The sequence below is a fragment of the Hermetia illucens genome, chromosome 1, assembly GCF_905115235.1.
Source record: "Hermetia illucens chromosome 1, iHerIll2.2.curated.20191125, whole genome shotgun sequence".
NCBI lineage: Eukaryota > Metazoa > Arthropoda > Insecta > Diptera > Stratiomyidae > Hermetia > Hermetia illucens.
Window position 1 is genome coordinate 149,624,439 of NC_051849.1, and position 574,445 is coordinate 150,198,883.

The window sequence follows — 574,445 nt, forward strand, 5'->3', positions numbered from 1 at the left end:
CTGAGACTCTTCTACCGATTTTCATAGATACTGGCTTTATTCATAGATAGAGATGTTACCTACAAATCTTAATTCATAACTTTCTTTAGTCATCATAGTTCGAGAGATACAAGATGTTCATTAAATTTCACTACACCTTATACCAGCCCAAGTGACGTCACTAGCAATTTGACGTTTCGTATTGATGTTATTTGGCTAGACTGTGTGCATTGAAAATGCATTCCCATGTAGCCGTATCGTACTCATTTCACACTACACTCACATATGGCATCACGCTTTGGTTTAAATCTTCACTAACTCCACAGCGCCGTCCCATGCGCGCACATACAATTGGAAATTTTCCACCATGAAAATGGGTGGTGGGGTGCTACCACCTCTTTTCGCCGCGTTCGCCGCTTTGGGAAAAGAAATAAAGTGACAAGAAAACGTTCTCAGTAGCGAAGAATACGTTCGTCGTTGTCAGCGGCTTGGTCGGGAGTCTGCGGTTCCTTTTTCGAGATTAACAGGGAACAGAAAGTAATTGGCCAGTGATTTGATCGAGGAGTGAAGAAAAAGGACCTTCTCTCTCGCGGCTCGTCAGAATTTCCGCTTGACCTTCTAATCGGCATTTTGCAAACCACCAAACCTCGGATCGCCCATCACCACAGGCTCGTCGCGAAAATTGTGCAATTCCAATAGGATTCGCGCGACGCAGACGATTCGATTCTTGTTTTGCTTTTGTTTTTCGTTTTCCCCGAGAGTTCGCCTTCTAATTTCGCTTTTCCCGGTGACTTTTCCCTCGTTTTCGTTTGGTTGCTTTTACGTTCTGCAACAGTTGCATCTTTCTCAAGAGCCGTGGCGGTCCAAGTGTTAAAGACATTTCCGCAAACGCCAGAATCGCGACAATAGCTCTGTTCCTCGCACCGAATTTCGCGTGTTTCGCAAGCGAGAATAGTCGCAAGAAGAAGCAAAAATCGTGCACAAGGTTCCGCATTTCGTCACATTGAAAGGCGCCCGCGAGGCATTAGACGTCCAGGCTCGTCGGGGAAATTTCGTGTACGCAGTTTCGGCGATTAAAACAGAAAATTGTTGTCCGTAATTTACTCACCCGCATCACCTGAGTTCAAGGCGGCATGGCGGAGAACGAAAACATAAGTAATTTAAATATAAACAATCCGTTGCATTTTTTCGAGGGTGTGGAGAAATTGTTGGAGATTTGGTTCGCTCCGAGCGAAACGAATAAAAATGCTGATCTACGGAAAATTCCAAGGTGAGTAGTCTAGTTCGTAGGCTGGCAGTGCGGCGCGACTCTCCTGTGGGAAGGCCGCGCCGCGGAAGTGCAGGCAATCGATGCATTGTCAACGGCGTGGAGCGCGGAGCCTCCAGTTTTCCAAGTCAAAGGCAATTGGAGCACGCAGGCCCCTGGGGGGCTAAGTTCATGGATTGCCTGCCCTTCCTGCGCCGAGACTTGGCTCCGTCGTCATTGTGTGCCCTTCGAAGTGTCGGCCGATTGTTTGCAAGCATCCTCTTGGGAGCCGTCCTCCCAGGCCCGCTCCATCAGCTGCGAACCTCCTCCCCCGCGAGTGTGAATTAAGTGTGCCCCTAACCCTCCTCTCGGCCAGTGCATTCGCCTCGCGCTGAGCGAATCGGAAGCACGACTAGGTGCAAGAAAATTTACTCCGATTACGTAAACACCGGCTGTGACGATCCGGTTCTCCAGTCACCTGATTGCCACCAGCGCGGCATAAACCCGCTCCAGAATAATGATATCGCGCCCCTTTCCTAATATGTGAAGTCACTTCTGCACTTGAAATGCACGACCCCCCGCCGTCATCAGAGGCCAAACTCATTTGCAAAATTCCAATGGTTGCGAAAAATCTAGTACGGCTCGGCCGCACCGCCAACACCCGGCCCATACCGCCGCCGCACATATGCTCGTGCCCTGGCCGCGCATATGTACACAAAATAAAAAGTTGTATATAAGTATCAGCTGTCGCGGAGCCGTGACGGTGTTGGTGGAGATTTTCGTTCAAGATGTTGCGGTTAAGACAGGGTTTCGTCACGTGCTGAGAATGAGGAGGGCCCTTGTAGTTTCGGCAGGTTGCGACCTGTTAGCGAATAAGCAGGGACATCTCCAAATGAGTAGCCCAAGTCGTGTCATCAAATAATTATCCTGTTCACGGGAACGCAATCACTGCCGGCGTTTGCGCGTGAAAATCTACGCACACACCGAAAGCCAGTGGCTGCCGGTGCGATGTCGAGTACATGGAAGACGTGCGAGAAAACCGCACGCACAATGAGGTTTCGAGTGAAGTTAACTCTCAACTTTACACTACTCCAAGCACCACGATGTCTCCCCTTGTCGGCCCCAGGCACGCTCCGGCAAGTATGAAATTTCCGGCCGTGGAAAGTTCGAGAAACTACCGAAAGTCACGCTCGCATCTGCTGAGGACGCCCGCAAACACCCAAGTCAGTTGCAAATGATGGTCCCCGAGCCTGGCCCGAATCAATTCCAAATTGATGGGTGGTCAGTTATGGGCCAAGAAAAGCAGATGTGCGCCTGGAAAGAGGTTGAGTGGAAAATTACCACGCAGTGAGCATGTACCTGTTTGGCTTTGACGATGTTCAAGAGCTGAGGGTGCGGACCGGCCTCTATTTCCGTGGATATCTTATCATAAAAACTTCAGAAGATTAATGCCTAATCTCTCGGTAAAGGCAGATTTACATAAAAGTATTTTCTGGTTTATTGCTCGCATCGTCTCTTTTGTTTGGGGTGGACTCATAATTACTGAAGCAAAGGAGGGTGAGAAAATAAGTAAACTGGCGGAAGGAATCAACATTGGATACTTGCACTGTGAGTACTTTTAGAGGAAAATTACTTTCGTTCCTCACGTAGGCACTTCATGGCATGTGGAAGCAATGGAGCCGCGTTGGTCTGAAAAGTATAGTATTTGTTGCATTCCCATGGAATTTATTAAAAATTTACCAATTACCAAAACAAACTTAGGCAAACAAAATGAAGAATTTCAGACTTCTGTAGTTAGAATTTGATGGTTATTTGTTAGCCTGAATTTAAATGTACAAATTGGGAATAGTATTTACTTTTTGAGGTTATCAGAGAGGGGGGAGGTGTCTGATGTGAATACATTGTGTTACAATCAGTATTAGGCAAAATCCTCTAGTCGATTACATAAGTGTACTGTCATTGCAGATAATAAGTTGTTTCCTTTGGCTTTGAGAAGCAGAGAATACTCCACTTGTTTCGTGACATCTGCCCTGGGCGGACGCCCTTCGTGTTTGTATCGACAGTGCTGTTCAGTTTGAAGTTAAATCTTTTTGATCTGTTTCTGCTTAAAAAAAAGATGAGTGCTTAAGTTTTATTTCTGCTCCTACATCCAATCAAACCTTGTAAGTAGAAATCTGTTTCCGTATACTATGGTGTGTGCTTTCCCATGTAAACAGGCATTTCTGCCTCAGTCAAGATAGGCCATGGAGGTTAGGGAATGTGAGCCCCCGGACAAAGGGAAAATAAATTTAGACTGGTCCGCCTCCCAAATGCCAACATTTCCTCAGGCACCTGTATGTAATGTACTCTATGTGGTAAGTTAGACCATGACGCCAGAGACAGAAATTGCACCATCTGGATCGAACATTTGACGATCATCAAGACGACAGCAATAAAAATATCTCCATGAGGGAAGCTACCAAAGAAGTTAGAAATTATTATGACTCACTGGACTGTGACGTTGCCTTCCCTTCGCCGAAGAAAAGAGCAAGTCCGAACAACTGGACGAGGAATCCTCAAGATGAGTTCAACAGAACCATCAGAGGGAGTAAAAAAATCAGTTCTGCTGTCAAATCAAATCCACACCAGAACACCCTATCCCAAAGGCGACTATCAAGAGCCACCTACGCCAAACCATCCTGTTTTCGAACACCCAATCTACACGGTTGTATCGGAGTATCAAAAAGTATTGTCGCAAATTCTTAAACTCATGAACAGCATCTCTTCAGAGATACAAGATCCATCTTTGGCAGAAGACATACAAAAAATCAAAAAACAGACTGACAACCCCAACATCACGAACGACTTAACATTCGTAGAAATTGGAAATGGTCAACATCCTACAATATAATATTCAAAGTCTAGCTAACAATGAATGAAGTGCTCTAACACACTTCAAGGCCCTGATCCAACATGGATTGTTGCGCCAACGATTATTATTATTATTATTAGCTAACAATAAGTCTGAAATAGAATATTTTGCTAATGCTCACGGCTATGACATATTATCCCTGCAGGAAATTTTTACTTTTAACTCGTCCCATCATTCTCGTTATCTAAAAGCTTTCAACCTTATGTACAAATTCAGAGAGGATGGCTATGGTGGAGTTGCCCTTGCGTTTCGAAAAGGCATAGATGCGAGGCCAATAACCTATGATACCGAGATGGACATCATTATCGCTAAGACCCTGAACCTTAATCCAAACATCACCATTGCCTCCATATATATGGCCCCACATACACCCACGACTACTTCAAAGTAGAACTGGACAAACTATTTCAATTTCTTAACAATACCCCAAACACAATAATAACGGACGATCTAAATGCCAGGTCATTTAAACTCGGGGATTCCATAGAGAATAGTAAAGGCATCTCTCAAACGCAATATGCACAATACACTCAACAATGGTTCACTAACCTTTGTGGACCAGGTAACAAATGACAAAACAAGAGCATCTGCCCCAGATGCCACTCTCACTAATTCCTATACTATATCCTGGTCCTGGAACGCACTGGTACAACCGATTTCTAAGAGCAGGCATAAACCAATACCCATCCAAGTAACACCATTGTAATTTAACAAAAATACAAAATAGGCCTGTGCATCTAAAAACTGCCTTGCAGTCCATCACTCCCACGAAGAACTTGAACGGTTTGACATCGGAAATCCAAAGTAAAATTAAAGAGTCGATATTCAAAATCCGCAACGGCTCCTCCCACAAACCATCGTGGAACAGTGATCTGAAAACACTCTTTGTAGAGAAAAGGCAAGCTCTGAGAGCCTACCACATTAATGCCAATCATAGCAACTTCATGTTCTTCTCGGTTGCAAACAATAAATGGTTACAAGCGGTGAAGGCGCCTAAGAAAAAAGCCTGGGACGAGATTTGGGAAGAACTCAGTGTTGAAAAAGACACTAAGGTATTCTGGAAAAGCATAATAAATTTTAAAAATGTTCAAGAGGAAGAAACCAACAACCGGAGTTGGAACTCTGAAAATGACCAGGAATAGCTAGAATTTCTAAGCTCAAGCTACAACAATCCAACTCCAAATTATTTTACATCCCACTTACTGACACCATCGCTGCAACAAAATTGTACTCCTGAGGAATTCGCTCTGGTCCTTAGCAAACGAAATCAATGCCACCATATGCAACTACAAATCCAGAAACTTTGAAATATATGCCACTGATGCCTCTGCCAGAGGAGGCAATCAGCAGAACTCCAAGCGGTTTGGCTTGCGACTAAATATGCGTTGGAAAAAGGTCAGAAGAAAGTGGTCATAATTACGGACTCCTTACACGTGTGCCGGATCCTGTGCAAAGAGTCTATCGCTCACTATATGGTCAATGTAGTGCCCGGCAAGGAGTGGAATCAAATTAAATGAAAGTGCACATCTGGAAGCTATTGAATGCCAGAAAGCGACATAAACCTTCTGATGGCCAACCAAATAGCGGAGGAGTGGGATGAAAGCTATCAAAATGGCATTGGCTCCAAAGGGAAATTCTTTACAAAAATTTTCCCCCATGTAAAATCATAAATAAAGCCTAGGCCTAGACGCCTAGAAGTCCACCTCTTTATAGTTACTAGTCGGATAATATGCAAAATGAATTTTACTTCTTACTACTCAATCACTTTAATATAATGAAAATTTACAAAGCAATATAATGCCCAGTAGTTCCTATTATTCGTAGTCATGCTGGCAACATAGAGAACAGTCTAGCCAACCGTGCCACAAAGTCACCGTAGGTGGTATCTGGTGTCATACATCGTTAGCCTGCCGGGACAATGTGGGACAAATCAAAAACACACGCACAGAGAAGCAAAGAATTAGAGACTACTTGTAGGTTATGTAACTGTGAAAAGGAGACTATCCGGCACATGGAATGCTGAATACTGTTGGTAAATAGGTAGGTAGGTATCAGTGGCCCACGAAGATCATAATTGACATTGTGATGCGCTGTATTGATGCCACAAATTTCTAAGGCCTTAACTGCTGTGGCACGAACAAGAGGAGCAGAATTCAGCTGGCCGAAATTTTCAAAGCCAGTCCATAGCATTCACGAAAGTTAGCAGCACTATCCCCGTGTAACTAGAGGTCTCCTTGAGGTCCTTAAAGAATGGTTTATCTAGTGTTCGTCGCCTGACGCTATCAAGAGCAGGGCAATCACAAGAGAAGTGCCAGGGGATTTCTCCCCCTGCTCTACAGCTTGCGGCAGTATACGAATTGTAGTGTATGCCGAGTTTGGCGGCATGGTCGCGTATGGGCCAGTGCCTCGCACTTTATGTATTTGCTCGCGCCGAGCGATTCTTGATATAGGAGGCAAAATCCTCCTTGACTTAGTGCAGGCGGTGAGACTTCACTATTTGAAGTCAGCTGATGCTAAGTAGTATGAGTATATTATGCTTCTAACAGGGAGGTATATTATGATTCTAACACGGGGCAAAGCAAAATCCCGCCTGGCCAGTCCATCAGCATGGCGTCCAAACGACTTAATGCGTTGCCCCACGAGCCGACACTTAAAAGCTACTTGGCTGTCGGCCAGAATGGCTATGTTATCCTTAGGTTGGGATCATGACGACAGGTTTCGAGTATCGGCAATACCTCCGGGTGGAATACACTGGCGAATCCTGTGAGAACGTATCACCCGGCTAAGCTGTGTGTATTCGAGAAAACTCCCGCACTGACTCCACAGACCATCTTTGAACCGTCGGTGAAAAATACTGTTTCATAACCTTGCAACAGGTCGTCGGTACTCCACTCTGCCCTAGTTGGAAAATATATGGCAAAGTTCGTCGCATGTGGTGTAGTCCGTTGGGAACGCCCAGAATTCCCGAAGTATTTCGTCTAAGATGTTGGCCGAAACGTTTTGCTGTGCGGACTCACGTAGTCTGACATCACTGGAGACGACAATCTATTTAATGTTAAGATCCAAGGGGAGGAGATATACCACGATATTAAGAGCATCTGGGGTATATGCGGCTCATTGAATCCTATTAAGCTTCGTTGTATTGCACTTCTTGCCCAGTGCTTTCTACCATGCAATAGAACCGTTAGAATAGGACGAACCACGACTATGTACGTCAAGGAAACCATCCTCGGTCTAAGACTCCATTTCCTTACAAGGATCCCCCTGAAGGCGTAGAAAGCTATACAGGCCTTCTTAACCCTCAGTTCTATGTTCAGTCTCCAATTTAATTTAGGATCTAGGATCACATCCAGATTACATTGGTGAGAAGAATCATCACTGACACCAATATCACTAAGTCATTGTCATACGCCACCACCTTTACCTCGCCTTGTCCAATATGCGTAGGATTTTATTTTTACCAGCGTCGGTATTTACTTTCAGTATGAAAACCACGTGCGCACGTGTCCAAGAGTGTGCTATGTTTTCGAAAGAAATGCGGTGCCCGTAAATCTCGACAAGCGACGGCCCAACCTTTTCTGTTTCTGTTGCATGACTGGCGTTATGCCATCGGGACCCGGCGATTTATATGCGGAAAATCTATTTATAGCCCAGTAGATTTTATCCTCGATAATTGCCGATTTGATAGTCTCACACGGCTGCGAAGTACATCTGAAGTAGCAGCTCCAGGGTGTCACTAGAAGATTTCATCCAGTATCCTTCTGACTTTTCAAGAAAGTATAGGTTCCTTTGTCCCTTGACTAGAATCTTACAGAATTTCGCAGATTCACAGGTGCTTTCAATGTTCCGACAATGGTCCAACTATACCGCTTTCCGGCAATTTTGGTAGTCGACTTGTATCTCTTCAGTCAGTCTTTGAATGGCTGCCAGTATTTGTGCCTGTAGCAGATGTTAAACACCCCCTGGTCAGTTTCCTGAGGCTGGACAGACCTTCATTCTACCACGGTGGCAATATCTTCTTGCTGTATTTAACAGAGCACGAGATTTTCAAGGCAGTTTCGAATGCCTTTTCCAAAGCCCCGACTTTTGATTCCAACTCATCTGTGTCTCAATATTGCCAATTTCTACACCGGAGAGTGTTTTCTTGATAACTTGACCAAACTTCCTCCAGGAAAGGGTTGGAGATTTCTACAACGAAATTTAGATTGAGAGGTTTCCAACTGTTATCTGAGAAGATCCCCAAATCAGTTCTCCCTGCTAAAAGTTCCATTAAGGATTAGTAGGGTGTTGCCAAAGATCTCCTCCCAACCTTCATTGTTCTCCAAATTGGGCGAAATTGTAGGTTGCTGCACTGCCCCTATTACGTCAATAATAAAATCAAAAAAGCATTTGTCTTGCATTGGCCTCGCAGCCTTACAACATTTTGGCCTTCTCTGCTGCGATTGTGAAAGCATTGAGTACACCAGCCGTCATAAGTACAGCTTAGTATGAAGTATAATATAGTGTCAAACTACTACTAAGCATACTCTTTGGTAAATTTTGAAGAATAATCGGGTCAAATTACTGTGGGATCATACCTTTGTTGCTAACTACAAAGTTCATCACAATAGTGTCGATCTAGTTCTGATCCTCAACGAAGGAGGAGCAATTATGAAAATGGATGTAGTTCTGTCTTTGAATCAGAACACTGTTAAAAAATTGCAAAAAAAAAATGGAGAAATATGGCTCCTTATTGAATGATATAAAGCGAACTATGAAAATTCAAGCACTTTAAGTTGTGTTCTCATTAATGAAACCAGTCCCAACAGGACTATAGGCTGAGATGTAAAAGCCATTCACACATTCTCGAAGAATCCTGTCCAGTGGCAGTCTGACTTAGCGAGCTCTGCCCGACTAACATGTGCTTACATAATTTAAAACGTTTACAAGTCGCCAGCACCTCAGATATATATCAGATTTAATAAAAAGCCTTTGCGTTTTTTCGTTATCATTCTCGTTGTGCTGTTCTACCCGAGAAGCATTTTTAATAGCAAAATTCCCAAAATGAAATTTCTTAAACCAGTTTTGGAATTAATGTTTTTTAGCATTGTCTTTACGGAGAGAAATGGTAAAATACGGCGAAAATGCACAGTTTGGTCTTCCATTGTAAAATTGTTTTTAAATCTCTAAAGCACAACCAAATACCCCACGCTTTTCTAAAAATTAAATTCAAAAGGTCAGCTGTCAAACGACATGCCAAACATATATATGAAGAGCCCCAGTGGACCAAAATTATACCAATATTATTTGCTGCAAAATACCCCAATCACTTTTTACTCAATCCAATAAAATAAGATTTAAATGTCGTCTGTCACTTCATGAAAGGGAAGAAAGATACAAAGATCCTTAAAAAAAACAGTGAGACTTGTTGATTCACCGTCGCAGTAGGGAAATATGAATACGCTTTCAAGATGCAGGGCCTATTAGACAATAGAATAACTTATAAAGGCATTAGGTGGATCAAATTCCAGCAATAATAAACCAAGGGTAGTTCCATAGAACTACTGAATTGAATAAGGGACCTAAAAGAAGACGATAAATAGAGTGAGGCTAACATCTTATACATCCCGTGTACAGGATACGCGGACTGCCAAAAATGTATAAACCTGATGTTTAATAAGGCCAATTGTATTAAACGCGGATAATTCTGTCTATGGAATTTCGAAGTACAGTAAACTAGTCGCAGAAAGCAAATTCAAACATTCGAGGAGAAGATAAAGAATTTGTTGGTTGAGGATCAGACAATTAGGATGCCCTTCGATGTAAAAGACGTAAAATAGTGAGAGAGATACAAGTTGGAATGGATATCTTGCTGTCACAAATGATAGAAAGCAATAAAGCATAAGATTCGCCATAAAGTAGGACGATTGTCTTCAAGATTAAAGGATCCAATGCCTATCCTCAATCAGACTAAGGTGGTCAGAAGATCCCGTTCAAAGAGAAAGCACTGGAACAGTGTGAGGGAATGTGTGTTGCTGGTCATAAGTCCGATTTAAAGAACAACAAGTCAGGGAACCAGAAGCTGAGCGCTTCAAGTGTAACAGGCTTTGTGTATTCCTTTTACAGTAGAATCGCTATGATTTAGATGGTCAATGAGCTGACCATTTGGTACCAAATATCGGGATTAGCGGGGTGCAAAATAAAGAAAATTAACTTTGGGGATCGACAAATTTGTACGAATTATCGGGATTCCACTGTATAAATGTTCGTAATTAGCTCGTAAATTTTGTGCATTTAGTTTGTCAGATTTGGCACTGTCATTCTCTATACTATAGCCTATATTACTGCAACAGTAGACAGTGAACCAATTTTAATAAGGTATTGTTTTACATAAAACCTTCAAAATGAAGACAAGAAAGTGTTAGCGCAGAACTAAACCACACCCACTTTCTCCTTATTCCTTCCCCGCGGAACCGCAATGCACTTCGCGGGGAGGACTACGCTTTGAGCGACCAAACCTTCCGTTCTTCGCGTCCTCCTTGCGCGCTCCGCTTTTCCAGGTTCCACCTGTACATTTACACTTTTAATTGCGGGGTTCAGCGTACACTAGTTTCCCTTCGGCTTCAACATTTGCCTGACAATGTTCTGCGGGCTTATGTTGATTTTCAGAGAGTCTTCCAGGCTCCTCCTTTCTGAATAAAATCGTGGACAGTGGAACATAACATGCTCCGGATCCTCAATTGTGCAACCACATTCAGGACAAAAGGGAAAATCATCCAACCTGAATTGGTGCAAAATACTTCCTGTAATTACCATGTCCTGACAGGAATTGCGTCAGATGGTAGCTAATCTAGCCCTTTACTATTCTGTATTCTCACACAGACAGCGTGCCTCACTTGAAAGAATGTCCATCGGGATCATTCCCGCAATAATGCACGCTGCCCCGCATAATAGCGCCACTAAGCGATTTTCACCCTCTTAAGTAGTAGCCAAAGTTGAATTTTGTATGAATGAACATTTTTCTTCTATTTAAATCTAAAATTAGAAATAACTTTTTCTCAAACAGATTGTTTTCCCATAGGCTCATATACAATGCATGGGTTATTTTGTTGTATTCGAATTTCGTGGAAGAATCCAAAACGGAAAATTTTAAAAGTCGTCTATGTTTATGTAAGAGGATAGGTGTGCTGGCCGAGTTGGAGTAGTTGACGAGAATAATTTCAATTTAGTTACCAGATGATATGAGTTGCTAATCTTACAGAAACCCACTATCCGACTGAGGCAATGACTGAACTTCAGGATGACAATAATAATCCTTTGAAGATTGCTGCCGCTTGAACAAAATGCTAGCAATCTTTTAGAATCTCACAAATATCCAATATCTTTTTTCGGTTTAGTGATCCTCCTCTTTGTGTTCAAGTGGTGACTCAGCTGATAATTACGATAAAATCATGGTGTAAAAATACAATGTGGAAATATATCATATTTGGGGGAAATCCCGCATTCATGGACCTTTCAGAATTGCAAGTTAACTAAGCACTCAACGATGCACTTGTAAACTTAAACTAGAATTAATACGAATGCTTTTAAATCGAAATTGCTCTGGTTCCTCAAGTAGGCACTCCATTGCAAATGGAAGTAATAGTGAGGCGTTGATTGGTTTCTGAAATATTAAAAACGATAGTGTCTTAATTGTTTCTCAGGAATCTAAATTGAGAAAGTAAATTTTCTTCTCAAATACGTACCTGGTACTCACGAGGTCTTCCTGGTGGTCGTTTACATTTGGCCTTGCCTTTGGGTAGGTGCCTCAGAATCCTTCTGAAGTCCACTCAACTCACTATTGTATCTCATTCGTCATCTTTACTGGGCCTAAGATTCTGCTGAAGACTCAACATGTTGAAGCATTGGTTAATCATCCGCGATTCGCCGCCCTAACACGGGACAGGCTGAAAATAAAAAAATTCACCGGATATAGTCGTGTATGGTATCAAATGAAAGGTCTCGATTAGTAGACATTAGTTTTGGCATGAACTGCAAAGTGCACGGTTAAGGAGTCAAAAAGTACGCACTTAAAGTGAAACAGGACTTATTTTCGGAACCGGTCTTATTACTAGGGCCAGATATGTTGATCGCATTGTGACATTGATTTTCAAGTTACTATAGAGATCATTTGTTGATACTTCATCTCCGAGGCATCTGAAAGCTGTTGTTACTGCGACAACCATTTTCTCTTTGTATGTTTATATATATATATATATCGCTTCGGTGTCTACTCTTACTTGATTGTTAGAGATTTTCAGTGGGGTTTTTAGTCTAGCCCGAAGGACCATGCCAACAACAACAAATATCCAAGTCTATATGCTTTGATATTCATCAGGGTGGTGGCGTTCGATTAGCTTGTTTGTTTGTGGATTCTTTTTCGCGCGGTTTCTATTTACTTATTTGCATAACAAAGTGATTAGCCCTATATTTGGTAAATTTTCGCAGGATTGAAGTATATAGTGGTGGGATGGGTTCGATTACATCGGGGCCGTTCCAAATCGGTGTAGATGATTCCGCGTGCATTCCAAAAAACTAGGACGGTAACCTCGCCTGCCGATTTCACTGTCCTTGTCTTCTTGGGAGCCCATTGACTTTTTACAAGTTCACTATGTTCCTTCATTTCTAAAGTAATGAATCGATCCAGAAACTCATCAGAATTGGAAGGAAAAACTATCGAAACAGTCTCAAAGTCGGTCATATGGTTGCGTTTATTTTCTACTAGGAGCAATTACTCTTACACCCAATTTTACGTACAATATCGGAAACACTGTACCATGCGATATTTTCGTGGCAATTGTTTCGTCCACTTTAACTGGTCGATCATCTTAAACCATATTGTCAATCATTTTGGGAGTAGTCACTTCCACTAGTTGTCCCGAACGATATTCATCGTTTGGGAATTTACGACGATATTTACATTTACCTAGTTGTAAACAATTGCAAATACAGCCCCAGGTGTTCCATGAACTTCATCCAACTCGGCGTTGGTATTAATCTCTTTCGGTGTTAAGCCTTAGCTGCTCGAAACTCACTTTTTCATTCATCATCAATTTGTTCCTTCAATTGATAATAACAAGTCGGAACATTGGAAGCTCGCGCTTCGGGTAGAAAGATTTTGTGTTCATTTTATGTAAGAAACTTCAACGTATATTTTTCTATCCGCATATAGCTAGAAATCCAACAAATATGAAGGAATATTTTTCCAAACTACAAGATGTAGATATTTATTACAGTCATAGATATTATGCTGCCTATTTCCGAATACTGTACATATATATGCACGTATATAAATCGATCGTACCCATATTTCCGATTTACTTCGTGCAAAGTTTCACCCCCTATAACTTTGTTAATAATAGTTGAATTTTCTTCAAATTTAACCATTGCGCATTATGTTATCCATTACACCCATGCCAAATTTTGTACGTTTGGGATGGGCATAAGGAGGGTTGCCGAGTATATTTCTAAAATGTGGAAATATACTGTTATTAACTTTATTTGTGCAGATATCGGAACAGGATGTATTTTGGGGACTAGATTTCATAGAGATGCACTACTGTGATTTTTTTCAGATTTTTTGGTTGGATAGGTTCTGAGATCGAGACCTGTTACACTTTTTGTGGGTCATATTTTGAGCCCTCACCCCCCTGTCAAATATGGACCAAGTTTCGAAAAGTATGTAATGAACTTGGAGAAATAGGAAGATCAGACGATCATCCTAAGTGGTCGAGAATGACCTAGCGGGAAGAGCTATTCCGGAAACCTAAAAAGTTGGCGAAATTGACCGTGAAGGTCAGCCCGCAAGCTTCATCAAAGTGCTCGATCGACACGTTCTTGCACGCCTGTGTTAGCCAGGCTCGGGAATGTGGGGGGATGGGGGGTCCTTTGAGCGCTTTGATCACTCACGTATTATTAATACAAAATCAACGTGTCTATACCGATGCGTGGGTCCGCACCAGATTTCAAAATAGACAATAACGAAGGAATTCGCGACGGCCTAACGAAAAAAAAACCAGAACGCCAAAATTGCCGTAAGGCTCTGGACTCGAGTGCCGCGATCGAGAGAGAAGATCCACTACCTACCAACTTGTGTTCAGTTAAGGAATTTTCTAGCCTATTAGCTAACGAACGCACAGTTTTATAGTAACTGTCGAAATCTTCGGATGGACCTTGCATACGGTCTCGCATCAGTTCAAGGATATCCCAGTCATCTAAAGAATCCTTAAACTGCTGGCGAAGAGCCTCACGAAAAGGCGTCCACTCGATTCGTCCGACAAACTGGCGGTAGTCCCAGTACCAATCTGCTGCTCTATCTCTGAATAGGGGTGTTTTGGTCGAGGCCTCCACGCGGAAGAGGAACTGGTTGATGGGCAAAGTTTTTGATGTGCCATCAAAAACCAAGTCCCAGGATATCAAAAATGTGTAAACACGACCCGCCGACATAGTATTAAGCGGTCGTGTCTGGCATCCATAAGGCGAATCGTCATCGTCAGAGTCGTTAAAACTGTACATATAGTCGAGTCCGGAGCCATCATGTCGGTTAAAGTTCTCGGATCCGGACCTGTCGTCAAGTCCATAAAAATCAACGTTACGTCTATGACCGTGCCTGTAAAAATTGTTTCTATTCAGTCCATCCTCACGTCTGTCCGAATGCCATCGTCACGTCTGCAAAAATGTAGTGCACGAGTTGAGGCATGCTGATGTTGAGCTGCCTAATGTATTGAATGCGTGTTCGTGCTTGGAAGGAACCCACAGGTTCTCTCCTCGCAGACTCACGCCACCGTCAGTCGTCAAGCTCAGCAAAGCTGCAATGACCTGAAGGTAGCGTGGAAGGAAGGCGATAAAGTTCGCGAGACTGGTGAACTCTCCGATGAGACAACAACTTTGACGTACAAAATTTGGTGTCAATCGCTATAACCGGCTTCGAGAAAAATGCGTGTGACGGACAGACAGACATATAGTAAACCGATTTTGACAAGGTTTTGTGTTTACAGAATGTATCCTATATAACTGAGATTTTGAAAGCTATCTAGTGTGGTATGATACTTACTAAAAACTCCGTTTCTGATGCCAGGACGGCCATCTCTTGGATTTTATTATCCGGAATGAAAGAACATTGAAAGGAGGAACTAGTAGTAATAAAAGCAAATCGGAAACCAAAGGCTCGCTTAAAATAATTTTTACATGAATTTTTAATTTACACCAGCCTTGCACTGTACACGAGAAGGGAGTAAGCAGCTCTCAAAATAAATATTTTTTTTAAAAGTGGACACTCATTTTGCATGAATGGGTTCCAACATTTTTCTTCTATTTCAATCTAAAATTAGAGATAACTTTTTCTCAGATTGTTTTCCCATCGGCTCATATACAATGCATTCGAATTTCGTGGAAGAATCCGAAACGGAAAATTTTGAAAGTTGTAAGAGGGTAGAGTAGGAGAATAATTTCAATTTAGTTACCAGATGATATGAATTGCTAACCTTACATAAACCCACTATCCGACTGAGGCAATGACTGAACTTTAGGATGACATTAGTAATCCATTGAAGGTTGCTGCCGCTTGAGGAAAGCGATGAAAAAAGCTAGCAATCTTAGAATCTCACAAATATCCAATATCTTTTTTCGGTTTAGTGATATGATTCCTCTTTGTGTTTAACTGGTGACTCAGGTGGTCATTACGATAAAATCAGGGTGTAAAAATACAATGTGGAAATATATTTGGGGGAAATCCCGCATTCATGGACCTTTCAGAATTGCAAGTTAACTAAGCACTCACCGATGCACTTGTATACTTAAACTAGAATTAATGCGAATGCTTTTAAATTGCTGTCGTTCCTCACGTAGGCACTCCATTGCAAATGGAAGTAATAGTGAGGCGTTGGTTGGTTTATGAAACGTTAAAAACGATAGTGTCGCAATTGTTATTCAGAAATCTATTTGAGAAAATAAATTTTCTTCTTAAATACGTACCTGGTACTCACGGGGTCTTCTTGGTGGTCGTTTACCTTTGAACTTGCCTTTGGGTAGGTGCCTTAGAATCCTTGTGAGGTCCATACGCGCTACATGACCTGTCCACTACAGCTTTCGTATTTTGAATTGCGGCTTCTGCATCGTCGTATAATAGGCACAACTCACTATTGTATCTCATTCGCCATCCGTACTGGACCTAAGGCCAACGACGAAAAATATCCAAGTCTATATGCTCTGATATTCATCAAGGTTGAACACAGGTGGCGTTCGATTAGCATGTTTGTTTTTCGCGTGGTTTCGATTTACTTATTTGATCAGCCCTATGTCAGGTAAATCTTCGCAGGATTGAAGAGTATAGTGATGGGTTCGATCACATCAGGGCCGTGAATTATCGTCATGTTAATCTGACCTCAACGATTCAAACGGATATTCAAATAACTATGAATTTACCCACAATATTCCCTGATTTTAGGAACAGCAAAAGGAAATATTAAGTTCGAAATTGGTGCAAACATATTTCCGGGTCGGACATTTTGTTGATCGCTTTGTAAATCAAACTTGGGAAAAGTGGGAAGTTTATAATGTGCCACTGTTTTCTCATGCTGTGGGAGGAGTGAAAAGCTTACAGGTATACTACGGCTTCCGTCAATGTCTCAACGCTTGAAGAGTTGAAGAACGCAATCCGACTTAAAACGTTTGTGTTTCGCCTGACAACGGAATTGCGAACACTATTTCCATGAAAGAAGCCAATAAAAACCGAGCTTCAAAGTCGATAAAGACAAGCTTACTCTTATTTGAAGTGGATATATTGCAGGTGATTTTGAATTGAAGCCTCTACTGGTGTGCCATTCGGAAAATCTAACTTCTTTGAAAAATGTAGGCTGCTAGTTATCTGAAGATACATATTAAACTAGTTGGGAAATCGGAAACTGAATGCTTATAGTAAGAAAGGTTTCGTGTTTCCTTATGTGAGGAACCTTAATTGCATAACAATTCAATTTGTATATAGTTAAAAATTCAATTGTGCATTACTTTTCAAGATAATTGTCAACTTCATATTCTTTGCCCTAGCAATTCAAATCCCACATGGAGCAAAGTGCATATAACAGACGGTAAACCGTTTTTATTAAGGTTTTGTGTAAAACAGAAATTAAAAAAGCTTCAGTGATTTCCACATTTACTCGCTGTTATATTGAATTTTGTGTCAACTATCAAAAGTGATGCTCCAGAAAAATCAACATGTACAACATTTCGTTGATAGTTGTCAATGCTTCTGACTATTCTGCAATTCATGTGCTAAAGTGTAATTAGGTATGTACTTCTAAATATATGAACATCTATCAAGCTTTGACTCAGTGATGTTTGAGTTAAGATGCAATTTCTTTAAATCAAATATCATCCCATTCCTGTAATTTGGGGTTACAGGAATGCTCTCAGTTTTCCCTGCTTGTCGTAAAAGAGATAAAAACAATCTGCAATTTTGAAACTTTATTCCTAACGAAATGTCAACATCGCTTTGGATTGGGACTGACTCACGGCTATGACGTTTGGCCTTCGAAAACGAACTATGATTGTTTTTTGGAGTGTGCGCGCGTTCTACGATAACGATATCGGGGGTCCCCAGAATGCAAGCGAAAATTTCAACGATATTAGCTTCTAAACCTAAGCGAAGTAAATGGTGGGACTCTTGAGAGTACTCCTCTCACTCTTGTGTCAATGTGCCAAGTGGTAGCAGACGCGGATCCGTTGTTCAGTTGTTTTTGACGGCTATCGCAAAGCGTGGTCTCTTGATCCAAGAACGAGTTTCTGCAGGATCCTAACTGTAAGGTTCCGACCCAGATTAAAAAGCATCACAATTGACATTGCTATGCACCAACGGAGATTTCCGATATAGTGAAGAAGGATGCATTCTACACGCATTTAAACACAGTTCAGGAGAGGCTTCCTAAAGGTGACATTACGAACGTGATGGGAGATCTAAATGCCAAGTTGGGGTCTGACAATACGTTATACGAACTTGTGATAGAGAAGCCCGGTATTGGCGGCGGTAACGATAATCGCATCGTCATTGGTGGCATATTGTTCGAGCACAGAATCTGTTATAAACTCTGTTGGGTTTCAACTGACCGACCCCATATGAGCAATGAGGTTCACCACTTTGCGATCAGCAGTGGATTTAGGAGTTGTTTTCTGGATGTGCGTAATAATAGAGGTGCTGATGTCGGCCTCGAAAGGGATCGTTCGCTTATCTTCGAGAGTTTCGTCCGCGACTTCTCGCAGAGTGAGTGGGGTGTGACCTCCTAAGTTCAACATCGACCGCTTGTATGATCCAGCTGTCGCTCAACTGTGGGTGTCATAAAATCTGGTTTACTGGCTTAATCGTTGAAGCGAATCGATGAACGGAAGGGATTAAAAGTTCTATTGATCTTGGAATCTGAAGGCGGGCGTGCCACGCTCGAACTCCGATACCGTGTGAAATCCCGAGAAATTCTACGTAGTGTACGCCGTGACGAAAGGGAGTTCATTATTACGTTAGCCAGGGAAGCGAAAGATGCCGAAAAACAATAATTTCGGAAGTGTATGCCGCATCAGAAAAGTACTTGGATGTGGTTGCAAACCTCTCAATGGTCTTATGAGTAACGTTAATGATTAACTCTTCATGCACGGTGACGAGCAGCTGAAGAAGTGGATGAAACATTTCGAAATTGTGCTTAACCGTATCACATCCTTGGCTATCAATACACCCAAAAAAAATAAAGCCACTGAGCTTGACAGTCTCCCCGCAGAGTTATTCAACACTGCACCTGCAGTTTCTGCAGATCTGCTACTTCCACCCGTACGAAAGTGTTAGGAATCCAAAACCTTTCCCAGAGAGTCGAAGAATGGAATGAACGTTAAGACTTCAAAGAAGGGCAATTGTCTTGATTGTGAAAAATTGGAGGGATATCAGCGTGTTCCCGGCCTTCGCAAAGACAGTGGCTAAAATAATCCAAGAACTCATCAAAGAACATCAGGCTTTCCACCTATGGCGGCTTTCATTCAGCAGTTTACTTTTGCTCTTTGCTGATTCGTGCGAAATCAACTGGGTATCTGCGGCTACCAAACGCTCTCTTACTACGTGTAGCTGGCCTCAAACTTTTAGATAAGGCCCCAGTTCAGATTAATGTGCGTCAAATATCGGACGATCTTCTACAGCAATCGGTACGATGCATAAGGAAAGATGTTGATTAAACTGGAAGAAGTGAGTTGTCAAAAGCATTCCCTCCACTCTTTGCCGATTATAGACTACTCTTGTAGATCAGATGTAAATCGATCCTTCCTATGGGGAATGTTGTTTCAATTTGTACTTATTCCTCCCTCATTACGAAAGCATATGCACGATTTCCGCGCATGCAATTCTTCCAAGAAAACGAGACTAAATGTATACAACATTCGCGAATTTTGTGTATACATCCAAGTCCACTTCACATGCTGGGTAATAAAACCATTATAAACATTGTCAGTTTGGAATTAACACCACTCATACCTCTTATGTAATCCAGAATAATCTAAAAAACATTCGCAGTTGTCGTTTCGCTCGTATATGTGATGAAAACATGAGGAGAAATGATTCTTTACATAAATTCAACATGAAATCTTGAATGCCAAGGTGAAATGTGTGTTCATGCAAATTTAAGAAATCATTACGCAAAACATTTTCCCGTGTGGAAAATCTAAACGAAGAAGCATGTGTGCATGTAAGTTTTGTGTGAGTTTGGAAGTGTACCAAAGATTTGTACGGAAAAAATAAATGTTCTCAATGTTATTCCTACATTTTTGTATAGACAGCGCCAGGGAGCTAGTTATTGATTGTCCGAGCACTTGCTCGGCTATTTTGTAGAGAAAAGTTTGCTTTGTTTCAAATGTTAATGGGAAACAGGACAGTGGATTTTCATTATCTTCATGACGAGTTATTCCTTTCTACAATCTCTAATTTTGCTAATAAATGAATCAATTGTTGAATATCATTACAAAAATAATTATTTTCAATTTTTAGTAATAATACATATAGAAGGATTGTCTAAGCTGTGTTGCTTTCAAAACATTTCCTTTTTCAATCCCACAAATTAGTTTTAAAAAATCTATAGCTCTCAAGATTAATCCCCTCGGTACTTTGTTTTTATCGATTTTCGCAATTAGTGTCAAACTTCAAGATAATTCTTGAATAGATTTTTTCATATTTTCAAGAACATTAGAATGTTAGTAACGACTAGAATCCGGCAATAGCCACAAGGAACAATCCGGAAGTCATCTCTTACTCAAAATACGTAGTTGATTCATTACTAGTTCTAGTGTTTATGCCTTACTTCAGAATCGGTAGTAATTAATAGAATGAAATCAGCCTCCCTTTTAATTTTTTTTACCCTAAAATTTATGTCAATAAAATCAAGCTAATTTCAATTTCCTTTAAGGTAAAACGATCTATTTAATACCTCACGTATCGTGGGTGCGCTGCAACTATTAGGAAATCAATTTAATTTGAATAAAAGTCGATTTCGAGCCACTTCATTCGAATTTCAGAGCTCTTTGCTGAAGTGTTGTTTCCTTTGATACTTTGGAGAAATATTCGTAATTGAGTCAATAATTCAAACGAAAAATTGTTCAATACTCAATGCTGTTGACAAAAACAGGCAAACAAATTGTTCTATAAATGACACCTCAACAGATAATTATTGCTTCATAACATAAATTGCAAAATATGGTATGTTTACACCACTTAAAACACTTATTAACATTCATTGCAAGTGACTGCACCTACCAGAACATGCATTCTGAAATCGTTAAATGTCTTGAGTGTTTTTTACTTACTTTATAACAATTTTATTTTGATGGTCTTGAATGTGTTAAGATTGAAAGAAGGGCTAATAGGGTCCTTTTTCAAACTTTCAAAATGCAATGTGTTGGTTTTATTATAAAAATACTATTCAGAAAAAAATGAGAAATGTTATTGTTCCGGACATGTTTTGAGACACAGAACGCACTCCTAATTGTCGCTAATGTTAATTCTAGGATATTTGCCTTAATTATCGAGAGGATTTTTCGACAAGCCCACCGTTCGCCAAAACTCGCCCTCTGACCTATTTACTAGGGCCAAGCATATTGCCTTAATTTCGTTTATATTACATAACCTATATGTGAGAGGACGTAGGGCTAAGCTGCTAGGATTCCGAACATTCGCTGCATCAGCAATGTACAATTTCATTTGTCTTACTGAAACTTGCCTGAACAATATAATTTTTAATTCAGAGCTTCCCGTTGCTCGTTTCAAGTAACCTTATATGTAGTAGGGGGTGTTCCGATTGCCGTGAAACAGCATATTCCTATTGTCCTTATTATCTTCTTATGCACTTGTCCCTATGAGTCACTCACGGTTATTTGATGTTTGTGACGCTCAGAGTCCTGTGACCAGGAAGTACAGATTAAACCAAAAAAAAATTCCCTTCAAGTTTCATATCTGAATTTCCGGTTCTCTTGAGCAACGAGGACATCCGGCTAGATTGATCCTCCTGGTATCAACATACAATTTGATTGCATTGCATTGCATTTTATACTGTTCTTACCTTCTCTAAAATTATGTCTCTTTTGTTTTTTCATCTACATCGCCTTCCGATCCGCTTTAGCCCTGTTTCTTCCATTTCTGCTCTGATTTTCGCCATTGTCGAATTTCTTATCGGCAGTATTGATATTTCTAATCCTTTTTAAACTAGAATGTAAACAACATATTTTTCTTCTACTTTGGTTAATTTTAAACAAAAGTTTATCTGAAGGTACCCCTTCAGACAAGTTCAAAGAGATATGTATTTTCCCTCTACACAAAAAAAAGGTAATGCTTCATTGACTAAAATCTATTGACCCATACCATTCCTTTGCTGTGTGTCTAAAATTCTGGGCTTTCGTTTTGCTTCGGACATCTCCCTGCGAACGAACACCATGGGCCTCAAAGCAGGCGGTCGCCCTTAACTTATCTAAGTTTACTCACGTTATCGCTAAATCCCAGATTGAAAAGAAACATAATTAACAACTTCATCAGAGGTTTTGATTCTCCTCTTTTTTGAGTCTCTCAGGGTTCAACTTTGGTCTGTTTCTCTTCTCGTTTTTCGTTAATAATTTACACTTCCAAATCGACGTCATTTTTACACAGACGATTTGGAAGTGTTTCCAATTGTAGATTCGTCTACCGAACATAATCACCTGCACGCAGCCATAGACATACTGTATCGATTTGCACATAATTAGTTGGCGCTTAATGTCAGCAAATGTTTTCCATTAGTTTTTTTTTTCTCAAATCCCCTCCCTCACACCCATTTATTACTTGGATGGTCAATCTTTATTAGTTATTTTCTTTTAAAATGACCATCGTATTACGTCTGGCAGTAAATTTCGATTTATTTTCATTATGTCGATATCCTCAACTGAGCTATATGCTGTCCTTACCTTTATTGTATGTCATTAATTGAATCGGTTCAAACGAAGTTTACTCGTTTTTCCTTCATTTTTAAGGTTTTGTGTAAAACACAATTTTTGTCATCCAATATTGTCATGTAGAGTATCAAATGAAAGGTCTTGATTTCGGTATCAAATAAAATGTCTCGATTTCGATATCAAATGAAAAGTCTCGACTTTTCAAAGCTGGCTTCAGTTCTGGTCATTACCCATTCTCCGAAGCCTATCCAACTGAAATATCTGAAAAGAATCACAAAGCTACCACTATACGCTCCGAAATACTCTCCATACTGATATATTTTCAAATAAAGTTAATAATAGTATATCATTATGCATTTCAATAATTGACTGCAAAATCCTTAAGTTCATCCTAGAATCATGACATTTTGCAGCAATGTGAGCTATAATATAAAATCGCGACCCTACCTAGTTTGATGTAAATTCCATTTTTACTAACAAAGCTATAATAGGTCAAAATTGTCGCTTCAGTGCAAATTCTAAGGCTTCGTATGTCATCACGCGAAAGTGAATATTTTGGCATAATACATATATACATTACGTGCAAGAAAAAAAAGAAAAAAAGAAAAAAAGAAAAATTGCCACCCAAATGTTTTTATAAAATAAATATAGTTATTCTTGTTTTTTTTTTTTTTTTTTTTTTTTTTTTTTTTTTTTTTTTGAGATACTGCGAAGCTGAGATGCGTCAGCTGTTCTAGTTTGATTGTAAGTTTGTTTCTCATAGCTTCATCAGTTAGTCTTTCGACATCGATGGTATCTTAAGGTTTGGTGTAATACAAAACCTCATTAAAATCGGTTGACGGTTAAGAAGGTAGAGCGTTAGCCTCTCAATATCATTGCTCTGGGTTCGGATCCCAGTCGTGATGGATGCCTGTGTTTGTCTCGCTGCTGTGAATTTATCACTTACCCGCTAGCTCTCACATCCAATTTCGATTTTTGCTCAAATAATCTAAATATGTTTTTTCGAGGTCTGCAAAGTAGGCCTCCGTGGAGGCGATGACCTCATTCGACTCAAATTTCTGCCCGGCGAGTGATTTTATTTAAATTTTAGCCCAAGAAGGAAATTCGGGGTGAGCAAACGCGGCGCCCATCGCGCTGACAGCTTTCTCATGTTCGAAATTCCATGCAGGATATGACCCACGTGGTCTTTGGAAATGCATAATGTCACAGGTATTTCGCTCTTCTTCATTCGGCGGAATCTCGTTCAACCAATTTTTTTGCGGTCGCCATCGCAGGAGAATAGTCACCGTGTACTGCATCGAAGCGCTCTTTGATTTCGCTGTGCGACTTCCCTCTCAAAACCAAAAATCAAATTACCGACCGATAATTCTCTTCTCCATTTTTCTAAAATCGGCGGACAGTCCCGCTTCCACACGCGGTCAAAATAAAACTACGAGCCCAATTCAGCTGGAATTTTGACAGTAGTCGTCTACGAAAATGCACCACACGTTATCGGGTGGGACTAGGTATCATATTCCTTTATTAAGGGGATCATCCCGTCGGATCCGCGGAATCAAATTTTTTTCTTTTGGCATCAATTATATCTAGATATAGTGTAGAATATATGGGCAAAGTGATTTTTCGGAGTTGTTCGGAAATTATAGTGTTGAACATGTAATAACCCACATGCCAGATTTATGAGGATCGCCGTAAAAAAGCGCGTATATATCGGTCCGAATGACGTCGCTAAAAGGACAAAAATTCAAGTCAAGGTTGTACATGTGTTTTTTTAAGAAACCTAAGGGTTATGAACTAGGTATAGCAGATTAATGATCAGCTAAAATTTTATGCCTAAAAATCACATTCTACCTTTTAAATGCGTTTTTCTCGAAACTGCATATTGAAAATCTGCTGGCACCATAGCCCAAAATCTATCCAACGAAATGCTTTGAAATTTTCGCCACTTATTCGGAATATATTTCTACGGTCCGCAAACTAGGATAATTGTGATTCATTCAGTACTTTTTTTTTTCATTAAAGAAGCCTTAAAAAACACCAAAATTCACAAATAAAAGTTTAACGTGCCACCCAAAATTTAGCTTTTCATATTTTTTAATAATCCTAGTTTGCGGACTGTAGTTAAGTCTGCACATTAAAATACCGTTTACCTTTTTTCTTTAAGATGGCTACAGCGCCCTCTAGCGTGGCAGCAGAAAAACACCTTTTTTTTAGAAATGGGTGTATAAATGTGTGAATAAAAAAATTTACTGAATAAGTCGCAATTATCCTAGTTTGCGGACCGTATAAATATGTTCTGAATAAGTTTCGTTGAATAGATTTTGGGCTATTTTGGCAGCAGATTTTCAATATGCGGTTTCGAGAAAAACGCATTTAAAAAATAGAATGTGATTTTTAACCATAAAATCTTAACTGACCCTTAATCTGCTATCCCTAGTCCACAAAACGTAGGTTTCTTAAACAAAGACATGTAAAGTCTTGGCTTCAATTCTTATGATTTTAGCGAATTCATTGGAATGTCATTTGGACCGATAAATACGCGCTTTATTGCCGCGATCGACATAAACTTGGTATGTGACTGTTTAACACTGTAATTCCCGAACGACTCTGAATATCAAAAAATCACTTTGTCCATATATTCTACACTATATCTAGATACAATTGATGCCAAAAAAATCGATTCCTCCTTCTTGTTTTAAGTCAAATTCCGCAGATTTGCTAAGGAATAATCAAGCATTACTGTGAAATAATAACTAACAAAAGGGCTATAAGAAAATCGCAACGCTGACATAATGGTCAATCATGCTTTACGCTCGACCCCAAATGGAATGTTATGTCGCGCGTGACGATGAGGTCAGATTTCAGGCTATTTCTTGCTAGAAATGAAATGCGGGTTTTTCCTACTCTTAGTGAACAAATAATGTGAAAGGGAGGTATACCTAAATTATGCAATATCTTAGAATTAATTACGAAAAAAGGAAAGTAGAGAGAGATGGCATTCAAAGCAACCTTCAATGAGTTAAGAAATTTTCTAAAAAACACATCAGTGTATTCAAAAAATCATCCATCAGGAGACTCCTTCAAACTCTAACTGCCGCCAAGTCTATTGACTACTCTTTGTGGAATGCTGCCAAATGTCTAAAAAAAATCATGGTTGAATGATCCATCTATAAATTCAAGCGATGGGGATTGGATTGAAAAAAACCTAAAGGTGAAAGGTCTTCGCATAACATCTCGCGAATGTCCTCAAGCCGTTCCCATAAGGCTCATACTTTTGATAAGGCTTGCAAGTTTGAATTCAAACTACACAAAGTTCTTCCGAAGCAATATTATGAAATTCCAAAATCATAGAGTCCTCCTCAAAGTACGGTGTGGACACTGCTTTTCGGACATGAAGAAAATTTCAGCAGATGCTCTTTAAGGTATATGTGATAAATTTTTCATCTTGATATCGTAGCTAGTTTTCGGAATACGTGTCAATTTATGCACCCATCTCCAAAAAAAGCTGTTTTTCTGCTGCCACGCTGGAGGGCGCTGTGTTCATCTAAGGAAAAAAAACTAAACGGCATTTTAATGTGGACAATATTCCACGGTCCGCAAACTAGGATAATTAGAAAATATTAAAAGGTAAATTTTTGGTGGGGTTTTAAACTTAATTTTTTGGATTTTGGTGTTTTTTTACGGCTTTTTTTATGAATAAAAAAAAACGACCCGTCCAATTGCAATTATCCTAGTTTGCGGACCGTAGAAATATGTATTAAAGAAGTCGTGAAAATTTCAAAGAATTTGGTCGGATAGATTTTGAGCTATGGTGGCAGCCGATTTTCAAGATGCAGTTTCGAGAAAAACGCATTTGAAAATTTAAATGTGATTATCAACAGTAAAATTTTAACTCACCATTAATCTGCTATACTTAGTCCATAGAAAGCACCCTCCGTTTCTTCAAAAAGGTCTTGTAAGGCCGATTGTTGCTCTCTGGTTTCAATTCTGGCTCTTTTAGCGAGGTCAGTCGATCGTCGTTCGGAACGCCAAATTCGCGCTTCATCACGTCGGTCGACATAAACCTGACATATGTGGCCAACTTGACATCCCATTGTCACTAGGATTTTGGGAATGCCATTGAATCCTTCATTGAAAATAATTACAGCCAGAAAAGTGGCTATTTATACGACCTTGGCCCCAGAACGAAGGTGCTTAGGTTCGAAAGTCCATTTAACAACTCATTGTTATTCTGGGTCTCTGCTTCTAAACATCTGTTCAAGAGATCATCTCGAGACAAATCTTCGTAGATTGGTTTGATGATGTTTGAACTTCTTCAGTCAAAGGTGCCTTCTCGTGGTGGAAACTATCCAGTTCTCCTTTAGCTTCCGCTTTGCACCATTTGCATCAACTGTCCTCGCCTGCTGGACAATTTTGATGCTGAGGATTTTCATCTTAGAACATTTATGGAAGAAAGTTGCCCAAATTTCTTGCTTCATTCCTTCTATCGAATTTGCGTGTCGGCAAATAGCTAGCCCAAAAAATGTAGTGAGGTCGTTAATAACCTTATCAGTAAGTTTTCCAGCCCCTTTTCCACCAATGCCTTTGTGATTCTTCTTTGCATTTCTAAGCCGCGTTCCCATTCTTTTCTCGACATGTCCTACGCGCTCCTTTTTACTACTACGTATATTTTATTATTTGCAGAAATACCGGAGAAAACTCCAGCCAAATCCAATATACAATATACAAAACTTGTCGCAATTGGAACATCCATGTTCAGGCTTGCTAAAAGTTTCGCTGCTGATGTTGATGCGAAGTCCTTTTTCTTCTCTGATAAGTATCGATTCCCATGAAATATTCGTTTTTTAGTGCGAGCATGACGTTGAACGTTAAAGCGATCTTCCTTCGTACGATCCATTTAAAAAAATCACTGAATACACAAACAGCACAATACTTACAACAAAATATAACTGAGTATGGCTTGAAAGCCTTTCAGTGCTCACTCTAGACTGGATTATCCTTTTTATTCCAAACAGCAGATAAGTTTAGACAATTGATTGGTTTTCCATCTTTTTAGATTTATACCTGTGTTCGAATTTATAAGGCTCAGGTAAAAAACTAACAGGTAAAAAAAGATTCGACGCTCTTTCTCATCGAGTATTCTAGCCGCGGCTGCAAACTCCTTACCTGTTTAACACTGTAATTTCTGAACGACTCGGAATATCGGAAAATCCTCTTGCCCGTATATTCTCGACTATATATAGATACAATTCATGAAGAAAAAAAATAAATCGATTTCTCCAACCCGACACACGGGATGACCCTCTTAAATCATATAATTCCTCGTCGCATAAAACTTCGTAATCATCTTCATCTCACTGATAGCAACACACGCTGCAAAAATACCGCAAAAATGAGTTTCGGTCAAGGTGTTTCATTACTATGGAACGCACATACTCGTATTTCGTTTAACTAGCACCAAATATAGTATAGCATTGTCATTTTTCATCTTATACCAAAAATTAAACAATATACCCAATAAAATACTAGAAGATATCAGAGAATTCATAAGCGCTTTACAGGTATTTTCCAACTTCCATCATTTCCTTTGATAGAATCCTATTAGGAAGAATATAAAGGCGATTCCATGAAAATTACTGTTTAATGTAGAGAGTGGTAGTCATGTGTGAATTTTTCAAATTTTACGCAGTGGTTGCTTTGAAATTTTAAGCTTCCTCGCCAAATTTCAATTTTGAACAAAGATCACAGAAGTTTTCATACCATATCTGATGCCAGAAAAGTCTAAAAATTATTAGATCGTTTTTCAACTCCAGATTCTATAAACTTCCTTGATTTAATCTACCTAACAGTAAGCAGCGTTACCAGTTATAGTAAATTTATCAAATATGGAGCTGTACGAAGAAAGATTACGTTTATCCCCATTCGGATTTGCGCTCGTTTCCCTACAGAGCGAAACAGTATAAAAAGATTTTTATAATATTATTCTCTGTTCTCTTAGACACTTTTCATTGATAAGTGTACATTCACGAGTTCATTGCTATTCCCTCTTATCGCCGAAGCTATAGCTTAGCGCCAATTTAGCATTGAATATCATTTTCTCTTTCAGTTGAATTTCCGTATTCGATAATTTGTTACTATGTATCAATCTATCTATAGCGGCGACCCAGAAATTAAATAGAATATATTCGGTCGTAAATTGGTTCGCAAAATATTTTCGTCAGAAAAAAAATTTAATGCTGGAATTCTGGCTTAGAGACACAACATTTTAAATGTTGTGCTGTGTCAGTCTAGATTTTGACCTTTGGTGAGCTTTTTCCGTGGAAAGTATGAATTACGGCTGAATGGCAGAATTATCAACAATTTTGTTGTCTGGCTTTCTTGAGTCATTAAGCTCTTTGATTATTTCGTATAACACGGGCAGATTATAATGACCTCATTTCAAAACGTATTTTCTGCCTTGAATATCGGCTTAGTGATCCAACATTCCTAAGCTAGAACAAGCGTAAAAAGGAAGTCCCCATAAATCGTAAACAATAACTCGAACTATCGAACCATATGTAATAAATTATTTACATCTTCACTGATGTGAATTCCAACAAATACTAGTTACTAATTGAGGGAAAACTTCATATGAAATTGAAAAAGAATTTTGTGTAAAATTGTGTACGTAATGTTAGATTTTTCAAGTTTATTCAAAAAATGGCAAAAGTTGTACACTTAGATATTCTCGGCCTTTATGCACCTCATCCCCTTTAAATAAAGATTGGATAAGATTTACTCCACAATTTTCGTCATCTATTCCAAGTTGTCGACTTTTTCCATACTTAATCTCCAAAGAGTAAAAACACTCATGGTATCTATATCTCTTAATTACTTGGTAGTATTCTGATTTAGAGATGGAGATAAATAAAGTATAGAAGGAGTAACTGCACTATACTAAATTCCATCCTTTTTGGGGACAGGCTGACCAAGAAAATGCATTTAATGGCGTTCAAAAGATCGTGTTCATGTCGCCGGACGCGCCCTCGTCGTGTCGAGGAATATGCACGCGTTTTTAACTATGGAGGGTGTCATGAGATAGGCAAATTAGTCCGAGCCAAGGAAATTAGTGGCTGCACGCTAAGTAGTGGTACCCTCACTGGAAGTCGGAGATAGTTCCGATCTTCAACAAACTCGGTGGTGCGATGTCAAAAGCTACGACTACAACTTGAACATGGTAAAAATGGCTATAAACTTCTTTATTTTGGTACCCTATACACTATATCTTCATAAAACCTCGGCAAATTATCACCATAACAGACTGCAAAACCGTTCCCTATAAGTCAATCGCACCTCACCTCACCGATCAAAGCACTGATTAAACAACATAAGGAACGCAATGGTTTATCGCGAATTAAATGGTGGCGATTTCACGAGAAAAGGGAAGAAGTGATTTTACACGATTGCCGACCATTACTAAGAATCGTGGGATCTAGCGAAAAACAGAATCCACAACCCCATGCAGCCCTCGCGTTCAGCAAGTTTGGTAAGCGGTTCTTAACCAAAAATATTTGTTTGAAATAACGATATCCAAGTGAAGGCGCGTGAGAAGAAGCGCGTCTATGATAAAAGTTTCGTTCTGGTCAATTTGAGAATTTACAAGAATGAAAACTGGGAAGCAGAGAAAGTGATCACTTGGGTACCAGTGACGGTCCATTGCAAAGATCTTTATGATAAACTGGATAGTCGGGACGGGTGAAAGAGACCGTGTCGACTTGTCAACAGCCGACATCAACGCACACGGATATGAAACACTTCTGTTATGCTAAGGAGGGGAATCACATTAGCAGGCCTATTTTCACATATGTTTTTGGGAAAAATCAAATGGAATTCAATTAAATTTGAACATAATATTAATCGTATTCCGAACAACTTTTGCGATTGTTTTTTAAAAGTTTCAGCCGCTGACGCGTGTAGCGGTTCCAATTTACAACAAATTCAAATGCACTTCTGGACATTGGAGCCTGAGCCTGAATCCGATAATCACTCGGTTCTACCCTAGTAAAATCTACAGAAACATGAATTTCCCTTTGACATTTTCGTATGGAAGGATGCCATTTTTCTGTGGCTGGGAGTGGTTTTAACTTTCCAAAATCGTATATTGTGTATGAGTATGTTTCGTAAAGATGTCATCTTGTTCAGATTTTGAAAAGTAATCATTTTAACCGTAGACGTGATTCAAAAAGTGTGACACTAGGTTCCCTATTGCTACACTGCCTCATATCTGTTATGTTTATTCTGACAAGTTTCATGAGTATACCCGTTTACTCCAAATCCTTTAAAGATGAGGTCCTCTCTGTTCCTGATTGATCTTCCAGAGTCTAATCCACCTAATTCATTGAACCTACCCAGCAGCCACTTGGCAATATTTTGCCTGGGCCACAGACTCGCCCTTGATGGCTTCATCAAGAACTTTAGAATACCGAAACTCAAATTTTGATTCGCTTAAGCGCTAGCGTTATAATTAAATTTAGTATGATTTGTTTAATAATATTAGGGTTCGCATCAAACTTCCCGGGATTGTTTATATTATGACTTTTGTTGCTGGAAATGTTTGTACTTCTAGAATGAATTTAGAAGCTTTTGCAAGTGAATATCCGAGTTGTGGAGAAAAACTGTCATTTCTTTTATTTGAGAATAATTTGATACGCAATCATTATGATTTGGTTCGAATTCTGAGGACAAAGCCTGCCTAATGTTATACCTATACATCTCAAATGATCTCAGTGATACAAATACTTGACATCTTAGTGAATTTTTCCAATCAGCAAAATTGAGTGCCAAAAAAATATTTTGAGATTTATATTAGGGCTCATCCAACGAGTCGATGTTTTTCATAACTGTTCGCACTGAAGTTTTATTTAATCTCTCCTTCAACCACAATTGGTGCAACCTCGGTCAGAAATTTAGATGAAATTTTTTATATGATGACGGTATGCATCTGCTGGAAGTGCTATTATTGCAATTAAAGCCTAAAGCAGAGGGTGACACTATAAATTCCAAATTAAACATTCGAAATCTAGTAAGCCTTGAAATAAAAAATCAGTTTTCGGGGTTGTCAATAACAAAATCAAAGCGGACAATGGACTTTACCCGAATTCAAGATTATGATCCAGGACAAAACTGAAAATTTCTGAAATATTCAAAGATTGCAAGTGTCAAAGTACATCCAATATGTATTTATATGTAAATAATGTTCAAAATTATCAATTTTCAAATTCCACGTTGCCATGCCGAGCATTGATTTTGCTACACAGAGATAGTAACAGCCGACAACACACCGAACACCAAAATAAGGGTCAAGGGATTAGTCGTAACGCGTGTGATATAACTGATTGGAGTCCGAAACAAATGTTTGATCAGATAGGAGCATCCGTCAAATGACGCACGCAGTTCATGTTCATCTATCAATATTTAACTAGTTATGAAAATAGTGACCAACGCCGTCGAATCTTTGTTATCAACAAGATTGAAACATGATGTGTAGGCTTTCCAAATGTTAGCATTCTCATATGGTTCAAGGTCGGACAAAGCGATAAGAATAGAACAGGAGAAATATTTAAGCGATTTTTTGTTGTTAGAATTCTTAATGAATGTTCTTAGAAGAAAAAGATTAGGTTATCATAGGTGGAAGCTTGCATTTGCTCTTTTTGGATTTTTTTGATTCATATATATTGCTGATCTGAGCAAAGGTGTCACAATGGAGGAACAATGGAATGGAACCATACAAAACAGGAATAAAGTCGGCTTCCAAATAAAGTGTTTATAACAGCAATTTGGGCTTCAACACTGAGGGTATTTGAGTCTTGGAATTAAGAAGAAAATTATTCAACAAACCATTAGTTTTTAAAACCAAGTTCATATCATCGATGTGAAAGTTGAATCCCTTCGTTTTATTCCACAAGGTTGGTCATGGAAGTTCGTACTTAGCTTTGTGATTATCCTGCTACTTTAGGCTACCATTTATAGAATTTTACAAAAGTGTGATAAGGAATCTAAAGCACAATATCTTGGAAAAAATATTAATAAGAAAAAACAAGTCGGAAAACAGGATGCATATATTGCCTGCTACTGACATTCATAGTCAGAATTTGCATTAAAGCCACAAATATGACCTATCACAACTTTGTTAGTAATAGTGTGATTTCCACCAAACCATAATATTATAATTATAGGATCAACTTGAAGGGGGTTTTGCAGACAATTAATAAAAATGATAGTTTTATACTATTATAAACTTTATTTGAATTAATATCGATATGGGGGGCTATTTCGGAGCTTAGGCACCGTATAGTGGCGGCTTCGGGATTTTTTTCAGATTTTTCTGTTGGGTAGATTGTGAGAAAGATGTTAAGATCAATTTTGGTCAGGGAGTTACCATCAGCTCGGATATCATGACCATATCATCGAAGGCGCCTATATCGTAATTTTTCAAAAAGGAAAGTGCTATCTTGATGAACATGAACGGATGCACAAAGTATGATCAACAGCCAAGATTCTCGACACAGTTCCAATCGTTATTCAGAAATAAATAAGATAATGCTACTTGATGAATTCAAGCAACAAATGTTCATCGAGACCACGGCTGAAGGTCGTTTTCCATTGCTTCTGACACGAACAGTGTTTAAACCTTGCAAAACTATATCTTGCTACTTGTAAAATTGATAGAGTTGTATCTGATTATTTTAAATATTGTTCTAATTTCTTACAAGGAAACAAAAAAAATACAATTGATAGATTACTTCAAAAGAATTGTATTAGCTAATATTGTTATCTGTTTTATGAACTGTCCAAACAACAAGAATACACCAAAATTTACATCTATTTTATGTTTAGAGTGAGACTTAGAGCTGACATTGATAACAGTAGAAAACGTTTCCCCATTAGATAAGAAGTCGATTTACTACAATAATTGTAACATAAAAGAAGAAAAGCATGAATTAACATGGGGTGATTATCATCTAGAACGATTGCAAAGCCAAATATCACTACTAACAAAGTTCGCTTAAACAGATGAAAAAAATCATATATTACAAGCCACTAAACCATATAAACGATTGTGGTTTAACGCTTCTTTTTCAATAGATTGATAGACTAAATTGATCTTTGGCCTCCCGGATTGAATGCCGTATGTACTCTAGTAATTTGCAACTGGCTCCTACAATCTTCTTCTAGATCCTTTCGTTTCAACTTTATTTTTTAATGAACGGTTGGGAGATCTATATTCGTTAATATTTTGTATCAGTCGAGTCAATTGGGATTTTCAAAGATTCGTGAGAGTCGATGCGTCATCCTGAATTCTCCCTTACTGCTGCAAAAGTTTGCCGTAAAATCCACTGTAAAACGGCCACGAAGATCGTGATTCATCTATTTTTCACCTCCCTATCGAATAATATGCAACTGTTATTAATGGTGAATACCGAAGAGGCTTCAGGAGCAGACAAGCGATAATACATTAAATGTTATCAATAGATCTAAAACAGTGAAACTCCTTTATAATGTATTTAGCAATTCAAAAGGTATTCTATCCATTTCAAATGCTTTATTTGTCTTTAGGTAGCATAGAGTAACTATTGTCGGTGACATGGCGACATCCATTGACTCTAAGATTTCTAACCTGTCGTTTGAGGTTGAGAATGCGGCTGAAATATTTTACCCATTTGGTTTCAATGTCAGTAATTCCAGGAGTTCTCACGACTTATAGCCTGTCAGATTTTAGAATCTTGGGGTTTTTTGACTTGGGCAGATTTTTGTATATGCTAGAGGTGTGCAAAATATCACCTTAGTAGATAATGTGATATCAGATCACTTTTTTTTTTTTTAAAAGTAATATCACAAATATCACCTTTCATTACTCTAACCGCACATAAGATCTTATTTCATCAACATCAAATGTTAATACTCGGCAGCCAATATTACCAAATGTTACTTATTACTAGAGTGTTTCTCCTTACAGTTATTACATTAATGGCGTAAAGTGTACGTCAGCGCCATCAGTGAAGAACTAATGAACCTCTCTAGCAAGAGAAGAAAAAGATTCCGTAAAAAATACTAAATAGTACATACAATATTTTCGCATGCAATGAACCAGGTAATCATGCTTTTTGCGTGAGGGTTACATTACTTCACTTAGAAGTTAACTTTGCTTGGCATAATTAAAAGTCTGTCTATCACGCACAAAATCCAAATCGTCTCTTCATATGAAAGCTAGCTGAAAGGACAGATTCATAATCGATATTCGATATCGGCCCTCCACAGTCGCCTCGATCACTTGTACTATTAAATTTCACTTAGGTCGAGACTATACACAGATCAAGCAGCAGCCGACATTCATCATCAAGCGCTAACATTGCAAATCAATTACTTAAATCGAAAAATCTCCATACCTATATTCACATACACCCCAAATCATTTTCTAGTCAGCCAAAAGAGCAGGTAATTATAATTGGAATAGATTTCCAGGCGATACTCGCCGTCTTCATCGACTCGACAACTGCCGCCGCCACTTGTACTACGAAGGGCCTTGATCTTGAACGATGTTTTGTATTGTGATATTACATTACCTATCATCGAAGTAATATCACCATGACTTTGGTAATGCAGTGATGTTAGGTAATGTTGTAATGTTTAAATCCCGCTCACTGAAGGCAATGTGATATTTCACTTTAAGGTGATATCACTTCTGTGGTATTGCATACAGAGGCATACGAATGTGCACATATTTAGTGGTTTTTCGCTTCTGCGTGTGTTGAATACATACAATTTACTCAAAAGCACAAAATTGGGTATACCCCTTTTCTCTCTGAATATGATCATGTGTGAATTATAACCTTAAAGTGGACAGTTTAACATAATAAAGGTCCATATATTCTTGCTAGTTATAAATTTCAAGGCAACTATTCTAGAACGTCCCTGAAGCAAAGCCTACTACAATTACATACGCACATGATGTAATGTTGCAATAACATAAAATAACATTGCTTTAACAATTACTGGAAAAAAATGATGATTGATCTGCACTGATTTGGTCCTTGTCCTATTGTCGAAGTTAAGCGTTTTTAGGAATAGTTAAAATTTAGATGAGGAACCAAATGGGAACAATTCGGTTATTAGAAGGGAGCGGTACATACTCGTAGTTTGGAATAAGAAAGCAAGTATATTTGAACTCAAGCAATGCTCAACTGCCGCAGTGAAGACACACACTGACGCAAGTATATTACTCCTGATGCAGTAACCTCCAGGAAAAGTTTCAGTTACGCTCAAACGGAACGATCGTCCATTCAAGGATCTTAGGGGAGAACCACGAAAAATAGAAGCTTCCTGTTTCCGACTTTATTCTTTTTCTGGTGGCAGACATAGATATGTTATCATGAATAATTGGGTAAACAATAAAAAAATACGATACAAGTCGACATTGCGGTTCGTTTACACATCTGGATTCCAGTCTAAAATTTGACTTTCTGATTACATAACAAAATTATCATTCCAACCATAATCGAATGAGCTGAATTTCATTTGGTCCTCTAAAAATATCTGATAAAAAAAGAAAACAAACATATTTTAACCGACCTGATGCATGCCAACAAACACATGTTCAAAATGCAAACCAGCACATGGTATTATGCCGGCAAATTCACTAACCTTTATATACGTCTCTTCACACTTCTATATTTACAGTATCTTTTGCAGGCAGTCTGGCAGATCGTCCCCCAACCGAATTCATAGTAGTAGTAAGAAGCTGACTAAGCCCCCCGAACAAGTTATCGCGCCTGACATGTTAGCTTTATACACGTGATCGGCGTTCTAGCATGCACGCATACGATTTTATTATAATCTAAGCTTATACATACAGTTCTACATACGTATCTACATTCAATATGCAGACTCGCATGTTTATTCAACAAGCTGAGATGCCGGCCGGCGTTTTGGAATGTTTTCATGCAAAAAGATTCAGAAAAGTAAAAGCCGACCACCTTTCTTGCAATGGAACCAGTTTCGATTTCATTTGAAATGATTAAAACTTGATTTGATCAATTTTATTACTTTTTTTCTACTCTTTCGGTTTCATTATCAAGAATGGATATTAATCTCTATAAATAAATGAATTGCAATTAATTGCACCAATCATTTGAAACATAATCGGCACATTTTGATGGAAAGAGGAGACAAAGTTTGTTAGTTAGGATTTATTGTGATTTATCTTTAGAAATAATTTTTAACTGGTTTTTTTCTTTGCAGATCAATGTGGGATGCTTTACTTAAATCTGTGCGTTGTGAAATCATCAGCTTTTCGAAAAATGATTACATTGACGCATATGTTCTGAGGTAAGTACTAGTATACTACATTTCTAAATAATTACAACTACACTAAGAAATGTGCACAATTTTTAAAACAAAATCTTATTAAAATCGGTTCAGTGTCTGTCTGTCTGTCACATGCACTTTTCTCAGAAACGGCTATACCGATTGACACGAAATTTGGTGAGAAGGTGGGAACTGTGGAGCCCCAGACATGCAGTGAGTGATATTCTTCTAGGTTGAATTTAGGGGGGGGGGTCCCCATACATGTAAAAGGAGGGTGTAAAATTTTTTTTCACCGAATGTAGTCATGTGGGGTATCAAATGAAAGGTATCGATTAGTAATTTTCGAAGCCGGTCTTAGTTTTGAAATTTGTTAAAAAGGCGGGGAGTGGGAGGGGTGGAAAGTGATGATTTCTTTAACGGATCCATTCTTAGAAACTACCCAACCCTCTATATGGTGCCCAGGCCCCAAAATACTCTCCATGTCGAAATCTGTTTAAATTAAGTTAATAATAGTATATTACAATATTTTTGGGGAAATTGAGTAAAACCCCCCTTAGGTTTATCCCAGAGTTATAGAACTTGGTAGTAGTATAAAATATAATATGAAGCATATTATCCCTATTAAAATCATACTATTAGTAACAAAGTTACAGTAGCTCAAAGTTGTCTTTACCCTGTAAATTTACAACCCGAAGTACTAATTCTGACATGATAAATTAATATACATAACGGCCTACGTACAAATGGAATAGTTCTACACTCAAATATACTTACAGAAGAAGCAAACAAAACCTTTCATACCTAAAGCGGCCAGCTTCCGGTTTCCCGATTTGTTTTTTAATGTAAAGAAGAACATCTTTCTATTTGCTCCTCTCCGGGTAAAATTGCATACATGATTATGCTGACATTTAGATCAAAAGGGGAAATCACCTAACTTAAACCAGTACAGATACTTGCTGAAAGCAACATGTCCTTCAGTAATTCGCGGAATCACTGAATTCAGTCCTCAATACAGGAATTCAGTGTGTATATTTTTCAGATCGACTTGCCCTCTTTTTCTTGTACAGACTACGTGCATCACTTATTATGAGATCCATCAGCCGCTGTAATAACATATATTGCCTCGTCAGAAGTTGCCCTGAAAGGGTTGGTGTTTTCACGGCGCTGATGCACAACAAAATCATCCGGCAGGTTGAGAAAGAGAACCCACAGCACGGAATGCTTTAGGACTTTGGTAATATCTCAATATCGTCGACCGGTTTAGCGAACGAAATTGTCGCTGTAGTATTTTCTCAGCCAGATGAGGCAGCATGATGATAAGATTGTTGAGCGCTTTTGGCCCTCGACAAAAAAATCAAACTCAGCCTTTTCCACTGAGCAGAAAAACTCCGTCTTCCATGCAGTCTCGGGCGCGATGACAAAACAACCAGTCCTGGTCTCTACATCGACTAATGGGCCGTAAAGCTTGCAGTTCTTCTCATCCGAAAAAATTACTGCCTTCCATTCTCCTTCCCATTTCATCCACGATCTAGCAAATTTGAGACGGGCCTTATTATGTGTCAGTGTTAAATAAGGTGCTTTACCAAGCTTTTTATATTTAATGTTGTTATCAGTATGGAAAATCTGTTGCACTCGTCTCTTTTTAATAGGAAGAAGTAATTTCGACATGATCTGGAACGAACCAAAGTTTATTTCTTGTATCTTCCTCCTTAATCAGGGCGATTTCTCTTTTCCCGACTTTTTTATTTTCACACGGATGCTTGTTTGTATCGTATTTTCCCTTTAATCTAAAGAAATTCCGCAAAACTCCGTTGGATCTACCAATTTCCCTCAACATCGCTCTCATTATGCAGCCCGAATCTTCCATTCTGGCAAGTTGGCCTTTTTCTTCTTCGGTTAACACTTTTCCACGAGTCATCGCTATAATCTACGCTAAAAAAACTAAAGTTGAGCACTGTTCTACGTAGGACACTATAAAATTTCACGTCACACCTTTTAATTACGAAAAAACTTTTCAAAAGTAATTTTATAAACGTTTTAGCTACCTGCGTTTATAGAAATTGCGCAATTGCAAATGATTGCTTTCGACCAGAAACAAAATATCATACATTTTCCAGCTGATGTAAATGTCGCTGTCATAACGAATTCTCAAGAAATCAAGGAACTTATATTCCCTTCAATTGTTTCACACAATCTTCGCATTCTGTGCATTTTCTAAGAAGAAAAGAAAAAATGTGACTGGGTATATAGAAATTGCGCTCACTGTATATAAGTCGATAAAAAGATGCGGACAGGCCTATTGTGGTGTTTACCTCGTCAACTTCTTCAATATTCTTCACCGGCCGATCACCCAGTGCTGAGTTGTACGGTCTCCCAGGATTCGCCAGTGTATTGCAAGCGGAAATGATGACAATACTGGAAGCCTGTTGATGATTGAGGCATGGTCCAAGCCCTAACCGCAAGATTGCCATTCTTACCGATAAGGTGGTGGTGCAATGCAGGGATGCGCTGGATAGTCTAGGGGGAACGTTCAAAGTCACTCTGCTCTAAGTTGCCAGTCATAGGAACATAGAGGGGAATGGGCGGGCTGAGTGAATGGAGAGGCAGGGATCTGCTCTTGGCACTATGCTAATTCTTTGGAGATCTCAAAGAGATCAAACTATTTGAAATGTGACGATTTCTTCTGTCAATGGGCGTAAGAAATATTATATTATAATATATTAAAATTTAAAACTTCACATAAACAAAAAAAATGAAAACTTGAGTGTTACTAGCGCCTTCGGGACTATCTTTGCATTCAATTTCGTTAGTTTCAAGTTTTCGTTCTAATAGTTCTTGCTCCAATCATTCTGTATCATGAGGATGTTAATATTCGTATCATGGAATCGTTGATACACCAACTGGACGACTTCATTTACGGGGGAGATGTTAACTTTTCAAGTCACTTGCGGCCAGATATTTCTTTAACATTTATTCATTGAACTAGACTACATTTTCTGCCAAAACACACAGTTTAACTCCGATGAGATTGGATGGATGATCGTGAATGTTATTGATGAGTAGAAAACATGAAAACAAGACTTTTTAAGGCAAGATGCAATGACCCATGCTTTACTATTCGCTCTCTAAATTCGTGGGATCGAATCCTTATTTTTCCTTTCAAAGCTCTAAGATTTTATGACTCTACTGGTCAATATAGACTTTATCTGAAAATCGAATGGAGCTTCTGCAACAACAATAAACAAAACCTTAAAAATACGATTTTTTATGGCTTTGAATGCTGCGCGACTTTCTGCGTCTACAATGCCTTCAAAATAGCTACAAATAATAGGATAGCCCATCCTTCGCCTAATTTGATATAATAAAGGTTAAGTAGCTTTTTCAAATTCTTAAACTTTCTCTTACTCGCTCGAAGCTTAATATCAAAATAAGAATTTTCATCGATTATATATCATATTTTTTTAGCTTTCCCCTAATCAGAGCTAAATTTGAGGGTTCTCTTGCCATGCTTTCCATTCATATATTCTTAAAGTAATTTCGGTCTCCTCAAACATCTTGTTCCGAATTTGTAATTGTTTTTTATGAACCTCTTGCAAATGAGAACCGAGGAAAAGGGATAATGAAAAGCGGTTTGAGAAATATATTAGTTTGGGTTCGTCTTCCTTTTGTTTTTTAAAAAATATTTTCTATACGAAAGTCGCTTGCACAGGTGCTTTTCTTCTCATGCGAATAACGAAGGCTGCGATCCCCCAAATTTTAAAACTCCTCATTCATTTTTTTTTACTCATGAATAATAAGAATCACGAATATTAAAGTATTGCTGTATGGCCTTCCTTTGTGGAGGAAAGTCTCAAGTGGCTGAAGCTCAACCTTTTCGGTGTAAAACAATTTTTTCCCTTAGAATTCTTCAATGATGGCCTTTCTATTTCATCATTCTAAGGAGTTGCAGACGTTTGTTATGCCCGGTCTTGACTTGACTTTTTAAGTTTAATTGGAATAGAAATAACCCGAGATAATGGTTGACATAGGAAACGTTATGATGAAATGTTTCACCTACCCCATTCCCAGTAAACCTTTTTCTTATTCAGTCCACCGCTTTTCCATATGCCCTCAAGACAGTTTTAAAATGCATAAAAACAACGTTTTTTGATGTATAATACTTGAGCTGCGAATTGTAATGTAAATCATTTCGCAATCTATTTTTTCGATATCTTGTTAACACAAGTCCTTAGAAGTAAAGCATCATATTCTTTGTACGAGGGTCAGAAGAGATAATAATGAGCCTTGTATAACATTCATAGGAGAAAATTAGCGTATAATTATTGCGGTACAGACTTGTCAGAAATTCAATAAAAGTTTGAATTTCACAAAAGAGACTAAAAATAAAAAAAGCCAATCCGATATTCTTTGAAATAGTTTTAGTGTTTTGGCGCCTTAATTTTCCATTGTTCGCATTTAAAACTACCATATTTAGTGAATTTTCTCCATATCAAGTTCAGGTTTTCGCGTAATATTCCAAGCTTTTGGACATTATTTGCGAAACACGTTATAACTTTGTAACGGTAAAAGGTAGAGTACCTATTTCCTGGACACAATTTTCATCAAACGTGTGGTATTATCCACTATCATAAACGGGACACCCTGCATATTACTAACCAAGAAAAAATTGTTTGAAACTAAATCAACATAACATAAGAGTACTATGTCAAAATAAACGAAATTATATAGCGGAGAACCCACACTCAAAAATTGTGGCTACAAAGTTACGTAATTCATAAGGTAGTTTGTACTTAATTTTGACACCTCCGATTGTTTTGTTTTCCATTAATAATAAATAAATGTTTGATTTTGGTTTATAAACGGAAAACTCTTAAAAATGCTTTTTTTTTGTTCTTGTTTCATGCATTACTATTTACTGTTCTTATTCAATGTTTCAATTTCAAATCTATAAATTTCCTCGATTTTTGTCGAACTAGATTGTCTTTATACCTTACACTCAGCGTTTCGTTTGACGCTAAAATGTATCCATTGTTATTCAGAAATAGTGGTAATGCCTTCCAAAAAAAGTGAACCTGATTGTTTTTTAAATTCATTTTCTTCAAATCAAGATCAAGATATTTGGTTGAAAAAGCCTTAGTAAGTCCTTTTAGTCATTCAATGCTATCAAACGTGACTGGAACTTGACTGGAATTTTAAATCGAATTTTTATTCATAGCAAACAGGTTGTCTTGATTCATGTTGCATAACATAACATTGCTGAAGGAAATTTCTCTGTAAAAGCTTAGAAATGATATCACTAACCTATACCGCCTATCCCATAAGTTGCTTTCTCCATGCCCATGCGAGACACGGTTCGTTGCTTTTTAGTTTCCAATAATCAATTCAATAATTTGACTAGTTCAAAACTTTCAGTCGCTGTCGTTTGTTATTTAAACGGTGGAATAAGAACATACGTCACAAATTCAAAATATAGCACAGTGTCATTTGCCCTGTTGCCCCATATAGTTCTGAATGTTGGCCGACTATAAAAGACAATAAACGACGCCTCGGAGTAATGCGAGAGAGGCATCTTCGATGGTGTAGTCACAAAAATCGCGCAAACGAGAAATTACTGATCCGAAAATCGAAGTCGATGAAAAAAAACCAAAGGCCGCGAAACTTTCAAATTACCATCCAGCTCCTGATTGGTAAGTTGTTCGTACCTGAAACCAATATTTGTGTATATAAAGCTAGTTGAAACTTGGAACAAGTCAAGCATAGATAATCTAAAATCCAAATGTGACCATTGCTTTTGAAGAAGTTCAAGTTGAAAATATTAAAGAAACAAGATTTGATCTAATCTTAACATCAATCATGTACCTAAAACTTTAACTTTGAGAAGAGTTGTTTGAGGTGATCTTGCGGCCCAAAGAGAATAAAGCAAATTGCTGCAATTGCTAAAACAATATTGGCGGAAATTTTAAGAAAAGTCATATACTCTAAATTTTGAATTTTATCTCAAAAACTAGAAACTAGAAAATTGTGGATCAATCCAATGATTTTGGGAGGGTCATCTTGAGCCAATTTTTGCTGATGATGAACGCATAGTTGAGCATAAATACATAAATGATGCTTACGCTGTTATTTTTGATTATTATGATAGGAAATGAAAGATTTGTGGCTTTCTATTTTATACAAACCAATATTTTTGATTCATTCTTCAGCTGTGGAAGGTAATGAAATTAGACATTGTGGGATAAAAATAAACCTTGCAATCTCAGCAATACTAATTGCGCAACAGTACGGAGAGTCTATTTTGGAAAACTTCTTCCCTATTGGCTCGAAAATATTGGCAAAAACAGTTTTGCGTTTTCAAATTGAAGCCATAAATTAAATATCAATCACATAGAATCAGTTTGTACATTTCTATAAGATTGCTTTCATAAGACATCCTTAGCTAAATCTGAGAGTATAATGGAAAACAGATTGACGTTCTTTCCACAATTTGTATACGCCAGAATGACGTAAAACCTTCGGCTAATAATAAAAAGTGTATTTATTTTGCCCGGAAAGACTAGGTATATGTCATGGTGAACGACAACTAATTAAAATTTGGGAGAAAACATTTAAAGTATTTTGGTATGTTGGATAAACCTCTTTAATTGAAAAATTCGCAGGGTAATAAAGGTTTTTAGATATATAGTATGTATTATAACCATTGAATAATTAACCCGAATTTGTGACGGGCACACTTGTCTGTCTACATTTGCTGTTGCTGCATATAGAAAGATTACTTGGTGTATTATGGAGCTAACTTTCGGGTACAGTAGCCATTAAAATTCTTACCACTTTTAACACGGCCACCAAAGAATTCTAATTTGATTTGCTAACAATTAACTTTATTAACATCGTTCTGCTATATTTGATGGTGAAGCCATTAGATTACAAGATATTCGTTAGCTTACGAGAAGACAATTGATAATTTTGGATCATCAGTTTCAGCCAAACAATCCTCTCCTTTAATAATCTAATTTATAATTAATTTTGAGAATCTATTTTGGTATGTATTTAAGTTTTGTTGTTTTAGTTTCTCCTAGATTCCTTAAGTTGTAATTTATTGGATCACAAACTGAGAGTGTGATCAAAAATTTTCAAAATTAAAAAATTTGGGTGTTTTCAAAATGCAAAAAATTCAGATAGTAACCCTTAACTGAATGGCAGTCAGCAATTTTAAATTCATAGATATTCGAATTATCCTAATAAGGAATACTAATTTGATCAAAAAGCACCTGAAATTTAAGTCTTCTTCAAAGTAATTTCTACTGATTGCAGTGCGAGTATGCCAGCGTTGAACCTAATTCTCGAAACATTTTTTATGGTGAATGCCTGATATGTCTATTAAAGTCATCTTCGACTTTTTGGCAATCACTTCTCGACTGATGAAACATGTTCCCCGTTGTGTTTTTTTTCACCAAACCATCTAAATTCGAATCAACCAACAACATCAAACCGCACTGGTCAAACACGAAGAAGAATAAAGATAGGAGAATACAACTTGGAGACCGTTGACAATTTCTCCTATCTAGAGTGGAAAATCACAACCGATAACAGCTACGAAGATGAAATCCGCGCACTGTTGTTGTCAGCCAACAGAGCCTATTTCCGCTTACAAAGACTGTTCCGCTCGAAACGTCTCACCATAGGGTCAAAGCTCTTACTGTACAAGACTATGATCTTGCCAGTCCTCATGTATTCCTCGGAAACTTGGGTTCTTAGCAAGAAAAATTGCGAACTCTTGGCCGCGTTCGAGAGAAGAATCCTTCGAAGAATTTTTGGCACCCTACATGAGGATGGACGATTCCGTAGCCTACACAATGACGAAATCTATGAGCGATACCATGACCGTCAAGGTGTTACGGTGGGCGGGTCACTTAATCCGTATGGATGAGGATGATCCCACCCGGAAAGGATATCGAATTGGTGGACCTCGGCGCAAAACCGGCATGTCTGGAGTTCCTTATTGAGGCAGGCCTAGACTGGATACCGGTTGTTGCGCCGTTGATGATGATCTAAATTCTGCGGCTAATGGGTGTTTTTTTTTCCCCGGTGAAAATCGTGACCATTGTCTCCTTTCCCGGTTGAAAACTGCGTCAACTTCAGATTATTCATAGTACGCTGTTCACTCACCTGATGACTGCGTTACCTCGGATTGCCTATCGTACTCGTAAACTCACGTTTCACCTTCAGTAATAATGAATCGGATTCAGGAATGGTAGTTATGTCGTATTACAAAATGCAATACAAACTCGTTGTTCCGATTTTAATTCCATTTTTTAAATTTACCAAAATCAAAAACGTCTCCACACGGCCTCATTTCCCAAGCCTTCAACTATGTCGTTGAACTGGGGGAAGAGAGAAATTTCACTACAGATGTGGCAAGCTAACAAAAAACAGGAATTTAATCATAATCATTGCATGGTGAACTTTCCAGGACAACGTAAACTTTCAAGCTATGGTACATGCATCTTTGATTGTGTTTTTTTTTTAGTCCTCCGTTACTAATAAAACAGAGGTAACAAAGGGAGAAAGTAGTTTCCCAGAGCAACTTTATTTATTAATAACCAATATCTTTAAATATGTACTGTTAAAAAAAAATTCCAAAATTTGTAAAAAGAAACACACAGGAATATTTTTACTTTTTATTTTATTACCAACGTTTGATCGAATGACCTATGAACTAATCACAATCCACTACCGAATCGTCTTTAGGATTTTTTGTTTCTTTTGAGTTAATAACAGCCCGAGAAAGCATGTCTTCAATAATTGATTTTCATTGTTATTTTTACATGAGGTATGGAATAAATCTTACTTCTATTTGTTGCATGCTGAGAAAATCAATTACAATCTAATCAAACTGATTTGTGTAAGATATTCAGCCCACAAACTAGCTCTCTCTCAAGCTGAAGTGTTCATTTTTTAGCTTTATCAAGCCTTTTAGTAAGCCTATTGTACTGCATATCAATCTCCTTTAGATAATCGCAAACATCCACGACCATGTCAGAATTCAAACCCGGGGCACGAACTCGAGCTCGCGAGCTAACCCCCATACCATCTCGGCCGTCCCAACATCTTCATTTCCCTTATTTTATCAACATTTTCATCAGTTGACGATATTGCTGGATAAATATAACTGAGAAAACATTAACTGCTTTTGGAGAAAAGAAATTCTGCCTAGCGATATTTTGTCACATAACATAGGCGTTCACGAAAGTTTGAGATGAAGAGCTCAAATATAAAATAAACAAAGCTAACCTCGACTAATTTGCATGGACTGTTATTTTCACACCTTCTGTTCGACAATTCAAGGTCAAGTTCAATCACCCTTTTTGGGACTACTACAGCGCACCGCAGCTGAAACTCGGTTCAAGTTTGTATCTTTACACGTCTAACTTTCATTCCAACAGTTTGCTTATATCAATGCTTACGGATTAGATGGCAATTTTGAGCATCCATATAAATCCCAGAATTGTGTTCCGCGATCTGCAAGAACACCAGGAGCAATTAGAGAGATGATTGTATAAAAGTAAATGAAAATAAAAGCCGTTACGTTTTACGTTAAAACAAGTCGGGAACCCGGACGCTTCCGATATTTCATCTGCAACAACACTAATCACTTGGCCACTTGTTTCCAATCAACGAGCAGACTTCAACGGAAGAATTTGTTCATCGCCCAGCAGCAATTCCACCTGTCAGCGTGGCTGAAGTGGAGGAAGCAATAAAACGATTGAAATCGGGGAATGTAACAGGACCTGACGACATCGCATCTGAGCTCTGAAAACCGAAAAGCTGAGACCCAATACTGTGGCTCAGTGAGTTCTTCAATCGAGTTGTTGAGGAAGATCACCATTTGCTTGGCAAGAAAGCACGGCCATTCCAATATGGGAAAAGAAAGGTAGTCCAGCAAAGTGTTCAAATTACCGTCCGATCCGGTTATCATGCCATGAAGATTTTTGAACGCATTCTTGACATCGTTCCGATTGGTGACTAGCTTAACAGGCCATGATCACGTCCGAAGTGAGGATATTCGAAAGACGTTTTCACGTAATTCGCTCGCGTTAATTAGGTGCCAAGATTGGTCTGAACATCGAAATTGATGGGAAACGATCAAAAGAACGGCCGAAAAACGCTAGTTTGATACGCGGAGTAGTGATCTGAAAGTCTCGCGCCTGCATTCAGACAAAGCAAACAACAACAAAATCTCGCAATTGATCAAGATGCGAGGTCTGCTGTGACACCAGGCTAAAGGACAGACCAGGACAAAGGCTAAAGCAGAAGAAAGATCATTATTTGTTCTGAGTTCCCAAGTGAATACTTTCTGAACATGAATCTGCCGTATTTTTATGTTGTCTGTGTATTTTCCGCCACTCATCAATTTTTTTAGTGCAATCGGCCTTATAACACGCATGAAGCCAGTCTTAAAAATTCTTTACAACGCACGGTGGGAGTTCCCTATCCTTTGCGAACATGTTTGATCCACTCAGTGGCATATTCTATTTCGTTGTTTGGCGAAAAAAAGACAAAAATTACCCCATCATATCGTCCGTTTTATCACATGGATATGGAACGCAGTAATCACTCTATAGAAAACTTCTGAAAGACGAACCAGTTTCCATAAGTTCCTCTCTACATCGGGAGATAACTTTTGCCAGCAAAGTATTCATTTTCGGTTATTACGCTGGAAGTTTTCTTTATAAATCTAGTAGTTGCTGGTTTTGTCTTCTTGCATACTATGCAAATACAAACCAAAGCCAAATGTGTAGACTTACACGAGAACTGGTTCAACTTTAGTTAGACATCGTGACTCACACTTTGAAGTTGGCCCAATCAAAAGCAATAACAAAAATTACTAAATCACAATGTAAATAGTGATTAAAAGGATCTTGAAATTATGCCCATTCAAAATATTCACCACGTGTTAAAAACGGGAAGGAAGATTAACTGCGTGCAAATAATTATTATCCCATTTAGCACAGTCGTCTGAAAATTTGTTTAATTCTTGAGTACCATTATTTTATTGGACAAATCTTCTGAGATTTGCCCATCGTCAGCATTTCACTACAATTCTTATCACAGAAGATTAAGATGTAAATGTCTATGATTCACGAAATTTAGAGAATGGAAATAAACTAACGCTAAGATATAGTCGGGTCGCGCTAATTTTGTCTTTCATGTGTAAACTTATCTATTTTTTCTTAGATTTAAATAACTCGAGAGATGGAGATTTCCAATCTTTTATGCATCTGTTTTCATTAAATCCTAGTGCATGGACGAGGCTTAAACGTCGTCTGACAAACTAAAAGTACCACAGGAGATGGCATAAACCATTATTGATTTTCCAGAAATTCATATCCTCAGTACTCACCACAATGTTCACGCTGACTAGATGGACGCTGATAGCTTTTCTAATTTCAATGGGGGATAGTATCTTCAGCGTTTCACAAAAGAAAATTGATAAAAGCCACGAAAAAACAGCTTTGTCATTCATAATGCGGTTTTCAATCACGCAAATTTACTCTGTTCAAGGTAAAGGAAATTATAAACATTCTATGAAATGCCCTCGCCAGTCACATAAACATCATTTTATTAGTAAATATAAAAATAAATTGTCTGAGATATAAATATAACTAAATGTTATGATGCCCGCAACTAAAAGTGTACATACAATACATACAAATCTTTACATGGTACGACCTAACAAAGGCCAATACACTCACTAACACAAGCTTAGTACCACATATAAATAACTAAATTCGCATAGAATTGTTTTAATTCCTGTATATTTCGGACGTAACAAAAACTAAGCAGCTGATGTGCTGTGAGGTAGCAAAATTTTCCTTGTTTTTTTTTCTTCTTTGAATAGAAGCTGAAAAGTGCCTACAGAAAGCTCGAGTTGGCATAATCTATCTTCTAACACGACAGGTATCTCAAACGGGAAACGTGTTATATCAGTGCCTTTGCTCACGGTATCTTGCCGAAAATAAACCCGAAACGCATACATACAATCAACTAAACGTAGGCCATTGATTGAGTTGAAGATAAATTTTATAGAACGCTGAACCGCTGCATTTCTTGTTCTATTCAAAAATCTTTTGAATGTTTTCAAACCAAATTGACCCAACATCGTTCTTGGCGGTGTTAGAAGAGGCAAAAGTATAAATGATAGGGACTTTCTTTTGTGTATCCCATACAGTTAGAATGAATTCCTTAGATGAAGGCCGACTTCAGATATGAAAACAATCTTGACACTTTCCCAAAGGGTCAAAGCTGAATTGTACAAAATAGTCAATTTTTATGTTTTGTTTAAATTGCATGTAATTTTTGTTACTTTATAATACTATTTAAATGACGGATATTTTTAAAAATTTACCGAACACGTGTCTACACTTCCAAGATGCGGCATTAGTAGACTTCAACAACTGCGCAAAATATGGAAAATTTATTTCTAAGACCACGTTCACATCACTAAAGGATGGTTATCCAGCATCCTTGATGGGAGATCATATCGAAGCGCAAACTATGACTCCGACCACTACATGGTAAAAAGTGCCAAGTGCCGAATTTGAAAGACCTGCGGAAAAAAATCAACTCTCTTCGGAAATTTGAGAAAGAAAATCTAAACCAGTCGGTCAATCGGAAGCTAAACGCTTCAGGTACGAAAAGTTTTGTGTATTTCTTAGTACGTAGCACGTAATATATCCATATATTGAGAGTATCTACTTCCAGTGATATTAACATTCATTGTCTTCAATTTTCAAAGAAGCAAAAACTTTGACGTATTATAACTTTGTTGGTAATAGTCCGATTTCCACCAAACTTGGTAAGATCATGCTCTACATTATAACCTACATCACTGTGCGTGGTGCTAGGATGAACTTGGGGGGAGGTTCCAGAAAATTATAAAACATATAGTAATATACTATTATTAACTTTATTTGAACAGATATCGGTATGGAAGGTAATTTGGAGCCCAAGCACTATATAGTGGCAGCCTCCTGATTTTTTTAAGATTTTTCGGTTAGGTAGTTTTTGAGAATGGCCCCTTAAAGGAATGATCACTTTCAACCCCCCGCACTCCCCACCTTTCCAACCACTGTCAAAACTAAGGCTTCGAAAAGTACTAACCGAGACCTTTAATTTGATAACCCACATGACTATATTTGATGAAAAAAAATTTGCACCCCCCTTTTGCATGTATGGGGACCCCTCCTTAAATTCAATGTAAAAGGATGTAGCTCACTGTATGTGTGTGCGTTCACAGTTCCCGCCTTTCTACCAAATTTAGTGTCAATCGCTATAACCGTCTCCGAGAAAAATGCGTGTGACGGACAGACAGACAACGGGAGAGTACAAAGCAAAACAAGAAGAACGATTAGGGTTTATTCACCAGGATCTCGCGGGGAAGCAAATATATGACACTTGGTATGACTTCAAACGCGCTATTAAAACAACAGCGAAAGAAATGATTGGATATGAACCCCGGCGCTAGGGAAATGATTGGTTTGACGATGAATACCAGGAAGCACTTGGCGAGACGAGTACCTAATTAAATATTAAAGCGAAACACAGTGAAAAACTTGAGGCATAGACGTTAATTGCCCTTTTGTTAAAACAAAGAACTCGTCAACCATTTCCACACAACTCAATCACTAGGACTTACAAGAATTATAGTCGAGCATAATCAAATCAAAAAGCCGGGCATTGATGACATCCTCGCTGAACTAATCAAATATATATTCCATGGACCATAATTTGATTCTCTCCATCTGGAATCACAAACAGATTCAGCGTATGCGGACGATATAAACATCATGTCGCGATCTTTCATATCAACAAAGGAGATTTTTATAAACTTAGAGAAGACAGCGATCATTTCTACATTAAAAGGCAGCCGCATACACAGGAAAGTAAAGCTTCAAATGTACAAAATGGTAAATTTCCGTAAAATCCGGTCAATATTTTCGAGAGAAAAGTCCTGAGGAGAATAATAGGAGCTAACGGGAGAATCACCAAGGACGAATCAGATACAACCATTGGTTGTACCAAATATTTGACGACTTTGAAGTCTCAAAAATTAATCAAATTTGGGAAGTTGCAATGGGCTGGCCACATTCAACGTATGAACGACACTCCTACCTAAAAACGTATTCGAATGGAGATCAGAAGGACGAAGATCGATAGGAAAACATCGCATCACTTCTCGGATTTTGAAATTGGAGGACGCGATTGATGAATGGAGACAATTTGAGGAAGGACAGGAGGCTAAGCCTCGAAATGTACATGGAGTCTTGACGACGACGTCGTCGGAAATTATAAAGCATTCATTGAAATTGGCTAAGCTTTAAATGTATCTTGCCAAAAAATTTAACTGGTATTGTTGATTCCAACCACACTAATTCAATGGTTGAGTTTATGATTGATTTAATTTGGCCTTGTATAATTTCAGAGCCCTTCATATTATCATATTCATACAGTATACATACAGGTTCGCTTGTTTTGAGGGTTTCCATAATGAGTTCGATTCTTTTTGAGGTTTTACGCAAAACAGTCTTATTATCCATAAAATCGATTTTTGCATTTAATTCGGAAGCCAGGGATGTTATATGTGGATTTTAAGGGAAGATCCTCGCATGTGCGAAGTGAACGATACCTTTTTTTTTAAGTGGATTATCAAATGAAGTGAAGCTGAGTGGTTAGAGCACTAGGCTGTCGTACGGAAGGTCACGGTTCAAATCTCACTGGTGGCAGTGGGATTTGTATCGTCGTTGTGACGTCGGATACCAGTTTACTTAGCTGTGAAAGAGTACCTGAGTCAAATCAGGGTAATAATCTCGGCGAGCGCAATGCTGACCACATTGCCTCCTACAGTGTACTGTAGTGTACCGTTACCGTCTTGAATGAAGTGCTCTAACACACTTCAAAGTCCTGATCCAATATGGATTGTTGCACCAACGATTATTGTTATTATATTATTATCAAATGAAATTTAGTATTTTTCAAAGTGAGGCTTAGTTGTAAAGGTAGTGTTGGAGGAAAGGTGATGGAAAAGGTATACTCCAATCAATTTGATGGCGCGATGGTGGTTCGTTAGTCTCTCGATCTCGTAGTTCTGGGTTCGAATCCCTGTCGCTGTTAGTTTCGCTCCTTCGATTTTATCACTTGCACAGCGTTAAATCTGATGATAATGAAACTGATGCACTTTGATTGAAAAGTGGAGAGGAAAAACCGACAGCAATAAAAAGATTGTGGGCGCCCTGTACTCCACCAAAGAGTGAACAGGAATAATAATCAAATGTCGGAAACTACGCAATCTGAAAGAAAACCCATCAGGTTCAAGAAATGTATAGGATTCACAGCTACAAGATTAATATCCCCTTTTGCCTGCCCTCATTTCCACTGAAGCTCTAGTTTAGACCAACACATCTTTTGGGTTTGCCAATATGTTCATAGCGTTTTATGTGAGCAAAAAATAATAGTTTTAACAATAAATGAATTCGCCATTACCATTTATAACGTTCACCAGAAATTATCCGGTCTGGTGTCGAAGGAGCCGTTGAATTAGCTTTTGAAGTGTTTTTCGTTATCAAAAGTAACGCCTCTCATTTGATTAGAAAGGGAGCGGAAAAGGTGGAAATCCGCTGGCGTGAGATCTGGCAGCTGTACTGGATTAAGCATCCAACTAACCATTCGAGTTCTTGAGTGCGCCTTTTGATGACTTGTGCTGCATGGAACCTAGCGTTGTCATATATGATTTGATCTTTCCGATCTGGTCTCTTCAGCTGAATTGTTTCTTTTATGTGTTGCAGCTGGGAAATTTCGAAGTTTTTGTTGTTTGTTTCCAATATCTCCCAATGCGCTATGCCCTTCCACTCTCAGCAAACGCAAATTATAATGTCCTTTGAGTGAAACCTCAAAATCGAAAAACAAGATTTTTTTTAGGTTTCTCCTGGAACCAAATTGCCTTTGCCTCATATTAACGGCGCCACTCCAAATCCTTCGTCCCAATTTGATATAAGAAACGTTGTTTGTGTTTACGTGTCGGCCGGTGACGGGCAAGATGTCCCGATTTTTGGGCAAATCCCATTGAATAAAGATGGTTGAGCACTATTACATGTCCGCAGCTCATTTTCACGACCAATTCACGACTTGCTTGGCGACTGTCCTCTTTCAAAAGTGCTTTGAGACGATTTTCGTCAAATTCTGAAAGTTGTACGGTATGAGGCGTATCGTCGAGGTTGAAATTGCAATTTTTGAATTTTGCGATCTATTTCGGGTGTATTGGCTCGCCTCTGACACAATCTTCATAAACCTTGCAACTATCCCGAAGAGCTGAAACACTTCTGTTGAAAATACTGACTTTGGCCCTCTAGATTCTCTAGGCCAAAAATTATAAAACGAAAACTTGCTAAAAAAAATTAACAATTATTTTTGCCTATTTTCGATCGACCTAATTTTCAACACTTGGTAATCACCATCGCATTTGCCTCACGGTCACTGTTGTCTTCTTCACAATTCCTTCCTCCTAATTTTTCCACAGCCAGTCACATCACATGGATTCCTTTTTATTTCGTAAACGTATTCAATCCCTAGGAGATTGATAAGGATTCTCTCGCATTAGGCAATGCAACGATTGTCAAGGCTATCTACCCTGAATCAAATCCATGGCCCTTCCTCGCGTTGGATGAAGAACGGCGAGTCGAAATTCCCATTGCTACTTTCATGAACCACCAACTTCCTCGGTGAACGAGTGCAATCTATTGTTTAACATCTCCCAACACTTTTCCCGTGGTGTCTCAAAAATAGATAGGGCAATATGCAGAGGGACAAATGGTGTTTTGAGTTTCTGTGGCAAAATCAACTGTGAAAATGTCTTCCACTAAGTATGTCACCCTTGTTGAAAGTTTGTGGCAATTGTTTTAGCCTCATTCCTCCTTGTAGTAGGACAAGATGGTGAGGTCTTCCGTTTATTCGATATAAACGAGATTGGTGGGACGATTTACCCCTGATGCACTGACTTTTTAAGGTTTTGTGTAAAACAAAACCATATTTTTTTACAGAATATGGTCGTGTTGGGTATCGAGGGTCCGATTAGTGTTTTTCGAAACTGACCTTATTTCTAATATTGGGTGAAATATAGGAGAGTGAGGGCTCAAAATGTATGCCCCGAAAAGTGAAATAAGTCTCGTTCTCAGAGCCTATCCAACCAAAAAATATGAGAAAAAACACAATGATGCACCTATGCAAAATCTACGCCTCAAAATACATCCCACTCCGATACCTACTCAAATAAAGTTAATAATAATATATCATATTTTATGAATTTTTCCGAAAACCTCTCTTAAGTCCTTCTTAAAAGCACGAAATTTGGTACCATCATAGGTAATAATATAATATCAAAACTTTGAAAAAAAAATACAACTATTATTAACAAAGTTATAGAACGAATGGGCATTTCGTCTCAACTCTCTAATCTGCGCTTAGAGATGCGAATGTTCCTACTCATCCACTGAGATTACCTTATTTACACCAAGGGACGCATCTGTTGCAACATCTAACAATTCTATGCATACACCAATTGTGATGGTATGGAACCCCTTATAGCCAGGACATAGGTGAATATTGGTTGCATATTCAAAATTCTGCATAAATTTCATTACATATTTTTAAACAGTGACAGTGTGATTACAATTGACAAAAGAAAGGTTGAACCTATTGGAAACATTTGAAATCCTTAATGAGGCGATTTACATACATATCTAGATGATGCATCTATCCTGTTCATGAACTCTTATGTATTCCGCGGACATTTAAGCAAAATTGCGAGCTCTTAGCTTCATTCAGATCCATTCCACAGGATAAAGGATTTCACAGCCATAGCGATATCATGAGCGTTTGGTTCTGGATTAAATACTATGCGTAAGGATAACGATTCGATCGATGTTTTTAGTTTCCTACTAAGACAGGTCCTAGATAAGACACCGGTTGTTACAGCGTTAATGATGAAATAAAGAAATTCGAATGTGCATAGGATAAAATTATCTGTGAAACCTTCAAATTTTTGTCTATTTTTTGTATGCGTTAATTAGCAACTGAAGGACTATCTTCTAAACAAAGGAATTCTTACAATGTATCTTATTGAGTGCTTCCAAATTAGAACAACGATTAGGTGATATAAACCCCTTGTTCCTCTACGATCGATATGAAATTTGCTAGGTATGTAGTGCTCACGGCGTTACTAATAACTGTTGAGTGTCTATTACATAACCTTTTAATGTCCATGTCTCTAACAATGTGCTTTGAATTCGAAACATATTAATAACTGTTAAAATTTATAATAAAAACAACAGACAACAGGAGACGTATATAAAAGTCAATGCAACGGCAGAACCAAGGCAATCTCGATTAGATTTTCGTTACATTCGTTGGCAATGATATCAACTTTATAATATTACAATATTTTATCTAAAAGACGCATTCTTCCTTACAAAATCAGACGAGATATAAAAAACATACAAAACCTTGAAGAGGACGAGGGCTTTAGATTAATATAAGTTTAAACTAAACTCATACTGTTCCTCGCCAAATATCTGAATAGACTAGCAAAGAAGGGTTGAAAACTCTTTACAAATAAGAAAGTCGCAGGTATTACCTCTTAAGGTAATAATTTGTTCTTTTCTAGTGTAGATGTTTCTGCAACGGAGTCGGCCACTATGGTTTTGATATTGGAAAAATATAGTCGTCGGAGTATCGACATCCTAACATATTTGCTACAAAAAAGTCATCCTTTTTTTGGCTGTTATACAACTTTAACCTATATCACCAGAATAGGCATTTAACAAAGTATTCCTCATACAAATAAAGTCAAGATTGGCGACTTAGGGTGACTGGCAATGAATTCAATATTTGGCTACCATAGACAATATCTCCAGATGAACATTGCATTGAACAAAATACATTTGTTTAGATGCACCTACGCTGATAAAACTCACTGCATACACAATCCGAGTGATAGGGGTAATATTACAAGGAATGTTGATATCTTATCGCGCTCCATTTGTTTTTTTTTTTGTATATATTTTCCAAATTTCGTTACCTATCTCAACGATGCCGTTTATATACTTAATGAGTGATATCTAAGAACATTATCATTATATTTTAAACGTCCAAATATTACATAAAGCTAAAGTTATTCTTATCAAAGTAACAATTAATCTTGGTATTTCAAATAATATATAAAATAAGTTTGTTTTTATCTAGAGAGAACCAAACATATTTGCTAGATAAATTTTATAAATAAAACAGACGAAATCTAAATAAAAGTTTAAAATAGCAACGGGTTAGGTTCACTATGACGCCATTATTCCACAGATATTTCCTCAATAATATTATCCAAGGAATTTAATGAAATATTTGATTGTGGTTTCCTAGGAAAAGAGTTGGAACTAGGTTTTTTGATAACGTTAGCAGAATCTGGGCTTATCGAGACAAAATACAATCGATAATTCCAGAATTTTTGTCTGGGGGTGCTGTGTTTTCTTTGAATTATGATTGAAAGATACTCTACTGTCTCTATCAGGTTTCCACAATTAGAATTCTTTCTGTTCCAAGAAGCAGTGTCTAACTCGGAGTTGTCTTGATGGCTATTATTTTTAAAATCATAACACTTCTCCATTTGCTCCAAATTATTCTGAATAGAATTTCTAGTACAAAGGTCTTCTTGAATATCAAGATATTGTTAGGTAGTCCAAAACTTTATCGATCGAGCATTGGTAACAATTACACGTAAGCACCAGTAACTTACATCATAGTCAACCCCAACATAAGAATAGAACAACCTGCGATTCTTCGATAAAATCTCATTCCCATTTCATTGTATTGTAATATGATTAGATGAAAAATATATATAAATATAATCGTCAGTATCATTAATTGCCGACGAATAAGATCAGAATTAGTCGTTTGTTAGGAGAGGAGGAACTGCAAGTGAATAAGTTAGCTCCAATCCCACCAGCGAAAGATCATCACTTTTTTATTCATCAATTGCAACTTTGTCACCAGTTCCGGAACTCAAGACCGGCACTTTCGACGAACTTGTTGAGGAATTCATCCGCAGGCAAAGTATTCAGACAACTTTGTTGTCAGTGTTTGGCTCCTTATCTCTTATTTGAAATAACTATTTCAAATTCTTCTATTTTCTTTTCACTTCTAATATTTACTAACCTTGCAAATATCGATATTTCGAAAACCACTTGTTCCCTTCATCAGAGTCGTCTCGGTTATTTTCATTCAAATTCCAGTGCATGACTGGAAAAAGTCGACTGAAATGTTTTCTTCTGGAAGCAGCAGATCTCTGGACCAGAAAATAAATCCGAATAAACCTATAGACTCGAGAAATGTTGGAAAAATTTCGACATAACAATGAAACAGGGTATTTTGTAAAGTTTATTGTAAAACAAAATCTAGTTAAAATTGGTTCACCGTCAGCCTGTCTCCGTCCTTCGAAGCTGCTTTTGAATGCAACTTATGGTGCGACTAATTGCATTCCACACTTCTTGAGATTCCAGCATTTCCAGAGTGATCGTCTCTACTCGTAAGGCTCTCCTCAAGAATAATCAAGTTATTCCCTTCCGCTAGAACATTTCAAACACGCGAAAAGTAGGTGCTTCTGGTCTTTATATTCAATTAAATATTCAGAACCAAATGGAGAATCGCCATGTACAAAACGATGTAAATAACGACGATACCGATCGTGCTCTATCAGGAACTGCGTCAAGTATAATTGGCATCTCCGTAGCTGTACTTCATTCAAAGCTCCACTTTATAATCATCCCAGCACTTGCACCAAATTCTGTTTGTACGCATTCTCTCTTCACGTCACCACTCCTTGGCATCAGTATCATCCCTACAAACACGAATGCTGCTCTCTGCTGATGTCAAGGAAGGGTGGGAACCTCAGAGGCCGCGCCTCGTACAAGATCTGAGGCGGAAGAGACGGCAATTGAGACGGTGATCCGTCGTGGATTTTCCCCTCCTTGATCGCGGCACTCGGGTCCGGAGACTTACGGCTCCACGCGCGCGGTCGAGCCGGTTTTTTTTTTATTTTCCAATTTAGCTCGCGTTCTGGTTTTCATTCGATAGGCCGTCGCGAAATCCTACTTAGAGTCGAATTTAAAATCCGGTGCGGACCCACGCATCGGAAAAGGCACGTTGTTTTAAGTAATGAAGCGTGAGGGATCAAAGCGCTCAAAGGACCCCCCACATTCCCGAGCCTGGCTAGCACAGAGGCGTGCAAGAACGTGTCGACCGAGCACTTTGATAGAGCTTCAATCTTTGTGGGCAGACCTTCACGGTCAATTTTGCCAATTTGTTTAGATTTTTGGGATAGCTCTGCCCTCTAGGTCGTTATCGGCCACTCAGGATGATCGACTGGATCTCCTATTCCACTCTTATCATTACAAGATCTTTCAGGTGCTCCCTCCGTTACTAAATATTCATCTGGCTCTACGTCAGTGTCAAAGGAGCAATAGTGTGTTTAAAAAGTAAGGTGAATGAGTGAGGCGGGGAGCTGCCTAAATCGAAGGAAGATTGATATCCTTTCTAGGCGGTATCCCGAATTACTGATACCGAGGGACAACATGACAACGAGGTTTCACTTCGATAAGAAGTTTGAAACACGTTGGAGTAACAAGACAAACTGGGAAAGCGTGGCTGCGACATACGGCTTAAACCAGCAACTGATTACTTGGCACACTGACGGATCCCTCACAGCAGAGGGAGCGGGTGCCGGTGTCACTGGTCCAAGGAAAATGTACTTTGAGCCAATGGGCAGGTACACTAGCATATTCCAGGCGGAAATTTACGCCATAGACAAATGTGCCTCCTTTAATCTGCAAAGGAACTACAGGGGACAGAACACAGCTATTCTCACCGATAGCCAAGCAGCGATCAAGGCACTTAGGTCCAACCAGGTGAACTCTAAACTGGTATGGGAATGCCTTGAGAGACTGAATACACTCGGCTCGTCCAACAAGGTCTGGATACTTTGGGTTCCATGCCATGCTGGGCTGGAAGGCAATGAGGCAGCGGATGAACTAGCCAAGAAGGGAGCAGGGATGCCTTTATACGGGCTAGAACCCTTCTGTGGAATCGGAAACGGTTTCATGGCTATGAATCTAAGAAACGAAGAAAAACGGTTGAGGGAACTATATTGGGCGGGCCTACCAGGGATGGAGCAGTCCAGGGTGCTTATTGGGGGATACGAACCCATGCGCACAAAGGATTGCTTAAACCTCACCAAAAAGAACCTCCGAATCATAGTGGGAATTCTCACTGGTCATTGTCGGCTGAACTATCACCTAGGGAAGTTCGGGATATCTACGGACACTGCCTGCAGGTTCTGTGAGGAGGAGGACGAAACCTCTATGCACGTCCTGGGACAGTGTCCAGCACTTGTGCAAAGTAGGTCGATACATCTGGGAGAGCACTTAATACCAGATGCAAAGCTGAAACTTCTGGAAGTGGGGAACCGACTAAAGTTCCTAACGGTTACTGGCCTGCTTGAGATACTATGATCAACAGGTACACTATAACCAGTAAAAGGGGCACAATAGTTCTTCAAGGACGCGGTGCGATTTTCCCTTAACAGAATAATAAGGTGAATTTTAAATTTAAACTTTATTCGGTAACGGATTCAGCTAACCTTTTTAAGGTTTTATGTAAAACAAAACCTTGGTAAAATCGGATATCTGTCTGTCTGTCACATGCATTTTTCTCGGAAACGGTTATAGCGATTGACACCAAATTAGAAAGGGAAGAACTGTAAACACTCACGCATACGGTGAATTATATTATATTATTCTTCGTAGAATTTAAGGGAGTTGGTCGAGTCATATGCAAAGGGGGGGAGCCTATTTTGTTTTTTAACCAAATATAGTCATGTGGGGTATCAAATGAAGGGTATCGGTTAATACTATTCAAGGCCGGTCCTAGTTTTGACATTTGTTGGAAAGGTGGGGAGTGTGTAGGGTCGAGGCTGATCATTTCTTTCACGGATCCACTCTCAGAAACTACCCAACCCAAAAATCTAAAAAAATCAGGAGTCTACCACTATATGATGCCTAGGCTCCGAAATACGTTAATAATGGTATATTCCTAAAATTGCGAAAAATCACGAAATTTTTGCAGCAATATTGGCCATAACACATAACATGATAAAAATAAAACTAGTTTAAAATAAAACTAGCTTTATTTTTATTTAGAAGAACTACTAGCATCGGAACGATAACTACATAACATGTTCCTAGTTTGGTGGAAATTGCACTATTACTCACAAAGTTATTATACGTCAAAGTTCTCGCTTCTGCGCAAAATCAAGACTTTGAAAAGTATCACCCGAAAGTGGTTATTCTCACATAATATATGCATATATTACGTGCTAGGTACTAATGTGACAAATGTCCACTTAAATATTTTTATAAAAGTAACATACAAAACCTTTTTTATACCTGAAGCACCCAGCTTCCGGTTACCCGACTTCTATGTTAGTGCTAGGGTTAGTGACATTGTGTCAAATTCTGCGTCAGTGTAGTTATAGTTAGATAGTTAATAGTTACACTTGTATTTTCTAAACGATTAAAAATGATTTTGGCAATTTTTACAATGTCTGATTATGATGAGCAAAGAATTTCCACTAAAATTTGTTAGGCGAATGAAATTTCGGCTGCGGAAATGTTTCAGAAGACTTTCGGTAAATAGACTGTCGCACAAAAATATTTATCAACGACTTCTCAAAAGCAAAGAACATGTTGATAACTTGTAACGTTACCGATGACCATCAACGTCAATTGGTAAGCAACACGTCAAGAAATTGGTGGTCGGAAATCGTCGATGGACAAGCAAGCAGTTTTGAAGGATCATTTGGGTCTCAGAAGAGTCAAACCTCCTTTGATACCAAAAACACTCAATTTCTTCACACGGCATTGATTATTCGTGAGTTTTTCGTCAAAAGTTCTACTTACATCGTTCTGCGTCTGCCTTATTCACCTGACTTAACTCAGTGTGTCTTCCGGCTATTTCACACACTTTTTGAATATTATTCCGAAAAACGACTGCTGCTATCCTTCGAAATATGGGAAATATGTTGTAATAAGTTACATTGTATTGGAAGGGGATTGCATTTTACAACAAAATTCACTTTTTTGAATACAAAATTATGATGGCATATTCGTGCTATCATTTTCGGTATTGCCCTGCAACTTCATTGCTTCCTCTATAAACTGGCATCTAATGTTGATCAGACAGTACGAAATTTATCACCTACCTAAAGATGGACGATTCTGTAGCCTATATAACGACGAAATTTATGAGCGATACCACGACCGCCTGGTTGTGGATGGAATCCCGCTTAATAGATTGCGGTTAATGGGTCACTTAGTCCATATGTGGAGTGGAGCAATGGCGTAGGCCAAGATGCAATTATTATAATTAGTGGACTTTGACGCAAACCTGGGATGTCTGGAGTTCCTTACTAAGCCAGTCCTAGACTGGATACCGGTTGTTGCGCCGTTGATGATGATGATAGCTAAATGAGACCACTCGGTTAGTATTTTTCCCAAACATCTTAATTTTTAGATTATTTATAAGACGAATGGGAAGGGAGTAAAAATGCACATTTAAATCAAGATCCTTTTCTCAGAAACTGTCCACATCAAAAAATCTAAAAAAACATGGTGATGCTATTATATCACATCTAGGTCACAAAATACCCTCCATTTCGATATCTGCATTTGAAACTTTATAGTTACACAATATACGCTATAATATGAAGAATGGTTTCTTCCGAGTAAATTTACTGGCAATACGATGACCGAGTTTGTTAAGCCTTAGTCTCTCCATCTCATTCCCCGGGGACATGTTCATCTCTGTGGTGTCAGGGTGGTATAAATTTATTACGGCCAAAAACTGTTTGGATGTCCTATACTCCACAAAAGAGTGAATAGAAGGAATAAAAGCCGCTTAGAATTGCAGACCACATGAAAGTAAATAGCCTGATATACTAAACGCATATACACCACTAATATACAAAATCAAACCTCGTGCAATACATGAAATATTCTTACATAAGAAATAAACAAAATCTTTCATACATAAACCTTCTCGTCTCCGACTTGTCTGCAAATCTATTTTTATTTTGACACGTGGTCTCATTGTAAGTATACACTTTTCCCAGCGTTGTAGAGTTATATTTGATAATCTAAATTGTGTTTACTTTTTTTTCCCTCTGGAAGTCGTCTATAACACATTTTCCCAAACTAACCAAAAACGTTTCAGATTCGACCCCATAATTAAATACTTTGCAAGCGAAGGGCAAAAGGTCAGATTTGATATGAGAGCGGTGAACAGTACATATGGCGGAGTTCCATCCAGATTCGCCGTTGCTACTAAGGCATTTCCCATTACGATAAGGAGCTAAAAAGCTAATTTTAGTATTCAATGTTTCGCGCCATTGCCCGTTTTACGAGCCTTTCAATCGTCCATAACCATACTGCCACTTGTGCATAACTGGGTACATAGCAACATCTCTTATATGATCTGTTTTAATTGCACGGTCTCGGGCATTATTCGATGTTAAATCGTTATCAGGTCAAAAATTAAGTTCACCCGATAAGAAAACAAAACTTCTTACGTACTACTGGGCATAGTATGAATGAACAGAACTTTCTAAATCGTGCGAAAATTGAATTTAACGAATATTTTTTTAGCGGTAACATTGATTAAATGGAAATTTGAGAAGCTGAGACTAAATATTTAGAATTAGCTACACTTTTTTTATTGTTTGCTGATGCGGAATTTTAATTGCTCTTTCTAGTGAAGTGAAAGTCCTATTTATTCTATTTCCATTAAGGGTGAAATTGATTTGCCGACTGGAACTAATCGGGAAATTTGAAGGATTAACTTTGGAAATTGAGCATTAAATAGTGCAGTAAAATATGTCGTAGAGGTCGTCAAGAGGAGATCTTTTCACACAGTGACAGCCAAATAAGTATACGAGTACAACAGAAAAACAGGCTATTGCAGGACAGAGTCAACTCTTCATGCCTCATCTCTACCCAGAGTAGCATATCCGCAAGTGGTAGTCAGATGTTAACTGTTTGCCTCCTATTTTGACAGTGTGCTGAACGAGTTGATTGAACATCATCCTCTTGATCTCTTTGCCCCGTGTTCGAAACTCAATTCGTCATTAATGTTTTGGTTTTGTGTCACTCCGCTGCTGTAGGTTTATCACTTGCGAGGCATAAGTGCAATGATAATGAGACTGAAAATTGAAAATAAAATGTCTGGAAATCATCATGGCAAAAACTGTGGTGGGCGACACCTGATCCAATACGAGCTTTTTTCATTATTGTGACTGAGGGATCCCTGACTCCGCATTAACTGTAAAAAAGGCGTTTTTCGCGTTTTTTGGTTCATTGAACCCTTTTCTTCGCCGTCATCATCACAGAACTACCGATTTCATTGTAAAGTGTTGACGTATGAAACTCATGCATGTAGCAAAATTCTTTAGCAACTTTCGAATATATCAGCAGAAATATCCTAGCAAACACCGAAGGTATCACATTCGCACGATTAATTAGGCCCCACCCCGCGGGTTCATATCGAAACACCAAAGGTACCTTATTGACCGAGTTCACTCAAATAGTTGATGAGTCAACGTAATGAAACGGATTCTTGAAATTATAAACAAAAATTCTAACTCAAACCCCAGTCAATAGATAATTCTAGCAAAACTTGACACTGGAAGATGATAATCTAAACAATTTCGGTCACACTATTTATCTAGGGGTAAAGTCTGATCTAAAGATTTTCATTTCCTGCTTCAGCAAAAAGATCCCACTCCTGAAAACCGGCACAGCCGTATTAAAGGGAAAAGTTTTCAACGGTACAGAACTGGATGCATTACTTGATCCTACCAAAAGCTGGAAGAAGCAAAACAAGTCGTTTCAAAATGTCTTTAAGCCATGTGATTGATTCAGAACAGCTAATTAAAAAATGGCGAAGACGGAAGATTTCTATGTTGCATTGCGACTGAACGAACCTGGAAAGTCTTGCTTTATTCTTGTTGGTGCCAGCCTGGCATATCGAGCGCAATTGATATGTTTGAAATGAGCGTTGAAAAGCAAATGAGCCAAATACATAAAGTAAAACGATTTGTTGCAATACATATTGTGAAAGTTATCCAAGCATATTTGGAAACGATACGAGTATAATGGGAAGTTCTTGCCCAAAATGTTATATGTTCTAGCCCCTGTTTCGATCAAGTCTGGCTGACTAGTAATTTTTTAGTTATAAGAAGTAAAAAATTAGATTGATATATGTGTCGAGGTTTTTCGACGCGTAATCCTTACGCTGTCCGAAAAAGAGGAAAAAATTATGGCCAACGATGATACATATTTAAATCATAAATAACCAGTTTTGGACAATTGCGTCCAGAACTTTGGAGGGAAAACGGCGGAAGCAACATTTTTTAGGCACAACGCAAAAGCAAGTTTGCTACAAGTAGTTATATGGTCCAGCCATTAGATTAAATTGAGAGCAAAGCTCTGATATTTCAATTTCATACTGATTGACAGTATCATCTTGGGAAGAGACGGACGTAATGATTGCTAGCAATACTTTGGGAGTGACTGACCTAATGGTTGATAGCGACTTTTTGAGAGCTGTAGATTCTATGTGTCAATGCAAAATTTTATCTCAGCACATGTTACACGTACCGTATTACATATTGCGAAACCCCGGATGGTCCATTTCTGAGTGACTGCAAGAAAGGGTTCCGCAAGGATATCGCCAAGTTCGGTGGTCACTTCACTGCTTTAGTGATTTCGTGTTCTGGTATCCTGGTCTATCCGAATGTCTCTGTATGGAAGGCTAACTTTATTTCTCCTACCAAACAGATTTATGGAGATCCGAGAATCAAAAGGCATAAGAGATGGATTTAGTTCCTATAATATATAAACAATATTTGCAGCTCATCCTATCGACTTTCCCATTGCATTGTTCTGAATAAAAGTTTAAAAACAAAATTATGTATTGGGAGCTATGTTGGATATTGTGCTTATGGCGGCTTACCAATTGTAATTAGTTGAACTAGAAGAAAAAGCCAGTTCGCGCCCTATTACCGAAATGAAAGTGTAAGGATCTGAAAATCAAGTATTAAGCTTAGTTCGCTGCTATAGATAGTGATGATAATGAAATAAGGGGGTGACAAGCGAGAACTATTTATTGAAGAATGTTTGAAGCATGATGTTTTTGTTCTGATGGTCCAATTTTTTAATGTTTTGTGTAAAACAAAACCTTATTAAAATCAGTTTACTGTTACTCTGTCGGTCCGTCTGTCTGCCACACTCATATTTCTTTGGAAAGGATTAAAGCGATTGACACCAAACTTGGGGGAAAAGTAGGAACTGTATACTCACACATATAGTGAGTTACATTATTCTACGTCGAATTTAAGGGGAGTCCCCATACATGCAAAAGGGGGGTGTAAATTTTGTTTTTCATCAAATATAGTCATGTGAGGTGTCATATAAAAGGTCTCGTTTGCTGGAATCGTGGGGAGTGCGGGGGGTCGAAATTGATCATTTCTTTCACGGATCCATTCTACCCAGTCGAGAAATCTGAAAAAAGCAGAAGCTGCCACTGTATGGTACCTGGGCTCCGAAATACCTTCCATACTGATATCCGTTCAAATAGAGCTAATAATAGTATATTACTATAATTTTTAGTAATTGACTGCAAGCCCCCCTTAATTTCATCCTAGAATCATATAATTGCAGTAACATAGGTATTCTAGGTCAAAGTTGTCGCTTCTGTGCAAATTCAAGACTTTCAATATCAGTATCACGCGAAAGTGGATATTCTCACATATATGCATATATTACGTGCTAGGTACTAATGTGACAAATGTCCACTTAAATATTTTTATAAAAGAAATATACAAAACCTTTCACATCTGAAGCACCCAGCTTCCGGTTCCCCGACTTGTTTTATTCATAAGTATTCTTAAAGGTAACATTATCTTTTCATCCTCACAGATAACTAACTTTACCAAGCGTTTCCTTGGAGTAAATTTAGGAAAACTGGCATGAAACTGTTATCAGTTATCAGGCCACTCTGGTCTAATATTGGGTCTGTGTATAAGTTTTTTTCGGTTTACTCAAGTATACACGTTCTCCTTTGTAAAGGTTAAAAGTAAGAAAAACTCAATTTAAAAGAGGCCGCTAAGGTAGGGGCAGTTGATGGAAGTAGATGAAATTCATAAAGTAATCCGACGGATGTTTGATGAAATTGAAAATCTCGAGTGGTTCAACGTACACCACAGAAAAAAAAGAATCGCTATGTTGCGAAATTCGTAATCGTGTTAGATTCAAAGCCTCGGAGAAATGCTAAGCACCTCAATCGACGCGACAGGACGGACACCGATCGTGTAGAGAAATGGCCAAGAGTTCTTGATGCACGGACGGCTTCAACTGTTCAAGATTAGCTGACCCAGATTCTGAACGAGATAAAGGTTGAAAAAAAAACAAAAAATATTTTTCTTTTATTTTTTAAGTCTGATTTTTAAAAACACGCATTTCTGAGAATGCGCGCTATCCACTCCCAGAAAAATCCATAACAAAAAATTATCACAATATTTTCCCAAGGGTATAAGGTTATTTCGGTGCGAAAAAGGTTGCCTGATTTTGTGCAATATCCTGCTAGTAACCATCGACAGATGCTCCTTACAATCCAACTTCCAGTTCATCATTTTGGTAATGATGTGGTAACGCACCAACCAGAATGTTCATGCAGTGCTAAATAAAATCTCCTTCGGCTCTGTCAATGAAATTTATTTCAGTCATTGAGGTATAATTCAATTCCTTCAAGGTGTTCCGCGTAGAACTCTATATCAAGTTATTCTCTTCAGCACGAATTAGATGAACTTATTACCCAAGAGCATTGTTTCAACTACATAACTCGCACAGGAGCAGCATTTGCTCAAGTTCATAACTTACTCATACGAGTCCACCACCATGTTCAAGATGTACATGTACAATTAATTCGGAAAATCTCAAAATTTGCTGTGTTTAACGAAATTGAGCCAATACATTCTGGCTGATTCAACTCGGCACAACTCGTTTCCTCTCATGTATTCAAGATTATAGGGAGGAAAATCGGGCCCAGGGTGAAAATAATACGACGTCATACGAAATTGTCAATTGCTCTAATTTTATTAAAGTTTCTTTGTTTGAGCCCCCAAAAATAGTCCCGGTCCAGGGAAACCCTTTCTCCTGGTCTTTATCTTTCTCTCGACGGACCTGCACGTACCCTCAAAATGCGATATAACGAATAAAGGCCTGGACCAAGTGATGAACGCAAGGATTCTTTTAGGAACCGAAATCTTTATAGCCTGTGCTTCTTTAACAAACTATCATTAGTTTCTTATCCGTGAGACTAGTCATCATTATCGTAGGCCGTAGTTTTAGTTTATTATCGTTGTTTTGATCTTTATTAAAGTAATTTAATTTTCACTATGTGATATATATCGTTAGGGCAAGGAATTTAAAGTGATTCATTCATTGCTTTTATTTCATTTGAGACAGCACATATGGCCCGTGTAATATTGCATAGCTAAAGATCTTTTTTGCTTCTTCTTTGAAATTGAATAAGATATCAAAGTAACCGATGCAAATAACTGCATCTAAAATTACTTTTTCCTTTGTGAATGACTATTTTGCTAATGCAATTTAATCTTCCAAATATGAACCCCAAATGGCTGATTATCTGTTTATGTTTATTATATATGCATATATAGTTATTCTTCATACATACTGGAGAAATTATTGTGAATTTACTGAAATTAAAGACGATTATGAGCAAGAAACATATTTATACTTTCTGTTTAGGAGTGCATATCTGCGCCTACCTTATATTATATCAAACGAGAAACCATAAACATTTACAAATTCAAACTACCAAATGAGATCATTGATCATTTTATTAACGAAAACTATTGTCTTTTTTACAGTGAAAGCAGCATGTTTGTCTCAAAACGTCGTTGGATATTAAAGACATGTGGGACAACAACCCCTCTTCAATGCTTAGAGCCTCTATTGGAGATGGCTGAGCAAATAGGATATACAGACATTGAAGAACTCTTCTATTCTCGGAAGAACTTCAAGCGTCCTGATTTGCAAGTAAGGAATAATTTACTTTTACGATGCGATTAAATTTTTAATTTATTTATAATCGTCTATATGTATAGGTGTCACCCCATCGCGGCTTTGAAGAGGAAGTTGCCTTACTTGATTCGTTCTTCGACGACGGTCGCGCCTATTGTTTAGGTTCAGTAAATCGCGACTGTTGGTATCTATACACGTTAAGCCGCGGGGGAGGAGAGTTACAAAGACGCATCGAAAATATGGAACTTATTGAACCCGATCAAACCATAGAAATTTTAATGACTGAATTGGATCCGACTGTCCTATCAACATTTACCAAAGAGGAATGTTCCAAGGCTGTAGAGGCTACTGAGGTAAGATTTTCGAAATAATATGTTAGATTTTAATGTTAAAACAGCTACTTAATGGTTTCTTGTCTCCCTGAAAGGAGACCCTATTCTATAATAGTTACCTGAACCAGCCGATTCTTAAATTCAAACCTGAAAGTGTACTTTACCTATTGTAGCAAGTAATGTGATATTTCAGTGGCTAGCGTGAGGTTCCGATTAATTCGTCTAACTGAGATTTCAAATATGCTTGAGTTTCATTATCATCACAATTATTGTTACCTTTTTGCTCGGTAATGTTTTCAAATGAGGAGGATGCAAAGACGCACTCTAGCTCACGTTCAAAACAAAATCAAACAGGCCGACTCGTCAACTTTCTCACCTTTTAAAGCACATATATTATTGGCTTTATCGAACACTATTTAGTTCAAAAGAAAAGCAAAATTATCAGCATTTTTGCCTCCATTTGAAGAATCTCTATGAACGCAGTTCTCTTGTTTCAATGTGATCATAGTTCATCCATAGCTGAGCATGTGCCCACTGAACAGACAATTTTAGCAATCAAAAAGTTATAAGGCATCTCGTCATAAACACTGATTCTGCGTCATTTCTCCCTTATGCTTCTAAACTCTAAACAATCAATGAACCGTTATACCATAGAAGCATATTGTGCCTAAAAAGCAGACAACCCAGCTTTCGATTTCGCTATTAATTTTTCCTTAAGCATCCATCAATACTTCGAATATTAGCGAATCCGGTCGTAAGTACGGAAGAAACGCCCGTGTTTTGCCGTTCTCAGTGGATGTTCAAAAACTGTCGTATCGTGTCAATCACAGTAAACTGCGCAACATTTTGTAATTGTCCTTGTTAATGCCATATTTAATGATTTCCTCTGCCGTTTTTCTCTTTTTATTGCCAGTTATACCTGCATTGAGTATTCTTTTACTATAGCAAAAACAAATTGGATTTTGTTGTTGAGATCCACGGCACCAATGGACTGGGCATAACGTAATGTTTATGCTCCTTGGGACTATCATATAGTATTCACTTCTCATCTCCAGTCACGATCGGATGCAAAAACTCGTTTCTTTGTTGCTTTTGCATCCACCTCTCGTGGCTGAAAAATCATCGAATTTTTGTATCACTCCCTGTGGAACGACTGAGTAGTTCCCAATGTTTCCCCAAATTCCTTAACACTTGACTTTTATCTTCTTTGTTTCTAATTCTTTGACTTCGATGTTTGTAGTTTTCCAGAACGAGACTGCAACTTATGAAAGTAGGGTAGTAGTTGGGCCAGTGTCACCACAAACTTCGACAACATTCAATGGACTTCAGCTCCACTTTTCTTTTAATTAGAGAGAGAAAATTAAAAGTCGCTTGGTGACACGAAGAATGACATTTTAAACATGGTAAAAAGGAAGGTTTTTGGTATTGGGTATACAACTTTATTCGCTGTTTTTTTGTTTGAAATTTATATGACGGGTAACATGAATTAATGTATTATTCGAATTATTGTCCGCTGTTAACCTATACTTTCGGACAAATTTATAGATTCCATCGCGAAAGAAGCCTTCATCATTTGAAGCCAAGAATAAATCGAACCAATTTTTGATAATCTGTTCTGGAGTGAATCGTATTTTAGTCCAAGCGTGTTGCATATATCGAAACAAATAGTAGTCGAAAGGGGTGAGGCCTCGGCTATAAGGAAGATGAGCCAGAATATACAATCCTCTATCTTCTGAGCGTTTCTATGATGAATTACTGTCTGGTTGCATATTCTGGACTTTTTCGCGTATAGCTTTCTTTAACACACAAGTTCACAGTAGATCACACCCTGTTGAACCCGACAAATACTGAGCATCACCTTAATGCCATGAATATTCGGCTTCCACGATAATGTTTCCAGTTGGCCGGGCTTTACATACGACCTTTGGCATTTCGGGTTGTCGTCCTGAGTTCATTTTTCTTCTTCGATTATGATTCTGAGTAGAAACAGCTTTTTGTATCGTCCAGGCAACATTTAGAACATGCTAAATCGGCGCTCGATATATCTCTGTTTCAGCAGGCATGTGACCCAATTACCTTGCTTTTGGAGGTATTCCGTGGTTTTGACTCGTTTCGAAAAAGCTTTGTTGGAGGATTTTCACCATTTCCATGAACCCTTTTTGCGTTTTACACGAATCTTAGTCAAGTAATGTTTCTACTTCGTTTTTGATTTTGTTAGATTGACCCGAATCCTTATTGTCAACATTAAAATTACCACTTTTAAATCGTCGACAATACTCCGCAAAATTTATCCGATGTTGCGGGTTAATCATTAATTTCCACTAGAATTCGATGTCCCTCGGCTGCCCTTTTCTTCCAAACAGAAAATCAAAACTTTCCGTAAATGATGTTTATTTAGAATAAGACTCGACATTTTCAACGCAACGCAGGTGTTGACACTGCACAAAATTGATCTATCGCCATCAATTATCTATAGAACCTAGAGGCAACTTTTGAAAATGGACCGAATTAAGTTGTATGCCCAAAAAATAAGAAATATCGCCTATGTTTACCAATCATTCACAATAGTCAAAGCCTTCTTTTAAAAACGAACCGAGCTAATGTATACTCCCAATAGTTTTGTGGATTCCTTTTCTTTATTATTATCATAGACTTCTTATATCGTACCTTTCGTCCATTTTCACCGTTTCATGAAGACTTGACTTTCTAGCAGTGACAGATCTCGTGACTCCTTAATTTCCGTTCATTCGAGTAAATTCGTCCTCATTCCTACATATAAGGAAACCAGCTTCATGTACTTCTGGTGGAAGAGTTTATTAAACCGATGGACTTCTTTCATTTCTTTTCCTAATCTATGAATTGAAATTGAGTACAAAGTCAGAAACATCCTCGGAAGCATTGGATTAACCATTCTCTAATTCTCGTTTCACCAACTTCGGTACTGAAACTTTATGATAATTTTAAGTGTTGATGGTTTATCTGAAAGTGAAATCTTCAACTCTCCAGTCGATGCTGTCTTTTGCAGTTTCAATTTAAAATTGCTTTCCATCACTTCCTTTAAGGGATATTTTGATTTGAGGGTTGCAATGAATGGAAATGTCGAATCAAGAAATGCCATAAAGAAGGAAAGAAAGACAAAATTAAAACTCAAACTAAAATCATAAATAAATCCCAATCTTAGCACAAGTAGTGAATTTGTATGTTATTCGTGCATTACAAATTGTTTACCTGGGAATATGATCGATATCATCTTGCCGGGAACTGGAGGTGGATCTGAAGATGCAAACTTGGGACGATGTTTTAAGGTTTGATACTACATTCAGGGAGGCCATTTGTGGGGATGTTTAGAAGCAATAACCTTTTGAAAAATGTCATTTATTTACAATAGGTTTTGAGCTCCACTCGCAAAAGTCATTGGATTTTCGTGGAGAAACTATGCGAAATTTAATCCAAGGTTATTGTGCTGGAAAGTGAGTTTTTTTTTATCTAGGCCTTGGTCTATTTGGAATCCGGATAAACACAAATAATTAAGTGACGTTCTTCTCGTGCGTATAATTGGAAAATTGGTTACACAGTCAAACGAATTCATTTGAAAATTTCGATAATTCGATTTCGATAGATAACTACTACCTGGGGCGCTTCGATTATCATTATATCATACCTTGAAAGGTATTGTTCCAAACACTTTTGGGGATGGGCCAGATTCAAAAATACAAACCCACTTAACAATAAATGACTTGATTTTGTAAAGAAATGTAACCAAGCACACAGCACAATGCCATAATGAACACAAAGCCAGAAAACAAAACTGTCAAATGAAATAAAACTATTAAAAGGAAAAGTTTCCAGTTTAACTATAGAATTATATTGCTCTCCTCCAGTGCTGGTTTTTTGATTTTAATTAATTTTAAATTAAAAAACCAGCACTGAAGACGCACACATCTTGCGTCCGAAACACGTGTTTGCTACCTTTAAATAAATATAATTCTATAGTTAAACTGGAAACTTTTCCTTTTAATAGTTTTATTTAAAAAAAACTATAGTAAGCAAAGGAACTATTTTTATAAAACCCCCATTGCAGCCATTATGGCTAACAGGTTCTCTAGTAAAATAATAATCGCACAGAAGCTTTGTACTTTGATAGGTTCATATCATTATAAGAGCCTAGTGAATTTTCTAGGATCAGATAAGCCCCTTAAGATTTTTTTGAGCTTACCAAAGAAAAACTTCGTGGTGTCTGAACATTCATCTTTTAATAGTCATTAGATAGATCTCAGTCTATTTTATCATTTGTTGGACACTTCAACGCAACATGCCTGAATGTGAACGTTTCATTTGCTGACGTTTTTCTATTTTGCAGTTTAAAAAAGTACTTTTGAAGAAATTTTACCCCATATCCGTCGCTAATTTTTATTGTGTCTTTGCGGTGTCCGAATATGAACAAACCAGAGTCTTATTGGGGTAAACTAAATTGGTACTGTAGAAACTATGAACATTCGCTCAAAAATGAAGGAATCATTTCAATTCATATAAAATAGCATTAATTGGGGGAAAAAAATGAAACTTCCCCTTCCTTTTTAAAGGAAGTAAATTTTCACGAAGATTAAATGTGAATTTCAAACATTATTTTTAAGTATGTATATCTATAATAATTTCTGACAACTAAATTTTGTTATTCTATTACAGAGAGCTGGAATTCATAAACTAATTCCAGGCATGGTAATTGATGACTATCTATTTGAACCATGCGGTTATTCTATGAATGGCATCGGTAAAAATAATGTAAGTATATGCGAATTTTCAAAATAATCATCGTAATTTCGCATTCTTTTAAACATCAAATTTTATTTCATTGCTTCGTTTTGTAAAGTTTCCGGGGGAATATTCACAAGTAAGTAAACTGTAACGACATTGTTGCTTTAGAGTATGATAAGTATTTTTGCGGAGAACTAAACGGTGATTACTAAAGTGCATAATCTTTAGTATTTCCTGGTTGACTTCATATTTTTATATGCCCATCAAAAAAATTGTAAAAATAAAACATTTTCCTTCTCCTTTTGATGCCTCCAAAAATTCAGACAGATGAGAATGAAGCGCTTAGTATGATAGGTCGGAGATAACTGCATACGATGAGCTATATTGGGGTTTCGTTTCTTTCAGGAAATGAAGAAAAGATAAAAATTGACGCAATTTAATAGCTCAATGTCACTCGATTATATAATAGCAGAGTGTACGTTTGATAATTATATAGTAATATCCACCAATTTATAACGACAAGAGTCTGATTAATATGAAGACAATAAATTACTTTTTGCAAAAAGTAATAAATTATTTGTAATATATAAATCGTTGAAGAGTTGCAATCATTTGGTGCAATCGATTGGCATAAACTTCGTCTCGCTCTAAAGATAAGATTCACTTCTCAAGTCATGGATGCATCCCAAAACGCATTATTGCCTAAAATTATCATTCTTCTTTTTCTTTAGCCTTTGCCCCGTTCACAAGCGGGGTCGACCATTTGGCTCCATCGAATGCCTGATCTGGGTGCAATCTCGGGGCTTTTAAAAGCCCAACCAGCGTATCAAGCCATCGTTGTTTCAGCCTGCCTTTTGGTCGTTTACCATCGACTTTGACTTTCAGGCCAATTTAGAGTGTAATTCAGTGGTTTCGGGTGATGGTTTAGTGTGGTTTTCGAAAATTAAACGCATTTCAATAAATCGGAAAGGAAAATTAAGTGCAGGACAGGCGAGAAATCTAGTTTGCAGAGAGGAATCTTTACCTCTGCAAGAGAGAGCTGGCAAAGTACATACCACTGTGTAATGTTTCCTGCGCAATTTATGAAGATGGAAGCATGAGAAAACCAATTGGAAAATATCACGATTGTAGGGATATTGGTCAGATTAGCCTCCTAAATAAATTTAAACGACTCCAAAAATTAAAAGAGAGCTGGAGAAATTATCGTACTCGAAAGCCTTCCAAAAAGCCTCTTGTGATAAGATAGATTGGCTCGGCGAAACTGAAGCGGAGACGACCGAAAAAGAGTCATTCTTTCGATTCCATTTCGAGTCCAAATTTAATTTGATTAAACCAAATGGTTCAGGAAAAGCAGTTTGTCTCTTATGAAGATTTTTCCCCTGATATGCTAGATGCACCCTATGGATCGCTGTCAGAGTAATTAGAAGCTGTGGTTAAGGCCAAAGGAGGCGAAACTTGATTTTGCTATTCTTATGTTTAATTTGATACATGCAAAATATGCCAAAATTTGTTGAAACTTCCCTAAAATTAAACAGATTTGAAGTAAAGTGTACACATATAAACATATAAGCCGTCCATGGAGTTCTAAGCAAACTTTACTCTGAAAATATTCATACAATTCACATAAAGTTCTTTATTGTCATTTTTTTTCAAATCCAGAGAGAAATTCTTGACAAGTTTTGGTTTTCATTAAATATGTTGAAGAATGTAAAAAAAAAATGCAATATTGTGCGGAAATTTTAATAACTTTATATGGAAGGAGATCCTGAAAGGCTTAGGAATTGATTGTTGTTAATAGGAGAGCTAAGAGCTACTATATATGGCGCCTCATATAATATTATACATTTTTTACTATCCGCAACGAATAATTGGGAATAAATTTATCGCAGGTCTCAAATGAAATGTGAAGAGACATTTAAATGTTAGTAGCGAAAATAAACGATTGTCCAGTTCTGATTGCATTTAAAACAAGTCGAGAAACCGGAAGCTAGGCGCTTCAGGTATGAAAGGTTTTGTTTGCTTTTTCTGTGAGTATATTTGAGTGTAGAACTATCCCATTTGTACGTAGCCCGTTATGTATGTGCTTTAGCATGTCCGACTATGCAATATTAATATATATTTGGGACTATGAGGAGCACGCAAAATGAAATCATGAAAATGCTGTACATTTCTTGGAAACTCCCACAGTCTTCTCTTTTTTTCTATTCTCTAGAAAAAAGTTTATCTTGAAGTGGCAATGATCATCCATATTCTTTCTCTGAATGCCAATTTAGACTACTCAATTTGTACTTTGCTCCTCTCAACCCAATTTTTTGACGGCAAAAATGTGCGAACTGCTGTTTCTCGATGGGTAAATATGCGCTCAACCACTCGAAAGCGTCTTTAATACAACAAAAAATTGTCCAAAATTGCCTGATAGTCTTCAGAATTTTGATAAGCGTAATCGTTGAAGCCACCCAAATCATAATAAATTTCCGCCGAAATTATGCCCCGAAAATAGGGCAATCGTTTTGACAACTTGAAGCCTATCATCCATAAACGCAAAAATAGTCTTCCAAGAATTTCATTCTAACCGACTGACTTTTTCGGTAAAAATTCATCGATTTTTCTAAGGTATTTTCTTATAGAAATCACATGATATCCATCCACGCTATTATGAATTCGAATCGTTCACTTTCTTACGTTTTTAGCAGTTATTCAAACTCCTTCTCATTCTTAAGATCCCATTCTTGGGCCTCTTCTTGCTTCATATTTTCTATTTACGTAGATGACCTTAAATTATTTGTTTCGTAGGCTTAAGCTGTGATCTCATCCGATGCATCTCTGTCATTTTGAGAAGAGATATTAAATCAATAAATTAAGCCTTGACGGTAGTGATATTATTATTCCGTATATTACGTACACTCCCTAGAACTTTAATGAACCCGTTCTGTCTTATTTGAGTTCCTTTCCCAAATTGTACAAAATCTTCCCTTTGCTGCTTTCAAGATATATTTGCCTAGCAATATGGAATTAGCAAGTTTATGTTTTTTAAGAAAGCTATCGTTGCATGTTCCATATTCAGGCCATGCGTGATCTTACTCTGTATGTTGTTTAGAAATGACGCCCAAAATCGTTAATATTGCTTGCCATTCATACTTATATTAAGTAGCACGAAAACTGCAGCCAAAACCGAATAGATTTACTTGTAGTGGTATCTTGGTTCCGAAGACAATTTTTAAGGTCGATGACATAAAATTAGTTCAAATCTTTTCGATTATCACCCTCGAATTACATTTGCCGCATATTCCAACACATTGTACGGCCAATGAACCACTGAAACAATATATATTTTTATTACACTCAAAACGAAAGGGTGATCAATTGAGTCACGTGTATGCGTGTAGCAAAAAATGGGTCTTTGTTTATTCCTATATTTCATGAATCTTATCAAATAGGAGAATGTTAAGTGTACATCACATATGAATCATTTCCCGACACAACTGTCGCAAGGTATCAAGTCTAAAATTGAGGAATAAAGGTTCCAACGCAGAGCGGAAGTCAGTACAATCAGTTCATCAGCAGAGAACGCAATTTTACCATTTTTCATCAAAACCAGAACAAAGCTATTAAATTTCTTTTCCGGAGCAATTTTCGTAGAAATTGTGCCACATCGATTTAGCATAGCCTTATACAAAAATGCCTACATAAATCTATTAGACTCTGAATAAAAGTTTTTAAGATTTAACGTAAAACAAAACCTTATTAAAATCGATTCTCTGTTTGTTTGTCTGTCGTACGGACTTTTTTCCAAAAGAGCTACACCGAATCAAAAGAAATTTGGCGGACATGTGGGAACTATGAAATCCCACGCATACAGTGCATGACATAAATTTACGTGACGTTTAAGGGGGCTCCCCACACCGGCAAAGGGAGAAACAAAAAATTTTTTTCACTGAATATAGTCATGTGAAGTATCAAATGAAAAGTCGATTAATACTTTCCGAAACTGATATTAGTTATGGCGTAAATTAAAAAATGCGCGGAGTAAAAATATGCACAGTTAAAATGGGATTAGGAATTGGTGTGTTCATATCCCTATAGAAGACACCATAAAATGTGAGAAAGGCAGTTTCTATGAAGCATCCCAACGAACCGTCGAAGCATACTTGAAGATTTCAACAGAAAAGAAAAGAGGAAGCGTATATTCAGGCACTACATGGGCCTCCATGTCTTGCATGAGTGTGTCAATGACAAACAACTAGCAATGATGCATGAAATGTTCATTTGAAGTATCTAGTTTGGGCAGAAAGAGATCTACAAACAAACGTGGGTCTTTCCAGACGGAAACACTTTCAACCAAATAGGCCAGGTTACTTCTCGGCTTTGATAAATGTGATAACATTGCGGGAACACTTAGTGCCAGAGGAACTCTGGCTCTGGTTAAATTGCTCTATTGCGGTACGGAAATTAAAATTCGCAGGGTGGCAGGTATATCAAAATCGGTTCGTGACTCAATCCTCTTTGTTTTTGCCATGGACACATATCAACGAATGTCTCAAATCCAAAATCTGTCGAAATATTGACCGCCTTGTCATACTCTGTGGTCCTGTGCGCTGAACGACTGAGGAAGATAAAGACGTTGCTTTGGACCAGCGGCGCAATCTACAATGGTTACATTTAAAATGAGGCGGGATCAATATGAAGTTGTACCCATCGTGGGAAAAATTACGAGAGATTTGTTTTCGATCGTACTGTCATGAGATTCGCGCTAATCAACTCACTGGCCATGATTAACCTGCGGGTGGAAGTTAATGGGAAACTCCCAAAAGGCCGGATCAGGCAATAAAGGTTGGGTACGCTAGATGGTGGTTTAAGGGCCTCTCAACTCCACATGACCAAACCGTTCACGGAGAAAAATGGCGCAGAACAAAGGCTAAAGAAGGGGAAGATACATAGATTCGAATCACTATTTCGTTGGTAAGAAGTTTCACGCTCGAATAACAGCACCATCTCATCCATCTGAAACGATCCAGACCGAAATGCTCCGTCCCTGGCCATATTATTAGACGCAGTGCAGATTCTATGCAAAATCTTTATTATCGGGTATTTTTCAGCTTTAAAATTTATAAATAGACACATGTATGTAATTTGTACGTATACTATACTTAGCCTTACCTAATTGTTAACAAAAATAAAACATCATTCTTTTAGAAAAAATATGTATTTATTAACTGCTAAAGAACTTTGAAATGTACGCCATAAAATATAATATTAATATTTTGTTGAGCCACCTTTTGCCGCTATGATAGCTACAATTTTTCGCGGCATGCTGCCAATGCAAGATTGTACTGTATCCTGCAATTGAGGATGATGGTTCCACATATGGTTTATTTTTTCTAGGAGCTGAGTTTCGGTTATGATCACCTCTTTAGCCACTTCCCTCTTCATCAGCTCCCACACATTTCCATTTGGGTTCATATCGGGGCTATTACCCGGCCAATCCAATCTGCTCTCGCAAATAAGTTTTCACAGATCGCGCCGTGTGACAGGGTGCCCCATCCTGCATGAAAATGAATCGCTCCCCATTCGGAAAACACTCTCTGAGCTGGGGAACCAACCGAATTTGCAAGACTTCTATATACTGCCTTTTACCACGTACAAACGTTCAGTACCTTTGCCGCTAATAACTGACCAGATTATAACCTTTGTAGGGTGCTTTAGGGTGCTTCACAGTTTGAGCAACGCAGTCAGGATTAAATTTTTCTCCAGGACGACGGCGCACAAACTGAGTTCTATTCTGCAAAATTTTAAATGTGCTTTCATCGCTAAAGCAGAGCTACCAAGAATAGAAAAAATAAATGAATATCCTAAGTATCAGTTCATTACTTCATAGTCGGCAGGCCTTTAAGTGTAAATCCTATAATTTTCTACGTACAGTGCGCTCAGACGCAATTACATTAGCATCTTCCAATTGAGATTTTATCTGTCTTGTGGTAGCACATCTGTTTTCTAGGCAAATTTTCCTTAGAAGTAGTAACAAGTCGGGAAACCGGAAGCTGGACGCTTCAGGTACGAAAGGTTTTGTGTATTTCTTAGTACGTAGCACGTAATATATCCATATATTATGTGAGAGTATCCACTTTCTGGTGATATTGACATTCATAGTCTTCAATTTTCAAAGAAGCAACAAATTTGAGGTATTATAACTTTGTTAGTAATAGTGCAATTTCCACCATACTTGGTATATATTATAGCCTATATCACTGCAAAACTTCATGGTACTAGGATGAACTTAAGGGGGATTTCTAACCAATTACAAAAAATTGTAGTAATATACTATTATTAACTTTATTTAAACAGATATCGGCATGGAAGGTATTTCGGAGCCCAGGCACCATATAGTGGCAGCCTCCTGATTTTTTTCAGATTTTTCGGTTTGGTAGTTTCTGAGAATGGCCCCCTTAAAGAAGTGATCACTTTCAACCCTTCGCGCTCCCCACCCTTCCAACGAATGTCAAAACTAAGATCGGCTTTGAAAAGTACTAATTGAGACCTTCAATTTGATACTCCTCATGATGATGAAAAAAAATTTTACACCCCCCTTTTCACTGTATGCGTGAACGTTCACAGTTCCCACCTTTCTACCAAAGTTGGTGTCAATCGCTATAACCGTCTCCGAGAAAAATGCGTGTGACGGACAGACAGACAGACAGTAAACCGATTTTAATAAGGTTTTGTGTTTACACAAAACATTAAAAATGGTTTTCCTAACCCATCTATTCCTTCGTTCCGGGCTTAGTTTATTACCTGACTCCACTTTCTTCTTTATACGTTTACGGTGGCTTCAGACACCTTCAACCTTCGTGATATTTCGCGGTTGGAAGACGTTTTCAGATCAATCAGGGCTTTTACTTCAGCTATTCTAAATGTTCTAAAATTTTCAAATTTTAAATTTTTTGTTACACGCCCTGCACACAAAATAACCCACCTTGAGCAAAATGCGACCGTATTCAGTTTTTTTGAAGCAAACGCGGAGTGGTGCCAAAATGTTGAGTGGCATCACCCGTAAAACCCGCTGCTGTTGGTTTGGGAAATTAACCTTCATGTATGTTTCGATGAATATCAGCGACTGGTCGCAGATCCCAGTGCACACCATCAGAGAAGCTGGAAGATGACTGCGACCGAGGATTTTCACTGTCGTAGTCTTTTGTTGGTCCTCCTTGAGCGATTCGCGGCAATCAAGGCGATTGTTCAGCGGTCAAAATTTTCTTCGTCGTTGAAGAATCTCTCCAACTAGTAAGCACTAGCGACCATTCGGTGAGCTTTCGCGACCGCTTCTGCTTTCATCTTTTCCTTCAGAAAATAAACACGATGTTTTAGACGCTATCTTTCCTGATCCTGAGCTCTTTGTCGTTTAATTCGATAATGGGTTTTCTATATGTTTTCTAGAGTAGTAAAAGCGGTTGAAGAATCACTCTGAGGACGATCCGCAGTCCCTTTAGTAGACCATTGCAGCTTGAAATCAATAGTGCATCGTTCATGCCTTGCGCCACTCGACCGCTATGAGACATTGACAAATCAAACAAGGATTTCAACGAAATCATCGGAATTAACAAAAAAATATGTTAATGCCAAAAAAATATAAAATTATCAGAAACACATCCATGGTTATCCTGCCGGGAAAAGTAAAGAAGTCTTTCCGATCAATGAATATGTTATATTGAAGCATTGGGTTGAGTATTTTGATCAATTGTTCAACAACTAGAGTATCGACGAGTTGGAAGTTACACAAATTGAGGACAAGTGATCGGTTTAGAAACCACAAGTTGGGTGTTGGAGCCGAGTTCCATGCATCCTGAGCATTAATGATCCATATCAATCTTAAAAAGATATTAGATTTTCTTTCTATGGTATTGGATGGAGAAAACTGTTGGATCAGTTGCATCATCTTTTCATGGACTTTAAAGCCGTCTATAGATTAATAGTATAACCAGGGTAAGGGTAAAGCTATACACGCAACAGGAAGGATTGCTCTCAAAACTCTAGTGTTGGCGACTTTGTGGCGTGCACAACATTTCGTTCAAATAATGGGGCTTTGTTGTTGTAATGAGGCCCATTCGAGGTATATCAATTAAGAAAAATTCATTCGAAGCAGTTTTTCCCATTGTCCCAATCAAGGGGGAATTCCAAATTTAAAGTCGGAGTCAACCAAAGCAAAATAAGCGAGACCTTCAGCTGCTGAGGAGGGAGGTGGACCGGTGCTCAGCGTGATTGAGCCGTTTTTAAGGTTTTGTTTGCAAGTAAATATCAATATCACTGAAGTGGGTAGTCAGACATGCAAAATGCATATACATAACGGGCTACGTTCAAATGGGATAGTTCTACACTCAAATATACTCACAGAAGAAACAAACAAAACCTTTCATATCTGAAGCGCTCAGCTTCCGATTTCCCGACTTGTTTTTTTCTTTTCTAAATTTAGAATGGGTGTTATTCTTTGTAAGGTTCGCACGATATCCCCACGTTCTGTACTACGACACGTGAGGGACAATTAATTTTGTTTTTGCTTTCCTTTCCTTATTCCCTTTCCTGCTTTCCTTTCCTTATTCCCTTTATCAGTACAAGTCTCTTGAGTCTCAATTATTTCAAATAATTTAATTGCTGGAAACCCCGCAAGATTACACTTGGACTTCTGTGGAGCTTTAATATTTGCGGGCTTAACATTTGGTCATCTTTGGCTACTCAGAATGGTCTTCTGACCATCGCAAAATTTACATTGGTCATTTCAAATCCTTTCACCATCCTAACGATTTAAGGATGATGAATTTTCTATGATCCATTCTTTGAAATTTGGCCGTTGAAAATATAATCCGCGGCGGCGAGGCTCTTACATTCGCTTAACTGCTTGTCAATGTTGATAATATAGGTATGTCTTATTCGTGCCTCAGATTAGGTACTGCTAATGACAGAGGCAGTTGCTAGTGATAATAAAGCACGCCTAGAGCAAATACATGTTATTGCGCCCTGGATGATGAACTTTTCCTTGATTCAACAAACAACTTGGAGCTGTGCTTCGTCAAGCCCATTCCAATCTGCCAGTTAGGTAAAGAGAGCAACTCGACGCGCAAACGTTTGGTTCCTTCAACTCTTTTTTTTTTCATTTCATATCTCTGTAATTATCTGATTTAAAATATCATATTAATTATATACGCCTAGTGCCTAAGTGCATCGTTGAGTTTATCCTTTATTTTTCCTATTGCAGGGCTGCTATATGACAATTCATGTAACGCCAGAACCGGAATTTTCATACGTTAGCTTTGAGAGCAATGTTTCATCTTCCAATTATTACGAGTTGATCAATCGCGTTATTGATACATTCCAACCAGGAAAATTCATTGTAACCATTTTTGCTAATAAGGTGAGTGATACCGTGACTCTGCAAATGCGCTTTAAGTTTAATTTCAATTTCACAATAATTTTTCAGACATCGCCGGCTCAAACAGCAGCTCGTGAACTCGATCATACTAAAATGATTGGCGAATGGCAACGTCGCGACATCCAATACTGTCGCTTCCAAACTTACGATCTCACATACGCTCACTACAGCAAATTCCCAAGCTGAGGGTTACAGGTTAAACCCTATGCAAGTGACGCTGGGGTCATCAAAAACCAAAACACATCATTCCCACATCCTTACTCCTACAACCCATTCCCATTCCTTCCACTCCCCTCCTATCTATCCACTCAATTCTCTTCCCTCCCGCAGAAACCATCATTCAATTGGAAGCAACTCAACACCATGCTGCGGTTGAATCCTTCATCCAAAACAGTAACATTTTCCCTATCACCATCATCAGCTAAACAAACTTTAATAGATCGCACAAAGCCAACCACTCCAGAAGTGACCATAGCAACTTCTTATTCTACACACAAATCATCAACTATTCATAATCATAATGCCACAAGCAAATTATTTGATTTATCGTTAATTTTCACATTTTTAATGATACAAATAATTTCATGGATATTTTTCGTTGATCTCGATGAATATTCTCCGTTGATCTTATTCTCATGGTGGCGCAATAAAATCTCTTGAAAATGCCCAAACCTGATTTTTCGTTTGATGATCATTTAATAAAAACTTAATTTTGAAATAATTAATTTCATTTAAGCAATGCGACAACAAAACAATGAGAAATCATTGAGAGCAAAATATCTTATTTTTATTAATATCAATCATCGAGACGAGAGTGATTGCAATAAATGAAAAGGAAAGCAATTATTAAGAAAGAATATGCAAGAAGAAGGCAATCAAAGGGTACGCAAAGTAAAAGATGATTTATTTTAAGTTAGTGATGAATTTTATGACTTTGCATGTGCGCAAAGTGCCCACACTGAAAATCAAAATAAAATTTGCCAAAGAAATTGAGAAAACTGTAAGATTTCATTTCCATCGTTTAGGAAAGACTTAGAAAACGTAGTCAATTGATAACTTGAGATACAGAAATGACGGAACTAAGAAGACAATTATCGTATTTGATTGAGTTTAATTTTATTAGATGTTTACAAATCGCGGTTGGCGTTGCCGAAATGATTTCTTATTCTAATAATTTTGAAAGATAACCAAACTATGTACAATCAGGTGAATTCTCTCATTGAAACAAAATATAATTAGGAATGTAAGAATTTATCTAAAAACTATTTGATATTGTTGAGTTGTCAGCCGTTGAAGCATTGATTCGAATATGCCCATTTCGAAACTGGAAACGTCTCCAGAACCGAACTCATCTAAGAAAGTTCAATTTATACATTGTATCTATTGCTACGACCGTCATGTCATATACATATGGGTTTATTATTAGATATATTTTTGGGGGAAAACTAGACTTAGGTTATTATCGCTTCTCTATTATGAACAAAGAACACTTTACATGTTATCGTTGAACCAACTTGAATATTTGTATTATAAAGTGGAAATCAGAAAGATTTGTACAGAATGAATTCATGTTTGATTGGATTTGCTTAAATGATTGACCCTTGGTGAATTGAATTTGCAAAAAGGGGATTTAAATTTTATGGCTTTATAATTACACTATTATCCATTTATATGACATTTATGCTCTACAATAAATATATACTTTCACTGTTTAATATATTTTTCTATTTTGTTTAATTCAACAATATTTTTGGTTTAATTTCCTTTATTATCTTCTTGTAATTACTTTCTTTTTCACAGCATTGTAATCCGCTTAGAGTTCTTGTTTTCAGAATACAAGGACTGGATCCAGCACTCTCTTACCCAAAATATAATGTTGCCTTCTTTTAAATTAACCACAAAGATTTTTCTTAATAAGTTTAAAGCCATGAAATTCCCTCTTCAATAATTTTTTATTATTAAAAAATTTAATTGTTCATCACTTGTACGGGGGTTATTAAAAGTTACAAGATCTTAACACGCTGGCCGTACGTATTATACTATGCTCAAAGGTGCCTGATTTTTAATGAAAAAAGAAAAATTTTATTTTGTAATGCCGAATAGTGAGTTTTTTATTCCTCATATAGCGGTATTTCGAGGACCAGTTGTCCTCTTCCTCAGTGAGTTTTTGTCTGAACTGCCTCTGGTCCAGACCTTAATTGCTATTTAATTTTATTATCTAATTAATTCAAAAAGCCAACTGTAGACGCTTCCTAAACCACTGTTAATTCTTTTTTGCTTCGTATCTTATGGATGATGAAACTCTCTAATGCGTCCAATTTGCAGAAGTTATGAACCTTCTTAATTACACTTAGGTTATACTCCGTTATTGTACGTTTCTCCTCGATGATGTGTCTGGCTACCAATGATTTGAGGGGATGTGTTGGTCTGCTTTTTTGCTTTCGTCAGATTTGCTTCTCTTATATGTTTGTTGAATCTCGTTATTAATCTTCTAATTTGCCCTATATATGATTTTTCACAATCGGAGGAATAAAAACTCACTATTCGGTTTGGAAACGCCCGTACTATCACTTGGATTGATAGTTGTTGTGGATCGTTCCCGCACAGTAACAAACAGTCTTACTATAATTGCTTTCAAATAAAATACACGAAGCGCGCAAAAAACACTCCCAATTTTCAGGCCGTAGTTACTTCACGTGAGTCGCACTGTACTCTTATTTTGTAGCTATCATTTTTGCAGGACCTTATTGATTAAGTCCATAATATCTTTAATGCACGGCAACTCTAGTTCGGGTTCCCCATGGAATTCTGGATCTATGGAAAACTATCCTCCCCTATTTCTCTTTCTCTTCATGTCTAAGTAACGTCATCCTCTTGCGATGGATTTCAAACAACCGCCCTCCATTGTTAAATTAATTTGTACAATTTCTAATGAACTCGCTAATGTGGGTCATATATGTCGAGATCAATAATAGATTCATTTCATTCAATTATACATCTCTGACTCTCCAAGGTTCGACATCATCATCCCCTAAACCATAATATCACTGGCTATTTTGCAGCGAACATAGTGTAGGAGCCAATAACTTTTAAATTAGTACTTATCATTACCCCCACACATCGAGCACTTCAGAAATGACGATGTGATTCCTAACATAATGTTACGGAATCAGTCGTATTTGCTAAATTTGATTCATTTCTCACATCGCCAAGTTTCCAGCGAAGCCAGTAACCAACCGATGGTTTCAATAGTCAGATCAGTTTACGGAAATCAGAGTGCCAATCTGAAAAGCTTTCAGGCCATCAACTATCAAGAGCATTCATATCCGCTTAAGCAATTTCCTCATATTACTTAAGAGATATGTAATATAACAGTCAGAGGATAGGTCGTCTGCCAGCTTTAGGTACCAACACTAGCTTCTGCCACTTTCATAATCTGGGAAGATCTCTACAAAGCGTGCTCTTTGTACAAATTGGTGAATGTGTCTGGCCTTGTCTTTTACCGCGAACTTGAAGGCCTCATTAGGTTTACCCTACAGGCCCGAAACTTGGTTTATCGCCTTTCTTTGATTACAGTGATCTTTCCCTTCCTGAGACGATCACAATGCTTTAGAGACGCATCACGAACTGAGACCTGTAAAATCTCTGGACAGCGCTATCAAATGTTAGTTCTACAGAAGAGTTGAGTAAAATCGGATAATTAACCTTTTAACTAAAAACAAATTGGAAAATTTTGGTTTAGTTTTTAGTTAAAATAGTGTTTTCGTACAAATTTAAGATATAACTGCTATTAAAATTGTGTACTGGCTGAGCACGAAAACGCGTGCCCGATTGATATTCGCGACGCCTCCACCAAGGTCCCAATCCAAATTCGAAAATTGTGCGTGCATTAAGTGCTCTGCTAAATTTGCAACGTAAAGTGGCCGATTATTTTTTTTTTTTTTGAAAAGTTAGGCGATGCGGTTGTGCACGCCGTCGGCCTACCAACTAAACACTTCCCCGTCGTCAGAGAACTAGGCTGGAACCGCTTGTCATATTATATGGAGCTTTAAAGGCGTGAGTTGAAAGGAGGAAGGAATTGTTAATTCAAAAGACCCCCTCTACCGGACGAACTGTATTTTCTTCGCAACTGAACGTAATGCAGAAAACGCCTCCATTTGTCAGTGCTCATCAGCATCTTTCTGGCAATGTTGTCTGGAAGGAGCTTTCCTGTGTCTGCGTTAAGTTGTTGACGAATCCCATCCCACCTTCCACGAGCAAAAAAAGGTACGACCGGCGTCGTTCAAAACCCCATTGCCTAGGGGATTGTGCCTTCGCAATTTTGTGGAGCAAAACTGAACACTCCTTAGAAGAAGGGTAAGGAAATAATCTCACAATGCTTGCTATTCAGCTACGCACCTAAGTTGCCAATGAGCCGCGGAGTCCATTTGCCTCTTGTCTCGTTTTTCCAAGAGAGTTACCATTCATATAATGTACGTTGCCGTTCGAGCAACCACCTCCCTTAAGCCTTCTACCTTACTCTTGTTTAGTCGACTCTGAGACACTGCGATAAACGGAGGCCACAAGGAACGCTCTACGTCTTGCGTAAGTACTCTTACAACATACCTCGTTGCCCAAAACATTAGTATAGCAGAACAGACTCCAAATGTTTCCCATTAGCTGAAACTTCAGCTGCAACCTTGTCCGCTGCTGCTTTGATTTATTTGAAAAATCTCAACGTTGAATCTAGCGTCAATCCAAGGTAGTTGATTTTGACTCGATTACCAGGTTGCCGTTCGATATGGGACACAGGGTCAGTCAGGGTTTTATTTAGGATGACTACTTCTTTTTTTTTCAACACAAGGCTGAAACCATGAGCAGTCCTCCATCAGCTTATCTATCGCATCAATATGCTAAGTCTGCTTTGCACCTGTTCAACAATCAACCAAGCGCGATTCTTCTGGCATGTCGAGTCTTAGCAAATTATCGTAAGAAGCGTGCTATCCCTGATGCGATCTTCATCCTCCTTTGATCCTCTAGCGTCTCTCTATCTTGTGGAATGCATGGCAGCATCTACCCCTTGCTCTAAAGCCGATCTGACTCCGGCAGCATGTAACGTTTCAGCTAGTCTATATAACAGCTCAGGGTTTCATTTCCATTTGCTGTGTTCCAGCAGGAAGGAAAAATGCCCACTTCTAAGCGAGTATCGAATGGGCGGAGCAGTAGTTCTGGCCGACGGTGGAACATCAGTTTGTATAATCGAGTCCCCACGGATCCCCATTCACCTCGTCGATTAGGTCCTAGGTAGCAGCAAGCTTTGCTTCTGTTTATTGTGCTGTGGAGCCTCCTTTTAGCTGATATTTTCTCTGACATTGTGCTACATACGTCCTCCTAATCGTTTAAGCTTTATATCAAACGGCTTATGACACTCCTTCCGGAGGTTAGTAACATCCGCATCCACTAATACATAGAAGATTTGAAGTCCCTCAGGTTATCGCTATTAGACACATAACTAAATTTATGACGGTATCAGCTCCAGCGAAAGGTAACTCTAACCACTTCGAACGCAATGTATTAGTGGTTGCTTGCCGAGAAATCTTCCAGAACCCGCCATCCGTTCATCAGTGATTCTGATGCGAAGGTCGGGAATGTTTCCTTCGCAACCTGGGCGCCAAAATTTTAGTGTGAAACCAGTGCTTAAAACTGAGAATCACCGCAAAGGTATTGTCTTCCATGGGTTTAATAAGAAGAGCTGGCGGTCTAATCGTCCTTTGCCTCCCTACCTTTCCTTTTGATGCTCCATCGTTTGTGCCTGCTTTGATTTGAGGCAGGCGATTTTATAACGGCATGGCTCTTGTCCCTCGAGGACACCACTCTCCATATCGTAAGCAGGTCGTTAACGATCGCTGACGATGGGTTCTACTTTGTTAGTCGTCAGCAATTTGTTCTCACTGATTCTTGCTATTCGAAAACATTGGAGGGAGTAGGCCCTTGCTTCATTGCTTAAGTCCCGATACTGTGGTACAGGATTCGCCGAATCATAGCCTTGGAATTTGTTAAATCATTCTATTGTATACATATTGAAATATTAGCAACATGAGGTAGTACATTTTGTTAGCAGACATGGTCCATCTCTTGGTTTCATCTGTTTCATTAGTCGTTCAATGTGAAATTTTGCCAATTGATATCTTTTTTGATTTGTGTTTCAGTTGAAGTCTTAGATAATAGATATTTACGGGACTTTACATATTGTTTCAATTGAACAATTTTGAATTGACTGATCCCCCGATTTATTTCATCTTTCGCACTACCTTTTGGAAAGACAATTACTCTCCTCAGGAGCTTCTGCTCTTCCTCTATAGCTTTTTGCAACTCTAATTTGAATGTCGAAATTCGCAAGTGATATTCCGTTTTTAGAGATACTCCATTCTATCGGCTGATACAATTCGAAATCATCAAATTAATAAAAGTAAACAAGTGTTAATAGTGCATGATTTGACGTTGCGATGGCCGAGTTGGTTAAGTGTCAGTCTGTCGATCTCGTTGGCCAGCGCTCAGATCTCATCACAATTCGTAATAAATAATTGTGATTGCCTCGTATTGACTCAACTCTAGTTTTTGAAAGTACGATTTTTAAAGAGAGTCTAATTTTATCGACTCATCCTTTTTAACGCGATTTAGAGTTTTCAAGTAGGACTTTCATCACCAAAGGTGTCCGTAGTCACCTAGGAAGCTATACTTTATTGCCAAGAACTTTGCCCAATTTGTTCTTCTAGGATTCCGCCTCTGCATCACAGTATGTTCCTTGCGATAGTCAATAGATGAAGTAATGAGATTTCTTCCAACTCTCGCCGGTCTCTAATCAACTCTTAACACTTTTGAAGTGTAGATAGCTCTACTACTAGCTTTTCTAGGTCCGACGAAGGTAGGGCACAATCCATATTCTCAGTAAGGTTAGCTGAAATAATGAAATCAAATAGCTTCTATTCTCTAGGGTGAGTGTTTGCATCAAAACCTACTAGGGTTCAAGACCACTTGATTCGACATACGCTACCAAAACCCCTTAGTTCTCCCGTCGGTGGAGTACACAAAAAATGACAGAGTAAGCACACAGGCACGTTTCTTTTAACATTACCGCAGATTAGACTGAACCCATAACTCTTATACCACAAAGATATAGAGGCAATCCTACAACTTTGTCAGTCTTACTGCCAGCAGGAACAAAGCGACTTTGGTATGCTGCAGGTTGTTTTGACCAACCTTTATGTTGACATAATCGTAGTCGTAGATGTAATAAAAAATATGTTGAAGCGTATGCCACGATCTGTCTGTTACCAAGATTTCCTCATACACTAGCGTCTAAGACTCGGCCCTTTGCGATCAATTTCTCTGAAAATTGCCATATTTGATGACGCAGTAGTGCCCATATCTTCATCCATAAAGGGTCTCGTCTTTTCACGAAAAGTGTCCAATCAGAACAGGTCTGATTCCACGAATTGCTTTCGGACCAGTTCCGTTCATGTCATAATCTTCACTTTCTTCTGCTCGCTCCGTTAAAGGCTTATTCTACGGCTCTCTCAGGTCTAACATTTAGGATTTAATAATTTGTAATCGTGTTAGTATCTCTATGGGATTGACCACGCTGAAATGGACACCACTCAACACACGGGTCCTGGTCTCCGCGAAAAATGGGGAAGATGTATTAGTTTTACACTTCTTGCGCGCATAAATGATAAATAGTCTGTTGCGTCTAATATAGATCTCACTCTCAAAATCTCCCGTCGAAGGTTCCGTTTCGTTGCGTGTGTCCTCATTTCCGAGGAGCTTCGCCTTCTGGCATATCGTTATTAGAGTAGTTGCGTCTCCACATCACTAGTTTCCCTTTCATCCGCTTTTCCTGGCACGTGCGGAGAAGACCGTTTTGACAGGGTGGATTTAGCTTGTAATCCCTAATCCCTAGTGACTGAAGTTTCCTTCTGTCAAGCATCTCTCTTCCGTTTTCTGGTCGATTTAGGCAGCAATGCCACGGAATGACCGGGTTCACCTAGAATTCATATTCGTGCTTTCCCACTACTATAGGCTTATCACTTGGAAAGCATTAGGGGAGGGGAGGACAACACAGGGTACATAACGTTTAAAGGGCAACAAAACTAAAACCATTGTACTTATATAGTTTCTTTTATTTTTAGTTAGATTGGAGGGGTACTACATTTTGCACTAGCATAAAGGACAATATCTCACATATGCACGCCAAGTTTGATGCAAATCCGGCCATTAACCCCAAAGTTATAACAGCTCAAACTTATCAATTTCGCGCGAATTTACTGCATCTGAAGCCATGCAAATCAGATGCTGACGTCATAATTAACGAGAATCACTGATATTCGAGTGAAATACTACTACGGAAATCGGTATTTTAGGTGTCCCCTGAATAGCGCTTGCTAGGGAAACATTCAGAATATGTGCATAAATCGACTTTGTTTCATCCTCGAGAGATGGTAACAGTTTTGTCGGTGCGGCACGAGGTTTAGTTGAGTTGCTAGCAGCCTCAGTGTACAGCCAGTGCAGGTAATTCGATAACGGGCTGTGTTTTTAGCTTGGTAGATAATAAGATTGACATAGGTGTCATAATAGCGACATTACTGATAACTGATATCACCGACGCAGATTCGCTGATTGGGTCTGTTTGTGACGACATGGTAAAATCATATCACGCTGTAATAGTGGCAGGTGGTTGTTTACTGTTCCAGTTGCTGTGGTTAGTACTTTGGTACTAGGAATATTGGTCACAAAGGAAGGAGTAAAGTCGTTTTACGAGGTAACCATTCGATTATAATGTCAAATTCCGCATTGTCTGAAGTCATTCATTGCTGTAGCCCTGGTACATGTACGAAGGCTTTTGTAACAACATGCCTAAATTACTACCAAGCCATAATAATAACAACTCAAGCCTCATAAAAACAACATTAGCGACCTGAAGACGGTTAGACAGGGGGGAAACATATTATTATAACCACGTGGGACCGAACTTCATTTATTAGATCAATGTTCAGATCGATCTATTGTATCTCTACCAAATTTCACAAATTGTTTAAACCACTGGAAAAACGATTCTGCAATTATTCAGCAGAAGTTCTCTCGCGTTTTCTTATTGACAACTCAGGGTGTCATTTCAAGAACCATTAAACCCAATCCTTGCCGGCTTCTTGCTTTTATGAACGGATGGGGTTTACAATTTCGATCTACTAAATTATAAGCTAAGGCCTTTAGCTCATTAATTGTTAATCCGTAAAGTCCATATCTAAAAAATAGCCACACAGTTCCTTTTCTTCCTCTTCCCTAAAAACAGATCGCTTTGGGCTTAGGGAAACTTTTATACACATAGATGAAGAAGCAGCCAAGTTCTGGCGAGCTGTCTTCGCTTTCCTTTCTAGAGTAGTCTGATTTAACTGCTAACATATACCCCATTTTCCCTTCTAGAACAGTACCTACAGCTCTGCCCATATTCGCATAGTCGAAACGCAGCGGAGTAGCAAAATAAGAAGCAAACTGCCCCTCAGAGTCAGAGGAGATTCTATGATTATTAAAATCTCCAAGTATTATTTTAACATCATACTGGGGCAGGCTCCGAGGGTTTGTTGCAATGGCTCCTTTTTTGATGTTCCAAAATTTGTCGTGCATAGCCGTTCGTCTACGATTTCAAAGCCGATAGAAGTAGATTTTATCTCCGGGCTGACAGATTGTTAGTTTAATATGTTATCTCTAATTCGATTTATTAATAAATTGGTCAGCGATCTATCTAACGATGGCAAAATGAAAAGAGTTACTCCAATGTTTGTTATTTACTTACCACTTCCTTTCTTTTACATCGCTTACGTTTGATGCTTTTTTATGAAACTTGGGTCACAGTTCATTTCATGTCTACTTTTTGCCCATGAGTATATGACTCTGACGAAACAGAGTTGACTTCCAGTGTACATACAAATTATTGTTATCCATTTCTACATGATCACCTTTTTTAATTCGAATTGGATTCGTCGCAACGCTAAAACATTAACGTCATTTCTCAGAAATCTGCTTTGACTATGAGAAGCATGAATAGAAATAAACTTAACAAAGCGAGTAACATATATATGTACCTTGATACTTGGATAAGTATGAAAATATCTCTTTAACAATCTAAATAATGTTCGTTACAGTTTATATTCATTCTAAGTTGTAAGTTGTAAAAATATAAATACAAAGTGTAGCGAGAACATCACTTTATTCACCGAGTCTTCCCTACAAATTCGGAAAGGCTCAAAAATTCAGATAGCACAGATATTCTTGCAAGTAAGTTAACGACCGATAACTATTGCTAATTCCCTTCAAGTGTATAAAGAATGTAAGCAACAAGACAAGGTGACAAATTTGAACAAGTCGAAAAACAAATAAAAGTGACTGGAATTACTGCAATCAACGCCCAGTAGCCAACGTTCAAAGTAAAATATTTCACTCAAAAATCAGGACTAACCTCAACAAACACGATTTTTGAATATTAACGCAGATTTTAACAACATTTTAACGATTACGATCTTTGAGAAACTTTTGCTGTTATTGAACTTTTTAAATTTGACTTTTTTTCTAAAACGGGATCAGAAAGTATGAGGCGCGTTTCTTCTCGTGTTAAACAATGACTCTTTCGATAGGACGTTTCTCTTTTGAGAGCTGTACATTTTATTTAAAAGGAAAATAAAACAAAATGCAGTCACGAGGAAGCAAATGCTCAAAACAACCACAAACGGATAACGACGCACAGTCGCTACCCAATCTCGTTACAATCTTCGCTACATCTGTCGTCCATTTATAATGAAATCCACTAGAACAACATTTTAACGAAATTATTGAATGATCAAGTGTAAAGGATGAAGCAAGTATTTACATAAATATCTTACCATGTAGTGATAGCAGTGACTTTCATTCTCAAATGGTAGAATAGTGATATATTATTGACATAATGTAAAGATAACCAAAGAAATGCGCAAGCAGAAATAAAATGACACAAAAAATCTAAAAATATAACATAATGTTAAAACTGAAAATTGTTAACTTGATTTTTTAGTTTATATTCGATTCGGAATTTATGGAGATGAAACTATTGAAAATTATAAATATGAACATTAATTTAAGCGACGAAAAATTAAACAAAAACCCAATGAAAGGAATATGTCAGATAAAAGTGATTTGAAATGAAAAGGACGAGTTTAATAGACGTATTAACAATTGTATATTCATGTTTTATTCTAATAAAAGGAAATTGGAATAATACAGAGATTGTTTCATTCACACCAAAAACAACTTGGTCAATCCATACATGAGTTTTATGAAAACTAATTCATTTTACTAGTTTTACTTATTCTATCAAGATTACACAGTAATCATAATTAGGAGTCTGGATGGAAATTTAGATGGAGTTCCAAGACTGATTTATAGAAATCATTATTAGGTCTAAGTTGTATGAGTGGTTTGTCTTCCAAAGGTATCACATGTTCCAGTGGCGGAATGGGCGTTAGAAAATCGGACAATTCTGGCACAGGATCTTTATTCGTCTTTGCAACATATTTTTTCCTGAATGGTTTCGGTTCTTCTGATGATATTAAAAGCGAATCATTGACGTTGATCGGTATGAGGTTTTTGAAGATTGGTTGATCCGGCGGGAAATTTAATTTTTTTGTTATCTGAAAAACAAAAGAATTGACAAATTCAGTTAGAAGAAATTCAGTGGAAAATCTTGAAAACGTAATTTCTAGATTAAAATAATTATTCAAGCACCAATGAATGGATAGGAGTTCTTTGTGTAGGACTGGGTTATATTGCCCCATACTGCCACCTGTTGACTTATTGGATGTCCTACCAGAGTTAATTTCCAATCCCGTCCTAGTCCACAGGCTAAGGAGATAATCCACTAGATGCACCTGATCACGCTCTTCTCGAGGGTATGTCACAAAGGACGGGGCAACCCAGTAAGATTTGGGATGCTTTCCGACCTCTTCATTGCAAACTCTGCACATTAGATATTCATTATAAATACTGTAAAATTTACCCACATTATCATTGCTTACTACGTACTTATTGTCATTTCCAATTGCATAATATTTTCTCCCATACACTGTACATTCATATATGCCTAAAAGTACAGGCCTACTAAGCATATGTAAATTTTGTATAAATTAGGAAACATGAATTTAGAAATATATAGTTCGTCAGAATTATTAAAGCTGAACAGGACGTGTTTAAATCTTGTGGAGTTTAGGCAATTGCTGCTCCCAAAATTGTTTGGCCTGGAGTTCGACACTTTAGCTGCTCCGACTTTCCATAAAATCGTATAGAGAGAAGGCAAGATAAAGAGGCTAGGATCGGAGGGGGCACAAATACGACTCTTGGGAACTATCATTGGACTGGTAACATCACAATATGCTCCCACAGGAGACAATGACCGGCCATTAGAATTATCAGCGTTCTCATTTTAACTTTGTTTGATTCCGGAAAATTTCAGATGGTTAGTCAGTCGTCCATGGGAACCCTTGCTTATAAGTTCATTCGCTCTCTAATTACCATCAATAGCTTTTTGCCCTGTTATCCATTTCAAAGTTATCTCGTTTCAGATCGCGAGGTAGTTGAGGCTTTGCTAGCACGATTCAAGGATGTGTGGTGGTACTATCCTCTCACAGCGATTAATTAAGGTTCGAAAATATATCCTGTTTTGACAATCCCAGCATGTTGCCAATCTTCAGATATTCTTACGTAAATGGGACGTACTGTCTCCTCAAGCCTTCATCGCTGGTCAAATGCTTATCGGAAATCGGACAATATACATCCCAACATTGTCTGGCCTGGTAGTTTGTTGACACGCTTTATCGTCGGCCTATAGGTTGAAGCTTAAGAACATACTCAAAGTCTTACCTACTCGTCATAAAAGATGATTAAAAGGGATAAAAATGAAAATTTCGAAACTTTACTGCTACCGAAATGTCAAAAGCACTTCAGATATTGACTAACCCAACGGCTTCGACTTTTGGCTGTCGAAAACGGACTACAATTGATTTCTAGAATGTGTGCATGCTTGCCGGCAACGATATCGAGAATCCCCAGAATGCTCGTTTTCTCCCGCTCAAGCGAGAATTCCAACGATACAAGCTGGACATTCTGGGCCTAAGCTAAGTAAGATGGTGGGACGACTGGAGAGTACTGCTCTCCCTCTTGCGGCAGTGTGCTTTTGTGGCATGGAAAGCCAAGTGGTAGCAGCCGAAATCCGATGTCGGGTTATTTCTGACGGTTACTGCAAGGCGCGCTCTCTTGACCTGGGAGGTGGTTTCTGGCAGGAGTCTGACTGCAAGATCCCGGTCCAGGCTAAGAAGTATCATAATGGTACAGTGTTATGTACCAACGGAGATTTCCGATATGTGTAGAAGGATGCTTTCTGAAGCACTTACAGGCAATATGGGTGATCTGAATGCTAAGGTGAACACTGACAACAACCTGAATTGCTGCAGCTCGTCTCGTCATTGGTAGCACTTTGGTCGAGCACAGATCTTGCCATTAGATCAGTTGGGGCAATCTAATTGACAATTTTACAATCAGCAGTAGGTTTAAGAGTTGTCTTCTAGATGTGCGTAACAAGAGAGGCACTGACATCAGCTTCGAAAAGTATCACCATTTGATGGTCGCTTACCTTCGCTTGCGTGTTGCGTTCACGATTCCTCGCAGGATTGGAGAGCTGCTAACCTGACTGAAAATATCGATGGACATTGAGCTGTCACAATAGTGCTCTTCTCTCGGGTACTGCACCCCAAAAGGGCGCCACGCGATCTGGCTGACTGCGGAATCATGGAAGCAGATTGATGGACGTAAGGGATTGAGGGCTCTATTGATTATTTGGAGTGGTGGTGAGCGTAACCCGTTGGGCTCTGATACCGTGAGAAATCTCCGGAAGTTCAGCGTAGTGTCTGCCGTTTCAAAGACAATAGCTGAAGCAGTCCTGGAACGCTTCAAGGGAAATCTCGCAGGCTGCATCGATACATAGCATGTTAAGTTTCGGTGTGGATCCTTCTGAATTGACCACATTCACATCCTGCGAAGGATTTTGGAACAGTGTGCAGAGTTCACATCACTGCTTCACTTGCTCTTCATCGATTTCGAGGCTTTCGACATCGTCAACAGCGAATGTATCTGGTGTGTTTTACGAAGGAAAGCCTAGGTACAAACTCATAATTATTATTAGAGTACATACGATGCTGCAAAACGATACGTAGAATGAAAAAAAAGACAAATTTTATTTTTAAATGCCGAATAGTGAGTTTTTTTCCTCATATACTGGTATTTCGAGGACCAGTTGTCGTCTTCCTCGGTGATTTTTTTCGTTACGTAGAGCATCGAGGTAAAATCTCAGAGGAATTTGAGGTCCGAAGCAGAGTTTGCCAGCGTTGAATCTTATCATCGATTGCTTCATGTTATTAGTGACGTCCACGATAAAAATGAAGATAAACACAAACAAAACGAAAGATATCAGTCTGAGACCCCTATCTGCATTAATGAGTAGAGCATTGAAGGCGTTGAACAATTTGTACATCTAGAAAGCGTTGCTTCTGCCGAAGGGGGAGCATTAACAGTACTAGAACCGTGTTCGCTGCTTTGTCCAAAATCTAGAAATGTAGTTATTTTGACACCAAGATTAAGGAGACAGTCTTGTGCTAATGTTTTCCCTATGTTGCTATATGAAAGTAGCGCATGGAAAATGACCACTCCTGCTCCAAGCGTTCGTCAACACTTGTCTGCGAAGTGTCATCGAGGTGCGCTGGCCTGATACAATTTCGAAAAAAGAACTTCATCCCCTAGAAAGTTACTGGATTCCCAGGATTTTGAATAAGCGGAGTTTTCAGGTCAAGCTAAGTTGCAGGGGCTGCCGAGCACAGTTCCGGGGGAAGATGGTCCAGGTCAGCGGTTCTCCTCCACTTAAACACTCACCACATTGACGGCTAAGACGATTCTGCTTCTACATTCAACAGCACTCCGAGTGCCAAAACAATTTGCATTTGCGGCAGCTTCTATTATTTACTATCGTAATAATATTTTGCTAAAACGTACGCTATGCTCTACTTGTTGGGCTTTATCGTGGTATCAGAGGCTTAGTGCCTTCAATCGCAGCAAACATTTAAGTTCTTAGCACCCCACGTTCATTTATTTACTTCTTTGTTTTCACAAGTATTATTGCGTCCTTTTGGGACGACGTATCCAATTCGATTTGCATCAAAGATAAAAGCGCTTTTGATACGGAAGCGATTAGTTTTGAATTTTGGATGCCGAAATTTTCTGCCTCTGCGAGTAGTCGCGGTTGCGATGTGCGAAAATCAAATGATGTCCCCCTTTCGAAGTCAATGCTAACAGCCCTTCTGTTGCTCACATCTAGAAGACAAGACAATGCAATGTGGTCTTATCAGAATAAATGTTTGTTGTCGAAACCCAACTAGGCTTATCTGATATTATGAAACCTCTCGTATGCGGCCAAGAGATCACAACTCTCCGAGGAATACACGGAAATTGGCCTTTTACAGTAGGAGTCTTGCTATGATGTGACGTTTCGAAAGAATCAGTTTTGGTAAGCCGAAATATGCACTGTTGGCTACCAACAACTGTACATAAGTTTGGTTGTCTTCTTTAGGGTGCGGTTTGAGGTCTTACATCGTCTACTGAATCTTGATGAAGGCGGTTTCTACATCTTATTTAGAATGATATTCTTCCCATTAGTCAATATCATGAGCATAGACCATCAGTTGGTTGAATTCATTCATTTTTTCCAAGGGCGGGTTACAAGCGGTGCATGATAGGGCATCCCTTCCTTTGTGGAGTTGACAAATCTCCCATCGTGTTATGAGCATGCATATGCATGCATCCAGAGATGTGCGTATATGGGCTGCTTATACGCAAGCCGGGTAGGTGAGAGTGAAACGCAAACCCGTGTATGAAAATTTACTATGGGAAGAATATCCTAAAAAAAAAACGAGAGGCGCAGAGAAGGGAGTGAACAAGCAATCAACGACAGCAGTGCCTTAGTAGTGGGAATTTGGGCAACTGTGGGATCTAATGTTACAACCGCACGGGAGGGACTAGATCTGGTTCTATCGACGAACCCGTCCAGAAGAAGCTCGATTATTCGCAAACCCGGTCCATATGGGTAAAAACCCTCGCGATGGAAACCGCTACTCCAGTGAGGAGTGTGTAGCGGCAGGATACGAAATGGTCGAAGGAAAGCAGGAGATGCGGAGCTGAAGGCCATACCAGCAAGGACCGTGGAACTAAACCATTTGTTTGTGCAAAGGGAAGGAGGGTGTGGACCATCGGCACACTGCAGCCAGCAGCAGGTGTTCGGAATAGAGGAGAACACCCCAATGCAAAGTTCAGATGATATATGAGACCATTTACTCCTTGGTTGGGTATAGCACGTACATATACAAACTGATCGACGCCTTCGATGTTCTGCCCATTAATGCGTCAGACGGAGAACCTTGGTTTTCGTGATTTTTACCTTCCGCTCAATTGTACTTTCCTCTCTTTCTAAATCCAGAGCCAAGATTTCTATACCGGTAGAAGCAGCAGATCCGCAATTACTGCAGGCGCAGTGGTACATAACTCTGCAAGGAGGCCGTCAAGCCCAGGGCTTTACTCTGTTTGGGTACATTGATAGCCGAAATGAGTTATTAATCATTTCATCCACAAGAGGAAGAAACTCATCGGGTGTGATAAACTTAAGAATCGTGGTGAAGTGTTCTTTCCACCTCTGCAGTTGCTCGTCATCGTGAATGAAAAGTCAACCGTTGAAGTCCTTCAGAGGACCATCAAAAGATTTGCGTACACAAGTAAGCTTTTTCATGATGAGATATACACTTCCGCTTCCCTGATCAGCGTGATAGCAAATTTTCTCTTGTCATGGCGAACATTACATTGAACCTTTCGGGATTTCGTTCGGTATTGCAGTTCCAGCACATCACACCCGCCATCGGTTGCAGCGGTCAATAAAGCGTTCATCCCTCTTCCTTTTAGTCGCCTCTTACGACAGGCTAGAAGGACTTTGAGTATATTCAGCATAATCATCATCATCAACGGCGCAACAACCGGTATCCGGTCTAGGCCTGCCTTAATAAGGAACTCCAGACATCCCGGTTTTGCGCCGAGGTCCACCAATTCGATATCCCTAAAAGTTGTCTGGCATCCTGACCTACGCCATCGCTCCATCTTAGGCAGGGTCTGCCTCGTCTTCTTTTTCTGCCATAGATATTGCCCTTATAGACTTTCCGGGTGGGATCATCCTCATCCATACGGATTAAGTGACCCGCCCACCGTAACCTATTGAGCCGGATTTTATCCACAACCGGATGGTCATAGTATCGCTCATAGATTTATGAGTATATTCATAAGCCACAACTCACAGGATTGTGCACGAAGTTGCGAATTTGGTTAATAAAAATCAACCTTAACCAATGTCCGGCGGCACAGGATCTACTCTCGCAAACAATTGGCCAGGAAAACCTTGATATGGCTACAATTAGCGAACTTGATGGCATTTTGGCCAAAGACCAAACGGGCCAAGTAGCGTTCTGGCCTTGCAGAAAACTAGCCTTCCAGGAAATAATGCTGCACCCGAACATCGCAGTGGGGGGTTTTAACACCTGGGTCCTTGAAAGGGGCAGCCGAATAATAAATGTGAAAGGACCTGTGGTACTCGCGAATGTCGGGACCTCCTACACTTTCCGAAAAAATTGACTTGAGGCCTATAGCCAACCTGACACCTGACCTTTTTAGGATTATGCCGACAATGACCACGTGCAACCTGCATGGAAATCAACGACGAATTGAGAGAAGAAAGTGGACGGCGAAAGATTTGGTTGGGGCACGTTTTCCCGCAGCATTCAAGCACAAGATATCCCTGGATGATACGGCCAGAGAACACAGTTCATCCGATGGGTGACGGAAGCATGCGATGCTATTATGTTCAGAAGACAACTGCTCCCCAAAAAACACCCCAACTGCTGGTGGAAGAATGTAATCGCAAGATTAGTAATCGCTTTTTTCCAGGCAAAGAAGTTTTATCAGAGAACTAGGGAAAAACTCGGTAGTGACGATTGAGGGTAGACGAGCAAAAGTTTGCGTGACCGCGCCCACTCTACGGTGGATGCAATAAGCAGTGTAAATCTAGCAAAAGGCGCAGTGATTTCTAGCGAATGCTGTGCTGTGGATACAAAAAGTGCATTCTACTCCGCCAAGTGGAACCGAATTAAAGATGCGTTCGCTGGCATAGATGCTAGCAAATATTTAGTATGTCTGGTTGAAAATCAAATCTCAGAGAGGACTCTCTGGTACGGGGGATGACGGCCTCAAAATGTATATTGTCACAACGGGGGTGCCACAGGGCTCGACACTGGTTCCCCTGCTGCGGAATGACATGTATAATGGGATGCTTGCTCTTTCCATCCCAGAAGAGACTACGATTGTCAACTTTGCGGATGATTTGGCTGTATTGTTGCAGCGGAGCACTCAGAAGATGTGGTGGTTTGTGCGACGGAAAGATTAAGATCGGTAAAGTCCTGGCTAGAAAGAGCCAGGCTGACCTTGGCGTATGAGGAAACGGAAGCTGTTTTAATAACAAGCCGCAGAAAGAAGAACACTGGTAAGGTGAAATTCTGCAGACACAGGATCGATTCAAAGCCAACGATGGGGGTGTTGATTGACACCAAATTGATCTCGTATAGAGGGACAGACAGAACGCAAGAATGTGATAAGCTCGGAGTCGAATGATCTCTGGCAACGCAGATGGAACGAATCTACGGTCACTAGACGCACAGGCCCATTCTGAGCATTAGGGTTTGGCTTGTGCGAAATACGAAGAAACTAACTCCCACTTTACCCAGTTCCTCACCAGACATGATGCAGATAGTCTCTGCATCGGGTTGGGGTGGATAATTCGGAAATTATCCGGGATGCGGTGGCATATCGAACGATCTAGACCGTGTGATGTTTCACTGCCCAAGTGTTGCAATAGAGAGGAAGAATCTGAACCAAGCGCTGGACAGGAGCGTGACCCAGAAGAATATAATGACGGAGAGAGTTAAGTCTTGCCTCGGTCCTGCAGCAGTCTCGAGCCTGATCCTACAGATTTTACCTGGCCTTGAATAATTAATATTATTACTTTTGTCGGAATAGCGAATTCTCTCATGTCCGTATAGTTTCACCCTGGTGTTGTCATCGTAGCCGGCCTGGAATTCAATGAAAAGATGGTGGTACTGATGGTCATATTTCGGCTATTAATTCACTGTCCCATACTTTATCTTAAGTTCAAACCATCAAGTAATAACCAATGCGTGTGCGCGGTATTTCTAGCAAAACGTTTCTAGGAATTAAAACTCAACACCACCTCCGTTGCTAGTAGTAATTTAGTAAGTTAAGTTGTCCCCGAAATTTCGACTTATGTCGAATAATACTACTAACACCGAACACGGTGTTGAGTTTTTATTCCCATAAAGTAATACTTAAATAGTTTTCGGGTAAAGGCAAAGCCGGAGAGACGATTTTTAGCCTGGTCGGAAACGGACCAACCTTTCTAACTTTTCTCCTACCCACACTGGTCACCGTTCTCACTTCACTTATTGCCCAATTGCAGAGGGACTGACTATATCCCAATTTTCTCGATTCGTGTTTGTAAGGACAGCGCATTCCAAATCAGAAGTTAGACGAAAATAATTTAATCATTTTACTCCGAGGTCTTGGTCTTCGCTTGAAAAACTTACTAACAAGATATTACAAACCTCGTCCTTTTTCTTACTTTACAATGAAAGGTAACGAATTTAGAAATACTTTTCAAGATAATAATACATAAAGAAGTAGCAAATAAATTATGTACGGCCAAAGTCCCACCTCTTGACTAACGACCGCCTTGCTCCTTGGTGTCAGTTTATCCAGCCTGACTTCCTTCTTCGTATTCATAGTTTGAATTCTCTCAATTCTGTCGATTAATTTTTCACTTGTGTTTACTTGTGGCACTTTGTACTTAACACTTTGCTCAAATAGATTCTCCTTGGCTAGTCTAGATGTGGTCGAGGAACGTTGGTCGTGACCCGACAATTTCGCGCTACTAGACGCCCCTGACAATGCACTGAAGTTCTGAACAACACTCCTTCTATTCTCTGACAGTCTAGGGGGAACTTCAACATTTCGAACAATTGTTTTCTTTATAGCTCCTGTTTTACGATCCATATCTGAACCCAAATTAAAATCCAGCACAGTTGGCAAGGCAATCAAACCATAACAAAATAACCGTCGACCGCGAGTTGACAGTCTCACTATCGGTTGATTACCCAAAGTGTAATTGGAAAACAGTTTTAATAAAACAAACGGAGCCATTGAACGAAGTTGGCCTTTATTTCAAATGAGAACGGTCAATTCTCATCTAACTGAAATTAAAATCATCAAATATGATTTAAACCGTTATGGACATACTATCTTTGAGTAACATTAGGTAAATGCAACATTGTCAAGAGTTTTAAGATCCACCTGGTACTGTCTATGCCTATATATATAAAATATTGTCGCAAGTGGGATGTAACTTTGTAGCTCAAGAACGAGCAAACCGATTGTCACCAATTTAAGAGCACAGTTATATAGTTTGAGAGATGGTTCATGTGAAATTTGCACGAAATCGGTCCACACGTTCGTGAGTTATGATTTTTTATGACGACATCGGAGTTCTCCATATAAAATGGATATGGAAAGCAAAAACAACAACAAATACGTAGGCGCGTATGAACGTCTGCTGCAGATGTATTATGTGCGGATGTCATGCACACGGCAGATACACGAGATTTGTCTGATGCAGAAAAAAGATTTTCTCTGAAATAGACATTTGTCTGACGCAATAATTTGTCTGTCGTCTGGAACGTCGGCGGGACTCACTAAGGCAGGGCATTGCTAGACTGATTCAAATCAGCACTGGCAATACCAGCAGACGGGTGAGAAATAAAGTGCAGAGGATTTACAGAAACTATGCAAAATACGCGAGAAACCAGCAGCGCTTTTTCAGATCTCTCAACGAATCCCAACAGAGCGCCCAGTGCCACAGCTTTCGGTAACGGAAACAAAAGAGTACTGGGGTGGACTTTGGGGGCTGCTTGCCCAGCATGCTGCGTGGATCACCGCCGAAGGCACCCGCTATGTCAAAACGCCGGGCATGAATTTTGCGTATGTTACCGAAGAGGAAGTTCGACGAGCCATAGACAGCTCGAAGAACTGGAGGGGCCTAGGTCTGGATCGGGTGCAGAACTTCTAGCACAAAAAATTCACCAGTATACATGGTCGGTTGGCACAAAGCATAAATCAGGGCATTAGTCGGCCGGAAGAATTTTCACCCTTCCATCACACTGCGGGGATTACCTACCTTGGAGCCCATCCATATACGGAGGGGCATCTTCCAGGGGGATTTGTTGAGTCCCCTTTGGCTTTGCATGACACTGAACCCTCTTTCATGGCTACTGAATGAAGCTAGCGGGCATGGTTTTTCAATAAAGTATGGCCTACATGCTAAGTGCGAACTGACACACTTGATGTACTTAGATGACATCAAATTGTATGCTGGTACTGACAACCACCTTAGAAGTCGGTTGCGAATAGTAGGTATGTATAGCCGTGATGCTCGAATGGAGTTTGGATGACAAAAGTGTGGAATCCAAGCCATCCGCTGAGGTCATTACGAGCCCCATGCCGAACATAGCATTGGTAACCTCCACATGGAAGCTATGACTGAGATAGATTTCGACAAGTACCTAGGAATTCTGCAAAGAACCCATGCTCGAGTTGGTGATCTGTGGGATGCTCTGCTGTCCGAATTTCTGCGACGTGTAAAGCTGGTACTGAAATGGCATCTCTCGGAGAAGAATAGAATAAGCGCATTGAATATATTCGCTATCCCGTCACTGGCTTATGCACTCGAAATATTGCCGTGGACGCAGACCGATCTGGAAAATGTCGAGCGGCGGATGCCCAAATTCCGAATGCACCATCCAAAATCTGCCGTGGAACGAATGAACTTGCCTCGTGACATCGGAGTTAGGGGCGTGGTTGACATAGCGGCACAACATCATCGCCAAGTCGATTGGTTGTGCCCTTATTTTTACAGCAAACACCAGTTCCTTGCATGCGGCTGTCGGTGAGGCAGACTATGGGCTGATTCCACCTAAGGTGAGTGGGGTGAAGTCGGACCAAGAGCGGATCGATGAATGCAAATCGAACGCAATGCACGGCAAACACGTGAATTATCTTTGGCAATCATTTGTCGATTTGCATTTGTTGGACAGATGGCTATGTGCTGGGGAGCTCTTTGCTGAGAGGGAGGGATTCATGTGTGCCATTCAGGATGGCGTGGTCGCCACCCGAACTTATAGAAAGCTCATTATGAAAGAACCGGTGGAGAATGACCAGTGCAGAATGTGTGGTTCGGCGTTAGAGATGTTGGACCATCTCATTTCTGGCTGCACTATTATGGCACCGGTTGAATACATTACCAGGCATAATGCTGTATGTAAGATGATCCATCAAAACCATGTATACAAGCATGGGCTGATCATGGGAACATGTCCGGTTTACTGATATGAGCCGCAAGCAATACTTGATCATTTACAGCATGCATTGCGACGGGCAAGTTCTGATTGATCGCCATATTCCACACAACAAGCCTGACGTTCTGTTAATTGATAAGACGGGTCGCTTTGTGTATATTATTGATGTTACTATTGTTCATAACAGCAATATCGACGGGAAATACGTGAAGAAGAAGGTAAACTTTGAGCTACTGGCTCGGGAAATCAAAGAAATTTGGCATCTCGAGCGGATGGTTGTAGTTCCCATAATATTGTAAGTTACATGTATTGAACCTAGATCCCTCATGGCTTTCTTTGATGTCCTGGGACTCTCACACAGTCTGGTTCAAACCGTGCAGAAATATACCATTCTGCATACGTGCTCGATGTTGCAGGGAGTTCTCGACGGATGCTCCCATTGATCTACCACAGGCAACTACCACCAGCGCCCCTTTATAATTTAAGTAGATAGGATCGTCCGAGCCTAAATGCTTGGCACATAGTGATAGTATTAGGTAAAATCCGGCATCTGCCGAAATTGTCACAACTCGGAAAGAAATAATAATATAAAAAATATTTGCATGCTGTGTTTCTGGATCGTTGTTTTGAAAGAGAAAGCTTTGCAAGTGACGATTTAAAAATACACGCAATTTAATTTCATGCTGATCTGAATATTAAACATTCTACCATAGGTAAATACGCCTATTGGCTTAATTTGATGTGCAATTGGAGAGCGTAAAGTCTCAAGACTTGTCTCAGAAATCATTGAAACGGATAAATTTCTACCTGAAATATACCTGAATAGAACAGCCAATCCGTTCGCTTAGCGGAAGGACAAACAAGTAATGCTTCCATGCCTTTTTGAAATAATCAAAAGACGGTTGGATATTGTGGTTACGTCGGTTTCACGTGAGCGAATTATCTCAAAAGAAGAAAACATACTTAATGAAAAGGGATCTCGGCTATCACCTCCAATGGTGTCTACAATTTTGTTCCTTCATTGTAATTTGTAATTTACATTTGAACATAAATAAATAATAAATAATTTCCATTATTTTTTTTTCTATTTGATATTTGAATTATTCTGTTTTTCATATGAATAAATAACAAAGGAGATCTTTTTAATTTTGGGACATTTTTTATGTTTGTTTTTTGTTTTAATTAGTCAATAATAAACCAAGTTTATCTTCCTAACAATATAAACCCAGCATGGTTATACTCATTTGCTCGGTAATACGGCCCTGATTATATTTTCCTTTAGTGAGAAAAGTGTCATCAATCTGGACCATTTTACTTTCGCTACCTAGTACTACGGTACTGTGCGAAGCGATCATTTCAGCTATTTCTCGACAAATGTCCGGATAGTCGAGTGGTTAGAGCACAAGGCTGTCGTACAGAAGGTCGCAGTTCAAATCGCACTGCTGACAGTGGAATTTGTATCGTGATTTGACGTCGGATACCAGTCGACTCAGGTGTGAATGATTACCTGAGTCAAATCAGGGTAATAATCTGGGGCGAGCGCAATGCTGACCACATTGCCTCGTATACGGTAATGTAATCCTGTAGTGTACCGTTACGGTCTTGAATGAAGTGCTCTAACATACTTCAAGGCCATGATCCAATTGGATTGTTGCGCCAACGATTATTATTATTATTATTTCTCGACAAAAGCTTTAGTAATCAACTACTGTATTTTAGCTAAGCTCGGAGTCACCCTGATGATGATAGCAGATGCCTATAGGCATCAGTAACCTGCATCTTGGTGTCGAAACAAATAATTATTGCAACCAAGTCACGTACTTCAATGCGGCAAGAAGTGCCTTCGAACAACGTGCCGATGGCTGGGTTTAGTATCTTGCGGCAGCAAACAGAACCCTTTTTCTTCAATCCTTTTGATGAGCATCTCGGAACCCGTTTAAATTTAGTTTGAGGGAAATTTTCCTCGAGCATTAGAAGACCGCAACACATAGACGCCCCAATACATAGTTGGTGCTCGTGACGGGATCAAACCGATTTCTTCGAGAAAAGAAGTGACTACTTCCTCACTTGCGACCAAAAGAATTGAAGAACGGGAAGTTCTTCAATTTAGGATGAATTGCTGGATGCGTACTCGCCATTCCGATGAATTATCCAAATCTCCATGAATGTGCTAATGACGCAGAAGATGACATTGACAAGGCAATTGCTGAAGATATGTACTTCCGAGTGCGATTTTACCGGCGATGTATTTGAAGACTCTTCCGAGTCACTACACATCAAGAGGGGTTTGGAGTCATTAGATACTTCGGAAGTGACGAACCGAGGGGTTTCCTGTTCTTATTTTAGTTCAATTTTGGGCAATTGCACCAGAATCCGCCATCAAATCGCGGGGCAACCGTAACCGTAATCGTATCCAACAAGGCATGTAAATATCTCAGAGAAAATTGGGGAAAAGAAATTTCATATTGCTGGCACTGAACTGTGTTTCAGATGAGGTCCTCAAAACTTATGTTTCCACATTTTGTTCAGGACTACTCTGTATAAGTAAAATGTCGTTCGGAGAGCAAACCCTTTCATAAATTTATTTCAGTTAATCCTTATTATCGCCTGCTAATTAAATTAATAAACTGATAACGGGATTAATGTCAATGTCATTGTGTTTAACATCATCTTGCCCTCAAAAATCAAAATCAAACGAGCGAAGAACAACGAATTAAAATTCGGTTTAAATATTGAGATTTATAGACAAATTTTGATTCTTTGGTGAAACTAACGAGATCATAAATTGGAATCTGGCAACACTTTCGACTTGTTCAACTTAACAGAACCTGCCAGTATCAGCTGTCCGCCTCTGATAACGGCTTTCAAATGGTTCTGATAAGCGCACTGATTCGCGGGTAGACCGACTCGTGTGCATCCGTCGATGTCCGTCGAATAACTGCGCCGCTTCAATGTGTACGAACAGGACGGCAACATCAGTTTTGTCTGCAATGTTTTCGTCGCGTCCCTTTTGTACTACTGTACGCTGGCTACCCCGACGGTTGCCATGGGGGCTTGGCGGCTGCGAAGACGTCGACCCAGTGCACAGTCGTTTGCAGATTTTGTCGCGATTCGGCGGTGTTCAGACTTGGCTTCATTCTCGTGAGTGTGGGAACTCCTCATCCTGAAAAAATTTCTGTGCGCGCTCAAAGTCCGCGAAAACGTAAAGGAAGTTGTCTCGAGGTGTTTACGTCCAGGATTTACGTAAGTTCCGCAGTGACTCGAGTCTGCTTTCGTGCGAATTTCGCGCGGTGATCCATTTGACAAGTGGAGCGGAGAAGAACGCGTGGTGGCGGTGCTCGGCTCGAAGGCTTGGGGCTCCATTTTGTGTGGTTTCGGTTCCGCTGATTTTTCCAGGGCAAGCTCTGCCTCCATTGAAAGTCGCGCCAATTAAACTGGCTGTTAAAAGCGAATCCAGACAGAATAGCTTCACGAGAAGTTACAAAAATAGGTCGAAGACGGTGTCGTTGGACGGTGATGGGGTTAGTCGCAAGCGAACCCAAGGAACTCGACCGAATGGTGGCCTTTGGCGGGATCTAGTGCGAAGTGCAATCAAGCAAACCTCGTCCGACCATTTCTCCGAAGAGCGGTTCGAATAGCTGGCCTGGAGGATTGTGAGATTTGTGTAGTCATTGTGCCAAAAGTGCGTGCCCGTTGGATTTTTCGTTGTTCCTGGTGATTTCAGAATTTTGTGTCAATTACCCATTGCCAGTTGCCTTTGCTACTTTCCGGACGCTCCTTGAACGACCCTCGACCGCTTGAGATTGGCAACCAACTGAGACTGCACCTCGTCCCCGGATAAATTTAACTGCAAAGAGTGCGCGACCGAAACGAGACGCTCCTCGCAACATTTCTGTCTAAAAATAGTGCATATCGTCTGTCTTTATTTTGATCCCCCCGCACCGAGCCCCCGCTCAAATCTGCAATAAAACTCGTTCTGCCCCAAGAGGAAGGTTGAAACGTGCAACCCAAACAAAACAGCTCGAAAGTAAACACACGAGCTCCGAAGAGTTATCCGAAGTCATTGCCTCAGTGCCAGTTACTGTGGGGCGTGCTTGTCTCCTCGCTTTGTTTTGGTAAACAGGAATGGCACCAATTTCAGTGTTCGACAAAACCTCGGCTGACGCTTCGAATTCCTCCTCTACAGCTTCTTCCCCGAACAACATGCCCAAGGAGGACTCCAAGGAGATGAACGGCTCAGCATCCATGGAGCAGGGCACCTCGAACTCCGGTAAGTACCAATGCGGGTGTGATGCTCGCCCGAGCCCCGGCCGAATGGCGGGTAGAATGGCTGAGCACTCGAACTGCCATTCCGCTGGCAGCTTCCGAGATACGTTGGGGTAGGTCATTTCAAGGGCTAGCGGTCGATACTCGGTCCCGCGATGCGGAACCAGGAAGACATTCTCGTTTGGTTCATTATAAAACACGTCGGACCTTGCACCGGAAGCAAGAGCAGTCACAAAATGAAAAGCAGTTTGGCAACCAAAGCTCTACGAGGTACACACATGAACTGTTTGTTGTTATTTTGGTTGGAACCCAGAAGAATTTATTCGGTATCAGAAGGTTTTAATGGTTTTAATTAGAAAGAAAACGTGAGTGCAATAAGCATCGGATGTTGGTAGGGCGGTGGATGTGTGGGTGCACGCAGGTCACATTTCAAAATTGAATTCTTTCCTTGCTCCTGGCCCTGAACCTGTACAGTAACAACAACAAACTCAAAAAGAAAACAAAATGAATTTTTCGACGCACTGGAAGACAGAGGGGGGGGGGGCGATATACATACGTTATCTACAATCAGGGGGAAGAAGATAAATTCCGTAAATATAAATAGGTTATTCCCTTGATCTTGGAAGCACTACTCGGACTGGTGCAGAGCTTTTTAAATGCCGTTGGGCCGAAAGAACAGAATATCAGGCGGAATTTAATACACTTCCGGGAATAATGTTTTATGAATGCCAAGGCTTTTGCCCGCGAAATTTTTATTGTTACGTAAATCATTGAGACTTTCTAAAGTATTTGATACCTTAAATTTTGCCCTCGTCTCTTCTGCTTCTCTGCTCTTCGCCTTCCCTCTTCTCTTAGCCTCCTCCTTTTTACTCTCCTTGTTTGTCTCCTCTTCTGCTTCCGCTTCTCTTCCGCTTTTCTCTTCTCCTTTTTTCTCCCTCTGCAACACACTGGTTTTAATAGATCCACGGTACTCCATATCTCTTCCCTTGACAATTGCGATCATCCATGATCGTGGCCGGGAATCGAACCTGGGTCACAAGATTGAAGCTGCCTCTTATTCACGAAAAAATTACGTTTATCTGCCATTCGTACTTATGACTGTAATTATTTCCTACCGCTTGTTTGACTATATTGCCTCTGAGAGCGGCCAACTTTTACATCCAGCTGATAGTCCCTGAAAAGAGCGAGATATTTACCAGAAATTACGCTAATTTCGGATTTCCTTGTAGTGTTCTGTCTATAGGTTTGGCTTGTCGAAAAGTGCGACTAAATATGATAGATATTCGTGGGCTAGCAATTTTCGAACCTTATTATTACCGAAACGTTAACAATGGCCCGGATAGGGGCTAACCTTACTCTACGACCTTTGGCAACCGGAGAACTGACTATGTTTCTGGAATATGCGCTCTTCGACTACGATATTGAGGGTTCCCAGAATGCTCGTTTTCTTCAAGTTGTACATTCTTGATCTAAGCGAAGTAAGATTCTTTTATGGCGATGTTCTTTTGTACTCTGGAAACTCAAGCGGAAGCAGAAACGAATCCGGAGTCGGGTTGTTCCTGATGGCTACCGCAAGGCGACTCTCTTGAACTGGAAGCCGTTTTCTGCCAGGATTCTGACCGCCATATTCTAGGAGCATCACAATTGTACAGTGCTATGTACCAACGGAGACTTCTGATATGGTGGAGAAGGATGCAATTACACGTATTTCAGGAGAGGCTTTCGAAAATTGAATTGTGTTCGTGATAGTTGATCTGAATGCCAAGGTGGTCTCGAACACAACACCTTGCTCGGATATTTAATGAGGAAGCACGATCTTGTCAATCGTAACAATAATGGTGGAACGTTTGTGGATTTCTGTAGCTTCCATCGCCTCGAAATTGGTGACACATTGTTCAAGCATAGAGCTTCCCGTAAAATCACCTATCAATTGACCACTTTGTAATCAGCGGATTTAAGATTTGTCTTCTAAATGTTTGTAACAAGAAGTGCGTTGACATCGAACTCGAAAGGGATCACCATGTGATGGTCACTTACCATCGCTTGCGTGTTGCATCCGCAGGGTTAGAGAGCTTCGATCTCCCAAGTTCAATATCGACAGCTCGTAAGCAGGTACACTGAGTAACTTGCATGAGAATATCGTTGAGCAGTCGCGATCGCGTCATTGAGCACGTCCAAAAGGGACGTCATAACATCTGACTGACTGCGGAATCGTGGAAGTGGATCGATGAACGAATGGGTTTGAAGGTTCTATTGATCGCTGAGAGTGATCGCATGCAAGACGCTTTCGAGCTCCGTTACTCTGTGAAATTCCGGGAAGTTTAACGTAGTGGATGACAAAACAGAATATGCTATTGCGCTGATCAGGGAAGCGGAAAATGTCGCTGAACGCAATGATTTCAGAAGTGTATACCGCATTACGAAAGAAATTGCATATGGTCGAAAACCTTTCGATTGCCCTTTGAAGGACATAAACGGTCGACCTCTGACCCATGATCACGAGCAGCTGAAAAGGTGGAGAGTCATTGTGGTATTTATCGTTGCACATGTAGTTTCTGCAGATCTGCTACTTCCATTCGTACGGAAATCCTAGGAGTCCGAGCATTTTCCCAGAAAGTGGAAGAAGGGGAGGATCGTTAAGATACCAAAGATGGGCACCCATTATGAGTGACAATTGGAGGGCTATCTGCGTGCTCCCTGCCGTCGGAAAGATAATGGCTAAAATAATCCTAGAACGCGTTAAAGAACATCGAAAGCTTGTTAAAAAGAGATCAGTCTGGTTTCAGCTTGGAATCTCCCTTCATTGATCCCATCAACACTCTATGGATCATTTTGGAACAGTACGCGGAACTTAGATCTTCGCTTCACTTGCTCTTCATCGATTTCGAAAAAGCTTTTGATAGCGTGAACAAGGAGTGTATCTGTTCTGCTCTATACAATAGCTATTATGAGAGCGAAATATGATGGCGCAAAATGTCACGTGCTGCATAGACTTAAATTTTCAAAGGAATTTGAGATTCAAAGTGGTGTCCCCCACGGTTGCATCTTGTCACCGATATTATTTTTTCTTTTTATCTTTATGCTGCTTTTTGTCCAGGGGACGTGGGGAAGTTCAATGGACTATGAAATACCTCGACTATACTGATGGTCATGGACCTTGGCTCTTGATTTGGAAAGAGATGCAAATTGAGTTGCATTGAAGATAAACCACATCAACAAATCGAAAGATTCCAGTCTGATGTGTCATTGCATTAATGGACAGACTATTGTATATCTACTTTCTGCCGGCGGTGGCACTGAACTGGATGTTGCTCCAAACATTAACAGCGCTGTCAGTCTGAAATTTGGAAATGCAGTTATCTCAACATTAATATCAAGTTGAGACTGTTCTAGTGTTCTTTCTGCGCTCTATATGAAAGTAGAACATGAAAAGTGATCCCACTGTCACTCAATAGCTCCAAGCGGCCTACTATTACTTTAAACGAATTTGATCGGCGCACAGGCTTGTGACCCGTGGGCGATGTGATCCGAAGACGGAAGTGACATTGCTGGCTACGCCAAGCAGTAAAAAGCGGGCAACAACGGGCGGGTCGCCCGAAGAATACTTGGCGCAGAACAATGGGGAAGGATTGTGGACGTCTCAGGAAATCCTGGAGGGAGTTAAAGCGTATTTCAGCGAACCGCGAACGATGGTGCATATGTTGGCGCGCTATACCCTACAAGGGATGAACCGCAACTATACATATTGTTGTTTTGCGGATGTGGATTCCGCTAGTTAATACATTCCTAAAAAATACTAACACAATAACACAAAACGTCCTGTTGTTGCGAAGATCCTGCTGCGGGTGCCAAGAGCGCCAAAGTAGAGTAGAGTAGAGAGTGCTGTGAAATGTTTTTTTATGTGTTTAGTGAGAGTCTCTAGAGCTGGTCCAAGGTTTCGCGACGGAAAAAATGTACTGCCTGGTTATTTCAGCTTCGATGTCGCAATAAAATATTTTATTCTCGCTTATGTTTATTGGGCGTAATCGAAGGGAAGTTTCCAGCTGCAGGCTATGCTGTCATTACGGGTCAGTACGCTATATAATGGCATTGATGTCGCCCGGTCCTGATAATGCGCCTAGTATGATGTTTCGTGTGTTCTCGGCATGAGAATATTTGTATAAAATCGCACAATAACCCAACTGCCTTGCATACTTGGGGGTCGCTTTACCTTTCCGTTATAATAATCGACAGCCTTGTGCAACCTTCCCGTCGATTGAGCCATTTATGGTCTATTCAGATCGTAAAACTCCTACCCTTCGCATATAGCGAAAATATTTGATTTCCTTGTAAATTGCGAGGAGTTCTCTGCCATAAGTGTTATGTTATTGATGCGCTGCGCTCTAAAAGTAAAAACCTAGTGGCTTGCTATTTCCGTATTGGAGTTGCTCCAGCAATACACCAATGGCTGCGTTTGCTGTGTGGAATAGCAAAGTTAACGACGTCCCAGACATTAGATGCGTTGCTTCAGCGATTAAATTTTTGCTCAATTCCGTTCATTCTATGCATCTCCTATCGTGTTTTCGGTAGCCTTTCGTGAGTACATTCGCTAGTACCGCGGCGGCATTTGGTAGAAATTTCCAATAAAAATAGATTATCCTCAAGTATCTGTGCAGTTCGGACGTTTAAATCTTATGATGGCTTTCACTCGCGTTGGAGTAAGTCTGGTTCTATTTTGGTCGATTAAGCATTTCGCAATTTGCTGGCAGTATGCATTTCGGCGAGTTTACTTTGAACGCTAAAAGTCGCTCAAAAATTTGCTGTAAATGTTCAAGGTTTTCCGTCTTGCTTGTGGATGAAACTAGAACATTGGCCAGGTAAACATAGCAGAAAGGTAGGCCGTAGAGAACCGTATCCAGAAAACGATGAAAGGTTTGTTCTTCGTTGCGGATTCGGGTGGACTCGGAGGAACCGAATGTTGTACAAATGAACGTTTTTGGGTATATTGTCCGGGTAAATTAGCACCTGATAATAAGCGTACGCCAGATCTCTTTTGCTAAAATAGATTTTCCATTTAAAACGTGCGTACAATCCTCCATTTTCCGACTTGTCTAGGACCTAAGGGAAGTTGGCTCGACCATCGCTTAGCGTATTAACTGCGTTAACGTCCTAAGTGTTCTGCCCAAAATCTGGAAATGCAACTATCTCAGCACCAATATCAATTAGAGGTTGTTTCGCGCCAATATTAAATTTATGCTGCCGTACGAGAGTAGCTCTCTTTCCTGGTATTTCTAAGCTCTCATCAACTCAGGGACTTATGACAACCATATATTTTGCTTTGATTATCAACCCGTTGGAGGAAACCCTTTTATCATACCGAACGCTACGCTGCACTTCTTGCACTTTACTTCGGTGACGGAATTCTAGTATGTCGTGCTCGCTCCCATTCGTTGAGCCAAGATAATCAATTTCGTGCCTACCAAAAACGCACTTCCATATATTGACGACTACGTCTAACTTTTCAAGTCGTTCGAACAGCAATTGAACATGTAGCATATGCTGTTCAGTGTTTTTCGATGCTAATAAAAATGTTTTCAATAATGCAAATATGAAAGCTTAGCCTCCGGATCATATCGTTCATAAAACGCTAGAACGACTTCCTGACAATCGAGAGATTGAATGTCATCATAGTAAATTTAGAAAGATTGAACGGCGTGTGGAATGTCTGATTCGTCAATTTAAATTTGATGATACGCGCTCAACAGATTGACTTCGGGAAACATCGTCTTCTCAATCAATCCGGTGGTAATCTCTTGATGGTGTAATATCGGGTGCCGGCAGGCAGGGAAGGTTCCAGGTTCCTTCTAGATGCAGACGGATCGGGCATTGACACTTTGAGGAGTGGAGTTTTAATTAGAATGGTCGGATTCAAAACGTTTGGAAATTGTAAAAGGTTGTGGCAACAGGGAACGCCTTTGATTGATAATATTTCAAAATGTTTGAAATCCTTTTGAAATGCTTTTGGCCTCGGAATCTAGTATCCAACGATTTCTGGTACCTACTATGAACCATAGTGCTTCAGTAAATAAATCAGCTCCAAAGATTGAGTGAGAGACGCGGCGACACAGAAGAGTCAAGTGAATGACGAAGACCTAAATTTTGTGTTAGAGTTTTCTAGCTGCATGTGTTAATGATGGTACCCTTAGCGGCATACGGGTGAAATGGTGTTCGCTGTTTCGACCGGAGTTTCATTCGTTTCTCATCGACTTCGATGTATAGACTAATCTTGGCAAGTGAGTTCTCGCTGGCCTGAATTACGAGAGCACACCATCGAAGACGCCTCTCTCGCAATTTTTTTCACGATTGGTGCAACCCACGTCGTCATGCCATTACTCTAACGCAACATCTTTGTCTCCATTATCGTCAGGCGCCGTTCATTGTCTTTTATAGTCACCCTGTCGCCCTCTATAGTTCTGAGCATTGGGCGACTATAAAAGACAATGAATAACACTACGGAAAATTTTGGATTAAAGACATTGCGTATCATATCACAAAGAACATAAGTTGTGGAACGCCACTTCATCTAGGTTGCGCTAATGCGTGAAGCAATGTCATAAGGAATTTCAGTTGGCTAATAACATTGATCTGAGATATTTAAATCGTTCAGTTCTGGGCGGGTCACTGCCACTGACTGATGGTGCCGGTTTCATTGCGATCGGTCTTTAAAATTTCTGTTTTATTCGGTTTTATTTGAACAAGTTGCGCTAGATTAGCTATGCTATGAGACACTAGGAAACATAATCTGCATTAAAGCAATGTATAGAGGGCTGCACCCAGGATGTCCGATGGACTTTTAATTATATTCAAAATTAGGCCCTGGTCGGGGGTGAATAATAATGCCGATCTGCTTCTCCAAAACGCCGGTATTTTGACTGACACAATTGAGCTTACTTGTGCTGAGTCATCCGTCTCGAATTTATGGACCTCCGGCATGATAATCTGTCAAAACGAGAATCACTCCTAAATTGATCGGGATCACGTGGAAGTCACCAATTTGTAAGGAAAACTACCGCAACAATTCGTTCAACAAAAGCAACAATTTATTTAAGTAGCACAATGAGTCCAATCAACCATCTGCAAATCACGCGCTCTGTTACGTTGATTGACAGGAGTGATCAAACCTCGATGATCGTGCCAATCGGCGTCATGCAGGCACCTTTGGGTTGCAGTTAATTAGGGGAGCACCAACAGGTTCCATAGTGGTAAGTTACGTAAATTTTTCTGCATCTTCGATTTGTGCATCCTATTCAAAGGCTTGTCGATGAGGGTATGTAAATATACAAAGCCATAGGATAAGATTGAAAATGTGATTCAAGTTCAAGAAAAGAAAAGTAGTAAATGGAAAAAGAGAAATTACTAGAAACGAATGGAAACCCGAGATGGTATGTTGACCTTCTATTGGAGTGGAAAATTTCTATTTTTCTGGTGGCTGGACTTCGTATGTAGCGATATTAGTTTTTTTTTTGCTCTTTAACCTAAAACAAAATTAATTTTTTTAAACTCTTCAGTCTCTCGGGTGGCACCCTATATCGCAAAAATGTAAATGGGCGCAAGAAGTGATGAAGATTTATTGCTAACACTGCACACGCCGTCAGCTCTGCGAATATAATTTTATTGTAAGTTGTAGTTTTTTGCTAAGTTAATCTACACATGCGGATTGTACGGTATCCGTAATGTGCACACGAACCAAGGCCTTTTAACTGGCGAGTTCTGTGCCCTTGAATTGTACTGGGGAAAGTCAAAACCAGTACAAGGCTTAGGTTCATTTCAAACCCACACAGTTCATTTCTCTTTCTACACTTGCTCCTTTGTATTGCGTTTCCTCCACGCTGCGTACTAAAATTCAAGACATGTTGCTTCCGTTTCCGTATTGAAACTCAGAATGTAGACTCGACACCCAATCAGGTTGTATCCCGGTCAAATGAATTTATAAATAATTGAAGTGAATAAAAGCGGTTATTGGAGAAGTCAATTGCCTCGGCAACAACATTACACAGCGATTTGCGATTCTCTGTGTATTGTGGACGACCAGAGCCAGGCGTCGATATGAATTGCGGACTTTGTCCAACTAGTCTCACTTATTGCCGTGAAATATGATTAACCGCTTCAAGGAATCTGTAATTTATTGGTTATACTGCGAACAGAATCAAACTACTTCATAAATGTCTGTGACCAAGATGCCGATGGAAGCCTTCATGTGGGTGTTACATAACAGGCTTTAACGAGTGGAGTTTGTGCACACATTCCATTGTTCATGTTCTTGGATCACGTGAAAAAAGGCGACATATATCATTGGGGACTGCACGAGAAATTTCGCTCCACGTGAGGAATTCAACAAATTTTGGCCTTGCAGAAAATCAGATTGGACTGAATTAAGTCAATCAAAAAGCATTCTTTTATCGTTTTAAAATGTGTCAGCTACGCAGTGCCGAGACAGAAACTACACAAGTTAACGATAACGAACTCCGCAATGTCTCATTTAAAATATTCAGAGAAATGAAGTTCAAAATTCGCCGCAGACCAAATAGATTAGAGAATTATTGAGATAATAGTCATATTCTGTTGACATGCAAAAACTTGGATTTCCATTACATAAACGGCTGACGACATAAATGAAACTATCTCATCATTTAGGTGGCTTGGAAAATCTTGGACTCATACATAATCAAGGTCATCAATCATCAGATGCCAACTCTAGTCATCAGATCGGTCTGGATTGGCAATTCGCCTACACCTAGATACAAGATTATGAAAAATATCAATGAAGTGTCCGCAAGAATCTGCCTTTTCTTATCACAAACTAATGACATTGGTAGTTAGCGTAACGTAAACGAAGAATGCATAAGAAATCTTTGGGGTTTGGGTTGATAAGAAATATGGTCATACATATATGGTGAAAAAATTAGAATGGGATTTTTTAGTTTTTTACACATTAAGGAGATAGCGTGCTAAGCTCGTAGACGGCACCTGATGAGACGCCAGTGTTGCTGCGCGAAATCACTAGCCATTATAAATCTAAATAAAGTTGAAGGAAAGATTGTAATTTCAGGACCAAAATAGCCCTTAGCTTCCTAAATATGAATATATGTAGAATAAAAAATAATTGCCTGTCTTTACTTAAAAAAAAAACATTTTTTTCTTTTTGAAAAACAAGAAACCTAGAAAACTACGTGCCAGCCATTGTAAATTTCTTTAAGCTTGAATGTCGTCACGTTACCAAGCAGGTTCTTGAAACATCCAACCTTAAATCAGGGTCTTGTGTGAAAAAGGGAGCACCTCACCTATTGAACCGGATTTTATCCACAACTTGACGGTCATGGTATCGCTCATAGATTTCGTCGTTATGTAGGCTACGGAATCGTCCATCCTCATGTAGGGAGCCAAACATTTCCTTGCTAAGAATCCAAGTCTCCGAAAGATAAAGTCATTCAGGTGCCAAAGTGTGTGGAATTAACAAAAATAAAGAATTCAAAAAACCATTGTCGTTTTCGCTTTCCTAATTAAGGTTTTGTGTGAAACAAAACCTTATTAGAATCGAGACGGTGTCTGTCTGTCCGTCTGTCTGTCTGTCTGTCACACCCGATTTATTCGGAAACGGTTAAACCGATTGTCACGAAAATTGGTGAGTGTATGTAATCTGGTGTTCCCTTTACATGCAGTAAGTGGCGCCATCTTGTGTGAAGTTTAAGGGGGGGCTCCCCATACATGTACTTTTCGAAACTTGTTCAATTTTTGATATTGGGTGAAACATAGGGGAGTGAGGGTTCAAAATATGACCCCCAAAAAGTGTAACAGGTCTCGTTCTCAGAACCTGTCCAACCGAAAAATCTAAAAAAAATCACAGTGGTGCACCTCTACGAAATCTAGGCCTCAAAATATATCCGGTTCCGATATCTGCACAAATAAAGTTAATAATAGTATATTTCCACATTTTAGAAATTTACCCGGCACCCCCCTTATGTTCATCACAGAAGTACAAAATTTGGCATGCGTATAAAAAAGAACCTAATGCATAAGTTGGTCAAGTTTGAAAAAAATCCATCTATTATTAACAGAGTTATAAGGGGTGAAACTTTACAATTTTTTGTGAATTTCGTGCACTCTACAGCCTGCATGACGTCATCATCACATATCAATTCGCCAATACCACAACGAAATGAGCTCTTATGAATTGGGTCGCAGGGAATTATTTTGTTTTAGTTTTTTAGTTATTTGTCAGCCAGACATGTGTGTATGTAGGTATATAATATATGCGTGCTAATGAACTTTGCGGGTAGTGCCTAATTCAAATAGATATAAAAAGTAAATCGGAGGTATGGGTACGATCAATTTATATACGTGCTTACATATATGTGTACAGCATTCGGAAATAGGCAGTTTGTTTGTTTAGGGTGAACGCAATATCTATGGTTGTAATATGTACGTATGTCTCGTAGTTTGGAAAAATATGAAGGATTATGTTGGAATTGTAGTTATATACGGATAGAAAAATGTGCGTTGAAATTTATTACGTAAGATGAACACAAAACCTTTATACCCGAAGCGCGAGCTTCCGGTATTCCGACTTGTTTTTATTTACCGCAGATATACATATTTCGGTGGCTACTTATTATCTTCTTCAGTGCTTGGTTTCGAATACAACAGTTGTATTTTGTTTAAGGATTGAGGGAGCCTTGAGGCCGGTATCAACTTGATGATGGGCTAGATCAATAGGGGAGAAACTTTCTCTAATTTTTTTGGTCAACGGACCCTCCTTTGCAAATTTCGGTTACATTGTTCGAGTTAGCGTCTGTTGAGTTGCCAGTTCTTCTTTTGTGTAAAACAAAACCTTATGACGAATTTCTTGTCTGTCACACATACTTTTCTTAGTGGTCGGTGGGTCAGTGGGAGATTAGAATTATTAGCCCCCCAGGCAACCAATGGGCAGCATCATTCTACGTTGAGTTGAGGGGATTCCCGTCCATAGAATCGGAGGTGTAACATTTTTTTTCAGCGAACGGTGAACACTACAGATATATTCTTACTAACTTTTTCGCACCCCAACTAAAAGGAATTAATGTCACTGCCATATTACCTCTTTCTTCACACACTGTTCCGAGATCTCAAGCAATAGCTACCACAGTCATGTCATCTGCATAAGTTTGGGCATGTATTGAGAGATTTTGCAGTTTATATAGTAGTGAATTGCTCAAAATATTCGGCAGAAGTGGTGATAGCACACTTTGTTGGCAGTCTTTCGTTGCTTCTGTTGTCAGGTACGATGAACGCCCACTTCTGAACACCGCTTTCTCTGCGTTAGTATAACACGGAATCATTTACTCGCCTTTCAGAGTTGCGTCCTCATCTTTGAAACCAAAGAGGAACAGACTCATAGTTCCCTCCAGATATTTCAGCGGAAATGAAGTTAAATTGATCTGCCTGAAGTTCTTTCGATTTGAGTAGTCATCTTTCCTAGGCTTAGATATACAGACTACCTTAAACTTCTGGCAAGAGGTAGACAAGTGATCCAGAACAAGACATTTCTTATAAGTCGCCATAGGTGCTCTATACCCTTCTTTGGCATGGCTGTATAGATGTGAATAGATTGAAACATTCTAATATACCCACATTATCATTGTTTACTACGTAATATTTTCTCCCATATACTGAACATTCATATGTACCTAAAAGTACAGGCCTACTAAGCATGGGTAAATTTTGTATAAATTAGGAAACATAAATATAGAAATATAAAGCTCGTCAGAATTATCAAAGCTGAACAGGACGTGTTTAAATCTTGTGGAGCTTAAGCAATTGCTGCTCCCAAAATTGGTTGGCCTGGAGTTTGGCACTTTAGCTGCTCCGACTTTCCATAAACTCGTATAGAGAGAAGGCAAGATAAAGAGGCTAGGATCGGAGGGGGCATAAATACGACCATTAGGAACTATCATTGGACTGGTCACATCACACTTCCTCCTATTTCAATCACCTGTTCTCTCACTTGGTGTACTTCCAAGAGATCCCATACAGACTCAATTTTCGACTTCTTGAAAGTTTCATCCGGTTTTCCAAGAGAGTCCAATTTGGCTGAAATGTGTCTTTTGTCTTTCAGTTCCTCACAATATGCTCTAAAGGAGTCTTGCTTTGAACATTTTACAAGCCCCTTTTATTCGTGCTGTCAATCCCGAAAGTTTAAACAGTCTTCATTCTTATTGCTTTTCCCAACACCATTAAAAAATCTACTAATTTCCTAAGTTTTTGTAGTTCTCGGCTCCACCAGGTAACCGTGTGCGATTCAATTGATCTCTATTGCCAGTGATGTCTTTGGCTGCCTAGGGGCTTGCATTTTGCTGCTATTCCATTTACATTCCAGTCTGTTCGCCTGCAATAGTCAAATTCTAAGTAACGGTGTGGATTGTAGTTTCTTATCGATTGCCTGCCCAATCCTTTTTTTTGTGCCGAGATTCGTGTTCGATGGTTTTCTCTTCAGCCGTCTTGATTGCGTCTTTCAGCAGACTTCAATCATAGTTGTTGGTGTCGGTTTATCGTCTGTAGGATTTGTTCATCTAGTCAGGGTTGATTGATTTAGATCATGATGATGATCAAATGATTTAAATCATGACTGCACCCTAAAGCTCCACAATTCGGTACAACAAATATTGTTTTTACCCACGTAAGCTCGGTAGAGGGCAAAATGTTGAGAGTTAATTTGAAAATGTTGTTCTTTGTTTTCTTCGCCGAGCTGATATGTCATCCGTATTAACAATTTTTCTGCAAATCTCATGGGATGAAAGTGGTTGAGCATTGCTCTATGATCGCAACTCATTTTTTCGTCAATTAATCAGGTTTGGCCCTGATCCAATATGGATTGTTGTGCCAACGATTATTATTATATAGTCAGGTTTGATGACCGTTAACCTTCAAAGGTGCTTTGAGACGATCTTTGTCGAATTCTACTGTCGATGTCAAAGTTGCCATTTTTTAATTTTGTGAACCGTTCCCGTGTTGTTGACGCGCCCATGAAGCCATCTTCGCAAACGCTGAAAAACAGCTGCATCAGTTTTGTCGTCACAATGAAAGGCGAAAAACAGGAAATGTCAGAATTACAGAAATACAACTGTTTTTTTTAGAGATTTTTCAGGGAATTCGTGTCTTTTTGCTCGGTGAGGCCGATGTTCCATGTAACGATTTCGGGACGGAACAGAAAAGTTCTTGAATTTTGAACAAAGCCAGACTCTTATTGCTAGTCCTTATTGATGATTTTATCCATTATTCCACACGACAACTTTCTCACTTCGCTGCGAATGCTTTGCATATAATGTCGACTTGGGTGTTATTATTAGAAACAGTATTTTTTTAAGGGTTGGCAGTTAAGAAAATTGAAATCTACCATTTATCTCTTAATTAAAATAAATTTGTTATAAATGTAAATAAATGATAAAAACATTTATTTGATTTTTAAAAAACAAATAAAAAAATCTGTAAAAACCAAAAAAAAAATCATGATTTCTATCAACCCTGATTCTAACGCTCGGACATGTTGCAATTTACAGCGCGGTATGAACGTACATCAAGGATGCTAAATGCAACTCGTTTCACAATAAGGACGTGATTAATCTGGTTAAATATTGTCCAATATGATGAAGCCCATGTTATCTTGCGGATTCTGCGGTAAGAGGAACAAGTCGATACAATTGAATTTCATGCTTTCGGATTTTGTTAGAGAGTAAAGGCCACGATGAACGAACTCTTTTTTGACACTTGCTTTGAAGTCACCGATTACTATTTTCACGTCGTTCGAGGGTATTGATTCAAATATTGCCTTAAGGTGACTATAAACTTTTATTGAGTCGTCCTTCGTTGGTTAGCCAAACGATAAAAAAATTAGTCTCCGCTCGAAGTGCACCAATTTTTCCGTTGGTTGGTCTCATGGCCAAGTTCCCTGGACCGTGAACAAATCTTATTTATACTTTTGGACTTGAACACCAAAGTAGCGAAATTCACCGCGACTCGAAACTCACTCGCCTGAGTAACTCGCCAACCTGTTGGTAGCAGGTTGGCTGCCATGGGGCCGGCGTAGGGACCGGGCAGTTTAGTCTGTCGTCAATCATGGAAAAAATAAGAACGATAATAAGATTAATAGTTCGAAATCTTTGTGAAAAAACAATCAGAAATGGGTGGCATGATCACGTTATTGTTCTAAGAGTTCAGTGCACATAGCGAGAGGGAGGCAGAAAAAAGTGAGAAACAGGTACACTTCGAAGAAGTTCCCGGAACTCCAGCAACAATCTACACTTTTGTGAATATATAGATTATATATTATTATCTTTTGTGAAAATTAAAAAACGGCTGCAGGATTCGGGGCAAAGTTTTTTGAAAGAAAAAAAAAAGACAAAGTTGGGCAGACTGTAGTATCTGGCGCTCCGTTGGTTTTCCTGGTTCTTCATCCTGGTATTGACATTGGGGCTCGAGTGCTTCCGCTTCGGTCGAGGTGTTGTTAATTCTTTTGCCCTGGTCACGCTTTCTGCTCATTGTAGGGCAGAGTAATTATTAAATCACAATATATTTTATTCTTTGATTAAAATATTTTCAATTTTTAATGGAGAATTATCAGAGAGGAGTGCCACTCTCTTATTGCTCGGTTCTGTACTCTATTCCCTGCTGATACTGAAAAACAATTTTCGCTGTCAAAACTTGTTTTTCGATGTCACGGTCATCAAGATTCATACTTGCGTGCGTCCGACACGTGAAACAACCAGTTCCACATCAAAGTAGCGCTAATCACTTTGACTCGCACCTCACCCGCCTGAGTAGCTCGCCTACCTGTTGGTAGCAGGTTGACAACCATGGGGCCGGCATAGGAGCCGGGTAGTTCAGTCTGCCGTCAGTCGTGGAAAAAATTAGAACGATTATAAGATTAAGATAAATAATAGACCTTCAGTAAAAAGTAAATGTATAAATAAATAAATTTCAATTTAAGTCTTATATATCATAGAATGAAAGCTGTGATTTTCGTGCAACAGAATTTAATTTTAGTTACGTAAAAATTGGATTCTGTCAAACTGACAAACGGCAAAAACAAAGTGACAGCTGCTTTTAAAGTAACTTATCCACACGAATGTGACTCAATTGGCAATTATTCTTTCTGGCCTGAAGATGTCTTCATAAAACATCAGAACAGCCCGCCTGGCTCGCCGATAAACGCAACAGCCTCTGTTCACTGTCCGCCGTTTAATGTTAGAGGTTTAAGAAGTATCCTCCAATTTATCCGTGCTGGCTCAGCAACATGATGTAGTCTGTAAGTTTGAAATCCGGCTTGACGGTAATATATTAAACTCGAGACTCCCCGAGGGGTATTCCCTTTTGCGCTGCGACAGGGACCGGGCTGCATAATGTAAGTTCACTGGTGGTGGGGCCTTGATTGCAATGCAATAAAATATCCGCAGATCCACTCCGTGCCGAACCCGTCTTCTCCTTCTCTTGTTCTCCTTGTGATTGTGTTGTTTTACTTGCCTCCCTGTATATACACGTATATGCAGCCCATGTGCTTGCCCCTCTCACCTGTATGAAGAATTGTTTGACAGTTTTTCGGAGCTCCTTATTATAAGGTTTCCTTCTTTCTTCCCCTTCGGGGATTTGCACCTCCCCATGCTCAACTGGTCTGCTTTGAATCTCCCGCCGTTCATCTTCTTACTTTTTTGTTAGTTCAGTTCCTCATTGGTAATCTTGACGCCAATGTCGGATCTGGCCCCGATGAGCTTCCTAATTTCTTCCTTTTTAACTGTAAACAATACTCCTCCCTTTGTGTATAATCTTCAACCGAAGGCTCGAAGAATGTTATTTTCCTCATCTTTGGAAAAAGGATCTTATTATCGCTATCCTTAAAGGCGAAGACCTTATTCTAGCAGTGAATTCATCTCCCACCTCTCCTCTTGCTCCAAAATCCTCGATATACGTCAACGACTGACTGACCCTGTACTTCGGCTAATCGTATGCGTATGGTACGAATCAGCAGCATGGCATACCTCCTGTAGAGTTTCTTTTCCTGGTTATTCATCTCGTCCCTCCTCTCCTTCTTCTGGTGCTCCTCAGGGCTATATTCTTGGCTTCCTACTATTCCTATTTTTTTATTAATGACCTCCCCTCCATCTTTACCTGCCCGTAGTTGTTTTCCATAGACTACCTTAAATTGTCTCTATTTTGGCTCCGCTGGATTGTGCTCTTTTGCAGTTCAACATAGATACTATAGTCCGTTGGCGCTCGGTTAACAAGCTGACACTAAATGTCAGGAAATGACACTAAATGTGCTATTCGCGTAAACTCATTCTTTTCCTACTTCCTTGGTGGACAACCCCTACAACTGCTCCTTTCAAGACCTAGGTTTAATTTTCGATAACAAACTTCGTTTCAATTCCCACTTCGTTGACATCATCAACCGTGCTTCTCATATGTCTGGTTTTATCTTACGTTTCTTCTCCGACTTTACGTTAATCCAATCCAACATTTGCAACTCGCTCGTTAAAAGCATCCTTGAATATTGCTGTATAGTCTGGCCTCCCTTCCGTAATTGTGGCTGGCGCGCTCGTGAATCTTTACAACGCAAATTCACTCGGAGCTCCTTCTTCAATAAAAATCTTGCCCGTGTGGACGGTCTCCAATCTCTCCTCCCTGTAACAACACCGTAACTTCCTTAATGTGTGTACTTTTTCAAACTCTGTTATTGCCTGATGGATTGCTGAGCCATATTGGAACGTTTGGTGGAAATCATAATATTATTAACGGTTCTATAGTAAGTCAAAGTTCTGCTTTCTGCATGAATTATTGTAACAAATTTCGAATGTCTTATAGGACATTTGTTATTTCAGCATAGTTGCGACGTGATGTAATGTAGAATACCGGATACAGTAGTATTTTTCAGATTGAGCTTCTGTTTAAATGGGTCCTTAAAAGGGTTCTTCTGTGGGATTTTCAATTTGAACCGGATGAATAACCATTCAGAATTCCCATATGTGATTTGAATGCATCGGTTCATTACTACCACGTATTACTTTTTGCAGGAGACAATTGTGCTTAATTTTGCTTACTCAGACGAGAGAGATTTGATGTTTGGAAATTTCTCATTCAAGGCAACATATTTGCCTTGCATGATCATTGCTTTGTTTATTATTTCCACTTTAACTGTTGAATATTAATTTGTATGCTTTTCTTCAATAAGATCGGTTAGCCTCTGAGGAATAAGAAGAAAGGGAATCAAATTGCACGCTTGCTTTGAAATCAACCAAAGCAACTAACAAGTTCGAAGAAAAGTCAACTGTATTGCAACATTACTGTGAATGTGGACTTTTGTAACCCTCTCTTGAGTGTCAAGTAACGCCTGGCGTTACTGGATAAATGCCTGCTATGGAAATTTACCCGATAAGTGGTGAAATAAACGGTATTCCAGAAAAATCGATGATGTTATACCTACAGTACAAAGTAACTGGGTAGAACTGTCACAAAATTTCAAGTGTCTGGGAAAAGTAAATTCCATTCCATTGTTCTATTTAAGTAACATTTCACTGTTGTAATGAGAGATAATCACTGGAATTTATAATCAAGTTGACTTTGAAAATAAGGTCCAAAGAACTGTGTTATTCAATACGAAAGTTACGAAACTTTGTGTGCATGCATTTGCTGACTCCGATACGGCACGAATGATTTACTTAAAAGTATACACACAAGCTTTGTTGGTCAACCACTTAAACAAGTTGGACATGCAGGAAAGACATTCCATGTCAATAGCAAAGTAATTAAAATATTTGCGATTTGTCGTTACATTAGTATTTACAACGGGAAAACTGCAAATCACCAGCTAAGCTAATGCGATCAGATGTTGAATTTCAGGGAAAACTAGGAAAATTATGGATTAGTTGGAATTACTTAGAATCTGATGAGAATCAAATTTATTTCACCACATATGTTTGCCAGGAATTCGCGTTTGCTAGGAGTGCAAAAATAAAGCAAACATAGAAAAAAAAGTGAATACTCTCATCGCCCAACACACGCCGGCAACTTGGCAACATTTCAAGAGGGTATAGTCCACTGTTTATTGAGTTATATACGTGGATCACATGGTTCATGTCCTTTATTTTTCCGTAAATTTCACATAATAAAATTAGAATGAATACACTTCTTTTCGAGAAATTGTGTTGAGATGAACTCACATGATTTTTCCGGGAATATTTACGGGATTTACTTTTCTGTCATGCGTTTGGAAAATCTCTGTATTTCCCATATTTTATTTTTCGCTGAATTTGTGTTTGGTTATGCATGGTATGTTGAAATAAATTCTGCAGTGACGACATAAATGGGATCATGGCTTACATTACTTTTCTGAAAAGTCCTCTTAAATTTTGAAAGCGACATTTTCAGTTGAATGCTATTGTGGTCATAATACAAGACGTACACTAGTACGTAATGTGATATTAGATCACTTTTGGAGAAAAGTGATAGAATAAAGTGAAATCGCGATCACCAGCTTTCCTTACTCTTTCCGTTGATGTATCGATATTACCGAATATTACTTATTACTCACCATAGCTAAAAGTGTAAGGGAGCACCCAGTAGATATAAATGAGAAAGAAAAATTCCAAGCAAAAGGAAGATCTTATTATAGTTAGATATATTCACATGCTAAAAACAGGGAATCATGATTCTTGCAAACGAACAGCACTTAGAAGTGTACGCATCATAGCATCATAACACTATAAGATTCACAAGCAATACCCGGCATCGACTCGGCACTCGACTGCCATCGCCTTCAGTTCTTTATTTTTCTTCAGCCTTTGTCCCGTCACAAGCGGGGTTGGCTCGTCGTGATCGGTTGGGCCATTTGGCTCTATCGAATGCCTGCCATCGTATCAAGTCACCGTTATTTCGGCCTGCCTTTTGGTCGTTTACCATCGACTTCGATGTTCAGACCAAACTTGGCAAGTGAATTATCGTTAGCACGAATTGCGTGACCATTCCATCGAAGACGCTTCTCTCGTAATTTTTCTACGATCGGTGCAACCCCATAACGATCCCGGATATCCTCATTTCGGATGTGATCAAAACGTGTCACGCCACTAGTCCAACGCAACATCTTGGTCCCCATTACCGCAAGAAACCGTTCATTGTCTTTTATAGTTGGCCAACACTCAGAACCATAGAGGGCAACAGGACGGATGACTTGCGGTAAATTTTAGATTTGAGACGTTCGTTGATACGTCGATCACAAAGAACACCAGTTGTGGAACGCCACTTCATCCAGGTTGCGTTAATGCGTGAAGCAATTTCATAAAGCAGTTCTCCGTTGGCTGATAGCGTTGATCCGAGGTATTTAAATCGCTCAGTTTTGGGCAGATCACTATCGCTGACAGTGGGGATCGGACGTCAAAAATTCAGTTTTGTTTAGATTCAATCTGAGACCGTATTGCCTGAGGCGATCATTCCATTTTTGGACAAGTTGCTCGAGATCATTTTTGTTATCAGATGCTAGGAAAACATCATCTGCATAAAGCAGTGTGTGGGGCGCTGGGCGTTGGATATCCTGTGTAACGGTGTCCATAACAAGAACAAAGATGAGTAGTGAGAAGGCACTTCCTTGATGAACACCAACAAAGACCCGAAGCGGTTTTGATACACCCGCCATACTTCGAATTTTAATTTTCGGATCGTGGTAGAGCAATTGAACCCAGCCAGATGAGTTCGTGTGGCACACGGTCAAACACTTTCTCTAGACCCAGAAATTCAATGTAAAGGGGGCGATGCTTCTCACGGTGTTTCTCCATGAGTAACCGTGCAGAGTGTATTGCGTCAGTAGTTTCGCAGTTTTTGACAATTCACGGCTATTTCAACGATTTCGCGAATACGGTTGTCAAGGTATGGAAAGTAACCGGATCGGACGGTAATTTGAACATTCTGCTGGACTACCTTTCTTTTTCCATACTGAAACAGTGGTACTTTCTTGCCAGTCAGATGGTGTTCTTCCTTTCTGAATAACCCGATTAAAGAATTCACTGGGTCACAGTGTTGGGTCCCACTCTTCGCTTTCCAGAGCTCAGATACGATGTCGTCAGGTCCTGTGGCTTTCCCCGATTTTGTAATGATAAGGGTGGAGATAGGAGATCAGGTCGATCATCCTTCGTGGCCGATTACGACCTAGAGGGCAGAGCTATCCCAAAAATCTAAACAATTTGGCTAAATTGACCGTGAAGGTCCGCCCACAAAGATTGAAGCTCCATCAAAGTGCTCGGTCGACACGTTCTTGCACGCCTCTGTGCTAGCCAGGCTCGGGAATGTGGGGGGGTCCTTTGAGCGCTTTGATCCCTCACGCTTCATTACTAAAAACTAACGTGTCTTTTCCGATGCGTGGGTCCGCACCGGATTTTAAATTCGAGTTGACAACGAATTTCGCGACGGCCTATCGATGGACAGTGAAGCCCATAGTGTTTTACGTAGGCACCTGTCGTGAGACTTAATCCTACGGTCCTCTTCAGACACGGATTGATTTTGTGACCACAATCAGAGCCCTGCTGAGACAAGTCACAACGGTACCAGTCTATACCAAGTGCATGGCTTAGCATTCATACTGGTGGATGCAAGAATTACCTAAATCTCTACCGAACTATGGAGTACGGCACCCGTGTTGATACGCAACACCACGTCGAGGTCCGAAGGTCTCTTCTCGCTTGAGCACAACCACAACCACCATGAAACTCCCACTAGGGGGCCAACCGCAAATAACCGAGCTGTCCTCACATACAACAGGAGTTCACCCGAAGTATGTGAGTCCAGGGGTTTTCCCGGTTCCCATGGTACCAGTATACCCCTGGTAAGGTTTCGTGACCAATTTGCCACTTCAGATGAGTCCCCGTGCAGACTCGGGTCTGATCGCCCTAATTAGGTCTTTGGAGCATTCGCCTACTGAATCACGGCCGGCAAACCAAAGTAATTACAGTGTCTCCCGGTGCCACCACTATGGAGGTTCTCCTCGACCACTTGGTTTTGGTTTGGCCGATAGGGTTGCCGCCCCATCTTCCTCACCGCCACCTCTGAGCACCAACCTATCGATGGACAAACAGAACGCGAGCTAAATTGGAAAATAAAAAAAAAAAAAAACCGGCTCGACCGCGCGCGTGGAGCCTCAGATCTTGCATGAGGCGCGGCCTCTGAGGTTCCCACCCTTCCTCGACATCCTCCGGCCAGTTATTAACTTTGAGGATGTCCCTTTAATAGCAATTCTGCGGGTCCGGAGACTTACGGCTCCACGCGCGCGGTCGAGCCGGTTTTTTTTTTATTTTCCAATTTAGCTCGCGTTCTGTTTGTCCATCGATAGGCCGTCGCGAAATTCGTTGTCAACTCGAATTTAAAATCCGGTGCGGACCCACGCATCGGAAAAGACACGTTGGTTTTTAGTAATGAAGCGTGAGGGATCAAAGCGCTCAAAGGACCCCCCCACATTCCCGAGCCTGGCTAGCACAGAGGCGTGCAAGAACGTGTCGACCGAGCACTTTGATGGAGCTTCAACCTTTGTGGGCGGACCTTCACGGTCAATTTAGCCAAATTGTTTAGATTTTTGGGATAGCTCTGCCCTCTAGGTCGTAATCGGCCACGAAGGATGATCGACCTGATCTCCTATCTCCACCCTTATCATTACAATTTCATTCGTGTTATTGCCTCCTCGACTTCAGTTGTGTTGACAGGTGGAACTGGTCCAAATGTCGGGAACGATTGTGGAAGTGGAGGATGAGCATATGGCCCCTATCAAAATACTACAGCTCGCAAAAAGCGGTTAAGCCGTTTGCGCGTCTTACACACCAAGGCAACTCGCACATAGCAAATTCTTCTCAGCAGTTGGTTATGTAATAGAATGATTTGCGGTGAAAGGTTCTAGTATGTGTGTCTCCAACTGATAATGAGTGCATGGTAATTCTCTCATGAGATGTACTATAACTTTGTTGATTTCAATAAGATTATCGTGACACCTGCTAGTATCATGGGATATAATCAGCTATGTTGCTGCAAAATTGTGTGTAACTACAATAAACAGTGATGAGTTTTCAAGTAAATTTCTAAAATAAAGTAAAATGTTTCGATTAACTTTATTTGACCAGATATCGGAATGGGATATATTTTGAGGCCTAGATTTTGTATAGGTGCATCAATGTGTTTGTTGTTTAGAATCGGTAATATTTGGTGGAGTTTTGTAATTGATATTACATTACTTATCACAACCGTGACATCATCATCACTTTGGCAATGCGGTCATGTTTGGACCCCGCCCGAAGATGGTATTGTGGTATTACACATTATGCGATATTACATGCATCACCTATCCGTCTTTATTAGAGACCTGTTTTGGGGCATATATTTGCTTTAATACACACGACTCTATAACTGGCAATCTATGATGCCGCAAAAGTTGGTGGAGGAGCAAGATGTAATCTCCTCTCTTAGATAATTATGGAACCTTAAAGTGTTCTTTTTTATATCACCATTTATAATGAGTCAGTGATTTAGGCTAGGGCCCAATCATATTTTTACCTGGCTGGAATGGGCAGCGAGATTGAGAGACTCACACCCAGAGAACCATCGAAATTAATAACATCGCTTTGTTGAATTTTCTATCTTACATAGGTCTCATCTAGATAATTTTTCTATCTAAGCAATCCACATATGAAACAACTGCAAAGATTTAAACGACCGCACGTGTTCTCTCTGTGCAAATTAAATAATTCTTCAGTGAATTTAAATCTAAAGGACAAGGGGAGTGTATGTGACAAATAGTAGGGTGTAATTCATTACAGATTGCAAGCAAACTGCTTTTTAATAACAATACGTCGTTCCAATTTACTTTGTCTCTTTTTTTCTTGAATCGGACATTCAATCTGCTCTTCATGGTCTCATTTCTCTGAATACAGTCTGGAAAGAACGTCTTCTACGGCTCCCTGTAGCTAACTGGTTGCGCGTGTAAATCGCTAAATCTCAAATTCGATCCTTGGCCAATGCAAGCCTTTCCTCTTAAAAAAATTACCAAGTCCCTTGTGTAGTTTTATACGTTAGGTGTACACAGCGCTCTTTCCTACTGGTATGACACTCCAAGGAATCGATTCGGAGCTTCATCTGACTTGAAAAATATTTAAACAGTGTTCTTAGGTTTGGCGAGCCGAAATAAGCCGACTTCCATCTCCAATCTATTTACCCGAGCATAACTACACATCGATCGTGAATATTCTTGTTTCAGACGTGACCACGGCATGTTACCATTGCTTCAACGTAACATCTTCGTCTCCAATACCGCGAGACGCCGTTCATTGCCTTTATAGGCGGCAAACAGAACTATAGAGGGCGACTGGGTGGGTATCATTGCGGTAAATTTTAGATTTGAGACGTTCGTTGATACGATGATCACTTCATTCAGGTTGCGCTAATGCTTGTAGCTGGTAGCATTGATCTGCGATATTTAAATCGTGCAGTTCTGGGTACGTCACTTCCACTGGCACTGATCGACAAAAACTCTGTTTTATTCAGATTCAATCTGAGACCGTGTTGCATGAAGCGATCATTCCATTTCCGAACAAGTAGCTCGAGATTGGCTTTGCTATGAGACGCAAGGAAAACATTATCTGCATAAAGCAGGTATATAGCGCTGAAAGTTGGATGTGTAATTTAAATCAGCTGACATGAGCTCGTGTGGCACATGGCCAAACACCTTTTGTAGATCGCGTAAATGAAGAGGGCGATGCTTCTCACGGTGTGTCTCTATAAGTAATCGCTCGGAGTGTGATACGTCAGTAGTTTCGCAGTTCTCTATAAACTTGGTTTGATTCGCGGTTATTTGAACGATGTCCCGGATACGTTTGTCAAAAATGCGTTCAAAAATGGTATGTGACAGCAATCGGAATGGACTGTAATTTGAACACTCTGCTGGGCTACCTTTCGTTTTCCATATTGGAACGGTGATGTTTTCTTGTAAGTCAGATGATTTTCTACCTTCCGCAATAACCCAATTTGAGAACTCACTGAGCCTATTGCAGCGTTAGGTTCGGGTTCTTCGCTTCCCAGAGCTCAAATGTGACATGGTCAGGTCATGTTGCTTTTCCAGATTTCATTCGTTTTATTACTTTCTCAAATTGCATGGAATTGCTCCAAATGTCGACAGTGCTTGTGAAAGTGGAGATGAATAAATTCTTCTGTTGAAATCTGCTGGAACACACAACCCCGCTTTGATTTAAGCTCGGATTATTCTTTGCTAACATTTTCCAATGTTCAACCAATCCCTATTGAGTCTACCAGCAAGGTCGACTGATTGTCTTATCTATCGGAAGTACATCTCTTCGCTCTTGAAAAGAAATGTCTCCCTGACGTCGTCTCGAATTGGATCAGGCTGCAAATATTTGTGAACAGTAGCTGGCTTGCATTCCACACCACACTCTCGATTTCGAATCTCGGCTTCAAAGAGTTCAAAAATAATCGGTATCGGTAAGAAAACAAGTCGGGAAACCTAAAAGACTAAAACAGATATAATAATGGGATGTATTTTGAGGCCTAGATTTCGTTTAGATACATCACTCTGATTTTTTTCAGTATTATCGGTTGGATAGGTTCTGAGAATGAGACCTGTTACCCTTTTTGAGGTCATATTTTGAGCCCTCACCTTCCAACGATTCACCTGATATCAAAAATTCGAAAAACAAAAATTGAGCCCTTTCATTTGATATCCCACATGACCATATTCTGTGAAAAAAAATGTTACATCTCCCTTTCACATGTATGGGGAGCCTCCTCCCATATTATGTTAGCGCCGTGCTCTAAAGGTCAAAATAAGCAATGCACCAAATAATCTTCAATTATTCACAAATAAAATATTTTTGCGTTATTTAGCCAAACGTGATTAATTTTCTCTCAAAATATACAAGGAACAATAAGATTCGTTACTAAACACAAGCAATAAAAGCATCGCGTAATATTTTATTCACCAGATGATCTTTTTATTTTACATTCCATAATTAATACAAAGCGCTTGCGACTATAAAACTTTGTTATGGGATGTGTTCCAAGAATAATAATTGCTTTTTTAAATACTTTTGTTTAAAATGTTGCCCTTGAGACAACTAGTACTTGTGATAATGAGGGCACCCTATCTCAGTGCTTGTTTTGCTCTAGTTTTCGGTTGCAATGTGCTGTTCTGTATTCTGCGGGGGCTGTATGAGAAAGTATATAATGTATCTGTTAGATAACCCTTCAAGCCCCTCAACAAGAAACGATGTCGGGCTGATAAGTTGAAAAAGTTCGTTTCAACATAGAAAATCTCAATCAATTTGAATAAAACCATTACTTCGGTTTCTCGCGATAAGACAATATATGGTATACGTATGTAATTAATATTTCGAATGCATGGGCATGCATGATTTCTTCATTTCTTTTTGGTAAAATTTCACCATTGCTATCCTGAAATCTTTGTTTGGTATAAATGCTAGATCTCCATTTCCCTTATAAAGAAAATGCAGATTTCGTAACTAGCCATTGAAAATGATCGTTGTGAGCACGGTTTTCCAACATCTTTATGATTCCTTGTATTCTAAGGAAGTTTATCTCAGCATAAAGATATCGTATATAGTCATCTCTTCTCAGCTGCCTTAACAATACTCATTCAGCGGTTTTGTGTTTGGCGAAATTGTTCTTTGTGTATGTATTGTTAATTGAGGTTATTTTATGAAGTTCTTGCACCACTAAAATGTACTTTCAGAGTGAAATGTTAATTGACCTCGGAGTTTTTCATATTGTTAGCCCAACCTTTATTATTTAGGAAGGGTTAATGAGCACTTATTATTAGAGGAAGGGTTAATGAGCACTTCAAGACTGGGGACATTCTGCCAAAGGAGAAGAGTAGCTGGCGATTTTTATCAAAAGGTTGCAAAGAGCAACTAATTATCGACTCGGTAGTTGTTGGCCACACAATTAGAGACCAAAGAAATCTTGGGCTAATCGATATAGCAACTATGCTATATCGATTAGCCTAACGCTTTTGACAGCGTCCCGCACACCTGGCTAATCGATGTCCTACGTTTGCATCGCATTAGTCCCAAACTAATAAAGTTTTTGGCGACACTCATGGAAGTTCATCAGAGGGTACTAACAACTCAAAGTCCTCTTTGGTTCCCCCCCAGGGGGGATGTATTGAGTCCTCTTTGGTTTAATATGGCTGCTGAACGATGCTAGACGGCATGGCTTTGCAATATAATATGACCTACGTGCTAAGTGCGTGCTGACACACTTGATGCATTTAGATGATATCAAATTGCATGCTGATACTGATAATCACCTTAGGAATTTTTATTATTGTTCTGTTAACCCGCAGTTGCACTACGTCCTTAAAGAACTATTGTGCCCATTTTACTGTTTATAGTGTACCTATATATACCTATAGTATCTCAAGCAAGCCTGTAACTGTCGGGAATTTTAATATATTTCTTACTTCCAAATCTTTCAACTTTGCGTCTAGTATTAAGTGTTCTCCCAGGTGCCTTGATATACTTTGCACAGGTGCCGGAGACTGTCCCAGAACGTGTGTAGAGGTTTCAACACACTCCGATCAGAACCTGCAGGGAGTGTCCGTAGATATCCTTAGCTTCCCTAGGTGATAGTTTAGTCGGCAGTGACTAGTAAGAATCCCCACTATGATTCGGAGGTTCTTCTTGGTGAGGTTTAAACAGTCCTTTATCAGCTTGGGTTTGTATCTACCAATAAGCATCCTGCTCCATTCGTGATAGACCCGCCCAGTATAGTTATCTCAGTCGTTCCACTTCATTTTTTAATATCATAGCCATGAACCCGTTTTTAATTTCACAGAAGGGCTCTGGGCCGTGTAAAGGTGTCCCTGCTCTCTTCTTGACTAGTTCGTCCGCTGCCTCGTTGCCTTCCAACCCAACATACCCTGGAACCTTATTGAGCAACCCGAGTATCCAAACCTGGTTGAGCATTCCTCATTCCGAGCGTATTTACTCGATATCAATTTAGAGTTCACCTGGTGGGACCCAAGTGCCTTGATCGTCGCTTTCCTGTCCGTCAGAATAGTAATGTTCTGCTCCCTATAGTTCCTTTGGAGATTAAAGGAGGCACATTTGTATATTACGTATATTTCCACCTGGAATATGCTAGTATGCTTATCCATTGGCTTCATTTTCCTTGGACGAATGACCCCGGCACCCGCTCCCTCTGCTGTGAGGGATCAGTCAGCTAGTTTAAGCTGTATTTAAAATTTCTTATCGAAGTGAAACCTGGTTGTCATGGTATCTCTTCGTATCAATATTTCGGGGTACTGCCCGAAGAATATCAATCTTTCTTCGATTTAAGCAGCTCCCCGCCTCACTGGTTAATCTCAGGAGGACCTCCAGGGATGCCGTTGGGCATGTCCTCATTGCCCCACTAATGCACACGTAAGCCAGTCTTTGGAGTATGTGTATCTTCTTGGCATGGGTGCTGAGTTCAGTTCTTTCTGCTCAGATTACCGCCACATAGGTAATCATTGGCCTTACTATTGCAGAGTATATCCAAAGTGGTGGGGTGCAACCCATTTTTGTGTTTTGTGTAAACACAAAACCTTATTAAAATCAGTTCAATGTCTGTCTGTTTGTCAAACCTGACTTACTCAGAAACAATTGAACCGATTGTTATGAAATTTGGTAAGAACATGTGGTCTGTGTGCGGAGTCCTGGACCTGTATTCCAGCATTTGTTAGCTCCTCCAGGAGTTCTTCCACTACCATACTCCTCATAAGCGGTCGTAGTACCTCGCCCTGTGGACAACCTTGAGTTCCAACCAAATTCTCAGCCTGAGCTATTCTGCTCGGGGCTGCAATTAGTGAAGGGGATGTTATCCTATCTGATTGGTCCGACAGACTATCCTGAGTTGACTTTTATAACCACGAGATTAGAGGCACACTTCACTGTAGAAATTGATAAATAGTGATGGTGCAGCAGTAGAAAGAACAATTTACAGGTGCTTAGGTACTACCCTATGCTAGCTAATTGGGGAGTTAATTTACACAAAAAAAAACGATTTTACTCGCCCTCTATTTTAGCGGGGCGAAACGACTCAGTGAACAAGTCTACTTCAGGGTTACTTTAGAATACATGACGGTAATTTATCGTTACTTCACAATTTATGCTATAGCTAAAATTCTTAATATTGTTCACAGATTATACCGGTAATGCATACCGCATTTGAATAAGTTTCTGTTCGATCATCTTGCGCCAAGCATTCAGACTGCCTGCTTCTCACTTTAGAGTTATGGTCTGTCGTTTCTAGTATCAAACTAGGAATTTCGTATTGACCATTCTTCATTCGTTCTTCAGAATCAATTTTTTTAAATATAGGCATCGTCTTTCTGACATAATAAACCTGGGCTTGGTTTTGGAGAGGAAAATTTGCCAAATGTGATTGTCCGATGTCCCCAACCCTGAGAAGATCATCTCGATCCGCTGGGTACTCCCTCAGAATCTCTTTTCACTGATAATTAGAGGTATTCATTACGTAATCTTGTCCAGTATCTATTATCGCACAGTATGTAGTTAGGGGAAGAGTTGCGTGAATTGTAAGAATAATATCCATTTTGGAACCTTTTTTTTTCTCTAAAGATCGAAAGCAAAAACAAAACTAAAAATTAAAGACATCAAACAAAAAAACCAGATGAAACAAAAATTAGATAAACGCGGAACTGAAAAATAGGTAGAAATACATAAATTTGTAAAACACAAAATGCATAAAAAGATGCTGGAAAGTCAAAACTCTACTCGAATCTATCTAGTACACGGTACCACTACAAATGGTAACTATATGCCATGTGATCATTCAAGCCAATGTGATACTATTAATGCGGTGGTGTGGGGTGTTCCAGAACAGTTTTTGTTTGGAAAAAATGTCCACGGTTGTATCATCTTTTTGACAACCAAACATTCTTTTTGAAACCCTAACTCTTCCTGCGCACGCCAGAAACCAGACGTAAATCAGAAGCTCGGCGATTCAGGTATGGCAAGTTTTGTGGACTTCTCATGTAAGAAAATGTCAGTGAATATTCATTAATTATGTCAAACTATTCACTTTAATGTGATACATTCTGCATGCAATGACTTAGGGTTCGATAAATTTAAGGTAAAGACGCAATTTTGGTCTACTATTACTCCCTTAGTAATAGTATTTTCCAGTATCGTACTTCATACTATATAATATGATATATGATGCCTATATTACTGCATTTTGGGTAAACTTAAAAGGGGTGTAGTGATATCTGTTATTAACGTTTTTTGAGCCGATATCGGAATGGAGAGTATTTTAAGGGCTAGGTATTATATGGGAAAAGCACTCTATTTTTTGCGACTTTTCAGTTTGGTAGTTTCTGAGGATAGAACGTATTTATGCCATGCCATGGCATCAATCAATTTATAGAAAATTCTGGGAATCCGAGACCTTTCTCAGAGAGTGAGTGAGTGAAAGAAGGTGATGATCGTTACGATTCTGAAAAACGGCACTCGTCTTGAATACTACAATTGGATGGCTGTTTGAGTGCTCCCTGCCGTTGCAAACGTAATCTCTAAAATAACCCTGGAACGCATGAAAGAACATTTCGAAGTTTTCATTGATAGAGAGCAAACTGGTTTCTGCCCTGGATCCTCCCGCCTTGACCATATTAACATCCTGCGGCAAATTTACTTTTGCATATATTTTGAGAAGGTTATCAACACCTGTGAGCAGAAGTGTGCTTTACGCAGGACGGGCCTTCTGGAAAATGAGGTCTAAAGCGGAGTCCGCCAGGGTTGCATTTTGTCATCGATATAATTTTTTCTTGCTATCTTTCTTCATGTTGCCTTATCCAGACGGCGTGAGGGACTTCAAAAAAGACGTCAAACATCTTGGCTACGCTGATGACATCTGTTTGTTCTTTCACCGAATCATAGACTTTGGCCAAACGGTTTTGATTTGGAAAGGGAGACAAGTAGAGTTAGACGGAACACAAACCCCAAGCAAACTAAAGCTCCCAAACTGATGTGTCATCTAACTCTTAATGTGCAATTTTTCCTTCTCGAAATTCGATGCATCCCAAGTTTTGAACTATTTCAGATTCAAAAACTTTTGAAGGTTTTGTATAAAACAACAGGTCCTTATATAACACATAGAAAAGTGGAATGCAACCTTTCATTTCCTGAATTTAGACATGTGGAGTATCAAATGAAAGATCTCAATTAATACTTTTCGAAGTAGTTTTGACATTAGTTGTAAGGGGGAGATTGCGGCTGTGGTTGTTTCAAGTTGTATTAGGTCAAAGTTATCCCTTTCGCGACAAGTTACTGCTCGATAAGGGGTAAAGTGTAAATATCTCAACAAATTGAATATCGAGCATATTCAACGCATATACCTACACTACGAGCTACATAAAAAGAAGAACCATCGTGTATCTAATTATTACATACATCCACAAAACCTTTCATACCTGAAGCGCTGATCTTCCTGTTTCCAATTTGTTTGCCCTTAAGGGGGTCATCCCGCGTGTCGGATCCGCGGAATTGAATTTTTTTTTTGGTATCAATTGCAGCTATATATAGTGTAAAATATATGGGCAAAGTGATTTTTTGATATTCGGAGTTGTTCGAAAATTACAGTGTTAAACACGTGATAAGTCACATGCCAGATTTATGTCAATCGCTGCAATAAAGCTCGTATTTGTCGGTTCGAATGATGTTGGAATGAGTTCGCTAAAAGGACAAGAATTGAAGCCAAGGCTGTATATGTGTTTCTTGAAGAAACCTAAGGTTTATGGATTAGATATAGCATAGGCCATTAATCGCCAGTTAAGATTTTATGGCTAAAAATGGCATTCTACTTTTTAAATGCGTTTTACTCGAAACTGCATGTTGAAAATCGGCTGCCAGCATGGCCCAAAATCTATCTAACGAAATTCTTTAAAATTTTCATGACCTATTCAGAACATTTTCTACGGTCCGCAAACTAGGATAATTGCGATTCATCCAGTAAACCGCCAAAATCTATAAAAAAAGTTTAACAAGGCACCAAAAATTTAGCTTTTAATATTTTTTAATAATCCTAGTTTGCGGACTGTAGTTAAGTCTGTACGTTAAAATGCCGTTTACTTTTTTCCTTTAAGATGATGGCAGCGCCCTCTAGCGTGGCAGCAGAGAAACACCTTTTTTGGGAAATGGGTGTATAAATTGCTCTGTATTCCGTAATGAACTATGCGATCGGACTGAAAAAAATACTATGCACGCTCAAGATATTAATAAATCTATGGTGTATTTGTATTTTTATCCAGTTCTTCACAACAAATTTCTAAAAAAAAGCCGAAAAAGCGGCCTTCACACGGGATGACCCCCTTAAACTGTTAACTGATTACCGTCGTCTGAATACACCGGACTCGTTGGCAGTCGACGGGTAGATATTATCTACCATATTCTCCGTTACGCTAATAGGATAACTGCTGGTCAGGTTAAACTGGGTGATTTGATATATTCAAACTGGCTCTACATAAAATTGTTAAGACTTTGGTGTAAAACTTTCCAACCATTAATCCGAAATAGAGGGAAATTGAGTTCGTTATTTGAAACAAACAGGAATTCAACTGTGTTAAGACATCGTACTAAGTCTAAGCAACTTGAAGCTACTAATATTGTAAATGGAAATGTTTTGAACAAGAAGCAATAACACTCAAAGCAGTGGACACAATATGCCTTAAGTGCTATGAATTACTATTTAAGTTTATTAGCGACAACGAAAACAAAGCAAACGAAACGACAGCAATAATAATTATGGGAAAGGCAAATAAATAGAGTTATTACATAAATTATTCTATTTGTTAACAAACAATTCATAAACTTTGAAGATCGCATAATCACGTTTTATAATGTTGATAAGATTATCACGCATGGTTCACAAAATACGGCTCCGTTCGTCTATTATTCTCGAATCCAATGTCTAGAAATATTTTGCTAATATTTTGTCGTTATTGCAAAATTATTGTATTATTACGAAGTGATTTATAAATGTCAGTAAATATCTCATTTGCGGTTAGCGATTTAGTGATATCGATCGTTCGCTTTTCGGGTAGTTCTCTGATGTGTATTTACTTTGCATTGATAGTAGGAAGAGATTACTGAACTTTATATATCACTGATATGTATATTTTCTCTTATCTTCTGATTGTAGCATGATAGCAGTTATGAATGGAACGTTATTAAAACGATATCTTTATATATTTGAATTGTATAACCTTCAACTTTCTTAATAATGATAAATTCATAGTAAATGACTGAAAAAACTTGGGTCGAAGGTCGTTTTCCATTACTGCCGCCTCGGCATTGCAACTTTTCTGTATTTAAATCACGGACACGACTCGACATAACACAAACTAATTGACAAAGATACATGCATATGGCTATGTTCATTTCAATGGATTCAAGGATGTTCAATATTGGTTTCTCAATGAAATTCAGAATTTCCGAAACTATTTTCAGAATCCGACGAAAGATATTCTAGATGTTTCTAGAGTTAATGCAAAATGAAACAATAAGACATATTTGCGATTCCTTGGGGTTTTTATTTAGGTTTCCATATAACGACGCATAGCATCGAAAAAGAGAATAAGGTTTTCCTGAAATATCCTGGGCAAACCTAAATAAACACGGACGAATAGCAAATAAGGCTCTACTGTTTCGTTTTAATTTCAGAATTTGAAGATTTTCCAAACCAATCTTAGAATTTCTTTCAAATATTGCGTTATGAATTGACCTAGGATTGTTTTCAAAACTCGAAGCAGTTCATTGATTTTGCTTCATTATTTATAATGATATGCCAATATCCTCTAAATGGGGTATAGCGCGTCAATGCCGGTTTGCCGAAAGGTACTTCTGGTCTTCCTGGAAAGCCTACATTCCTTCTCTGTTCTTCGCCATGTGTTTATGAAGCGACCGACTGATTAGTGGATTCCATTGCATGGTATAGCCAGCAGCAGCTTGACACAGGAGTTTATGTAGATCCTTATCATTATCCAATATCACTGAGCCCTTTTCTTGTTTTGAGAATTAATGAAGATAAGTAGGGGCATTGAAAATTCAATGTAATAGGAAGGCTTCAGTAAAGGAAGGAAAATCTAAAGCTATTAAACAAATTAGTAATAAAGTGTCCGGGTGGCTCAAGTGGTTAGAGCGCTCAGCTGTCGTAGAGGGATGTCGCATTTGTTATCGTAACTGGATGTCGGGTACCAGTGTGAATGAGCATCTGAGTAAATTCAGGGTAATAATCTCGGACGAGCGCAATGCTGACCACATTGCCTACTACAGGCTATCCTAATAAAGCGAAAATATTTCAGAAAGAGGAAGACTAGGAATTTCAAAGAAAGCAGCTTACATGACAACTTAGCCCCCAAATTAAACAACTTTAGCAGAAAAAATGAGATTCTCAAGAGAATATCACAGTCTAGGTCACTCCCAACGAAGCACGGCAGCTTCAGTGTAAATGAGCCAAAAGGACACTACACCGGTGAAGAAGTGGATATAGGAACTGATTGGATCTTGCATGCAAGAAGAGCATCTAAAAAGAGAAAGGCAAAGTCATGTGAAAATCGATAAAGTAAAAAGGGCAACGGAATTGAAAGTGAAATTGTCTCCGTCGATTACAAGGTTATAGCACAAACATCACCTTCCATTACCCTAACCGTACATATGATTATCATATCATCAACCTCAAATATTAATACTCGGCCGCCGTTCTTCAATCGCATATACAAAAAAATTATCGACACATTGACATTTCAGTACATCAAAGTCAAGTGCAGAACCTACTCTACATGGTATTTTTGACCACGTGCAGCCAGGCAGACGGTTAGCTACTTTCTGCTTAACCCACACATACATGATCACATTTCGTGTCGCCTAGAAACCCGGTTTGCTCCTCCTTTATGTACTCTTCTTGATGTAAACCAATGTTATATACACATCAATCAGAGGTCGTCACTCATTACAAGCGATAACAAATCAACGGAACAAAGCCAACACAAACACAGCACAAGCCAGCCAAACCAATAGGTAGTCATAATAACAATAGATTCACATGCAGTGGTGTTGACACCGGCTCGGCACCCGACAGCTGCCGTAGCCACTTGTATTACGAAGAGTGGTGATGATTGGCGATGTTCAGTAATGTCATATCACATCTATCATAGAAGCCATCGCTTTGGTAATGCGGCGATGTTAGGTGATGTTGTAATATTTACATGACATGTTTCCGAGAAAAATGTGTGTGACAGGCAGATAGACAGTGAACCGATTTTGATAAGTTTTTGTTTTACACAAAACCTTACAAATGACCCAAGTAACACAGTTTATCAACTCAAGGAAGAAATCGATCTGCTAACAATGTGGCAGTTTGGAAAAGCACTCTTTCTTATGACGGACTAAATAACAAATATACTGACTGTCCTGCAGGGGACAATGAATTAATTGCAGAGAAACGTAGAGTACGCAAATTAATGGGGAAGATATCGGACAACTGAAAGGAGGATGGTATGAAAGGCTTTGTGGATCTCTAATGTAAGAATGTTTTAATGAACGACATAGCTCGTAATATAGAGTAGGTCAGACAATTTTATTTCTTTATTTTCGTTTTATTATTATTTTCGACACGTATCTTCCGATACGTCAAATACAACTGGCGAGCGGACCATCTTACATCACATTTTATAGAAGGTCAGGCTCGTACTTTGATCCTTACATTTACATCTCGAACTTATCACTACTTACATACACATGACTCATGAGTGGTAGGAGTCGATACTTCTTATCACTATGCATTTCTTATCCTATTTTATGACAAACAGATGTGAAACTTCTTATCACTATGCATTCTTATCACTATGCATTTCTTATCCTATTTTATGACAAACAGATGTGAATGTTCATTTGTTTGTCTTACAGTTATGCATTTCTTATCCTATTTTTATGACAAACAGATGTGAATGTTCATTTGTTTGTCTTACAGTTATGCATTTGTAACTCCCCCCTCCTTAAGTTTTTTCGTCCCCGAAAAATTTAGAAAGTCGAATTTTTAATAGGATTATCCATAGGTGGAAAAACAACTCGTTTAAATGAATCTGGGGTAGGAGTTCTTTTAAAAGCTGTGGGCTGATATTCAACGCTAGGCCCGGTCTTAACTATAATTTTCGTTTTATTCTTTTGACATTTTACATACATGTAGCAGAAGGTTATTATGCATATTGTAATTATAATCGTAATTGTGGAAAAATTGAGTCGGGAGTTAATTTGGTTTTGTAACTTAATTTCCTTAATTTCATTAATATGTTCGACTATTTGTTTTTTCGAATCTATCTCTACAAATTGGATTTCAGTCGTCATATTATTATTTTGAATGTGAATCATGAAATTTTTATAATGAGGAATTCCTTCAAACTTAAAATCACTAATCTCTACAGTACAATTAAAAAATTTGATTACTTTACTTCCTAAAATGTTTTCTTTGTATCTATTGTTACAGTTATGATAAATTTTCGTAGCTTGTAAATTTTGGGTTATTATCATGTTTTCATTAATTGATTCTATAAGTCTGTTAGAGCTTTTTACGAAACTGCACGTTCCATTCACATTTTTCAATATACTTAAAATACAGTCATCTTTGACATCTACTTGGTTTAATAAGGCAATTATTATGAATAGTGAAATATTTATACTTTAGTCTTTTTCCTAAATTTTCCTGTTTGAGTGCTTCAACAACTTCATCGATATTCTCTTTGTCTTCTTTTATTCTCAAAATTCGAATATGTTCGTTCACTGTCCCATGAAATCGTTCTATGTCTGCTAAACCTGTCTTTGAACTAACGATATGCACTTTTACTTTTTCTTTAGTTAAAAAATTCTTAAAGCATTCGGCTGTAAGACATGCGTCTTGGTCAACAATGAGCTTTTTTGGTTTCCCCATTATATTTATTACTTGGAACATCGCTTCCTTCGCTGATAACCATGATCTGTCTTTAATTTTAATAAGAGTAGCGTATTTGCTGAATCTGTCAATACATGATACATAGTTAACACCCGTAGTAGGCATCCAAATGTCCATACTAAAAATTTCTCTCGGTCTATTACATGTTTCTGTTTCTTTAAATGGCAGTTTAACTGGATTTCGTTCATACTTAGCCAGTTTACAAGTTTCGCATTGGTTTATAGTTTCAGTGATCAGATGTTCTAAATTCGGTATGTAAAACTTTCTTTTCATCGTTTGGTAAACACAACTGATTCCGCGGTGATTATTCTTCAAGTGCTCTTTTAAAATTTTTTCCTGCATCTCGGCTCTTGATCTTACATCTTCTAATAAAGTATTGCATTTTAATAATTTTACTTTCAAATCTTGATTAATAAATGTTAAATACGTATTCTGAAACATGTTCCAGTCGTCTATATTATCAATTTTCACTCCTATGATACTTTCACTATGAATATTCTTGAGTATCTCTTTACTTTTTTCTTCAGTTAATTTATCTTTCACTACCCACGTATGTCGTTTTTTGGTATTAAATAGTTTTTCAAATATGTGAGTTCCTATTCTTCCCCTTTTTATAATCCATTGTGTCCCATATATATTAATAGGTTTTTCTGAGATTTCTATGTAGTTTCTATTGTCTTCCTCGGCACTATGTTGAGTGGCTAAACTTTCATTTTCATCTTGTTGTTCCTGTTGTTCTACATGCATATTAGTTTCTTTAATTCTAGATAAAGCATCTGCGACATGATTTTCCTTCCCTTCAAGATATTCTACTTTATAGTCAAATTCGGATAGTTTAACTTTCCATCGGACAAATTTACTATTTGATTCGTCTAGACTATTGATCCATTGAAGCGGACGATGATCACTTTTTATTGTGAATCTTCTTCCGTATAAATATGGCCGGAAATATTTTGTTGCCCATACAATCGCCAAGAATTCTTTCTCAATTACACTATAGTTGGTTTCATGCTGATTTAGAGTTCGGCTGGCAAAGCAAATTGGATGACCTTGTTGAGCTAAAACTGCTCCTATGGCGTAATTACTAGCATCAGTAGTTAATGTGAATTCTTTTGAAAAGTCTGGATATTTTAGAATCGGATCATTTACCAATAAAGTTTTAAATTTGTTATATGCACTGATAAACTCGATATCTGTAATATTTATTTTATTTCCCTTTTTCAAGTATTTGGTCATTGGTTTTGCGATTTTTGCAAAATCCTGGATGAACTTCCTATAATAGCCTACTAAGCCTAAAAACGATTTTATTTCCCTTTCAGTTTTTGGTAGAGGGTACTTTTGAATTGCTTCAATCTTTTTCGGATTTGGTTTAATGCCGTCTGTTGTAATAATATGCCCTAGGTACTCCGTTTCTCTCTTCATAAATTCACATTTGTCAAGTGATAATTTCAAATTGGCTTTTCTCAGAGTTTCGAATATTTTGTTAAGTGCAACTAAGTGTTCTTCCAATGATGTGCTGAATATAATTATATCGTCGAGATAAACGAAACATAATTTACCTATATATTCTTTTAATACGTTATTCATTAATCGTTGAAAAGTTGCAGGTGCATTTTTCAACCCAAATGGCATCCTTAAGAATTCATAGTGACCGCTAGAAGTAGAGAAAGCAGTTTTCTCTATATCCTTTTCTTCTATTTCGATTCGGTGAAACCCTTTCGCCAAATCCAATGTCGTGAAATATTGACATCTTCCCAATTTATCCAATATATCCTCGATATTAGGTATAGGATATTTATCCTCTATTGTTTCATTATTAATCTTGCGGTAGTCTATTACTACTCGCCATTTTTCCTTACCACTTGCATCCATTTTCTTGGGTACAGCCCAAACTGGTGCATTGTATGGTGATTCGGAATGCCTAATTATGCCTGATTCTAGATATTCTTCAATTGTCTTGTCTATTACTTCTTTATGTTTTCCTGTAGTGCGATATACCCGTGTATATATTGGTTCATTTGTTTTAGTACGAATATGGTGTTTAATATGATGAGTGAAGCTCAAATTGTCAGTTTCCTCATTAAACATTAGGTCGTTATATTTACCTAATATTTTCCCTAAGCTGTCTTTTTCTTCCCTATTCAAGTGGTCTAATCTAAATCTGTCAACTTTTTCCTCAACTAAATTACATATTTCCTCTATTTCTAATTGTGACGGTTCGGATAATTCCCTACCAGGTATTATTAATTTATGGAGTCTACCATTGAAGGTGATTTCTTGTGTTTCATAATTAATATTTGTTTTAAGTTTCTCTAATATGTCTGAACCCAATAATATATCAAATGTATCCGAAAAATTATGTACGAAAAATGAAAATTTTTCCTTTGAATTGAATTCTTCGAATGCATCCCTAGTTATAATTGTGTCTAAAACGGTCCCACCGTTCATTGTATTAATTATCCTTTTGTCAACTTTAATGTATCCTCTTGGGTCTGTTATTTTAGTATTAGTGAATGATATTGTAGAACCTGTGTCTATCATGGCTTTTATGTTCCTCAATGGGTGATACAGCTCTATGTAAGGTAATCTAATCTTGAGGCTGTTAGCCGAAAATTTTGCTCACTGATCATGTTAGTATCCATGGGAGTGTGTTCCCTTCTGGTTTGAACGCTATTATTGCTCTGATTGTAAGGGTTTTGAAATGTATTATGATTTCCCCAATTTCTATTTTGCCCCGATTTTTGTACAGTTGGTGCAGAGTTTTGTCTGTTTTGTCCCCAATTCTGTCTGGTTTGTGTAGAATTTTGCCTGTTCTGTCTTGAATTTTGTCCCCAAATCCGATTTTGTTGTGAAAAATTTTGTCTAGATATTCCTGAATTATTACCCCAGTTATGGTTTTGTTGTGTATGATTTAGTCTATTTTCATGATTCTGGTGTTGTTGAGTATAATTTGAACTTCGGTATTGATTCCTAAAATTGTTTTGCCTAAAATTTTCATTCTTGTGCCTATTATAAAAATTATTTCTACGTTCAGCGGTATAGTTCTGTCTCGTGTCTTCATCATTATCCCAATAATTCTCTTCTTTCATTTCATGTATCAAATCCTCTAAAGTTTCAGGTTTGATTGATTTTAATACTCCAATGATACTGCTATCCTGTTTTTGGATTGCTATTTTAATTACTTTCGCTTCATAGTGTTTTTTTGTTTCGTCTTGCCTAGTTGTTTCTCTGATGTCTATCATAAGTTTGATTTCATTTAATTTATCTCTAAGGATATCGAAGTATTCAGATGTCTTTCTAACATTTATTAATTTAATATCATCTAACATGGTATCATACGATTTGCCATTGTCTAGTTCTTTTTCCGCTTTTTGTTTAATTACGTCCCATCTTAACGATGAATCGTAGCGAATTCGCAAAATATTAATTTTATGTAACATTGTTATTAAAACTGGAGCTTGTTCCACAGTTGGAAGAAATTGTGCCAAATAGCTTATTTGATCGCCCTTGTCTCTAAACTCATAATATTCCTTACTTGTAGTGACCGTCGGGAGTTGGTCAATTAATCCTCGAATTGCTGATCTTATTGATGATAGATCCACGGTGGTGTTTGAATTTGTAGCCATTTCGTTTCTGTGTTCGCTTTCTTCGTTTGATTCCTGCTTTTTTGTGCTGTTGGTGTATTCCTCTGCGTTGAAATTTAATCTGCTCCTCTGGATGATCTCAGATGTCCACATTTATTTCCTGTTTTTCACTATAACCATTTAATAAACAGTGGTTTACTGTTTCGAATTTCTACTTCAAGTAGAACGCGGTGACTATTTGACAAACAGTAGTCTACTGTTTCACAAAATTTTCAAGTTTCACGAAATAACTTTAAGGAAAATCTGTGTCCTGAGTATGTATTTGTGTCGAATTTTAATATAACTTTAAAATGTCCACTTATTACGTATAAGCTACTGAGTTGCAGTTAAAGTGATATACGTTCACTTTACTCAGTCATTTAAGGACGAACCACTGCCCTTTTATTTAATAAAAAGTTTTTTTTTTTTTGATGTACACTCACTTTATTAAAACTTTGTTATTAAAACTTGTGAAAATTATTTTAACAAATTCACTTTTGGGTAGCAATCCTACCGACTGCGCCAATTTTATTTCTTTATTTTCGTTTTATTATTATTTTCGACACGTATCTTCCGATACGTCAAATACAACTGGCGAGCGGACCATCTTACATCACATTTTATAGAAGGTCAGGCTCGTACTTTGATCCTTACATTTACATCTCGAACTTATCACTACTTACACATGACTCATGAGTGGTAGGAGTCGATACTTCTTATCACTATGCATTTCTTATCCTATTTTATGACAAACAGATGTGAAACTTCTTATCACTATGCATTCTTATCACTATGCATTTCTTATCCTATTTTATGACAAACAGATGTGAATGTTCATTTGTTTGTCTTACAGTTATGCATTTCTTATCCTATTTTTATGACAAACAGATGTGAATGTTCATTTGTTTGTCTTACAGTTATGCATTTGTAACTCAGACTACTATGATACTGACATATGACTTCTGATATCCTAGGATGCTCTAAATTAACGCGAAAGCGACAATTGACTTTCTATGATTTTGTTAATAATATTGGAATTTCCACCAAATTTTCCCTATTACGGTCTATGTTATAGCAAAATTTTATAATTCTAGGCTCCACTTAAGTGGAATTTGTAGTAATTTCCTAAATATATTAATATACTGTTTCCAACGATGTTTGAGCAGATATCGGAATGGAGAGCGTGCGTTGCGAACTAGAAACTATGTTGGGGCATCATCAATATTTTTTTCAAATTTTTCGGTTGGATAGTTTCTGAGAATGGACTCAACTGATAATAATAATAATGATAATCGTTGGCGCAACAATCCATATTGGATCAGGGCCTTGAAGTGTGTTAGAGCACTTCATTCAAGACCGAAACGGTACACTATAGTATACTGTAGGAGGCAATGTGGTCAGCATTGCGCTCGCCCGAGATTATTACCCTGATTTTGACTCAGGAACTCATTCACAGCTGAGTCGACTGGTATCCGCGTCAAATCACGATAGAAATTCCACTGCCACCGGTGAGATTTGAACCGCGACCTAACGTATGTACTCTTGTGCCTTGTGCTCTAACCAATCAGCTATCCGGACACAACTATAATAGTTCTTTTTTCAACTTAAAAAAAAAGTGATTTTGAAATGGCAAATTCCGAATTTGAAATATAAAATTCTAAAATTTGTTTGAAAGTTGTGATGGTTTGGCAATTTCTGATATTAGATTGTAAAATCCTAAATTTGATTTGGAAAATTTTGAATTTTACTTGTATAACTTGAACATGTATATTCAGCCAATGGGATAGAAAACCTTGCATTCAGTTATCATTCACGAACTTCGCAATATAATTTATCTTGAAGATTATATTTTGATACTACCAATGACTAGTAAACCCGTTCTTGTCTTTTCAATTTATTAGTTAGCTTTTCGTCTGTTATTTGTATTTAACATATCCAGTTCATTAGGAAGAAATTCAAGGAGCATCAAAATTTCAAGATGCCCAACTCTCATGAAAATGTTGTGCTCTAAATTTCTGTTGTGCGCTAAATTTCTTAGGAAATCGTACCGCTCTTGGTTGTTGTACAATACCAGGTATCAGAAGTGGCAAATAATTGTCTTTTTGCGTTGAATGGCTGTTGACTTTCATGTCTCTTTTTGCGGTTTGAAGTAGTCCATTATTCAGGGAGTGAGTTGAACTACCTGATATAAATACAAAGCCAAAATAATCTTAAATTTGCTTATTCATTCAAAAAATATATTAAGAAACATAGTTCGTGGTTGATTAAAAAACACATTTATTTTAATAAGAAACTATCCAAATAAAACAATCAATTTTCCAAGAAGTACTGAGATTCAGTTCTCAGTACTTCTACAATACCTTCATCTTAAGTGCGAGGGGTTCTCGAAATATTAAATGTGATTTAATAACGTTGAAAAAATGTAGAATTTTTAAGAGGTTCACTACTGTAAAATGAGAAGAAAAAATTGCTTTTCTTCAAATTATTTTTGTGACAATGTAACTAATTATGAACTTATTGGAATTGCCTTCTATTTTGATAGACTTTTAAGAATATAACTCGTGTATTCTCTGGACAAAGTAGGTTCAAACGAACGAAAAAGTTCCGTAAATAGAATGTAGAGTAGTATTTATCACCAAAAAGAAAATTTAGGTAGATGATAACTTTAACCAAAGATAATATTTTTCATCAGTTGAAGCATTGATACATTGATCGATTTTTTTGAATGGGATTAGTTGTGGTTATTGGGGAAGGGATGAATTCTTCGTAAGGGTCTAAATGATACCGTATACATCTGAAGGTATAAACCGATGTTTCCTTTCCCGCGGCTCTTTTTCCAGTGACTATGAGTTTCACCTTGACTACGAACATCCCCGATATATACGCTCGCGCCTTGATGTCCTTATTCTTCTCATTTTCATTATCATTAGTTAACTGATGGTTTCCGTTTTAGAAGAAGTCACAGAAAAAATTATCTGGTCGTATCTGCACGCAGAATCGGCTGCGACGTGAAATGAGGGAATGATGACCAGTGAACATCTGCTATTGATTTGTAAAAGAAAGCCAAAAAAGTGAAGCGGGCAGAAAGGATCGGGGATGACCAAAAATTGAGAAAGCAGGAGAACAAAGAAACGGGATAGGAAGGAAAGTAACGTTATATTTTTTATTTATCAAGAAGTATAATTATTGCGACTGAGACTTCCTTATGTTCCGATTCCGTAATAAAATAAATCCAAAACTATGAATAAAGATCGTCATCATCATCAACGGCGCAACAACCGGAATCCGGTCTGGCCTGCCTTAATAAGGAACTCCAGATTCGATATCCCTAAAAGCTATCTGGCGTCCTGACCTACGCCATCGCTCCATCTTAGGCAGGATCTGCCTCGTCTTCTTTTTCTACCATAGATATTGCCCTTATAGACTTTCCGGGTGGGATCATCCTCATCCATACGGATTAAGTGACCCGCCCACCGTGAGCTATTGAGCCGGATTTTATCCACAACCGGACGGCCATGGTATCGCTCATAGATTTCGTCGTTATGTAGGCTACGGAGTCGTCCATCCTCATGTAGGGGGCCAAAAATCCTTCGGAGGATTCTTCCCTCGAACGCGGCCAAGAGTTCGCAATTCTTCTTGCTAAGAACTCAATTCTCAGTTCTCTACATGAGGACTGGCAAGATCATTGTCTTGTACAGAAAGAGATTTGACCCTATGGTGAGACGTTTCGAGCGGAACAGTTTTTGTAAACTGGAATAGGCTCTGTTGAGTACAGACAACCGTGCGCGGATTTCATCATCGTAGCTGTTATCGGTTGTGATTTTCGACAATAGATAGCAGAAATTTTCAACGATATCAAAGTTGTATTCTTCTATCTTTATTCTTCCCGTTTGACCAGTGCAGTTTGATGTTGTCGGTTGGTTGGTTTTCGGTGCTGACGTTGCCACCATATACTTTGTCTTACCTTCATTGATGTGCAGCCCAAGATGTATTCCTCGGAGACTTGGGTTCTTAGTAAAAAAAATTGCGAACTCTTGGCCGCGTTCGAGAGAAGAATCCTCCATAGCCTACATAACGACGAAATCTAGAAGCGATACCACGATCGTCAATTTATTTTGGGGTATGGTACGGTAGCCATTCTACTATTTTACTTGTATGTGTGGGAACATTAACCTACTGGAAGGTTCAGCGGTGACATAATTCCAATTTCTCTACACTACGGCGTAAATTTAAAATATTGGTTCTTTTGTTCGTTGTGCTTTTAATAAACACCAATTTGCCGGCTCCACTGGCCGCCATGCACCCCCACACCATGATTGAACCCCCACCGTGTTTCATTGTAGACGCTATGTTTACATCGCGCTACTCTTGATTTTTTCCGGAGTTTTATTGCAAAGCACTTGGAATGTACTCTCATCACTAATCACCACATTTTTTCAGAACGAAAAATTGATTTTTATATTTTTTCGCCAAGTTAGTCTGATTTAGATTAGTTAGATTGATTTTCAAAACGAATGGCTTCTTCCTCCCATTATTATATAACGTCCGTCTGATTGTACTGGAGTTAACTTCTACTCCCGTGCTTCTATGATATTTTCACCGCATTGGTAGCTGGGTCTAGTCTAACGGTTCTTACCACGGAGCACCTTTGCGAGTCGCTTCGGCCTGCCAGGACCGTGTTGATTTTCCTGTTCGCTCGAACTTATCTATAATTTTTTTAACTGCATTATGGCTTCGAACAATGACAGAAGCAATTTCATGCTGCGATTTTCCTCCTTGTGAAATTTTATGATAAGTTCTCGTGTTTCAAGAGAAGTTTGCTTACGCATTTTTTTAAAATTTAGTTTACAACTTTTTTACCAAATTTTGACCAATTGAAATGAAGTACGTGGAATGACTATTTTAAAACTTATCGCTGCCATTCTCAGATTGAATCTAAACAAAACTGAATTTTTAACGACCGATCCCCATGAAGCAGGCACAATCACTGTCAGCAGCAGTGATCTGCCCAGAACTAAACGATTTAAATACCTCGGATAAACGCTATCAGCCAATGGAGAACTGCGTTATCAAATTGCTTCACGTATTAACGCAACCTGGATGAAATGGGGATCCACAACTGGTATTCTTTGTGATCGACGTATCAACGAACGTCTCAAATCTAAAATTTACCGCAATGTCCAACTATAAAAGACAATGAACGGTGTCTTGCGGTAATGGAGACGAAGATATTGCGTTGGACTAGTGGCGTGACACGTTTTGATCACATCCGAAATGAGGGTATCCGCGATCGTTATAGGGTTGCACCGATTGTAGAAAAATTGCGAGAGAAGCGTCTTCGATGGTATGGTCACGCAATTCATGCTAACGAGAATTCACTTGCCAAGATTGGTCTGAACATCGAAGTCGATGATAAACGATCAAAAGGCAAGCCGAAACAACGGTGGCTTGATAAAGCCTTGAGATTGCACCCAGATGAGGCATTCGATAGAGCCAAATGGCGAAATCGATCACGACGAGCCGACTCCGCTTGTAAACGGGACAAAAGCTGAAGAAAAAGAAGAAGAATATTGTTTTACAAAAATCTTAAATATTTCTTGAAATCCGTTTGTAAAGTACTGAAATGAAGCGCACACACTTTATTTTGGCGCTCACTGCATATGGCTGCCATTTACCACTTGTTAGAGTATATCGCGTCAACCATATCTGGACGCCATCGTTCGCGGTTCGCTTCCGCTCCCCCAAGGATTCCCAAGATACCTGCACTCCTTTATTGTTCCGTGTCAAGTGCTCTTGGAGTAACTCACTCGGCTCACTTCCCATGTGCTACTTCCATATAGCAACACAGAAAAAACACGGGCACGCTAGTCTCAAGTTGATCTTGGTGTTGAAATAATTGCATTTCCAGATTTGAGACAGGCCAGCGAAGGCGGATCTAGCGCTGTTAATGTCCATATGCATTTAGCATCCAATTTCGCAAAAAGCAGCAGATATCGGTATGGAGAGTATTTTGAAGTCTGGACACCAAATAGGAGCAGCTTGATGACTTTTTTTCAGACTTTTTGCTTTGGTAGTTTCTGAGAATGGGTCCATGAAAGAAATGATCACTTTCGAAGCCCCCCGCACTCCCCTCCCAACCCCTTCACTCCCCTCCCAACCCTTTCACAACTTATGTCAAAACCTCGGAAAGTAGTAATCCAGACCTTTAATTTGATATCCCACACGATCATATTTGGTGAAAAAGGGTTTACACCCTCCTTTTGCATTTATGGGTAAACTCAACATAGAACGATGTTATTAACTGTATGCGTATAGATAGATGGGCGAAGAAATAGACAGACAATGAACCGATTTTAATAAGGTTTTGTGTAAAGCAAACGGTGTCGGACAAGAGTTTCTCTTTTTAATTATAAAGCAACATCCCCACGATTGGACTTGCAACATTTATAGATTGTGTCCATATTTAGAAATAGAAACTCTAGAAATATGAAATTGAGAATCTTTAACTTCATTTGTATCTAAAGGATTTTATGATTACGAATGCATGATTGATGACTTGCAATTTCAATCTTTTTTGTGCTTCAACGATAATAACCTTCTGGATACTAAAGGCTAGAGTGTTATTGAAAGATAGTACAGCACCTACCAGCTAAGCTAAACGATATATGTGGATTTGTATAAACACTTCTTCGTTGACGAACAAGAAGCAAATTGACTTGTTGATATTCAGCTCAAACACAAATGATTGACGTGGTTATATTTCAAACATCTGAGCTAGCAACGAAACCTATTGTCTCCAATATACTTGAACGTTTTTTATTTACCCTTGTGACGAACCTGTTGCCTGATTTTTTGGGGGGTGTGTGCTATCACGAAAACGTGCCTCTTAGTGCGTGCTAGCGCTGTTTTTCGCATTTATGCGGATAGAAAATATCATATTTGCACAGCTAAAATAATACTTGTAAATATTTTGTATATTTTTGTTGCAGATGATGTTATTTATTACTTGAAAGATTTTTATAGATGCAAGCGCTTATGGCGGTGCTACACACCGCGCGACAATACTATAACCTATGAGATACAAAAAAGTCAATAATAAATTATTTTGTTTGTGCCAAATATAATGGCAATTAGCATGAAAATATATGACTAAGTTAATATATAACGCTAACCTTAACACTATCAACATCAGAAATAAAAATCCTCCCTAATATGTGAGCTATCATTTGCCATCTCTGCCTTTTCATTAACTCGTCCACGGGTAACTGGTCTGTGCGACAGATAAGTTCTTTGTTGCTGGAAATAGTATCAGGCCAGGGTACCCCGCTGATTTCTTTGTAGCCAAATGCAGTTTTTTCCATCCGCTAATGACCGAAATCCAGTTCGGTGAAATCGTCGACAGAAACGACATTTCCTAGATATATAAATTGATCCACACCTTCAATGCTCTGTCTATTAATGCAGATAGGGAGAGAGCGATGACCCGCCAGAGTGAGATCATAGACTTTATTGGTGTTTATCTTCAGTTCCACTCTCTCAATTCAGAGTCATTGTTCGAAACAGATGTCCATTATCGTAGTTGAAGTATTTTAGGGAAGATGTTATGGTCCATAAAAGTCTTCCGGATAAGGCCGCACAAAGTATGTCGCGGATAATAGGAGTAAATAAGATAAGTGACAAGATGCAATCCTGGAAATGGGCGTATCATGGATTTTAAGGGAGGGGATGCCCTATCATGCGTCCTCTTTAACCTGGCCCTCGAGAAAGTGATCCGTGATGCTGAGGTAAATGCAAGAGGTACGATCCTCTTCAAGTCCACCCAACTACTGGCCTATGATGACGATATCGACATCATGGGAAGAACCACCTGAGACGTACAGACTGCCTTCATCCAGATCGAGCAGGCGGCATTTAAGGCGAGATCTTGGGCTGCACATCAATCAAGGCAAGACAAAGTTTATGGTGGCAACGTCAGCATCGAAAACCAACCAACCAACAACATCAAATTGCACTGGTCAAACAGGAAGGATAAAGATAGGAGAATACAACTTTGAGACCGTTGATAATTTCTGCTATCTATTGTCGAAAATCACAACCGATAACAGCTACGATGATGAAATCCGCGCACGGTTGTTAGCAGCCAACAGAGCCTATTTCAGCTTACAAAGACTGTTCCGCTCGAAACGTCTCACCATAGGGTCAAAGCTCTTACTGTACAAGACTATGATCTTGCCAGTCCTCATGTATTCCTCGGAAACTTGGGTTCTTAGCAAGAAAAATTGCGAACTCTTGGCCGCGTTCGAGAGAAGAATCCTCCGAAGAATTTTTGGCCCCCTACATGAGGATGGACGATTCCATAGCCTACACAATGACGAAATCTATGAGCGATACCATGACCGTCTGGTTGTGGATAAAACCCGGCTCAACAGGTTACGGTGGGCGGGTCATTTAATCCGTATGGATGAGGATGATCTATAAGGGCAATATCTATGGTAGAAAAAGAAGACGAGGCAGACCCTGCCTAAGATGGAGTGATGGCGTAGGTCAGGACGCCAGACAGCTTTTAGGGATATCGAATTGGTGGACCTCGGTGCAAAACCGGGATGTCTGGAGTTCCTTATTAAGGCAGGCCTAGACCGGATATCGGTTGTTGCGTCGTTGATGATGATGACGAATGAATGATTTTCAACAGGTAAAGTACCGATAAAGCTCGTCCAAATAGGAACCCAGACGCGCTTCGCCGAAGGAAACGTCTTTGGTAGAAATCTAAAGGTCATCCTCCCTATTGTCGAATTTCAATAGAATTAGAGTTGAGACTTGGTTTAGATGCCTATTGGGGAATATCTGTGGGAAAGGATGTTGCTGTTAGGTGTTAACTTGGAAATCCCGTTCAACTAGAAAGCTAATGGTTGGTTTGTAGAAGTGCGGATGGAAATTGAAGATTTGAGAAAGCTTATAGTCGAGTCCGTTTTGCCATACGGAATTGACTAGGAGACAGGCTATGGTTGGAGCTTTTCTGTTGATACCAAGAAAGAAGTCCGTCATAAGAGCAAGGAGTGTGTGTTTGACGAGTATTTAAGTCAATTAGCGAACTGTAAGGCAGGAATTGTACAAGTCAACATAATAGACTTAATTGACCGCCCGAATAGCCTGGCGGAGGATAGTGAAAATACGCCGGTAGCTATCAGGTTTAAGGGGGTTTGCGTTTTTTAGAGATAAAAGTTATACAAACACTCTCCCAATAAGTGACGAAATCGACAATGAGGAGGCAGTGTTAGATAATTGAGTAAAGGAACGTGTGGTAGTTGAGGCACTTTTTTAGGACTATGGATGGGATTTTGTCAGGGCCTAACGATTTTTTATTTTGGTGTGATAAAGTGGATGGTGTTCTTCCAGTGATCCGAGGGAGAGGGTGGGTAAAGAGGTTTTTTGTGTGGTTTGGGTGCGGTTGCTGATCTTTGGTTATGAATTTGCAGGGTGCTGTGGTGGACCTGGAGGAAGTGGTTTGCTGAAGAGTTTTGCGCATACCAATAAACGTGTCAAGGCTTAGCTCGATGCCTTTGTTTGCCTTTGTTGAGGTACTCGGTATACGGTATTGAACAATCTAGTTTTTCGTTAATTTGCCCACAATCAGGTTTATTTTTTGTTCTTTCATGACGTCTTTTATAATGCAGTGAAAGTTTAGTTTTGCCCTTATTTATAATGTATTTATCGCTTTTTTGCATATATTGTAGTTCCTTATAAGTTTTTTATGGGGGTGAACTCGCGTTTTAAGGCTCCTGGTTGATGGCCAGATTGACAGGAGCAAGCTGGCACATTTGATGCGCTTAGATGACACCGAGCAGTATGCTGGTTGCGGTTTGTTGCGCCTTGTTGATATATTGAGCCGTGATATTCGGATCAAATTTGTTTTAAAGAAGTGCATAATCCATCCCCAAGGGTCATCAGAAACCTCATGCCGGATATAGTATTGGTGACCTCGACATCCAAGGTATTCTGTAAGGAACCAACGCTTGACTCTGCTGTCGGAATTCCTGCGACATCTGAAGCTCGCACCTCTCGGGGAAACACAAAAATTCAATGCGTTCGCTATCCTTACATTGGTTTATCTGGAATATAACCGTGGACGAAGACCACCAATTTGGAAAACGTCCACTGGTGGATACAGACTACTATGCCTAAATTCCGAATGCATCATCCAAATTCTATCGTGGAGCGGATGACCTCGCGTCATGTCTTCGTGCCTACTGTTTCTTCTTCTATCCGATCTTGCTTTAATTCAGATGCTGTGGGTTATAGTATTTTCGCAAAGTATATTCTAATCTCGAACTACGTAACTTCGCATTGACGAATAATGCGTATAACACAAATAAATAGATTTTATTATACTTGCCGGTCTATGTTGCATCGAAGTCCACGGTTATAGAGATATAATAACATGACTATCAAGAAATTCTGATGATGACCTTTTCTGAGTTGCGTTTTTCAATATTTCTTATCAATTGCTGCTTTGAAATTTCATTAAAGAATTGACTGACATTTTGTGGGGGTGTGTGTACCGAAAAACAGTCTGACGTTATCTGCATCCGTGGAGTGAGCACAGCAAATATTCTGAGTTTCTAGAATGTGGCCTGAAAATAACTCTGTTATCTACTCATTTGGAAACTCTTCTGTGCACATAGCTATTAGCATTATCAGTAAAATTAACAGCGATAGAGTCTGTTATCTTTTGGCCAATAAACAAGTTGCACATAGAAAGCACCAAGATAAAGTCAAGACCAAACTAATATTGAATTCGATTCGCGCGGTTCGTCGGATTTTTTTTTTTCACTATTACATTGAGTACGTTTTGAACTTGGTATATGGACAAGGTCATATGAAATATTGATGGAACTGTGTTGGGTTTCTCATTTCTTCCTTTTTTATTTATTTTTGCACTGAATCTAGTCTTTATGATTAGAGGCGAAAATCAACCAATCAACTAAGTATTCATTTAAGAATAGCTCCACGCGTGCTACATAAAAATGTTTATTTGTGATTTCTGATCTGCGTGTGGGGTACACATACATATATGTCGATATTTTTAAGCTCGCGTACTTATTTTGGCACATTGTTCACGCAAAAAGATAAAAAGCAGTTTTTTAATTGATCTGAACCGACAAAAAGTAAACATGGGCAAATAAATAGTTATGAGTAAGAGGTTTGATCACAAAAAACTTGAACTATTTTCAGTGGGGATATTCAAGTGCGGTTGTTACAAAAATTAAATGCAAAATTAATGACAGCGTTAGTTTATGTAAGATGCTTCTTTTTTAGGAAATACGAATACGCAGTAGACGAAAGCCAATAAGTTAATGTTTACTCCGTTCACTGATGAAGGTCCCATTTTCTCTTTTTTTGGAAGCATAGTAATTAGACTGTATTATGCCCATGAACACACGTACTAAGGGACAAATACGTTCACTCAGGCCGTTTCCTGCCTGCGCTGATTTTTGTTCATCTAAGGACTTCTCTTAATGTAAAAGATGGGCAGATTGATTGTTGAAAAAGGCTCTACCAAGTTATTTCCGTCTTAATCCTAAGGAAACTGGATAGCTGCATACGAAGCGCAGTGTCATTTCGTCGGGTTCGTATTGACTACAGACAGTCGAGTCCCCCATTTCGTTTCTCTCCAGGTGATAACAGTGCACCATTTTCATTCATTCAATCGATCGAGTTTAAGTAGTATCTGGTGATAATTCCATACTGACAGCCTTGATATGGGATATCAGTTTGGTGCTGTATAATGACCCTAGGGGCCGGGTAATGATCAAACGATCCACGATCATCAACTTTATTTCAGAAAATTGAGGAATTTTGACGGCTACACTCATTAACACGCATTTGCACGCATTTTTACTAACCTAGGGGACGTAAGGGACGTCTAACCCAATAATAACCGATATCGCGTCGAGTTCCTAGAACAGTTCAAAGGCCGAGTATACTCTCATGTCTTCTTCTACATGTTGTAGCGGGTAGCAATTACTTTTTTCTGTGCAAATTTAGGTGTTAATGTAGCACTTTTTTATTTAGGAAATTCACTGGTAGTTTTGGGTTCTGATCACCCGAAAGGGAGGGAGAAATTCTCAAACTTTCATTCTTTCGACATGGTTGAACTTGAGGTTCTTACGCGATTTTATTTTAAATTGTTTTAATTCAGGATAAAAAAGCACAATTTTCTGGCTTTTTTGACGACACAGGTCAAATCTATCTTGAATCTAAGTTATGACATTCGAAGAATATTGCATTAAATTCTCATGAAGAAATATTAAAAAATAGCGTTTTTAAAAAAAGTAGAATTGCGGTGCGAATCATAACTGGATGCTGGATCATCTCAAATCAAAAAATCAAAGTTCTTTCATTATATGATCGCTTTCCCCAGGTAACGCTGGGAGGGTTTTCGAAATTACATTTCTTCATTTTGTGGAGTACTCTGAAGTGAAAAACCTATTTTTTGCAGAAGAAAATCGGCTAATTATTATTGCCAAAGAAAAACAAAATAAAAAAACAAACAATAAAAAACAAATTTAAAAAAACTCTCCAGCATTACCTCGTAAATTATGTACAAAAATAGTGTTCAAAATTTCCAAAAAGATGGGTGCCATAAATTTGAAGTTATGAGAGGCATCGACTTTGAAAAAGTGTGTTGTGGGAGAAAAAATTTGGAGAACGTTCATAAGCGAGCTTTATCGTCTTAGCTCAGACTGATGTAAAGGATGTTTCTATCATCCATGATGTTTAAAGCGCTTTTTTGCTCCTGTCTACGATGAATCCTGCCTTCTTTAGTTTCTTTTCTAATTCCCAGGTCCGCTCGGATTATTGTGCCAATCGTGGGCATTGGTCGCTACTAATCCTCATGCCTTGCATAAAGGTTAGTAAAGCAAAGAACCTTCATTAAAGATACAGGCTGCCACATGAGTTGCAATCTCAACGATAACAGAAGTTCTACTCCAGTGCTTTGATGAGATTTTCCACAGAAGTTGATTAGAACTTTCATTGTTGTTCTGCATAAAACTTCCAACACATCGCTACGGGAGGGCATCTTTGCGCGGATCTTCATAGATAGGCTTGATGGCATCCAAAACATTCTTGCAAAGAGCACTATACGTGTGTTTGAACAAATCCAATGCATTAGCAACTGCACCTTTTTGCCATTCGAACCACAAATCCGTGCTGAGTCATGTGAGACGTAGTTGCTTAAACCGCTGTATCTTTCTTAGTTTTGCTTCGATTCATCTCACAATATTCTTGAAAGGTTCTCCATTCAGAAAATCAAATAAAAAAATGCAAAATAAAAGTTTAAAAACGTTTGGTTTATATGTTTGCGAGTTTTTTCTTGAATAAAACAAAACCTTATTAAAATCGGTTTCTGTCTGTCTGTCCATCACACGCATTTTTCGCGGAGACGGTTATAGCGATTGACACCAAATTTGGTGAAAAGGTGGGAACTGCGAACTCTCGTGCATACAGTGAGTTATATCCTGTTACTTTGAATCTTGGGGGGGGGGGGGGTAATAAATAAATGTTCTGGAGTTTACATATATAATAGCTAAACTCAATGTGACTCCAATACGACCTACGCTGATGACTATGGTATTGATATACGAAAACATTCTATCATCTTCAAATTACTTATATGACAAAGGGGAACGTGAATTAGGCAAACAGTATGATAGATATTAGGATGAAATGAGGAAGAAATTGGGAGCAATGCCAAATACATAATATACGAGTATAAGATGGAGTGACGATTCTGTGGATGGAGTGAAGATATTTTGATTTATCCTGGAGATGTAAACATATACGATATCCCCCATAGTATTCAATTGTAGTGACTGTAATTTGCCTTGGATATATAAATTTCTGGATGGCTTTGTCTGATCCAACTTATATGAGAATGAAATGGATTATCCCAGCAAAAATGAATGAGAATATTTCGGGATATAAAGCCGTAAATATCGTCTATCCTGTGAGCCAAAGCATTTACGAAACTCGATATTAGTATGCACTTAGAACTGTAGCTAATAAGATGTAATCTTCAGTTGCGCTGTGTTGGGTGCGAGTTTACTGTTGACTTTCCTTGCAATGGTTTCTTCCAACTTTTTGTTTATGCTATCAACATTAAAGAAAAGATCAACAATAATTCGGAGAGCATTTAAGCAGTTTAGTAGAAATCTATTTGCAGGAATGTCGGGGATTCACAGCTTCACCGAACACCTTGAGTGGGCTTGATCGCTACCCATGGTGGTGTGCCTCTCCAAACCACGTTTCGCTACTAGAAAATCGACCTTTGCCTGAAACAATCGTGAACAATATATACAATGACGTGTGAGGCAACGCCGAACTGGCGAGGAGGTATAGGGGAGTCAATCGAAGGCCCTAAAGGGTGGTTTTTTTTGCACGAGTAGTATTTCATCAGATTCGTTATTGTTTGTTACGAAAGCAGAACCATACGCACATTCAGACCGTGGTCATGCAAATGGTTGCAACACTTACCATTGGTCAGTTGTGATGAGACGCTTGCGTCGAGGAAGTTTGATGGCTCAGAATCCTTCGTCGTCCATTTGTCCGGAAGATCTATGATAAGACACACAGGCTTATGACTTGCTCGTATTGTGGCAACACGATATTCGCAGCGAAACTACGGTATTCACAATATAAATCACCGAAATGTTCTGAGTTGGTAACCGGACCAGGGAAATTCAACCGGACAGCATTTTTAATATTACTTATTTTTTAAGAGCAATGCGCCTGCTTGAATTAAGGATTATTTGCTCGTTGTATACGATAATTCTGCAGCATCTGCTTACACGGTGAAATTATGGGCAGCTAAATTCCGCCATGGCTATATCAGATTGCGGTGCGATGAACGTGAACGTGAACGTGTCCAGCAGAGAACATGTTAGAGACAAAAGAATTCTTCTATACATTTACCATAAGATAATTCATGCTTATCAGCAGCAGGCATTCCGTATCTAGCACGGAGCGTGTCAGACACAGCATCGATAGAAGACAAGAAGAAAAATGAATGCATTGATAATTAGTATGGTTTTTATCGGCAAATGCAACTACTGCTCTTTCTGGATGACATTGTAATCATTTGTTCATTTATCGTTGATGATAAATTCAAAACAAAAATTAAATAAAGTTCGCATTGCACTCTACATATGGAACCACTTTATATTTGTAAAAAGTATGCTTGAATTCTTGACAGGTATATTTTGATATAGATTGACCTCCAGCGTTAGGAGCTGGGCACTCTACCTGTTAGATCGTGTGAATAGAGCTTTAGGCAGCTAGTTTTTGTCACGTTTGGATGGTTGATTCACTCATTTAGTAACTGATAACAATGAGTTGATCCATCGTCCAATTTCATAGAGTAGGAAACATTGTTCAGCTTCTAGGTAATCCATCTAGGCTGCCATTGCTAAACCTCACGGTATCTAGCGTAAACGAAGCCGTCCTAATTCAAATCTGTATTGTTGGAATGTTTTCCATGTCGTCTTCTCTTTGGGAAGGTTTTATTGTGGGGTTAAGAGATCCAACGTCGTCCCAACTTTCCGATTAAAGTAAACTGACTTGAAATTTGTGTTGTGGTAGTCGTGCTGTTCGGAAGGCACCAAAGAAGACTTGCAAATCACGTTCTATGCTTTCCTCTCCTATTTTGAGGAGACCTTGTTTAGGTGTGTTTATAAAATGTTCCGCTTGTTTAATTGAGGATTGTATGACGCGCTCTACCCCCTGATGTTGGCAGAACATTTTGAAGTCATAAGAGTGGAGCCAAGTTTTGTACACCCTGACGAGAATTTCCTGTATTATGTAGCGTGAGAAACAGAGCATAGAACTTCAATAGACATACTGTACATGCAGATCTCCGGAAATTTGGAGTAGGCACATTTTAATGTATTTGCCTTGATACGATGCATAGTGAATATGAATTCGCTCCCATGGCTGAGTGGCTTCCTACCAGTAATTTGACCGACTGTTTAGCAGTAACAGTTTCAGCGTGGACATCGCCGAACAATACTCTGAATATTGTTACCACAGACTTCATATATGGCATGCCACGTTGCCAATGGTGGAAAAATTTTAGACTAAACGGTTGCGGCTATGATGACACGCTTATCGTAGAGGAGCCACCACACCGAGTGCGGCCTGTTCACGATGATAAGGTTGAATCTCTGTCTGTCTCTTACTTATTATTGATAATAGTAATACCTTTATTGCCGTGCTCGTATGTTGAACATGTTGCCTGGAAATTTAGCCGAGAATAACACGGAATTGAGTCTGGTTACTCAACGCGCTTTTTTGTTTCCGCAAACTTCTATTAGTGTTCGATGATCTGTCAAGAGTGTGAAATGAGGAATGATTGTAGAATCGTTAAATTTTCCGGTATATGTTAATAATACAAGGCTATTTTTATTTTTTCGAGTCTATTTTGTTAGACTTGTTTATGCCGATGGTAGCACTGAAATTGATGCCACTCGCGCATTACCAGCGTGAAATCTATCTTCATTGTTTGTTTTAAATATTGAAAAACAGATACTTCGACATCAACATCAAATTGAAGTTGTTTCGCGTTAGCGTTTCCTCTGTGCCACTAAGTATATAGTGACAGCACATTAGACATGACCACCACTGCTACCCGAAATCTCCTAGCTTTCGTTAATACCTGCCTCCATCAAGCCTTTGTATTATGGCCCAACACAATCTCGAACGAAGAACTGCATCGGAATTCGAGCTGGTATTAGGAGACGTGTTCATTAGAAAGGGTGATCACTTCATTGGTGATTATGCCATTCATAGGACCGACAGACATAGGGTGACCGATGAGTGGATCGTTCTAGAAAAACGTGGTGCAGGACATTAGGGGAGACATATAGACTTCTTGGGAGGACAGTTCATCTAGCTCAATTTGTAGGTATGCATTGTTATACTTTGCATTGTGTTTCATAGTGGCCGCTCCGAGCCTTTTGCTTAATCAGCATAGCTGTTGGCTTTCAATTCAGTGGCGCTTTGGTTGGTGTCCACATTCATAAGCTCAGTGAAAAAGCATTTGTTAATTACTATTAAAACAGCCTGGTTGTCAATTCTTTCAGTTTTGATCTTTCACAAACGTTGACTGGTAGGCTCTTTCTCTGGACGTTATGGGCACGGTATTGTGATTTTCAGAAAGTTGGTCTTCTTAGGATCGAAATTCGCTGGGAGACCTTTACACGACAGTTTTTTAAGGTTTTTAGGTGAAATTTCACCTTGTTTTCGTCAGTGAGACGCGACTCAGTGCAATCCATTGGGATTTCATAACGTCGTACCCAGAACATGAATTTTGTGTCGCCTTTCGCGATTGGTTGACGTTCAACGATGATCTTGGGATGATACAATTTTAGACACCTGGGGATCATGAGTTTTTCAAAGCTCTTGAATCGTCTGAGGAAAATCTTTGCTTGCTCCTTCACCATTTGTCAGTAAGTTTAATCATTTTTTCAGCATTTATTGTCAAATTGATACCTTATCCCGTCTTCGCCGCCGATTTTGGGTTTATTGGATACATACTTGTAACGTCAGTATTAAGTCAACAAAACTGAATTTTTGACGACCGATCCCCATGAAACAGGCACAATCACTGTCAGCGGCAGTGATCTGCCCAGAACTGAGCGATTTAAATAACTCGGGTCAACGCTATCAGCCAATGGAGAGCTGCGTTATGAAATTGCTTCACGCATTAACGCAACCTGGATGAAGTGGCGTTCCACAACTGGTGTCCTTTGTGATCAACGTATCAACGAACGTCTCAAATCTAAAATTTAGCGCAATGTCGTCCGTCCAGTCGCTCTCTATGGTTCTGAGTGTTGGCCGACCATAAAAGACAATGAACGGCGTCTTGCGGTAATGGAGACGAAGATGCTACGTTGGACTAGTGGCGTCACACGTTTAGATCACATCCGAAATGAGGATATCCGCGATCGTTATGGGGTTGCACCGATCGTGGAAAAGTTGCGAGAGAGCCGTCTTCGATGGTATGGTCACGCAATTCGTGCAAACGAGAATTCACTTGCAAATATTGGTCTGAACATCGAAGTCGATGGTAAACGGCCAAAAGGCCGACCTAAGCAACGGTGACTTGATACGCTGGATGGGGATTTGAAAGCCTCGAGATTGCACCCAGATCAGGCATTCGATAGAGCCAAATGGCGAAGCCGATCACGACGAGCCGACCCCGCTTGTGAACGGGACAAAGGCTGAAGAAAGAGAAGAAGAACGTCAGTATTAAGTCAAACTATGAATACTTTATAGACAGTTGCCAAGAAATACATTTCTACAACTTAACGTGAAGAAAGTTTGATCGACCAGCTCTTATACTAATTTTGTATAGGACTCCCATCGTCTGCAACTTGAAGAGTTTCTTTTGGACAGGATTTTTAAAATCGAAAATATTTGGCATTCTGGAACTGTTTTGAATTAAGATGTTTTGGAAGCTTTCTAGAATACTTTCCCTACAACATAGTTTGCGTTGTTAAATTTTCGCATTATCGATTCAATGCATGATATCCCAACCTACGAATAAGGGCGATATTCGAGGTCAGAAAAGCTCCGGAAAAAAAATCTTCGCTCGTCACGTTGCAATACAGAAACGGCGACATCCAGTCTGCCACCTTTCGATAAATGTAAATGTTAAATGTTGTTTGTTTCGATATTGTTTACGCTTGTGAATAGGAACTGAACTTTAGTCTCGTGACAATTTTTGTGGAAATAGAGGCTGCCATAAAAACTGAACAACGCGTTTTGATTAATTTTTTTATGAAACTCTGAGGCGGTGCATGGTGATGAAAGAAGTGGACCATCGAAAACAGCTCACTCGATAATATTTGTGGCGAAAACTGAAATTGAAATTGACAAAAGTGCCTGTCGAACATTGATTGATGGCACTAATGTTCCGAGCGCCAACAAAGTGTTCGCATTATGTTGAGGCGAAACTTCAACGTGCCGAAGGTATCATAAATGGCCCCACGAGTATTGGCAGTGGATTGGTGAAAATCTTTTTTTTTTTTGATATGTAAGACTAATTAGTATTACGCAGGTAGGCTGTAAAAATTACGAGAACAATTTCGTAAGAGATGCCAGATTTATGGGGTGACAATATCATAATAGTGCTAGTTGAGGTTTCATTTTGAAGCATTTTTTGGTGAAAAATGGCATTAGTATAAGGCAAACTACCTACCTTTCAGATGTTTCTCGTTGCCTAAACATGAGTGCTAAATCCAAGGAAACCGATGAGTATGAAAGAAACCTAAACGTCGACAGGAACCTGCTGACTGTGGTGTCAGTGGAAAGCTGGTGAGTATTTTCCGCTAGAGGATGCGATACGATATTTGGTGTGCCTGGAGAAAGGGATCTGGGAGACTCAAACACAAATTGGATTGGCACTGAATCCTTCCGAAAACTTTGAGTCCCTAAATCAGCCTAAGAAAAGTACTACTTAGTTAATGAGTAAAAAGCTGCAATCGCTAGATACTGGGGTTGAATTTCTGAAAAATATCTCATATTGCCTATTGGGGATAGGTTAGGCCGTTTCTAAAGCGGGAAGCAAAGACATTTTCGCAATGTGAAAGTTCTTGCTATCGGACGAGCTTTTTTCAATACAGAGGGGATTCTGTGGTGTGATTTATGATGTACGTTGATTCATTGTAATTCTCTGCATCCCTACGAGAAGTGCTAGGTGCGGATTGCAGACTTGACACCTAGGGAGGGAAAGATCATTCATTAGATTAGGTTTTTACCCCTATTTTAAAAGCTTATTAAATTACTTTGTGCGCAATTTTATTCGACTTTCATATTTGATCTATCAACCAAGTCCTTAATCTATTTATTCATGGAGGTGTTCTATATAAAGCCAGATACAAGATAAATCAGGCTCGCTTGTAATCTGGGATAATGTTTTACATTCACCCCAAGATATTCGCAAAGAGGCGGTGTCATTATTCTGAATATATATTCGGACTTATGAGTAAACGTTGACCCAAAAATGTGCACTTATTTGGTTGGGGCACAATGCCAGCTACAATAAAAATAAATTAATGAATTTTGCAACACTTCCACAAATATTACAAACAGCGGGTGGTCCGTAACAGACAAATTGTCTTAATTTGTTAGTGATGTTTCCAAGAATAGATATGGTAGAAGGAATAAATACATGTTTACATTAATTGAGTCAGTTGCAATCAAACTAGCTCCAGCAAGGCACATTACTTATTAAGAAAAGTTTTCTCAAGTCAATGAACTTTCAATGCATGAATTAGTAATTGACATCTTCTTTTGAAAGAGTGCAGTAAATCAATTACTCCCCAGCAAGTTCGAACTTAGAAATCTAATATTAAAATCTTTTCATGTTATATTATCTGTGTCTTTAGAAGTTGAGATCGAAAAAACAAGTTGCTTTGCTACTATGAGATCTAGACGAGATTTTCTTGAAGAGGTCCGCATCCATTTCTCACAAAAGAACGTTTCACCACCAATTTTGACTGCTAATGCAGATAGAATTTCAAGGTTATTTCTACAAATGCTTAAATTAGACCAGCTTACATTCTAATTCATCATGCAGTAGTTACATGCAATATATGATACGTGTATTGAATATCGGATCCATTTTTGACTGCTTAGATCTGCATTATTATTCAGAATTTCATTTATATTCTATTTACGTTTTTCAATTTGACGCTTTAGATGACGTACGTGTTTTATTTTTAAGAGCAATTTTGGCAACATCAGGTGATTTGTATTTGTTGATTCGTTTGTTCTATTGAATAACGCAATATCGTTTGAAAATTTTGGGAAAAAGGTTCATTGCTTTTGCATTAAAATGTTATTTTTTTATCAATGTCGCATGGTTGAAATATACTTTTTGAAAATATATTTTAGATGGAATTATAGTGAAAGGAAGAAGAAAATATATAACCATGAAAAAGATTTATGGATAAAATATAAATAAAATCCGTTGGTGAAAATATATTTTTGTTTATCTAATTCTTCCGCTGAAAGGTCATTACGGGGATTTGGAAATTGTATGACCCAAGAATTTCTCTTTTATTTGATAGAGAAAATATGAAAATAAACAATTTCTAATTTCGTGTTCGTCTTTTTCTGTGAAAACGCTAATTTAATTTTTCCTAATTTTATTCTTTTTGGCACTAGGAAGGTAACGTAAATCTCAATTAATGTTATAATCATAAACAAGAGTTTATTTAGGGTTTAGACATTTTATGTGTATACTCACAGTGACCCCCAGGCAACCTGCATGAAATTCAAGGGCGAATGGGTTTCCAAAAAAGCTCACGCAGAATGCCTGGTGTACGGGGAAAGTTTGTGATGGTGATGCGTTTTCCGGGGGACTCAACCCCGATATATCCTTGGTTGGTACGGCCAGAAGAAAACTTGCCCGAATTACCTTATTGGTGACGCAACCATACGATGCTACTATGCTCAGAATGCTCAAAAGGCGGCTGACTGGTGGAGCAACGAAATCACAACTTTGCAAGCCCCATATTTCCGAAGGAAGATACTTTACTAGGGAAGGTTCGGTAGCGATGATCAAAAGGAAATACGTAGGAACCTACAGGGCCGCTTAAAAGAGGCTATTTGGAGGAGCAAAGTGAACTGCTTCAAATAGTTGTACGACCATGCCGATATAAAGCCTTCAAGATGGTAACGAAAAGGATGTGAAGATCACCTCAGGCTACCTGCCCGCGCCTTCTGAAAAATATTGTTGCTATTCTGTTTCCTCACTATCAAGGCGGCATAAGACAAACCGTGGTTTAACACAATAAGTGCGTGATAAATCCAGTAGAGGAGGAGGAGCTGTGCGAAATACTTATGTGGTAGGATCTGCGACAATAAGGCTCCAGGTTTAGATGGCATCTAACATATTCGAGGCGTGCCTAATAAAAGGAATATTTTCTCTTCAGAGGAGAAAGCAAAAGTTGGTTTTGCTTTCCAAATCCAATAAGCCATGTGAAAATACAGCGTCATGCCGCCTCATCTGGATATAATGGGGAAGATGATGAAGAGAGTCATCTACAAAAAACTCTGCTACCCATTGTCGAAACCAGCAATGGGTTTCGGCGCGGTGATTGCCACAACCATGGCGGTGAGCCTGGCAAAAGACGCACTAATTTCTAGCAACTGCTGTGTCAAATTGGCGTTAGATGTTAAAAATGCATTTAACTCCGCCAATTGGAACCGAACTAAAGGTTGACATAGGTGTTTTTGATGACTCGGTTGTAGTTGTTACCGCAGAACACCCAGAAGTTGCGGAGGTCTACGCGACGGTGACAGTAAGAGCGGTAAAGTCCTGGTTAGAAATAGCCGAGCTGATCTTGGCGGATGGGAAAACAGAAGCGGTCTTAATAAAGAACCGTAGAAATAAAAACATGTCGGAAGGCCGAAACACCGTCGGAGACTGTTTCTATTCGGAATGGTGTGATTTATTCTACTTTATGCTTTACCTGTACTGACGGAGTTGCTTGGACAGTCTTAGAAAACGAAGCAGGTGAATTCGGTCCACCAGCTGATAGTTTAGAGAGTTTGCCGTGCTTTTAGAATCATATCAGCTGAGGCAGTATTACTAGTGGCGGAAAAGATTCCAGTTGACATTTCAAGAAAAGAAATCAGTTTGCTGCATCATGCAAGATGTATGCCACACAGACCGCGGGGATGCAGCAAGGTTAGATTCGTATGAACTCTGGCAGATTGGACGAGTTTACGAAGGGTCACTGGACGCATGCGCTCATTCCCAACATTATACCAACTACCACATTACCCAGTTCCTCATCAGACCCAGTGGTTGCTACAGGCAGTATCTGCATCGCTTTAGGTTGGATGATTCGCCTAATTACCCTGGATGCAGTAGCGGATAAGCCAGAGCAAGTTCAATGTTCGCAGTAAATAAAATCTGAATCTTATGTTAGGAAGGAGAAAATGTAGTTGCTTTTTCCCTATTTGTAAAAATACAGAATGAACCGCTGAAGGAATAAAGTAGAACAGACCAGAAGCACAAATGTTTAAAGGCAAACCCACTTTGCGAAGTAATACCTAACTGAAGCTGAGCCTAGGGAAATCGGGGGTGGCTTTAGTCGTGCAAATCCCACACGACCGAGCTAAATGGCTTAGATCAATGGAAAATTTTCCGAAAAGTTCATGCGCGAAAACAGAAACAAAATAACAACAAAGTATATGCGTGTGAACTTCTACCAAGTCTCTTATAGAGGAGTTTTGCAGCATCATTCACTCATAGATTCCATTAGGATCATTTGCCATTAATCCTAAATGAACCTTTAGGCTCTGCTTTTGGCCCCCGCTGAGTTGCGGCAAGCCAGTTTAATGCTAGCCACATACGTGCAAGCAATTTGTCAAGTAAGTTGCTGACTGCAAGGAGTTTGCACGTTTGTTAGCAAGTTGCGGTTGCAGCGAGATTGAATGTTTGTGGGCAAATTGCGGTTGGCCGATCAGGTAGCGCCAATCGCAACTTGCCCACAAACATGCAATCTCGTGCCAACCAACAACTTGGTTTACAACCCCGTTGCACGTCTGTGGCTAGTGGTACGCCCTTCTACACAACGACTATGTTGATACGTAAAATCAGAGTAAATATTTGTTGAAGTTTTGGAAGTTGCGGCAAGTGGCAAGCGTGGCGTACGAACAAAAGAAACTTTAATTTTGGTTGAAATCAATTTATGCAGTTAGCGTGTGAATATTAAGCCCACAAGGCATCAAATTGTAGCAGAATTCTTACCAAAGTACAAGGGAACAGTCTTCTTCTTCTTCTTCCTAGATTAACATTTCTCTGTTGTAATCTGATAGAACTTTCGGGAGTAACAGTTCTGCATGAAACTTTGCATTAAATGTCAGACCAGTTTAGAAAAGTACGAAGCGAATCCCGAAAAAAATTGCACCCTTCTTTCGCACGTATGGAGACCAACGTAGAACAATATTACTGTATGCGTAGAGGTTCACAGTTCCCACCTAACTTCGTATTAATAGGTATAACCGTTTCTGAGAAAGTGGGTGTGGCAGACAGACGGACAGTAAACTGATTTTAATAAGGTTTTGTTTTACACAAAGTCCTTAAAAACTTGCAGTGGGGTGATGCCCACTTGATATATAAAGAGCGATTACATCTCTTCTTTCTTTGATCGCGTGTACCGAAGACTTTACGATGAGGACAGCCGCAATGGCGTCATCAGACACGTTACAAGTCCTTATGTTGAGTTGCTACCAGGAGGCATTTTTTTCGCGTAGGAGAAACGTCTTTTATCTTGGGTTGGGATAGCATGGGTGATACTTGGATCTGTAAAGGACCAAATCTCAACGATTCTGGAAAGGAAGGATCTACAAACTGCCGAAAAAAATTCGTACAGAAACAAATATTAGCATTCCATTCATATTTCAAAAGGCGTCGAACCTATGTAGAAAAACCCGCGTGAGAGCTTTTGTGTCAATCACAAATGTGTACTGGATTAGGGCGGTATGTACGGGGCACTGGCCTGTAAGTGATGATGCGACCAGACTTTGCATACCTTGCAATTCCCATTGTCAAAGCTGCGGAGAGGGAGAAGAAACCCTCCGACATTTTCTTTGCCAAATGCTTGCCCAAATACTACGGCCTGGCTCTAAGAATTTGAGTTGGCTGGATTCTGTTTCCCTTGCTCTCTACCACCGGCGGCCATGGTCCAAGGAGTTTGTGGTATCAAAACAGCCCTTACTGGGCCCCTCGGCCATTGATGCCATGGTTCAATTTGAACCGAGCTAACCGGAGCTTTGGTCATTTTAAATTTTCATTTCAAATTTGTAAGTTATGTAATTATCAACGACTAATGAAACAGCTATTAGTTTTTGGGGATCTATAGTGTAAAAGGTGTGACTTCAATGTGAAGCATGTACAGTATTTCTAGAAAAAGAGTTCATGATTATCAAAACCAGACGTACGCTTATGATTATGTATTAATATGTAAGCAGAGAAAATTTATATCAGCATCGCGCATTTGATATCCATGGGATATTCAGATACAGTCGTTTCTAAATTTACTTTCATCGAACCGTTCGTCAACCCAGTGTTTCTATACCACTTCGCTAAGCAGTTCGGGAATGTGGGCAGGGTCCTTGGCACTTTGCATTAAAACCGAAATTATTACCAAAATAAATGAGAACGCTAACGACCAGATCAAACTGGTCGGAAACCGGAAAGTCGATGCTGGAGGTATGAGAAGTTTTGTGGATTTCTTGTGTAAGAATATTTGCAGGCACGATGGTTTAATTTCTGATTATTGAGTTCAATATGATACTGAAATTTTATCTCTTTGAGCGCTGTAATTTTATGCCTAACATGCAAACTTAACATATCGTAATTTTGTTAATAATAATAACATCCAGTATGTTAAAAGTAGGAAAAAAAATGACTAACGGTTTTGTCCAGGGCAGAGACAACTAACACGCATCCTTGTCGTCTTTGCGATTATATAAAAAGAAACAATTTCCATCTGTTGCCACTTTCAGTTATGCTACTCCCAGGGCAGTGGTGAGCCAGTGTTTGATGAGTTGCCTCTGCTCTGGACGAAACCGTTAGTCATTTTTCTTCCTATTTTTTGAATACTTAGGTGCTATGCCCAAAACGAGGGGTTGTAGACAAAAAAGTGAGAGTAAGTTGTTCTCCATCTGGTCCTCCCTCATATCCCAAACAAAACATTCAGTATGATGTTCCATATCATGGCTTATACTATAAAATTTTGTAATTCTAGGATAAAACTTAATTTTAGCTGTAAATTTACAACATATGGTACTATATTATTATGAACTTTGTGAAGATATCTAAATGAGAATTAGATATCGTATAGAGACATCACAATCAGATGTTTTGCTTATTTAGTTTGTGCGAATGGCTCCTTAAAATAAGTGATAATTTTCCAACCCCCTTTATAACTGGTGTCAAAACGGACACCTCCTTCCGAAAATATTAATTTAGACCTTCGATTTGATATCCCACATGGCTATATTTGATCAATTGGTGAAAAAAGTGTGCGCCCCTGTTTTCCATCGAGGGAGACGCCCCCTTTTAATTTAACTTAATTTTACAACCAAATTCCGTATCACTAGCTGCAACCGCTTCTGAGAAAAGTGCGTATGACAGATAGAAAATAAACCGATAGAGTGTTTTGCCACAAAACCATAAAAGGGGGAAATAACCGGGTTAATTTGAATGATCAGTAGTCCTCAAGTTTTCAACAGCGGAGTTTAGCTCGGCTCTCTTGGTTGATAAGAGCCAACTCGAGTTGATTATCTGATAATTCTCCAACTTTATGCTCATTTTGAGACCCCGGTGTCAATTTGGGTTTGACAATGTTATTATGCTAAGCGACCAAAATAACGGTGGCTTATTACGTTGTGTGGTGATTTGAAAGCCTCGCGATTGCACCCAGATCTGGCTTTTGATAAAACAAAATGGCGAGCGGGACAAAGGTTGAAGAAAAAGAAGTATGTTATTAGGTTTGGTTCACTTTTAGACGACGATGAGCATGGCTTTTAAAGTTGTCTATAGACTTCTCTCTCTCTCTCAGTGAGAAACTGTTTGATCTATCCATGTATCGAGAAATTGTAAAACCTCCTTGGTCATGAGATTCGGTTTAAAATGAGCTGTTTACTCATTTTAAATCGTATTTTTTTGGTTAAGATTTCTAAACTGGAATATCTTGGTCATGCTTAGCCAGATGTATCGCCCAATATAGTTAATAATCGTAGGGATGATGGAAGAGAACTTTCTACAAACATAAAACTCATGTCTTGACTTAAAAATTGGAGAGAACGGATCGCCTGTTGATCTGTTCAGTTATGTTCAGCAGTTCCATCGAAAATGATTTTCGCTTTGATATCGTTCGAACTCCAACGAGTCATGGGACAAGAAGAATATTTCCGTATTTTCACAATTCATCTTAATTATGAGAGGTCCAGGTGTTGTTAGCGTGAATATCGCATTCATATTTATTTGCTAAAAGCTTGCATAGTGCCAGGAAAATGCGTCCTCCTAAAACTAAAAATCATTTTATTTCACTTATACCCATTTTGTACGTTTTTTAATTGTAATTGCAAACTTTACGGCATTCGGTTTTCTACTGAATTTCCTGATACCCTAAAAGCCTTTCGCCCGTTTGTATTATTATAATAGTAACTGTTCCTTCATAGGCTGGGCATTCTAGAGGCATTAAGTTATACTCCAGAACTAGGGAAGTGATTTACCGGCTCTGGCTCCTAGAAATCGCGATGTTGATGAATTGGCATAGGGGGTAGAAGTGGCTAACGATCCCTGAAAGTTTTGTGAATCAATAAGCTAAGTGGTATACAAGCAAAGATAGACGATGATTTATCCCCTCTTGTGAGCAAATGTATCCAGCCATTTGTAGTTATTTGATATAGTCCACTTCAAGAGGCATTTACCCGAATCCTGATGCTCTCAGTTGACGATAAATATTCTGAATACTTTTGGATTAAGAAGCAAATCATTTATCTGAAGTATGATCTGCCTTCTTACTGCGAACTGGAGCATATACTGGTCGGGGGCACTGTAAACACTAATAGTGTCGTGAAAAAAATGACTGCAGCCCGGAGATACTACTTTGGGTATATACTGCAATACACCTAAAGTAGTAGATTACCTATGGAGCGGTAATCTGGGCAGAAAGAACCGAACTGCATCAGTGGGGCAATGAGGACATGCCCGACGGCATCCCTGGAGGTCCTTCTGGGATTAACCCCTCTCTATCTGTACATGCAGATGCAGGATATTCAGGATGGGCAGTAGTATCAGTGAGGCGGGGAGCTGCCTAAATCGAAAAAGATTGATATCCTTTCTAGGCGGTATCCTGAATTACTGATACCAAGGGATAACATGACAACGAGGTTTCACTTCGATAAGAAGTTTGAAACACGTTGGAGTAACAAGGCAAACTGGGAGAGCGTGGTGCGATATACGGCTTAAACCAGCAACTGATTACTTAGTACACTGGTGGATCCCTCACTGCAGAGGTAGCGGATGCCGGTGTTATTGGTCCAAGGAAAATGTACTTTGAGCCAATGGGTAGGTACACCAGCATATTGCAGGCGGAAATATACGCCATAGACAAATATGCCTCCTTTAATCTGCAAAGGAACTACAGGGGGCAGAACATAGCTATTCTCACCGATAGCCAAGCAGCGATCAAGGCGGTTAGGTCCAACCAGGTGAACTCTAAACGTGTGGGAATGCCTTGAGAGACTGAATACACTCGGTTCGTCCAACAAGGTCTGGGTACTTTGGGTTCCAGGCCATGCTGGGTTGGAAGGCAACGAGGCAGCTGACGAACTAGCCTAGAAGGGAGCAGGGACGCCTTTACACGGACCAGAACACTTCTGTGGAATCGGAAATGGTTTCATGGCTATGACTCTAAGAAATTAAGAGGAACGGCTAAGGGAACTATACTTGGGCGGGCTTACCAAGGCTGGAGTATTCCAGCTGAAAGATCTGGAAGTAGGCAACATACTAAAGTTTCTGACGGTTGTAGGCCTGCTTGAGATACTATGATCAATAGGTGCACTATAACCAGTAAAAGGGACGCAATAGTTCTTTAAAGACGCGGTGTGACTTTCCCTTAACAGTATCTGTCCATTGAATTGTGCATGATAAGAACAAAACATAACTTAATTATTTGAGTGATATATGTGTCCAATAGTGTTCAAGCCCAAAATCCCTTGCATTTAATACTTTGTAACCCCGCCCCCATTTCTAATTGCATCTCTCATGCGATCAGGTGCACTGCGAATAGAATTTCTAATCATTGGCTCTAAATCAATGGCGTTGTACCTTATATCTCTAATGCGTACTGTTCGATGCGATATCTCAACGCCAGCTTCCATCACCACATCGAAAATACTATGGGAGGTTGCAGTTCAAGCCTTTTGAGGCTTTCGCAAAATTAGCCTTCTGCTTTCCCTTGAAGTTTTTTCGGCTACTCGAAAAAATCTCTGGCTTATCATGAACAATGCTGAATTTTCTTGCTATTTCAGTTCCTAATGATTTACAAACACCGATATTTAAGGCAATGGCTACACAGCTTTTCCTTTCCTCTTTCAAAATGAAAAAAATTTGCATCTTCTACTTTACTTTAATATCTCTTTTTTTTTACTCACTTCCAGTTAATTTACCGTTATTAAAAAAAAAACGATGTTTTTAGTCACATGTACCGTCAAAAATTATTACAAACCTCGCAAAGAACTATCGATGTTCGCAAAAAAAACCTTGAAAAGCACAACATTATTGAAAAATTGACCAATTTAAAATACGACCTTGGACAAAATGAACCAATTGGGGGAAAATAACGGTTCTAATTTTATTCTAATGCCCTGCCCTAGGTAGTACTGACAACATATTTTGATTTTTCTTCACGATCAAACACTCAATGATATAGTAAATTTTCTTAAAAATGTTCTTCGTTTGTAATTTGAGGGACAGTATGCCCGGCAGACAGTATATGCCAGGCCCTTTCCCTACGTTTCTGTGGTACATTTATCTGCTGTTTTATATTCCTCTATTTTCCAACAGAAGTCGAGTTGGCTTGAAAAGGGAGAACAATTTTTATTAGACCACGTTTGGGGCGAATTATTCGTTGACTCCGTTAGTAAACACGCTTGTGTTGTATAGAGTGGAAATAACTCAAAGCGCAATATTTTTTATTTTATTTTTTTTTATATTTTTTTGGCACTTTTATCTTTATAGTTTCTTAATTATTTAAAAAAAGCACATTTTCAAGTTTTCTGTAATATTCTTTCTTGTTCTCTGATGAAATCACACATCTTGTACTCAGACAGCTGGCACAACAATAATTTTTTTCATATCGATCAATTACAATTACTTTTAATATTATTTAAATATACTTTAAAATAAGAAATATTTATTTTATAGAGTCATCAATTTCACTAAATAAAATGCTTACTTATACTTTAAGGTTTGTCTTGCTATTATTTTCCCGTACTTTTCGCTCTTTTTGTTCCTCTCTAATACTCTATCATTTTATTTAAAACTCCGGATGGCAGTAGAGAGCTTTGCTATTTGGAATACTTCAAATTGAATTCAGCTTCATTAGCCAATAAATATTTCGTGATTAAGAATTAACAATGCACTCTTCATGGAAGCGAAATTTCTCATATGAATCAAAATTTTGAATGAATGGAGTTGATAAATTGATATTACTGACAACAGTCTTGATTCAATGGTGATTGATATGTGTCACGAAAAGTGTTCAAAATGAAGTGGGTTCTTCTTTGGGGAATGTGCATTTGAATGACAACGCTTAGAGTGAATATCCTTTCGAAACCAACTTACAAAATATAATTCAGATTCAATTTAGGATTGGTTTATTCTTCATATTTTAGGAAAATGAATTGAATTGAATTTAGTAGTCGAAATAAAATTGCTCAAAATTCATGCATATCCAAATAAATGAGCTTCTACCATATTTACAGGCAAGAAAGTGTTGTTTTTTTCATAATATAAAAATCTATAGGAAACTACTACAATATTATAAACATTACACTTCGTTCGAATCCCTTACAAGATTTCAAGAATGTTCTCTCCTTTTATTACTTAACGCTAGTACGGAATGCTAAGAAAACAGGAAATTCGGAAAATACAACGAAAAATGATACAATCTGAAGGAAAGAAGGCTAAAATAAAGTATAGTTAAAATACATTTAAAGCTACATGTAGATAAAATCAATTGAAATCAGATCAGAAACTCTGATCTGGCCTAGGTATCCTTTCTATTTTTTCGTGCGGAAATACGTCAATGGATTGAATGGCGCTCTTGAAAATCTTTCAGGTTGAACATCAGCACGGAGTATCACTACACCGGATGGGTTAACCTTAACCTTGATTTTGGTTTGTGGGCTAAGCACGCCATAGTCTACATCTTCATAAAGATCCTGAAATAGAAAACAACCAACTTTTGTAATTTCTGATTATGATTATGAATTCAAAGTTACTTACCTCAACCCTGTATCCAGTTGGAGAGGTAAGACCTAGCTCCCTTAAGGTAACAGCAACATCTGATGGGGTACCATCGCTTCGTCGGTTGACAAATGCTACAGCGTATGAATAGTAAGTTTGGTAGATTGGTGCAATTGGTCTTGACCAAATTTCAATGCCCTTATGCTTGTAGATGCGACGTCCTTGAATTCCCAAGGGATCTTGATCAACAGCGATAATTTTGCGGTTTTGTAAGATAGCTTTGTATTCTGGACGGATGGTTCTCAAATCGACAGACATAAGAAGAGGAGCCGCAAGGATAGCCCACAATGCGAATTGAGTTTTTGATTGTTCATAACTGAGACCGTAGTTACCGATGATTAACTAAAAATATTATTTAGAAAATTAGGACTTACTATAATTTATTCTCCTGAATTGAATACTTACCATATCAGGATCATTCCAATGTCCAGGTCCAGCGTTAGGAGCAATAGCATCCTGGTTATTTCCATAGTAATCAATAATACTTTCAACAGAGGCCCATGAGTCTTGAATGTCGTCAAAGTTTCTCCACAAATTGCAATGTTGGATAATTGATGCATAGTTTGGAGTTATTCCCGCATAAATTTGATATACTGGCCAACTGCATGAGTAAACCATTGGGCGGCCGGTACTGTTCAATAAACGTCCGAATTCAGGGTAACCAATATCCATATCAATAGGAAGTGAATAGCATCCATCAAGTTTTACGTAGTCAACATTCCAGTCAGCGAACAATCTGGCATCCAAATGAGAATATCCAATAATGCCTGGATATCCAGCGCAGGTGTAGTTTCCGAAATCTTGATAGATACCGAATTTCAAGCCACGAGCATGGACCTAGAGGGATGTCAAAGCATTCCAATCAGAGTTTATATTCAAAAAAAATAATCTGAAGATTTAAGTAGGTTCTACCCTGTTCAATAATGTGATAAGGGAAACTACAAGCATTTACTCACGTAATCTGAAAGTGCTTTCATTCCACTTGGGAAACGTTTCCGATCAGCCACTAGTTGTCCTTGTGGACCACGTGATTTTTCCAGCCAGCAATCATCGACATTGATGTATGAATATCCGGCTTGAGCATATCCTTCAGATACAACTAAATCAGTCATTGTACGGAAAAGCCGTTCACTGCAAAAGACGAGAAATGTTTCATGAGAGGTTGATTAACTTGTAATGCTGGTAACGTTGATTTTGACTCCCGAAGGTATGCAACATAAATCATGTTGGTTAAGTTATCATGCTATGGCGTGTTTTTAGGTGTCTGAAGCTATTAAGGGTGATTACACATCTAGCAAATGAGTGAGTATTTTTATAATTTGCTGGGGAATGTATTTGTAATATTTGTTTATGACTAAAGAAAAACGAATCTTCGATGTAAGTCGAATGTATTTTTTATTTTGTAAATGCGATAGTTCAGGAACCGGATTTAAATGACAAAGTTCAAAACGAGAGACGAGAAATAGTTTCCGAAACACAGTTTTTGCCTAGTGAAACAATTCCTTAAATTAAAAGGAAACTGTTACTTCTCCTTCAGTAGCACGTATTGTTTCCTTTTTCCGGAAATTGAGAACTAGCTAACAAGCAACCTTCAAGTTCCGATAATAAATCGAAACACATTATCGTGACAAAAAGCGACTAATTTCGGAAAACATTGGCATTTAAATACAGATATAGTGGGAAAGGTACAAGTATTATCGTAAGAACTGGTGGGTTAAAGAGAAATATAGAATAAGTGAAATTTTCATGGAAACAATGAATAATGAGGCTCCGTTTTGAGTTCCTAATTTAGTTGGTAAAATAGGAATAATTGGTTGGCATAATGATCTAACCAAATTCAAGTAATGCGAATTTCAGAACAGAGACAGACAATCACATTCATCATTCCTGGGTCAGCTATGAATTTTTTAAATTAATCACTATTGAGTGCATATAAACCACTTTAGAAAATATAACTGACCAATGAATTGTGATAAACCACTTCAGTATGCTAGGAACCAATTTTATATTCGTAATTATTATCCTGATGAATGAAGGGTGAACAACACACACTCAACATTTGGTTAGCATCCGCTATTATGCTTGCCAAATCATTTTTTGCGATCCCACGTGCTACACGTTTTACCAGATACTGCGAAACTTACCAAAGGGCCAAGAATGGACCAGCCCCTTGTACCTTTTTCCAAATGAGAACTGAATTTAATGTCAGGAAAATTAGATAATTCACTATTCTTCCTATATACTGCGGTTCTTCCTATTGTTACTGGAAACCATCGGTCGATTTTAAGATGATGTAAATTCGTTATCTAAGTTATCTGTTGTATTCAGAAAAATAGCTTGAGGCAGACTCATTCAATCTCACACGTAACGAGACAATATTATATTATTATATGACTTTTCATGAAGCCAGGCAGCTAATATTGTTCGATGTTCGAGAATCAGTTTCAATATATTCATCATCATCATCAACGACCTAACAACCGATATCAGGTCAAGGTCTGACTTAGTAAGGAACTTTGAACATCCCGGTTTTGTGCGGAGTTTGACCAATTTGATATCTCTAAAAGCTGTCTGGCGTCTTGGTGTACATCATCGTCGCAAGGTCTGGCACGTCTTTTTTTTCTACCATAGATATTACAGAATATATTCAATAACGGCCAAGTCCATGGATTCCATCGAAATTTGTGCACTCAATGTATTGTCTGTGGACTAAGACCACCAGTTTGTATACGGCCTAAAAAACCAATGAAGTAGTTGAACGAAAAATCGTCTTATAACGCTGAGCTTTCTTTTGATAATTTTGGTAAACACATAACATATGACTCAGCAATAAATCTAATCAGGCGGTGTTCAGCGTTTATGAATATGAAATGGAGGCATTGTTGAAAGAAGACTTGGAAGGTTACTTCATGTTGACCAAACAAGATTCGGGGTATTCTAAACAACTAGGGTGAAAGGGTCCATTGGGGACCATATTTTACGATTAAAGGCGAAAAGCAACAGAGGTACATTCTATGAAATCATTGCTGTTGATGCGAAGAAGGAGTATCCGTCGCTGCGAACAGCATGTAGTCCGGAGTGCATCACAAGCTGCTTAAAAAAAAATCATCACAATGTTATCTGAATTTACCGTAAGTCGTGTATGATTTAGTAACAAAGTGGCAAGAAACATTTCTTTCAGTTGCCACGAAGCACGGAGCAATTTTGGCTTGTATGGACTAAAACACTGATTTTTCGTGTTAAGTAACGAAGGGAATGATAATGTTAATCGGCCTAGAGTCGGTCGGCCGCGGTCTGCTCGTACGGAAAAAGTGGTTAAAGCAATGCGGTCGAGAATTAATCAGAACCCTTGCCGTAAGCAGAAAATCATATCGACTGACATGAAAATTGCACCACGAACCGCTTCACGCATTCTGAGCGAAGACCTGAGATTAAAAGCTTACAAACGATATACTGGGCACCTCCTTACTTCTTGATTGAAGTATCTCAGAGTCGAAAGATCGAAAAAACTACTGACAACGTGCGACGGTTCTCAAAAAAAGTATGTTTTCAAACAACATAGAAAATAAGGAGTGGATAAAAATACAACTAGCAGAATGATCACATGACGACATACTACTTCCATGATGGTTTGTTGGGGAGTCTTCTGGAAAGGTCTCACTCCTATTCATTTCTGCAGTCCTCGAGTCAGAACCACGGATAAAATTTACGAAGAAACCGTTCTCAAATCTGTAGTCAAGCCACTCAATGATACTCTTGGATCTTCCAACAAGATTCTGCACCGGCGCATAAGTCGAAATGTTGTCAACAATGGCTCACGGACTGTGTTCCAGCATTTGGTGAATACTAGACAGCAAGAAGCTCCGATCGGAATTATGGATTGCGGGGAATTTTGGAGCGAAATGCAAGCTCAATACAACAAGTCGTAAAAATGCCATTAGAAACCGTGTGTACGTATATCCCAAAATGGTCCCAGCGTTTACGGCTCTGTATCACTAGTTGTAGAACGCGGTCACTCTGCCGAAAAGAGCGGAGGTAACAACTTCGGGAGGCCAGGGAGAGTTAGGACTATAGTCCTATAGAAAAAGTTCTTTAATAGTATTGACGATTGGTTTCGTCTAGCTACGCTCCTATTTCTGCCCTGCATTTTCTCTCTTCCTTCGTAAACAAAACTTGGCTTTGTATTATATTGAACAAAGCCGCTCTGTTTTGGCTCCTAAATCACTATCCAATTAATCATGAATTGGATCAATTGGGGCGGTCCGTTATCAATTGTATGTGGGTTTAATGCACCCTAAATGAACGAAAAAGGTAGATAAGACTCCTTCGTTTTCGATTATTTTTTTGCTACCAATAGAATAAAATAAACTCTAGGATACCGTGTGCTGGCAGATAGGAACAGCAAATCTTTGTAAATTCGCTTTTATAGTTTCGAGGTTTTATCATTTTATTGAAGGTAATATAGTTTTCGGATATTTTTTAGAAACAGTATTTCACAAACATGAAGTCCCCAAGGTCAGACAGTGATGACAGAGTACTGTAAATCTGGTTTGACCAGTATGTTCACTCATTTGAAGAAGAAACTGCCGTAAAGGAACACCAAGGGGGTGGTAAAGGTTATGGAAACGCAACGTAAAGGGTTTGCAGAAGGCGGACTAAAGTGTATAGTAACTGAGAGGGTTACTTTAAAGTAGGATTTATTGATTTAGAAAATTAAATAAATATTTTTGCTTTGCACCGCGCTTTTATCATTACTTTTTAAACAGCTCTCGTAAAATGATTTTCAAAACTTTCCTTTTCAAATGTTTACTGTTGTTAAATTCTAGATTTTTGGTAGCATCACTACAACTACTTATTATACTATTAAATAAGTTAATGCACAGAAGATTGACTGTTGAAGGGCTGGTTTGGTTTGTTGTTCTAGCTTACTGAAGCCAAGCCATCCCTCATACCAAAACATGGGATGTGTTCGCTTCTTTACGATCATCTACTTCTGACAACGTAACCATAACTACTATCGACTGTCCTAAGATAAATCATTTCCTAGATATTTTAAAATTTTTCGTCAATATTTTGGAAAACAGATTCCTTGTTGCTGGAAATTTTAATGCCAAGTACGCGTATTGGGAATCCAGCTTGATTATTCCCAAAGGAAGACAATTATGGCACGAGGCATTCGGGTGAATGGTCTTTTTAGTGACCAGTCGAATGGCGAAAAATTTGTATAGTTCAAAAAAAGTCAATGGTTCATTAAGCTATTGTTACTATGAAGCTTGACACAAAAGGCATTTCCCGACTGTTTTCTGTGGAAATCCACCTGAAAGATAAGGGGCTAGGGACCCCATCAAGAATATAAGATGAAACTAGTTGCGAATTCTTTAAAAAAACTTATTCAAGACCTCCTAACCGGTGCGGAGATAAGACGCTTTTCATCAAAAGTCAATTTATCAATCAAAAAGCAGGTTAGTTGCAAAAATCACTATCTCATGCCAGGTAAAATGCTCAAGGGATATCCATATTCAACGTATCTCTTCAATTGGTCACTTTCCCAAGGTGTAGAAGTTTTCAGAAATCGCTAGAATCGTCAAAAGCCGGGAAGACCATTCAAAATTTGCATCTTATGGGTTTATAAATCTGCTCTCTATCCTCTCGAATGTTTAAGCACCAATTCCACTTTTAAAAGATTCACAGAATCGTCTTTGAGATAGGAAACACACTGGAGACTAGAAATTGTTACTCAGCGACCTTTTTTGGTATAGCGTAAGGTATGGCGCAAGGTGTGAGAAATTAATCTCCAAAATACAAAAGAATTATTTCCAGTAGAGACGCGACCGATATTTTGCAATGATTTGACTTGTTACTCCAATCCAATCTTTTGGCTTCCTGCAGTAGGATGGGCGATTCCGTAGCCTCTATAACGACGATATTTATGAGCTACACCACGACTGTCTGGTTGTGTATCAAATATAATTCGGCTCAATAGGTTGCGGTGGGCGGATCACTCAATCCGTATATGTGAGGATGATCCAGCTCGGAAAGTCACTAAGGTCAATACCTATGGAACAAAAGAAAACCTGGCAAAGCCTCAGATGGAGCGATGGAATAAGCCAAAGCGCCAGACGATTTTTGGGGATATCAAATTGATGGAACTCAGCGCAAAAGCGGGATATCTGGAGTTCCATTCTAAGATAGGCCTAGACCGGATACTGGCTGTTGCACCGTTGACGATGACTATTAACATCTAGGATCGACTTTCTACAGTTTGGGTCTACCTAAACTTGATATCCTCAACGTTTGTAGATGCCAGTGTCATTGTAAGGATATACTCCATTAGAAATTAGATTATGTAAAAAAAATATCTGCGAACCCATCTAGGAAAATTTGAAATTGGAGAATTCAGGTAGACGAAATTAAATGTTGTAATATCATCTATGGGGGGTTAAATTTTTCATAAATTATTATGCAGTCGATAAAGTTTACGAATTTTTTTGATGGAAAAATTTATTTAGAATCCGAATTATTGCAGTAATAGAATACTCAGTTTAGATGTTTTCCGATGTTTTAAGAAAGCAGTTGACTCCGTTTGTACTGCGGAGGTTGGTATTGTGTTTCCACTATTTTGAGAACGAAAGGCATGTTAATATCTAATCTACATAAAAATATTAAAAAAGAAACTAACAGATAATCTACATTCTACATAAATACTTGAGATATTATACTGGTTGCTTAACAAGTTATTTCGAAAAAAATGGAGTTCACTCAAAATAAATCTTTACGAAAAAAAAGATAATTTAAAATCTTGAATAACTTGCTTTCTTTCGCTCGAGACTACCAAATCGACCTTCTATATTTCTATAAAGCACAAATTGTAAAAATTCATAGATAAAGAACAATAAACCTTGTATCGAATACGAAACAGTATATAAATTTGCAATATATTCGACCCGCATGGGTGAAACATCTATCATTCCCACTTACACTTTCGGTCGGCGACAGCCTAAGGTTGTACAATAAGATTAATTATCAGCAACTCATAAACAGCACCGATGCCGATATATGATGTTATATATGGAGTAACATATGCCCTTTATCTACGAAACTACGCTAGGCAAGAGTCAATGAGAATATTGGGGCTGCAAGTCTTAAGATATTACAGTTTGAACCAAGCAATAGTGTGACTCAGCAACATTCAAACCGTTCGAATAAACTTCCAACTGCTTTTAAGTTTCCAGAAAGCATTAATCTAACAAAAAGATCGTTCGAAAAGGCGTGATGTAAAACAGCAAAAAGGTAGGAGAAGGGAAACGGTCGCACAAGAGACCTCTCGAACGCCCATGGCACGAAGCGACCTTTTCTTCTCAGATGCATAGCTAATCGATTTAAAGCAATAGAAGCACTTCTAAAAGCCTCACTTTTTCCTTGTGTCTTCAGTCGTGAATATTTTCGGTCAGGCAACAATGGAAAATATCTTGCATCTACGTACCTCGGAAGCCATTCTACATTACTTCTAGGTGCAAATTAATACAAAGACTAATGAACGCTGGCAAGCTTATTATAATCAGGAAGAGTGAAATTGAAATAAACGTGCGAAACTCACAGGCAGAGAATAACCTTCATTTCGGCATGTTTTCAATAAATCTTCCAATTTAACGCTCATTTCCTATTTTATAAAAAAAACTATTAAAAACGATCGCTTCGCACCAAATCTTAAAGTAGCACCCGTAAGAGTACGTCGAAATAATGACGGGCCTTGCAATGATTTTCGACGATCAAGGCTAAGGCAGAACCATCTCCGGTCACGCTCACTTCCATTTCAATTGGAAACTGACCTCAGATAATGAAAGAAGTGAAAAAACTCGACAAGACGATCATCCTCCCGCACAGCACGAACACCTTTCTTGGAGCCTAACGTGAATAGTTTCCCTTTCAAAAACCAAGTCCGTTTGACCCGCATTTTCGCTCTAAGAGTTGACTTGTGCTTCTCATTTTCTGAAGGCTGAGTCCCACATTTGTGATCATTTTCATCAAAAGATCATTTAGAATTTGTCGATGCTGGAACTGTGGTTACTTTTTCTTCAGGTATTTTCCTATTTCATGCTTGATATATTAAGTTTAATGGTAGCTGATTCGGGTTTATTAGGCAAATGCGCTCAAAGGCTTTTGAAAGTTTTATATAAATTCTAAGCTTGACTAAATTAATCAGACAAGGCCATAGAAAACTCGAAGTGGTTTTCAATTGGCAATTGGTCTAGCAGAAATCTGCAAGAAGGTGAAGCGTTGCACCAAGTGTGAAGGGAAAAATCGGATGTAGTGTAAGCTGTGTTGGAGTCCGTCAAATTATAATAGTCATATCATGGAGAGTTCATTTGATCCTATGTAGGTTAACCTGTCGTGACTAGGATCATTATAATTGCATTTGGAGTAATCGCCAGCAGCTTGGGAAAAGGTACCTAACTCGGTTTGAAGTTAACGAGTGAACAAAATGTGGCGTCTTACAAGGTATTATTTGAGGTTCAACACTCTTCAAGCGCTTTTTAATTAGACCGTTATCAGTGAATCGCGGTTAAATTACCATAAGTGCATGTTCACCTGGTGGAGTTACCACACCTGCTTTCGATCTCACATTGAGTAATAGATTTTGATACTCTAGACACATGCAAACCAACCCATATCTGAACGTACATCCGATTTTCTTTTCATTTCTTTTGATGCAATACTACCGATTGCGGTGGCCACAGGCACGAACAAATAAAAACAAAAATAAAAACAAGTTCGAACCATATATGTATGAGCCCATGTGCTTTACGCAGAAAAGTTAAATAATATCATGTCCCCGTCATTCATATTGTCACATAATAGGAGGTAGTGGAGAACCTCAACAACTTAATGCAAACCGAATCGTGAATAATGAAATATAATGTATGTCGGTATAATGAGCACCGATCGACTGACTCCGGCTCAGGTGCAGAAAGAAAATAGTGAAAGACACTATGACATAATACCACTCAGCTATTAGCGGAATCAAGTTTCGTGGCAGGCCAGGAGGGCTCAATGAATTGGCTGTTTCTTCAAGTAAACCACAATCGTACACGCTTGAATGCATGCGTAAATAAAAGAAATTACTACAATATTATATTATTATTCATGAAAAAGAGTTTCTTCTCGGTCTACAGGTCAGTGGAGGAATGGTCAAGTGCTCTTGAGAGCTCTTCACCGTTTTGTATTTATCTTATCCAAAAATTCACATCTGGCGGATGACAGTGTAAAATGAAGAAGTGCAAGAGGTCCCTGTTTTCATGTGATGACCTTAACATGATTTATTAGTAGCGGTACTGCTTTTTTCATGAGTTCATTTTACATGTAAATATTTCATGAAATTTATGTGCGTTGAGTATTAAAACTGTTACAGTACGAAGACCGTTGAGATTGATTTATACGACGGAGATAGTTTATGTTTAGCTTTTTGACGGCCAAATAGTTGAGGTGATTTACTGTGGCGAAAATTGTACATGAACCTTAGTTATTTTAATTAAATTTATTACAGGTTCATATTCTATTCAATAGTAATTGCCAACAAGCAATTTTTCTTCCATTCCGTATATGTTATTTTAAGAATAACTACTGAAGCAGTTATATAACCTAAGAGGAGCAGAGGGACTAATTCGCAAAGGTTGTTGACATGTTTTCCTCCTTCGCTACGCTCAAACGAATGTAGGTGCACAAAATGGCTTTTCATCAAAATTAAATTGGAAGAACATGAACTCTTATGTCAAAGGTATGTCTCTTGATTATGAAGATACACCAAAGGAAAAATTCAACGCGTAGCTGACATATTATGTCCTGGAAGGATTGTGCTGAGGTCTCCTAGTCTTGATCTCCGCATCCCTACTTAATTAAGTAATAAGACTGGGAAGATAGCGTTCAATTAGACAACATAATCATTTTGAACGCAGAGTTTGGATGATCGCCAAACAATAGGTGATATACGTTCGGTACTCACTAGTCATTCAACTGTCCATAGCAACTTTCGTGAAACCATCTTTTCTACGGTATTCCAAAAATTTAGTGACATTAATTTCGAATGACAACGTACTATCAGGTTCTGCTTCAGATTTGGTCACAGTTCGATAGAAACTTTTGGAAAACTTCATCACCGCCTATGGAAGCAACACCTCGTAAAATCCATAGGTTTCTCTGTGGTTTGAAGCATTTTTAAGAGAAAAAGCAAAGATTGAAGAGAAACTGCAAAGCAGAAGGCGTGTACAAAATATTGCTTTCGTTGTACAACAATGGTTGCAAAAATTTTTCGCAGGACTCAAAGAACCATCACTTTTTAGAATCGATTGAAAATGATGATTATTTTTTAGAACTTATCATTATTAGTGATAATTGTCGAATCTTTGAATAACCAAGTTTCAGGGCAGCCCTACAAAAGTTAAAAAGTCGGAAATCAAATTTCCTTTATTTTGCTTTTTCTATAGTCTCGGAAAAGGTGTAATACTTTCTAACGATAGGTTCTTGAAAAATTCCGAATAGGATCACACATGTAAGACTAAACATACATGTCGATCATTGTGCCACCCAGAATCTTCTGCTACTTTAAATTTTTTTACGTTCGTTAGCTCCACTTTGTCACTTCTCTTTGTGGCAAACCAGGTGCGTGAAAGGTCTAATAGATGACTTTTTGCCATAACTGCTCATAACTGCTTTGCCGAAGTTATGGAGACTATCTTGAATATGCAGGTCTTTAGATATGAAAAAAATGCTTGAAGTCATTTTCCAAAATCAATAACAAAAGGAAATCTAACACTTTTTGTAAACTTTAACGTCTACGGCATTTTGAAAACTCGTCAAAAGAAAATATTGATGAGGACAAAATCGACACCCATGACAGTCGTCTGAAAATCAATGCAATTTTTATACCCTCCAATGACTGAATCTCAAAGTATTAACGGCGCCTTCAAATCCTAGCATCCCATTTTGGGAAACAGCAAGTCCGCCTACAGAGACAAAAAGACAAAATCTTTCCACCAACGTATCGTCTTATTCAAAAGTGATGATGGTACGAAATGAATAAATACGTAATTCAGTTAACTCTTAAATGAAAACTTGCGAACTAGAGGGGATTCTCAGAAAGGTGGCACTTTTCTCTCTTATTAGCGAAGAGAATCTTTTGAACCTAAACTATTACGTTTTTCTTTATCCTATCCAATGATAACCAGTGAATGAATTGTGGAGGAATCCATTCTATCGGTCGGCGATTTACTCTCCTTTTTGAACTCCCCCCAAAGGGCCTTACAGGAAAAAACGAAAACCATGTGACTAATGTCGCTATATATAACCATAGTTTGAACAACAAACCCAATGCTCGCTAAATAAAATTAATTTTCGCCTTTAAATGCAATAAAACGGGAATAAATAAAAAATAAATTTCAGCTAGAGTAGTTTGACAGAAATTTTGATGGGGTTGTAGGTTGTAACTTTAAAGCGATTGAAATCATTGACTGGATTGAACCCGAAGCCAGTGAACTAGACTATAATGCTAGTGTAAAACCGCGGCGATTTGTATTTTTGAATGCCTCCTTAGTTGAGAATGGTGATTGATTATTGTGCAGGTATTAAGCTCACTGCAGCAAGACAAGCACGAAGACGAACACAAGCATCCATGACGACTGGAATTCGAACACAAGGCAATGAAATTAAAAGCCCGGCACTGTACCCAATTAACAATCGCGCTATGAATTCGTGTGCTTAGTGTAGCAGATTCTTTTTTAAGGTTTTGTTTGGCTGTACCGATTGGCACGGCAAATTTGGTAGGAAGGTGGGAATTGTGAACACTGATTTTAAAGAGGGCGGGGGTCCTCATACATGCAAAAAGCTCAAATATATCTACATAAGAAACAAACCAAACCTTCAATACCTGAAGCGTCTAGCTTCCGGTTTCCTGACTTGTTTTGCCCTGCAGATTATGAAATTTCAAATTTGCAAAGTCTAAATTAATGATATCTCAAGGAAACGAACTGTCAATTAAACTATTGCGAGCACAACAAAGCCTGTCTGTTTTGGCTCATTCGCGGAAACATTTACTTTTTTCTTCCAACTTAAAAAAGTCTGAGGATGGAATGCTTGAAAACTCAAGAGCATGGAAGTTCTTCTCCAGTTCTTATAAGTTAAAACCGAAGTAATTGAAGAGCGGTTTTTCACTTATCAACGTATTGTGACTGGCGATGAAAAATGGACGCAGTACAATAACTTCAATCGTAGAAAGTTCACGCATTTAGGTTTATGCGCTGTTTTTTGTGGGATTGGCGAGGTAGTAGCACAGTCGTGTAGGCCTCCGATCTAACACCAATCAATGCATACAGGAAAACCCCGATGTGGAAAGGATACCAACTTGACAGAATCTGTTTTGGGCTTTCGCATTTTATCGCAACGTAAGTTCCAATCAATTTAGATAAACTCTTAATTGATGGATGTAAAGCGGTCTTTTTGAAATCGAGGATGATGAAACGTAAGAAAATGAAACTTAATTTAGAATAAAGTTTCCTTCAATCCCCATGTCAAAGGTAGGTGGTTACTTCTCATTCCAAAAAATTGAAGAGAATAAGCAACCTTCTACCCTAAAATTTGAAAGGGCAAGGATCCTCTCTTCCAAAAATTGAAACTAGGAACAACTTGCAGTTACTTCCAATCACTTTCGCATTACAATGTCTGTTATCAAAGTGTGGCATCTATCATTCCCTTAGCAACAATTACGAAGGAATCGTTTTCTGTGATTGAGGATGGTAACTCACAGAATGGGATTACGTAGACTACTTAGTGAAAGTAGACGGTTACCAATTTTATTTTAACTAAATGCGAAGCGTGCTTCTTTAGGAAAAAGGCTACTGTTGAACAAAGATATGCACCAGCCTTCTGCTCCTCAATTTAAAATCATCTTCGCGATGAAGCATGTCTTGTTCATATCTATCATATAAGCCAGTAAAACCAAATTCCACTTGTACTTTAGATATAGTGAAAGCATCAACAACAACAAGAGGGATTAATGAAGAACGTTTATCTTTTGCTATTTTGACCAAAAGGAAGTGGGAAATTGCACAGATTAGAATTTACAGGATAGACCCATGTTACAGGAAGTCATTAGAAAACTGCAGAAGTGTATGGAACATCATCAATAATCTGGGAAAGAGCACAAAACTCAGTATCATTGCTAAAAACTTTTATATTATATAAAGTACTGTGGGGAATGCAAAAGGTTTTAGTTTATATGTAAGATCCCGTAAGGTTGGGGTTATCAAGATATTGAGAGAAACAAATGAAAATAATAAAAAAAATTATAAAATCCTAACAACATGATTTTATTTAATATTCAGTGTCTTACTATCTACCAATTGGATATCTTTTGACTTTCTCTCAGCCTTGAGTTTGTAATAAGTCTAGACTTGGCTTGTTCGATCAATCAAATGACTGGAATTTAGATTTACCAATGAACCTATTGGCTTTCCAAGCAGTGGTGTGAATACTGGTATAAAAAGATTTCTTGTCCTTTCCTTTTCAAAATCTTTCTCTTGAATTTATCTCAGAGTAAATCGAAATACGACTAACAAAGCCAACATGAAAACAAAAGGGTTTGGATTGGATTATTAGCAAATTTCATTATGTTGCGACACAACTGGTGATGAAAAAATAATTTCTTTATGAAAAAGAGATTACTTTGCTAAAACAACACTCCATACTCTAGATAATTGTAACCTTCATGTAGTCAGTCCATTGAAAGATAATAGAATAGTGAATAAATTAGCGGATGCCAAGAATTGTTCATTTCTTTGTCTATTTATTCCTTGGATTTTTTCAGTGGAGATCATCTCGTTAAGTTCATATGGAATGATTTAATCCAAACTACAGTCGTTATGAATTATGTAACATTTGTTTAAAAAATGGAAAATTACGTCCATTTTTTCATGTCTGGTGCTAAGGGACAATAGCAGTTGGAATGTGCTTGCAAAAAAATAATAAATTTGTTTCCAATTTAGCAGTGAATAAAAAGGGCATAATGACTATGTTTAATAAACAACATGAATGAAATAATTGCTTCATGTTTGAATAAAAATTCATGGATATGTACGTATTATATGAACATAAAGCGAAGAAGCTGGCATTTTGTTTTGAACAAAATTTGTAAACCAACTGTCGCTACTGAAGAACAACAATTGGTTAAGTAAACATAATCATGCCACAATTGATGGGTGACCAAGAGCTGCATTCCCCGGGAATAAAAGCATTCAAGACATATCTCGTATCTAAAGGGAAACTTGTACTGCTTTCATGATTCCTTTTCACCTATCAATTTATTTAGGGATATCTATCATGGCTATTCAAACAATAATTGAGAATCATTCAGTGGTTAGCTCATTTGGCGATGATTTCATAATTAAAATTTTAGAAAGAACCAAGATCTTCACAGTGTGTCCAGTGATAAAGGGGTTTTGAAAATGTGAGGCCTTGAGCTATACTAAACAGCAACAGTTACTGTTATTGTTACTCTCAGAATGTTAAGTCAGTCGTTGCCCTCGCCTTTGGAACGATAGCGAGAAGTATTAGGTGAATGCATTAGTGAATTCTTACGGTCCAAACCCTAAATTAGAGGTAAGTATGCTAAAAATTCAGCCACTTTCCTATCCGACGTCTCGGCTCGGAAAAAAATCATAACTGTGTGAACGCCATATTTATTGCAACGAAAATTACCATCTTCTACTCCTCCGAATGCAAATATATAAAACGAAGAAAGGATTTTAGAAAGATGTTTTATAATATTGCATAGTGTCTAGATGCCAATCAATGGCAGATTGAGATTCGATAATTAATCACAGATTGGTAAGAAACCCATCCTTTAATTTTCTTTTGTAACCCACAGGAAAAGGGAACAAGTTGGGCTTGCTTTCGGATGCAGTACCAGGTTAAACTGCATGTGGCTTTTCCGGCATTCCGTTCTTCTGAAATTACTAGAACGCTCTATTGTGTATAGGAAGTGGTCCTTTTAAATTGATGGTCTAATCCTCACCTATTTTATACGTTTGCAGGGCCCGTTTAAAATTTGTACAGTTTCGTCACGATTTCAGTTGTATTTGGATTTTGGGACCCGTTGCATCGAAGTTGATGCAAGCGAATTTAGTACAATGACGTGTGTGGGAACCAAGCCCCAAAGACCCTACCTAACTTTCCAAATTAATGAGCGGGTGTACATTTCGATGGATCTTAGGTTGGAATGCAAATGACAGAATAATAGTCAATCTTCCACTTGTGATGTATAGCTCTACCCTTGTGACTTACAACAACTCGAGTTAATTATGTTATCTTCCTCCGCTTTTCGGTTCATTAAAAAAATTTCTTCTCATGTTCGCCGCCATTTTCTCTGCAATTAATTTTGTTGGCGTATGCATAATCTTCAGGACATATTCCGAGAAGTAAAAGATTGGATTGGATAAAAATTTGGAAAAGGGCTGGCTTCACAACTTTGTATAACTATAGAGGGTCCAAAGGAGACATCATAGATTTTCTCACTTCTAAGGTCTTTGCAACTTTTTGGTAGAATTAATTACTGAAAAGTTGAGTCAACTTTTCAGTCGATTAAGCTTTTTTTGTGTTAAAGATGATGTGATCTCATCATCCACAGAATCCTATGCACCAACACCTGATAAATTGCCACTTTACAAAACTGCAAATCTGTAAAAAAAAGTAACGTTTTCCAGCTTTTTAATCTATTTTGTGCCATAGGGGGGCATAGCATATCAACCATATCTAGTCGTTATTTCTATCGGTTCCTGGCAGCCTACGCTTCAGCCTCCCTTTTTTCCGATAAGTTTCTACTTTTCCCCTACTGTTCTGTATCTAGCTCTAGGGAATCGCCCTAGTCCTAGAATAGTCGGTTCCTCTTTATGGCATAATACTCAATGAAGTTGTCGCCCTTTCTCAATGTTTATCTATCCACTGCCATTTCCACTTTTTGAACGACACGTCCACGGGTATGTGGGAATACAAATGCGAATTTCTTCATTTATTAGTGCCTTAGGCCAGAATGCCCCGTCGATGCGGTTCGGATATCAGTTGCTTTCACATAATAGTGGAGTCCATTTAGCGTCACAAAGACAATATTGACGGGGAATAGCCTGAACTTGACGTTGGTGTTTTCATCCTGGGAGAAAGAGAGAAGTTAAGAACCGAGTTCATGACTTTGCTTGAATTGACACTTTTGTATCAGTGAACTAATAGCAGTTCCATTCATATGATGATTAACTGAATCTTTACAAGCGGTCTCAAGCTTTTGAGGGTCTAATAAACGATTTTATCACCATTTTGTTCATTTTCGTTGGTGAACGATTTGAAATACAAAAAGCATTCGTGGACATCACTGCAAGATGAAACCATCAGTCATAGTATGGAGCGCAATGTACTAAAGATTGGTCGAAAAAACTTATCCTCCAGACATGCCTAGAAATAGGAACTCTTTGGTTCATTATTGCTCAAGAAATTTGTGACGGTTGCCGATATTGCATTGGCAGAGCTTAGGGAGTCATTGTACAAAATTGGCATGGAATTCAAAATTATTGGCTTTTGTACACTCCTTTCCAGAATTACCAATATTTTCGCATTTCGGGGCATGCTTTTATTATATTTTGCTTATTTCAAAGAATAAGAAAACTTGTTTTGAATCAAATCTCGAGGACAGTATTTATCTAGCAAAAAAGACAAAATTTTAGCCTAACTGAAAAAAAAAGTTACAAATGAGTAGCAAATTTGTTGGAAAATTTTGGAAGGCATTGATATTATGAGTTTGATGCTCACAGTTGAAACGAGGCAAACAATTCAAAGAAAACCTTGTGTGAAATTAAGACTGAATTGCAGTTAAATGAGTGCATTTCCAATGTCTATTATATGGCCAAGTGTTATCTACGAATTCAGAGACAGCATTTTATTAGTGCGCTTTGATATTTATAGTGACGTAAAAATGGGGGGATTGAAAACACTTTTTTTTAAATTAAACTTCGCATAAATTTGCGGATAACGAGTATTTTAATGTACGTGAATAAAAGAAGGAAATAACTACTGAAGCAGAGAGCAACTACTTGAAATACTGGCTACCAAATCTCTATAAAAATGGGTCTTTTCACCAAATACTATATATCTGTGGATAAATACTATTGAAAGGGGTCGGTTAGAATTTTCTCAAGCGAATCTTAGTTTCCTAGGAGTGGGAGAAATAGAAAAGCGTCGCTTAAATAAAACCACTCAGTTGAAAAATTTGAAAATATGTGATGATGCGCCTATATGATATCTAGTCCTCAAAATACAACTCATGCCAATATTTGCTCAAATAAAATTAATGTTGCAATTGTACATTATTATATTTTGGAAATTTTCTGGAAATCCCTTAAATTCATCTTATAAATATTGCTCTATATGGTGGTGCATATTGGATAAGCTTCATACTAGATGGAAATCCTGTTAATATTAACGAAATTATATTACGTCAAAGTTTTCGCGGAAATCTACTATTGAGACATATGCACATACAAGTGCTAAGGTTCTGACTTACTAATAATGTATGCATTCATGGAGTACCCAAATAATCTTACATACAAAATGCATGAAATTTTTCATTCCCACAGCTCTGAGTTTCCGATTTACAATTTTTCAAAAAGTGGAACTCAAACTCATTAAATATTCAGCAGAGTTTGAAATTTTCTAAATTTTTATTAATTTATGTTGACTAAATATAAACTATTAAAACGCAAAAAGTAAGAAAAATTAACATTTTATACAATAATTTAAGACAATGTATATCAAATTATATAAAATATACGTTCTAAATATAATAATTTGCCACATAATTTGCTCATTAAATTTGTTTTTAATTTAATTTAGAAATATATACCAGGACCAAACCCCAAAATATTTAGTGGGCTATATTTACGAAAAGCTATGTACTCCAATACGATGTAGCTATCTTATCAAAATCGGTGCAAAAGCAATTGAACATTAAAGTCATTATCTGTCGCGGTTTTCCTTGTTTAGAGTTGGGGAAGTCAAGTGGATCTATCAATTACTGCGAATGTATAGCCTATATGTCAATAAAAATTGACATGCTCATTCGCAGCAGAGTATGTGAGTCACTCCAAAATACATAACAGAAGTGTATTTAAAAGAGGTGTACATTTCTAAGAAAGATACCGGAGACCGGTACCAGCGGCTCGTAGACATATAAAATGCATGTGTGTCACATTGTATTGTATGTTCCAAATACGAATACAATTGAAGAAATTAAAGTAGTCGAGGGATATCAATAAATTAGTTTTATTTAAAAAAATATCTTTCAATGTGGGATGTATCTAAATTTAACTAACCGCAACAGCCTTTACAAGATCAATTTATTTTTTTAGTTTACCAAAACTGATGAAAACTCGCCACTTTTGAGTAAATTGTTAGCCGCGAAATATGCTTTGCAGGTTTATTAAAAAAAGCCATTGGAGGTCAGTTGATGTTGTGAAATAATTTGGGATTTCCAAAATGACGGATTCAAATAAGAGGGAGTTTTAATTGAAATTATAAAGCTAAATTAGATAAAAAATTCCTGAAGGTCATTGCTTTTGTTGATGTAAATTTCATTAAACTTGAACAGATAATTAGACCATATTGATTAGTTTTCACTAATTTTTGTGATAATTGAATAGTCTGCCTCTGTGGTACCATATTCACATTTTACTAACTAGCTACCTTTTTGAAAGAATTGGCTTTGGTTTCTAATGAAGTGAATTTTAATTAAATAGCATTGGGATATTCGATTTAATAGGCTTTTGTTTATATTTGATAGTTATGATTAATATGCATTTATGAATATCATCAAACTTAGAGGTCTGAGAAACGACTTTTGTTAGTTTATATAACTCGGCTTTCATTACAAATTTCCCCTAGTAGGTCAAATATTTTTGATTTTCGTTGCAGTTTCTTCTAGAGAAGGAATTCTTTTGAAGTTCGAGCCAGTTTTGGTGTCAATATAGGTATATCAACTGCAACGATAATTTTACCCTACAATTTAAATGAAAATTCCAATCTTCGAATATAACGCCTGAGATTATTCTCCTGGTTGATAATTCCCATCAAATTTTTCATTAAGATACCGAAAAAAGCGAAAGGGAAGAATATAACGTTGATTAAGGACTACAGGCTGAAATAACTTTTACAAAGCAATGAATTGCAAACCGAACTAGCAACATTTATGAAGTAAATAATTTCTTTCCTAGTTTCCAGTAAAGTTAATTTCTTTACAATGACATACACCTTATAGAAAAACCATAGTCTGTTTTTCTATATTAAAGCTTGCATAAATATCAAGACCCCATTTTCCCTCCCTCGGTATCTAAACTTAATTGCATCTATCTATTAGATATTAACGATAAACTACCAATTAATCATTTTTAAGCCTCCAGCGATTGTTCATATCCGCTTATATGGTACTCGTATATTTCACAGAATCGCAGAAAAAAATTTCTCTAAAGCGCTAACTTTTCAATAAAAAAAATAGCAACGAAACTGCCATTGATACTAGTTGCTGCAAGCAATGATAGAAGTACAATATATAATAGAAACCGTACGCAAACATTCCAGCATTCCGCTTGATCTGCATTGATTATATGCGCTTACGATGAAGTCAAAAGTATCTGGTCTTAATCAGCCGCTCCATTGAAAAGATATTCTCACAAATATCACTTTGGATTTTTGCCTGCAGATGCAACACGAAAGGCACACTGACAACATATCTTTGATATGGATATAGGTTTTTATCTAAGATCTTCCAAAAGTTGGCGAAAAAAATACACATCTGTATAAAATGCAGAAAATATGAGCCGATTGTTCTCTACATCTGTTACTTTCGGATAATACTATTTAGTGTCTACGTAGTCACTTTCACTGGTTTTCTGAATTCCATTTATTTATATTTATTTTTGTGGTTATTGTTCGGTTGACCATTGTGGTCACAAGGCCCAATTCTGCATCACATATATAAAAGAAAATGCAAAATATTTTCACATATGAAAATGAATATTTGCATTTTTATTATGAACTTTTTGTCCATTTGAATTTTTAACTTCCGCCTGTTGGGAGCGGCCGAATAAGTATCATGAGAAAGAGTCAAACAATATGTATAGTTTCTCAAAATTTCAAACAGAAAAATTTTAAGTGGTAAATGCTCAGATTTAGAAATATGTGAGAAATATGAATGGAAGTTGTTATTATATTACTAGGAAAATCCAGAATTAAAAATATATTTTTCCAGATTAAAGGTTCATAAATATATAGTTTTTCCTTGAAACATATTATTGCCAATTAGTCATATTTAACAAGTTCTCAATTCTTTGTTTCAGGTCATAAACCATATAATGGTAAGTTGCTGAGAATAAATATTTTATAGAACTAATGTAAGTACCGCTGGAACTGACCATCTCGCGGTCAAACCAACCAAAAAATAATTGAATAAATGATATTGAAACTGCAAAGCCTACCTTAATTTTTAATATGGCTTGTAAATAAAACCAAGATATGGACCTCTATTTCCTAGAAACCCAAGGAAGTAGAACATGGCAATAGATTTTGGTATATCGCAGCCAAAATTTATGACTTACTCGGAAGGTAAACTGGAGTATAATTAGGTGGTTTTTGGTTCAGAATGTCAGAAAATATGAGGTCATGCTTTTCAACGGGCCGTGGATTCATATACGTGGACATTGATTGCTGAGATTTATTTTGCTAATATTAAGGAATATTATGCAAAATTTTTCAATATTTTGGTGTGTGAACTGCCTACATATCTAAATCGAGAATAAGGTAATTTAAGAAGTATGATTACCCGGTGTCTTTGGGAAATGACTTCGGTAGAGTGGGCAAGGGTCACATATTTTTTGGAGCTCATACCACAAGCCCTGCGGCTTTTCTGGAAAATATTAGGAGCAAAGGTAGAGTTAATAATGTATAAGAATTAATTTAATGGACAGACACAGAAGACTTAGAAACATAAAATATGCATAAAATACATACAAAAGAGAATAAAAGTCCGCTAAAGGAAAGGAAACGAAATTGAACAAATCAAAGATAAACATATGATTTGGGATAACGGTTTTATCTTTTAGGATATTTGGCAGTTGACTACCGCGGCTTTTTAGTGGGGATATTTTATATTTCCAGACAGTAAGATGTTAGATTTGGCAGAGTGCCTATGGCCTCGTCATCATCGGGTTTAAAATCTACATCGTTTGAAGCGAATCCCCCCCTACTACTACCAATCGCGGGGCAACATAATTACTATCAAATTTTCAGTAGAACAATGCGTAGCATCACAACCACAGAAAATTAATAAATATTTTATATTTTTAATTATAGCTGCCTGAAAATTGATGAGTTTAGGGCAGTGATAATCGGGGAGAAACTTTTTTGGAATGAACATTGGAAAAAGTAACGTTTCTTGAAATTAATTCTAAAATAAGGCGTTACAAAAAATTAATTTTTTTAGTAATGGATTAAGGGGGTGGTAGGGGAACTAGCAATTTTTGACAAAGATGTGTCAATCATAAAAATGCGATCTTGTGCCAAAAGACAATTAAATGAAATTTTCAGGCGACTCTGGAGCAAGTCAGTGGAAATTCGGGGTTTTTTGTAAACCATGAGATCAGCAGATGCTAAAACTTTTGACAACGCTCTTTATGCTCGATCCAGTCCTTTTGTGGATATAATCTTAACGAAGTTTTCAATAACTATCATCATTTGTAACGCTTTCAGTACATCTATTCGAGTGTTATATCATTTCAGCGCTCCCCAAGGGGAAATATTGTACTAATTACTCTTTGATTTGAAATGGCAGGTAAACCGTTTTCATTTGTCATAATGAAGGATAACATGGAATATTTATAATTAAAATACTAGGCCGTGATAATTTAATGAAATTCAGTTTAAAAACATCCTTTTGGCTATTCTCATTAGCATCTATCGAAGAATTCGAAATATTAGTAAAATTTTGGCTATACCTAAATTTGTCTTTATCATGACTTGATTTGGATTTTGTTTGGCTTTTCCTAAAAAGGATTAATTAAGCTCGCCGCACTTTGGACCTTCCATATGAGAGGCTTATTACATTATAATTGAGATTGTCATATTTCGGCAAGCCTTATTAGGCCCACATTCTTTTTTTGCCATGCTTAATTGAGATATTTAAGCGGATGATCTTTGGCATAAATTTCCTGAATGCTAGAAATGACCACTGGATAGGGTTAACTCCACTTGTAGCGCATTAAATACGACATTTTGATGAATGTTTCTTCAGAAAAGTAGAAAGTTTTTTGACTGATCACTTTCAGCGAATTTTCTTATTGAAAAATATTACACAGCTATGCTGCAAATGGTCTCAAAAAAAAATGATTTTTTTTGTTTTGCAATGACCAAAATGATTTTGAACTGAATTATCTGAACCAAAAGATGTCGATGGATTCAATTATGTAACAGAAAATGATGGAAGGATTTAAAAGATACGATTTTTTTACTTGTCAAATTAAAATGGTGGAAAATACAAAGTTCTCAACCGACATGAAGCAAACAGTTGGCATTTTTGAGAATATACTTTGAACTAAGTTAAACAATAAACATCTTTTTTCTAAAAGAGTGTTGAAGATATAACATTCCGAAAAAAAAATTGAGTTGACTAATTGAAGAAATCTAAGAACGTAAGAAGCTTACGGGTTTTAAAGGAAATTTATTGAAACACTGTTCGGGGGAGAAGTCTGTTGGGGAGTAGAGTCAGAGAGTTCCTTGTTGTTCATTTATCTGCGTGCGTCTACAAATACTCGTATGTCGACGGTCTCTTAAATTTTCCTCTGCAGGACTAAGCGTTCACAGGTAGCAAGCTAAATGTGAAACTATAAAGAGAATCTAAAACGTCTGTAACTTAACATACTAATTAAACGGGAAGACTCACTCTCCTCCACCTGCATAATCACCGCTCCTTCAACATATCTTTCGCGGTTCAAAATATTCCCCACGTCTATGTACACATTTTTCCTAGCGTTGTTTCTTATCCCTTTCTTCGAAACGGCTTGTTAGATTTATAACGAACCAACGGTCTGAAAAGGGCATTCTAGTCGCACTGATTTCAACTTTGAAAACAATAAAAAATCAGAAGGAACCAGCTCTGGTGAGTAAGATGGGTAGGGAAAGAGTTTCTTCTGATTTCTGATGCAAAACTGAAAAACCGATAAAACTGAGTGAAGTTTTGTCTCGGGACAAATTAGATCCCTGATACAACATCCGCTCCGGTATTCACCACATCAACACCCTACGGATCATTTTGGAACAGTGCATCGGCTCTTCATCGATTTCGAGAAAGGTTTTAATAGTGTGAACCGGGAGTGCGGTGCTCTACGCAGGAAGGGCATTCTGGAAAAGCTAATAGCTATTATCAGAGCGACATATGATAGCGCAGAATGTCAGATGATGCACTGAGGTAAAATCTCAGGATTTTGAGGTCCAAAGCGGAGTCCGCCAGGGCTGCATCTTGTCACCGATATTATCTCTTCTTGTTATCGGTGATGTTCTTCATGCTGCCTTGCCCGGAGAACGTGGAAGAGTTCAATGGACTATAATATCTTTCCTGAAACACCTCGACTACGCTGATGACATCAGTTTGCTCTTTTACCGGGCCATGAACAATGGCCGAATGCCAAGAAGCAGGTGTAGTTGGACTGCGGATAAACACCAACAGAACCAATGTTCTCAGTCTAACAGATCGTTGCATCCTCTCTATCTGAATTAATGGCATCGAAGGTGGAATGCAGTTATCTCAACACCAATATCTAGTTGAGACTGTTCTGTCTTAGTGTTGGTATATGGGAGTAGCACATGGCAAGTGATTCCACTGACATCTAAAAATTCCAAACCTTCGTGAACACCTGTCTGCGACCTATTATCGGAATACGCTGGCCTAGCACAATTACAAACGAAGAACTTGGCTGGCGCACAGGGCCTGGCACTCGTAGGCGGAGGTGGCAGTGGATAGATTACACATTAAGGAGGGATAAGGGGCAATGCCACAGGAAGTTACACCGTATCTATGGTGAGGTAATTGTGGAAGATTATGAAGGAAATACTCATTAAACCAGCTAAAGAAATCGTGATGGGGGGGAGGGGGTCTGACATGACCTGTTTATGAAATGTTTGGCAACTTGAGATTCTCTTAAAAATGGTTTGTTTTGTATGTGGGGGGACAAGAAATACTATTGACATTCCGTCGATAAAAGCACTAAGTGTAAATTTTTCAAAATTTCACACTCAACTTCATAGGAAATTAGCATTCTCTCCGGGAAGACTCTTCACTCTCTCTTTGCTTGAACGTCCAATACAAAATTCCATTCAAGCCAGTATTGCTGCAATCATCATATTAAGAAAACTAATAACGGCCGATTGCTTCAAATTAATGAAGATAATCAACCTGTATATAGTAAGATTAAAGTATAGAACACAAGGAATGCCTTCGCTGTTAAGTTCCGAAATTGGTGAGAAGACGACGTTAGTAAAAGGGCTGGCCTTGGTGATCTAGATCGCTGAATGGTTTTGATTGGAAACCAGGGTTCTATATAGGTCGCTTTGTTTTCGTGAATGATGTCAAAGCAGATCAACTAAAAATTACTTCTTTCACATTTTTATATCTTCATTCACGACATCAGTTGATGACATTGAATTAATTTTGCTCAAATGCCGTCGATAATTAAACCAATTTAAGATTGTCTCAACTTGTTGGGCGCATGTCTCTTAAACAAAGCTTTCTATTGAAGCCTCAAGATTTCTACGTCCTTGGTAAATTATTACTGTTTCAACTAATCAACAAAAACAGCTAAAACCAGATCAGTCCAATAACGGATTCTACATTCTTTTTCAACCTTGATAGCTTTTTCAAACAATTCAAAAGAATAATTACCAACTTCTGATAAAGTCGTAGATCTCTATTTCGCACATCCTTGCCCATAGCTATCATTTGCTGATTATGTTTAATTAAACGAAATTTATTTTTTGCGAAAAAAATGGTTGCCAAAAACATTTATGTTGTTTCGAGGCACTAAAACATCAGACAAATTAGGAATAGAACGAAAGAAGATCCGGGTTGTCAAACTGGTTTCCATAAATCTAGATCATCCAGTTTCTTTTATGGGAAATTCATATAAATTATTCGGTCTGTAGGAAAATGTCGAGAACGGTTTTTGAACCGTAAAATATATGGTTCTGAGAGGATTGATTCGTTAAACGAGTTCTCAAAAAAGGGGAAAGTGTATGACGAATGCAGTGATCGTGTGTTGTTAGTTTTGCTGGTGCTTAAAATTGGATTAAAAGTTGAAACAGGAATGATTGGCCTTGAGTGTAAATCATGCTTTCATTTATTCGGTGAGTTCCTTTATCTTATCTATTTTTATAGATAACCAATTTGGATCAATTAAATGCTATTAATCAGTGTGAGAGTTGAATTTGCATAACGGATTCGATTTTCAAGGATTAAAATCGGCTGAGGCTGACAGCTTACGTCAGCTGGCATCATCATATCCAAAAGCGGATAGTTTCAAATATAATGCAAATTTGAAATGTAGTTTTGTTGCTCGACCGGCTATCCTTGATGATATTGTTCAATTTATATAGTTCGGCCTAGACAGCAACATCACCGAATGGTCGATACTGTTCTTGATGATGATTCACTTTTAAATTGAAACGACCAAAATAAATTTATATTGATTACTGATCAAGTTGGGTAGAATTTGGTTAAATTCGGAATAGTCGTTCTTGGTTCAGTTTTTTTGAGCAGTGATGCACTCACATTTTCAATATGAAAATCATTTGAGCAACGAAATTATTTTTTTGTTGTTTGGTAGTGATGGTGAAACGACTAAACGAAATTAACTAAACTACGGCACGCTTGTGAAAAGATATCACAATAATGTCAACGAACTTGACCGGATCCACAAGTTTCCTTTTCGTCTAATTGACACCCGAAAATAGAAATATTCATATTGTTATGCCCATCATGAAAGCAAGTAATACTCGATTAATCGGCGATAAAATCCCATAAAATGTAAATTCTATCGTCAAATATGTAAATTAAATAATTCAATTCTTTGTATTATATGCAAAATATAGCAAGTTTGCCACGATTAATGTCTTCAAGTCAGTTTGGTAGGCAACGCAAGTTCTATGCAATGTAGCCACGGACGCATGAATACATACATCGATGTTCATATGTTTTCTTAAACTGGATCCTCCTCCTTCTCCAGTTCAAGGTCTTAAGTGCTATCACCTCAACAGTATTGTCCATGTTAATCACCCGCGATCATGGGAATTTCTCGATTGTGGCCACTTGTATCCGGGAATCACATTTTTATTACCGGAATCTGAGTTGGCGGATTGGAAACTCGACTGAAATGTAACCACGTCGTCTGTATGGATAATTAAGGTCCATTGTTTCATCAGTCTTTCATAGTTAAGTTTCTTGAGGGCGTGTCACTGTGCTGGTTCCAAAATCGTTTAGGTATCGAAAACTAGCTTCTGTTGCTCAAGTTGACCTCAAAACATGAGATACAACAAAATATTCTAATCGCAGCTCAAGGACCTTGAAAGCAAAAGTGACTTCCACAAAAAACGTCTCATCTCGTTTCATCAATGTCGTCACTCGTGATCAATATCACTCGAGATCCACCAGATCTATGTAGGAGATTCACATTTTTTGCAACCTGCTGGTGTTAGAAAGGTGTGTAATCCATGAGCATATACCAATATGCAGAAGAATAAGTCGTCCGTCACTTCCGATCCGGTTGACTATACACCTATATATCAAAATCCATTTTTTTTCTCCACCATCCGCTGCTTTGGATTTCTAAATAAGTCAATTAAAAACTGGTTGCCATTTCCATATCGAGTCCGCATATATTTCGTGTGCTTGGTGTTGGTATCGCGGGGGATCTAGGTAGGTTTCGCCAGTTATTTTTTTATATTTCACTTTTAAATTTATGCATACTATGTGATAATGTAAAAGGTCATCCGCTAGTGAAGCTGATGATTACAGTCGATACAGATTTTATTATGTAGATTTTTCTTATTTTGAAATCTGAAAAAAGTTGACTCGTATAACTGTTATCAGTGGATTATGATGTGGCCTGAGTTTAGAAATGGGAATGCACAAGGTGACAAATGCAAAGTAGACCTCTAACGCAATTTTTTTAAGCTGTCCCGATTTTTTTCTAAACTTTATTCAGGTCACTTTTGTTTTTATTTTATGCATAAGGGGCTTTTAAAGTTTTTTCTACACTTTTTATAATTAGTTTGGTTATCAACATACTTTTATTGAATAATTAACACATTTGCACTTGTTTCGATACACTCACTGTGCGGACATTTTTATTGGTGTGTCCGGTTTAGGGATTATTGCTAATTACAGGTCATGCGTTTGTTGATTGAGTATCAATTGATCGCATATCGATTGATCGCGTCAGTTCACTAGATTGGACGCACGTATAATTGGTCGCGCACATTGCATGTAAATTCACTTATTAAAAACTGCACATGCAAAAACATAAATTGATTATGAATGCAACGAGGAACGTGCCTTTCTCCATCAAAATTCCATCGCCGTGCATTATTTTCGATCAATGATCGATGCAATATGGGCGTTTGTAATCAAATTCCCAGAAGACGTAATGGCCCATTAAGTTATTATCCAACTAGCCACTAGTAACACTTGCAAAACACCTTCAGCATGATCACCGAACCATCCGATTATCCATCAAGATCACTCACCACAAGAAAATGGGTGATGGTTGGTACAATTTGCTTAGAAAAAAAAAATTTTTGTTTTCACTTACCTAATACAATTTTCTGGATCTCCATCGCAATCCGTGTTACAACGGAACCGTTCCCACGATAGCCACCCCATAGGTGGTGTACGGGCCAGTCCATTGTCAAGGGCACTTATTTGATTGACTAAACTAAATAATCCAATTAGTGCTACAAGTATTCCTACTAATATCACAGAAAACTTCGGTGGTCCACTGTTGTGAAACATTGTTATACCAAATTTCTAACAATTTTTTCAATAAAAAGTATCTAAAATCTGTTTTTTGGCGTTTGGTCCGAAAAAATCCTGATTTCGATCTCAGTTCCACCTGTAATGAAAAAAGATTGAAAGAAAACCGTTAATAAGGCCATTCAAGCACTAAAATAGATATTGAAAACGCATCTTTTCAATTTTTTCCAAGAAAAAATTTAAACGGACACTTTTAAAATATCTTTTTCTAAGCCACTATCAAAATTTTAAGAAAAAGTACATTCACACTAAACTAGGGAAAAATTGAACTTTACTTCTTAACAGTTTGCGGGTTGTCTGAGATCTGTTAAGACAAACTATATTGTGATGATCAAGAGGACAATCTCTAAGCGCAGATAGCTAACTAACAACCGACCGACGTCCAAATCATTGGACCACACCGTACCGCACTGGCTTCCAGCTCGTAATCTTGAACAGTATCTGAGCCAAGATATGGTGAACGAGATATCTCATGGACGCGTTGCTGCACCAAACAATCTACCACTCGGATTTCAAGAGCTGTAGGTTATTTGAAAAGATCACATCCATGTATCTGTTGTTTCTGCTGGTAGTCGCGCGGCAGTTGATCACTTTCCTCTCACCAAGTTACTCTTTCATCTTCACTAATGGAACGGTATTTCGCCAGCTTTTCGGCCGTTCCTTCTATATTTGTTTTGTCACCAAAGTGTAAGAGGGCGGGAGATTCACGGTGCGTAGCTAATCGTATCAATCAAATAATTGAATAATAAACACAATAAAATAATCGGGCGACCCACTTGACAAACTCCTCTTGCCTAGGAGAGTGCGAGCCGAATGCATTCGAAGCAGTTACTCATATCAGCACTCTTTGTTTTGGAATTATCAGCAATTGCTGTTTTGTTACTGATAAGAATTCTGATAAGGCGCTTTTTGTTGTTAATAGATGGTACCGCATATTTTCGATTTATGTTTGAAATTCCCCTCATTTGAGATCACGGAAACTGCGCATTATTCACGAGCAGGCCAGTGTATGGGCAACATGACCACTTCAAAACCCATCCGTCTGTACTTATGCAAGATAAAGATATACGAGCGTCATAAATACGACACTTTTTTATGAAGACCATCATTTGTCCACACATAACACATTTAATCTTAATATAATTTCAAATCAAAGATACGCCGGCCACTGAATGAGATCCCGTGGAAGCAATCGGTCCTGGAAAGTAGCTTTTTGAATGCATTCTCAATTAGTTATAAAAATATCAAAATTGAATAAATTATATCTAATGGTGCTTCCAGCATGAATAGCAAATTATGGTGGTTTTTGATTTTTTGCTTTTAGATATTTTCTGCTGTAGCGGAAAAAGAATGTCGAGTGGATAAAGAGGACTTTATTTGAAAGGGAAATTCAAACTTGTTTACGTAGAAAAGATATCATGCATCAATGAATCTTTGACGGAGTTTTGAATACGAGAATAAACAAGTAATTTATCGGTCTTTCATAAAGCAATTAATTTTTGTGGAGTTCATGATTGGTTTTATTTTTCATCGATTTGTTGTGCAAAGAGGAAATTGAAATAATATCTGAAACTGCTTCAGATAAGCTACAGATGCTTAATATGTGAGATAAAAAATAAGTGTTAATGAACAAAATCCAGATAAACATAATAAATGTTCTACTCCCCTACAATGTACTTGCCTCTCCCTTCGCCACACGGCGTTTCATTCGGTTTTTCCATTAGTCAAAACAATGTTGGAAGGGGATTTAGGAACTCTGCTGATTTTCGACTCGAACCAGGTTCCTTTTAAATCAGACTTGATCTTCGGAATCAGGAAAAAGTTATGGATGCAAATCGATGACTTGTGCTGCCACAACTCTGGGTGCTTTTCATGAATTCGCTCTCGTGGTGTTGCCAAAACTTGCAAATAGTTTGGTTTGCAGTTTGACGGTGCCGTTGATGTCGAAAAAATTATTAGCGAGGCTTTAAATTTTGATTGATGCTTTTTAAGGTTTCGTGAAAAACCTTATTTCAAGGACCCATTCGCAGAAAGTACTCAATCGGACGTGCGTTTGGATGATTGAGGATGCTATTTGGTAACAGTGCAGAGGGTGAATCCATGGGAACGCTTTAGAGGCAACACGAGCGCAATTAATGAGTTTACTAAACTAGTAGAAAACGTAAACAACATTATAGAAGCCACTGAAACCTCTGTCAGATTTAATGTTAATTCAAATCCGACGCCTCCCACACAGACTGATTCAAGATCCAACTATAATAGTCATCAACGGAAACCACGATAATCGAGTCTCCAAATACCACATTAACTCCAGCAATCAGTAGAAGGAGAAATCTTTTGTTATTATCACACAAAGTTTGCTTGAAAAGTATGGCAATGTGAAGCTCCGTGCAAGCATTTTCCTCATCATTCGAGAAAGGAACTACCTCTTTATTGGATCAGATGGCCAGGTTAGACCAACCATCTGACTTTAAACTCTACGCTACAAATGGGTCCCTTATATGGACATACGATGATGAATTGTTTTGCCTCAGTCGATTATTTAGAGGATAATTTCAGGTCGCAGGCCAGAAAGTGCGCCATCATATTGTCAAGAGAGGACCGTCTGTTGCCAAGCGTGCACGCAGAATACTGTTAAAAGAACATTCGATCGGAAGTCGGACATATGGCCAAGCAAAGGTCTTACCGTCTTACCATCTGGCAATCCTTAGGCAAGTCCACTCCACCTCACGCCCAAGGATCTTGTGGTGATTGCTACAGGTAAAATGGCCAACCCGATAAAAACTCAATGAGACCCTTTCCCGATTTCCTGCCGGTTCTAGAAACGGAGAATATAGTTTCAAAAATAATACAATTCGATTTATTCGAATTTCTGATATTGATATTCGATATGGAAAGTGCTTCCCAGACTTTCAAACGCTATATAGACCAATTACTAACTGGTCATGTTACATCAACGTCACGTTTCTGGAATCGATCGCTTAGAAACAGGGTTTGATCGTAAACATGGCTGTCGGCGTTAAAGAAATCGAATATTTAGGCTACTGGGTTGACAAAAATATCATTAGACCATTAGACAAAGTACAATAACATCGATTTCTCGGTACGTTGAACTTCTATCGTCGATTCCTTCGAGAAATAGTGTGGTGGATCAAAAGACAAGAAAAACATCCAATGAATGACTAAAAGTAGCGATTTGTTCGAAATGTGTAAAAACCAACTTGCACTAGCAGCAGCGACCTTTGGTATCTCTAAAGGTGTAACAACCGACAACCGACGAATTCACCTTTTGTAACAAATTGCCACAACTCGAACCGCAGCTTGCTATCATACAGAAAGTAATCTCGTTGTCATCAAGTAGCATGTGATTTTACCAGCCTGCTCCTTGTCGAATAAGCTTTCCAGGGGCTCTTTGATGCATGAAGTGCCAACTCCAAGAAACTCTAAAGAGTATTAGAAAGATTCGTGATTATCGTGGATGAGAAATCTATCGTTAACGTCCCTCAAATGACAGTCGAAAGGCTTACGGACACTTGCAAGTGCTTTCATGATGCGGTAAATCGTTTAAGTTGCGTTTATGACGACACATGCTAAGCTTGCACTTCCCACATTTTTCCACGGTGACACATCGCGTTCGTAGCGATCAACAGACATTTCTGCTCCTCGATTGCGTTCATCGATTCGCCTCCACTTCTACCTGATCAGTTTTCAGCAGATCAAGGATCACACGATAAAGAAGCGATTTTTCGCGATCGACAACAAATGGCCAGGAATGGGGAAGTCATCGAGGAGCTCCTTACAAAAAGTGAAGGTTCACCTGGGAGGAGATGTGTGCAATATTGATTGGCTCTTTTCTGGCAAATAGAAAATTTGAAAGAGAAGTGGATATACGCGAGTGAAGAACTTTCTGAAAATTAGATATTGAATTCAATTGCCAATTTTACAAAAGAAAACAACGAAATCCTAAAATTCCTAACTACAAATTGGTAAAGCAAAGGCGGGAAATCCCCAGGCAAGCAAATTGCTTATGTTACAACAGGTAGATGCTTGTTAGGCAGATATTTCATTTATGTTTATACCCTCTTCCTCTCTCTCTCTCTCTCTTCCTTGGAGCACTCTAAGGGTGGGTGTAAATACTGATGTGAAAAAAATTAAGTGACCTAACTCGCGCTTGCTTTTACATTTTGCTCGCCTACTTGTTGATCCTCTACCAAGCAAGAAGGGAAGGGAGATGGGGTAATGAGAAATGATGTCGTGAATCTTCCTGCAGTTTCGTGGCATTCAACTCGTCGAGTTGTCGTTTCACACCAGGTCGCCCCTTTTTTGCATTCCCATATTAACTTCATGTTCATAGCATACGTTTTCAAAGTTTCCCCTATTTATGGGGATATTAGATTCATCTTGATGCGAGCCTTAAATTCATTATCATCATCATTTAAGGATTCCAGAAGTTCGTCCGAAAATCCCAATAGAGTTGCATATAATATCACAAGCCTTAAAATGCAATATCACACTACCATCACGAAGTGGGATCCAAACACATCATTACATCATCACAAAATAGAGAGGTGATGATCACATTACTCTTCGAATCAATAATATTTTGTCCCGGCTGATGTGACATCACATTGCAGAATATCGCTTCTCCTCTAGCATTAGTGGCGGTGGAGGTGGTTGAGTGCCGACTATCGCTTGCAAATCTGCTAGTGTTATAATTCCCTGTTTTGTTTACTATGTTTACCGTCCAAAAATGATTTAGGCTTCGTGTGGAATTCTATGCAATGCTGAGCAAAGAAAATAATTCCCCGGTTCAATCTTCATTCATACCTACTTGGCGCTGCCGTACATTCTACGCTATGAATGTGACAAATGCAGGAAAAATATCACTCTAATCATAAGTAATGTCGGCTGGCGAGTGTAACATATGATCTTGGTGATGTATCATCACACATATGGTTAAGGCAATGAAAGGTGATGTTTGTGGTATAACTTTGCAATATTACTTTTCTCAAAAGTGATGTGATATTATACTACTATCAAGCTGGTACTCGTCGCATTTCTAATTTCCTGGTTAGCACATGAACACAGCCTATAACTACTTCCTCTATTGGCCAAGTTACCGAGGGTCCGGTATTTACATATGCCGACTAAATTTTCTCTTCCCGCCTGCATTCATTGGACATCAATTTCGTCGATTTTATCCATGCTTTGCATTAAAATAAAAATAATTAATTTGTTCTTAAAACAGTGTATATTATTTTATTGGTATATACGCGTTTCGGGTACCAGTTTTGCCCTTCCTCAGCATATAATCAACTAAATTCTTTTGGTCTATTTCGTTCTTTAAATATTAAATTTTACATAGGGAGCTTTTAATTGATATTCTCTAATTCAATTAGACATCGGGGTTTGGGTGACAATAATACAGCCCAGTGTTTCACTTGTCACCTCTCTGTTGGCTCGTGGTTCCATTTGTTCCCTTTTGGTTTGGAGGCCCTGATTCCAATCATCCCGGTAAGGGAGGCGCTTCTTTATCTGGAAAAGTGACTACTAAGAAAAAATCCTACATCTTTGACGTGGAAACGAGAAACCGGGATTCTCATGAAACTTGCGGAGATATGCATGACAGAGAGCTACCTGGTTTTAGAGGGAACCAGAGAAGTGGCAATGGGAAACCTCCTGCCTCCCTGTTTGTCATGGACAAGATTGAGAATCACATACATTTGAGAGATCTGCCCCCAAAATCTGGACAAGGTATGTAGATGAGATTTTCACCATTGCCCATAAGGGCACAGTAGAGGAGATATTAGAGGTCCTGAATAAGTTACATTGGTAGTTAAGGTTTACAATGAAGATAGAAGACGATGGAGAATTCCCATTTCTAGAGTTAGAGGAGACCTATTTTAACATTTATAGAAAGCCTATACACAGCGAACGATTCGAAATTACTATCGTTCACATAAAATGGTCCCTTTCCATGCAGTGATCTACAGATTGTTCACCGTGGTCCCCAATGTGCTGAAAGATTTACGAAAGAAAAAGAGTATATTATCGAGACCGGAGCGAAGAACGGCTTCTAACCATCGATTATCGATGATGATCTCATGAGAAAAAAGGCGAAACTCGAAGAAATACGGGCACTGACATCCCTCGTCAATATCTTGGAAAGGAAAAGAAGAATAGGGATCATACACTCTGTGGCTTCGACGAAACTTAAAAAACGAAGAAACCCTTGAATATTGACGTGGTGCCATCAAGGGTGCATCAATTCAAAAGCAAGCTCGGATCCCCCAAGGATCGCAAACCGAAGCACGAATCCAGCCGAATATAGAAATTAACGTGTCAAGATGGCGAGAAGAGCTATGTATGACAAACGAAAAGATTGGTTACGGTAGACGGGGGAGAGCACAAGAGAGAAGCGGAAATGGCCAGGAAGAAGGAAAGGAAAAGCGCAAAGCTGAACTCAATGATTGTATGGCACTTCTTAGAGGGAGAAAATAGCATCACACCGGACACCGTATGTCATTAAGGAATGCTGGAAGAGAGCTCGGTGATCTTGGGACGAGAACAGATTGAATCACGACAAGGGAAACTCTTTTTATTATTTATTTTGGTTCATTCATCAGATAAATGTCTCCACTTTCGACTTTTGCTAATAGAGAAAATATTTATTATACCGATTTTGCAGAAAAAAAACGACGGTATAAGAGGAAATAGGAAAGTGTAAAGTCAGTAGAATATGTTTGACACAGAATAATTTTCCATTCAAACTCGTTAAAGTATTATGTACATTTTATGGTGAGAGTCAGCTGCGATCCTTCCTGTAAATGTAAGACGACCAGTATTGGTTCTCTTCTTTTTCAAAGCAATCAGTTAAGTATTGCCCGCTTAGTTGGTGGTTTTCTTTCGATAGCGACTCCATAACTCACAATTATCCTAGTTTTGGAACCATAGAAATGTATTCTAAATAAGTTTCGAAGATATTTGAAGAGTTGAAAGGTTGTATTGTGTTCAAGAATGATTTTAGAATGTGGAAGTAAGAAGGGATCATCAACAAGCAAACGGGGTACCTCTTATGATGATAAAAATGTTTAACAGTGATGCGTCTTTTAAAGTTGGACAAATGATAATGTCTTGATCAATTGAATTTCGCAACCTATAAATCGTGAGAAATGTAAATCTTAATTGCTTCTAGCGCCTGTCGTATGTAATAGGCATTATATGCCTCTAGCTAGCGTCCTAGACTTGATTTCATTTGTTCAATAATTTATGTAAATTTAATCAAATCATTTTCAACACGCGCTACAAGAACTACCGTTTTTCAAGTTAGTAATACAAAGAAATTGTACCAAGGATACTGATGATCATTTTCGAATTTCTGAGTGAAATATATATATCCAATTAAACCTAATCTGGATATGATGTGGATATATTCGTAGGTTTTATCTTCTCTTTGCCATGGAGGATATACACAACGGTTCTATAAATGTTGAAAATTTGACTAACTTCAAGAGAATTAAATAAACATTTACTTTTCGCGTTTGTGTAGAATTTCAAATGCCTCATATTTCAGCTGTAACCTGTTACAATACGCGAATTTTCACGTATAATATTTTAAATTGTTATTGGAAAATGCATATATTTTCATAAATGTTGAAAATGATCAAACATACCAAGAACTTCCCAGAATAGTAGAAGTTCTCTTGGAGCTAGTCAAATTTTAATAGCTATTATTTGCCTAATTTACCTTCCGACGGTTTTATATACCCATCCTGAATACAATGGAAAATCTCGCTTGGTGTCTAGTTTATGGAATAAGCTTCTTGAAATTTCGCGTGAAGCAAATTATTTTATTTGACCACTATCAATAGCATAGATCCTGTTCTACAAAATCGTCTTCAGTATTACATAAAAACCGGTACTAAGCCCCTTTGAGCGCTTAAAAATACATTTTCAAATAAAGGCCACACTAAATTATTCAAAATTGAAGAAGTTTGCTGGGATGAATTCCGTGAAACACAAATCATCTAACCGATCTCTTACGTACTTCCCAAAAAAATTTTTGGAAAATATCTCACAACCTAATAATAATTCTTTCCATTATTATCAACATAATACGCCCAAATTAAGCGCTGTGATGTGATCATGTACCCACATAAAATTAAAATATTATATAATCAAACTAAATCATGCTTTTCGTCCATGTGGAGGTTTTGTTTTAATCACTTTGAAAACATTAGACCTAAATTGGTAGCATAAGATTTTAATCAGTTGGCACTTTCACTCAAAAAGGTCGAGTGAAGAAAAAACGGAAAACTATGCAGCGCTTCCAAGACAATGAGAAAATATGAAAAGATTTTTGGGTCCCAAAAAAGTAAGATGGAAAATCTATGATAGGTTATTATTTCACAAGTTTTGACTAGTTACAACCATTGTTGTACATCATTTGTTACCTCTGCTTCCTTATTTCAATTGCAAAAGGGAAGGTGCTCGAGTTGTGCAAGAGTTGGCTGATTTTCCGCTCGAACTCTTCATATGATTTTCATTTGAATTCTGTGGGCGTTTTTTTGTTTTGATGAATAATTAGGTTTCAATATGGATTTAATTCCACAAAAAAGAGAGGTTATACTCAATAGACAGGAAAATCACATCTTTTATTATTGTTTATTCAGCCATCCCAGTGTACACATGCACTTCTTACTGCTTTGTACTTTCATGAACATTGCATAATATTTTTCTTTGGAGAATTGCGAAGCATTACTGGCAATCGATTCGATACTCCGATAAAAACGCATGTCAATAAAAGAGAATATAATATCAACATTATACGCTACTTAGTGGCGTTTATTATTTCTCTGATCGACGCAAACCTAACAGTTCCCTGCTAAGAAAAATATTTAATAGAGGTCAATAATGTTGGCTTACCTGTTGTGTGAAGGTTAATGTCTTTCTTTTTTTCAAGTAGAGTAATCGTGATTTTAAATTTTTTAACTTTACAACACAAATATCAAATTGCATTTTTCTTTCACAAAACTTTTTTTTGAGATTCAGCCAAAATATATCTTGGCAGTTTTAAGAAAAATATGACTGCAGGGAAGTGGTTTTATTGAGTTTTTTTGAGTGGACTCAAATTGAATATGCACTTAATATGATTTTATATGGTTTGATGGTACAAGATGTTTACGCTTATTCATTATTAATCGCTTGGGTCGAAAATTATTTTCCAATCAGGCAGTAATTGGAATTTTATTTAGCATATTTTTTTCGGCTTATAGCCCCCATCGATTCAATCATATGCTGGAAAAATATCATATGGTTCCACTGTCGGCAAGAATTAATGGCCAGATTAAATAAATAATGGCGCTATAGGCGTTTATTTTGATATCCTCACATCTTTTATCATACTGATACGGAACTTCGTCACTGTACCATCGGTCAAGCTTCCCTTCTGGTCCTGGTCAGGTTATTTTGAAGGTTATGCATTCAATGGATCTTTCCTTTTCTCCGGTAACATTAAGAATCTGAAAAGTTTAAAGACTTCAGGTCTTTACATAGTATATTTTCCATTCTAATCTTTGGAGAAGAAGAATGCATAATAGCATCGGAATAGTAAGTTAGTAAGAGGCATTCTCGAAAGAAAGTTGTGAGCTTTGATGTTGGACCACAAAAAAAATCATGAACATGATGACAGGAACTATTTGAAAAAATTTTGCGATCGATTTATGTTACTGCGTAACTGACTCAGAATGAAACCATCGGTTATGAGAACTCGTTTTGTTCTTAATCGGTGCGCAGCGTCGAAACTCATATTTAGAACATACAGTTCAAACTATCATTTATTCTTGAGTAGCATATGACGGAACGTAACGAATGAGATTTAACTCTGGCTTCGACTGGATATTTTAAAGTGAAGTTTCTCCAATGTATATGCATTAGTATAATTAAAATTAGATGCGCCTCAATTGCAGGAACTTCGTCACATTAAGCCCGCCATCCACGTCCAGTTCGGCCTGTCGGTTACGCCTGAAGACTCCGTAGTTAACCAGCAGCCGTAGATGGGGTGCAATTGGTCTGTTAGTTTTGTTTAGGTAGCCTGTGATAAGGTAATCAGCCAACCCTGTTTGCTTAGGCTGTGAGCGAGAATTTTATGGGCATCTTGATTGCGAACTCGTGGCCGCGTTCGACAGAAGAATCTTCCGTAGAATACATGAAGATGGATGATTCCGTAGCCTACACAATGACGAAATCTATAAGCGATACCATGACCGTCCGGTTGTGGATAAAATCCGGCTCAATAGGTTACGGGTCACTTAATCCGTATGGATGAGGATGATCCCACCCGGAAAGTCTATAAGGGCAATATCTATGGTAGAAAAAGAAGACGAGGCAGACCCTGCCTAAGATGGAGCGATGGCGTAGGCCAGGACGCCAGACAGCTTTCAGGGATATCGAATTAGTGGACCTCGGCGCAAAACCGGGATGTCTGGAGTTCCTTATTAAGGCAGGCTTATACCGGATACCGGTTGTTGCGCCGTTGATGGTGATAATCTTGATCGCTGATAAACACTTTTTATAAATGCTCACGCATAAAAATATCTCAAATTTGCACCTCAACGCCTTCCACATCCAGGGTTAAACTAATGATGCCGCTTGGCTTGCCGGTACGTGGATGGTGCTTTCAGTTCAACTGGCGGCCTGGTGCACAGCGAGCTCATGTTCCATTACAACCATTGCATTATTTACCTTAATCTGTTGGTGGTAAAGAATCCATAAAGAACTAATCTCGGAACAGTGGAGTACAGAGGTGTTATCATAACGAGAGAGCGGATGAACTTGCAAGAAAAGAACTCAAAACTCTGCTACATATCACTGCATATGTAGCAATTAGCCCGTCAATGTCCGATGAACGGCGGGTTAGAACACTCGAAACCAAACCAATCAAAATTCCATTCAAACTAAAAAGATAATCTATTAACTACATTTGATCGAACTTTCCTTCAGGGTTCACCTGAGGAATAATACCAACAAAATGTGTGAGGGTGTTTCGTGCTCTTCATTGCATACTTTCCATAATGGGTCACCATTATATTAACTAAACTTAAAATGAGGGAGCTGAAATGAATGTGGGGAAACTATATTAGAAGGCTTGCCTGTCAGTTACGTCTGAAGAGTCTGCATTTGACTGGCGACCTTAACGTGGATGGGATGCAATCGACTGTTCTGGCGGCCGTTAATCGAATGAAAAATGATTCGGCTAACCGGCCAGATATGTTTGTTTAGGTGGTGAGCGAGAATTTCATGTTTATTCAGGTTGTGAACGAGAATTTTATGGGCATCTTTATCGCTAATGAACATTTTTGATGACTGCTCAAAAATTTCTCAAATTATTCTCTCAAGTCCTTCCACGTCCAAAGTTGAACTACTGATGTTGCGGCTTGTGAATACATAGATGGTGCATTCAGTTCAACTGATGGGCGGGTGCATTGCGGGCTCTCTCGGCAGAACGGACAGGCCGAACTGTATGTTGATGGCGAGCTTTAGTTTCATGTACTTTTTTGAGATTTTTCTTTTATTTAGAAGAAATAATTGGAATTCAATCAAATTTGGACTCATATTTCGAACAAAGTTACGCGGCGTTAGTCCCGCGAAGGTCGCAACTGGAGTTCTCCAATTGCGAGACGTATAGCGGCCCAAATTTTTATCTGAAACCAAAATAGTTTCAATTTCACATTACTAACTTTTTTACTAAGAATATCCTCAAAGCAGGAGGAAATGGGTAAAATTAAAAGTGAAGAAGAAAGAAGAAGTGTTAAAGGAACATATTTTAATTTTCACAATTTTTTCATCAATTTCATATTCTTCATAATTTTATCAGAAATCATTTCCAAATTTCGTAATAATCGGTTGATTAGTTTTTGAGCTAGAGTTTCCAAAAATTTGGAAAAAGTCATTTTGAGCAAAAATTGTTTGAACAGTCCCCTTTCGGATAGGAAGCAATTTTTCACTCTTACGCTCCCCATCCACGTGCAGTTCGGCCTGTCGGTTACGCCAGAAAAACCTGCAATACACTTGCCCACCAGTTAAACTGAATGCACCATCAACGTACTTGCAAGCTGCAACATCATTAGTTCAAATTTTGACGTGAAAAGGATTGAGATGCAAATTTGAGATAAAATTCTCGCTTACAGCCTAAAATAACATATCTAGCCGGTTGGCCGAATCATTTTTCATTCGACCATCGACCGCCCGGACAGTCAAAACAGATAGACCAACTGCATCCCATCCATGCCAGTTAAATGCGGATTATTCAGGCATAATTGACAGGCTGAACTGTACGTGGATGGCGGGTTTTGATTACAAATAAAATAGCGTTACAATAAATACAACTGCACTTGTACAAGGGACTAACGCCAAATATTTATAAATACGCTATTTACATAGCGCTACAAGTTTACATAAGGGGATAGCGTCCACTTCTTGGGCTTTCGCTCCTGAACCTTTACCCGATAATTGCTTCGTTCTACGCCCATAAAATCTAAAGAAACGAGAATTTCGCTTTGAAATTTCTGCTGCATCTTCTGGGATAGTTAAGCTTACGATTTGACCAATAAAAAAATCGATTCTGAAAATCTTCTAATTTGGTTTCCCCCTTAAGCAGTTCACTATCTTTTATGGAAACATCTGCACACGATGGAATACAGATAGAGGATATGAAGAAGAAATTCTGGGTGATTATTAGGGTAACTGTATTTTTTTTTTTTTTTTGTTGAACGGGAAATATCCCCATGTCGTTCTAGCACTTCGGCTTTTGTTCCGTTCAAAGGCCTGATTTAGTTCGAGTTCCGAGGCTCTCAAACCACCATCCAGCGTATCAAATCATCGCTGATTCCACCGGCCGTTTGGTCGTTTCCTATCGACTTCGATGTTCAGACCACTCTTGGCAACTTCTTGTCAACGCGAATGTACCATCGAAGAGACATCTTTCGGAATTTTTCGCCGATCGGTGAAATTCCTTACTGTTTGCGGGTATCCTCATTTCACGTGTTATTATGGCATGTTACGCCATTGGTCTAACGCAACATCTCCACCTCCATTATCGCAAGGCGCCGTTTATTGTCTATTATAGTTGGCCAAATTTGGATTTGAGGCGTTTGTCAAAGTTGTTATGTTGTGGAACCACACTTCATCCAGGCTGGGCCTGGTCGTTGGCTGATAGCATACATCCGAGATATTGAATTGACTTAGTTCTGGTCCACACTGGCAGTGGTAGTCCCTATTTCATTGGGATCGGTTGTCAAAAACTCAGTCTGAGACCGTGTTGCGTGAGACGATCATTCCATTTTTGACCAAGTTGAGTTCGAGATCAGGTTTGCAGCAAACTTTACCTTTTGGGTTTAACCCAGCATTCCAGTTCTTTTCGCATTTGGTTTGGTTGCCGAAGAGCATGCCAAACGAGTTTGTGTGTCACACGGTCAGATACCTTCTCGAGATCCAGAAATGCAATGTAGCGACGGCCATGCTTCTTATGGTGTTTCTGCATAAGTAACCCCGCGTTCAAAAATTTTTATGGTATGGGACAGCAACCCAATCGGACGATAATTTGAAGATTCTTCTGGGTTACCTATCTTATTCCATATTAGAACGGTGGTGCTTTCTTGTCAGTCAGATGTGAGTTCTACCCTCCCCAACAACCCGATGGAAGAACTCACTGAGTCATAGTGTTGGGTTATAAAGCCGTTCACTTTGCAGCGTTCAGATGCGATGTCGTCAGGTTCTCTTGTATTCCCGGATTTCACTCGTTTTGTTTCTTTTTCGACTTGAATAGAGCTGACAGTTGGAATTGTTACAAATGTCAGCAGTGTTTGTAGATGGGGAAGATGAACAAATTCTTCCGCTGAAATCTCCTCGAACTATTCCCACCATTTATACATCGCTACTCATCTGACTGGTAAGCAAAGTACCGTTCTCGTTATTAACGCACCAAAAGCGTACGATATCTTGTGTGTTCATGTCGGCTTTTGGCAAGTCGATACATATACATATCTCGAGTGTCCCAATTCATTGTAAAAATCTTTGTAATGGACTATTTGGGTAAAAGCGATAGCTTGGGTTGCATAGGCCGTTTTATAGATCGTGTCTTACTTGGTTCCACGATGCTTCCATATTCGTAATGGTTGGTAATCGCATTTTTTCTGTTTTCTCACGAAATCGCCACAATTTAATTCGCGGCGAGTCAGTGCATTCTACATGCTATTTTATCGGTAGTTTGATTTGCAAGACAGCAATCAACACCTGATGTTGAGGTGCAATGGTTCCGTAGGGAACGACTTTGCCGTCAGTGACAGTGATAAAATGTCGGTGTCTTATGAAGGTATGTATTGTCGATTTGATAAAGCATCATTTGCAAGTACATACAAGGTGATGACTGTCTGCAAAATCGGCTATATGCTCGCTATTCTCATTGCCTGGTCCAATCTCTTTTCACCCATACAGTCTTTTGCCATCTGCCTAATCACCCACATGACCATTAAAATCGCCCGCAAAGATGATATGGTTATCAGGCGGTGGCACGTTGGAGAGTTTTGTATTGAGAAGTTGCCAGAGGGATTTTTGTCCGCATCGCTCGACTTCTTTAATGGCATCCTGGAAACCTTCAGAGATGACAATGTCAATATCATATTGCATGTGGGCTATTAAAATAAAGGAGTTTATAGCCATTTCTACCGCGTCATCGAGCGTTTTGTAGAACGCAAATATCAATGCCCTTTTTCTGAATGGCTCTTGCCAGTAACGGTGCCAATATTTAGAATGCAGACACGTATTTGTTTTGATCATTTCTCGATAGGATCGGGCCCTTCTTATCACGTCGACTGTGGTGAACGCGCTGGCATTTCTCCGAGACTTTGAATATTTCAACACGGTCATTTTTGTCTTTAAGGGCCTTGCATGGATTTATTGGTGGGCCTGTTGCGGGACCTGTCACCAAGAGAAATCAGGTAGGATTTACAATAGTGGAGTAACTCCAACTATGCTTTATTCACCTCTTTCCCTGATCTCAACAGTTTATTTTTACTTTACTAAGGATAGTACAAAGTACGTTGCCTTAAACCCTCCTTCAAGAAAAGTAATGGAAAATGTTTCATCAAGTTTCAATTGTCGCTGCGACATGTAAAAACTGGGAGGTATGTAGTAGCGAAAGTTTCCACAAAAATGACGAAAATATCACGAAAGGGATTTGTATTGTTCTTAGTCAATATTAAATGGTTTGTCGTACAGCAGTTGTAAGCTTGATAAACTCAATCGTTCCAGACAAATTAATGCATTTCGTGCTCGTTTAGCCAAATCAGTTGAAGAAGTCATCGACGGTTATCAATGTCCAATGTTCTTCAAAGTTAACTATAAAGGGGAGGAATGATTTCGAAGTCAAGCCTGGAAACTTAGATTAGTGACGGTGAAATCGCTAGTTAGCGGTAGTTATAGATTGGATGAAGACGGGGCTTGACGTGAAAAGCTCCCTAGTTTCTTTGGGAATCGGCTGGCCAATTTTTTTGGATTTCCGCAACAAATGGACTATAGTTTGGAACAGAAGGCACATATTTTTGGACCACTACTTTCATTATGATGTCCTTTTCACTACATGTTTAATGGTCTTAATCTGCGAAAGCGTCTAGAATTGCAATTGTAAAACGTCCTCCGTCGCTTCTGCAGTGATAAGATCAAATTTGTTGAATTTTTTGGCGCCGTACTAAATGACGAAGATCGAAAGGCGTAAAAAATAGTTGATCTTGAAAAAAATTTCAACCGGGGTGGAATCTGGTTGTCCAGTGAATCTAATCCACTGAGAATTCACAAGGTGGATGACTCAATTTGCACGTAATCGTGGAGGCGCCAACATCAAAACCCTTTCTCCCATTTAATGCATAATATTTCTAAATTTCCTGTAGTTAAGCCCATCATTTTTACATGTCATTTGGAAGCTAACATAACGAGGCAGCTTTCATCAACTTTGTAGGTTTGTAAGTTTAAAGTACCGTTACAATATTGCATATATCTTCGACCTTTGCAATTGAAAAAATTGGTAATAAATTGAGGATTAAACGATTGAGGGAGTGAGGAATTGTGATTTTGTAGGGAAGGTCAAGCTTTTTGACAGTATTCACGAAAAACGCTACAACTCAGTAACGGTAACAGACAGACATCCAAATAGTGTTATCCACCATTAAAGTTTGTACCATCATAAACGGGACGCCCTGAATATAGTTTAACTTACAGTCGCTTTTATCCTAACAGTGGGTGGAATGTTTCCTAATATTACACTATATGGCGTTCGGGCCACTTTTTAAGGAAATGAATTATTATACAATCCACCATTGGTGAGAAAAGTATGCCTCCCCCTTGATTCTGGACCTTGGATGTATCATTGATCGAATTTTATGGGAATTCTCCAGATGAATTCTTCCACATCTTCAAAGTTGCACGGCGTTCGGCATCTTGTTGGATTTCCTTTTGAAGAGAAAGAGACTATGTATTGTCTAAAAAATTTGAGGTTTCTAATACGTGCGAGAGAAACAAAACAAAAATACCAAGGACACAATAAGTTATGATAGTGAAGGATGAAATGAAAGCAATTTAATTTCTATGGAAACATCAGTGATAGATTAACGATAACTTTCTGTAGTCTCAGCTGATTTCCCATCAAATTTGATACTGTTGAAATTAAGCTCTTGTTATTTGAAAATCTGATAAAGATGGACTTTAACACGGGCCGCAACATTTGGCAGATATTGCGTTCCTTTAATACATAAGTTCGAGATTTTGTGCTTCGGATTAGCACCAGATTTTCGAATATTACGCTTTATGTGGATTTAAAATATACATTCTTGTTGAAAGACCCCGTATTCCTTGAAGAAAAATCATGAAGATCTATACTGAGAGTGTGTCAGTTTTAGAGGGACCCTCAATATACTCGGTTTTCACTAAATAATTCCAAAGAACTTTGTTCGCACTAGGATATTTGAAATTAGTTTCCTAGAAATCGGATTTCAACAAAGTTAGGAATAGGAACTTAACAATTTATTAGCATTCCATACGAATTCGCTGAAGTGAAATAATCATTTTTGTGAACTATCACAAAATGGAGATGTGAAAAAAATGGCAAGAATAAAAGCACGAATAAACAATGTGCATGTGGAGCTCGAGTTTCTCCTGTTTGTTTTTAAGGAGAGAAAACGATTTTTGTCTTATCCGCTTCAAGCGGTGACGGAACTGGAACTTCCCGTTTAACAACACTCGAATTAATCGCATTCGATTTTAGCTAATTATCAGTGTTATTTGTATTCAAATGATTTGCTGTTAGCCTTCATCGCCAGCGGGACGCCCCAATTAAGAAGAGTATTTCCCATACTTGGATGACACCTACCGAAAATGTCTTCAGAATGATTCCAACGACCCCAACAGTTTTATATCATTTTCAAATTACCTCCACCGGTTAGCATCCTAAACAAAATGATGTAACCTCACTATGATTCCTTTATGAAGAAGATTGAAAAGACCCAATCTGTGAGGCAAATTGTATCTTTCTTTGATTAAGGGCCCGATATTTGTTATGAATGGTGGTAACCTATTGTGCCTCTCCAGTTGCTGCTGCTGTCACATTTGTGAGTTATGTTTGAGCAAATGTGAAAGTTGTGTATTGCACGCATCTCCCCATTGTGACTATGAGGCATTTATTTATCTCCCTAGACGCCGCATTATTATATGGTGTATTGTATTCTTCAGTAACAATTTTACGAAAATTTTATTCATGCAATTTGCCAGAAACATCATTTATTCAGTGACAAATTTTCAGACAAAAGAAACATTCATCACTTGCCGGTTGTTTATTCAGTTGATGGATTAAGGGGACTACAAACGGAATTCGGAAACCAATTTTTGTTATTTTATTGAACAGAAGGCGGAAAGTTTTGAAAGTATATTCTAAAACACAAAAAAAGGATCATGTTTTGAGAGTTTACCTTTGTAGGCTAATCAACTTAGTCCATTGACTTCTCATTCGTTATTGTTTAACTTATTATGACAAAGCAAAATATGATAGATTTGAAGATCCCATGAGTCTGCCAGCTCATGTGTAGAAGTAATGAGACCTCCTTAAATTGTCTGTCACCCAATCTTGCACCTGAACAGTGTGAACTTTGCTAAAGTCCGGTGCTAATTGAAACACAAAACGATACAAACATAAAACGTTTTTTCTCGGTCACTTGTTCAATTTCTACTTTACTAGATTTCTTGGTATTTTCCGTAGTTTCTCGGTGAAAAAGTACATAAATGTCTTGACATAACACTCTGTGATCTGCAAGTTGTTGATCTTTTGTTCTTGGGGGCAATGTACAAATTGTCATTGTTTTGTCGGCAATTTGCAATAAGAGAATTTGTGGGCTTTTTATTGTTTTGTTTAGTCAGAAGGTATTTGAAAGAAATACGATAGACGAAGTTCCCAATGAATTAGCCAATCTATTTTTAGTGCACTTACCTTTGGTATGCAAATTCAGTAACGTGAATTTTTCTTTAAATTCCATCACAAAACCTTCTTGTACTAGGCCCCCTTCTCCGCATCCCATATGTACATAGGTTTTAGCTGCTTCATTGTTGATAGTGAATTGAATTTGTCTCACACGTTTATTGCTTTGGGTATAATATATCGCGTTTGCAATTTATATAAAACTTTATATTAATTGAATACTTTCGACTCCAATATGTCTTTTTATGAGAAGTATTTTCTATAGGAATGATCATTTACATTCCAATCTGTTATAAATTTGGAAAGGTGTCAATAAACTACGGGGCGAATCGGGATATTTGAGACTAGTACTTATTTATACCTTCCTAGCTACATGATTTGAATAGCATTATATATAGAGACTTTACAATGTTCGAAACTCTTGAATTTTTGATTAGTTTCAGAGGCCCTCTTCAGTAATTTCAGTCTAATAATTGTATATATACATATATCATTAACACTTAAATCCAGTATTTTCTCTGAAAATGAAACCTCAATCGGAGCTCCTTGATGTGGTAGAGCATTATCGAGGTATTTCGATTTAAGACTTCATGCTCGTAACTGTTGATGCACCTTTAGTGTAATTAAGGGACACAACCGGTAGTAATTAATATCAAGGTTGAAAGGAAATCTGTCAAAGATACCCAAAAAAAGGATCACAAGGTGCTAGAAAACCTTCGGTTGGTTTCCGTGACCACATGCTGTATCACAACGTCCCGTTACAGATTCGGGACTGCGCATTGTCTTCGGGTATATGATTATGTCTTTCCCGAAAGCAATCTGAGACGGGATCACTCAGCCAAGGAATCGGAACAAAACTGCTAGCTAGAATTCTATCGGTGTGTGTATACAAATACGTTACGTTATACATACACAATCATCCAGTTAGTTTGGGTGAATGCGTACCACCAGTTTACATAACATTCAATGCTTACCATAAATCGCTATCAATGCGTCAGCCCCTCAATTCCATTGGCCCTGCCAAAATATATCCTTATGACTAAAAACAAGTCTTTACATTTACATTCGCAATGACAATCCCGCCATGTAAGTATATTATTGCCTCAATTACTTATAATAGCATTTTTGGCAAAGGTTTCTGTATTGACATTGTGTTTACCGGTATGACATGTCACCTCAGCATCAACAATATAGACAGCTTGTCAAATAAATGAAAAATGTGAAACAGAACGATTAACTAAAGCCTTTAACCCTCCCTCCCTTTCTAATTACAAAACCTCGCACTCAACACATAAAATACCTAATTTTGGATACTTCTTCTCCAATCAAAAGGTCCAGAATAACGTCCATCAGTTTTAAACGCTTATCTATGCCGGCCATTTTGCTTCCAATAGCATCTTTCTTTGAAAATATCCTGCAAAAATTGACTCCTTACTCAAAAGAAAGGTCAACAGAATAAGTAACGGGATTAAGACGAAGATTGTAAGAACTGTCCGCTCGCTTCCTAGAATTTACAACGTCAAATGAGACGAATCGCTTTACGCTGTGAAGTAAAGTTTCATGCTTTTTTCTTGATAGACTACCATAACAGGTCGTCTTACGGCTTCTGCGAGTTTTTCAGTCTCCCGTTTCGTGCCAGCGCGTTTCATCGGGAAGCGCGCATCTTACAAAATAGTATGTGATCCCTTAATAAGGTGTACTACAGAAAAGTGGCATAGCTGAAAATGAGCGGCAAGCTTGCCAAAAAGGTTTCAGCGATCATACCTGAATCTGCACGGGGACATCATCTGAAGTAGTTTCGGCCATAAAGAGATTTTCTGGTATCATGGGAACGGGAATAGCCCTCCCACCCGATTTACTCAGAAACGGCTGAACCGATTGTTATGACATTTGGTCTGTGTATCCCTTTACATGTAACGGGTGGCGCCGTTTTGTGTTGAATTTTAAGGGGGGCTCCCCATAAATTCGAAAGGAGGGCGTACATTTTTTGCACAGAACATGGTCATGTGCGGTATCAAAAGAAAGGGCCTAATTAGTACTTTGAAACTGATCTTTTTCCTGATATTGGGGAGATAGAAAAATCTGAAAAAAATCAGTGGTGTATCTAAACGAAATCTAGGCTTCAAAATACATCACATTCCGATATTTGCACAAATAAAGGTTATAACATAGACGATAATATAGGACATAATCCTGAAAAGTTTGAAGACAATCCGACTATTATTAATAAATCTATAGAAGATCAAAGCTTCGCATTTCGGGTAAATTTATGGCACCCAAGACATGTATGAAGTCATTATCATCTAAAGTGAACTTATATGAACGGCGGGGTCGATGGGAACGTTTTTTCGTACAATTCTTTGATTCATGATATTCTCAGATACGGTTGAAAAGGCATTTGACATATACTAATAACTATTCAGCAATATATTGCACCTTTTCAACAACAGATGATGCAGATGGTATCTCCTCTTCTGCTTTTCTGATAAGCTTCACAGAAGTTACCAACAACTGATTTAACATATCCTTAGAAATGGATAGAAAACGTGCGTAAAATCACAAAAGGGATATCCCCTTAAAAGGATGATAAGTAATGTTTTGTGATGTCAGTACCTATGTGGTATCATATCACAAAATATCATCCAGGAATATAATGTATTGTTCAATACATTACATGGTGCTATCTATATATCTTCTCGGCTTTTATTCTGGAAAAGTGATTTCGGATTTGTGTGTAACAACTTTTAATTATGGGGATATTCCAAGTATCCTTTCCAAAGTAGTAATTTTTTTCTTTTTCTATACCCCTTGTCCCGTTCACAAGCGGGGTCGGCTCGTTGTGATTGGTTTCGCCATTTGATTCTATCAGATGTCTGATCTGATTTCGTAGTATCGGCTGTCGAGTGTAATATTTGACGTTAATGATGTGCAGTCGGGGTAATGAAAGGTGATGTTCCTGACATTACTTTCTGATATCATCTTTTTTAAAAAGTGGCGTGATATCACCACATTTTCTAAGGTAATGCTCCACACACTACAAACTACTATAACAGTTCGAAAAATGTAGTTGGTTCCATCAAGCTGCACTTAGTTGTTGGCAAACCAGCATAGCTATTTTTCACCTGTTCACTGTTGACTATTATTAAACAAAGGAGGTTTTATAATCCCTTTGTGACTTAGGTGCAACGCATTGTATTCCCGAAAACCCCAAATGACATCTTACTTTTGAAACTGCTCTCACATAATGTGGATAATAACATAGTCCCTGACTCTATGAGGCATTTTATCCTGGACGAATACCTGTTGGCCATCCTTTTCAAACGAACATATGCTTGAGAAATTGGGACGACATTCGACTCTGTTAGCAGTACTTCTTCAAAGATTTTTTCCTTTTTGTTGCCCGTTATTCCGCAAGGATGTTACCGAAGCATGATTACTGTTATTTATTATACCTTCTCTTAGAAATTCAAACTTATTGAATGGTTCGTCCACATTCAGTACACAATTGCTAATTTTCATACCCAACTACAGAAACTTGATAGTGTTGTATTGTGGAATCTTATCTCCGCTTCAATAGGGTTCTTCTTTGTCTTCTATTTTAAGTGATTCGAGATTAGATTGCAAACAATTACGGGAAAGAAGTAAATTTAACAGATTGTTTAAGGGTGTGGGGATATAGCTCAGTGGTAGAGCATTCGACTGCAGATCGAGAGGTCCCCGGTTCAAACCCGGGTGTCCCCTGAGCAACTGGATCCTTTTTGGACGTGCGATGGTCGAGTTAATTAAACGTTAGCCTCACATTAATAATCTCTGACTTCAAATTGTTTGATTCAATTCGATGACTGTATTTGTCTATTTGCTGGAGGCTCATCATTTGCTGATGCATTACAATGATAATGAAAAAATAAAATTTCCAATCTATAATAAAATAAAAATAGCATAAGGGAAATAAAAGATTGTGGATGCGCCTCATATTGTCCGCAAATGACTGAAAAGTTCAAAAGAAACTGATAGTGTGATAGCGCCGTACATCAATTATTTATAGCCTAATAGGTATGTATGGGGCTTAAGAAACACAATAAGTTGAATGTATGCTCTTATTATGTTTTTATTGTGTCTCTACAATAATTATACTGTCTAATGAAGGACTTAGCCACCATCAAAAACGGGAATTCCGGAGAAGCTTGCACTTCCCTTCAATTGTCTTCCTCAGTGTATTTCTGCAGCACCCATTCGTCGCAATTTTTTCTTTCTAATGTATCAGGTCGGAGCACCCCGATGACACGACGCACACGAGTATAGCCGAAATATTGCAACTATCGAGTAACAGTGGTGGTCACTTTCCATGCGCCGCTCTCAGTTTTTCTTCCATGCCGAGGGAAACATTCCAAACACAGTCCCTATTAACGCTGTCGAAAGCGTTTTCAAAATCAGCAAAGTCAGCTGCAACGGAGATCTAAATTCTACACACTGTTCCACAATGGTTAGGAGGGTGTAAACATGATGGATGCCGTAAGATCTCATCCTATCCCTACCGAGACCAAGAAGGAATGACCGACGTATAAATGCGGCGGTGACCAACTGACCAAACGATTCATTAATTTATTTTCAAGGTTTGGGACACCGAATCAATACCTGATAACTGGAAACGAGGCATTATCTGTGTCCTACATAAAAAGGGGAATATCACGTACCATCGGTAAAATATTCTTCGCCACACCAGCTAACTCCATACTTAAGCTTCCCTCCGAGTAAATCAGCACCAGATAAAAACGCCAGGATCGCTCTCGAGACCTTTCACTATCAACAACGGTCAGGACAACTATCATACATTCCTTTTAACCGGTCATGTACCAACTGACCCGGGATACAGGCCGTTTTGATGAAATTCGATACAGTAGACGGTGAGCGGGTTAACTAATACGTATGGGTGAGGATGATCCGGGCTAGGAGGTGTGTAAGGACAATCTCTATGGTAGAAAAAGAAGATGTGGCAAATTGGGCCTGAGATGGAGCGATGGTGGAAGGCAGGAAGTCAAACAGTTTCTAGGGATATGAAATTGGTGGAACTCGGCGCAAAATTGGAATGTTTCCAGTTCCTTGTTAACACAGGCCTCGACTGGATCCCGGTTATTATTGTGCCGTTGATGATAAATTTGAGAGTAAGCTCTGTTAAGTTCTTTCCCACCCTAGATAGAAGTATCCTATATATTAAGAGCAATAGCTTCAACAGCCTGAAATGTGTCTTGACATTATTTTTTTTAATAAAGTCTCGCTTGGCAGTCCGGCGAATACAATCGGTGTTCCGCTGGCGGCTGTTCGATTGACCTAGCAGCCGCGGGCCTGAGATGGCGAAGGCTTACAAGCTGTGCGAAGTCAAGGAGAATTTGGCCCGCTTATAACATAGCCCGATCACGAGAGCTCCTGTGTCAGACGCGTGGAAATGCATTCAAGATTACTACGGTCTGCACGGGGCATTGGCCCATTGTGGACCATGCCGCTAGGCTCAGCATACCCTAAAACTCGCATTGCCGAAGCTGCGGAGAAGAAAGGGAAACCCTCATGCACTTTCTCAGCGATGGTTCAGCTCTGGCTAGAGTCAGGCTGCGGACACTGGGTAAATCATTCTTTGGGGACTTCAGAGAGGTTTCTAGCTACAGGGTGGGAGATCGTGGGGAATCGTACCATTTACATTTAGTACACAATTAGTAACTTCCATATCCAACTACATAAACTTCTAGTGGTGTTGTGTGGAACCTTATCTTCATTTCATTGTGGTTCTTGTCTTTTATTTTAAGTGGTTGGAGATTAGATTCGCGAGCAATCATGTGAAAGAAGTAAATTTAACAATTAATCTCAGGGTGTGGGGATATAGCTTAGTGGTAGAGCATTCGACTGCAGATCGAGAGGTCCCCGGTTCAAACCCGGTGTCCCCTGAGCAACTAGACTCTTTTTGAACGTGCGATGGTTGAATTAACTATTATTAAGCTCCGCGTTCAAATTGTCCGATTCGGCTCAGTGATGGGTGTTAATTGTCTTTGCCTAATTGCTGGGAGCTTATCATTTACATAGTGCCAATTATATAATTAAACAAGCCAATTTCTTAGCAGTAATGAATTAATAAGTCGGGAAACCGGAAGCTGGACCCTTCAGGTACGAAAGGTTTTATGTATTTCTTAGTACGTAGCACGTTAATTCGGGCGATATGATATGATAAGACTCTGAAGTCTTGAATTTTCAAAGAAGCAACAACTTTGACGTATTATAACTTTGTTAGTAATAGTGCGATTTCCACCAAACTTGGTAAAATCATGCTCTATATTATAGCCTACATCACTGCACGTATTGCTAGGGGGGTTTTGCAGCCAATCACTAAAAATTATACTAATATACTATTATCAACTTTATTTGAACAGATATCGGTATGGAAGGTATTTCGGAACCCAGGCACCATATAGTGGCAGCCTCCTGATTTTTTCAGATTTTTCTGTTGGGTAGTTTCTGAGAATGACCCCCTTAAAGAAATGCCCATTTTCAACCCCCCGCACTCTCCACCTTTCTAACAGATGTCAAAACTAAGGTCGATTTCGAAAAGTACTAACCGATACCTTTAATTATTTACTTTGAGGCTTTGCATTCGCTACTCTTGTAGGCTAAAATCAAATAAAATTAGTACAATAGTAATCATTGACTTTTTAGTGGTTCTTCAATTATTAATACCTAGATCAATAATAATACTGAATAATAAACTTTATGGTTTTTACCGTGTAGATTCAAACTGATATAAATCTAAAAGACAGTCCCGTCTTCTCCAATGGCCTTACTTTGTTTACTTTTATTTGATTCTTGTTTTCCTTCACGTCTTCATGGGTTCTCCCAACTTCACAAGTCAAGATGTTCGATTTCAATTTGCAGTTTTAATAACTTTAATATTGTCTTTTCTAAGCTTGTTTTCGGATAAATTAATAAATTGAACCTATTTTTACCTTCAAGGAAAGCTTGAATCAGTGGTTCTATTTTACAACATTTTCTGCTCATACAGCCTCAGAACGAAACATACAAACATTACTGTTAATGTTGTTTTAGTAACTTTGTTACTAATAGTATGATTTTGATGATACTTGGGGATAATATGCTTCATATTAAATTTGGTCCTACTACCAACTTGTATAACTCTGGGATAAACTTAAGGGGGTTTTACTCAATTCCCCCCAAAAATATGGTAATATACTATTATTAACTTGCTTTGAACGGATATCGATATGTAGAGTATTTTGAAGCCTGGGCACCATATAGAGGCAGCTTCATGATTTTTTCAGATTTTGCGGTTGAGTAGTTTCTGAGAATGGGTCCGTTAAAGAAATCATCACTTTCCACCTCTCCCACTCTCCATCATTGTAACAAATCCCAAAACTAATACCGTCTTCGAACGGTACTAATAGATACCTTTCATTTGATATCCCATATGACTATATTCGGTGAAAAAAATTTTAACACTCCCCTTTTACATGTATAGGGACCCCCTAAATCTCAATGTAGAAGGATATCCCTCAATGCATGTCTGGGCGTCCACAGTTCACACCTTCTCATTAAATTTCGTATAAATCGGTATGACCGTTTCTGAGAAAAGTGCGTGTGACAGACAGACATTGAACCGATTTTAATAAAAAAACCGACCCGAAGAAAGTATGAAAATGCTAAAACAAGTGCTACACTGGGAAGGTAAACTTCAGTCGCTATAAATGTTCTCACGTTAGCTGCAACTACAAGCTTACTATCCTTGAAAAGTAACGAAAAATGCATGGCAATTGGCTTCACCAGCGAAAACGCCTTTGCTACTACTTTGAATATCGGTTCTATAGACCCCTTTCCCAGTACTTCGACGGAATAGTCCCTACGCCTGTTGCAGCTGAGTGTGCTCTGTCAATTCCGGATGACAAGCAGTAGTCTCCTTAAAAGAATCGATCCTTACCCGTACCAGACCGAATAGTGCACATTTGACACGCGTGGTTGACCATTTATTGCCCATAAGTCGCCAGAGAGATTGATTAGAAGCTGCATAAGGAAATTTCCTTCTCTTCGGTGAACATGTACATCCATATGTTATTTGATGGAGATATTGGAAACTAGAACCGTTGTTATCGTTCCTGATGCTTTTAGTTTTCTCCAGTAATAAAAACAAGTAGCTCTCTACATGGAATAAATTAATTTTGTAGGAGGAAAACTACGTGTTTTTGTTATTGATACTGGGATCATCAACCGTTTGTAGAGAAGTGTTATTGGGTGAAACTGATGAAAGATCTCTAAAACCAAAATTATCCATGATTAAGGAGAACTAGAATAATTCGGAGACCACTGTCGGGATGCCCGATGCTGACATAAACATCAACCACGGTTAACTAGGAGTTAAGACCCAAGGATTTCTAGGCTCTGTCAACCACATACAATTTGACTGTTCGAAATCTACAAAGTTGATCGATTAATTGTGCGTTGATTTCCAACTATTTATACCTCGCTACGTTGCAAAATATGATAAGCCGTTCTTCTTAGGTGTGAACCTACATACCTGGACCATGGAACTAGTATTGTAATTATATATTACTTTTTTAATGTTGCATGCCATATGTTATTCAATATATTTTAATTTATCACTGAACAAATTCTCAAAAACATGTGTGGTCTGGGAAGAAAGGCTTTAGCAGGGCCTGGGAGATCCCTTTAAGCATACCTCCGACGTCAAAGCTGAAATGGTGTAGCCTTCGCTCAAGCACCTCGTATGAGCTCTCATAAGCTGGCTGCAGCGGCCTTCAGGAAGCCTCCGTCCTAAGACGAGTATGTAGCAGTCAAGATCTCTGGCCGCCGTCGTTTTTCGCGTGGTTGGCGAATGTTGACTTCTTCAGCTTCCGTACTGCGTACTGCGGCAACCCAGAGGTGCTTGGCCTTATAGCAAGTACAGGGTCGCTGGGAAGTCCATGTTCTCCAGGTCTGCGAGATTTACAGGAATTGATTGCGTGATTGTCGCGCCCGGAGGCCACGTAGGACGGGTGCCAGAACTAGCGACCAAGAAGGCGCGCCTTGGACTCTTATAAGTAACTTCTGTGTCATCTTTCGAGCATCCCATTGGATTGCGGGTAGTACGCGGTTTTCTGGTGACGTCTGAAGCTGAGGAGTTTACCTAATTCTGACAAAAGGAAAGAGTCAAACTGCATGCACTGGTTAGTGATTATGATTGCCGAGACACCGAAGCATGGCATCTTCTCTCGACAGAAGATTGTATAGTGATGTCTCTCAGGGGTATCGCCTCAGGCGAAATTGTGTGAATCTCGAGATGGATTATGTGAATGAATTCTCTTGGTGTAAAAAACATTCGAAGTGTTTGGACCAAAAACTAACTTCCTTGTTTATAAACGGCCTAAAATACTTTGCGATGACTAACCGATTCGTTGTCCGGATACCTGGGTGCAGAAGATTGTGAAATCGGCCAGAATATATGATACTGGTCCCTTTTCTATGGTCTCGAAGTATATACTAGACATTAAGTCGAAAATAGGAAATTCCCTAAATGAGTATTTGGCGTTGGCCCTGATGCTCCGAAGAACTGCGTCGCCCTTCTGCGCCTCCGCGAAGGCCAAAAGATCGACGAAGGGGTGGGGAGATAGTCTTGACCTCTGCAATATGTAGCAAAGTATCGGAAAATACTTTATCTTTTCCAGACACGTGTTGAATGAAGGCAGGGTACTGGCAGTGTCCGGATAGCTGAGTGGTTAGAGCAATAGGCTGTCGTACAGTGTACTGTAGTGTACCGTTACAGTCTTGAATGAAGTGCTCTAACACACTTCAAGGCCCTGATCCAATTGGATTGTTGCGCCAATTATTATTTCTAGTTGCCACAATCTCGACAGATGCCGAATTTTACCCAATAATAGCAATAAGTGACAAGAATTTAAACTCGGCCGGTGGTAGGTCAATGGGAGAATCCGCCGAGAACTCCACGCAACATCGAGCACGTATGCTGAATGACATATTTCGAACTAGGCTGTGTGAGAGTTCCAGGACATCAAGGGACGCCGTGGATTACTTATGATGCGTCAACACTGTGAACGGCCTTTATTGCGAGATGCGGGTCTAATAACTCACGATCGTAGGTGCTGTAGTTCCATGGAAAAGGAGCTCAATGACTGCTACAATTGGTTCACCGTTTGGTAAAGGACAGCACCTACGGTGATGTATGAAGCATCGACGAAAACGGCTAGGGGTGCATATTACTGTGGGAATGTAAGAAGCCTAGCTTTTGTCAGTTATTGCTTGGTGGTCGCAAATGCTTGGACATCCTTTGGGGACTACGCAATCAAGTGGAAATGTTGGTCCTAGACAAAATAGGCGTTAAGGAATGATCGATGGTTGGTGGTTTTGTGCAAGAAATGTCGGTATAAGTTGAACATGCTCAAGAATCTGCTCAGATCCTTAACGGCTTTCGGAAACGGGAAGCTGGAAATCGTTTGCTCTTTGGCTGATCCGGTTAGATGCTTTCAGGTGACCGAGGAATTTCACTTGTGATTTTAAGAATTTGCATTTATCAGCCGGCCTCAAAGAGACGAAGTGCTCTGAATATTCAGACTCAGAGGAGGACGCGACTAGAACATTATCAAAATATGTGAAACAAAGGAGGTGTAGTATCTTCGTTGCTTAGAGTGGATGAATCTCTGAAATCTTCGCACTGCATTGCACAGTTCAAAAGTCATCCTAGTAAACTCGAAGAGTCTAAAAAGTGTTTATAATGCCGTTTTCGGAATATCTTCGAGAGTTACAAGCATCTGATGGTATGCCTTGATTAAATCCAAGGCGGAGAAAATACGGCATTCGGTGATAGAGTGCGCAAAACATTGGATGAGTAGAATGGGGTGTCGGCCTGGAATCATCTGGGCAGTTAGACGTCTGTAATCGCCACAAGGTCTCCATTCGTCATTAGGTTTAGGAACCTACCTGAAGGTCTAGAAATACCCTGCTTAAAATGTTCTCCGCGCAACGGCCAATATCTGCGTTGATGTTGTGGTATTTTTAAAGAAGTACGCGAACACGTGGGTTGTATTCGCGATGGAAAAACAAAGAAGAGAAAGAGTATTGGATGTTCACGTTAAGATTCTTCCTTTAAAGGTTGTTACTATGTTAGTCGATTCCAAGATGCGTTGATAACCGAGACGCTTATTTTTGCAAATTACTTTTGTGCTTGCATTTTCGCTACTCCCCTTCTTTTTCTTGCAATATTCTATCCGTGTTGATTATAACACCATTACTTGCATTGTGCTCAAATCTGTTTCTGTGAGTTGTTTGATCTGTTCTTTATAGTCCTCAACTTCGTCATTATTACAATTAAGATAAATCTTTACCCCATTCTCAATTTCTTGCAAAATACTAGTTTGAAGGCGTTGAATTTCTTTTCTTGTCTGGGAATCCGCTTTAGAAATAACAAGTACCACATTCATTGTTCCTGAAAACATCAAATGACATTTTCCTTTTGCCATTGTTCTTACATGGTGTATGTTATAGTAGACGTCTCGAGAAGCAATTTTATTCTTGATTCTCGCTAGACTAACAACTGTATCTAGATACAGTTTGAAACCTTCTTCTATACGTTCCTTCGATAGCCTGATAGGTGACAATTGATTGATATTATCGTTGCAAATTTCACGTGCTGTTTGCAATGGCAACTGTATCCTTTTTATAATACTTTTCCTCCATCCTCCTTTCCTTAGAAATTCGAACTTCCCGAATTGTTCACACACTTTCAGCAGACATTTACTAACTTTCATGTCCCACTAGAAAAACAATGCTGCAATATAGAATTCTATCTCCGTCTCATTGCGAATCTTCTTTGTCTTCGATTTCAAATAGTTCGAGATTAGATTGCAAGCAACTGTGTGAAAGAAATAAATTGAACAGTTAGTCTGGGGTATGGGGATATAGCTCAGTGGTAGAGCATTCGACTGCAGATCGAGAGGTCCCCGGTTCAAACCCGGGTGTCCCCTGAGCGACAGGTTCCTTTTTGGACGTGCGATGGTCGAGTTCATTAAACGTTAGCCGTGCGATGGTTGAATTCACTATTATTAAGCTCCGAATTCAAGTTCAGTGATAGGTAATTATCTTTCTCTACTTGCTGGAAGCTTATCATTTGCATAGCATCAGTTGTGATAATGAAAGAAAAAAAAACAATTTCTAATCAATCAATAATAGACAATGGCGTCAGGAAAATAAAAATTGTGAAAGCGTCTCATATTCTCTGGAAATGAGAGAGAAGAGAGCAAACAGGACGGTATAGCATTTCACAATCCATCAATTTAAGCAACTCAATAAGTTGTAATTCTTATTCACCTACATTTTTGTAGTATCTTTACAATACAATCTCTAATGGAATATTTAGTCAATATCATAAACATATATGAAACCCTTTCTTCAATCAGTGCTTTGATGCTTTCCATTCGCTACTTTTGTAAGCTAAGTACGTGAAGGAAAGTTATACAGTAATACAATAAGAACCATCGACTTTTTTTAAAGGTTCTCCAATTATTATTATTCAACGGAATAATGAATTTTCTAGTGTTGACTGTGTAGATTCTAACAGATATCCTGGGGGATTTAAAAGGCAGTGCCGTTTAGCGTCGAGAATGTCATCAATCTTTTCACTTTAAACCATTTTCTGCTTAGATATTCGGAACAGATATTTGCGGTTCTTGTTGCCTTTACGTTGATAACGTGGTCGATTTTACCGCACTATGTTCTTTCTAGGTAGTTTCCGAGGCTAATTTAAAAAGTTCACATAAAACGGTTAGTTCATCTCTTCGAGTTTTAGCTAATTGAAAAGTATCTATTATCCTATAAAGTCACTAAATAAGTTTGAATTATGGCGCTCTATTCTCTCTTAGAATGTAGTAGCAAAAATATGTCAGGAAATAAACTTTTAATATTTATTGCGCCGCTAAATGTTTCTTATATCTGCAAGACAAAAAACAAAAAAAGATATAAGCACGCTAGCTAAAAACGCGATCAGTCTTACCTCAAAATCAGCAGGCAACATGAATAGGCCACAATGCACCATTCTTCGGGTACGCGTACCCAGTTACCACAATATTTTGCAACAATTTGGGTTCTGAATTGTTCAGTACCTAAGTACTGGTTGCATTTACCAACGAGCTGAATGACGAGCTAACTGTTTTCTTACTCATTTCTTGATTTATTCTTTGCTTTGTTTGAAAATAGTTTCTGGTGCTTAACAGCTTAACAGCCGATATGAAAGTGTAGGTATCCATCCATCTGAAGAAAATAGCGAGGACAAATGCTGGAGATTATCGCAGCAACAATTCATTCGGTCCATAGGAATCGTTGGAAAAGTTTAAAACAATGCTGGGAATATTCCAATGATGAGGACGAATCATTATGGGATAATGCGTCTTGTTGCATTATCTGTTGCGATGGATTATATTAGAATTGATACTCTATTGATGTAAATTATGCAAGAGGTGGCAAATGTATCTTTAATTCGTTGATATGCCGTCACGTACATTAATATTTTCTGCTTGCTTCGTATAAGAAAGCCTAGACATCGAGCAGAAAGTGGAATCTACAAATGATGTATGGAGTATTAAGAAACGAACCATGCATTCATTTCCATTATGATTATCAAATGCACATCGTCGTCATATTGCTCGTACAGTTTACATTTCAAACATTGCACTTTTGAATTGAATGCCTCATACATAATTACTGAAAGTTATGGAAACTAATTATTAAAACTTGCTATCCATTTTCGCAATATTATTTTTATTAATTTTAAATCTTTATTTATTGTGCCCATACCAAACGAACAGCAAATCGCATTTGAAATTCTGATGAGAAAAGGTGTGAGAAGAGTTACTATAACCTGATGGCCGAAATATACACTCAACCAATTAAAAAGTTGAACAATTACTTCAATATACTTTAACGTCAAATATCTCAAGTCAGCTTATATTTTCAGATAACCTATTGGAGAAAAAAACAATACATTTGTATGTGAATTTTTTAGCGTTATTATTATTTGATTAGTTTTATTTTAAGCAGAAAAATAGCGATAAAATTAAACAAGTCAGGAAACCGGAAGCTGGACGCTTCAGGTATGAAAGGTTTTGTGTATTTCTTTTATAAAGACATTTGAGTGTGAATGTGTCCCACTAGTTCGTAACACATAATATACGAATATATGCGTGAGTTCTAACCGAGCCCTTTCATTTGATACCCCACATGACTATATTTGGTAATAAAAAAAGTTTACACTCCCCTTTTGCATGTATGGGGACCTCCCCTTAAATTCGACCTAAAAGGATGTAACTCACTGTATGCGTGAGCGTTCACGATTCCCATCTTTCCACCAAATTTGGTGTCAATCGCTACTACAGTCTCCGAGAAAAATACGTTTGACGGACAGACAGTTAAGTTCTTGAGGGTTTAACGTGAGCACCTGTCCGGACGACTTAATCCTACGGTCTTCTTAAGACACGGATTGATTTTGTGACCACAATCAGAGCACGCTAAAACAAGCAACAAAGGTACCAGTCTATACCAAGCGCATGGCTTAGAATTCATACTGGGGGATGCAAGACCTACTTAAATCTCTATCGAACTAAGGAGAACGGCACCCGTGTTGAAACGCAACACCACGCTGAGGCCCGAAGGTCTCTTCTCGCTTGAGCATAACCAACAACCCCTATGAAACTGCCACTAGGGCGCCAACTGCAAATAACCGAGCTGTACTCACATACAACGGGAGTTCGACCGAAGTATGAGAGTCCAGGGGCTATCTCGGTTTCCATGGTACCAGAATACCCCTGGTAAGGTTTCGTGACCATTCGCCTACTGCATCACGGCCGGCAAAGCAAAGTGAGTACAGCCTCTACAATGTGATTCTTCAAGTCCTTTCCGCATTTTATCTCTCTTTTGCGTGGCCCATTTTCGACCTGTGACCACAAGTTTTCTATCAGATGTAAATTCGGACTCCGAGGTGGCTGGGCAATACTCTCTTTGACATTAGACAGGACCCATTCCCTAACGACGCTGGTTGTGTGTTTTGGATCATTGTAATGATCTAACATTATATCGGATGACAAGCCATTGGGCTCGTCTTCGTGCTTTAGATGCCAAAGCACCCCTAACGATGATGCTGCCATCCCCATGCTTAACTGTTGTCTTCGAGTTGTTTCTTATGTTTTGCAAAATCTATCGTTTGGTTTGCTCCAACTAGATTTTCACAGTTCCACCAGCACTTGTTTTGCGAGAAACGGAGCCACTTTCTTTAAAGTTTTTTATTGCGTGATGAACAGTAAACGTTGGCTTTCTTGTATTTGAACTATTTTCTTAATGCTTTCATAATATTTAATGATTAGCTCATTGGAGTCGCAGGACATCTGCTCATTGCTATTTTCAGCCCTTTAATATAGGATAATTACACGAATCAATCGTTGTCGTATACGTCAAGGAATCCAAAAGTTCTAAATAGAAAAAGAAACATAACGTTGCCTCCTTTTGAAGAGCAATCACATTGCGTGTTGCGATATAAAATTATAACTTCAAGTGTTTTTTTTTGCTGCAATAAATGATCACTTTTTTGTTTTTCTGTAATATAGAATTAATAAAAAATAACGGTAGAAAACAACCATTAAGGGTTTTTTTTCTTTAATCTTTTCGTTCATTTATTTGAAAATATCATACGGTTTTTGAGATATTTGACTTCAAAATGTACCGCAGTAACTGTCCAACTTTTTAATTGGTTCACTGTATCTGGACGTAGCTAAAGGATTCGACGCCCGAGTTGTACAGCGCAACTCCACACTTGAGCCCACAAGGAGCTGAAACTCCCTAATCGGATATAACTGGCCCGAGAGCAATTCTCCTTGAACATATCCTCTCAGGGGGCCATCCCGGTTCCATTTGGTACGAGATATGTAAATCGTTCAGTTCTGGGTAGTTCACTGCCATTGACAGTGATTGTGCCCGTTTTGATGGGGATCGGTCGTCAAAAATTCAACTTCAGCCTGAGATCGTGTTGCATGAGGCGATCATTCAACTGTGATCTTACCCAGTTTCTCACGGGGTGTGGACGATATCTCCAGTACCTATACGGGTTTAAACTGCACACCTCACCCGATTGTCCAAACTGCAATGGAGTCCCAGAGGGCCCAGAGCACGTATTCCTCCATTGTCTACGATTTGTGGGAGAAAGGAGGAAGCTAGAGGAGGCTCTAAGAGAGGTGCTAGTATCAGAAAATGTGGTGCAGATAATGGAAGCACGTCAGGAGGATTAGGATGCGATCAACTCCATAATCGCATCCATTCAGAACAAACTGGAGAGGTCAGGAAAGCGCAGTTGGTTAATTTATTCAATAGTTTCGTGCTTCACTTTCATCAGGATTTGATGAAATGATGCAACTTTCGACTCCTCTAACTTAATAGACACCAGGGCGCATAGTAAAGGTCAACTTGCTCCTCCTTCCCTTTGAAGCAAAGAATGCAGTCGAGGATGGGCAAAACCTTTAGATATCATCGACTGATAACTAATATGTGTTTCCATAAAATTCGCTTTTCATCTTACCAATGGCGTCCTATCGTCCTACCTTACCTCAATGACCTGAGCAAATTATAGTCGGCCTACAATTTGGGAAGAGTTGAGTTAAAACAATAGTCGAATTTTTCTTTACAGCAGATCGCTATCACTGATAGCGATTTTATTATTACTATTTTATTGGGACCGGCCGTCAAAAACTCTGTTTTAGTCAGATTAAATTACAAACTGAGCTGTTTAAGGTGATCATTCTACTTTTCAACAATTAACTCGAGATCAGTTTCGCTATAAGACCCTAATATAGCATCATCAACATAGAGCAGGGTGTAAGCTCTGGACTTTGGGTATCCCGTGTGCTAGTGGAAAGAACAAAGAGGAGTGGAAGGAGGACACTTTCTTGATGAACACTGACAGAGGTACAAAGTTTTGAGATATCTGCCACACTTTGCATTTTACTCTTCGGACCGCGGTAGAGAAATTTGAACCAGCCCACGAGTTTCTCTAGCACTAGGTGCTTTCGCAAATGAGTTTGTGAGGCACACCGTCAAAGGGAGAGAGGGTGATGATTCTCGGCATGTTTGTGCAAGAGTAAACGCATAACATGTCAGTAGTCCTTCAGTTTCTGACAAACCCGACTTGATTCAGGGCCAACTGATGTCGCGGGTACGGCTGCCGAGATTGCGTTCTAAAATATCCATTATATAGAATAAGAAGTATTCTCGCGTTCTCCCATTCTGAGAATTTATGAACATTCTGGACTTGAATCCGGTGAGAATTCATCATCCTTCTTCGGTACTGTGTTTGTTGTATTCAGACACACCCAGCGATAGTTGACATTGCCGGCTTTATGGTGAGAGCTACGGTAAAATGCATTCTTGTGAGTCAGTTTTGGAGAGGATTTTGTCTGCGAGATTCCAGTCAAAATTAAGGGAAGTGTCCTATCGTCTAACAAATGCTTCTTTGCTAATTTTTGTTTCGTTTGCATTCAGTCTCATTGACTAAATATCTCTGGATATGGAGAAAGCGATAAATAGAGCCGGACTGAAAATAGCTATCAATAATACCAAGGTTTTCTATCTGACTTGTGAACGAATTCTTTGTATCTTCGTTAATAGGAAATATGGTATATCTTGGGAATCGAATTATTTGAACATCTGGATACATTTTCTGACGATTTGATGTCGCTTCACGCATTAGATTTGCCTTCGCTGTTCTGTCTAAAATCTGGAAATGCAGACACCTGAACAGCCACATAAAGTTGAACTTCTTTTCGCGCCAGTATGCCCTCTTGAACGAGATCACTAGCGCTCGGCTATGACATCAACTAACTGAGTGGCCCGCATTTTAAAAAAGGAAGTTAGGTTGCACCCTGTATATTGAAAAATTGAAGCACCTTCCACTGTGACACTGTCATTTATATACGTATAGGATAAAGAACCGAAGTCGCAGTCCAATTTCCATTGCTTGCTGTATGTATTCCCTGTATGATTTAAGTGAGTGAAACTTAAATCTTCAAAAACAGGATCTGATCTAGAGAAAACTTTGACAACATGAAGGTCTTTCTGAGAAGCTCATAACTGCTATTAAGGATGGAAACCACACTAAAGAACCTTTTTCAGGTACTTTTTGAGATTTTTTAGTGGGAAGAGTTATTCGAAATTCAATCGAATTTGGACATTATATTACCCATATTTTCAACCACTTTTGCGATCTTTTTGAAAAGTTTAAGCCAAAAATAAACGAGTTACACGATAAGCTTTTAATTTTAAATTACTAACTTATTTTCTTAGAATGTGGCGCGGCAGGATTTGCAGCATTCGAAATTTATTTCGAATGTTCCGAATGCGGACAAATAGATGGCGCGGAACTCGCCAAGGGACTGGAGGATTAGCGGCGAGAAAGTGCCGTTCGTTGGGACAGAAAAGACCGCATGGAAATAAGCCGGTCTCTTCTGTCTTCAACCGAGGCTGCGGACAGTCGCGTTCTAAAAAAATAAACATACAACTTGAATAAACCAAAGATCCGAATCTCTCATTCCCGTCATTTCGATCTGTGCAGTTTAGGTGACGCCGCGGATTAAATTAAAAGCGTCTGGTAAAAGTTCTCTCCTAAAAAATTATTCTGTGCATGAAAATTGTTCTGCTTCAAGTTTCATTATTCGCTTTCTGCAAAGTCTTTTTTTTTTCAAGTTAGAGCAAAGGAAGTTAAGTGTTTTCAAAAAGAATATGAACCTCAATGGAATCAAAATCAAAGATTTTGCAAGGGTTCAAAAAATATTTCGATTTTCATCATTTTTTTCACAAATTACGAAAAAAAAGCACGCTTAAAAATACAATTTCATCCCAAATGTTGGTCCATATTCTTAGTAATTTTGTAAATAATCATACCACCAAATTTCATCATGATCGATCGATTTATTATTTTTTGAGTTCGAATTCCCGCAAATGTGGAAAACGTCGTTTTGAGAAAAGCGCGTTTGAAAAAAAATTGTTTGAAAAATCACCTTTCGGATATGTGGATATTTATCACTCTTAATTAAGAACAAAATACAGTTACACCAAATACAAATACCCTCGGACAAGGGATTGACGCCAAGTATTTATAAATATACTATTTATATAAAGCGACTACCTCCCGGAAGGAGAACGCTGCGCCTGTACCTGATAATCGCTCACATCTACCCCCTATTCTGGGATAGCTAAGCTAAAGATTTATGCAAAAAAGTCGACTCTGAAAACCTTCTAATATGGTTTCCCCCCTTAATATGATATTTGCGCCACGATATAGCATGTTATATACTATGATCATTAGTGTCTTTTGTCATTATCGGCCTTGCATTCCACTCCATCACTTTTTTCTTTCGATATACTTATTGCCGTGGTCAAATGTCTTTCGATTTGGTAAAACCTAAATATGAGGATCAAATAGATCAGCGTAGTGGTACCGATAGCGTCAATAAAATTATAATATAATGTGAAAAACATTCATTTAAACCTCGTATGATGACGTATAAATTGTTGACGTTAATATAAATTTCTAAATTGCGAAATAAATCTGAAAAGTGATAATTACAACGCACATCGATCAATGGAAAGAACTCGTAAACTCGTTCTCCAAGAATATTGAAAGTTCTAGTTTATTAGATATCTTCTGCGATCGAATTTGCTAATTTGAAAAGCATACAGCTATCTCGATGTTCGTACCGATTCGATAGTAGTTCTTCCTTCATACACGGGATCCTCCCGTAGATATAGTATTTCGCAGATGCGCAGTTTATTGTTTCTGTAGGACTGCATAGAAGACTTTGTTCCCTACCATGATTCGCCGCTGTATCTCATTGCCATCTCCATTGTTATAAACTGTCAAGGACACTCCTTCATATTTGGATTGAACATCTTTCGGCACATTAATATCTCGCCCGACTTGCTCACCAGCTCAGCTATTTATTAGAACACTTCTTACAGAAAAAGTAGTAGCGAACTCTGGCAATGCTGTCCTTATTGTTAGGCCCACAATGTCAACATCATCAGCGTATACTACTTGCAGTGCAGATAGTGTTACCAATGAGCTCCTTCCATCAGCTGGGGTCGCCTTTCTGATGACAGATCTTAGTGGTAAAATAAAAAGGGCAAAGGGGGCGGCCCCTATTTTAGTTCTGTAAGCCAGCCATGACTCTTATCAGTTGAATCAGCTTCGGCTACCATAATAAAACCTGATTTAAAAAATATGAAAACCGTTTGTCCACGATGTCCAAATAATACATATCAACTCCAAAATTACAGAAAAAAATTTGTTGAAAAGTGCCTCAAAAGCTTTTAAACATATCTGAGACCTTGGGGAAATTAATTTTCCTCAATATCTTAATAAACTTTTTTTGTTTCAGTAATATTGGTATCAATTTTTTGCTCGAAAATTTATAACAAGCTATTGTCCAACTTTACATAATATTATGTAAACGGCTTTTGATCAGCATAACATCCGTCCCAACATTTATGGTTTGGTGCTTCCATGGGAGGGAAGACGATAAGTGCTTGATACCTACAGAAATTGATGTCAGCTCTTGCACAGAGCAAAAAATTGAGAATATATTAGAGTCGTGCGGTTTTGATTACCTAAAACCAACTAATTGTGACATAAGATGATCTGGATTAAATCCTCTGCATTTGTAACTAAATGCGAGCATCTCAGATAGACGCTGCTTGTGATATGGTCACAGCATAGATATTTGACGAGGTAAATGTTTTGCGATTTCGAAATCTGCATTCAACGAATACCGCGCATGGTTCCGATTTTAAAGGAGTCGAGGTTTTCTTGCATTTTAGTGGATACCGATCTGGGGTATAATGATTGAGATTGGAATGAGTTGCCAGTTAAAATATGTATGTCCCCGAGATGAGGACGTGGTAGACAACCTCATCTGAAATTTGTGTTTTTAGTTGAATTTGAAAACCTCAAGCAAATGATTATTAAGGAGCAGATTGGGGATAACCAGAGCCTACCATGAACTATCACGCTATTTACTGTACATGTATAAAGATAGGAATATTTTGGTCATCGTAATTAATCAATCAATTGTTCTCCTGTGATGAACTGATCTAATTAGTTCATTTAATCCATGTGGCCACACAGCTCTCAGAAAGAGAGGCTCGACAACACTATTCCTACATGTTCTTCTGTGAACGAAAATGGAAAACCTGCTGCGATCTCATGAAAGTGATCTTGTTAGAAAAAGAAAATAATGCGCGGTAGTGCTCTTGACTTAAATATCATCCATGAAAACGAGTCTATATGTAAATAACTGTATCAGCGGTTAGTACGTGGGGGAGAGCTGCACCCGGCCACCAGCAGCTAGTTAGGAGCTAAATGGTGGAATGTACACATATCCAACTGATCCACATCCATTGCACTTTATATAACACGAAAGGTCAGCAGTGACAGAAACGTGCATTAAAGTTTCATGCTGCGCGCATTTAAGTGAATAGAGTCGCGTTTCTAAGACGTTTATTAATTGCAAAAGTTGCACAAAGTCATTGGATGCTGCTGGTGATCGCATCGCCCGCTTGTAAGATACACTCCGAACAGCGTCCTCGCAATAATTGCTTTTGAAAACTAATTTTCTAAGCAATTTCGTACTGGTATTAGCAAAATAGGGTAATTTTGGCAATTTGTTCGTTACATGATGGCACCGAGAGGGAACTTAAGTAGATATTTCGGCGGCTTGACATTTGCGATGCGACTGGTTTCCTATGTATTATGCAAGATTGGCTGTAGCAACAAGCGATCTTTCTTGTTATTAGCACCGAACTTTCTTATTTAGCAGGTATTGTGCCAACTGTATAAACATGAGAAGTTTTATGGGAGGCTATCAGAGCTGGTTTTAATTCAACGCATTATGTCATACACGTAATGGAATTGGATTAATTATGAAGTTTAATTGACTATAAAAACCAAGTTGAGGTGAACTGGAGAAGACTGTGGTAAACCACGCATGACCGGTAGCTCAATTCTTGGTGGCATTTTTTTGATTTGACTTCGGATAATTTGATGATACTACGTAGAGATGATAAGATAATAGTTAATAAAAAAAAGTATCCTAATTCGCCAGCATGGAATCATGAGTATCTCCAGGCATTCACTGAGAGTTTCTTCAAGATAGACAATCCTCAAACTGAGTGATGAGAAGCTAAAAGGTTAACGGATGGTTGACTATGTAGATCACATCAGACACATCGATTTGCGCTATGTACCAACGGAGATTTCCGATATAGTGGAGAAGCAAGCTTTCTATCAAGGTGGGATTTTACAAAACCTTGCTAGGAAATGTGATGAGGAAACATGGCCTTGGCAACGGTAAAGATAATGGTGGGAGGTTTGTGGATTTATGCAACTTCAACCGCCTTGTCATTGGTGGCACATTGTTCGAACACCGAGCTTGCCATAAGCTCAGTTGGGTTTCAACTGACCGATATCACATGAACAATCAGGTCAGCCACTTTTCAAAAAATTTGAAAATTTTAGCGTAATGTATGCCGTGACAAAAGGTTAGAGTCAGGGAAGCAAAGGTGTATATCGCATCATAAAAAAACTTAGATGGTCCCAAATCATCCTTTGTCCTATCAGGGACATTAATGGTTGGCTCCTCTTCCACGATAACGAGCAGCCGAAGAGGTGGAAGAAACACTTCACCACAGTTCCTAGCCATATCACATCTGATGAAGTTCCGCCTCTTGTGGATTGAAAGGCTTGCCACCGTAACATGCGAATACGAACTGCTCCCCCGTATAGAAGAAAAATCATCTCGGCCATCAATGCCCCCAGACGGAACAAATTCTACAGAGTTACTCATCGAGGCTGCTGGAGTTTCTGCAGGTTTACTACTTTCACTCGTATATGAATAATGGGAATCTGATACCTTTCCCAGAGAGTGGAAGAAGAGGATGATCGTTCAGATTTCACCCGTTTTCAGCTTGATCGTAACAATTAGAGGTTATCTGCGTGCATCCTACTGTCACTAATATAATAGATGAAATTAGCCTGGAACAACTCATCAACAAAAATCTCGAATTCTTGGTCGACAGGGAGCAGCAGGGATTCTCCTGCATTGATGAGTTCTTCAACAATATCGAGAAAGCATACGATCAACAGTCATCACTAAATACGTAACTGTTTGCAATAGCTCAATAAAGAGGGTTGCATATGTCCCTGGTAGGCATGCGTAACCAGTCCATTCTTCCTAGCGTTTACCGTAAATCCGTTACGTAGGCACTATCTGTAGATTATCAAACCTGAAAAGTTAGGCTAAGGCGGTCGCAGACATCCTGTTTCCGCAAACTTACCGATAACTATTACGGCTAGATCTGTCGCAAATATCGTTCAAATGAGTATTTGGGAACAAATTCCACCTTTACGTTGCGTCGTGTCACGTAATTAAAATATAATCCTGTACCAAACATGCACGGTATACATTTCGAATGTATCGACCAAGTCGTCGATTGTGTCTACTGTAAAGTAGCACAAAACCGTCTCATTTTCCTGTTATGTTAATTTTATATAGTACACTTGACCGTTACGGTGTCACCATCATATAGGTCATAAACGATGCTATCTTGTTGGCTTTTGAGACCACCATACAGGAATGAGGTTTAGCGCTTTCCTTGGAAAATAAGCATTTCGGAAGTTTCAGCTTCTAATTTCAACACCAAAAGCTCATATTTCTTGGATAAGGTGTAAACATGTCTTGCAGCAATGGAGCCGATGGCTAATAAATGCGATCTCTTCAGGTGAACATGCAGTCTTTTGTTGATATCCTTCATTGACCTTGAAATACGAAACTTGTAACATGATGGTTCCAAGTCGATGGAAAAACTTTATTCGCTTTGGGAACGCCGATAGTCAGAAATATTCCTTGGCTATTAGCTCTTTCTTTTAGTCTGTTGCCTAGCAATATCTAGGTGATGCCCTAAACGATCCTTTCTCCTCAGCCTTTGAATAATCTGAGGATTGTGGCTTACTCGGAAGCGATTTACACAAAGACATTGCTTTGGCTGGAGATATCAGTAAGTTTGTCAGGGGTAATGATAGAAGGGGTGTCCTCCGGCGATCGGTTAAGGACTGCGTTGCAATTGTTTTAGTTCCCAATTGAATTAACTCGCTGGGGAGTGTCGTCCCCACGTACTCGAGGAGGGCGATCATACCCGAGTCTGCAAGGGACTCATCTGAAGTGGCTCTTGCTGCGAAGCCTCACCGGAGGTTATCTGGTACCAAGGGAGCCGGGATGGCCCTCTGAGAGCATATGCTCCAGGAGAATTCCTGGGGGATGTGTTCTCGGCCTGGTTATTTGCGGTTGACCCCCTAGTGGGAGTTTCATGGTGGTTGTGGTTATGCCTACATCGCGTGCAAAGCTCCTCGGAACTCAAGCCGGCAGCGCGGTGCGGGTGCCGTACCCCTTAGTTGCGGCAGAGGTGTTAGATAGGATATGAATGCTGAGCCTGCACTCAGTATAAACCAGAACCACTGTGCCAGTCATGGCGGGGCTCTGATTGCGGTCCCAAAATCAACCCGTGTCCGAAGAGAACCGTGGGATTATGCCTACACGGCAGGTACTTACGTTAAACCCCCAAGACTTTCATGTTCCCAATTGAATATGTAAAGAATCTGATTTATGATTTTCAGATTCTCCATTGATGAGCTCAGAGTTGCCCCTCACTCAGAGTTGAATAGTCACGATATATGTGTATATTGTTTTGGTTTGAGTTAAAGGTTAGGTTGATTGGTTGTTTTTACGGGGTAATCACCAGGTGTCCAGGGTTCGTTTTTCGCCACTTGGTAGTCATATCTCGACTTTCGGGTCAATTACCTTTAAGTTTCAGGCATTTCCCTTAGGTCCCCCGATGATCCCTCTTCCTATATCCCCTCACAGCAGCAATTAGGTACTGACTAAATAATATGACGATCCTATTCAATAATTTTGGTAGAAATTTAGGCCTATCACTGAACGCACCTACTATAACTGACATATCTTATTCAATGCTGAATTAACTTCTTGTATAGAAGTAGAATAGAACAGAGTAGATTTCGTTCTACGCTATAAAAAAGCGAAAATAGTTTGTTGAAAACCTAATTATAAATCATGGTTTAAAGTTCAAGATACTTGAGAATGTTATTTGGCATGCTATCCAATATCCGCGATTAATTAAAGGTGAAATTTCATCGGAAGTATGCCAAAATTCAACAATTAAAGTGTCACGTCGCATTTAAGTCGTTTCGATGGCATGATTGGCTTAAAACACGAAATCGTCAATATTATCAAGCGGACAAATTGAATATTGTCATCTAACATTCTTTATTTTCTAAAATTTGAGGTGTATATGTACGTATATATATGCACAGATTGCTTTCTTCACCAATTCTTTTTATGGGTCCCGTGAATCATACCCAATTCTCCTATGTTTACATGGAAATGTTTACTCAGATTGATTTCTAAAAATGTCCAAAAGTTTATTTGTGAAACAATAAATAACATTCATTAAATAACAACTTACTTTTCAGATAGCGCCAGGTCGATCTTTTTGAAATGGTTCCAAATTAGTTCTGCAAAGAGAATTAAATTGATTAATTATATTGTGACTATAATTAATTTTGTTTACTTGAAGCTTAGAAAGTTATAATACATGAAAAACAAATGAAAAGGATTTTTGATCAATGTGTACCTGTGACGAAAGGAATTCATTTAGATATTCTCAATTTTAAGATAACAAAACTTTATTGAAATCCATATTTCTTTGTTATCAAAATTCATATATATGGATGATGGAATAGAGGCTACTAAACAGTTTAAGAGGGTCATCCCGTGTGTCGGATCCCAGGAATCGATTTTTTTGGCCATCAATTGTATCTGGATATAGTGCAGTATATTTGGGCAAAGTGATTTTTCGATATTCGAAGATGTTCGGAAACTACAGTATTAAACAGGTAAAATGTCACATGCCAAGTTTATGTCGATCGCCATAATTAAGAGTGAATTTACCGGTCCCAACAGCGTTCGAATGACTTCCCTAAAAGAGCAAAAATTGTAGCCAAGGCTTTACATGTGTTCTTTTAAGAAACCGAAGGTTTATTCACTTGGTATAGCAGATTAATGGTCAGTTAAAACTCTATCGTTAATAATCACATACTAATTTTTAAATGCGTTTTTCTCGAAACTTCATATTGAAAATCTGTAGCCACCATTGCCCAAAGTCTATCCAACGATAGAATATAGAAAACGAAACGACTTATTCAGAAAATATTTCTACGGTTCGCCAACTAGAATAATTGTGATTCATTGGGCCGTTTTTCTGTGCATTAAAGAAGCCTTGAAAAAACACCAAAATTCACAAAAAAAAAGTTTAACAGGGCACCAAAAATTAAGCTTCCAATATTTTTTAATAGTCCCAGTTTGCGGACTGTGATTAAGTCCGCACGTTAAAATGCCGTTTATTTTTTTCTTTAAGATAATCGCAGCGCTCTCTAGCGTGGCAGCGGAGAAACACCTTTTTTGGAAATGGGTGAACTTCAATAACGAATTATGATATCCGGCTGAAAAAATTATTACGCATGCTCAAGATATTAATAAATATATGGTGAGCAATTCGTATTTGTATCTTTATCCAGTTCTTCACAAAAAAATTCCAAAAGAAGCGAATAAAAGGCCTTCACACGGAATGGCTCCCTTAAACAATTTCATAATTTGTTTTATTCAAATTAAGAACTACCTCCTGCTATACTGACGACCTGTCCGAATGACTCAAGTGATTAGAACACTGGGCTGTCGTAGTGGAAAGTTGTGGTTCGAATCTGGCACCAGTGAGGCAGAAGGATTTGTTATAGTGACTGGACGTCGGATACCAGTCGACTCAGCTGTGAATGAGTACCTGAGTCACATCAGAGTAATAATATCGGGCGACCACATTGTCTTCAACAGGGTACTGTAATCTTGTAGTGTACCACTCCGGTCTTGAATGAAGTGCTCTAACACATTTCAAAGCCCTGATCCAATTGGATTGTTGCTAAAAATCTAAACGAGGGACTTTATGTTCTTTCTGTCAATTGTACACCTCCTGGGAAAAATTTTAAAACAGTTCCCATTTTTCAATTTTTCTTTATCGATGATCCCCTGACTTCGGATGATTTTCTATTGTAGCAAATAGATTTTGCCCTGATTTCCCAAAATTTTGATTTTGTTGCACATGCATTATTTTGAATAAATATCGACTCTCACTGAAGACGAATTACTTAAGTTAGCTCTGATAACTAAATACCATGAAGCAGGCAACCAAAGCAGTAACATCGGATGGTAGAAGCAAACGAAACTCCTGGATTTAAAAAAGATAAGTGAATATGTTCTTAATAAGATATTGAATCAAAAAAGAACCTGTAAATTAAGTCATATAAATAAACAATTTTACCAGTCTCTATACCAACTACACCACATGATTCCACTCGAATTGATACTTAATAGCGCGTGAATAGGATAAGCATTTCTTAAATGTGCAATCTACATTTAAGCGCTTTATCATCTTCACACTTTGGGTATGAATTCTGTAGGAGAATAATACTTTTGACATTGATGGAGATTTATGGTGTAAAATAAAGTGGGGTTTGAAAACTTTCAGACTTTACCAGAGGAAAATAAGTCAGAAAATGGAAGTTCGGTGCTTCAGATTTGAAAGGTTTTGTTTGTTTCTTATGCAAGTGTATATATTTGAGTGCAGAACTATCCCACTTATACGTAGCCTGTAATATATATGTATATTTACCAAATTATTCACTTTAGTGTGATATTGATGTTAAGCACTTTGGGTTGCAGTAAATTTACACGGAAAAGACAACTTTGAGCTGGTCACTAATAGTACGCTTTTGATCAAACTTGGGGATATAATGCTTCGTAGTCTACATTACTGAAAATTTTTATAACTCTAGAATGAACTTAATGGGGGCCTCCAGTCAATTTCCCAGAAATATAGCAATGGACTATTATTATCTTAATTTGAGTAGTTATCGATATGGAGAGAGAAAACCGAGTTGAATAAGGTTTTTTTTTACAAATAAAACCTTAAAAAGCTTTAGTACCTCTCGGATTCTTTCGGTATCGATTTTATGAATATCTCAAACATCATTATTTGCATTGTTAACAAGTTTGTCAGAATTCGGAATTTTCCCAGAATAAAGGTTAATAAGTTGAAAACCGAAAGCCCGACGCTTAAGGTACGAAAGGTTTAGTGTAGTTCTTGTGTACCTATGATATATTTGAATGCGGAACTATTCCACTTGTATGTAGCCACTAGCGCATATTCATTTAGCATGTCAGACTACTCACTTTAGTGTGATATCGATATTTTGTGTTTTGTATTGCAGTTAATTTACACGAAAGAGACAACTCTGAGCTGCTGTACGTATGTCAGTAATAGTGCTTCTCAATTTTTTCAGATTTTTGGGTTGGGTAGTTTCTGAGGTTCTGGGTTCGCCAAAGAAATGATCAGTTTCCTCCTTTTGCATGTATGGGTGTTCGCAGTTCACATCTCCTCACCAAATTTAGTGTCAATCGGTAGAACAGTTTCTGAGAAAAGTGTGTGTGACAGACAGACAGACCGATTTTAATAATAATTTCTATTGATAAAATTAGGATCAATATTGTGGTTCCCCAATTTTCTCTCTACGATCGTAATTATCAGCCCAATATTAGTTGTCAATATCAAAACGCGTATCCACAGTGTCTATGCTAACTATCAATTTAATAATCAATACGTGTTCGCGGTATTTATAGCAAATAATTCTTAGGAATTAAAATTCAACATCCTCTCCGGTGCTAGTAAAAATTTTTTATTTAGCAAATATCGATATTTCGAGAACAATTTGTTCCCTCCTTCAGTGCCGGGTGTATAACAATTCAAGTTGACACACAAAGAATTCATTCTTAAACGGAATTACTTTATTAGAAATGAGCCAAATTTTGTTTCATCTGAAAAACATTTTTTCTTAGATATCAACAAAAAAGCGAAGATTTTTTATTTCCATTTCAAAAGTGGGAGGCAAGATCTAGTTTCGCCCTCAGCATTTATCCAACCTAAAAAGAAGAAATATATACCCGTCTGGTAGAGTGGTATGTCAATAAATTAACATTATGGCTCCTAACCAGGAGGTATTCTAAGATCACTAGGGTACATGATTTTAATTCGGTTGACTGCCAAAAATTGGCCAGGAGCAGATCCTATACTTTTAGTTGTTTTTTTTAATTCAGTTCTCTGTATTAAGTTTCATAGGTTGTTTCAGTAACCAACTCATTTTGTGCTATTTGCTAATTAATGCTTTTCTTCGAATTTTATTTAACCATTTTTGTTAAGGTTTTGTTTTACGCAGAATCGATTCAATGTCTGCCCGTCTGTCACAAGCGATTTATTTGAAAATGGCGGAGGCTATTGTCATGAAATTTGGTGCGAGCATGTTGTCAATGAATCCCTTTACAGTTTAAGGGGTGCTCCCAATGCATGTGAATTTTTTTTTCACAGCATGGTCATGTGGGGTGTCAAATGGGCTGGATCAATACTTTTGGACACTAATCTTATTTCTGATATCGGTTGAAAGACAGGGCAATGAGGGCTCAAAATGTATGCTCCGAAAAGTGTAACAGGTCTCGTTATCAAAACCTATCCAACCGAAAAATCTGAAAAAATCACCATGCTACCTCTATAAAAAATATGGTAATTCGAATTTCCGTTTAATTCGTACCAATTTCCCGGTTTCCGGAGTTTATTTTCTTTACTTTGAACTGCCGATATTTCGTACCAATCAGTCCCCTGATCATGCGAATAATCGAGAATCTACTGTATTTATATTTTCTTTCAACCAAGAGACCGAACACCAGCTATCAGCATCTACTACGATAAGCTGATAAGTGATACCCTTACATTAGCAATGTAAGCAAAAATACGATCCCAAATATCCATGAGGCAATTGGGATTCCAATCTGCGGCTAGAAGCCGGGGACCTCTCTTTATTTTAGGTTATGCAATCCAAACCTTGAAGTAAGGAGAGGCGTGATTCAAGCGTATAGTTGAATGACAGTGAAAGCAATGGTCACAAATTGCAATCAATTAGCACTAACCGATTAGGCGACCTTTTAGTCGCTTATCGTCGACTTCGATATTCGGGCGAATCTTGGCAAGTGAATTCTCTCTAGCACAAATTACGTGACCATACCATCGCAAAAGCCTCTCTCACAATTTTTCTTTCTTTCATCTCTATCGCGGATATTACATGAGACGCCGCTTGTTGCCTTTTATATTCTGTAAATTTTACATTGAGACGTTCGTTGATACATCAACCACAAAGAACACCAGCTGTGGCACGCCACTTCATACAGGTTCCGCTTATGCGTGAAGCAGTTTCAAAACGCAGCGAAATTCCTCCAAATGTCGGCAGTGCTTTTGGAAGTGAAGATGAACAAGTTGCACCGTTGAAATCTGCTCGAAATATTCTCACCATCTATCCGTCGCGGCTCGTCGTTCGGCAAAAAAGTACCGTTCTTGTCATTAACACAACAGAAGTGTTCGATATCCTGTGTGCATTGGTGTCGGCTTTTGACAAGTCGGTATCTCTCTTGCTATCCCGAGTCTAGTTTATCATAAAGATTTTTGTAATGGACCGCTCGAGTAACGGCGATCGTTTATTTTGCTTCTCGGGTGGCATTCTTGTAAATTTGCCAATTGGTCAGCATTTGATCGTCGAGAAACTTGTGGTAGAGGCTTTTCTTTTCAGGGACCTCCATTTGAATCTTGTCATTCCAAAGCCAAATATCTCGGTTAATGAATCGCTTACCTGACATAGTGACCCCGAGGGTTGCATAGGTCGCTTTGGGAATTGTGTTTTTAACTTGATTCTACGATCCTTTTACATTTGTAATTGTTGTTAATCGCGTGAATGATATTATTTACCTTTTTTTGTCACGAAATCATTACCATTTATTATGCGGGAGAAAATGCGTTCACCTCGCTGTTTTATCGATGGCTTGATCGATAATCAACGGCCGATGTTGAGTTACGATTGTCTTATAGGGAACGGCTTTGCAATCAGTGACGGTGGTAAGATGTCGGCGCCTTATGAGAATATAGTTGATTTGTGTTTTACTGTTCCCACTATAAAATATAGGAAGATTAGGCAATCGTTTGATGAACTATGTATTAACAAGTACAAGGTCATGTGTGTCCTTCACTGTGCGCTCCAAACCGTTTTTTCCTATAGCACCTGTCGCCGTCTACCTTTTCACCCACAGGACCATTAAGGTCTTCCGCAATGACGATATAGTCAATGACAGGTACGTTACAAGTCTTTTTATCGAGAAGTTTCCAGAAGGCATCTTTCTCGGCATCAGGTCGATCTGTCTATGATGCGTATGCGATAAAGAAGTGAAACATGCCCATTTCTCGACAGGATCGGTCGGTCACGTTGACTGACTTGAGCACCGTAGCAGTTCTCCGAGGCTTAGTATCTCTCAACACGATCATTTTGTTTGTAAAACATTGGACGTATTTTCTTGGTCGGCCTGTCGCGAAACCTGTCACCAAGAGAGGTCAGGTACAATTTAACATAATGGAAGAACTCCAACTATATTTAATTTATCTCTTTCCCTGATCTTGGCATTTTATTTTTGTTTTACTAGCAAAAGCACCAGTACAAACTAGCGAAATATGCACATGGTGCAGGACGCTAGAGGAGGCCAGAAATTCTTTGTAAGTTAAATCCAAACATAGAGTCAAAATCCAGCACGTACTCTTTTTAGAAGTTTTCAGAAACCACATAAACACTTTTGGTTGGCTTACAATTTTTTACGATTTACTATTTTATAAATATCTGTATGACACTTCGAAAAAAATTTTTACTCACGGTAAAAAATATTGCTGTCTAAGCTCAGCTCTCCCAAGATTTTAAAACGACGGTTTCATATGACCCTCATGTCGGGTTTTTGCATTTTTATATTCCGAGCCAACAACACCTGTAGCCGTTTTCAGTCACGCTGCTCAGAGCAGAGGTAAGGTAGCGTCAGAGGAGTTTGTCTTTGCCTTGTTGAACGAAAGCCTCCAAAAATTTTTGAAGTGGAAGTATACTGGGTGAAGCAACACATCCCATCTAAGTTCTACTAATTTTTAACAGTTATTATAGATGTGTATGACCTTGCATTGTCAAGATGGAAGACAACTTCTTTCGAGGTCAGGATATTTCAAGATGAGAGATGCGTTTATACTATCCAATTGCTGATAATACTCTTTCGAATTGGTCGTTCGGTTCGTTAATAGGAGCTTAAAAATATCACACCCTTTCAATCCCATCACCCTGAGACCATAACTTTCCTTTGGTAAAATTCTATTTTTGAAATGGTTTGAGGCCAACCTTCAGGTCGGGACCAAGACTGTTTGCATTGCACATTCTTGTAAACGATCCACTTCTTCTCATCAATTAGTATCATTTTCAAAAAAGACTCGTTTTCCTGGACATATATCTAGAAACCTGAAATCGTCATGCCTTGAAGGAAAGGCCGATATTGTAAAGAAAAGAAGGCATGAATGTAAAATTTCCAGGATTTAAATGATTGGATAAATATTTATGAAACTACTGAATTGAAATACTACTACTATTTCGGTAAAAATTTGGGCAAACTTCGCGCCAATCTTAGCTTAGAGTGTAGAATTAATTACCAACAAAATAACATAACCTATTGCATAAAGCCTTGTATTACATTTAGTATGATTGTATTTTTGAATTTATTTTTACATTTCCTTAGTTTACTTTAATTTTAGATGACCCATTTGTTGCCCAATGCTTTCAATTCACCAATTATCCAATTAAACTATTAACTATAAACGAAAACATATGGACGTTACCTTGGGTATATATTTTATTTGCTTAAAAAATTGCTCATTCACTCATAAATTATGTCTTCTAAAAATATAAATACTATTTTTCAAATCACAACTTCCTAGATAGTAATTAAACGTATTTTGGCAAGGCAACCGTTTGGATTTTTCCTCGTCACTTTTGGCAGCCTTTCAAATCTATAATTGTCGGGCAGTAGAACGACCAGACGCAGACACAAGAATTTATTTATGCTAAAAACCAGTTTATGAAGTTGAACTACATGACCAACTGACAATTCAATTAATTGAAAAGTTTCCCTTTCTATTGCGGTTATTATTATATTTAAATGATCGTGGGAAAAAGGCAGAGTAAATTTTACAACTGAAACAGATTAAACGCTTTTATGGATTAAAGATATTCGGAGCAAGGTCGCCCTAATGTGTTTCTAATTCTCCCAAAACGATTTGTAAACAATTTTGATGAAACAGAGGAAACCATTAATAAAAGTGCGCAACAACTGAAGGCAGGTTCATTCACATTGTTGTCTGTTACCTTTGAAACTCCCCCGCGACTTTTAACCTATTAGGAAAAATCTAAACTTTGAGGTAAATTTATTCCACAGACGATTGCTGGCATTTTTCTGAAAACAGCATGCAATTTCTATTCTTGGGAAAATGTCTCGTAGGAGCTATTGTTACATCTGGGAGACAATCAGAAAGGCATATTTGGCTCAACATTCGCTGTCGCTAAAGATAATCTATTGTTTGACCAATTTGATTCAAAAACTTGATTGTAAGCGCATATCCATTCAGGTGGAGTCTATCTATATTTGTAAGTCAAGATCACAGTTGATGACTCGCAGTGCTGCTCTCAGCACGCTACGCCTGCATAATAGAAGTCAAAGTATGTAGGCATGAAGCAGGTGCGAATATCTGTACACTTACAATTCACGATCTTAGCTAAAGCAAGCTGGCAGAAACCAGAATAACAAGTGTAAGCCTTTGCTTATAGAGATGTATACATAGATATGTGGGTTTGCACATATAGTATGTTTATAGTGAGAAACTAAACTCACTTTCTAAAGCTGAAAAGAAATTTGCAAGGAAATCAAATAAATCTGATGGAAAGAATAAAGGTAGGCAAACTGCAGGGGATCGTGATGCTCGGGCCCCAATTATCAGCATGATCATTGCTATTGGTGGTCACACGTGTATACTTTTAATTTTATGAAAAGTTTAATTGGGCATCTACCTCTCTAGAAAATGGGCAATCTTTTGGAAGTTTTCAAAAGTTGTTCAGTAATATTTGTGACTAGAAACTTACATACTCTTATTCTTTTTATTTTATTTTTCTATAATCAATTACTATTGTTATAAGTTTATGTCTATATAGATAAAACTCCTTTATCTTATGAATCTTGTTCAAGTTTAGAAAAGCTTTAGATACTCAAATAAACAAGAACAGTTCATTATAAAATTGTGCTGTTATAAAATCTTAACTAACGTCAAAGTATGGATGCCAAAAACGCTTTGAAAATGATTTGTCTATAAAGTTTTTCATTATGCCTGCACGGCATTGAGTGTGATGATACTGAAATTGAAACAGTAGCGTAACTGCTTCGAAATACTACACGTAAACTTCATCTCAAAGGGATAGGGAAGGTATCAGTGGCTGCCCCGAGGAGCCCAATTAGCGCTTTGGTGCGCCGTTTTGATGCCACAAACTCCTAAGACTGTGGCTGTTGTTATGTCTCCCACCCTGCAGCTAGAACTCTCTCTGAGGTCCCCAAAGAATGGTTTACCCAGTGTCCGCAGCCTGACTCTAGCTAGAGCTGGGCACTCGCAAAGAAAGTGCATGAGGGTTTCCCTTCCTTCTCCGCAGCTTCGGCAATACGAATTACAGGGTATGCCGAGCCTAGCGGCCAGTGCCCCGTGCAGACCGCCATAATGTTGAATGCATTTGCACGCGTCTGGCACAGGAGCTCTCGTTATCGGACTATGTTATAAGTGGGCCAATCACAAAGAGAAAATTATTGTGTTTACTTAGGAATTAAAAAGGACATTTCATGGATTTTACTGAAGTTGTAATCAATCTGCACGATTGCATAGCAATTACACCTATACATAAGCAAATTAAGATGGTCAGGCACTCCTTTATGCGGAATTGCAATCTGGGCTTTGAAAAACCTCCCATCGGAAGCAAGCAATAGTCTAGTCCCGCTTTCTTTTTAATGGGAAATCCATAGTTCCAGCATTCAGGCCTATATTAAGCCTATTGTATTATAAATGTATCTAAACATCTATGACGTTCCCGCTATTCGAACACGGAATGCGAGGTGAAGATCGTGAAAATGACGCACCAACCATCTCGGCCATCGTGTCGCCGCAATGATCCATTAATGCGAAGTTCGGCTTTCGCAAGACACGCTCTTATTAGGCCCCAGTAAAATATCGACCAAGAATGCCTAATATGTCAGTAGTACAATGACACCCATCGACTGAGTAAACGAGAAAGAGGCTCTCTTTCTAGGAAAGGCTGCCTTAATATGATATCGTGATCATGAATGTAGATTTGAATGTCAGGGTGGGCCCTGATACTACTTTGCTCGAGCCAATAGGAACCACAACGTCAACATTGAAAAGTCTGTGGCAGATTGCTTGAAGACTGAACCTGCTATAAAGTCACGTGATAAAAGCTAAAGGTGGTAAAAACAAAAAAGAGTTCGGTACTATATAACGCATCACCAAAAAGCTTCCAAATAAAGCAGTAACAAGCTCGATATCACTTGACGCTTTAATAGCGCTAAATCTGCTGGTAACGACACATTGAAAACCACCAAGAACTGATTATTCGCAAACTTTCATCACCACTTGTTTACTGTATGTTATTTGGCTATTCCGCCGTGACTAAATTTCAAACGAGTAGTTACGTTGATGCCATTTATACAATATTGTGGAATTATTTATTTCAAATGAAAAGTGTGTGTAGTACTCAAACAGAAACAATCCCAAACACAAAAACTACTAAACTACGCTAAAGTAATTAGTTTGCAAAAGATTTAAATATTGCCTTATAGCTTATGACATCGCATTGCTGAAACAATTATCACTGCCTGTCATTATCCTTCGACATCAACTTTGGTGTCAAGAATCTTAGAAGAAGTTTCACAGCTTGACCTCGCACATAAAGTTTCGGAAATATTATGCTGCATCAATCAATCTTGCGATAGTTTTTCTTCACTATATCTTCCATGTCGATCGATGAAGGGAATTGGTCGATAGTGATCCACCCTTTCTTATCAACAGAGAAGCCATCAATTCTGAGGACTTCATTTGATTTTTATTGGTGGCGACTGTCTACACCTTTTAGGAAGTTGCCACCATTGAGAATGTCTATCCTTCATTTGAAGTTCATGGAAGTGTTCGCTCCACCTAAATTGAATGTCCCGTGGATCACTGACAATTTTCACTTTTTCTTTACGTGACAATTTCGCGACTTATAGCATTGTCTAAGTTGTTCGATCGGTGCACAAGCTTCAAGTCTTCATCAATTTTTCCGATAAATTTCTTTCTGAGTTGTCACAATCTGTCAACACTAATACCAGCAGTAAGTACCAACCAGCTAGGCTCAGACGATCTTACCTACTCAAAGAAGAAAAGGGAAGCACCGTACTATCGAGCACATTTGCAGAATAATATACTTTTGCGTGGTTTAAACAAGCTGAGTCCCAGAAAATCTGGAGAAGACGAACTTTCCGGTCACAAATCATGCCGTAAGCAGAACCATCGAGTGCTGTCATGGATTTATATCGATAAAGCAGGCGTGTTTCCGGGATCAACCCATTATTGTATGCAACCTTGTGAGGCAGCAAACGTTCCACATTGTGACTGTTCTGTTATACCGGTCGCATTACATGGCTGCCAGAAATTAGATTTATACATCCATCTTCGGCAAACGAAGGCTGCTAGAGGCAATTCACGTGTTTACTGGGCATTACCTTCGACTTCAATTTGCTGTTCCACTCCTAGTCTGATTTACCCCTCTCAGAGAATCGAAAGATCAATTATTCAAATTAAGTGAAGTCAGCCTGCATTTAGCCTTATAAATAATATAAGGGATTCACTTGCTCTTGCTGTAAAAACAAGCGGGTCGACTTGGCCCGCATCCTTCATTGAACGCGCCAGCATCGACAATTACCTTAAGTGAAACATGCCTACTGCAGGAAACATGCTCGTTGTTGTGATTTCGAAGTAGGAATGGATGATGAAGAAGTTCATTTCCTCAGTCCATTTCATCAACTGCCTGCGCAAGCATATTTCAGTTGTCGCAGCAGAGGAGCAATGTTCCTAGTCATCGTGGCACTAAGATATCGAAGCGCTCCACGATTGGTGGTATCGACCATCTAACTCAACAATCGGGCTTTAAATTTCTCCTTTTACTGATTAGTGGGTGGTGCGAGTGATCTGCAAAAATTCATGCAATGAGATCCTGCGGAGCCCTTTAATATATTTCGCGTTTCGGCACCTTTTGCAAATCAGACATTTCTGCTCATCTTTTTCCTTTTTTGTTCGTATTACTCGTCCGATATATTAATTGCAGTCACAGTCTTTCTTCTTGATTGCATCACTCCATTCGTCATCATACCAATCGTTTCATCGTTGTCCTGTTTGACGTGCTACTTCGTATACCGCAGTCACTGGTCCGTTTTGCAAGTGGTCTACATGTGGTACTTGGTCGTGCATGTTCTACTTTGTATTATGCGTCATCCATACTAGGCCCTAACGAGATAAGTCTGGACTCCGGGTGGTACATCGTTACATATTCATATCAAGGATGCTGTCAGGTGACGCTCCGGAAGATTTATGAATGTCGCGTTGTGGGAAGTGTATAGAAATTATAACCATATTCTTGCTGGATGTAAAGTCAAGACACTGCTGGCGGTTTTTGTTAGTTGTAGGAAGAAAAGTGTTCTTTGCTAGCTTCTCTATGAGTCTTCCCCTTTTTCTATAACTTTTGCATGGAAAAGAGTCATAGATACTTTAGAGAGTGCTACTCGTATAGAACTCGCCTTTGACAACATCATCCTTTTCTACGGTTGGAACGGAGGAATTTAGCCAACTTTATATCAAAAAAGTCCTCAAGAATGAAAGGTTTTATTTGTTTCTCAAGTAAGGATATTTGAATGCAGAACTATTCTATTTGTATGTAGCCTGTATTTGTGTTTTTGGGATGTCAAACTACTCACTTTAGTGTGATATTGATATTTAGTATTTTGCGTTTCAGTAAATTTCGACGGAGAAGACTGAACTACTGTAACTTTATTAGTAATAGTACAATTTGGATTAGTAATAGTACAATTTTGAATATATTGTTCCAACCATTCATCTTCATACTATAGTCTATATTACTACATTTTTATAATACCGTATAGAGGCAGCTTTATGATTCTTTTCAAATTTTTCGCTTGGGTAGTTTTTGCGAATGGGTCCGGTAAGGGAATAATCACTTTTTCCCTGCTTTCTCAACAAATATCAAAACTTTGGAAAAAGACCTTTAATTTGATACCCAACATGACTATATTCGGTGAAAAAAATTACACCCCCCTTTTACATGTGGACTCCCCCTTAAACTCATCGTAGAAAGATATAACTTACTGTATGTGTGGGCGTTCAAAGTTCCTACCGTCTCACCAAATTTCATGTCTGTCTATCGGTATAGCCGTTTCGGAAAAAAGTGCGTGTGACAGATAAACATGGAGGCGATTTCAATGAGGTTTTGTTTTACAAAGCAGATAACAATGAACACATTTCATTAACTGATTTGATGTCGGTGATAAGATGATTGAATGCATTCCGCATTATAAAGACAAATCTAAACTTTTTTTGCCTTTTACTTTTTTCTCTAGCGAGAGTGAGTCATTGATCTCGCGCTAGGGCTTTTTCTTTCTTGGATACGCAAAATGTCGATATTATATTCCGCAATTTCTTAAGAAAGTCCTGACAATAATCCCGCAAGGAAGTATTTCAATTTTCGTCGCCGAAGTCGTTGCAATTTTGTTGACCTCTTTATCCGTAGGTTATAGTCTGGCTTTAAAACACTACGATGGTGAGTTGTTGTCACATCGCTTCATTTTTTTGGATTGGATGAGATTTTAAGTTCTACAATGATGGATGTGGCCCTAAAACAAAACACTGTTCATGAGAGAATCAGATTCAAATTTTGCGTATAGACATGCTGACTGTTTAGATTGTCCAACAAGAATAGTGTGAATTGGGATAATTCTCGGTAGCGTGTCTAATATTTGCCTTCCTTTGATTTAATCAGTCTCGATAGCCAAAACTTAACAGTCCCCAGTGACAAGAGATTTTTTACCAAAGTGCTGAAAAATCTCTCGCGCAGCTGGCAAAAAATCTTAGACTTTGAGGAACATCAGATGATTATTGTTTAGATTTGGAACCCTCATGCCAAATCTCATTAATATTCTAGTGACATAATGGGCCTTCTCCATCCGATGTTTAATATCATAGAAGGTATAAACATCAATTTTGTCGAGTTTCGTATTTCAGGTTTTCATTGAATGATTTCATTTTAATTCCAAATTTTAAGCTGGGTTATTTGCTTTTGTTACAGACCTGTAAAGTCTAGGTACAGGTCCAAGTCCTGTTGATGTTACAGGGATGGATCTCCACCCTCAGTTGACTGAGCTATGAATGAGTACATGAGTCAAATCAGGATGCTAATCCTGAACGAGCAGAATGCTGATTATATTGCCTTCTAAAAATGAGTTGCTCCAAGTCGCTTTACCGCATGGGTTTAAAGTGCACTGTTACTATTATTTTTACGCAATAAAAACACAAACCAAAGTTATACTTCTATTTTCGGAATTAATAAATAGAGAGGCAAGGTAGTATTCTCGTTTCGAATATTCGAGCCTACTTAGTTTGATGCCATAGAGTATATTAATTTATTATTTGGGAATGGCGAGTGAACAGTGTTTAGCTGAAGAAGTGAAGAATCACGTAGTATTCAATATGCACGAACATTTACAAAATCATTCCATATTTATATAAGAGTGTCCAATATCAGGTCTTCTGATATTTCTTCATGTGGTTAACGGATACTGGAGCACCAGAGTACGGAGTTCCTCACACCAGGCATTTTGAAAACGAGTTTCGCAATGGGACGTGATCTAAAAAATGTATAATCAGAACACGATTACCACCCATTTCCGTGATTGCCATTCGAAATCTAAAGCTCAATTCGTGCTGCTATTTTATGTAATTATTCTTGCTACCACGAATAGTATACAATGCGTATAGTAGTGAAAGAATTTCGGAACATAAATTGTACATCAGCAAGCTGGAAAGACATATTTCTTGCATCACAAAGAATGTGAATGATCGACAATCAAACCAATTCTATTTTAGGAAATTCAAAAAACAATACATATTTGGAATCTTAGATTGGTTTCTCCGCCTGAAACTGGTTCCCTTCACATGTCATGGACGCTAGAAGCTCCTCGGTGGGTATGCTTCACACGGAGCGTCATAAAAATTAGAATTTGAAAGCATCAGCGCGAAATTTGAAATAATGATCAAGTATCTTTTTAAGTCGACATTTCTGAATTTTTAATCCAATCAACTCGTAAGCTATCATTTGAAGCCAGTTTTATGAGTGTTTAATGGCCATATAAGGAAGATGAAAGGTAGACCAACGGTTGCAATAAATCATTGAAAATTGCCAGTAATTTATGTAATTCTGGACTCAAGAAAAAGACCGTCAAACAGGAAACCGAAGAAGGCTTAGAAGACGACAGCAAATATAAAGAAACCATCATTTATTTGCATGATTATCAATTTTCCTTCATGTTATGCGTATGAATATATAAGATCGCAAACCATTACTCACTACCAACATCGCCAGTCAGATAATCTTACGTAGCCTCTTTTTATACCACAGAAAGATGGAATCAATTTTTTTTATATGAAATGGGTCAATGGATGGATTACGTAACAGCATCAGCGATCAATAGCTATATTCGATCATTGGCAGATGAAATCGAAAGCGTGACCTCGATCTTCGATCATGGGACAGAGTTTTCCTCAATATGTCTGTTCGCTAAAATGCCCTTCTAATTCCGACAGAAGATAAAACCAGCCCAAAATATTTACAAGGAAGGAAGGAGGTTGGAGCCAAAAATAGATGGCAGGAACGGAAAACAAACACTTTGAAGTTTAATGAAAAACGATCGTGATCTTAAAAATTTCAAAATTATAATCTTTGACAAACCATTTTTGAATTAATTTTTGATATTGGAATACACCAAGCATGGATGAATCATAATCGTGTAAAACTGGCTTCGGCACGACTGTTCATGATGTAGCGGTCGAAGTGGTATCCCGCAAAGCGACACCATGAAAACGATTCAATTTCAAAACTTGTTGGAATAGTAGAAGGTAAAATGGGAGAGCAAAAAACGTCACATACGATTAGATATCCGTAAACGTTCACAGATATCTGTACGGGTATGCATTATTGATGCACATTAACAAAAATGGCATTGGATTCTGCTATCAGTTAAGAGTTAATCGTTTTCCACTTCCTTTTCCTCAAAGGCCTTCACAGCATCACCGGTCTTTGAAAGTGCGAATATTTTTGCTTTTATCCGAGGCTTTGTAACATGTGTACAAGTAAATCTGTTTTTACATGATGCAGAAATGCATGCTGATGTTGGAAAGTAATATGTCAGCATGTGTGATTTCGAACGTCCATCAAACCATCGTTGAAGAAATGAATTCAATATTTGCAACTCATCTGAAATGTGACATATTATGCAATTAGCAATTTGAAGTATCTAAAGATCTTACCAGTAGATGAAGGCTCTCTCCATCGATTGATTTAAAGTGCTACATACCATTCCCTGCCCAAAAGAGCCCTTGTATCTTCAGCACGACTTCTTGTTCATAAAAATCTTGTACAATTCATTGTTGCTGTTTCGAACCTGACATTCACCTCTGATTCCTCTCACACCAATAAATCTTTTTTAGATGACTGAGCAATTTCAGACCGTTTCGACGTTATTAACACATACTTTATTATTACCAAATATATTCGCAGAGTAATACAAATGATTTGGTTGTAAAGCGTCCCAGTTCGTTTGAATCGTTTTAGCTACATAGAAGGGAGGGCGACCCTTGCCTTCCTAACGCACGCAAAGTCAGTTTATTCTAGTAAATGCGTTAGTATCGTGGATTTTCTGAAATTCTTTCTAAACATCGTGCTACTATGAGCGACGATGCGGAACTGTACGCAGTTAAGTTCTAGGCTAACGATTATACCGATGTCAATCAATTAGTTCAAGTATTACTCGAAGACGAAGTGCCAGACTGATGAATGTCTCATTCCGGCGCCCCCAAATAAAAGAAAACAGAAATAAAATAATCAGAAGTGAAAATAATGCCTTTTCTGACGTTAAGAGTGTCAACACCGTCTACATTGTCGGAAAGGATTGCAAAAAGGTCTCCCACGTGGCAATAGAGGACAACAGTATCTGTGTGCTCCACCATGACAATTATCTTGCAGTCTCTTTCCTAGCGAAGTGCAACTAGGCAGCTTCTAGCTCCCTTACAGTCCCCACTTTTCTCCGAAAATGGAGATTGCCTCCCCCCGTACCGTTTTGAGGTTTTTAATGGGGTTTTCCAGAAAGTTTTTTCAGAATTTCCTTTCTTTCACTCCCAGATCAGTAATCAGTAAGTGGTTTCGTCAATAACTTAACTGCAGTCTTCCCGAAGTGAAAAATTCAATTCTCCCGGTCAAGTTGTCGCATGATCGACCGAAAATAAAGCAGCCCAACGCCAACGAAACCTACCCACATAGAAGGTTCTCCTTTGCCTCCATTAATCCGTTAGGTAAAATGCATGCATGCATCCATTTTCGCGCGGCCATAGGCAAATAAATAGCGTTGTGATACTAAATCTATGAAAAAAGGGTCGTTGATCATTTCAATTTTCAAAAGTAGGCAATTATGTAATTATTAAACAGGACTTAAGCTTGCGAGAATCATTAAGGTTGGTGGGTTTTTGGGCACTTTTAAACAAAGTTAAAATTTACGCCCAAAATGTGTATTTAAAAGAGATCCAGTTCAATAGCAGTCAATTCTCCAAGCCACAAAATTTTTTCTTATTTCCCATTTCTATCTCAACATTGTATGTACCTCTAAAGTAGCGTTTTATAAGGATATATAAGGGTTGCATTGACTTTGACCTATTGTAACTCTGGTAGTAATAGTGTGATTTACATCAGACTTAGTAGAGGGGGGGGGGGGGGGGGGGGAGAGTTTACAGTCAATTACTAAAAATGTTCGTAATATACTATTATTAACTTTATTTGACTAGATGTCGGTATGGAGGGTATTTCGGAGCCTAGGCATCGTATAGTTGCAGCTTTGTGATTTTTTTCAGATTTTTCGGTTGGGAATGTTCTGATAATGCGTCCGTGAAAGGAATGACCATTACATGATACCGCCCTTTTGCCCTTTAAGTTCGAAATAGAACAATGTTACTCACAACAACCATGGGCATTCATAGTTCCCGCCTTCCTACTAAATTTGGTATCAGTCGGTATAATCGTTTCTATGAAAAGACAAGACAAACGGACAGAGAGGCAGTAAACCGATTTAAAGAAGGTTTTGTTTGACACAAAACTTTAAAAATGAGTTCTACACTGATCGCCCACTAAGAGCTTCTTTGAAGCAAACTTTCCACCCAACTTTAGGTGATTGTTCTAAGAGATATTGACTTTCTTCATCAATAAACTTTAAACGCCTCCACTTTGTTAATAAAAGTTTACAACTTTTCTCGTAAAACACGTTAATCAAACTAACAATGCTCTTAAGGAACCTCCCAGCTCAACATAAATATTTATGAGAAACAAGAAAATTAAATTAGCTCTTTCAAGGTTAGCTATATTTATCTTTCTATTCTAGTATTTAGAGGATTTCCACGAAACGTTCCTCAAGTTATGTGAATAAATTTCAATTTTTCCTGCCGTTATTTTCCTTCTGGCTATTTAAATATCTATAACCAAAATCTCGACGTAATTTACCGATTTAGTCGTGAAATCTCAACATTTTTGAAATGGTATCACCTAAAGTCTCCATGGAATTTCACACATTAATGTTTGGTTGCTAATGAATGATTTTACATCGTTTTAATTTAGGCGGATTCGTTATATAAAACGTTTTTGTTTTTCTGCTATAGTTTAACCTTTATAGTCTGCTATGACAAAATAATGCAAATTGCTTGTCTGACCTTTGTGGTAATTTTATAACTTAAATAATATCATATCACTTTTTTAATTCAACAATATAAATAAATAGGAAATGGAATTGAATGATTGGTGTGCGAAAATGTTTTTGTTTCTTCCGCATAAAATTTATTCATCTCAGTAAAATAACTTGTATGATGCATTCACACATTTTTTTTTATGTTTTTTTTTTTGTCATATTGTAGACAAGAGTTTCTTTATAAAATAATAAATAAATTTAAACAAAATTCACATGTTATCAATACAAATTTCGAATTTGATAGCTACCCTAGATTAGGAGAGTTAAGTTGTTTTGCTATGTAACGCTTGATATTTCAACCTTTTTTAGAATGTTTTTTTTTTTTGGTAATAAAAAAAAAATGTTATCTTTTCAATCTTTTATCTGTTAGGATCTTGAGTTGTTATACAAAATTTTAATTAACGAATTTGACATTCGTGTCTATTTGTTTTATTCGGTCAAATTGGGCTCTTCAGAGAAAAGGTGGGTAGCTGATGGGACGCACATCTTCATTCGCAGTAATCCCGAACCAAAAATGCAAACGTTTTCTTATTCTTTATACTTTTCTCTATCGTTCGAACCACGGTTATAATTTTAACTTAACAAACTTTAAAATGGTTGAGTTGTGAAGAAAAAGCTTCAAAAATCGTAGACATTTTTCATTGAAAATCCAGAATAAAAAGTAGGAAATTATTACTACATAATTGTGTTTCGGACCAAAATAAAAGAAAAGAGTGGTCGATAAACGGCCACAAGTATTTTGGGATTTTAGACTTAATAACCAATCAAGAAAGATGGTTCGGATCCATAGATGTTCTCGAAAACCCCGCTTATGGAACTTTCACGAATCTCATAAAAAGGCCGACAATTTCGAGCCGGAAGTTTATTGGCAGTAGAAAAATGTTTGCAACAAAAATGGCCGGGTTAGAACCACTCGGTTCTGTTCCGACTGTCGGATAATCTTCTCAGCACTAAATAGGAACAGCATATCAAAATAGTTGGTGCTAAGTTGTCTTCAATTGCTGCCGAAACTTTTCCGATTGAATATAACATTCCTGATACCCTTAAACATTGCTGGTAATGAGGGCCAAGGATCTGTCTCCAAAATAATGGGCTGAAAGCCAGCATTTGGCACCCACTGACAAGTTTACTATGAAGGGTTAAATTGGGAGGATTCACACAACCGAATGGAGAAATCTGAATTCCGGTCGGCAGGCGAAAAGTTTTGTGATAGAACCGTTGGCCTCTAGAGGGTCACTTTTATTGCTCCTTAAAATCTCAGACGGGAATATCCTGATTGGGACAATGCTTTTGAGGGCCAATAAAAAAATGGGGTGGTGGTGTCAATTATAACGTATGTAGTCAATGTGAAGAAGAGGTCGAGACGGCCCTGCATATGCAGCCGCTTGGGCTTCTAAGACCTCAAATGAAAATACCTCGGTAAGCCTGTGGGACACATTTTCAGATTCCCAAAAGCCTGCGAGCGCGGTCGGCAAGTAGCAATTGGATAGGTGGTTGTAAGGGATAGTATAGTACACCCTAAATAAAACTGAATTTTTGACGACCGATCCCCATGAAACAGGCACAATCACTGTCAGCAGCAGTGATCTGCCCAGAACTGAGCGATTTAAATACAACGCTATCTGCCATTGGAGAGCTGCGTTATGAAATTGCTTCACGCATTAACGCGACCTGGATCAAGTGGCGTTCCACAACTATAATAGTATTCTTTCTAATCGACGTATCAACGAACATCTTAAATCTAAAATTTACCGCAATGTCGTTCGTCCTACCGCTCTCTATGGTTCTGAGTGTTAACCAACTATAAAAGACAATGAACGGCATCTTGCGGTAATGGGGACGAAGATATTACGTTGGACTTGTGACGTAACACGTTTTGATCACAACCAAAATGAGGATATCCGCGATCGTTATGGGATCGCACCGATCGTGGAAAAGTTGCGAGAGAGGCGTCTTCGATGGTATGGTCATGTAATTCATTCTAACGAGAATTCACTTGCCAAGATTGCACCGCAGTCGTTGGTAAACGACCAAAAAGCAGGCCAAAACAGAGGTGGCTTGATACGCTGAATGAGGATTTAAAAGCCTCAAGATTGCACCCTGATCAGGCATTCAAGCCAAATGGCGAAACCGATCACGACGAGCCGGCCCCGCTCGTGAACGGGAAAAAGACTGAAGAAAAAGAAGAAGAAGGGATAGTATAACGGACCTATCGAAAGGCCTGAGAAACTGATCTAATATACTATTTACATTGCTGCTGGCCAGTCTGTGGTACTTTTTATTGGTATGATAAATAATGCTTTCTACCACAAAAATCAACACAAGCTGAAAGTTTTCGTTATTATTATTCCAATTGTTGAAACATCAAGGGAACACTAGTCGTACTGATTTTTTTTTAGAAATTCCCATCCATCGAATTATTTCTTACAGAATCTTTGTTTGAGTGAAGCAGCCTTTTCAAGCAAAAAAATCTAGTTGAAAGTTTTTCATCTCCACTTTTAAATTATATCTTTTTCTGTCCACCATGTTACGTGTTTCTGCAACTTACAGCGCTCTTCCTCCTTCAGACCTTTTCAATTTTTCTACTATTTAACAAAAACATGCCTTCTGTTCACCCTTTGGTGGAAAATAGAGCAACCATACACTTTCTTTTCTCCTATTATGTGGTTGTCATACATATATAGGGCATAGTGGGTCAACCACACCTACTATCGTTATCTGTTTCTGGTAACTTACCTTAGCTACTCTCATAACTCTTCCACTGTTCTGCGCCGCTTGGCTCTAAGGTCACCTATTCATCGGTATCGTGGGATAGTTACGCCATTACATGACTTATCCAACAACGAGGTCTTCGTCTTTTCTCATTGTATGACTTATCTCCTATCACTTCACTTTTGAGATACCCATCCACAAGTTTGTGATCCGTACGTCGAGGAAGTTCTTTATTCCTTCTAGTTTCAGCCCTCATAGCTCTCAATTTCCGGCACTTCAATTTTTAGCATCTCAATATCTTCGTTAAAGGGAATATTATTCAATGATGTTAAATAATCTGTGGTATAACGACTTAAACAACAACAAATAGTTGGTGGAGATTATGTCGGTAAATAGAAAAAGATTCGTTTTGTAAAAATTATGTGGTTTGAAAGCAATGCTGGAAAGGTTTTGCAACTACTTCTTTTCTATGTTTGGATTTAGATAGTACACAAAATGTTTTATCATGGAATATGATAATTTTGGGTTGGATACAAAAAATTACACGTTTTCTTATTCAGGTGTACCTGTATCGTTCGAACCACAGATAATTTTACTTACTAAACATGAAAATGCCGGAGTTGTAAAATAAAATCTTCAAAAATCGGGTTACTTTTAATTGGAAATCCGGAATAAAAATAAAAAATTGTTAACCAAAATAAATAATCGTGGTTCGGATCAGAGCTACTGATGTGTGGAATAATGTGTAAAAATTTCAGCCCGATCGGTTCAACAGAATTTTAGTTGTGCTTCCAGCTAAAAATGTAGTTTCAACAAAAATGCGTTTAAAGTTTTCGTTTAGAAAGCACGTCAACGTCAACGTCTGAAACCCCCAACGCCTCAATGTTGATTGCACCTTTTTTGAATACGAAGATAATTGTAAGGTTAGTTCAAGTTCGAAACAGTTCACTCAAATGTATGAACGTTATTGAACGATAAGAAAACGTATCAAAATCTTGGTTTACTTGTCAAACTCAATGTATTATGTTGCCATTCACCGCATGCGTGCGTTCATAGTGCACAAGGTTTGCAGCTCTAACATTCCCCTAACATCCCCAACAAATTCTGTTTCAATTTATATTATATAACCGCTTCCATATGGTAGTCAGGGAACAGATTTTAATAATAATGAGGATTACAATCAGAGTCTCGTCGTAATTAGTAGGTAGAGTAGTGAAAGTTTATGGTATACTGAGTGCAGGCTTAGCATTCATGCTTTCGAGACGAGGGATACAACCGCCGATTTGCAATGTGCAAGTCTGCACGTGATATGAGCATAATCACAACCATAATCACAAATCCTCCAAGGGAAACGCAAGTACTCTGATCGAGAGCTTAACCTCTAGGAATTCTCCTGAAACATATGCTCTCAGAAGGATATCCTGCTTTCCATGATACCCCGTAGCCTGCGGTGAAATTGCTTGGCTATAGCTTAATCTGGATCAGTGGGGAGAACCGGAGCAAGACCCTTTTAACCAGCAGGGAATCCGAAAGATGTACCACACTATAATTCTAACTTATTATATTAAGGACGTGGATCGAATCATGCAATATGCAGTCACGAACGAATTTCTTTCTCCCGTTTCTCTGATCTTCAAAACTGCAAACCCACTCAAGAAATGCAAGAATGCCTACGATTGTCAAGATCCAATGAAGTGAAATTATTTTGAAGGTAACACTCGGAGTATCTTTCTTAATCATCTCAAAATCTATAGTTGATGACTTTTCAGTGATGAAAAAGTGTACAATATCGGTTGATCGGCAAAGACCAGGTCGTCTTCCTTTCCGGATTTTTCTGCACAGCCGAAAATTTAGATAGATGCTGGGTTCGTCTATTTCTTCTTTTTTTTGAAAGGTTTTCGATTGTGCAAATAAAAAACGCTTAGACAGGAGTCGCAAAAAGTTTTAACTGTTCTTCTGCTTCTAAAAAGTTTGAAGTCAAAACAGTGTACATTTAATTCTTGAATTTCTTTACAGAATAGTTAATAATGTGTATCTTTTCTTTCTGTTTCAGGTAAGCAAACGAAATGATATCTTCATTTAATGTACAAGGTTACAAGGTACATTGTCACCCTTCTCTAAATTTTCATTATTTACGCACCGTCCTAAAGCTTGAAACAGTCTCATTTTTACAGCGTGCATGTGAACATGAATCTTCATTTGAGATTTGTGAAGTATCAGGTTATTCTATTGCATCTGCGGCTGCTATTAGTCTAATTACTGATCTGACTGGGAACAGATACTGAACACACATCAACCTGTCAAATCCACACGTTGCACCCTTTATGGTGGTGCAATCGCCTGCACTTGCAGTTATTCTGAATGGGATTCGACCCTCTCGTAAGTTTAATCCGATCAAGGGCATGTGTCTCATTCGTAACATGCTGATCTGATTACATGAAAATAATCACAGAATTTATTACAAATTTTACAAAACACAATGTAACATTAGAACAACGTTCGCTATGGTGGTTCACCGAGGTATACCACATCTCAGCATCCGTAGTTAATTATGTTGATCGTGTGTCGAATCAAGGAAAATAGGAAAAGTACACGTTGGAGGCCCGCACTTGATGAATATCGCATGAAAACCAGTTTTTCCATTTGATATTTTCTTCCCAGTTTCTGTACTTGTTACATTCAACGTACGGAGTATCTGCAATTGAACGAAATAATGAAGTCTATATTTAGGTTTTTTAACTGTGAAGCACGTATTAAATGTCTTCTTCTGTAACGTTGAACAGCAAAAGGTAAATTGCAGAACGATGTTATAAATTTTATCATATTTTTTTTGTGTTGTCGTCAGACTCGTGTGCGTGCTGAGACTGGTATTTATGTTAATGCAAGAAACTTACTATCGCACCATTGCGTAACATGATTTTATCGGCATCTTCTGCTTTGAGCTTATCCGAAATTCTTCCAATCAGTTACAGCGAATTTGTTCGGAATTGAACGAAAAGCGAAAGTATGGAGATAACAAGGAAATAATAGCCGCCTAATGTGCTTTGTCTTACCAGAATAGTAACAAATTGTAATGCTAATTAAAGTATTAAAATTTCTATAATTTTCTAAGAAGAAAATTGAATTAAAGTGTATTGAAAAAATTTCGAACTTTAAAATAGTTTTTAAATACGTTCTTCATGGCCAAACAACTGGTGCCTAATTGCGCAACTTTCACTTCGACTTAAATGTAGCAAAAAAGCGGACGTCGATAAATAGATCATTTAGTTTTCGAAACCACATGGAACTGTGTACAAGACGATGCCGCCGAATGTTCCATTGTTTTTTAATAGAGACCGTGTTGTACCATAGAAACACGAGATCGAAGAATAGTTTACAATTTTTTCGGTGAAATAAGGATTTGCTCATCTTTCCAGTTAGGCTATAGTATATATGCTTATATAATCCTCGATGAAATTATAAATTTAAATTTGCTTAATAGCTTTACGGGAAACTGAAAGACTCCGGTCAATTCTTTCTGGAAAATTTAAAGGATGTACTTCAGGAAGGAGATGCTTTTCCCAAGAGTATGAGCATTTGCATGGGATGGGACTGGAAGAAATAAAAATAAACTTCCAGAAAAATTAAGCCGGAAGCTGATAGCTTTAGATATAAGTGATTTTGTGGCTTTTTTATGTAAGAAATTGTAGACGCACAAATGGCTGCGCCTTCCGTATTTGTTGGCATATGGTCACTAGCTAAGATTAGCCGCAGCATCTGATACTCTACATGATCATATTTTGAGAGACCAAAAGTACACCTCTTTTTTCGTATGCCCAAGGAATAAGAGTGTCCAGATAGCTGGTGGCAGTAGGATTTGTATCGTGATTGGACATCGGATACCAGTCGACTCAGTTGTGAATGAGTACCTGAGCCAAATAAGGGTAATAATCTGGTACTGTAATCCCGTAGTGTAACATTACGGTCTTGAATGAAGTGCTCTAACACACTTCAACGCTCTGATCCAATTGGGTTGTTGTGCCAACGATTATAATTAAGAAACAAGATATCAAACCCTTCTATTGCGTTAATGACAAAGACATGTTGCTTATCGATTGACGAGCTGCGACGGACAGATGGCAGAAATATCGCGAGCAGATTTCAACAGAATAATTTGCTTATCTTCCACTTCCAAAAGTATTGTCGGCATTTGGGACAATTCAACTTGTCAACACCACTAAAATCAGGGAAACAATTAAACGAAGGAAATCGGCAAAGCAAGAAGACCTGACCTGAGCTATGCTCCGGGAAGCGAAAAACTAAGGCTCAACACTACGGCTCAGTTGGTGAGGGTAGAATACCATGTGACTTGCAAGAAAGCACCACCGTTCCAATCTGGAAACAGAAAGACACTCCAAATTACCATCCAACGATTGTTGCCCCATATCATGAAGACTTTTGAATACATTCTTGCCAAACGCATTCGGGACATCGTTGAAGCAACAGCGAACCAAACCGGCTTTGTCAAGAATTGCGGAACTACTGACGCACGCACGCCGTACGGTTACTTTTCAGAGAAAGGCCGTGAGCATCTACTTCTCTATATTTCAATTCTCAATCTAGAGATGGCATTTGACGTGTGCCACATAATCTCTTCTATTTTGCGACAACACCTAGTGTCAGAAAATTTCTTGCGCTAGGTTAAATGAAATGATAGCCTCATGCAACACAGTCTCAGCCTGAATCTAAATAAAACAGATTTATTAACGACCGATCACAATAGAACAGTCACTTCCACTGTCAGTGACCGGCTCAGAACTGAGCGATTTAAGGGGTTAACACCACTTCCAACTTTGAAAAAAATAGATTTTTTTAGGAAAATATGCCCTTAAAATATCAAGTCGGTCCGAATAAAATTGACTGAGATATGATCATTGGAAGAAAAGAACCTGTTCTGTAAACGACTTGAAGTTGACACTTTAAATGCGTTTTTCTAAAAATGACATGTTTGAAGTCGGTGACCAAAATTACCAGAAAACTTGATCATTTTTGGATGAAGTCGCTTTCCACAACTAGTGTTCTTTGTGAACGACGTGTCAACAAATTCACATTCAATTTTTTTTTATGTACCATCATTAGTCCGTGGGGTATTCATCGTATCTAATGAAATAACCTGCAGCTTACACCTATGGCACCATATTAAGTATTGTCAGATCTCTAAAAAATGGACACATCAATGTATTCTACAATGTGACTTTTACTTTTTAGGGTCCTAGTGAATTTTACCTAACGTGGCATTTATCAATGATGTCAATAACGGGTGAATGCAATTTCGCTGCTCTGGGCTCAAATCCCAGTCGTCATAGGTGTCTGTGTTTGTCTCGTTGCTGTGAGCTTTTCATTTGCACAGCGGTACGTGTGATGATAGTGAAACTGAAGTACAATCTGACTGTGCGAATGCTCTGTACTTCACCAAGGAGTGAACAGGAAGCACTATAAAAGAAAAATCCACTATCAACTTCTAAAGCCTGGTCAAACCATCACGGGAGACTTCTACCAGCAACAATTGATGCAATTAAAGAAAGCTATAGCCGAAAAATATCCAGAATATATGACAGCGCTCGGCCTCGGGATGCTGTTTGGGCTAAAAACTGTTTTGAAAATATCGGAAGAAGAGTTCTGGTTCACTAGATTTATAGCCGCCCAGAACTCGCCCCTTCCCACTATCATTTGTTTTGATCTGTGCAAAACGCTTTGATTGGAGGACGCTTCACTATAGAACATTGTGTGAAAGTAGTGGATAACGATGGACAATACTTCGGACAATATATTATTTCATGTTATCTTTGAAATAAATGCGGTTTTCAAGCAAAAAACGGACAAAATTAAGTTGTTCAATTAATCCAATTTTTAATATTTAGTGTTCATCATCTTTGGTAGCCGGTCAGTTATATAACACATCAGACCCAGTTGTGGAGCACCACTTTATCTGGGCTGCTCTGAAGTAATTTCATGGCGCTGTTCTCCGTTGACCAAAGGCACGAATTCAAGGTATCTCAAACGTTTAACTGACTATGTCGACTTTATTGGTGTCAATTGCTAAAAAATCTATTTTTTTGAGATTTGGTCGCAAATTGTGCTGCATGAAATGGTCATTCCACTTTTGAACGAATTGCGCTAAATCAGCTTTGCTATGGGATGTTAAGACATCATTTACCTCAAGCATTGTTTAAAGTTTGATGCGCCTACCACACTGATGGTCAACACTTCGATTTTCGATTTTTGGACAGCGGTAGAGTAGCTTTGACGCACCATTTCCTTTGATACTAGATTTTGCACAGCACATTCATCTGGTATGAATTTGGTTCGATTAAGAAACTCACTCAGGATTCGGTCCCAGCTCTTCCCTTTCCAGAGTTCAGCTGCAATATCGACAAGTTCTGTCGCTTTCCCCGATTTCATTCGTTTCATTGCCTTTTCAACTTCTGTGGTATTGCTGCCAAAGCCAATTGCTTCGTCGATATTTACTCAAAGTACTCCTTTCATCTCTCCGACGTGGTACGTCTGTCACTAAGCAATGTAGCGTTGTTATAATTAAGGCAACAGAACTGATCAACATTCTGTGAACATCAGCCGCTGTTTGATGAGTTGCCTCTACCCTGGACGAAACTGTAAGTCATACATTACAAATATTGGGCACTAGCCCAAAACAGGGGATCCATGTACAACAAACCATGGGAGAAGTTTTCTTCCGAAGTGTCATCATCAAGTGGATGGCGGACTCAGTACTCCCACAATTCCAAATGAAAACTCACTAGAAGTCTTTTGCAACATTTTCAATGTATCAGCATAGGAAAATCAGTTTAGAACCTGGACGTAGTGTTTATTATATAACAGACAAAACCGAATCGTATTCAGAACCAGCAAAAAACATCAGGTAAGATTGGACACTGCAACCAACTTTATATAAAGACAAAAAAGAAAATAAGAAAAATTTATAAAAGAAAAAACACACGCTGTGTTCAAAACTCAACAATGCTGATGTTGATGTTTCCATCCCTTCATATTTTAAGTGGTCCTTTTGCTCATTTCTGTTCACTTCACGTCATAAACAAAATCTAACGTGTCTTTATTCATGGTGTTTTCTCTCCCCCTCCTGGTCCTGGTTCCACATCCTTTTTCCTACTACTTTGTACGATTCTTATCCTCCGATCTCCACGTATTATGAACTAGACAGAGTTTTGTATATGACGTGAGGAGGACTGAAATATCTAAGACCCCACTTTCAGATTCTCGAGCTACCTAAGAGTTGGCCGATCTGCCCGGTCAACTTTCGTCACTTTTCTCGTTTCTGGGATAACTCTCCCTTCGTGATTGACTATATGAGGGGTCAATTCGGCTATCCACAACATCCATGATTCCTGATCAAATAGTTATCCGTCCAAAATTCTATACCAATTATTTTACAGTGTGCCCCATTTTCAAATGCTAGTTGCGTTAGTAAGTCATGAATGCTTGTATTTTGCTTTGTGCTTTTTGAATAAAAAATAGTAGGAAATAAGAGATTGTATGGATGACCTATACTTCACAAAGAAATGAACGGGGGGACGTAAAACTATCTGTAGACTTTCTTTAAAATTACAATCTCCTACTTGAAGCCGAAAACCGATTGATGCTACTCAGGTTGTGTAAACCTGCATCAAAAAGCACTGCACGTCAAATCAAGGAGGAAGTTGTTCCCACCGTGAATAATTCATCTTCACGTCGTTAGAGAAACCAAGTCTAATGAAGAAGACGGATTGCCTGACAAGACATGGAATTTGCGATTATATAATTTTAGGTTGTTTCATATGAAATGACCGTTTTGGCAATCACGTGAAGTTAGTTGCGATTTTGGTGTATCAAGCCACCACTAGTTGGCGCTGTTGGTGTTGAATATTGAAGTATAAATACTCCTCTATTTAATCAAGAAGTCATTTCAGTTTTGACCATCGGGAATCGAGAAGAAACAAGTCGGAATACCGGAAGCTCGCGCTTCGGGTATAAAGGTTTTGTGTTCATCTTATGTAAGAGACGCACATGTCTCTGTCCGTATATAGCTACAAATCCAACATAATCCATCATATTTTTCCAAACTACGAGACATACGTACATATTAGAGCCATAGATATCACGCTCACCCTAAATAAACAAACTGCCTATTACCTGCTGTACACATATATGCACGTATCTAAGTTTATCGTACCCATATTTCCGATTTACGTCTTATATCTATCTGAATTAGGCACTAGCCGCAAAGTTCATTAGCACGCATATATTATATACCTACATATACACATGTCTGGTTGACAAATAACTAAAAAACTAAAACAAAATAATTGTCTGCAACCCAATTCGTAACAACTCATTTCGTTGTGGTATTGACGAATTGATATGTGATGATGACGTCATGCGGGTTGTAGAGTGCACGAAATTCACAAAAAATTGTAAAGTTTCACCCCCAATAACTTTGTTAATAATAGTTGGATTTTCTTCAAACTTGACCAAACTGTGCATTATATTCTTCATTACACTCATGCCAAATTTTGTATTTCTGGGATGAACATAAGGGGGGGTGCCGGGTAAATTTCTAAAATGTGGAAATATACTATTATTAACTTTATTTGTACAGATATCGGAACCGGATATATTTTGAGGCCTAGATTTCGTAGAGATGCACCACTGTGATTTTTTCCAGATTTTTCGGTTGGATAGGTTCTGAGAACGAGACCTGTTACACTTTTTGGGGGTCATATTTTCAACCCTTACTCCCCTATGTTTCATCTAATATCAAATATTGAACCAGATTCGAAAAGTACTAATTGAGACCTTTCATTTGATACCCTACTTGGCTATATTCTGTGAAAAAAAAATTTGCACCCTCCATTCACATGTACGGAGAGCCCCCCCTTAATCTTAACGCAAGATGGCGCCACTTACTGCATGTAAAGGGATCACCAGATTACATACTCTCACCAATTTTCGTGACAATCGGTCTAGCCGTTTCCGAATAAATCGGGTGTGACAGACAGACAGACAGACAGACAGACAGACAGACAGACAGACGGACAGACGGACAGACAGACACCGTCACCATTCTAATAAGGTTTTGTTTCACACAAAACCTTAAAAAAGGATGGAAAAGAGCCAAGAACGTATATTTTTTCTGTATGAGTTCAAACTTGGTCATAAAGCGGCGGAGGCGACCAAGAACACTAACAGCGCATTTGAAGCTGATACGGTAACCGAACGAACCACACGGCGGTGGTTCGAAAAATTCCGGTCAGGCGACGTAAACCTTCAAAGTGAGCCACGTGGACATTCAGCACCATCGATTGACAACCACAAGCTACGTTTGCTAGTCGAATCGACACACGTCAGTCTGTGGGGGACATTGCAGAGAAACTGGGCGTACACTACGCGACAGTTTCCCGGCACTTGCAACAATTTGGAAAAGTGAAAAAGGTCGACAAATGGGTTCCGCATGCCCTTACGGAGCAAAACATGGCGCTTCGAATGGAAATTTGCAGTTCTCTACTCACCCGCAACAGAACCGATCCCTTTTTGCACAGAATAGTGACATGTGATAAAAGGTGGATATTATACGACAACCGTCGCTAATCAGCACAATGACTAGATGCTGATGAGCCACCGAAGCATATGCCGAAACCGACCCTCCATCCAAAAAAGGTATTGGTGACTGTTTGGTGGTCTACAGCTGGAGTTATCTGGAGTTATGCACCAAAAATTGAGTATTCAACGGCCGAGATTGGTCAACAGAGATGATGTGATACTCCTTCACGACAATGCACAACCTCATGTTTCCAGAACAACGGTTCAAAAGTTGAACGAATTGCAGTATGAGACTCTACCTCATCCACCATATTCACCGGACCTTTCGCCAACCGACTACCACTTTTTTAAGCATTTGGATCATTTTTTGGCGAAAAGACAATTTAGGAACGAAGAGGCTGTCAAAATTGCCTTCGACGAATTTATCAACACCCGACAGTTGGAATTCTACGAAACTGGCATAAATGCTCTTGAATCTCGCTGAGAGAAGTGTTTTGAATCGACTGGCACCTATTTTGATTAAATAAATAAATTTTGGTAAGCTTTACAATCGTTTCAAATTTTAATACAAAAACGGTCATCTCATTTGCAACAACCTAATAAAATCAAAATCAGATCTAGGTTAATATGAGAAATACATCAGTAAGGGGTCCTAAAAAAATCCACCTCAGTTGTCTTTACACCCTCCACTCAGCAGTACTGGCCATTTTCATGCTAAGGCAAATTGTTGGAAACTACTTAACCCCCTGCATAGATAAGTCTTCTTCAGCAAACCACCGTAACTAGAATTTGATCGGTACTGATAGCGATCACCAAGAACAGCATGAAATTAATGCATCGAGAAAATTGGAGCAATGCCTCCTCAGGCACCACGCTCGTTTCAAGCTGACGCCCGTTGATGCTGATGATGATCTCAACTAATTTTAAAAACTTTGTAACCAGGACCGCAGTAGTAACTGGTAATAAATCAATTTCTTCAATAGCATGCTATACATCAACAACGCCTTGTTTATTTTAATCTTCAATGTTTCACAATGTTTGCTTGCTATAGGGCCATAAACAATATGCCTCATACAATTCCTTTACATTTTAATCGTGCACATGTCTTCTTGCTCAAGGTAAATGAATGTAATCTGAATAGTCTATGTCACTATTAATTTCAATAATCTTTAGTAATATCGATTGACGATTGGGGAAAAAACTATGAAGATCCGTTACCTCTTGACATTATACTTTTCAAGAAAATAGTTTAGTGAACACATATGGATAGATTGGCTACTACTGGTTTTCTAAATTACGTCAAAAAGAAAACGAGTTTAAAGATAAAATGGACATTTTCCGGCAGATAAAAATGTACCTTTGTGTCAAGTTTATTATATTAGAGAATAGAATGGTTAATTTTTATTAGTGTCATTTAATTTGCCTAACATTGATTTGGCAAGATCCATTAAATCGATTATATCATCGGCAAAACAGATACAGTTCGGAGCCTTGAGATTCATCTCTTATTTGTTTTCGTAGGATATTTGGCACCAAAGAAAACTTTCAAAATAAAAACACCAGAATGAACTTCTGCTAAATATGTGTAATTGTAACAAAAGTCTAATTTGGTCTGTTATTTATTTCCTGAATTTATATTAAGAAATGAAAAACAACATTCGCCTTCCCCTTTGTTCATTAGTCTTGAGGCACTTGTATCCATTATCTAACGTCGTTAGTTTCAAGATTCATAGGTTAGAAGAGGCGTACCCCAAGGTCTGTACAAATGACGATAATCACCGTGATCTTCAGTCTCAATTTGGTTAATTTTATGGCCACCGTTGTATTCTGCTCATAAACCATACAATATGGCACCAATCGACTTAAATAGCCTAAATCCAGAGAAAATAACGTACAAAAAGTGCACATTTCCACCTACCAATTTGCACGATCTCACCTCCAACTTGGTGTCCTTGTCTCATCAGTCGGTCCCCCATTGCTTCGAAAATTCACACGCTCACTATTAAATAACTCCGCCATCTACGATTAGACGAACAGAACCGCAAAAATTGAAAAGCTTAATGGATGGGGGGCAAAAGTGAATTATACACCTGGAATTAATCACGACGTGCATTTAACACAGAAATGATTATGGCTTTTTTTCCCAGGCAATTGGTTTAGTTGTTTGATTGAGATGATTTATTTTGGAGCAGATATCAAGGTCTTAAGCGGCGAACCATTATGGGTTTGTACTCGTGTTTGGCAATGGGTTGTCTTGAAGACAATGTACCACCGTTAACAGAATATTAACATGAGAAATTAGACAATAGATCAATTTTGGAAGGGAAAATCCATGCCTAATGTTGTCGTTGTCTGAAGAATGAGAGATGGTTACTTCCGCCTTAATGTGGACTCCATTAGAAGTGAATCACTTCGCGGTTTACATTACTACGCTCCGTAGAAAATGATTTATGCATACTCCAACTATTATGAGAGTGACATAATCCCAATTATTCCGCACTTTCTTCCTTAATCGTTTTCATGGTGGTGCTATCTTAATGTTTTGATCTTAACCCGAATCAATTTTGCACTAGTTACTCGTAGTTGGTTGGAATTTGGTACTAGCAATTGAAGAGAAATGGGCTTTGTGTTATGACTGGGCATTACCCGTAAATTAATAAAGCTTCCATATGGCTAGAAGGAAACTCGGAATGGAGGCAATGTGTAAAAGCTTTGAATTTCTTGGATAACATCTAATTGTTTTCTTACGTTTTATGAGTTCGTTGTCCCGGAGCGAATTTACCCAGCCTTTTGTGGCAATGTTTTTTTTAAGTAAAAGTTCATTGGCTATGCACTTACCAGGTAATGGATTCGTTTGTCTTTCTGAAAAGATAAAAGATAAATTTATTTTCAATTAAGAAACTGTTTGTTAAAAACTTTAGTTGGGAAGATGACAATCTAGGGTTATCTGGATCAAAAATATTGCATAACTTTTCCAAATCTCATTCATCATTCCGTAAAAAATTTAAAGATAACTCATTTCTATACCTTCCAGTAAACCCACTGAGGTAATCGTTGAGAAAAACTTAATTATACCGATAATATATTTCTGGATTGCAAAAATGCATGCAATTGGATAATATGTCCCCTACAAAGAATAATTAACTTCCCTTACAGCTTCTACCGAATCTTCTGACATTTCAAAAACTATTCTTGCTTAGACCTTTTTTTGCCAATTTGTGGAATTTGAACGCACAAGTCGAAACTACCTAAGGTGAATGATAGAATACCGTCCGGACGAAACTCTGGATTACGCTATTCTCTTTTTGAAAACGCAACCTTTTATTTTATGAAATGCGATTGTGACTGGTCAAAGGGTAGTATAGGTCCCAGGGCGAAACTTGCATTGGTACCCACGATGGAGCATGAAACCTGGAAAACGCCTACAAAGCCAACACCAACAGCTCTACTACCAAACCCTATCTCCACCTCCAGCTGATGACCGCTGGGAGCACTTTCTTAACGAAAAGGTGCAGATAGAGAAGGATGAAGGCGAGACTCTCGCACCTAAAAACGAGACAAATTGTACCAACTGTACCACAAAAGGAGCTTCGGACTGGACTGAACACAACGACATATCCGGCAACGAAAATGAACTAACTATTTTCACATTTTCTCATGGAACGTGCGCTCCCTGTATAGAGAAGGAGCTGCCAAGCAGCTAGCCGATACCCTGTCTCAATATAGGCCCGAGGTAACAGCGTTGCGGAGATGCGATGGATGCTGAGGTAAATGGAAGGGGTATGATTCTCTTTAAGTCTACCCAACTACTGGCCTATTCTGACGATATCGACATCATGGGAAGAACGAGCCGAGACGTACAGATAAGCGCCTTCATCCAGATCCGCCAGGCGGCGCGGGATCTTGGGCTGCACATCAATGAAGGCAAGACAAAATATATGGTGGCAACGTCAGCACCAAAAACCAACCAACAACATCAAACCGCACTGGTCAAACGGGAAGAATAAAGATAGGAGAATACAACTCTGAGATCGTTAATAATTTCTCCTATCTAAGGTCGAAAATCACAACCGATAACAACTACGACGAAATCCGCACGCGGTTGTTGGCAGTCAACAGAGCCTATTTCAGCTTACAAAAACTGTTCCGCTCAAAACGTCTCAACATCGGATCAAAGCTCTTACTGTACAAGACAATGATCTTGCCAGTCCTCATGTATTCCTCGGAAACTTGAATTCTTAACAGGAAAAATTGCGAATTCTTGGCCGCGTTCGAGAGAAGAATCCTCCGAACAATTTTGGCCCCTACATAAGGACGGACGATTCCGTGGCCTACAAAACGACGAAATATATGAGCGATACCAAGACTGTTAGATTATGGATAAAATCCGGCTCAATAGGTTGCGGTAGGCGGGTCACTTAATCCGTATGGATGAGGATGTTCCAACCCGAAAAATCTATAAGTGCAATATCTATGGTAGAAAAATAAAATGAGCTAGACCCTGCCTGAGATGGAGCGACGGCGTAGGTCAGGACGCAGCTTTTAGAAATAACGAATTGGTGGTCCTCGGCGCAAAACCGGGATATCTGGAGTTCCTTATTAAGGCAGGCCAAGGCCGGATACCGGTTGTTGCGCCATTGATGATGATGATAATAATGACTTATGATAACTTTGTTAATCGTAGTACGATTTGTGCTATACTCTTCAGCATTATTTCATATATTTCATTCATTTTTATGGTGAGATTTTACGGTTTCGTCTAAAGAGGAGCAATTCGTGTGAAGTAAATACATCTTTGCTTTAGGAGCACTATGGCCACAAATGTCAGTCAAGTGTTGGTTACTTCCTTTTTACCAATTCGTAAATGTAGCATGGTTAGGGTTTACAATGAAGAAAACTGCTCAGATTGTGCCTAAGTTGATCCAATCAATGTCTTTTCTTTCTAATGATAAAGGAATTGATTGATAATCCACATCAATTGGGGAAAATATTTCCGCATCCAGACACAGACTGCTTATTTTGGACAAAATATTCCCTTGTATGTCGTCATCGGCCATGGTGTGTTTGCGAATTGGTTGGATAACCGCGGCCACATTGCTTGTAGAGTAGAAGTGAAAAAACAACTGATGAACCTCTGCCTTAAGGGGTTATTTATGGCTTGGAAGGGCAATTGTATGTTGCTGGTAAAGCAGGGTCAAACTAAAAAACTTTTATGAACCATATTATTATCAATTATCATGTTCAAACGCATTTTTTTCAAAACCATGTTTTCAAAATCGCCAGCAGTAGTACTCGAACAGTTTTCGTCTGATCGACATGAAAATGTAACTGTATTTTTATCATTTAATTATCTAGTGAAGTACACACAGTAACCTTCACCGTTCTGCACAAAATATTCTAAAATTATAGTCATATATACTTTACTAGCACCAGTGTCCAGATGGCTCAAGTGGTTAGAGCACTGGGCTGTCGTAGATAGATTGTTACGCCAATGATTATTATTACACTACACTAGCTAAATTTGAATAGTTTACGAGAAAAAAAAATGTGTTTGCAGAGGATGATCCAAGGTAGTCCCTCTTTTTTGGCCTCCAAACCGATATAACCTCTTGAATAAAATTGCAAGTAGTTTTTCAACTCCTCCATCTTAAACCAACAGTCGAATATGCACACTAGAAAACAAGTCGGGAAACCATAAGTTGGACGCTTCAAATATGAAAGGTTTTGTGTATTTCTTATATATGAGTAGACATTTGTCCCATTTGTACTCTGCTCAGGTATTTAGTATATCAGACTATTCACATCAGTGTAATCCTAGCTACGAAGTCTTGGATTACAGTGTCATGTTTTATATCACAGTATATATGTAGTACTTGACTTCTAGGATAAACTTAAGGAGGACTTCCACAATATTTTCAAAAGAAAATATAGTAATATACTATTATGAACTTTATTTGCTTAGTTATTTTCTGGGAATGGCTTCGTCGAAAAAGTTCCACTTTCTAATCCCCGCACTCCACTCACTAGCCTTCATCCTATTCCGATGTCTATAGGATATGTTCTGAAAGCTAGGTTTCACATAAGCGGCTCATCCTGCTTTTTTCAAATGTTTGGGTTGGTAGTTTCCGAATATGAATTCTGTCTCACTTTAAGTTCGCACACTTTGACCCCTTACTTGTCCATTTTGCAATTTACGTCGAAACTAAAATCCCCCCTTTGCATGTGGGGGATGGAAGCCTTCCTTTAAACTTCACATAAATTTATGTCACGCCCGGTATACGTGGGATTTCATAGTTCCAATATGTCCTCCAAATTTCGATTGAATCAATATAGCCATATAAAGGAATCATATATTCTTACAATTGGTACACTTACTTGATAATCGCGACCTGCCATAACATCAAGATCAATAGCAAAAATTGGTACCTTTGAAAAATTTTGATATGATATTTTGCTAATATTATGCTCCTAGTTTGGATCAGAATATCGCAGCAGATACCAGAATGTAATGACTCGATAGGTTCGATTCTGTCCGGTGTTGAGCGGAATTGCGGTTGGCGAATATTGCGGATATTCCAATTAAACTATCACAAATTCCACTTAACATTCGCAGATATTCCAAACAAAATATATTGTAGAGGCCTGCCTGTCAGAGCAGCCAGTATCAATAACGATCTTCGAAAATTGATTTTCCCTAGTTAAACGAAAATCGTGATAATGAACCAAAACAGTTTTCCTATAAGAACTGGGATCAGGGAAGTAAGTAGTTTTGATGATGCAAATTGGTTGAGCGATTTTGATTTCGTTTCCCTGGTTCGGAGAAACCCGATAAGAGGAAACTTCTGTTGATAGAGTCATGGACCAAACCGATTCGATGGCAGCTCCTAATTGAAACATAGGGAAAGGTAAGGATTTTTGTCACTCATTTTTAACTCTTCAACATCGTTCTGCGCGTTGTAGTGCTCGGCCTACTCACTTTTGTCTTACCCATCGATTTAAACCCTATAACGCCATTTGCGTTTTCCAATTTGAATTGCTAATGGTTCTTCTTTTGAGTCTTCCCATAACGCCTGAATTATTATTTGCTTCAACCAGAATATCCACCTATAATATTTAGTTAGGGATTTGTTAGCGAATACTTGTATGGTGGTTGAACAATAGAATTTTCGTGCTTCCGATACTTTTTAGTAGGCCACATACGATCCTAGCTATTAGCTTTGCCTTCGCTGTTTTCCAATAAATACCTTCCTCGGTAAATGGTATTCGAAAAAATGGATGTACAATACAATAAGCTTAGGAATATGTGAACATAAAAGAAGACGAGGTAGACCCTGCCTGAGATGGAGCAATGGGGTAGGTGAGGACGCCAAACAGCTTTTAGAGATATCGAATTGAATTGGTGGACCTCGGCGCAAAACCGGGGTGTCTGGAGTTCCTTACTAACGCAGGCCTAGACCGGTTATTCGTTGTTGCGCTGTTGACGATGATGCGGATCTGTCAACATAATCCCATAGAAATATTAGTGAATTTGTGTCTGCATCACAAAGTTGTTCTCAATTAAATACGTCAGTTCTTCATTCAGTTAGTTGAAACATTATACATATACCTTCCAGCCCTTGATCTATCTATTCTTTCTCCTTTTCAGTCGGGCCAGTGTTTCTCAAGTTTTGCAAAAAACTAAACTTTATAATGATCAATCCACTGTCTACCACAAAAAAATTATTTAAAAACGTTTGAGACTATTTTCAGGAAATATGATAAAAGTATAGGGTCCATGCAACCCTATGTGAATAGCAAAAATATTGTAACATTACTTTGCTTTGAATTACGAAGAGTTTAACTAACATTTTTTAGAATCATGCACGTAAAAGTTCGCAACTATTAAATTTTAAATTCTATTTGGCCCAAAAGCTCTTCTCTAAATTGAGCTTTGTCTTAGGAGAGCCAAACCTTTCTTGATTTGCCACTGGTGGTGAACCTTCGCCATCTAGAATCAGCAGCTATCAAGTGGCTTTCCCGCCGAGTGACTGTCAAGAGCATCGCGATGTCTGGCCAATCCGTCAGTCTGTTTCGGAAACCTTGAAGATGCTGATTTTGAGAGTGTCACCCAGGCAACGGGTCCCTACACTGCCCTATCTGCCTAGAGGATGTCACCCCTGTATACAAGGCCTTAATGCCTATCGGCTACGTGCCTACCGGTTAGTGGTCAGATCACACCCCAGACATCAACCGGCCTCCAATATCGTCAGTGCCTCTGCTTAGAATATGCTGGCATATCCTGACCCTTTCAACACGGGTACACTGTGCATATCCGAGAGTACTCTCACTTCCACTCCACAGACCGTCTTTAATTCATGGATAAAAAATACCGAGTCGTAACCCTGCAGCACATCGCCGTTCTTCTATGTTCTGGACGACATTTAGTCCGTCTGCCACCACAATCTGCCGTTGCTAATGGTTCCCGCTGTACTACCTAAGTCGCCTACTAGCTATTGGCTGCATGCCAGCAGCTCGTCTTCCGATGATGCACTTGGCATCAGCACCTCTCCTTCTATCATCGTCCGATCTTTAAAATGGGAGTCTATGTCTTGGTTCCACAAGTAATCCGAAAAAAATGACGACCTTATATATCTTGCCCACAAGATAATTGAAACCGAAGGTGCGCTAGAAGTTCCGAGTCCTCCTTGACTAGTGGTCCCTATGTGAATATTTTACTGGAGTGAGGGTGTTGCTTCGATTTATCCCCAACCCTATATGAAATTTAGATTTTTAAATGCAAAGCACAGAATGGTAATATTTGGCGACTTATCTCGCTGTACATTTCGTGGTTAGCAATAATAATCACTTTCTTTGTCTGAAAAATAGAAGCAACGAATCTGTGGACACTTTTTGATTGATGCAACTGAATCATTGCGCAAATCAATACATTATATCTTATTTACGGAGTAATTATATTACTCGAAAATTCACCTCAATCTAAAGTGAAAATAAATGTTCCTTCCGTTTACAGTAACTTATCTTACAGAAATTAGAAAAAGTGCGTGCGTTACAAATCACTTGCATAAACAAACGAAACCCATAACTAGTACATAAGAAGAAAGCAAATATAGAAATCAAAACAGAGAAAGTAATCTATCTGACTTGGACTGAGTAGAAATACTATATATAAATACTAGAAGTTGAGGTGGTCGTAGTAGAAATAATCTGGAAACTCATAACAAATTTAAGATTTTCTCATTTCGAATTGGTATTATCTGTCTGGTGCTTGACCTAAAAGCAAGAAGAATTCATTCATTTCTCTAAAATCGAATTTCAAATCCGATTTATATTATTCCAATTACTCGAACATACTGTATATAACGTTTTCACTACTTCCTTACGTGAATCTGAAAGTAAAATGAACATCTTTCGTTGATGATGCTGGTTGCTGAGAATACACAAGTGTACATGAATTAATGTTAATTGCGGTTGCACATTAACAATTGTTTTCTGATTCGATTGGACAATATTTCCTGTAATTATAGGTTAAGTAATGTTTACACCGAAACATGATTTTTTCTTGTAGTTTAAATTATTAAGATAATATATAGGAACCTGTGATCATGAGTTAGTTATTAATGAAATTAAATTGATAAATTTAATGATATCCTTCGTGATACAGATTTGAAAAGGAATATGTATATATAGGGCATTTCAATCGTTATTTTCTCCGCTTTTGTAAAATAATCACTCTCGTCTGAAAAACAATACCCTTGGAAAAGAGATTTCTTTCAAATCTTTTCTATATATAATACATCAAATAAGCTTAAGAAGAACTAGGAAGTGTTCCCAAAGAAGCTTTTCACTCATTTTTTTGTGGAAAATAATCAATAGAAAAGCTACAAGTAGCCTAATAATCTGATTAATACTACTTAAACAGTTTGTTAACGATTTGCTGGTCATAATTCCAACTTATTTCCGTTTATTTTATTTTTATTTTTTTATTAAAAAGACTAAAAGGTTGCAACGATTCTTGCCAAGCGCCCAAGTAATGAATCATGGTTGCTTATCCAATCCTCGTTGGAATTTCTTAATTTACGCAACCCATATATTTCAGAATACATCTCATATTACAATGTAAACTCCCAAGATTCAAAACATCGTAAATTATCGAACATTGCTGATATAAATTACTTACTAAACCTTATACCAAAGCACACTTCATCATACAAGTAAATATGTCGTTCAGATATGTCAAATCATTCAAATTAAATCCAATTCTATTCTGATGAAAACTGCTATCTTTAATTCATTGTTCACACATAACAATTAGAAGCTTCTCTTGTGAAATTGGCATTCGATTATAATGGCCCAAAAAACCTGATCAAGAAACGAACGAAATCAATCTGCAAATTATTATTTCTACGGAAAGTTTCACTGAAAACCTCAATTACGAGTTCCATACCATTGTTAGTACCTCAATTCGATCTGCATTTTATTTGTGGTTAATCAGACAAAGGTCTAGATTCAAGCTGTTCTTTTGATGTATTCCCTATTTAAATTCTTTCGTGATCAATGCGCTCTAGTTTCTTCCATTAGATTTCGAGGGTCCGTCATTAACAAATTAACTACAAATCCAGTTTGATCATTATCCCCTCCTTGAAGAGTGATACAAAAACATCAGACAGTGAACACTGCATTAGAAACTATTGTAATTTCAAGTAACTACCTTGAATCAGATGTGTAATCTAAACTTTTAAGAAGAGTCTGCGGCTGCAATTATCGAGGGCAAGTTAGTTGAAACTATGAATGGATACTCTATTTACTCCTATTTCCACGAAAACGAGAATGACTTGTAAATAAGAAAGTGCCTCGAAATCTTTGGAAAATGTTGGAGGTTAATCCAAAATTTATCCATTATTCAGAACAGACGGTTTTTCCTGCCGTTATATCCGTTCTACGTCAATTTATTAACAAACTTTACCAATAAGGTATCAGGGTCGTAGAGCAAAAAAATCGGGCCTGACGTAAGAATGGACAAATGCGAATAGACCCGCAATCGTGACGAGGAAGGGAAGCACAAGCGAGCGTATCTTAGTAGAATAGTGAAGAGAAAATCTTTCATTCCTGGGATTAATTAAACCAAACGATTAGAATTCGCCCGCCGATACGCTAAGAAGAGAATGAGCTTTGAAAACAAATGTTATTTAATGATGAAAGCAAATATAATGATGACCGTGGATCTGTTTAGCAATAACCAAGCTCTCCCATGCAGAAAGAACTTACGACCAACTGTCGACGACTGGTATTAGTAACTTATTCATAGACAATAACATGATTCGTGATGTGTATTAGAACATAATGAAAAATATTTGCCCGCCATTGTGCAGAATTAGACTTTAGGCCGATGTTGATATTTCAAGAAGAAAAGGAAAACTTGGCTACTCTGTTAGGTCTCGAAACAACTTCAATCCCTGCCGTGATCACCAAATCTAAACCCAAATGAACAGATTTGGAAAGAACTGATCCGCAGGATCAAAGTGGTTTCGACCCGAACGTTTTGACACCGTACGTTTAGACGTGAACGTTTATTTGTCATCAGTTTCTAGAAAAGAGATTTCTCATAGAATTCTTTGAAAAAAATTTGGAGATTTCCTTAGGTTGAAGTTATAATGGTTTACCTCGTTACCTGAGACAGTTATAATATTAATTCCTTGTTTGGTGGATCATGATTTTTTTTATTATATCTTATCTTTATATACCATGCCCATGAAGAAAAATCCGTATACGATTACAAACAAAGACTCATCGACTGTTGGAAGGAAGGAAGTTGGAATTTGCCTATTTTTAGAGTATTTTTTTCGGCTCATTACCTTGAATTACTTCCCCTTTCCGTACCCATATACTTATAAAAGCGATCCTTATATGACTTTTTTTTATTATTATTCATTATGTTCAAATAGAGCGGCCAATATTGGGCAACTGAAAAAATGGCAGAATAATTGACAATGCGAACAACGATGTTCTTGGTTGAAATGTGAGTGGTAATGGTGAACTTAGATAACAGATACAATTTGAACAAAAAGTGACTAAATAACCATTACCCGTCGTCAAAAAGTACCGCGTCAAAACGAAGTAGATCCGCTCGAGATCCGTATACCATGCGTACACGAGAAATTCTGTCTCTGCAACAAACCTGGAATGAAATCCCCTCTGTGCAGCAAGCCTGGAGTAAAATCTCACCCAAAGTTACCCAAAACCTTAGTTCTTCCATGGTCTAGTCACAGTGATACAGGTTAGAAGAGACCCAACGAAGTACTGACTTTCGCTTTCCACTTCTTTTTCGTAGAATTGTTATTGCTTCAGTCAATGAAACCTGAATTGTCCATACTATCCATTATTTGCTGGCACACTTCTAAATAGGAAGCATCATTTCGAAAAACTGCTGGGATATTTTGTTGCAATTGATCCTAAAAGGTGGGTTTGATGTATTGACTTAAAGTAACTCCACAAGAAAAAAATTATTGGTATCAAAACAGGGCTACGTGGAAGGCCATTTTCCAGGAAGGAAGTCACGAGCAACCGATATGGACACGTTCTATTCGTATGATCCAGCAGCTAGCGTGTCAGTCACAAAATAATAATTCCACATATTTACTATGGGAGTATTCGTTCGATCCAGCACCAGGAGTTCCGGAATCTAGTACGGAGCGCCTCAGACAAGGCATTGCAGAAGCTAACAACACTTCTTTCCCGTCTTCCATTGGGACTTTGTGCAATTATTTCGTTCTTGTATCAACAACAACAACCAACAAACACTAATGACTAATCTATGCTGATGATAAATTCGCAGCTAAAAAAGGAACAAATTTGGCCAACGCTACTATCTTCCCGAAATTACAGATTAAAAAGAAGTTCTCCTCGCACTCTACACTCTACTCTTCTTTACTTCCAATGGAATAGCTTTTCAATTTCTCTACTGGGACACCTTCCAACACGGGAGAAGTATTCTTTGCAAGAATTCTGACCTGCATCTGTGTCGGTGCGGATCCGGAACGCCTGCTGCTGGATCGTATGAATTCTTTCATAGTGAATATATGGAAAAATCCTTTTGTAGCTGTACTGTACAGTGCTGAGCAGGCTAGCTGCTGGATCGAATGAATCGAGCTTTAGACGTTGAGATGTTGCCTTGTTGCCTCATCCTGTTGGGACCACGTGCTTTTATTATACCAACAAAATCTTATAAAGCTGCAGAGGAAAAGTTGTCAATTATCTACACATAAATCAACACTAAATATACGTTCAGTTTGATTAGCGAAAAGTATCCATTGTTCGATATGGGTTTCGTTACGGAGGATACCCGCACGATCTGTGGGCCACCTGGAGTGGAAACGCAAGTCCACATTACATATTATGCGATCTAGGGAACTTTTAGGAACATTCAAGGCGCGAAACAAAAAGAGTGGGATTCGGTCTCACCAACTGATGTACGCTTCTCGCTGACTTTTGACGCCCCATTGTCAGAGGTCTGTTCACCGTCCATCCAATTTCTTAAAATTTTTGTATCTGTGTTTTAATGGGCCGGCAGAGTTATTATTTTTTATCAAATTCAATAAATGTATGGCGCTTCATGATTCCAGCACTCCCACCAAATTTGAGTCTAACAGTTTAAACCGTTTCGATCAAATTATATGTGTGTAGAAGAGACGTGTTTCGCGTCTTTAAATGACCAACATCCGGCACGAATATTACTGACACAGACCAAAGAATACAACCAACGGACATCTTGTTCTCATAATAATAATTGCATACTTCCAACAGCAAGACTTCCAAATTGTCCTTTTGGGCATGGTAACCTGGTCGTTAGCTGACTGACGTTTTCGACATATCACCACTAATATTTCGATTCGGTTTGAGGTTTTTTTATTTATTGACTCATTAAAGATACTGTAACTCGTTCCGCTTTGTAAAATCCACTAAAAGATCAAAACTTCCAATGTTTTTCGATATATATCGCCATTTGAATCATCTGTTGCTCCAGGCAACGCAGCTGAGCTGTGGCAAAGTGATAAAAGGAGCACCATGACAACTTTTCAAATTCAACTGGGGATGAACACAGTGATGCAGGCTATATATCGTGGTCCCGGGATATTCAATCATTCTGTTTGTCTTTATGTTTTCGCACTTCTGGGGGCTTATCATTTGCATAGCATTAAGTTTGATGATAATGAACTTGAGGCACAGTCTCAATAATAAAATTGAAGCGTAGATCAGAAAAAAAAAATTAGAAAGTAGATACTCTATCAATGCTTTCTAAAAGAGGTGAAGAGCAGAAATAAAAATATTTTTGGGAAAATCTATGAACATGGTAGTCAAAATTTCAGCGTCCTTTATCCTCGTCCAGAAAACGATCATTTAGAGAACTCATAAATGGAGAAACTATAATCAATCCTGCCACTGACTCCTCTATATGCTAACATATTATCCAAAAGTTTTTTGAAAGATATCCGTAAGAAAATTACGGGCTTCAGCGCTATTATTGTAATAACATGAAAAACATCGAAACGCCATTAAGTTGGGTTTCAAAGTAGATTGAGAGAAAATCACTCCCCAGAGATCTCCGTGTTGTTTCCATTTCTATCAAATCGAATTAAATGAATTGGAGTTGCTACCAGCATTAAATAAAAGGTCTTGATGAGTACCGAATCAAGTTTAGTTTTGACATTAATTGTAAAAGGATGAAGTGAGTTGAAAGATGCACACTTAAATCTTAGAATCTACCCAATCGAAAAATTTGGAAGGAGATCAGCCCTGCACCTCACTCTGAGAAGAATCGCCCTCTTTACATTGCATTACTGGATCTAGAGAAGGCGTTTGACCGTGTGCGACACGAACTCATCTGGTATGCTCTACAACAACACGTAGTGCCGGAAGAACTCTTGCGCTGGATCCAACTGCTCTACCACGATCCATAAAGTTCACGATCCACTGCTCTACCACGATCCGGGAGTATCAAAACCACTTCGTATCTCTATTGGCGTTCATCAGGGAAGCGCCCTCTCACCACTCCTCTTTGTTCTTCTTCTGAACATTGTCATACGGGACATCAAAGTGGTAAGTGACTAAAAGGCCGGCCGAAAAAATGGTAACTTGTTACGCTAGATGGGGATTTAAAAACCTCACCATTGCATCCAGATCAGGCTTTTGATAAAAAAAAATGGCGAAATCGATCACGATGAGCGCTCTCCGCTTGTGAACGAGAAGAGAGGCTGGGGAAAAAGAAGAAAAATAATAAAAAAAATTAAAGTATAATATTGGGAAGTTTGGCGGAAATCGTGCTATTATGCATTAATAAAGTAGATCCAGCGTCCTGATAGCTCAGGCTGTCGTATAGAAAGCCGCTTTACAAATCTCACTGGTGGCAGTAGAATTCATATCGTGACTGGAAGACGGATATCAGCCAACTTAGGTGTGAGTATGTAAGTCCCTGAATGAAGTCAAGGTAATAATCACGGGTGAGCACAATACTGACCACATTGCCTCCTATAATATATTGTAGTATGGCGTTACGGTCTTAAATGAAGTGCCTTTACACATTTCGAAGCCCAGATCCAATTGGAGTGTCACGCAAGCGATTATTATAGGTCCAAGTTGTCTCTTTCTCACAAATTTACTACAACTTCAGACATCCTACATATAACATCAGTATCACATTAGATTAAATAGTCTGCCATATTCAATGTATGTACACTATCAATTACGTACAAACAGAACTCTCGGGCGCCCGAATATTTGTAATGGGTGTAGGTGTTAAGAGCATCATAACCGTAATAAAAGATGCTACTTTTCTTCAAACATTTCTGATAGCCATGTCTAACGTAACGACGATCCCAGTTGTCCATTTATGTTAGGGTGCTATCCGAAGTTGAGAAAATGAAGTCAAGCGCACCTGGAGTCTAGCTAGAAACAGAGTTGAAAAACTGATATATGTCTATCCAACTGATTGTCTATGGTCAACCACCGTGCAGGTATGGAGGCGCCTAAAAGGAGCTTCACCAAAAGGACTCCCCTACATTCCTTAGCCTTCACACTTCAGTAGAGCTGCACTTATATGTTGACGGGCCTGCATGGTCAACTTTTGCCACTCTTTATTTGGCATAGCTTAACTCCGTGATTGACCATAATCGGTAAGGATAGTCCTTCTGACCATCTCCTACACTTACCCTCATTACATATCCTTACACAAATTCATAAAGCCTCACACAACATTTTCGCCTTTTCTGGAACTCCACCTTTATTTACATCAAATAATTTTTTTTCGTTCCAGTTTCTCTCTTTTTTTTTTTAAAAAAAAAAGTAAGAAATAATTATTAATAAAGTACGCCCAGGGCAGTGTATTATGATGTATAAATATCAATCAATCATTCAATCTATTATTAATGATTTGTTGTTTTTCTTTATATTTATATAATTTTTGAACATTCGCTAATGTTTAATTTCTTCTTTTTTTAGGTAAGTCGATATTTAATTATGCTCTTGAGTCCGATGTAATTGTAAGTAAGTAGAATTGCTGTTGTTATTGTAACTAATTGAAATTAATCTCCAATCGAACTAGCAGTCAGATTGTCTGTATGTATGTATATACACTAAAGTAGCGAAGTGTGTTTTTATCTTCATTAAAAACCGTTTAATATAGGGGTACATCACTTCTTTTTCTAAATTGAATGGGGTTTGTTACATGATTTTTGGAGCAAAATTAAAAGGTTTTAGCTAGGTCGACGATCAATTATGACTAAGAAACTTCACTATTTTTTGAGAGGGAACCAACAAATATAATCTTCTATGTATTCGCTTCCTAATAATTTCTTTGTACATTAAGATTGTTCTTTAAGTTATTATCCTTATTTTATTGCCAATGAAACTATACTTCCGTTCCATCGTCATAATCAATACTGCAACATTAGTCATAAAAATTGCTACGAGATTTACGTATTATTTCAATTGAAATGAGGCTAATATTATCACTATTTTGGTTGTTGATGCCAGATGCTGCATTTGCAACTATAGAATGTACCAAAAAAGTTTCAATTGACGGTATAGGTCAATCAAGACCAGCTATAAAACCCATGTATAACACCTAGAAAAGGTGAGTCATACTTTCCGTGTTATTTATCACCTAAAAGTATTAATGAGTATTTTTATCATATCTCTGCATACTGACGCAACATCATCGCAATATACCAAAAAATTGTATGAGCCGAATATCCAAAAAGGGTGTCTTTTATTTCGGAGAAGAAGGAAAATGGTTTAACTCTCAAATCTCAAAAAAATCCTAGCTTTGCATTTTGAATTTTGGTTAGTTACTCAACTCCATCGAAATCCACCACTCAAAATCTTGTGTCAAGTAACAAAGCCCCATATATGCAGAAGGGGGTGCAATTTTTTTTTTCAACAAATATAGTCATGTGGGGTATCAAATGAAAGATCTCGGTTAGTACTTTCCGAAGCCGACAGTTTCAACATTTCTTGGATAGGTGGGGAGTGCGTAGGGTCGAAAGTGATCATTTTTTCGCGGCCCCATTCTCAGAAACTCAGAAACAGAAAATCTGAAAAAATCATGGCTGCAGTATTTTCCAGTGGATTTGATACAGCTATGTGTAGCCGAGCGTTGCCATGGAGCAGCGACTGACTTCGAGTAGGAATATCTCTCCTTTTTCGCCAGTATCACTTCATCAATGTCCGGATAGCTCAGTGGTTAGAGCACTAGGCTGTCATACGGAAGGTCGCGGTTCAAATCTCACTGGTGGCAGTGGAATTTGCATCGTGATTTGACGTCGGATACCAGTCGACTCAGCTGTGAATGAGTACCTGAGTCAAATCAGGGTAATAATCTCGGGCGAGCGCAATGCTGACCACTTTGCCTCCTAGTGTACCGTTACGGTCTTGAATGAAGTGCTCTAACACACTTCAAGGCCCTGATCCAATATGGATTGTTGCGCCAACGATTATTATTATTATTATCACTTCATCAAGCAGTTGGTAGTAATACGTAACGTTAATTTGATGCCATTCATCAAGAAACTCAAAAGATAGTATGCGTCTGCAATTTCAAAAAACCGTTGCAGTAACTTTTCAAAGAGAAAGACGGGTCTTAGCTTACTACAACACTTTTTCTATAGATGCTCGCCACACCATGTTTTTCTGTTTAGACTCCGAGATATAGCGTTGCACCCACATCTTATCAAAGATGACGATGTGCTGCAAAAAACAAGCACCTCTTTAAAAAAGAAGGCTGGCGGTTTAGTCCAGAGCAGAAGTAAATCTTCAGACGCTGCCTCACCTTTGCCCTGAGAGCAGCATGACCGAAAGTGACGATAAGTGGTAATCGCTCCATTTATATCTAATCGCAAACACGTCATCAGTACGAATTATATTGAAGTGAAATCCGTCGTAAGTTCAGACCTAAATCAAGCCGAAGTGAATTTTTTGTTGAGGATGCTGGAAGTCCTGAGTTATCCGCGGTAAGACGGTCTGCTTTCAGATCTTTCTTCAACAGGCGAGCCGACATTTTTGAGTAACTTATCTCAAATGATTGATCGGGCATTCCCGTACTATATTTTAACTTACAATTCCCCATATTGTAAGACGGCAGTTTCCCATATTGTAAGACGGCAGTTTCCTTCAATCATTTCACGGATCGCAAAAATATTCATCTCACTGGTGCTTATTCGGGGTCGGCGTTGATGGGTCTCATTTTGCACTGACTCTAGGCCATCAGAAAACTGTTTTTGCCAGACATACATTCTGTCAAAAAAGTACCCAAAATTTATAAATCAAACACAAACCAGTAAATTATTATTAAAGCAGATTCCTTCTGATGCAACATAGATGCGCTTATGTCGTTTCCATCCTTCGAAAAATTTTGCATAGGCGATTTTCGGTATAGCTTTCAGTTCCTTCAACGAATTTTGTTTTTTCCGCCTGGTCTTTTGTCTGTCATATTCATCACTGGTGATTTGTTTCCATGCCAAATTTATAGATCGATGTCTCATCACCAGTTAACTTACTTTCCACGAATGTAGGATACGAATTGATCTATTGGAACAAGTCTACCGGCGACACGGCCATGCCAAAATGGTCAACCAAAATCCAACGAAATGACTCGTGAGAGATATTGAGGTGTCGTTTTGCCTCCCTTAAGAAGAATGTCGATTTTCAAGCGTAGTTTTCTTGACAGAAGCTGATGGTCGTCCAAAGCAAAGCAAATCTTCAACCACTTCACGGCATCTTTGAATGCATTACATCAGTCGTAGGTTTATACTTTTTATAAAACTAAATCGCCATAAGCTTTTTCTAGCATTTTTAGTGATTCCAATCCTAATATTCATTATAAAGATGATGACGCACTATCGATATGTACTGATTCAATCAACTGCTGTTAGCAAACTGATTAACAGACTGTTTTCATATGGTTCACGATAATTAAGTAGTGTCGTCCTCTTGTAACAACCAAATAATTAATTAGTTGGCCGAAGAATCTATATTGGGTTAGGGCCTTGAATTGTGTTAGAGCACTTCATCCAACACCGTAATGGTACACTACAGGATTAGAGTACCCCAAAGGAGGCAATATGGTTAGCATTGTGTTCGCCTGAGATTATTGCCCTGATTTAACTCAGGAACTCATTCACAGCTGAGTCTACTGGTATTCGACATTCAGTCACGATAACAAATCCCTCTGTCAGCAATGAGATTTGAACCGCGACCTTCCGCTACGACAGCCCAGCGTTTTAACCACTTGATCCATCCGGACACTGAAAAATCATTGCCGCGATCTATTTAAATTCCAAATTCCGGGTACTTTTTTGTCAGAATGTAGACCTGGATCTTTAAAAGCAGTTTTTCAATGAACGGCGGGTTTTAAACTCCCGACAAAAATCTTATAAAAATGCGCTACTTAATCGACGTTTACACATTTGCCTCAGACAGGATGTTACTAACAGTCTAGCAATCTGCTTCGCTTTATGACCCAACCCATTCAGAGTAGCTCCTATTCGGTCGAATATCATGTTGCTATCAATGTTTCGCTACGCTGGTGCAATTTCCACAGTCAATTTTGAAATTACCTTAAGTGCACTTCCCGGACTTAAGGTAATAAAACTGTCTACATATGGTCGAATTCGCTGAGGCCACATTTATATTCAAAATATAAAAAAATAAATAATCTTCCCCAAAAGTCTACACTCCTCTACCATTCTGCGTCATGTGCTTTATAATAATCCACTCATTGGCCAATTTGGGGATAGTGTGTATCATAGCCAGCAATGCAGTTGGCACCCTTTTTAAGGTTTTGTGTGAAATGCATTAAAATCGATTCAATTGTCGTCTGTGTGTGTGTCTATCACATCCGAGTTACTCGGAAACGGCTGCAAGTATTGCCACGTCATTTGGTGAGAATACGTGATCCGTGAATCTCTTTTATGTTGAGTTTCCATAAATGTGAAAGGTGGATGCAAATGTCAGATTATAGCCGCAAAAACTAAAACAGATCTCCTTCTCCGAGCTCATCCAACCGAAAAAATTTGAAAAAAAAAAACAATTCGAATCCAGGCAAAATACATCCCATTGCGATACCTGCCCAAATGAAGTTAATAGCCGTAGTTTAGAAATTTACGCGAAAACCCCCGTTAAGTTCCTCTTGGAAGTACAAAATCTGGCATCAGAATAAGAGGTAATATCTGGCATAAATCTGGGAAATTGGAAGGAAATGCTATTGAACTATTATTAACAAAGTTATATATATAGTTCCAGTTTATGTGAATTTATTGCACTCTAAGTCGTGAATGGCGTCATCATGCATACTAAAATAAAGTGAGCTCATATGAATGGACGATAAAACGCCTGCTAATTGGCAAATTTGTAAGAATGCCAACCAGGAAACAAAGAAAACGGTCGCTATCACCCGAGCGAACCATTACAAAAATCTTTACGATAAACTGGACACTCGGGATTGCGAGGGAGATCTGTATCGACTTGCTAAAAGCTGTAATCAACGCACACATGATATCGAACACTTCTGTTGCGTTAATGACAAGAACGGTACTTTGCTTACCAACCGTCGAGCCGCAACGGATAGATGGCGAGAATACTTCGAGCAGTTTTCAACTGAAGAATTTGCTCATCCTCCACTTCCACAATCATTGCCGAGAGTTGGACCAGTTCCACCCCTCAGCGCAACTCCCACGTACTCGAGGAGGGTGATCAGACCCGAGTCTGCAAGGGACTCATCTGAAGTGGCTTCGGCCACGAAGTCTCACCAGAGGTTATCTGGTACCATAAGAACCGGGACGGCCCTCTGAGAGCATATACTGCAATAAAACGAATGAAATCGGGGAAAGAAGAACCTGACGACATCGCATCTGAACTCTGAAAAGCGAAAAGCTGGGATCCAACACTGTGGCTCACTGAATTCTTTAATCGGGTTTTTCAGGAAGGAAGAACACCATCTGACTGGCAAGAAAGTACCACTGTTCCAGTATGAAAAAAGAAAGGTAGTCCAGCGGAATATTCACATTACCGTCCGATCCGGTTACTTTCCCATATCGTGAAGATTTTTGAACGCATTCTTGACAATCGTATTCGCGAAATCGTTGAAATAATCGTGAATCAAGCCGGATTTGTCAAAAACTGCGGAACTACTGACGCAATACACGCTGCGCGATTACTCATGGAGAAACACCGTGAGAAGCATCGCCCTCTTTACATTGAATTTCTGGAGCTAGAGAAAGTGTTTGACCGTGTGCCACACGAAATCATCTGGTCTGCTTTACGACAACACTTAGTGCCAGAAGAACTCGTGCACTGGGTTGAATTGCTCTACCACGATCCGGAAAGTAAAGTTCGAAGTGTGTCTCTGTTGGTGTTCATGAAGGAAGCGCCCTCTCGCCACTCCTCTTTGTTCTTGTTATGGACACCGTCACACAGGATATCCAGATGCAGATGATGTTTTCCTAGCATCTGATAACAAAAATGATCTCAATCAACTTGTCCAAAAATGGAATGATCGCCCCATGCAACACGGTCTCAGATTGAATTTAAGCAAAACTGAATTTTTGACGACCGATCCCCATGAAACAGGCACAATGACTGAGAGCGACAGTGATCTGCCTAGAACTGAGCGATTTAAATACCTCGGGTCAACGCTATCAGCCAATGGAGAACTACGTTATGAAATTGCTTCACGCATTAACGCAACCTGGATGAAGTGGCGTTCCACAACAGGTGTTCTTTGTGATCGACGTATTAACGAACGTCTCAAATCTAAGATTTACCGGAATGTCGTCCGTCCTGTCGCTGTCTATGATCCTGAGTGAGTATAAAAGACAATGAACGGCATCTTGCGGTAATGCAGATGAAAATGTTACGTTGGACTAGTGGCGTCACACGTTTAGATCACATCCGAAATGAGAATATCCGCGATCGTTATGGGGCTACAACGATCGTGAAAAATTTGCGAGAGAGGCGTCTTCGATGGTATGGTCACGCAATTCGGGCTAACGAGAATTCACTTGCCAAGATTGGTCTGAACATCGAAGTCGATGGTAAACGACCAAAAGGCAGACCTAAACAACGGTGGTTTGATACGCTGGATGGGGATTTGAAAGCCTCGAGATTGCACCCAGATCAGGCATTCGATAGAGCCAAATGGCGAAACCGATCACGACGAGCGGACTCCGCTTATGAACTGGTCAAAGGCTGAAGAAAAAGAAGAAGAGAAGATATAAATGTATCATGAGAATGGGATCAGCATAATAATTATGTCTTTAAGATGCACATATGTCTCGGAGTTTTGAAATATACAAAGAAGTATTTTGAATTGTTTCCTTACATAACAAACACACAAAGGCTTTCATTTCTGGCAAACATAATCTAATCAAATCAAATCACCCTTATCCATCCATCTATCCATGTGTCACTGGACTTGATATTGAACAGTTTTTTTAAACATTCGCTGCAGTGATTCGATTGCTCTTGGTTCTACTCCGCTTTTCAACTAAACGACACTTCCATTACTACTACGATAAGTTCCCTACAGCAGCGTAGGGCTAATTTATTTGCCGAATACGCTACAAAGATACTGGCCAGTAAACACGTAAATTGAGTTATTTTTTGATACACTTTCTCAAGGAAAGACTGTATCTTTTATGGGCGCATTCATCATTTCTGCGGTAGTTTCAGAGAATTATACTCCAAATGAAATTACTATCATTCCTCCATAGCTTCCCTTCGAATACATCTCGAAATCGTTCGATGGAATGGGTCTCCAGAGCCGGCATCAGATCAGAACACCGCAAAATGGTGGAAGTTCTTGAAAATAGTGATAGTAAATGTTTGCTTTAGGTCACAAATGGGAATAAAGTTTGACTGAAAAAAGGCCCAAAGTTATTTCTTAAACAAAAGTAAGTTTCTAGACTCCACTTCAATTCATAATAAATTTACTATTTTATTCTCAATTTTTAATTTTCAATGAAGGTATTAATCGCCTGTAGCCCATTACAATCTCTCTGATTGACTTCTAGTCTTCATTATTGAATTCTGATCACGTACCATAACCTAAATGAGTAATATTGAATCACATCTGCCATATCAATAACTTAATACTTTCAAATATGATATTTTCTCCTTTTTTGGGACGGAAGTCCGACGCTAATCAAGCTGATTCAGCAAACAGAAACTACACAGGGTACGAGCGTGTACTTATATGAACACGTAGACGTGCTAATTACTGTATCCAACAATTATTATTGACCAAGAGTCCATGTCCAAACTACACAAACATCGCGTACCCATAAATTCACTGGCCATACGGTTGCACATAACAATTATCAGCCAGGCCACTATATATCTGCATATTTTCCGCTAAAAGCAGTTTTCACTTTCAATTTCATTAACCTTTTTTTCGCACGAGTTCACGAGTGATTGAATAAAATAATAAAAATTGAATTCTTAATTAGTTTTGCGTCACTCGAGGGAATTACAATCATAATTCAGATGTTGCTCGCTGGAGTAAAACGGAAGGAATGTACTCGTATTTGTTGAGCTTTGCATCTAGAGTTGCAATTAAAAATCTTTAGAATGTAGGGCGAATAGTTGCAATATTTTCACTTAGATTAAAAGCTTTTATGGCTGCGACATTTAGGACAAACTGTAGACAATTTTTTTCTCAGACATTAAAAATTTGTCAAGTTTGCAGTTCAATACTTTCAGCCTTGAAATTAAGGTAAAAGACATGATAAAGACTTCAAAGAGACTCGTATTGCGTCATCGCTACTTATATGATCTTTTAATAATATTACCTAGTTTTTTTTATTCACTGAATTCTGTCTTTTACATCCATCATTTCGGAACATTTTATTGAGTTTCGCTTTGGCAATCCGTTTTTTGGGAAATGAGCGAAATATTCAGTTCACTGGAAACCTGTTCCCAACAGATCCGCCACAAAAAATATCAATTTGTAGTGGGTTTTAGATTGCAAAATGCGGTATCAACATTACATATTTCTACAAAAAAGTTAAGATTTTGAATTAACGAACAACAAAGTTACTTTTATGATAAATTGAATAAGATGTCGTAAACTAAACAATGCAAAAGTTAATAGGTAATTATTATCCCTATTATTTGGCTTAGCTTTTATCTTATTGAATAAGATGGTGTTGTTTTCGCTTACCACCATGTAATGTTATAATATTTGTATTTATTTCACAGAATAGCAAAATCAATACTTGGACAATAGTTTAACAATTTCGATTATAATATCCGACGAAACAATTATTGCATTATATGTAGCAGAATAGCGCAATATTGTATTTGTTGCAAAAACTTCTCAGAACAGTTAATAAGCCAGACGAGAGTGCATTAACACTAAAGGTTATCTTAAAGACTTGGATTTTTATGATCGGAATTCATTGGTCCCCTAATAACAGACACAGGTCTGTTACTAACTCAGGTCCATCCTAAACTGTCAGCAGCCTCAAGGTTTTGAATAAGAGAAGTTTCAAATGAGGGAACCATTGACATTGTATTAATTGATTTTTGATTACAACGCAAAGAGAATATTACTTCCACACGTCTTAGACTGCACGCTTATATTGATCCTGGAAATAGAATTTACCCTTCCATTTGCTCACATCTGATCCCAAGGAAGTTAGTCGAATGTCTGAACTTGTGAAACCCTTACTTGCTATGAAGAATTGAATAGTAACTAGAAAATAGAAACCTCGAACTAAAATTTCGCATTCTTTTTCGTAGAAACCGCTACTGTCTAATGACCTCTTCCTCCAGTTTAAAGACTTTAAAAATGATTTGCGATTTGCGTCAGTTGAGCCTTATCGAAAAGAGCTAACTTATGCCAGGAGTGAAAATTATCCGTGTCCACCTTTAGTTGTAGCTATTTTTTCGTGTGCTTGTATTATAGCTGCTCGAGGAAATTCTGGGACTAAGGAGTGTCATCCCTTCTCCTTTCCCCTCCTCACGCCTGGGTATCCTAAAAGTGTACCATTACTCTTCACAATATCCTCGTCTCTACTCCCACCCTCAGGATCACCCCCTATCTGACTATCGACGATGTGACTCTCAATATTAATGAAAATTTCATTCTTACAGTGCTGTATGGTGAATGTTATTTTCGTTTTCTATTCCGCGACTTTGTCTTCGCATGAATACAATCACTTCAACCAATCTTTGATGTAATATTCCACAATAGTAGGTGTTAGTTGTCTGTGGTGTTCCACAATAACGTCGACAAAAGCAAACAAGTCGGGAAACCGGAAGCTGGACGCTTCAGGTACGAAAGGTTTTGTGTATTTCTTAGTACGTAGCACGTAATATATCCATATATTATGTGAGAGTATCCACTTTCGGGTGATATTGACATTCATAGTCTTCAATTTTCAAAGAAGCAACAAATTCGAGGTATTGTAACTTTGTAAGTAATAGGGCGATTTCCACCAAGCTTGGTAAGATCATGCTCTATATTATAGCCTATATCACTGCAAAATATCATGGTACTAGGATGAACTTAAGGGGGGTTTCTAGCCAATTACAAAAAATTGTAGTAATATACTATTATTAAGTTTATTGAAACAGATATCGGCATGGAAGGTATTTCGGAGCTCAGGCACTATATAGTGGCAGCAGATTTTTCGGTTTGGTAGTTTCTGAGAATGGCCCCCTTAAAGAAGTGATCACTTCCAACTCCCCGCACTCCCCACCCTTCCAATGAATGTCAAAACTAAGATCGGCTTTCAAAAGTACTAATCGAGACCTTTAATTTGATACCCCACATGACTATATTTGATGAAAAAAAATTGTACACCCCCCTTTTGCATGTATGGGCCCCCCCCTTAAATTCGACGTAAAAGGATGTAATTCACTGTATGCGTGAGCGTTCACAGTTCCCACCTTTCTACCGAATTTGGTGTCAATCACTATAATCGTCTCCGAGAAAAATGCGTGTGACGGACAGACAGACAGTAAACTGATTTTAATAAGGTTTTGTGTTTACACAAAACCTTACAAAATAGCTAGGAATATCAGTCATCGCTGAAAACCATCCAACTTCATTGGCTTCTTTCTTTCTTTCCTCATATAAGTTTATGATTTCAGTACCAAGATGAATTTACGGAAATCTAACTACCAATTTGCTATGCATTATCCAGAGCAGTCATTGCTTGATTCTGCGCTTTTCCTCCGTGCTTAAAAGATATATAGAACTATAAGAGGATGGCTCGTCTGAAGTTTTACCAGGTTTAAGTAGCAAAACCAGCTTCAATTGTTCCCATAATGCTGTGAAAATCTCCATTGCAATGCATGTCCCACACAGCGACCTTGTCTTTACTGCGAGAGTAGACGCCTTATTAAACTTTATTTTCGGGTCCGAAGCTTTACTTCCCCATTTTCAACTGTACATTTCCAATGATTGCTTTCTAATTACTGAGGGTGTTACTATTATTTCTCTCATCTCTTATAGCTATCACGATCCTTCCCTTACTAAAGCAATAACGTCTAAAACAATGATGAAATCGATGTCGGGTGGTCCCTCATATAGCTTTTGAATGATTTTATCGCAATCGTCCAGAGATCTACGATAGACTTATATTCGTCTCCGATTAAACTCCTCGTTATCTGAAAGTTAACTTGAGGTCTCCTTAGATTTTTTGTAGGCTAATTCTTTCTTTCTTAATAATATTAATAATATTCTTAAGTGGATATTATTATGGGCCAGCTCGGTATCAACAAATGGCAATTCCACAACTCATCCAAAATCTTAAAAGCTGCTTGCTGGACTGGAAGTTGGCAGTGAAATAAAGGGAATTCATCTCAAATGAATACGATATTTTCTCTGAAATACCTCAAGGAAATGCCTCTGTTGTAATTCCCTACCTTATATACAAAGTTACTACACCAACTAGCGATGATTTATCAAGTTAACTTTATCAATTAATTTAAACCGACTTGGTTTATACATAACCCATTTAATTCAAAACAAGCGGGATACCGGAAACTCGGTGCTTCAAGTATGGAAGGCTTTGTTTGTTTCTTATGTAAATATATTTAAGTGCAGACCTATCGCATTAGGTATGTAGCCCGTAGTGATCAAAGTTGGGGATATCATGCTTCATACTATAGTATATATTATTGCACTTACAACTCCAGGATGTACTTAACTCAATTTCTCAAAAACATAGTAATATTAACTTAATTTGAGTAAATATCGATGTGGAGAGCATTTTTAGGCCGGGGCACCGTATAGAGGCAGCTTCATTATTTTTTCCGATCCCCCGTACTCCGGCCTTTCGAACAAATGTCAAAACTAAGGCTGGCTTCGAAAAGTACTGATCGCGACCTTTCGTTTTATATCCAACATCATCAATCAAACAAAATGTGTACCCTCCGTTTGCATGTAAGAGGACTCCCCTTAAATTCATCATAGCAAGATATAACTTACTGCATATGTGGGCGTTCACAGTTCCCATCTTCTCACTTATTTCATGTCAATCAGTTTAACCGTTTCTGGGAAAAGTGCGTGTAACAGACAGACAGACCGACAGATTTTAAACCAATTTTAATAAGGTTTTGTTTGTAAAAACGGTTAACAAATATTTTATTTATTAAAATAAAGCAATTAGATGCTTAATGTATTCAATGTAAAATTGGATTTCCACGCAACTCCGGAACAAGTTACTGAAAAAGGCGTAGGCTAAGTGAATACTACAAGGCAATTAGTGCGGTCTGACATCAAATGAATGCAGAGTCAGGTCTCGCTCAATTCCAACAAAAAAACAAAAATCTTCCTTAACAGTAGTTTTGCGTTGGAGAATATTCCAGGTGTTCTCAGTTTTCAGCACAATAACTGAACTAAGGGGAAATAAGATCATATCATCAGCAATTGTCACTCTCCTTAAGGTCACACTGTATTACCTACTTACTCTTTCCCCAAAAGTCATCATGGCTTCTGGAATGTGAAGGCCAGGTGAGGGCGATCAAGCGCTTTAGATGAAGTCGCGACATTTTTTGGGATTGAAACCCCTTCATCATAGCGCAATGTCCGTTGTAAAGACAAAGCAAAACATACAACGTACCGAAACTTCAGAGAGATGCCACGAAATCTCAACTTATTTACCTGTACGCAAACAAACAGCATAGTGTAGAAAAGTGAGGAAAACCACGAGCCAACGAGGTAGCACGATTGGAAAATTTCGTACTGACATCGGTAATCCTAAAAAGTTCTTGTGAATCTTGGAGCAACTTTCGCAAGACTCCGGAGGATAGTTCGGTCAGCACAAAATATGTAAAACGGACAACGAAAACTACCCTACACTAATCAAATGACAGTACAATAGTCTGGAATATATCAATGCTTTAGATACCTCTACCACGATTTTTTGTTTAATTTGTACTCTGTGCAAATCTTTCCGTTCTGTGTCTTCACAATGTCACACATCACACATTCGCTATCTCAAACCTCAAATCATGAATGGCAGGATCAAAGCAAGACTGACAGTAATTGTTTTGAAGATTTCTTAGGCGAGTTCTTTAAACAATCAGTGAAGTGCTCCTCAATGGCATTGCAATAAAGAATAGTCAAGAAGGACGTCTTACAACTGTTAAAAAAGTGCCAATGAAACGGTTGATCTGATTCTTATGAAAAAGTAATAGTTTTGTGTTTTTTTCAATAAAAGGGAGACTTTTTCCCACTGACATCCTATCAACCCAAGTATCCACTTGGGGGATTTGACAAAGATCATTTTTACCTAAGATGGCACTCATGTAGTGTAATTATATTAGAATGAAAGCGCAATGTTTCCCGATATCAATGTACGCTCCGATATCATTTCATCACACAGAAATTGTTGGCTACTGAACAATTTTTTTAGATAACATGAAGTCAGTGTTTTCTACATGGATGTTGATTTTCTCACCAGATTTTGCTGTACGAGACTCAGAATCAGTTGTAACTCCAAATTTAATCAGGACTTCCTGAGTGATGTCTCCAACTGTTCCAAGGAATCATAATTAGATCGGTTGTGGTGGTTTACGAAAACAATTTCGTTTACAATATTGAAATGGTACATCCACCGCCTCAAAAGTTGTACTTTACGTGATTATTCAGGTGCTGCAAATAAAGTTTATAAACCAAAGATACTGCTGAAGTTCATCATTAAATTCTTCTGAGGGACTCAAACTGGTAGGCGCCATTTCATGGAAATATCGGCGGGAATGGGACAACAGAGGGACGAATAACTAAAGAATAACTAAATATTTCTTCTCAGAAAATGTGAAGCAGGAAATAGAAAACAAGGAACTGCGCTGTACATGCTACATGAATGTCCCATTTAGGAGCATGAGCGGCAAGTAAAAAATGTAGGTGGTAAAATACTAGCTACATTTTTTTCAAAAATGAATGATACAATGTTGAATTTTATCGTGGATTCAATCAGGAAGTGGAGAAACTTGAAACTTGCTGTGATAAAGTAAATACCTCACGTACGAAAGGTTTTGTGTAGTTCTTTTATAAAAACATTTGAGTGGACATTTGTCCCCTTAGTACCTAGCACCTAATATATATGCTTGTATTATGTCAGAATATACACTTTCGAATGCAGCTGGCATTCAAAGTTTTAAAAATTGCACTGAAGGGACAACTTCATTTCATGATTTTACAAAAAACCTTGAAAATGCTCCTCTGTATAAAGAAAATAGAAATGGCAACGCGATGTTCACATTAGGCAATACCGAAACTGGTGGAAGGGAAGATTAGGAACCAAAGTTGGCAGGCACACTCCATACTTTTTTGCAGATTTGAATTTTGCGGACTGTTCACCTTTCTTTCGCTGAAAACTTGCGGGGGGGGGGGGGGCAACTGCTTATGATTCCCTCCAGCACATCTGAGTATGAGATGTTTGATGGTGGTTTGTGGTGATGTTTGTATGGTACATGGATTGTGAAGCTATTCTGTGTCAATTACAGAGGAAGTGAAAAGAAAAAGCTGAAACCATCCCTTCCCCTCCATTAAGAACCCAAATGTGGCACTTATTTAGATAGTGGGCAGCTTTTTTCTACCAGTAAACCTAGCGAAGAATAAGAATAGGAGAATACAACTTTGAGACCGTTGACAATTTCTCCTATCTAGGGTCAAAAATCACAACCGATAACAACTACGATGATGAAATCCGCGCACGGTTGTTGTCAGCCACAGAGCTTATTTCAGCTTACAAAGACTGTTCCGCTCGAAACGTCTCACCATAGGGTCAAAGCTCTTACTGTACAAGACTATGATCTTGCCAGTCCTCATGTATTCCTCGGAAACTTGGGTTCTTAGCACGAAAAATTGCGAACTCTTGGCCGCGTTCGAGAGAAGAACCTTCGAAGAATTTTTGGCACCCTACATGAGGATGGACGATTCCATAGCCTACACAATGACGAAATCTATGAGCGATACCATGACCGTCCGGTTGTGGATAAAATCCGGCTCAATAGGTTACGGTGGGCGGGTCACTAAATCCATATGGATGAGGATGATCCCACCCGGAAAGTCTATAAGGGCAATATCTATGGTAGAAAAAGAAGACGAGGCAGACCCTGCCTAAGATGGAGCGATGGCGTGGGTCAGGACGCCAGACAGCTTTTAGGGATATCGAATTGGTGGACCTCGATGCAAAACCGGGATGTCTGGAGTTCCTTATTAAGGCAGGCCTAGACCGGATACCGGTTGTTGCGCCGTTGATGATGATGAAACCTAGCGAAGTCTTCCATCATTATTTTGGACCAACAATAGAAAATATCTTCAAACTTTGCACCAAGGACCATTATCACCTTAAATAATTCTTGCAAATTTTAGTAACAACCATGGTTGAGAATTCCGCACTCAAGTACTACAAAAGTAAGGTACACTCTTTCATTGCGGCTCAACTCAAAAGATGGAATAAAGTATTAATATCTACTCCTGCTCTTATAATACTTACTCTGGCCAGTGAACTCCATACAGCCTGGAAGGCATTGGTAGCTGCTAGCAGCACACTGGCCTAAATTAAATTCGACATCAACACTTCCAAAAGAGTGCAAGCGAATGACAGTAACTGTACTTTACAAAGCAGATCCCAATTGATCGTCATCTACAAAAGCGAGAAGCAATTTTAAGAGAAACGAAATATTGTATTTTCAGATAGAGTTTCGAAAATAGTAATTAACCATAGCTTCGTAATCATGTTCCACTAGCAGCCATACTATCGTCCTCGATTATGTCCACGAGGTTTTTCAAAATCTCCTCCCAGAGTGTACATCATTATCAAAATTAAAATTCGTTAATATGTCCCACTTATTTAATGCAATTCCAATTTGGGTTCGACTTTCTATGCAATCCTTTGATTTCTATAATGTTCGCCAATTTACCCAAAAACCTTTCAGTCGAAAAGGTCAAGCGGTTGTGTTACAGAATTAGTTTTCTGATTCAATTCTCATTACAACAATGAATACCAAAAGATGGACATGTACTACACACCCATCGCCATACAAAACACGGCTGCATCATGCACGAAATATGATCATCACTTTCATTCTAATCACGAGACCCAGTTTCTAATCATTTGGTGTTGGTATCGAGTGAACCACAAAATTACAAAAATGAAAGTCCCAAAAATCTCAAACTCAATGTTATTCATCTCCAAAGAAACCCTTGCTTGACCTCGAATGTTCTTCCAATAATTTCCGCCCACAAAAGCACTAATGATGACCCTCTCGAAGACCTGTCCACTGTGAAGAAGAAAGCGGAAATAGCACCGCAGCTACCGCAACATTTTACATGGCCATATGTGTCCGAAGTGCAGCAACCAATTAGTCACTATGCAGGTAAAAATTACAAACATAATGGATGCATTTAATCATGAAAATCACATCTTCGATAGACACTCATTTTCCGGAAAATTTCTAAACCATTCATAACATGAAACGTAGTTGAACAGTGAGTACCATGCGTAGACCGGGAGCTGGAAATTGCTGAAACAGGTAACAGCCGCATGTAAGCAGCGAACGGTTTGTACAAGTGGCTTTTTAATAAAACATTCAAAAGTGGCTTACCATTTGCCTAACAATAATAAATTGTTGAAAGGGCAGCTGGAATGGCTCCGCAGCAAATCAATTGAAAACGGTATTAGAAATGAAATTAATTGAACTTGATGCGATGATAGCAGTGAAGATTGAGGTCAAATCGAATCTGTACTTTTCGATAGGATGCACTTCAACTCACTTTGTTTCTAGGTCATTTGAAAATGAAAATAGAGGCACCAGTGAAGTATGATAGTTATGCAGTTCATTCTTGCTATGTTACACGTTTTCCATATATTTAGTGCCAAGCGCTCGGAAAATTTGAATTACTTCCATAAACAATGAATCCATTCCAAACTAGATACTTCCCTGTAGTGATACTGTAAATATTTTAAAAATGCAGTTACATTTTCAAATATGCATTAAGGCAAGTAGTAATAATGTAGACTGAACATGCACGACACTTTTCGGTTCAACTTTTCCGGGAGGGGCAAGACGAATAGCAAGGCTTAAATTAACCTCGACTCTTGTATAGCTCGCGTTGAAAACATGTAACTCAATAACTCATAAAACAATCATGATGAATTATTATGAGATGAAATGTGAAATGTATCGGAACAAAACCAAATTGAACTTCTAAAGTTCCTAGAAGATTACAAAACTTTTTCGGGGTTTGCCCATCTAAATCTCTGCCACTTTTCTCGATAATAGGCCTGATCCGGGTCGAGTCGATAGGTTTTTGAATCACCATCTATGATGTTTTTATGGATAACATAACCATACCATCTCTCTCGTAATTTCATCGTCGATGTCCTCACTTCGAAATTACCTATAGATTCTTATGCGACTGATCCAACACATTTTCGTCCCCTACACCGCGAGGCGGCGTTAATTTATTTCGATAGCCGGCCATCGCTCATAACCATAGAGGACGAATTTGAAACTATATTGATGCATTGATCGCAAAGGACGCCCGTTGTGGAAAGCCGTTTCATGCAGATTGTGCCAATACACATTTTTAAACAAATTGCTTGAGATCGGAAAACCCTCATCTGTAGGGTGGTGAATGTTGAGTGCTTCGCGTGAGAGTGTCTATGGGAAGAATGAAAAGGAATGGCGAGAGGTGTTTTCTTTCACCTGTTACACTTTGAAATTGACTCGCCAGATCGCGATATAGCCCCGAGACGAGTTTTTCAAGCACTAGGAGCTGTCACAAGCCATACCGAATAAGTTTGTATGGCACACGGTCAAACGTCTTTTTTAGATCCAGAAATTTGATCCAAATTGAATAGAGATCGATAGGGAATAAGGTAATTTCATTGGAATTTTTTGGCAGCTCTTTTTTCTTGCGTGACTGACGTTATTTTCAAGGTATTCTGCAGAATGTGGATTATAGAGCACGTCATCAGTCAGTACGAACCACATCAACGTAGATAATGCTCTTCACTTAGGATAATTCTTTAGCATTTTGTCGCTAAAATTTTTTCCCCTAAAAAGACAGTGATTGTTCTTTATTACTTAGCATATTGGCTAATCTAGATTCGCTTTTCTGTGTGCTGAAGTGGTAAGCGCAACATCCGGCACAGCTCTAAATGCGTTACTCAATTTACAACACTTGAATTTATCGATTCAGAGCAACGCAGTGAGAGTAGCTCATAGACTAATTCGACTAGATTTCTGGAAAAACAATGGATGTGATGTGATGTGATTCCAGTTTTCGCAACGTTTTCTAATGCTCGGATCCTCATTTATCTGATTCGAAAACAAAAGGTAGGAGTCTACCTTACAAATAAAAACCCTTGAGACAATATACAACGGTCTTTCACGCTGCAGTGTATGCGATCCTAACGGCATCATCCAGGGTGATTGACGAGTGGTTAAATGGCAGGCGCATCGCAACTGTGCCTTAGCAAAACAGGATTGAATTTCTCCCATGCCGGGACCGGAACCAGCAATTGGAGTTACAGTAGCATTGACTGATGTTGTTATTAAAAACTGGGAACAATCTTACCATAACGATAGTTTGCAGTGCCTTAATGCTACTCGACAAAAAACTTTTCCTGTCAGAACCAAACCCTGCCAAAAAGCAAGAAGACTTTCGAAAGTAATGTTGGCATTCTGACTTGCCATAAATCACTAGCTGGACATATGTTCACAATCAGGATTCTCCAAGTTGATCATGTAATAAGGCAGCGGGCTCCACGGAACATTTTCTATGTGAAAGCCCTGGACGCATCAAGCATCACATTTCTGGTACTGATGTGCTGCAGTTGCAGCAGGTAGCATCAAATACACTGATAGCAATCCTGCCATACATAAACAAACCAGCAGATATTCTTTTAGACAGGAGAATCGAGTACGGTTCATCGGACTTTTTATCTATTAATCTTGTTTAATTCTCTTCTTATCCCTTCGAATGGGGGAATGGTGTTTAGAAAATAATTTTTTAATACTAAATAACCAAAGCTAAATCCAACTCATCTGCCATCTCAGTATTAAACACTAAAAACAACGCTTAAATTTGATAAATGGACGAAAGTTGTGGTTCATTCTTCACACACCTGACTTAGTTCGCCGAATGGCCATTTACTGGCCTTCACTTAGTCAGATTGTTTACTTCTATATGATATTGGCGTTCTTTGATAAGACAGAGGACAGTAAATTGACAAGGAAAGCATGACTTTTACGTACTATAATTTTGTTAAGAACAGTATGGTCGGCACCAACTTTTCTCAGTAGTGTTGTATATTATGACCTACATTACATGATATGATAATATGATAAATTCTGTGTAAAAAAAATACGAGTACTGGGATGGCATGTGGTTTGAAGATTCCATTCCATTTTAAATTTGCACTTTTGAATTGTTCACTCTTCCCTTTTGTGTTCAACGTAAAGATTTTTAAAAAAGGCAGATGTACCACAAGGGAGGGTGTTAAGATTGCTCTTTTCCTTATTTACACAGCCAGCATTCCTTAATTTGACCTCCTTTTGACATCCACTTTTCCAAATCGCACGCATGTCAACCACCGAACCGCGAAAATATCAAATAACAAGTCGGGAAACGGGAAGCTAGACGCTCCAGGTATGAAAGGTTTTGTGTATTTTTTATAAAGAAATTTGGGTGTGCATTTGTCCCATTAGCATGTAGCACGTAAAATATGCATATATTATGTGAAAATATCCACTTTCAAGTGATATTGACATTCATAGTCTTAAATTTGCAGAGGAGCGACAGCTTTGACGTAGTATAACTTTGTTAGTAATAGTGCGATTTTCACCAAATTTGGCAGGATAATGCTGCAGTCTATAGTACTGCAAAATTTTGTGATTCTAGGGTGAACTTAAGGGGGGTTTCCTGCCAATTACTAAAAATTATAGTAATGTACTATTATTAACTTTATTTGAACAGGTATCGGTATATAGGGTATTTCGGAGCCTAGGCACCATATAATGGCAGCCCCCTGATTTTTTCCAGATTTTTCGGTTGAGTAGTTTCTGAAAGTGGGTTCGTTAAAAAAATGGTCACTTTCAACCCCCCGCACTCCCCACCTTTTCAACAAATGTCAAAACTAAGAAGGCTTCGAAAAGTACTAACCGAGACCTTTAATTTGATATCCCATATGACTATATTTGATGAAAAAGAAAATTACACCACCCTTTTGCTTGTATGGAGACCCCTCCTTAAATCCCACGTAAAAGGATGTAACTCACTATATGAGAGAGCGTTCACAGTTCCCACGTTTCTACCAAATTTGGTTCTGATCGCTACAACCGTCTCCGAGAAAAATGCGTGTGACGGACAGACAGACAAACAGACAGTAAACCGATTTTAATAAGGTGTTGTGTTTACACAAAATCTTAAAAAGGGAATACCCTATCATGCGTCTTTTTTAACCTGGCCCTGGAGAAAGTGATTGGCGATGCCGATGTAAATGCGAGAGGCACCATCCTCTTCAAGTCCACCCAACTACTGGGCTACTCTGACGATATTGACATCATGGGAAGAACAACAGTCTACCTTCATCCAGATCGAGCAGGCGGCGCGAGATCTTGGGCTGCACATTAATGGAGCCTAGACGAAGTATATGATGGCAACGTCAGCGCCATCTCGTTAATTATGGCGTCAGCATCTTATTTGTATGGCTTAGGATGCTGTTAATTCGCACGAAATTGATAAGTTTGAACTGCTATAACTTTGACACTAATAATTGAATTTGCATGAAACTTGGTATCTGTATGTACGAGGCTGCCCTCTATGTCGTTGCAATTTAGTATAATAATAATAATAATAATCGTTGGCGCAACAATCCATGTTGGATCAGGGCCTTGAAGTGTGTTAGAGCACTTCATTCAAGACCGTAACGGTACACTAGGAGGCAATGTGGTCAGCATTGCGCTCGCCCGAGATTATTACCCTGATTTGACTCAGGTACTCATTCACAGCTGAGTCGACTGGTATCCGACGTCAAATCACGATACAAATCCCACTGCCACCAGTGAGACTTGAACCGCGACCCTCCGTACGACAGCCTTGCGCTCTAACCACTCAGCTATCCGGACACACGGATAAACTTAAGGGGAGTTTTTCAGTCAATTTCCAAACGTTGGTAATATTAATAAATTTATTTGAGCAGATACCGGAATGGGACATCCCTCAAGGATTAGATTTCACATAAGTGTTTTACACAAAACCTTAAAACGGGCTGCAGAGAAGTAGATTCTTGATAAATGCGACTTTAATATTTCACGCAAATGTCAATTATTCCCGCTAATTATGACGTCAACATTTTATTTGCATGGCTTTAGAAGCAGTTAATGGCCAGATTTCCATGAAGTTCAGCACGTGTATACGAAATATTGCCTTCTATGCTCATACTAAATTCAGAAGTCCTGAGATGATCTAAGGGGGGTTTTTCAGTAAATTTCTAAAAGTTAGTAATATAAGTTCATTTAAGCAGATATCGAAATGGGACATATTTTGAAGCGCACCACCCTGATTTTTTTCGGATTTTAGGTTGGGTAGTTTCCGAAAATGAGTCTTGTCTCACTTTAATTGCGTACGGTTTGATTCCTTACTCCCGCACTTTACAATTCACGACTAAACTAATATCAGTTGCGGAAAGTACTAATCGAGATTTTTCATTTGATAACCTGCACAACTATATCCGGCGGAGAAATTTTTTGAATCTCCCCTTTGCATGTATGGGGAGGCTCCCTTTAAACTAAATTTACATCACTCGCTGTGTGTGTGGGATTTAATAGTTCCCATCTGTCTACCAAATTTCGTTCGGATCGGTTTAGTCGTTTTGGAGAAAAGTGCGTGTGACAGACAGACAGACAGACAGTGAATCGATTTAATTAAGGTTTTATTTTACACAAAACCTTAAAAATGGCAAAATTTTTGCGGTACACTACGAAGAAAAAAGCAGCAAACTCTACTGGAACTGGAAATATGAAAAAAAGCTCCGGTTTCTTTGGGTAAAATATGGTCATAAGGTGAGGGGATGAGACAAGTGCACGAAGAGTCTATGAATGAATTTGAGCCACTGACACATTCATCAAACTGGAGATTAGGCAATAACCAACACGGAATGTCTATTGTCAACCACGCAGGTGGGTCAGGAAGGCAATAACCCCGGCCCTGCCAGTCGTAATTGACATATTGCCCGCGTGGCTGACAATAGCCCACTCGTATTGATCATCATTCCAAATGATGGGTCCGTTACAACCCCTTACCTTCGCATGCATAGGGAGAACCTCTTTAAACTCAATTCAAAAGCGTCCCATTTACTTTTTTTTCTAGGATTAGATAGAACATTGAGTAAGCCCATGTTAATAAAGATTTATTTACCACAAAACTTAGAAGAAATCAATGTTTTACTTTCCAACTAAAAAAATCTTCAGAAAAAAAGTAGCTTGGGTTACACATTCAGTGATTTTTTCCTTGCATTTATACCCAAACGCGAGATTATGTTCACGACTATTTTTTCAAGATGTTCGCAGAAAGGTTTCTGAATGTGAGAATCCACCCTCAGTAACATACTAGGTGGGTATTTACGAGAAAATATATTGATCCGATATTCCTCAAATATTGGCAGAACTTTCGTTTCATTATCCCAACATCAAGGATGCCACCTCCTAATGTCCGGCTCATTAAATCATTGCTCATCCCTGGGTGAAACGCTATTTCCTAATGATATTCTCGTTTATTTATTGCTTTCAAATAAGAGGAACCAATTGTTGAATCGCTTCCATTGAAAGGATAAATATTTGGGCAATTTGATGTCAATAGCATCGTCTTTGCTTGAGCATTTTGATTTCATAACAGCTTAATAGTTTGTTTTTATAAGAGTTAGAAATACATACACACATATGTATAAATCTTAACGAACGTGGGAACATGAATCGACAGTTTATGTCCACCCAAAATGTGTCCATTATCTTTGTTGAAAGAATTATTATTTAAGAAATATTTTGATTTATTGATTGATGTTGGAAAGTGAACCCAACTTGAGTCGAAAGAGCTATTCTATCTGCAAATGATGAGGGATGGTCGTTTGTGTACCTAATTGTTATTAGAAAATAGGCAAAAAATTGTTACTTTATCAAACAATTAAGCAACTACATATCGAGTAGGTATGGGTCATAAGTGCTCGTACCAGCTGTTGGACCTTTAATGCGAAAGTTAGAGAAAACATAAAAAGATTGATTCTGTTAGATTTTCTCATCTTATCTGATTGAAAATGCATTTCATTTAGATATCATGTAATCATTTGTAGTTACAAAATTTTCAGATATGTGTAGTTTCTACTTTATCTTGTGGTTAATTGGCTACATATGTCGCTTCCCAACCACTTTTATCTGAAAGAAAACCAAATAACTAAACTGCATGCACTCTTTGAATTAGTAATAAATCGATTTGAAGCATTTTATTGATTGGGAATATGCAATTCTACTAATGAGTAGTGGAATTTTGATTACAAAGCAATCTATAAAAGAAATACCGTACTTCGGGAATCAGTCGTTCGTTTGTTCAGTGCAGGAGGTACTGAGGGAGAGAGCAATTGATTCCCGAAGTACACAAGCGCTCTGTAGTGTCGAGAGTGCTCGCTACAACAAACGGTTAATTCAACTAAAAAAAATATCGATTACGTAGACCAAAGAGAAAATATGTGGAATGCAAGAGGGGTCAACAGAACTACTACAGGAGAAGAATCAGTTATTGATCATGGATTGGCAGTCGCTAAGGCGTTGCAGACTGAGTTCCAGAGAGTAGAGATTGAGAAAATATAAAATCTACTCCAATTATAAAGGATGCAAAAAATTCCCACCATCAAGATTAGGGAAAACCGTTGGTCAAGAGAAAGTATGGTAATCTAAAACACCTACCAAATTTGTTGTAACAAGAAGATTATTATAAAGCGATAATCGGAGAAAATTTCGGTATCAAAAATTAATCTGCACATTGAAAAAGTTTATTTTGTTTGCCCTTATTTTGGGGCATTCTGTCAAGATCCGCCATAAAATCGCGATCACACGGAATCCGCCATCGTGCCTCTTTCTCCTATAGAGAACATGAACATAGTTATTTTCTCCTTGTTTGATTATATTTGTGGAAATTTCAGTGAATTCAATTTAGGTTAACTGGATTGTAGGCATTATAAGAACGCCAACGACCCCAACCACTTTAGTCCTTCTGAGTACTTCGTCATCAGGTCACCGACTCCTATCAAATTTCTCCTCAACCACACAATCGAGTTCCTTATTGAAGAAGTGTCCAAACGTCCATCGATCAATAAACGCCTCCGAACTCAATATCTATCACCTGCAGAATTCCACTCCAAATATACGCCAATGCCAATAATCCGTCAAAACTGCACAACATCTAAAAGACAAGGAGTATCGCTTTTTTCACTCTAAATTACGGTTTAGGTAGAAAAATAGAGAATGGGGGAAATTCGGAAGACTGACACGTAAGCAAACATATTATTTACCAGAGTTCCTAATATTCATGGCGCACATTTACATTAAAACTTTAAATATCATCAACTCTCCTTAAGTGAACTAGAATACTCTGTACGAAAGGAAGCTAACAATATGAAGCAGCAGCAGTATTCCGAATTTATTGAGTAAAGAACGTAAATATTAAATGTGTAATATATACAGTGTAGTATGCAATGCACAAAGATTGTAAATGGGTAGTATAACTTCCAACAATTCGAAACTGATTTTTTCCCTGACTCGTCAGTAATTATCCCATCTAATTTGCAAGGATTATGCACACTATTTATCACAAGCAACTACAAGAGAGATTCTTTATGAAATTTTGAAAAAATGACCCAGAAAAATTAAAGCTTGTAAAACTCATGAGAACTTCGATTCGTTCTGAAGGAAAAGAAGTATTTTCGAAATTGTTTAAAGAATCTGTTTTGTTGTTGAACGGGTTAACAATGGGGAACGAATTCTTGTTCAAAACCGAAAAAATTGCATCGCGAAATTGAAGTAGTTCTGAGGGATGTAACCAAAGGAAACTATATAGACGCAGGTGTTCCACAAGGCGGGACCGCTTCTGTATCTTCTGGCGCAGCGATTGACAGTTGCCACCACCGATGTTCTCCGTGGCGGAGTATCGTCAAAGTGGCACTGAATGATTAAGTAACTTAATAGCGTTGTGCTCCACTCGATTCTTCGTCTGAGTCCTCCGCAATTTGAGAAAGCACAATTTTTTCCTCGTGTCGGCCGAGACTAGTTTTCTCGCATCGATACTAGCAAGAACACAACCTGAAGTCAATCTTAAAAAACTTTATTTTGATTTCATAATTCAAATAAATTTATTAACTTAAAGTTAACGAAAAACTGCACAACTTATTGTCAATCATGTATAATGATATTCTTAATCTTCCGGTTCCGGAAGAGACCACGTTTGTAGGCTACACCAACGACATTGCACTGATTTTGGTTGCAAAATATCTCAAAGATGCTGAGTTGTATTCTTGCGAAGTAATCAGTGCTATTAAGGCTTGCACTGCACTCGCGAATGAAAAGACGAAAGCGGTTCTCATCACAAAGCGCCGGAAGAGAAATTTCGTCACTTTCAAATTAACCATCAAATGCTTGAGAGTGATGGTAGATGTATAACTCAGTTTTAAGCAACAAGCGGAATACGAAAAAGCATCCAACGCTAGTATGGTTATGGCAAGAATGTAGATGGTGAGTTCATGTTGCTGTATGCAATCCCAGTTTGGGGATCAGCTCTACATGCCTTATCTAGCGCAAATAAACTGAGTGCGGTCTACAGGACAGCCCTAAAGGGTATGTTCTATCTTCCGGACCATCTCAGATGGTGTGGCATTCGTTATCTTGCGAGTGGTGTCGGTCATGGAGGACACCGTCAATAGATGTTTAGGTTTAAATTGGACAGATCACCTAATTGTCCAAACTGTGAAGGGGTTCCGGAGAACTCAGCGCACGTATTCTTCTAATACCCGTGGAAGAAAGAAGGGACTTGAGGAAAATTTAGGTAGAATGCTATCATCGGAAAATTTTGTCCGGAGAATGGTAACTTGCCAGAAGGCTTGGATTGCGATCAATTCCATGATCGCAACGTTCCAAAGTAAACTACGAAAAGCGGAATAAATGAGGAAGGCTCGGTTATTCAAAGTAATCTAACTCCACCCCGTGATGTAATATCTAAAGGTGGTGGTAGAGATAAGTCGGGGGTGCTTTTAGTGGCTAAAAATCCCACAAACTAGCGTGTCCAGGCCAGTTTCTTCAAGATTTCCACCTACTTTAAATAAAGCAAACAGCGAGTCAAAGCTCTCTGTTCTGTTCGCATCATCAGGGCCAAACTCGAGCCTCATTTAAGATATTTCACTGCAATGGCTGCAAAAGTCCATTGGCAGTGTATGTCTAACCACTTAATAACAATTATTCTCTTGATGTTCAGGAAGCGATCATTAGCACTAGCCAGCGAATATTACTCAACAAAGTTTTAATTTTCTTTGCCCTTGTTATCCTTGGAGACTTTTATGACTGGGAGTGCATAGTTAACGAATCAGATTTTTATCGGCATATTTTATAGATTATCTGGAAGTGTAACTAATACATATTAAAAATCTTGACTTAACCCGCTAATTGAACCACCAGCAGTACATTTACTAATATTTTAGTGCAGGGAGGTGGCAGGATAATTCAAGTAAAATGGGATGGGGATCAATAACAAACTATATATTACACAACATTTACTCTAGGACCATTAAAATGCGAAATATTCACTGGGCTAACAACATGCAATGTATGTACTATACTCGGATGTCAAAAATGCTATTCGAAAGAAGAGCGGATGAACGAATACAGATCAGAAGACTCAAATAGGAATATTTTCGTCGAAGAAAATAGTGCACTATTGCTCGACTTTAAGAACTGGTGGTCTTGATCGTAGAATCGAAACGGGTGGATGGGTGGCATCCAAGGCCAAAAAAGCTTCGACGATAAGAACTGAACGGAACATTTAGAACAAACCAAAGTAGCTTTTACAATATTTTCGCCTTCGTCATGGCTCTTCAAACCATTTTGGGCCTTGATAATCCGGATGTGATTCAGCGATGCGTTGTCTCCGCCAATAGAATCTATCAAGCGCTTTCTAGATTTTCCTACCCCTCTTCGTCTTTCTGCTCTCCCTTAGAATATATTTTAGGTAGGTAGGTAGCCCATTGCAACTTCCGAAGTTTGATTAATTTGGAGATTTCAGGGCCATCAAATATTTGGTACAACTAATGGTTATATCTGATTCGCTGTTGGCCATCCTCCCGTCTAGTTCCTATATTTTTTCTCAGGGCCCTCTCGAAGGAATTGACCATCTTTTCAGAAGTTTATGTTATGGTTCATGTTTCACATCCGCAGCATAATACAGGTCTTATTATCGTTTTGTATACTAGAAGATTTGCTTTCCTATGAATTTTTGTTTTGTCACTCATTTCCATCCTTGGTGAGTTGTATATAAAGTTGTCTACACTTTCTAAGTTGTACTTTTCAATCATTATATTTTGTATGGTAGTCGTCATTTTTCTCGTTTGCTTGATAATTTTCGTATTCTTTTCTCTAACTCGTAGACCAACTTCGTTTGCTGTTTTGTCGTGCTTTATGAAAATCTTCTTTGCTGATGTGAAAGATCGCGCCATGATGTTTATATCGCCCGCATATGCGACGATTTCGGAGCCTTTACAGAGCAGAGTGCGTTTTGTGTCCATCTGTAACCTACTTCAGTGTCACATTGAACAGTAGAAGTGCCAGCCCCTTTGCTTTAATCAGAGGTTTATCTCAAACACATCTGTCAGGCTATTATTGACCTGAGCTGGTGTATGGGACATTGTCATTCTGGCAAGGCTTATCAGTTCAGCTGGAATTTCAAAGTCAAGAATTACTATGTACAGAACATTTTGGTCAATACTGTCATATCCCTGCTTACATTCAAGGAATACGTGACAGACGTCGATGTTGAATCTCCAACATTTTTCACCTGTTTGACCGTAAATAATTGGTCAATTGTCGACCTTCCAATCCGAAAATTTCCTTGGTATTCTCCAATCGTCTTATGGGTGTACAACCTAATTTTTCTTTATAGTATCTGAGTATTTATAGTATTTGAAGATTTTAAAGGCGCACAAAGTAGTGAGATGCCTCTGTAATTGTCGCATGTCAACTTGTCACCTTTCTTGTGGATAGGGCATATCATTCTTATTGACCGATCTTGCGGGATCTATTCGTGGTTCCAGATGGAGAACATCAAACTATGGATAGCTGTCATAGTCCATGGACTGCCTGATTTGATGAATTCGGCGGGGATGTCATCTATGCACGACGGTTTGTCCATTTTTTGACATCTGATTGCTAACTCTATTTCTTCCAATTTTTAGGGTTCAATATTCCATGATGCCTGTAAGTTCTGGTGACTGAGGGGTTCAGAAATTTGACACCCTTCTGTCACGTGTTTAGCTTTCATCCCAATGATTGCGCCATTTTTATTTTATAAAATATTTATATATTTTATATTATAAGGAGTGGTTTTGGATTGACGTCCACACCCCAAGCTCTTACACTACTTTTTAACCTTGTCTTGTGTTGTTGCTCCGCAATGTTGTCGACAATTTTCTTCTACTAATATTTTAGTAACGCTAAAATACTTTACATTGACCGATTATCACAAATCTACTTCTATTTTACCATATAATGGAAATCTATAAACGTCCATTCGAATTGTCCATTCAATCAAACGCAAAAAAGAATATGAAAACTTAATGTTAGTTCTATGAAAAAAATTATTTGCTACGATAATCTGTGATCGGTAGGCGCTGATCTAAAAATTCTTAACTTATTTCGTCGGGAAATGAAAACACCTTTCTTTGAAATAATCGAGCAGAGCGGAATTCTTGGAACCACAAAGAGTACCCTTGAGAGGGGAATAAATCGTGGGGACAGCTAATTTGAGAACTGTCAACCTCAAATACGAAGATTGACGAAAAATGCAGATCAGGGTCAGTGAATAAAGCACCAAATTATAGAGAAATTTTATAAAAAAAGATATTAGACAGCTTAAGGAGTTAGAAGCAAATATGAGCATAAAACTGTTTGTTCTTTGAGTCATCTGCATACAGCAAACAATAGGGAACCCGCTTCTACTAAGATATAAAAACGGAGAAAATGTGTCAGATTCGATAAAATCAACATATAATGACCAGCTAGTACTAGACTCTACAAAAATTACTTCCAAAGACCCCACAGAAGAAAATACTTTTTTTAATACGTTTTTCTGAAGTGCAATATATTCTTCAATGACCTTCGCTTTGATTTCATCGAACCAATTAATTAAATTTTGAAAATGACAGTGGTTTTCAATTATTTTATCCTACCGAAGGAAAACGTAGTAATTGAAATATGCATTGGTGCAATTAAAAGATGCGTTCATGTAAAGAACCGGGGCCAATCTTGTAAAATCATTTAGAGTTTCCTAATTACAAGCACAAAATCATTCTAAAACCACTTTCATATCAATGGCAACAAAGTCATTGCTGACAAGTGGTCTTTTGGTTGATAGACAATTAAATATCTTACGAGCAATTAACTGAAGAACTGTAAAATGAAGGATGCAATTCATTTATTTAAAAAAAATCGCACTCTTTATTTTAAAAACATTAATTATGGAAAAATTTGCGAAACCTTGAAAATAATTGCTAATGTGTTTCCAATTTTTAAAATATTTGTTAATGAATTTCTTTGCGGAAACGACATTGCTCTGAAGGCGACTTTTGGAAAAAGTAGTTTAAAGTAACGTCTCCGGCATACTGAACACATCTCCGTATAAATCGTAACTTGCAAACTGCACTAACCTTCATACAATTCAAATTAAATTCGAAGCCTCGGTAGTGAATCTTCCACAAATTGCCCACACATAAAACACATGTACTCGAATAGTAACAATCCAATTAAACATTGACTACACAAATTGCATAAAGTTTACGGAAAAATGCAAAGATTGAATTGAATTGCAGTAACCAATGAAAAATGAAATTACAACAAGATCCGAACTACCCACACTGTCTGCTAGTCTTTTGCAACAATAATGGCAAAAAGCGTTGTACCTATTCCATCTTGCCAACTCCTTCTTTTTCTCCTGAAAGTTACACATTTCGAACATGCATAGTTAGATACAAAGTGCATTTAAGAGCCACGCTTGTATTGAGTTGCCGGCCGAGACCTAGCTTCACTATCTACAGATAGTAAGTAGGTGCTCGCAATGAATAACTAACATCGTAGTAGCATTGATTTAGCCAATTAAAGAATTGCTTGAGTAACTGCTAAGCAATATAATTTATATGACGGTGATCATGATATTCATGGCAGTGTCAACGAACTAAATTCGTATCTGAATCTGTTTTCCTCCTCAAGTGATGAACTGTCTTGGTTTTGAGTGGCATGGTGTGACTTCTTTTAAACAGATTATACCATTTAACGACCCTTGACTTTATCAACGCAGTCGTAAGCATACAACCAACGGACGGAAGGAAATATCTCTTTTAAGACCCTATAAGAAAGAAGACGGTAATGGCTCGACTATAAGTGGTAGAATATCATTTGAAAACAAAGTCAATAAACTCATGCGCAAATTTCATAGTTATATTTACTAGGAAAAGTGATAAAGCATTATTTTCGCCACTGACCATAAATTATCAAGGCCTAGCAATTGGCTACATATCAACACGAAGAAATTATGGGCGTTTGATGTTGATAACACTTCATTCATAATAAAGCAACTAATTTGGGAGGTTTTTCAGACACAAAATGGAAAACTTATCATTACAGTTTCTTTATAAAACTATCTTATAGTGGCAAATCGATAATGTTTTTACGTGGAAGAAGTTAACAGTTAAGAAAAAAGTTTATGGCTAGAGTTCTACGGTAAAACCGTTCAAATCACCTTAAATGATCTTGAAATTTCCTGGAAAATATTTACAACCTACATACCTGATGGTGAAGTGAAAAACAGAAACAGGGCTATTGCCATATAATTTTTAATTATTACCTTTTCGCTAATTAACTTGCACTATGCATGCAAGACTCCGTTGACTAATTGTACATTTTTTTCTCACTTCTAGACAAAGAACTTGTTCCACTGGATCAATTCTACTGATCTCCTGAGCTCTGCGCTTAACGATCACTTCAGATTCAAATTACTATTGCAAGTCTTTCGTAAACTGATCACTTTGCTCGTTTGCCTGAATGATTAGTTAGTTTTATATTTACGGGAAACAATGCACTGGAGTAAAGATCACTTGCTCACAAGTTAGCTAAAATTTTAAGATATCTCAGCAGAATGGATATGAACAACCTAACACTGTCCAATTAATGATAGAAATTTTCGCGATATTCGATCTTCCCCGCGATTATGAGCTACCATAAATCGAGATCTATAGAAAGGATTATCTCGATCGGTGCTGGTTTCCGTATTTTAGTTCTTCGTACTTCCTTCACTGTTTGCTCTATAATTATCGAACTGACTTTTCTAAAACCTTTTCACCAGTGGATACTACTTGAAGTTGCCGCGGAAAGCCAACAGACCAACTAGTGTAACTCGCGATCGCGTCTTGAGTTTGCAATCAAAGACTCTGTACAGAGTGTTCACTTATTCTACCGATTGGAAATGGAGGGACGCTTTCTGGGGAGTACAGTACAACTGTGCAAGTAATAAAATTGTTGCTTTTGTTGTTGTATTTATTGTGGCTTTACGCCGTTTAATGAGCTACAAGCCCAGGAACAACAATATGTTCAGTGCCTGTGCTTAACCATAGAAATAAGAGAGGTCTCGAAAATCGTATCTTGATTGCGTAAAGCAGTGAATAGGAATGAATATTGTATGTGAACTATCGATCGATGCTATCACTATATCGATTCCAGAAAATAATTTTGCCGAAAAGACATCGAAATTTAATTTCCAGGTAGTGTTGAATCGACAAAATGTTCACATTATCAAATATTATACTTCATTCAACGTCTGACGGGATACTGTACAATGTTGGGGTTTTATAATACATATATATTATGTATTCCAGATTGGAGACTCTGAAGTTGTCGCCACTTTGGCCATACTGATTTAGTTGCAGTACCCGGACGTACAATGAGTAAGTAGAGAATAGTAGAATCCAAAATGTCGACAAATATACTAATATTGACATTTCGGATTGCACTGTATTAAGGGTTGTTTCTACCATTAGCTAGACGCCCGCTGAAATATATTTGTATGGTCGTCGTTATTCACTAGATGGTGCCTACCAGAATTGCCGACTATTGTATGCCGCCTAGTTTTAAGGTGACCCTTTTATTAGGCATTCTGGGCTAGTTCACTGCATAGCATAGCCACCAATAAAGTTGTCGGCGTTTCTTAAAACGTAACCTCCCACTCAGCACTTCTAGCGATACCTGGTCCCTAAACCGGAACAGTTTTTTATTCGAGATTGTTTCGGTTTAGCGGATTTCGGGGGCAAGAATGAGAAAGTTGTTAACGAAGGCTTGATGTTTTCGGTAAAACTAGTCATAGCTTCCTATTGGCGCAACTTGAGGCATATGCATTTCCAGACTTCCAGTCATAATTTCCTAGTGACGCCACTTCAGGTTGATGTTGAGGCATATGCATTTCCAGACTTTAGACAAAGTATCGAAGACGCTACTAATGTGTCGAATAACATCGAGTTTTTTATCATCGTCGGAAGAAAGAGCACTACCAAAATAAACAAAAATAATTGAGCCAATCAATCCTCTGAAAATGAATGTAAGTAAGAAGATTTCGAAGACCGGCCAGACTAAGAACCATCTTTTTATTTTTATTTAGCTTCAGTCCCTCTTCCGCGAACGTCTCAAAACCAAAATTTACTTTCATAACCGAAATGTTTGAGGAAAGATATCATGGTCCACCTACTTCGGACCAAGCAGCCTGAAGAAACTCACTGGTGATAAGAAGGAATAAACTGCGCTTTGGACTTCTGCGAAATTTTACCTCGATACAACCCACAACATTTTGCGCCATCATATGTCACTCTAATAACAACCATTAATTTCTCTGGAATTTCTCCTCCGCAGACCATTTTATTGACTCCTATCAGAACTCTTTGAAATCGACGAAGAGCAGGTGGAGCAGTGATCTAGACTACACATATTGTTCCAAAATGATCCACACACTCATTATGAACTGTGATCTCGCAGTCAATATTCTGTCGCGCATGACGGCGCTCCTTGCGGACAGTTACTATTAATTCGACATCCCTTTTCTTTCCGGCAATATTTCGGAGTACAATAGCACAAGTGGAGCAAAGAACTCTCTAGAGTCCCATCACCTTACTTCGCTTAACCCCAGTATATCCAATCTGTTCCGCTGAAGTCAAAGCAAACGAACATTTTGGTGAGCCTCGACATGGTCGTTGAGGAGCTATATACTTTCCACCTACTTCACCTACTCCCTGAGAAGTTGAAGTATAACACGACTATTCAGTGTTGTATGGAAATGCGGACTACACATTTAAATATTTATTGATCAATGCTAGCTTCTATTCTATCCTGCTTTTGTGGGAATAGTGTTACTTTTCGTTGAACCTCCAGAAACCTTTGTTGTTATCGTCTTATTTTTTCTTTTTTTTTTTCCTCGAAGATAATAAATTGATGTATTATAGTGAATACGAAGGAAGGTCGATAGGCCAGAATTACATACTGTGAAGACTTTCGAGGTTCCCAACATTACTTGGCGTGATATACCCTGTAATATTTATATAACTGATGAGTTACATATGCCTTCCTATCGAGACCTTTGAGGTTCCTACTAGCATTAGACATATCATGGTCTGCAATTTTCCACTTAGCATCTGTACAAAGTTGTCCTACATGCAATTTCTCGCACCCTGCTTAGTTCCATCGCTCTGTGACATTCACAACATGATTCCACTGTCCGTCTAGTTTTCCATAGTCGCAGCAATAGCAAATTAAATTATTGAATATTGACATTTCTAGAATTAATTTTTAAATAATGAATGTTACAAACGCTAATATTAATAAATTATACTTCAGATATGGAGCACATGAGCTCGTAATTGAAAGTAAAAGGAATTAGTAAAATACGTCTACGTGTGAATGAGTATCTGAATTGAATTAGGGTAAAACTCACAGCAAGGCCCAGATCCAATTAAATTGTCACACCAACGATTATTATTAATCAATAAAGTGCTATGATCTAGGAAAGGACAACGAGATACATTTTCCACACGACAACAAAATAGGTCGAAAAAAACAATTTTATCCTCTGAAGGCAAAGACACCCGTTGGAGGTAAGAATTGCGGCTAAGTGCCTTGTGAGATAGGGTTTGAGAATACAAAAGTACTCTCTGCTTGTCGTAAAAGACGACTAAAAGAGATAGAAATTCGTGGACTGGCAACCATCCTGCAAATAAAAGAGCTGCCTTGTTACCCAAATGTTAACCTGGGGCTGTCGAAAACGCGCAAGTTCCTCGACAAAGGTGTCGAGGGCGTCCAGAATGCTTGCTTTCTCCAATTTGAGCGAGAATTCAAAAGGAATCGTCATTTCGCGCAAACGCCCGAGAATATCAATGACCAAGAATGCATTTATTTCTAGTTAAGCAAATAACAAAGATTTCAGCAACATATACCGCATTACGGAAGAGCTTGGAGATGTGATAAGGCTCTTGATGGTTCTGTGAGGAAAGTTAACGATGGATTTCTCATCCGACATTGAAGAACAGTTGAAGAAGGGGAAAGAGCACTTCATCACGATCCTGTTTCATATAACGTATAATCACTACAACCCTGAATGGTATGACATCGCTTTGTGAATGATATGCTATCCCATCGTAATATACGGACTGTTCCTGCAAGCAAAGGGACATTATCTTTATCATCAACGTGCTCAAGCGAAATAAAGCCACCGGCCTTGGAAGTCTGCCTGCGGAACTTTTTCGGGCATTCATTCGCAACCTCAGATCTTTCCCAAAGAGTGCAAGGAGATGATCGTTAAGATTCAGGAGGAGGATATCCATGTGTGCGACCACTGGAGAGATACTTGCTTTCTTCCAGAAAATTTAACTAAAATCAACCTGGAATGCATCACGGAATAGCTGGTTTTCCCAATAGATCCTCCATGACGTTCAGATAATTATGGAGCTTAGATCAGTACCCCACTTTCATTTCATTTCTAATATTCTTGGATCCTACCTTAATTCATACCTAACTTAATGAACGTATCAACGCCGTTGATACTTCGATACTTCCAGTACACAACCCTTACAAAAAGTGAGTCTTTTCTTATTATTCCAGTAATAATACTCAACGCAAAGTGGGGAGTCTAAGCAAGACTCATTGCAATTTGCCTGATTGGGTTTTCAGCATGAAGCGCATGCATAATACAAGAGCTTTTTTAGCAGCATATTCGTCCGCTACCAGGAAAGACTTGAACGGTTTGTAGTGCAGTTCGCCCACTATTTGCAAGTGTGCATGACCACTTACTCGTTCAATTGTTACTCACCAATCCAACAAAAAGATCAATTGATCTCCAATTTAGTTATCCTCCAACAGGTTTAATTCGATTGCACTCACTTGGCGGTAGCTTAGGGGTCCAACAAGGCGCATAGTTAGACTTGTCAATTATTCTTGAGAGCTTTTATGTACCATCTCAAATGATTCTTCAATTATATCAATAAATGCAACACTTAGAGTTGGAATTACGATTCGTCACGTTGTTTGATATTTTTGGCAGAAACATACTCATTGTAATTGATTCGTAAGTGGATGCTCTCGCAGACGGGTTTTACTACTATGGTTGAATGGTTCCGAATTGAGACATCAAATGTGAATTGCGGATAATAGGAACAGGTAGTAAAATGTGAAGGGTTCAATATTGCCAATCAATATTGTTGATATATGGATTTGAGATAAGAGAGAGAATGCGCACTCAATTACACCATACGAATTATAATGGAAGGAAATGCAGGAAATACTTGCTACCTAGCCGCTATCAGAAGGAATTTCACAAAACCTTTGGCAACAATCTTCTACCTCCATTTGTCGAACCCAACATCTTCCCACAACTCCAGGCTCGAAAGTTTATTATCACTTTTCGTACAAGTGGTAAACAAAAAAATATTCCGGGACAATAAATTTACCTAATTGTGTTTACACACAAACTTGATTGCACATTAACTTAAAGAGAGGCAAAGGACCCCCGATTCTCCAAATATTTTGCGCTTCCCCTTTCCAACGGTTTACAGTACAGATCAATCAACAAAATGAAATATTTGAAATTACAAGGATAACAATTTCTATTGTATCTATTTGCTATGGTCCAGTAACACAATACCCATACACCGTCATCTTATTCCATTTGGAGACATTGAGGAGAGAAAATCACAATGAAAAAGCACATTAGCCAGAAATTTTGATTTATAAATCCCATTTGCACTTACCAAATTACGTTGCAGACGAACATAGCCGCGGCTCATGTAAACAAAGTCACGTTGGATCGTTTTGAATCCACTTTCACTTTCATTTTGGCGAGGCGAATAGCAACAATACCAATAGAACTTCGTGCCTGGAGCTTGTGATTCCAAAGACGACCTTCACTTCTACGATTACGTCATGAGTCACACCAGACCAATTCTTAATCGCCACCCACTTCTGCGTCTATGCTATGCACATAAATAAGGTTTTCGATAGGAGTATGTAAAACAAAATCCAAATCCCTGAACCTTCCACAAGCTTAGTGTCGGTAGGATACTATGCTGAATGCCCCAGAGTAACAGTCTCACACAAAATGAGAGTCGTGATGATTTGGAGTTTCAAAAAGTAAACTGTTTAGTTGAAGCGAAAACGCACATTGAAAATGATGGAAAAAAGAAAGAAATTGGCCTTTTGAAATTAATATTCCTATCTAAGTTCTGAAGTTGTTGTTGTTTTATTATGTCCGGCAACAACACCCAAGAGCTTTTTAGATTTTAGGCTGTGTTTTACGATACTATTTTATACACTAGTTTGTGTCTGGATCTAAATCGTTGTTTAAGGTCTGAATCGGACAGTTACATATAAAGTACAGGACCATCTTCTCCTCTTTCTCATATCGGTTGCAGATAATCGAGCTCAACACTTTGGTTTTCTCCAGGCGATAGATTCAGGAATATTTTCTAGGGTTTCTATATACAATTTCTTGAAGTAAACTAACAATATTGCTCATGTAGCATCAGGGTCACAAAGAGTTCAGCCACGCGAGAAATAGCCTTGTCAGTGGCCTGAACAGGAATGGCATGACGACCAAAGCCTTTTCCAACCACTATGGAGCCAAGCCCTTATATAGTTAATCTACAACCTTTTCATTAAATGTCATGTTCGAATGCCCTGGCATCTACTTCAATAAATTTCATTCCGTCGATCAAAGTTGAATTATTTATTATAGTTTATAGTGGTAGTACTATAAACTTAATAATTTTATGTTATTACCCCTGGTTGGCAGCCACTTTTGGAACAGTCCTCATCAGTCTCACCACACCTATTGCCAATAAAACGCCAAATTGTATGTCCGCCTGGAATATTATTATCATTTTTCCGAAGAGTCGAACTAAATCCATCCTCCAAAAATGTCCCTACATCCGATACCCTATACAAGATTATTTTGTTTATAATCGCAATCGCAATCATTTTGTTCAAATCGGTTCAATGTCTGTCTGTCACACGCACTTTTCTCAGAAACGGCTATACCGATTGGCGCGAAACTTCGTGGGAAGGTGGGAACTGTAAACGCCCAGACATCCAGTGAGTGATATCCTTCTACGTTGAGATTTAGTAGGGGGTAGTTTCAATACATGTAAAACAAAATTTCACCGAATATAGTCTCATGTGGGGTATCAAATGAAAGGTTTCGATTAGTACTTTTCGAAGTCGATCTTAGTTTCCATATTTGTTAGAAAGGCGGGGAGGATTTCTTTAACGGACCCATTCTCAGAAACTACCCAACCGAAAAATCTGAAGAAAATCATGAAGGTGCTTCTATATGGATCCCAGGCCTCTAAATACTCTCCATATCGATATCTGTTCAAATTAAGTTAATAAGAATATATTACCATATTTTTGGGGAAATTAAGTAAACCCCCCCTTAAGTTTATCCCAGAGTTATAAGTAGTAGTATAGTATAGTATATATATTATAGGTAGTAGTATAAAATATAACATGAAGCATATTATCTCCAAGTTTGATCAAAATCATACTATTAGTAACAAAGTTACAGTAGTTTAAAGTTGTCTTTACCGGGTAAATTTATAACCCGAAGTATTAAATCTGATATGCTAAATGCATATTCTTAACGGGCTACATACAAATGGGGTAGTTCTACACTCAAATATACTCACACGAGAAGCAAACAAAACCTTTCATACCTGAAGCGCCCAATTTCCGGTTTCCCGACTTGTTTCTTTTTGATTACTACATCATCAACGGCGCAACAACCGGTATTCGGTCTAGGCCTGCCTTAATAAGGAACTCCAGACATCCCGGTTTTGCGCCGAGGTCCACCAATTCGATATCCCTAAAATCTGTCTGGCGTCCTGGCCTACGCCATCGTTCCATCTTAGGCAGGGTCTGCCTCGTCTTCCTTTTCTACCATAGATATTGACCTTATAGACTTTCTGGGTGGGATCATCCTCATCCATACGGATTAAGTGACCCACCCACCGTAACCTATTGAGCCGGATTTTATCCACAACTGGACGGTCATGGTATCGCTCATAGATTTCGTCGTTATGTAGACCACGGAATCGTCCATCTTCATGTATAGAGCCACCAATTCTTCCGACGATTCTCCTCTCGAACGCGGCCAAGAGTTCGCAATTCTTCTTGCTAACAACCCAAGTCTCCGAGGAATACATGAGGACCGACAAAATCATTGTATTGTACAGTAAGAGCTTTGGTGAGACGTTTCGAGCGGAACAGTTTTTGTAAGCTGAAATAGGCTCTGTTGGCTGACAACCGTGCGCGGATTTCATCATCGTAGCTGTTGTCGGTTGTGATTTTCGACCCTATACAGGAGAATTGTATTCTCCTATTCTTATTCTTCCTGTTTGACCAGTGCGGTTTGATATTATTGGTTGGCTGGTTTTCGGTGCTGACGTTGCCACCATATACTTTGTCTTGCCTTCATTGATGTGCAGCCCAAGATCTCGCGCTAATCGCCGCCTGCTCGATCTGGATGGAGGCAATTTGTACGTCTCGGGTTGTTCTTCTCATGATGTTGATATTGTCAGCATAGGCCAGTAGTTGGGTGGACTTAAAGAGGATCGTACCTCTTGCATTTACCTCAGCATCATGGATCACTTTATCCAGGGCTATGTTAAAGAGGACGCATGATAGAGCATCAATCTGCACACCCAACGCTCACGTATTCGTGCACTTCTTCGAAAATACCGCGACATCATTACTGAGCGTAATCTCACTGAGCCCGTTAATCACCACCACAACTATGATTCCTCCCCCTGAAGGGATCCAACCGTACCCAGTCAAAATGCAAGTGATTTCAAGCTTCCAGCACCCGAAAACAGCTAAGAATCGGAGAAGATCCTTGGTCATGTTAAACTTCTACCATCGTTTCTTGTCCAAGGCGATCCTTAACGCTTACTTGGCTGAAGAGCAAATACTCCTGCCTGATTGGGTGATGTCCAGAGGCTGTCCATGCGATTGAACATTTGAACAAAGCAGCCTAGGTAGATTTAGTGCTGCTAATGCACCGGACTACGTCAACAATGATGCCCTCGCCAGAAACATTTCCGAGATATGCAAACTGTCCGACGCCTTCGATATTCTACCTATTAATGCAATTAGGACATGTGCGATAATTTGTTAGTGTTTATCTTCAGTCGGACTCTGCTTGCCTTTAGTCACGATGTATACTACAATGCACTTCCCGAGATTTTCTAGGACTCGAAGCTTAAGTTCGTCATGTTCGCCATCATTCGCAACTGGATCAGTTGAACCTTCAGCTCCCTGTATTCATCGATCCGCTTCCACATCCTGAGTAGGGACAGAGAAAAGAATACTGCCGTCGGATCGGTAAGACAATTCTTCGCTTGGCGAATCCGAGTTGCATCAGCTAAACGGTCGGTGTTAAACTTTATGGGTCGAACCACTTTACAACCCCACGAAGAGCATCATCATAAGGTGACCCCTTTCGAAACCCGACTCGGAACTTATCTCAGAAGAGGACAAGATACTTTGAGTTAATAATAGATACTATTTGATACATGTAATTTCCCCAACTATTCCCTGAATGTTACACTACCATTCAGACTATATCGACTCATACTTCCTTCTTTCTCGAAAGATTTGGGACCATCTTTGGCGAAGTAACGAAATGAAGAGATTATGTCGAAGTTAATTTCTTGCCGCATGTTATCTACTTGTTGCTCTCTTGGAAGCCCATTGTGGTAGTTACTGTTGCTTTCTATTTAGACTGCGAATGACTGTGCGTCTAGTGCCTGTCTAGAAGTTCGGATAGTTACGTTCGAAATATGTCTAGACTCGACTTTTAAACTCCTTCATAATTGGTTTTCGTACAACCAGATTAGTTTCAAGGTTGATTTGTGAAGCAGTATTTCGGTATTGAGGCAAATTTTGAAATTTCAAGCATTTTTATTTAAAAAAAAAAGTTGAAAGTTTGAGATACGGGTTCCCCATTCTAGGCGCGATTTTGATTAATAACATTTGGGCCACGATTGCCATTATATTTATCTAGCAGCATTCTTTCACTTCATCCATATATGTCTCCTGTATACCGTTTTTGGCGTATAAGGCATTCACATAGTCTCTTCTCACTTATTTTATTTTCTCCCGTTTCTTTCTCAATAAGATTTTGCCCAGTTCAGAATCATCACACTGAATGCTGTGTAAGGGATGAGCTAACAACAGTGCATAACAGCATGAAATCCAAGTGGAAAAGGGGACTTCAATAAGAATACTTAGTACCAACAAATATTTCGTAAGTTTGTCCTTCACGAAATAAAAACCGCTTGCTTTTAAAAGAAGCAGAAAAACCGGAAGCTGGACGATTCAGATATGAAAAGTTTTGGGCATTGCTTATGTGAGGAACTTTGTTTACGACAGTTCTAGTTGTATATACTAAGCAGCCGGATGATTAACTAAAAAAGAAAACTGACAATGAGGACTTTAACCCGGTCCCCATCTATGTACTAATCATATCCAACAGCACTTAGCCTTAGTGACCGAACGACAACCGAATTGTTTCAGCAATTGGTAATATATTATAAAATTGTGCAGTATAATGTTACATACCATGACCTCATGTGTGTTTGTAATTGGCGAAGTGGTACTTGAACAGGATTCTACAAAGATTGTCCGATAATTCACATCTAGTAATAAACCTCTCGTGATATAATATCGTATAAGCCTTTGATATGTCTAACTATTAATTCTAATATGATCTTGTTTTCTATTATGCCTTGGGGTGCAGTATGTTCTTATGAACAAGCAACTTTGGCTTACTATAACTTTGTTAATAATAGTAGGACTCCCACAGAACTTTGTAGTAGTTGTGAATATATTTTATAATTGAATGAAATAGCACGAAAAATCAGTGTATATAGTTGATGGCTTTGAAGAGTGGAGCTTTAGGGTGATCATGCAATAATTTAAGGCTAGCCAGAGTAAATTAGTCATATATTTATATTTGAGCTTTTAATGTTTTGCTCGGAACTTTTCAAATATCTTCATAACTAGGGTATTCTTTTTCTTAGTGGTAGCAATCATCAACCTTTCGCAGCTTTTTTTATACATTATAAAGTATTTAAGAGCTTTACTACTCTACCATGTTGACACTGCATGAGACAGAAATGACAAGGATCTTGATTTCTACCACTTCATTCTTGCTAAATGTAATTTCAAAACATGATTGTCATATCCCAGCAATAGTTACTCGCGTGTATGCAGAAGAATAAGAATAAAATAAACTAGAATAAAGTTGAATATAAGGAAGAAATTTTGTATATCCTGTATGGACCTCTATTCGAGGAAGATGGAAGCTAAGTGCTTCTTTTTATCATCAAGAACATTACGTCAAGTCAAAGGTCATTCTAAACTCTTTAAAGGAGGTTAATATATGAAAGCTAGATGGAAAGTTTTGAACCTAACAGAAAATCAAGTTTTTTTTTCAACTTATGGTAGTCTTCCTTTATGCCCATACGATTCCAGCGATGCTCTAATCTCTTTAATCCTTTCAAATAATAGTTAACATCTCTCTCTCTGATATAGGTGTTTCTGAGTGTAACGATCTGCTTCTCGATTAAAGCCTCTATCAGTCAAACAAAGCCGATGCCAGCAAGCCAAAAGCATTGACATGAAGTGGAGTTAGCTGAAAGATGTAATCAGGGGAGTTACAGAAAAAACCATCTAATACGCACCTTCGGCCAAGGGGAAAGATTTGATGAAGAGTACGAGCAGCCCATCGATAAGAAAAACGTTATTTAGAAACAATATCAAAAGCGATCCACAAGAGCCAAACGAGAAAAATACATAAAATTAATAATTGGGTATTCCTGACAAGATTTGTAGGGAAGAAACGCAACCATAAAAATGACGAAATCTGCAGATTGAACGATAACTTTAAGAGATGTTACTAATCGAAAGGAATATCAGCACTATTCCAGCTCGGAACTATATTTTCCAGGGGCATAGTTTGAAATGTTATTGAAAAATTGAGCCGATTAAAAATCTATGGGTCCAATATTTTAAGGATTTTTTCAATGGAACATCGCGGCACCTGTCCAACTACCTACACTCGAAAAAGTGTCTGCGAAACAACAAAACGCCGGATGTGGATGAAATACCTAAAAAGCTATTAATAGCAAGGAGTATGGGGATGGCGACTAAACTTCATGAGCTCCTGAAACTCTAACTATGACGAAACTATGCCAGAAAATTAACGCAAAACTGACATTACCTCTATTCATAAGAAAGGTGACAAACTTTGCTCCAAGACCTCTAGACGAGGAATTCGGCCCTTTCCACCTCTTTCCTCTCGTCAGGTCTGTGGGTTAAAAATTCTCAGTGGAACAGATACTAGAAAGATATTGGGGATATAACGTTGAGCTCGATTAAATTTTCGTTGAATTCAATCAGTCAAGATCGTTACTGTAGAAAATAATGTTCAAATTTGAAGTTCAAATGAAACTATTTCGGCTGAACAGAATGACTGTGATTCAATCTAGTGGTTAACTGAAGCTGTAAGACCAGCTAACAAGAAGTTTCGGAACAAAATCCGGATTAGAACAATGCGATCGTTTGGTCTCAAAATTATTTATATAATCCAAAAAATGCCAACGGAACTCAATGCAACGTGAAGGGAGTTGCCTAAAAGTAAAGGAAGAAAAAATCAAAGTCATGACACAAATCAGAAAAAAGCGCCAATCCGACAAAATGCGACACTAAACGATCACAACTTCGAACAAATCAATTGTTTTGATCTAAGGCGTAACCTTCACAAAGGACGAAAGGCGAATCGTGCTTGCCAACAAAATATTTTATCTCGTACTGCCAATTCTATAAAGTGTAACCAGGGAAACAATATATAAAACTTTCATTTGGCTGGTCCTTTGTTACGGCAGTGAGACGTGGTCGATGCCACAACTTTCGACCGTCAGTAGGCAAGCCAGATGAAGGATATGGACAACATGAAACTGAAACTGAAGAACATGGTCGCTGGACCGAGGAGAGTGGAAACGAAAACTACGGACAGCCAAAAATCGACATCAGACTGTAGCGTCATAAAGAAACAAATGCTTCGTAGCTAACATCCCGTTGGTGTTCCAGGATTTTGTGAACAAATGATATATTTTTTTTAAATCAAAAGTAAATCGAATTAAACTAGAAGAAATTTGACACATCCTGATGTAAAATGCATTGTGTAAAGTATTATATTTTATCATCTTAGTAGATTTCATCAAGGGTAGCTTCCTCCAAACTACAATTTTTAAGGTTTTGTTTGCAATACAAAACCTTATTAAAATCGGTTCAATGTCTGTCTGTCTATCTGTCCGTCCGTCTGTCTGTCTGTTTGTCTGTCACACGCACATTCCTCAGAAACGGCTATACCGATTGGCACGAAATTTGGTAAGAAGGTGGAAACTGTGAACGCCCAGACATGCAGTGACTGATATCGTTCTACGTTGAGATTTAGGGGGGTCCCCATACATGTAAAAGGGAGGTGTAAAAATTTGTTTCACCGAATCTAGTCAGTACCAAATGAAAGGTGCCGATTAGTACTTTTCGAAGCGGGTATTAGTTTTGAGATTTGCTAGAATGGCGGGGAGTAGGTGGGGTGGAAAGTGATGATCTCTTTAACGGACCCATTCTCAGAAATTACCCAACCGAAAAATCTGAAAAAATCATGAAGCTGCTTCTATATGGTACCCAGGCCTCAAAATACTCTCCATATCGATATCTGTTCAAATTAAGTTAATAATAGTATTAGGCCTACAAATAAGTTCTGTCGGTTTTCACAATAGATGGCGTAGCTTGTTTTTTATTCCATTGATCCACATTTCCAAACATTCATCGGAAAGCTACTGTCAATAGGCACAAACGTCAGTATAAATTATTTAATTGAAGTGTAAACAACAATACTTTTTTCATCAACGAAAATGGCCAATTTTGTACCAAATAATGTGTTTTTGCGGGAAGTTCTACTTCATTATTTCAATATGAAGAAAAAAGCAACCGAAAGTCATCGCATTTTGGTGGAAGTTTATGGTGACCATGCTCTATCTGAACGAACGTGTCAGAGGTGGTTTGGACGGTTTAAAAGTGGCAATTTTGACTTGGAAGACGAAGAGCGCGTCGGACGGCCAATAATTTTTGAAGATGAAGAATTAGAGACATTGCTCGACCAAGATCCATAGCAAATGGAAGAAGAACTTGGAAAAACACTTGGAGTCACTCAGCAAGCCATTTCCAACCGTTTAAAAGCAACGGGAATGATCCGAAAGGTTGGAAGTTGGATTCCGTATGAACTGAAGCCAAGAGACGTCGAACGCCGTTTTTTCACGTGCGAACATCTGCTCCAACAGCAAGAAAGGAAGGGTTTTCTGCATCGAATAGTTACTGGCGATGAAAAGTGGATCCATTACGATAATTCCAAGCGTCGGGCAACGTGGGGATACCCCAGCCATGCCTCATCATCGACGGCCAAAGCGAATATTCATGGTGAGAAGATCATGCCGTGTATATGGTGGGACCAGCTGGGTGTGGTATACTATGAGCTGCTAAAACCGAACGAAACGGTCACGGGCAAACTCTACCGACGTCCAATGATGCGTTTGAGCCGCGAACTCAAGAAAAAACGGCCGCAATACCAGCAAAGGCATCATAAAGTAATTTTGCAACATGACAATGCTCGTCCACATATTGCACAGCCCGTTAAAACATATCTAGAAACGTTGAAATGGGAAGTCCTACCCCACCCGCTGTACTCTCCAGACATTGCTCCTTCTGATTACCATTTGTTCCGGTCGATGCAGCATAGCTTGGCTGACCAGCACTTCTCCAATTACGACGAACTCAAAAAATGGCTCGATGAGTGGATAGCGGCCAAGCAGGCCAATTTTTGGCGCGATGGTATCTATGAATTGTCTGAAAGATGGAAGAAAGTTGTGGCTAGCGATGGGCAATACTTTGAACAATGAATGTATAACCAATTTTTCACAATAAAGCTTCAAATTTAAAGAAAAAACCGACAGAACTTATTTGTAGGCCCTATATATTACCATATTTTTGGGGAAATTGAGTAAAAAAAGTTTATTCCAGAGTTATAAAAGTTGGTAGTAGTATAAAATATAATATGAAGCATATTATTTCCAATTTTGATCAAAATCATACCATTAGTAACAAAGTTATAGTTCGTTGTTACTTTACCGTGTAAATTTACTGCAACTAAATGTCAATATCACACTAAAGTGGGTAGTCAAACATACTAAATGTATATGCATAAGAGGTACGCACAAATCTCATAGTTCTACAATATATTCACAGAAGAAGGAACCAAAAACTTTCATACCTGAAGCATCTAGCTTCCGATTTCCCGACTAGTTAGTTTTAAATGTGAATATATATTTCGGGAGCGACTTATCCCTACTTAGCTAGCTTTGTACTGATGAAGGGGTTAAGCCGCTCCCGAAATTTACATTTAAAACTAAAAATTGTAGTTTGGAGGAAGCTACCCCTGGTCTATCAAATTAAGGCTAGACTACAAGGAGCAGACAAAAACCTAATTTCTTAGATTTCATTAATCAAATTTTCTGGCGATGTATTTGATATATTCGGCGTGACTCTTTTCTCCACTTTTCCCATGGGCAAATTGCATATTAACCTCTTATTGATTGCCACCGTCAAATTATTTTCTGGCACTTTTATGACTAGTATTTGAAAAAAAATAGTGCTCAAGCTACTTTTTTGCATAAGTGCTCAAACTGAAATTCCAAACGTTTAATTTCAGATTGAATCATCAATCACGTAAAAGTTACACGTGTTCTAGACGCCAAGGCACTATCTCTAGGAATGAAACCCGATATTGGAAACCTACAAACTAGATGCTTCGTTTTCTGCAAATAAAGTGTACTACATACATGGCGATAGCATTGAAGAAATAGCAACAAATACAATTAGAAATTGAGATTCGCCCGTATAGGGTATAGGGCAACATTTTTTGATTCTAGTCCTTTCTCAAAAATAAAACGTGCTCTTCGTATCTTCTAACCACAAGATAGTATTATATTTTTTCTCCATATTTCCAATCTGAACCCTATAAGCCATCATTTCAAGCCATACTGTATTGGCCTGAAGAGTTCACGTCTACGTGAAAAGCATGAAAATTGTCCAAATACACGAAATGCGCAAGACAGAAAATTTAACGAGAGTTGGGAAAAGTTGTGTTTATTTTTTTCGGTGCCGCTGAAGCATAATGTCGTAAGTTTGTGACAGCGGCAACAATTCCACTAGTTTGGCCCCAGCTTTCCCCGCAGACAAAGCGGAGTTTTTTTCGCTAATCGCCAAGGAAACTTGTTAAGCGCCTACTATGAACTATGATCCGTAAATAGTGGCTAAATCGAGGCACGCCGATAAGGCACCATCTATATTATTTAGTTCGAGTTTAGTGACTCTAGTGCCATAGATACTGGCGCTGGCTCCCACAAGTCCGAGAGTGTATGTAGTTTATGTGTGTTATTACCACCGTGTGCTGTTACTAATGTGCTGCAAGTACTGTAAACATTGAGTTTGTTTAAATAAACTTTTGTTTTGCTTGGTATTCTTCGACACAACACACTGAATAAGTAATGAGATACTTTGTTCGATACAAAAATGTTCTTTCGCGGTATGCTGCGCTCCATCAAGGACTGCACTCGGAAAAAATGGGGTAATTTGATTGTTTATAATTTGCCAATTGATTGAATCTATGGTGAACATGGAAACGCGAAACCAACATGAACTTGACCATTTCGACCTCTCCTGTCTTCTTTGCCATTTCCATGCCAATTCAAACATATCACTGACTCGCGAATATTAGCGGCGTACATGCTGAGGCAATGAAATGTTCAGAATCTCCTGCACAAACCAGATAGACGTTTGCAATATTCATATCAAATAGCAACAATTTCGCCAGCTTTGTTCACATTTTTGCAGGTAATATCGATGATTGTGTGTTTTTGCGACCGGATAATGTTGCTAAATAAATCAATGGTAACAAAAACCCGACATATGATACAAGAACATGCACACGAGATACATATTTTATTCAATTAAGCGTTGTCGGAAAAAGTATGATCTTTCGTTATTTTTTGTTATTTGCTTTTGTTATGAGTTGTATGGTCGTTCATAAAAAAGTTGCTCGATGCAAGTTCATAGAAATATATAAGCGAACAATTTTTCAAATTTAATTGATCTAAAAGATTCAGTGAAATGGAAGTTCCGGAAAAGAAAGTTAAATTATCTCCCACTGAAGGTAATCCTCTCAAAAATGCATTTCATTGTTTAGAACGCTGGAATTATTTGCAACTTTTCGCAGCGATATGAGACCCAGTCAAGTACCTGGATCTTGAAATTCATGGCATGAAAGGTACTGTAGAAAATGGCAGCTCTTATACTTATGTACATATTATTTTATGATGTAGACAGTAGGGCTTTCATATTCTGAATGCAGTTAAATGAAATTTGGCACAGGCGGTAATTACGGGGATGAGATGATTTATAATTGCAGCTAGACTAGTTGATATTTCCGTCCTCTTCCTAACTCAGTTAACATAGGTTGAGCTGACTGGTAAGAGCCTTTGCGCTTGCTTTCATTTTGTTTCATCTATTCAACAAAGTGGCTCCCTCAAATTAAACCTAGTCTTATTGTACCTTATTTGACTTACGCTAAGCTACTTAACTAGTATTATTTTAAATCGCGTGGCTACTTTTTTCGATGTCTCCCGAATCAGATTTGTGATGGATAATTTTTTATTGTAATTTTATCAATCAATCAACGATCTAAAATTTATCCTTAAATTACTTTTTTATTTGTTCTTTTTACTAAGTTGAGATAATACTTTCAAAGTGGTTTATTTTCCGCCTTCAGATGGTGGCCTGCAGTTCTTGATGGAGGCCACCTTCCCCAGGTTCACTGCTATGAAACCTAATGAATGAATGGTGCCCAATATTGAACCAAACATAATGTGTTCTTAGTCCACGGATATAACGACGCATTCGGGAAAGTCGAGAGTCTCATCCAATTCGAAACCATGCAAATACTTCCTAAAAACATCATGTCCTTCATGGAATGGTCCGTCCATCCATCCGTCCGATGGTAATTCACTTCAGTCACTTCATTTCTGAATACATGGGATTTTTCTCCTTATCGCGTTTCCGAAGTCATAGTTGCCTCGAAAGAATTCATTCTTCTCTGGTAAAGATGATGCAATTGATTCGCCACATTGCCCCATTTAATGCTATCTTATGTCGGTTGCACATCCTCAACACAATTAGCCGATATGTGGAAGCCACCCTCCTTTGGTTCACAGCATTGTCGAATACTCCTGCTCAAATATAAACAAATACCCTTTGCTACCGTAGTGCTAATGTCCCTTTAAGGTCAACTTATCATGAGTGATTAGCCTCTGGTTTTCAGTGATTTATTTTAAGACGACCTTGTAGTCATCAAACCGGATGTTGACAGTATTGTATTTCTTTCGATTGGTGATGGGGACCACCTCTGGAAAAGGTAGGTAAGAAGACTGGATTTGGCTCTTGGTGTCTGTCAATCGATTTCCCCGCTCCAAAGCCTAGGCGTAGCAGCCAACACCAAATTGTTTAACATATTAATCTACAGATTGTTGCAAGAAGAAGCATACCATCTGTAGATATCGGATTATTATTTCCGGGCGGATCTTCCTCTCACCCATTTTCCTCTCCTTGCTGTTCACTCTTGTACCAAGCATTGGGCTCAGCTACTACTGCAGATGTTGAGACTTGGCAGCTCACTGGGATTCAAGGGGCTCCCTGGTGTCGTTCCTATCTGAAAAACATTTGAAAATAACTGAAGAAGCAGCCAAGTAGTCCGCTAAACACTGTAAATATTTTAATAAATTTAAAATTTACGTGAACATTTCATTTGCTCGCTTTTCTCGCCTACTTTGTCATAAGAAGGTATGACGATCATTTCATGCGTGAGTTTGTCACTTGCTTGGACATTTTTCTCCTCCAGTGCCTTAATATTAACTATATTGCCCCTTATCCAAGCCTCACTGTTCAATTTAAAAAAAAAAACTATTTTTGCTGACGGCAGCTTCTCAAAATTAGTGCGGTCCGCCATCTACTATGGTTTCAAGTTTCCTGCAATGTCCGAAAATAATTTTTCGGGAAGATCTTTGATTATGAACCTAGAGTTCCAGCAATTGCTACAAATGTTCAACCAGATTACGGTTTACCAATGAGGGAAGCATATAGAGCCGATATCCGACATTATGCAATAACCATTCTCGTGCCTAAGAAGAAATGCACTTGGGGTCGTTGTTCTGATGGAAAAGACATGTGGCGTTTTGTAACAAATTATGGCACAACACATTAAAATGTGCCTGTGCTTTTCATGTTCTAGTCAAAAAATTCCAATCTACTCACTCGCTTGACGCTACACAATCATGCTTGACAGTGGCACTTTTGAATGGACTTTTCTGTGAATTGCGAATAAAGCCGTCCTGGTTTCGAACTCAACTTCTGCCGTGAGTTGTTCCACTTTATGTCCAATTTAGTGGATTATTTTATATCTTTTATGATGTGGTGGAATGAATTCACCGATACCGCTACTTTGTTTTTGCGATTTTACGGAAATTTTGAGCTACTTCACAATATTGTCGAATATTAACTTTGTTTGGTTCATGTTGAAAAGTACCTATTTAACTAAAAAAAAAATAAAAAATAAAAAAATAATAAACAAGTCGGGAAACCGGAAGCTAAACGCTTCAGGTATGATTCATAGCCTTGAATTTGCAGAGAAGCGACAGTTTTGACCTAGCATAACTTTGTTAGTAATAGTGCGTTTTTCACCAAATTTGGCAGGATCATGCTCTACATCGCTGCAAAATTTTGTGATTCTAGGGTGAACTTAAGGTGGGCTTTCCTGTCAATTACTAAAAATTATAGTAATGTACTATCATTAACTTTATTTGAACAGGTATCGGTATGAAGGGTATTTCGGAGCCTAGGTACCATATAGTGGCAGCCTCCTGATTTTTTTTCAGATTTTTCGGTTGAGTAGTTTCTGAGAATGGGTTCGTTGAAAAAATGATCACTTTCAACCCCCCGCACTCCCCACCTTTTCAACAAATGTCAAAACTTCGAAAAGTACTAACCGAGACCTTTAATTTGATATCCCATATGACTATATTTGATGAAAAAAAAATATACACCCCCCTTTTGCATGTATGGGGACCCCCCCTTAAATTCAACGTAAAAGGATGTAACTCACTATATGCGTGAGCGTTCACAGTTTACATCTTTCTACCAAATTTGGCGTCAATTGCTACAACCGTCTCCGAGAAAAATGCGTGTGACGGACAGACAGACAGACAGTAAATCGATTTTAATAAGGTTCTGTGTTTACACAAAACCTTAAAAAAGTGTGAAAAAGTAGGGAGGTACTAATGAACTTTAAAAGATATTAATTTTGTGTCAAAAGGACGACACTGGCGAAACTCATCGACTTTAATCAATTTCGTGTTTCTCCATATAGCAGTATTTGTAACCTCAGTCGCCAAATTGATTGCCTCATTGCTTAGATGTTAAAGAAGATTGTGCACCCTTCGTAGTTGCGAGCTCCTTCTCAAAACAGTTGATTTGGTTTTCAAGTTATTTTATGAGCTTGCATTGCGCTACCAAGTGTTCCATCGCTGCAGCATTCGTTATCATTAGCTCTTCATAACTGAGCCCGAATCGATAATAATAAAATCATAAGAAATAATTTAAAAGAAAAATTACTTGTTCTAGTGATCCAGACAGAATTTTTTATTTTTCTATCCGGCGGAATTCTTTTCTTAGTCTTTAACCGGTTTTCTCAGGTCGACAGCTCAGAGTAGCTTCGTAGTTACACTCCATTTGAATGATATTTATGTAGGTAAAACAGTAATTTTTAAGAAAGTTTGAAAACGAATCTTTTTTATTTTTTTTTTTTGTTGCATCGATTAACTCATATATAAACTATCACATCCTAGACATAGGGTCAATGTTTTTCTGTTAAGTTCAAGAAAACGCCCCCCTTACATGCAAGAAAGCGAGCAATCTGTTCTTCGAATATAGCCATGTGAGCAAATTCTTGGGCGAAAATCGCCACATTAACGTAGTATCCAAACTAAATTATGTGTACTAGTACTGATAAAGTTGGAAAATTCAACTGAAAGAAAATTATTTATGCGCGTTTCTCTATACTTGTCGCCCAAGAACGCCCTTAAGTTTGTTATGTGTGTTAATATCTCTTTTTATGATGATAATGGAACGACCATAAACGTCAATGACGAGGGTTTGAGGCATGATAACGGGTTCCATGACGTCCATTCCTTGTGAAAATGATATGAGCGACTATTCGGCTTCTCCCTGTGCACATGCACAGGTATGTTGCCAAATCTATCTCGTCACTGAGGCGACCAGGTGTCAGTGAGGCCTCGTCAAAATACTGTCACTTACACTCGACTGCAAACTATCCAATAGGTACGATTCGCATGACACCCAGCATTGGGGGAGGTGTTTTTGGACTCCTGAGTCTAGATCCCTTGCGCTTTGGTAATTGTACAGTAATTTCGTACGGGATGTGGCTATCACCATCCATTAACGGTTTTGGTAGACAAAAGAGGTTTGGCTTGTGGAGAGCCACATATAATCCTCAAAAGGCATATTTCTTCCACAAAGAGACACAGATTGGCTCTTAGGGAGCTACATTCCGCGTCAGTCTATCCTACAGTCCAGTATGGGGGTCAGCCCCTCTCTATTGATTGCGCCACTTCTCCCGGTCATATACGTGATCTGTGTTCTAATAGGTGAGCGGTTAGAGCACAAGGAAGGTTGTGGTTTAAATCGCGCTGCTGGCAGTGGAATTTGTATGATGATTTGACATCGGATTCAAGTCGCCTCAGCTGTGAATGAGTGCCTGAGTCAAATCAGAGTAGTAATCTCGGGCGAGCGCAATGCTGACCACATTGCGTCCTATGAAGTGCTCTAACACACTTCAAGGTCCTGATCCAATTGGATTGTCGCGCCAACGATTATTATTATTAGTATAAACCTGATCTGGGTGGGGTCGAGAAAATGTTAAATCGCATCTAGCGTATCAAGCCACCGTTGTTCCTACTGGCTTTTTATTCGTTTCTCATCGATTTATCTTCATTTCCGATATGATCATAGAATGCTTCGCCGCAACACCTTCACTTCCATTGCCGCGAAGCGTTGTTCATTGTCTTTGATAACCGGCCAACACTCAACAATAAAGGACGGCAGGGCGAGCAAGACTGAGGTAAATTTCTGATTTCGGATGTTCGGTGATGCACTGATCACTAAGAACGCCAGTTGTAATAATGCCTGTTTCATTCGGTCGTCAAAAATTTTGTGTTGTTTAGATTTGTTTAGACATACTGCTGCATAAGGCGATCATTCCAATTGTTGCTCGAGATCAGTTTTGTTGTGAGATGCTTTGAAAAACATTATCTGTATAGAGCAGTGTGCGACGCTGAACGTTGAAGGTTCCGTGTGACAGTGTCCACGACAAGTACAAAGAGGAGTGGAGATCGGACACTTGCTTGATGAATATAAACAGCGATATACAGAGATTTTCATATACCTGCCACACTTCGAGCTTTACTTTTATCATCGCGTAAGAGTAATTTAACCTAGCGCAGATGAATTTGTGTTGCACACGGTCAAACGCCTTCTATAGATCCTGAAATACAATGTATAGAAAGCAAGGTTTCTCACGGTATTTTTCCATGAACAACGATTCCGCGAGTGCTGTTGTCAAGAATGTGTTCTGTGTGGGATAACAACCGAATCAGAATTTAATTTGAATATTCTGCTGGATAGCCTTTCTTTTTCCATATTGAAAAATCGTGCTTTCTTGCGAGTCAAATGATGTTCTATCCTCCTCAATAAGCCGATTGTGGAACCCAGTGAATCAGAGTGTTGGAGATCTGTAATTTTAAGAACTGCACTGTCGACAGGTCTTGTTCCTTTACCCGATTTCAGAAACAATAAACAAAACACCCATCAAAGCTCGGTTGAAATCAACTTCTCTTCACCCCCCGCAGTTATACTGGATCGTTACTGCCAGTGGCTCTCTCTAAAATATTTTTTTACAAATCGAACTAGCCAATCATTCTGAAAGTGATATAAAATTATCTTAAAAATAGTACAACGTATACTTTATTGAAAAATGAAATGTATGTACGTAACCTTGGAAAAATGCCATTTTCATATTAAAAATTCCAGCGTTCCTCGAATTTATACAGGTTTTACGCTTACGCTTTAATTTCCAGTTTTAAAATTTGAAAAATATTGCCTTTCTCCAAAGTCAATTTTTAAGGCTTTGTGTAAAACACAATTCACTGTCTGTCTGCTTGTCTGTCTGTCACACGCATTTTGCTCCAAAACGGCTAAACCGATCCGAACGAAATTTGATGGACAGATGGGAACTATGAAATCCCACGCATACAGCGAATAGCATAAATTTAGTTTAGAGGACAATATTTCGTATATACGTTCTGAATTTCATGAAAATCTGGCCATTAACGCCAAAGTTATAGCAGTTCAAACTTAGCAATTTCGCGCGAATTAACTGCTTCCAAAGCCATACAAATAAGATGCTAACATCATAATTAGGGGGAATAATTGACATTCGTATGAAATATTAAAATCGCATTTATGAAGGATCTACTTCTCTGCAGCCCTTTTTAAGATTTTGTGTAAATAGACCTTCCCCTTAAATTCATCCTAGGTGTACTAAATAATTGACATTCGAGTGAAATATTAAATTTCCATTCGAGAAGAATTTAATTCTCCCCAGCCCTTTTTAAGGTTTTGTGTGAAACAAATGTGAATGGAGGTATGGAAATTTTTTTTTCACAGAATGTAGCCATGTAGGGTATCAAATGAAAGGTCTCAATTAGTACTTTTCGAATCTGGTTCAATATTTGATATTAGATGAAACATAGGGGAGTGACGGTCCAAAATATGGCCCACAAAAAGTGTAGCAGGTCTCATTCTCAGAACCTATCCAACGGAAAAATCTGAAAAAAATCACAGTGGTGCATCTCTACGAAATCTAGGCCTCAAAATATATCCGGTTCCGATATCTGCACAAATAAAGTTAATAATAGTATATTTCCACATTTTAAAAATTTACCCGGCACCCCCTCATTATGTTCATCCCAGAAGTACATGGCATGCGTGTAATGAAGAACATAATGCACAGTTTGGTCAAGTTTGAAGAAAATCCAACAATTATTAACAAAGTTATAGGGGGTGAAACTTTACAATTTTTTGTGAATTTCGTGCACTCTACAACCTGCTTGACGTCATCATCACATATCAATTCGTCAATACCACAACAAAATGAGTTCTTATGAATTGGGTCGCAGAGAATTATTTTGTTTTAGTTTTTTAGTTATTTGTCAGCCAGACATGTGTATGTAGATATATAATATATGCGTGCTAATCAACTTTGCGGGTAGTGCCTAATTCAAATAGATATAAGAAGTAAATCGGAAATAAGGGTACGATCAATTTATATACGTGCATATATGTGTACAGTATTCGGTAATAGGCAGTTTGTTTGTTTAGGGTGAGCGTGATATCTACGGCTGTATGTACGTACGTCTCGTAGTTTGGAAAAATATGAAGGATTATGTTGGATTTGTAGCTAAGTATATACGGATAGAAAAATATGCGTTGAAGTTTCTTACATAAGATGAACACAAAACCTTTATACCCGAAGCGCGAGCTTCCGGTATTCCGACTTGTTTATATCTGATGGAGGTTAAATTGTTGGCATTTGCTAATAATATTAAACTCAGAGTGTGAAGCGTATGAGGTTGACTATTATCAATACAGGGCTTCCCATCAAATAATTTATTTAAATCGCTTTCTAAACAATAGAGGGCAATGGAATTTTTAGTTATGTGACACGGAGCTGTCGTGCACTCGTCACTCCTCGCATCGTCTTTTTCTTCAGCGTTTGTCACGGTCACAACCGAGGTCGACTTGTCGTGATCGGTTTCGCCATTTTATTTTATCAAATGCCTAATCAGGATATAATCGCGAGGTCTTTAAATCCCCATCCAGCGTATCAAGCCACCGTTGGTAAGTCAATTCTCCACGATCGATGCAATCCCATATCGATCGCAGATATCCTCATTTCGGATACGACCAAAACGTGTCACGCCACCAGTGCAATGCAACATCTTCGTCTCCATTACCGCAAGAAGCCGTTCATTGCCTTTTATAGTCGACTAACACTCAGAACTATACAGAGCGGCAGATGAACGACATTGCAGTAAATTTTAGATTTGAGGCGTGCGCTGATACGTCAATCACAGATTCTCCATTGGCTGATAGCATTGACCCGAGATATTTAATTCGCTCAGTTCTGGACAGGTTATTGCTATTGCCAGAACTGAGCGATTTAAATATCTCGGGCCAATGCTATCAGCCAATGGAGAACTGCGTTATGCTCCTCACATAGGGAAACACAAAACCTTTTATACCTGAAGCGTTAAGCTTCCGGTTTCCCGGCTTGTTTAAGAAAATTTCCAAAGATCATTCTTCACGTGTTTGTTTTTTCTTATATAATGATATTATTTAAAGAAGGTCTTCATACTAAGACAGAGACTTCAAAGCACTTTCAAAACTCGAGGCATGGGTGAGCCACCGTTATATAATGTTAATTTGTGAAACCCTTATCAGAAAGAGAAATCCAATTCAAAAAGCCAACATTTTTCATTACTGTCCTCATTCTATCATTCATCATCGGTAATATAAGGTGGCGCTGCTAAAAACTCCAATTTTAAATGATGTCTCCTACCAGCAAAATGTCCGGCTCCTTTTCACATCAGGAACCTTAGAACCTCCTTAGCCCCGTGCTCACATTATCTATATCTAGATAGATAGATAGAAATAAGAATAAGATAAAAATTCTATCCATCCGATATACGTATTATTACTTCAAGTTCCAAGTGAATGATCCAATTCTGAAAGTAACGCGAATGAAATCATAATCATTTCCACAACACCACATGCTGGTTCAAGCTTTCACATATACTTATGTATATTCTTATATATTTTACTATAGTATCTTACTTAGCATAGATGAAGCACACTCAAAATAAATACTTTCATTCTTTCAGATATTGGCTCATCTAGCCTCTCGGCCGCAGAGACGCCATGTCCACTACGGGCTCCACTGATAGTCACAATTGTGGGCTTGCCATGCCGTGGAAAATCGTTGGCTGCCCACAAAATCGCCCGTCATTTGAACTGGAAGGGAGAAATGGCCAAGGGTAAGTACTGCACACTAAAAGCAACAAAAAGAAAGTGAGCGCACTTCAAATATTTGCTTAAGAAAAAAGTAAAAGGAACGGAACCGTTCAGGGGACACCCGGGTTTGAACCGGGGACCTCTCGATCTGCAGTCGAATGCTCTACCACTGAGCTATATCCCCGTGTGGTTCTCCATTTGTCGGCGATTGTTCTGAATGTGGCACTATCTAGCTTTAGCAAAAAAGATAAAGTCTCTATTGTGATATTGGAAGTTTAGTATTATATCGAACCTAAGTAGACTCATGTTCTCCCATTTCATTCATTTCCCATGTTTTAAAAGCAATTTCAATAACTTCTTGGCAATTTCAGTATTTCGCGTGGATGTCGATGCAACCCCAGAGACGTTATCCGAAGTCCAGGATTGGTTCAATCTGGAGAATAATGTTGCCGTAAGTACACAGATAAATCCTCCTTCATATCTTCTGGAAACAACTTATTAATCTGTTTTTCTCTGCCAACATTTTCAGATAATTGATGGCATGCATTTGTCTCGACAATCGCGCCAACTTGTTGCTACGTTCTGTCGGGAACATGTTTATCATCATTTAATTGTTGAATTTGACTGTGATGAAAAAACTCTTGAAGCTAATCTGGAGGAAATGATACGTTTTTATCAGAAAACAGATAAAAATACCGACTGGGGACATGTATTTTCGGAGAAGGTAAATATATGCACAGAATAATGAGGCTTTGTTTTGCGATATTGAACATTTCCCACCAAATCGATGACTTGACTTGCGTTGATAATGTCTGAATTCATTAATGAAGCCAGCATTGTTTGGGTTATACAGCAGCGAACAACAATAGCTTGTAGTTCATTGTACGCTCGTGGAGTACTTTTAGGACACCCGTATTTTTTTTGGCGATTTATGGATTCAATTTATACGAACACGTAGAAAATATTGTGTCACACAACTGAACGCAGAAAAAGCATTAGAATAACTTAAAAATTTGAAAAAAAAACCACCGCTTGGGAAGTTAAAATATTTATTTAAGGTTTTACTCAACTCTTTATCGCAAACATTTTTTAAGATTTACTATCACAGTATAAAGGCCATCTGCAAAGTTAAGAGGGTCATCCCGTGTATCGGATCCGCGGAATGCAATTTTTTTTTGCATCAATTGTATCTAGATGTAGTGTAGAATATATGAGCAAAGGGATTTTTTGATATTCGGAGTGGTTCGGAAATTATAGCCCAAAATCTATCAAACGAAATTCTTTGAAATTTTCACGACCCATTCAGAACATGTTTCTACGGTTCGCAGACTAAGATAATTGCGATCGATTCAGTAGTTTTTTTTTATTCATTAAAGAAGCCTTGAGAGGAGACCAAAATTCACAGAAAAAAGTTTAACAAGGCATCAAAAATTTATCTTTCAATATTTTTGAATAATCCTAGTTTGTGCAAGATTTCAGCATAAAAGTATAAAAAAATCATTGCATAGCACTGTAAAGATAATTAGTATTTTTCTGGGTTCAGGAAGGGTAGGTTAACTTCTCCTAAACATGCACTATTGTATGCAATGATGTTATTCGCTGGGGTTTCACCTTTAATCCCTTGATCCCTTCACCTCTTGATAAAAGAGAGTTCCACCACCCTTCCTGAAGCAATAATGATGTTTCTATAAGGAATCAGATCTTCACAGGCCTGAGATATAGTGAGGAAAGCAGTGAGTCGTTCCCGAAATACATGCATATCTGCATTAAAAAAGTAATGGCAGTAGCAGGGCTACTGGTATTTTTTAACGGACTACAGCAAATCATAAAAACAAATTGACATTTTGAATTTTTTACTGTTTCTTCCGAATTTGTATTTTATACTCCAGCAAATGCTTGCATAGCTTGAAGCACGTTCATTGTTGGTTGATAGGCCTCAATGTCTGTAATAACTATATTGAGAAGACGTTTCCTGTATTCTTCTTTTAATAATAATCGTTGGCGCAACAATCCATTTGGATCAGGGCCTTGAAGTTCGTTAGAGCACTTCATTCAAGACCGTAACGGTACACTACAGTACACTGCAGGAGGCAATGTGGTCAGCATTGCGTTCGCCCGAGATTATTACCGTGATTTGACTCAGGTACTCATTCACAACTGAATTGACTGCGGGTGGTCAAAGGGTAGTATAGGCCCCAGGACTAAACATGGATTGGTACCCACGATGGAACATAAAACCTGGGAAACGCCTGCAGAACTAACACCAACAGCTACCTCCACCTCCATGTGGTGACCGCTGGGAGTTCTTTCTTAACAAAAAACTGCAGACGAAGAAGGATGAAGGCGAGTCTCTCGCGTCTAAAAGCAGGACAAATCGTACCAACTGGTCCTCCGGGTTGGGGGTTGGGTAGGGCTGACAACCCTTCGCGGAAAACAACTTGTTACGAAGCCACAACAGGAGCCTTGGACTGGACGGATAATACAACGACGAATAACGATTTGCGCATTTTCTCATGGAACGTGCGCTCCCTGTACGGAGATAAAGCTGCCAAGGAGCTAGGCGATACCCTGTTCCTATATAGGGCGAATGTAACTGCGTTACAGGAGATGCGTTGGACAGGGACTGGTTTCTTGGAGAAGAGTCACTACACCATATATTATAGCGGCTATCCAGTAAACCATGTGCTCGGAGTAGATTTCTTAATCAGTCAAAAAATTAAACTTGCTGTTATCGGCTTTGAAAACATAAGCGAACGGCTATGCACTCTGCACTTGCGAGGCAAATTTAGAAATATAAGCCTCATTAACGTTCACGCCCCTACAGAGAAGACTGTCGGGTCGGAAAAAGATATCTTCTACGAGACAGTAGAACGAACCCTCGAAGCCTGCCCCAGATATGGTATCAAAATCATACTTAGGTCAAGTAGGGACGGAGCCCGTATTCAGGCGATACGTCGGCTCCCATAGCTTACATCAAAATACAAATGATAACAGACTGCGGATTATTCAATTAGCAGTGTCACACGAAATGGTTGTTGGAAGTACCTGGTTTGCGCGGAAAGCGGTCCACAAACATACATGCCTCTCCAGACGGGATTACTTTCAACCAAATTGACCACGTGTTGATCGAACGCCGCCACCTCTCAGCCTTGATAAATGTCAGAACATATGGGGGGGCCAATATAGACTCGGATCACTATCTCGTTGGCATGGTGCTCCGAGCTCGAATAACAACATCACCCAGAATCCCCTCTAACAATCAGGTGAGAGTTAACACTGAAGCCATCCACAATACAGCCCACCGCAATACCTATAAGAGGAAAATGGATGCCGCAATAACCGCAGTCAACAGAGATCCTGGAGTTGAAGCATCAACAAATGATCTTCACAATCACCTGAAGAACGTTATCATAAATACGGCCACAAAAATACTTGGCCCCAGCCGTAAATGGGCACACAGGAGCGATAGGTTGAGTACTTTGATGAACTACTGAACAAATCATAACTCGTTAGGAGCCGATGGAATTACAACCGAATTAGTTAAATATGGAGGCGACCAATTACACCAAGTGGTTCATCAACTTGTGCTCAAGGCGTGGGACAGCGAATCAATGCCTGTCGATTGGCAAGGTGGCATTATCTCTCTCATACATAAAAAGGGAGATATGACACAGTGCAGCAATTATAGAGGTATCACATTGCTGAGTACCATCTATAAGATATTCTCCACTATCTTGCTAGGCGGGATAGCCCCATACGCCCAGAACATTACTGGCCCATACCAAAGAGGCTTCACTCCAGGCAAATCAGCAACAGATCAGATTTTTTCTGTGCGGCAAGCGATGGAAAAACTATTGGACTATGGACATCAGTTGTACCATCTATTCATCGACTTTAAAGCCGCCTATGATAGCATAGCCAGGGTGAAACTGTACACTGTACTGTACTATATCCCGACCAAATTAATAGGACTATCTAGGCTGACACTGACCAATGTGCGAGGCTATATAAAAGCAGCAAGATCACTCTCAAGACTATTCGACATCAACAACTGTCTACAACAAGGGGATGCCCTATCATGCGTCCTCTTTAACCTGGCCCTCGAGAAAGTGATCCACGATGCTGAGGTAAATGAAAAGAGGTACGATGCTCTTTAAGTCCACCCAACTACTGGCCTATGCTGACGATATCGACATCATGGGAACAACGACCCGAGACGTACCGTGAGATCTTGGGCTGCACATCAATGAAGGCAAGACAAAATATATGGTGCCAACGTCAGCACCAAAAACCAACCAACCAACAACATCAAACCGCACTGGTCAAACGGGAAGAATAAAAATTGGAAACTACAACTTTGAGACTGTTGATAATTTCTCATATCTAGAGTGGAAAATCACAACCGCGCACGGTTGTTGTCAACCAACAGAGCCTATTTCAGCTTACAAAAACTATTCCGCTCGAAACGTCTCACCATAGGGTCAAGGGTCTTACTGTACAAGACAATGATCTTGCCAGTCCTCATGTATTCCTCGGAAACTTGGATTCTTAGCAGGAAAAATTGCGAACTCTTGGCCGCGTTTGAGAGAAAAATCCTCCGAAGTATTTTTGGCCCCTACATGATTATGGACGATTACGTAGCCTACATAACGACAAAATCTATGAGCAATAGCACGACCGTCAGGCCATGGATAAAATCCGGCTCAATAGGTTACGGCGGGTCACTTAATCCGTATGGAATGGCAATATCTATGGTAGAAAAAGAAGACGAGACAGACCAGACAGCTTTTAGGGATATTGAATTGGTGGAAGTCGGCGCAAAACCGAGATGTCTGGAGTTCCTTATTGAGGCAGGCCTAGATCGGATACCGGTTGTTTCGCCGTTGATGATGATGAGGTTATTACCCTGATTTGACTCAGGTACTCATTCACAACTGAGTCGACTGTACGACAGCATTGTACTCTCATTACTCAGCTAACCGGACACTCCTTTTAACACACTAAATTATGTCTTGGCCCCATGGCTCAAATTTTTTAGTTTTTTAAGGTTTTCTGTAAAAGAAAAATAGCTACATGGTCTGTATATCTTCTGTCTATCTATTTCTCTGTCTGTCAGTTTATCTATGCGCCTGTCTATTTGTCTGTCTATCGGTCTACCACATGCACACTACTTACTGACCATTTTGAAGCCAAATTACTTATTTAAATCTACGTACATATTAACTTGTTGGTAAATGATCGCATCCTTGTGATTAACGTTGGTGGTTTCGGGGCCATTTGTGGGTGACTTCATGGATGGAAAATTCGTCGGAATGTTTCTTTTCATAAAACGGGCAGTGAGATGGCTACAGTATGTCCGTCAAGCTGGTAATAATTGATTGGTAAATGTTTCCCCTTGCGCTGAGAATACGAAAGTGCTTGCACCTACAACACGGATGAATCAGTCCTATCATATAAACAACTATCGGAACGACAATGTCCCTAAGATAAAAATTTGTGTGCAGAGACTACCGGTGTTTTTTTTTGCCTCCAAATACGACCAGCTTGATTCAGCTACTCAATCAAGCAATAATAAAGTGTTTCAAAACATAGTACTGTAAATCTTGTTTGAAAACAGCTTTTCGCGTGGAAAAGCGAAAGCAAAAACAACTTTCATCCTAAAAGCTGGAAAACTTTCTAAAAGATTTTGGTGGTTAGTTGTTCCCACCACAATTCAAAACTGTTTCAAAAAAGCAGGGTTCATCAATCTAAATAATAGAAGCCTTCCAGCCTTCTGTGCGATACAAATGTATGCTATGAAAAGATTACACATGAGGAAATTGTAACAAAAGTGATGGAAATGCGACACCGAAATAACTAAAGGGGACAACCAAGACGAAAAATTTACAGAAATTGAATGTATAAAACTAACTTTTGCATATAGTGAAGCATTATCTGCAGTTTCTGAATTGCGGAAGTATTTTTTTATTTATTAGTAATGAAAATGTTCATCTTGAATTGATTGACGAAGTCATTTTAAGAGGGCGTGTCGGGTTCCAATTTTGATTTTTTTACTTTTTTTTAAACGGTTTATGTTTTGAGTAAAAAAGGCAGATATTTGGATGAAATTTTGCACATATATTATCATCATCATCAACGGCGCAACAACCGGTATCCGGTCTAGGCCTGCCAATTCGATATCCCTAAAAGCTGTCTGGCATCCTGACCTACGCCATCGCTCCATCTCAGGTACATAATATACATATATTATCATGATGTTTAAGTTTTAAAAAAGAAAAATTTATGAAAGATGCTTTTTGTTTGGTACTGATTTTTTAATAAAAAGTCAAAAAGTGACGGCGTGGGCAATTTTGGGTCAATGAAACGTCTGGGGTTTTAATCAGCATGAAATTCTCTATAGAATGAACCACTAAACAAAAAAATTCGCCAAAAAGTAACAGAATGGTGGTTAAAAATTTATTATAGTATTAACAGTAATGATTTTTTAGTACAAAAGTTGAATCATAACCTACAAAAACAGTTTCTAAAGTGTTCACTTCTGTTTATACAACATGCTAACAAAATGAGAATGTGCAACATATACATATAATGCAGAAGTTTTGAGAGAAATGCTCGTTAACAGAAGTAAGAGGCTCAAAATGTGGCATTTCCCGACTTTCATATTCTTACTGTATATTATATTTTCCGATGTACATTCAACCAAAATCAAACATAAAAAAAAATAAAAATTTATCGAAATTCAACATTTTAGACAACTAAAGATCACCAAATTTCTAATGAACGAAAATTTAATTTTCGTATTAGGTCGTGTTATTACGATAATTCAAGAGCCTCTCGAGTCCACCCCAGACCAGACTTATGATCGAAAGTGACGAACTCGATCTGGACCGCCGCTCGCCAATGGGACCAAGGCTAAAGAGAAAGATTGAATAAAAATGTTAACGCCCAAAAAATGTCTCCCAAAAAACATTTAAAAAAATGTGGGTTAAATAGCAGGATTTGTATCCTGGCCGGACGTCGAATACGAGTCGACACGCTGTAATAGTCGCGGGCGAACGTAATCCTGACCACATTGACTCCTAAGTGTACTGTTTTGGTCTCGAATGAAGTAATCTAACGCGCTCCAAGGCCCAGATCCATTTGAATTCACACGCCAACCGCTTTTATTAACGCACGCAAAGAGCTGTGCCAGCTAATATTTTCTAATAATAACGGTAGTGTATTCGCCTCTTTTAAATGAAATATTCTGTCTTGCATTCCGCAGTTGAAACTCCCATTAGCACGTACAGCGCGTATATATCAATCTGATACAAATTGAGTTTACATGTTGAGGCCGCATGTATAGATTTGATACATTACATGGGAGGCCACATACTCATTCAACATCATCTGTAAACTCCTCAACAGTATAGAGGAATAAAACAAGTCGGGAAACCGGAAGCTGGACGCTTCAGGTACGAAAGGTTTTGTGTATTTCTTAGTACGTAGCACGTAATATATGCATATATTATGTGAGAATATCCACTTTTGGATGATATTGACATTCATAGTCTTGAATTTGCGAAGAAGAGGCCCCTTTGACGTTGTTAGTAATAGTGCGATTTCCACCAAACTTTGTGAGATCGTGCTCTATGTTATACCCTATATTGTTCATCGTGCTAGCATGAACTTAAGGGGGCTTCTGTAGTCAATTACTAAAAATTATAGTAATATACTATTATTAATTTTATTTGAACAGATATCAGTATGGAAGGTATTTCAGAGCCCCGGGCTCCATATAATGGCAGGTGTTAAATTTTGAATTTTTTAAAATGATTTATTTTAAGGCCAGTGACTCCGCTGGCTGAAAAACTCTGACTTCATTATTCACCACTATTCAGAAAATAATAATTACTTTCACGGTCAAAATTTTGTATTTCACGTGAATTTATTGCACTCACTCTCAAGGAATATTTAAAATTTTTAGCTGCGTGCGCATGGAAAAACATGCATAGAAAATTTCTCATACAAGATGAATACAAAACCAATACCTGAAAGGTCCAGCTTTCGGCATTCTGACTTGCTTTTATCGTGACCAAAATATTTCCATTATCGCAGAAACGTCGATGTTCCTTCAATTCGAAATAATAAAGCCATAATTTAGCAAGTTTGAGAATAATTAAAAATAATTTGACGCTGCTACTCTATGTGTTATTGTTGACATTTTGTTCTTTGTTCCAATTGTTTCCAATAGCCTGACGAATATACTAGATACCTTCAGCCGAAAATAAGTTATTTATTTTAATCAAACAACCTCACCCCTAGCAAGGCCTTTTGGCTTCGAGCCCTTTGCATTGCTTCCATTTTATATGACGTTTTGCAAATTCAATGAAATGTTCGTAGATTAGTTTTCAATTCAATAAAAAGTCGAAATTTTCCGCTTAGCAATAATATTCCACTTTCATCATCATCTTCAAAGGCACAACAACAGGTTCCGATCTAGCGCTGAATCATCAAGGTGGCTACAAGCTCGCATTTTTTCTTGATAAGAGTCCAAGTCTCTAAGGAATACATGAGGATCGACTGGATTATTGTTGTGTAGAGTAAGCGCTCTGGCACGTTTCCAACGAAACAGCTTTTTCAGTTAAAATATCTGCGATCATAGCTGTTATCGGTTGTGATTTTCGAGCCTCGATAGGAGAATGGTTTTAAAGCTGGGATTGCCCATCTTTATTGTTTTTTATTTCGTCTTGTCTCCATTAATATGTAGTAGTAGCAGTTGCACGGACTTAAAGGTGGCACCTCCGTTAGCATCGCGAATCACTTTTTATAAGACCAGGTTATCTTTTACAGTATAGTAGAATAAATAGATAAATAGATAGATAATAGATAGTAAAATATCTCGAAAATGATTCTGCTGCTTTTGTCTGGCCTCGCGCATAATTAGTCAGTCTTACTAATTTTGACGGGACACTGAATTCTATCAAGACGATGTACAATTTTCCTACGAGCATACTATCGGAGCAGCCTTAGAGCTGGTAAATAAATGGTGCAACTGATGGTTGCATTCTAAAAGTTTTGCCTTTTTGGTATGGATTAATTATGTTGTAGATGTATGGGTCTATCCGACATAGCAAGATAGTGAAGATCGTCATATAGATGGTACTCAGAAACGTAATATTTTTCGGTGATACTTAGTGTAGGACGCTTTCATCCGTCGTATTCAGCTGATAGGGCACCTACCTGCATACCTGAAATATCTCGCAATTCCCACATGGTTTCAAAAGCGAAATTATTCGTCAGTTTCGTTAATTAACTCGAATGAGACTTCTAGTTTAGTCTGAATATATTGAAACCCATGAACTCTACGAACCTATTTAATTGCGACCAACTGCATCCTCCTTACCTCCATTTACTTTTCCCCCGACTGTCATAAAATGACCATCAATAGTATACTGCATTGTCAGTTTATATTCCTTGCAAAGTGCTTTGTTTGTGTTTGGAATATAAAGTAGAATATACTGACGTGCAAAGTGTTCCTGCTTGGAAGTGAACCATCGATAAAACATATTTTACCGACAGTTTACCCTTAATAAATAGATTATATCGTCCTTGATCTAATTTCTATCTAATAGGCGGCGAAGTGACCTTTAGTTAGTTTGCGTTTCTTAGCATATTTCAAATCTGATTCGCTTTAACAAAAGGGGTTTTAGTCTTGAAAATATAAACATTTATTTTTATTGGCGAAAAAAAATTATTTACATCTTCTAGTTACATTGAGCGCATTTTGCCTCTATCACTTACGCTAGTACAGTTAAGGGATGGATTTGTCTCTGTATTCTCTTGATGACTTTACTTCGATTCTCAGCAGATCAACAGCGGAAATTATGTTTATTAAAAAACCTGAGGAACAAAAATATGCTTCATCAGGCTTGACGTAAAGATGTAACGTTTTCCTTCGTTAAACAATTCACGATCCTTCTTTTCACCAAAATAACGGGAATTATGGCGGCATCACACCAGGAAAACGTAGATATTAAACCTGGAAAAAATGAGAGAAAAATTATTTGGCACCAGTGCAGCCAATGCCTGAGGTGCTCTTTTTACAAGTTAGTTTTGGAGAAATGAGAAGCTGTTCACATTTCCAGTGTATGTTCCGGAGTTCATTGCAAAGGATAAAAGCTACAACCAAAGCTCGCCAAATAAGGCTATTAACAAGGAAATCGTAAAAAGTGTACTCGTAATTAAGCCTACTACTAACGGCAGCAAGGTCAACCGGCACAGCAATTGCTTGACTTGCTAAACAACAACCTTAAAATGACTCGACTTAACCTGGATTTACTCAAAGCAACCTTACGAGCAAGAAAATGGGTGAAATGGACTCAAAAAAGCCAACTTCGCTACCAATGAGACAAAGGCTGATGAAAAATAATGATTAATCTAATCGTTGTAGCGTTGAAACTTCTGACGGGAAGGGTATGAATCCGGTTGGAATCAATATCTCATCTTCGAATTTATCGCGGTCAGTTCTAGAAACATTCGATTCTACTAGATCCTAAAAAAATACGGGGAAAGATTCAATGAATCTTCTCATGCACTATTATTTTTTATCATTCCATACTGGCTTAATTTACTCTCAGACGTGCAGTAATGTATCAATTTGTGATCGCAGATCCGCCTGACAGAAACTTTTAAATAACCAAATTCGATAGTAATGATTTTTGCAGAAGTCCCATATCTGATCTTAGCCCGGGGAAATCAAACGATAGCTTAATTTCGACAGCCGCATTTTTCCCTAGACAGCGTCTGTATTTCTCATTTTCTAACGCTCCCCGTGCTTTCACAAATTCGTTATATCGTGCATAATATTACTCTCTACGAACAGCTTCAGAAACCTCCTTGAGACGAAAAGAAAAAAGTATATTTGCTCTCTTTGGCGTACTTTCTGTTAAGACCAGGACTTTGTTGTTTTCTTCCTCTAGCAGCTCTAGATATCCCTTGTACACATCTTTAAAGAACAAAGCGCATTCACACATTTCGTTTTGTTAATTTCTTTAGCATTTCATTTCCAATCAGAATGCGTTTCATTTTGGTTATAATCACACTTGATACTGGGCAAGTAAGGATCCTAAAGCAGCAGAACAAGTTCAAAAATGAACACAAACCTCCATGACCAAACGGGATTCGGCCACGAAATTGAAAAGCTGGCGCTGGATCGTCGCCCGTTACACCAAGTGAATCGAACTTTATATTATATATGGATTGAATTACGCATATTTCTATATATATTTCTCTTTTTCACTATTCCGTCCGCTCAGAACTTTGGTTTACTTGGGCATATACCTGTATTTGTAGCGGTTCAGTGACCACGACCTCTTGTTTGTAATCCGAATGTTATTGCTGTTATTGCTGACATCGTCTATGACTTCCCACATTTCGCCTGGCCTGTCGACTTTCGACAGTTCCATTTACCTCCTAAATGAATAAAAATTTCAACTTTTCCCAAACTGTATTCACTAATGATAACATTCTGTTTAATAGGAACCATTCCTTTATTTTCGATTATTTTTGTCTTATTTTTATTAATTCTGACATAACTTGCACCTGAAAACCCGTATTATGGAAAACAGCAACTACTCTTTGTTCTCTGCTGTTATTATCTAGGAATGCTAATGCACTTCAACTCATTAAAAGAAGATGTACTATATTTCCAAAATCATTTTACATCAGTTTATAATTCAGCCGTTTACTATCCTTGAGATGTGAACTGTATAAATGCAAAAGTCAAATTACTACTTTTATCGATCCCTTCTTACTGACCTACGGAGCCGGTTTCAATTGACTTAGCTATTAGATGTAGATTTGTCATTGAATATTACAAGAACTAATCATATTTCCATCCTAAATCAGAAGTTTGATCAATTATTTGAATTAAGAAGGATGCAAAAAAAAAGTACGTTCTAGCAAACAATTTCTAGATTTCAACTTATCTTGAATGGCTTGGACTCTGCTAAATCGGCATTCTACCTGGGTTTTGAACCATCTGTACAAAGCAAAGGAATCATGGGCTTAAATGGACAAATTAACCAATAGTGAAACATATGGGATGCTTTAGAATCCTTCCACATTTTAGAGACACAATGCTACCACTATCTTCATGTTGAAATTCTCCCAATTCTACTTTCTCTGTAGCAAACCTTATTACATGTCTACATTGAAAGCTTGTTACATACAACTGAGTGTCCTTACTTCATCTGGTCGTGTCGTGAATTCTAACTAACCAACTCTTTATTAATAAGAAATTGGAAGGAATCATCTCGAAAGACCATTTGGGCCGAACCAATGTAATATTTCGCTAACACGTTGTCATGAAAAGTTGACACTTTATTTTTTACTATGATTTCATGACCGAACTGAAGTTTTCAACCTCATTTAATCCGATATTAGTTCTCATAAAGCTGGTAATTAAGCGTGTATATATGTAGCAGCAGAGCTATGTTATTTAGGTTTACGTATTTACAACTCTACTCCATTTATAAACCATTGATGAAAGCCAGTCATCAAAAATTGCGTGCTCAGAAAGATCGATTCTATTGTGCGTGATATCTTTAGGGTATTTTTAGTTATTTCCACTTGATTCGGAAGTAAGCGAACTTATTCGGTATTATTCTATTCGAAGTATCTGAAATATAATGTGAGACGCAACAGCGTGGGACAAAAATAGGGTAATTTCGCGGAGGCAAAAGAAAAATCGCACATGGAATAGTTGGCTAACATAAATATGTATATTAAGACGGAATTTCTTCTGCACCATATATGTATCTTGATTCGATTTATATGAAATTCCGATGTCAAGTAGTTCGAAAGCTAAAAATTATATATGAAGTAACGGTGAATTTTCGAGGGTATAATGCAAAATTTCTATCCATCCTAGTTCTTTCTTTGCTTCACAGGGAAGAACTTAATATTAATTTAATATTTTAACTTTCTATTTTATGCATTGAAAAGCAAACAAATGTATTAGGTCTATCATTCTATCCGTTTTCATAGTGAAACAATTTTTTTATGTGCATAGAATAGGCTTTATTAAATAATATAATTTCCATCGTATTTATGACTTCTTGCCAGCGTAATGCAAAATTTTTTATCACATTTTTAAAAAGCGTCTTATCCCTGGACTCCCCTCTCTTTTTGGAGCGTACTACGTCGGAGAGAATGGTGGTTGCGGCAGAATTTCCCCACCGCCCCCGCCCTTCTACCAGTTTTTGACGAGTCCCTAAAGTAGCCTCTGGCCTGGCATTATCATGAAGCAATATGATGTCCTTCTTATTTATCATGGCCGGCCACTTTTGTTGGAGTGCTATGTTTAAATTATTCAACTTCTGGCAATATATCTCCGAATTTCCGTTTTCGTAATATCCTGGAATGTCTCACCATACAGACAATAGTGTGTTACTCGTTCGATGTAGGGATGAAGGGGCAGGTGGTCCTAAATGATTTGCTGAATTAAATTGAGCTTTTTCGCTATCTCCGATATTGGCAGATGGTCTTCAAAATATCGTCATCAATCAAAGGCGGTCGCCCAAAACGTGGATTATCTAAAAGGTCAAAATCTCCTATTTCAAAGCTTTCGAACTATTTTTTGCCTGCTCAACTTTACCTTCGCTATACATTATCAACAAATGTCTACACCCTTCTTATGAATAGATGACCATGCTACAGAATAGCCGTTCTGGAATTAAATGAAGCACATGGCACGGCTCTCACTCCTGCAGCACTTTGCTATTATATTTTGGAAAGCTAACGCCATTGATAAGACGTGTGTTCATGACGTAGTAAACATTTCATACAAGATAGCAACTAAGACATTCCGGCCAAAAAAAGCTTCTATATTCTATTCTATACCTCATAATGCAAAAGAAAAGAAATATTTCTATGAGAAACTGAGTGCAGTCCAGAAGAGACTTCTTTTTTCTTTTTCTTCTTTAGCCTTTGGTTCCTTCAGCAGGTGGTCGAACCATTTCGACCGATTTATCAATTTTGCATGTCCATAGTCGAGAGGCTTTCAAATCACCATCCTTCGTTGTTTCAGTCGGCCTCCATATCGACCGTGGATGTTCTCATTTCAGTTGTGATGCTGGCGTCTTATACCACTGGTCCAACGCAACACCTTCCCCTCCATTACCACGAGGTGCCATTCATTGTTTTTCATAGTCGGCCAGCACCCAGAATCTTAGAGGACAAGATGGTTGACGACACTGCAAATCACCAGTAACGGATATTATTGACCTGGTTCTGTTTTGCTCACATTCAATCCCAAACCTTGCTCCATGAGGCTATCACTCTTCTTTGGCACTTTGGCTTGAGATGAGCTTTGTTATGAGATGCTAGGAAAATATCATCTTTTTTCCTTTCCTGTGTGGCAATGTCCATGACAGGAACAATAAGAAGTGGTCAGAGGGCGCCCCCTCTATGAACATCAACACAGACAGACGGGTTTGATATATCTGCTAGACTTACAGGGCACTAGTTCCTCTGGTACTAGGTGTTACCTCCTCTAGATCTACGAAACGATGGAGAATGGACAATCCTTCTCACAGCGTTTCTCCATTAGTAACCGCGCCGAATATTCGTTTGAATTGAAACTGGCGTCGACTTCGAAAAAGGTCATCACGGAATAGTTGCTTTACTTGACTTCCTATTTCGTAATTCTTTCTCAAATTTGTTAACCCACTTTACATTGAATCTTATAATAGAACAAATAACCCAATGTAATCGGCTTTAATTTTTGTATTTTTAGCTTCAACAGTACACGCCAAAATATGAAAAGTGCACACCAGTAGAAAGTCCTCAAATAACAGTTACTAATTCAGAAGATCTTTGCATTCATTCGGTTACTGCACGCGGTGTCCAAGGTGCCTTGCAAACATCAATTCTTGGTGTACTATCGCATCCTGTGATTAAAGAGCAAATATTTTATATAACACGAGTGAGTATTCTAAATATCATTTATCAAATACAATAGAACGATGTTATCCATAAATATACCTAACAATTTAAAATACTATATTTAAAGCAAGTGACTAACTTCTATGTTCATTTTCAGCATGGTGAATCTGATTTTAATGTTATCGGCCGCATCGGAGGAGATGCAGACCTATCGCCCCGTGGAAGGAAATACGCGGAACGGCTTACGCGTCTGTTTCGGGAGAACCCGCAAACGTTACCCGGCCCTCAATTAGTAAGAAACTATTAAGCAATAATCGTAAATCTGATTTATTTTCTTTTGACCTGTAGATTTGGACTTCCGAACTTCAACGAACTATTCATACAGCAGAGGGTATACCCGGGCCACGGGCTGCAGTTAATGATTTGAATGAGATCGATGCTGTAATTTATTTCATGTGTTTTTGGAACAATATATTCTGACTACTCTGTATTGCAGGGCATTTGTGAAGGACTAACATATGAAGAAATTCAAGAGCGCTTCCCACAAGAGTTCGCCTGGCGTGACCAGGATAAGTTCAAATATCGTTATCCACACGGTGAATCCTACCTAGATCTGTTGCAACGTGTCGATAGCGTCGTTCAAGCAATACTCACAAAGACTCAAGTTCTAGTTGTTTCACACCAAGCTGTGCTTAGATGCATAATGGCCTATTTCATGGGGACGAGACCTGGTAAGTTAGAATACGAGATAACTTAATCTTGTCACAATACTTACCTCCAACGTCTTGTGGATCAATTTCAGAACAAGTGCCATACATAAACGTCCCGCTCCATACACTGCTAGTAGTTCGTACAAACGGTTACATGTTCGAAGTTGAGCAAATTCCTCTAAAAGTGGAATGTGTAGATACGTATCGAGTGAAGCCGAAGGTATTTAAAATTCAATGATTCACAGCTACCATGATGGAAATTTGATTAGCACATTTCAATTTTTCGAGAAAAGAGACCATACTTCAAGGAAGTAATCTTACCGACTCGATTATCCTATAATCTCATGCTGCCAGTAATTTGCAAATCAACGGCATATGTCATTTATGCTATGTGTACATAATCAATCCCCTTGAATAAAAAATCAAATCCCTTGAAATAAAATTACCTACTCAAAACAGATATTTGATTGGAATTAGGAAATATTGTAGGGTTAACAGTTTCAGAACTGGACGGCGAAGAAAGTGTACTTCTCTCCCATAAAACATGACCACGAGATATGCTACAATCGAGTTTGTTCAAATATTATTGGACTTATTAATCGGTACATCTGCACACCGCTTTACTTTAACATTGTCTCGAAACAAGTTTGTTTCATAAAAGCCACTCTGACACATCTAAATCATTAAAATCACAAATTCACACTCATTACAATATGAACACATATTTCCAACCACCTCCGGTTTAAAACAAGGAGACAGATGGACTCTTCGATCTTAAACTTATCCTCTAACACAATTTCAAGGAAACTTCTACTAATACCAAGGATATGCTACTCTTAAAACCAACAGATCTGATAAGGAGTACGTAATAATATCAACATCTTGCCTTAAATCGAGATAAAAGAAAAAATAAAAAAGCGAAAATAGTCTAGGTAAAGCTGGATTTTACTTGGCAGAACTTTTCATTGCGGGACAAATAACCGCAGACTCAGTGTGGACGTGCACAGCCCGGAAAAGTCCATCATAATATCTAATAAATATGTCTCCGGTTCACTCCTTCGTGGAGCATAGGGCTTCCACACAGTACTTTATTTATTATTCTTATTTTCCCCCATTACATTTTAAATATGTAAGGAGCATAGCAAGCACAAAAAGGAACATAAACCGTCATGACGCAGCCAGAGTTCGAAACAGGGGCACGCTAATCGAGAAGCTGACATTAAACCATATTTCCCTTGAAATGTTATCTTGAGAAAGTTGGTCACATGGAAACAATGATCGAGAATATCTAAGAAAGTAATCAGAGAAAACATTGCTCACACATGTGATATTTGAAACGAACTCGATCGAATTTTAATCCTCTTCATCCGATCAATGATGCAGATTTAGACACCAAGTTAGATACAGAAACTAGAAAGATTTAAATTTAAAAAAAATACCAAAGGAGACTAGTAGGAAATCTAATATTCAGCAGGACCAAAATCAAATGTAGCCGAGTGGATTTGAATATTAGCAAAGCGATTCGGGTGGGAAATCGGCTATATATGAACAGTGATAGAGTTAATTTTATTTCAGTCGTACTCACGGAGTTAACTCAGGATCAACCAAAAATTAACAAGAACAATTTCAATCAGCTTGTGTGTAAGGATGAATAGGGAGATTTTAATTGGGGTTTATTTTATTTGAATAAGGTCAAAAAGGTAGTAAGTATCTCAGTTTAGGTTATATGCTAGATACATACGCCACAAAACATATCACTTCTATGTGAACACCGCTGGATATAGTCTGAAAAAAGGATAATACTGGATGTTTTGTAATTTGTCCAAAAATGGAATGATCGCCTCATGCAACACGATCTCAGATTGAATCCAAACAAAACTGAATTTTTAACGACCGATCCACATGAAACAGGCACAATCACTGTCAGCGGCAGTGATCTGCCCAGTACTGAGCGATTTAAATACCTAAATGGAGAATGGATGGGGATTTAAAAGCCTCGAGATTGCACCCAGATCAGGCATTCGATAGAGCCAAATGGCGAAACCGATCACGACGAGCCGACCCTGCTTGTGAACGGGGCAAATGCTGAAGAAGAAAAAGAAGAAGAAGTTTTGTAATTCATATCTTGATGATGGGTTAACAATTCGTCCCTGTTAAATAAATATGAAAGCGGAGTCTGGAAAAGAGCTTTAGATTAGACTGATTCAAAGGCAGTAAATTCAGAAGCGAAATGCTCTTCATCATTCATTTCATTCATTTTGATTGTTGGATAATCGAAACTCGGTAACATAATTTACATGAAATCTCAAGATAGGTCATCAATATTCTCACGATCCGAAATCATCCAAGAATAAGGCGGTCAACACATCACTCATCACACATCATTCATGGCAAGATAAGGGCATCCAACCAAAAAAGGACTTTCTAAATTAATATTTCATACAATTTTTGTTTTCTCAAGGAACTTGGGATCATCCTAGAGCGTTTTTCAAAAGAGATTAACCCAGAAAAAAAGAACAGTTTTATCTGTGCTTATTCTAATTACCCAATAATATGCTGATTTTTTATTGTTTACCATGCAATAATTTTCCTTCCTTGTTATAAATATTTAACCTATTACCATAAGTTATAATGGCATTCTTACTCCGAGTGCCGTCAACCATATAAAGTTGATTATAAAACCGTTTTAATGAAATCGGTCATGTTTGCATTGATAAACAACAGATTCCAAAAGTCCACCGTGACGAAACCAACAGAAAGGCAAGTTGTACTATATGTGCATATGGGTTCGGGGAGAGTTCAGTATGAAAGACCGTTCTCATTTTTACCTGAACAGGTAGACGCTGACGGTACGGACCAAACTGACCAATTACTTTAATTGTACATCAAATACGTTTTAAAAAAACTCGATCAACCTGGAATAACAACTCCTGCGGGGAAGATGTTTTGTCTTTAAACTAAACTCATTTGAATTGATGAAGTTACTCACTAGAAAAAAACCAGAATCTACGACATCAGCTTATATGCGTGAAAAAAAACAACAGAAGCATTATAAACATCGACCGTGACGATACAGCCTGAAGACGGTTCTTCGCTTCCCCCAACTCTATTCTTCTTTGACAAACGACCGCATCCTTCAATTGGTTTTTCTGGTAATGGTTTACCCTACACCTTGTCTGGAAATGGGTATTTTTTCTGTCATTAGTCCGACCTGTGTGACTTCTACTTTCGAATCTTCATCTTCTGGTTTCTCATATAATATAAAAAATTTAAAGAACCATATGCCGTCTCCCTTACTGAGTCTAAGCTTTTCATGAAGAAGTGAATTTCGAAAGCGTTAAAGGCCCGCTCTCCGGTCTGATTCAATCCTTAAAAATGTGAGGGAGAAAATTAAGTTAACAATGCATAGAAATCTGGTTCAGCCTATCCTTTGCTACGGTAGCAAGACGTAGATAATGAATTTATCTATGTCTCGCTACCGTAACAAAAGATAGGGACGAGGGATGCCAACGCCCATATTTGTTGAAGATTCGCTTTTTTTCACATGAGATTAAAAGCCTCGGTGTAACTCGGTGTCGATAATATAGACCTTTTCTATCATAAATTTTATACCACCTAGGGGTAGGTGAACAATCTGTGCATCATTGCATGGAATGGGGTCATTTTATGTGAACGGGTGTGGTTCGAATTTTCCGGAATTGTTCGCTGTGAGTGTTTAGGCTATCTATAAATATCATCTTCCCTATCATAACCTAGAAATGAAAGTTCTCCATTGTCTTCTATCTCCACTATGAATATTAAGTTCTGATGTGCCTTATTCAGGTCCTTCAGCATCTTCTTCGCTTTGTCTTTATGTATATTGGTGAAAACGTCATCTACTTACCTTGTCCAGATTGTTGGGAGCAGGCAGGGGGTTCCCCATTGCCTCCTCTCTTCCCTCTTTCCCTCTTTGGCATCCATATCCCCGTAAGTTGCATGAGTATTCCTGTTTCTCTTTTCCAATCCAAATATGTTGGATTTTTCTTAAGTAGTCACTCCTCCAGATGAAGAAACGCCTTATTCATCGGGCTGCTTTGAAACAAGGCCTCCATGTCGATTGACATTAGTCGTTCATCCGGTGTCGTGAATTTGTAAGGTTTTGTGTGAAACAAAACCTTATTAAAATCAGTTCAACGTCTGTCTGTGCGGCTGTCACATCCTTTAGTTTCTTGATGAGGTCCTTTCTATTCCTCATGATTTTTCAGCAAGTTAGTTCTTGAAACCTTGAAATTTTGTCTGGACGAATTTGTGGCTATTATAATTTCCCGAAATTCGTTGCCAGGTTTGTGGATCTTAGGTAGACACTTGTTCTTGGCAGTACGAGGTCAGACATCCTAAGTTTGATCAGCAAACGAAAAGCAGTCTTTGGCAATGTGAGCCTCTTCTTCACATCTTCGGGACAACCTTAACCTACTTATATAGCTTCAACACCTCTTTAGTGATATCTGTTCTCGCAGTCGACAGCTAACTCAACTGGTGCACATTTTGCCTGACTGGCTTTTTATTTCCAGTTTATGTCATAACTTTCCTTTTATTTTCACCTTGTCACTCATTTTTCACCGTGTAAGTTTATGGTAATACGTCAAAAGTGTCGAAGAAAAGGCAGCAATCGATCTGTAAGTATGCCTTGGCATTGAACAGAGTCCAGACTAAGGGAACGCCAACTCCATCTTGTCTAACCGTCCGTCACCGTTACCGAACCACCTCCGATGCGATTGCGGTGTGAGAAGACTGGGGATCCTTTCTCAAATCCCGCCAGCAATGACTGAAGCTATCTGGGTCGTCTAGTGAAAGGTTCTTTTCATCACTGAATAGTAGTAGTATTTCAAGGTGATCCACATAGCTTTTTTAGGGAGTGCCTTTATGCACGATATGGCTTTCAGTTTCGCGAAACAAAAAGTGACTAACCAGAAATTATTTGACGGACACGACTTCGGTCCACTGGAAGGTTTATCTGTTGCACGATGGAGCAACTTCTACACAACGAATTGGAAGCCAAACGACAGATTTGACATATAGCATTCTTCGCTCTGTTACATTAACAAACACTCGTGCTTAATGCACGCAACGCAAAAGTATCTCAACAAAAAACACGTTAAGTCGTAAATGAAACTAAAAGCACTAATATCCTTAAAATGAAAATTTGGGCAAAAAGCTCGGCATACATAAAGCAATAATTTTTTTTAGAAATGCTTCTCATTTGATGTTCTGATGGGCTTCAAAATTCCAATGAATTTGTTCCATTGGTTAAACACATGGGAAGAAGAAGGCTTAATTTTGCAGGGTGTAGGTTCAGATTTTTCTATGGTATCACTTGTTTCTTTTACGCGGATTTCTCTTGTCAAAGAGCTCCAGAATAGCTGTAGTAGACACGCTGCTCCCATTGTTTGCTATCATCAATATCTTGCGATATACGAGCACACGTCAACAACTCTGATATCCCTCACTTTTTCACGATATCTTGGCCTATTTGTTTGAGCGTCCTCCCATCTATCATGACTCTGGTTCTCGTTTGAAATTCTCGATGAGAAAATTTCAAGTAAATACTGCCGTTACTTTTAGATTGATCAAGATAAATGGCCCCCGTAGTTCCACGGTGAACTTACTCTTGTTAGATCTTAGTGTTGTAGTCGTCGAGTATACTCATCATGTCGTTCAAAGCAGGACCTCGAGTACTTTCTCAAAGTCCCTATAAAATTCGCCTCTCAGTGTGTCGTTTTGTTCTTCTCTGAGCATATATGTTTAGCAATCAAACGTTGCAATATTTTGGTTTTCCGACATTTGCGCACATTCTTTAGTTGATTAGTCTAAAAATTGTGCTATTGTGGGCGCAACTCCTGTGAATCACGTAAGTGGCCTCACATTCTCATATTCCAGTTTTTTCTGACTTTAAAAACACAAACAAGCGTCAATATTGTATTTTTCAACGTACTAGATGAGAACTCGTATTATCATCATCAACGGCGCAACAACCGGTATCCGGTCTAGGCCTGCCTTAATAAGGAACTCCAGACATCCCGGTTTTGCACCGAGGTCCACCAATTCGATATCCCTAAAAGCTGTCTGGCGTCCTGACCTACCCTATCGCTCCATCTTAGGCAGGGTCTGCCTCATCTTCTTTTTCTACCATAGACTTTCCGGGTGGGATCATCCTCATCCATACGGATTAAGTGACCCGCCCACGCCCCCTGTTGAGCCGGATTTTATCCACAACCTGACGGTCATGGTATCGCTCATAGATTTCGTCATTGTGTAGGCTACGGAATCGTCCATCTTCATGTAGGGGGCCAAAAATTCTTCTCTCTGACTAACTAAGTTTTAAACAGGGATCGCACCTTGCAGGTCCGAAATTCATAATGGTTTTTCGATAGGCGTACTTATTGTGTTTCCAATCTGATCCAAGGCTCAATCTCGGGACCCACAATAATATTTTTTTTTTAAATGGTCGCTAGCCCATTGCGTAGCTTCCAACGACAACAGTCGGGGGTTTTCCTGTTTTACGTCGTTTTCGCCTTTCCTGCTTGACATCGTTTCAATTTCGCATGCTGCGCATTGCTCCTTTAACTTTAAATTTTGGAAATTGATGATTATATTAAAAATACAAACTTATGACCCGCGAACCCTATTCCTACATAAGAACGAACAAAGCAATCTTCTAATGATTCTCAGCAATGACATGGTCCCTACTGGATAATATATTTCCTTGGAACTAAATGATGCAGTACAAGATGCCACCTTGAAAATGAATGGGAAAAAAACTGAATAGATCTCACAAAGGAGACGATTAGCGTGTATATGACAAAATTTAATAACTGACTTTTTCAAAATATAAAACTCGTACAATTGCTATTTTTCTTTCAAAAAAAAAGCTGACAAGAAGAATGAGCCTCAGATTTACCTAACAATTCTAAGACTTACCCTACTTTGTAACTATACATCGTGGAACTTGGGCATCAGCATATTCGATCGTAACCACATAAGATAACTCCTGAAATAAAAAAGAATGGAACCAAAATAGATATAATTCGAGGCAAGGAAGGGCAACGTGTATATACGATTCAATAAGATCAGTAACTGACAAACTCGTTCTCAAAAAGTGTTCAATCAATTTCTTGGAATTTTTCAGATTTTTTTGTTTCTTAGAAAGCTAATAACCTTCTGAAGTTAATATTTTTCCATAAATACTTTTTATATCTAATATTGAAAAATATAATGTGGTTCCAAAACATACTACACACAGTATAAATAAATAACCTAGAAAATAAAAGTTACATTTTCTAAAATATTATTCCAGGTAGATATAATACATAGTATCTTTGAAAACAAACTTCTCAATTCTCTCATTTGATACCAGTAGAATTTAGGACACTGCTGAATATTTTAATTAGAGGATCGTCGGAAAATCGAGTTGCCTGGACGAATTGTATTCAGGATATCAAAGCTTGAATAGAACTATCGCACCATTAAAAAAAGAGAAATATATAAAGCATGCAATAAAAGGGGTTAAGAATCTGAAAGCAGAGATCTCAAAGCGTGCTAGGTTAAGCGCATAAAAACTATCCAAACAAAATATAGGAAAATAAAGTCATGGAAATGATTTTACACGAAACCTAAGTCTGGATTGAACTAGGCGGTTTTTGTGCTGAATATGGTTCACATATATGTTGTAGCTAAATACGTATTCGCTATGAGACTGACACTGAAGAAGGGAACAAGTTGTTTCTGAAATATTGGTAAATGCAAACTTAAATAAAAACACAAGCCAAAAGTAAATTCCATCTTTCCATTTCACCCATGTCATGTTTGTAAATACATATAATGGAGCAAACAGAACCTAGGAACCACTTTCGGTCAGGCCGGCTAATTCTCATAAATCTGGATTGCCTGGGAGAACCTCATTTTGTTTAAATTCACAGAATATGTGTAGTTGCACTAATAATCAAATTTCCACTCTAAAAAATTAATATTTATTTTTTTTTGTAAGTAAATATTATATAAAAAATAGTTATCCTTCCGATGCTTGCAGTTCTTCTAAATAAAAATAAAATTATGTAGCTTCTCCCACTACAATATATTTTTATAATTAGTAAATACGTATTTCGAGAGCTCTGAAGCTACTACTAGCTTAAGTACTGAGGAAGAGAGTAAGTAGCTCTCGAAATACGTATTTACAAATTATAAAAATACATTGTAGTAGGAGAAGCTACATAGTTTTATTTTTTAAATATTATATAATTTTGATATTTTCTGTGCAATTTTATATAAACATTGTTAAATTATTGTTTTGAGTAAATCACATTGCAATTCTTATTTGTTGCTAAAAAGTTGGTGTACACACTAATCCAACTTCTATTTCGCATAATTCTTCGTATTTTCCAGAATTGCACTACGGAAAGGACTAGTGCTGACGCTCTAGGAACAGTTCCTGCACATTTTGATGCTCCGTTGCAGCATCCATTGCCACAAGCGATATAGCTATTGCTGTAGACCACACGCTGAAAAGATCTTTGTGCCGTATCTTTTTTTGAAACTCAATATTATTTATCTGCACTTCATAGGTTGCTGCTAACAACGACTTTTTTCTAATCTACCTGTTTTTATACTAAATATGTATTACTTGCCGGAGTTGTGTTTCTACAAGATATGTTTACGTGCTATTATCTTTTATTCTGTGAATCGAATAACACTTTACTACTAACAGGCATATTGATGAACCTCTGTAGGGATAGGGTTTTCTTTCTAGTAACTACAAACGTGAAAAGTTCTGTGACAAGTAAATACGCATTTGTACACTTTTAAAAAACACTTTTTATATAGATTATAATATAAATGACTTTGTTTTTATACGATGATAAAACAATGCAAATCTCACAAAAGCTAATGCGAAAAATATGGAAGCTGAATACGTTGTTAAAGGAAAAGTATCTATTAAGATGTTAAGTCGCCATAAGTCTAATATTAAGAAATTAAAACGTTTCGTAATTTTGATATTTTTCATTTTCAAAAATAGTTTTGTGTGTTGCGGTTTTTTGCGCGATTTAGATTATCGTTTTTTTCTGTTATTTGAAGTATCATTTGTAAACGCAAATTTAAATGTTAATTCAAACACTTACTGATATGTCATTATAGATTGATACTTAAAAGCATTAATAAATATCTGATTTTCTATTGTTAAATCTTTGAGTTATATTGAATTTTTCTATTTCACTTAGCTTCATAATCGACGGTTTACAATAACTTCTCGTAGGATAGGCTTCCATGTAATTGTAATTTGCGCCAGCATTGAACATCTTGGCTGTTATGCGAAAAGCTTTTATCCCTTTTTCCCAGGATGCTACAAACTTATTTCCTATTAACGCTGTTGAACCAAATGAATGATACCTCGGGAGTGAGTCTGTCAACCGAGTCATTGAGGCGGATAGAATACCATCTGATGATCTGTTATGAAGGGAACCCAACCACTCGAATATATAGAAAGAAAGGCGGTCCGGTGGAATGTTCAAATTACTGCTCAATTCGGTTTCCATCAGATATCATGAAAATTGTTAAGTGCTTGACAATCGCATCCATGACAACAATAAAATTGCCTACTCATGAAGAAACATCGTGAAAAGCGTGGTATTGTCTTCCTAGATCTAAAGAACCATACAAAAGCCAAACAAATTATTTGCTATACATTGCCACAGCACCTGGTACTGAAGCGAATGATCGCTTCATGCAACATGGTCTACGACTAAATCTGAATAAACCAGAATTTTAAATGAAGCAGTCATTATCACTGTGAGTTAGAGCGACCTAGCAGCGATTTAACTATCTCAGATCAATGCTCTCAACCAATGATGAACTGTGTCATAAATTTGTTCCACACATTAACACAACTGGAGGTTGCACCCACAAGTGGCGTCTTCTGTGATGAACACAGTTTCATATCTAAAAGTAGCTGCTGTGTAGTTAACCTTGTGGCCATCTATGGTCCCGATTGCAGGGATGAAGAAATATATTGAACCCTACCTCGCGGTAATGGGAACGAATATATTAACCTGATTGAGTGACTTAGCACGCTATGCTCACGCCCGAAATTAGAATATCTGCAATCGATATAGAATTGTATTCATCGTGGAAAAATTGCAAAAGAGGATCTACAATGTTAGATAACTCAAATTGTCCTGGATATTCAAGTTGATGGGAAATGAAAGGCCAGCCGAAATATTTAAGAGAACTCTCAACTCCACCCGGACCAGGCCTATGATCAGAGAAAGGGACGATCCGACCCTACTACCGAACGGGATAGAGGAAAAAAGTAAGGCCGCCAAAAAAAGCGGTTTTATTATGCTACCAATATAAATTGGCAAAGGTTTAGTCAATGGCGAAGTGAAGCAAAGTTGAGTGTATTCTCTGCGCCACGACACTTGCTCGAAACATTTTCTTTGAAAATGGAATCAAGTAAGTAAATCCATATTGCCCTAACGCCAATTTGTAGAGAAAGAATGAAGTTTCAGAAAATTATTTAAACATATTTAGAACTTCTGTTATTGAAACCTACCTTCAACTTATGAAAAGTACTCAGACCCAACAGATCGTGGTTACCAAGTTTACGAGCAGAAGAAGTAGTAAACGCGCAGTGGTATAGAAATTTTATTAGAGTTTGAAAGGTATTTGTTTTTAGATGAATAATAATACTTATGAGACAATCAAGGCTGAAGCTGTGAGTTTATTCTCCAGTTATGGATGAAAAGCATTAAATTCCACAGAGCACCTTCATCGAGTCCTACTTTACATTATTGCGGTGATGGAAGAAGATCTTACACGGAAGAAGAGATCAAATCGTTCCTGAAATACACTATCCTATAATAAGAGCGCAAAAATTTAATTTAATTTAGGCCTTCAAACGTGTTAAAGCACTTCATTTCAAGACCGTAAAATGTTACAATGGAAAATCTGCTAATTGCTCCAATTGAACGCGGTTTCTGCTCAATTTTTCCAACCCCAATATTTGCCATGAGGTTTGCGGCCTACACGCAATTTCTCCTACCCTCTAGATGCCTAGTTTAGGGTCTACCTTCTTGCTGCCCTGTACAGAGTGTGTCTTCTAATTTAAACTACTATTGGCTCTCCTATTCCATTATTTTAACCTACAAATTGTAAAATAAGTTAACGAGGAACATAGAAAAATGTGCCACCAAATATGGTGCACTCTCTACAAGACACTGTTATAGTCACGCTGCTCCCAGGGCAGAGGTGAGGCAGCGTCTGACGATTTGCCTCTGCCCTGGTAAGAAACCGTAAAGCCGTCGTCGCTTGACTTTTCTTTTAACTGTTATAGTTAATCTTTGGATTGGATGTGTTTCCCACCTGTTGGAAATGGAGGAACCAAAAGAACATAATGTTCCATTATCCGAGGCTCGTTGAGAGACGTCATGAGTGTAGACATACAACCTCCTATTTAAATGAAAAGGTGTGATTTTCACAAGGGAAGTGGATCGCAGTAGAAATTTGAAGAAGTAGTTCGCATTCTCCACGCGAAGTAAATGTTCACGTTGGCCCAGTCGGAATAAAAGCAGAAGGGAGTAGCGTTGGTTATCTTTCGAGTAAATCACATTCACTGCTACAACCTAGAACAACAACGGAATTCGTATGCTTCTCACAAAATTGAAGAGAATAATGACCGGCGACGGACAACAGATTCAATCATAACTATATAACCAGTTCTTGCAATAAAGCCACGAATGTCAGGAAAAAACGAAGGAAGTAAAAGTGTACCTTTAATCCTGTTGTTGACTTTGATGGAGTGAGTATTAAAATAGGAGGCCTAGATTTCATAAAGCCACCACCGTTTTTTTTTTCAGAGTTTTCCGTTTATGAGAATGAGTCGGGCGTCCTTTCAGGTTTGTATACTTCGTTCCCTCACCGCCTTACTTCACAACTGATACCAAGTAAGACTTATTTCCAAGAAGTGGAAAAAGGAAGACCTGCTCCATTAAGGGAGCAATATTATCAACCACCAATTACAACAAAAGTACGGCGTAGGACCAGCGTTATTTCAGTTGCGGTATTACCAAACTGATTACAGTATCATCAGTAAAATGTTTGCAGGAAAAATCGAGCGTAAGTTAAGCGTAAGTAGTCGAGAAACCGAAATTAGGTAAGTGCAATCGATTTTCCCTTTCAATACCCTTTCGTGTATTCTCAAGTTTTTATATATACGATATAGCTTCCTGTTATACCCGATTCGCCATCCGCAATCCTCTTGAATAGTCGTTTAGTCGTTTAGTCTGATAATTGTTTTATAGACGCTAAGCTTCGTCCGGGTGATAGCTAAGTGGTTAGAGCGCTAGGTTGTGGTAGCGGAAGGTCGCGATGCAAATCTCACTAGTGTCGGAAGGATTTGTATCATGACTGGTTGTCGGATACCAGTCGACTCAAGTGTGAATGAGTACCTGAGTCAAACCGGGGAAATAATCACGGACGAGCCCAAAGCACACCACATTGCCTCCTGCAGTGTCCCTCTTGTAGTGCACCGTTACTGTCTTGAATAGAGTGCTCTAACTTAGTTCAAGGCTCAGATGCATTTGGATTGTTGCGCCAAAGATTATTATTATTAGTACTATTAAGCTCCGTCTTCGTGTGTTTTTTTGAATATATGATAGGAAGGAGCGGTTAATATCATTTATTTAAAGCTGTATTTTCTTTTTTTATTTCATCTGCTTCGCATGCATCCTTCGATAACTTAATCCCCAAATATGTATAGTTATTAACATTCTCTAGATTGTATGTAATATTTTGCCTAGATTGTATCTGTTTTCCAGTTTGAACCATGATTTTGATGTTTTGTTCGTTGACCACCTACCTCCTTCGCTGTATCATTGAGCTCTACGTAGGTTTCTTTGGCACCGAGAAGGGAACGCGAAAAGATGTTGATGTCATCGGTGTATGCTACAAATTGCATTAATTTAAAGAGCAGCGTACCTTTGGTATCAGCAGAAAATTTTCTAAACACGTGCTCAAAAGCCAAATTGAAGATTGCTGGGACCAGTCCATCACTCTGCTTGAAACCATTCCATGTTAAAAATTGATTGGTAAGACTGTCTTGAATTCATACCTGCAAGTTGAACAGTTGGTTTCTTTTGTGAGAAGAATTAGGTACCAAGTGGAGATAATTTCGTACGATAAGTTGCGATCGGTACTGCTACCGTTATCAAGGAATGTACTCTGGGGGGAAAGGAATCTAATCTAACCACAATGAGAACGAAGGTCCGAAAACTCCTCCACGGGGCAAAATAAACCGGGTACTAATAGAAGTGCAAAAGTGCACTAACGATGTATAGCAACAAAACAGCTTCGTGGAATTCTGTGAAAAGATAGAAATCTGCAACCCCTTGGAATCACCCGGAGTAGATAGCATTTTCCCAGCACTTCTCCAGCGAGTAATAGGAATCATCTAAGGATGTCTCCTAAAGATGTTAAGGGAACAAGGATCCCTTTCGCACTAAATTTGCCTGATATCGTTTGTACTCAAAACGGATCAGAAAATTATAGGCAACTATGATACATTAGAACTACGGTCTAATTCACAATGCCATAGATACAGAAGTAGTTCGTTCATCGCACATCTTTCTTTTTTGAGTCTTAGTATATCGTGTAAAAAAAAGAGAAACATTTCTAACAAAAATTTGACAAAGAATCAAACAGCCAGCAAACACAACGAACCTCTATCTTACTGCTAATATCTGAACGCCTGTCTTCGCATCTTTTCGCCGGCCAGAAGTTTGGGAAGTTCTGTTCCAAGCGAGACGACGTCAGCAGGAGGGAAAGAAGGAGCGCATCAAGGGGTTATGCCCGAGGAGTGGTGCAATGATGTGTGGCGCGGCAGGATCTGCAGCATTCGAAATTTATTTCGAATGTTGCGGATGCGGACGGGTAGATGGCGCGGAACTCTCCACTCACTCATTTTCTGAACGCACCGGGGGAGTGGAGAATTAGCGGTGGAAAAATGCCGTTGGTTGGACAGTAAGGACCGCATGGAAATAAGTCGGTCTCTTCTTCTTTCTTCTTCTTCTTTCACCGCGTTTCGTTTTAAATTCACCGCGTCTGCATTACAACTCGTACTTTTCGTGAAACAAGATGTCGTTTGATGGCAAAGACGCGGCAGGCCCATCGGACCCGCAAGTGACCGCCCTCGCCGTACGCGTTCCTCCGTTTTGGCGGCGGAACCCCGAGCTGTGGTTCGTGCATTTGGAAGCGCAGTTCCAAATGTCCGGCATCACATCGGACGCGACCCGCTTCAACTACGCGGTGGTCGGCCTGGACGAGGAGTCCATACTTCTGGTGTCCGACGTAGTGAAGTCGGCATCGTACTCGCAGCTCAAGAGCGAGTTGATCAGGCGCCTGTCGGCAAGCGAGTCGGCAAAATTAGACCACTTGCTGGCGGGTTTAACGTTGGGTGATCGAACTCCCAGCCAATTGCTTCGTGAAATGAGGCAATTGGGTGGGAGCAAGATCGGCGACGATCTGATCAAGTCGCTCTGGCTGCGTCGGCTCCCGGAGGGCACCCAGGCGATCCTAGCCTGCGTCTCCGGTTCCTTGGAGGAACTAGCAGCGACGGCCGACCAGGTACAGGAGGTGTACGTTCGCCCAACCATAGCGGCCGTTCAACCACAGTCGGATGAGGTGAGCGACTTACGGCGCGAGATAGCGGCTTTAACGGCCAGCGTGACCGAGATGCGGGCGACGTTGGACGCTCAGCGTTCGAGTGCCAGGTCGCGAGCTCGCTCACGGTCTGCCACACGAGAAGGGCGTTCGGGTAGCAGGTCGTCAAGACAGCCTGCGGACACAGGTATTTGCTGGTACCATCGTAACTTCGGAGATAAAGCGACAAGATGTACGCTACCTTGTAAATTCGCGCCTACCACAAAAAACTAGGTCCGCGGGGGGTCTTGGCGACGGCCACCCAGAGCGCAGCGCCACGTCGCCTAACTATTTTCGACCCCCTCAGCAGGCGCAACTACCTCGTCGACACGGGTGCGGAGGTTTCGGTTCTTCCCGTACCCCGGCATCATCGACTATATCCACAACCCCTCAAACTGGCGGCAGCAAATTCCTCCCGCATCAATACATACGGGTACAGGCAAGTGGACGTGAGTCTTGGCTTGCGTAGGACGTTTCCGTGGCGTTTCATCTTGGCGGATGTCAGCTTCCCCATATTAGGCACAGACTTCTTGTGTCACTATGGGTTGCTGGTGGACTTGCAAAATAAGTCCCTTATAGACCCCACAACCAACCTAAATTCGTCGGGCCAAATGGTATCTCACGCTGACAATAACCTTTCCGTTCTTTTGGAAGACATCACCGACTCTCGTGTTCGGACACTCCTCCAAAAGTTCAGCCAGATTACTACCGAGTGTAGTCTCTCGAAACCAGTGAAGCACAATGTGCAGCACCACATAAATACTACTGGTTCCCCGATTTTCTCGAAGGTGCGTCCTCTACCACCCCAGAAACTGGCTATCGCGCGGAAAGAATTTGAACAACTTGTTCAACAGGGTATCTGCAGGCCCTCAAACAGCTGCTGGTCTTCCCCTTTACATATGGTCCCTAAGCCAAATGGCGAATGGCGTCCCTTTGGGGATTACAGAAGGCTAAACGCACAGACTGTTCCTGACCGATATCCGATTCCACTCATCCACGACTTTGCACATCACCTCGCGAATTGCCGCATCTTTTCGACCTTGGACTTAGCCAAGGCATACCACCAAATCCCAGTAGCTCCTGAAGACATTCCAAAGACGGCAATATACACACCCTTTGGACTCTTCGAGTTCACCCGAATGACTTTCGGATTGTGCAATGCGGCGCAAACCTTTCAAAGGTTCATCCACTCAGTCCTGCGAAACCTTGATTTCTGTTTCGTCTATTTGGATGATGTTTTGGTCGCTTCTTCCACTGAGTCTGAGCACTTAGCCCATCTCGAGTGCATTTTTCAACGTCTCCTTGAGGCCGGTTTAGTCCTAAACGTTGAGAAATGCAAATTCCTTCAACAACAGGTGAGATTCCTCGGCCACTCCATTTCCTCTGAAGGAATACAGCCCGACCCAGACAAGGGCAATCACAAGCTTCCCGCGTCCAAAAACAGTGAGGGAGTTGAGGAGGTTCTTGGGCATGCTAAACTTTTACCGTCGTTTCCTGCCCAATGCCGCCCATCACCAGTCCGTTTTGAACGCGTACTTGTCTGGCCCCAAAACAAAAGACACACGAGAGATTGTGTGGTCTGAAGAGGCTGTCCGCGCGTTCAACAAATCCCGACAGCAACTGGCCGATGCTACACTTTTGGAATTTCCTCAGCAAGATGCACCCCTAGTCGTTTTTGTTGATGCCTCTGGCATCGCAGTAGGTGCTGCCCTTCACCAAAAGGTGGATCAAGTTTGGCAGCCGTTGAGCTTCTTCTCGAAACAGTTGAATCCCGCTCAACGGAACTACAGTACCTACGATCGCGAACTGCTCGCCGCGTACTTGTCCATCAAATACTTCCGTTTCTCCCTAGAAGGCAGGCCGTTCACAGTGTTGAAACAAAAGCCCGACAAAGCGTCCCCTCGTCAGCTTCGACACCTGAGCTTCATAAGCCAGTTCACGTCAGACATCCAGCACGTGTCCGGCAAGGACAACATAGTTGCTGACGCTTTGTCTCGTGTCTCCGAAGTTAACATCCCCGCCTCACTCGATTTCTCGGCTATTGCCAAGGCGCAGGTGGATGACGCAGCACTTCAGAGCCTCAAGTCCAACCCCAAATACAAATTTCGGGAGTTGCCCATCTTCGGCTCAAACCTCTCGCTCTGCTGCGAAGACTCGGAAAAGGGACCTCGGCCATACATTCCGGCCACATTTCGCAAGGAAGTGTTCCACGCAGTTCACGACTTGGCGCACCCCGGCATCAGGACAACAAACCGGTTAGTCACCGGAAAATACTTCTGGCCCTCCATGAACAAGGATATCAATTCCTGGGCCAGAGAGTGCATCGCATGCCAGAAGTGTAAAGTCTCCAGGCATGTAAGGAAAGAAGTGGGCTCATTCCCCCGCACTACCAAGCGTTTCCACACCATACACCTCGACATAATAGGGCCTTTGCGAGACTCGCACGGTTACAAGTATTGCCTCACAATCATCGACAGGTTCACGCGGTGGCCTGAGGCAATACCTCTGAAAGACATTACGGCGCAATCTTGTGCCGAAGCCCTCTGCCGAGAGTGGATACCTCGCTTTGGCGTCCCTGCAGTGGTCATCACTGACCAGGGAATGCAATTTGAGTCCACTCTTTTCTCGGAGTTAGGCAAACTCCTGGGTTTTAAACGCCAGCGGACTACGGCATACCACCCGCAATCCAATGGGATGCTGGAACGTTGGCACCGGACGCTGAAAGCCGCCATTATGGCACGCGACGACCCGTCCTGGACTCAAGTCTTGCCTCTCGTCCTACTCGGCCTTCGTACAACCCGCCGAGAGGAATTTGCTGCCAGCCCCGCGGAGCTGGTATACGGGGGGAACCCAAGACTCCCAAGCGATCCGGTCTTCGACAAGAGATCGGGTCTTACGGAGTCGGGGTTGGTGCGTCTGCTGAGGGACAATCTCCGATGCATCAAAGCGCCACCACCCACTCGACACTCGTCCATACCAGCTTGTTCGCCCAAGGAACTGGACACATGCACGCACGTGCTGATCAGGACGGATGCCGTCCGGAAGCCGCTGCAGCCTCCATATGAGGGCCCGTACCGCGTTCTCGAGAGGGGAGAACATTTCTTCCAGCTCGAGATCGGTGGTCACAAAAAGGCGGTCTCTTTGTCCAGGCTGAAACCCGTGTGCGCCCCGAAGCAGCGTCGTGTCCGCTTTGTGGATTAACGGCGAACGAAGTTCGGGGATCCGTCGCCGAAACCCCCTAGGTTTCGTCTGGGGGCGGAGTGATGTGGCGCGGCAGGATCTGCAGCATTCGAAATTTATTTCGAATGTTGCGGATGCGGACGGGTAGATGGCGCGGAACTCTCCACTCACTCATTTTCTGAACGCACCGGGGGAGTGGAGAATTAGCGGTGGAAAAATGCCGTTGGTTGGGACAGTAAGGACCGCATGGAAATAAGTCGGTCTCTTCTGTTCCAAACCGCGGCGGCATACACACGTAACCACCTAAAAAAAAAAGTGATTTTTGCGATTGTTCATAATACTTTGCCTACTTAGTGATAGATTTAATCAATCATTTTAGCTGATATAGTGTTACTATCAATTCGATTATAACAATTAACTTTTGTGACATTTGAACTGCCCAGCAACATTTAAATTATTAAACGAACTTGCTCAATAAATTCAAACCTACCATTTATAGGAAATTTTACAAATATTATGAGAACATAGTTTAACTCCAATTACACTTTGAATTACTTGTGTGTTACCAATTACTATAGAACAGATGTATAGAATGTGAACACTAACACACTTTTTCTTTAATTTTTAATTGGAATTCCTAACAAAAGAAGTAGCAAATTAGTGTTTATTTAGAATCGAACTTATCGAAAATGTGATCAAACAGTGCTTTGGGTGAGGTATTTTGATTGATTATTGATGATCGTATCTTTCATTATTTTTAAGGTTTTGGGTAAAACAAAAACCTCGGGGTCGAAAGTGATCATTTATTTAACGGGCCCATTCTCAGAAACCAGCCAACCGAAAAATCTGAAAAAAATCAGGAAGCTTCCACTATATGGCGCCTTTAATACCGATATCCCTTCAAATAAAGTTAATAATAGTATATTATTGTAATTTTTAGTAATTCGCTGCAAACCCCCCTTAAGTTCATCCTAGCACGACGAAATTTTGCAGTAATGTAGGCTATAACATAGAGCACGATCCTACCCCTAATTTTGGTGGAAATTGCACTATTACTAACAAAGTTGTAATAGGTCAAAGTTATCCTTTCTTTACAAATTCAAGACTATGAATGTCAATATCACCCGAAAGTGGATACTCTCACATAATATATGCATATATTACGTGCTACGTACTAATGGGGCAAATTCACTCAAATGTCTATATAAGAAATACATAAAATTGTTCCGATTCCGTAGCCTACATAACGACGAAATCTATGAGCGATACCATGACCGTCCGGTTGTGGACAAAATCCGGCTCAATAGGTAACGGTAGGCGGGTCACTTAATCCGTATGGATGAGGATGATCCCACCCGGAAAGTCTATAAGGGCAATATCTATGGTAGAAAAAGAAGACGAGGCAGACCCTGCCTAAGATGGAACGCCACACAGCTTTTAGTGATATCGAATTGGTGGACCTCGGCGCAAAAACGGGATGTCTGCAGTTCCTTATTAAGGCAGGCCTAGACCGGATACCGGTTGTTGCGACATTGATGATGATGATGATGATGATGAAACCATTAATACCTGAAGCATCCCGCTTCCGGTTTCCCGACTTGTTTATGTTTATGAGTGAGAATATCTTTTGAAATGAATTCCAGCTAATTTCTTTGAGTTGAGGGCTCCCGTTGTCCCTGCTTTATACACAAATTTCGTACACTATTTACCAAAATACGGTTTCGGGGTAAAAATCATGTACAGAAACTGAAAATTGTTCGGACCCGGAGTTGGTGAATATACATCTACATATATAAATATAAATATATTATTAATTTGCACCGTGGAATCGATCCTACGATTTTGGGCCTTGGCTTCAATTCTTTTCAATGATTTTAGCGAAGTCATTCGAACGTCATTCGGTCGATAAATATGCGCTTTTATTACGGCGGTCGATGTAAACCTAGTATGTGACATTTTATCTGTTTAACACTGTAATTTCTGAACGACTCCGAATATCAAAAAATCACTTTGCCCATATATTCTATACTATATTTAGATACAATTGATGCCAGAAAAAAAATCGATTCCTCGGATCCGACACACGGGATGACCCCGTTAAAGACGTTTCAACTTAGAGAGTATAATTAACAAGCATTAAATAACATGCTGATCTTTCCTTTTTAACATCTTTCATTTCAGAGACGTTGTACTTGCCACAAGTAGTTGTATAGCTCGTGGTCATTACTGCCGAAACGTAAAGTAAATTGTCGGATGCTTTCACGTAAGATCTTCACTCTTTTCTATTAAAAACTGATTGATGACTTACAAAGTTGGAAGTCACATGAAGTGCCAGCCAATCACAGCATTTTCTTTCTCGTCTTGCGAGAATTCGATTTTTAAACCATTATAATTAATAAATGAGCGTTTCGAACTGTTTTTTTTTGAACGGATATGTTAGTTGTACAGGTGAAGCTATTATTTCGGTGGTCAAAGGGTAGTATAGGTCCCAGGACGAATCGTGGATTGGTACCCACGATGGAGCATAAAACCTGGGAAACGCCTGCTGAATCAACACCAGCAGCTCTACTACCAAACCCTATCTCCACCTCCACGTGGTGATCGCTGGGGGTTCTTTCTTTATGAAAAACTACAGACGGAGAAGGTTGAAGGCGAGTCTCCCGCGCCTAAAAACGGGACAAAATGTACGAACTGGTCCTCCAGGTTGGGGGTTGGGTAGGGCCGATGTTACGAAGCCACGAAAGGAGCCTCGAACAGGATGGATCTTACAACAACGAATCCGGCAACGACAACGGATTAACGATTTGCGCATTTTCTCATGGAACATGCGCTCCCTGTACAGACCGAATGCTGCTGAGTAGCTACCCAATACCCTGACCCAATATAGGGCTGATGTAACAGCGTTGCAAGAAATACGATGGACAGGGACCGGTTTCCTGGAGAAGAGCCGCTACACCATATATTATAGTGGCCATCTAGAAAACCATGTGCTCGGAGTAGGTTTCTTAGTCAGCCAAAAAATGAAACCTGCTGTTATCGGCTTTGAAAATATAAGCGAAAGGCTATGCACTCTGCGTTTGCGAGGCAAGTTTAGAAATATAAGCCCCATAAACGTTCACGCCCCTACAGAGGAAATTGCAGAGTCGGAGAAGGATATCTTCTACGAGGCAGTTGAGCGGACCCTCGAAGCCTGTCCCAAGTGTGATATCAAAATCATATTTGGAGATTTCAACAGTCAAGTAGGGACGAGGCAGTATTCAGGCGATACGTCGGCTCCCATAGCTTACATAGGGATACCAATGATAACGGATTGCGCATTATCCAGTTAGCAGTATTGCACGAAATGGTTGTTGGACGTACTTGGTTTGCGCGGAAAGCGGTTCACAAACATACGCGGGCCTCTCCAGACGGGACCACTTTCAACCAAATTGACCACGTGCTGATTGAACACCGCCACCTCTCAGCCTTGATGAATGTCAGAACATATAGGGGGGCAATATAGACCCGGACCATTATCTCGTTGGCATAGTGTTCCGAGCTCGAATTACGACACCACCTACAATCCCCTCTGACAATCAGGTGAGAGTGAATACTGAAGTCATCCACAACACAGCCCTCCGCGACACCTATAAGAGAGAATTGGATGCCGCAATCACGGCAGTCAACAGAGGACCTGGAGATGAAGCATCAACAAATGATCTTCACAATCACCTGAAGAACGTTATCATGGATAAACATACTTGGCCCCAGCCGCAAAAGGAGTCGGAACGGCTGGTTTGACGATGAATCTAAGCTAGCAACCGAACGGAAGAATGCTGCATACCGAGTACACAGAAAAAGGAAGCCTGAGAGAACCAACAAGTCTGTGAACTGGAAAAATACAGGGAGCAACCGCACCAGGCGCGGAAATTTTATCAACCATTCAGCAGGATGAAGCCTTATACACCTCGATGCTCATCCTGCCGACACAAAGAGGGAAATCTTATTTCCGATAGAATGGGTATATTGCAGCGATGGGTTGAGTACTTTGATGAGCTACTGAACAACCAAAACATCGCCGAGTTCAAAGTCCTGTCAACTGAAGACGACGGACAAATACTGCCACCACCAAACAAGAAGAAACAGTCCATGCAATTCATCGGCTTAAAAATCATAAGTCGCCAGGAGCCGATGGAATTATAGCCGAATTAGTTAAATAAGGAGGCGACCAGTTACACAAAGTGGTTCATCAACTTGAGCACAAGTTGTGCGACAGAACATCATTGACTCATACCAAAGAGGCTTCACTCGAAGCAAATCAGCAACAGATCAGATTTTCTCTCTACGGCAAGCGATGGAAAAACTGTTGGAATATGGACAACAGTTGCGCCATCTATTCATCGACTTTAAAGCCGCGTATGATAGCATAGCCAGGGTAAAACTGAAATTGATAAGACTGACTAGGCTGACCCTGACCAATGTGCGAGGCCAGATAAAAGCAGCAGGATCACTCTCAAGACCATTCGACATCAACAACGGTCTTCGACAAGGGGATGCCCTATCCTGGGTCCTCTTTAACCTGGCCCTCGTAAAAGTGATCCGTGATGCTGAGGTAAATGCAAGAGGTACGATCCTCTTTAAATCCACCCAACTACTGGCCTATGCTGACGATATCGACATCATGGGTAGAACGACTCGAGACGTACAAATTGCCTTCATTCAGATCGAGCAGGCGGCGCTAAATCTTCGGCTGCAGATCAATGAAGGCAAGACAAAATGTATGGTGGCAACGTCCGCACCGAAGACGAACCAACCAACAACATCAAACCGCACTGGTCAAACAGGAAGAATAAAGATAAGAGAATACAACTTTGAGACCGATAACCGCTAGGATGATGAAATCCGCGCACGGTTGTTGTCAGCCAACAGAGCCTATTTCAGCTCACAAAAACTGTTCCGCTCGAAACGTCTCACCATAGGGTCAAAGCTCTTATTGTACAAGACAATGATCTTGCCAGTCCTCATGTATTCCTCGGAAACTTGGATTCTTAGCAAGAAAAATTGCGAACTCTTGGCCGCGTTCGAGAGAAGAATCCTACGAAGAATTTTCAGTCCCCTACATGAGGATGGACGATTCCGTAGCCTACACAATGACGAAATCTATGAGCGATATTATGACCGTCCGGTTGTGGATAAAATCCGGCTCAATAAGTAACGGTGGGCGGGTCACTTAATCCGTATGGATGAGGATGATCCCACCCGGAAAGTCTATAAGGGCAATATCTATGGTAGAAAAAGAAGACGAAGCAGACTCTGCCTAAGATGGAACGCCACACAACTTTTAGTGATATCGAATTGGTGGACCTCGGCGCAAAACCGGGATGTCTGGAATTCTTTATTAAGACAGGCCTAGACCGGATACCGGTTGTTGTGCCGTTGATTATGATGAAAAAACATGTAGTTATTTCTTAATGCGTTTTAATATAAATAATTAAATGATATAATTTGAATATTGTGGAGTCGGGAAGGGGTTCTGTTGGCAAGAGGAGAAAATGCTGGAAACAATTAAATGAATTTTACCGCATTCGCATGCCGTCAAACCAAAGGGCACCACAGAAATTGGTGAATGTCGTGTCATCGTATCTGCTTTCCCCTTTCCGTAATTTCTTCATTTCTATGAACTAAATAAATCCAAGGTGGTACGACTTTCAACATTTGCCTAGTGAAAACCCCAAACGTTCTCTTACTGTTTCATTGAAAATATTGCAATTGAATGGAGTTCTTATACAAAAAATTTTCCTTTACACTCCGGGCTAGTTATACATATGGGTGCATACAGGAAAATTCCTCTACGTGCATTCATGAACGTTTTGATGAATCATAGAGACGAAAATACGTCATCAACACTGATGTGTAACCGTTACCCGCGTCCGGGTCAACATTACCAGAAATCGCTCAACTAATCAATAAGTTGTGCAATACTTGAATAGAAACAATGACGTAACAGCTGAAATCCACCCCAGAAGAGAGTGAGCCACTTTGACCTCTATTGTCCTTTAATCCACCACACCCCCTAAATAGATGACATGAACAAGTGAAAGTCATTTCTATTTCCCATAATCTTCCAACACGTACGCTTTCCAATGGAACACTTTGTGTTCCCCAATACTTACAGTGGAACAGAGGGAGAAAGAAATAGTTTCAAAAGAAAGTTTTCGCTTCTACACGTGCGCAGGAGCCAAAAGGAATCTAATCAGAGCCATCCTGCTTCCAATTGGTAAACAGCTGATCACGTGACGCAAAGCATTCCGGCGCGTGTGATCCCCATTTGTTTCGTGTAGTTCACGTACCGGCCCCGCTTCGAAAGCTGCGAAAGCTTTATAAACGAGAGAAACAGTTCGATTTCAATCATTCCGTGCGTGATTCGCGAAGCGGGACGGTTTCTGGGAAATTGGAACTGTGAAACGATTTGCCCTTGATTTGACACTCGCCTTGTACAAGCCGAAGTGAACAGTTGTGTTCTAGTTTCCTTGGACAGATCTATTAAGTGAGTACAAAGATTGTTGCAAAATGGTGTTAAGCCAGAAATATATTTGAATCTTTTAGTTGAAACCGTTAAAAGTTACTGTTCTTGTGATCAAAAGTGATAAAACTTTATCTTGGTAAATTTTTTCGCGCATGGAGTAAAATGGTGATCCTTGTGGGAGGTTTCCTACTCAAGTGAAAAAGTGTCCTAAGTCTGCAAAAAGTAGTATCTAATTTAGGAAATGGGCGAAAACAAAGTAATTAAAGTTTTGGCAATGAGTTTGTGTACGGGGTGGCGCGATAACGTTTGCCCGGAAGATTTGACCTCTTTGACCTTGTCCGCCCGTGTACAGCAAAGACATGCCCACATTGGGCAGGAGCGCCGATAAGAACTCCTCTTTATTGCCAACTATCTAAATAAACTTTATTCCCTGCTTTATCAATTAGAACTTTGTAATTTCTGATTATTTTGTCACCAGTTTAGCATCGGCGGTGACAAACAAGTACGTCACCAACCTCCATTCAACCTGGCTTATATCGTATGATAGCTTACCGTTTCTAACGGGTCATTTGGAAGAGATGGGATCCATTAAAAATAGCGCATTTAATGCAAATGACCTTTTTCGATACTTTGCAAGCAGAAAAGATAGATGCCGGCTGCTGTGAGACGGTGTAGTAAGGCCGGGACGCGCCATGTTCGCAATCTAATTGGGGAAATGTTAAGAATGCTTTCCAATCGTCTGTCGTCCATTCACTTCGCGGTTGTCTTTTTCCTAAAGAAAAATTTGAAGAAGTTCTATCTTTGGATAGAGAAATTCTCGAACAATAGAGGTTGTATGAAGGTCGGGTGAATTTGGGAAATGCATGGGCTTTTCATGTTTCTTATGGGAGAAAGAGGAGGCAGCCTTCCACCGGGCAAAGAAAGGCATTTGAAGTTGTGAGAGGACCAAGTCTGATTCTATTTTGGAATAGCATTTGTGTTCTTGGTATTCAACTTTTTCCAGTTAATCTGATTTCGTTCCCGATTCCATTGAATGTCTTTGCTTCTATGTCCTGCCTTGGAGAATTCAGAAAACCCTTGTAGTTTGCTTAACACTTGTTAGCCAATGAAGGGATAATAAGCTAAATTCACTTAGTACTGAGTACTTTGAAAATACATATAGGGTGGAAGTCATCTGTTTTCCCAACATTCAAATATGTCTCGATAAGGGCCGCGAAAATCTATTGACTGTAGTCTATTTGATGTTTTTATATCATTTTGTTTTAAGACTTACTCCTCAATAAGTTGCGGAGAACGGAACGCTGCTATATTGCATAACGCCCCCCAAACAAAAATGTTTAAATTAACAGATTTGTTTAGGGATATAGATAGATAGTTCTAAGTCCGCCATCCACCTGATGGCAGACCGGACCAATTGGAAAGAAACACTCTTTCTCAGCTTCTAGTCCATGGACCCCCGTAATGGACTAGAAATCAAATTCAAAAAGTATAAACGGCTTACAGTTTCGAATTGAATGAATTTGGGTTCTAGCCCATAAGTGGTTTAGATCAGTCTCGGCCGTCTTAGGCCTGAAGTTACTAGGCGATTTCCAACTTTACGTTATGAATTATATATAGGAGGGCAAATAATGTCCAGTAATCACTTGAATACGGTGCTTCCAGGGCAGAGGCAGCGTCTGATGAGTTGCCTCTGCCCTGCACGAAACGGCAAGTCTATACTAATTAATAGTTTAAAAATTCAGATCTATTTATACGGCTTAATGTCAATTCAAAAACCGACTGGAAATTTTGGACGTTATTTTTATATTTCGGGTTAAAGTCTCATTAATTCGTTGAATCGAATTAAGATTCGAGTTTTTCCTTTTTGATTTTGCTGGATTTATTTTTTCCGCAAATATGCACATTCCACCGACGTATTTGTCGTGTATCTCAGATGCAAATGCCCGTAACTATAGGAGTCGGGTTGTGGGCGGGTCACTTAATCCGTAAGGCCGAGAAGTTATCTAGGGGCAATATCTATGGTAGAAAATGAAGACGTGGCAGACCCTACTTCAAATGGGAGGCTCTCCGGAAGGACATCGAATTGATGGACCTCGGAGATCGGATACAGGTTGTTGCACCGTTGATGATGATGATAAATAAGGAATTACCAAGCAGTGTGTTATTCTCTGAACTTTCGGCAGATGTTTCAGATCCCCTGTCAAAATTTCATCCCGTTCATCCTGTTTTTGTTCAATCAACTGCTGTCTACTTTTGGGTCTGGGCTCCATTAGCGGACTTTCTTTCAACCTGGAGCACACACTTTCTTTTGGATTCGAATCGGTAGAGTTGCCAGGCCAATCTGTCCGAACATCTGCGTAGTGCTTATAATTCGCTTCATTAGTTGTATGCGATCAGATTCCCTCCCCTTGGTCCGTAAATTGATGGGACAATATTAAGGCATTGTGCAGACATTGGGAGATATTATCTCTATAATATTCTCCATTAATCGATTTTCTTTCCTTAACAAAGTGTAATCGGCTTTTTTCGGGGGCTGTTTACTCCACTAACTAACATGACTTAGGCATCGTGAGAAGTTCTTTTGCATGCAGTTATTATCAACAATTATACATAGACGACCGAACATTTTATTATCTGCTAAACGAAAGTTTTGGAGTTTCTCTCAAAACTTCAGGCTATAGCGGATGCTCTTTGCGAAAAATAGATGTTTCATATGGCTGTCTCCGTTTGGTTAATCAATATACGGTTGGCTTCGATATTTATTTACTGAGTCGCGAGGATGCGTTCAGCGTTTTCCCGTGCCTGTTCCAAACTCATTTTCTTTTCGCTTTTGTGGAAAGTGCCGGCGGTCGACCGCTTCTATAATCCTCCGCAGTAATTCCTTGTGGGAAATTCATTTTTTCACAGCGTTCTTGGTGCATCCAAACCGAATTTGAATTCTCTATTCGACGATTCACCATTGCTGTCGTCCAGGAATTGCATTTCAGTACCTTCCAGATTTATATACTATTTGAGAAGTTGCTTTCCTAAACGTACGATGTTGATTTCAACTGTCGATATCTTGTTGAATGGTTGTTCTTTTTGAGTTTTCATATTTTTCCCTGAAGACAGCACCTGAGGCTTATAAAAAAGTACCCAAGAAACCGCACTTCTCTATATTTTTTTAGAGATTACATACTCATACAAACCGTCTTTAGACTGCCCCAACTGCTCTTGAGGATTCTTATGTAATGCTATTCTTTGGGGCATTGCCATTGAAAATTTGATTACCTTTCCGTTAATTACGTAGAGGTTAACAAGGGGTGTTCGTCGACATTGAAGGGGTTTTTGATTGTGCGCCTTTTCAAAAACTTGGTGATGTCGCCAGAGAGCATGGTGTTGATGATGCTTTAATTAAATGGATCCATGCTATGCTAACGCAGAGATTGCTGTGCGCTGAGGTGGGTGTCGAACGCTATCTGACTGCAGAAGCAACGAAGGGCTGCCCCCAAGGAGGTGTGCTTTTGCCACTTCTGTACGTACTGCAAAATTTGCCAATACACGCTCAAGCTTATGCTGATGACGTGGATGTGGTTGCTGTTGATCGGGATCTTGGAACAGTGTGTAGCAATATACAACGTGCCGTTGATTTGATAGACAGGTGGTGCCTCAGATATGGTCTTTCAGTTAATCCAAATAAAACCACAATGGTATTATTCCCAAAAAGGAGAAAACTGAATGGACTTTGCCTACCCTTCTACTCTGCGAAGAAGTGAAATATCTGGGAGTCACTCTAGAGTTTGGAGCAAACATGTAGAGGTAAAGATGAATCGAGCTCTCACAGCTTATGGGTTGTGCGGACGGACCTTTGCCTCGACATGGGGACTCAGGCCTCATGTGGTAATGTGGATATACGTTGCCATCATTAGGTCGATGTTCGTATATGCATGCGTAGTGTGGTGGGTTAAGGTGAGACAAAAAGGTTTTCACCGTAAACTAGCCGCACTGCAAAGATCTTTATCTGGGTATCACTGGTGCCATGAGCACGATATCCGGCGCAGCTCTGAATGCACTACTCAATTTACAACGCCTGGATATATTTATTCGAAGCACAGTAATGAGAGCAGCTCATACACTAATTCGATTAGATCTATGGGGAAACGACGGATGTGGGGGGCACAGAGCATTGGAAGAGTTAATGGGAGGACTGAATCCAGTTCTTACAATGCCTTCCGATTCTCCTGTCCCCATACATATGTTTGGTAGAAGATATGAAATTACCCTCAAGCGTAGAGAGAACTGGGAAGTCTCCGAGGAATGCGTGGCGGGATATACGGAAGTCTTCTACATCGATGACTCAAAAATAGAAGAGGGTTCTGAAGCCGGGGTCTACCTCTCGAATAAAAACGCGAAGTGGGCTTTTCCTTTGGGACAATATGCAACGGCTTTTCAAGCCGAAGTTTATGCGATCCTAAGGGCGGCAAACTGGGTGATTGACGAACGGTTGAAGGGTAGACGCATCACAATCTGCAGTGATAGCCAAGCTGCATTGAGGGCGTTAAGTAGTCGTTTGAACTCTATTTCTAGATTAAATACGGGGGAACTACTCTGGGTACCTTTTCACTGTAGCATAGAGGGAAATGAAATCTCGGATGCTTTAGCGAAAGAGGGATCAATCTCCCCTATATCAAGACCGGAACTAGCAATTGGAGTATCAGTAGCATTGGCTAAGTCTGTTTTCAAAAACTGGGAACAAACTTCCCATAGTGACAGGTGGCAGAGCCTATATGCTGCTCGACACACCAAACTTTTCCTGCCAGAACCGAATATGCGTACCGCAAAATTTATCCTGTCGAAAAACAGGAGGACTTGCATGTGTATTGTGGGGATTCTGACACTAGCTGGGCATATGTTCAGAATAGGAATTACTCAAGATGAAACGTGTCCCTCCTGTAATGAGGTAGCGGAATCCACGGAGCATATCCTACGTGAATGCCTCGCCTATGGACGCATCAGGCATCAGATCTTTGGTGTCGATGTTCTCCAGTTGCGACGGGTAGCATCATATTAACTAACGTAGCTGTAGCTTCTTGTAGCTTCTCTCCCCCCCGCCACACACACACACAACAGGTATAAGAAGAATTGTATGTATGAATGAATGGTGCTTATTTTAGTAGTTTCGAAGTCTATTTTTAGTCCTATTTTCTTAGGCTAGGATAGTAGACCGAATTTTAACAAAGAGTGAAAAAGTCTCTTACGGTGCAATGAGCATCATTGCCCCCATCCCAAGATATTACTAATTGGTTAGTATTCACCCCAAGGCATATAAGATGGGCCCCTCTGCTCTCTCACGCCATATTTCCTCAATCTCAAGCATCCCAATGGAATTATTCTTTAGCTTTTAATATATGTAGTACTGTCAGTCATTTTAGCTGATTCGTTTTGTTTTGTTTCAAACTAAAGTTTTTATCGGAGAAGATAAGAATAATCTTACTTATAGAAAATTGAGATAGCTTATCGCCAAGATACTCGTATCTCACACATGAATTAAAACTTGGTTTCGTTAATACGCATTTTTCGAAGAGCATTTTCCAGCACATACTAGATCGTTCTGTGCATTTCGCGACGCAGCCACAGGTCGCGTGCGTTCATAAAATGGTCAATAATTCTTTAACATTAATAATGATAATTGACCACACAGTAGTCCAATTTGAATCTATACCTTGAAGTATGCTCTGGCGCTTTATTTCGAGGTCACAAAGGGTAGTCTAGGAGGCAATTTAGTTTACACTTGCCTGTAAATGTTGCCCTCGTATGACTCAGGTGTTCATTTACAGTTGAACCAACTGCTATCTGACTGCAATACAAATAAACGAGTGAGATTTAAATAGCAATCTTTTGAATTGAGTATATGATGGCTGAGTTGGCTGAGCGTCAGCGTCTTGACCTCGTGTCCATGTTGCGTCATGGATGCTTGTGGTTGTTTCGTTTCTATGAGGTTATCTCTTGTACAGCATTAACTGTGATGATAATTGATCTCATTTATAATGAAGCAGGAAAAAACAATAAGAAAGAGACTACTTATGTTCTATACTTCGCAAAGGAATGAATCAAATAATCAAATGCTTCTTGGAGAGTTTTGTTGGCGGGTAGGCGCGGTGCTATATCTCGCATATCTGCGAATGAATTATAGGGATTTTACTGTATTAATATTTATTCATTGTTGCCTCCATTTCTTCTGTATCCACTCTTTGAATACACCATTTTCGTATATCTTGCCTTATGTGTGAATGTGCAACACAGAAACCACTAAACCTTGCCTAGTCATTTTCTCCTTCTTCGAATACCGTTGAAAAAATTAAGTTCGTCCAACTCAGCCTGGACCGTCCCCTAAAGTTCATAAGGCGAACTAATTTCCGTTGGCCCATCAGAGCAGGCAGATCGTCACGAATATAAATTGCCTGCACAGAAGGGCTTTTGCTCTTATCCGTTTAATGTGAATTGTTATGGTTGAAAAGATGTATGGAGAGCCTGCTGGAAGTAAAAGACTGCGACAGCCGGCACAAACTACTTATCGGTCATTCAACATTCCCCAGGAGTAAACTCAAGAAGTCTGTGCGAAATTAAAGTAGGAAATAATGTTTATATTTAGACTATTGTAAGGTTGCATAAACACCACTTTACATTTGCAAGACCATGCGCGAAAAAAGTTACTTAACACAAAGATTGAATGTAGCATTAATGAAACCTTTGATTATAGAATCATTAAATTTATTTCTTCCTTTTTTTTTCAGATAAAAACTAATCAACATGTCGAAAATCGGAATTAACGGATTCGGCCGTATTGGTCGCTTGGTATTGCGTGCTGCTGTCGAAAAGGGATGCCAAGTTGTCGCCGTTAACGATCCCTTCATTGGTGTTGATTACATGGTCTACTTGTTCAAATACGATTCCACCCACGGTCGCTTCAAAGGTACCGTCTCATCTGAGGGTGGTTTCCTCATTGTCAACGGTCAAAAGATCACCGTTTTCTCAGAACGTGACCCCAAGGATATTAAATGGGCAAGCGCTGGTGCTGAATACGTCGTAGAATCAACTGGTGTCTTCACTACCACCGAAAAGGCTTCAGCTCACTTGAATGGTGGCGCCAAAAAGGTCGTCATCTCCGCCCCATCAGCTGATGCACCAATGTTTGTCTGCGGTGTCAATTTGGATGCCTACGATCCAAGCATGAAGGTCGTATCGAACGCCAGCTGCACCACCAACTGCTTGGCTCCATTGGCTAAAGTTGTCAATGATAACTTCAAAATTGTTGAAGGTTTGATGACCACTGTTCACGCAACAACTGCCACACAAAAGACCGTTGACGGTCCATCTGGAAAATTGTGGCGTGATGGCCGTGGTGCTGGACAAAACATCATCCCAGCCTCAACTGGTGCCGCTAAGGCTGTAGGCAAGGTTATCCCAGACTTGAATGGAAAATTGACTGGTATGGCATTCCGTGTCCCAGTGCCCAACGTATCTGTCGTTGACTTGACCGCTCGTCTTGGCAAGGCAGCCACCTATGACGAAATCAAGCAGAAGATCAAGGAAGCTGCTGAAGGACCACTCAAGGGAATTTTAGCATACACTGAAGACGAAGTTGTATCATCTGACTTCATTAGCGATCCTCATTCATCAATCTTTGATGCCAAGGCTGGAATCCAATTGTCCGATACATTCGTGAAACTCATCTCCTGGTACGATAACGAATTCGGTTACTCCAACCGTGTTGTCGATCTCATCAAGTACATGCAATCCAAGGATTAAATTCTCTGCGATTGAAGCAACATGTTTTCATCTGACGCTGCGGCGTGAAATTAAAAGGAGAAGAACGCTATGCTGTCCCCACGGACATTGAACATAAACATAAACTACAAAACATTAAATTTAAAAGATTTGAGAAAATACATAGCTTATAAGAGATTTAGTTCTTTTGTTTCGTTTTGTTACCCCTTGTTTTTGAAATGAATGGTACCTACATTTTTCGTTTAGGAATTTTAGAACGATGCGAAATTGGCACGTCAGTCAGTCAAGAGTTTCATAAAAAGTTAGAAAGTGAATGGAAAGTGGAACATTTGGGATTATGAAAAGAAAACGAAAAAAAAATTCATTGATAGTAACCGAACAATAATCGCGCTAAGTAAAAAAACTCATAATCGAAAAGTCTCAGGTCCGCTTTTCATTCCGCACAAATATCTATCAGCTAAGCTAATTTTCCCTTTTTTGAAACAGGCTTTTGAAATTTCTTAGCGGAAAGTATGTGTTTGTTCATTATTTATCGCTAATGATGAGATATAGTTGAACATTAAATGTTTACCAAAAATATTTGGACGTTTTCATTCATGGAGCAATTCCATGTAGTTTGCATGGAGTGCAGTATATTTGATTTTTCTGGGCGTCTCGAATCTACAGAACAATTAAGATTTAGAAACATGCTGACCTATCGTTCGCGTTTTCTAATCCACCCGCTTGAACATAGTATGCAACGGATACTGGTCGTCGGAATGAAATGGCATTCCCTTTGTACAAACTAATTCCGAATTTCCCTATTCCGCTTCGCTAACGTGGACCTGCCTTCATTTCTGAAATTTTGAACAGTTAGTATTCGTCCACTTGCCCCAGATTCTTGTAAATGGAAACTCAAGTTCGCAGCTGCAGTAATGATTTTCAGTTACATCAACAAACTGTACTAGAAAAAAATCAATGATGCCACCATCAAAAGTAGAACAGGAATACAGCGTCTCGAAACATTCCATAGAAACGCGTCGTACGTTTAATAACTCGCTTCGTGTCCTCGGGCAATCTGTAGCGATACAAGTACATACTTGCTTCATAAGGAACTGTGTTAGATGGTAATTCAATTCTCCGTGTATTTTTGAATCCCATCGTCATAAAATTTCTTTGATCGTTCTTGAAAACATTGGTGCACGAACGCCTCCACTGCTGCGTCGTAATCAAATCGTTTCACTCCAAACGCTTCATTTAGTAGCCCAAAAAAATGGAAATCGCTAGGAGACGAGTCCAGACTGTAGAGAGGATGTCTTGATGCTTCCCAGCCAAAAAAGTGCAGTTTTTGTTTCGTTGCGGTGCTACATGGAGTTTTGGGTTTTAATGAAGAAGAATCACGCTTCGACGGATTTTGCTTTGCCTTTATGCCGAATTGCCAATTGCGCGCCATCCAGTATTTCGCAGTAATACCGTGCATTAATAATGCATCGATCATGAAGTAAATCGAGATGAATATCACCTTTCCTATCAAAAAAAATAGTTGTCATTACCTTATCGGTTGACAATCGCGGGTTAGGCTTCACTGGCACCCTCGCCGCCTTCTTCCACTCCATACTGGCCTGTTCCGACCCGGATGTGCAATGGTACACCCAACTTTCGCCACAGACGATTCTATCAAAATTGCGTCTCCCTTTTATTGGAATTGTCCGAACAATCGCTGAGAAACTTCCAATCGATACTGCAAACACTCGGGGTCTCTTTTAAAGAGTATTTTCTCCGAACTGTGCGCGCAATCGCTCCAAAATTTCGGGCGGATTCACTCTCTCCCTGCACATTAATCCTTTCCAGATATCAGACCCCTTCGGAATCTTAAACAAGTCGGGAAACCGGAAGCTCAGCGCTTCAGGTATGAAAGGTTTTGTTTGCTTCTTCTGTGAGTATATTTGAGCGCAGAACTATCCCATTTGGATGTAGTCCGTTATATATATGCATTTAGCATGTCAGACTACTTACTTTAGTGTGACGTTGATAGTTGCAGTGAATTTACACCGTAAAGTCAATTTTGAGCTGCTCTAACTTTATTATTTATAGTATGACTTTGACGGAAATTGGGGATAACATGCTTCATATTATATTCTATACTACTACAAACGTTTCTAGGATAAATTTAAGGGGGATTTATGTAATATACTATTATTAACTTAATTTGAGCGGATATCGATATGGAGAGTATTTTGAGGCCTGGACACCATATAGAGGCAGCTTCACTTTTTTTTTCAGTTGTTTTGGTTGGCTAGTTTCTGAGAATGGGTTCGTGAAAGAAATCATCACTCTCCACCCTTCCCACTCCCCGCCTTACTAACAAATTGTCAAAACTAAGATCGGCATCGAAAAGTACTAATCGAGACCTTTCATTTGATCAACATGACTATATTCAGTGAACAAAAATTGTACACCCCCTTTTGCATGTATGGCAACCCCCGCTTAATCTCAACGTAGAAGGATATCACTCACTGCGTGTCTGGGCGTTCACAGTTCCCACCTTCTCACCAAATTTCGTGTCAATCGGTAATCAATCAATCCCGTTTATATTTTATGCCCCTGTTGGCAGAAAAAATACTTCCTAGATATACAAACGTTGGGTCCACGTCATTTCGACGGCGGATAAGAACTTTTCGGTCCGTATTTTCTCAAATTGTTTTATTGTGTTGTCTAGGGTCCTGTCGTTTTGAGGACTCACATTTCAACCAAAGAGCGATGTTAAGTGCACTTTTACAAACACGTGTGTTTCAATGATTGTGCCCATTTTCCAACATAATGTTGGTCGCTTTATTTGTAAGGAATTATAAACATTGATAATATAAGCATTTATGAGTTATATATGAATGCGCTGAAGCGTCGAGATGTGTCGAAACAATATGCTTCGACAAGCGTCGCCCTCGATGTTCCGCCCATTAATCCAAATAGGAGAAGTGTCACCCCTAGGGTGGACATACTACCCAGACTACTTTTGGGATCAAGACATGGACTCAATTAATAAAAACAAAAAACCAACGATAGAATAAGAGGATGTCAAGTGCAACATCGGAAGTCGATTTGCTTCGGAAGCCTCCTCAAAAATAAGGGCTAACAAGAATGTCGGTCACCAGGAACCAGCTAATAACCGAAGGTCTACTGGAGTTCTACTCAAGAGTCAGCACCAAAAGGCCGTCAACTTCGGAGGCCTCCTCCAAAGCAAACACCAACAAGAATGTCGGTCAAAAGAAACCAGCTTAAAACCGAAGGTCTACTGGAATCATGCTCAAGAGCCAGTACCAGAAGACCACGCATATTTCCAGTAAGATTGCGGAGAATAAGGAATCCGGTACTGTCGAAGAGTAGGATGAAAAGGGCTTCGTTAAATACTAGACGATAGTCGAGGGATATAACAGCAAACGCTTGGCAGGCGAGAAGAAGGTGAAGCCCACCGCTCTTAAACGCAATCGATCGAATAAAAACTTAAGCGGAGTAGAGTGTGCAAGAGCTCGGACGCTAAGCAACCTCTTCCTCTTTCTCTTGTTCTTCAGCCTTTGTACCGTTCACGAGCAGGGTCGGCTGGTCGTGATCGGTTTCCCCAAAAGCCTGATCTGGACGCAATCGCGAGGCTTTCAATTCCCCATCCAGCGTATCAAGCCACCGTTGTTTCGGTCGGCCTTTTGGTCGCTTACCATCGACTTCGATGTTCAGAACAATCTTGAGAAGTGAATTTTCGTTAGTGCCAATTACATGACCATCGATGATGCCTCCCTCGTAATTTTTCCACGATCGGTGCAACCCCATACGGTTCACGGATATCCTCATTTCGGATGTAATCAAAATGTGTCACGCCACTAACCCAACGCTATTGCGTTTGCTGCGCTTCGTCTCCTTTACTGCAAGACGGCGTTCATTGCCTTTTATAGTCGGCAACACTCAGAACTGTAGAGAGCGACAGGACGGACGACATTGCGGTAAATTTTAGATTTGAGACGTTCTTTGACACGTCGATCACAAAGAACACCAGTTGTGAAACGCCATTTCATCAAGATTGCGCTAATGCGTGAAGCAATCTCATAACGCTGTGTTCCATTGGCTGATAGCACTAACCCGATATATTTAGATCGCTCAGTTCTGTGCAGGTTACTGCCGCTGACAGTCACTGTGCCTGTTTCATGCGAACCGGTCGCCAAAAATTCAGTTTTATTAAGATTCAATCTGAGACCTGGATGCTGGATGTCCCGTGTGACAGTCTCCATAACAAAAGCAAAAGGAAGTGGTGAGATGGCGCTTCCTTGATGAACAACAACAGAGACACGAAGTGTTTTTGATACACCCCCACACTTCAAACTTTGCTTTTCGGATCATGGTAGAGCATACCAGATGAGTTCGTGTGACACACTGCAAAACCCTTCAGCGACGTGGCCATTGGCCACTTACGTGTGGCGCTGACGGATGGCAATTCCGCTAACGGCAAACTAGCGCTGAAGGTGTGGACCAGTTTTGAGACCAGGCTGTCGGAGATGGTCATCGAGCAACCCCAAAAGCGGACACGCGGGATCCATCCCTTGGTTTGATTCCTCTCAAGTGGTCCGTCGATTCTACTTTATTACTTGCATGCATTCTACTTTATTATTTGCATGCATGGAGATTCCAGTAACTTTCTCGGTTCGTGCGTCGTTAAGATCGGCGGGAGGAGGGCGTAAAGCTCAAAGTCACCCCATATGACGAGATTCCCAGGAGACCGGTCGCTCGCATCTGGTTGCCGAGTATCCGCACGGATAAGGACAAGCTCGTCCAACTCCTGTGCTTTCAAAACGCGTTGAACAGTCTGGGTGGCACGCTCAAGGTCACCCTCCCCTGGGGTCCCGATCATAGGAACATAGAGGGAAATGAGCAGGCTGACTGCCAAGCGGGGCTCTGCTCTTGGCAGTCCTTCAACGGGAACAGTGTGTGCCCCACTGGCGACTGTCAAGGGCGGAATCTACTCTCACTACTAAGCAGCCGTGGATCTCAGATGGTGGGGGCCCACCACCAGAGGGGGAACCCTCAGGCACTTCCTTTGCGATTGACCAGCTCTAGCTAGAATCAGGGCTGATGACACTAGGTAAACCATTTTTTGAGGAGCTCAGAGAAATTTCTAGCTGCAGAGTGGGGTGCTGCCGGCTAGATTTTGCCTCCTTACTCCCATAACAGGAGGTGCGTAGAAGTTTGCGACATCAAAATGGCGCACCACAGCGCTAATTGGGCTTCCCAGAGCAGCCACTGGTACCTACCTGCCTGCCCAACACATGACATATTATTGCTATCGCTCCTAGAGTATATCGGCGAGAGCCATCAGAAATTCCAAGCAAGCAATTAACATGTGAATTTGTCTCTTTGACAACCTATTCTTTTAAGAAGGCCTTGAGTGCTTGGAGCTGCGGCTCCCCCACTAAATTAAACTAACAAAATAGAGGTTAGAAAGAAGTTCGGTGAACATGGCTAGGGACAGGTGAATTGCAAGATGATTTAGAAGGTTTGGTTATAGCATCGTAATGCGTTAATAATCACTGTTTTCTTAACAACGATTTCTTTTTCCTTGACAACTAGAATATTAATTTCGTTTCATAGAAACTTAGTACTTTTTGTGGATGCAATTCATGCATGGTTACGACAATATTAATTTCTATGAGTTTTTTTTGGGATTTATCAAGAGGGTAGTCTTTTCGTTGCAATTTCCTTTTCATATTGAGGTTGAGAGTGTATCTTCCTTATAAAGAAATCAACAGAATATTAATCAAATTGCAAAGTTTGTTTTAATCTTCCTTCTGCAAGCCAGGCTCTAATTGAACGTGAAAGTAACGTGGATTGATCTCACCTCGTTGACATTTATTTTCCATCATGCCAGCCATCGCTCAATACTGATGTGCATTAGGTAGGCGGGAGCAGGTTTAGGGAAATTTTTGATAGTTTTCCTGTAATCAGATCGATATATTATATACTATACATCCATATGCCTGCATTACGAAAATTGGTGAGGGGACCGTTACAAGAATATAATTACCAAATGGCTTAAAATCTTCTAAAATATATATCAGGGCGATGACCAACAACATATACAAATGAAAATCATTAATTTCCGAGGGTACAATACTAATTCCTCTAAATGATTCCCAGAACATAATCCCTAGCAGTTTGCAGGTAAAATTCCAACAACGAGCAGGCATACGCGGTGCCTTTATAAACCACATCCATGGATCGCCCCTGTGTTTTCAGGTGAATTTCCAGGTTTCCGGTAGCAATGGGCGGGCAGCCTAATATCCGAATTAAAAGCCGAATTTTCAGGAAAACCGAATTATTTTCAGGTATAAACGGCTCTTTACTCTACCTGCACTAATAATAGAAACTCTTACTAGTTTGTATACAGTCATTCCTAATTGATCTGTTAATAATGCAAAACTGAGTCAGTGGATAGAATTTCTCATTTTTATTACCTTTGAAATTCAGTTAAGATATTAACATAATTCATATATTTCAGCTAAATTAGAATTTAGCGACAAAAATTTGTACAAATTAATACATAAAAACTAGCACTAGTATACTTTTTATAAGTTGTTTTGATTGGTTTGGTTTTGCTTCACTTAAAAAACCTCTTTAGATTCTTTTAATGACATCTCTCTCATCATCTCACCTTAGAACCCTTTCTGATAATCTTCTCAGACCTTTCATTGGGCACATATAACGAAAACCGCGGTGAACTAAACTTTTTCACAAAATTATACGGCCACCCTATTTTTTGAAAATTGTTATACTAATTTCTTTTATTTACGAGATTTGCTTAAGAAAATATTTAATTGAAGTACTTGGACAAATTTTGCACATGTTAAGCACATTATAACAATATTATTTTTAGGAGAAAATGCATTTTTTGTAAAATGTTGTCCCCAAAAAATTATACGTCCACTTTGCAAAACAATTATTTATTTTTATAGTATCAAGAAATGAATAGTCGAAGACAAATTTAATAATATGTAATATCTACTTCTGGCTAATTATCTCAAATAGGCGGTTATCCATTGAACGGACAACATTTTGGAATATTGTCTAATGCACCCCAACTAAACAAAATATTTTTGATTCCTTTCGCATCTCACGGCAACAATTTTTAAATCTCACTGTCCCATCCAGAATCTGTTTGTTATCACTTGACTAAATGATCTAAACTATAAAAACTAGAAGTAACCCTAGTAATCCGCAAGATTGAAATTAATTACATTAAGAAAATTTGTAATGTTATATTCTAGTCTGCACGCTTTGTTTTCATTAGTTAACGCAGGTGCTTTCAATATTTTATATCTTTTAATAATCTTGCTTTAGCAATTCGTTTGTCACAGCTCAGACAAGATGAAAGGATATTTTTCCTATAGATGATACCCACACAACGATAACCATAACAGAAAGTTTAAGGCAACCCAACCCGATAATCATCATCAACGGCGCAACAACCGGTATCAGGTCTAGGCCTGCCTTAATAAGGAACTCCAGACATTCCGGTTTTGCGCCAAGGTCCACCAATTCGATATCCCTAAAAGCTGTCTGGCGTCCTGAGTTATGCCATCGCTCCACCTCAGGCAGAGTCTGCCCCGTCTTATTTTTCTACTATAGATATTACCCTTATAGACTTTCCGGGTGGGATCATCCTCATCCATACGGATTAAGTGACCCGCCCACCGTAACCTATTGAGCCGGATTTTATCCATAACCTGACGGGCATGGTATCGCTCATAGATTTCGTCGTTATGTAGGCTACGGAATCGTCCATCCTCATGTAGGGGGCCAAACATTCTAATTGCTGCACTGCGTGATATCCCCCTTTTTATGCATGGAACAGATAATGCCTCTTTGCCAGTAGTCAGGGATTGATTCGCTGTCCCTTACTTTGAGCATCAGTTGATGAACCACTTGGTGTAATTGGTCGCGTCCATATTTAACCAATTCGGCTGTAATTCCATCGGTTCCTGGCGATTTATGGTTTTTAAGCCCATGAATTGCACGGAATGTTTCTTCTATGCTTGGTGGTGGCAGCATTTATTAGTCGTCTTCAGTTGGCGGGACCTCCAACTCGCCGATATTTTAGTTCTTGAGAAGTTCATCAAAATACTCAACCCATCGCTCCAATATGTCCATTCTGTCGGAAATCAGATTTCCCTCTTTGTCTCGGCATGATACCCATTGAAGTTTATAAGGCTTAATCCTTCTGACTTGTTGGTTAAACTTGTAATTCGAGTTCGGAGCACTATGCCAACGAGACAGTGATCCGAGTCTATATTGGCCTCCCTATGTATTCTGACATTTATCAAGGCTGAGAGGTACCGGCGTTCAATCAGCACGTAGTCAATTTAGTTGAAGGTGCTCCAGAGGGGATCTGGAGAGGCCCAAGTATGTTTGTGGACCGCTTTCCGCGCAAACTAGGTACTTCTAACAACCATTTCGTGCGATACTTCTAACTGAATAAACCGCAGTCCGTTAAAGTTAGTATCATTGTGTCAGCTGTGGGAGACGACGTATCGCCTGAATATGGGTTCCGTCCCTACTTGACTGTTGAAATCTCCAAGTATGATTTTGATATCATACTTGGGACAGGCTTCGAGGGTCCGCTCAACTGCCTCTTAAAAGATATCCTTCTCCGACTCTGCAGTCTGCTCTGTAGGGGCGTGAACGTTTATAAGGCTTATATTTCTAAACTTGCCTCGCAAACGCAGAGTGCATAGCCTTTCGCTTATATTTCCAAAGCCGATAACAGCAGGTTTCATTTTTTGGCTTACTAAGAAACCTACTCCGAGGACATGGTTTACTGAATGACCGCTATAATATATGGTGTAGTGGCTCTTCTACAGGAAACCGGTCCTTGTCCAGAGCATCTCTTGCAACGCTGTTAGATGAGCCTTATATTGGGACAGGGTATCGGCTAGCTGCTAAGCAGCATTCGGTCTATACAGGAAGCGCACGTTCTATGAGAAAATGCGTAAATCGTTAATCCGTTGTTGTTCGCGGGTTCATCGTTGTAAAATCCATCCTGCAACGAACCTGCAGGACCGGTTGGTACATGTTGTCCCGTTTTTAGGCGCTTGAGACTTGCCTTCATCCTTCTCCGTCTGCAGTTTTTCATGAAAAAGAACTCCCAGCGATCACCATGTAGAGGTGGAGATAGGGTTTGGTAGTAGAGCTGTTGGCGTTGGTTCAGCAGGCGTTTTCCAGGTTTTATGCTCCATCGTGGGCACCAATACACGTTTCGCCCTGGGACTTATACTACCCTTTGACCGCCAACACAATATGGTATACCTTAAACACAAAAAATAATATAATTGTGTCATTTTACAACAAATCCCTTATCTCTGCAAATTAATATCCAGTGTTTCCTATAATAATAAAATAATCTTGCCTTACCCACTAGTAAAGTAAAGTAGTAAAGTATCTTCAAAAAGACGGGTATTAATTACAAAAACAAAGACGAAGAATAGGATGAATGATCTCTGTAAAGGGTTTCTGAGGGGTAGATGGTTTTCGATAGATTTTACATAGCTGAGCTTCGAGTGGACCATTCTCAGTCCGGAAAAGGTTATAACAGAAATTATTTTTGGCCATGTACTCTGGATCTCTATAGATATAAGTAGAGAACATATGTATACTTATAAGAATATTAATTTATTCTACTTTCTATCAACCGTAATTCTCTTCTTTTGTGGTATGATCGAACCACTACTGGCCTAAACAATTTGTTTAATATGGCTTGCACCTAAACATTCACATTTCCCTTTTATGTTTTTAGTAGCTTCGATGCCTACATATTCCAAAATTACTTAGTTTTGCCCATATCTTTGCCAAACTTCTGAACCTGTTGATATGTTACCAGACAAATAATATCTATCCAAACCTCGCTCGTTTCTCGTAGTTGAAAAGTTTCTTAGCTGAACACCTGATTGCCACGGACTTTTTACTCCTCTCATCTACATCGAGGGGTTGGATTTACCGTTTTCTACCAAATCAATTCTTCACTGTGTAACTGTAAATATGTATGTATATTTACATATGGATATGTTCTATCTCAAATTAAGACCCTTCTCAATTTCTTTCAAGAACCTGTTTTATTAGCCCTAGGCCCGCAGCGTTCAACTAGGCTTCTTTACAATTCGTATTCGTACAATTCAGTTATTCTGCTGCAGTCAGTTCCTGAGGTTAGATCGTCTGACACAAAACTCGAGTTACCGGACTGCACCAGCATCTAATTGCATAAGCAGACGCGTTATTCAATTGAATATATATTCCGGGTATTCCCCTAAGACGTCAATATCGAGTGTAGAGCATAGTCCAGAATCGAACTGTTATATAACTTTGTGAACAGCTTTTAGTGTTATACCTCATTGTGATAAGGTTCTATACATTTATCTTCTATGCGTTTTTTTTCGATCAACAATACGAAAATTTAATTCTATTTCATAGCTTTGAAATCAAACGTAAAAATCCAAGCGCTGTTTCAACGCGTTATTTCTAATAATTGAAATAGATTGACATTTTCTAATCCTATACTCCAACCCCATCCGCACGCGTCGCTTAATTGTGAACACGAAATGTCACTTTGATAGTTACCCAATAATTTCATCCTATAATTCTCGCTTTCGTTATCGGTTTGTACATTTCGAAGGAGATCGACGAACGTGATTTATTTGAACAAATGTGCATTTAATCCACTCGAATTAACAAGTAGAATTTCATAAATTCACTAAAGATATAATCTCGAAGGATACGCATATAATCTCGTGAAATTTTCGTTATGAACAATTTTGGTATCGGAGGCTCTCAAGTGAGTCGCAACGAAATCATTCAGTTGTTACTCCGTGTGTCGATAGCATCAGTCGTCACTTATTATTCAGTGAAATGGATGTTAACTCACTTAGACCCGACAAACAAAAATAAGAAGAAAGCACGCACAAAGGCCGAGGAACAGTTGAAAAGGTGAGTGAACGACGAACATGATTGGCATAACCTCGAATTTTGGACTCTTGACAAAACGATTGTCAAATTAATCATAAATCAGGTGTTTGGTCCTAGTAAAGAATTTCGTTTGCAGGTTGAAGGAGGGAAACGGCTTCCAGGTTCAAATAAACACACTGACCGACTATGAGTTGATGATTGCCTCGCACCTGGTAGTTCCGGAGGATATTACAGTGAGTTGGGAGGACATAGCTGGGCTGGACTCAGTTATCCAGGAACTGAGGGAATCCGTTGTCTTGCCAGTACGACACCGGGATTTGTTCAACCAATCGAAGTTGTGGCAGGCACCGAAAGGAGTGCTCTTACATGGCCCACCTGGTTGTGGAAAAACACTCATTGCCAAGGCAACCGCTAAGGAGGCAGGCATGCGATTTATCAATTTGGATGTTGCCATGCTTACAGATAAATGGTAAGATTTTATGCCCTAAATATTTTATTGTTAACATGTTCTTAGGGATAGCTGGGATTTCAAGGGCCCTTTGTTAATGGTTTTCCCCCATTTCTCCATTTAGAATAAAGCTTCTGTGCAGACTGGAGCACTTACATTTGGTAATTCATTTCCGGAACGACGAACTGCATAGTATTTCCTCCCTGCTCTCCTATTTTTGCTTCGCAAAGGTTTTGGTGGCTCGAATCTTTAATTTTTCCATTGTTGTTCTCGATCACGTAGAAGGGACTCGCAAGGCCGGATGGCAGCCTGTGCCTATAATGTCAGCGATGTCGATTAGTTTAATTTTGGGTGATGTGACTGCTCCTAGATTATGAGTGCGTATCCGTTGTGAGCATGCGTTTACATTTCAGCCTGGTGTGATATGACATCGATTTAGTAGCTGATGGTCCGTGGTTGAGGCACCTGTCCCGGCTAGGAACACCGTGACAAAGCAGCTAATTAATTTGGTGGTTTCAGATTTAAGGGGGTCATCCCGTGTGAAAGCCGTTTTTTTTGGCTTTTTTAGAAATTTTTTGTGAAGAACTGGAGAAAGATACAAACACGAATTTTTCACCATAGATTTATTAATATCATGAGCGTACACAGTAATTTTACCGGCCCAATCACATAGTTCGTTATTGAAACACAGGGCAATTTATACGCCCATCTCCAAAAATATGTGTTTTTCTACTGCCACGCTAGAGGGCGCTGTGATTATCTTAGAGAAAAAAGTAAACGGCATTTTAACGTACACACTTAACTACAGTCCGCAAACTAGGATTATTAAAAACTAAATTTTTGGTGCCTTGTTAAACTTTTTTTTGTGAATTTTGACGTTTTTTTACGGCTTCTTCAATCAATAGAAAAAACTACTGAATGAATCGCAATTATCCTAGTTTGCGGACCGTAGAAATATGTTCTGAATAAATTGTGAAAATTTCAAAGAATTTGGTTGGATAGATTTTGTGGTATAGTGGCAGCCGATTTTCAACATGCGGTTTCGAGAAAAACGCATTTAAAAAGTAGAATGTGATTTTTAGCCATAAAATCTTAACTGACCATTAATCTGCTATACCTAGTCCATAAACCTTAGGTTTCTTGAAGAAACACATGTACGGCCCTGACTTTAATTCTTGTCCTTGTCATTCGGACCGATAAATATAAGCTTTATTACGGCGATCGACATAAATCTGCCATGTGACTTATCACGTCTTTAACACTATAATTTCCGATCGACCCCGAATATCAAAAAATCACTTTGTCCATATATTCTACACTATCTAGATACAATTGATGCCAAAAAAAAAATTCGATTCCCCTGATCCGACACACGGGATGACCCCTTAAGTTATAGCGTGGGAAACCTAAGGCTTGGTTGCAGTTCGTTTCTTTTCTATCGATGTTATCTTGCGTAATACATTTACGTCTCTAATGGCAACTCCTTCCAATAGTTGCTTGCTTGCAACCTCAAATTCTAAAGAGAAAATTACACTACGATCATATGGTATCCACTTATAGAACCTCGTGATGAATGCAGGTATGTAACCGGAAGCAAAGGGTTCAAAACAACAATCTTTTCCAAAATTTGGTCGGAGTTTCGGCCTCTTTTACATCGAAATTTTCTGAACGAAAGAGGAGGAACTATTATTATTCGTATTATTCGAACTTGCAAGGCATTTTCTCCGTAAACCTGATATTTTTTTTCGCTAAGAACCCAGGTTTCCGAGGAATACATAAGGACTGGCAAGATCACAGTCTTGTACAGTAAGAGCTTTGATCCTATGGTCAGACGTTTCGAGCGAAACAGTTTTTGTAAGCTGAAATAGGCTCTGTTGGTTGCCAACAACCGTGCTGTTATCGGTGGTGATTTTCGACCCTAGGAGAAATTTTCAACGGTCTCAAAGTTTTAGCTTCCTATCTTTATTGTTTTCGTTTGTCCAGTGCGATTCGATATTCTTCGTTCTTTGGTTTTTGGCGCTGAAGTTGCCCCCATGTACCTGGTCTTTCCTTCATTAATGTGCAGCCTGAGATCTTTCGCCGCCTGCTCGATTTAGATGAAAGTAGGCTGTTCATCTCGGGTTGTTCTTCCCATAATGTCAATATCGTCAGCGTAGGCCTCTTCAAGCCTACCCGAATAGGATGGTGCCTCCCGCATTTACGTCTGCATCGCGAATCACTTTCTCCAGGGCCAGTTTGCAGAGGACGCTTGATAGGGCATCCCCTTGTCTGAGACCGTTGGTGATGTTGAATGGTCTTAAGAGTGATCCTGCTGCTTTTATCTGGCCTCGTACATTGGTCAGGGTCAGCTTAGTCAGTCTTAGTAATTTCGTCGGGATCCCGAATTCTCTCATGGTTATATACAGTTTTACGTTTGGCTACGTTGGCTATGCTATCATAGGCGGCCTTAAAGTCGATGAAAAAATGGTGCAACGGATGAGCCGGATTTTATCCACAACCTAACGGTCATGGTATCGCTCATAGATTTCGTCGTTATGTAGGCTACGGAATCGTCCATCCTCATGTAGGGGGCCAAACATTCTAATTGCTGTGCTGTGTGATATCTCCCTTTTTTATGTATGAGACAGATAATGACTCTTTACCAGTCGTCAGGCATTGATTCGCTGTTCCACACCTTGAGCATCAGGTGATGAATCACTTGGTGTATTTGGTCGCCTCCATATTTAACCAATTCGGCTGTAATTCCATGGGCTTCCGACGACTTATGGTTTTTAAGCCGGTGGATTGCACGTACTGTTTCTTCTATGCTTGGTGGTGGCAGCATTTGTCCGTTGTCTTCAGTTGGCGGGACCTCGAACTCGCCGATATTTTGGTTGTTGAGCAGTTGATCAAAATACTCAACCCATCGCTCCAATATGCTCATTCTGTCGGAAATCAGATTTTCCTCTTTGCCTCGGCAAGATGAGCATCGAGGTGTATAAGGCTTCATCCTGCAGACTTGTTGGTAAAACTTCCGCGCCTGGTGCGGTTGCTCTCTGTACTTTTCGATTTCACAGACTTGCTGATTCTCTTAGGCTTCCTTTTTCCGTCTATGAAGTCGCTTCTCATTTCGACGAAGTTCGTGTCGTCTCTGGGCGTGCCCGCGTTCTTTGAGAATGCAAGATTATTCGGTATGCAACATCCTTCCGTTCCGTTGTTAGTTTCTATTCATCGTCAAATCAGCCGTTCTGACTTTTCTTGCGGCTGAGGCCGTATCAATGATAACGTTCTTCAGGTGGTTGTGAAGATCATTTGTTGATGCTTCATCTCCAGGACATCTGTTAGCTAGATAGTGATCCGAGTCTATAGACATTTATCAAGGCTGAGAGGTGGCGGTGTTCAATCAACATGTGGCCAATTTGGTCTCTGGAGAGGCCCACGTACGTTTGTGGACCGCTTTCCGCGCAAACTAGGTATTTCCAGCAACCATTTCGTGCGATCTTGTTAACTGAATAATCCACAGTCCGCCTGAATATGGGCTCCGTTCCTACTTGACTGTTGAAATCTCCAAGTATGATTTTGATATCACACTTGGGACAGGCTTCGAGGGTCCGTTCAACTGCCTCATAGAAGGTAACCTTCTCCGACTCTGCAGTCTCTTCTGTAGGGGCGTGAACGTTTATAAAACTCATATTTCTAAATTTGCATAGTAAGCGCAGAGTGCATAGCCGTTCGCTTATATCTTCAAAACCGATAACAGCAGGTTTCATTTTTTGGCTGACCAAGAAACCTACTCCGTGCATATGGTTTACTGGATGGCCGCTATAATATATGGTGTAGTGGCTCTTCTCCAGGAAACCCTGGCCAGCGCATCTTTTCCAGCGCTGTTACATCAGCCCTATATTGGGACAGGGTATCGGCTAGCTCCTTGGCAGTTCCATCTCTGTACAAGGAGCGCACGTTCCATGAGAAAATGCGCAAATCGTTATTCCGTTGTCGTTGCCGGGTTCGTCCTTGTAAAGTTCATCCTGTCCGAGGCTCCTTCTGTGGCTTCGTTGTTTTCCGTGTAGGGTTGTCAGCCCTATCCAATCTGGAGGATCAGTTGGCACAATTTGTCTTGTTTTTAGGCGCGGTAAACTCGCCTTCATACTTTTCCGTCTGCAGCTTTTCGTTAAGAAAGAGCTCCTAGCGGTCACTACGTGGACATGGAGATAAGGGTTGGTAGTAGAGCTGTTGGTGTTGGTTCAGCAGGTGCTTCCCAAGTTTTAGCTCCAACGTGGATAATAATCCACGTTCCGCCCTAGGACCTATACTACCCTTTGACCACCACCCAAGCATACAAAAAGAAAAAAGATTAAAGCTGGAGATAAAACTAAGATGCGTGCGTAGTGCGCACGAAACAAGCTTCGATCCGCACGCCGTTTCAATGTGCAATGAAGATTTCAGGTTGGCAAGGTTCGTTTTGATGACATTTGCAATTTGGTGGCGCTTTTCGTTTTCGGTTGTTATTTTTGAATGTAATTAATTTGAATGAATTCGTTTTGAGCACTGCAGACGGCACTATTTACGTTACAAGTGCTAATTATTAATGTCACTTGCATTAGTCCTGTCGCTTCTATTCATAAAAATCTAATTTAAAACGGAGGTAGGTGCACTCTTAATGACATCTAATTGTATGAATTTCATAACATAAAATATAGGGAGATGTATACACTAAGTGCGTAAACTTGAAGATTATGTGCAATTCTGTAATTTTGTGAGCGGACGATCGACCTGTTTGCATATTTTATGATATGGGAAATCATAGAATTAAATGCCACTAAGAATGCACATTCTTCCGGCTTAAGTTCAATTTTTATGAATGGAAGCGACGAGACTAATGCAAACAATAATTAGTGCTTACCACGGGAAATAGTGCTCTCCGTAGTTCCCAAAACGAATGCATTCAAATTAATTACATTCAAAAATAACACGAAAACGAAAAGCGCCGGTTTCAAATGACGTGAAGTGTCAGCAAACTATCATCCGTCACGCACCGCAAAAGTTTAATTTTCCTCAACTTTTCTGCGTTCCGCATATTGCTTTATACAAGTCCTTGTAATAAACTTCGTTTGACAGCTCTCAGTGCGCATGCACGCATTCATTCCTACGTTGTGCTTCAGGCTTAACGGTTTCGTCCAGGGCAGAGGCAACTCACTAGATGCTGCCTCACCTCTGCCCTGGGAGCAGCGTGACCGAAAGTGGGAACAGGTAGAAAACGCTCCTAAGTCCACATCCACTTGATATTGGACCGGACCAAATAGAGAGCAACTTACTCTCAGGTTTTCTTTGGTTCTCGGGTCCCTCGTTTGGGGCATAGCACCGAAGCATACAAAAAGAAAAAAGACTAACAGTTTCGTTCCTGGATAATATTCGCACCCTTGTCCTGTTTTTGCGATTATATAAACGAGCGTTTTTAACTTGTTGGCATTTTCAGTTATGCTGCTCTCACGGCAAAGGAGAGGCAGCGTCTGAGTTGCCTTTGCTCTGGACGAAACCGTTAGTCTTTTTAAGATTTCGTGTGGAACAAAACTTTATTAGAATCGAGTCGATATCTGTCTATCCGTTTATCTGTCTGTCTGTTTTCAAAACTGGTCGTGTATTTAGTCACCAGATGTAAATTTGTTTAGTGTTAGTGTTTGAATTTCGTATTTGGTAAATATGTTTCTCCTGGGCTTGCCAGAGAACATGCACATTATCCACTTATTTGCTGCTTCCCCGGGTCCGGTTATCTTCCCATTCACTAGCCAAGTTTCTAGAATTAGTACTTTGTCCAGAATCTTACCTTTAAATAATTAGGCTACTATAGAAATTTCAGAATATCCCTCTTCTGTTTTTTTTTTGCTCAAAAAATGCCCTAATATAGACATAGTTGTCCAAATCCGCCGTTGTACGTTTTTAAGATTGGTCTTCGCCCACGGCAATACTGCGAATGCATAAGCTAGTGAAGGGGTAGTGAGGGATATTCTTCGCCAAGATGCGATTTCAGCACCAGCTTCGCACGTCGCAGGAATTCGGACAGCAAAGCATCCTTCAGATCTCTAACTCGAGCATGGGTTCCTTGCAGTCTGTCTCGTTCATAACTTGGATGTGGATGTTATTAGTCTCGAGGTGCGCATTCACCCTTTCACTAATACTGGAAGTTGAGAAATTCTAGAGGGTTAGTAAGCAAGTAATCGGTCTTATGTTCACAGCGTTCTGAACCGTGTCCATTTTAGGGGTAAAGTAGGTAATTCCCGCAGTGAGGAAAGGTGGAAATTACTCAGGCCGACTAATGATCTGGTTTGTACTGTGAGCCAACCGACCATGTATACTGGTAAACTTTTTGTAGCAGAAATTCTGCACCCAATCGAGACCAGGTCGCCACTAGTTCTTTGCCACAAAATTCCGCCTCAAAACTCTTTTTCTCCCGTTGCCGAAAACTGAACTGTCTGGACACACTCTTGGGACTCGTTGAGGGATCCGTGTATTGTATTCTGAACATGTTTGGAGTGACTTTAGCCATACCGCAACAACCGACTGTATACACCAGAAACTTTCTGCTTTAGTGTGTTCAGAATTTCAACTACGGCTGTCTCACTGGGGATGATATAGTTCCAGTAAATCCTCTGCACTTTGTTTTTCATCTGTCTGCTGGCATTGCCAGTGCTGGTTTGAATTAGCCTAGTAATACCCCGCCTTTTCAGTCGCGGCAATGTTCCTGTCGAATATTCGATCATTGATTTGAAATATAATTTCTGGTCTGTGCAACATTTCCGTAAATTCTATAGACGCTCTTTGGAATTCATCCCTATCCTCAACGGAGATTTCAGCCGGACGATGAAGAAGGGTGCATCGGCGAGTACTGAAACTGTTACCTGCAGCGCGTCGTTGTTGTTGCCGCCGCCTCTGACCCCATCGACTATTGGTAAACAGTTTCCGCGATAACCTTTAAATCGAACACCTTCCCTGATGGCGCTCTTGATTGTGTCACTGCGAGTAATAAAGTGATAAACTAGTGTGTGTAGTCCGGGACATGTTCGACGAATCTCCGGTGCAACAAGGAGTGGTAAGATATGTTTTTACTACCAGAGATACTTTCCCGACTTGTTTTATCTAAAATTCGCGTCGAATTATCTTGATTGACCCTTGCCATTTTTATATGTCTGATCAATTTTGTTGAGATTACTTTATAACATTCGATTTAGGCCTGTCTTAGTAACGAACTTCAAACATTCCAGTTTTGCGGTGAAGTCCATCAATTCGATATCCCCAGCAGTTGTTTATCGTATTGACCTACGACGTCGTTCCATTTAAGGCAGGATCCGCCATGTTTTTTCTACTATAAAAATTGCCCCTGGAGACTGTTCAGATTGGATTATCTTTTCCCATTCATATTAAATGACTCGCCCATCGCAGCTTATTGAGCCATATTTTATACATAACCAAAAATTTGCAGTGTTTTCGATGGAATTCTTCGAAATCGTTCAATCTGCTGAAGAGGATCAAAAATCCTTTGGAGAATTTTCTTCTCGAACGGTATTTTTATATAGTACTGATCGATTTATTCGGTCGTATATCGGGCAACTCACCTCTTCCACTCATCTTGTCAGGCCTGACTATTGCTTGAGCTAAAATTATAAAGAATATTTATGTCAAATTGTTTTTTTTTTGCCCGAGTTATTGCAAAGAAAGATATGCGATTTTGGGTACTTTTACAAGGGCGATACTAAGAATCTTTTTGAATTTTTCATTTGGTATCAAATTGTTAACGCCAGCAACATGTCTTTTTAAGCCTTTAAGCTTTCAACTAAAAATTCCTAAAAAATATACATTTATAAGGCTTTTATAAACAAAAAAAGTCTATTCTCTAAGAGGGTTTCTTTAAGCGAAAAACATGCAGCTTATTTTTCAAACCACCACTAGGAAAGTCCCTTAAATGTGTTGAATAATCCACTAATTTCATAACCGTTTGCGAGAAATTCAAATTAGATTTATTTCTTTATGACTCATTACAATATATTTCGATACTTGTGGAAATGGAATTCCTAAGATAATTTCTGAAATGATGCAATGGTAAATGTTGTCATTTGAATGTATTCGGTCAAAATATGCTTCGCATCCAATGTCTACAATATATACAATCTGAGCATAAAGTATTAGTTGATCAATAATTATGTAATGCCATTGATATTTTTCTTGTAGGTATGGCGAATCACAGAAACTCGCTTCAGCCGTATTCTCTCTCGCAATGAAGATTCAGCCGTGCATTATCTTCATCGATGAAATCGACTCATTCCTACGTTCACGTAATACGCATGATCATGAGGTAACGGCGATGATGAAAACCCAATTCATGATGCTCTGGGACGGATTGAGCACTGAAACAGGATCAACGGTCATTGTTATGGGAGCGACGAACAGACCACAGGATCTTGACAAAGCCATCCTGCGCCGTATGCCAGCACAATTCCATGTCGGATTGCCCAGTGATGAGCAACGTGTAAAAATTCTGAAATTAATTTTAGAAACTGAAACAATAGCGCCTAATGTAGACCTAAATCGCTTGGCTAAGCTGACCAATGGATTTTCCGGATCAGATCTTCGGGAGCTTTGCCGTAATGCATCCGTGCACCGAATGCGTAGTTTTATGCGAACTAATCAAGAAAGTATCTCAAAAATTGACGCAAACAGTTCCACATCGCTCAAAGACAACGATTTGCTTGCTATCAACATGGAGGACTTGTTGAACTCATTTGGTAAAATGCGCGAGTCGAAAATGCACACAGGAACTCTAGTGCATGACACGAGAATCGATCTCGACTAAAATAACATAAAAACGGGAAATAACTAGTGGTTGCTGTATGGCTGACGTAATATTATATATTTTATTGTGTAGTTGCATTGTTATCACTGTCATGACTCCCACGGATATTGAAAGTAGTTTGAGAGTGAAATTGTTACATTGTGAAATTCCGATTTGGACCGGAGACTGATAACTATTGTATTTTCGAAATTCTTACTTGAAAGTCAGAACGGCAAACATTATTAGGATTAGTTTTTTTTGTAGATAAAATGTATATTCAGCTTGAATTAGAGGATGCCGCAAGAGGACAATTTATTGAAAAGAAAAAGGTTTTGACATATTTATGATTGAATAAAATTGGAAGTCAACGTGAAGATCAATTGTGCTTTATACAAGAGTTTCTATATGGTGACGCTGGGATTATTCAACAAATTGTTGTTCATCTTACTGGCTTCGCTATGAAAGGGAGATACAATAGAAGTAGAGGTGTCATATAGGACGGGGTCCTACTTCAAGTAAGTGCTAGCCATAAAAATCTAAAAGCGAGAAACTTAAAAAAGAAAAATAAACGAATATGTAGTAAGTGATGAAACATTTATTTAGTTATTTGTTAATATTACTACATGGGTTGTGAAGCACTTTTTGAAACGTTCCTCCTATGTTTCTACAACTTTCTCAACTTCTTTATTGCAGAAAAATATGCTTTGTAGCTACTTCTTCAAATTCGGGAACAAAAAGTAATCGCTCGATGCCATGCAGGAATATAGTGGTTGGGGAAGATTTCCGTTCGGTTCGTGGTCGTTCATTTTTACCATTGCCTTTCAGATGTGTGACTTGGAGTTTTATCGTGGTCGTAAAACATTTTCCTTAATTTGCTGTCGTTTTAACCTTATATGCGCTCCAGTAATGTAATATTGCCCTGCAACCGATTTACATTGTTTAAGATCATCATCATTAACGACACAACAACCGGTATCCGGTCTAGGCCTGCCTTAATAAGGAACTTCAGACATCCCGGTTTCGCGGCGAGGTCCACCAATTCGATGTCCCTAAAAGCTGTCTGGCGTCCTGACCTACGCCATCGCTTCATCTCAGGCAGGGTTTGTCTCGTCTTCTTTTTCTACCATAAATATTGTCCTTATAGACTTTTCTGGCTGGATCATTCTCATCCATACGGATTAAGTGACCCGCCCACCGTAACCTATTAAGCCGGATTTTATCCACAACTTGACGGTCATGGTATCGCTTATAGATTTCGTCGTTATGTAGGCTACGGAATCGTCCATCCTCATGTAGGGGGCCAAAAATTCTTCGAAGGGTTCTTCTCTCGAACCCAAGTCTCGGAGGAATATATGAGGACTCATTGTCTTGTACAGATAGAGCTTTGACCCTATGGTGAGACGTTTCGAGCGGAACAGTTTTTGTGAGCTGAAATTGTCTCTGTTGGCTGCCAACAACCGTGCGCGGATTTCACTATCGTAGCAGTTATCGGTTGTGACCATAGATAGGAGAAATTATCAACGGTCTCAAAGTTGCAGTCGCCTATTTTTTTCTTCCCGTTTGACCAGTGCGGTTTGATGTTGGTTGGTTTTTGGTGCTGACGTTGCCACCATACACTTTGTCTTGCCTTCATTGATGTGCAACCCAAGATCTCGCGCCAATCGCCGCCTGCTCGATCTGGATGAAGGCAGTTTGTACGTCTCGGGTCGTTCTTCCCATGATGTCGGTATCGTCAGCATAGACCAGTAGTTGGGTGGCCTTAAAGAGGGTCGTACCTCTTGCATTTACTTCAGCATCACGGATCACTTCTTCGAGGACCAGGTTAAAGAGGACGCATGATAGAGCATCCCCTTGTCGTAGACCGTTGTTGATGTCGAATGGTCTTGAGAGTGATCCTGCTGCTTTTATCTGGCCTCGGATACCGAATTCTCGATGATTCGATGATTTGCCTGGATTGAAGCCTGTTTGGTATGAGCCAATGATGTTCTGGGCGTATGAGGCTATCCGCTCTAGCAAGATAGCGGAGAATATCTTATAGATGGTACTCGGCAACGTGATACCTCTATAATTGCTACACTGTGTGATATCTCCCTTTCTTATGTATGAGACAAATAATGCCTCTTTGCCAGTCGTCAGGCATTGATTCGCTGTCCCACACCTTGAGCACAAGTTGATGAACCACTTGGTGTAATTGGTCGCGCCCATATTTAACCATTTCGGCTGTAATTCCATGGGCTCCTGGCGACTTATGATTTTTAAGCCGATAAATTGCACGGACTATTTGATCTATACTTGGTGGTGGCAGTATTAGTCCGTCATCTTCAGTTAGCGGGACCTCCAACTCGCCAATTTCTGGTTGTTCAGTAGTTCATCAAAATACTCAACCCATCGCTCCAATATGCCCATTCTATCGGAAATCAGAATTCCTTTTTTGTCTCGGCAGGATGAACATCGAGGTGTGTGTGTTGGTAAAACTTCCGTATTTATGATAACGTTCTTCAGGTGATTGTGAAGATCATTTGTTAATACTTCATCTCCAGGGTCTCTGTTGACCGCGGTTATTGCGGCATCCATTTCCCTCTTATTGGTGTTGTGGATGGCTTCAGTGTTAACTCTCGCCTGATGGTCAGAGGGGACTTTGGGTGGTGTTGCTATTCGAGCTTGGAACACCATGCCAACGAGATAGTAAACCGAGTCTATATTGGCCCCCCTATATATTCTGACATTCATCAAGGCGATCGATCAACACGTGGTCAATTTGGTTGAAATTTGTCCCGTCTAGAGAGGCCCACGTATGTTTGTTTACCGCTTTCAGCGCAAACCAGGTACTCCCAACAGCCATTTCCGCAGTCCGTTATCATTTGTATTTTGGTGTAAGCTATGGGACCCAACGTATCGCCTGAACAGGGGCTCCCTCCCTATTTGGCTGTTAAAATCCCCAAGTATGATTTTGATATCATATCTGGGACAGACTTTGAGGGCTCGTTCTACTGCCTCGTAGAGGGTATCCTTCTCCGACTCTGCAGCAGATTTCATTTTTTGGCTGACTAAAAACCTTCGAGCACATGGTTTACCGGATGGCCACTATACTATATGGTGTGGCGACTCTTCTCCAGGAAACCGGTCCCTGTCCAACGCATCTCCTGTAACGCTGTTACATCAGCCCTATATTGGGACAGGGTATCTTCATCTCTGCACAGGGAGCGCACGTTCCATGAGAAAATGCGCAAATCGTTATTCCTTTGCCGTTGCCGGGTTCGTCGTTGTGCTATCCGTCCAGTCCGAAGCTCCTGTTATGGTTTCGTAACAAGTTGTTTTCTGTGTAGGGTTGTCAGCCCTACCGTTTTTAGGCACGGGAGACTCGCCATCATCTTTCTCCGTCTGTAGCTTTTATAATAGTTAAGAAAGCGCCCCCATCAGTCACCACGTGGAGGTGGAGATAGGGTTTGGTAGTAGAGCTGTTGGTGTTGGTTCATCAGGCGTTTCCCAGGTTTTATGCTCCATCGTGGGTACCAATTCACGTTTCGCCCTGCGACCTATACTACCCTTAAACCCTGTTTAAGATAATTTATAAAAATATAAAAAAAATACTGCCCTTCGATCGCTTTGAGCTGCTTCCCTTGAATCTAATGACTGGTCAGATTGTTTACTAGATTCTGATACGTAGCAATGTATCGTCCCGTTCATTGTTACATACCTGTTACCTGATACAAAGCTCCGGACGAGCTCGGATTGGTACTTGGGTCAAGGTTTGTTCTGCATTCGGCGATAAGCTGCTTCAACTTATCGCAGATTCCGCCGGTAGGCTTAAAAATTTGTTGTGTGATGTGGGTAGGGCTGATAACTGTACACGGAAAACCAAAGTTACGGAGCCATGAAAGGAGCCTCGGACTGGATTGACAACAAAACCACGAACCCGGCAACGAAAACGGCCTAACGAATTGTGCATTTCCTCATGCTCCCTGTACAAAGGGGAGCTGCCAAGCAGCTAGTCGATATCCTGTTCCAATATAGGGTATTTAACAGCGTTGCAAGAGATACTCTGGACAGGAACCGGTTTCTTGGAGAAGAGCCACTACACCATATGTTATAGTTGCCATCCGGTAAACCAAGTGCTCGGAGTAGATTTATGTTTGCTGGAATTGCAGTTAAATAGTGCACATATTCGTTTAGGCGGAGTAAAGTGCAGCGTATTTGAATTCTTGATGAAAAGTTTACTTTTTCATTTGTATTTGACGGTTTGAAAGTTTTCAAGAAATACTATTTACGAAATTAGTATTTTGTAAAAATAATAACTTTTGTGTTGATCAGTTTTGAAATAATGTCCTATATTTTGATTATATCTAAGGAAAAGCACTTTACAAATACAGAAAAAAAACTAAGTTAATTTTTTTCATGACGAAGGATACTTCAATAGAGAAACAGGACGTCAAACAGGATGTTCTGAAATTGCGGTGCAAAATTATTTGAAAAAAGGAGTTCATATTGAAAATTCCAAACAAAGAAGCCAAAAATTGTCAAATGAGCAAATGAATTCTACTAGCCATGAGGCGAAGAATCATAATTTGAATGCAACTCCAATGCAGCAAAATTTCCCAAGAGGCAGCCCGTATAAAGGCGAACGTTGTCTCCCATAGCTTTCACAAAACTAGCTCCAATAACGGACTGCGGACTATTCAACTTGCAGTGCCGCACGAAATGGTTGTTGGAAGTACCTGTTATGCGCGGAGAGCCGCCTACGAACATACGTGGGCCTCTCCAAACGAGACCACTTTCAACCAAATTCTCGGACTATTATTTCGTTGGCATGGTGCTCCGAGCTCGAATAACAATACCACCTCGAATCCCCTCTGACAATCAGGTGAGAGTGAACACTGAAGCCATCCAAAACAAAGTCCTCTGTAACACTTATAAGGGGGAAATGGATGCCCAATAACCGCAGCTAACAAATATCCTGGAGATGAAGCATCAACAACTGAAGAAGTCCGTGCAATCCATTGACTTAAAAATCATAAGTTGCCAGGAGCTGATGAAATTATAGCGATCTGGTTAAATATGGAGGCGCCCAACTACCCTAAACGGTTTATCAACGTATACTAAAGGTGTGGGACAGCGAATCAATGCCAATTGGCAACGGGGCATTATATATCCCATACATAGAAGATATTCTCCGCTATCTTATCAGGCCCGATAGCCCCATACGGCCAGAACATCATTAGCCCATACCAAAGACACTTCATTCCAGGCAGCTCGTAAACTTGAATAATGAACAAACGTGGGCGGCAGAAGGAGAAAAAGAAAATTCTTCCGGCAATGATCATTATTAGAAATAAAGGGTCCTTCGGAAAATCAAAGCCGATTCAGAATTGACAGGCGGTACTGTGAGTTGTATTAGGCGTACGTAGAAAAGGGAATGGATGCTGGAGCTAAACAAAGACGAATGGTTTCCGCGGCCAGGTGGAGAAGGTGCTCCGTGAGCAAGCTGAAGCAACAAATAGTAATCGAGTGCAAAGACCTAGATGCGGTCAAAGAAGAAACCGCGATAAAGAGAATGGAGGTACACAGACCGCTATTATTAGCTTGCTGTTTGAATCAGGGATTAAGCTGGTTACTAGGTTACTCCTAGTGTAACATTGGCACAATATAGGAAGATGCTAAACGGTTTGGTATTAGATGCTAAAGACCACAGCCGCAAAACCATTGCCGACGATTTTAATCCATGGACCTTAGACTGAGGAAGTCGAGTGTTGGAACACCACGGACCAAATCCTGCTTGAAACCTTCGCGGAGCTGGACATCGTACTAACCAACGCTGGATGCGTGCCTTCCGAGATAGAGGACCAGGCTCAATCGTCGATCTGCTTACCTCAGTGAGTAAACACCACACCCACAGTGACCACCAGGCCATCTTTCTCGACATCAGGGGTGATCCACTGGAGCTTTTCAGGAAGAGACTTTCCTGGCGGCTTTAGAAGGAAGTAATCGCCCGAAGGGAACGGCGTTGGAAAAAGTGAGCCAGCTATGTCAGCGGGTAACTGAGTCATGCGACTCTACAATGCCGTGACGGAAGTTCCACCACAGTTGGAAACCAAATTACTACTACGAGACACCGCGCTGTTGAGAGCATCGTGTCTGCGAGCGAGAAGGCTTTGCCAAAGGGCAAGGGGAAGCCAGAACATCGGCAGCCGGAGAAAGCATACCGTGATCTTCGAAGTAGCCTTAAGAAGGATATACGAACCCATGGGGCGCTTCGTACAAGGTTGTAATGAACAAGATTTATAGGCAAAAATCACTCCAAGGGACGTGCCCGCGACTCTTGTTCAAAATAATCGCAATCCTCCTCCCGCAACAGAAAGAAAGTGGAGTTCAGCCAATGGTTCAACAGGACGTCCTTACAATCCCCGGGGTGACAGGGGAGGAACTACGAGAAATTTGTGGACGAATTGGGGATAATAACGCTCCGGGATTGGACGGGGTCCCGAACAATGCCCTGAAATTGGCTGCTAAAATCAGGCCCGCATAGTTCATAAGCACATTTGAATCGTGCATGGTTCTGCTACCGAAGTCCCAAAAAACACTCGGTACACCCTCTTCATATCGCCCTATCTGTCTTTTAGACACTGTGGGGAAAATGTAGGAGAGGGTGATATACAACAACTATCAGAGCATGCCTAATATTGGAGGGGACTGAGATAGAGACTGAGCACCTGAGTTTTGTTGGTGTTTATTTTCAGTCAAACTCTACTTGACTTTCTTTCCAAATGCAGCGCCATTTGGTCTAGGTACATGACCCGGCGAGAGAGCAAGCAGATGTCATCAGGGCAGTCGAGGTGTTTGAGGAAAAATATCATTGTCCATTGAACTCCTCCACGTCCAAGATTTGGCCTCGATGCAACACCTGACATTTTGCGCCATTATATGTCATCATCACATGATGTACAAACTGCCTTGATCCAGATCGAACAGCGGACACGAGATTTCGGGCTGTACGTTAATGAAGCGACAATATTAAAACGCACTGGTCAAATAAGAACAATAAAGATAGGAGATTACAACTTTGATACCGTTGATAATTTTTCCTATCTAGGGTCGAAAATCACAACCAATAACAGCTACGACGATGAAATCCGTGAACGATTGTTAGCTGCCAACAGAGCTTATTTCAATTTTTTTGGGTGAAATTCACCCAGTGTGACTAAATAAGGTTAAAGCAGCTTTTGCGCTGTGAGCTAGTACACTCAACGTCAACACAAGGGGAATTTTTTTATTTTAGACGAAATGTTCGTTTAAAATGAAATCAAGCAATCAAATTCCAATCTTGAAAGAGTTAATTAGATTGATTTATATAAATGATATTTTCAACTAATAATTTGCATAAATACAACTGCAAGTTAAGTATACCGTTAAAAATGTCAACCTACAAGAAGTTAGATGGAGCCAGACAAAAGAAGTCATCGTCTTAAACAGGATACAGGTGAAAAATTATGGCATTCAAAACGTGTGAAAGCCCATTCTTGAGCAGTGGGAGAATGACTGAGAGAATATAACTAAACTGGACGAAAATATCCTGGACTAACTTGAGTGTTAAATTCCAAGGATGAGACTCATTTAAAACATTTATGTTTAGCGAATCAAAGTTAAGAGATCAACACGTCTAATCAGCCATACGGTCTCAGGACCATTTAAAGAAGACTAAATTATATGTTTTTTAAATCTGTCCAGATATGTTGTCTCAAAACGAATTAGCCCTTTGTCGCCAAACAGAATGTGAAAGTTACCCTTGATGGTAAAGCAACAAACATAACTGGAATGAGAGGCACCGTACAAATTAAAAAGTCGAAAGTTTAGTTCTTAATAATGTTGGAAGAAAAGGTAAATAGTTTGCACTTTCTTTTTTCTGAAAAATTTGATAAAGATCTCTTTAAACCCCATGAAAATGTAGGCGGGCCAACCCCCATAAAAAGTTGTGGTGTCCCAGAGTGGAGTTATTTTTATGTCAAACGGTAGAGTTCATTCGTTCGTTTCGTTCGATTAACCCCCTCCCCCTAAAAAGTTATTGCGCTTCAAATGAAGAGGGTATTTTGATATCATCATGGTGAAGTCTGATTTACCAGCCTCGCCTCTGCAATGGAGGGGTGTAAGTGGAAAGCAAATGTCCCATCTTTCTACCCGCCCAAAAAAAACCATAATCCCAAAAGGGCGATAACCTTTCAACAGGGGATGGCCGCACACTTCTTCAACGGAGGGATCTCCTTCCTCCTGCATACCTTCTTTATCCTCTTCCTGCCTGAGGGTGGCGTTGAACAATCAAACGCAACAATCAATATCAAAATACCCCACATTCGAAGCGCCATGTCTTTTTAAGGGGGATTGATCGCCGCGATTTTCCAACGGGATTTAAGAGAGAAGATCTCCCCTTCTCGCTCCATACCCTCCGTTCTGCCTGCGGGATGGGATTCGATGTCATACTCTACCGTTTTGGCATGAAAACAGCCCCACTTTGGGGTGCCATAAATTTTTAACCCAATTTAAGGAACCACAACTTTTTAAGGGGGAAAACCCCGGAAGTTTAAGGAGGGACATCTACCTCCATAGATACCTCACCCTCTCTGGGGATAGGTTTCAACCTTTACCGCATTTTTTATCAAATTGGTAAAAAGACAATAACTTGGTTAGGCCCGGCGAACTTTGCAAAAAAGATTAAATTGTAGCCAATGAGCTATCTATGATTGCGAACAAAAGTGAACATACATTGGTAAGCAATTTATATTTTATTGCAGTAAAAAGTAAACCCAAGTCCAAACTTTTCATTTTGATAGTTCAAAATAAAAATATTTACAACAATCAGCAAAATTGATATCCGGACACCGTCGTACGAAATACATAAGCGTTCAGAAATGAGGTAAAAAGAGTTGTATTGTTAAGTGTAATTATGCGGTGTTTCCAACAATTAATTATCTGGACAAGTCGTTGTTAGCACTAATGAAGGGAACAAGTGGTTCCCGAAATATCGGTATTTACAAGAATAAATATCTATACCAACGAAAAAGAAACAACAAGTTTTTTTTTATTATTATTATTTCAGAGTTGTATGTGTTTTTTTGTATAGGAACATAGGGTACAGTCGATACAGTAAAAGAAAATTAACGAAAGCGGATAAAATAAAACCCTTGCTGAGGGCCAATAACAAAATAAAATCTATTTTCGTAAAAAATTGAAATCTGGACAGTGTTAAAAAATCGTGATAATGACATTAAAAATTGGAGAAAAAACACCTTTCAATTTTCTGTATGGAAACCAAATCCTCGACATATTCGGTTAGAATTTTTCTCCATTATTTGAGAAAACGTATTTTTTGCTCGACATGGGACCTTCGCGAAGTCTGTCATCGACATAATCCCATAGGTCCTCTCTTATTAACATAATATTGCAGTCTGAGGATTGTGGAGAGGTTTTGAGTAGATTCGGACAATTGAACACTACTGCATGCGTGTTTTTCACGCTTTACATTTCGGGTCGTTGTTTCGGCATATCTTGAATGCTCGACAATTGAATTTAATCCACAAAATCTGCGCAAACGTATACATACAGTTTTGGAAAAATACTATTTATATTAAATAAAGGGACATTAATATGAAGTGTTGCCTTTGCCTTTGTAGTCAACGGTGCATACTCATATTCTTGTAATTTCCAGTGTTATATTTAACCATTTTTCTATCAATCATTTTTTTCAGGGCTTCTTTGCTCTTTATGTACCTTTTCCAAATTGTCCTGTCTAGTTTGCCCCAGAAATGCTCGATAGGTTTTAAATCTTGTGACTAGGAAGAACTATGCAATTGAGTTTGCACATCACGGACAATAAGAGAAGTGTTTTGCGAATCATTGTCCTGTTGGAAAATGAATTTAGATCCCGTTTCCAATTTAGCGGCACTTTTCCATGAGCATCATCATCAACGGCGCAACAACCGGTATCCACCAATGATATATCCCTAAAAGGTGTCTGGCGTCCTGACCTAAGCGATCGTTCCATCAATTATTTCCCCTTCACCTGACATACAGCTTCGGACCATAACATCTCCTCCACTATGTCTAACTGATGAAATCAAATTCTTTGGGCTTGTTCTATATTGAGTTTTCTTCTAATCCTAACCCTGCCATCGTAATCGAAGATGTTGAATTTGCTGCAATTTCTTAGGCGGTATTCGGATTTTATTAGAACTCGGCCAACAGTCGTGCGATGGCAAATTTGTTCGCTGGTTTCTTTCATCTTTTCTTCTATCACTTGTGTAGAAATTTTCGGGTCTTCCTGCATCTTTTTGATTGTTTGACGTCCTTCTCGCTGCGTGAAAACTTTCAGACGACCAATACGATGTGAAGAATTCTTTCGCTTTTTTTTAGAAATTTTTTGTGAAGAACTGGATAAAGGTACAAATGCGAATTTTTCACCATGGATTTATTAATGTTTCGAGCATGCGTAGTAATTTTTTCAGCATAATAACATCGTTCGTTATTAAAATACAGAGCAATTTATAAACCCATTTCCAAAACAGTGTTTTTCTGCTGCCACGTTAGAGGGCGCTGTGATCATCTTAAAGAAAAAAATGTAAACGACATTTTAACGTGCAGACTTAACCACTGTCCAGGCTTCTTTAATGAATAAAAAAAAACTACTGAATGAATTGCAATTATCCAAGTTTGCGGACTGTAGAAATATGTTCTGAATAAGTCGTGAAAATTTCAAAGAATTTCCTTGGATAGATTTTGGGCTACGGTGGCAGCCAATTTTCAACATGCAGTTTCGAGAAAAACGCATTTAAAAAGTAGAAAGCGATTTTCAATCATAAAATCTTAACTGACCATTAATCTGCTATACCTAGTCCATAGACCTTAGCTTTCTTGAAGAAACACATGTAAGGCCTAGGGGTCAATTCTTATGATTTTAGCGAATTCATTCGAAAGTCATTTGGAGCGATAAATACGCGCTTTATTACGGCGATGGACATAAACCTGGAATGTGACATTTTACCTGTTTAACATTATAATTTTCGAATGACTTCAAATATCAAAAAACCACTTTGCTCATAAATTCTACACTATATCTAGACACAATTGATGCAAAGAAAAAAAAATCTATTCCTCAGATCCGACACACGAGATGACTCCTTTAAACATTAACAGAAAATCTACGACTTGTTTTAATTAATTGAAAATAATTTTACAACATAATTTTGGTTGTATTTAGACTTTTGCTCACAAGTAATTTTGCTGAAGCGTCTGCATGTAGAAAGTACGGATCAGAAATTTGTTAAGTGTTTCAATTGCATTTTATATATTTTGCGGGGGAAATGGTAGCACCGATTGCTGGCAATGCTTGTACTCGATGGTGCGTGCGCGTGGTGGTTCAGGTGCTTGCTTTGCCAGGATCTGCTATAAGATGGTGCTGGTAAGGATTCTAATTTTGTATTTTCCTGAAATTTCATTTGCGGATGCCCGCAAAGGAGACGCAGGACAGCCGTGTAGCGGCAGCGACTGCAAAGATAATGTCGCTAACATGAGGATTCAAATCCACCGATTGCCGGTCTAAGTCGCCGAGTTCTCTCAGTTTGAAATTCTAAAGTTAGCCGAGACGCAAACGTTCCCCTTCTGGTAACAGCACACCAACACATGGACGCGTCTTCTTTACTCTTGGCGTTTCTTTTCTTGCATTTTCTTATATCCACACAGCATTCGTCGCTTCGGGTATCGGTTCGCTCTTGGAGTAAGTCGAGTTCGGGCAATATGATGGACGCCATTCGTATCTGAGTTCCCATCGCGATTTTGTGCAAAAACCGAGCTGCCGCAGAATATTCGTGAGCATTCCGCCTGGTCTGGGAAAGCAGCCGCGACGGCACGCGGAATCCGTGACATTTGACCGAGCAAGCGCCCGGGCAGGACGCAAGGTTTTGCGATCGCGTGAAAATTCGCAAGGAGGAAAACTAGGCTCCCAAAAAACAGTGTAGTGCGAGCGGTGCGGTAGCGAGCAGAAGTTCTAAAGTAGTGTTTATGCGGAACGTGTGGGAAAGAGAATCGGGAAGGGAAAAAGATGTCGCCGCCATGGAAATGCCGTCTTGTCGCCAGCCGTGGTGGTCGGGCCGCGTAGAGTAAAGTGAAGCAAAGCAGAAGTGGAAGCAGAGCAGAGCAGAGGCAGAGGTAGAGGCGAGAAGAAAGATAGTTGGAGTGTGTTGATTATAGGGTGGGAGCGGGCGCGGGTGCGAGCTGGAGATGCCGGAGTGATGTAAGTGAAGCACGGAACGGCCGAAGTGGCAGAAGCGGAATCGAGTGTGGAAGTGAGTGAGTTTGGAAGAGCGGAGTGCGGGGCGCGGCGCGCGTGAGAGTTCCTCGCGAAGAACGCAATGTAAAGACGACGGCGGCGAGAGCAGGGCCTGAAGAACAAAAAGAATAGGGAAGGGGAGTGCGAAGGCAGGCGCGGCGGAGGCGAGTAGAAGTGATAGGTCGAGGGGGTCGCAGCAGGCGCGGAGAGAACACGGTCAGCGCCAGAAGCAGAAGCGGCCGCACGTCGGGAAAATTGGCGAGTCGCGAGTATTCCGTCGAGAATCGAAGTCTCGCGCCGGCATCGCGGGTCCCTGCTCGCGAAGTGTCCTCGGAGTGCGCCTTGAGTCGCGTAATTGTGCGAGGAACCCGTCGGAGGTGGAGTGTAAGGAAGCAGCCGCGGCGACCGCGAGAGCCAGCGAAAGGAAGGGGAAGCGGGGCGCGAGGACTAGGCCCAGCTACAGTCAAAAACGGCTGATCGCGTTGTGGCCGAACAGTGGACGGACAACCTTTGGACATTATCCCTTCGCGTGGTGCGTGAGGGCTCGAGCGGGTAGCTGAGAACCGGGGCTGCTGGGAAACCGAGAAAAGCTGCAGGAAAATTGGAAGTTGTCGGTGGCGAGCTGGTTTTTTCAGAGTGACATTTCGCGTGAGGTGCGTGCGGGTGTGTGAGTGCGCGGCAGTGACAACCTATATGTGTGAAGCACATGCGAGCGCATAGGTGTGTCGGTGTTGGTGAGTCGTGAAGTGGGCGAGAGAGTGACTATCCGTGCAGTTGCGTGCGAGCTGTCCACTCGAGCGGCAGCGGCGCGAACGAGACAGACACTGGCAAGTGGAGGATGCGGTGGTGTTGGTAGGTGCCGTCGATTGTGCAACGACTCTCTGTCCGTCACTCCACCCGCGTCTTTTTTCTTTGTTTTATGCTCCTTTTCCCATCGTTCGTTTTGGTGTTCTCAGTGGAAGTAAAGCAACAAAAAACCTGAAGTGTGCGTTTTGTCTCGTTTCGTTCGGTCCGGTTGTGTGTGCATCAACTTTTGTCCCACAGTGTGTCCATTTTCGCCAGTGCGTCGTGCGTGCAGTGATCTAGCGGAGTGGGATCCTGGCAAATTCACTTGGCCGCCAGAAACGAGTCGAAGAGATGGTAATTTGTGCCCTGTTCCTTAAGAAATGTGCCTTTTTGCCTAGTCGCATTTTCAATTCAAACGTTAATTTGATGCGTACACACACATGTGAGTGCAAGGGAGAGGGAGAGAGTGGCGAGAACGAGGTTGACTCTCCTTCAAATTTATGTTCTTGCATTGGATTTTTTGTGGGTGCTTCTGAGTTACGTGAGGGTTGCCGATAGTTCCGGTTGGTTAGCTACAAATCCTGGCGAGAATTTTCATTCCGCGCCGCTGTAAATTTTGTGAAACTGATCCTTTAGCCTTTTGTCGAATTAAATAATTAAATGCCCATCTCTGTTCTTGCGATAACATTCAGACAATAGATCTTTTCCTAATAGTTGAGACCATGTAACGGTTTCCATACATTAAAGGACCTCATGAACTTCTCAGTCCGCTTTTACTTTCTTTTGCTTTAAAAGAGCAATTAGAATCAAAGCAGGTGCAAATAGTATCAACAGTTGATTTCTCCTTATGGTAAAATCTAATGATTTTGTTGTCTTACTAGAGTTATGCCATTGTTCAACTGGACTTGTGCCCTTGACACCTTATTGTTTTGGCAGATGAAAATTTCCTTTTCCCTTGTTTCCTCAAGGAATTTCATAAAATCTTTCATCATAGGGGTTTACTTACTATAAAGTCTTTTCAATATCGTTTTTGCTTTTTATTTTGTCCTATTCTTTTTTCTTCTCTGCTTTGGAATTTGTTTCCAACTAAATAACGGATGCAATTGCCCGCATAAAGCCATTACACAAACCATTTTGTTGTTCTTATGCAGCCTTGTTTCAGTCGAATTCATGTGTTTTTCAAGCAATTTCATAAGTTTATTCAATATGGGATGGCATAATTAGACGTTCTTGGAATGCAAAGGTCTGTTGCCAGATAATTTTACCGTTTGTTATGTCGTACCGGAAACTAATTTGCATTTCAGGAAAAATTATAGAAAAAGTTGACTTTTCGAGGGGTGCAAACTTATTGCGGTTGCGCTTCCTTAAAAAGTGATAGTTTTTTTCATATCATCCTTGTGAATTTGGAAATTTCAACCTTAAGCCCAGTGGAAGGGAAAGGTTCCTCTTCCGTAACCCCTTTGAAATAACGATAGTGAATATTTTGATTCATTGCCGAAGGAAGTCAAGAAGCATGGAAGAAAAACGGGACGCCCCCTCTCTCCAATTCCATTAAAGTGACGGCAATTACCCTTAAAAAGTTATGGCGCTTGAAATTATTATGGTAAAGTTTAATTAGTCAACTCTATCCCTAATGGGAGAAGAGGTATGCAAAAGGCAAGTATTCCTTCTCTAATTCAATTTGAATTGCGGCGCACCAAGACTGAATAAAGTCGTCGTTATGTCTGAATATCATCGATAAAAATTTTTCTGCATATCCTCTATAAAACTTCATAATAATTTAACTTATAAGTTTAAAACGATAAAATTCTGTCGGAACATGGCAAACTGATCAATAAAAGCAAAATTGATGGTGAATTGATTATTTTGATTAGTTCTAAATTGCAATTTCATAAACTCTGTCATACTCTTTTATTAATTCGTTTTGGTTCAGTTATTTATCCGTAGCTTTCCTTTGTCTTTCCTTCCAGTGAAATAGCAAAAAGGTTCAGGTTAGGAAGCTCAATATTGCTCTCACATTGGGTAACATGTAATCTTTAAATCAGCAGGGAGTGAGTGGCGGAAAAGAAGGGTTAATGCTTTGTAAATCATCAATGGGAAGTTGAGCCAATTCAATTAAAATAAACTACTCTCCCTTTTTACTAACTCTACTTCCCATTCACGCAATATTTTCTTAAATGATGCACAGGATATCCAAGCTTTACATTGGCTTCATAAATGACATAAGGTTTTTTAATATTTTTAAAACATGGGTAATTAACAATTTGTTTTTCATACTTACATCCATATTTGTTACAAGTATAATAATTTGCTCCTTTGGCAACTTGCCACGCAGTTTGCTCCTTTGAATGTATGTACCCTTTTCCATTTAAGTTTGTGAAGTAGAATTGTTTCGTCAGCATCGAAACTTTTTGGGCTCCAAAGCCTTAGCTTATCAAAACTTTTTTATGCAATTGATGCCATTTTGTTGTTAAAAAGGAAAATTTAACTATCTGAGCATCCAAAATCTCTGGAATAAGCAGTAGGCAATTCGTAGTAGTCGTCTACGCTCATTTACTTTTTTCTTTAAAATACCGCTGTTAATGCTCATTGTTAGCAAATCAATGAGGATGAGGAGGAGGAGGTTCGAGATATTTTTCACTTGTAAAAAATTAGATTCAATTATTTCTCGGTTCTTCCAAATTGTTGGTATGGTAGAATGTGACACTTTAAGCGCTGATGCGCGGACCAGAATTAGATTCCCTACATTGTGTGAAACAAAACCTTATTAAAATCGATTCAGTGTCTGTTTGTCCGTCTGTCTGTTACACCCGATTTACTCCAAAACGGTTAAACCGACTGGCTTTGACTTTGGTGAGAATATGTGGGCGGTGTGTCCTTTTACATACATGGCGCCATTTTGTGTTGAAGGGGGCCTCCCCCCACATGCGAAAGGGGGGGGGGGATATTATTTTTTTTTCCACAGAATATGGTGATGTGTATCAAATGAAAGAGTCCGATGATCTTATTTCTGATATTAAGGGAAACATAGGCGAGTGAAGGCTCAAAATGTGTGCTCCAAAAAGAGAAACAGGTCTCGTTTTCAGACCCTATCTAACCGAAAATGTGAAGAAAAAAACATCACGGTGATGCATCTATATAAAATCTAGGCTTCAAAATACACCCTGTTCCAACGTCTGCACAAATAAAAATAATAATAGTATATTACCATATTTTGAAAATTGACCCAAAAACCATCTTTAAGTTCACGCTAGAAGTACAAAGTTTGGCAACAGTTTAGGCGATAATATAGAACATAATTCTGGAAAGTTTGAACGCAATCCAAATAACAAAGTTATTGAAAGTCAAATTGTTGCATTTCGCGTAAATTTATTCCACTCTAGTACGTGTATGATGTCATTATGATATGTATAATGTACTTATATGAAAGCAGGGGTTTATGGGGACCCTTTGACTTCCCTTTATCAGTTTTGACTATCAATATCAATTACTGGAGACAGGCATGTATGTGGATGATAATGAAATTTGCGGGTAGTGTTCAAAAAGATGGAGGTTTATGTAGGATGTTTGCTTTCATGAACAGGATTTCCTACAAGGATATTTCTAGATCTTGAATACTTTTTTCCAAAATGGTGGTTTCGTGAAAATTAGTTATAAAATTTGTTTTATACGTTGACCTTTATCACAAACAATGTTTGGATCTTTTAAATTTAACTTTGAAAAACTCAGAAATTTTTCAACAGAGCATTCCGGCTTGAATGTTTTACATATGACCAAATTCCTAACCCTTTTAAAATAAACTATTTTCATTGACTTCAATACTCATTTATTCTTTCACTTAACTTCAACCTACCTCCGCGTTTCGTTATCTAAACCTGGAGCGATTTGGTAAAGATACACGACTCGGCGAAGCCATTACTTCTTTTTCTTCAGCCTTGGCCCGTTCAAAAGCGAGGTCGGCTTGTCGTGATCGGTTTCGTCATTTGGCTCTATCGAATGCCTGATCTGGGTGTAATCTCGAGGCTTTTAAATCCCCATCAAGCCACCGTTGTTTAGGTCTGCCTTTTGGTCATTTACCAGCGACTTGCCGTTAGCACGAATTGCGTGACCATACCAACGAAGACGCGTCTCTCGCAACTTTTTCACGATCGGTGCAATCCCATAACATTTGTGGATATCCTCATTTCGGATGTGATCGTTGTAATAGTTGTCGTGTGAAGTAGTGCCTTGCCAACTGATTTGACATTTTAAAAAATTATATAAATAATTGAATAGAGTTAGTTGCCATTCATCGCCGCGAGCGGAGCATCACATCTGTGTACAATTTAATCAATGCTCAAGTTAACTTATAATAATAAAAAAATCCAAACAAATTGGGAGGAATAATACAATAATGAACGAAATTATTATAAAAAAAAGTATGGAAGATGCCTACCTTCCATAATTGAATTGTTTTGTCTAGTTGGCGGTATTAGCTGTATTCTTGTTTCTATTTAGTCCGAGGTTTTCCGCTGTTCTGCTAGTGTTTGTATGTGGATTTGATTCTAGCCAGGATAATATATCATTCATATGATAACTGATATGATTTGTGATTCAGAGGGATTTTAAATAATGTCGAGGTGGATTCATGATTAGTTTTCGTTTTTTTTTTCGAAAAATTTTGTCAGATGATTTTTTAGCTCTGCGTGAGTAATCGATCAGCTTATTAGTCGAACGTCAATTGGTTTGATCGGAATCCGAAATAGTATTTTATATAGTGCATATAAAATAGTAATATAGTAATCCGGATAGCTGAGTTGTTAGATCGCAAGGCTGTCGTACGGAATGCCGCGGTTCAAATCTCACTGGTGGCAGTGGAATTTGTATCGTGATTTGACGTCGGATACCAGTCGACTCAGCTGTGAATGAGTACCTGGGTGCTGACCACATTGCCTCCTACAGTGTACTGTAGTGTACCGTTACGGTCTTGAATGAAGTGCTCTAACACACTTCAAGGCCCTGATCCAACATGGATTGTTGCGCCAACGATTATTATTATTATTATTATATACATACATATGTATCTTGGAGTATTCTTTGGGAAGCCCGTGCCATATTAATATACATTGAATCATTACGGAAGAGTGCGCCGGTATCCTCGACTCTATTTGTTCTTCGTTGATGTCGAAAAGGTTTTCTATAGCGGACACATGTAATGGAATAACCAGTAGTGAAAACATGTTGACTAGAAAACGGAACTGGAAGGGCGTAGCTTAAAGAGGAGTGATAAATTTATGGGGTTACAGGTTATACTATGCAGTGGGTTCATTATTGCAGGATGGCCGACCAGTGGGCGGCTCTAGGGGTTCAGGGTGGAAACTAGCGGAAGAAGAGTGCCAAAACGGTAGAAAATCTGGTGGGGGGGTGTCTGCCTATTGTAAAAAAAGGCCTTAAAATGAGCTTGGATCGGGTATTTATAGCATCTATATGTTTTCAAAATCATATGAACGTCGAAGATCAACCTGGCAAGGCGATAAATCGAAGAATTACTAAACAGGGGATAGCGTCAGCATCGCTTTATTCATGAAATTTCAAACAATATCTTTGAGAGAAACAAAAGATAATACAAAAAAAATATTAAGATGTTGTTAAACACAAAAACTTTGCGAATCCACTGTTTTTAGTGTCTAAGGTGGGCCAATCAAGATTGAACCCAATAATTTGTATTTTCGGCTAATTCATACAAATCCACCGGTCCCTAGAGTTAATTTTCTTTATTTTGCCGTCCCGATAATTTGTAATCGCCAGTCTCTTGACGATACGAATTATCGGGATTCTACTGTATTAACTAAGGAATATAATTTTGCTGTTAATAGTTGCTGAAAGCGAGTTTGGTCAAAAGAGGAGAAACGATTTTGCAACGGGCATTTGAATATCCAGCAAATGTCCATTTTTACGGATAGTTATTTCATAATTTCAGTTTATGGTGGAATTACACCAAAAAGTATTGTTCAAGTCTGCCAAATCGTTGTATGGAAATGATTCTATCGAATTCTACAAGAGGATGACAATGCAAACATTCCAGTCGGCTGTGTACTCCTTGGAAAGAGAAAAATAGCATCTTCACATTAATTGAAATTAATAAGAAATCCAGGCGCCAACCTGAGAAAAAATGTTTAATGCGTTGATTAAATAAAGTTTAAAAGGGCAAATGATGATCTTTCAAACAATTTGTTGATCCCATTCCTCCAAAAATTGTCTGGTCTTGCGTCGAAGAAGTTGTTGAGCCAGTTTTTTGTTCGACAGGGAGCTGAAATCCGTTGGGGCTAGATCTGAAAAATATGGTGAATGGTGAAAAACCTTCCATTCGAGCTTTTGGAGTGCGCCGTTGATCACTTGTGCAACATAAGATTGTCGTGAAACAGTATGTTGTTTCGAATGACGGTAGACATTTGCTTAAGAGAACATCATCAACGGCGCAACAACCGGTATTCGGCCTAAGTCTGCCTTAATAAGGAACTCCAGACGCCCCGGGTTTCCGTCGAGGTCCACCAATTCGATATTACTAAAATCTGCCTCATCTTCTTTTTCTACTCCTCTCTCGCAAATGCATAATCTTATTATCATTATCCTGCGCGACTACTTTTCCTCTCCGTTGAGAACGCATTGCATACAACTTCAGCTTAAGTGTCATTAATGTAAAAAGCAGCAGATTTCTCACAGAGTTAGAAGTTAGTTAAATTTACAATAAATAAAAGTCATTATTCCTTTTTTAACTTAATTTTTTCGTACACGTTCCAATCGAGCACATTGTTATTACTTAGTACAAATAGACTATGTTGTCGTACGTCTCTTTGAAGTCCACGAATATTTCAAGTATTTGTTTCAACGAGAAAACGAAATTTTAAGAATTACTCTACTATCCAACTGTCAAATTTTTCTCGTTGAGGTCCTCTCTGGTATTTGTGGATTATAGCCTCATAGTTTGTATTATCAACTTTTAATCCGTCCATGTCAACAATAACCCTCTTTTTCACAATTGAGTGGACTATCCCTTTTTTTATAAACAGGGCATATCAGATTTTTGCGCCAATCTTTCAGCATAGATGTGTAAAGCTTCAACGCCACCGTTGTATTGCTGGTTCTTGTGGGTCGTTCTGGGCACCGTTTGTTTGCAGCATTTTTCTTTTCAACGGTCATTGGCACCCGTCATCAAACCATTCATTTCTTCTATTCCGAGTTTCCTACCTAATAACTTCCTTCTCAGTGCTTTTAATTGCGAAGTTTGGAGAATTCAACTTTGTCGTTTTCCTGATATTGTTCTGATTAGGGGTTTGCAGAATATGGGGTTGTAATATATCAGCAGCTGATTGAATATAAATTGGTGGTTATGGGTACAAACGATTTCGTATCGTCAAAGATATAGCGGTCAGGTTTCTTCAAGTTTGTAAATATCTATATGATTGTTGTAGAGATCTTTATCGTGTGTTCCCTTATCGCAAGTCTGAAAAAGATGTTTTCTGAATCCACACATTCTATTAGTCATCTATTATTATCGTAATTTTCACAATAGCTATCCTTGTGAAACGCTTTGTGGATTTTCATTAACTTCAGTGGACTTCGAAATAAGAGTAATCCTGGTGGATTACATAGTTGCGAAAGAAATCAATTATGCGGATCGTTCGAATGTGCTATACAATTATCTTTTTCAATTAGACACAATAATAAATTCCTTCCCCTTTTTGTAATCGAAGTTGGGATTTGCAATGGAAAACTCATCGTTAAACAAGATTTCGGAGATGAGCTGTACATTAAATGCGATTATCGGGTTGTTGGCGAACATGGAAGTACACCGAATGAATCATAGAATTAGATGTTTCCACCAATTATCCATAAGTGGCTGAAATGTCTGTTCCTGTTTCTATTAGGATTCGTTTTAATTAGAAGCAAACGGAGGTGGAAATACAGCAATTGGAACCTCATCTCATCCAAATGAGATGAGCTTGTTAAGGTTAATAATTTACATTTCTTGTGAATATATAAAATATATTGATTATTTATAATTACTGGAAGGGTGCGGCAACACTGGTTATTTTTTTGTTGCGCGCAAGTCTACAGAAAATTTTCTCTAGGTCGCCGCAGTCGCATTCCCATATTAGTGCACATGCTATCTTGCTCGCACTTACTTTGAATACCGAGGAAAACCTTCAACTTTGAATTCAATTTAAATCCATTAATTTTGTTTAAATTGCGTCAAATTGCATTACGCGGAATGCAACGGTCAGGAATTCTCTTTCGCCTGACGAAAACTCGGGGAAATATGTCCGGAAAATAGAAAACACCAAATAAATTTCCTTGTTTCCAAGTAGAAATTGTTGTTGCTGCTATGGAGGAGCGATAGAGATGAGGAGAAATGTGCAGGACAACTGCCGCTGACCGACTTGATCAGAGAGTGAAGAGAAGCAGAAGCAAGTGTGAAAGAAAACGAAAAAGAAGGGAGCGGGTGGCCGGGGTGCTGGAACATGTGTGTTTGATGTGGGGTTGCAGGTGTGTGTGTGAGCGCGCGATGCGTATTGTTTATGTAGGGGATAGTAGTAACATGTGCGCCGGGATTGTGTACTGGAAAACCTCGACCAAAGTTGTCAAATTTCGATATGTTGGTTGCAAAGAGAAGGAAAGGAACCCTGTGAGTTGTCACGGCCAATTATGCGAATTTCCCCAAACAAAATTTCTCTGACGGAAGTGTTGATTTTCTTTATTCCTGCGAAGAAGGCCCATCTCGGCTTTCCATTGTCGGAAGATCCTGTTTTTCACAACTTTCGCCATCAAGTATTTCCGTTTCTTCATAGGCTTAGTTGCTCAAAGGTACACCTCCGAAGTACAATTCTTAGAATTTTGTAGCTGGAAAGTGGAAAAAGTTTCTGATCTTTTAAACAACATTTCGGAGGTGAACTGTACATTAAATGCGATGCTCAGTTTCAGATATTTATAATTAACGCCATCTTCTAAAAACGACGATCGTGTAATCGTCTGAATAAATGTGCATTTCCTGAGATTCTAACTAGATTCATAGCATAAACTCAAAACGGAAGTTCTCTCGGCTAAACATAATCAGGGAGCCTGGTTGTTGCCACTTTAATGGAAGCAAACATAATCACAAGAAACTTAAAAAACTGACAAATATTGATTGCGGTCGGAGTTCGAATCTCGATTTGGCTTTGTGGTTGTCCCGCAGTTGTAGGTCAATCACTTGCACGGCGTTTTGCGTGATATCGAAAGCTGAGCATGGTTTCACTGTATTTCACTGTATTGTTCTAAGCTAGGAAGTTTCAGGGCGATCCGTTGGTCCGCTTTGTTGAGAAAATAGGTTTTCTTGAGAGGTGTAGCTGCAAGTGAGTGTGTTGGCCTTTCTTATTGTGTGACCGATCTATTTGCCGATCCTAATCAATGGCCATATGAACTGCTGCTGGACTACATTTGAGATTATTTTATGTCGCAAGCAAGAAGTGTAGATGAAAGATTGGATATTTAGACTGTCATTCGCACTAACCCACACAGCGAAATTTGGATTTGATATTTTAGAATTTCTTTGTTGCGCTGTATCGTTTGTTTTCCATGAATTCGAAAATTCGATATTTAATTGAGTTGATAAGTTTCCCTGCCTATAGTTGGCAACAACATTCGGGCGAACACAAGAGCCATTATGTTGATCTAATGTTTTTTTTCCTGAAAAAACAGTATCGCTTTGTTTCAGTATTGTGAACTAGAAAAGAAAATTTATTTTTCAAACATCGATATATTGAGGACCATTTGTTTCCTTTACCAGTGAATCTCAGCCTTTTTCTAACTATAGACAACAACAGTAGAATAGAATATTGTCTTGGTGGGATGATTTGCTTTAAAAAGTCGATGAGTATTTCTGAAGCATTGCAATACATTGATTTCAGTTTTCCACGATTCATTGCAACAGCCTTGTCTCCGCATAAATCATGGCGATAAATCAAATCCATATGAATGAGGATGATCCAGTCCGGAAAGTCTATAAGGGCAATATTTATGGTAGAAAAAGAAGACGAGGCAGATCCTGCCTAAGATGGAGCGGTGGTGTAGGTCCGGACGCCAGACAACTTTAGGGATGTCGAATTGGTGGACCTCGGCGCTAAACCGGGATGTGTGGAGTTCCTTATTAAGGCAGGGCTAGACCGGATATCGGTTGTTGCGCCGTTGATTATGATAAATCTGGTTCGTCCAAATTTAACTTTTTAGTGTTTTATGAAAAACAGAATCTTCTCAAAGTCGGTTATTGACTCTCTGCCTGTTGCATGCACTTTGCTCGGGAACTTTTTGGAATGGGTTAAAAACTGCGCACTTAAATCAATGCCCATTCTCGGCAATTACCCATATAATATATATTAGCTGCCCCCGTTAAAATTTTAATATTTCAGTATATAGAAAGTTACTAATATTAACAAAGTTTTAATAGACGAAAGATATTCTTTTTTATTCTGGTATGTGGTCAATGCAGGAGGATCTAGCGTATTCCTAGCCGATCAAGTTTTCGAGATGTTCTTTGATGTGTCCCAGGATTATTTTAGTTATCATCTTTTCGCAGTAGATACCCCTTCAATTGTCATATTCAAAACAGGTACCTTTTTTTAAGGTTTTGTGTAAACACAAAACCTTATTAAAATCGGTTTACTGTCTGTCTGTCCGTCACACGCATTTTTCTCGGAGACGGTTGTAGTGATTCGTACCAAATTTGGTAAACAGGTGGGAACTGTGAACGCTCACTCATATAGTGTGTTACATCCTTTTACGTCGAATTTAAGGGGGGGTCCCCATATATGTAAAATTGGAGTGGAATTTTTTTTTTTTCATCAAATATAGTCATGTGGGGTATCAAATTAAAGGTCTCGATTAGTACTTTTTGAAGCCGGTCTTAATTTTGACATTTGTTGAAAAGGGGCGGAGTGCGGGGGGGTTGAAAGTGATCATTTTTTTAACGAACCCATTCTCAGAAACTATCCAACTGAAAAATCTGAAAAAAATCAGGGGGCTGCCACTATATGGTGCCTAGGCTCCGAAATACTCTACATACCGGTACCTGTTCAAATAATGTTAATAATGGTACATTATTATAATTTTTAGTAATTGAAAGGAAAAGAATCACAACATTTCGCAACAATGTAGGCTACAGCATAGAGCATGATCCTGCCAAATTTGGTGAAAATCGCACCATTACTAACAAAGTTATAATAGGTCAAAACTGTCGCTCCTCCGCAAATTCAAGACTATGAACTTGAAAGTGGATATTTTCACATAATATATGCATATGTTACGTGCTACATCCTAATCGGACAAATGCAAACTCAAATCTCTTTATAAAAGAAATACACAAAACCTTTCGTACCTGAAGCGTCTAGCTTCCGGTTTCCCGACTTGTTTGGAATTGTGACGATTATCTCCTTTTTCCACCCTCTGGGAAAAGTCTTGGATTATCACGATATCCTTCTTGAGGAGCGTGCGCGCATTTCAGAAACCAATCTTAGTCCGCTTTTGATAGCCAACGACTGCAGCCGTGTAGTCAGTTTCTATCGAGGCATTTTCCGTAGTAGTAAAGTTTCGAGATTTGCAGGTTGCTTGCCCACAAATTCCTTTTTAGTTGCCTTTTACTACAAAAAGGCATATTCGGCGTGTATTCTTAAGTTTCCAACTCACAGGATACTACACCGTAAGGTGTCAAATATAAATTATTATACTACTTGTTCAAAAAGCAAAGATCTTGAATAAAGCATGCGCTCTCTTGTTCTTCAAACTTTATTTCATTTCTTTCAAGGTTTCACCAAAATGCTACTTATGTCAAAAGATTATAAAAATCTTTGAAATAATTTGCAATCGTCGATTTTCGGAAGACCTCGAGTATCTTGTTTGATACCAATTTTATTTCCTTAATGGAGTCAAATCAATGATAACAAAGTGGTTTTTTGAGTTTCGGGAGCTGCCAGAAGGGGTTGTGGAACGATATGAATCGAATGTTTGATGTAAAAGTAGTTAACAACCAAAGAAATGTGATATGACGCATTATCGTTATAAAAAGCAAGAGTTGTTTAACCTTCAATTTGAAACATATTGCTTCTTGCAGAAAGCCGATGCTGCATAACCGTTTAATAATCTTTTTTATTGACAATTTGACTAGAACAAGACCGCGATAGTCGAAGAAAACTGTCAGCATTACTCGGATTTTAGACTTGGTTTGACATGCTTTTTAAGATTTTGTGTAAACACAAAACCTCGGTTTACTGTCTTTCTCGGAGACGATTATAGCGATTGGCAACAAATTTGGTAGAAAGGTGGGAACTGTGAACGCTCCCGCATACAGTGAATTACATCCTTTTACGTCGAATTTAAGGGGGGGTCTCCATACATGCAAAAGGGGGGTGTAAAATTTGTTTTCATCAAATGTAGTCATGTGGGGTATCAAATTAAAGGTCTTGATTAGTACTTTTCAAAGCCGATCTGATCGTTGGAAGGGTGGGGAGCGCGGCGGGTTGAAATTGGTCACTTCTTTAAGCGGCCATTCTCAGAAACTACCAAACCGAAAAATCTGAAAAAATCAGGAGGCTGCCAGTATATGGTGCCTGGGCTCCGAAATACCTTCCATGCCGATATCTGCTTAAATAAAGTTAATAATAGTATATTACTGCAATTTTTTGTAATTGGTTAGAAACCCCCTTTAAGTTCATCTTAGTACTATAAAATTTTGCAGTGATATAGGCTATAATATAGAGGATGATCTTACCAGGTTTGGTGGAAATTGCACTATTACTAACAAAGTTATAATACCTCAAATTTGTTGCTTCTTTAAAAATTGAAGACTATGAATGACAATATCACCCGAAAGTGGATACTCTCCCATAATATATGGATATATTACATGCTACGTACTAAGAAATACACAAAAACTTTCGTACCTAAAGCGTCCAGCTTCCGATTTCCCGACTTGTTTTACCTCTGCCCACCTTTTGAACAAATGGAATAGTGTTGACAACAAATGTGATCGAAATCGACTTTCAAAATCGATTGAATTGATCCAAATCAAATGTTGGTGATGTCTGCAAGGTCTCGAATTTCCAATAGAGTCATGAAATTTGGCACATACTATATGTCAGTTACGGTTTTGCCAATTAAACATTAAAGTGCATAGTTTGACATATATACATATATACTACAAACGTACAAATGAAACTGTGTTGCACCGAAATATTTTTACATAAGAAATATCTGTATAAAGCGTTTCGTACTTAAAGCAAGGAGCTTCCAGTTTTCAACTTATTTTCATGCAGGGATGATGGAGCCAAGTTTGCGTCTTTTATTGTTCAAAGCAGACTTATTAGATATTTTCTGAAATGGATGAAATTATATGCATGCATTTAGTTTTGGTGACAACGAAAGTTCTCTTTGGATTTAACCGGCGTTGCCTCTTTTTTCAGATACAATGAGTTTCACTTATTCACTTTCTTTGGTTGGAGGCATGTATCGGGAATGGAAATAGCGAGCTTTGGAGAGCTCTGCTTTACTTTACTCTCGGCATGCTGCAAAATTTTGATGGGATTGGGTCCTCGGGTAGGTTTAGGAATACGAAACCTTGCGCGATCCCAGCTGGGTTAGTATATGAAGAGGACACCTGTTACTAAACTATCTTTTGTGATTACCGCCTATTTGGTAAGCTAAGGGTTAGTTTGTAAAGGTCCTGTTGAAAGGTGATGTAAAATAAAGTCGGTAGCGTAGGCATCTTGCGCTAGATTCGGAACAGGACATGCTCATAATAATTGACTGCTTTAAAATTTGTAGGTTGAGTTGTTGAAGATAGGAGAAGTTTTTAGGAGGATCAAAAAGTATCGGGAATTTTTAATTTAAAAGAACCGCGTGTGACAGAACCGGATATTTTCGGTTCTTTTGAGTCGTTACAACCTTATCTGACATGTCAATATTTGGCGAAAATGTATGCATACGCCTGGCGTTTGTTTACACCGTCAACGTCTTTTCTTTTGTCGTATGGCTAGTATTGTTGAGCAAAGGATTTTTTTTTGAAAGTTTTGTTAATCTTATAAAAAGAAAATTAATTAAAACAGTTTTAGTTTAGAGTAGGAATGACATTATCATCTGACTTTATGTAAAACAACAAGGGCGAATTTATAGTTTACATGTCGCGTTTCGTCCAAGGTTAGTAGGAATAATTCTCCCTAAATAAAATTTTTTTTAACATGAAAGTTTGATAGCCCTGAAAATATTAGTTTTTTCCTCCGGTGGCTTTCATAATTGCTGAATATGGCATTTCAACTTGATATTCCTAATACATAATTTGTTATCATATGAAGGCAGAAACTCGACGTAAAATGAAAAGGGGAATAATAATCCTAGTTGATGCGGAATGTTATACGGAACACAAAAAATAACATATATCCTACAACAGAATTTCTTCTCACCATGTATACAAAAATATAAGTTAACATAAAGATAAACGGAAACCTATATGTTATAAAGAACGAATAGATTCGTAAATTGGTCAGTACAAAATTTTGGACACTTTTTGGGATGAGTATCGCATCGGTAAGGGTGCAAGGATACTAGAAAGGAATGTCTATATCATGTTTTTCGAAATGTTTATTACGTGCTGCCTCTGATGCTTCTTCAGAGAATGGTCTTATATCTTTGATTGCCGATTTTGGTTTGGTTTACGTCTCTCCATTTAAGGCAGGGTCTGCCACGTCTTATTTTTCTAACATATATTGCTTTTATAGGTTTTCCGGGCTAAATCATCTTCGCCTATGCGGATTCCCAGTTGGGTGGACTTCACATCAACATCGCCGATTATTTTTTCCCGGGCCAAGTTAAAAAGGATTCACGTCAGGGCTTCCCCTTGGCTTAGGCGGGTGATGACGATGAATGATCTCGAGAGTGATCCTGCTGCTTTTATTTGGCCTCGTACATTGACCAGGATCAGCCTAGTCAGTCTTAACAATTTGATCGGGATATCGTATTCTCCCATGGCTGTGCACAGTTTTACTCTGGCTATGCTATCATAGGCAGCCTTGAAGTCGATTAAAAGAAGTTGATATCGACGCTTTTTAAACTGTGCAAGCTTGGAACACAATTACTATACTTTCATTGCTATAATAAAAACATGTAGATAGTAGTCGATCAAACCAATTAATGTACCGCCAATGGTCACGTGGTGAAAGTTACAGGAAGCCAGAAACCTTTCATTGCTATTTTTATTGCAATAAAGATAATGCAAAATATCGTTATAAACAATTTATTCAGGAGATTTCTTGTACATTTGCCTTTAGTCCAATCAATAAAACTGAGAATCGGTTGCGACCTCTGAATTCTTTCAGTCGAGAACATGACATGAAATGAAATCGAAAATCGTCAATTCTAAGCAAGAAATGTTTAATAATAATAACAATCGTTGGCGCGGCAATCCAATTGGAAGTGCTGTTAGAGCATTTCATTCAAGATCGTAAAGGTACATTATAGGATTGTAGTACCCTGCAGGAGGCAAAGTGCTCAGATACATAATTTACAGCTAATGCGACTGATATCCGACATCCAGTCACGATAAGCAACATCATAGCTCCGTTATTATTTATCCCACTGATTTATATCATACCTCTTTGAAGGAGCTTTAGATAATTTCACCAGGAGTTGCTGGTTTTGTGTTATTTGACCTTTAGAGTTTTTTATTTTTTTGTAGACATAACGAATTTACGTTTAACGAGCCATATAACTCAGCACATATTGCACCTACTACAAAATAAAAAAATCATTTAATATTATATGCTTTGTTTCTGCTTAATATCATTTCTACATAAAAAGCAGGATTTTCGAGTTATTTGCGAAAAACCATTGAAAAACATGCATTTTTTCGATGAAAAAACAACATATTTGAACATGAATAACTCGAAAGTTACTACTTGTACGAATAATTTTCACTAAACCTTTTCTTTGCGTGGAATTGGCCATTTAATCGTTTTCTGGGGTTATTTCGAAAAAAAATTTCACCTCGAAGGGAGGTTGCTACCCCCCTCAGGCGCGCATAGACACTATAAAACGTTTGTTTCCTATGCCACCTTCTACCCCTACCCCAAATTTCATGTCAATCGATCTTGATTGAAAGAATTCGGAGGTTGAAAGCTTTAATGATTGGACTACCTTTAGCGATCTGTATTATCCCTATACCTGGGTACCTACACTCATAACAGCAATCCTCATTTTGATTGAAATCAGCACATAATATTCTTTTTGTGAGTACAAAAATTTATTAATCCATTCTAAATGAATTTATACTTTGAAATCATCGACCCGTTTGGATCGAATTATTTTCATGCATAGAAGCAAACTGAAAAGAAAAACATTTCAGACGAAACCTTCTCTGTTTCTCTATTGTGTTTTACTGGAAACTATGTCCTTCGAATCACAAGAGATGTTTGATTTCATATATAAGATGGCATTACTCTTTTGATGGAGCAGTTTTAAAAAAACTGGTCCAGTATTCTTTTATCGAGAGGGCATTATTAAAAAGCCGACGAGTGGGTTGTCTTAGCAACATGTGATGCAGAACAGTAGAAAATGAGTGCAGGGTTTTCGGGAAGTACTAGAGGAAATGGAAACACGCTGCAACGGTTTCATGGGAGCTTGGTTGATGTACTATATTTCATATAGGGGTCATTGGTAACTATTTCCACAACTGAGTGCGGTTGTCACATTGTTTGTCAGCCTCTCGACCTCGCTGCCTCGGATTTGAATTTCATGTTAAAATGTTCCAAAAATATACATATATAGAATTTCCAACTTTATTTAAATCGGCAAACTTTCCGCTTGCCTTTCCGTTCCTTTGTCTGATTTTCGGAATTCATTTTTTTTTATTTAGCACTAGTCAAAATTGGAAGAGAAAGTAAGCAGCGTCAAAGGTCAAAAATCCCCCGGTCCCAAATCACCGCAAAATCGATCAATAAAACTGTAGACCCTAATTTAATTTTCTATATAAATCTACGTATAATGGGAGAACATTTCAAAAACCTACTGTCCTTAAACTTACTACGCAAAGATTAACGGGTTTAAACAATGAACTTTCAATGAAGGCCTTGAAGTGCGTTAGAACACATCATTTTAAGGCCGTAGCATTACATTCGAAGGCAATGTTATCAGCATTGCACTTATATTAAATAAAGCAGTAGAAAATATTGAAGCGAGCGTATAGCTGGCTTCTTTAATTCGTCAGTTTTTGGTTATATCCCAAAAATATGTGGCTATCTTAGTAATTTTAGAGAAGTGGAAACATCGCCGTTGTATTAGGTTGTTGCAAATGAAATGTCGGATATTTGAGTAAAATTTCAAAAAACTATAACATTTATGAAAATTAATTTTATTAGTCAAAATAAGAACCAGCAGCTTCAATGCACTTCTCCCAACGATATACAAGGGCATTTATTCCAGTTTCGTAAAAGTCTGGGTTTCTAGAGCTAAGAAATTCTTCAAAGGCACTTTTGACAGCTACTTCATTGCTGAATTGTTTCCCCGCCAAAAAGTGATCCAAATGCTTAAAAAAGTGGTAGTCGGTTCGCGACAGGTCCGGTGAATATGGTCGATGAGGAAGAGTCTCATATCGTAATTCATTTAATTTTTGGACCGTCATTCTGGAAACATGAGGTCGGGCGTTATCATGGAGCAGTATCACTCCATCTCTGTTGACCAATCTAGGCCGCTGAACACGTAATTTCTCGTGCATTTCATCAAGTTGGGCACAATATTTCTCTGCATTAATTGTTTCACCACGCTCCAAAAACGAATAATGAATAATTCCAGATGCAGACCACCAAACAGTTACCATTACCTTCTTCGGGTGAAGGCTCGGTTTTGGCATGTGTTGTGGAGGCTGATCGGCATCTAACCATTGCGCTGATCTGCGACGGTTGTCGTACAATATCCACTTTTCATCGCATGTCACTATTCTGCGCAAAAAGGGATTGTTCCTGTTGCGGTTGAGTAGAGAACTGGATATTTCCATTCGCAGCGCCATGTTTTGCTCGTTGAGTTCATGCGGAACCCACTTATCAAGCTTCTTCACCTTTCCAAGCTGTTGTAAGTGCCGAGATACTGTCGAATAGTGTACGCCTACTTTGTCTGCAATGTCACGAATCGATGATCGGGGATCAGATTCCACTATCAAACGCAACTCGTCGTTGTCGATCGATGGTCCTGGGTGTCCACGAGGTTCACTTTGGAGGGTCATGTCGCCTGATCGGAATTTTTCGAACCACCGCTGTGTCGTTCGTTCCTTTGCTGCGTCAGCTCCAAATGCTCTGCAAATGTTTCTGGTTGCCTCCGCTGCGTTGTGACCAAGTTTAAATTCATATAGAAAAAGTAGACGTTTTTGACTCCCTTCCATGCTTTTTTCTTTGAGTTTTACTTGGAACTTCAATGACGATTGAAACTGAAATGACTCCTTGATCGAACGAATGACTATTTATACTCAATTATCCCATACCACCAGAGTCACCTTGTGGCAGTTTTAAACATTAAAATCATAACTAACTTCACTTCATTGAAAAATCCGACATTTCATTTGCAACAACCTAATAATTATTTCCGGGCGGGTACGACGTGAAAGTTGTGCAATTAATATAATTTTGGTAGTTGAAATGATTAGATGTTTTTTACTTTTTGATAGTATCGTTTATTTTAATACGTATATACCGATATTTCGGGAACCACTAGTTGCTTTCTTCAGTGTCGATGGAAGTTTGGACATGAGTTGATGAAAGCTTGAAACTTCTAATCAATAATGGCAATCACTTTCCATTTATTATTCTCCAATAATAGCAGACAGCAGTGCCGCGGGGTAACCTCAACTAGATCTTGATGTTTAGATAACATTATTTTAAAATTTAATATCTGTTGATACCAGCGACATCAAGTGCAGTTCCGATGCCTTCAATACTCTGCCTACTAATGCCGATAGGATGACTGTAATGAGAGCCTGGTTTTGTTGGTTTTTATCTTCAGTCCGATTCTGCCCATAAGTAGGCAAGAGAGCAAGCAAGTTCATCAACAGCGTAATCGAAGTATTTGAGAAAAGATGACATTATTCATTGAAATCCTCTATGTTCTGCAACCAAGATAGCATGAAGAACGTTATTGGTAATGGGAAGAAAAACTATCGGTGTCATAACACAACCCTAGCGGACTCTGCTCAGAACTTCAATTCGTTCTAAGATTTTACCTCGATGCAGCTTTTTGTCTAGAATGTATATACTCTTTATTGATGCTGTTGAAGCCTTCTCGAAATCGATGAAAAGCACTCTAAGCGGGTATCTATACTCCGCATATTGCTCCACAGATAACCGAAGGTTGTTAATATGGCCGTCACAATAGGATTTAGAGAGGAAACCAGCCTGTTCTCTATCTATCAAGCTTTCGAGATGAATATGCATAAATGTAAAGACGTATATCGTTGTTAAAAATGATAGGATTTCCGCAAAATTTTCTAGTTTCGAGTTTCATATCATATTTTGTATAATCCTAACTTAAGGGGGTTTCCTGTAAAGTTGCGAAATATTGTAATGTAATATTATTAACTTTATTTCTTGCGGATTGTCCGTATTGCCTAGTTCTGTTCATCGATCATGTATATTGAAACTATTCTTTGAATCAATCCGATTTTTTATGCAGAATGATAGGATTATTGACGACACATTTTTCTCGTGTGAATTTTCAGGAAGAGAATTCAATTTGCTTGACATTTCTTCTTCGCGTCGTTGGGGCCCATTCCTATTTCGGACCTGCTACTAAAAATTTGGCCAGTTCTCAAAGATCGGGAGATAAGCTTACTCACGTGATTTAGATGTGAACTTGCAGATTCTATTTGTTTTGAATAATTTGGCCGTTTTCTTTCATCTTTTTCATAGCATATTCCACTCAGAATTATTTTTACTAGTGTAGTTAGGTCATTAACATTGCTTTCATATAATATAAATTCTATGCGCTTTTCTATTTTCTATCTGTGTTACATGATTTCCATCCCGATAGTTCAAGCCCTCTAATGTTCATTTATTGATGACAGGAGTCGATGTCTGTTTATTCAAGGTATGATTTTTAGCGTAAATTATAATTTATCGTGTTTCCCGTGCTTATATATATCGACGCAGTGAATTAGTTTCGATTCATCAGGGTTTACATTGTGAAACGAAATATAAACCAAGTCATTGCAAATTTCCGGTGTATGTATTTGGATTTTACCAAGTTTCTGTTGACTGTTACACACGATTTTTGTAGGTTATTATTCACATATGTTACACGCTCAGGTAGTTGGTATCTCTTCATAGTATCTTCATAATCTATGTGTCCTTCCAACAAAAAACACGCCTAAATAGTAGCTAGTGTGCTTCTCAGCATCATAGAAATAATTTCTTAAAGACGCTCCTCACTGACTGGATTGAAGCTACTATTTATACCCCATTCCACAAGTTCCAGAACATTGTTCAATAGCATCTGAATTCTTATAGAGAAGAAATCCATAATATCAAAACGATTCTGTTGCTGTGCTCGTTTTCGGCTCCCAGCTGGGAGCTCGTCTACACAGCGCCCTACACGTGTTTTAATCATGCTCTGGCAATAGGGAAATTCACTTTCAAATAGATTTTCAATAAAAAGAAAACGAGGAAAGGAGTTGGTAAAGGAGAAAGAACGGCTAACTTTCTTACGCCAACATGGAAGTGATCAAGAGCAAGACGTAGAGTCAAATGGCATGGTTGGCTCCATCGGCAAGCCAGCGTAAAGCTCAAGAAATAGTACATGATTATGAGCGGATCCGGTCTTGTTCTTGGCTATTGGGGCCCATTCGGTTTTTATCGCCACGAATCATTCTGTTCTGAGTGTCGTATCTCACTATGTAGTTGGCTTTAAGTTTTCATGTAAGTTTATCATTCATAAAGCAGAGGCAATGAACATTTTCGGAGCACGAATTGAAATTGAAATATGTTGCGAATGTATTTTTTTGAGACGAGGTATAGCTTATTGTTTGAGTATTCTCGATATTGAACAAAAGTCTGATTGCTTATTGAAAAAAATCAATCAATAGTTGAAGAGAACCTTATGTCTATTCTTTAACCTATTCCTGAATTTGAGATTCCTAAATTGCCAGGAAATGAGCTTAATGTGGCAGCAAAAAACCAAGCATGGATAATATTAAATTTGTAATTCCCGACTTTCTGTTTATTTTATTGAAAAAAAAAAAGAATTTTTTTAAGAAAATTGTGGAAGGTTGGTTTTCTAACCGATATCAATTTCTACTGCATTTGAATATTTCTTTCTAATAGCTATTATTGATTGGAATTAGTGGGAGGTGGTACAGGAAAAGGCACGTGGGTGAACCCGTATTCCACAGAAAAACCTGTGAAATAAGCTAGGACAATGTCCGGAAAACTCCTTTTCTCTCCTCTTTCTCCTCAAGTCCGATTTTTCAACTTTTGATTTTATTCTCGTGCGTGACTATATGGTGCTGCTTGAAGATAATCCATTGAAATTACCCCAAAACTTTAAGACTGTCTTATTATGAAGATTGGCGTTTCAATGAATAGGAATTATTCTAGAAACCAGGATGCCTTCCTTTGTTTTAAATGAATTTTCACAAATGTTGTAAAGTTCCACAACAAGCAGCTACATTAATTATCTTCAGTGCCAGTGGTAATTTCACGTTGATTGAAATAGCTTAAAGAGGGCCACTAAACTTTCTGGTATTTTAGATTTTTTCGCTTTTAGACGCGACATTTCACTTTAGGGTGCGTTGAACAGTTTTGTGATGCTCGTATGTTGCAAACTTATGGGGAACAGTTTAACATACGATTTCAGGAATACTGCTCATACCCTTTTGGATCAGCTTTGAGATGATATTGTTATTCTATGGAGTTTTAGGTGAAAGGGGAAAGGGGTGCTGAAGGAACCCGGTAGGGGCGAGGGAAGAAAAAATTGTGGGACCTCAGACATAATATATTATTAGGGCCCTTATACTGTTCCCTACAACGTCTATCAGATGGTCCTTGTCTTATCGACATCAGCTGAGGTTCGACAGATCATATCCTCTTCCTCACAATGGTTACAGATAATCAAACCTACTAGGCTGCTTTTCTCCAGCTTTAGAGAGTTAGATTTCCATCCTAAGGGACAATTAAAATGTGGCTCTACCTGCCTCATAACGTTTCCGTTTATCGAGCACTTCAAAGATAGTTGGGATTTCATTTCTATCTCTCATAGAAATTTCTTTTGAACTACGCATACATAATTTCTACTTTCATTTCAATTGGAATCAGAGCTCATTAAGTTTCTTGGTCATAATTGTAAGCGGCACTGTTTATTGCGGAGTTATTATTGTCACACACAGCTTCTAACATTTTGGTTGAAAAATTATTAGAAGTTAAACTTAGCTAGTTAAGCACTGAAGAAGGAAATAAGTAGCTCCCGAAATAAGTACTTATTTGCGAAAATAAAAATTTACTTGTAAAGGAAAAGCTATGTACTTGGGAACGATAACTAATTATATTGTTGAGGATGCTTATCATAATGTATGCTTTGCTGCAATTATATTGATTATGTACACCCTAACCTCGGAGTGTAAGCAGAAATATGATTTAAGAGTCTCCTTGCTGGAGGTTAGTTGATAATTTGAATTATTTAATATAGTTATTTCCTGACGTAGAAAATTATACTTTGTATTATTCTCACAGTTTTTATAGGTTATCCCTATTCAGGCATATCTGCAGACTTTAACATACATAGTAGTTGGTGTAGAGTTGTTTCGTTTCAAAATATTTACTTTAATAGTTGACTCAAAGACAAATCTGTCGCTTGGCAATCCTATGTAGTCTAGACCTAAGTTTCGCTCAATTACTAGTGGAGCAAGTTTTTGCTGTCCGACGAATTCGTCTACTGGTATCTTCTCGGCAATATTTACCTAGCTAAAAGATATTCTTAAAATGATTTCATAACACGAGCATGGTAAAAGGAATACAAAAACTAGCGGACATATTTGCTTTTTTATTAAGAAATTGCGAACTAATAGACAGTCGCGTCGGGGACGAAGAATTTTGTTTGAAAGTTTTTGCTTGCAAATGGCATACGGATCAAAATTTACGGGAAAGTTTTACGTATGCAAGCGACGTTGCGATATCGCTCTGCAATATTTTTGGTATGCCATCGTATCAATTTCAACGTGATGCAAAACCATAAGAACTATGAAATATAAATACATGACATTTGTAGTTTTTTCAACAGATTCCTATTCAAAAATCGATTGGGGAAAACTTTGCTATATGCTTTCTATTTTTTTTTAATATGTACGGGAGAATGTGAATTTAAGAAACCTTTTGTTTCTGTTTTTTCTTTTTTTTTTTATAAACGTCTTACGAATAGGGTGACGTAAAAGAGAATTTTCCTTTAATTATTTGGAGCATTGTTATATTTTTTCACAATGAAGTATTAGTGTTCTTTTTGTCCTGACTAAAGTTTAAAATAACATACATAGCGAATTCTAGCGCCTTTGTCAAAAGGCAACAGAAGCCTTCACATCCGTCATGTTTAAAACTAGGCGCAGGGATTTATGATTTAGTTCTCTGACGTACGTGCGGTTAACCGCCGCGGCGAACCGCTAGATGTGGTTGGGTGCCGTGACTAGCGGTGAGACGCAGTTGAAATGACCGGCGGTAGTCCAACCACGTATATAGGACGTGTATATTGTCGAACAATGCACATTCGATTCACAAATGAAATGGACGTCATCATCATATATTATCGTAATATCAAAAACAGGTTCTTTCACTAGTATCATAATAATACACACACCACTTGAACCGCTATGTCTGACGCGAAGTATGAAGTCAAATGAAATCAATTGGAGTTTTGGCGACTGAATAATTCCTTAAATACCATTTTTTTGTTAGGGATATGAGGGATCCTAAGTCTGCGTCTACTTGATGTTAGGCTGGGTTATTTGGTTGCTATGCCCAAAACGTGCGGTCCGTGGACGAAAAAAAGTAAGTTGCTGTCCATCTGGTCTGGTCCAACATCAAGTAGATGTGGACTAAAGATCCCTAACACAAAAGTTAGTTTTAGTTTGGCTTAGTTGTAGTTGGATATAATTCGCACCCTTAGCGTGTTTGCGATTATATAAAAAGGAGCGATTTACATCTGGGCAGAGATCTGATGAGTTGCCACTGGACAAAATCGTTGGTCATTCTTTCTATTCTTACATATTAATTAACAAATGTAGATTTACAATTATTGTATATTTCCAATTGGCTTCCCACGAGATTTCTTTACTCTACAGGGACTCAGTATGTAATAAAGCTAGTTCAAGCCTCACACAATTCAAGTTGAGTGAATTAAATATCATGAAAAGTACAGCACACGAAATTTAGATAACATTGAATAAATGTGCACTTGCAAGATTCAAATATCGTGGGAATAAATTTTATAATTGAAATTCTATTATATAATAGCAGTTAAATTACAATTTTAAATTGTATTGCATTTTATATCAGAAATGTTTACCACCTTTCGTCTCCAAATATATGAACTATTCCTATATTCGAATTCTTCCTATTTCTACTGTTTCATACCCCTGTCTTTACAGCCTGTCGCTGTGCAATTCCAAATTGCAATCCACTGTTGATCATCAACTGCTGTCCTAACGTCGAGGTCAAGGGGAGTGGAGGGTTGGAAAGTGGTCACCTATTTCACGAACTCATTCTCAGAATTTGCCAAATCGAAAAATCTAAAAAAATCACGATGGTGTCTGTATACGATATCGAAGCCTCCAAATACTCTCCACCCTGATATCCCCCAAATAAAGTTAATAATATTATTTTGTAAAATTACTGCATACATTGACGATATTTTACCGACAGTTCTGACAAAAAAATAAGAAATCCGAAATTTATACGAGAAATGGCAGCAAATGGCTTTTCTGAATTTTTACCATCAACACTTTGTGTAATGCTCCTTAATGTTTCGCTACATTTAGCTATTTCCACATATTTCTATGAGATACGTTCATTTGAATATTAGTAGCTGAAGAAGTAACATGAAAATTTAGAAAAGTGAAATGAAATCTGCCATTAAGTACTTCTGCTCGAAAAATATTGTATATCCACTTTATTCTCCAAGAACTTCTATTTCTCTGCTCCTCTTACTTCCATTCTTAAATGTAAATGCCGTAATTTTACCTTTGTCAGCAGAAATCCGGTGTAGACTAAAGTGGCTACCTTATACTTAAATTTCTGTTCCAACTTTTTTCGTGGTTGTTCCCAGAGTCGTGAAATTGTGTCAATCAGTTAAAAAGTAATTTCTTAGAAGAATAGGAAAGAATAAGAATAAGAAATATTGGAGCCAGAAAGTACAAATTTATTTTGTATAATAAAATATTTGTGTTTTTTTGTGGAGAGTATGTAAGGTATAAATTTTTCCACGAAAAAAAAAATGGAAAAAAAATTGTTAAAAAATACTAGACAGTCACCTTAAAAGCTTCCAAAACATCTCCAGGAAGAGAATTTAACGTCTTAGTCTTTTTTTGCGGTTTATGGTTTTGTCTAAAACAAAACCTTATTTAGAACCGGTTTACAGATCGTCGTATTTTTTGTGTTTAATATTTAAATTGAAGTGTAGCAAATTTAACGTTAGTTCTACTTGTTTTCTTAAGGGAGTTTCCATATGTGACGGTTTTCAGAAAGCTCATTTTGGTTTTATATATATTTTGATAGCCGAATATGCTGGGAGTATTCTGAAGAAATTTTTTGACCGTTACAGCAAATAGAATAGAACGCGGCATGTTGACGTGCATACAAAACGAAAATTTTAAACGGGTTTTCCTCGAAACTATTTGTTTCGGCTGGTTAGAAGTACAGCTATATTTTTATTGAACCGATCGGGTTGAAATTTTGACATATTATTCTACATATCAGTAGTTTTGGTCTGAATTGCGATTAAGCATTTTCGTTATTAATTTCTTATTTTTACTCTGTATTTTCAATGAAAAATAGACACAATTTTTGAAAAACTATTTTCACAACTTCGAAATTTTATTGTTTACTAAATGAGAGCATGTTTGAATTTTTAGTTCCAGATTACTATAAATGGAGATGTTTTCCCAATATCTATCCATCTTTTTTTAGAGGAGTCCACTTTTACCGCAGAAAACAAATACAAACAGTTACTAAATTCATTAACAATTTTGTGTCATATAGTATTTGAAGATGCCAATAATAATATATAAAAGTATTGAAAAGGTTACATTTCATTTTATTATAAAAAACAAAAATATCGGGCGTCACATAGGAAAACTTCCATGGCCATGCTGTGATATAAGGGTGTCGAACTTTTTGTTGCAACTGCTTCTGCTACACGCCCTGTATTATAACTTGTAAGTCCCATACATTCCTTTTCTCTTTTTCCTATATTTTTGACCCCCTAACTGACATGGGTCTTCGCTTGCATGCAGATCGGGATTGGTTCAAGGTGTTGGGCGGGGTAACGATTCGAGCTGGTCCTTTAATTGTGTAACTTGTGAAAGAAAAAAAAGGGTAGCGTTGAAGAAACTCGAGCTTGCATAAGCAAAGTCATCTCGCCACTTTCGGTTAAACCCTAATTGTTGGAACATTCGCGATATTTAATAGTTCCTTGATACCCACCGGAATCCGTCCTTCTAGAGGGCCCGTTCTGTAAGGAGAATTTTGCACAGCGGATTCTCAGTTTTCCGTTGGATCTAACCAAATTAAATTTGAACTCATTCTGTCTACTTTGTGTGCTGCATGAACACACGAACGGTGAAAAAATTAACCTAACGTTCTTATTTTTCTGTCATAACTGTGTATGAATATATGGTTAACATCGAAATTTCATCACTTATGTGGAACTACTTTGCCAACCCATGTTCAATGACTAATTTTTGCGAAATTAAATCTATATATTCAAAGGACTGTGACAACTGAGAATATAAAGAAATAAAAAACTCGCTCAACTCATGAAATGCATATCAACTGGCAACTAGGGTGCTTTTATTTCTTTATAAGTTCACTCGTGGAAAAACGGCGAAATTTAAAGTGATGTCAAGCAAAAGGATTTTTATGGTGCGATACTTGTCTAAACCAAATTTCATGTTAATTTTATGATTGCAAAAGAAATGTCCAGATAGCTGAGAGTCAAATCAGGGTAATAATCTCGAGCGAGGGCAATGCTGACCATATTGCCTCTTACAGTGTACTGTTACGGTCTTGAATGAAGTGCTCTAACACACTTCAAGGCCCTGATCCAATATCGATTGTTGCGCCAACGATTATTATTAGAAGAAATTTAGGTTAGGAGAGATCATGCTTGTAATACGTTTGAAAGTGTGTGAGCAAAATTTTCAAAAATGGGAAGCAGATTTGGTACGTAACGCCGCTCGGTTAATATGAAAGCGGTTTCAATACCATTCAGAGGTGGCTTAGTAAATTGAGTAGATTTGAAAGATTCGCTACCTCTTCTTTAATTCCTCTGTTCGTAGAGAGTAAGATAGTAAAGGGTTTCTCGGCCATTAGTATGAGGAACTTGCTGGTGGAACATTTCGCATAGTCCAACCTAATATTATTTTGTTGTTGGATTTATAGCCTAAATTACAACAAGTTTTTTTTGGGGCTGACGCTCACAGCATTGAGTAATCACAAGTCGAATTTCAGATGGAAAAAATCATCTCCTGAGTGAATTCCGTCGATTTTTATGCTGGCTAAGTGATTGTCAAAGTTTCTGTCGGAACTGCCTTAATCAGCAGGGCTGCTAAATTTCCAGTCATGATGATATCCAACCGAAAAGTTGACTGATAGTGAGTCTTTTTGATGCAGTGTTTTCCATTAAGAGAAATCGAATCAGTCGATAAAATCAACTAGTCAATACGGCCGTCTAAGAGAGTGGTGGCGAGAGGTGTATTTTATATTTAGCTACAAAGAAACCTAATAGTCTTTACAATGAATACTGGCTGAGACACCAGCATTTCTTTCGTCGGGTGCTGCATTGCTCTTCAAAACTAAGTTGGGCTGAAATTGCGTGGGCTAACATAGAAATAAGATCTGGAGGATACGGGGGATGCGAAAGCAATTTAAAGCCAAATTCATGCCCTTTGTTTTTCTTCAAATGGGGCCGTTTTTCTGCGATTTCATCCTTCAAAGGCTACAATAACGTTATGTAATAGTCGCTGTTGATAGGTTTCCCTTCTCAAGACAGTTGATGAATATTATACCATACGCATCCCAAAATACTGATGGTATATCCTTGCTAGCCGACTGTTGTGTCTTTGTACGCTTTGGAGTAGGTTGACTACGTTCAGTTCACTCAGATGACGATCATTTTGATTCTGGTATGAAATAATGGAGCCATATTTGATCCACTGTCACATATCGACGCATAAATTTGGGTTTTTTTTATGGAGGCTTCAACTTCAAATACTGCTCAGAATCGTCAACTCGCTGCTCGTGCAGTACACACTTAGAGCTGTCGCATACCCAAACATTCATGCACGATATGTCCAGCGTATTCCTCAGCTATCTCAATCAACTCCAATTTGAGGTCATCCAAAATTGTTTTGTGGACTTTTTTATGTTTTCGTGGGTAACAGCCTCTTTGGGTGTCCACTGCGTGCATCGTCTTTGACGCTCATTCCTCCCCGTTTAAATTTAGCAAACAACTTTTCAACGGTTGATTTTCCTGGTGCAAAGTCAGAATAATGTTTATCAAGCAAAAAAAAGCAATGCTTTATTAACACACGAAATTCCTTTTTATCCATTTTTTAAGGTTTTGTGTAAAACAAAACCATACCTGAAGCCTTCAGCTTCCAGTTTTCCGGCTTCAAATTAACAAAAGTTGCTTCAGTCAAAATACTCTACTCCATAAACTAATAGTCGGACAGCTGTCAAATTTGTACAAGTGTCCTTCCAAGGTTCGAGTTAACTAAAAATCATATGGACTTAATACTAGTAGTGTCATCTGTGTGTGAGCCTACGAACTTTTCAGCCCAACCGTTATTATTATTTTTAGATATCTTCCGGAGGCTAGAAAAACTAATTCACCCAGATTTCGTCGAAAAAGAAATAAATACAAAAATAAAGAGTTTGAAATCTTTTCTACTCCTCGTTGCGTTTGGACTGGATTTTATTTTATTTTGTAGATAAATTGAAATGTAACTCTAATTGAACAGTTACTGAGAGAAAGAATTCGCATCCAACACAAGTTTGCGGAGCTCTGCGTTGGGGATACGAGTGGAATAGCGGAGATGTTTCGATCATGCGCTTTAGATACTGCTCTGGCCGTTCTGGCACCCGTTTGAGATTCTTGTTAGAGGTTATAGTTCCCTTGCGCTTGATGTCCCGCCCCCGCTTGCAATCGCATTGATGCCGGCACTGGTGCGCACAATCAACTCCTAGCATTTCACTAATTAACCTGTCAATTGTCTGCTCTTTGTGCAGTTCCGAAAAATGTTCTCGGTTGTCATTACCCTAAGATCCTAATGTAAATTTATCTAAAATTATTCAGATTTTAAGATGTATCTTGAAGTTTTTGAACGTTTCCGAGGTTTGTGTCTTTTCAATATAGGTGAGTGTCTGTTCAGTGGGTTTTGATGTTCTTTGTTCTGGCAACCAATGATTTTCCTCATCACCTGTTCGAGTTTTTTCCTGGTGTCGTTTTCACCCCATCCCCCTAAAGGGAGGCCGAAATGGCATTGATTTTGTCTGTACACCTTTCGTGCAAAGTTCTCAAGTTCGTGGTTGTTCGTCGACTTTTCCGAGTGGTTTCGAATGAAAGTGAATTACCGGCTGTTGGTGATGTTTGTGGTAGTGCTTTCTTTGTGTTTGCTGTAAGCAGCATGCAGCTGGATTTTGATAATGCAGTTCGGGTTCTAGGCTCGTGTTCTGTGCGAATATTTGCCATCCTTTCACTAGTGCCATGGTTAGGTATTCTAGGAAGTCTCGTTGAAATTGGCATTTGCTCGGAATCGATAGGAAAGCAGCTGCAACCGTTTCAATTTGCCGACAGTCCTCCACCGACATCCCCCATGCCTAAGAGACCATCACATTCTCGACTCAGTCGGGCCTGAATGTGTGTCGTTTGCATACAGCTCTTGAATGCATTCTACATGCTCGCACATCAGCTGGAAATGCCGGCAGATTTTACATACCTGCGTGATGTAACTACAGCAGAAGCTCACGTTTATTTTTGAATTGCCCATGGAGATTGCATTTAGTTTTAGAGTTGGTGTGGTTGAAAGAAGAAAGCGGTGATTCCGCACTCATCTTGTTGCCGAGGATTCTATTCAGTGTTCAAGGTAGAAAAATTATTGTAGCTACGAAGCGAAAGATATCACCTTCCTCGGCTGCCTCACTTATACAGGTGCGTATGATGAAAGTGATGGAGAACATTGCATTTCTCGGGAGTTACATGATACATTCTGAATCGAACGCGGTGCACTGCATCTGTATTGTTCTTTGTATCGAAAAAGATAAAATGTTGGTTTATCTGCTATCTTATGTGCTTCTGAAGCCACTAAAGTTCTGGCGTATTGTGAGTCTTTGCGCTCAGCGCACGCTTCAATGCTGATTCTGTAGACAATTATCCATAAATCTGGTTTTACAAAGTAATTGCATTGTTGCTAAGTGTTACTGGCTCACGTCTGCCCAAAAATAATTGTAATTGCGTTGAATGTGGAGAGACGCCTGGCCCAAACTCCATTCAGAGCCTTGTGATGGATTTGTGTGCAGATATTTGAACGTTGTGGGGTGAAATGAAAATTCACAAAGCTAAGTTTAGGCATTTTCTTATTTTCTTGCATAATCATGTTCTGTACTGTTTTCAACAGTTTTATAGAAGATTCAAGCTTTCGGAAAAAGCATTTAACTTTGTCGCTAGTAGATTGTAGACATATATGGGTTCAAGGTCACCCATGTGAGCAATCTAGAGTGTATTGAGAAAATAGATTATTTACACCTTTTATTGTCCGTCCCAATGCTTTTGACTGTAAATAGTGCATCAGATAATGTATTTTATTTCTGCTTCATTTTCCCTGGGAGCTAGCAATTAGTTGACTTTACCAGATACTTTGCGAGAAGCCACCTTGACTCTGGAATGTTAAATACTATGTGCACATATTAGCAGAAATGTACTTACATAAATATATGGTTGAATTTGTTAATGGAACTCAATCACAGTAAAAATAAAAAAAGTGTCAGTGAGGGTGACCATATTGATTGATTCTGAAAGTGTGCGAAACCAATGAGACCTGTCTCGCAAAGATTTTTTTATCGATATGTGGTTTCCTAGAAAGTATGGCGCTTCTAAAATATGATGTTGTTTATTTTATGTTTCTTACGTTGAGAGAAGTATGTGCTTCCTATTGAGAACAGGAATATGTTTCGTATGTAACAAGCATTAGAAAATGTCGCATGTTCTTTTTTTGTGATTTTTGTAAATTAATTTTGATATCAGCCTAGTTGTAGGGGTTTGCGAAAAAGAAAGCAGAGATGAAAGGTGGTGCACTAGCCGTCTTCTTTCCAATGAACGGAAATGTTAACTAAGTCGTGAAGTCGTTCTTCCTATTTTTCTACTCTACTACCATTTTTTTCTTCTCTCTTCTCCCATAACAAAAATCCCATAATTCCTCTTCATACTCAATTGGAAATAAGGGAGATCAATCAAAGGATAGGTGGACGGCTGATATCTGATCGTATCATAGAAAATATGCATTGCAAATTGCGTGAAAATGCGAAAATATATTGGTAAAGCTCCGATTGTCGCCAGTATTTTAGGCGGCGAAGCGATGATTTAGCCATACAGTGACTAAACGCTACATGAATTCATTGCAAATTGAACATAGAGTTCACTAGACCCGGCTGGGACTTCCGGGCTCTTCCTTACTACGACTGGATTACTTTTTTAAGGTTTTGTGTGAAACAAAACCTTATCAGAATCGATTCGATGTCTGTTTGTCCGTCTGTCTGTCTGTCTGTTTGTCACAGCCGATTTATTCGGAAACGGCTGGACCGATCGTGACGAAAATTGGTAGGAGTATGTGATCTGCCGTTCCCTTTACATGCAGCATTTTGTGTTAAGTTTAAGGGGGGCTCCCCATACATGTGAAAGGAGCGTGCAAAATTTTTTTTAACAGAATGTAGCCATGTGGGATATCAAATGAAAGGTACTTTTCGAAACTGGTCCAATATTTGATATTGGGTGAAACATCGGGGAGTGAGGGCTCAAAATATGACCATCAAAAAGTGTAACAGGTCTCGTTCTCAGAACCTATCCAACCGAAAAATCTGAAAAAAATCGCAGTAGTGCATCTCTATGAAATCTAGGCCTCAAAATATATTCGGTTCCGATATCTGCACAAATAAAGTTAATAATAGTATATTTCCACATTTTGGAAATTTACCCGGCACCCCCCTTATGTTCATCTCAGAAGTACAAAATTTGGCACGCGTATAGAACATAGTGCACAATTTGGTAAAGTTTGAAGAAAATCAAACTATTATTGACAAAGTTTGTTGAATTTCGTGCACTCTACAACCTGCATGACGTCATCATCACATATCAATTCGTCAATACCACAACGAAGTAAGTTCGTATGAATTGGGTGGAAAGGAATTATTTTGTTTTAGTTTTTAATCATTTGAATATGAATATCAATTATTCCAACGGGACATGTGTGTATGTAGGTATATAGTATATGCGTGCTAATGGACTTTGCGGGTAGTGCCTAATTCAGATAGATATAAGAAGTAAACCGGAAATATGGGTACGATCAATCTATATACGTGCCTATATGTGTACAGTATTCGAAAATAGGCAGTTCGTTTGTTTAGGGTGAACGTAACATCTACAGCTGTAATATATACGTATGTCTCGTAGTTTTGTAGCTGTATACGGGTAGAAAAATGTTAGTCGAAATTTCTTAGATAAGATGAACAAAATACCTTTATACCCGAAGCGCGAGCTTCCGATATTCCGACTTGTTTCATTTTTCGATACTGTTTTTCCTTGTAAAGCAGAATTAGATTAGATTTGTTGTAATTAACTCAATGGCCGATGTCGGTCGAAATGGTGCAGTCCCACAGCAGCTTGATTCAATAATTTTCGAAGGCTAATTGCGGATCGTTCTGATAATATCGAAGTTAATTCGCCATCAAGGTGGCAAACGAAGCTAGCGTAAATATATTACAATAGTATATCTTGGATGTTGTCCTTTCCCCACTCAGAATATTTTGGGTCAAGATACAAACGAGACTTTTTCAAAATTACATTTTTTTTTTCAAAAATCATCTTTTTATTCAAAATAGTCTCCTTGCGCATCGATACAACGTTTTGCACGATGAATTAGCATATCGAATGCATTTTGAACCCGTTCTGTAGGAATGTCCTTCGGAATCGCCTTTTTCAAGTTTTTTTTGTGTAACGAAACCTTATTAGAATCGAGTCTGTCCGTCTGTCTGTCATATTCGATTTATTCAGAAACGGCTGGACCAATTGTCACGAAAATTGGTAAGAGGGTGCGGTCTGCTGCTTCCTTTACATACAGCAAGTGGCGTTTTTTTATGTAAAAGTTAAGGGGGCTCCCCACACATGTGAATGGAGGGTGCAACATTAGTACTTTTCCAAATTGGTCTCATATTTGATATCGGGTGAAATTTAGAGGAGTGAAGGCTCAAAATATGACCCCCAAAGTGGAATACGTCTCTTTCTCAGAACTTATCCAACAGAAAAATCCGAAAAAAATCACCGTGGTGTATCTAAACGAACTCTAGGCCCTCCATTCCGATATCTGCAGAAATAAAGAATATTTTAGAAATTTATCCGGAACTCCTCCCCCCTTAAGTTTATGCTAGAACTACAAATTTGGCACTTGCATAAGGGATAAGGAATAAGGCATAACTTTGGGAAGTTTGAAGGAAATCCAACTATTATTAACAATGTTAAAGAAGGTAGAACTTTTACATTTTGTGTGAATACACGAATTCTAAAACGTGTATGAAGTCATCATAACATATCGTCAATACTACAACAAAGAGGTCACAGGGACTCATTTCGTTTTAATCATTTATATATCAGTATCAATTACTGCAGCCCCATATGTATGTATTTATATGTATATGTAAACGAATCTTTGGGATAGTGCCTAATTCGGATAGATATATTTGTACATTGAACAAGCGGTAATCAATATATGTGCTTTATATGTACATATGTATACTTTTATGCAGGAAGTAAATCGAAAATAGATGTATTCGGTAATAGACAAAATTTGTTTGTTTAGCGTGAGTATAATATCTACGTCTTTAATATGCATGTATTCTTTGTAATTTGAAAAAATATGAAGGAATATTTTGGATTTTTAGCCATATATGAATAAAAAAATGTGTGTAGAAAGTTTCTCACATAAGATGAACATAAAACCTTTATACCTGAAGCGCCAGCTTCCGGTCAAATGCGCCGCAATTTTCACGGTGTTGCTGCGTTACGCGGCGAATATGCGACAAAGAACTTCATTACATCAGGAAAATATCGCCCCATATTCATTTGATTTTGTGGCATGAACTCCTAGTGGATGGAAACAAATCAATTGTGTCTTCACTTTTGCCTTTTCGTGACGGTTTTTCTTCAGATCTGGTCCACTTGAGTTGAAAATTGAAATCAGCACCTCTCGCAACCAGTAACAATGCTGTAGTTGATGTTTGGGTCCCTTTTCGATTCTTTTTAATCAAGTCGTCATCAGCCAATTTGTGTGGAACAAGGCAAGAACAAACATTACAGGGTCCCAATTTTTCGGCTAAAAAGTGATGAAATGAATCTTTTGATGTGTTCAATTCCATTGTCATGTATTGCAATGAAGATTATGGCCCATTTTATAGGTTTCGTGTAAAACAAAACTTTATTAAAACGGTTTACTGTCTGTCTGTCAGTCCATCTATTTGCAGCACCTTATATCTCAGAAATGGTTACTTCTATTGATGCGAATTTTAGTAGAAAGGTGGGACCTGCGAATCTCATCATGCAGTGAGTAACATAGTTACACGTCGAGTTTAAGGGGGGTCCCCATACACGCAAGAGGGGGGTGTACAGTTTTTTTTCACCGATTATAGTCATATGAAATGTCTCAAATGAAAGGTTTCGATTAGTGTTTTCCGAGTCCTGTATAAGTTTTGACATTGGTTGCAAAAACGGGGAGTGGGGGGGTCCGAAAAGGATCAGTTACTTCATAACCAAAATATCGGAAATCAAAATACTCTCCATGTCGAATCTGTTTAAATAAAGTTAAAAATAGTATATTGTCATATTTATTATAAGTCTATTTTCCAGATATTGAATGGGAACCCCGCTTAACTTTATCATAGAATCATCAAGAAATATAGGCTGCACCATAGAGCATAACACAAGCAAGTTTGGTGGAAATTGTACTATTAATATAACAGAGTTATATTAAGTCAAAGTTGCCACTTTTGTGCAAACTTCTTGCATTCTAAGACTTTGAATATTAATATCATACCAAAGTGAATGGTTTTAGAAACGAAATACATAACCATTATGAGCTAGGTACAAATGGGACAAATGCCCACTTAAATATGCTTATATAAGAAGTATACAAAATCTTTCATATCTACGTTTCCGGTTTCCCGACTTGTTTATAAACTCACGCACAATTTTAATGTTACTTGATGTAATCACGAAATTTTTTGGAACGGGATGTTCCTCGTTCTTGTTATCCTCACGCCCTTCTTTGAATCATTTGAACAATTTATGGATTCTATCACGGGATAAACATTTTTTTTATATTTTTTAACAACAAAACTTCATATTCGCTCTTTGTTCGAAGTTAATTCTGCGAGTGTTTATGAAGCAATAACTAGGCATATAGTTGTCCGTTGGTCATGGAATTTTGAGAAAACGAAGTACCTTTCTAATTCCTCCCGTCAAAAGATAGGGTCACTATATGGAAATTTTGAAAAAGTCGTTTGTTTGTATTGCTATTGCTCCTGTTTCACTTTTAGTTGAGATATAGGACCTATCCGGATAGCTGAGTGGTTAGAGCCCAAGGCTGTCGTACGGAAGGTTGCGGTTAAAATCTCACTGTGGCAGTGGAATTTGTATCGTGATTTGACGTCGGATACCAGTCGACTCAGCTGTGAATGGGTACCTGAGTCAAATCAAGGTAATAATCTCGAGCCGCTCGCTCGAGATTATTACCTTGCTGACCACATTGCCTCCTACAGGGTACTATAATCCTGTAGTGTACCGTAACGGTCTTGAATGAAGTGGTCTAACACACTTCAAGGCCCTGCTCCAATTGGACCGTTGCGCCAATGATTATTATTAAAGGAGCTTCACAAAGCGTTTCCAATGACAAATGACTTATGCTATCGCAGGCGAATCGGCCACATTTTGGATATCGATTTTCCAACTTCACTTGGGTCTTCTAGCTTATTCTTGATTTATAACTGGTCTTGATCATAAAATTTTGCAAATAATTTTTATAGAGTTGTTGCATTGCAAATATTTGCAATGAACTATAGATAGGTTTTCCTAGTACGATTGTTAGCAAATTTCCTCCCTAAAGGGTCATCGCGAATAAAATCCGTGCCTTCGTCCGGCGCATATACTATCCTTTGACCGCGATAGTTTGAAGTACTAAATGCATGAGAGTTACATACAATTGGAATAGTCGTGCACTCAGATTTTCAGAGAAACACAAACCCTTTCATGTCTGAAGCGCCGATTTTTCGGTTTTCAATTTTTTTTACATTTTTCTGCATTCATTGGAAAAATGGCAAAATTAAGTGCTATATCTCCTCACATAATTACCAAGAAAAAGGGCACACATCAAAACTAGGGACAGACTATTAGATCTTAAAATTTGAACTCAACAGAAAAAAATTAATTAAATATTCTTAAAAATTCACAAAGTCTGTGGTTTACGAACTTTATTTAAACAGATATCGGTATTGAGGCATTTTGAGGTTGGGTAGTACATTCGGTTAAAAAAATTCCTCCCTTTTGCCTGTATGAGGACCGGCCTACCTCCTTTTATACTCAACGTACAGCGGTGTTATTCATTGCATACGAAGAGATTCACAGTTCCCGTCTTTCCACCAAATTTCGCATCAATAGGAGTAACCATTTCTGAAGAAATACGTGTTGCAGACAGATGGGCGGACAGTAAACCGATTTCAATAAGACTTTGTTTTACACAAAACTTTAAAATAGACCATTCCCAGCTAGAACTACTACTTCATACACCCAAGTACAAAAAAGCCACACTGAATTTTGTTTTGTTCTTTTGGTAGTTTGACATAGAAACACGTTAAAAAAATTACACAAAATCGTTCCAATTGAAATTCCAAGTACGTAACATAATGTTTCATTGTTTATAATCACTAGAATTTTTGACAAACAAAACAGAGTAAATACAGGCTTTAAGGAAAGGGTCTTTTAAATTTTTTTTGAAAAAAATGATTGTTTTTTATAAAAAATGAAAGCTAAATATGTTCCGGAGATTCCGATACGAAAACTAATATAGTGAATTGGAGCGTCTCAAATGCACTTACCTCATGCGCGGGACGCTTAGTTATCAGTTCCCCGTGCACTTCCAGATGACTTCTTCAGTTCTCGCCAATTCATTGCCATTGAAAGGGATCAAAAATCAAAAATTCAGTTATATTTAGATTCAATCTGAGTCTTGAGACAGGGTACGTTCGGAGATGGCGGAAATTTTTTAGTCTGGCATGTTGGCCTTGTCATCTTTGATTTGAAAAAGCCAATGATAAATTCACGTTCGACGACCACGAAAACCTTCATATAGACATTGTGGTTGGTAGATAGACATTTCCTTGATCCATCATATCGGATTCGCCATCTTGAATTTTACTAATTTGACTTCAGATTCGTAATCGGCGATTTCAAAATCCTATAAAAAAAACTGGTCGTGATAACTGAACAAACAAGAAAGTTATTGCAAAGCAAAGCAACAAAGCAAACCTTTCTAAAAACTAAACGCGTTTTCCTCTTAACCATATTTTTCATCATAACTTTAAGCACAGGGTTTAATTGATTTGATTCACTCCTCGTACTAAGCTTTTTCGATTGTTTCCTTAAGCTCAGTAATGGTTGTGGCCTTCCTTATTCATATTTTAGCTGTCATTTGGCCCATACAATGGCCAATCCAAAGAGATAAAGCCTAGATCTTCCTTTCATTTTTTGACCTAATGTTAAAGACCGTATCCGGACGGCTCAAGTAGTTAGAGTGCTGGGCTGTCGTAGCGGAAGGCCGCTACCAAACCTTTCTTGAACTTAAATTCATGTGCTATTTGACGAGCAGGTACATTACGGTCAGCCAATGCAATGATAGCGGCTTTTTGACTTAATGACAACTGCGTCCCTTTAGGCCTGATCTTATTACCTTTTGCGTCGTTTACAATCACGTGCTTAAATACACAACCTAACCTAAAAACTTAATGAATACAACGGCCACTGGCCTAAGATACTGTTCAGTTTCACATCATTTTTCACTTGGAGCCTTCTCAAACCTGGGTTGTGACTGTTTCAACACATTATCGTTAAGTTAACTACACACATTATAACGAAAATATCAGTTTTGACAAATACAAAACTGCTATGTATGCAAGGAGTCTCAGCTATAAAGGGCAAATTGCTTATACGACTGAGTGGCAGCTGGCAAACCTAGGCCCAGAGTCTAGCAATTTTTCGTCTTCATCTATGGTGATCATAAGCCGGACCAAGGAACTTAATTCTCTTTGATGTAGCTTATCGCGACATCATGGGACAACTAAAAGCCCACGCCCACATATATATATTAATCTTTGTGAAACACGCTTACTCCACAAAGCATTCACATGAACTGAGCTCTCAAACACATGTCGAGTGCAAGAAGACAGCTTGAGGAATCCCCAAAATATTTGTGAAGTAGTCACAACAACCTTTCGGGAATCCCCGACGAAGAGAAAATCAAATTTGAAAAAAATTTTGTTTGCGGCGTTTTTTGTCCTTGGATGTATATGGATATTATATGCTACTTATACCTGTTAATAATGAGGGCAACATTATATTTTCGTATGGCTTAAGATATAGTAAGTCCGACCGAAATTGATAACTTTGTTGTTATTAATAGCAGAATTTGCATGAAACTTACCAAAATGATAAGTTGTATAATCCTCTGTGCTACTTCTTCGATGAATCTAATAGTGATTTTCCATTAAATTTAAAAAAATTGGTAAATGTGGAGTGCGATGTATTTTGATGCTGAGATTTCATTACTGATTTTTTTCAAATTGTTGGGTTGATTAGTTTCCGAAAAAGAGTCTTGTCTCATTTGTAGTCTGCATATTTTGACTCATTACTTCTCCTAACTTGCGCGAAATAAAAATTTTCACTTCATGGGTTAGCTTTTTCTACGTACTTTTATAATATTAGGTTGTTGCAAATGAAATGTCGGATTTTTCAATGAAGTGAAGTTAGTTATGATTTTAATGTTTAAAACTGCCGCAAGGTGACTCTGGTGGTATGGGATAATTGAGTATAAATAGTCGTTCGTTCGATCAAGGAGTCATTTCCGTTTCAATCGTCATTGAAGTTCCAAGTAAAACTCAAAGAAAAAAGCATGGAAGGGAGTCAAAAACGTCTACTTTTTCTATATGAATTTAAACTTGGTCACAACGCAGCGGAGGCAACCAGAAACATTTGCAGAGCATTTGGAGCTCACGCAGCAAACGAACGAACGACACAGCGGTGATTCGAAAAATTCCGATCAGGCGACATGACCCTCCAAAGTGAACCTCGTGGACACCCAGGACCATCGATCGACAACGACGAGTTGCGTTTGATAGTGGAATCTGATCCCCGATCATCGATTCGTGACATTGCAGAGAAAATAGGCGTACACTATTCGACAGTATCTCGGCACTTACAACAGCTTGGAAAGGTGAAGAAGCTTGATAAGTGGGTTCCGCATGAACTCAACGAGCAAAACATGGCGCTGCGAATGGAAATATCCAGTTCTCTACTCAACCGCAACAGGAACAATCCCTTTTTGCGCAGAATAGTGACATGCGATGAAAAGTGGATATTATACGACAACCGTCGCAGATCAGCGCAATGGCTAGATGCCGATCAGCCTCCACAACACATGCCAAAACCGAGCCTTCACCCAAAGAAGGTAATGGTAACTGGTGGTCTGCATCTGGAATTATTCATTATTCGTTTTTGGAGCGTGGTGAAACAATTAATGCAGAGAAATATTGTACCCAACTTGATGAAATGCACGAGAAATTACGTGTTCAGCGGCCTAGATTGGTCAACAGAGATGGAGTGATACTGCTCCATGATAACGCCCGACCTCATGTTTCCAGAATGACGGTCCAAAAATTAAATGAATTACGATATGAGACTCTTCCTCATCCACCATATTCACCCGACCTCTCGCCAACCGACTACCACTTTTTTAAGCATTTGGATCACTTTTTGGCGGGGAAACAATTCAGCAATGAAGTAGCTGTCAAAAGTGCCTTTGAAGAATTTCTTAGCTCTAGAAACCCAGGCTTTTACGAAACTGGAATACATGCCCTTGTATCTCGTTGGGAGAAGTGCATTGAAGCTGCTGGTTTGACTAATAAAATTAATTTTCATAAAAGTTATAGTTTTTTGAAATTTTACTCAAATATCCGACATTTCATTTGCAACAACCTAATAGTCAGAAACAAAGGGTTTACATTGGAGTTTTCAATTTCAAGATGAACTTATAATTTTTCCTCTTCTCGCTCAGCCCTTGACCCGTTTGGTAGTGGAGTGAGTTCGTCTGAATAGAGTTTACTTCTTCTCTCGAAATTAAACTGAGGTTCTCAAATCACCATCTAGCGTATTAAACCAATGATGTTCCGGTCGGCCAAACGACGGTACAGTAGATTTATTGGTTTGAAATTTCCCTAGATACCTCGATCGCAAAGGATGCGATAGTTGTGAAGGTCGACTTCGTTCAGGTTAAACGTGATACGTGATCAACTATATTTTGACTACTCAATTCTTGACACAATGCTGTCGATAATAGTGATCGTAAGTAAGTTTCCTTGGGGTCGGATGTATATTTTAGCCGTAGACCGTTCTATAGGATGCGATTATTCATCTGCGTAGAGCAGTGTGTAGGCCTCTAGACGTTGGGAGTCCCCCTGCGAAGTTTTGATATATCTAGTACCTTTCAAATTTTGTGATCAGAATCACGGTAGGACAGGGAGTGGGAGTGTCGAATACTATAATCTGTTGATAATAAATGCGACTCCATTCTTCGCTTTTAGCAAAGTGTGAATGTGCTACATACATGATCTCGTTGCCTCTCAATTTCAAGGTTTGGCCTGCTCTGATGTATGTAATATGCCGTCCCGATGAGAAAAAAATCGGAATCTTCCGCGTTTATGTGCGGGTTGCAGATTCCAGGATTTTAGTCTGTATAAGTTTCTATTGATTCGGTTTATTCTCTAGGATTGTCTTTCCCTTAACAATTTTTCGCTGGCCAAAGCTGTAAGTTTATGAAAACTGCAACCAAGTTCATTAATTTATTTACTTACTTTTATCTTAGAGTAAAGTAAATAATTTACATATTTTAAAGTTTGCGAATGTGCTCCATATTTCATAAAAATTTTATTTAATTTCCAAATTTTATCTTTTATTTGTACAAAATGATTTCCGGGAATTTGCATCAAATACGTGTCCCCTGCGTTCGAATTGAGTATCTGATAACTCAGTACCTACTGAACGCAAATGCATACTTCATATTTCGCACGTACGTTCGTGCTCAGTGTGTATTTCCCACTGTGATAATCCAAATATCACGCCCTCTGCATATTCCCTCGTTTTCCCCAAGTATTGACTGTAGTGTGCAAAAATATATACGAGAAGAGGTCTTTTAAAAACCGGGTAAGATTAAAGGCGAATAAATGTAAATATATATACAGAGTGATACAATCATAGCCAAAGTGTTTATGAGTGGCATGCAGAACCGCTGCTATCACTATCAGCGAGTGAGTTAGTCGCGCACACTGAGAGAGTCGCCATTATGCGTTCTAATTTTAAGGCCAGCACCTTATCAATTGAGAAATTTTGCACTTTTTTGCGAGATACCGTCAAATAAAGATATCTTAGATCTTGAATGAAAATGACACCGCAATACAAGGTCATTGTCCGATGACAAGCCATGCCTAAACGGCTTTCATGTATTAGTCCACATGCAGAACTTTAGATTTCTTATAACTGAAAGATGATCGTTGTCAAGTGATATTTTATAGTTGAATTATGGAGGCAGGGGTCTGGTTTTGAAATATCTACACAGGAGAATTTTCACACACGTCCTGACAGTTTCAAATTGTTGAGATGCTTCTAACCTGGGCAGGCTAGTTATGCAAATTATTAACCGAAATTAGTTTCATGTTATTCATATCTCAATCATCACCGTGCGGGTAAAATAAAAACAATCAAGCAGGAAAAGTCAGTCTGGTTTTTACTTTAATATATATTGTAGAATTTTGGAAGATTTTTCTAAAACATAATTTTGGGTGGTATACATTTCCGAGAAGTCTATCGTAATAGCCCATTGTTGTGAATGAAAAAAATGGGGGGATGGAGCAATGCAATGCTATTAGATCCCTTATGTGAAGTGGTTTTTATGTATCGAAACTTCATTCAAGAAATTAATATACATTTGGGGGTGATTTAAAATTTTTCTGAAAAATCGACCTATTTAAGCAAATTTTTGGAATTTAGGTGTTACCAAATTATCGTTTGTTGATTAAGAAAAAAATGAAATTTCATTCAACCTTTTCAAGGAGACTTCACATAGAATGTGTGTGTAAGTTTTAGTATTTTTAGTAGAATACCGATTCGTACATCGATTGTTCGTATTTCCGGCTAATTCGTTCCAATTTACTGATCCTCAAAGTCAATTTTCTTTATTTTGCACTTGCGATAATTGGTAATCTCGATATTTTGTACCAAATCGTCAGTCCTTTGACCATACGAATTATTGGGATTCTACTATATTAATGACAGCAGGTTGGGAATGCAAAACATTTCGGCAGAATTTTTGACATTTACAACTGTTCAGAATTTGTTCCTCGTTGTCTTTTATGTCATTTTATACAGAAATATTACCTTAATTTCATTGAATCGTTGAGATTGGAAATGCTTTCAGAATAGTCCATTGTTGATATGGCTAAACCGTTTGATTATTAGCAGCAAGATCTAAATTAAGTATTTTATTATAAATTCATCCAACCTAATAACATACAATAAATCCATATCCAAACTTTCGAATTATTTTCATCTAATGTGGGAGAGAGAACAATTTCAAGCTATATTTTAAGTAGTAGTTGACTGTCATCGGATCATCTTATTTCTGTACTTTTTAGTTCATTATAATTGAGAACGGAGCGTTTTAGTTGACGCTATGAAGAGCTTAATAATTTATGTGTTGAATTTAAGTGTTGACAAGAAGAATGATGCATTTTTCCTTATTTTCTTACAGATATGTAATCCAAGACGTTAAAGGAGATTTTTATCGAGGAGCAATCACCTTTATGAACTATACAACAGAAAATTGTGGTAGCAGCAGCATTCTAACGATACAAATGAAATTCAGTCGAAAGTTATTTTCTTATAAAACACTCGAGAGGACAAATGCTGCAAAAGTTCTCTCAGCAACGGACGATACCAATAATTCAAGTTCGAAATCCCATATTGGAAAATACAGAAGAAGACATATGCTGCCAATTCGTTCTAGCAGCAGTGACAAAAACTTTGATTCCGTGTCAAAAAATCATAGTATACATGTTACACTGATATCTACTTGAGAAAAGAGGGGAGTGTGCTTCTACACTACCATTTCTTCGTTTTAATTTCATTTGCTTACCGTCGTAGTAATATTAGAAAAAAGCGGTCTTTTTCTAAGATGGCGAATACTATCTCAGTAATGACCAATGCAGTACGCGGAGTGGTAAGCAAAAAACGTATCCGTTATCAGGAGAATGGCTACGATTTAGATTTAGCATGTAAGTATACATTTATATTGATTATGTGTATGCAGTGATACGTCCTTAATGATACTGATCCCAATAGTTTACACTTTTATTATCGTATTGTTACTGAAAGTGAAGCCTTCACTTAAACTCGGATATACTTAACTCCCTAGCGAAGCAAGGCAACCGCTTTATCGAATTTGCTTTAAGATTAACATAGTTTTAATAAATATGAAACTTTAAGCTTGAACTAAGCACCATGTTTTCCAAGGCGCATTACTCTGTACACTCTATTACTATATTAAATTTAATATTGCATATCTAATCAATTTTGTCTTTTTATCCCTCAGACGTTAGTGACAGATTAATTGCAATGGGATATCCAGCCGAAAATATTGAAAGTATTTTTCGAAATAAAATTGAACACGTTTATCATTTTCTCGAGGAGAAACATAAAGACCACTATAAGATTTATAATTTATGTTCAGAACGTCATTATGATGGAAATAGATTTCATGGGGTAAGTTGATTTTTACAGTTGTTAGAATTTCAGCAAAAATTTTTGTTTTATTTCTGTTATGTACTGGTAAAAGGAAGAATATTTGAATAAATTAATTAAGTGGAGAACACTGACCTCCTCAATCATTGTTGATTGAATGGTATGCAGAATTTTAAAAATGTTGACGTTGGATTGATTGGGTGGCATGAAACGATTTAAGGGATACTATTCGAAATGACCTGATTATGACGGGATATTTTAAAAGAGACTAACTTTTACCAACCACATGAAAATATTGATGACCCTACAGGAGTGGCCAACAACACGGGTTTGGATACCGCATACCTGAACTGACTGTTCGGAGAGATTAGAATATTTTTTGTTTTCATTGAAAGCCTCGTGTTTTGATTAGTTGCCCTCTGTGATTTCCTGTGAGATGTCTCTGTATGATTTTTTCGTTATATTTATATTGTTAACTAAGGTTGTTCGTTTATGGGCAAACTGACAGTGTTATCGAAAAAGGCGCATATGCATATGTAATTCGATTGGAACTTTATACGTTGCATCCCGTGTTGTCTTTTTGTTAAGAAAAGTAACAAATTTAATATTTCTTTTCTCATTTTCACTTGTTTAGTTAAATAGATACTTTTCAGTATTGTTTAACATAAACTGAAAGGAACTTAATATTTTCTAATATCACGTTTTAGTGAATGACCAAATGACCAAAAATCTGAATTGGTAATGTTACGCTGTGATCACTTCGTGAAATAGGTCAAAATTTCCGTAAAATCTCAAAACAGGTTAGGTTTCGGTGAATTCCAAGTCCAAAGCGTCACAAAAGGTATAAAATTGCCCACTAAGTTCGACATAAAGTGGAATGACCAAATGCGCAAGATGGTAACTCGAAAATAATGCGCCGTCATTTGCAATTCAAAGAAATATCCGTTAAAAAATAACATCACATTGGGGGCAGATGACGGGACATCTGCACGGGCAGATAGTTTCACTCTTAGAACATAGGCAGAGTATTGTGTGTAGCGAAGTTTTATAGTCATCCATGTAGAAATGAACCGTTCATCTCTGAAAATAACCGACAAAACAGCCTACCCTTGTGTAAGAACGTGCTATAAAAATCTTAGACTTTTGGTATTCAGTTCTGTAGTTTGACAAAAGTAAATACGACAGGCAAGCCAATACGGAACTGGAACCGTCAAACATGGTGGCGGGAATCAGCAAACGTGGGGTTTCAAAGAATTGCTTTTTGCGAACTCTAGGGCTTCCTCCGTTCAATATTGGTCTGCCTATGGAGTGATTGTCTCTTCTTACTAAACTGAACTACCTATTTGAATTATCGGCAGTATGTGATCGCTTGAATTCAATTTTTATACTCTACAGTTGGTGCCTCTGCAGGGGATCCACGATAAACGTAAGGAAGACTGGACTACGGCATTCAAAGCTATCCTAAATCTGTCCCCCCACTCACCTGAAAATATAACGGAAAGCAGTTAACGGCGAACGAAAAGGTGGCCAATCATATGGTCATGCGTCCATTTGGAAATTCCTTTACAAACATCAGGTAGCTTTGATTCCGGTCGATCATATTATCTGTGAAAAGACGTGCTCTGTCGTAATCACGAAAAGAGAACAGTGGTCAATAAATGCTCACGAGTCTTGGGATTACAGACCGAAAAATTTTCACCGACGGGTCAATCACGGAAACGAATCGACTGCAGGGGTGTTTTCATGAAATCCGATTATGAAACTGGCCTGACCTCTCGAAAAAAGGAAAGGAAAAGAATCCGGGGTCGCTAGAGCGGCATTTTCGTTGTCCTTTAGGAAGTGGGACATGAAAACTCAAATAGAGCTTTTAATGGGACAGTGCTCCTTAAACTACCATATGGAAAAAAGGGGTGGTGGCCTGTGAGGAGAAGGGGAAAACGACCCTGAAGTTCTTATGTAGCTGCCCGACCTCCTCAGACCTCAGGCGAAAATATTTTGGGAAGGCTTTCCTCAACAAAGAATCACACTATCTGCTTCTGGAGATCGTTCTAAGATTCGCAGAAGCTTGCGAACACCGATGGCGGGAAGCTATCGAATAGGCGATTTCTGGGGATATTACAATGGGTCTAACGAAAGGTTTTAGTGTTTGTGGTCGTGCCCCGCACTAAACTAAACTAAGGGAAATTTGAAATTGACTAGCGGAGCACTAGTATTCTGGATACAACCATTCCAAATAGACACTTTATGTTCAAAATTAGTACAGCGAGGGATCCAGAAATCTGGGTAATCTGGGTTTGCAGTGAAAATTATGCACAGAATCTGGGACCGAGGTGAAAATAGTACGGACCCCACTATTGTTTCATTGAAATTTCTGTGTTTCATGTTTGTTCGACCCTTCGATTTCAACTTAAAGGAACTAAAATGTATGAAGTATTTCCCAAAATTTACAAGATGTTTCAACTTAAAGAAATTCGAGTTAGGTGTATATCGAATTTTAAGGCGACGGGAACGCCGATGAAAGGTCGAAAAGTTCTAGCTAATTCGGCTTAGAGCAATTTCGACTTATAGAGGTTCGAGTCTACATATTGTTCGATGCTCCTAATGTTCTGCGCATTAATGCAGTCAGAAGATTGAGAATGTAGCGAGCTCAGAACCATTAGATTCATAACAAAAATGGAGTTATAGTCCCGACTTAGACCAGCCAATATTTCAAATCGATGGTGCTTGGTCGTTCTAATTTATACTCTTGTTTTTTTTTTGTATTTAAACATTCAGAGTCAACAACACCTGTAGCCCCTCCGCGGGGCAGAGTTGAGGGAGTGTCTGACGAGTTCGTTTCGTCACTGATGAACGCGACTGTCGTCAAACATTTTTTTGAAATTGGGTATTCTCCTAAAGAAAGTGGTCTGTGCACTCAACAGAAGGGATAAGTAGTTTCCCAAAATTGGTGCGATTAAAAAGATGACGTGTATTGGTGGTAAGATGCGATCCTGGTGAACTCCGAATGTGTTTACATTACGCTCAGTATGACTTCAGATATTCCTGAAGTGACAGTAGTAATGGTACAGCTCCAGGCTAATTAGGTAGCTAGTGCCCATGTCTAGGGCCGATTGGCATATTTTGCAGGCTAACGTTATTAGGTAGAAGGATGTCCAGCACTTTTTGCAAATTTCTAGAATGCTACCTGGGGTGCTCGTGAACTATTTTATCTAAAACAGTACATTATGCTTAAGAGCAAGAAACTAGCTAATCCTTATTGATGATCTGGTATAAACTACAAACTACACAAGTGTCTTTGCAGCAAAGAAAATTAAGGGAGAGGAACCAAATTTTATGCAAAATAGGATTGCTTTAGTTCTAGATAGTTTAACTGAAACTTTGAAGCTAACAAATTGACTGACATTATTAAGAACATTTGTTTATTCCATTCCAGAGAGTTGCTTTGTATCCGTTTGATGATCACAATCCGCCACCAGTTACATTGATAAAAGAATTCTGTGATGATGTAGATGCTTGGTTAAAAGCAGATAAGGATAATGTTGCGGCTGTGCATTGTAAGGCAGGAAAAGGTCGAACAGGTAAGTACGAAGTGCTATGTATCTCAAATAAATTGTGATAATTTGCTAGAGTTCCATGTGAAATGTTGGTTGTGAAATGGTGAAAAAATATTTTTTTTTATATCGTAGGCACTATGATCTGTTGCTATTTGTTACATTGCCACATGAAAACAACTGCTGAGAGTGCACTGACCTATTACGACGAAAAACGAACTAAGAATAAAAAAGGTGTTACAATACCGTCCCAAAGACGATATGTCGAATATTATGCAAAATTAGTAAATTCCGGGCAGCCATATGAAGAACGAACCCTTCAAGTAATGTTCTCATTCTGTTGTGACATACTTTTTGTAGTAAACTATTATTTTTTCATTACAGATTTGTGAAATTAGATTTTTCCCTCAATTATCTAATCAAGATAATATTCACTGTAGTATATATCCGCATCCACGATCAGATGACGCGGTATGTACAACTTTTGTTTGAAATTTCCCAAGTTTGAGACTAACCTGGATATTTTTGTGAATTACAGGAATCAACTAATATTACTCTTAATTTTCGTAAGACTCAAATAATAGAAATAAACGATCGCTGTATACCTTTGACGGGTGATGTTAAAATAGAAGTTTATCGTAAAGTTATGAAAAGGAAAGAACGCTATTTCCATTTTTGGTTTAATACATTTTTTATAGGTGATAAAGCTGCTGGTAAGTAACTTTTTTGTTTGTCGAGTAGAGTAAATGTTGATATATTTTTTCCTCGTTGTTTAGCTTATGAAGATGACGGAAGTGAAAAGAAATTTGTCTACGAACTTTCAAAACATGAGCTTGATGATGCACATAAGGATACTGAACATAAAACTGTTCCGCAAGATTTTAAGGTATGTGAAAATATATGATTATAGCAAATATATAGGTTGCTTGCTCGACGTAAATAGAATAATAATTGCATCTAGGCCTTAAATTATGAACACTTCATTCGAGGCCGCAATGGTACACTAGGAGGGAATGTGGTCAGCGCTGCGGCCATCTGGGATTATTACTGTGATATTCCTGAGTACCTGATTGGTATCCGCCATCCAGTCACGATACAAATCTCTCTGCTACCGTTGAGATTCGAACCGCCAACTTCCGTTATGACAGCCTAGGGTGCTAACGGGCACAAAAATATATAAATCTGAACAGTAATATTGTTGTTTCCATAGAAATATTTACCAGATATGGCGTTGATCGGTGTAACATGAAATATAATCTGTCAGCGTTGATAGTATTTTCGCCTCTTTCAGGTGTTATTTTCGAATTACAGCGAATTATCTCAATTTGAAATGTTAAAAGTTTGGAGGATCCAAGCTCCCCAATTGAATGGTAAATGACCGCCTATGCACTTTTAAACATTTTGCGAATCATATTGTATTTCAACTTATTTTGATGTTTAGGTTAAGGGAGAAGAATTTTTATCGGAAATTCTTTACCTGTACATTGTGTTCGCTATTACTTCGGTGAGGACTTTTCCTTCCAATATGTTGGCAAATGTTTGCTTGCAACTTTGATGTTAATAGCTGGTGTGTGTGCCATTGCGTTATTTTCTTGAAGCCATATATGACATAAATCAATAGTTTTCAAAGAAGTATTGGGTTGGGGGAAAAGAAATGTCATATTTGTGACCGAAATTTGACGCTTGATTTAACATATTTAGGATTATCCGATTTAAGTCAAATATACGCCGTTTCGTCCTCTTTATTTGCAAAAAACTCAGACAGCCAGTTTTCGCAAGCCTCTATGAGCACCAAGAGCGTTTTGCATGGACCGGAAGAGATGGTAATCACTTGGTGCCAGGTCCGAACTATACAGTGTGTGTGATAGGACATTGCATCCGAGCTCCCGTAGCTTCTGGCGGGTCATCAAAGATGTATGAGGCCGAGTGTTTTCCTGGTGGAACACAATACCATTCCTATTGACCAATTCTGGCTACTTCTGGTTAATCGCCTGCTCAAACGGTCGAGTTGCTCACAGTAGATGCCCGAATTGAGGGTGTGGCCATAGTTGAGCAGCTTATAGTGGTTGATTCCCTTCCAATCCCACCAAACACAGCAAAATTTTCCAGGCCGTCAATCCAGTCTTGGCGATGGTTTGGGTCGGCTCGCCGCGCTTTGATCACGATCTTTTTGGCTTGAGGTTATCGTACTCGATCCACTTTTAATCACCAGTCACCATTCGCTTCAAAAGTGGGTCGAATTCGTTCAGTTTCAGCAGTGCATCGCAGGCGTTGATTCAGTCCAAGAGATTTTTTGCGTCAACCCTTGTGGCACCCAAACATCCAGCTTTTTTTGGAATTCAATCTTCTGCGAATGATTCCAAACGGTTTTCAGGTCTATACCCAGTTCCTGGTCAATCGAGCGAATGCACATATGCCGGTCTACTTGGATGATTTCGACAATTTTATCGGTTTCTACGACAATTGGCCTACCAGTACGGGGTGTATCTTCGACATCCACTACACCAGAACGAAATCGACCGAATCAACGCTGTGCTGTGCAAATCGATCCAGTATCGGGCCCATAAACTTCACAAATTTTTCCGCCGCCTTCGTTGCATTTTTACCTCTCAGGTAGTAAAAACGTAAAATATGACGAATTTCTTGCTTGGTGGACTCCATTTTTGACGCGCTATAACTTGAGATATGTTTAAGTGTCGTCATCTATTGACAAAATACATTTCTTTTTCCCCAACCCAATAAAACCTAGTATTACCAGTGCACCATAGATTCCATCAAACAGTGATCTTCGTGGATATGTTGAATCGTGATCGACTGAAATCGGGTTTCCAGAGCCTGAAATCCAACATCGTGTTTGTTTATGTAGTTGAGTCCTTGATAACAACTGCTCTAGACCTATTCACCGAACTGACACCGTTCTTTAAAGTCCGTGTGTTAACAATTCGCAGTATTTGTTGCGACGGTTTCTGATGTACATTCCGGCTGAGCAGCCAATTGTTCTACAGAAGTTTTATTGCTTTCTACCGGCTCTAGCGGCTTGTCATAGGTGGTACATTGCTTGTACACAGAGCCTGATATATGCGAAGTTTTGTTGGGATCTAGCATATTTCCGGGAACTGGCTACAATACCGTGTAAGTGTGGTTGAAGCCCTATGACACTAGTTATTGTATTTATGAACTGAAATCAATTAAATTACTTTAGGACTTTACTGAATCTTATATAGGAACAAATGCGTCTTTAAATTTGACAGAATGACGATATCACCTTCAAGTGCGATGAAATTTTTGCTGTGTACATGAACAGAATTTCGGTATATGCGTACCTTTGATCGTTGAAATTGAATGTCTATGGTAGTAATATGGTAGGGAGTTTTTCAATGGCTAAGAACATTTCAAATTATTTAATTTTCACCTGGGGTCAAGTTGTTCTGTCTACGGCGAAGCTATTTTAGCGGTTTCGTTATTATTTGCTTCTACTTTGGCAGATGATTCCTCAATTTAACATATGTTTTTATCTCCCCCATTAGGTACAATTACTATTCAAAACAGTCCAGAAGGATCATCATACGACAATGCCATCAATTACTCCTGCTATAGCTAGTGTTAGAAATGATGCAAATAGCCACGTTCGAAGTCACTACAAAGTGCCGTTTAGCCAACAAAACCATCATCCCCATTATAATCAGACACAATTGTCGAACAATATTGGAATGAATCATACGAATTCAAACTTAGTGATTTGCAAATCTGCGCTTAGTCCGGTAAACAATATAAATGCAACGACAACGACGGCCAATAAATTGACGTCAAATTCAACCCGACTATCATCTATGGGGAGCAGCAGTAGTGGGAGTAGTATAGGAGATCAACAACAATCAACAGGAACATTTTCGATGCGAAATTCTTCGGTGAATCCCTTGAAAAAGGATCTGAAACTACAGAATCACACGAAGGATTGTAATGATGTGATGGAGTTGCAGCCTAGTTATCCGGACCATGGCATTGAGTTAGGAGTGAATGAGCAACCAATGTTAGACCTTTTTATGAATGGTAGCGGAAGAGATACGTCTTCAGCAATTGCTGCAGGAGAAACGCATACACCGTCCGTTAGATTTGAAGTTTCGCGAACGAATAGTAGTTCACGTAGTAGCAGTATCAATAGCAGCGAAGTATCACCGCAGAGCGAGGTTGGCGGCGATGAGGACGAAGGATGGGATTCTGGTGAGTTGCATTATTCCACTAAACTTAAAGAACATGTAAGCGATGTTAAAGTGAAAAATGAAAATGGCCGCAAGAATTCAATGTCGATGGCGATGATGGATGCTGATGATTGCAACAGTACTCTTAACGTTAATAATAAACATTCTTTAGTTTCTTCTTCTTCTCTTCATTTACCGCAGGATAGTAGTGGTACTGATAATATTAGTCTCCATTATCATGATTTTTTCGTAAGAAATGACAAAAGCCGTAATCTAAAAGTAAATAATCTGAAAGAATATTCTATAAATAATAACATTAGTTGTAATAATAATAATAGTAACAATGATACAAGTAGTAGACATACGGATATAGATGTTGATGAGAACACAATTGCCAGTTGTCTAACGGAAGCAACAAGTAGTGGTAGTTATAGTAATAGTAGTAATTTAGTGTCAATAGGAAATGAGCCCCTGCTTAAGTTATGTTGCGATGCAACCCTCGCTTCTTCTTCGTGTACGGGTTGCTCTAAATCAGCAAATACTGCAAACAAACCTTCGAAATCCTCTAATAAATCTCTTGGCCTACACACTACTATAAGTAACAATAATAACTCAATGAAGAAAGTGCAGCAGACACGTCGCTGGCTTTCCAGCATGAAGTCTGATCCAAATCTCTGCGATACGCTAGCGAAATCTGTTCACTTTCGCGATCGATCCTCACTTGCGTCGAACTGCGTTGGCTGGGCAATTTCAAAGCCAGCAATCCGCCAAACGATTATAAATGGCGATTCTGAGGACAGTTATAGTTGTCGGAGTTTGAATTATAGTCCATCAACTCACCGAACAAGAACAAATAGTACAAGTGACCACGACGATTACTATTCGTCGTTATGTGATACACAACTTAGTTACGGAGGTTCATCACCAATGAAAAGTCCACAAACGAATAAGGAGAAATCGAAGTTGTTAGGGAGTTCAACGATCCAGGAAAATAGGCGGGAGAACATTCATGGAGGGAATTTGCCAAAGAGTGACGTCGTTGTCGCGAAACCGATTCAGTCAAGTGCGATTGGTTTCAAGGTATCATCAAATGCTGCTCATCAAAATGTTGGTGAAGTCGCGGGGCCTGATTTTGTTGATCGGGCAAAAAGTGATCAACAGCAGCGTGAAAATAAATCATCAGATGGAAAGGATTTCGAATGGTCGATAGAGACTGATACCGGAAATTTCAAAGTACCAGCAACTCAACTATCAAGAACAACAGTATCAAACGAAGACTCGAAAATGGACCCAAAAATTGAATCCAATGGAGTTGCCGCTCCACCCCGAAATGCCATTGCATTATTGCCGGAAGAAAGGAAATCATTGGTTTTAATATCATCGTCGCCGCCTGCATGTAAATCAAATAGTTGTGGCCCATTCACCTTTCAGAAGTTTCGTCAGGAATTGATATCAATATTAGGGAAAAATAAATCTTCTAGTAGCTCAAACAAAACCGACCGTGCACCGACAAATTCAGTGTTGATTAATAGGAGTGGAAAGAGCAAAAAGTCGCTACCACCGCAATCGCCGTCATCTAATGCACAGATGCCGTTGACCGTCGACAAGACTAGTACCAACATCTGTGCTAATAGTTTGAATGCAACCATTCGTGATAGAACTACCACTAATGATAACAAAAACCCTTGTGATGACGATATGGTTGATGATTCAGAATCTAAGGATAAGTTCGTTGAACCCAAGTAATATTAATCTTAGTAATTTAGACGACAGTGTTTAAAATTTAATATTACCTTTTCTAGCTGGAAAATAATATAAATAAAACATTATTTCGGTATTTTTAAAGTGGATAAATCATGGTCAATGTGAACTTATTGCGTGTCCTAGCGCGAGAAATTAAAAAAAAGGAAAAGTCTGTATGTGTCTTTGTTTTCAATCAATTATCAAATCTTCGTGAATTCATTAGGCTATGATCACTAAAAGCTAATTTCTATTTGTATCATTTGCGATTTTAACATATTTCTACATTCGTTGTACTGTAGGTCTCGAATAGAACTCTCAGAATTGTTTTTGGACAAGAGTAGCTACATAAAAATTGAACCGCATCAAAATACAAATAGAGCCACTGAGTATAATATTATTTCGATGCTTAAAAGTCTTTTTTTGCCTCTAGAGGAAGCGTGTGATACTGCATTATATCGTTCGGTCTCCCGAAAAATGCCAAGGGTGTATATTTTTGGGAATATGCTAAATTACTTTTACTGAACGAGTTGATATGGAAAGAAAGGGGTATGTTTGCATAATTGACTAACAAAACGGATGAGTATAAGAATTTGCATTTTTCGAAGAATACGGTGAACGATGTGACAATTAAGACCAGGAAGATGCCCAGTTAAGCGTTCTCTCTCTGGAATATTGTGCGAATATTATTTGATTTTTTTCTCATTTAAAAAAATGAAGTGAACGTTTAGTAACACAATTTTTCTAGATTTATTTGTTGTTCCGTTTTTGCTTACCACTTCCATACATCAATATGCGCCGATATGCTTTCTGTTTTCTCGTACTTAAAGACCAGTTTACAGGATATCGACGTTTATCTGCTTAGTCAGGGTCTTTAGTGTTTTATGCAAGGAATGTTTTAAGTATTCTATCAAAATCGATATAATCCCCCATGTCCAATAAAAATAGAAACCATATATGAATGGAATGTAATCGTAAAATCTACCGTTCGCATCACATTCAATTATTAAATCCCGTGAATTCGGTTTTAGAATATTCAACCTACAGTACAAATTAAATTTAAGTCAAAGTTTTGAAATACTTTCTTTGCGCATATATGCACTGAGTATTTTATATTTGAAAGTGAAATTTATCGTGTAATCTATCGAAGAACGTGTGTACACACTTCAATCATAAACTTCCCTGGCAACTGATCATAAGCACATTTATTAGGTACTTGCGCAAGTCATAGAGTTTGAATTTCTTTTTTCGGCTTATACTTCCTTCGGATAATCATTTGCCATGATGATGCACTACAACATTAAGAATATATTTAAGGGAATCCTCATTATAAAAAGAAATATAGCCTTAATTTGTGACAATTATGGTGAGGAGATAAAAGGAAGTCATTTATTTTAAATTACATTAATTTAAAAGGAATCCTTTTCGATGTCGTATGAAAAGAAAACTTTTTTGTTTTTTTACACATATTAGAAAGATATGTATGTAATATATTATTGTTTGTAAACATCAGAAATATTTTTATTATGAAGTAATTAGTCGCCTTCTTAGGCAAGGAGAAAATTTTCACCACATTTCAGAATATTTAAAACATGTTAATGTAAATTTTGAATATTTACATTGTTAAAAGGATTTTGTTTATATCTATTTATACATCTAATCATCTTAATAAAAGTTCCATTTTACTCAGTAGTAATTTCCTTTCTTTTATTTATTTTACAAATTTCAAAATTAATTAGGCAAATCTGAATACTACATTATGTCTTCTATCAAAGTGGAGGGTCTCAAACAATCTTTGATTCTAATGATCAAAAGGATTTATTAGCTGCTTGAATTAATTCTCATTATTTTTTTGCCTTATAAACTTACTTTTATTCTTTCATGGTGCAAATTTTAACTATATTTCGAGGTGCAAGAATATATATTATGTACTAGTTCAATGAAATAACCCTTGTTGGGTACTGACGAAGAAAATCTGAGTAAAGCTCAATGTTATTGGTCGGTTATGCTGAAAAAATGGGTTCAATTGCAATGTATAGCCAGCAAAAATAAAATTATCACATTTTTGTTGTATTTGACTGATCCATTGCCACGTTCTATCTAATTGACCTGTTCACAGTTCATTCTTCTAAGTTTTGAATTTAGACAATCGCCATTATTTGGTGATTTGCCTACTATTGTCAATAGTCAATTTGTTTAAGGTATTAGTAGCAGCTGTTCCATAACAATATTTTATTACATCCCTTTTGAAGAAATCAACATTCATATAACATCCTCGTATTTTCGTTCACTTTAAAGCTTCTATTACGTATAAAATTATGTATTACAAAACCGTGTATATAGCCTTCGTCGTTTTTTAGCTGCCCACCAAAGTTTCAACGTATCTGCCTTTATTGGTTATTGTTGGAAATTTCGTGTGGTTTTTTGCGTTGATACATTGACTGACTACCTTGTGTAAAGTTCTCATTGAAAATTAGAAAGTAGATGAAAAAATGCAGTTTCTAGATTGAGTTAGAGGATAGATGTTGTATTTCAATAATCACTATTTATTGTTTTATTGTTGCGGGACATAATCGTAATTGCTTCAGATTTTTTGTAAAACTTTACAGAAAAACTCCTGCAAATGTATCCCCATGAAAACATCTATGGTGTGGTTTTGAAATTGTTATGCTGTTATATTGTATTCAAGTTTATCAAAACGTCCTCAAGTAATTCAACATGTGTATTCTACTTCTTTGTATTATCTAATTTGCGACTTCTTTTCGACTTGGGGTTATTTTGAGAAAATTAGTTGTATTTCGAATAGATGGATTTTTGACAACGTTAACGTAACGCCTTCCTCTTCCATGTATATATAGATTTCTTTAGATATTTAGATACGCGACCTACAACAGAATTCGCGTTAATGGTCTTTTGCCATGATATAAGATGTGGAATTATATGTATGATACATTAGTTATTCAATCAGTTGCATTTTCAGGCTGGTTCATAAAACGGAAAATCATGGGTTTTATAATGCACATCTGTACGTTAACATCATGTCGACAATGATTTGATCGAAAGCTGTTAGGGAAGGGATATGAATTGATACTACGAAATCGACCCAAAACACCCAAAAAATTAATATGTAGAGGAAACCGACTAGTTGTTAACCCGCTAGTGGTTAGTGCTGCGAAAACCCAACATTATTTTTACGCTTCATTTGAAAAAATACCATAAAAAATGCAATTTTCTTGTCCAAAATTAATGTTACTTCATGTTTATTTAGTAAAAGAATACAATTTTTATTTAGATTAGTCAACATTTTTTTTCTTATATTTATCTCGTAATCAATTGCGACACGAAGAGTAGTATTTATTGGCGAAAAGGTGAAATTTTAAATTTTATTATATCATAAATTTAATTAACAATGTCAAAGCGAGAATGGACTGATCTAATCATTTCTGAATCCAATATTGACTATTGAATATGCTTTCAGATAGTACATAATGTGTTAATAAGCAAGGACAGAATTTTCTGGGAATATGATCAACATTTCTAAGGCTTAACTACATATTCTGAAAATTATCTCAGTTCCCTAAAAGTTCAGGTTTGCACTATTCTGATGTTGAAGTTATCAATTTTCTTCCGCTTTAGTTTTCAAGACGTTGGCCTAATTAGTTTACTTAATGCATTACATCATTTTAAAAAGAAATTGTTACTTATATTACTCACATTTTGAAAATTTGTTTTAAATTTGTCTACCTAATGCAGGCCGTTATGGGTTGAATTATTCCTTTGCTGGACATTATTTCATCATTTATTATTGAATTATTACCTTATTTTTTCCTGAATAATCAGAAATGTTATATGTTGTAATAACTCGGCGTATCAGCAGTGTTAAGGAGTTGATTATTGATAACAACGTGGGCGGTAAATGTAGCTTTTCTTCCGAGCGGGATCAGCATCAGCTTACCTAAATCGAAATCTCCATTTTGTTGGTTTTAACTTTGGCCCACGTGGAGTTAAATACTTTTCAGGACATTGTTTGAGGTGTCCAGCAATCGCTGCAGAGGGCGTTCATCGCGTCGTTTTCCTCCATTGATGTTTAGGTTGATTTTATTCAGTGATGTACCATTTGAACCGATCACGATTCATCACAGGCGCTTATGTTCAAACTTCGTAACGCCTGTCGTACTGAGTCCCTATGCAAATCGAGTGTAACATTCATACATCTGCAACCCACAATTGGCGTTCATTGTCTTTGGTGGCCGGCAAACACGGTGTCATTCAGGGCGATCGGCACTGCGTGTTTTGTTCTGTTAGCACTAGGAATCATGTTAGGATGCACAGCAAATATCAAAATTGGAATTTTCTTTTCCTTCGTGCCAGAAAAATCAACTGATCCCTAGTTAATAGCAACATTTTCGGCGCCTGCAAATCAGACTTCAATTGAGTTGATATGATACAAATATTATAGGTATACCCATTAACCAAATGAAAGAATTAATTCAAGCAACTAATGCCATATTTCTGATAAATATAATTTGAAATTTTTAAAGTTATTTCTCTAACGGCTTTTACTTGAATATACATGCGTAGGAAACATTTGGCGAATTTAGATTTGTACTGTAATTGTAACTTTTAAAGAAATTTGACTTTGCTTTCGAAGACTTTCCACCATGTAGAGCTTTTGAGGATCCAACAAACTTATAACGTTCTTTAAGAATAGTGAATTTTTTTACGAATACGAGAAATCTATCGATCTTTTTCTTTCAAATCATAATTTTTTATATACCTCAAAAATATATAAATTATGAAAATCAAGGTGAAGTGTTGCCTTCCATGGGTATGAGCTGACGGGATACTATAAAACTGTTGCTTAATGATTGGAGTACTGATTTTCATTTTTTTATTTAACTAGGCTTTATATACTGATCCACAAAATTATAGACCAATATTCATTTCTATTGAAATCCTATTCTTGTATCTCTGCGTTCACAAATTAAGGCAGATTGATGATTGTCGTTATAAACTCGAATTCAAAAATGATCTACCCGTTGCCGATGGCCGTTAATGCAGTAATGATCGTACAAACCCATCTTGCGTTGATTGAAAAATACTCAGGGTTGCTTTATCACACATTCAGATTATTTTCCTTCCAGATAAGCATCTATAGTGATTCCGATAAGTTAGCTCAGACGACCATTAAAAATGACCATAGTCCTAAAAACAGAGTAGCAAAGCGTAACCTTGCAAGTCCACTAGCACCCTTGTGAACGTATTCTATTTACATGTGCTTGCTTGCCTTTGGCTTACTGAAGGCTCGGAAGGATGAATACTTTTAAAAACTTCAGCCCCTCTCACGTTATTAGTGAAAATTTGGCATGTCTGATGCACGGAATTGATACTTGCACTAAAATACGGGTAATCGCGACCTTACTGGGCGCGGAACGTGAAACTCATTGGAATACTATAGTAACCACGACAGATCACGTTATCATTAAATGCCTCAAACTACATCTGATAAAGATGAGGTGCGACCAGTAGGATTTCTACTCAGTGTTTCGGGCCTCAGTGTATGTACACTGCCCTTTTCATTTGTTGAGATCTTATGAAATTTCATTTCATTTTATGACAATATAAAATCGATTTCTAAGATCCCCCATAGGCTTCACTTCCACTAATTATGGTTATATATGTATGCATTATAATTTAAGTGAATCAGCAGTACACAGAAATAGAAACTGTTTCCGTAAAATAATTGGAATATTTTCTTCTATATATTGTTTTTTAACTTCTGCATATGCAGAATATCATTTGATTTAATTTTTTACATGACCTTCGATAGTTTATAAAATTAAAATTTCAATGATGGGTCTACATTGTGTTTATTATCAAAACTGACACCATTCTAGATCTGATTACGCTATCTAATGCTAAAGCACTTAAGAAAGAATTATTGGGAATGTGATTTTGATAACTGTTTTCTCTTAGAGAAATTGGGAAAAACAGGAAGTAAAGTGTAGCTATCTCAAAAATTTATGTTCTAGAAATGTTTTACTATAGTTTTTAAAACAGTTGAAGACCCTACAGTACTTAAATTTTCTTTAGTAACTTTTAGTTTTTCTTTTGCTTAACTGTGTCTAATTCTCTGATAAATTAAATAAATTCTCTATTTTTGAATTTCCAAGTAATCACCAGGGCTTGTTATTTGGTAGAATGTGGATCTTAGGTGGATCTTAGCTGATAGTGATTTCGATTTTCTTGTCGTCAGTTAAAAGAAACTTCTTCATTTCTGCAATTTCGTCTGTGCTAGTATGCGAGTCGTCAGGATAAGCATCATTTCATAATTGAGCTCCAAAGACACAGATTGTAAACGGGGATCATTCTCCAGTCCTTCCTAGTACTATGTAATAATTAGGTAGTACTACAGACGACATGATGGCCCTGCGGTGGCCCACCCCAATCTAATTATTTACCCCCTGCCGCTTCAAACATAATAGGGGAGCCCTAGCACTCGGGGATACTAACGCTTTCCTGGGGAGTGCTACAGCAAAACAATCTAACTTCTATTCATGCATGATTATTATTTCTATTTTTATAATTCCGCGATATATGAAAATAAGTATTAAGATGCAGTCGCCTACCTACAAGAAGGATTATCATTTTTTTTCTCTGTGTTTTAACTCCGTATATATTTTAGTTTAGTTACTCCAAACAAGTCGTTTTACATTATTATAGAGGGATTTTTTTTTTAAATTTTCTATTACTTTTGCGTGTGAATAAAATATATGTATAAATTTCCTAAAATTATTCACCGTTTTCATATTTGAAGTTCTACGTTTCTCATAGTCCTTATCCTTCTAAATTCTTCCTTATTCTTCTAAATTGTTAATAAAAGATAATGTATTGCAACACTTTCAAATGATTCAATTAGTCTCTATACTGAGTAGCTTTCGGACAGTGAAAGATTCCTTTTAAGTTTTAATGGCTTCCCAAATATATTATTCATATTCGTTGTAACCGGACTTTGTTCAATAACTTTTAAGTGCTCTAGATTTACTGCATTCTAAAGGGCTGAATTGTCCAAAATGACGTGATTAGTGAACGATTTCATTGCGATTCGTAACTGGACACAATTAGGGAATTGTAGAATTGGACAATAACGGGCGGCAGTAACTTGCTTTTCTAATGAAATCGTTCGGTAATTGTGGACGATTGAAAGATTTCTGCAAAGTATGTGCAGTAATACAAATTTGCCATTTCTAAAGCGCGAAGTTTTGGGTTGGCGTTGATGATTTCGCTCCAGATATTTTATTGAGAGTCAGAGTTGAAAAAAGGTTAAGTAAATCTCTGGAATGTGATCATTACAACTTAAGCTAAATTGAGATTAAATAAATTGCTGAACACCGTTTTTTGTTTGGAAGCATCCGCCAGTAGCTCCAGTTTATAGTTATAGGACCTTGTGATGTGTGACTGTGTCCATTGGATGAATGGTGATCGAGCAGGTCGTCCAAAAGGTTAACGCTCCGCCAGATAAATGTCCAGCAACGGTATGGGTTTAAAGCGCGGCATTAAGAACTGTATATTTCTACACCACTTTATTTCTGACACCCAAAGACCACCCTTCACGGTCTGTTTGTCACGAGGCAAAGCGGAAAAGTGCAGCCACAAAGATAAATTTCCCTTCCATGGCCGAAGTTTGACGACTCAAATTTGAATTTCAAATTTCAAACTTTCCCAATCACAAATGCGGGCAAGAAGATTACATGTAACAAAGGGCCTTTATAATATGCCGAGGGCCCTCGATAGGGAGGGTTCATATCAGGGCCGTTTTCAAGCCAGTGTTGCGTATAAATGCTGACTTCTTCGAAATAATCCTTTACCCGTAAAATATAAAAATATGCCAGATTTTATTACTATCGTTTTTGATTACTTAATAAATTATGAGCCAACTATTTAATTTAATCAGTTTACGATGATGACATGAAGTAGACTTTTTAACATCAGTCTACTTCATGTCATCATCGAGTCATTTTCTTAAGAATAGAGTTCTTCTATTGATGGTATTAACCGATTCTTCAGAATATTTTCTATATACTTCGCCTTTCCATTAGATCCAAACAAATTGAATTGGGATTCATCGGAAAATATTATCCTTCAGAAGTGGAGTGCCATTCAATTTGCATACTTTTTCGTGCATTCCAAACTGCTATGTGATATCACAACCTTTTTTTAAAAAAAATGGTATTACCCATTTCATTATACTCGCGACGAACTTGCGGCTGACATTCATTACCAAACGATAACATTACACATTAATTTTTCTTAAAGCAGCGTTCGATGATGACTTTCCGATGGCGCTTGATGTCTTTATGCCAATACTAGTAGCGGCGACAAACAATTCATACTCGGAATGTCAATACCGGGTAAGCTTGCTATGGGTGCTGAAAGTTGTCATAAGAACTAGAAGCTTCCTGCGAAATCACGTCGGGGATGAATTCGCGACTCTTTGCTTGTAGGTCATGCCAGTAATCCCTGTAGTTGTCGAGGTTCATCAAAAGTTTTGTCAATCTTATTAAGTTGTAGGATAAATGCTAACATTTAAACCAAAAATAAAGTGGTCTGAATGTGTCTGGGCTGGATGATCTTCACCTATACGGATGAGGCGGCCGTGATATTGTTCATAGATTTCTTTGTTATATAGGTTACGGAATCGTTTATCTTCCTGTAGGCGCCTAAACAGTCTTCCTTGGAAGGAGTTTTCTCTCGGAAGGGGCTAAAACCTTGCATTTTTTTGGCAGGGATCGAAATCTTTAAAGAATACATAAGTACTAGCAAGATCATTATTTTGACTCTCTGCTGAGACGTTCTGATTTTTTTAAACTGGATTCGACATGCCAGACTGAAATTTAAAACTTTTTTCATTTTTTGTTCGTTATTTACAAGTGTCCGGATAGCTGCGTGGTTAGAGTACAAGACTGTCATACGGGAGGTCGCGGTTCAAATTTCACTGGTGGTAGTGTGACCACATTGCCTTCTACAGTGTACTGTTGTGTACCGTTACGGTCTTGAATGAAGTGCTCTAACACACTTCCAGGCCCTGATCCAATATGGATTGTTGCGCCAAGGATTATTATTATTATTTACAAAAAAAAAGTTTTACAAATTGCTGATTCTCCCGCTCAGGTATCTAGTTGACCTAGTTGGAAATGCTGGATTTCAAGTTGGAAAAGTGTTATTAACTTTTTTCAACATAATTTCAAAATCAGCTTTTCTAACTTTTCTTGGAAAGGAGAAAACTGGCTACTAAGTTTTTGATCAGGGGCACTGATAGATGCCAATATCAGCTCGAGGTATAGAATATTTTGAATGATTTGAAATACATATGTGGTAGGTTTTATAGATAAATTTGGCCACTATGTTTGGGTTTTTTTTTTGAAAATGTGATTATTCGATTCAGAATTGCATGGTATAAGTAATAATACAGCTTTGTGATAATAATTCTGCATTTCTGAAAATATGGGTCATTAATTAAAGAATAATAACTCAGTTGAAAGCTTACTGAAAAAGTAGAATTTAGAGACTGAGCAATATTCAGCAAAAGTAAATTGGATAATTTTATATTCCCGAATATTATGTTATTTTATGTCTTTTTAAAGTTTTGTTTTTGGAAAATATGAAAGTATCTTCAAATAATTTGCCAATTGCAAAATTGAATTTACATTTATGGTTAAAAGAAGGGCATTGTATAGAAAAAAGCTGAAAATGCAATTTTCAATTGTATTATGTATTTGCATTCTTATTGAGCCCTTCCATAGGCATACAGTAAACATAGAAAATCTGAGACTAAATCATTACGCATAAAAGTTTTATATGTCATCTTCGACAAAGTTATTAATTTTAGTTATTTGGCAAGGGACGTATTGTTTTTTACAAAACGACGCAAAGTATAATGATAAAAGCGTATGCATCAAATTCGATTCTAACTGCTCTCCGAATCCCAATATAGAAATGAGGCTAGTTATGCTAAAGTATCAAGTATTTTATTAATATTTAAAAAATGTAAAAAAGTTCCTATCCAAACATTTGGAAAAAATACTATGAATGTCTGTAGAGTATATCCATTTAACGGTCTCAATGCTTACAAAATATAGTTTATACTATAACTGAAAATAAAGTGTTAAGCAAAATCGTAATTTCACATATTTAATATATTTCAACTACAACAATTTAATCATTTTTATAGAATTTTGTCGAGTGGATTCGAGTAAAGGTAAGCGCAAATTCGTCCATGAATTAGGAAGAAAGTACTCCGATAACATTGTTATGATGTCTAACACCTCCATTCGCCGTCGTACTCCTGCCATGCCTATGTCAGTGCCATCATCGACATCGTCACTTTTGAATCATATGATGCAAATTACGGGCGATGACGCCACAGTAGCTGACATCAAAGATGATGATAAAAATCTTGATGGAAATGATGATGATGATCCTTTAAGTGATAACAGTGATGATGACGATATTCTACGTACTTTAATACATTCATCACTACCTTCATCTTCAATCATTACATCGAATAAATTGAAGTCAAATCTTAGTAGTAAACCAATATTAATTGAACCATCCTCTTCAAGCAGACGCCAATCAAACGTTCCATTGAGTTTCGGTTTGAGATCTATACTAACACGAAGTTTTTGTCGCCGCCGTCGTGAATCAACTTAGGTAGTTTCAAGACGTTCGATATAGAAATCGGAAGAAGAATCTTTTCCGCAACGTGTAACGAGCTATTTTTACTCTTTTAAGTTGGCTAGGTGTCGCATCCTAAAATAAACACCTGCAAGGTGACTTCTATTATATAACAAACTTTCATGTTTGCTGAATGTATCCTTGGAACATCAACAAGGGGTAAATGCATTGTAGATAGGCTTTAATAAAGAGAATGAAACTTCGAGAGGCAAGCCCGAAAAAATCCATAGTATTGGTGGGAAAATATCAATCAAATATAGTGGTAAATTTCGACAGAGAGTTAGCCATACCGATTTTACTTACTTTAGAGTAAAGTGTATCACGCACTACAGATTGTAAAGTGTGTAAAACAAATGTCATTTTCAATGGGTCTGTTTTCTACTTTTCTCTTTCACCGTTAGTAGACGCATTTGCGAGCAATTATTCCAACAATAGTATTTTGGCATTAATTGTTTTCTCCGCATACCTAATTTGATAAATGGGAAAGTTTTCATATTGTAGAAGTTTTTGCTGTCAAAAATTATTTTGTAATATTGACACGGTATCAGACATCACGTTATTTGTTTCACTTGGACTCTTAACAGTTTCAATCAAACACCATATAACTAGAAAGGTTATCAGCGGGGATCAGTGTAAAGACGGAATTCTCGTTTAAGCTTGAGAAACTGGAGAAAAACAAACTTTCGTTGATTCTTGACAATGTTGTTGAGGAACGTGCAAACAATTTAACTATCTAACAAGTCGCAATCGAACAGCAACAAAATTAATTTTTAATTGCAGGCTCAAAATCCCTCTTTTAATTCCAACATCGACATCAATTGAGCACAAAATCCTCCTTTGCCATATAATCTTGGAATCATTACTTTCGGGTGCATTGTACGGAGGTGATCTAAAATTTAACGCTAATAGCAGTATCTATTGTCCAATAGTGGAAGAACTACAGCATAATGTGTGCAGTCATGCCGATTGAATTTAGAACAGTTTCAAAGGTGTCAACGTAACAATTCAGTTTGGCTTTTCCACAAACTACCAATACATTACGTTACTGACCATTATAGTTTGATATGATATATTGCCCTCATACTTAATATGGCTTTAAACATATCTTCCAATGCACGCTAAATCTGTTATCTATTTATTTACAACTCATGTGTTTACAGGTGAAAAGTATTCCATATCTTTTTGTTGATTCAAAATACATATGGTTAGAGGCAACCAAATCTTTTATGGGTTTTAATCAACCTCGTAATTTGGGGGAGCATTTATTAACATTTCAATAACTCAAAGAGGCTCAGTTTATTTGTATGTAGCAGTTATTATTTTTTGTTGCTAAATACAAATCAGCGAATGCGAATATTTACCATCGATCTGGTGTTTCATAACGATTTCAAATTTGATATTTCTTCAATAGTGCTTCTACCTAGTTTATTTGCCATCCGAAAGCAAGCGGCAACAGTTCTTGGTTCGCACAAATCTTTCTATTCGCAGGGACACTGCAAAAGGCAACCGCAGTACTTCTTTCTCTCAAACAGACAAAGAAAGAGTTTTGGGAATCATGATGCCTAGACACTAGTAATCATCAAAAATATCGAAATTTTACTACTTGAAATTTATCTATAAGTTTCCATCTTCTATCCTGTACCATCGCATTTGGAATCTTATTTCTTACCATTGTTCTTCTTATGTTTTTGTTACTCACCTTAGTTGGAGTTCCGATGCTATTTTTCAGTAATTTTTTAACTCCAAAAAGATACTTGATGATTTACTGAATTTTCAGTCTAAGGATTTTTATGGTTTTGCTTGCAAAACTGAAGCAATCCATTACGTCGATGGTAATATAGTTTTTTTATCTTTTGTTCGCAAATCATCGTTTGGCTTATTCTTCGGTACCGTATATGGAGTCGGAGAAAATGTGTGGAAATTATTCTAAATTTAACAAAATTTAAAAATAGCTATTTTCAAATAATATTCACAGATGGCGGTGGATGGTTCAATTTGTATTTGGTACGTTTTTGTTTCTACAAAGCAGTGGATTTCGCAGTTATTTTGGCAACAAAAGAAAATTTTACATTTTTTTCTTCAGAACAACACTACAGTGATGATCATCAAAGTTGGTATTTCGATAAGGAACATTAGCCAATTGGAATTAATGGTCCCATTTAAGTCCATTCTTTTGATGAAAGGATAATTGTTAGGTGGGGAGAAGGAAAAACAGTTATTATTAATAATGGAAAGGAAAAATAAAAAGTGGGTTATATAGTTTCCGAATATCTTGATTTTCTGAACTTTCGACAAAATTTTAACACTGAAGAAGGGGTCTGCTCCGAAAAGGTCGCCATATACATATCCAAAGTAAAGAAGGCAGGGCCTGTTTATAAGTTGGAAAATAACATTTTACTTCCAAATTCGCAATTGATTCCAAAGGGGATTTGTTATTAGTGTAAGCAATAAGCCAGTTATTTGTAATTAAAGAGATTTATATCTATTCTTTCAAGGATGAATTAAATCAGTAGTCATTTCCACTTTCACTTCATTTTCTTTGATGATTTGTCCTTGTCCCAATCAGAGGAATATCAAAAATTTCTCTAGCATTTTAATTGAATTGTTTGGGAACTTTCTAGGAGTCAAAGATTGCTAGGTTGCTGGTAGAGGACTATCACAACCCCGTTGTATCATTTCACGGCGGTCGAAATTAATGAAGGAAACACAGCTATTTTGAATTGTTTGAGTTTTTGAATCGTCTGTTTGTCGGCAACTGTTCCCTTCCCTTGATTAGTAACAGTTTGTATTTTCTTCAGTGCTTAGATTAGTCTGGTTAATTATCGGTGAGAAATTGTTGCTCTAAGCGTTTTTCAATGAAGGAAATTTGTGCCCCAGTTCCTTTCCGAAACTTCTTACAGAAAAATGGTCTATATCATTTATCCTTCATCACCAGTTATTAGTCGGTCGGAAAACAGCTTGTTGTTATTCAAGCATTCAAGTAAACTGCACTGTAGTAATGTTCTCGAGTCTATTTTCAATTCAAGTTAAGAAATGTATACTTTTTCACAAATTATTCTATGCAAGACAAATCGAAAAACTGTAAATAATGATTTTAAACTCTCATTTTTTGGTTTTGCGCTTCAAGTTTTATTGGAATCTGGAACTGATAAAACACTGATAATATTTGTGGAAATAAGGAAAATTTCATTATTTGACAATTGCATATAATTGTAAGATTACAGTTTATAAGAATTCGATATTTATTTGCTTCCATCATTATATTAAGTCGATCTCGACAGTCAAAACGAACGACCATTTTTATGAATTACTTGAGGCAGTACCCTTCCAAAGATTATTCACCATTGTAGACCTTTGCATTACGGTGATAATTTTTTTTTCGATGTGTATCAGTTTTTAATGTTACCTGGGAGATAGGAGAAAGAATAGAAAGTCCATTTAATCTCATCATCTCTAAAATTTTCTAAAATCAAGTTTTCGTTTGAAATTTCGACTTTCTGCTGTGTTGCTAGCATAACTATTCCCCAGGTAACCTGGGAAAAAATCTTCTGGTTTGTAGTTATTTCACTCCTGCTTTTACTACTTATCTGGTGTTAGTCACTGATTCGAAAGATTAGGTTTCTATACGATGTGACGATCCTATCAGCTCATAATAATGGAGGATAATGTATTGCTAAGTTTCCCCCTGAAATTGATGCAGTTGCATCCGTGAGTAATTTCATTGTTCAGTTTTTATCGAGTTGCAAGAGTTCATTCAACTGAAAGATCATTAAGGGTTTATATCTCCGAAATAAACGGAAAGTCCTTGTAAATGGACATCACTGAGAATGTAATTTACATTTTCCAAATTATCGTTAAATTACATCTTTGTGGAAAAATTTAAATCTACTGCTTTAGTATCATGATTAAGAAGCTGTTGTTATTGCTATAATTATGCTTGCGTGGATAATATTGGCTGTATAATCAAATAGCATATTTAAGACATTCATACTGGGCCACATCAAACATATTGAAATGGTTGACTATGCATATTAGTACTGAAAGAAGAAGCGATTGATAAATGCATATTCGCAAAGGGACGCGTATCTGAAAAATAACAGAAAAATTAAAAAAAAAAGAAAAAAAATAAACATTGACATTTTTTTAACCTTGCCTGATAGATAACTAGTGATCTATATTCGACAAAAAGAATTACTTGGTTTGATGTTAAAAAAAAACAAATGTTTTATATTGGCTGTGACTGAATGATTAAGATTAAAAAGAACTATGTTGGCTAAAGAGACGTGATAGTACATATTTATAATTTAGTTAAAATTCATTTTCGTTTAATTCAATCTAGAGTAACTTTCTGACTTAACACTTTTGTATATTAATGTATATATATCCTCTTAATAATAATGCCAATAATTCTTAGGTACTTACATTTCCTTTAAGCAGAAAAACAATACATAATAAACCAGCATGCATTCATGTTAGAGTATAGTAACTTGTTAACACATTGTAATAAGAATGATAAGTTTTAAAAATAGCATATATTCGTTGTCTGTATATTTTAAGAATAATTTTCAATGTGGATGAATAATGATAAATAATGAAAAACACTTTTAACCTGTGTTTTATTGAATTCTCTATTACGGCAAATGTACATAGATTAGATTTAGGACTCAAAATATCTGTATCTACTAAATGTTTTTTTTTGTAACTTTTAAATGTTATGTATCATCATCAGCGAACTTGCATTCAATTGGAGCTTTTTCAACCTTATTAATACTTTCATTGCCCATCTGAGGATCAAAAATATAATTTTCTTAACTTTGAACAAAACTGAAATATATTTGAAATGGTTTTCAAATCAATGTAAATAACAATTTACATGACGGCTAGAACGATTTACTTATAACTGAATAATAATTTAAGAAAATAATCATAACTTTTAAAATTTATGAATTGTGAACACTTCTGTTTTTAATTGTGTAGCTTTCTTCCATTCCTCTTTTATTTTTTATACGTTTTGTATACAGGCATTCAAGCTCAATACGAAAATACTAATACCTTAGCAATTGCATCAACGTATAGATACCATTTATATTTCAGTTAATATATTGAAGTTAAAAGCCAAAAGAAAAATCTTTTAGTTTGAGTAATTTAACTATTTGTTTTCACATAATTAATTGGATGTCTCTCTTTCTACTTTACATGCTGCCACTTAATATTGAATATATTCATTGGCATTCCCTTATAAAATGCTAACGTTACTGAATATGTCTAAATTAAAATATCTACTTACCACGAACATTCATACGAACTTCGACGAAAATTTTAATATGTACGTATAACATGTTTTTTCCTGATCTATGCACTTTCGATCAATTATTCAATTGCACTTTTGCCATTGATTTATATTAATTTTGCACCATTAATGATTTTAAAATTGACGTCGACAAAAAAGTGGAAGACACTTCTACAGATAATTCTTCAATACGTAGACGATATCGTTTATTATCTGAATGTGATACCTATGAATCCCCTTGTAATTGTACTCAGCATTTAATTGAGAATCCTATTGAAATCGGTTAATATACGAAATACAATGATATTATTATAGTATATGTAACAATACGTTTGTGTAATTTTTATACATTTTTGCATGTATTTCACCACTGGAACCAAATGTTTAATGACGGATTCCAAAGAATAATGGTCCTGTTAAAGTCATATTTTCTGCATGGGTGGTTGATTCGAGAAAAAAACTTGGATTTCTAATAACTCTGCATGCATGTTACCACAGCTTTCGCATTTGGGGATGGTCTTTCGAAATAACTTTGTTGCTCTTTAATCATTTTAATTTTATTAGTTAGAAATAAAATATAATGGAAAATCTTGAGTTTTACAGATGCTTCAACAGTTAATAACTGGCGAAAAGGATTGGTATTTTGGAGAGCGGCGAGAGTATCATGTAAATTCCCATATATAGTAGGCATATTATCCGTGAATAGAACTTATAGAAAAACTGAATACCTTTTAAGCTCGTCCACTGAAATATAACTTCAACCTTTCGCCTTAAGTGATAAGTGTTAATATTTCAAAGTTGGTTTTATTTACAGAGTGTCTGTCTAAACTACGCTTACTCAACGGTTATTGTGGTGTATCTTTAAATATTCTTTCATATTTATTGAAATCTCTAGATGAAATAACGTCTTGATTGCATGGGTTTCTACATCTAACCTGTAACAGAATTATCACCTTGAATCGGATCTTAACGACTCATCCTCGTGGTGCGTCCAATGCACTCCAGTGGTACTAAATCGTCAAAAACTAAACGTTCGCGTTTTTGAGTGATAACGACAGACGCTATTTATGTTTTCTTCTACATATTATCACCATATAGAGCATTTTTAGCTAACATTCCTAAATTTTGAGCATTTAAAACAGGTCAACGAAAGGACAAATTTATTTGCTGCATTACAATTCCTAAGCTCGTTGATTTCAAATCATTATTCCTATCAGTTACCTTTTGACTTTCAGTTTGTTCCGATCCCTAAACTTGTTATCGTATATGGACAGCTTCTAGGGTTTTGTACTGAGAATCCTTTAGAATTACATCTGCCTCCGAGTTGCCAGATTCAGATTGATGGCGTGCGGAATCAAGATTCTCGTTTTTTTCTGCAGCAGCAATAGGATCTTCCAGGATCTCGGATATAGTTTCTTCCACGTTCCAACCGGTGCGATGGAAAATAGGATCAACAATCTTTCTGCAGACTCTGCCTTGAATACAACATTTATACAGTCGCAAAAATTATGACAATGGGAAATTGATCGACATTCGAGTTACTAGCACGAACATTAGATGTACCCTTATGATCCCATTTTTTGGCAAATGCACAAAGCACTCTGCGCCAAATGTGTAAAACTTGTTCAGATGCGCTCTTTTCCTGTGAATGATTTCTACACTTTTGATTGAGGTTAGCCCCGGAGATTCTTCGATAGAAATATAGTTCGGAAAAGATTAACAATGGCTACAACGTTCTGCACAACTTGGCTACAACGTTCTGCACGTGGACAGAGTATCTCGTTCCTTGCGCAGAGACAGAGATTAACTTCGCTACATTCAAAAATATACTACTTCTTTTTTTGCAATTATCCGGGTATTGCTTTTCCTGCTCGTTGGGTCCACAGAAATTATGGTTTTTGGCGAATGCGATGTTGAGCAGTTTTGAGCAGTTCCATGCCATGTTGCTTGTTTTGTTCGTCTCAATGGAACAACAATGCAATGCTATGCCTTTATCTTTTATCTTCCATTCCGAATTTTCACCTTTTCTTGATTACAGGTCTTACGTATATGCTCAAGACACTCATAACACCTGTTGTAAAATATTTATAATTGATGTTTATTCTCGCTCGAACTACTTAAAACGTTTTTATTTAAAATGAAAATTTTAGTTTATTTTCCATCAATTCTTTTTGTTCGCCAGTGCTTTATTGGCGGCCTTTCTTGTCGTACGTAATTAGCTTCACCAAATTTTGCAGGGTTTGCTAGTTAAGCCTCCTCCTCTCCCAGATATTTAGCTAGTTTTCACAACCAGCGCAAACGGCAGTAGCGAAATCGTCACATTTTAACTATATTCCTTAAAAATACTACTCGTTTTTTACTTTTTGTGAAAATTAAACGATAACCATCATTGGTTTTCACTAGTACCAATGCTTATATATTCAGAACATTAATTATTGCAGATTCTGTTGTAGGTTTCCTTGATGGTGATCGCAAAGCTTTAACGAACAGGTCGAAAAAGAATCAACGTCTTCCCCATGCTATTGTTCAAACTTCTTCTGTGCTAATTGTGATTAAATAACTTACTTAATTAAGTAATATATCATTCATATTTGTCGACGAACATCTAGAGGAAATCTTAACAAGCTTTGACGATTTTTGTCATTCTCCTTTGCTTTTCGTCTGATGTCATAATCTCGTTTATTTTTTTGACCCTAAAAAGTTCTTCCAGGTTTTTGCTAAGAACTTTATCGTGAAGCGAGCGACCACTCATAATGGCGAGTTGAATATTCACGTGAGGAAATTTTCCCATTTTTGCGCTTGTTTATCTAAGATTTCTACACGATTGTGTACTTTAAAATTTTATTCAAGGGCAGGTCTCTAGGTAATCGATGGCTACTTAATTTCAAGTTCATATTTTCAAAGAACTGCCTTACTTTAAGCTACTAGTCTAAAACTGGCTTCGAGGATGAAGTGCAGAAGTCTTTAGGGGAAGGGCTCAAGCATTCCATGCATGGTAAACTATAACAGTTCAATGGTTTAATGGCTACATACACCCGTTTTCCGCATAAAGCGAGAGAATATATATTGGTGTGCAATACTCTAATGGTATCATTGAAATAGCAATGTGATTACGGTACTCTTTAAGACCATCTTAAGAGAAAAATATAGCGTTACATAATTTCCATATTCTAGACAAGTTTCGAGGCAATATTTAGATAATAATTTCCAAATAAATTGCATGAAATAACTAGACAGATGTTCGAATAGATTGAAAAAATCAATTTTGAAAATACGTTAAAAACTTCGCTCATGCAGCACTAAATACAAATAAATCTCTCGTTTGGAATATAATACATTTTCTTGACAAATTTAATAATTTACGATTTACGTTTGTCTTTGAAAATACTCCCTTCCAACGAGCTTGTTGCGATAAGGAAGAGAACCAATTTTAATATCTGTAGTGACCAACTTTCGTTTTGTACATCAGTGCATATACATATGTTAGAATAAACGATCAACCAAATAAGAAATTGCGGCAATCTAAATATGGATAAAATTCGTACGGGTTTTCTTGATGTTATATAATTTCAGATATCCAATTCACCAAACATATATTAACGACATCAATGGTACGTAATCCGATTGATGACCTATTTGGGCTTGCATGCTGTTAAATCTAAACTTCCTTTTTGATAAAATTCCCACCTGAAATTGTAGCTAGTGGAACTTCTCGGATCAAATTTGATCAATCATGCTTCACTGATTTTCATGAAAACTAACATTAGCAAATGTGTGTGGTTCAAGCACTAATTGCTACTAACTCACAAGAAAAAAAAATTTAGATTATTTTTTTTACTTAACCAATTCAAAATAGAACATACTGACAATGTGCAAACGTGATCATCGTCATCATCGCTTAGATTGCGAGAATGTGAATGAGCGAATATGCAATGAATGTGTATGAAATATTCGAAATTGAACTGTTTATTATTTTCACTTATTGGATTCTGATGCATTTTCGTTTAATCTTTCCATATTTTTATTTCATGTATTCAATTGCGAATTTGTTTGTTTTATATTTTCTGTAGAATGGATTTTGTATGATTTTTCTTCTTATGTTTGTGTGTCTTTCAGGTGAATCCACTTATCTGTGACTGCTACTGACACAACTTTTCAACAAATTATTAAGATTTAAACTGAACGATTGGAAATCATCATTTCATTGATAAATTACCACTAATTTTTATGTTTTCAAATATTAGCTAGACTAAAAATGAAATTTTACTATGAACATGTGTACAAAAAATTAAAATAAATATCAATATGTAACGGTTACTTACTGCGGCGTATAAGCTTTGCACTAGATATTTAGCCCAATTTGAGTTTATCTATTCCCATTGCACTTTACACGCGTAATCAATGCACAAGTTAGTACGAGAATTTATGAATTTATTTAATTCGGTATTGGAACTATATTTCGGATTTCTGACAACTTTTTTGCAATTTATTGGGTTCGGAGATGCATAGTGGGTGTGAGACGAATGATACTTATTATTTATAAAAATGGGGGGTTTTTACTTATTTGTGTAGAGAGTTGAGTCTAGTAGATTGCAAAAGTATGCAGTATATATCCGTCGGTCGAAAAAACGATCCTTTATAATTTGATGGGATCATAGGTCTGTGACTATGAAAAATGACATGATTGTGGAAAATTGCATAAGATTCTTCATTTCTATCTGTTATTGATCTACGACCATTTAAATGAAGCCTCTGAATATCTTGAAGAAGTTATTGCGAAGGGTAGACACTTGAAGATACATCATGTTCTGCTTCAGGCTCTTCATAATCGCAGGTCATGGCAAAACTGTTATTGTTCGATAAGTATCATACTTTCCTCTACCATCCTTTCCTTTGATTGGATACTGATGTGCATGTATTCGGTGAATGTGGTTGACATTCTACTAAAAATTTTCCCGCTTTGTATTGGGTACGTAGTTTCTGCACGATTACAGCAAAATTTGAGTCAAAAGTGTGTACGATGATCCAAAGATGTTTAATGATACAAAATAAAATATATTGAAACAGACAATCGATTTCTCTTTCTACAAATTACTGAGGCACAGAAAATGTTTTTCTGACAAGTCAGACAGTGGATTACTTTCATAATAATAGTCTAAGAGTAAATTATGCCACTGGATTAGATTGATTTGGTTTCATAACCTGAACATTTTTACACGAACCCCATTAAAGTTTTCAGAAAACTTTATTTAGAATGAAGGCCCGGCAAATTATGAAAAAATATATTAGAATTTGTATCATTTGTGTATATTTAAATTCAGTTAAAAGTCGCATAAATGATTCAGTTCAAATCAATCTCATAAAGAATTTTAAGTCGCTAGCAGTAGAAAGCAGAGTTTTAGTTTTAAAATTGATGTTTGTTGCAATTTGTTTGGTTGTATGATTAAGAAGACGAAAAAAGGCGTCAATATTGATATATGAAGCAGATTGCAAAAATTGAAGAATTAACTTAATTTTGGAATATTATTGTTTGTCGAAAATGTGTCGGGAATTGAATTATTATTTCATTTGAAATTTCTGCATTTGAATTTTTTAAAGTTAGAGATTAACAACCATTTACAATTTGTAAATGGAACGGAATTCGCCGAAATTATTATCTTCAAATTTCACTCAACTTTAGGGACATTCGCTGAATCTAAATGTGGTTCCTTTTCAAACTGCTTCAAGGCCGACTAAAGCAAATCATATTTATTTCATTCATCCGAATATTAATTTCTTTCGGCAAAGTACAAAGATGAGGGGATTCTTTGCTATATGATTTTCTATCGTCAATCCAGAAAAATCGAGCACGCGGACTCGATGTTGGAGCCCCCCCTCTTGATATAATAAAGCACCGGAATTACAAAAAGTATGCAAGTCCACATTCGAACTGTTCTAACATGTCTAACGTGTTGATGCGCCAGACACAATGAGAATAAATTATCGACGACTTGATAGGGGATGATCTTATCATTACCTTTCCGCTTAACGCCGAAAAAAATACTTTAATTTCACTTTGCTTATATTCTGTTCGCCTCTCTACGGAGTGTTTTCTATCATTTGAACATCCAATAATGGATTTGAAAGAGGTAATTAGTTGTTTTGAGATAAAAGGTGGTCAATTAGCTTCTCACGTGAGCCAATATTTTTTGGTTACTTTTTGTTAATTAACTATCTTCGTTTAAATTATCATATCGAAGCATATCTACTGTTGCCTGTATTAAATGACATTTGTTTGGGAATCATCTCCTCGTCTGTGTTGAGATTGGCTACGCTTTTAAACCGTCCTTTTTTCTATTTTCTGTTCAAATTATTCAACCCTTCTCACAGAATATAGGCTGCTGTTGTCACAAATTCGTATAGAAAACTCATGTTGATTTAAATTGTCAGCTTGCATCGATTTTGTTCCCTAATTTTCTACATTTTCATGGCAGATTCTCGTCATTCATATGTAACGTCTGGCACTTTTTATTCACGAATATTGCGCCCTGAAAACATCCGTGTATATATACATCTAAAGTCGTTTCTGGTTGTATTCAAATCGACTAAAGTGTGAAAGTTTTTAGGTTGATCTCCTCCTGGCATTTTCAGAGTCCGGTTTGACTTGTGGTTCCCTATATTCTAAGGAATATCCTTCTCCAATATGCAAGATGGAACTTGTTATTGTTATTACAGGTATGGCCCGCAAAAGTCCAGAAAAAGGCGGATTCTGAAGCAAGGGAAACGGATGATTATTTCAGATCCTATCTAATAACACTACTAATGTTGGAACATTATTCACTGTTTCTAGTTCTTTTGACTTGATTTAGTTTATTTTCCCCCCTAAGGATCGAGGGAGAGGATTTATTCCATATCGTATATATAGTTTTCAATAGCTCTTTATAGTTTTATTCTCGAAAATTATTTCCGTTGAAGCTAGTAAATCCAGTAGCGTCTTCAGGTGTATCTGATTCACCCAATGATGAATGCATCTGAATAGCCCATAATGTAAACTTTCTCTGATTCTAATGACACTAAAAATGGTTCATAATGAATGTTTGCAGTATTACGAAACGGAACGATAAAAGTAAATGTGAATTTGCTGATGCGAAGCAATGCTTTCTCATCTTTAAACACTAATCTCAGCCTTTTCTCAAATTTAATTTATTTTACCGCCTGCCGAGTTCAGTTTCATGAATGAATCGATTAGTTTTTTTTTATTCCAAACGTGTATTCCATTCCTGGTTTGACCAGAAAAATTTACATCAAGTGAACTAAAGGTGTGTAGTCCGGTGTGTCATACCTAAAAACCAACTCTAACTTGGCGATGTGTGAGGTACCCACCTTTTCTCGCGCAGGGGGAGAGGGTGTTCTCAAATTAAAGAAATAAAATTCTTGGAAACAACCATTGTTGCAGCATTGTATACAAAGTAAAAAAGCGAAAATTAAATCCAAGTCGGTCGATTCTAATAACAAATCCATAATTCTTGTTAAACCAGCCCAGGCTTTCCTATGTTTTAACATCTGCAAATGAGCTATAATATAATTAACATAAATAAAAAGTTACACGAAGAAAAACACAAAACCTCTCTGAGACTAAAGTATTCCTAACGCGTAACAGTTTTTGGTTTACAGGTCATGATAAATAACAAAAAAACTACAAAAATTCTAGCTCCCATTACAGGAATAAGGAACTCAGATGTAGTGTGGTACTTATATTCTTTATATGATAACGATGAAATTGGAAGAACATATATTGTATGAAACGAGAACAGTAAATGCGAGTATGTATACAATATAAATAAAATTTCGATAGGTTTGCAAAACAAAAGGAATGAATTACACTGTCGAAGAATGTTATTTATGACTATTTTTATTTATTATTCTTCGGAAAATTAGAATTGTTTGGTTAATTGTATCGTTCCCCAAGACTTATTATTGTCGAAATTATCTCGCATTCATTCGCCAGTGCTACCGACTTAATACTTATTTTGATCCTCCCAATCAGTAGCAAGTTGTCTCTATTTAAAACTTCTAGTGAATGTTTGCTCAAGTTTGCATCATTTCTTTGAAGTATTTGTCTGTTAACAATTTGGTTAAGAAATGCATCTCTACCCAAGCGTTATCGATGACAGCGTGGTAGAATTCCTTTTTACCGATTTGGTGGAATTTTCACCAATATTTTGTCAACCGAAAGCAGAAAAAATTACAGTTGACGCTTGGTGAATTCTTGTGTCGGAAGAAGTTTAACTTTATATTGACGGGCCCCATTTCGGAGCATTTCCTATATTTCATTATATGCCTTATATTACATGATTCCAATCAGTAGGAAAGTTGGAGCTATATTTTTTTGAGCTACTTGGGCTTACTTCCTTTTCTTCTGAGAGATTTTTTTTTTGAAACCGCTCTATGAGCTGTCATCTGGTTAGTTTGTTTTCCTGTTATTTAAATATTCATGCTTTATTTCCTACTTTACAATCAAGTTCTATTTTACCACGAATAGCCAAGTTTCAGGGTTCTTCCTTCATTCACTATGTTTTAGCATTTGACATTTGAATTTCTGTTCTCTGAAGCCTTTTAATGTAGTTTGTGTTTGGCGATATATTTTATTTCGAAATGCGCTGTCCATTGGTATTTTGTTCTTTTTTTGTTGATAACTTGCTTCGAAATAATTCGATTTTTTCCTTCAAGATACTGCAATCGATTTCCAATTGATGTGTATGAAACATTTTTGGCCTCGATGGTAAGATTTCCTCTAAACGAACGCCCATATTGTGACATAAAATTCACGTTATTGTTTACTTTTTTTATTTGATCGGGGTAGGGGTAGCATTTTTGGTTTAGGTGTGAAAAATGGTGCTAGATATTGGGTGGGGGGATATTTTTCAGAATCTTTCGGGTGCTATGGCCGTGATTTTATTACGAATATTGTTTTTCAAATGGGGCTGGTTCTTTATATATTCGCATAGAGACATTCTTTCAAAAATCCCCAAAGAAAGAAGTCAAGAGCAGTTAAGTGTGGTGAACGTGGAGACCAATTTAAATTTGAAATGCGTCCTGTGACTCAATTTTCTTGGAGCCAAAGGTTTAATAGTTTTTCAGAGCTGTCGTCCCCCATCATTTCCAAAGAAATATGGACCAATCATCCTTTTGATCATGCATCAAAGAGTATGTCTGAGGGGGTGTAGTTGCCGTTGATGAATTGCTCTCGAATTAACGGCAGTCTATATTTTGCATTTTTACTTGCTTACAACCCCATTTGATTGCGAATAAATTTTATTGCCCGTTATTCTGCTTTTTGCCGAACAAGAATGTCATATTCAAATTGCTGCTAGTAAACTATCCGCTTTAGAGTTTGCACAAGTTGAATTTTGTATTCAAATTTACAAGTTTTGAATTTTACTCTCGCTCATTTGCTCTTTTTGCTCACATCTCACGTATACATTCAATATCATCGTCGGGCTGCACCGTGCATAGTCTTTCGGCAGCATGAAAATTCATTACTGTTAGTTATTGTTTAAAATTTGCTTCGAGACGGATTATTGTTGATACTGGGAGCTCAATCTGCACACTAAAATAACGATGATATGATATGCACGCAAGATTACAACATCAAGACAAAATTCTATGATTTCGGTTCCTTGCTCCATCGTTTATCCCTCCAGATTAAATTCTCCATGTTTTTGGTTTAAATCCTGAATGAGAAAATGTTCATTAGTAAAAAGTTATAAATAATCCAACCCCGATGTTGACATTGACGTTGTATTATGGAGCGGGACATAGTAAATGGGTGGCGTAAATTTTACCAACATTATTAAATCATTTTCCACTTTGCAGCTTATATTATCATTAATAATATTTTGTTTTTTGTTTGCTTGGATTTTTACTTTGATGACAACGAATTGGACTGGTTGAAAGTTCAAGGCTATCCTAAGAATTACATATTGATATTAAAGGTATTTGCTCTTTAGCAAAGCGCCACTACCAACAATTTGGCTACTTGCCAATAAGTCAAAATTGAAATTTATGATTTCTCTAATATTTGTGAAATGTTCATTGTTTGCTCGTACATTTGTCCAGTGATTATAGTTAACAACATAAACAAGTAAGAGAAAATTATTCTCAAATCTAATAAGTGAATCTTGCGTCGTGGGGGTTGCGTTTTCTATTCCAGAAACATATTAATGAAATGTTGGGTCTTTAGGATTTAAAGGCCAAACAATATTATTGGAAAATACATATAATGGGAAGTACTAAAAACGCAACAGTAAAGAATACACAAACGTAGAGGCTATGTATTTAAAATAGCAGAGAAATTTATAACTGAAAAAATCTGATTTTTTTTCGTTAGCTTTGTACATATTTTTTCTCATGTCTTTTTTAAAATGTTTCAAGCCTGCAGTTTCGAAGGACGTCCAAGTGGGTAATTTAATCTTTGAGAAACATTTAGAATTATCATTTCTCCATCTTTGTACTGTAAATAGAGCAAAAAAGGAAAATCATATAAGAATAAGGAAAAGATGGAGGAATGAAGCAATTGAAATTGGACTGAGTATACACGGTAGGTGTAATATATCAGCACAGATTCTATGTATAAATCCCAAACAAATTTATGATATCTATGAATTGCCATTTCATGTTTAAGCAAAAATAGTGTAAGCGGTTCATACCAACGGACACGTAGAAGAATCACATAAAGTAGATTACATTAATATTCTTATTGTTATTAATACACAATCTATTAATCTGTTCAATTTGTTTTGTTACAATTTGTAAAAGAAAAAATCCAAAATATTTAAATGTAAGCAGATAGTCACGGATGAAAATATTATTAGATGAAAGTGGAAGAATAATTAACTATAAAAATGAAAAGAAAAAAATGACCAGATTCAATATTTGAAAATGTTTTATAACAAAATATTACATAGGTAGATATTATTTTATAAATGTGTATATTATATATTTTTGTTTCCTCTCCAATCTCATCGATAATATTAACAACTTTATGAAGATAATATTTAAGTTGTAAATAATTTTATTGATAAGAGCTAATATATTATTGGAAACAATTTTTATTTTTATTTAAAAAATAAATAATTCCACAGTTAATTTATTTTATTTCTTCGAAAAAATATTTATGGAATTGATATTTTTCATTGTAAATTCGAGTATATTTAAAAAAAAATGTAGTTAGGTGTCACATATTCGATGGAGAGAAAGATTATTTTTATTTGACAATAATTAATTGATCAGTTTTCAAAAAGGGGTCAAACTGCTGTTTCTGCTCATGGGACCGTCAATAACTAGCAACTAAATGCTATGGGTATTTAGCCCTCATGTAATACTGCCTGGTGTTATTCAGGTACCCCAGACAAAAAAAAATGATAGATAATTAAAGGTGAAATATTGAAATGTATTTGTATGATATCTGGAGTAATTTATTACAAAATACAAGAAGAAATCTAAGACTCCATACTCATACATGCATGACAAAATAATGCTTGTTTCTTATTCGTGTAAAATTGTTAAATGAAACACGCTTGTGCCGTGTTAATCTCCGCTATCCCGTTTGGGAAAACGCGCATGGTCTCTTTCACTTTCGGGCCCTATGTTATTGTATCATAAGTCACGGACTAGGATACCGTTTTCCAAGAATCCCTAACAGGTTTGGCTAGATAACGTAAATATAAATCTTTTACAAGAATGGCCACATGAAATCGTGAACAAAATACAACATATGAAAAATTAATGTGTGATCATGCAGGCAATTATTCCAGTAATGCCTAGAGCAGCACGATTGATGGCGAAACCAATCCTACCTTTCTAATGATAGAAGGCGGCGGAACTTGATATCTCTGAGGCTTTGAGATGTTTCTTGTGGACATTTATAGTGGACTTTTTGAAGAGGAGAAAAAGTCAGATAACGACTAGCAAACTGGCCTCAAAAATCAACTTCGATTGTTATCTTGTGGGCTCTTACCCGTATATAATTTCTACACAATTCACGAAGAAAATCATACGACAGGCTTCTCCAACTATAACTTAGAAGCAAGCCTCTAAAGCGAACTTTTTTGGTAGCGCTTAGACTCCACAAAGAAATAAATCAAGTACAAAATTTCATTCTTAACAAAAATGGGTGGGATATCTTCAGATGGTTCTTTCAATGAATAAATGAATTGATGAAACAGTTCATTAAAACTTTCTACTCCTTTTTATATGAATTATGTTGTTTGGTTTCTCGAAGAATGTCTGGCCTTCAGGCGGTATTTAGTAAGTTAACCTCCAGAATTTGAAAGTGCAAAAGAATGAGTGCTGACACTTCAGCACAGTTAGGTCTCCAGAGATTGATATTAATGTCTCATTTTTCTTTTTAGTCTATATTGCAGAGGTTGTAATATTATGTGAAGTTAGTTCTTTCATTTCCTGTTTTCCTGCATTGTGAGTTACTTCGCTGATAATCATTGAAATCATTGAACATAAATCAAAACAACTGGATTTTTTTCCGTTCTAGACTAATGTTCCTGATAACGGTATATTTACTTATCCCATACAACGCAAGTGAGAATTTCGAAGACTGAGTTTAACAATTGTTTTCTCTTTAGTGATGAGTTGCGATCACTACTGTAATGATTCCGCATTGTAATTCCCTTTTATTAGGAAGGGATGGCCAATACAGAAGCACACAGAGAATATTGGTGCGGAGTAGTCTGTGAACCTATTCGTAAGGTGCTAATGTGTCGACTCCGGATCGCTCAAGTGGTTAGAGCGCTTGGCTGTCGCAGCAGTTCAAATTTCACTGATGGCAAAGAAATTTTTTATCATGACGGCATGTCGGATACCAGTCGACTCAGTTGTGAATGCATACCTGAGTCAAATGAGGGTACTAATCTCGGGCGAGCGCAATGCTGAACACATTGCCTCGTATAGTGTACTGTAGTGTACCGTTACAGTCTTGAATGAAGTGCTCTACCACACTTCAAAGCCCTGATCCAATTGGATTCTTGCGCCAACGATTATTATTAATGTGCCAAGTACTATCGAGTTCGGCGCGCCCCTCGCCGGAAAGAATGGTGCCCAGGTATACAAATTTTTCAACATCCATGATAATCTCTCCATTAATATAAATAAAAGGAGTACGATGGTCTGCCAGATTGTTTTTGTCTTGCCCTTTAATCCATATGTAGAACCACTTAGATCGGTGGAACAATAAGCAGAGCTGCCAGTCTAATCTAAGTGTTTGTGGTAAGATAGTGTGGACCACGTCCCTGATATTGAGAAGAGATAATTGTATTTCGCTTTGCACTTCGAATCCCCCAGAGATTTTACCTCGATGCAGCATTTTGTGTCGCTATATGTCGCTTTGATTATGGCTATCCGTCTTTCTGCATAGAACATTGGAAAAACACTTCTTGTTGCTGCTGTTGAAAACTTTCTTTGAAGTCAAGAAACCAACCTCACTGTGATAACCGTTCTCTCGAAATGAAAACTTCTTACCTTTCCCATTCAATAGGAAAGTGAGTTTATTTTATACAATGCTACCATTATGTGATTCCATATAATGAATTTGAATTGAAAGCATTTTTTATATGAACGGTGATAACTGTGCAATATCTCCTGGCATTGATAATCCCTCCTAATCCTTCGATCACATTTCTGGTGAAGCCCATAACCATGTTGATTGGCAGCGTAATGATAATTTGATAGGCCGCCTGCACTCTGCCTGGGATAAGAACTTGCTTCAGGAAGCTGCTAAGTTTAGCCATGCCTGCGCTCTATGCTCCACGGGGATCGATATTTATTTCATTACATAACTGCACAGTGCTGTTGGATTTGCTCTTTTATATTGCTTTTATAAGTTTTTTTCTCGAGGCTTTGTATACATCCTGCTGAGCTGGCATCTGTTTCTCATTCTGAAATTCCACCAATAGATAGGGTTACTTGCTTATCTAATTATAGAAGCATCACATGACCTGCTTGGACTTTTCACTATATGCGAGAACATTCCTTTCCCGTTCCCTTTAAATTGGATTATTCGTGTAGAGTGTCCGCAAAGACTTTCTCATTAAAGCTTTTGGAGTTCCACTGTTTTTTCGGGGAATAGCCTGAGATTGTACGCGATATTTAAAGTGGCACTTGTCTTGCTAGTTTAGCGTCCCCTGATTCATACCTGGACTCTGTTAAAAGTTTCTCTAGGACCTCATATGTTCTAATTGTGCTATTCGGAGAGGCGTTGCAGTTAAAAATACCAGTCCCACCTACTTTCGTTTTAACACATTCTTTTACGGTTGCTAGGAAGTCTTAGAAAGGGCTTCCTGCGCACTTCCATCTTTTCCTGTAACCTAGGTAGAGTTTTCCAGCACTTTAATGGGGCTCAATACTACAGTGTCTATATTCATTAACAAATCTTGCACAATTTCGCAGTAATTGGGGCTTATTTGTATGAACCTCATTTAACTTAGCGGTTATTGCAGGCCCTTGTCACTTGCACGGATTCAGGACATCTATCTGTCACACGCAATTTATTAATTTAAATTGTACTTTGTAACCTTGCCTACAATACGAAAGCAGAAACTGCTTTGATGTCCTATGCTTGACAAAGGATTGAGTTCCTACAGTAGAATCTAGCGAAATGGACAAATGTCTGAAGCGGATGCATAGCAGATACTTCTATAAACCATGTACTTCATTCCCCAAATCCCATTACCAAGTTAATTTTGTTCCTATTTACTCCTTCATTTATATAAGCTGGTCACTTTCAATTAAATGGGGCTTTTGACTTACTCTATCAGCTTTAAAACTTCAGTTGAAGCTTTGACTGAGGATTAGGTTATGGGATGAACTAATCCAATGGCCTTCTGTGGAGGTCATTAAGAGAAGCGATTTTTTTGTTGTTCGGAAATAAGTTTTTGCTTATATAATAGAGGATCTCGTTCTGCTTTCGACAACGAGGTTCTTCTTTCACATCAATGTTAAGCAGATGAATATGATCCGTTTGATGCCCTACGAGTAGAGTATGTTGAGTATTAGAGAAAAGTTAAGGACAAATCTCTTTTATACGGACAAACTGTTAGACACATTAAATAATGAGGGATGTCAGAATTTCGGCTACTTTCACGTATCTAAAAAGAACGAACATAGCTAGATTCGGTTCTTTATTTCTTCTCTCGTTTTTGGTCCGCATTATACAGCTGCAACAATACCAATGGCAATATTATTGTTCAATTTTGGTCCAGTGTACTAACGTTGCTATTCATTTTTTTTTGTCTACAATAATTTAGGAGCTGTGCTTGTACTAACCTCTGCATGTAGTGAGAATTGGAGAATTTGAGGGGATTGACATGCAGGGCGCAGAAGAAAAAAATTAGAATCAAAACTCTGTTTGTTATTTATTTATGATTAGAACTCGACTAACTCTTCTTGCAATTATGTAAACTAGTCCACGGGCTCCAATGTCTGATGTACAGTTTAAAAACTGTCTGACTTGTAAATCCTTCGCGGACGCCCCTCGTATTCCAAAACGAAAGCTGTTACTTGCTTAAATGCTTCGGTAGGCTTCCTTCAGTTAGTCAGATTAATAGACCTTATTCCTTCTTTCACAACCAGAGTTCGCGATTGGCTACGTAATACTACTACTGGGAAGCTAAGAGGGGAATTTTTTAATATCTTAGATTAGATCTTTCATTGAAGTGGTTATTATGGATTATCTTCCGCTTTGATAGATATATAAATGTGATAAGATGAAATTTCGACCGTAGGGTGGAAGTAAACTTTAGGAGGCGTATTTAATTAAATTGGTTTCAAGCATTAAATGGGTTTGAAACTCAGTGATAGCCTAGCTTTTCGGTTGTTACTAAGCTTAAGTGCAGCGAAAACGGTTTTTACTTATTGTGTATTAAGTAAATTGACTGCTACTTAGTTCTTGTTCGCATGTTATATTATTATACTTTGTTCAGCAAAACGTCAATCTATGTTTTATTTATACTGAAATGAAATGATATGAAACCGTCGATTAGATAATGGAACAAATATTACGCTATTATTGTAGATTTCCCATTGATGGAGTAAAATCTAACACTAAAAATTACCAAATGCAATCATATTTTTATAAATTTATATAAAAATCCTTACTATGAAAAAAAAATGAGAAACTTTGTAGGAAAACAAATGTCAATGAACAAATCTAAAAAAAGTTTGAAATTGTGAAATAATTACGGTAAAATGTTGCGCGTAAATAATTTTGCTAACTTTCCAAAACTGGAGAAATTATATAGAATATACAAATTATATTAAATAACACGAAAACCGTTCTAATGAAATATTTTAAATATGAAATAAGCAAGGACATAATAAAATTTTCAAGAAGGAGAAAGTATAGGATTCGTAGTCGCGAGGCATTTGAACTATTCAGTAGAAAGTAAACCGGATAAATATTTAAATTGAACAAATTTATTATTTTTTGGTAATTTTCAGTTGAAAGAATAAATATTAGCTATAATAGATATATTTAAAAAAAAAATTGGCATTACTAATTCGTTGGATGAAGTAGCAAGACGTCTAAAGACGATTCAAAGTGTTCGCTCCAATTCGTACTACCGTTTTCTTTCTTAGAAATAACTGAAGTGTGCCACCCCGTTTTGACAGTCTCCGATTTAACTTGATGTTTACCGCAAAAGGGGTTTCCACAAAATGTGGATTATTGAGAATAAAAAATGTAAAGACTGCAGAATTTGAAAAAAAAACACCGAGTCAAAACAGAAAAGATTATGAGGTTGTTTATCTCCTATGTAGTATACATATATAATTCACAAATAGTAATCTATACAAACATTTTACAAATGAAAAATATAAAAGTGCATTTATCCGGTTTTACTAAAAATCGACCTTTGGTAGTCATCAGAGACTAAATTTATTAAACAAAAATACTTTTAGTGTATGGAGACCGGAAAACCACAAGCATCATAGTAAAAACCAACCAATTTTTTATCTCTATCGTAGAGTTTCCAGTTTATATGTTCGAATAGCAATTACATCTAATTAACAAACAGTTTAATAAACACAATAGAATGATTCGTTAAGCGAAACACCTGATTCTATATGTAAATGACGATCCAGAGGAAAGGTGATGATACAAATAATTTGGGATAAGTAGGAAACGACCGAAAGATATATAAAGTCTAAATTTCACCTTGATATATCTCACCTGAAGAATAGACTTCTACTCTTTGGACAAATTGGACTTGGTGTAAAACTGAGATAATTATATATATGTACATGTATAGAAGATCAAAAAAGTTCACAATATTTAAGTAGTCCCTATTACTAAAAATTACTTTGAAGAAAAATACAAAACAGAAAACCATACAAAGATATATGAAACAAGTAGATATTAATACCTATCTATGTATATTGTAAACACATATTTAAACAATATGTACAAATATATTTAACAATTTTTTTAATCAATTTTTACCTAGAGAGTACAAAACTTGATAAGAAGATGATATAATATGAATTTAATACTTAAGAAGATGGAGAAAAAAGAAAAAAGCTAATTTATTGATAAGCAACCCGATAGAAAACAAATTTGCAAAAATAAAAATTAAATATAACAATTAAATGAAAAAGTATTTTACATTTTTGTCAAATGGAATTATTTTAAGGATTGTATAGATGAGCTGAAGTAAGTATCAATCAAAATTTTTGTTGTACTTTTATGGGAGAGTTCTCGGCTACAGTCAAAGTGAAATTGGTTTCTCCTCATCAGCTAGTTGCCAAAAGACAAAAATTCGCGGGTAATTATTCCGTTCACGGTTATTTGCCTTCTTCAATCTTAACCCAAAAAAGTCGAAAACAGAAAACTTCGTGCTTCAGGTGTAGAGAGTTTTATAATTTTGTCACCAATAGTAGGAGCTTCTTTCAGTTTGCAAAAACTGTTCTACTCGAAACGTTGCACCATAGGGTCAAAGCTCTGATTATACAAGACAATGATCTTGCCAATCCTCATGTATTCCTCGGAGATTTGCGAACTCTTGGTCGGGTTCGATAAAAGAATGCTCCGAATAATTTCTGGCCCCCTACATGTGGACGGACCTTTCTCTAGCTTACATAACGACGAAATTTATCAGCAATACTATAACGGTGGGCTTAATCCATATCTATGGTATAAGGAGACGTGGCAAATCCTGCATCAGATGGAGCGATGGCGTAGCCAGGACCGCAGACAGCTCTTACGGATATTGAATTGGTGGACCTCGGTGCAAGGCCGGGATGTCGAGTTCCTTATTAAGACAGGCCTAGACCGAATACCGGTTGTTGCGTCGTTGATCATGACAATGATGATGAAATACTGCAAAATTTTATGTATCTAGGATAAGCAATAGGGTGGTATCCAGTCAATTTCCTAAGAATACGAAAATGTAATAGTAATATTTTTTGAGCTGATATGGAAATGGAGGGTATTTTGAGACCTAGTCACTGCATAGGGACATTTTCTTGATTTTTTTTCAGATTTTTCGGTTAGTCGTTTAATTGATTATATTGTAGTCCTATTTACAACGTCAACCTGTTTCAGAAAGTACTAACCTGGTACTCCACATACTAGGCGATTTTCATCTTTAGTATTAGGTTGTTGCACATGAAATGGCCGATTTGGTAATAAAAATTTGAAACGACTGTATAGCTTACAAAAATTTATTTAATTAATCAAAATAGGTGTCAGCCGATTCAAAGCACTTCTCCCAGTGAGATACAAGAGCATGTATGCCAGTTCGTAGAAGTCCACTTTTCGGGAGTTGATAAACTCGTCGAAGGCAATGATGATGGCCTCTTCATTCCTACTTTGTTTTTCCGCCAAAAGATGATCCAAATGCTTAAAAAAAGTGGTAGTCGGTTGGCGAAAGGTCCGGTGAATATGGTGGATGAGGCAGAGTCTCATACTGCAATTCGTTCAACTTTTGAACCGTCGTTCTTGAAACATGAGGTCGTACATTGTCGTGAAGGAATATCATATCATCTCTGTTGACTAATCTCGGCCGTTGAATACTAAATTGTTGGTGCATTTTGTCGAGTTTGGCACAGTATTTCTGTGGATTTATTGTTTCTCCAGGTGTCAAAAAAAGAATAGTGGATAACTCCAGCTGTAGACCACAAAACAGTTACCATTACCTTTTTCGGAAGAAGGTTCGGTTTCGGCATATGCTTTGGTGGCTCATCAGCATCTAGCCATTGTGCTGATCGGCGACGATTGTCGTATAATATCCACTTTTCATCACATGTCGCTATTCTGTGCAAAAAAGGATCACCTCTGGTGCGGAAGAATAAAACCTGCGAATTTTCATGTTTTGCTCCGTAAGGGCATGCGGAACCCATTTGTCGAGCTTTTTTACCTTTCCAAGTTGTTGCAAGTGCCGGGCAACTGTCGATTAGTGTACGCCCAGTTTCCCTGCAATGTTTCTCACAGACTAACGTGTGTCGGATTCGACTAGCAAAGGCAGCTCGTCGTTGTCAATTGATGGTCCTGGATGTCCGTGTGACTCACTTTGAAGGTTTACGTCACTTGACCAGAATTTTTCGAACCACCGCCGTGTGGTTTGTTCGCTTACCACATCAGCTCCAAATGCGCTGTTAATGTTCCTGGGCGTCTCCGATGCTTTACGACCGAGTTTCACCTCATACAGAAAAAGTATACGTTCTTGGCTCTTTCCCATCCTTTTTTCCTTTTTATTCACTGAAAACGATGATCAAAACTGAAATGACTCCTTGATTAAATGTAGGAGTGTTTATACTTCATTATCCGACACCAACAGCGCAACTGGTGGCTAACTTCACTTGATTACCAAATCGGCCATTTCGTGTGCAACAACCTAATAGTATCAGATGAGTTAGGTATTTAGCTCAAAAACAGGAATCCGTCGCGGAAAATTGATCCGGTCGGCCATCTATGTGATGGGACTCCCTCAATCCTAAAACATCTTTCACACATCTTTGCTGTAAACCTCAACATAGGATACATCCTGTCAACTCATTAACACAAGGAAAAGTAATTTGTTGACTTGAAACCTATGAGAGGTATTTTCCAGCTTTCAGAATAAATTTTTAATCTTGCAAATTACGGCACCCTCATATGACATAATGCATTACAGAAATATACGACGCGAAGTATCCTTGCCAGGGATATGCATATCTCCCAGCAGACTCAAGTACAGGCGGTGTAGCGAACTATCTAATCTCAAGCGACGTACAATTGCGCTAGACGAGCGGCTCAGAAGGTAGGTAGAACTAATCTGGAGGAAAAATAACACGTCCATAAGGAAGCCTGCATAAACCTCAGACTGACTAACAAAGCAAAAGCAAATGTGTTAAGGAACTCTATTCGGAAAGGTGCAATAGAATGACTCGGAGGTCATTCAGGGATTATTCTACCAGAGAGGGTTATTTACGGCTGTCAGAGACCTCTATATTTAACAGCGATTCCCGAACAATTATGAATACGATTATAAACGGGAAGTGGGCATGATTACGCGATTGGAATCATAATCATAGATTATGATTACGATTGGAATCATGTAATCGGAATCATGGAATCGTAATCATAATCACGGTAATATAAAATCATCACGAATCAGCTTACTTACTGGCTAGGTTAACCTTTTAATTAAAGTTGTGGATTGGTTGCAATGAGCAGAGGAACTAACAACTGGTTTGGTTCTTAGTTGAAATAATATTTTCGTGCAAACTCGCAACAGAAAAACTAATCGCTGTGTCTATCTCAGACATCAGATACAAGCATCGAACAGACAAATGCCTGCGCCAGATAATGTGTCAGTCTCAGACATCGAACAGACAAATTTCTGTGTTCTTCTTGGGCAACAGATGTCTGTGTCTAAATCGGGCAAATGTTTTCATCTGGATTGTACTTCGCGTCTCACATAGTAAGTACATATAACTGATTGCCATTTACTAAATACGCATATATATGTATGTGTGCTTTGGGAGCACTACACATCTTAAGAAATGCACATGAACTGAGTATGGTTTAAAAATAGGCAGCCATAAGAGTGTATTCTGTTTTCAAGACTGTATTAGATGCTACCCCATTCCCCATCTTGCTAATGATGACGATTGGCATCTTGGCAGAAAAGATAATAATAACAATAATCGTTGGTGCGACAATCCAATTGGATCAGGGCCTTGAAGTGTGTCAGAGCACTTCATCCAAGACCGTAACGGTACACTACAGTATTACAGTAGCCTGTAGGAAGCAATGTAGTCAGCATTACGCTCGCCCGAGATTATTACCCTGATTTGACTTAGGTACTCAATCACAGCTGAGTCGACTGTTATCCGACGTCAAATCACGATACAAATTCCACTGCCACCAGTGAGATTTGAACCGCGACCTTCCGTACGAAAGCACAGTACTCTAACCACTCAGCTATCCGGACAGACTATCCGGCAGAAAAGATGAAGAACGCAAATAACGCTACTTTAACACAGATGAAAAACGCCAAATCTATAAACAGATAGTAACCGCGATGGGAACGCCAAGAAACAGGTCGGTGGATATATCGCCAGATCCCCGTCAAGGAATTTTTGGGGAGAAAGCATGGAAGATCAATTATTATCTCGCCTAGGTTCCCACGGGCGTGGAGGCGTCCTCCACGCCTGCTAGGATCTCTATAGGTTTAAATTGGACACATTCCCCGATTGGTCAAACTGCGATAGAGTCCTAGCGGACCCAGACGACGGATTTTACTCGAGTCCGAGACTCGTGGACGGGGGGGGGAAGAATTAATTTATTTTCCTTTGACAGCAGACAGCCTTTTCTTTCTCAAAGCTTCTCCCAGCTGATGATATCCACAAGCGATCGTCTGTCTCAGACAAGCGACAGCGGAATTTAGTTTAAATCATTTTTTTTGTATGTATCGCTAGGGGAATCTTAGGAAAAACATAAATATAAAAAGAACGCCACAAAAAACGGCAGAGGATCGTTTTCTTCTTCGCTTTTTCTTATGCTCTCTTTTGCCCTTGTTTCACCTGCGCATTTTTTATCTCTTGTGGGTTGCACGCGTCCGCTAACGATATTTGCCGGAATAGAGGAAAGTCCCTCGGTAACTGCCGTGTCCATACGGATGCTGCCATTTTGGCGTAGGAGTAAATATGACGTCTAAACTTAACCACTTACTGACATAGCTAACGCTAGGTGACAGTGCGCCAAGTCAAGTGGTGTGTGAAATTATTTAGCAGAGCGACCTCTGCCTCTGGTGCTTTGCGTTCGGGAAATAGGACTAGATCAAGGTGGGCAATCGGATAGTATGTCGGCGGGATCTTCGGCAAGTACCGGGGCATGCTGGTACCAACTTAGGTTCGCCTATAAAACAAAGAAATGTACCAGCCCCTGCAATTTTTCAACGAAAAAAAAAACGACTTGCCGGAAGTTCTGGCGACTGCTACCCGGAATGCAATACCACGTAGCCACACAGTCTATGATCCCTTGAACCACCGCAACTATCAGGTCTATACAGACGCTCAAGTCTCGATTCTTCCCGTATCCCGGCATGATAATTTAATACCGCAATCATTGAAACTCGCGGCAGCAAATTCTCCGCTTTGTCACATGTTGCATAGGTCAAGATTCCCGCTATCGTCGATTTTCCAGTATCGCCGAAGCGTGGAAGAACGATGCAGTGCTTCAGAACTTAAGGACCAACTCCAAATACACATTTAGGGAGTTTCTTATCTGCAACATCTGGTATATACTGCAAGACCTCAGGCAAGGGAGCAAGGCCATATATTTCGGCCAACTTCCGAAAGGAAGCATTTCACTCGGTTAACGTTCTGGCGCACTCAGGCATTTGGACAACAAATCGGTCAGTCTTCGTAAATTATTTCTGGTCGTCCATGAACAAGAACATTAATTCTTGTGCCAGATATTGCATCCCATGCTAGAAGTGCAAGACTACAAAGCATGTGAGGAAAGACGTAGGAGTGTTTCCTCGGTCCACCAAGCGTTTACAGACAATTCACGTCGGCATTATTGGCCCTTTGCGAGACTCGCAGGGTTTTAGGTATTGCCTCACAATCATCGATAGGTTCACGCGAGGCCTGAGGCGATACCTCTGAAAGACATTACTGCACAATCTTGTGCTGAGACCTTCCGTCGAGAATGGATTCCACGCTTTGGTGTGCCGGCAATTATAATCACCGAGCAGGGAGTGTAGTTTGAGTCCTCGCTTTTCTCAGAGTTGGGCAAACTCCTCGGCTCCAAACACCACCGGATAACCGTGTACCACCCACAGTCCAAGAGGATCTTTGAAAGGTGGCGCAGGACGAAGACAGCTTTAATGGCCCAAGACTACCCTTCTTGATTGGAGGTCCTGTCACCCGTGCTACTTGGTCTGCGGACAACCAATTGGGAAGAATATGCTGCAAGTCCCGCGAAGCTGCTATATGGAGAGAACCTGAGACTACCAAGCGACCCTGTTCTCGGCATCAGGTCGGGACACAACACTGTCGTCACCACGTAAACCACGCGAAAACTGTGGCTGGCGTGCCCAGTGATCTCGAATCCTGTTCGCATGTCCTAATTAGGACGAACCCCCTCGGAGGCCGCTTCAGCCACCTTACAACCCCCTCGGAGGCCGCTTCAGCCACCTTACGAGGGCCCCTTCGAAGTCCTCGAGCGAAGCCCTCAATATTATAGCCTCAAGATCAGGAGCACGCTTAAGAGGGTCTCTTTGGTTCCACTAAAGCCTTTCTTCTAGGAAGAAAACGCAACCAGAAGGAGAGATGGGCGACGCGTCCATTTTGACTTGCGATAGTCGAGTTGTGAAAGCCGTGTGTCTGGTTCCTCGCTGAAACTTCCTTTATTTTCAGCTGGGGGTGGGGTGTTGTGACGGAGCAACCAACTTGTGTGTCGGACGCACGCAAGTGCGAATCGCAGTGGCTAGGACATTAGATTGACGAGAGCCAAAGAGGCTTTTCAGATCGGCGGTATAATAATAATAATCGTTGGCGCAACAATCCATATTGGATCAGGGCCTTGAAGTGTGTTAGAGCACTTCATTCAAGATCGAAACGGTACACTACAGTATTCTGTAGGAGGCAATGTGGTCAGCATTGCGCTCGCCCGAGATTATTACCCTGATTTGACTCAGGTACTCATTCACACTGCCACTGCCACTGCCACCAGTGAGATTTGAACCGCGACCTTCCGTACGACAGTCTTGTGCTCTAACCACTCAGCTATCCGGACACATAGGCGGTATGGGTGCCGTAAAGTCAGATTAAGCATTGATGCCATCAAATTGGTTGCTGGCTTTGGTGAAAATGCAATTCACGGAAAGAGTAGTACCAGGAAATACTGCGCGGTGGTCACCTTGAACGTGAGGAATGCATTAAATTCGATCAATTGGAATCTTATACGAAAGGCTCTCACGATGATTGGTGATACCACCTACCTCGCTTCTATTGTCGATAGCTACTTGCGAGAAAGAATGCTCTGGTATGACGCTGATGATGGATCAAAGGAGTACATTGTCTCCGCTGGTATCTCACAGGATTCTGTACTGGGCCTACTACTGTAGAATATCATGTACAATGATGTACTTAATCTTCCAGTTCTGGCGGAGGCCATGGTGATGCGTTACGTCAATGACGGGTCGCGAAACATTTCGAAGATGCTGAGTTGCATTCAAGCGAAGCAATCAGTGTTGTTAAGGCTTGATGAGAAAGCGCTGCACTGGCACTTGGTGACGGAAAAGCGGAAGCGGTCCTCACCACCAAGTGCAGTAAGAGAAACTACACCCATATTAGAATTGTGAATCATATCATCACTTTCAAGTCGACCATCAAATACTTTGGAGTGATGATAGATGCAAAACTCATATATAGAGTATACTTGTGAGAAACCATCCAGTACGAGTATTGCTAGAGCTAAATGCTGTAGGTCCATGGCATATTTGCGGCCTGCTCATAACCAGGATGGTGAATTCCATCATGCACATCATATTTTATGTAACGCACATTAACTGAGGGGTGTCTACAGAAGAACAGCTCTAAGAGTGTGTTCTGTCTAAAGGCCCGTGTCAGATGAAGCGGCATTCGTCATTCTGGGAATGATGCCAATTGGCAACTTGGCAAATAAAATGGCGATCATGTATAACGCCAGGTGCATCTCTCCCTTATCGGAAGTGAGAAAAGCTAAAAGGGACAGATCTTTTGGTGGAGGCAACAACGACGAGACTACTCAAAAAAGGACGTTGGATGTAGATTGATCCCTCCATCGGGGAGTGGTTGGAGAGGAAGCTTGGGGAATCAATTATAATTTCATCCAGTTTCTCGTCGGCCATGGGGGATACTGTCATCATCATTATCATCAACGGCGCAACAACATTGCCCTTATAGACTTTCCGGGTGGGATTATCCTCATCCATATGGATTATGTGACCCGCCCACCGTAACCTATTGAGCCGGATTTTATCCACAAACGGGCAGTCATGGTATCGCTCATAGATTTCGTCGGTATGTAAGCTACGGAATCGTCCATCCTCATGTAGGGGGCCAAAAATTTTTCGTAGGATTCTTCTCTCGAACGTGGGGCCAAGAGTTCGCAATTCTTCTTGCTAAGAAGTCTCTGAGGAATACATGAGGACTGGCAATATCATTGTCTTGTACAGTAAGAGCTTTGACCCTATGGTGAGACGTTTCGAGCGGAACAGTTTTTGTAAGCTGAAATAGGCTCTGTTGGCTGACAACAACCGTGCGCGGATTTCATCATCCTAGCTGTTATCGCTCTCAAAGTTGTATTCTCTTATCCTTATTCTTCCTGTTTGACCAGTGCGGTTTGAAGTTATTGGTTGGTTCGTCTTCGGTGCTAACGTTGCCACCATATATTTTGTCTTGCCTTCATTGATGTGCAACCCAAGATCTCGCGCCGCCTGCTCGATCTGAATGAAGGCAGTTTGTACGTCTCGGGTCGTTCTACCCATGATGTCGATATCGTCAGCATAGGCCAGTAGTTGAGTGGATTTAAAGAGGATCGTACCTCTTGCATTTACTTCAGCATCACAGATCACTTTCTCGAGGGACAGGTTAAAGAGGACCCATGATAGGGCATCCCCTTGTCGAAGACCGTTGTTGATGTCGAATGGTCTTGAAAGTGATCCTGCTGCTTTTATTTGGCCTCGCACATTTGTCAGGGTCAGCCTAGTCAGTCTTATTAATTTCGTCGGGATACCGAATTCTCTCATGGCCGTGTACAGTTTTACCCTGGCTATGCTATCATAGGCAGCTTTAAAGTCGATGAAAAGATGGTGCAACTGTTGTCCATATTCTAACAGTTTTTCCATCGCTTGCCACAGAGAGAAAATTTGATCTGTTGCTGGTTTGGCTCTAGTGAAGCCTCTTTGGTATGGGCCAATGATGTTCTGTGCGTATGGGGCTATCCGGCCTAGCAAGATAGTGGAGAATATCTTATAGATGGTACTCAGCAATGTTATGCCTCTATAATTGCTGCACTGTATGATATCTCCCTTTTTATGTATGAGACAGATAATGCCTCGTTGCCAATCGTCAGGCATTGATTCGCTGTCCCATACTTTGAGCACAAGTTGATGAACTGCTTGGTGTAACTGGTTGCCTCCATATTTAACCAATTCGGCTGTAATTCCATTGGCTCCTGGCGACTTATGATTTTTAAGCCGATGAACTGCACGGACTATTTCTTCTATACTTGGTGGTGGCAGTATTTGCCCGTTGTCTTCAGTTGGCGGGACCTCCAACTCGCCGATGTTCAGGTTGTTCAGTAGCTCATCAAAGTACTCAACCTATCGCTCCAACATGCCCATTCTGTCCGAAATCAGATTTCCCTCTTTGTCTCGGCAGGATGAGCATCGGGGTGTATAAGGCTTCATCCTGCTGACTTGTTGGTAAAACTTGCGCGCCTGGTGCGGTTGCTCCCTGTACTTTTCTAGTTCACAGACTTGTTGGTTCTCCCCGGCTTCCTTTTTCAGTCTGTGAAGTCGCTTGTCCGCTCGACGAAGTTCATGATAAGTCTCTGCGCGTGCCCGCATTCTTTGAGAATGCAACATTACTCGATATGCGGCATTTTTCTGCTCCGTTGCTAGCTTACATTCATCGTCAAACCAGCCGTTCCGACTTTTTTTGCGGCTGGGGCCAAGTATCTTTGTGGTCGTATTTATGACAACGTTCTTTAGATGATTTTGAAGATCATTTGTAGATACTTCATCTCCAGGATCTCTGTTGACTGCGGTGATTGCGCATCCATTTCCCTCTTATAAGTGTTGCGGAGGGTTGTGTTGTGGATGGCTTCAGTGTTAACTTTGACTTGATTGTCAGAGGGGATTCTAGGTGGTATTGTTATTTGAGGTCGGAGCACCATGCGAACGAGATAGTGGTCCGAGTCTATATTGGCCCCCCTATATGTTCTGACATTTATCAAGGCTGAGAGGTGGCGGCGTTCAATCACCACGTGGTCAATTTGGTTGAAAGTGGTCCCGTTTGGAGAGGCCCACGTATGTTTGTGAACCGCTTTTCGCGCAAACCAGGTACTTCCAACAACCATTTCGTGTGATACTGCTAACTGGATAATGCGTAGTCCGTTATCATTGATATTCCTATGTAAGCTATGGGAGCCAACGTATCGCCTGAATACGGGCTCCTTCCCTACTTGACTGTTGAACTCTCCTTCTCCGATTCTGCAGTCTCCTCTGTAGGGACGTGAACGTTAATGAGGCTTATATTTCTAAACTTTCTAAACGCAGAGTGCATAGCCTTTCACTTATATTTTCATTTTTTGGCTGACTAAGAAACCTACTCCGAGCACATGGTTTACTGGATGGCCGCTATAATATATGGTGTAGCGGCTCTTCTCCAGGAAACCGATCCCTGTCCATCGCATCTGCTGTAATGCTGTTACATCAGCCTTATATTGGGACAGGGTATCGGCTAGCTGCTTAGCAGCATTCGGTCTGTACAGGGTTCGTCGTTGTAAGATCCTTCCTGTCCGAGGCTTCTTTCGTGGCTTTGTAACATCGGTTTTCCGTGTGAGTTGTCAGCCCTACCCATCTCGGGAGACTCGTCTTCATCCTTTTCCGTCTGCAGTGTTTCATAAAGAAAGAACTTCCAGCGATCACTACGTGGGGGTGGAGATAGGGTTTGGTAGTAGAGCTGTTGGTATTGGTTCAGCAAGCGTTTCCCAGGTTTTATGCTCCATCGTGGGTACTAATCCACGTTTCGCCCTGGAACGTATACTACCCTTTGACCGCCGGATACTGTCAGTGCCTATTAATGTTAAAATTAAACACCTGATTGTCTAAACCGACAAGGGGGTCTCGGAAAGCGGAAGAACTCATGAAAACACGGTTATGAACGAAGAAAGGCGACCTAGTTAAAGTGAGTTAACTCTGCCCTGTAATGTAATGTGACCTAATAATTCTCCACAAGGCAGTGTAGAGTCGCGATGGTTTTAATGGGTAAAGATCCCACACTCTGGGACAGTGAACAGATTTGAATACGGTTTTATTTTCGACAAAACGTTAAAAGTGGGCTGAACTATTATATTTCAGCAAGTAGGGGAGACGTGTGAAGACGACCCTCACCCACCCGTTTTGATGCTAACAAATCCTAGTACCGTGCTTTTATGAGAGCGGGAAGGCAGAGTCCAGCCGGCTCAGATCTTCAGAGCCAGCGCATTCTCAAAGGAAAGCAGCTCTTCCACCCTGCAACTAGAAATCTCTCTGAGGTCCCAAAGAATGGTTTACCTAGTGTATGTAGCCTGACTCTGGTTTGAGCTGGGCATTCGCAGAGAAAGTGCCTGAGGGTGCCCCCTCCTCGGCAGCTTCGGCAACGAGAATTGTAGCGTGGCCATTCCGTCAGCCTGCTCATTCCCTTCTACGAGGGCGGTCCGATAAGTACTTACCCTACCAAAAAAAAAACGAAAATTTTTGAAAAGTGGCGATTTATTTCTCGACATAGTCTCCTTTTAACTCGATACACTTCTTCCAGCGATGCTCCAACTTCTTTAACCCGTCTGAAAAATACGTTTTCTCGAGGTCTGCAAAGTGGGCTTCCGTGGCGGCTATAACCTCCTCATTCGACTCAAATTTCTGCCCGGCGAGTGACTTTTTCAAGTTAGGAAATAAATAATAGTCGCACGGGGCCAAATCAGCAGTTCGTAGCCCAATTCGACCAATTTGGCCGTGGCGACGGCGGAAGTGTGAGCCGGTGCGTTATCGTGGTGGAAGAGCACTTTTTTCTTCACCAAATGCGGCCGTTTTTTCCGCAATTCGGCGTCAAATCGGCTCAATAATTCGGCATAGTACAGCCCTGTGATCGTTTTGTCCTTCTCCAGGTAGTCGATGTAGATCACACCTTGTGAATCCCAGAAAACGGCGGCCATCACCTTTCCTGCCGATTGCACAGTCTTTGCCTTCTTGGGAGCACGTTTGCCGGGTAAAGTCCACTGTTTCGACTGTTCCTTGGTCTCTGGAGTGTACCAGTGGATCCATGTTTCGTCGACGGTCACGAAACGACGAAGAAACTCCTTCGAATTGCGCTTAAACAGCGTCAAACACTGCTCTGAAGTGGTTTCACGATTGCGTTTGTTGTCCGGAGTGAGCAAACGCGGCAGCCATCTCGCCGACAGCTTTCTCATGCCCAAAATTTCGTGCAGGATATGACCCACGCGGTCTTTTGAGATGCCTACTGTCTCGGCTATCTCGCGCACCTTCAATCGGCGGTCTGCCAATACAAGGTCATGGATTTTTGTAACGTTCTTCTCCGCAGTAGCCGTTTTCGGGGCACCGGGGCGTGCTCATCAAAAACTGACGTGCGACCACGTTGAAATTCATTAAACCAATTTTTGACGGTCGCCATCGAAGGAGAAGCGTCACCGTACACAGCATCCAAGCGTTCTTTGATTTCGCTGCGCGATTTCCTTTCCAAAAACAAGAATCGAATCACCGACCGATATTGTTCTTTTTCCATTTTTCTAAAATTCGCCCGCACGCCCGCTTCTACACGCGCTAAAAACAAAACTACAAGTCCTATTCGACTAAAATTTTGACAGTAGCCGTCTAAGAGAATGTTCTACACGACAGTAAATACTTCTTGCGATAGTAGCGCCATCGGGCGGAGAGGCTAAGTACTTATCGGACCGCCCTCGTATGTTCCTATGATCGGGGAGGAGGGTGACCTTGAGCGTGCGCGTCCAGACTGTTCAGCAAGTTTCTACACTGTCCTACCAGCCTGGAGGATGTCGTCGCTTAGTACAGGGCCTTAATGGTCGCTTGGTTGTCGGTCAGAATAACTTTGTTTACGCTTGGGGCTCGGATACTTGCCCCAACCATCGACAGGGTTCCAGTAGCGCTAGTACTTCCACTTGAAATACACTGGCGAAACCTGGGAGACCAAACGATTCGGATACACTGTAAGAGAAAATCCCCGTACCGACTCCACAGACCATCTTTGATTCATCGGTGAAGGATACTGTGTCATAACCTTGCAACACGCCGTCGGTCTTCCACTCTGCCCTGCGATGTGGAAAATGCATTTCACTTGAGGAGAATTACATTGAAAAATAGAAAATAACAAATAAACCATACTTTTCATTTACTAAGAGGAGGTTGATGACTGCGAGATTCGCGTATCGACGACCAATGCCGGCATCATCGCGGTGAAGAAAATTCGGAGCCAAATCGGTAACACCGAACATATCACATAGAACGAATCGATGGTAGTAGCGAGTGATGACGTCGGGCTGGGTGGGAAGTGGAAGGTCGTTCGACGCTCGTCTATGCCGGCTGGGTGGCGAGCTGCGGGTCCAGCAGCAGCCGCGGCTGAATTCCGACATGTGCGGCGCGTGTCGTGTCGCCACGGCCACTCGGCGCAGCCCCTCGACACAGTCGGTGGCCGTGGCGAGCGCTTGCGGTTGAGCGTGTCGCGAAGCGAACCACGGACGGCACGCGATGCACAGATTTCAACAGGCGCCCAGAAAGCAGAGCAAGGCACCAGGCCAATGAACGGCTGCCATTCATGGCCGGCTCGCAAGTGGTGTATTCTGTGCTTGGCTGTGGTCACGTACGTCGTCGACATTGTGTAGTCGACTCCATTGAAGATTTCGCCTGGCAACGGGGAGGTGATTATTGGCAGCTGGCTGGCTAGAGCAGGGTGATCGCTTCTGCTTTCTCTTCCGCACTAAATTTTTACAACACGGGTAGTTCGAAAAGACGGACCAGGACGCTGTAAAACTCCATTGTGCGCTAATTTCGCAGCTGTTCACCTCGTGGAGTGAATCTATTTACCCGCGGAACTGGCAGCTCTGCTATTTACGTTGCATGTGCCGGCATGGCATCGGCTCCGACATTCAATGCCATGGTTCGAACCGCCTCAGTGGTTGCGGTCACGTTCGATTCGTGGCATCCATGCCCGGCTGCAGGTGCGGAGAAGTTGCGACGCAAACGATTCCAAATTCCCACGTCCGAGATTTCATTTGAGGAGCAGCTCGAAGGAGATTCCGAATAGCGCGCCATGGCGTGGCGTTCTGTTATTCGGCAGGTGGGCGTTTGGCGTTTCCTCGTAACGGACTGGATGACATGGAAGCGGAGCGAATGCCGAAGCGCCGAACGCGGGCCAGGAAAAACGAGGCCCCGCCAAAAGAGTTTTGCTTCCCTCTTTTCTGCCAGGCCCGCAGACGGCGTAGCAGGCAAGCGGTCGCGTCGACTTGCAGCCGTGGCCGACGAGAGGCGGCACGTGGTCCCGTTTTGTGAGCGCAGTGCGGATGTGTTGGGTGACGGCCGCGTGTACGGACGGCTAAGCAACCGGTTCGCTGCAGTAGTGTGCGCCGTGCGGTGGGCGTGTGCGAGAACGTGGAAACGTAAAAAGCAAAACAGAGTGGATTTCCCCGAAAATCCGCACGGGCCATGTGCCGACGGCGGACGGATGAATGCCGTTTCCCAGGCGTCGGCTGAAGGCTGTCGGCATGACAGCCGCAAGGGGCGAGAAGAGATCTGGGCTCTCCTCCTCCTTCGCTCGTGGCTGGCTGTGAACTCAGCAGCTGTTCGGATAGGGGATCTTGGGGTTGCGTGCCGCCGTCCAAGTCGTCGTTTTGTTATGCGAAATGACGTAGGGGGTGTAGGGGTTCATCTGGGCTGTCGTTGACTGCGGCTCGGATTCGGTCTCTTCGCTGTCGCTCTAGGGGCGCCGCCAATAAATGAAATTAAATTAAGAGGGGCGGGCGCATCAAGTTAAACAAACTCCCGTCATTTTGCTAATTTGATGAATATTGATCAGGAGTTCAGAATCGCTGGCAGGCAGTCCCTGAGAATCCATGTGTGTAGGAAATCAGAGCGTGGGTGCACACGCTGGAACTCAGAAGATACTCTTTAGAGATGGAATTCCATTTCAGTGGATTTAAGCTCGAATGGGAAATGATTGCACGTACTTTATTAGCTCCGCAATTAGTTTTTCGCTGGTGTTGAAGGGGAGTAAGACAGTGTTCAAGGTTGCTGAGCACCTCGCATATTTTATGCCATAATGGGTTACTCTTGGTAATTATAATCAATAGAATATGAACAGCCGTGGCCACAATTATTTACACAAACTAAATCACAATGGAAAATTGGATTCAAATCAAAATACAGTAGAGACTCACAAAAGTTGACACCCGCAAAAGTTAACACTTTGTCTGTAAACCGGAGTCTTTCGTGTCCGGACAAAATAGATACTGGTTACTGCCAGTTAGAGGGGAGAAGGACGAGCACCCCAACTCCCCTTTTAAAAAAAGTTAAGGAATAGGGGGAATCCGCTTAAATGCAATCAATTGTGGCTTGGAATATTTTTTGCATTTAGCCCGAATTTGGATAATGCAATATTGTGCAATTAACAGTACTTTATATAATTGGAAAATTTTGCATTTATTCGTCAAGACGTGGATTTAAAAAATCGCTCAAGAATTAATGAATTTATTTTATTAGACAAGGAAACTAAAATATAAATTCGTTTTGAGAATGAAGAGGGGTCCTAAGTCCGCATCAACTTAATGCAGGACCGAACGGTCCTGCATTAAGTTGATGCGGACTTAGGACCCCTCTTCATTCTCAAAACGAATATTTCAGCCATGGCCAGCTTTGGTCAGCAAGGCGGATTTGCGCTCAATATAATTCGTAGGCATGTCGTGTTTTACGAATTATATAAAGGAGCATTCAACATCTGCGAGCCGCTACGGTCACGCTGCTCCCAGGGCAGAGGTGAGGCAGCGTCTGACGATTTGCCTCTGTCCTGGTAAGAAACCGTAAAGCCGCCGTCACTTCACTTTTTCTAAAATATAAAATTGTGACGTTATTTAAGAAATGAACAATGTAAATTGTTCATAGAAAAAAGGCAAACATAATAAACCAAAATTAAATGACTTAAAAAATGCAATGATTTTTGATTATGTAAAATGTAGTTTAGTTGATCCTTTTATAAGGGCCTCTTCAATTAATTGAAAATGAACATTTCTATTATTATGAAAATACTTCTGCAGGAATTAGTTTTATACTTTCAATTTCTGGAGACCTTTCTCCTTCATTATCGCTTTCGGTTATTTTACCGCTCGTTTTATGAAAAGAAAGATTTCCACCGACTTTCCATCTATGAACCCACGGAGAAGTGGCTTCAAAACCATCAACGTTAAACATTTGAGTGAATTTGATTGCAACATCAGACCTTGAAAAATCCTAATCACATGCGACCGTTTACCAAAAAGTTAATATGTACGTAGAATGAATGATCGCCGGGGGGGAAGCGGGACGCTTCAGGAATGAAAGGTTTTGTGAATTTTTTTTATAACCATTAGTACCTAGCACGCAATATTTACATATATTATGTGAGAATATCCACTTTCGTGTGATAATGACATTCAAAGTGTTGAATTTGTGCAGAAGCGACAATTTGGACCTAGTATAACTTTGTCGGTAATATTGGGATTTCAACCAAAATTGGTGGTATTTTTATGGTGTTGCAAAATGTCAATTATAAAAATTGTAGCAATATACTATTATTAACTTTATAACTAAAAATTGTAGCAATATACTATTATTAACTTTATTTGAACAGATATCGGTATGGGCGGTATTTCGGAGTGTAGGCACTCTATAATGGCAGCCCCTTGATTTTTTGCGAATTTTTCGGTTGGGTAGTTTCTGAGAATGGGGCCGTGATAGAAAGATCACTTTCGACTCCTTGCACTCCCGATATCCCCCACCTTTCCATTCCATTGTCAAAACTAAGATCAGTTTCGGAAAGTACTAACCGAGACCTTTTGACCATTTGATACCTCACATGACTATATTTGGAGAAAAAAAAATGTACACCCAACTTAAATTTGACATAGAATAATGCAATTCACTGTATGCGTGAGCGTTCATAGTTCCCATCTTTTCATCAAATTTGGTGTCGATCGTTATAACTGCTTCTAAGAAAAATGCTTGCGATAAACAGACGGTCAGACATGTAGTAAACCGATTTTAATAAGGTTTTGTTTAACACAAAACCCTAAAAAGGGCTGGAGAGAAGTAGATTCTTCGTGAATGGAATTTCAATATTTCACTCGAATGTCAATTATTCTCGTTAGTTCAGCATTTTATTTTCATGGCTTAAGATGCAGTCAATAAGAACGAAATTGATAAGTTTGAATTGCTATAACTTTGATAGCAACAGCTGCATTTCCATGGCATTGCCAGGTCAATGCACGATACTGTCCTCTATGCCGATGCAAAATTTAATACCGCTTGCATGAACTTAATTCAGTGAATTTCTAAAAGTTGGCATTATACTATTATTAAGGTTAGTTGAGCAGATATCGGAATGGGACATATTTTGAGACTTAGATTTCATATAAGTGTACCGCAGTGATTTTTTCAGATTTTTGGGCTGGGTAATTTCCTAAGATGAGTCCTATCTTACTTTAAGTGTGCACTTTTTGACTCCTTACTCGCGCACTTTAAACCTTAAAAAATTCAGAAAATTTTTGAAAGACTCCGCGATGTCGCTTATTAAGCCACATTTACAAGATTGTTTAACGAAACCCGGATTGCACAGATCTTTGACTAATAAATTATAAATTTTTTATATTATAAATTTTTAAATTATAAATATTTTCGTAAATTAAAATTCTTTCCAAAATTTTTAAATTTATTTCACAGAAAATATTTTTTAAAGATTTCTTATGATTGATATTTCAAAATTAACATTTCGAAAAGGAGCCTAATTTTACCCAGATTTTTTTTGAAGTGATTAAGGGGATGAAAGGACCGCAGAACGCAAATGACCCCTGTTTACAGTCGTAAGGTTCAAAACAACGTTTACAGACGAAGTGTTGAATATACGGAATAGTTAACAGGGCTTTGGCCACCACAGGGAACTGGTAAAAGTTAATTTTCCAAATTTGTTTCCCAATTTGATTTTGTACTGACTGTCATTGTTTGGATATTTGCAAAAACCAATAACACGCTAATGCATTGTATTGTAAAGATCATAAAATCGTTTCAAACATTTTTAGTCGACCGATTCCACGAAAAAGGCTTGGGAGAACTGAATCTAGTTTTCGCAATGCCTTCCAATTCTCAGACCCCCATACTTCTCTTTAGTAGAAGATGTTATCTTGAAACAAAGAGAGAACTGGGGCGCACCAGAAGAATGTGTGTCAGGATTTACTGACGTCTTCTACACCGATGGCTCAAAAACAGAAAATGGTTCTGGAGCAGGAGTCTATCTCTAGAATAAAAACGAGAAGTTGGCTTTCCTTTGGGTTAATACACAACGGTCTTTTAGGCTGAAGTGTATGCGATCCTAAGGGCGGCAACTTGGATGATTGACGAGCGGTTGAAGGAAAGGTGCATCGCAATCTGTAGCGATTGTCAAGCTGCATTGAGGGCATTGTGTGGTAGTACTTTGATCACTTCAAAAATCGTTCGTGAATGTAGAAACCGATTGAATTTGGCTTCTAGATTCAATACAGTGCGTTTACTCTGGGTACCTGGTTATTATGGTGTGAAGGGAAATGAAGTTTCGGATGCAAGAGAGGCTTCCACTTTCCCTATGCCTGGACCGGAACCAGTAATTGGAGTGTCGGCAGCATTGGCTGATACTGCTATCAAAAACTGGTAACAAGCTTCCCATAATGATAGGTGGCGGGGCCTTAATACTGATAGATAGACCAAACTTTTTCTATCAGAACCAAACAAACATACTGCAAAGTTAATCCTGTCGAAAAGCAGGAAGACTTGTAGAAGTATTGTGGGCATTCTGGTTGGCCATAATTCACTAGCTGGACATATGTTCAGAATAGGAATTATTCAAGGGGATACGTATCGATCCTGTAATAAGGAAGCGGAATCCACGGAACATTTTCTATGTGAGTGCCCTGCCTATGGACGCAACTTGAAAATGATAAAAAACAATTTTTAGCTAATTCTAATTTCTTATGATTTTTAATTTCCAAGGGTTTTTTAGTAATGACAAAATAAAAATAAAGATCCGTGACTACATTGCAAAAGGATTCCATATAAGATTAATTACGCATATGTATTTATTCAAGGAATTTAATATATGAAATAATGGGAAAGAAGAAATAATTTATTTGCAGGGTTTATCTCCTTCATTTTGTATGGCAATAATTTTGGACGTTGATAAATAGTTCTGCGTACTCGACCTAAGCAAAACTATTAGCAATTGCCCCTGTATGGGAAATCGGTATGTTCAATTTCTCGTTCTTGGAATCGTAGCTACTCGATGAATTTAACTTTTAGTCTTTCCATTTTTCGACCTGATCCAAATGATCAGGAGACCTACCTGATTCAGAAGAACAGTTCCATGCTTTCTATCTAAGCCTTAGAATAGCACGTGAAATATCGTTTTCCTTTAAAAGTTATCTTGCTGTGCATGTTTTTGGCACAGTGAATCAAACGTTACTGCTAACTCGATTGCAGAGCAGTTGGAGAAAGTAGCAGACTAGCTTTGCGAATTGTAATTTGCTTCACTCATATTTTAATGTTTTCCGCAGATCGCAAGGTTAAAGAAATAAGTTGGGAAACCAGAATCTGGGCGCTTTAGATATGAAAGGTTTTGTTTGCTTCTTGTATATGCTCGTTATGTCAGATTTAGTACTTCGGGTTGTAAATTTACACGGTAAAGCCAACTTTGAGCTACTGTAACTCTGTTACTAATGGTATGATTTTGATCAAGTTTGGGAATATGCTTTATATTATATTTTATACTATTACCAACTTTTATAACTCTGGGATAAACTTAAGGGGTGTTTTACTTAATTTTCCCATGGTAATATACTATTATTAACTTAATTTGAACAGATATCGATATGGAGGGTATTTTAAAGCCTGGGGACCATATAGGGGCAGCTTCATGAATTTTTTCAGATTTCTCGGTTGGGCAGTTTCTGAGAATGGGTCCGTTAAAGAAAATATCACTTTCCACCCCTCCCACGCCCCGCCTTTCCAACAAATCTCAAAACTAGGACCGGCTTCGAAAAGTATTAATTAAGACCTTTAATTTGATACCCCAGATAACTATATTTGCTGAAAAAAAATGTTTACACCCCCTTTTAACATGTATGGGGACCCTCCTAAATTTCAAAGTAGAAGGATATCACTCGCTGCATGTCTGTGGGTCCACCAAATTTTGTGTTAATCGGTATAGCCGTTTCTAAGAAAAGTCTGTGTGATAGCCAGAGAGACAGACGAACAGACAGACTTGCCTTGGCACGGAGTGGTGGGTCTTCGTTGGGGCGAGCTTACTTAAACGGATACTGGTAATGATGAAGCGAACTAGGTGTTTCGGCACGGAATTAGTTGTATCGCCAGTGGACGGGTGACGAGTTTTGGAAGACTTCCAATGAGCGACCATCAGTACATCATATTGGAAACGGTGGTGACGTTCTCGTTAAGTTATGTACCTAATCATAACTCAGAGCGCACCCTATCGTGAGAAGCCTCCTATGTATTGATGGACGGCGATATTTTACAAACTGCGGAAGGAGTGCCATAAGCTTCACAATGGGGTGGTGAACGCCGCCGATCATTCCCTTTTTCTTGGGGAAAATAGGATGGCATTCGTCAGCAGCTCAATGCAGATACAGAGGAGCTTTTCTGGACAGCATTTGTCAGTGATATGTTCGGTTTCTTGCTGTCGCGAAGACGATTGAGCTATAGGGATCATATGGCAGGAGGTTCTTTAAGCTAACCATTCGACAGTGCGTAATCATACTCTCCTATTTTCTGGGAGTTCTAATTTTCTATTTGAATATGCATAAAACGCAATACTCTAATAGTAAAATAACACCTAGTAACATGTTTCCATCGTGTCTTGAATTTTTGTTCTATAGTGATTGAAAAAAATGGAAGAAAATGTGTCACGCTTAAATTATTAAACAAAAGGTTAACCGCGTCTTCGATCTCGCGGAAACATAATTTGCCGAAATCGTCAGTGACGACGAAGAAAGAAAGAATCGAAGAAAGAAAAAAAGTTTGACTTTTGCGTGTGGTCCATTGTATTCGATTCCCCTGTCCAACGGATTATCCCCGATTCATTTATGTATAGCAGGATTTTCGTTAGTGGATGTGATGCTACCCCCTCAGTTGGTGTACATCTGCAAAGAAAATCTGATGTTTGATGCACTCATAGGCGGGGCACTGGCATAGAATGCATGAATGAATGAATAGATCCCGCTATCATCTTGAAGAATTCCTATTCTGAACATATGTCCAGCTAGTGAATTATGGCCAACCAGAATGCCCACAAGACTTCTTCAAATCCTGCTTTTCGACAGAATACACTTTGCAATATGTTTGTTTGGTTCTGACAGTAAAAGTTTGATGTGTTTAGCAGCATTAAGACCACCTGACATTATGCGAAGCTTGTTCTCAGTTTTTAATAGGAGCATTAGCCAATGGTACTGACACTCCAATTGGTGGTTCCGGTCTGGACATGGGGAAAGTGAACCCTCTTTTGCAAAAGCACCTAGAGTTCGAGCAAATGGTATAGATGTTCAACCATGTTAAGGTTCACCGATTCTATTCTCGTGCCAGGAAGGAAATGTACTTGGGTTTGTTGTCTTACTGGAAGACAAACCGTTGTTGCTTGACGATTGCTTTTATGTCGCGAATTTTAGAGTCCATATTGACGAGCCTATAGAATAGGTTGTATTTACTTTTGCCAGACCACTGAGTTGAATATTAAAAGTCTAAGATTCTGATAACACGCTCTTTCACAAAGGCAGGCTGGTTACGTCCACGCAGACACAAGATCGATTACTTGCTCACCAACCCTCTACAAATTCATAAATTCCATCGTACCTCGAAACTAACAACATTCTGTCTGAGGAGCAGAAGGACTGCTGAGTGGGATTAAGAGGCTGCAAAGAGCTCGGTAGTTGTAGGACAAGCAGCTAGAGGTCAAAGAAACCTCTTTAGGTGCTATATCGATTATGCTAAAGCTTTCGACAGGGGTCCGCATATCTGGCTAATCGGTGTCCTACATTTGTATCACATTGATCACAAACTAATAAAGTTTTTAGCTACAGTCATGAAACGGTGGCACACCACCTTATCATCGACGCCTTCACCTGAGGGTGCCAATACCTCAGAGCCCGTCCATATACGGAGGGGCATCTTCCATGAGGATTCTTTGAGTCCCCTTTGGTTTTGCATGGCACTGAACCCCCTTCCATTGGTACTGAATGATGCTACAGGTCATGGTTTTGCAATAAGGTATGGCCTACGTGTTTAGTGCGAACTGACACACTTGTTGTACTTAGATGACACCAAGTTGTATGCTGGTACTGACGACTATCTTAGAAGTCTGTTGTGAATAGTTGAAATGTTCAGTCGGGATATTCGGATGGAATTTGGATTAGACAAGTGTCGAATCCAAGCTATTCGCAAAGGCAGGGTGAAGTCTGACCAAGAGCGGATCGATAAATGGAAGTCGAAGGCAATGTACGGTAAGCAGAGAAATTGTCTTTGGCAGCCATTTGTTGATTTACATTTGTCGAACAGATAGCTGTGTGCTGGGGAGCTCTTTGTTTAGACGGAGGGATTCTTTTGTGTCATTCAGGACGGCGTGCTTGCCACCCGAACTTATAAAAAGCTCATCATGAAAGAACGGGTGGAAAACGACCAGTGCAGAATGTGTGGTTCGGCGTTAGAGACGTTGGATCATCTCATTTCTGGCTGCACTGATATGGCACCGGCGCAATACATGAATAGGCATAATGCTGTATGTAATGTATGTATGATTCATCAAAATCTTGCATACAAGCATGGGCTGATCACGGGAACATATCCGGTTTACCGATATGAGCCGCAACCAATAATTGATAGTTCTGCTTATAGCATGTATTGGGACCGGCAAGTTCTAACTGATCGGCAGAGTATCCAGACCTTGGGAAAATGAGCTGAGCGTGTTCAGTTAGTTAAGGCATTTCCATACCCGTTTGGAATTTACCTGGTAGGACCTAAGTGCTTTAATGGCCGCTTGGCTGTCAGTTAGCAATAGCAATGTTTTGGCCCTAAAGTTCCTTGCGAGGTTGAAGGAGATATATCTGTCTATGGCGCGTGTTTCCGCTTGAAATATGGTGGTGTGCTTATCCATTGGTTCAAAGCGCGTTTTTCTTAGACCAATGATCCCGCGCTTGCTCCCTTCGCTGTAAGGGATCCGTCAGCTCTCTTGTGTATTAAATATTAGAACTGAGACCTGTTTTGAAAAGCACTAATCGAGAACTTTTCTTCAAAAAATTGTAGACCCCTCTTTAACAAGTTGACGTTGACAGTTTCGACCATGCTACTAAATTGGGTGTCTATTGGTATAACCATTACTGAGAAAAATGCGAATAGCTGACAGACGGACAGACAGGCAGACAGACAGTAAACCGATTTTAATAAGATTTTGTTTTACACAAAACCCCTAAAAAACACGTAAAATTTGCATATTGAAATACTTTGACAATTTGCATTCCAAAAAAATATTAGGCCATTTTTTTCGATTTTTAAACCCTTTGGGTTGTAGTTATATAAGTTAAATGGATACTCAATCATTGAAAAAAGCACCAAATATCTGAAGCCAAAAACATACAATAGGTAAAAATATTTCATAACTGCTAGTTAATGGGTATGATTGATTTTTGTTAACTTTGATTCATTGGAAGACACCATTAACGCTTCAATGTAATTAGGTTTCAATTACTAGGGGTTCCTAGGCGCATTTGTTAAAAGTAGGTTAATAGAAAAAAAAACCGATAAATCATTCTAGATGCTACTGTAATTTACTGAAATTATCGTTTTCCTTAACACGCATAATTGGAAAGCAATAACAACAATAAAACATTAGAAAGGCATTTCAAGCCAAAGTGGAGTACGTTTTAGTGATTTGGTGTAAGTGCGAATTAGGGAAAATATTTTATTGGCGGATGAATGTCCTTTTGCCCAATAATTACTACAGTAGTCACCGTTGAACTGAATCGTGAAGCATATTATCAAAACCGATTGAATTTAAAAGCGTGGGAAAGAATTATTGGAGACGAACTTGCAGGGCCTTATATTGTCCCAAACCGATTGACAGGTGAAGGCTATACATGTTTTTGCGTGATGTCCCGCTCGGTTTATTACAAAATGTCCCACTTAAGGAGGAGCAAGATGTGGGTTCACCAGGATGGAACGCTTTCGATTAATTTCATGGATCTTTCTCCTCAACCAAAAATATCGTTAATAGTAGGAACACCATTATGGGCCGGTACAATGTCCTGATTCAAATCCACAGGGTCACTTTCTCGAGGGGTATTTGATAAAAATAGAAAAGAATAGTTTATAAGAGCATTTAACTCCCTTAGAAGGAGTTGTTTTTTAAATAAGTAACGCTGCTGCAAAGATGTCGACCAAAATGTTAAGAAAGCAAAACTCCTCTATTGTTTAAGAATGAAGGGTGGTTACTTCGAACTTTTATAAAAAGATTAAATGGAAAGACTTAGAATACAACATCCTTTAATTTTCATTTATCAGTGTTCGGTATATCATTTTGTCCATTGAAAATTAAAATTAAGACTACATACTCTGAAGATATTTTTCCAAGTCCCGTCGCTCCGTTTTCCTGCCACATTTAATTTCAAATGTGTTAAATAACATACTATTGTACACAGACAACTAACATGTTAAGTTCAATAAATAATTAAATGCAAAATTGGTCCTTTTGGCTTCCTAGCCATATGCAATGTGTCAGCTATTTATAAAGTTCATTTAGATTGAAGATAGAGAATTTGAAATGAAAGCAAGTAAAGCAACTTGGGCATACCTGTGTCATGCCGTCCTCCTACGTAAGGAGTAAGCAAGCGCTCCCTCCTCTCTCCTGTGCAGCCCAAACAATATTCTACCCTTCAAAGGAGGCACACTCCATTACGTAGCTGGCGTGGGCTTTCATCTTTGATCAGCACTTTCTGGTCGAACTGCTCGCCTGGTCAGGGGATAGTGTTTGAAAGAAACAGGTTGAATTCTTTGTTCTCTCGGTCGGCGAACACGGCGTGTCGCAGTCGCCTGAAAAACGCGACATAACGGCATTGTCACTATAATCAGACATTTTCAGACGCTGAACCGCCGCTTAATACATGTGTTTATAATATGATGATTACCAGCAAGCACTGCGTCGTCTACGTACGGGCTAAATCAGTGCGAGCTATCTGAGCCCTGGTATCTGTTTCTGTTCAATGTGAGACGTAAATCTGAGCTTCCCTGCCCCTTTCCTTATCTTTCCCTCTTGGTGTGACCGGTGCGACCTAACTCTACATTCAGTAACGAAAAAATGTCGTTCCTCGTGTGCTTGGAAGGGTTTGAAAAGTGAAAAGGCGTTGCTGCAATATGGTATCGCTATTGATATGTTCACTACGTTGGAGGGTTCAGGCGCAGGCCCGTTTTGGCACCGAGTGTATTCGTTTCGTATTCTAGTTTCGTCACTGAAGAGAGCAGAGCCGACACGCGTGTTCGGAACGTTGCTTGCTGCCGCCGGGAGCTGGTCGCCTGGTACTCAGTGTCATATTTCGCACACAATTTCGAGTAACTTTCGACGAACTCGGAGGCTTTTTTGTATGTAGCCAGCCAGCCTGCGAGCGATGGGTGCGGCGGACCATTACGACATAACCTGGCGAAAAAGGGGCAGCCAGCCCAGTACAGGTGCCTGTTCAGCAGCCGAGGTCGTTCGCCTGCCTGTCCTCGACCCATATTCGAGCCGTGAGCAGTAATGGGCGCCTGGAATCGCGGTGACACAACATTTGTTTCATGCTATACCGACTCGAGGAGGGTTTTTCGGTACACGCTCGCTCTTTCATTGCGAAGCCCCGCATGATGTCTGCCGGATTCTGTCCGATTCACATTTATGTGAGCTTGGTGTCGTTTCATTCGTGTTTTTATGCAGTTCATCTAAATGAAATAAATTAAATTCATTCGCGGCAATGCCGCGGGTTCTTAGCGGAACCCGGCGGACTGAGAGGCGCGGATAGGTTCGCTCGCCGTCAAGCAAATCTATTTCGGAACAAACTGTAGTCGTTATGGCCGCGGGCGCTCGCCGGCCGTTGGGAAAGGCGAGCGGGTGACGCCACTCAGCGCATTTAGTTGTTTGGCTCGTCGGCGAGCAATCAGCGAACAAAGAGGTGCAGCGGATGGGCCGCAACACAGCGACTTAGCAACATCACTCGATTCGTCAAGCAAGGTCTAATGTTCCACAGACTATCAGGCCAGCATGGCGGGCGGCCGGCAAGCCTGTCGCTCGGCGCACGAGGGCCGGGTCGACAAGGCCGCGGCCGACACAGGCGCCATTGTGTGTGCGCTCTAAGTGTTTCTACATTCAAATTCTAACAAACATTTCTACTAGGATTGCATAATCGCGTCAAACTGGAGCGCGGCGATTAGATTAGATGCCTTGTCTAGTTTCGGTGCAAAGATGGCGTCCCGCACGTTTCCGCTCTAGAAGCGACGCCTGGCCAGCCGAGGATGGGGTACCATTAGAAAATCGCATTTTTCCAGGGGAGACTTTCTTATCTAATGCCAGCCACCCAGCGACTCGACGAGGTTTGCCAGGTATTTGTTTGCTCGGGGAAATCGGGGAATCGAGCACGTAAGCGGGAAGCAAGCAGCTCCGACGACTGGTCCAGCGGCACGCACCGCCCGACAATAGAATGAATGTGGATTGCTGGAGTACTGGAGTGTTCTGGGTGCTGTGTGCCGGTGGTGAGGCCTGGTAATCTAGGGATGCGGATTATCTCGACTACGGGAGCGCCACTAGTACCGCTTAGTGGATGATTAAACTGAATTTAATCGTTTGAGAACAGGAGCGCAAGGCCTTCGACCAGCAATCGCGAAAGGTTGAAGCGGGAACACATCTATTCGTTCGTCTAGCTTTCATAGATAAGCAACACTTTTCCTCATACATATGGGGAATGAAAATCTCAACAGGCCCATGGAGGAAAACTGGCAGCGAAGTGTCGACTGCATTGTGTGAATGCATGCGGTGCACTTTTGATGTTCTTGTAATCAATTCAATGCCCTGCGAAGGGTTATAGGCTTTGTATAATGGAAGTCCTTAGAGGATAATATCAGGAGTTTGTTTGATCTGATATTATTTAGGAAATTGCCTTTGACTTTTATTCACTTAAAACCCTGGCAAATCCATTAGTGAGCTCCCAGAATAAATTCATACAAATCGGAAACGTGAAGCTCAGCGTGTCAGCAATGAAAGGTTTTGTGGATTTTCTAGCATGTCCGACTATTCACTTCAATGTATATTGCACATCTACATATGATATCTTAGTGCAGTGCAGTAAATTTATGCAAAAGAGGTAATTTTGCCAGCTTTAGCTCTGTTGATGATAGTAGGATTTCCAACAAACTTCCCAGTGTCGTGCACCACATTATGACCATATTTGTGCATGATTTTTTGCTGAGCTTAACGCTTGTGTTACCACCAAAAAAAATCTACGTTGTTTACCACCCGGCTCCCCAACCACAGATTTGTGAGTAATACTATACTAGACAGTAACTCAAAAGAAGTACATATATAAGGCAGAATTTGACTTAGAATAGAAGAATATATAGTGACTTTTGTATTAGATTATTTAATTGCAAATAATGGTTTGTAATTCTAAATCAGGTATAATACCCAGTGTACCCTTCTTAACATCAGGTTTCTTCGAATTGAAAAGATAAGTAAAAAGAAGGGTTTCTATATTCTTTAATATCTGAGAAACATTCTGGAACACTTTTGGAATGAATATACATTACGGAGGCAGTTTAGTTTAGTACATGCCGTTTACTCGAAGAAGAACAAGTCGGGAAACCGGAAGTTGACGCTTCAGGTATAAAAGGTTTTGTGTTTCCCTATGTGACAAGCATAACGCAGTTCTTCATTGGCTGACAACATTGACTCCAGATATTTAAATTGCTCCGTGCTGTCAGCTTCAATAACCTGCCCACAACTGAGCGAATTAAATATCTCAGGTCAATGTTATCAGCCAATTCTCACATAGGGAAAGACAAAACCTTCACGCATTAATGCGACCTGGATGAAGTGGCATTCCACAACTGGTGTTCTTTGTGATCGACGTATGAGCGAACGTCTGAAATCTAAAATATACTGCAATATCGTCCGTCTGCCGCTCTCTATAGTTCTGAGTGTTGGCGGACTATAAAAGACAATGAAAGGCGTCTTTCGGTAATGAAGATGAATATGTTGCATTGCACTGGTGGTGTGACACGTTTTGATCACGTCCGAAATGAGGATATCCGCGATCGATATGGGTTTGCACCGATCGTGGAAAAACTGCGTTTGAGGCGTTTTCGATGGTATGGTCACGTAATTCGCGCTAACGGGAATTCACTTGCCAATATTGGTCTCAACATCGAAGTCAACGGTAAGCGACCAAAAAGCCGGCCGAAACATAGGTCGCTTGATACGCTGGATGGGGATTTAAAGGCCTCGCGATCACATCCAGATCTGACAGTTGATAAAATAAAATAGCGAAACCGATCACGACGAGTCGACCCCGCTTGTGAACGGGATAGAGGCTGAAGAAAAAGAAGAAGATATGAGGAGCGACGAGTGCACGGCAGCTCCGTGTCACATAGCTAAAAATTCCATTGCCCTCTATTTTTTAGGAAGCGATTTAAATTAATCATTTGATGGAAAGACCTGTATTGATGTAGTCAACCTCATACACTTCCCACTCTGAGTTTAATATTATTAGCAAATGCCAAGAATTTAATCAACATCAAATATAAACAAGTCGGGAAACCGGAAGCTTGACGCTTCAGGTATAAAAGGTTTCGTGTTTCCCTGTGTGAGGAGCATAACGTAGTTCTCCATTGGCTTATAGCATTGACCCGAGATATTGAAATCGTTCAGTTCTGGGCAGGTTACTGCCATTGCCAGAACTGAGCGATTTAAATATCTCGAAGGGCTGGTTACCGACATTGCCAAAACTCACCGATTTAAATATCTCGAGGGGCAGGTTACTGCCATTGCCAGAACTCAGCGATTTAAATATCTCGAGTCAATGCTATCTGCCAATGGAGAACTGCGTAATGAAATTATTTCACACATTAACGCAACCTGGATGAAGTGGCATTCCCCAACTGGTGTTCTTTGTGATCGACGTATCAGCGCACGTCCCAAATCTAAAATTAACTGCAATGTTGTCCGTCTGCCGCTCTCTATAGTTCTGAGTATTGGCCGACTATAAAGGTCAATGAACGGCGTCTTGCGGTAATGGGGACGAAGATGTTGCATTGCACTGGTGGCGTGACACGTTTTGATTACGTCTGAAATGAGAATATCCGCGATCGAACGGGTTTGCACCGATCGTGGAAAAACTGCAAGAGAGGCGTTTTCGATGGTGTGGTCACGTAATTCACACTAACGAGAATTCAACAACCAGTATTGGTCAGAACATCGAAAGCAATGGTAAGCAACCAAAAAGCCGGCCAAAACAATGGTGGCTTGACATGCTGGATGGGGATTTAAAGGTCTTAAGATTACATTCTGATCAGGCATTTGATAAAATAAAATGACGAAACCGATCACCACAGGCCGACCCCGCTTGTGAACTGATGGCTGAAGAAAAAGAAAAAGATGTGAGGAGCGACGAGCTAAAAATTCCATTGCCCTCTATTTTCTAGAAAGCGATTTAAATAAATCATTTGATGGAAAGCCCTGTGTTGATAATGGTCAACCTCATATGCCTCACGCCCTGAGTTTAATATTATTAGCAAATGCCAACAATTTAACCAACATCAAATATAAACAAATCGGGAAACCGGAAGCTAGACGCTTCAGGTATGAAAGGTTTTGTGTATTTCTTTTATAAAGAGATTTGGGTGTGCATTTGTCCCATTAGCATGTAGCACGTAAAATATACATATATTATGTGAAAACAACCACTTTCAAGTGATATTGACAATCATAGTCTTGAATTTGCAGAGGAGCGACAGTTTTGACCTAGTATAACTTTGTTAGTAATAGTGCGGTTTTCACCAGATTTGGCAGGATCATGCTCTATACGGTAGCCTACATTGCTGCAAAATTTTGTGATTCTAGGGTGAACCTAAGGGGGGTTTTCCTGTCAATTACTAAAAATTATAGTAATATACTATTATTAACTTTATTTGAACAAGTATCGATATGGAGGGTATTTCGGAGCCTAGGCACCATATAGTGGCAGCCCCCTGTTTTTTCCAGACTTTTCGGCTGGGTAGTTCCTGAGAATGGGTTCGTTAAAAAAATGACCACTTTCAACCTCCCGCACTCCCCAGCTTTTCAACAAAAGTCAAAACTAAGACCGGCTTCGAAAAGTATTATACCAACCGAGACCTTTAATTTGATACCCCACATGACTATATTTGATGAAAAAAAAATTTACACCCCCCCTTTTGCATGTATGGGGATCCCCCCTTAAATTCATCGTAAAAGGATGTAGCTCACTATATGCGTGAGCGTTTACAGTTCCCACCTTTCTACCAAATTTGGTGTCAATCGCTATAACCGTCTCCGAGAAAAATGCGTGTGACAGACAGACAGACAGACAGACAGACGGACAGACAGACAGTAAACCGATTTTAATAAGGTTTTGTTTTACAAACAAAACCTTAAAAAGGGCTAGGGAGAATTAGATTCTTCTTGAATGGAATTTTAATATTTCACTCGAATTTCAATTATTCTCGTTAATTATAACGTCAGCATCTTATTTGTATGGCTTAGGATGCTGTTAATTAGCACGAAATTGATAAGTTTGGCCTGCTATAACTTTCCCACTAATAGTTGGATTTTCATGAAACCTGGCATGTGTATGCACGAGGCTGTCCTCTATGTCGGTGCAAAGTTTAGTACACTTAGGATGAATTTAAGGCGAGTTTTTTAGTCTATTTCTAAAAGTTGATAATATACTATTAGTAAATTTATTTGAGTAGATACCGGAATGGGACATCTCTCGAAGATTAGATTTCACATAAGTGTTTTACACAAAATCTTAAAAAGGGCTGCAGATAAATAGATTCTTCATAAATGCGATTTTAATATTCCACGCGAATGTCAATTATTCCGGGTAATTATGACGTCAGCATCTGATTTGCATGGCTTTGGAAGCAGTAAACTCGCGTGAAATTGCTAAGTTTGAACTGCTATAACTTTGGCGTTAATTGCCTGATTTCCACGAAATTCAGCACATATATACGAAATATTGTCCCCTATGCTGGTACAAAATTCGGAAGTCCTAGGATGAATTTAAAGGGGGTTTTCAGTAAATTTGTAAAAAGTAGTAATATACTATTAGTAAGTTTATTTGAGCAGATATCGGAATGGGACATATTTTGAGGCCTAGATTTCATCTAGGTGCACCACCCTGATTTTTTTCGGATTTTTAGGTTGGGTAGTTTCCGAAAATGAGTCCTGTCTCACTTCAAGTGCGTACATTTTGACTCCTCATTCGCGCACTTTGCAATTCACGACTAAACCAATATCAGTTGCGGAAAGTACTAATCGAGACCTTTCATTTGATACCCTACACGGCTATATCCGGTGAAAAAATTTTTTGAATCCTTCTTTTGCATGTATAGGGAGCCTCCCTTTAAACTCCACCTAAATTTATGCCACTCGCTGTATACGTGGGATTTCGTAGTTTCCATCTGTCCACCAAATTTCGTTCGGATTGGTTTAGCTGTTTCGGAGAAAATTGCGTGTGACAGACAGACAGTGAATCGATTTTAATAAGGTTTTGTTTTACACAAAACCTTAAAAACAACAACAAAACAACTAGTTGATTGTAGAGTAAATGTCGTTATTTAATAATTTCTTTTCTACTAATGCAATCTACGTTGCCGCACCGATAAAAATCGTTTGGGTTTTTATGAGAAAATTAACAAAATTTAATGTGCCGAAAAATTTTGCACTACACTATATAATTCAAAAATGGAGATCATACCTGTCGTAACTAGGGAGTTTAAAACTACCAGATTTGTACTTACAATTTTCAATTTATTTTAGTTGCTACGAGTATTACGCTTTATTGGCTGTGATACCACTTGTGCGAGGGCAACCTGGCTTGGGACCGTTGTTGGTAGACTGCCATGCAATTAAATGCATAGATCCGATAGGGTGTGTACATTGTTATTATTTCAGCAACATATCAGAATTTTGTCATATCGCTTCGACTTATGTCTATCGGGGTTGGCAAAACGAATTTCTTATGAACGACGTTTGTTTGTTTACATGGGCACATCACATTCCTACAGCTGAGTAGTCGCTTCATCTCTCGAACAAAGGGAGCTGCTTAGGCGGTATCGAAAACAAGACAAGCTACGAAGTTGGCCCCAACGTAGGAACAGCGTGATCCGCATAAATGGCTGCAAATGTTCAAATTGAACCAAGCCCCCATAAAATTTCAGTGGACGCTGAATTGCTTTGCTCGATTTATACTCACTCATATACAACGTCTCGCAGCTGTGACGCAGCTCCATTGGTGCTCCCTCACAAAATCCCATCGTTTCGGGGGAGCATGGAGAGGCTGAAGACGGCTATGCTACTATCGTAGTCACTGTCGGCTAGCTAGCAAGCCGGCTCCATCGGTGCCAGCTGTGTGTTATGGGGCCCTGGTAAAATCGGCGCTGACATTTCACAACGACCCGGCTAACACAGCAGCGGAGCCCCAATTTCGCTCCCCAGCGCAGGTGACAGCGCAGCGCGCGGTGTCCACTGTCGTGGGGCTCCAAAATTAGAAGAGCCCGCGTTGGGCGCACCGGCAGGAAAGTCCCCTCAGCCGCAATGTTCCGACGACCGCTTTGGAGGTTACGGGAACAGTGGCAATGACAATGAATGATCTCGAGGGCATCTCAAGGACTCCCCAAGGCGAGCATCCAAGGGTAGACGCGAAGCGCGCTCGCATTCGAGTTCCCTTGACCGTCAATTTCGGGGACGTTTCATTGAACTCAAGGTCTTTTGAACCCGAGTCACGGTCACCGTCAATGCCGCCCCACTTTGCACGAGCACGGTAAGATTACCGTTCCAAGGTCGCCGCGAGTGGGAGTCATCGCTTCTGCCGGGCGCATGGCATGCTTTCCGACATCAGCACCTAATCGTACTGTCATTGGTGTGACGTCGCTGCAGCCACAACATGCTTATTACGCCTGGTGTCGTATGTGGGAGTGGTGACTGCCGTGAGCCTCCGGTCGGTTCTTACCACCTGCTCAGCTTTCGGCGAGAATGAATTTCGCAAACGGAGCGGTTCTGTTTGGCATTGGAGCTGTTTTTCGCGGTTGGTCTTTGTGGTTCTGTGTGAATTCGTTCATGGAAATGTTGACTGACGACGACTCTCACTTATTGAGGTGAATTTCGGCTTTCTAGGCTTGCAGATCTTTGCATTTGCAGACATGTTTAGCGAGAGTGACTTGCATGGTGCGTTGCGAGATGCTCCTGTGCCCAAAAGTTGAAAATCATAGGTGGTCGGCGGGGATTTTCTTGAAGGTGCAGATACAGAACATCTTTTATCTTACAATATAATTTGATTATGCAGATACATACTCGTCTATCAAAATCGCAACTACCATTACCATACTAAGAGCCCTATTCTTTTATGGAAACTTTCGCCGTTCGTACCAATTGTAGACGGCAGAATCAGACGTCCATGCGCTCCCTATAGATCCCGGCAAACCGGTCGCACTCGGATTGATTGCGGACGAGCCGTGAACCATGTCGTCTGTCGGTTGACGGTTGTCGTTCATTGCCTTGGTCAGCACCGGCCCACAAACGATATTTTTGAACAGGCGAGCAGCGGCAAAAGAGCTAGACTTCAGCTTGCTGGCGAGTTACGTATGTAGCTGGTGCCAAACACTCGTAGCACGAGCACACTGTGCGGTGCGCTTCCAACGAAGCAGGCAAGCTCCCTCATGGAATATGTACTAGGGGACGAAATTCGAAGACATGTCTCTACCACTTGGAATGATTTGCTCCGCGGGTTTGCACTGTTACGGTTCACACCAGTTCGTACGTGGGTATGGTCGACTTGCAGTACTGCCGCTGCTACAAAAGTGCAGAAGATTAATTTTATGAAATGCTGTGCCATTTGTATGGTGCATTTGCTAGGGCTACGTCTTGCGAAGCATGCGTCCCTGGTATATTAGACATATTGCTAATATTAAACGCCCACTATTAATCACGACCGCATAATGGCGAGAGACGCTGCGACTGATTGCATGTATGTACTCGTACATGGGACATCATTCATATCTGGAGCAGCTACGTACATGGCAAATTGGGAAGTCATATGGGTCTGGGTCACCCTGTGTTACATGCTTTGATTTTATAATAGTTAATTAATCTATCTTAGGGGGATGGAAAATAACAATTCGGGTTAAGTACATAGTAGTAGACACTGTCAGCTCTGAGCAACGGAAACGGAAACCAATTGTCACGAAATTTGGTGACAAGCTGTGATCTGTGATTCCCTTTACGTATAGCAAATAGCTCCATTTTGTATTGAGTTTGAGGGGATACTTCCGAAATGGAAGTATATATTTTTTTACAGAATGTGGTCATGTGAGGTAACAAATGGAAGGGTTCCATTAGTGCTTTTTGGAAATGATTCTGATATTCGGTGACACATAGGGGAGTGCGGGTTCAAAATATGTCTCCCAAAAAGTAAAACAGGTCTCGTTCTTAGAACCTATCCGACCGAAAAATCTGAAAAAAATTACAGCGATGCATCTATACGAAATCTAGGCCGCAAAATACATCCCCTACCGATATTTGCACGAATAAAGTTAATAATAGTATATTATCACATTTTTGGAAATTTTACCGAAAACACCCCTTAAGTTCATCCTAGAAATACAAAATGGCACCAGTTTAGGCGGTAATATAGGACATCATTCTGAAAAGTTTGAACGCAAGTCAAAATTTTGCATTTCAAGTAAATTTATTGCATTCTAATACGTGTATGACGTCGGGCTCAATGGGGACGTTTTAGTTTCCTTTTTTGGTTATTTTGTATATCATTAATTACTGTAACAAAGTGCATTTTTGTACCTGCTTAAGGACCTTCATCATCATCATCATCATCAACGGCACAACAACCGGTATCCGGTCTAGGCCTGCCTTAATAAGGAACTCCAGACGCCGAGGTCCACCAATTCGATATCCCTAAAAGCTGTCTGGCGTCCTGGCCCACGCCATCGTTCCATCTTAGGCAGGGTCTGCCTCGTCTTCTTTTCCTACCATAGATATTGCCCTTATAGACTTTCCGGGTGGGATCATCTTCATCCATACGGATTAAGTGACCCGCCCACCGTAACCTATTGAGCCGGATTTTATCCACAACCGGACGGTCATGGTATCGCTCATAGATTTCGTCATTGTGTAGGCTACGGAATCGTCCATCCTCATGTAGGGGGCCAAAAATTCTTCGGAGGATTCTTCTCTCGAACGCGGCCAAGAGTTCGCAATTTTTCTTGCTAAGAACCCAAGTTTCCGAGGAATACATGAGGACTGGCAAGATCATAGTCTTGTACAGTAAGAGCTTTGACTCTATGGTGAGACGTTTCGAGCGGAACAGTCTTTGTAAGCTGAAATAGGCTCTGTTGGCTGATAACAACCGTGCGCGGATTTCATCATCGTAGTTGTTATCGGTTGTGATTTTCTACCCTAGATAGGAGAAATTGTCAACGGTCTCAAAGTTGTATTCTCCTATCCTTATTCTTGTTCGTGTTTGTGTTTGACCAGTGCGGTTTGATGTTGTTGGTTGATTCGTCTTCGGTGCTGACGTTGCCACCATATATTTTGTCTTGCCTTCATTGATGTGCAGCCCAAGATCTCGCGCCGCCTGCTCGATCTGGATGAAGGCAGTTTGAACGTCTTGGGTGGTTCTTCCCATGATGTCGATATCGTCAGCATAGGCCAGTAGTTGGGTGGACTTGAAGAGGATCGTACCTCTTGCATTCACCTCAGCATCACGGATCACTGTCTCCAGGCCCAGGTTAAAGAGGACGCATGATTGCACATCCCCTTGTCGTAGACCGTTGTTGATGTCGAATGGTCTTGAGAGTGATCCTGCTGCTTTTATCTGGCCTCGCACATTGGTCAGGGTCAGCCTAGTCAGTCTTATTAATTTCGTCGGGATACCGAATTCCCTCATGGCCGTGTACAGTTTTACCCTGGCTATGCTATCATAGGCGGCTTTAAAGTCGATGAACAGATCGTGCAACTGTTGTCCATATTCCAACAGTTTTTCCATCGCTTGCCACAGAGAGAAAATCTGATCTGTTGCTGATTTGCCTGCAGTGAAGCCTCTTTGGTATGGGCCAATGATGAGCGTATGGGGCTATCCGGCCTAGCAAGATAGTGGAGAATATCTTATAGATGGTACTCAGCAACGTGATACCTCTATAATTGCTGCACTGTGTGATATCTCCCTTTTTATGTATGAGACAGATTATGCCTCGTTGCCAATCGTCAGGCATTGATTCGCTGTCCCATACCTTGAGCACAAGTTGATGAACCACTTGGTGTAACTGGTCGCCTGCATATTTAACCAATTCGGCTGTAATTCCATCGGCTCCTGGCGACTTATGATTTTTTAGCCGATGAATTGCACGGACTGTTTCTCCTAAACTTGGTGGTGGCAGTATTTGTCCGTCGTCTTCAGTTGGCGGGACCTCCAACTCGCCGATGTTCTGGTTGTTCAGTAGCTCATCAAAGTACTCAACCCATCGCTCTAATATGCCCATTCTGTCGGAAATCAGATTTCCCTCTTTGTCTCGGCAGGATGAGCATCGAGGTGTATAAGGCTTCATCCTGCTGACTTGTTGGTAAAACTTCCGCGCCTGGTGCGGTTGCTCCCTGTACTTTTCTAGTTCACAGACTTGTTGGTTCTCCCAGGCTTCCTTTTTCCGTCTGTGAAGTCGCTTCTCCGCTCGACGGAGTTCGTGATAAGCCTCTGCGCGTGCCCGCGTTCTTTGAGAATGCAACATTACTCGGTATGCGGCATTCTTCCGTTCCGTTGCTAGCTTACATTCATCGTCAAACCAGCCGTTCCGACTCCTTTTGCGGCTGGGGCCAAGTATATTTGTGGCCGTATCAATGATAACGTTCTTCAGGTGGTTGTGAAGATCATTAGTTGATGCTTCATCTCCAGGTCCTCTATTGACTGCGGTTATTGCGGCATCCATTTCCCTCTTATAGGTGTCGCGAAGGGTTGTGTTGTGGATGGCTTCAGTGTTCACTCTCACCTGATTGTCAGAGGGGATTCTAGGTGGTATTGTTATTCGAGCTCGGAGCACCATGCCAACGAGATAGTGATCCGAATCTATATTGGCCCCCCTATATGTTCTGACATTCATCAAGGCTGAGAGGTGGCGGCGTTCGATCAACACGCTTTTCGCGCAAACCAGGTACTTCCAACAACCATTTCGTGTGACCCTGCTAATTGAATAGTCCGCAGTCCGTTATCATTTGTTTTTTCGTGTAAGCTATGGGAGCCAACGTATCGCCTGAATACGGGCTCCTTCCCTACTTGGCTCTTAAAATCCCCAAGTATGATTTTGATATCATATCTGGGATAGGCTTCGAGGGTTCTTTCTACTGCCTCGTAGAAGGTATCCTTCTCCGACTCTGCAGTCTCCTCTGTAGGGGCGTGAACGTTTATGAGGCTTATATTTCTAAACTTGCCTCGCAAGCACAGAGTGCATAGCCGTTCGCTTATACTTTCAAAGCCGATAACAGCAGGTTTAATTTTTTGGTTGACTAAGAAACCTACTCCGAGCACATGGTTTACTGGATGGCCGCTATAATATATGGTGTAGTGGCTCTTCTCCAGGAAACCGGTCCCTGTCCATCGCATCTCTTGCAACGCTGTTACATCAGCCCTATATTGGGACAGGGTATCGGCTAGCTGCTTATCAGCTTCATCTCTGTACAGGGAGCGCACGTTCCATGAGAAAATGCGCAAATCGTTGTTCCTTTGTCGTTGCCGGGTCCGTCGTTTTAACATCCGTCCTATCCGAGGCTCCTGTTGTGGCTTCGTAACAAGTTGTTTTCCGTGTAGGGTTGTCAGCCCTACCCAACCCCCAACCTGGAGGACCAGTTGGTACAATTTGTCCCGTTTTTAGGCGCGGGAGACTCGCCTTCATCCTTCTCCGTCTGCAGCTTTTCGTCAAGAAAGAGCTCCCAGCGGTCACCACGTGGAGGTGGAGATAGGGTTTGGTAGTAGAGCTGTTGGTGTTGGTTCAGCAGGCATTTCCCAGGTTTTATGCTCCATCGTGGGTACCAATCCACGTTTCGCCCCGGGACCTATACTACCCTTTGATCTTCACATTGTTAATATCTACATATATGATGTCTCTCCTCTACCATATGTTTTGCCACCATGGATTTGTAGTCTCTATTACTTCTTCTCGCTGTTTCTGCTTCCCATAGGTGTTTTGTGATCTGTTTGCTAAAAATACTGCAAACACGGAACATAGGAAATATACTTAGCGTCACAATCCTGATAGAAAGCGAATTTATTCAATATATTAGATTGGTCGTGAATTTTACTGTAGGTTAGAGGAGAGATGACTTGTTCGTTAGCTCCAGGATGACGAGTATAGGGGAAAACGTACAAATTTATTGCCACATTAATGGGCGGTCTTAAAATTTCTTTACAAATGCTCTGAAAGCACAAAAATCCATTGAAAGGCTAGGGGCACCCAGAAAATCTTCATCAGTGACTAGCAATCGAATTGCTACATTGACCAAACGCGACCCGTTCAAACCGTCCCGGACGAATGCAAGTGAAATTGGCAATGTTGTTTCATTATGAACTATTCGGTTACGATTAGTAATTGCGAAGCTGCCTGGTAGGATTGCCCAGAAAGCTCCTTTGATTAAAACTGCAAATTTGAAGATGAGGAAAAAACTTTGCACTGAATCATAAAACCTGGTGCGGATCAGCGGATGTGAAAAAATGATGTAATATCCTCTGGAGAGACTAAGCAAAAATAAATTTGTTTGCTAACCATGCGGTAAGACATGTTCATCGACTGGAAGGCAAAGAATTTCGTAGGAGGTTGACAAAACAAAACATTAAAGCACGGAGGTGGTAGTATAATGGTATGCGACTGTTTTCCATAGCAAGCTGTACGTCCGATACATCGAATTGATAGCGTAATGGATAGATTTATGTAAAAGGATTTGTTGGACACGATAATGCTACTTTATGCCGAGGATAATATGTCCTTCATTTGGACATTTTCAACGGACAATGATCGAAAACACTAATTGCGATTGGTCAAAAAATGGCTCCACGGTCATAAGGTGAACGTTTTTGAGTTGTCAAGTCAATCCTCAGACCTCAACATTATTCAGAACTTTCAGGCGAATTTAAACGAAAATTTCGCAGATAGTTTGCCAAAACAAATCGCAATTGTGGGAAAATATTCAAAAATTTTCCTGTAAAAACTTGTCGGAAGTTGATATCGTCGATTACTGGAAGGATTGAAAAAGTTATGAAGAAAATGCCGGTAATTCAGGGTATTAAATGCATTCTAGCTAATTGAATTGAAAACGGGATCATAACTAAATTTTAAAGATTTAATTTAAATTTTAAATTTTAATGTTAAATATTCAGTTTGTTTGACGCACTTATTATTACGACCATTCGAAAATTGCAGCATTTTACAAATTAATTAAATTTTCAGGTTGAGTTTGTAAACCTTTTAATTTTTTGTTATATATTTATCTTTTTTTTCTTCAGCCTTTGTCCCGTTTATAAGCGGCGTCGGCTCGTTTTTGTTATATATTTATGTTGAAAACTAATCTAATTTTTGAACGATAATAAAAAGGGATATGAAAACGCAGCTTGTTTGAGAATAAAAACGCACACACCTATTATTTCGCCCAGGTGTGTAGATGGATTTTCTACTTCTACTATTCTACCATGAAAATCATGTTTCACAAGAAAATTTTCAACCGTTTTGGCACAAACATCTTGTTTCAAATCTTTTGGACTATATTTTTCAATTCATTTTGCCATTAATAAATGTTTTTATTAACTTCTTTTTAAATATGCCGCTCATCGTGATCGTCGAGTTTTCGCTTGAAAATTTTTGTATGTAACGAAATGCTTGAAGTTGCGTTAGACCAATTCAAGAGAGCAATGTTTGATATGTAACATATATCTGGAGTTTAGCAATTAGTGAAGGAATATTTTGCATTTTTAACTTCGTACGAATTGGAAAGCGTGCTTAGAGAGTTCCTCACATAAGAACGCAACCGCTATACCCGAAGCGCCCAGCTTTTGGTATCTCGACTTGTTAGTGGTTTAATGGGTTTAAATTGGTTGTTTGTCTGAAGGGTGGTAGGAAGATGGGAACTGTGACCGTTTAAGTATGAAATGAGTTACATAACTCTACGTTGAGTTCGAGGGGGACCTCATATGCCTGCAGAATTGGGATTATGAGTATCCGCTCTGGAGGAGATTTTCAGAATCAACTTTTTTAATTGTATAGATCGTTAGCCTAGCTATCCCAGAGTATGCCTCAGAAACGTCAAAGCGAAAGCTGTGGCCCTATTTATTTTATAAGGGTAGAAGCGAGCGATTATCGGATGCAGGCTCAGGGTCCACCGCCCAGGAGGTAGTCGCTTTATGTCTTTACGAAATCTTGCAGCGCAGCATATGTAAATAATGTATTTTGGTGTCAATCCTTTGTACGAGTGCATTTATTTGTTGTAAATTTTTCAAATGGTGTTTCTTAAAACGATGTTTTTCACATTTCTACCGCAAAAAGTAATAAATCGGTCATTATGAAAATCGATTGAAAATCAGGAATTCTCCTCAGATATCTGAACTTGGAAGGCTATCCCGGTTCTCATGGTACCAGATAAGTTCTGTTTCGCGGCCGAAGCCACTTAAATTGAGTCTCAGACTTGGAACTGTTCGCCCAGGCCCTTGGCGTATTCGTCTACTGCATCACCGTCAGTAAGCCAATATGAATACAGCGTTTCTCGGTGCCACCACTTGATGTTTATTCAGTTAACAGGGTTGCTGTCCAGTCTACCTCCTTCCCATCTTAGAGCACCTGCAAAAGAGCGTTTATCGAGTTAGAAGTTTCGATTAGTTCTTCCGAAGCATTTCTTGGAAAGCTGCTCCTGATTCGGTATCCAGACCTCAACAGACGCTCCATATCGGTATTATTATCATCATCAACGGCGCAACAACCGGTATACGGTCTAGGTATGCCTTAATAAGGAACTCCAGACATGCCAGTTTTGCGCCGAGGTTCACCAATTCGCTCCATCACTCCATCTCAGGCAGGATCTGCCTCGTCTTCTTTTTCTACCATAGATATTCCCCTTATAGGTTTTCCGGGCTGGATCATCCTCATCCATACGCACCCGGGGAGTGGAGAATTAGCGGTGGAAAAATGCCGTTGGTTGGGACAGTAAGGACCGCATGGAAATAAGCCGGTCTCTTCTGTTCCTAACCGCGGCGGCGTAAACATATAACCCAAAGAATTATTTGTTGTACGCGCATCGTGTAATTAAATTAAAAATTTTTGGTCATTTAAATAAATAAATAATTTCATTTAATTTTCTTAATAATTTTGATTACTATTCACACGCAAGGTGGATCAAATTATTTAATTTTCATCTTCAATTTTAATTAATACAAAGTTGAGTAAGCAAAAGTGGTGACCCCGATAAAAGCAAAGAAGCCCGAAGCTCGAATTCGCACCAGCGCCGCCGCAAAGCAGAACCCCAAGGCCATCAAGTCTAGTGTTTCCGCCATCGTCATCCTCGTGGATATTAAGTAAGAAAATTTTGTGAATACGAAAGCATACAAAATCCCATCAGTGCTACGAGCCGACGACGTAAACAACGCCGCATCGCAACCCATCAGCACTCTACAACGGGCACAGGCAGGCACTTCGAGTAAACTTTCTTCGCTTCAATTTTCGTCGAAGGCGCATAAATCTCCGTTCGTCTACGGGTCCAGCCAGCTCGGCTAGAAAGTAGCACACGCAAGGAGTTACGCAGGAAAGCCAACGGCCATACACAACGATCCACCAGTTCTCGTCCGATCACGTTCATCCCAAGAGGATATCAAGCATCAAATTTAATTATCATTTTATTGTCATTAGTTTTGAAATTTCTTAGTAATTTTAATTGAAATTTTTAGAAATTTTCGCGCTAATTGTTAATAATATTAGTAAAATTTAAAAAGTTGTAATAAAAATTGAAATCGCTGCAAGAGACGGCGTTACACGGCGTTGTTTCGCATCGCGGGTTCTCCATTTCTTTGGTGTTGTTTTGGTCTGCGCTGGAGAGCGTCCGCTTCGGTCGTAATTTTCTCTGTCCGTGCGTGCATTTGTGGGTGCGGCCTGCCGTGTCGGAGTAAAATTCACCGCGTTTCGTTATAAATTCACCGCGTCTGCATTACAACTCGTATTTTTCGTGAAACAATATGTCATTTGATAGCAAAGACGCGGCAGGCCCATCGGACCCGCAAGTGACCGCCCTCGCCGTACGCGTTCCTCCGTTTTGGCGGCGGAACCCCGAGCTGTGGTTCGTGCATTTGGAAGCGCAGTTCCAAATGTCCGGCATCACATCGGACGCGACCCGCTTCAACTACGCGGTGGTCGGCCTGGACGAGGAGTCCATACTTCTGGTGTCCGACGTAGTCAAGTCGGCATCGTACTCACAGCTCAAGAGCGAGTTGATCAGGCGCCTGTCGGCAAGTGAGTCGGCAAAATTAGACCACTTGCTGGCGGGTTTAACGTTGGGTGATCGAACTCCCAGCCAATTGCTTCGTGAAATGAGGCAATTGGGTGGGAGCAAGATCGGCGATGATCTGATCAGGTCGCTCTGGCTGCGTCGGCTCCCGGAGGGCACCCAGGCGATCCTAGCCTGCGTCTCCGGCTCCTTGGAGGAACTAGCAGCGACGGCCGACCAGGTACAGGAGGTGTACGTTCGCCCAACCATAGCGGCCGTTCAACCACAGTCGGATGAGGTGAGCGACTTACGGCGCGAGATAGCGGCTTTAACTGCCAGCGTGGCCGAGATGCGGGCGACGTTGGACGCTCAGCGTTCGAGTGCCAGGTCGCGAGCTCGCTCACGGTCTGCCACACGAAAAGGGCGTTCGGGTAGCAGGTCGTCAAGACAGCCTGCGGACCAAGGTATTTGCTGGCATCATCGTAACTTCGGAGATAAAGCGACAAGATGTACGCTACCTTGCAAATTCGCGCCTACCGCAAAAAACTAGGTCCGCGGGGGGTCTTGGCGACGGCCACCCAGAGCGCAGCGCCACGTCGCCTAACTATTTTCGACCCCCTCAGCAGGCGCAACTACCTCGTCGACACGGGTGCGGAGGTTTCGGTTCTTCCCGTACCCCGGCATCATCGACTATATCCACAACCCCTCAAACTGGCGGCAGCAAATTCCTCCCGCATCAATACATACGGGTACAGGCAAGTGGACGTGAGTCTTGGCTTGCGTAGGACGTTTCCGTGGCGTTTCATGCTGGCGGATGTCAGCTTCCCCATATTAGGCGCAGACTTCTTGTGTCACTATGGGTTGCTGGTGGACTTGCTGGATGTTGTTGGTTGGTTGGTTTTCGGTACCGACGTTACCACCATATACTTTGTCTTGCCTTCATAGGTATGCACCTCAAGACCTCGCGCCGCCTGCTCGATCTGGATGGAGGCAGTTTGTACGTCTCGGGTGGTTCTTCCCATGATGTCGATGTCGTCAGCATAGGCCAGTAGTTGGGTGGACTTAAAGATGATCGTACCTCTTGCATTTACCTCAGCATCACGGATCACTTTTTCGAGAGCCAGGTTGAAGAGGACGACTGATAGGGCATCCCCCTGTCGTAGACCGTTGTTGATGTCGAATGGTGTTGGGAATGATCGCGCTGCTTTTATCTGGCCTCGCACATTTGTCAGGGTCAGCCTAGTCAGTCTTATCAATTTCGTCGGGATACGAAATTCTCTCATGGCCGTGTACAGTTTTACCCTGGCCATATTATCATCGGCGGCTTTAAAGTCGATTAAAAAATGGTGCAACTGATGTCCATATTCCAACAGTTTTTCCATCGCTTGCCGCAGAGAGAAAATCTGATGTGTTGCTGATTTGCCTGGAGTGGTCTGGGCCAATGATGTTCTGGGCGTATGGGGCTATCCGGCCTAGCAAGATGGCGGAGAATATCTTATAGATGGTATTCAGTAACGTGATACCTCTATAATTGCTGCACTGTGTGATATCTACCTTTTTATCATCCTGCTGACTTGTTGGTAAAACTTCCGCGCCTGGTGCGGTTGCTCCCTGTACTTTTCTAGTTCACAGACTTGTTGGTTCTCCCAGCCTTCCTTTTTCCTTCTGTGAAGTTGCTTCTCCGCTCAACGGAGTTCATGATAAGTCTTTGTGCATGCTGGCGTTCTTTGAGAATGCAACATTACCCGGTATGCGGCATTCTTCCGTTACGTAGCTAGCTTACATTCATCGTCACACCAACCGTTTCGACTCTTTTTGCGGCTGGGGCCAAGAATGATTGTGGCCGTATTTATGATAACGTTCTTCAGGGGATTGTGAAGATCATTTGCTGATGCTTCATCTCCAGGATGCTTCATCCACCATGCCAACGAGATAGTGATCCGAGTCTCCATCGGCCCCCTATATGTTCTGACATTCATCAAGGCTGAGAGGTGGCGACGTTCGATCAACATTTGGCCAATTTGGTTGAAAGTGGTCCCGTCTGGAGAGGCCCACGTATATTTGTGGATCGTTTTCCGCGCAAGCCAGGTACTGCCAACAACCATTTCGTGTGACCCTGCTAATTGAATAATCCGCAGTCCGTTATCATTTGTATTTTGGTGTAAGCTATGGAAACCAATGTTTCTCCTTCGCTACTTGGCTCTTAAAATCCCCAAGTATCCTCAAATATGATATTAAAATATCATATTTGAGACAGGCTTCGAGGGTTCGTTCTGCTGCCTCGTAGAAGGTATCCTTCTCCGACTCTGAAGTCTCCTCTGTAGGAGCGTGAACGTTAATGAGGCTTATATTTCTAAACTTGCCTCGCGAGTGCAGAGTGCATAGCCATTCGCTTAAGTTTTCAAAGCCGATAACAGCAGGTTTCATTTTTTGGCTGATTAAGAAACCTATTCCGAGCACATGGTTTACTGGATGGCATCTCCTGTAACGCTGTTACATCAGCCCTATATTGGGACAGGGTATCCGCTAGCTGCTCAGCAGCATTCGGTCTGTACAGGGAGCGCACGTTCCATGAGAAAATGCGCAAATTGTTATTCCTTTGTCGTTGCCGGGTTCGTCGTTGTGTTATCCGCCCAGTCCAAGGCTCATGCTGTGGCTTCGTAACACGTTGTTAAGAAAAAGCTCCCAGCGGTCACCACGTGGAGGTGGAGATAGGGTTTGGTAGTAGAGCTATTGGTGTTGGTTCAGCAGGCATTTCTCAGGTTTTATGCTCCATCGTGGGTACCAATCCGCGTTTCGCCCTGGGACCTACAATACCATTTGACCACCACCATCCAAAGAATACAAATGCGATATTCTCCGCAGGACGCACACACAACGGTGAAAATACCCTTGCGGCTTCCTTAAAACAAAATTACACTACAAATTACTCTTCTGAAACTAAATTTCCTATTTTTCACTCAACTGGAATACAATTCGATTAATTACTAGATTTTTCTATCGCAAAGTAAAAGCAATTTTCGATTCATTTCATTTTCTTTTCGGAACACGCTAGTTTTTTTTCCATTTTGCACAGTTTAGTCTTGAGAAATATTATTCTTTCTAATCTGAATGAAGTAAGCAAATTCAAGACAGAAACTCCACTCCATATAATTTTGTTTGAGTTTCTAATAACTGAAAAATCACAAAGGCTTTACTATTCCAGCAACAGACCCCGAACAAACTCAATCTGTTTTAGTTTCCGATTTTAAAACTTCGAAATCACAAAAGACCATGCTACTCTGTAGAAATGGACCCAAACGAGGTCCTCTTGTCAGCTAATTTCTTCAACCACTCAAACTGTACTCCCCATTTCAACTCGAACAAAGGACCGGCTAAGCCGATCTTCATGGAACCAGCATTTACATTTGCATGCATCATATTTCGGCTTAGCAGAAATGTTAGAAATGCATTTAATAATATGGAGCATAATCAGGTCTATGTGAAAACAACAACAAAAAAGGTTAATAATCATTTTCGAAATATTTCTTTGTTATTTCTCTTATTGAAAACATTTAAATTGATTTTAGAGGTTTGGGAAGTTTAAGAGAGGGTTTTGTGGTTAAAGTTGTCAAAATAAAAATAAAAATTATTAATTGAAACTAAGTGAATGTCAGGATAGGAAAGGAAAGTTGAAAGGAAGATAATGGAGGTGTTGAAGCAGGCTAAATAAGAAAACGGAAAAGTGCTGCGTACCAGGAAATAAATCACTCGTCAGCTCGTCACAAGATGAAACAAACGAAATGATGCAATTTAAGGTAGCAGTTTGGAAACTATGAAAAAATTGGCAGGCTTCGGCAACATTTTGCGCACTGTTTTTACTTTATTTCTTCCTCATGATCATATGTATATAATGCACAACAGTAGGACTTTATTTTTTAGGAGTGGCTCGGAAATCCTATTGAACTCTAAGTTGAATTTTTCGATCAATTTTTTGTTGGGTTTTTTGTCAGTAACGATGCCGTTTCTTGCCATTTTTGGGTTTTATTTTTTGAAAATAGAGTTTGACTGTGAGGTGCAGGGGTAAAATGTCCTTTTGCAGTTGGTGATTCGGCGGATTGTTTCCTTTGAAGTATTAGAATTATTGTGAAAAATATCGACCTTACCAGTTAAATGTAATAAGCTACTTCTTTGAAAAGTATCTTAACTACGAATCTTAGTATTCTCTTTATAAATTCTTCATTTTTCATGAAGGCAGCGTAGTTGGTTCCTGAACGCAAGTCTTTCAGATTGATGCGTGTTGGTTAAGATTTGATGATGCAATATCAAAGGATGTCAACGGAATTGAGCTTCAAACAAAGGAAATAATGCACACATGCAATTCGATGGGAAAGAAAACTCACCTAGATTTTCATTAGAAACACCATTACCAGGTGAAAAGTATGATTCTCATGCACCCGACTTGCGTATAATTTTCTGAGCAATTCCATCCGCAACAAGTTGCCGTCGAGCATGGGACCAACCATGTGTGCGATTTGGTGAATGCTGTCTCCGCATTTTCTTGGCATGATGTCGCGCTCTGGGTTATGCTGGCCTGGTCTAATCGACATACACGCCGGCCATTCTTAGCGATTTTAGAATTCTCGGAATTCCACGCGAGTCACGAATGCCATCCCGTGGAACTCGAGAGGGCAGCAAAATCAGCTGATACTGCCTGACGAGGGGTTGTGAATGAGGTGTCTGACGACGGCATGCCGTGGAGGGTTGAAAGTTTTTCCAGAATTGCTCTCTGAAAATTGAAACCAACAGGATGAGGACGATTTGATACGTGCACTGTTTGCGCTTCGTTTGAATTGAGGAGTCTTGATACATAGACAGGGTTTGAACTTTTTTATCTTCTTGCAACACCCCGATTAGGATGTGCGTGTGTCGGTTTTGCTTGTTGATAAGTGGAGGGTAGCTTCCCAGACTCATAATGAACTTAACCGATATGTCCACACTATTGGAGTACGTATCGTTAGAGCTACTAAATTGAACAGTTCCGGATGTCAGTTTGAAAAGAAATACCTCACCCGCCAGTCAACTTTGAATTTGTTGCGAATTTTTGGGGTTTCACAGCACTTTTAGATAGTGAAAAGGGAAGGGGAAGGGTGGATACTCTGGATGTTTTTTTGCAATGAACTTCGTAGGAAGTGGAAGATTTCATCTGACTTTTAGAGGTACAGAAAATACTTTTATTAGCCTCATTTAAGCAGATATTGCAATAGATTGAATTTTTATAAAAATAGCAGATTTTATATAGAAGAAGCGTCTTGGCCCCATCATTTTCAGTTAAACAAGTTCTGGGAATTACCGATTTTCACATCACATCTTCCTATTTATTAACCAGTGGGGGATCGCACGCAAATTATTTTCGTAGGTTATCGTTGACGGTTTAATTTCAATTTAGGATTTGTCCAGACTGTTTTGCACCAAGGAGCCCGTGGATCCTTGGTTTCAACTGTATGACATAGTCAGCCATGGAGTGGTAACCCTTGCCTATTGTATGACCCGCGCATTTTGTCAATTAGCTTGTCCAAATTATCGGGCTCGAGCATCAATTCCATAAATGATTGCAGACTGAAAATGGAAAGTAGTTTCCATTGCATGAAATAATCAGCAATAGAATGGTAGGGGTGTGAGGAAACCACATTAGAAAGCCTTTTTTCACGTATTTTTTTTACCAATTTATTTTCTAAGGATATGAACCTCAATGCAGTTGTAAATAGTCAAAATCAATGAAGTTCAAAAAAAAAATATTTAAATTTTACAATTTTTTAAGGTTTTGTGTAAAACAAAACCTTACTCAAATTGTCCCAATGTCTGTCTGTCTGTCACACGCACTTTTCCCCAAAACGGCTAAACCGATCCAAACGAAATTTGGTGGATAGATGGGAACTATGAAAAAACTCATACAGCGAGTGACATAAATTTAGGGGGGTTTAAAAAAAAATCACCAGATATAGTCGTGTAGGATT

General features: G+C 38.9%; 7 protein-coding genes, 1 long non-coding RNA gene and 4 other non-coding genes across 19 annotated transcripts; 8 read left to right on the plus strand and 4 right to left on the minus strand.

Moving 5' to 3' along the window:
- The first annotated feature begins 422 nt into the window (after positions 1–422).
- On the plus strand, positions 423–84,406 carry LOC119646411 (S-adenosylmethionine decarboxylase proenzyme). Of its 2 annotated transcripts, XM_038046856.1 has the most exons (8): positions 423–1,249; positions 36,864–36,950; positions 68,029–68,197; positions 68,266–68,535; positions 73,201–73,296; positions 73,385–73,405; positions 82,514–82,669; positions 82,736–84,406. In XM_038046856.1, exons 1-8 carry the CDS (start codon positions 1,113–1,115, stop codon positions 82,871–82,873), a joined length of 1,074 nt encoding a protein of 357 aa, XP_037902784.1. In that variant the 5' UTR covers positions 423–1,112; the 3' UTR covers positions 82,874–84,406. The 2 variants fall into 2 exon arrangements, with proteins under 2 accessions (XP_037902784.1, XP_037902785.1); XM_038046857.1 differs by lacking the exon at positions 73,385–73,405 and having other exon boundaries at positions 424–1,249.
- Positions 84,407–93,552: 9,146 nt separating this feature from the next.
- On the minus strand, positions 93,553–103,028 carry LOC119646412. Its single transcript, XM_038046858.1, has 2 exons — positions 102,611–103,028; positions 93,553–94,383 (listed from the first exon to the last, which is right to left on the minus strand). The coding sequence occupies exons 1-2, from the start codon at positions 102,947–102,949 to the stop codon at positions 94,090–94,092; spliced, it is 633 nt and encodes a 210-aa protein (XP_037902786.1). The 5' UTR covers positions 102,950–103,028; the 3' UTR covers positions 93,553–94,089.
- A 5,347-nt stretch (positions 103,029–108,375) lies between these two features.
- Positions 108,376–381,268, plus strand: LOC119660402 (6-phosphofructo-2-kinase/fructose-2,6-bisphosphatase-like). 2 transcript variants are annotated; one of them, XM_038068941.1, is made up of 11 exons: positions 108,376–109,573; positions 200,793–200,810; positions 356,758–356,910; positions 357,259–357,338; positions 357,417–357,611; positions 371,667–371,855; positions 371,973–372,107; positions 372,164–372,256; positions 372,312–372,546; positions 372,618–372,745; positions 380,944–381,268. In XM_038068941.1, exons 1-11 carry the CDS (start codon positions 109,429–109,431, stop codon positions 381,037–381,039), a joined length of 1,467 nt encoding a protein of 488 aa, XP_037924869.1. In that variant the 5' UTR covers positions 108,376–109,428; the 3' UTR covers positions 381,040–381,268. The 2 variants fall into 2 exon arrangements, with proteins under 2 accessions (XP_037924869.1, XP_037924877.1); XM_038068949.1 differs by lacking the exons at positions 108,376–109,573; positions 200,793–200,810 and adding an exon at positions 346,833–347,258.
- LOC119660415 (alpha-N-acetylgalactosaminidase) lies at positions 179,020–331,428 on the minus strand. Of its 2 annotated transcripts, XM_038068971.1 has the most exons (8): positions 330,831–331,428; positions 286,508–286,531; positions 252,675–252,723; positions 208,308–208,607; positions 181,329–181,503; positions 180,778–181,209; positions 180,352–180,714; positions 179,020–180,287 (listed from the first exon to the last, which is right to left on the minus strand). In XM_038068971.1, the coding sequence occupies exons 4-8, from the start codon at positions 208,505–208,507 to the stop codon at positions 180,126–180,128; spliced, it is 1,332 nt and encodes a 443-aa protein (XP_037924899.1). In that variant the 5' UTR covers positions 208,508–208,607; positions 252,675–252,723; positions 286,508–286,531; positions 330,831–331,428; the 3' UTR covers positions 179,020–180,125. The 2 variants fall into 2 exon arrangements, with proteins under 2 accessions (XP_037924899.1, XP_037924891.1); XM_038068963.1 differs by lacking the exons at positions 252,675–252,723; positions 286,508–286,531; positions 330,831–331,428 and adding an exon at positions 208,804–209,335.
- On the plus strand, positions 230,715–230,786 carry Trnac-gca. Its single transcript has one exon. It is a non-coding gene; the product is annotated as a tRNA-Cys (tRNA).
- On the plus strand, positions 232,911–232,981 carry Trnac-gca. The gene has a single exon. It is a non-coding gene; the product is annotated as a tRNA-Cys (tRNA).
- Positions 239,000–239,071, plus strand: Trnac-gca. Its single transcript has one exon. It is a non-coding gene; the product is annotated as a tRNA-Cys (tRNA).
- LOC119660429 lies at positions 356,368–356,886 on the minus strand. The gene is made up of 3 exons (XR_005250424.1): positions 356,711–356,886; positions 356,575–356,601; positions 356,368–356,509 (listed from the first exon to the last, which is right to left on the minus strand). It is a non-coding gene; the product is annotated as an uncharacterized LOC119660429 (long non-coding RNA).
- Positions 357,000–357,071, minus strand: Trnac-gca. Its single transcript has one exon. It is a non-coding gene; the product is annotated as a tRNA-Cys (tRNA).
- A 15,530-nt stretch (positions 381,269–396,798) lies between the features above and the next one.
- On the plus strand, positions 396,799–404,882 carry LOC119648594 (glyceraldehyde-3-phosphate dehydrogenase 2). Its single transcript, XM_038050366.1, has 2 exons — positions 396,799–396,955; positions 403,708–404,882. Exon 2 carries the CDS (start codon positions 403,724–403,726, stop codon positions 404,720–404,722), a length of 999 nt encoding a protein of 332 aa, XP_037906294.1. The 5' UTR covers positions 396,799–396,955; positions 403,708–403,723; the 3' UTR covers positions 404,723–404,882.
- Positions 404,883–415,304: 10,422 nt separating this feature from the next.
- LOC119661534 (ATPase family AAA domain-containing protein 1-B-like) lies at positions 415,305–425,297 on the plus strand. The gene is made up of 3 exons (XM_038070914.1): positions 415,305–415,693; positions 415,809–416,141; positions 424,323–425,297. Exons 1-3 carry the CDS (start codon positions 415,512–415,514, stop codon positions 424,942–424,944), a joined length of 1,137 nt encoding a protein of 378 aa, XP_037926842.1. The 5' UTR covers positions 415,305–415,511; the 3' UTR covers positions 424,945–425,297.
- An 11,331-nt stretch (positions 425,298–436,628) lies between these two features.
- Positions 436,629–524,952, plus strand: LOC119647473 (phosphatidylinositol 3,4,5-trisphosphate 3-phosphatase and dual-specificity protein phosphatase PTEN). Of its 5 annotated transcripts, XM_038048451.1 has the most exons (11): positions 436,632–438,373; positions 481,647–482,169; positions 482,487–482,656; positions 486,069–486,213; positions 486,322–486,509; positions 486,571–486,657; positions 486,725–486,899; positions 486,963–487,072; positions 489,714–490,407; positions 502,357–502,383; positions 512,266–524,952. In XM_038048451.1, the coding sequence occupies exons 2-11, from the start codon at positions 482,070–482,072 to the stop codon at positions 512,283–512,285; spliced, it is 1,716 nt and encodes a 571-aa protein (XP_037904379.1). In that variant the 5' UTR covers positions 436,632–438,373; positions 481,647–482,069; the 3' UTR covers positions 512,286–524,952. The 5 variants fall into 5 exon arrangements, with proteins under 5 accessions (XP_037904371.1, XP_037904343.1, XP_037904379.1 ...); XM_038048443.1 differs by lacking the exon at positions 512,266–524,952 and having other exon boundaries at positions 436,629–438,373; positions 502,357–507,460; XM_038048415.1 differs by lacking the exons at positions 502,357–502,383; positions 512,266–524,952 and having other exon boundaries at positions 436,629–438,373; positions 489,714–493,870.
- Positions 524,953–574,445: the final 49,493 nt, after the last annotated feature.

Coding starts and splice junctions, on each gene's coding strand:
- LOC119661534 (XM_038070914.1), top strand. CDS start 415,512: ATGAACAATTTTGGTATCGGAGGCTCTCAAGTGAGTCGCAACGAAATC. Junction 415,694..415,808: donor GCCGAGGAACAGTTGAAAAG/GTGAGTGAACGA, acceptor TTTCGTTTGCAG/GTTGAAGGAGGGAAACGGCT. Junction 416,142..424,322: donor GCCATGCTTACAGATAAATG/GTAAGATTTTAT, acceptor TTTTTCTTGTAG/GTATGGCGAATCACAGAAAC.
- LOC119646412 (XM_038046858.1), bottom strand. CDS start 102,949: ATGGATCGTAAAACAGGAGCTATAAAGAAAACAATTGTTCGAAATGTT. Junction 94,384..102,610: donor AGGCGGTCGTTAGTCAAGAG/GTGGGACTTTGG, acceptor TTTGTTTTTCAG/ATAACAAAAAAATTAAATTT.
- LOC119647473 (XM_038048415.1), top strand. CDS start 482,070: ATGGCGAATACTATCTCAGTAATGACCAATGCAGTACGCGGAGTGGTA. Junction 486,510..486,570: donor ATGAAGAACGAACCCTTCAA/GTAATGTTCTCA, acceptor TTTTCATTACAG/ATTTGTGAAATTAGATTTTT. Junction 486,900..486,962: donor TATAGGTGATAAAGCTGCTG/GTAAGTAACTTT, acceptor CTCGTTGTTTAG/CTTATGAAGATGACGGAAGT.
- LOC119660415 (XM_038068971.1), bottom strand. CDS start 208,507: ATGTTTCACAACAGTGGACCACCGAAGTTTTCTGTGATATTAGTAGGA. Junction 180,715..180,777: donor ATTGGAATGATCCTGATATG/GTAAGTATTCAA, acceptor TAATATTTTTAG/TTAATCATCGGTAACTACGG. Junction 180,288..180,351: donor CAACTGGATACAGGGTTGAG/GTAAGTAACTTT, acceptor TTTCTATTTCAG/GATCTTTATGAAGATGTAGA.
- LOC119646411 (XM_038046856.1), top strand. CDS start 1,113: ATGGCGGAGAACGAAAACATAAGTAATTTAAATATAAACAATCCGTTG. Junction 73,297..73,384: donor ATGGCATCGGTAAAAATAAT/GTAAGTATATGC, acceptor CGTTTTGTAAAG/TTTCCGGGGGAATATTCACA. Junction 82,670..82,735: donor TAACCATTTTTGCTAATAAG/GTGAGTGATACC, acceptor ATAATTTTTCAG/ACATCGCCGGCTCAAACAGC.
- LOC119660402 (XM_038068941.1), top strand. CDS start 109,429: ATGGCACCAATTTCAGTGTTCGACAAAACCTCGGCTGACGCTTCGAAT. Junction 357,612..371,666: donor GACATGTATTTTCGGAGAAG/GTAAATATATGC, acceptor TTGTATTTTTAG/CTTCAACAGTACACGCCAAA. Junction 372,746..380,943: donor CGTATCGAGTGAAGCCGAAG/GTATTTAAAATT, acceptor CGTATTTTCCAG/AATTGCACTACGGAAAGGAC.
- LOC119648594 (XM_038050366.1), top strand. CDS start 403,724: ATGTCGAAAATCGGAATTAACGGATTCGGCCGTATTGGTCGCTTGGTA.